The sequence below is a fragment of the Hordeum vulgare genome, chromosome 5H (genome assembly GCF_904849725.1).
Source record: "Hordeum vulgare subsp. vulgare chromosome 5H, MorexV3_pseudomolecules_assembly, whole genome shotgun sequence".
In the NCBI taxonomy this organism is placed as follows: Eukaryota; Viridiplantae; Streptophyta; class Magnoliopsida; order Poales; family Poaceae; genus Hordeum; species Hordeum vulgare.
In genome coordinates this window covers 159696364-160273079 of record NC_058522.1, presented here as the reverse complement: position 1 = coordinate 160273079, position 576716 = coordinate 159696364, and the positions used below count along the sequence as shown (strand labels likewise).

Sequence of the window (576716 nt, the reverse complement as noted above, 5' to 3'; positions counted from 1 at the left end):
AATTATATTATTTGGAAATCGTCCCTGACAACCTTGATATCAGAGCCAGGCTGACTGTAGGAAGCCACTAGGTGCGATCGCTAACCGGTTAACTAGTTTTGTTTAAATTGAGTGTTCTACATACTATAGATTTTTTTGCTAGTCAACATATATTTATGTTATGACTATGTGGAAATTTTCGTCTACTGCGTAGATGGGTGGCAACGGTTGTCCATCACAGCTATTCGCCAATGAGCTGGCGGGATTTTCGCGACCCCTCTCAATCATTGTGAGGATCGCGACTGGACCAACGACTCGTACTGAGCACACACTCTACCACCACTGGATCAGCGACTCATTGACTATGCATCACGCCCAAGAATAGTTCAAAGGTGGATGCACCGAGACCCGCTGTGCCGTGGTTTTATCACAACATATGTCCTCGTGCAAGGGACTAGGTGTGGATCCATCGAATCTATGTGGAGGCTTGGGAGGGGTTGATCAGAATTGAGAGACGCAAATTTACCCAGGTTCATCCCCTCCGATGGAGGTAAAAGCCTATGTCCCGCTTGTGTGTATTAATGATGAGGAATGATCTCGATTAGAAGGGTGCTGTTTTGCTACCTCTAGCCTCGAGAGCCTCTACTTTTTATATCTCTAATGACTTGAACTTGTCGCTCTTGGGGTGCCTTACCCCTCCTTATATAGGTGGAAGGGGTAGGTTTACATGTAGAGTCCTACTAGGAGTAGGACTAGGACTAATATCTCTTGAATCCTAATTCGGGTCTTGTTTCCTTTTGAGGGAGTTCTTCCTTTCCTTGGGCCTTATCTATCAGCCGGCCCTCCCGTGATCTGCCTTCTGGGCTGTTGGGTCTTTGTCATTTGTCTGAGTTGCCTGCGAGGGCATGTATGAGCCGCCCGCCAGGTCACTGATGAGTCGCGAGTGAATCTCCAAGTCCCATACGGGTCATACTTCAAGCTGGTTTACACCACGGGGTATATCCCCGACATTAGCTCCCAGGTTAGCTGGAATTTATTCATAGTAGGCTCCTAAAATAAGAATAACAAATATGTTAAGGGACCAGCTTGCTCCATTGGCCGTCTTGATTTAATGAAGTGTCTCCTTGAAAATCCGGGTTTCTTCGAGCCGTCTTCACAATCATCTTGCATGTACGTGTCCTTTGCAATAAAATACATATGCCATTGAGTCGGCCTCCAATGCTTTGGCTTGATGAAAATATTAGATTTAAAATACCCTTCTCGTGCTGAACCAACTTTGAATACTTCTGGCTTGAGGATGTTTAGAGCTTGTCAAGTTGCGATCATCGAAGTTGTCGGGTTATGATTGATAATGCCGGGTCATGATTGTTGGTAATGCTTGGTCAAAAAACTGAATTCCAATTAACTTGATCAAGTTATTGGGATTAAAGATATCCATATGATGTTGAGCCGGTCTTTCATTTCTTCAACTAGATAAAAATATGTTGAGCCGGTCTCGCAATTGACATCTTGAAAGTGCTGTTAAATTTTTCGATATATCCATATTACATGTAGCCCCCAAGCTCCAACTTTATCAGTTCGTGATGACTTGGTGGTTTGCAGTAATATCTTTGACCATGTAGCCCCCAAGTGTCGGGTTGTCTTGCTTGCAACAACCTGTGACTTGTAAATGTCTTGTTCTTTATAAAGCTTCAGCTGGTGTAGCCACCAAAGGTCGGCTAATCAGTGTGTGATGGACCGTGTCTTCAATTTGGACCTTATAATCTGTTTAAACATCTGAATACTATAGCCTCAAGGACCGGGTTGTCTTGCATGCATGAACTTGGGACTTCTGAAATTTTGATGTGAGTAGTGTAGCCCCCAAGTGCCGGGTTGATTGCTTGCGGCGACTCGAGACTTGCACGTTCTTCTCCTTTGAAAATAAAACATCATACGATATAGTCCCCAAGGGCCGGGTCATTATGTTATAATGAGCACGGACTTTGTAGATTGATTATGTAAACTTGAGTAGCAATGTGTAGCCCCCAAGGACCGGGTCATTATAAAAATGATGAGCCGGTTGTTCCTTGAATCCATACTTGAATGAAGAGCGACTTGTAACCCCCAAGGGCCGGCTTATCTCTTTGAGATAGACGGGTCTACTCATAATGTGATAAGTTGAAAAGCAATTTGCATTAGCCCTCAAGTGTCATGGTGCATGCTTGCAGCGACATGAGACTTTCATACTTTGATGTAATCTTGATTTGAATAATGTAGCCCCCAAGTGGCGGGTCGTGTGCCTGCAACGACTCGGGACTATTCCTTTCATTGTAGAAAAAATATATCCACTTTGTGAACTGATGATGCCTTTGCGATGAAAGAAATCCATTGACCATGGTTGTAATGTAATCCGACCTATATATATTTGAGAGATCCATAAGGGTTGTAGTTTACTATAGAGCACAAGTTAAAAAATCCAAGAGACGGTTAATTAGATGACCCAACATTATATGTAATAGGGTGGCTCTTCGAAAATAATCAATTCTTTCGAGCTGACTTAAAAACCCCAATCATTTAACACTGGTTATGATAAACCATGATGAAGATCCAACCATATTGGCTATCAAATATCTATTTTCTCCTGCAGAAGTTTATGCTTTAACTCGGTTTCAAGACCAGCATGATATGTATGTATGATGCATGATGCAATGCAGGATGATGAATGTATATGATACAATAGTTCTGGTATTCTAAGAAAAGGCAACACCATAATATGGCATCAAGTTATTTCAAATAAGCCGACTCAGTGAGTCACCGCAGGTAGACGGGCTTGCAAGGCTCTAGTCATACCCTAAGATAGGTTTTTGCAATAACCTTTATAATTTAGACTGGCGGATCAGGCTCAAGTCAAGCTTCAATGAAGCAGGTTTCATGAACCCATGGCTTATCTATTTTCCATATGCCGACTCTCACACGACACCTCAATGCTTTAACTTTGACAAGGTTAGGGTCTGCAATGGATTGACTCGTCAAGAGTACACGAGGCGAATAAGGGGAGTCACAAAGGCATATAGTCCAGTATAACCGTTGTAAAGCGGCAATTTTTCGCAAGCCAAGAGGGTAAGAAAGCTGAAATCAATGAGTTGGAAGCCCCCAAGCCACCTATGATCAGGGAAAAGCCAAGCATAGGATTGCAGAAGACAATGCTATTACTGCTAAACAACCTGGGGATTAATAGCCCCAAGTAAGCCAGCTTGATTCTTCAGAACATAAATTGGTGCCTATGTTTGAACCATGCATCATGGCAACTGGTCCTCTTTGGCTTATCAGCACCCATGTTTGAACGCTCGCAACATGGCGGCTCATCCTCTTTGATACTAATAGCGTCCAGGTTTGAATGACCTCCTTACGACGGCTCATCCTCTTGGGCGGCTTTTAAATCACCCGCCAATGAGGAAGGGCACCCATGTTTGAACGGTCGCATCAGGGCAGCTCGTCCTCTTGGGCAACTTTAAATCTTTTCACCAATGAGGCAGCAGCCCCTGGGACCGGCTTAACTTGCCTGTAATGATCCGGGGTTCTTGAATTATTCAGCCCAGTTGAATTTTCCAAGCCATGTCTGTGTAACCCTTGAGTTTTAAGTCGACTCAAGGAGGCGGCTTGAGAGTCTCCATACTTGATGGTGACATAAGTCGGCATAAGGTTGGCGGCTGAATGATGGACTTTATACAAATTGGAGATGACGGAGTGAGCTGATGATAATTGTGGCGCTCATCATATGTCTTTGGAAAATATCGTGGCCAAACGAAGTGTATATGCCTCTTGTCCCATGCTTCATTCTTTGATAGTCCGGCTCTTCTGGCTCGTCCAGGGCCATTTTTCTTTTTTCCTTGTCGTTTGTTTTGAATTACCGGCTCAACGATGGCCGACTCAATTTGTAACTTCACCATGGATGTTTCCTTCATGACAAACCCTCTTGTTTTTTGGACATGTTGAAGTAGATACTATTGCCAGGATAATGGGCCAATGCGTCTATCCATTGAGCAACCAGGCACGAGTAGGAGATGGTGCGTGTGTTGATGATTTTGTGTAAGACATGAATGTCATTTTTTCCTTTAGTCTAGTGTTGTTGCAGAAGACTAGCCGTGGGGGCGGTTTGCGCTCGTCAGTTGGGCGACTCATATAGGCGAGTGCGGCACCGGTGTGTTGATATAAAACCGAACTGCGGGGGCGGTGTCTTGCACGCGTCTGTTGGGTGTCTCGTACATGCGAGCACAGCATCGACGGGTTGATGTCATCCGGAAAGCAGGGGTGGCGTCTTGCGCGCGTCTGTCAGGTGGCTCGTATAGGCGAGCACTGCACTGATATGTTGACGGAGAATATGTTGGAAAACATCGCATGGGAAATAAAATATTCCTACGTACATGCAATATTTATCCATGGTGATGATCATCTACGAGAGGGGAGAGTGAATCTACATACCCTTGTAGACCTCTAAGAGGAAGCGTATGTAACGCGGTTGCTGTAGTGGAACATCTTCGTGACCCAAATCACAGCCCGTCCCGCGATCTCATCACGATCCATCCCGTGATCCCATCACGATCCATCCCGATCTAGTGCCGAACGGACGGCACCTCCACGTTCAGCACACATACAACTCGATGACGATCCTCGCCTTCTTGATCCAGCAAGAGGGGCGGAGAGGTAGATGAGTTCTCCAGCATGGCGGCATGGTGGTGGTGGTGGTGGTGAACTAGTCTAGTAGGGCTTCGCCTAAGCCCTACCGAACTAGACTAGTGGAGAAGTAGATCTAGAGAGAAGTAGAGGGAGCACATGGAAATTAGGGTTAGCCCTCACCTCTAAAACCTCTAGTATATATAGGAGGGAGGGAGGGGAGGAGGCAGCCTCAAACCCTCAAGGTTTGACCAAAATTGGAGGTGGAGGAGTCGTAATCCAATCCTACTAGGAGTAGGATTCCTCCTCTCCACTTGGAAACCCTTTCCACCTTTTCCACCTTTGGGTTTCTTTCCTTCCCACCTACAATCCGCCTTGGGCTTTAGTGGAGGCTTCGGCCAGCCCACTAAGGGCTGGTCCACGTCCTCCCACATCCCTTGAGACCCTTTGTGGTGGGTAAGTCACACCCTGTTTACTACCACTTTCTTTGTAATGCAAAAATTTGAGCTTGTTAAAACTTTTTCAAAACTAATGATGTGAGTGCCATGATTGTCATTGTATGCTTGTGTGTGTGATCATGTGATGATAAAAACCCCATTTCACAATATTGATTTATTTCTAAAAATCTTTACTTGTTTTTGATCAAGGTAAAACCCTACTTTGAGTTGCACTAGATGCCCTTGATGGCAAGAAGTGTTTCTACCCAAAGTTGGTGATCTAATTTTAATTTATTTTTATATCCCAAAACCACAAAAATTATTATTTTGAGAATTGTTTTCCTAATTTATTTGCATGTCCATTTCTGAGGCCAGAATTGGTATTCCTACATGGAAAAATACTTTTCAGCCTTAGAAAAATCTGATTAAATTTGGAGATGATGAGAAGGACATATATATTCCATACATAGGATTTTAAACCCCTATTTATATTATTATTATTTGAGTATAACCCTAAAAACCATTTCTGTCTATTTTGACCTGTTGAAATATTTCCAAAGGAAATATTCTCAATAAAATCCTAGAAAATTCCAGTGGTATTCCTAAGCCGTATTTGGTGTCGACATAAAGTATCACCTCGATCCAAGGTGATGAAGGACCCTAAATAACCCTAAAACCCCTTCTGTCCAGATTGGAGTTAGAGCAAGTCTACATAGCAAAGTTTGTCCTATGATGCTGAAACTTTGGAGGAGTGCCTAATACCTCAAATGAGGGTTCCACACCAAAAATGGGATTTGTGGGACTTAGTTTGCCCACACTCTCTTTGGAAGGGACAGATCTGGTAAAATAGTGGTGTTTTCAAGTTTACAAAGCTAAACTTGTCCAATGGAGCCCAAACTTGTTGAAACCCCATGTTTTAGCACCGAACCTAAACCTGTTAAGTTGCAGCACCAGTGGTGGGGTGCAACCCCCTCAAACCACTGTCGAGCACCTTCTGACAGATGGGAAAAAGCCCTGTTAGCCAAAGCTAAACCCAACCCCTTCGCTCCAAACTCATAGATCAGGTGCTAGTATCTATGCTTAACCCCAGTCAACTAGCCCCTCTCTGGTTCAAAGTGGAATGTCAAAAACCCCAATCTAAGCTTCACTTCAAGGCTGTCAGCACCAGTATTTCTTGTCTCCCTTGACCAACCCAAGCTCCCACAAGACCCAAACGGCTAGCCTCACTCCCAGCCAGTGCCAGGACATGCTAGACACGTCCAAAGTGCCTTAGAGCGCACCAGCATGACGTGGCATGCCAAAACTGCGCTTTCGGCGCGCTACACGAAGCCACCGAGGTGGGGGCGACGCTCTCGGCCAGTTCTAGCCTCCCCCGAGGTGTCCAACCTCTTCCCCAAAAACCCCTCTGCATCGAGCAACCCTCAGGGACCCTCCTCTCCCGGGCTAGAGCTCGTGCGGCGCGTGCCCGCGCGCACCAAAACTGGCCAAGGTTGCGCGGCCACGGAGGCACGACTCCACTCTCTCTCCCTCTATTGCAGATGGTTCTCGCAGTCCAAAACCACGTCCTGTGACCGTGGTTTCAACACCAGCTCCTCCCTACACCCCCATGCGTGCCATAGTGAGTCACCAGCGCTCCCGAATTGGCTCATCGTCGCGGGCCTATTTATAGCCCTCCCCCTCGCTCCTGCACCCCTCAGATAGGTTCGCCACGACCACTAGCACCTCCCTAGCCACCCTAGCAAACCGGCAGAGCCCCGGTGCTCGAGATCGACCGAGGCCCCTCCGCCTTGGAGCTCCTGTCGATCTCCGGCTACACGACGGCTCCTGCATCCCTCGACCCACCAGACTCATCCCCTCAACCCCAGGAAGCTTTCCCCCAACTCACCCAAGCATTTCCGTGCCCCTAGCTACCTCCTCGACCACCTCCAGAAACTCCTCCGCCGCGGCCCTCTCGTCTCCGGCGAACCCTTGCCTCTCCGACGTTGTTCCGACCACCAGCAGGCGGAGTCATGGTGAGCGCATTTATGTCCTCGTTGGGGCTTGAGAACGTCGACAGCATCGCCGGCGTGCTCCTCCTCCTCTCTAGCCAGAGGTAGGAGATGACCCCGACAGGTGTGCCCCACCTGTCGGTGGCCCAACCTCCTCCCCCGCGTTGCCCGCAGCCGCTGACCGCAGGGCCCCGCACGTCACGTTCAAACCTGACCGCGCGCGCGCCTGGGCAGGCTGTCGGTTGGCCTTGGGCCGACCCAGTTCTAGGCCGAGCCAGGCCACGAACTTAGCCCATTTTTCTTTTATTTTTAAAATCTGATTTCCAAGATTTTTATAAAAACATTTAACCAGTGTAAAAATATAATTTTTCCAATATTAGTCTTCTAAAAATATGTAGTAATTAATAATACCTAGAGATGAATTTTTCAAACAACTATTATGTTTTGCAATAATAAAAAGGACTAATTGGAATAGTTTTGCTTCTGTTTGGTTGATTTTAAAAATATTCCTTCATTGGAAACAGAGGCAAGTATTTGTCAAAATAATAACTTAGATTTATCAATAATAACAAACATTTTAAAAACAACTTTGTGATCCATTTTTGAATGAGCTATTTCTTGTTTATTCTTTTGATGGTGATAGAAAATCCGTGTGACGAGGGAATCGGAGCGAAAGACCTCGAAGACCCCGTATACCTAGCTAACCAAGGCAAGCAGCCCTTTGACCGTTACCGAGCATATGTTATATTGCATGTTAAAATAGCAAGTATTTCTGTTGCATGTAATCATAGTGCCGGTAAATCATTTGATGTGATGTTACCGATGGCTCCTCCGGAGCACATGCATTGAGCTTGATCCTACCCCTTTGAGGATCACACTATTATCGTGTTGGCAAGTAATACTAGAATAATAGCATGAGCATGTTGTTCGTATAAATCAAATATTTATGAAAACCCCGTCGGGTGCCACTAATGCCCGACGGCGACGATGAGATAGGTGGCCACTTTTGGGGAAGTGGTGCACCGGGTATTTTGAGTGAGTATGGTTTCAGAAATGGGATTAGATTTATGACGTGTTGACCGTCCCAACCTTACCAGTACAACCACGTTACCCCTTATGGGACGGGGCTATGTTAATTACTCTGGTCGGTGCTAGAAAAGAGCCACATTACTAGTGGCGGGAGTGATGTGTGGTCACTCTCGTGATGGGGTCGTGCCAGGTAGGATGACTATGCCATTTTTACGAGTTCCAGGCACACCGTTGGTCCCCGCATGGTTGTTACTGTCCAGAGTTGGTTCTTGTAAGACGTACAAAATGTGGGCTGGGTACCAATCGGGTGGACCTCTTTGTCCAGTATCGTCAGGGGAAAGGCATTGATCGGGTATTTACCTCGGGTATGTTATATACCGCGAGTCGTGGATGACATGGAAGTTTCCCGGATCTCGTGGATCCAGCGTACTACCTCTGCAGAGTGTAAAACTATTCGAATAGTCGTGTCCATGGTCAAGGACAGTTGGGTGGTGCTGCTTAAACTACGTCCAGTTATTTCCGCATCAACCAAGTGTGTGTGAGTGGTGCTAAAAGGGAGTTATTATGAAAGCAACGATATGACCAAGTTTGGTGACTTGGCATATAGGGTGAGCCCGGATGGTTCAACCCTCGACAGATATATTGATATCTATAACCTGTTCTTCAAAAGTAATTCTTTAACTTGATGCATATTCATGATTATTCCACCAAGATGAGTTACACCAAATATGCATGTTATTTTTATCCTTCACTTTCATTGTTCATATCATAGGCTATTTGCGAGTACATTCAAAGTACTCATTGGCTTGCCACTGGTTATGTTATTGACCAGACATGGAGGGACTAGAGTTTGGAGACGAGTACATCTTTGGAGACGCCCCTACAAAGTAGGACGCTTCCGAGTCAGAATGCCTGTCGGTGTAGGCTTGATGGCATGGGCACCCGCTTAGCCCCTATGTTTTCCGCTATTAGCTTTATCAGTATGATTTGGCCTTAGGCCCAACCTTGTGAACTTGACCATTCGGTCATGTGATATAATAATTCGGTACTGGGATGTAAGACTCTTATTATTTCAGTATCTGTGTGTTCGGTGAGCATTGATCTATGGGATCACTGAGCACGATCATTCGGCGATCTCGACTTGTAAGTCGGGGTCCCTACAGAGCTGGTATCAGAGCCAGGTTGACTATAGGAAGCCTTAGGTAGCATGGACGATAGCAAAGACGACTAGTGCAAGCAGACCTTAACCTGAGATTCTGCACCCACTAAAAACTTTCTAACCCCTCTCCTCTACATCTTGGAGATGGCCGTCGTACCTGAGATGCTTTTGGAGACGGGCTTTCTTCTACTTTTGAGTGATAGCCTCGAGAAGTGCCAAGTATGTTGCATGCCCATATTCCTCTACCACGAGCACTGGGTCAACGCCGACACTAAGGAATATCACATGGATGTGATAGTGATGGCAAATGACTCCCCGACTAGTTGGTTCTTTGAAGGACCACAGATGGAGGATCTGATGTTGGCAGTGGAGACCGCAACACCAGAGGCGCTCGTGCGACTCCGCGACATCCTTCCCGAGATGGCTGACGAGCCAGCTACTCGTCACCTACCCTTCGTAAAGGACGGGGTAGACGGGAGTTGGACACTCAACCCATCTTCCGAGGATGGGACGCCACTGAGGTTTTAGACCTACTTCAGTCTCTCCTCCGACACTTTAACGCACCTTTTTTATCAAGGAGAAAACTAAGATTCGTCGAGAGCTGCATCAAGTCAAGGATCTGCTTCGCATGGAGAAGATGAAGAACCGCAAGGTGAAAAAGGAAGGAGCACCCGAAGGACCAACTGGTTTTGCTTTTCGAGGAGGAATACCACCGCTTCAGGCCACTCCTCTTCAGAGCCGTCGCTTTTGACTTTGGAAGAGTACACCGAATTCTTCGCTACCTCGCCAACCAAGAGACGTCGTGATGGTCTGCTTCGTTCTACTACACCTGCAAAGAAGGGAAGCATTGATGAAGATGAATATGAAGATGAAGACGAAGATCCCGTAGAACCCGCTTATGAGACCGCACAGTCTGCCGCTTCGCATTAGTAGCGTAGGCAATTAGGAGTTACTCCCCGAGCGTAGGAGTTAATGTATCGGTTCAGTGAACCACGAGTGTTGTGTATGCATGTTGGATGCAAGTCGCATTTTTCCTTAGGCAGCTTCTGAGCGACTACATCGCTTGTTTTAAACTAATGCATTAGCTTTCCAAAAACCTTGGCTTACATTTTTTTCACACTAGCACAACACGAGACCCCCTCTTTACTAGAGAATCATCCCTTATGATTCAGCCAGTGTGGCAAATTGACCTGTCTACTCCCCTGACAGGATGGTGAATGCTACTCGCAACAGCACCTTCGGCAACCCCTGCTCTGCCTCTTCAGGTCAGCAGCATGGAACCGGAGGGGAAGCTCAAGATGGAGATCACCACGAGCAGCAAGGCAAAGTTCCACCACCAGCGCCTCCTCCCGAAAGCTTGACTATGGCTCAGTTCCTTCAAGCTCTTCAAGAGGAACGTCAAGCCAACAATGCCGCTATTCAACAGCTAGCTCAAACCTTGGTAAACAACCCACCGCAGAACAGGAATGGCAATGGTCGCCCTACTCTCTGTGAGTTCATGCGGACTACGCCACCCATATTCACGGAGACGACTAAACCATTGGATGCCGATGACTGGATCCGTAATATCGAAGACCTCCTCGCGCTGGTCAAATGCACTAATGATCATGAGAAGTCCTCTATGCTTCTCACTCTCTCGGTGGCACAACCAGAGCTTGGTGGGATGGATTTCAGATCATGCGAGCAGGGCAAGTCATCACTTGGGCTGTGTTCAAAGATGGATTCCGCGCTGCTCACATTCCTCCTGGAATGATGACCATTAAGAAGCGGGAATTCCGAGCCTTAAGGCAAGGCAGTGTATCCGTTAAGGAGTATTTGTAGAAATTCAACCTCCTGTCAAGATACACACCTGAAGACGTCAACACTGAGGCTGCCAAAGTGGAACGCTTTATGGAAGGATTGCAACAGTCACTCTAGTATCAGCTGGTTGTTTGTGAATGCCGGACCTTCAGCGATCTCGTTAATAAGGCCCTTATGTTGGAAGACAAGCGTCGTGCTATGGACGACACCCGTAAGCGCAAGCTAATGGGTAGTAGAGGATCGAGTAACCTGAAGCCACGCCCATGACAGTCAGCTCCAGCAAGACCCAATTATCAGCAGTAGCAGTAGAAGTATCCAACATTTTGCCAGAACTACCAGCTTCAGCAGCAAGTCAAAACCAAGCCATCAATCAATCCGCCGAACAACAGTGGAGTCAAGGCCAATCTTCCAGCACAAGTTACCTATTTTGGATGTGGACAAACATGGCACTATTCGAGGGAGTGTCCCAATAAGAAGCCCGACGCGTCGCACCCCAATGCACCAAATCCAGGCCAAGGAGCACCAGGCTGGAATCAGGCTCCCCGCAATCAGCAGTATCACAGCAAGGGGCAGATTAATCATATTTCCACACAAGAGGCGCAAGAAGACCCAGACTGCATTCTAGGTACGTTCCTCGTCAACTGTACCCCAGCAATAGTATTGTTTGATTGTGGTGCTTCGCATTCTTTTGTTACAGAAGGATTTGCGGAAAATGTGGTTTAAAACCTACCCTACTTCGCAGGCAAATGGAGATTCAAACCCCGGGAGCAGTATTGAGGACCAACCTAGGATGTAGGAAGGTCGGGATAGTTATCAATGGGACGAGCTTCTCACCAGATCTCATTGTGCTTAAGTCGCGAGGCCTAGAAGTAATTCTCGGCATGGATTGGTTGGCCAAGCATCAAAGCATCTTGGACTGTGCCAACATGGCCATTACCATGACAAGCGACCAAGGGGTCAAGGTCAAGTATGTCTTTGAGCCAGTACCCTCTCAAGTACCACGGGTTAACAACCTGTCAGAGGTAGAACTCGATCGAGTGCCAATAGTCTATGAGTATCAGGACGTCTTCCCTGATGAGCTACCAGGAATGCCTCTTGACCGAGACATCGAGTTCATTATAGAGCTCATGCCCGGATCAAGGCCTATCTATAATAAGCCTTACAGGATGGGATCCGAAGATCTAGCGGAGTTGAAGAAGCAGCTGGATGAGCAACTCAGGAAAGGGTTTATTCATCCAAGTGCGTCACCTTGGGGATCACCTGTTCTTTTCGTGTCCAAGAAGGATGGTGCGTCGATTACCGTTCTCTTAATGAGGTCACGATCAAGAACAAGTATCCACACCCCAAGATTGAAGACTTGTTTGATCAGTTAAACGGAGCTAAGGTATTCTCCAAGATCGACCACCGATCTGGATATTACCAATTGAAGATTCGACCCGAAGACATACCCAAGACTAGGTTCATAACCCGGTACGGTCTGTACGAATGCACTGTCATGTCTTTTGGATTGACTAATGCCCCAGCTTACTTCATGTACCTCATGAACAAGGTCTTCATGGAATACATGGATAAGTTTGTTGTCGTATTCATTGATGACATATTAATATTTTCCAAGTCCGAAGAAGAGCATGAACAACACTTGAGGTTAGTGTTGGAAAAGCTTCGAGAGCACCAACTTTATGCCAAGTTCAGCAAGTGCCAAAATTGGCTGAACGAAGTTGGATTCTTGGGTCATACCATGACAACAAGTGGTTTGGCAGTTGATCCCTCCAAGATTACTACGGTAACCAACTAGGAATCGCCAATTGATGTGAAGGAAGTCAGGAGTTTTCTCGAACTCGCGGGATATTACCGCAAGTTTGTAGAAGGATTCTCCCGCATCGCTCGACCTATGACTCAACTCTTGAAGAAGGGCAAGAAGTTCGAATGGACGCCGGAGTGTGAAGCAAGATTGCAAGAATTGAAGAAGAGATTAACTACCGCCCCGGTATTGGCCACTCCAGATATCAACAGGGAGTTTGTGATATATTGTGATGCCTCCAGAACCAGGCTCGGTGGTGTTCTAATGCAGGATGGCAGAGTTGTGGCGTATCTGTCATGACAACTGCACCCACATGACGAGAACTATGCCACCAATGATCTCGAATTGGCAGCAGTAGTGTATGCTCTGAAGACATGGCGACATTACCTTCTAGGGAAGCGATGTGAAATATACACTAACCACAAAAGTGTGAAGTATATCTTCACCCAAAGGGAATTGAATATGAGGAAACAAAGATGGTTGGAGTTAATCAAAGACTACGACCTAAGTATTCAATATCACTCCGATAAGGCCAATGTAGTGGCTGATGCCTTAAGCCAGAACACCAGCACCTTGAACGTCATGTTCAAGGAAAGGCAACCTGCCTTGTATGAGGAATTGGAGAACTTTGGATTGGAGCTAGTAGAATCAGGATTCCTAGCTAACCTCGAAGTCAAACCAACGCTGGAGGATGACATCAAGGAGGCCCAGAAGGGTCATAAGAGCATCGAAGGCATCAAGAAGAAGATTCAAGAAGGCAAGGCCCCAGGATTCTCGGTGGATGAACAAGGAGTAGTGTGGTTTGGGAAACATATATGCGTACCCAACAAGGCTGAACTCAAGGACTTGATCCTACAGGAAGCACATGATACACCCTACTCTATTCACCCTGGAGGTACCAAGATGTATCAAGATATCCGAGAAAGATTATGGTGGTATGGCATGAAGTGGGAGATAGCATCTTACGTTGCCAAGTGCGACGTATGCCAGCGAGTCAAAGCTGAGCATCGGCGACCTGCTGGATTGTTACAACCACTCCAAGTGCCAGAATGGAAGTGGGACAAAGTCGGCATGGATTTCATCACTGGATTGCCCAGGTCCAGCAAAGGGCACAACTCCATATGGTCATTGTCGACCACCTGACTAAGGTGGCCCATTTCATTCCGGTCAACACTACGTACGATGGAAACCAATTGGCCAGTCTATATATCCATCATATCGTGAGCCTTCACGGAGTTCCCAAGGAGATTGTATCTGACCGAGGCACGCAGTTCACCTCAAGATTTTAGAAGAAGTTCCAAGAAGCCCTCGAACAAGCTCTCTTTCAGCACCGCTTTCCACCCACAAACGGGCGGACAAATGGAAAGAGTGAATCAAATACTCAAAGATATGCTCCACGCTTGTGTCTTGGCACATGGTGCCAAATGGGAAGACTTTCTACCGTTCGCTGAGTTTTCATACAACAACAGCTACCAGTCCAGTCTCCAAATGGCCCCATTTGAAGTGCCGTACGGACGAAAGTGCCGCACCCCGCTCAACTGGTCCCAAACCGGTGTAGGGATGATTTTCGGGCCGGAAGTTTTGCACAAGGCAGAAGAGAAGGTGCAACTTGTCCAAGAAAATCTAAAGGCAGCCAAATCGCGACAAAAGAGCTATGCGGATTCTCGTCGCAGGGATGTGGAGTTCATTCCCGGAGACCAGGTTTACCTCCGTGTCACACCTCTCAAGGGAACCAAGTGTTTCCATGTTAAAGGGAAACTCGCTCCAAGGTTCATTGGACCTTTTAAGATCACGGCAAGGCGTGGAGAAGTTGCTTATCAGTTAGAGCTACCTCCGGAACTTTCGGGGTGTGCACAACGTCTATCACGTGTCGCAACTCCGGAAGTGTCTTAAAGCGCCAAACCGTTCCGATCCTTACAAGGACATTGACCATCTGGCCATCGACCTTCAGCCGGATCTCACCTACCGTGAGAAGCCGATCCGCATTCTGGATGAAGCTGAGCGTTGCACCAGAAGCCGCACCATCAAGTATTTCAAGGTTCCGTGGAGAAAACACACCGAAGCTGAAGCAACATGGGAGCATGAAGACTATCTCCGATCTGAGTTTCCGGACCTTTTTAGCACCTAGCTTAGGAATCTCGGGGACGAGATTGTTGTAAGGGGGATATGTCTGTCACACCCTGTTTTACTACCACTTTCTTTGTAATGCAAAAATCTGAGCTTGTTAAAACTTTTTCAAAACTAATGATGTGAGTGCCATGATTGTCATTGTATGCTTGTGTGTGTGATCATGTGATGATAAAAACCCCATTTCACAATATTGATTTATTTCTAAAAATCTTTACTTGTTTCTGATCAAGGTAAAACCCTACTTTGAGTTGCACTACATGCCCTTGATGACAAGAAGTGTTTTTACCCAAAGTTGGTGATCTAATTTTAATTTATTTTTATATCCCAAAACCACAAAAATAATTATTTTTAGAATTGTTTTCCTAATTTATTTGCATGTCCATTTCTGAGGCCAGAATTGGTATTCCTACATGGAAAAATACTTTTCTGCCTTAGAAAAATCTAATTAAATTTAGAGATGATTAGAAGGACATATATTTTCCATACATAGGATTTTAAATCCCTATTTATATTATTATTGTTTGAGTAAAACCCTGAAAACCATTTCTGTCTGTTTTGACCTTTTGAAATATTTCCGAAGGAAATATTCTCAATAAAATCCTAGAAAATTCCACTGGTATCCCTAAGACATATTTGGTGTCCACTTAAAGTATCACCTTGATCCAAGGTGATTAAGGACCCCAAATAACCCTAAAACCCCTTTTGTCCAGATTGGAGTTAGAGCAAGTCTACATAGCAAAGTTTGTCTTATGATGCTGATACTTTGCACGAGTGCCTAATACCTTAAATGAGGGTTCCACACCAAAAATGGGATTTGTGGGACTTAGTTAGCCCACACTCTCTTTGGAAGGGACAGATCTTGTCAAATAGTGGTGTTTTCAAGTTTACAAAGCTAAGCTTGTCCAATGGAGCTCAAACTTGGTGAAACCCCATGTTTTAGCACCAAACCCAAACCTGTTAAGTTGCAGCACCAGTGGTGGAATGCAACCCCCTCAAACCACGGTCGAGCACCTTCTAACAGATGGGAAAAAGCCCTCTTAGACATAGCTAAACCCAACCCCTTTGCTCCAAACTCATAGATTAGGTGGCCAGTATCGATGCCTAACCCCAGTCAACTGGCCCCTCTTTGGTTCAAAGTGGAAATGCCAAAAAACCCCAATCTAAGCTTCAGTTCAAGGCTGACAGCACCAACATTTCTTGTCTCCCTTGACCAGTCGAAGCTCGCACAAGACCCAAACGGCTAGCCTCACTCCCAGCCAGTGCCAGGACATGCTAGACACGTCCAAAGTGCCTTAGAGCGCACCTGCATGCTGTGGCATGCCAAAACTATGGTCTGGGCGCGCTACAGGAAGCCACCGAGGTGGGGGCGACGTTCTCGGCCAGTTCCAGCCTCTCCAAGGTGTCCAACCTCTTCCCCGACAACCCCTCTGCGTCGAGCAACCCTTAGGGCCCCTCCTCTCCCACGCTAGAGCTCGTGCAACGTGTGCCCGCGCGCACCAGAACCGACCAAGGTTGCGCGGCCACGGAGGCTCGACTCCTCTCTCTCTCTCCCTCTGCTGCAGATGGTTCTTACAGTCCAAAACCACATCCTGAGACCGTGGTTTCAACCCACATGCGCGCCACGCTGAGTCACCGGCGGGACCAAATCGGCTCACCGTTGCGGGCCTATTTATAGCCCCCCCTCGCTCCTGCACCCCTCAGATAGCTTTGCCACGACCACTAGCACCTCCCTAGCCACCCTAGCAAACCAGCAGAGCCCCGGTGCACGAGATCGATCGAGGCCCCTCCGCCTCGGAGCTCCGGTCGATCTCCGGCTACACGACGACTCCTGCATCCCTCTACCCAGCAGACTGATCCCCTCAACCCCAGGAAGCTTTCCCCAACTCACCCGAGAATTTCCGAGCCCCTAGCTACCTCCTCGACCACCTCCCAAAACTCCTCCGCCGCGGCCCTCTCGTCTTCAGCGAACCCTTGCCTCTCCGACGTTGTTCCGAGCACCAGCAGGTAGGTGGCGTCATGATGAGCCCATTTTTGTCCTCGTTGGGGATTGAGAACGCGTGCTCCTCCTCCTCTCTAACCAGAGTTAGGAGACGACCCCGATAGGTGTGCCCCACCTGTCGGTGCCCCAACCTCCTCCCCCGCGCTGCCCGCATAAGCTGATCGCAGGGCCCCGCACGTCAGGTTCAAACCTAACGATGCGCGCGCCTGGGCAGGTTGTTGCCTGGCCTTGGGTTGGCCCAGTTCCAGGTCGAGCCAGGCCACGAACTTAGCCCATTTTTCTTTTATTTTTAAAATCTGATTTCCAAGATTTTTATAAAAACATTGAATGAGTGTAAAAATATAATTTTTCAAGTGTTAGTCTTCTAAAAATATGTAGTATTTAATAATAACTAGAGATGAATTTTTCAAACAACTATTCTGTTTTGCAATAATAAAAAGGAATAATTGGAATAGTTTTGCTTCTGTTTGGTTGATTTTAAAATGTTCCTTCATTGGAAACATAGGCAAGTATTTTTTTAAATAACAACTTAGATTAATCAGTAATAAATAACATTTTTAAAACAACTTTTTGATATGTTTTTGAGTGAGCTATTTCTTATTTATTCATTTGACGACAATAGAAAATCCGTGTGACGAGGGAATCGGAGCGGAAGACCTCGAAGACCCCAGATACCTAGCTGTCCAAGGCAAGCAACCCTTTGACCATGACTGAGCATATGTTATATTGCATGTTAAAATAGCAAGTATTTCCGTTGCATGTAATCATAAGTGCCGGTAAATCATTTGATGTGATGTTACCGATGGCTCCTCCGGAGCACATGCATTGAGCTTGATCCTACCCCCTTTGAGGATCACTCTATTATCATGTTGACAAGTAATACTAGAATAATAGCATGAGCATGTTATTTGTATAAATCAAAGTTTTATGAAAACCCCGTCGGGTGCCACTAATGCCGGAGGGTGACGATGAGATAGGTGGCCACTTTTGGTGAAGTGGTGCATCGGGTATTTTGAGTGAGTATGGTTTGGGAAATGGGATTAGATTTTTGATGTGTCGACCGCCCCAACCTTACCATTACGACCATGTTACCCCTTGTGGGACGGGGCTATATTAATTACTCTGGTCGGTGCTAGCAAAGAGCCACATTACTAGTGGTGGGAGTGATGTGTGGTCATTCTCGTGATGGGGTCGTGCCAGGTAGGACGACTATGCCATTTTTATGAGTTCTAGGCACACCGTTGGTCCCCGCATGGTTGTTGCTGTCCAGAGTCGGTGCTCGTAAGACGTACAACATGCGGGTTGGGTACCAATCGAGTGGACCTCTTTGTTTAGTATCGTCAGGGGAAAGGCATTGATCGTGTACTTACCTCGGGTATGTTATATACCATGAGTCGTGGATGTCACGGAAGTGTCCCGAATCTCGTGGATCCATCGTACTACCTCTGCAGAGTGTAAAACTATTCGAATAGCCGTGTCCACGGTCAAGGACAGTTGGGTGGTGCTGCTTAAACTACGTCTAGTTATTTCCGCATAAACCAAGTGTGTGCGAGTGGTGCTAAAAGGGAGTTATTATGAAAGCAACGATATGACCAAGTTTGGTGACTTGGCGTATAGGGTGAGCCCGGATGGTTCAGCCCCCGACAGATATATTGATATCTGTAACCTGTTCTTCAAAAGTAATTCTTTAACTTGATGCATATTCATGATCATTCCACCAAGACGAGTTACACCAAAGATGCATGTTATTGTTATCCTTCACTTTCATTGTTCATGTCATGGGCTGTTTGCGAGTACATTCAAAGTACTCATTCGCTTGCCACTGCTTATGTTATTGACCATACATGGAGGGACTAGAGTTTGGAGACAAGTACGTCTTCGGGGACGCCCCTGCGAACTAGGACGCTTCCAAGTCAGAATGCCTGTCGGTGTAGGCTTGATGGTATGGGCACCAGCTTAGCCCCTATGTTTTCTGCTATTAACTTTATCAGTATGATTTGGCCTTAGGTCCAACCTTGTGAACTTGATCATTCGGTCATGTGATGTAATAATTCGGTACTCGGATGTAAGACACTTATTATTTCAATATCTGTGTTTTCGGTGAGCATTGATCTGTGGGATCACTCAGCACGATCATTTGGCGATCTCGACTTGTAAGTCGGGGTCCCCACAGGGTGGGCCCACCTGGTGGACCCCCGGAACCCATTCGTCACTCCTGGTACACTGTCGGAAATGCACGAAACATTCCCGAAGTTCAAAACCCACTTTCCTATATATCAATATTTACCTCCGGACCATACCGGAGCTCCTCGTGATGTCTGGGATCTCATCCGAGACTCCGAACAACTTTCGGTTACCAAGCACACATAACTCAATAATACCGAAACGTCACCGAACCTTAAGTGTGCAGACACTGCAGGTTCGAGAACTATGCAGACATGACCTGAGACACTCCCCGGTTAATAACCAATAGGGGGACCTGGATGTCCATATTGGCTCCTACATATTGTACGAATATCTCTATTGGTTGAACCTCTATGTACAGGATTCAGTTAATCCCGTATGTTGTTCCCTTTGTCCTTCAGTATGTTACATGCCCGAGATTCGATCGTCGGTATCTCCATACCTAGTTCAATCTCGTTACCGGCAAGTCTCTTTACTCGTTCCGTAATACAAGATCCCGTAACTAACTCCTTAGTCACATTTCTGGCAAGGCTTTTTATGATGTTGTATTACCGAGTGGACCCCGAGATACCTCTCCGTCACATGGAGTGACAAATCCCAGTCTTGATCCATGCCAACCCAACAGACACCTTTGGAGATACCTGTAGAGCACCTTTATAGTCACCCAGTAACGTTGCGACATTTAATACAGATAAGGTATTCCTCCGGTGTCCGGGAGTTGCATGATGTCATGGTCATAGGAACAAATACATTGACATGCAGAAAACAGTAACAATAAACTGACACGATCATATGCTACGTTTATAGTTTGGGTCTTGTCCGCACGTCATTCTCCTAATGATGTGATCCCGTTATCAAGTGACAACACTTGCCTATGGCCAGGAAACCTTGACCCTCTTTGATCAACGAGCTAGTCAACTAGAGGCTCACTGTGGACAGTGTGTTGTCTATGTATCCACACATGTATTGGAGTTTCCAATCAATACAATTCTAGCATGGATAATAAACAATTATCATGAACAAAGAAATATAATAATAACCAATTTACTATTGCCTCTAGGGCATATTTCCAACAGAATGGACCGTGGAACGGCGGCTTGTGCGCATCCGTTCGGTGGCTCGAATGGGCGAGCACTGCACCGATATGTTGAGTTGAATGCGAGAGTTGTCCGGCGATTTGGCACGGACGCAAAAAGTGGATCGTGGCGTTGTAAGCCATCTTGGTCGCGCGGACATGAGAGTTGGCCGCGTCACTGTAAGCCGTCTCGGTCGCGCGGACATGAGAGTTGGTCGTATCATTGTAAGCCGGCGTGGACGTGAGAGTTGGCCCCATCATTGTAAGCCATCTTGATAGTGCGAACGGTGAGTCGCCCGTGTCGTTGTAGACCGGCGCGGACAGTGAATCGCCCATGACGTTTGTAGGCCGATGTGGATAGTGAGTCCCCGTGGCGTTGATTAACACGAGCCTCGTACTCGCCTTTTGATGCCGCTTTTGTAATGAGTAATTGTCCTGCATAGTAAAAAATTAAAAGCCAGAGTAATTGTTCTTGAATGAATTAATATATATTAAAAAAAGATAGGATAGATATTAGCTGATTTTTGAAGTCTGACCAAAAACAGATAGCCGGTTTATATACGTGTAAACTGATCTTGTCCACACGTGTTTGATCGGTCGACTCGGTCAAGTTTAGCTTGCTATGTGTAGCAACTTTTGGCAGCTTGTAGTATGTATTGGGTAGATGAACAAAATATTTGGACTAGTAGATGAGATTTCACGTGGGAAATAAAATAGTAGTAATACTTGGCCTTGGTTCATTATGCTTGAACCGATCCTTCCAACCTTACGTGAGCTCACCGACGAGGCGGATATGGATTCCAAAAGTGAATTGCCTCTCCGTGTGAGGACCCAAGCTCTACAGGTGATGATCAAGCTGTTTCGAACGTTGAAGTTGGCGGGAAGCAACAGAGACCGTCCATCAAGGATCCAACGCGGGACAAGCCATCGTACTGTTTCGCTTTAAGTGGAGACTCGACAGTCGTGGATCCTTGATCGTGCGGTGATAGTACCCCCGAGCATCCCTGTCGCTCTTCCGGCACGATCACCTTTTCTTTTTATTCTTTCTCTAGCTTTCCCGTCCCTCTCCTCTTTGTAAGGCTATAAAAGCCATTATCCTAGCTCGAGAAGACGGTCTTATCTTTTCTAGGGTTTCCCCTTACTGCGTCGCCAGTGTTCCTGGCCGGACTTGGTAACATAACCTCGGCCTCAGGCCATAATTTAGTGAGTAAAGTAGCTAGCTCAAGCATAAATCCCCTGTTTCTATTCTTCAGTTAAGCAGAGCATGACAATGGAAATCAGAGCCAGTTCTTCCTCGACATAGTGCTAGATCTGGTAGCTGTGGTGCCGGGGCGTGAGCAGTGAAAACCCTCCCTCCCTCCCGATCTAGGCGGCGGTGACACCATGGTGGCGGCGATCATTCAGTACAGGTTTTGGTCAGGTAATGGTTGCTAAAGCTCATTGCTTGGACAGTAAAATACCACCACCCTCCCAGATCCGGTGTACTCAGGTGGCGCGGCGACGGCGACGGTGTCGGCGGTGGTAAGACTAAGAACACCAAGTTCGGGTTGCAGCTGCGGTTCTCGTAAAATTCCTCTCTTTGGTCTGTTGGTCATCAGTGAGGTAACTGAACTTCACTGTCAAAACCCTCTCTGATTGTTCTCATGGCAAAGATGGTGGGTCCTTCAGACTCCACTTCCACACATAAGCTCGAATTTACCTCTCTCCAACTAGATGTCCAACTGCTTCAGAAACACAAAGAGCAAGATAAATAGGAATTTGATGAATTCAGAGATCTGGTGCATGATAACTTTCAGTCTCTGCAGAAAACTTTGGGTGATTTGCAGGGTTCCTTGGCCACTTTCATCTCTGGTTTTCCAAAACCTAGAGAAGTGCAGCACCACCCTCAAGAGGTTCCCCAAGCCAGCACAATTGCTCACTCACCCCAGGGCACTGTGAACAAATTCTTGGAAGCACAACCATCCCCTGCAACTATTGGATCTGCAACCTTAGTGGACAAAACCTCTGGAAAGGAGCTGAATTTGGATGGTACAATCAAGATGCCATACAGACATCCTCACTTTGTTGATAACAAGCAAACTCATGTAGAGGTCAAAAACCTAGTTGTTGCTCAACAAGCTGGACTGGGCCAACAAGTGATACATGTGGACCAGGACCAAGGTGATGCACAAAATGCACACTTGGAGAGGAGATTTAGCCTTGCCAACAGAGAGTGGGCTCCGGAAAATAGAAGAATGCACACTCTAGTGAAACCTGCTAAGTATAATATCCCAGAGTTTGATGGTTCTAATACTGATTCTTGGATCCAAACTATTGAAATGTACTTTGAAGCTGCTAGGACTCCCTTGGAACAGAAAACTAAACTTGCTGTCACCTATCTAACATGGCCTGCTATCTAATGGTGGAGAGGAACATGAATCATAGCAAACACCCTGCCCTGGTATAGGTTCTGTAGACTGCTTGGTGATAGATTTTCTGAAACTTCAGTGTGTGACAATGTCAGAACATTCCATGCCTTAAATCAAAATGGAACTATCAATGATTATGTGTTGAAGTTTGAACAGTCCATGAATCTCATCAGAAGAGATAACCCTGCATTACCACTAGATTATTACAAGGCAAGTTTCATTGCTGGCCTTTTTGACAGCATCCAACATCATGTGCAATGTCATGAACCACCTGACCTACAGAAAGCTATTTAGTTAGCTAGAAGAATGGAGCAGGCACAACCTGTTAAAAAGCCTACTCCACCTTTTCTGAACCAAGCAGTGAAAAGACAGATTCAGTTTGACCCTGGTAAATTACCTACAAGTTCCAATGCTAGTGTGATTCAACAAGCAAAACTGAAAGGCATCTGCTACAAGTGCAAAGACCCATGGTTTCCTGGACACAAGAAAGTTTGTAAGCTAGCAAACCAAGTACAAATTCAGGCACTGCAAGAGTGTTACCCTGAAGATGCAGAGTTGGTCTATTACACTGTAGAGAGTGATGAAGCAGAAACTCCTCCCCCTATTGATCAGGATGATCCTCCTCTTCACATTTCCATGCATGCTCTGATGGGAATTAGAACTGCTAGGAAGCTAAGTTTTACAGTCACAGTCATGATAGGCACTACACCTGCCACAACACTAATTGACAGTGGTAGTACTGCAACTTTCATCACACCAACCTTAGCTAAGAAAGCTAAGTGTGCTCTAACCCCCACCAAGAAAAGACAAGTAATTGTGGCAAATGGGGATACACTTTGGTCAGAGTTTATTGCATTAAACTGCCCTTTTTCCTTGCAAGGCACTGCATTTTCCACAGACTTCAGAGTGTTACAGATAAAAGGCTATGATGTTATCCTTGGAGCTAACTGGATGGCCTCCTACAGCCCTATAGAGCTTGACTTTGATGAAATGCATGTAAAGGTCACATTACCTGATGGAGAATGAAAGCTTACCTACTGTTCAAGTTCAAGAACTGGCTATCACAGAAGCAGTACCAAATGAGCATGTCTGTGGTGTTGTCCTAATACTCAACAGGATCATTGTGCAAGAACCTGTGGACCAAATTGTGCCTGAGCCAGTGCAGAAAATTCTGGATGATTACTCTCCTGTCTTTAGCACTCCTACTTCCTTACCTCCAAAGAGAGCTATAGATCATGTGATTACTTTCACACCTCAAGCTAAAGTGATTAATAAGAGGCCTTATAGACTCCCACATCACTAGAAAGATGCAATGGAAAGTATAGTGCAGGACATGATCAAGTCTAAAGTGATAAGAGACAGCAATAGCCCTTATTCCTCACCAGCTCTCTTAGTGAAAAAGAAGGACATGACATGGAGATTGGTAAATGATTTCAGAAAAGTTAATGAGAAAACAGTAAAGAACAAATATCACATCTCTGTTATTGAGGATCTATTGGATGAGCTAAAGGGAGCCACAATGTTCTCTAAGTTAGATCTAAGAAGTGGTTATCACCAGATCAGAATGAAGGAGGAAGACATTGAAAAGACTGCTTTTAGCACACACTGTGGGCATTATGAGTACATAGTGACGCCCTTTGGCTTAACTAATGCTCCTGCAACATTCCAACTACTCATGAACACCATCCTAGCTCCTTATTTAAGAAAATTTGTCCTGGTCTTCTTTGATGATATCCTCATTTATAGCAAAAATATGAAGGAACATCTGCAACACTTACAACTGGTCCTTGAAGCTTTAAAGTCTAATCAACTGTTTGCCAAGTTGAGCAAGTGCTCTTTTTCTCAACCACAAGTGGAGTATCTGGGACATGTCATCAGAGGAGATGGAGTTGTTACTGATCCTACAAAAATTGAGGCAATCACACAATGGCCAGCACCTGAAAATGTCACCCAATTGAGAAGCTTTTTGGGACTAACTTGTTACTACAGAAGGTTTATTCAGCACTATGGGTTTATCTGCAAACCTCTGTTTAACTCCCTAAAGAAGGACAGTTTCACTTGGGGGCCTCAGCAAATGGATGCTTTTAATACACTAAAACACTAGATGACCCAAGCTCCAGTGTTGGCCCTACCAGATTTTTCTCAGCCCTTCATATTGGAAACAGATGCATGTGCTTATGGGATTGGTGCTGTCCTAATGCAGGAAGGCAGGCCCCTTTCCTACTTCAGCAAAACCATTGGACCAAAGGCTGCTGCTATGTCAACTTATGATAACGAGGCACTAGCAATAATTGAAGCTCTTAAACACTGGAAACATTATTTTGCTGCTGCTGCCCTGGTGATAAGAACCAATCGACAGAGCTTGCGATACATCCAAGATCAAAAGCTCATAGAAGGAATCCAGCACAAACTACTGATCAAGTTGTTGGGATACACTTTCAGGATTGAATACAAGAAAGGGAAGAACAACAAGGTTGCTGATGCCCTATCTAGAGTTAAATACAGATTGCAAGCACTAATTGCAAGTCAGGCTCAACCAGTATGGTTAACTGAAGTGGTTAATAGTTATGTTAATGACCAGAGATGCAAGGATCTTCTGTCCCAACTTGCAGTTTCAGAAAATGTTGTCCCTAACTATGCTCTCAAACAGGGGTTGTTAAGGTACAAAAACAGAATTGTCATTGGACTAAACGCTGACGTGAGAACTAAACTAGTGTCTGCTTTACACAACTCTAAACTGGATGGCCACTCTCGGCACAGAGCAACCTATCAGAGAATGAAGCTCCTTTTCCACTGGCCTGTCATGAAAAAGTTTATTGTGGACTTTATCAAACAGTGCCCTACCTGCCAAATCGACAAGCCAGAACACTGCAAATATCCTAGTCTTTTGCAACCTCTCCCAGGCCCTGACTTTGCTTGGTGCCACATCAGCATGGACTTCATTGAGGGCCTCCCCACTTCACAAGCAAAGGACATGATCCTGGTAGTAGTGGACAGGTTCACCAAATACAGTCATTTCATTGCAATGAAACACCCTATAATTGTCACTACTGTTGCTAAAGCCTTCACTGAAAATATCTTCAAACTACATGGCCTCCCATCAGTTATTGTTACTGACAGAGACAGGATATTCACAAGTCACCTTTGGCAGGAATTATTCAAGAAACTGGGCATTAAAATCCACATGAGCACATCCTATCATCCCCAGTCTGATGGACAGACAGAAAGAGTTAACAAATGCTTGGAGAATTACTTGAGATGCATGGCTTTCTTACAACCACAAAAGTGGCTCCATTGGCTTCCCCTAGCTGAGTGGTGGTACAACACTAGTTATCACTCCTCACTACAGCTCACTCCTTTCCAAGCTCTGTATAACAGACCACCAAATATGTTGTCAGAAGCTGCCTTATATCCTGTTGATCTGGCCCAAGAATTTTCCTCCATTCTCAATGCAGAGTAGATTGCAGCCCAGATCAAAGGAAACCTGCTCAAGGCTCAAGAAAGGATGAAGATGTATGCTGACAGAAAAAGATCAGAAAGGACATTGGAAGTAGGAGATATGGTATACTTAAAGTTGCAACCCTACATGCATACAACACTTAGCTTGCACAGATGCCTCAAGTTGCATTCGAAGTACTATGGGCCCATCAGAATCATCCAAAAAGTGGGACCTGTAGCTTACAAGCTGTTATTACCTGAGCACTGCAAGTTACACCCTACATTCCATGTCAGTCAACTCAAAAAGCACCTTGGACCTCAAGCTATCCCAGACCCCAACATGCCACTACCGCACATTGATGGAACAATACTCTTAGAACCTCAGAAACTATTGGAGAGAAAACTGATCCCAAGAGTGCAAGGTGATATTCAGGTCCCAATTGTTTGGTGGCTGATTAAATGGACTAACTTGGAGGAGAAAGATGGTACTTGGGAGGATGCCTCCTTCATCCAGAAAATCTTCCCAGCATTTCAGCCCTGAGGACAAGTCTGGTGTTACTCGGGGGGAACTGTCAGGACCCAAGCTCTACAGGTGATGATCAAGCTGTTTCGAACGTTGAAGTTGGCGGGAAGCAACAGAGATTGTCCATCAAGGATCCAACGCGGAACAAGCCATCGTACCGTTTTGCTTTAAGTGGAAACTCGATAGCCGTGGATCCTTGATCGTGCGGTGATAGTACCCCCGAGCGTCCCTGTAGCTCTTCCGGCACGATCACCTTTCCTTTTTCTTCTTTCTCTAGCTTTCCCGTCCCTCTCCTCTTTGTAAGGCTATAAAAACCATGATCCTAGCTCGAGAAGACGGTCTTATCTTTTCTAGGGTTGCCCCCTACTACGCCGCCAGTGTTCCTGGCCGGACTTTCTAACATAACCTCGGCCTCAGGCCATAATTCAGTGAGTAAAGTAGCTAGCTCAAGCATAAATCCCCTGTTTCTATTCTTGAGCTAAGCAGAGCATGACACTCCGGGTTAGCCTCTAAATCGGTTTCTATCTCTGCACAATGTCGCCTGGCCATCAAATCATGTTCGCATTGGAATAGCCTTTTCCTTCCTTCTTTCCTTTAGTAAGCCACAACTGCTGCAGCGCGTGCATGCACAACTCATTCGCTGAGCAGGTTCTTTTTCCTCGCGACTTCAAAGTGTTAAATTATGATCCAAATTATACCGTATTGGACTAGACGTAGTACAAACGGTGTGGGCCTTTGCGTTGGTACCGACGCGTACGAGTACAACTCGTTTACTTGTCCTCCAAGGACTCTCATGTATTGCCCCTCATAAATACTCCATGTAGTCGCACCTAAAGACGGCCTGTCGTCTCGTGCTTGTAATACTCCACCCCCATAGTGATTGTGCTTTCGTGCGTCCGTGGTTTTCTCCCGCAAGGGTTTCCACGTAAAAATCCGTGTCTCTCGTGTTTTGTTGATTTCATTTTATCTAACAAGTGGTATACAGAGTTGAGGTTCTAATAAGGATACGAGATTCGTCCGAGACGAGAGAGCTAGGGTTCGGCGACCTGCCGCAACCGACGCGACCTGGCCATCCGAAGCCGGATCGATTTCTGGGGTGTCGGTGTACGGAGCCGAGTTCGACAAGGATTCGGTGCCGCCGCTGTTAAATCAGTTGTCCGCGAGTTGCTGCTGGTCCATCGAGCCGTCAAATCGCAAGTATGCAAGTTGCTGCTACTCCCGACGACATCATCCATCGCTGAGTTACGCTGCAGTCCTGGGGGAACACGCCCGCAAGCTGCTTCGCGGTGTCTCCTGTGTCGATCGATCGCGAAGCTGCGCTGAGCACTGTTCCCGTCCGCTGCGCTGTACACGTACATCCAGAGGAGAACACCGATCCGCTGTGCTTCAAGTCCAGATCCGTTTGTTCTTTTTCCATCCATCACCACATGAAGGAGCAGACTAGTACTAGTTACTAGTAGATCGGATTATTTTTTCCTTCAATTGCTACATCTACCCGAGAGCTACCAGGTGCTATTTATCCTATTCCGTTTCATCCGCATATTAATTCTATCAAGAATTTTTTGCCGGCTTGTACTACTTCGTGTACACAGATTTATCTACTCATGGCTTCCATGAAGTACGATCTTCCGCTGCTGGACTATGACACAAGGTTTACTCTATGGCAAGTCAAGATGCGGGTGTTGTTGGCGCAGGCCGACTATGATGATGCACTGGATAGTTTTGGGAAGAATAGAATTGAGGACTGGACTGCTGATGAGAAAAGAAGGGATCGTAAGGCTTTGTCACAAATTCAACTCCATCTGCATAATACTATTTTGCAGGAAGTTTTGAGCGAGAAAACTGCCGCCGCTCTATGGTTAAAGCTGGAAGGGATTTGTATGACAAAAGATCTCACGAGCAAGATGCATCTGAAGTAAAAATTATTCATGCACAGGTTACCTGATACTGCTTTAATGTTACTTTGTTCGCTGCCAAGTTCTTATACCAATTTTCGAGACACCATATTATACAGTCGTGATACTCTCACGCTTAATGAAGTTTAAGAAGCTTTGAACTCTAAGGAGAAGATGAAATTAATGGTGCCTCATGATGGTTCAAGTTCATCCCAAGCCGAGGGATTATCTGTTCGTGGCAGGACAAAGGAGAAGAACTCACATAATGGAAACCTTGGCAAAAGTAAGAACGGCCAGAGGGGCCGGTCGCAATCCAGAGACAAGAAGCAGTCTTGCAGGTATTGCAAGAGAGACGGGCATGACATCTCAGAATGTTTCAAGTTACAGAACAAGGAAAAGAGGAACGTCACATATAAACCGAAAGGTAACAAACAAGGTGAAAATTCTGCTAATGTTGCTCGTGATGAAAGTTCCGATGATGCTCTTGTTGTTATTGCTGGATGTGCTGAGACCAATGATGAGTGGGTACTTGACACTGCGTGTAGTTTTCATATGTGCCCGCATAGATATTGGTTTGCTACTTTTGATTCTACTACTGCTGTTGGTTCCGTTTTGGGTTTTGATAATTCACCATGCAAGATTGAAGGCATTGGTTCCATTCGAATCAAGATGTTTGATGGCACAATCAGAACTTTGAGAGATGTTCGGTATATTCCGAAGATGAAGAGAAATCTTATCTCTGTGAGCGCCCTTGATGCAAAGGGGTACAAGTATTCAGGTGGAGATAGCGTTTTGAAGGTCACCAAAGGTTCTCTCATTGTGATGAAAGGTGACTTAAGTTCGACCAATGGTCTTTATTACCTTCGAGGTTCTACCGTTTCAGGTAACGCTACTCCGGTTATTTCAAAGAATTCTGATTGTGATGCTTCTAACCTTTGGCATATGCGTCTTGGACATATGAGTGAACTTGGTCTGGCAGAGTTAAATAAGAGAGGTCTTCTTTAAAGGATATCAAAGTGGTAAATTGAAATTTTGTGAGCATTGTATCTTCGGCAAGCACAAGAGGGTGAAGTTCAACACTTCAACTCATAGAACTGAAGGTATTCTTGATTATGTGCATTCTGATTTATGGGGACCATCTCGCAAAAAGTCATTAGGTGGTGCTAGTTACATGTTGACTATTATTGATGATTATTCGAGAAAGGTTTGGCCTTATTTCTTGAAGCATAAATGGCAAGCTTTCTCAGCTTTTAAGGAGTGATAGATTATGATTGAGAGACAAACTGAAAACAAGGTAAAAATACTTCACACTGATAATGGTATGGAATTCTGTTCTAAGCAATTTGGGAATTATTGCAAGTCTGAAGGCATTGTCAGACACCACACCGTTCCTTATACTCCTCAACAAAACGGTGTTGCTGAGCGAATGAACAGGACCATTATTTCCAGAGCCCGTTGCATGTTGTGCAATGCAAGTTTGCATAGGCATTTTTGGGCTGAGGCCGCTTCCACTGCTTGTTATCTCATCAACCGTCCACCATCTATTCCTCTTAATAAGAAAACTCCAATTGAGGTATGGTCTGGTTCACCTGCTGATTATTCAAAGTTGAGAGTTTTTGGTTGCACTGCTTATGCTCATGTTGCATAGGCATTTTTGGGCTGAGGCCGCTTCCACTGCTTGTTATCTCATCAACCGTTCACCATCTATTCCTCTTAATAAGAAAACTCCAATTGAGGTATGGTCTGGTTCACCTGCTGATTATTCACACTTGAGAGTTTTGGGTTGCACTGCTTATGCTCATGTTGATAATGGAAAATTGGAGCCAAGGGCTGTTAAGTGCATCTTTCTTGGTTATAAATCTGGTGTTAAAGGTTTTAAATTATGGAATCCTTAAACACAAAAGATTGTTATTAGCAGGAACGTTATCTTTAATGAATCTGCTATGTTACATGATGTTGCATCTACTAATGTTCCAATTGAGAGTGAACAACAGCCTACTGTTCAGCAGCCTACTGTTCAGGTGGAGCATGTTATCGATTTAGGTGATACTTCTGATAAGGAAAATATTGATGCACATGATGAACCCGGCTTTGATGATGAACATGTCACTCCAAATCAGCCTATTGTTCCACCCAGTTGGAATCTCGCACGTGACAGAGTTAGGAGGGGTATTAATGCACCTGAAAGGTTAATTGAGGAGTGCAATATTGTTTCTTTTGCTTTATCTGTTGTAGAAGAAATTGAAGGTAATGCTGAGCCTTCTTCATATTCCGAGGCTATTATTTCTGTTGATAGTAATAAGTGGATGACTGCTATGCATGATGAGATGGAATCACTTGAAAAGAATGACACTTGGGATTTAGTAAGATTACCTAGAGAGAAGAAACCTATTCGTTGCAAGTGGGTTTTCAAAATAAAGGAAGGTGTTTCTCCTAATGATGAGGCAAGATATAAAGCAAGGTTGGTTGCTAAAGGTTATAGCCAAATTCCACGTATTGACTATAACGAAGTCTTTTCTCCTGTTGTGAAGCATAGCTCTATTCGCACTTTACTTAGTATTGTTGCCATGAATGATTTTGAGCTTGAACAATTGGATGTTAAAACTGCATTCTTACATGGAGAATTAGAAGAGGATATTTATATGGAACAACCTGAAGGTTTTGTTATTCCTGGAAAAGAAAAGCTTGTCTGTAAGTTAAAGAAATCTCTTTATGGATTGAGGCAATCCCCTCGACAGTGGTACAAGAGATTTGACACCTTTATGCTCTCTCAAGGTTTCAATCGGTCTAATTATGATAGTTGTGTTTACTTGAAAACTATCAATGGTTCAACTATTTATTTGCTCCTTTATGTTGATGATATGTTAATTGCTGCAAAGAGCATGTCAGAGATTGATGAACTAAAGAAGCAATTGAGTAATGAATTTGAGATGAAGGATTTGGGTGCAGCAAAGAAAATACTTGGCATGGAAATATCCAGAGATAGACCGTCTAGAAAATTATATCTCAGTCAGAAGGGATATATTGATAAAGTTCTTCGTCGTTTTAATATGCATAATGCCAAGCCAGTAAGTACTCCGTTAGCTGCACACTTCAAATTATCATCAGCCTTATGTCCTGAGTCAGATGCAGATATTGAGTACATGTCTAGAGTTCCCTATTCGAGTGCAGTTGGTTCACTTATGTATGCCATGGTTTGTTCTCGTCTGGATTTATCTTATGCACTGAGTGTTGTTAGTAGATACATGGCTAATCTTGGAAAAGAGCATTGGAATGCAGTTCAGTAGATTTTCAGATACCTACGAGGTACTTCTAATGCTTATTTACAATTTGGGAAAACTAGAGATGGACTTGTTGGTTTTGTTGATTCTGATTTTGCTGGTGATTTGGATAAGAGAAGATTGCTCACAGGTTATGTTTTCACCATTGGTGGTTGTGCTGTGAGTTGGAGAGTAACTTTGCAGTCTATTGTGGCTTGTTCCACTACTGATGCCGAGTATATGGCTATTTCTGAGGCATGCAAAGAAGGTATCTGGTTGAGAGGTTTGTACACTGAGCTTTGTGGAGATTCATCTTGCCCTACATATTTTCTGACACTCAAAGTGCTATATATCTTACAAAGAATCCAATGTATCACGAGAGAACAAAACACATTGATGTCAGATTTCACTATGTTCGAGATGTTGTTGCTAAAGGTGATTTAAAGGTATGCAAGATAAGTACTCATGATAATCCAGCTGATATGATGACAAAGCCAGTTCCTACCAATAAGTTTGAGCTTTGCTCAGGCTTAGTTGATATTTCTCACTAGTCCTACGGACTTTGACGCACAATGTGTTTATGCTGGTTTGGATGGAGTTATTTACTTTCTTCGACTACTGAAGGGAATTTGGCTCAAGATGGAGATTGTTAAATTATGATCCAAATTCTACCGTATTGAACTAGACGTAGTACAAACGGTGTGGGCCTTTGCGTTGGTATCGACGCGTACGAGTACAACTCGTTTACTTGTCCTCCAATGACTCTCATGTATTGCCCCTCATAAATACTTCATGTAGTCGCACCTAAAGACGGTCTGTCGTCTCGTGCTTGTAATACTCCACGCTCATAGTGATTGCGCCTTCGTGCGTTCGTGGTTTTCTCCCGCAAGGGTTTCCACGTAAAAATCCGTGTCTCTCGTGTCTCGTTGATCTCATTTTATCTAACACAAATCCAACATTGGTTGATGGATCACGGAAGTCGCTCTGGCTACATCTATGATGGGGCAAGGTGACGGCGGCTCAGCAGTAGGCGAACGGATCATGTGGCCGGCGCGGCGCGGCGCGGCCAGTGGTAGCGGAGGCAGAGCGATGTACAGCAGGGAGCGGCTCAGTGTTGGGCGAACCGGCAAGGTGGAGCTGCGGCGGGAAAAGGCCGACTCGTTGTAGGCGTGGAGGCAAGGCCACGGCGGCGGCCGAATCGGTGAGCAAGGACGGTGGCAGAGCAAAACCTTGGACAGCAAGCGCGGAGCAAGGAGAGGAAAAGGCGTGGTCGAGTCAGCCGTCCAGGCGCGGTGCAGCAGGAACCTGGCGGGACGAGGTGCGGATGTGCCAGGCGCAAGAGCGGAACGACTTGCTGTTAGGGGTGGCGGCTCGACAGGAGACGGATCGGCCAAGGTTGTATTCCGTGTATCAATGGTCAGACGAATTCCTGGCGTGTGAGAGTTGTTGCGATCAAGGTTGTATTCCGTGTATCAATGGTCAGATGAATTCCTGGCGTGTGAGAGTTGTTGCGATCAAGGTTGTATTCCGTGTATCAATGATCAGCCGAATTCCTGGCGTGTGAGAGTTGTTGCGGTCAAAGTTAACTCGGCCATTTGTTCCTATTAGAGAAAATCGGGTATTTGCCATTTTCAACATGTTGCTTGGTAAAACTGCCACGGTCAAGATGGGTTTCATAAAATTGTCATCCAGTTCATGGTCACTTTGATTACAATGCCATTTCCACTTTTTTATTGATTTTTCTTTTGTTTTCTCATTTACATGCATCTGAAAGGATCAGACTGCCCTTGAATAACTACATGTGTTTGATCGCATCGTGTATGGAGTACTTTGCTTAACGTGCACGTAATCAGCCGAAAACACCGCAAGATGCAGAGCCTACAAGTTTAATCTCTTGGACGTCGCTGTGATGCCGATCGACTTCGACGTCGATCTCCTGGACGTCACCGCCGTCAATCACCCTGCACAGCACGCACCCCGATATGGCAGTACCGCGAACCTAGTCCGTCTGAATAATATTGTATTATCTCTTTCTCTTGGCTTTGTTTGCTAGATCCTTAAGCCAATCTGTGAACAAATAGTACAGGTTCTACCCAAGTACACCTCACAAGGGTGTACATTTGTGCTTGCTGTTCGTTGCCGCCTTCGCCATTCTGTCACGCCACCAGCATGCTGCGGGGCGAGTTGCAGCGGCGAGTGCTGCGCAGATGTGGGCGAGCAGGGGAGGTGAGCTGCATCCGACGGCAAGTTTCACAGGTGCGCATGCATGGGAGAGCTGCGACATCACGCGCAGGCTGGGCGAGCTGCAACGCGGAGCAGACGAGAGCACGCTTTGATGGTGCACAAGTGTGTGGGCGAGCTACATGATGAGGAGGTGAGGTCAGGAATGGATGAGCAGCCAGCAGCGAGCTTCGCTGGCGCGCGAAGGAGTGAATGAGCCACATCGGCGAGCAACGCTAGGAAGCCAGCATTTCAGCATTTTGACCACACCAAGCAATGCACGGAACCAGGGGCAGTCTAGTCCTTAACAAAAGGGAAATTGATAAAAGGTGGGAAATGGAATGGAAGTCAACATGGACACGAGCTGACTGGCAATTTTACGAAGCCCATCTTGGCAATGACAGTTTTACGAAACCACATGTTAAAAGTGGCAAATACCCAATTTTCTCCTTCCTATTGACCTCACATGATGTTTCATTGCAGCCATCTGAACTGGTGGTTATACTTTGCCCCTTTTCTTATCGGGACTAGATACCATGATGCTAATTTTTCTCTCCTACTGCACATGAAGTTTGTACAGATCATGAGTGGTACTCTATTTCTCGTCCTGATCGTGACGTGTTGGTCTATTTCCTTTTCTTCTTTGGGACTTTGCCCTCTTTGTTTATTCCTGATTCCGTCTCAAAATTAGTACTGCTTCAAATTGCCGCACATGTTGAAGGCTATTAGAGCAAGGACAATAGTAGAGTCGGCTGCCAGCTGTAAGCTCATGCCATGTCATCTATAGTCTATCTTATAGCTAACATGTATAAAAGCATCTTCAACAGTCTGTATGTTCAATCGTTGGTATAAGTGTCCATGTCAACAGCCAACAGTACATCATACAAGCTCTTCAATAGAGTGTATGTTAATCATATGTAAAATAACTAAGCGGGTCCACTAAATGTTAAAGAAATGACCATGTTTGCCTCGGAGCTTGTGCCTGAACCGCTGCTTCAAGTTCATACGATTTCATTCTCTCTCTTCTTTTATTATGTGCCATGTCATCAAAATTGTCTATGTGGCAATTTTACCGATGATGATCATACGATTATTGAAGATGCCCTAATAGTTGTTTAGAAGAGTGTACTACTTATTTATTATATGGCCCATCTTTTATTTTCACAAACTGTCCAGGAGCACGTGCTAGAGCTGGCTCTTAACTAAGAGCCCGTTTACCTTCTCTCTCCTCTTCTCTCTCCTCCAATTAAGCAAAAATATACTACTTTATTCCTTATAGCCAGCTGACTCATCTCTATTGTACTTGCTCTTAGCTTCTGAGTCCCATCCGAATGAAGAATCTCTGCATCAGGACTCGGATTTTCTCCAGTACTACCGCCACATCAGGACAACTTTTCGATGAGCCGCATGATTGTCGTCACTGAATCTCCCCTTGTATTTTTATTTGTTGAGCTAGCAACCGGCTCATCTCGAAGTTGTTCCATGTTGGGTTATCCTTCATAATTGTTTAGTGCTATCTATTGCCATCTGACTCATCGCGAGCTCCTTGATCCCTGAAGAATTCTCTCCAAGAACACAATACCACCATGCAATCTGCCCCATGGTGGGCGCCAAATGTCGTGGTTTTATCACGGCATATGCCCTCGTGCAAGAACTTAGGTGTGGGGCCATCACAGCTATGTGGCGGCTTGAGAGGGGTTGATCAGAATCGAGAGACGCGAGTTTACCCAGGTTCGACCCCTCCGATGAAGGTAAAAGCCTACGTCATGCTTGTGTGTATTATTGATGAGGATGATCTCGATTACAAGGGTGCTGTTTTCCTACCTCTAGTCTCGAGAGCCTCTAATTTTACTATCTCTATTGACTTGAACTTGTCCCTCTTGGGGCGCCTTACCCCTCCTTATATAGGTATAAGGGTAGGTTTACATATAGAGTCCTACTAGGAGTAGAACAAGGACTAACATCTCTTGAATCCTAATCCGGGTCTTGTTTCCTTTGTAAGGGAGTCCTTCCTTTCCTTGGGCCTTCTCTGTGAGTCGACCCTCCCATGAGCCACCTTCTGGGCCATTGAGTCTTTGTTGTTTGTCTAAGTCATCCGTGGGATCACGTATGAGCCGCCCGCCAGGTCACTGATGAGTTGTCAGTGAGTCTCCAAGTCCTAGCCGGGTCATACTTCAAGCCAGGTTACATCACGGGGTATATCCCCGACATGACGTCTTTGCTTCGTCAGGAGAGCGGTCCCTACGAAGAGGTAGGCTATGCAGTTGGCAGCTAGGGAGGCAATTGCACACCTCCAGGACATCCTTCTAGTGATGAAGACTCATCCTTATCACTACCTCCCTTGTCATGTTCCGTACACTAGCCACTATGCTTTTGCTAGCACTAGAAGACAAAATGATGAGGCTGTTGAGCTGCTCGTGCAGTACCTCATGGCCTTGGAATCAACTTTTGATGGCTTAGTGGATGACTTGGTGGCCGCTCGCATGGATGTTCCTCACGCACGTCCTCCTAACAGGACTGAACTTCTTTGTCCCGCGCCGCCTCGGTCATGTTCTTCATCTTCTACATCATGCATGCCGCAAGTCCAGCCAGTTAGCCGCCAGCTATCATCCCTTGAGGAGTTCAATCAAGTTATTGCTCCTACCCCTATTAGGACCGCCTTTCCTACTAGCCCCGTGCCTGCTTCGCAGCCCCGCACCGCTCGCTTAGAACCTGTCCAGGAGGAGGTTGAGTCACCATCACCTCGTCTGGGACTTACCCTTGGACAACCAATCAATGTCCCATCCACCTCGAGCTAGAAGTGGTGTAGCAGTACGTCAGGACGCTTTGTATGATATGTTTGATATGGTTGTAGGCCGAAGATGAGTAGTCGTGTTGCATCATGTAGGATCAGGAGGAGTGCACTAGCTAAATAACAGTCAGGAAGAGTGAGCACATCCTGAGTGATGTACTATATAATTATGCTTGTTGTAAGATATGTATCTGCAGTCCTCCTCCGACCATGATAAATGTTTTGTGAAAAATATTTGGTATTTTTCTTGGCTCGGAAACATATTTAATTCAACATTTACTCAGATTTTCTCATTTGATTTTTGCAACAACACTCCAGAGTTAAAATGCATCGTCCTTGGACTCGCACCATGCCCAGTCCACCGGAAGCGAATTATTGCACTCAAACAGGTAACAACTTTACTCAAGGGCAGTCGGCAAGATAGTGACTCAGCATTCTCGCAAGTTTGTTGCCTGTATGAGCAAAGCCAGCAGCAACACCAAGAGATGATGAACCAACTTTTGAACATGGAGAATCACCGTGGACCTCACCAATAGCGTTCCCGGTTGGCTCAATTGCAAAGAACTCGTCTACCAGTTTTCTCGCACATCGATAAACCAATGGAATCACATGACTCGTTGTGTGATATCGAAAGGAAATTGATTATTTCTTAGTGCTTAGACTACGAGAAGGTGTTGTATGCACCTCATTATTTGACTCGAGCAGCAACATCATGGTGGGAAAATTTCCTAAGCATATACCCAAACAAGAACAACATCACCTGGGTCGAATTCAAGGAAACTTTCATGGTGCGCATATCCCCAACAACGTCATGAAAATCAAGAAGAGGGAATTTGAAGACCTCAAACAATGGAGCTCAACTGTGATGGAATATTTGGACTAGTTCAACCAATTGTTTCGCTATGCTGGTGATGAACATAAGACAAAAGAGAAAAGGATGGAGAAATTCCTAAATGGACTTGCTGCAACATTGAAGTGTCAACTAGTTGTTCACACATTTTTCCAGATTTCAAGGCACCCGTGGACAAGGCCATTATGCTCGAGACCGAATGTCGCAACATGGACGACATTCGTAAGCATCGTCATAATAATTCTGTGCATTCTCGCAACCACACGCAGAAGACTGAGAACCCTAGGAATTCAACACCCCGAGTTCCAACACCAATTCACAACCCAAGCAACAATTACTATACATGAACAAGGATTTCACTCATCGCTCATGCAATAACTGTTTTGCTTGTGGAGAAGCACTCCACTATGCCAGACAGTGCCTAAAATTAGGAAATGCTGCACCAAAGCCAAACAATCCCAATAACAACTCAACACAAGGCGCAACCATTTCAACCCCAACAACAACCACAAGAAGGGTCACGTGAATCATGTGGCCAATGAAGAGGCTATGAACACACCAGATATCGTACTTGGTAAGTTTCCTGTCAACACAATTCCTGCCATGGTTTTGTTTGATCCTTGAGCTTCCCATTCGTTCATTATGGAGAGATTTTCCTTGAAACATAATTTTTTTCAATTCTTCCATTGGAAAATTCATTGACCATCAAATCCCCTGGAGTACAACAAGTTACTCAAAGTTACTGCATGGGTGTTACCATTGAAATCAAAGGTTTGACATTCTGGGAAAATCTGGTTGTGATAGAAAGCAACAACCTTGATGTTTTTTTGGGAATGAATTGGTTGAATACCAACAAATGATTTATTGACTGCTTCAACCGGTCTGTGACACTCACCCATCATCATGGAAAGAGGGTCAGAGTTGGAGCCATGGAGAGACCCACACCACCTCAGGCCAGGCTGAATAAAATGGCCATTTTGGAGTTAAAGAAGGTTCCGGTGGTGTGTGAATTCCGAGACATACTTCTAGAGGAATTGTGAGGTATGCCACGAGACCGAGAAATAGAGTTCCTCATCGAACTTGCACCCGATACAACTCCAATTTACAAGAAGTCTTACCGAATGGCACCAACCGAATTGGTTGAGTTGAAGAAGCAAATAAAAGAATTACTCGACAGAGGGTATATGAGTCCGAGCTCCTCACCATGGGGATCACTAATACTGTTTGCCAAAAAGAGAGATGGCACACAGAGTCTATGTGTTGATTATCGATCTCTCAACATGACCACTATCGAGAACAAGTACCCACTGACTCGAACAAATGATTTATTCGACCAACTCGCACATGCAAAAGTTATCTCAAAGATTGATTTAAGGTTGGAGTATAATGAGCGAAATATACGCCAGAAGATATCCCTAAGACAACCTTTACTTCCCGATACTGATTGTACGAGTTTACACTGATGCCGTTCGGAGTAACGAACGCCGCAACATATTTTGTGCACCTGATGAAGAAGCTCTTTATGAAGTACATGGACAAGTTCGTCATGGTTTTGATAGACAATATATTGGTCTACTCCAAGACAGCTGAAGGGCACACACAACACCTAAGAATTGTATTAGGTGAGCTCTGTAAACATTAGTTGGATGCCAAATTTAGCAAGTGTGAATTTTGGCTAAAAGAAGTCGGATTCTTCGGTTACGTACTCACTCAAGAAGGCATTGTCGTGGACACCGAGAAGGTCAAGGTCGTAAATGGCTGGCAACAAATAGAAAACGTGACAGACATATGGAGTTTGTTGGGGAACGTCGCATGGGAAACAAAAATTTTCCTACGCGCACGAAGACCTATCATGGTGATGTCCATCTACGAGAGGGGATTTCTGATCTACGTACCCTTGTAGATCGCACAGCATAAGCGTTAGTGAACGCGGTTGATGTAGTGGAACGTCCTCACGTCCCTCGATCCACCCCGCGAACCGTCCCACGAACCGTCCCGCGATCCGTCCCACGATCTAGTGCCGAACGGACGGCACCTCCGCGTTCAGCACACGTACAGCTCGACGATGATCTTGGCCTTCTTGATCCAGCAAGAGAGACAGAGGGGTAGAAGAGTTATCCGGCAGCGTGACGGCGCTCCAGAGGTTGGTGGTGATCTAATCTCGGCAGGGCTCCGCCCGAGCTCCGCAGAAACGCGATTTAGAGGTAAAACCGTGGAGTTATGTGGTCGGGCTGCCTTGGAAAAGTTGTCTCAAATCAGTCCTAATTGCTCCATATTTATAGGAGGGCGGAGGGGAGGCTTGCCTTGAGGCTCAAGGAGCCCCAAGGGCTGCACCACCAAGGTAGGAGGAGTCCTCCTCCAATCCTAGTCCAACTAGGATTGGAAAGTGGAGTCCTTCTCTCCTTTCCCACCTTTTTTTTTCTTTTCTCTTTGATTTTCTATCCTTGGCGCATAGGGCCCTCTTGGGCTGTCCCACCAGCCCACCAAGGGCTGGTGCGCCACCCCCAAGGCCTATGGGCTTCCCCGGGGTGGGTTGCCCCCCCCCCTCGGTGAACATTCGGAACCCATTCGTCATTCCCGGTACATTCCCGGTAACTCCGAAAACCTTCCGGTAATCAAATGAGGTCATCCTATATATCAATCTTCGTTTTCGGACCATTCCAGAAACCCTCATGACGTCCGTGATCTCATCCAGGACTCCAAACAACATTCGGTAACCAACCATATAACTCAAATACGCATAAAACAACGTCGAACCTTAAGTGTGCAGACCCTGCGGTTTCGAGAACTATGTAGACATGACCCGAGTGACTCCTCGGTCAATATCCAATAGAGGGACCTGGATGCCCATATTGGATCCCACATATTCTACGAAGATCTTATCGTTTGAACCTCAGTGCCAAGGATTCATATAATCCCGTATGTCATTCCCTTTGTCCTTCGGTATGTTACTTGCCCGAGATTCGATCGTCAGTATCCGTATACCTATTTCAATCTCGTTTACCGGCAAGTCTCTTTACTCGTTTCGTAATAAAAGATCCCGCAACTTACACTAAGTCACATTGCTTGCAAGGCTTGTGTGTGATGTTGTATTACCGAGTGGGCCCCGAGATACCTCTCCGTCACACGGAGTGACAAATCCCAGTCTCGATCCATACTAACTCAACGAACACCTTCGAAGATACCTGTAGAGCATCTTTATAGTCACCCAGTTACGTTGCGACGTTCGATACACACAAAGCATTCCTCCGGTGTCAGTGAGTTATATGATCTCATGGTCATAGGAACAAATACTTGACAGGCAGAAAACAGTAGCAACAAAATGACACGATCAACATGCTACGTCTATTAGTTTGGGTCTAGTCCATCACATGATTCTTCTAATGATGTGATCCCCTTATCAAGTGACAACACTTGCCTATGGTCAGGAAACCTTGACCATCTTTGATCAACGAGCTAGTCAACTAGAGGCTTACTAGGGACAGTGTTTTGTCTATGTATGCACACATGCACTGTGTTTCCAATCAATACAATTATAGCATGGATAATAAACGATTATCATGAACAAAGACATATAATAATAACTAATTTATTATTGCCTCTAGGGCATATTTACAACAGTCTCCCACTTGCACTAGAGTCAATAATCTAGTTCACATCACCATGTGATTCCAACGAATCCAACACCCATATAGTTATGGGGTCTGATCACGTCTTGCTCGTGAGAGAGGTTTTAGTCAACGGTTCTGAAACTTTCAGATCCGTGTGTTCTTTACAAATCTTTATGTCATCTTATAGATGCTGCTACTATGTGCTATTCGGAAATACTCCAAATATCTACTCTACTATACGAATCCGTTTCACTACTCATAGTTATTCAGATTAGTGTCAAAGCTTGCATCGACGTAACCCTTTACGACGAACTTTTTAACCACCTCCATAATCGAGAAAAATTCCTTAGTCCATCAGTTACTAAGGATAAATTTTGACCGCTGCTAGTGATTCAATCATGGATCACTCTCTGTACCTCTCAACAGACTTTGAGTCAAGGCACACATCAGGTGCGGTACCCAGCATGGCATACTTCAGATTCTACGGCCAAGGCATAGAAGACGACCTTCGTCTATTCTCTTTATTCTGCCGGGGTCGGGTGTTGAGTCTTACTCAAATTCACACCTTACAACGCAACCAAGAACTCCTTCTTTGCTTATCTATTTTGAAATCCTTCAAAAACTTGTCAAGGCATGCATCTTGTTGAAACTTCTATTAAGCGCTTTCGATCTATCTCCATAGATCTTTGATGCTCAACGTTCAAGTAGCCAATCCAGGTGTTCCTTTGAAAACTCCTTTCAAGCAACCTTGTATGCTTTATAGAAATTCTACATTACTTCTGATCCACAATATGTCAACCACATATACTTATCAGAAATTCTATAGTGCTCCCACTCACTTCTTTGGAAATACAAGTTTCTCATAAACCTTGTACAAACCCAAAATCTTTGACCATCTCATCAAAGTGTATATTCCAACTCCGAGATGCTTGCACCAGTCCATTGAAGGATCGCTGGAGCATGCATACTTGCTAGTATCTTTAGGATCGACAAAACCTCCTGGTTGTATCACATACAATGTTTGCTCAAGGAAATCGAGGAAACAATGTTTTGACATCCTATGTGCAATATTTCATAAATAATGCAGCAACTACTAACATAATTCTAACAGACTTTTAGCATCGCTACGAGTGAGAAAGTCTCATCATAGTCAACTTTTTGATCTTGTCGAAAACATCTTTGCGACAAGTCGAGCTTTTCTTAATAGTGACTTATCACCATCATCGTCTGTCTTCCTTTTAAAGATCCATATTTACTCAACAGTCCTATGACCATCAAGTAGTTCTTCCAAAGTCTACACTTTGTTTTCATACATGGATCCTCTCTCGGATTTCATGGCTTTCAGCCATTTGTCGGAATCCGGGCCCACCATTGCTTTCTCCATAACTCGTAGGTTCACTGTTGCTCAACAACATGACCTCCAAGACAGGGTTACCGTACCACTCTGCAGTAGTACGTGACCTTGTCAACCTACGAGGCTTGTAGTAACTTGATCCGATGCTCGATGATCACCATCATCAGCTTTCACTTCAATTGGTGTAGGCGCCATAGGAACAACTTCCTGCGCCCTGCTACACACTGGTTGAAGTGATGGTTCAATAACCTCATCAAGTTCTACCACCCTTCCACTCAATTCTTTCGAGAGAAACCTTTCCTCGAGAAAGGATCCGTTTCTAGAAACAAACACTTTGCTCTCGGATCTGAGATAGGAGATGTACCCAACTGTTTTGGATATCCTATGAAGATGCATTTACCCGCTTTGGGTTCGAGCTTATCAGACTGAAACTTTTTCACATAAGTGTCGAAGCCCCAAACTTTCAAGAATCGATAGTTTAGATTTCTCTAAACCTCAGTCTATACTGTGTCATCTCAACGGGAATACGCGGTGCCCTATTTAAAGTGAATGCGGTTGTCTCTAATGCATAACCCATCAACGATAGTTCTAATTCGATCGGAGACATCATAGCATGCACCATACCAAATAGTGCGTGGCTATGACGTTCAGACACATCATCACACTATGATGTTCCAGGTGGCATGAACTGCGAAACAATTTCCACATTGTCTTAACTGCGTACCAAAGCTCGTAACTTAGATATTCATTTCTATGATCATATCGTAGACAGTTTATCCTCTTGTTAGGACGAACTTCACTCCGAAACGGAATTGAACCTTTCAATATTTCAGACTTGTGATTCATTAAGTAAATACTCTTGTATCTACTCAAATCGTCATTGAAGTAAGAACATAATGATATCCAATGCGTGCCTCAGCACCCATTGGACTGCATACATCAAAATGTATCACTTCCAACAAGTTACTATCTTGTTTCATCTCAATGAAAACAAGGACTTGCTCATGTGGTATGATTTGCATGTCACTAGTGATTCAAAATCAAGTGAGTATAAAGATCCATCAGCATGGAGCCTCTTCATGCAATTTATACCAACATGACTCAAGCGGCAGTGCCACAAGTAAGTGGTACTATCATCATTACCTCGTATCTTTTTGCACCAATATCATGAACATGTGTAACACTATGATCGAGATTCAATAAACCATTAAAGGTGATCATTCAAGAAAATAGAGTAACCATTATTCTATTTAAATGAATAATCGTATTGCAGAAAACACGATCCAATCATGTTCATGCTTAACGCAAGCACCAAATAACAATTATTTCGGTTTAACAGCAATCCCGATGGTAGAGAGAGCGTGCGATGTTTTGATCATATCAATCTTGGAAACACTTCCAACACGTATCGTCACCTCTCCTTTAGCTAGTCTTTATGTCGTAGCTATCATTTTGTGTTAATAATCACTTAGCAACCGAACCGGTATCCAATACCCTCATGCTACTAGGAGTACTAGTAAAGTACACATCAACATCATGTATATCAAATATACTTCTTTTGACTTTTGCCAGCCTTCTTATCTACCAAGTATCTAGAGTTGCTCTGCCTCAGTGATTGTTCCCCTCATTACAGAAGCACTTAGTCTCGGGTTTGAGTTTAATCTTGGGTCTCTTCATTAGTGCAGCAACTGTTTTTTGCCGTTTCACGAAGTATCCCTTCTAGCCCTTGCCTTTCTTGAAACTTAGTGGTTTTACAAACCATCAACTATTGATGCTCCTTCTTGATTTCTACTTTCGCAGTGTCAAACATCGCGAATCGCTCAAGGATCATCGTATCTATCCTTGATATGTTATAGTTCATCACGAAGCTCTGACAGCTTGGTGGCAGTGACTTTGGAGAACTATCACTATCTCATCTGGAAGATTAACTCCCACTTGATTCAAGCGATTGTCGTACTCATACAATCTGAGCACACGCTCAACGATTGAGCTTTTCTCCTTTACTTTGTGGACAAAGAATCTTGTTGGAGGTCTCGTACCTCTTAACAAGGGCACAAGCATGAAATCACAATTTCATCTCTTTAGAACACCACTTATGTTCCGCGACGTTCCAAAACGTTTTCGGCGCCTTGCTTCTAAGCCATTAAGTATTTTGCACTGAACTATCGTGTAGTCATCAGAAACGTGTATGTCGGATGTTCACAACATCTACAGACGACGCTCGAGGTGCAGCACACCGAGTGGTGCATTAAGGACATAAGCCTTCTGCGCAGCAACGAGGACAATCCTCGGTTTTACACACTCAGTCTGCAAAGTTTTCTACTATCAACTTTCAACTAAATTTTCTCTAGGAACATATAAAAACAGTAGAGCTATAGCGCAGGCTACATCGTAATTCGCAAAGACCATTAGACTATGTTCATGACAATTAGTTCAATTAATCATATTACGTAAGAACTCCCACTCAAAAAGTACATCTCTCTAGTCATTTGAGTGGTACATGATCCAAATCCACTATCTCAAGTCCGATCATCACGTGAGTCGAGAATAGTTTCAGTGGTAAGCATCTCTATACTAATCATATCAACTATACGGTTCATGCTCGACCTTTCGGTCTCATGTGTTCCGAGGCCATGTCTGCACATGCTAGGCTCGTCAAGCTTAACCCGAGTGTTCCGCGTGTGCAACTGTTTTGCACCCGTTGTATGTGAACGTTGAGTCTATCACACCCGATCATCACGTGGTGTCTCGAAACGAAGAACTGTCGCAACGGTGCACAGTCGGGGAGAACACAATTTCGTCTTGAAATTTTAGTGAGAGATCACCTCATAATGCTACCGTCGTTCTAAGCAAGATAAGGTGCATAAAGGATTAACATCACATGCAATTCATAAGTGACATGATATGGCCATCATCACGTGCTTCTTGATCTCCATCACCAAAGCACCGGCACGATCTTCTTGTCACCGGCGTCACACCATGATCTCCATCATCATGATCTCCATCAACGTGTCGCCATCAGGGTTGTCGTGCTACTTATGCTATTACTACTAAAGCTACGTCCTAGCAATATAGTAAACGCATGTGCAAGCACAAACGTTAGTTTAAAGACAACCCTATGGCTCCTGCCGGTTGCCATACCATCGACGTGCAAGTCGATATTAACTATTACAACATGATCATCTCATACATCCAATATATCACATCACATCGTTGGCCATATCACATCATAAGCATACCCTGCAAAAACAAGTTAGACGTCCTCTAATTGTTGTTGCATGTTTTACGTGGTGACCATGGGTATCTAGTGGGATTGCATCTTACTTACGCAAACACCACAGCGGAGATGTATTAATTGCTATTTAACCTCATCCAAGGACCTCCTCGGTCAAATCCGATTCAACTAAAGTTGGAGAAACCGACACTTGCGAGTCATCTTTGAGCAACGGAGTTACTCGTAGCGATGAAACCAGTCTCTCGTAAGCGTATGAGTAATGTCGGTCCAAGCCGCTTCAATCCAACAATACCGCGGAATCAAGAAAATACTAAGGAGGGCAGCAAGACGCACATCGCCGCCCACAAAAACTTTTGTGTTCTACTCAAGATTACATCTACGCATGAACCTAGCTCATGATGCCACTGTTGGGGAACGTCGCATGGGAAACAAAAAAAATTCTACGCGCACGAAGACCTATCATGGTGATGTCCATCTACGAGAGGGGATTTCCGATGTACGTACCCTTGTAGATCACACAGCAGAAGCATTAGTGAACGCGGTTGATGTAGTGGAACGTCCTCACGTCCCTCGATCCGCCCCGCGAACCGTCCCACGAACCGTCCCGCGATCCGTCCCACGATCTAGTGCCGAACGGACGGCACCTCCGCGGTCAGCACACGTATAGCTCGACGATGATCTCGGCCTTCTTGATACAGCAAGAGAGACGGAGAGGTAGAAGAGTTCTCCGGCAGCATGACGGCGCTTCGGAGGTTGGTGGTGATCTAATCTCGGCAGGGCTCCGCCCGAGCTCCGCAGAAACGCGATCTAGAGGTAAAACCGTGGAGTTATGTGGAAGGGCTGCCTTGGAAAAGTTGTCTCAAATCAGCCCTAATTTCTCCATATATATAGGAGGAGGGAGGGGAGGCTTGCCTTGAGGCTCAAGGAGCCCCAAGAGCTGCGCCACCAAGGGAGGAGGAGTCCTCCTCCAATCCTAGTCCAACTAGGATTGGAAAGTGGAGTCCTTCTCTCCTTTCCCACCTCTTTTTTTTTCTTTTCTCTTTGATTTTCTATCCTTGGCGCATAGGGCCCTCTTGGGCTGTCCCACCAGCCCACCAAGGGCTGGTGCGCCACCCCCAAGGCCTATGGGCTTCTCGGGGGTGGGTTGCCCCCCCCCCCCCCCCGGTGAACATCCGAAACCCATTCGTCATTCCCTGTACATTCCCGGTAACTCCGAAAACCTTCCGGTAATCAAATGAGGTCATCCTATATATCAATCTTCATTTCCGGAGCATTCCCGAAACCCTTGTGACGTCCGGGATCTCATCCGGGACTCCGAACAACATTCGTTAACCAACCATATAACTCAAATACTCATAAAACAACGTCGAACCTTAAGTGTGCAGACCCTGCGGGTTCGAGAACTATGTAGACATGACCCGAGTGACTCCTCGGTCAATATCCAATAGCGGGACCTGGATGCCCCCATTGGATCCCACATATTCTATGAAGATCTTATCGTTTGAACCTCAGTGCCAAGGATTCATATAATCCCGTATGTCATTCCCTTTGTCCTTCGGTATGTTACTTGCCCGAGATTCGATCGTCAGTATCCGTATACCTATTTCAATCTCGTTTACCGGCAAGTCTCTTTACTCGTTTCGTAATACAAGATCCCACAACTTACACTAAGTCACATTGCTTGCAAGGCTTGTGTGTGATGTTGTATTACCGAGTGGGCCCCGAGATACCTCTCCGTCACACGGAGTGACAAATCCCAGTCTCGATCCATACTAACTCAACGAACACCTTCGGAGATACCTGTAGAGCATCTTTATAGTCACCCAGTTACGTTGCGACGTTTGATACACACAAAGCATTCCTCCGGTGTCAGTGAGTTATATGATCTCATGGTCATAGGAACAAATACTTGACACGCAGAAAACAGTAGCAACAAAATGACACGATCAACATGCTATGTCTATTAGTTTGGGTCTACTCCATCACATGATTCTGCTAATGATGTGATCCCGTTATCAAGTGACAACACTTGCCTATGGTCAGGAAACCTTGACCATCTTTGATCAATGAGCTAGTCAACTAGAGGCTTACTAGGAACAGTGTTTTGTCTATGTATCCACACATGCACTGTGTTTCCAATCAATACAATTATAGCATGGATAATAAACGATTATCATGAACAAAGAAATATGATAATAACTAATTTATTATTGCCTCTAGGGCATATTTCCAATAGAGTTTCCTTGGAATGGCAGGATATTACAGAAGATTCATTGAGGGTTTCTCCACAATAGCCAAACCAATGACTCTGTTACTTAAGAAGAATAAGAAGTTGGAGTAGACTGAAGCATGCGAGAATAGTTTCCAAGAAGTGCAGAAGAGATTAACCACTGCACCGGTACTGATAGTTCCCTATTTGCACAAAGATTTTGAAGTATATTGTGACTCTTGGAGGAAAGGCCTCGGATGTGTACTCATGCGAGAAGGAAAAGTCGTGGAATAGCCTCAGGGCAACTAAGATGACATGAAGAAAACTATACTACTCATGACTTGGAGCTAGCCGCAGTAATACACGCTCTCAAGGAATGGAGGCATTTCCTACATGGAAATCGATGTGAGATATACACGGACCACGAAAGTCTTAAGTATATTTTCACGCAGCCAGAGATCAACCTGCGACAATGCCGTTGGTTAGAGTTAATCCAAGACTATGATGTGGGAATTCATTACCACCCCGGCAAAGGCAAATGTAGTAGAGGATGCTCTCAGCAGGAACCCAACCCCAGACAACAGCCCTACACAGAATTTGAGACCCGAGTTTATCCAAGAGTTCACCAAACTAAACATGCTCCTCATCCTGAAGGCACCGTTGCATGCCTGGAGATACAGACCACATTGGACGAACAAATCAAGGAAGCTCAGGACGGACATCCAAGTATTGAGGGAATAAAAAAGAAGATAATTCTCGACAAAGCCCTAGAGTTTAATGTGGATCTGCAAGGGATATTATGGTACGGTGACAGACTGTGTGTACATGACCAAGAAGACCTCAAGGTGAAAATTTTAGAAGAATCCCACACCATGCCATAATTGATACATCTAGGAGGCACAAAAATGTACAAGGGCATTCAGACAAAATATTGGTGGCACGAAATGAAGAGGGATATCGCCTCTTTTATTGCACAATGCGATTGATGTTAGTGAATCAAGGTCCAGCACCAGAAACCAACAGGCTTACTACAACCTATGAAGGTACCTGAGTGGAAATGGGATGAGATCAGCATGGACTTAATTGTCAGACTGCCCCGGTCCCGACATGGACACAACACCATATGGGTCATCACTGATTTACTCACCAAAGTGGTCCATTTCATTCCAGTGAAGTCCACCTACTCTACACAGAAGCTGGCCAGGCCTTACCTCGCTCGTATTGTCTGTTTGTACAGAATTACGAAGACTGTAATATCCAACCGAGGCACTCAGTTTACCTCAAGGTTTTGGGATCACTTACAGCAAGCCTTGGGAACACAGTTAGTGTTCAGTACATCATATCACCCCCATAGAGGAGGACATACCGAGCGTGCGCACCATATTTTGGAAGACGTGCTAAGGGCATGTGTGCTAACTTACGGAAATAGTTGGGAAGACAGTTTGCGTATGCCGAGTTTTCCTACAAGAACAACTACGGCAAGTCTGCAAATGTTGCCTTTTGAAGCATTGTACGGACGAAGATGTCGTACACCATTGAATTTGTCACGAACTGGGGATATCCATACCTTCGGTCCACAAATCCTCCAGGAAGTCGAGGACAAAGTAAAACTCGTCAGAGATAAGCTCAAGACAACACAAATTATTTAGAAGAGCTATTACGATCGAAGACATCGTGACGTTAGTTCTGAGCTAAACTATTATGTATACCTCCAGGTATCCCCAGTGAGGGGTTTGCAAAGGTTCAAGGTCAAGGGAAAGTTGGCACCTCGCTTCATCGGACCATTTCGAATAATTGCATGGACATGCAAGGTTGCCTACCAACTAGAACAACCTGCTGAGTTGTGAGACATGCATGACGTCTTCCACATATCTCAGTTAAGAAAATGTGTGAGCAATCCAAACAAGCGAGTATCACACGACGACATAGAGGTTCAACCGAATCTTACTTATCGGAGCAGCTAGTAAGAATATTAGAGGAATTAGAAAGGAGGACATGTTAGAAGGTCACCCGGTTGTTCAGAGTACACTCGAGTAATCACTCCGAGGATGAAGCCACTTGGGAAAGAGAGGAGTTTCTACAGAAATAACACCCGCACTTGCTTGAAGGATGGCCGAAATCTGAGGGACGAGATTTTTCCTAAGGGGAATAGGTGTGCTAACACCCTCAATTTTTTTACTTTTGGATTTCTTGATTTGACTTATTTTTAAAGAGAGTTTTTTAATTTTTTATGAGAAGCTCTTTTGGAATCTTCTTGAAAATTCTATCTTGAGAAAATTCACTTGAGATTTCCTTGGCAGCATTTCTCGTTTGGCAAGAGCTTTGCATAACTCTTATTTGACAAAATTTTATTTGTTGGAATCCATCTCTCTTTCTTTTAAAAACCTATAAGTAGGTTATGCTCAAATTTTGCTAACCAAGATCTTCACTAAAATTCTTCCCCTCTCCCACTTTCAAAGATATCTTACCTATGACCCCCTCTATACTCAGGCCAACTTTTAAAATCAGTTGCTCAAAGATTAGGGGTGGTTTCATAATTTTATGTATTTTAAAATGACCCAAGTATTTTCTCTAATCAGTTTTGGACCTCAAAATTATGCAAAGGAACCTATGGTTCGCTTTGGCTTCTGAACCCAAGTTGACTATCCGTTGTAGCCCTAGGTACCCTCAACCGATAACATTAAAAACTTTCTGCTTTGCTGTTCAAAAATGTCAAAATATGTTTGACTGAAGTTTGACCCATATTTGATGATTTTGTTAAAAACCCATCTTATCTATCTTCAAAATTCTGAGAAAATTTAGGCAGTCTCTAGAGCGAGAGAGACAACACTCCAAAAAAATTTAGCCTCAAATTCCCTGCCCTCATGCCTCTAGCATATAGTCGAATAGGTGTCGTGCACCGTTCGAGTGAACACCAAGAAACAATGACAATCTCGCCAGTGCTCGCCCTGGTTGCTTGCGCACTTTGGCTCCGCCTTATCCAGGGTGCCGCACGGTCGTTTGGCCGGTTTGTGGTCGTAGGGGGTGAGCTGGCGTGATGACGCTGGCCGTGGCAGTGGCGCCATCGACGCCCGTTTCGTCCACCAGCGTGCCACATTGCAAAGCCACGCCGCCCGGCATCGCCGATACCACCAGAAGCCTCCGCGTGTCCTTGCCCTGCCCCTGTGCACGCTGCAGCTCATCGCTGTGCCTTAGATGTGTAGAGCATGCTCTGTGCAGTCGCCGTGTCGTGTTGTTCTGTTGAGCGGCGCCATCACCGTGAAATAGAGCAAGCTTAGGGATAAAACGGGACCCCCTTGAGCTGCTGTAGCTATCTGTGTCGCCTTAACCCCCTGCTGATCGCCCTGGCTCGCTGTGATCAGCGCCAGAGTTAAGACACGTTCGGCCTCCCCCCGCCAGCTTATAAATAGATAGTCCCGAGCATGCCCTCAGCCCCAGCTCCACTGCACACCACATGAGAGCCGTTCCCAACCCTCGGAGGAGCTTCGGAGAGTCATATTCTCCACCTCCGGCCGCCCCGATGAGCTTCGTGCTCTAGCAAAATTCGCTCACGTGATCTAGCCCCTGCAGCCCAAATTTTGAGGATCCGCCCATGTGAGCCCCGCCTCAGTTTGGTGTTTGCAGCCCTCTCCATCGACGTCAGCCAACGCCTGAAACCACCGTCCGTCGGAGTGAGAGTAGCCGTCGTCGTGGTGCTCGTCGATTACCTTTTCCACCTCCCTCGGTTGCGAAAGGCCTCGGTGAGTGCGCTCGCTCCCCCCCTGTGTTTCGCAGTAGCACATCGCCCGCGACACCGCGATGCCTCTACCGTCGGCGAGGAGGTTCAAACCTGATAATGCTGGTCCACTAACAGGATTCTTTCTTTTTCCGAACCATTTTCGAGTGGGGCCTTTCGCAGAAGGCATTTTCTATGTTGGCTTGTGCATTTTTGCTGAGCCGTTTTCTTCTTTTCCAATGCGCCCCGTGGGAAACTTTCTGTTTATCACAAATTGGTCCCTAATCTCATTTCCTTCGTGAGTTTTAAAATAAAAGGGCTTTTGAATTGATTATTTTTCCAAAACTTTTAGTCTGTGATCTATTTTTTATCATATTTATTCCAAAATATTTGTGAGACAACTTTATACGCGCTCGGTATTTACAATTGAACTGGTATTTGTGTGGCATAGATACCGAAGGGGGAGACGCTGCCCGTCAACTCCACCGAGCTAGACTCCGAATTCGTCGAATCAAGCAAGTATGTTTGCATGTTTGATGTGATGTTTGCTGATATGATTGTTTGATAACTTTGCTACATCATAACTTACAACATGGTATGTGGTATGATTTCATGCATGGGTGTACTAACAACTTGTGGAATGATGATAGGCCGTGGACACCCTAGCACGTGGGACGTGACAGGTTGTGACCTGGTCATGCCGAATGCACGACAGTATGTGAATACAAATTTAATCTCGAGTATCAACATAGATCGAGTCTTTTGAGTGTGTCACCTTACTTCTACGTACTGCCGTAGGTATTTTTGAAAGGGAATGCGGTTGAGTAGGTCGTAATTCTAACTCCATGTGCACACGAAGTAGAGGGGCTGGGTGAAGGTCCCATGGCCCTAGAATAATGCCAGTCATCAGGTCAAGGGGCATTGGTGTTTCCGGTTTGGACGGAGAGGGGGGGGGGGAGGGTGCACCCCCTTGTACTGCGCGGTATAAATTTGATCCCATGCTAGTCGAGGATGTTGGCCTGTCTGTCTTATAGTTTTTTCCCTTGAAGCGTAGTTCAGGTTATTCCGGACCCCGCTGGGTAAAAATGGGTCTGTGTGCTGGTTTTGTGTGTTTACTTCTAAAATACCGTACACGAGATTATTACTTGTGGCTATGGGAACCCGTTGGCTATGGGTAAAGAGTACACGCTCTGCAGAGTCAAATCTATTTAAGGACGACTGGTTGATAGGTCAAGTGTCGTTCTTCGTGTGTGTCTATGGAGAACAACTTTTTACTTATGAAAGTGCTTATTATTGACATGTGGCTGTGACGTTTGAAACTAACTTGATGAGACATGGTTGTGTTGAATATCCCGAAGGTTCGTTGTACCACCCGGATATTCATTTACTTTATTTTGCCCTTTCTGTGGTGTCGCTGAGAAGCTCGATTGAGGCCAGCTAATTTCTTTATTATGCCCTTTCCGTGGTGTCGCTGAGATGCCGACTGTGGCTAGTTATTTACTTTACTATGATCTTTCCTTGGTGTCGCATAGAGGCCCGAGTGTGGCTTGTTAAGTTATTATTAAGCCTTGTATGCGGTGTCGCTTAGACAACCGACGATGGCACTTTATTTTTGTTGGTTAACCTTTCGAGGCGTTGCTTCACACACCCGATCGGTGCACTTTACTTTCTTGGATATTTCAGGAGGACTACCGCCCGACTTATCTACCCTGACTTAACACACTGCTAAATTATTTACCGTGATAACTATGATAATTAACCACTATTCAAAAAATCATCCGATTCAGCGGTTTATCGTCTGATTTGTCGCTACTCGTGGAGTGACCGATAAGTGATTTATCGGGAATCTTCCGATAAATCAGGCCTATTCCTAGCACCATGTTTGCAAAAATTATGTTTATTTGTGTTTTGTGTACATTGTTATGCAATATGTACTATTTCCCTATTTTATTTGTCAATATACGAGTATTCGCAGGCTAGGAATAAAGTTAACACTTTTTTCCAATATATTTTTGTGTTAAATATAGCATATTTTAGTGTTGGGAACCTCGGATTTGCCAAAAATGTGTGATTAATAGTCGACCGGTAAAATCGATTAATTGGCCGATTTCTTATTAATCTCTAATGCTGAGCTGACCTAGACGATAACGATAAGCAATATCCTCAACTGTGTAATTAACCATGCATATGAAATTTCTTGCATTCATTTTATCTTATGTGCATATTGTCTTGCGAGTACTTTCAAAGTACTCACTCGCTTGTTGATGTGGCCAGATATTTATGAAGGTGATCTCATGGATGAAGAGCACGATAGCGAATTTGATGCCTAGAGGAGTCCGAGTCAGTCTTGTGATCTTGGAGTCTGTCATTGTATTATTTCACCACTTCGGCCACCATGAATAATTGTCAAGACTCACTCTGACGCTTGGCATGTAGTAGTATTTTATCCATGTCGCTTCACTTCGAGGTGACATGTCCACCTGTCTATGCGAGTAGTAGTGTTCCCATGACCATTGTGAGATAACCGCCTTTATGTCAAGTATTGGCGCGTCTATAATAAACTATTGAGCGGCCTCCGCTCTACCCTGTCTAATATCAAGTACTACTGGTTTTTTTATATCAAGTTGGTCTACCAGTTTGAATAATTTTCTACGTTGGATGACATTCATGGCTGATTTACGATAATTATATTATTTGGAAATCTGCCCTGACACGGGAGTCGGCCTATTTTCTTATGGACATGATGCCTATATACACATGATCATTGCCGTGAAAATCGCATAACTATCCGTTGTTCTATTAGTTGCCCAAGAGTAATTTGTTTACCCACCATATGTTGCTTTCATGAGAGATGCCACTAGAGAACACTATGTCCCCTGGGTCTATTCACTTATATATATTCAGAAAACTTATAATTTCCTTGCTGTTATTATTTATATTTTATTTTAATTTGCAAGTTACAATTATCAACAATTATCTACACACCACATTTGCTTGCAAATAACGAGATCAAGGGGATTGACAACCTTCTTGTCCGTGTTGGGTGCAAGTTGTTTGGTCTTTTGTGTGGAGCCGCTGTAGATAGTAGAGGATTGATATTCCTATTGTTTCTATAAACCTTGGTTTATTTATCGAGGGAAATAATTACCCGTATTGTGCTACGATTACCTGTTCCTCTTCACTGAAAATCCATCGCAGATCACAAGTATCATTTACCCACCATATGTCATCTTCGAGAGAGAAGCCACTAGAGAACACTATGACCCTTGGGTCTATTCACATATATATTTGCAAACGCTACTGTTTCCTTGCTGCCATTATTTACTTTTTACATATTTTCCACTTTATATTTATCCAACTATCATCTACACTACTTATTTGCTTGCAAGTAATGGGTTCAAGGGGATTGACAACCCTCTTGCCTTAGTTGAGTGCAAGTGTTTGCTCTTTTGGGCGTAGGCGCTGAAGATGGGAGTTGTGCGATCCTCCTTTTGGTTTGATAACGTTGGTTCTCACTGAGAGAAATACTTATCTATAATGTACTGCATCATCTCCTCCTATTCCGACAAAATCCCAACGCAAATCACAAGTATCAGCAGGCGCTGAATGTCTGGCTAGGTCCGGATGTCTGCCCTCTCGTGAGGTGTCGGATGTCCGGGTTGGGGCCGGATGTCTAGCCATTGTTGCTTCAGCACCCGTGTCTTTTTCCGAGTTGCTTTCAAGCTTTCCTCACGGATGGTGTAGTTTTTCCTTGGCACTGGCACTCTTGCTCGTTATCCGTGAAGCTCCGACAATACCTATCTATGCACATGAGAGGAGTGTCAAGTAGTATACCATCCTCAAAGGGATTAAGTTAACATGTGTAAACGAGACAATTCACCTTGATGCATGTGAAGTGGATGTCAGACGTGTCACTTGCCAAACAGACTCTTCTCATGGTGACGTCCGTAGGATGCTCCACATCATCCCCTCCCCCTTGGGAAATATCTATCCTCAAATGGAAATCCGAATCTAGAAAGAGATGGCGTCACCGTGTAGAAGTGAATGATGACCAAGCTCTTATTATCGTCAAGATCGAAATGGGCACTCTCCAATGTCACACCATCTTGTAATTATTGAAAAAAGGAGCAAATAGGAAAAACTTTGATAAACAAATGTGGTTAGCGTTAGTGCAAAACCAAGTATTAAAGCGGTTATTCACCGAACAAGTGTCGTCGTCATGCATAGCATATGGTGTGACAAGGGATTGTGTCATGGCATATAAGCATATAAATTGAGCACAAGAAAAGTCATCATGGGAACAAGTATGCAATGGTGAGTTAGGGATTCAAATAAGTGTGATAATATAACAAGCATCTACCTCATGGTCATTGTCAGTGTCAAAATCTACAGATCTTGGGTAGGGGGTCTCGAACTATGGATCTTGGATCGATGGGTAACAGGAGACAGGGGGGACGACATTTACCCAGGATTGGGTCCTCTTAGGTAATACCCTACATCCTGCTTTGTTTGTATTGATGATGAAGTATCAAGTACATAGTTGATCAACATCGAGATCGTATGATGTGGTTTAAAGCCTAGGAGTGTTCATCTTAATCTGCCTTACGGACTAAAAACCATTGATTCATATAGATACCAGGGGTACCTAGGGTTACACAATGTCAGTTACGTCAGGGAGTAAACATGACGATATGATCATCTTGACTTGGACCATACACCAAGGCTTCAGAAGATTTTGTTCCGGACACGGGGTCGTCTTGTAGTTTGGCCTTCAGTTATAATCATAGGGTGGCCAATGAGTCTGGCCCGTGAAGATAGGTCAACAGCCCGAGGACCCCTTAGTCCCGAATTCCCTCAGTAGCTCCCGAACTCGCCTCTAATGTCGTAGTCATGATTCCTAGCTTCTTCTTGTGTCCAAGGTCTTCAGCTCGCGGCACGAGTTCCTCTCCCCATTTATATTCAACCGGTAATAGTTTGGAACCAATGATTTCCATGTTTCCGAACAATATGTGTTATTTATCCTCCAAGGCCAACCGTTCAAGTGTGCACAACGCTTCTATCAGACAAACTTTTAGCAAAAGGTCATGACCGGTCATGACCACTGACCAGTTACAAGAATTCGGTCCGCGGTCCGAGGTAGTTTTTCATTGGCACGTTCCATCAATATGGAGATCGTGCCAGGATTTTCAGGGGATATGGTTTACGATTTGGGCTATCCCATGCGCGCATAACTGTACGATTTATTGGGAAGTGGCGAGGTCTATGGCACAACAAAGGGGCTCTTGGCATTACAACGACTTATAAAAAGGGAACTGCCACCATAGCCTCCACGTGCTTCTCAGATCTCACATCGCCATCGCCTTCCTTAATCATATGAGCTCCAAGATCCCAAGCTCCCAAGCTCCATCCTTCCCCAATCTCTTCAAACCTTTTCCCCAATTAGGACATGGCCGGTTCGGGTTCTAAAGGCAAGTGGGAGGCCTCATCGCATTACCAAAAACAACATCTTGGAGCTCAAACATGCCGGCTATGTGTCAACCCACTGAGGGAAATGGCCGCACGAGTCCACAGAGGGCTCAACCCACGGAGGGTCCATGGAGAAGCAACCTTGTCTATCCCATCATGTCTTATGTCCATGAAGGACTAGCCTCACTTGGGGTAGATCTTCATGAACTAGGCGATCTCCTTCCCTAACAAACTTCTTGGTTCAAGTCCACAACACAAAGTAGGAGGTTAACAAGCAACATCTAACCAATCTAGGAGGCACAACCCTCCAAAAGGTAATAAATGCGGTAGTACGGTGAACTTCTTGCTCCTGCCTTTTAAAAGATAGTCTCCTCAACACTCAGTCACCCTCTCATAGATTTGGCATGAGTAGAAGAGATTGATTGGGTGGAAAGCAACTTGGGGAGGCTAGAGATCAATTTTCAGATGTATGGATTGGAACATCTTGATCTCAACGTATGAATAGGTAGCTCTCTCTCAGAAAAATGGATATGGAAAGTGTATGTGTGTTCTGAGTGCTTCCTCTGCGAATGAGAGGTGGTGGATGGGTATATATAGGTATCTCCAAAATCCCAACTGTTACAACATTATTGCCCAACTCGGTATAACCGAAGTGAATTTGGGAGGCACCGATTTGCACAAAATGTGGCAACTTCTGTATTCTTGGTGAGACCGATATAGGAATCTTGGTGGTACCGATATGGATGACCTAGGACAATTTCCAAATCTCGGTGGGACCGATTCCAAGACTCGGAATTTCTGTTTCTTGAATACGACATACCAGAAACTTTGTCACTGGTTTCAGTGGTGGTACCGAGACTGTAGGGTTTGGCAAAGGTTCTGTTTGGTGGAAAATCGGTATGGCCGAATGGGAAAACTTGGTGGCATCGATTTTTCTATATAGGCTTTGGAGAGAGAACTTTTGTGGGAGAATGGATGGGTATTTTTGGTAGCTATCTCTAAGCACTTGAGCATGCAATTCATCATAGATACCTCACCCCCTTTTAATAGTATTGGCTTTCCTATGGACTCAAGTGTGATTTTTCACAAATATAAAATGTAGAGTCTTGTAGCTTGAAGCTTGGCCAATCCTATTCCTTTTTTTGTATCAAGGGGTTCTCCTCACAATCCTTAGCCAATGCATCTTTGAATTTTTCTAAAATATACTTAGATACGATCATTAGTTCAATAAGACATATGTTGTTATTAAATACCAAAACCACCTTAGGGAGAAGTTGTGCTTTCATACTCGCTACTTCCCTTTTAGTAAGGACGTCATTGGAGAGAGTCACATGTTGGTTTCATCCATGGAGGATGGCAAACAACTCAGCTTTCACACCAACTTCAGCCTCTCCGTCGACAGTTTGGCTCACAACCCGATTAAAGAGTCCATAAACTCTGTGAGGAACTACATGTCACACGAGAGCTGCTTTGCCAAACCATACACATCTTAACCCAAGGATGTGTACAACCTCTGGATTCCCGTCACATGTTTCGGGTATGGAAAATCTGGGCATCATTTGAGAAGGAGTCTGTAAGTGCATCTAGTGCCCCTTAGTGATTTTGGTGGATTGAAGACTTATATGTTAAGAGACTGATATGTTTGTGAGTGTACACATGCTCTATAAGTCACTGAGGAGTTTGAGTTATTCAAAGAATATCGACCCCTAAAAATGTATGTCTTCGGGTGAAGACTTTGGTCATGCGTTGAAGACTTTGATGGCAAAGAAATTGCTATTCCTCATGAAGACATTGAAGATGAGGAATTTGGTGTGTCCCGAAGAAAATGCACTGAAGACATTGAAGTGTGAAGATTTACTCTTTGTGTTTCATTTTCTTCGTTCTCAAGTCATATGAACACCGTACTGTTAAAGGGGGTCGAGGTAAAACTAAGGAAAGAATTTCCTCATGATGCTCAACTCAAACCTACACCTATCAAATCCTCCACGTGAGGAACATGAGAGACATGAGGACTTTCACAGTTGAAAGTTCCGACCGTTGCCGCACCGTACACCACCTATCCCCAATCTTATCCACACAACGGTCATATCATTGGGGACAATATTGTCATATCATGTGAAGATGCTCCCTGGCTATAAATAGCCGCCCCCAGAACCACTAGCTCGTTGGCTGCTCCAAGAGAATCTGACACCTGTCATTTAGAGAAACCTAATTCCTCAAGGACTTTGAGCGAAAATCATCAAGTGAGGAAATTCCCCAAACACCCAAACCAAAACCCAAAAACCCAAAGTGATTGAGCATCACTAAAGAGATTGTTCGTGTGTCAAACTGACGCTTGTTACCTTTGAGGACTGTGCATCCTATAGACAGTTAGGTGTCATGGTCTAGAGCATCCAGCAGTAAATTGTGGATCGCCGGGTGATCGAGTTTGTGAGGGTTTGGAAGTCTGCCCTGATGACTTACCACGATTGTTGGGAGAGGACTGTGTGTCCTTAGCTCAAGGAAAATATGGTAGGGACGGTGTGTCCCGGGACTGTGTGTCCTTTGGTTTCATTACCAAGCCGCTCCAAACCAGACATACAACTGTCACATCAGTTGGAACTGGGTGATCAACCACTGTCTTTATCGAGCTACTGGTTCTATTTCGTCAACTCTTTTCATTTCCTCAATTTCACGTTGAAGACTTTCATCCTTACTATTTGAAGAACTTGACTAAAGACTTTCTTTGAATTCCTCACCTCAAATTCTTCGCCTGGGTTATTCATCACCTGCCTATCCTGTTTACGTGACGTATGCAAACAAAACCTATCAATTCACTCTCAGTACTTTGCTGCAGTCGCTTTTGCATATCTGTCTAAGTACTATTTCCGTTGCACTCAGTTCATGACTGAGGACTTTCCTTACTAGGAATTTCCTCAGTGATGAATTTGTAAAAATGGCCCATTCACCCCCTGTGTTCAATATAACACACTTTAAATTGGTATCAGAGCAAGGTACTCCCTTGTTCTGTGTGATTTTGGTTTAACCGCCTGGAGTTTTAGTTATGTTGACCATAGGTATGATCAAGGTTATTGCGGGTTGTCCGACCTTCGAAGGAAAGGACTTCCCCTACTGGAAGAACAAGATGCGCATGCACATTGAAGCAATTGACAACGATCTCTGCTACATTTTGGAAAACGGTGTTCCCTGTGTCACTTCAACAATCACCGCTGCTGATGTGAAGAAATTCAAGCACGTCGACCCGCAAGTGAACAATATCATATGTGGCCATCTGAGAAAAGGTAAGTATGGCACAGTGAGTGCTTTGGGCTCTGCGAAGCTTATCTGGGAAGGGCTGTCCAAAGTCAATGAGGGAGTCTCCACACAGCATGACTCTCGAGTTGATGTTCTTCGCAATCTCTTCAACCGCTTCAAGAGACTGGATAATGTAAGTTGCTAAGATACCTTTGATCGCCTCACTGACATCTCCAATGATCTTCACACTCTTTGCGCTAGAGACATCACTGATCATGAAGTCGTGAAGAAACTGCTACGATCTCTTGATCCACCATTTGATACAGTGGTATTGATGATCCAAGAACAAAGAGACTACAAGATTCTTGATCCTGCTGATATATTTGAGAGACTCAATACAAATGAATTCCAACAAGAAGAGAATAGATTCCTTTATGGACCGAGCTACTCAAGACCTCATGCGGTGAAGGAAAGGTTGTTTCCTCATTTGAAGAAGAAGAATCTGACTGCAGTCTTAGTGATCATGAAGAACTTGGTCAGGAACTTGCTATGCTCTTGAGAAAATTCCAGAAGTTCTCAAGGTGTGGCCAGTTCGGAAAGTCTTCAAGAAGAGGTATGACAAAATCAAAATCTTCACCTCAGGAGTACAAGAAAAGAACCTGCCATAAATGCAAGAAATCTGATCACTACATTGTTGATTGTCCTTGCTGGGTGAAGGAATCAAGGAAGAAGTACAAGGATGACAGTTCTGGTGACTCGAAGAAAAAAAAAAAGAAATCTTCAAAGTCCTCATCGCACAAGAAGACCAGTTTCACAAAGGCTCGGACACTCATTGGCAAGGAAATGGATTCCGAAGAAGAATCTGAGGAATGTGATGAAGAGGAAGGTTCTGAAGTGGACTTAGAGTCCGGTGTGGCAAGTCTGGCACTTCCTACCACATTCGTCAACAAGTCCATCTTCAACCTTGAAGAAAATGACAACGTCAACAACACGCATGACTATGATGATGACTTCGCTCCCACCTATTGCTTCATGGCAAAAGGTTCGAAGGATGATCAATCCAAGGGCACAGAGTGGGTTCTTGACAGTGGATGTACAAATCACATGACTGGTCATAAAAGCCTATTGATGAATATCCCACTGACTCCATCACCACTGAAGCACATCACCTACGCTGACAAAGGTAAAAGCAAGGTATTTGGACTTGGCAAAGTGGCTATCTCTAAGGACCGACACATGGACAAAGTCATGCTTGTCGAATGCCTTGGGTTTAACAAATATAGATGTGTAGTCTCAATGCTTTTTGATCTTGATACGATTTTCATCTTTGGAAAATATAGATGTGTAGTCATCATGGAATCGGACAAATCCAAAGTCTTTGAAGGCTTTAGGAGAGGAGACTTGTATATTGTCGATTTCTCTGCAGGTCCTCAGCCAGCCATGTGTCTACTAGCAACAACCTCAAAAGGGTGGCTATGGCATCGACGACATGGTCATGCAGGCATGAGGAACTTGCACACATGGCGAAGAAGAAGCATGTCATTGGCATTGAGACCTTCAAATTCCTCAAGGATCATCTCTGCGGGGCATGTGAGTCTAGAAAGATGAACATATCCAAACACCCCTCAAAGACTATCATGACTACTACTCGTCCGTTTGAATTGCTTCACATGGATCTTTTTGGACCTACTCATTATGCTACTCTAACCAATGCATCATCTCTATATGGTTTGTCATCGTTGATGATTATTCTCGTTATACTTGGGTGCATATCATTTTGTATAAAACTGAAGTGCAGGAAGTCTTCAAACGATTTTCCTCAAGGGTATCGATGAACTACGGCGTCGAGATCAAACACATCAAGAGTGACAATGGGACATAATTCAAGAATACTGGCCTTGATGATTATCTTAATGAACTTGGTATGACTCATGAATTGTCTGCTCCTTATACTCCTCAACAGAATGGCATTGCTGAGCGCGAGAACAAGACTCTGGTTAAAATGGCATGGACTATGCTTGAATAATATCATACGCCTCGTCGATTTTGGCTTGAGGCAATCAACACTGCTTGCCACATCATCAACAAGGTATATCTTCACAAATTCCTCAAGAAAACTTCATACGAACTCCTCACAGACAAGAAACCCAATGTAAGTTATTTCAAAGTCTTTGGTGCAAGATGCCGGATTAGAGATCTACACCATAGCTCAAAATTTGCACCAAAAGCACATGAGGGTTTTATGCTCGGTTATGGAAAGGACTCGTACACCTAGAGAATCTTCAACACCTATCACAACAAGGTTGTTGAAACTGTAGATGTATGGTTTGATGGAACAAACGGCTCGCAAATAGAGCAATTACCTCCTGTGCCACATAAATTGACTCCTCAGGAAGCTATTAAGCACAAGGCTACTGAAGATATCATTCCTACTAAGGAACAACCTCTTGTTGAATAAGTCGTCCCCAACAATGATGAAATTAAAGAAGGTGCACCTGAGGAAATTTCTCCACATCAAATTCCTCAGCCCAACCAAAGTCTTCAACCAACACATCCGTGGATTGCAAATGAAGTGGAAATTGACAAAATCCTCGATGACATCGATGCACTAGGTCCCGTCACTCGCTCAAAAGCTTCACATTTAGTTAACTTTTGTGGGCATTTCTCCTTTGTGTCTATCAGAGACCACTCAAAATTTGATGAAGCCTTCATGGAACCTGAGTGGATTGAAGCCATGCAAGATGAACTTCTTCAGTTCAAGCTAAATGAAGTATGGGAACTCGTCAAAAGACCTGATCGTCGCAAGCACAATATCATCAGCACCAAGTGTATCTACTGAAACAAGCAAGATGAGGATGGTCAAGTTGTGAGGAACAAGACACGACTTGTAGCCCAATGCTACACACGGGTTGAAGACATTGACTTTGATGAAACTTTTGCACCTGTTGCTAGACTTGAAGCTATTTGTATATTGCTTGCTTATGCTAACCATCACAATATTACACTATATCAAATGGATGTGAAAAGTGCATTCCTCAATGGTAAGCTTGAGTAAGAAGTATATGTTGCTCAACCCCCAGGGTTTGAAGACCCGAAGCATCCAAACAAAGTCTTCAAACTAAAAAAGGCACTCTATGGCCTCAAGCAAGCCCCTGAGGCATGGTATGATACATTGAAGGAATTCCTTGTGAAGAAAGTCTTCTAACCCGATTCACTCGATCCCACTCTTTTCACAAAATCCTGTGACTGAACTGTTTCTATGCCAAATATATGTGGATGATATTATTTTTGGTTGTACTCACAAATGTTACAGTGATGATTTGCCTATAGGTGAAGAGTATCAAATGTCTACGATGGGGGAGCTCAAATTCTTCCTAGGGCTTCAAATTAGTCCACATCGCAATGGTATCTTCATCTATCAAGAGAAATACCTCAAGGATGTCGTGAAGAAATTTTGCATGAAGGAATGCAAAGGCATCAAATTTCCTATGCCTACCAATGGTCACCTCTCCACTACCGAAAATGGTATAGATTTCGATCAGTAGGTATATCGCTCTATGATTGGTGCTTTATTGTACCTATGTGCATCTAGGAAAAAAATTATGCTTAGTGTTTGCATGTGTGCATGTTTCCAATAAAAACCGAAGAAATCACACCATAAGGCTATGCAACATATTCTTTGATATCTAGCTCACACACCAACACTTGGATTATGGTACCCCAAGGGATCAAATCTTCACCTCATTGGATATTCTCATTCTGATTATGCTCGTGACCATGTGGATCGCAAGTCAACCTCAGGTACATGTCATTTCCTCGGACAATTCTTAGTCTGCTAGTCCTCAATGAAGCAGAACTGCGTATCACTCTCCATTGCTGAAGTTGAATACATTGCTGCTGGATCTTGTTGTGCACAACTATTGTGGATGAAGCAAACCCTCGAGGACTACAACATCAACATGAAGAATGTGCCCCTCTACTGCGACAATGAGAGTGCAATCAAGATATCCTAAAACCCAATACAACACTCGAAGACCAAGCACAAACAGATTCATCATCATTTTCTTCGTGATCATGTACTCAAGGACAACATCGTCATCGACCATGTGAAGACTGAAGGCCAGCTAGCGGATATCTTCACTAAGCCCTTGGATGAGAAATGGTTTTGCATGTTGCAGTGTGAGGAAAATATCCTAGAATCCTTGAATGTTCTATAAAATGCACACATCTAACACCTTGCAAAATTGATGACTTAGATGCGCAAGACACGAAGTAATGTTTTTCTTCAATCAATGAAGAAAAACACTCTTAGTGTGAAGAAATTAATGAAGAATTTGATTCTGAAGGCCCTACGACAATTGTACGCGGCGCCTGAAATAATCATTCTTATATGATGGGACACTCCACCACCGAAATTTGGAATTATGCAAATTCGAAATTCTTGAAGGTCGAAATTCTTCAAACTGAGACTTTTTGCAAATCCTCAAATTTTCAAAGTCTTCAAAAATTTCAAAGTCTTTAAATTTTTCTCATGATCTTCATTGACTATATATATACATATATATTAGATTTCAATGTCCTCAACAACATTCACTTATTGCTAAGTTTTGAGGTTGGATTTTCATATAAGTGAATGTGATCGGACCCGTCTCCCCTCTATGCTAAGCTCAAGCCAAACTATTCTCAATTTTTCATATGCGTTCTAGTTGGCACTTGTTCAAAGTCTTCACCGAGTCCTTGTCAGCTGAAGACTTTGCTAGAAAATCCTAAAAAAATTCAAACTTAATTATTTTTGCTGTTACCACTCTAATTGCACCCACTACTCACGATAGGATAACCACGATCTCCATGATTTCCACCGCTTTGTACGTGGGTAACACGTGTCAAGCAGAGAGGAAAGGGCAGGGGCAGTTCGGTCTGAAAGATTCACTACAGACCGTTTTCACCTAAGCTATAAATAGACCCTACCCCCTTCAGTGAAAACTATTCCTCTCGCTTTCATCTTCCCCCGGTCGAGCTGTACCCTAGCGCCACTGCTGGATATCTTTGTCGCCGGTGAGAACAACTTTACTGCCTCGACATCACCGTCACCAGACTCACGCAAATGTGGTTCATGTACCTCCGTCGTCATCGTAGCTGTCTTCAGTCGTCGAGTTAGGGAACGGGAGATTTGAACTGACGAGCTTCAGTATTCACTTCCTCAGTTTGTCGTGTTCTTCACACAGGGTAACTAAAATCTAATTTTACTGCCCCTGTTGATCCATTTATTTTCATTAGATCTGTGAAGTCTGTTTTTCCTCAAAAAATCCTTCAGATGAGCACATCCATGTCTAGAACACCTGATGAATTTCTCTAAGTTACTAAATTCTTCACGAGATTCCTCAATTGTGTAAATTTTCGAATCTGCACAACTCTGGAACCCAAGATCAGAATGCTTAGTGTCGTGGTTTTGTCACGGGAGATGTCCCCGTGAAATGACTTAGTGATGAGGCCACCGCAGCTATGTGGCGACTCAAATGGGTTGATCGGGAAATGGGAGACGAGTTTACCCAGTGTCGGCCCCTCAGATTGAGGTAAAAGCCTACGTCCTGCTATGTGTATATTGCTATAGGAATCGATTACAAGGGTGCAGATTCACCTGACCTAGCTCTCCGTTGATGTTAACTTAACCCTATCAACCCTAGAGTCTCGCCTTTATATATAGGTCGAGGCTCTAGGTTTACAAGAGTCCAAATTTCAATACAATCCGTGAGTAGGTCTAACTCTAACTCGCCTTGTCTCTCATGCAAGGAAACTTCAGGTGACTCTTTCGTTATGCAGTCCACAAGTTGCCTTCTTTGAGTCTTGGGCCAACCATCTCTTCACAGCGTACGCGTGGCGCCTTCCCCTTCTCAGATAATGACCCGTCTTGATAATTGAGGTACAACCGCCATTCTCCTGACCCGGTGTCATAGGCCGGTCTTATAATGGGATAACATCGCCAACATTAGGCCCCAGATTGACTTGAATTTATCCATGTCAATAGACCTTATTTTAATCTTTGGCGACTTAATTGAAACGTCATCCTATCCCCAGCGGAAAGATTGCCGGCTTGCGGACTTTCTCTGACTTTCCGTCGCATGGATTAATGACATCACTTGCTCTGAAATTCCAGGAGTCTTTATGATGTCACCCAACGGCTCCTTTCGATCTTGTCTCTCCAGCACGAAATTCAAGGCGCCATCAATTCTGAATTTACATAACCTCCTAGTTTCCCGTGCGTGCAGTTTCCTTTCCCACCCTCCGATCTTTAAATACCGACAGGGAATCTTCTTTCACTTTTTACCCTAGCTCGTCTTCTTCCTCCTCGAGCCTTTCATCCCTCGATGCTATGCTACTGCATATCTTCCTGCAAACTTCTTCGAAGCACAGATTCCATCTCTGTTCATCTCTTGCGTCGAGCCACGGTCTTCTTCCTCCTCCGGTTTGCGCTATTAGGTACGCCCTCATCCCTTTGTAATAGATCTAGTCAGGTCGTGTTCTGTAGTTCGCTGGAGTTCTTCTAGGGTTCATTGTACCACCATTAGCAACACTATTTCGTGCACCCATTAGCACAACAAACCCCCTTAATAAGTAGCGGAAAGGATGCAATTTGAATCTCGTATAAGCTTTGCTCATATCTTCATACAAAAACCCGTCACCATTTAGCTGTTGCCATCTCCGTTCATCGCCATTTAGTTCACACTACTGGAATTTATTATTTTGCCGTATGCCAAATCTTTGCCGTCCGCTGGCTGATGGCAAAGAGTGTCTTCGCTATTTAGTTCACACTGTTGGAATTCAGAATTTTTGCCATCGGTGGAGTCCTCTTTGCCGTCGGTGATGGCTGACGGAAAAGAAGCTGATTCTGTAGTGTCAGCCATTAATTTTTCTTTTCTGCACTACTGGTAGATCCATTTTGCTCTGTAGTTTTGACAAAAAACTGTTCTTCCAACACTTAGCAGAATTCAATCTTTTTAGTCTCTTCATGACCTAGTAGCGACTTATTATGAAGCCAGCTTAGTCTTTTTCGTGACCTGCCATCATCATGTGTCCCCTCATTCTTAAGCGACCTAAAATATTATGATATCTCATGTGCTAGTCATTAAAATAACCCGCCATTTGTATCCATGCAGCTGGCATTTTCTGTCTCTAAACAATATGTCAAAGCCATCAAAATGTGATTGGTTACCTTCTGATATTGACGAAGCCACTTTGCAACGATTTATGTCAATGGGAACCTTGTCCCCCAAAGAAGTGATTGAATGGAGAGCTCGTGCCAAAGAAGTGCGACCTCCACCCGCCGAAGGGGAAGTAGTAGTCTTTGCAGTCCATTTAGATCAAGGTTTCTCCCCTCCTGGCTCAAAATTCTTCCGAGACGCCCTCAGCTTTTTCAATCTTTACCCACAAGATTTAGGTCCTAATTCAATCAGTAACCTGTGCCAGTTCCAGGTCTTTTGTGAAGCATACTTAGGAATGGAACCCATTGTTGCCTTGCTTAGGGAATTTTTCTATTTGAATCGCCAAACGAAATGGGCTGATGGCCCTAGCTTAGAACTTGGTGGAGTCACTATCCAGAGGCGGCGTGAAACCGGCTTCCCTACTGCTGCCTTACCCAGCCATCCCAAAGGTTGGGGAAAAACCTGGTTCTGCTTCAAAAACAGTGCTCCAGATCAAGAAAATCCCCTACCAGGTTACACGGAAGATCGTCTTCCAATGGATTTTCAACTCCCCGAGTCTCTGACTCAAGAGGAACAAGCCGCCCACAAATCTATTTGGCCTGTGCTGAGGGCTTTGAACGCCAAAGGTTTGACCGGAATCGACTTGATCTGATACTGGGTTGAATGGCGGATCATGCCTCTCAGCCGCTTTGAGGGTCTGATGTTTCATTATGACGGCAATTTGAACAATGCTCAGCATTTCATGAATGTCATGCTTGACTGTGAAGAAATCAATAGTCTCGGGAAGAAGCTATGTGGTGAACCCAAAGAGGCTTTTTCCAAAATTGGTGTGAATCCATTCTGCATTGCTAATCCTGCTCCTCAAGTAAATAAATTTACCTCTCATCTGTTTTATTTGATACCTTGTTTTTCTCTTTGGTAGAACTAACTTCCCGTTTTTGCAGAAAAATACACCCTTCTGGAAACGCAGGATTGTAAAACCGCTCGTGAAAAGGGTGAAGACCCTCGCCAAGAAGAAGAAAGGCAAATCAGGTGCCGGTGAGTCATGCGTCGTGGGCGAGTCACCACACATTGAAGACGCGTCTAAGGTAAATACTTGGACCATCCCCTTGTTGCATCATATATTTGTTCTAACCATTTACTTAATTCCTAGGAGATTACATGGAAAGTGATGCTGAAGAGGCTGAGGCAATTTCCATATCTTCTAACTCAAGTATTTCCTTGGAAAGACCTCAAATGCGGGTTTGTAGGAAAGTTCCTATGAATAACCCAAATGCTCACTTGGATCCTAACTTCCTTTCGAAGAAGGCTTTATATACTCCAACATGCCACACCCATAGCTCTTCAGGTGTTCTTATGGCGGGTTTGCCTGAAAAATCATCCGGCCGCAAACGTCGTACTGAGGTACCTTCTCGTTTATTATGAGGCTTTATTGACAACCTTGCTTGTATTCATCAAACTTTGTGACTATAATAGGTTTCTCCTCCTTCATTGGGCGACTCAGCACCCTCCAAATTACCACCCCTTGTTCCTGTAGCTGGGTATGATATTGTCTGTTGTATGAACTCTTAACATGATATTTGATTAAGTCTATCCCGACCTTTCATCTTTGTAGAGCTCAAGCCAAGAAACGCAAGACTAGCGGGTCAACTCTAAACGGTGACAAGCCTGGAGTGGACGAAACAGACGCTCTTGTCCCTGATATTCCAGATGAAAATATCGGGGCTTATCCTGATCCTTCAGAAGTTGCCACTATGGACAATATTACTAATGCCCAAGTCATCCCACCAAGAACTGATGATATCGCCGTGGAGCCAAGTCATAAAGAAAAACGCAACCCGCCAAGTCCCGTGAAGTCATCCAAAGGCGCCTCGCCCGAAGATGATGCTGTTGTTATTATTGGGACAGGTCATACGACCCTTGTCCGCAATGTGTTGGCAAAGCATACTGCCGGGGACATCTCTACCAAGATGACGAAAGGAAAATTTGGACTTGATCTCCCTAATATCGAGAAGTTAAACTTCGAAGAACTTCACGGAGCATATTTGAACCCCCTTGCTGCGAGCCGAGGTTTTGAAGCTGGCTTAGTGAACATGATGAAGAAAAGATACGAGGTATTTATGGAACAAATTGCCTTATATATTCGCCTATAGCCCCCAAGGGCTAGGTCAACTTCTTGGAGATGAGCCGGTTCTTGTGAAATAATCTTTGAAAAGCTTCAACCTGTAGCCCCCAAGGGCCGGGTCATATTCTTGAAGATGAGTCGGGTCTTGTTTAATAAACTAAAAAGCTTCAACCTGTAGCCCCCAAGGGCCGGGTCATCTTCTTCAAGATGAGTCGGGTCTTGTTTAATAATCTAAAAAGCTTCAACCTGTAGCCCCCAAGGGCTGGGTCATCTTCTTGAAGATGAGTCGGGTCTTGTTTAATAAACTGAAAAGCTTCAACCTGTAGCCCCAAGGGTCGGGTCATCTTCTTGAAGATGAGCCGGGTGTTGCTTAATAAACTGAAAAGCTTCAACCTGTAGCCCCCAAGGGCCGGGTCATCTTCTTGAAGATGAGCCGGGTCTTTCTTAATAAAGTGAAAACTTACCTTTCCTTTAGAAAAGCCAATACATTAGCCCCCAAGTGTCGAATGTATTGCTTGCAATATGCTTGAGACTTGACTGTCCGCCTGTCAACGCAACCAAATAATATTAAGGTCACTGATACTTCCACTTGATTTTGTAGGAGACTATTAGTCAAAATGACGCATCCCTAAGCGAGATGAGAAAAAGTCTGAGATGCCAGCAAGATGCCAGGGCCGAGCAGAGGAAAAACTTCGAGTTATAATGGCAGAACTTTACCTGGTCAAAGCTGAATATCTTAGCAACAAGGAATCAACCGCACCTGAAAAAACTGCCCTTGCAAAACGAGGAGAGAAGGCCGAGGGTCAACTGACACAAGCCACAACAGAATTGACTGGTCTCCGTCGACATATCTCCCATATGACCAACACTATCTTTGGTAAGTCCTTCATAAAATCTGTTATCACTTCTTGTAAAGGACACAAGGTGCTCGGTGACTTACGCTTTACTTGTTTCTTTATAGGCGCTCGATCCGCCAATCTTCAAGATGATTCGGTTTTGAAGCTAAAGGCAATATACACTCTGACAGAGCAACTTTATGCTGGCGGCTTGCTGACTGTCAAGGCTGTCTTGGGGGACAAAGACCCAGGGAAGTGTATCAAGGATATGCTACAATGGCTCTCAACCATTCCTCGGCACATAGCCGTAATGAGGAAATCATCTGCGCGAAAGGGCGTGATGGCAACCATGAGCCGGGAAATAGCGCATGCTCCTAAACTGAAGCCGGATGAAATAGCCGGCGGCTTCCCTGGATACTAGGATGACGGCTCAAAGTTCACGCATGAAGACTACGCGCAATGTGTAATGAATGTTTGTCCTGCGGCAAGCTCCCTTGCTGAAAACCTTGATCTGATGTAGTACCAGGCGGCCTATGATGCCGGTGGGAAGCGTGTGGCATTCCTAGTTTCACGTCTTTGGACTTAACGCCTCAGTGCCGTAAGCCTCTTTTTGCCCCTCACTCTGACACGTAAACCATCTTGACGGAAGAAGCTGAATTTCATGCCTTAATCAATTGCGCGTGGGATGTGGACAACTTCCAGATCCAAGACCCCGAAACCTCAGCACAGGGTGAGACGGAGGCGACCTAGGCATGGCGGCCCTTTGAAGCTTCATCCCACAGAGGAGATTGAACCCGGAGACATCTTACTGCCGGGTTAACATTGAAAATTTCTGGCCTTGACGAGCCATGTAATCTTGCTTTGGAATATGCTCAAAACTGCTTTTCTATTTGCACCTTTTAATCTCAAATCTCCCAAGCATTACCTTGCAATATAACTCACCTTGATTTGGCTATTGGCGGTTTGAAGCAATATTGTGCTGCTTCCTTGACCACCACTCATCTTAAATTAATTAATCGTGGCTGTTGAATGTGTGCTTGAAAACATAATCAGCATATAAGTTTGAAAATGAGCCGGCTCTGTGAGTCACAGCGGGTAGATGGGCTCGCAAGTCTCTAATCATAACCGAAGATGTTTTTGCGAAAACCTTTATGTATGTAGATTGGCTGATCAGGCTCAAGTCAAGCTTTAGTGAGGCAGGTACAATTAACCCATGGTTTGTCTATTTTCCATATGCTGGCTCTCGCAAGTACCTCAATGTTTTAACCTTGGAAGTTTAGGGTCCATATTTGGATTGACTCGCCAAGAGTACATAGGCCTTATGGGGGAGTCACGAAACACACATCCAGTATAACCATTTAGTAATGCGTTATTTTTTTGCTTGCGAAGAGGGTATTAAGGCGGGACTCAATGAGTCAGAAGCCCCCAAATGACCTATGATCAAGGAAAAATGGGCATAGGATAGCAGAAGACAATGCTATTACTGCAAAACGACTTGTGAACTAGTAGCCCCCAACTAAGCTGGTTTTTATCGTTCATGATCATACATAGGCACCTCTGTTTGAACCGTGCATCATGGCACTTGATCCTCTTTTGCTTTACTAGTACCTATGTTTGAGTGGTCACATCAAGGAGACTTACTCTCTTTGATGCCAGTAGCGTCCATGTTTGAATGGCCTCCCCGATGGTGACTCATCCTCTGGGGCGACTTAATTTAATCAATAAAGACTCACACTCAGATATGAAACGGTAGAGACCCCGAATTTCATGGGCGTCGGCTTATTGATGTAATGTGGAGAGTACACAATGATATAAGTATGTACATAGATAAGGAGCCAATGATTCAAAGTATAATAGGGCCGCAAGTGAGCAATATTCCAGGGGCGGGTTGTTTCTTCCTCCGTGGTTGGCTTGTCGGGCCGTAAGTCAATCAGGTAATACGAGCCGTTGCGGAGGTTCCTGCTGACGAGGAAAGGCCCTTCCCAAGGGGGTGAAAGCTTTTGCATACTCGTATGATCTTGAATCAATCGAAGCACAAAATCACCCTCCTGAAAGACCCGACTTTTGACACACCGAACATAGTAACGACGTAGGTCTTGTTGGTAAATCGCCAACCGTGCTGCGGCCAAATCACGATTCTCCTCGAGAGCATCCAAAGAATCTTGACATGTCCGCTCATTATCAGCTTCAACATATGCGGCGACTCTCGGAGAATCGTGCTTCATATTGCTTGGGAGAACCGCCTCTGCCCCATAGACAGGAAGGAAAGGAGTGTAACCAGTAGACTTGTTAGTTGTTGTTCTGATACTCCAAAGTACAGAGGGGAGTTCTTCAACCCAACAACCCGGAGTGTACTGCAGAGGGATGATGAGCCGGGGCTTGATCCCATGCAAGATCTCCTCGTTAGCCCGCTCAACTTGACCATTAGATTGTGGATGAGCTACTGCAGATACGTCAAGCTGGACGTGCTCTCGCTGACAAAAATCCTTCATTGCCCCCTTAGACAAATTAGTACCATTATCGGTGATGATGCTATGAGGGTAACCAAAGCGCAAAATCGGCTTCTTGAGGAACTTAACCGCCGTTTCTGCTTCACAATTACTGTCCGTCTCCGCCTCAACCCACTTGGTAAATTTATCAACTGCAACCAGCAGATGTGTCTTTTTGTCAGGAGACTTATTAAAGGGACCAACCATGTCAAGCCCCCAAAATGCAAAAGGCCATGTAATGGGGATCATGCGCAATTCCGGAGCCGACACATGCATCTGATGTTCGAACTTCTGACGTCCATCACATCGACAACACTATTTCTTGAACATCGGCATGAGCCGTCAACCAGTAGAAATCGTGACGGAAAGATTTTGTCAGCAAAGATCATGACCCGGCGTGATGTCCACAGTTGCCCGCATGTATCTCATTGAGAATTTTTCTCCCCTCTTTTGGCGAAACACAACGCTGTAAAATCCCACATGTGCTTTGTTTATGCAACTTGCCTTTATGTATAACCATGGACTTGCATCGTCGTACGATCTGCCTGGCGAAAACTTCATCAGATGGCAACTCGGCTTGAGCCAGATAAGCCTTGTAGGGTATCATCCAATCAGGAATTGCTCCGAGTACCGCCACCAATTGTGACTCCGGGTCAGGAATTGCTATGTATTCTTCAGAGAGCAATTTCACAGAAGGGTTATGTAAAGCATCCAAGAATATATTAGGAGGGAAAGGCTTATGCTGTGACCCAAGCCGGGAGAGAGCATCAACCGCCACGTTTTGTCGACAATTACTATGGTCAACCTGATAGCCATGGAAATAACCCACCACCTCGGTTACCCCATGCGTGTAAGCCCCGATCAAGGGATCCTTGGAATCCGAGGTTCCTCACACTTCCTGGGCCACTAAATCTGAGTTGTCGAGGCACCTGACTCGACTCAGATTCATCTCTTTAGCTATCCTGAGCCCATGGAGCAAAGCTTCATACTCAACTGCATTATTTGTGCAAGGAAACATGAGCTGCAGAACATAACAAAACTTGTCTCCTCCTGGATACGTCAACGCCACTCCGGCTCCTGAACCTTCCAATTGTCTAGAGCCATCAAAATAAATCGTCCAGTAGGTGTTGTCTGGCTTGTCTTCTGGAACTTGCAACTCGGTCCAATCATTGATAAAGTCCACGGGTGCCTGAGACTTGATGGCATTACGAGGTGCATACTTCACATGATAGGGACCAAGCTCTATCGCCCATTTAGCAATCTGCCGAGTAGCTTCTCGATTCTGTATGATATGTTCGATGGGTGCAGAACTGACCACGGTGATGGGGTGTTCCAAAGAGTAGTGCTTCAACTTCTGGCTAGCCATGAAGATCACGAAGAACAACTTCTGCCAATGTGGATACCGCTGCTTGGACAGGGTTAATACCTCACTAACGAAATACACCGGCCGCTGGACTGGGTATTCCTTGCCTTCTTCCTTGTGCTCAGAACCACCGCCACACTCACCGCTTTTGAATTAGCGGCAATGTACAAGAGCATCGACTCTTTGTCAGCTGGGGATGCCAGCACGGGCGGCTCAGCAGGTTGTTTTTTGTGGGCCTCAAACGCCCCATGGGCCGCATCGGTCCAGATGAAGTGATTTTTCTTTTTCAGCAATTGATAGAACGGGATAGCCTTCTCACCCAGGTGTTGGCGAAAGGATCGTCACCTATGGGGGCCTCAATGGTCCCCTTTTGCTGGTTTGGCAGGGAGAGGGGCCATGGCAAAAGCAGAACCAACAGTCAGGGCCCTTGCATGTGTTTAGTTATTTGTTTTAGTTTACTATAGATCTGTCCTTCTTATGGCCTTTCGATTGGTCAAAAAGCCAAAAGTCCTTTCTATTGAGCCTCGGGCCTCCTTTTCTAGGCGAAAGGGTCACCAGAGTGGCTCAGAGGGTGAACGGTGGGTTCACGAGTGGAACAGCAGTGACCGCCTGCCACAGTGTTACTGCTCATTAAATGCTTCGACATGCTTCCTGTCTTTGTCAGGGGTAGTTGGACACGTACCCACATGTGGCAACGTCAGGGTGTTGCGCTGGCGTGTGGGCGGACGCGTGGTCCATGCATCAGCGGTGGCGTGTTCGTTGGTGGAGGCATCCACACGACGCGAAGGCGCCCTGGGCCGGCGCCTCTCTTCGGGCCTTCTCTTCCTCCTCGGCAGGGGTTGCCTTGCCGGGGGCTCTTCTTCTACCTCTCGGCATGGAGGTGATGGCCTGTCAAGGCATTGTCAATCGTCCCGGCAAGCATGGCTTGCCGGGCTGAGTCCTTCTTCCTTGGCGGGAGGGTCCCGCCTTGGCAGTGCCTACCTTCCCGGCAGGGAGGTCCCTGCCGGGGCCTCTTCTGCATTCCCAGCAAGCGGGCGCTTGCCGGGGGCTTGTAGTCTGCGATTGGTGGCCTTCCGAGCCTTGCTTCCGCTCTATGCTCCAGCGATGCGCCTTGCCGACGTGGAGGGGGCTGCCGGATTCCGTGCACTAGTCCGGGGCACTAGAGACCCCACGCATTAGTGCACTGATGACCTACAAGCGTATGGGATCGCAACAGATTTCGAGGGTAGAGTATTCAACCCAAATGTATTGATTCGCCACAAGGGGAAGCGAAAGAATATTCTCAAGTATTAGCAGCTGAGTTGTCAGTTCAACCACACCTGAAAGATTAGTGTCTGCAAGCAAAGCATCAGTAGCAAAGTGGTATGATAGCAACGGTGCCAGAAAGGAATCTGTTGACGGCAGACTATTCCTGACTTGTTGTTTCAATGGTGCCAGTAAAGTGTTGCAGCAAGTAACAACAAAGTAGCAAGTAACAATAGTAGTGACAACAGTAGCAAGGAATAGAAGTAGTAGCAGAGCAACAACAGTAGCAACAGAGTAACAACAGCCGTAACAATAGTAGCGGCAAGTAACAGCAGTGACAATAGTAGCAGCAAAGTAACATAGCAAGGACCAGTAGTAAAAGACTCATAGGCAGTGGATCGGTGATGGATGAGTATGCCGGGTGGGATTCATCATTGAACAACTATAACACGGAAGGATAAGTAACTAGCTCCCATTCGTCAATCTAATGTAGGCATGTATTCCGTATGTAGTCATACGTGCTTAGGGAAAAGAACTTGCATGACATCTATTGTCCATCCCTCCCGTGGCAGCGGGGTCCGAATGGAAACTATGGGATATTAAGGTTCTGCTTTTAATAAAGAACCGGACCAACGCATTAACACTTGGTGAATACATGAACTCCTCATATTATGGTCATCTCCGGGAGTGGTTCCGGCTATTGTCACTCCGGGGTTGCCGGGTCATAACACATAGTAGGTGACTACAACTTGCAAGATAGGATAAAAAACACACATATATTGGCGACAACATAATAGGTTAAGATCTGAAATCATGGCACTCGGGCCCTAGTGACAAGCATTAAGCATGGCAAAGTAGTAGCAACATCAATCTCAGAACATAGTGGATACTAGGGATCAATCCCCGTCAAAACTAACTCGATTACATGATAGATCTCATCCAACTCATCACCGTCCAGCAAGCCTACGATGAGATTACTCACGAACGGTGAAGAGCATCATGGAATTGGCGATGGAGGAAGGTTGATGATGATGATGGTGACGATTTTCCCTCTCTGGAGCCCAGAACGGACTCCAGATCTGCCCTCCAGATGAAGAACACGAGGTGGCGGCGCCTCCGTATCGTAAAACACGATGAATCCTTCTCTCTGATTTTTTCTGGGCGAAATGGAATACATAGAGCTGAGTTTGGAGGCAGTGGAGCGTCGTGGGCTCCACAAGCCCTCACGGCGCGGGCAGGGGGGTGGCCGCGGCCCTAGGGCTTGTGGCCCACTGGCTCACCTCCTCCGGTGGATCTTTGCGTAGGTATTTTTAATTAATTCCAGAAAAATTCTCCGTAAATTTTCAGGTCATTCCGAGAATTTTTATTTCTGCACAAAAAACAAGACCATGGCAATTCTGCTGAAAACAACGTTAGTCCGGGTTAGTTCCATTCAAATCATGCAAATTAGAGTCCAAAACAAGGGCAACAGAGTTCGGAAAAGTAGATACGACCGGAGACGTATCAACTCCCCCAAGCTTAAAGCCTTGCTTGTCCGCAAGCAATTCAGTTGACAAACTGAAAGAGACAAAAGAAAAACTTTGATGAACTCTGTTTGATCTTGTTGTTGAAACTATGTCTAACTCATAACGAGAATTTCACCAAGATCACAAGCTAACCACATAAGCAAATGACATCTAGGTCTCACGGTAAACTCATATCAATGGCATAATCAACTAGCGAGCAAATAATAATAAGCCTCGAATGTCAACACTTCAATCAAAACAACATGAAGCAGTGCGAACAGATGGTATCTCGCTAGCTCTTTCTGAGACCGCAAAACATAAATGCAGAGCACCTTCAAAGACCAAGGGCTGACTAAACATTGTAACTCATGGCAATTAAGATCCAGTCACAGTCATACTCAATACAGTTAAAAACAAAGCATAAAAATGACAAAGGTGCTCTCTAATTGGTGCTTTTATAAGAGGAGGATGACTCTACATGAACATAAATAGACAGGCCCTTCGCAGAGGGAAGCACTGATTTGCAGAGGTGCCAGAGCTCAAGCTTTGAAAGCGGAGATAATAATTTTGGGTGGCATGCTCTCGTTGTCAACGCAATGACTAAGAGTTCTCAATATCTTCCACGCTACACATGCTATAGGCGGTTCCCAAATAGAAAAGTAAAGTTTTGACTCCCCCACCACCAATCAATCACACTCCACGGCTAGCCGAATCCTCGGGTACCGTCCATACCAACATCAATCCTGGGGGAGTTTTGTTTGCAATTATCTTTTCGATTTGAGCATGGAACTGGGAATTCCAATTTCCGACCCCTTTCTCGTGAATGATAGTGAATAAACACATATCGAGGACAACACGCCTAGCATGGAAGATACCTTTAGCCCCCTGTCACCACATGAGCGGTTCGGGCATGCAAAACAGATTATTTCTTGAAGATTTAGAGAGTGGCACATGCAAATTTACTTGGAACGGCAGGTAGATACCGCACATAGGTAGGTATGGTGGACTCATATGGAACAACTTTGGGTTTATGGAAGTGGATGCACAAGCAGTATTCCCGCTTAGTACAAGTGAAGGCTAGCAGAAGACTGGGAAGCGACCAACTAGAGAGCGACAACAGTCATCAAAATGCATTGAGATTAACTAACATTGAGTGCAAGCAAGAGTAGGACATAAATCACCATGAACATGAATATCATAGAGGCTATGTTGATTTTCTTTTAACTACATGCGTGAACATGCGCCAAGTCAAGCCACTTGAATCATTCAAAGGAGGATACCATCCTATCATACTACAACAGAGTCATCTCAACATTCATGTGGGCATCCAAGACAAAACATTATAAGCTCCTTGCTAAGTAATCATGGCATAAGAAACTATGATCTCTAAGTTGTCATTGCAAACATGTTTCTCTCACAATAAAGCTGAATCAGGCATGATGAGCTAGTCATATTTCCAAAAACAAAATAGATTGAGTTCATACCAGCTTTTCCAGGCTCAGTCACTTCATCATATATCGTCATTATTGCCTTTCACTTGCATGACCGGATGATGTGAACAATAGTAAGCGTGCTCGTGCATTCGACTATGCTGGAATCTCCACGCAAACACAAAGGAGAAGACAAAGTAATATGGCTCTTTGAAACCTAAATAGGTATGCATGCGAGAGCCACTAAACATTGTAACCAATATCTTCTACCTTGACCAAAGAAAAAGAAAACTATTTACACGGGAAAGCTCCCAACAAGCAAAAGAAGAAAAGAAAGTCTTTTTGGGTTTTCTCAAACTAGACAGACACACGAAAAGAAGAGAGAGAGAAAAAAGAATTACATAGCTATCCTTACATGCAAGAAAGTCCTTAGCTATCTCTCCCTCCATAACATAGTGCCCAGGCATAACAGGGAAAGTAGGTTCTACTTCAATAGTATTAGCAGTTTCAGAAGTATCATCACATCTAGCAGCAATTCTAGCAATTTGTGCATCAAGGAATGCACCTAGTGGCAAAGCAGTATCAAGCATAGCATCATCAGGCATAGTATCAAGCATATCATCATCAGACATAGTATCAAGCATAGCATCATCATAAGCATGATGGACAACAGAAGTAGCATCATCAAGCACAGGCGACATATCAAGATTTCTAGCAGGAGGCGATGTTACAAACTTACTCATAACTGAAGGTGAATCAAGTGCAGAGCTATATGGCAGTTTCTTACCTGTCCTCGTAGTGGAAGGCAAGATTTCAGTTCTTGGATCTTTCGGATTCCTCATAGTGACCAGCAGACGTCAATCCCAAGTGACTCAGAGAATATAGCTGTGCTTCCCCGGCAACGGCGCCAGAAAATAGCGTTGATGACCCACAAGCGTATGGGATCGCAACAGTTTTCGAGGGTAGAGTATTCAACCCAAATTTATTGATTCGCCACAAGGGGAAGCGAAAGAATATTCTCAAGTATTAGCAGCTGAGTTGTCAGTTCAACCACACCTGAAAGATTAGTGTCTGCAAGCAAAGTATCAGTAGCAAAGTGGTGTGATAGCAACGGTGCCAGAAAAGAATCTGTTGACGGCAGACCATTCCTGACTTGTTGTATCAATGGCGCCAGTAAAGTGTTGCAGCAAGTAACAACAAAGTAGCAAGTAACAGTAGTAGTGAAAGCAGTAGCAAGGAACAACAGTAGCAGCAGAGCAACATGAGTAGCAACAGAGTAAAAAAGCAGTAACAGTAGTAGCGGCAAAGTAACAGGAGGGACAGCAGTAGCAGCAAAGTAACGTAGCAAGGACTAATAGTAAAAGACTCGTAGGCAGTGGATCGGTGATGGATGAGTATGCCGGATGTGATTCATAATGTAACAGCTATAACACGGAGAGATAAGTAACTAGCTCCCGTTTCGTCAATCTAATGTAGGCATGTATTCCGTATGTAGTCATACGTGCTTAGGGAAAAGAACTTGCATGACATCTATTGTCCATCCCTCCCATGGCAGCGGGGTCCTAATGGAAACTACGGGATATTAAGGTTCTCATTTTAATAAAGAACGGGACCAACGCATTAACACATGGTGAATACATGAACTCCTCATACTATGGTCATCTTCGGGAGTGGTTCCGGCTATTGTCACTCCGGGGTTGCCAGGTCATAACACATAGTAGGTGACTACAACTTGCAAGATAGGATCTAAAACACACATATATTGGCGACAACATAATATGTTCAGATCTGAAATCATGGCACTCGGGCCCTAGTGACAAGCATTAAGCATGGCAAAGTAGTAGCAACATCAATCTCAGAACATAGTGGATACTAGGGATCAATCCCAGTCAAAACTAACTCGATTATATGATAGATCTCATCCAACTCATCACCGTCCAGCAAGCCTATGATGAGATTACTCATGAACGGTGAAGAGCATCATGGAATTGGCGATGGAGGAAGGTTGATGATGACGATGGCGATGATTTCCCCTCTCCGGAGCCCAGAACGGACTCCAGATCTGCCCTCCAGATGAAGCACAGGAGGTGGCGGCGCCTCCATATCATAAAACGCGATGAATCCTTCTCTCTGATTTTTTCTGGGTGAAACGGAATATATAGAGCTGAGTTTGGAGGCGGTGGAGCCTCGTGGCCCCCACAAGCCCTCACTACGCGGCTAAGGGGGGTGGCCGCGGCCCCTGGGCTTGTGGCCCACTAGCTCACCTCCTCCGGTGGATCTTTGCGCACGTATTTTTCATTAATTCCGGAAAAATTCTCCGTAAATTTTCAAGTCATTCCGAGACCTTTTATTTCTGCACAAAAACAACACCATGGAAATTCTACTGAAAACAACGTTAGTCCGGGTTAGTTCCATTCAAATGATGCAAATTAGAGTCCAAAACAAGGGCAAAAGTGTTCGGAAAAGAAGATACGACGGAGACGTATCATGCACCGACAGGAGCACCCGGGCCTGGGCCACACATGCATGCGACGCGTTGTTGGGTCAGGCCCAAAGCGGTGCGCGGACTCGTAGGCGCTGGGCTTATCGGAATCAAGCTGTTGCAGGTTTTCTTTCCCCACGTCGCGCATTGAACACGCGAAGTGGGAGGGTGTTTGACGTGCGCATGATGGCCCCTTTATTCCCTAGAAATGCCACTGCCAAGCGTAGGGCATGCGCAGCTGCGGTCGGGCAAGTGGCGATCGTGGCCTCAAAAGCGGCGGGCGTGGATGGGCCAGCCCCTGCATGCATTGGCGCATCAGGGCGGTTCCATGTTCCGCTCGTGACTTGAGGGCGATTGGGCAAGAGGGGCGGCGACTCCTGGAGCGAGTAGGGTGGCCTCCGAGATTTGCCCTACAAATTAGGGTGTTTGCGCGAAGGTTTTTCCCATCCATCTCACTCTCGAAGCCTTCAACGCCAGTCGCCTTGTCTCTCTTGCTTCTTTTCATCTTTCCCGATGGCACCCATCTCTAACTATGGTTAGGGGACGGGGCCAACCTCTGTTGGCCGCCAGGGCGGCAAGGGCATCCCTCTCGGATCATGCCACAACTTCTGGGGCCGCAGCCAGCGGCAACCCCGTCGACCGTAGCGGGAGAGGCTCGAGGGGCCGATGACGTGGTCAAGGGAGGCGGAGTGCTACTCCAGCGTCTCCGCCTTCTCATGGGCTTTTCGGGCACTCGGACGTAACGATGCTAGAGTTCGTCAGGGAGCTGCACGGCGCTCCGCGGGGTCATGTGCACCTCCCTCGCCCTTTCGCTAGGGCGATGGAGACCGCCAGGCCCCAGTCTTGTGGTTGTGGGTGTGCGGCTGCTCCCATGGCGCCATGCAGGCACGCGTGGAGTATCCGAAGAACCAATCCATGCTGCTTGAGCGGGGCTGGAAAGCCTTCGCCCGCGCCCATAGCCTCGAGGATGGGCATATCCTCCGCTTTAAGCTAGTGGAGGTTAATATGCTATCCGTCAAGTTTTACGCGCGCACATGTGTGCGTCTCGGCTGCTGCGAAGGGGCTCGAGTGACGCCGAGTGTCCCTCCTCAAGAGATAGCGACGAGGGGGCAGCGGCGGCAGTGGCGCTCTTGGCAGGTCGGGATCCCGGCGGGTCAAGTCGGAGTACGACTCCCCGAGCTCCGACTGACCGCTGACCCTGCCGCCGGGACGCGCTCATGCCCTGCCCCCGCCTAGCGGGGGCACCTTGCCATATCCCGCATCGACGCCTCGTCTTTGAGGCGGTGCGACCATTTGCTCCGGCCGCTTCATCTCCTCCGGCCGCGCTGACCTCCGGCGCTGCTCTCCACTGTGCAATGCTGGTCCAGGAGGGCCACCCTGGGTTGCACCGGGGGTTGGCCCGCACTTTGTGTTTTTGAACTTCACTCCTTCTCGTAGGTCGTCCCTCGTCAAAAGACAGAGTTTTTAGGTTAGGACAACAACGCATTGTAAGTGGAATCAAATGTATCCACACGAATGAATGAATAGATGTATCCTTTATTCGACTCTCATCTTGTATGACTATTCTCTTGTACTTTCCGGATGCTTGCTAGCTTGACTTATCCTGTCGCGAGTACTTAGAGGAGCGGATCCTCTGAAAACTCAACAGAGGAGGTCGTCACCGGCAAGACTCTTTGCCGCACTCAGTGCAACCATGTAAATCGTCGAGCGCGGCTCGAGGCAAAATATGGTGCTACGTAGCCGTCCAAAACGTTTAACGAGTTCCAAACGAGATGAGGGCGCTCTGTGGCCGCTCAAGCCGCTAAACAGGCTCGAAACGAAGTCAGAGTGCTCTGATCCTAGCAAGCTCCATCTTGCAGCCCCAGCGAGCTGACGTTGCCCCGTGCGGACTCCTTGTCGAAGAAGTTTTCATCGGTGGATTTTGGCCACACTGAAGGAAAGAGGCGCGTCGGGCGCAACACTTTCTCATCTCTTTTGCAAGAGGTTTGTTGGCGGAGCCCCCGAGCGCATCTTCCCGGCGTCACAACGCTCCAAGGAGAAATGCGAGACGGAGGGCGCGGGGCGGTTCAGGGCATCAGACGCATCCTCGATGACCATGCAGCACTCTGGAGATGTGCGATGGCCGGAGTAAGCATCGAAGGCCTGGCCGAAGCCCCCTGTCACGCCCTCGACAGCAGCGCGGGCGTTCCAAGGAGGTGTGTCGGCCAGGCGATGTAGAGCTCGGGGCTTCCGCTCCTTCCACCTGTGCTCGCATAGCACCCATGGAGGTGCTATGTGCTCTCACGCACGAGCAGAGCAGCCACTGCCTCCTCCCGCTCCGGGAGGATGATGTGTCGAACTGAGATCCATGGAGCCGTCGAATGGCTCGTCGGATCGGGAGGGCACTGACACCGGCCTACTTCCGTCGATCCCCCTACCTGGCGTGCCAAAGAGGTCGGTGAAAGGATTGACACCTATGGGGCCTTAACGGTCCCCTTTTGCTGGTTTGGTAGGGAGAGGGGTCGCGGCAAGAGCATAACCAATAGTCAGGGCCTGACAAGATCGTTTTTACCCAGGTTCAGGTCGCGTTATGTGTAAAACCCTACTCCTGCATGTGTTTAGTTATTTGTTTTAGTTTATTGTAGATTCGTCCTTCTTATGGCCTTTCGATTGGTCAAAAAGCCAAAAGTCCTTTCTACTAAGCCTCGGGCCTCCTTTTATAGGCGAAGGGGTCACGATAGTGGCCCAGAGGGTGAACAGTGGATTCACGAGTGGAGCAGCGGCGACTGTCTGCCACAGTGTTACTATGGCACATTAAATGCTTGGACATGATTCCTCTCTTTGTCAGGGGGACTTGGACACGTACCCACACGTGGCAACATCGGGGTGTTGCGCTGGCGTGTGGGCGGACGCGTGGTCCATGCATTGGCGGTGACATGTTCGTCGGTGGAGGCATCCACAGGATACGAAGGTGCCCTTGGCCCGCACCTCTCTTCAGGCCTTCTCTTCCTCCCCGGCAGGGGTTGCCTTGCCGGGGGCTCTTCTTGTACGTCTCGGTAGGGAGGTGATAACCCACAAGTATAGGGGATCGCAACAGTTTTCGAGGGTAGAGTATTCAACCCAAATTTGTTGATTCGACACAAGGGTAAGCCAAAGAATATTCCTGAGTATTAGCAGTTGAGTTGTCAATTTAACCACACCTGAAATACTTAGTATCTGCAGCAAAGTTTCAGTAGCAAAGTAGTGTGATAGTAACAGTAGCAATGGTAACAGTAGCAGTAGTGACAGCAGTAGCGGCAGTGACAGCAGTAGCGGTAAAGCAACATAGCAAGGACCAGTAGTAAAATCTCGTAGGCATTGGATCGGTGATGGATAATTATGCCGGATGACATTCATCATGTAACAGTTATAACATGGGGAGATATGTAACTAGCTCCAGTTCGTCAATGTAATGTAGGCATGTATTCCGTATATAGTCATACGTGCGTATGGTAAAGAACTTGCATGACATCTATTGTACACCCCTCCCGTGGCAACGGGGTCCTAATGGAAACTACGGGATATTAAGGGTCTCCTTTTAATAGAGAACCGGAACAATACATTAGCACTTAGTGAATACATGACCTCCTCATCCTATGGTCATCTCCGGGAGTGGTACCGGCTATTGTCACTTCGGGGTTGCCGGGTCATAACACATAGTAGGTGACTACTACTTGCAAGATAGGATCAAGAACACACATATATGGATGAAAACATAATAGGTTCAGATCTGAAATCATGGCACTCGGGCCCTAGTGCCAAGCATTAAGCATGGCAAAGTAGTAGCAATATCAATCTCAGAACATAGTGGATACTAGGGATCAATCCCCATCAAAACTAACCTGATTACATGATAGATCTCATCCAACCCATCACCGTCCAGCAAGCCTACAACGAGATTACTCACGAACGGTGAAGAGCATCATGGAATTGGCGATGAAGGATGGTTGATGACGACGAAGGCGTCGATTCTCCCTCTTCGAAGCCCAGAACGGACTCCAGATCTGCCCTTCAAAGGAAGAACAGGTGGTGGCGGCGGCTCCGTATCGTAAAACACAATAAACTCTTCTCCTTGATTTTTTCCGGTCAAAAAGGAATATATAGAGCTCGAATTGGAGGCTGCAGAGCCACGAGGGGCACACAAGCCTGCCAGGTCCGGCCAGGGGGGCCGGGCCTGGTGGGCTTGTGAGTTCCTAGCTCCGTCCCTCCACGTGATTCTTGCGCCAGTATTTTTTATATATTCCACAAAAAATCCTCGAAAATTTCCAGGTCATTCCGAGAACTTTTATTTCTGCGCAAAAACAACACCATGGCAATTCTGCTGAAAACATCGTCAGTCCGGGTTAGTTCCATTCAAATCATGCAAATTAGAGACCAAAACAAGGGCAAAAGAGTTTGGAAAAGTAGATACGATGGAGTCGTATCAACTCCCCCAAGCTTAAAGCCTTGCTTGTCCTCAAGCAATTCAGTTGACAAACTGAAAGAGACAAAAGAAAAACTTTTATGAACTCTGTTTGACCTTGCTGTTGTAATTATTTCTAACTCATATTCAGATTTTCAGCAAGATCATAAGCTAACCACATAAGCAATGACATTTAGGTCTCATGATGTACTCATATCAATTGTATAATCAACTAGCAAGCAATAAGAATAAGTTTCAAACGTCAACACTTCAATCGAAACAATTATGAAGCAATATGAACAGATGGTATCTCGCTAGCGCTTTCTGAGACCGCAAAACATAAATGCAGAGCACCTTCAAAGACCAAGGGTTGACTGAACATTGTAATTCATGGCAAAGAAGATCCAGTCACAGTCATACTCAATATCAATTAAAAGAAAACATAAAAATGACAGTGGTGCTCTCTAATTGGTGCCTTTTATAAGAAGAGGATGACTCAACAGAAACGTAAATAGATAGGCCCTTCGCAGAGGGAAGTATTGATTTGCAGAGGTGCCAGAGCTCAATCTTTTAAAACAGAGATAAATAATTTTGGGTGGCATGCTTTCATTGTCAACGCGATGACCAAGAGTTTTCACCATCTTCCATGCTACACATACTATAGGCGGTTCCCAAACAGAAAAGTAAAGTTTTGACTCCACCACCACTGATCAATCACACTCCACGACTAGCCGTATCCTCGGGTGCCATCCATACCAACAACAATCCAGGGGCAGTTTTGTTTGCAATTATCTTTTCGATTTGAGCATGGAACTGGGCATTCCAATTATCGGCCCCTTTCTCGTGAGTGATAGTGAATAAACACATATCGAGGATAACACGCCTAGCATGGAAGATGCTGACCGCCCCTTGTCAACACATGAGCAATTCGGGCATACAAAACAGATTATTACTTGAAGATTTAGAGAGCGACACATGCAAACTTACTTGGAACGGCAGGTAGATACCGCATATAGGTAGGTATGGTGGACTCGTATGGAACAACTTTGGGTTTATGGAAGTGGTTGCACTAGCAGTATTCTCGCTTAGCGCAGGTCAAGGCTAGCAAAAGACTGGGAAGCGACCAACTAGAGCGACAACATTCATCAAAATGCATTGAAGTTAATCAATATTGTGTGTAAGCATGAGTAGGACATAAATCACCATGAACATGAATATCATAGAGGCTATGTTGATTTTGTTTCAACTACATGCGTGAACATGTGCCAAGTCAAGCCACTTGAATCACTCGAAGGAGGATACCATCCTATCATACTACATCATAATCATCTTGAAATTCATGTTGGCATCCAAGACAAACCATTATAAGCTCCTAGCTAATTAAGCATGGCATTAGAAACTATGATCTCTAAGTTGTCATTGCAAACATGTTTCTCTCATAAAAATCTGAATTAGGAACGATGAGCTAGTCATATTTGCAAAAACAAAATAGGTTGAGTTCATACGAGCTTTTCCAGGCTTAGTCACTTCATCATATATCGTCATTATTGCCTTTTACTTGCACGACCGAATGATGTGAATCATAATGAGAGTGTTCGTGCATTGGACTAAGCTGGAATCTGGAAGCAAACACATAGGAGAAGACAAAGTAATATGGCTCTTTGACGGATAAATAAATATGCATGTGAGATCCACTAAACATTTTAACCATGGTCTTCTACCTTGACCCAAAGAAAAAATAAAACTATTTACACGGGAAAGCTCCCAACAATCAAAATAAGAAAGGGAAATGTTTTTGGGTTGTCTTTTAAAAAAACACTAAGCAAGCTAGAAAGCAAACTTACAACTATTTTTTTTGTTTTTCTCAAATTAAACAAACACACGAGAAGAAAGCTAGAAAAAGAAATAAACTAGCATGGATGATACAATGACAAGGTGTGAACAAAGAGAAAGTGTGAGCATGAATATAAAGTAGGTGAGAAACACGTACTCCCCCAAGCTTAGGCTTTTGGCCTAAGTTGGTTTACTCCCACGGAGGGAAATAACCGTCTCCGGGGTACTCTGGAGTGTACCGAGGGTGCCACTGCTGGGTGAGCTCCTCTGGCTCCCATTGATAAACTGGCGTCTGATACTCGACTCGTAACTCGGGCACGGGCGCGTGTGGTGGCGCTATGCCCCAATATGCGTTGATGTCCGGGGGCATAATAATGTACCTGCCTAGATGAAGATTGAACAAAGAAGGAGCAGGCAAGGTAATAGTCTCACGAGTACCTTGGCTAAATACCAAGTTATAAATCATGCTCTTATTTATATCTTTATCAAGAAAGTCATGGCGAACCATGCTATCATAATCTAGATATCTCTCAGGAAGAAGCATCTCTTCTTCCTCGTACAGTCTAATAGGTATCTTAAAATGTTTAGCAAGATGGGTAGCATAGATACCTCCATAAACAACGCCTTTAGTACGGTTCGTGTTCAACCGTGGAGCCACTATAGCACCCAAGCTATAAGTTTTCTCATTATAAAGAGCTTCGTGCAATACCGCAAGATCTGGGGAGCTAAGAGCCCCAGCTTTCCCACGGACAATCAAACATTTTCCCACGAATAATAAGAGATACCGAAGAACGGGAAAATGTACACTAGCAACTCTAGCGCAAGACACTCCTCTCTCCTCTCCTACAACAATAGTATCAATGAAGGCCTCCAAGTCCGTGGACGAGGTTCATGAATATCCCCAACATAAGGTAATTTGCAAACATTGCAAAAATCCTGAAGTGACATGTGCTGGGGGATATCATATAACTTAAACTCAACCATAGGAGGGTTCTTCCTTGGATAGAAATTAAAGCTTTGCACGAAACTATTAGTGAGGAGGAGGTATTGTGGACACTTATCTTCGACAAATGCGGTAAGGCCTGTGTTCTCCACCAAGTAATAAAAATCCTCATAAAGACCAGCGACACGTAAGAACACATCGCTTGGCCACTCGCATGCTCGAACTTCTGCAACTCGGGGGACCGGATACTTGGCTTTCTTCTTCTCATTGTCATCTTCCTTGGGGTCACGGCTTGAAGAGCCTCTGAGGAACCTCCTCATCTCTTCCTTTTTCTTTCTTTGAAAATTTCTGAAATTTTTAGTGACTCAAAAGAGAAGTGAACAAGGCTCAACAAAACTCATAGCCACTACCACTACTAGGAAAAGGCCTGCTAGTGGCGCACCTGTTTTGGCTACTAATGGCGCACTACAGGTGCGCCACTAGCATCACGCCAATAGAATTTTTTACTAATGGCGCACCACAGGTGCGCCATTAGTATCTGGTATACTAATGGCGCACCAGGCAGTGCACCATTAGTATAGCCCATGGTGCTCCATTAGTATGCCTCCCAGGGGCCATATTTACCCATGTGCCCTGGCTTACTAATGGCGCACTAGTTGACGATGCGCCACTAGTGTGCTTTTTGTAGTGCGCCACTAAAGTGCTGAGTGGTGCGCCACTAGTATGAAATCTTTGTTGAGAGCATAAAATCTTTGCTGAGAGCCCCATGACATCAAAGATTCTGGCATATATATGTTTTGTTTCAAAACCACAAATTCAACAGCACATAACATATATATCAAATATATAATACATAATGTGTGCCCAATAGTTTTACTGATCCACAACACATAAAATATATGCAAAGTTGCATAACAAATTTCATGATCCATATATCAAAATTCCATAGCATCCATACATCGAAAATTCCATAGCATCCATATATACATATAGTTCCATAGCATCCATACATACATAGCTCCATAGCAAATATAATACACAATGATACTTTGTGGGCATTAGTAAGGAAAAAGTCCATTTTAAACCCGGATCTCGTACAGGTTCGCCGAAAGGAACCCCAAACTCGAAATCCCTGTCGATTGCACCCTAAACTATGCAATCCCGGTCTAAATTGAACCCTCAAACTGTTTGTCAAACCGGGATTGCAAAGGATGAGCGATATTTTTTTTCAAAAAATTTGAAATAGTTCACGGAAATAATAAAATGTTCATGAATTTGGCAAACAAAAAGCACTTGAACAAATTAACGAATTTTGTAAAAACGTGAAGAAATTCTGGGAAAAATCACGAGTAGTTTAAAAAAATTGTTCAATGCATATTGAAAAATTGTTCAACACATTTTTTTATAAATTGAAGAGTTTTTTTCACTTTTTTAAATTTTGTTTAGAAATTCATAGAATGTTTGCACATTTCCAAAATGTACACTCTAAAAAAGCACACTTTTTCAAACAAAAAATATCGCTGCAGTAACTTATTCTATTTCGCGGCCAGGTTTAAAAATATATTTTATCAAATTTTACTGGGGAGTTTAAAAATATTTGCATTTACCCAGTTTTGTTTGGAATTTCATAAATGTTCGGTTTTAGAAAAAGTGTTTGTGATTTTGAAAAATGGCATGCTTTTCTAAAATATTTCATTTTTTTAGAAAACCATTCAGAGCTGCCCTGTGGGTTGGTTCTTAAAATTTGATGCTTACAATTAATCCGAAATGCTCGCTTGCTTTGCTGGTTTGGGGAGTGCAACCTGTAACAAGAGATCCATGGTTAGATTCCCTACAAGGTAAAAAAAATGGGAGCTACAACGCAGCAACAAAGATAGTGAAACGTATGCGATGTGGCCTGAAAACTCACTGGCCAGCTGTTCTCTGTCAAGTCGTACGGAAAATTTTATAGCGGGTCGGCCCATGAAATGAATCCTTGCCAGGTCACTATTTTTTTATCTAAAACGACGTCAGGGTTTGATTTAGACCGGGATTGCATAGTTTAGGGTGCAATCGACCGGGATTTTGACTAGAGGGTTCATTTCGTCTTACCTGTATAAATTCAAGGTTTAAAATGGACTTCTTCTCTAAAAAAAATCCTTGATGTCCATATCGTAGTCCATAGAGCATCCGCGTGGCAACCTACAAGATGAAATCATCAACATGTCAAATTTAACACTCTAAATCATGAAGATCTTAAAGAATGGACTCTAATTATAAATTTGATCTTCAAATGGGTCAAATGATCTCTACTTACATGTTTTGAAGAGCTCAAACCCATGCTTAGTCCCAATGATTAAAGGGAAATTACATATGTCAAAAGGAAATAAGGAACACAATCCTGAAATTCATCCACATTCAGCTGATGCCTCCCTCCCTCCCTCCCTCTCTCTCCCTCTCTCTCCCCCCTCTCTCTCCCTCTCTCTCCCCCCTCTCTCTCCCCCCTCATTCTTTATTATGACTAGATGACACGGTTGCGCCAATGGCGCAAGAAGCCAATTAGAAAGAATGTTAGTATTGAGTAACTAGAAATATAATGCAATGTCGATTGTATTATACCATGTATTAACCACAAACCATGAAATCAATATCAGAGAACCAAATAATGTCACCGCCTCTGTACTAACAACCGACATTTTAGCATAAGGAGTATCATAGGAGTGTTTACTTACACATCAGGAGTATCACAATTACAACTAAAGAGGCATTGTCCTCACTGCTGTCCCTGAGCCCATCGCAAGGAGAGTTCCAAGCCTCACAACTTCTTCCTCCATCTCTCCACATGTCTCTCAGTTACGAACCTCTCCCCCAGCTATATTATTTCAAGATGAAATCAACATGCCATTTCTCTCACATGGAACATGTTCAGAATTTAGTCAGTCTCACTAATCTTTCAGCTACAAACGCAGATAGAAAAATGGCATGATCAGTAACTAAAAAAATGGAACAATAATGCTTGTGGCAGTAAAAAACCGAGAAAGTGAATTGACGACAATAGAACAATTTTTTGTAACAACGACATGCTTGGATGTTGCAAAATGAACACTCTGAAACTATATCTTTAGAACCAAATTAAAAATAAATAAAATAATCTAATACTCCGTCCGTTCCAAAATAACTATATCTACTTTGTACAAAAACACCATGTATCTTTAGGAGCAATTTTTCGACCATGGTACCACATAAATCAAGAATTAGACATCAAACTGCAATGTATTCATGGTTAGTTACCAATCATGTCACACCAAGGATTTGCACATACAACTTGAAATACCTGCAGCTAGCTTGAAATCTGAAATCCACCGGGTGACGGACAAAAACAATACCACCAAACCTTATTCTTATTGGACGAGCACAAAATTTATAAGAAGATAACACACAAAAAATCCTATTTGGTTTCTGGATGCATGCACTTTCTGGATTGTGCACATCAAAGCATGCGAGAACATTCCTAGGAGAGCCATTGTAGCACAACGAAGTAAACAAAAAAAATCAAAAAAGAGAAGTGAGTTTGTATCATGTAATTTAGCAATGTATCAGGCTATCAGCCCACATCACCATTTATTTTTCAGAGACCAAAGAAAATGACAGAAGTTTCCCTATTCTTTCCTCTGCCTTTCTACCAAAATGCTCTCTATTTACGAGCACCACACAAACTATTTCCACTTGGCGGCTAGCCACTTGGCGGCAGTTTGGACACAACAATCCTCGCCACGAGCTGCAGAAGAACCACACACGCACATACGTCAGGCCAGGAGACACGAACACGGGCGCCGTGAGGGGGGAACGGAATAGACCGGAAGGGGAGAAACAAATCGAAAGAGGGAATGTAGGGAGGCATAGTCGGGCTGGGAGGCCCTGAGTGTGGCGGCGGTCTCGGCGGCGAGCTCATCGAGCTGGCTGGTGGTGACACCCATGTATATCCCGACCCAGACCTTCTGCGCGACGAGCATGGGGTCGCAGTTCTCCTGGCTGAGCCCACAGCTGAGATTCTTGAGCCGCGCCGTGATCTTGTCAAAGTGCACCATCTCCGTCCACCCGTCCCGCTTTACGACATACATCATCGAAAACTAACAAAAACACACTCATGTGCATCATCCAAACAAGCAATGGGTTTGCCTGTTTGTACATCAGAATCAATGATTGAATCATCAACATATTGGTATATGCAACATGCTTAAATATCATGCCAGGAGAAGAATTAACTGCCACATTTATGAATAACTCAACATTATGAATGCCATGCTGCATTTTGTAATGGTAATGATCCAAGATAGTTAAATAGATGGTCATTATTAGGAATTCTCCATAGGATCTAAAGACACGTGTGCATCTTTCTTAAGTATAACTGAACATTATGAATGCAATGCTGCATTTAGCTCTATTAGCTTGACTTGTAGAGATGGGGACACCGCAAAGTTTATCACCTCCTAATAGTCATAGACAACAACCTTGTAGAAGATCATGCCCACCCTTGGTCCTTGGAGGGATGTGTGTTGTAGTGGTAACCACATCAGTGAACTTGAAAGGATATACATGTTCCTACATTACAGAAATGAAACAATAAGCATTTTCGCAATAGGACTACATCACTGATACATGCTTTAATCATCAAATCAATCTGTAGTGGCATGCCTGAAGAAACAAAAAAAATAGTGCAAACTATAGGCACACAACATAGGAACAATCCCTAAAGTAGCCAACCCTTGCAGCATCTTAAAAGGAAATAGACCGCAACTTTCAAAGCCAAGTCGCAACTGGATAACAAGCGAATAAGCATCTCAACAAATCAAACAAGCAACACCAGCCCTACAACCAGGTAGCCTGAGCCTGAAACCAACGCTTCCCTCGAGATTTCTGCATAGAACAAACGATCACAATCCAAGCACCAAAATGCAGGCATGAGCTAACCAATAAAGAAGCACCTCAATTTCACTTCACAGTATGAAGCACCTCACCTAAACAATGGATGACTATTATACCTTAAACTACAGATCATGCAATGCAAAATAATAAGCACTAAAAAGGAAGTAGTTGAAACACTCGAAACATTGTTCTCTCCTGATCTTGGTTGCACCCCGGATAGATCAGACCATGCAAGTAGGTTAAACAATCAATAAGGCCTTGTATGATCAGACTATGGTCTTATTCGACGCCACATATATGATCTGTTTCATCCCAAAGAGGAATGATTTGGCTTTCAGTTTGTAAAAATATAGAATAGTTAATAAATCGAGGCCCTAGCAATCAATAATTTTATCTCTAGAAGTCCTTTCGTCAGTTCGGGGTAATAACTCTATAGAGTAATGCACATCAAAGGACACACAGTTAAGATGCAAAAAAGAAAATCCCTAGTTCAGTTCTACCCAAAGACAAAGATGATGATACCGATTCTAAGCTAGCTGGCACATCTACACAAAGAACCAGCATGACAAATGCAAGGAAACCAGAGATAAATCTTTGGATAAGATTGAAGAAATAAAATAGGATGAGCTCATCTTTGATCTGCATAGCACATCCAGGAATAAGCAATTTCTTCCTTAATCATGTGGGTGTCCAGGACAAAACAATCTTCTAGTTCGTTTGTGAGCAACCCTTCTGAAGCTCCTACAAAGAGAAAAATTAGAATTTTAACCCAGAGCACATAGGCGCAATGATTAAGCAAACTCGAACACTCTAAAATGCTTAGAAAGCTCTACTTTCAAGAACCATGTACAAAATCAATGAATAGAAGGCTGAGTGAAGTAAACAGACTTTGGTTAAAGCTGTCACTCTACAATTAGAAAGGCATATCCGTAGATGTCAAAAATATATACCATATTTCCTTGGAGAAGGATAATCTAATCAACCCTAAACAACAACCAATTAAGGGATTAACCTCAGACAGCAGCGAACACCTAACTTGCCATATATACCCTGAAGGGATTAACCATGTTTCAGATTCAAGTACAGACCTTCAGAATTTGAAACATAGCATGGTATAGCTCAAAGTACAGGAGAGGTAGGGGGTCGGGCCTGAGAAGAGTCACTTGATAAGGAGGGGGGTTCCATGGGGCCTCTGTGTGGTTTCAGATGATCTAACATTGATGAGCATACGCCAGTATCAAGCAGATAAACAAACGGTATATGACTTACCTAAAATGATTCCTACATCCAACATCGATGGGCCTAAGCACCACATTAGGTATATATAAATCTACTATTGTTTCCATACAATCAGCACATCCTTTTAACTCTTACAGAGACATGTAAAACGTATTTCCAAGAATGATCATGTACAAATTGGCGGTAATGAGCACAGATAGACGAATTTCACAGCACAACTAATCCAATCACCAATCCAGCATCCAACACTCCTCAATTCTTCACACGTTTTCCCCTAGATTATACTCCAACATTTCAAGCACATCTAGTGCACCATTTGCCACGGTGCTAAACAGTGTTTGGGTCTGGGACGGATCGGGGAGCGAAAGCAGAGGGCGGGCAGGGGCAGGCTCACCGAGATGACGAGGATGGCACGGAGGGCGCTGCCCTGCTTGGTCCAGGGGATCAGGTCGTGGTCCAAGTTCCTGGAGGCGTCCCAGAGCCGCGTGGCCGCTGCAGCAGCGGATCTCCGTCGTTGCCGGGCGGCGGCGAGACGCCGTCCACGAAGCTACAGAGCACCGTGGGGAGGGTGTCCTCGCCACCGACGACCTCGATGGCGCGGCCGTTGTCGTCGGAGGCCTCGCCGTTGGCCATCTTCCCGGCCGGCGCGTCGGATTCGGCCATCTCCACGCGCGGCGAGAGGTCGTCCATGGGAGAGGGGAACGGGAGGGCGGGTCGGGGGGTGGAGCGGTGCGGTGTTGTGCTAGTAGTGGTGGTAAGACTGGGTTACTAATGGCGCACCTTCGAGGAATGCGCCATTGGTAACCAGGCTTACTAATGGCGCACCTGGTATGTGGTACGCCATTAGTAGTTTTGCAACAAAAAAATATAGTAGTGGCGCACTCGGTGAGTGGTGCGCCATTACTAGTTTATTACTAGTTAAACTAGTAATGCCGCACTCTGCCCCGGTGCGCCATTAGTACTTTTGGAAAAAGAAGTTTGTTAGTAGTGGCGCACTGTGTGTGTGGTGCGCCATTAGTGTCCATCACACTAATGGCGCACCTGCACATGGTGCGCCACTGCTATATAGTAGTGGCGCACCACTTGTCTGGTGCGCCATTAGTGTCTATATTATCTGTAGCCCTTTTCCTAGTAGTGTACTCCTTCAAGTGCCTAGAGGCCATATCAGGCATCAAAACAACTTGGGACCAACTAAAATGAACATGCAAAGATCAAGAATAGGGTCACCAAGGTAGCGAAAATACGCAATGAATATGGCACTAGAGCAAAAACTAATTGGACCAATGGAGGAGTCACATACCAAGGAACAATTTTCCCAAAACAGTTCGGTGAATGGGGCTTTGCACAAGGAGATCAAAAATGTAGCAAGAGGAGCAAGAACACGGGTTTGAGGTAGGAGAAGGAGATGGGGGATGGAGTAAGTGGAGGGGGGCCACGTGGGGCCCACAAGACTGCCAGGCCCGGCCAGGGGGGTGGCTGGGCCTCCTGGGCTTGTGGCCCACTCGCACATACCCCTGACCAGCTCTCTATCTCAGAATTTTTCAAAAATTCCAGAAAAAATCACACTTGAATTTCAGGGCATTTGGAGAACTTCAATTTTCGGGACACTTTTCAAAGAGACGGAGAAAGGAGAAAACAGTAAAATAAAACTAAATTTATCATTTTTCTTCTAAGCAACAGATAGTACAAGTTGGGAACAGAGGGTTGTGACTCCTAGATTCATCCATCTCATGGTCATCAAAATAAATCCGTCAATGAGGTTGATCAAGTCTCCTTAACAAACTTTTTTCGAAACACATAAAACCGGAGAATTTTCGAATAATCACTAGGTTACCTCAACAGGATGTGCATATCCCCAACAAGTAAATCATACTTCATCTTAACAGTAGGTATAGGGCATTCAAATCTCCCAATAAGAATTGATGAAGTCTTTTCAATAGCATTGATGCAATGTACTCGATATTGTTTCTTCGGAAAGAGCACCGTATGCTCATTACCGTTAACATGGAAAGTGACATTTCCTTTGTTGCAATCAATATCAACCCCTGCAGTGTTTAAAAAGGGTCTTCCAAGGATGACCGCCATGGCATCATCCTCGGGAATATCCAAAATAACGAAGTCCATTAAGATAGTAACGTTAGCAACCACAACAGGCACATCCACTCAAATGCCGATAGGAAAAGCAGTTGATTTGTCGTCCATTTGCAAGGAGGTTTCAGTGGGTGTCAACTTATCCAATTCAAGTCTACGATTAAGAGAGAGAGGCATAACACTAACACGAGCTCCAAGATCACATAAAGCGGTTCTAACATAACTTCCTTTAATGGAGCAAGGTATAGTGGGCACTCCGGGATCACCTAGTTTCTTAGTATTACACCCTTGAAGGTGTAGTTGGCAAGCATGGTGGAAATCTCAACCTCAGGTATCTTCCTTTTATTGGTCACAATATCTTTCATGTACTTAGCATAAGGAGACATTTTGAGCATATCTATCAAACGCATTTGCAGAAAGACAGGTCTAATCATTTCAACAAAGCGCTCAAAATCCTCATCATCCTTTTCCTTGGATGGTTTGGGAGGAAAGGGCATGGGTTTCTGGACCCATGGTTCTCTTTCTTTACCATGCTTCCTAGCAATGAATTCGTTCTTATCATATCTCTTGTTCTTAGGTTGTGGGTTATCAAGATCAACACTGGGTGCAATCTCCACATCCTTATCATTACTAGGTTGAGCATCATCATGAACACCACTATCGATATTATCACTAGGCTCATGTTCATCACCAGATTGTGTATCGGCTTTAAACAGAGATATCGTTTGGATTCTCAGGTGTAACGGCAGCTGGTTTGCTAGCATGCAAGTTCCTAACATATTTATTTTTCTTCCTATCACTAGGATGACTAGATGCATCAGTTCTAACTCCTTGAGAATCTTGTTCAATTCTCTTAGGATGGCCGTGAGGATACAAAGGTTCCTAAGTCATTCTACCACCTCTAGTGACAACTCTAACAGAATTGTCATTCAACTCATTGAGCAAGTCATTTTGATCCTTAAGTACTTGTTCTACTTGAGTAATGACCATAGAGGCATGTTTACTCAAAAGCTTAAGATCATTGACATTTCTATCCACACAAGAACTTATATGACTAAGCATACGAGCATTCTGTTCCAATTGTCTGCTAACATAATCATTGAAACTTTGTTGCTTGCCAACGAAGTTATCAAATTAATCTAAGCATAAGCTAGCAGGTTTATCAAAAGGAATATCACTCTCATTGAATCTACAAAGAGAATTTACCTCTACTACCAGTGTCGGGTTATCAAGACCATGTATTTCTTTGATAGGTGGTAGATTCTTAACATCTTCAGATTTAATACCTTTCTCTTGCATAGATTTCTTGGCTTCTTGCATATCTTTAGGACTGACGAATAGAATACCTCTTTTCTTCGGAGTTGGCTTCGGATGTGGTTCGGGAATAGTCCAAACATTATAATTGCTCAAGATATTGTTCAATAGAACTTCAGCTTGTTCCATAGTTCGTTCCCTGAAAACACAACCAACACAACTATCTAGGTGATCCCTAGAAGCATCAATATGTATCCTGCAAGATAAATGGACAAGCATTTCATTCTTCTCAAGAGGGTGATCAGGCAAAGCATTCAGTAAATGGACAAGCCTCCCCCAAGCTTGTGGGAGACTCTCTTCTTCAACTTGCACAAAGTTATATATATCCTGCAAGGCAGCTTGTTTCTTATGGGCAGGAAAATATTTCTCAGAGAAGTAGTAGATCATATCCTAGGGACTACGCACACAACCAGGAGCAAGAGAAGTAAACCAAGCCTTAGCGTCATCCTTTAGCGAGAAAGGAATCAACTTAAGGATATAGTAATGGCGAATCTTTTCCGCACTCATGAATAGGATGGCTATATCATTCAGCTTTGTAAGATGTGCTACAACCGTTTCAGACTCATAACCATGAAAAGGATCAGATTCGACCAAAGTGATTAACTCAAGGTCGACAGAGAATTCATAATCCTTATCGGTTGCAAAGATGGGTGAAGTAGCAAACTTAGGATCGTATTTCATTCTAGCGTTCCGAGATTTTTCCTTCCACTTGCGCAGTAAATTCTCAAGATCATAGCTATCCTTAAAAGCAAGAAAGTCCTCAGCTACCTCTCCCTCCATAACATAACCCTCAGGTATATCATGCAATTCATATCTAGGAGATCTAGTTCTAACAGGTGAAACAACAGGTTCTACTTCCATAATTTCAGCAGTTTCAGAAGTATCATCACATTCAGCAGCAACTCTAGCAATTTGTGCATCAAGGAATGCACCAAGTGGCAAAGCAGTATCAACCAAAGCATCATCATAAGCATCATGGATAGCAGAAGTAGCATCATCAAGCACATGCGACATATCAGAATTTCTAGCAGGAGGTGGTGTCGCAAACTTACTCATAACTGAAGGTGAATCAAGTGCAGAGCTAGATGGCAATTCCTTAGCTGTCCTCGTAGTTGAGGGAAAAACTTTAGTTTTTGGATCTCTCGGATTCCTCATAGTGATCAACAAACGTAAATCCCAAGTGACTAAGAGAATAGAGCTAGGCCTCCCCGGCAACGCCGCGAGAAAATAGTCTTGATAACCCACAAGTATAGGGGATCGCAACAGTTTTCGAGGGTAGAGTATTCAACCCAAATTTGTTGATTCGACACAAGGGGAAGCCAAAGAATATTCTCGAGTATTAGCAGTTGAGTTGTCAATTCAACCACACCTGAAAGACTTAGTATCTGCAGCAAAGTTTCAGTAGCAAAGTAGTGTGATAGTAACGGTAGCAATGGTAACAGTAGCAGTAGTGAAAGCAGTAGCGGCGGTGACAGGAGTAGCGGTAAAATAACGTAGCAAGGACCAGTAGGAAAAGCTCGTAGGCATTGGATCGGTGATGGAAAATTATGCCGCATGACATTCATCATGTAACAGTTAGAACATGGAGAGATATGTAACTAGCTCCAGTTCGTCAATGTAATGTAGGCATGTATTCCGTATATAGTCATACATGCTTATGGAAAAGAACTTGCATGACATCTATTGTCCATCCCTCCCGTGGCAGCGGGGTCCTAATGGAAACTACGGGATATTAAGGGTCTCCTTTTAATAGAGAACCGGAACAAAGCATTAACACTTAGTGAATACATGAACTCCTCATACTATGGTCATCTCCGGGAGTGGTACCGGCTATTGTCACTCCGGGGTTGTCGGGTCATAACACATAGTAGGTGACTACAACTTGCAAGATAAGATCAAGAACACACATATATTGATGATAACATAATAGTTTCACATCTGAAATCATGGCACTCGGGCCCTAGTGACAAGCATTAAGCATGGCAAAGTAGTAGCAACATCAATCTCAGAACATAGTGGATACTAGGGTTCAATCCCCATCAAAAATAACTTGATTACATGATATATCTCATCCAACCCATCACCGTCCAGCAAGCCTACGATGAGATTACTCACGAACGGTGAAGAGCATCATGGAATTGGCGCTGAAGGATAGTTGATGATGACGAAGACGTCGATTCCCCCTCTCCGGAGCCCAGAACGGACTCCAGATCTACCCTCCATAGGAAGAACAGGTGGTGGCGGCGGCTCCGTATCATAAAACGCGATGAACTCTTCTCCTTGATTTTTTTCTGGTTGAAAGAGAATATATAGAGATGGAATTGGAGGCTAGAGAGCCACGAGGGGCGCACAAGCGTGCCAGGCCTCGCAAGGGGGGTGGGCCGGGCCTGGTGGGCTTGTGAGCTCCTAGCTCCGTCCCTCCACTCGATTCTTGCGCTAGTATTTTTTATATATTCCACAAAAAATGCTCGTAAATTTCCAGGTCATTCCGAGAACTTTTAGTTGTGCGCAAAAAAAACACCATGGCAATTCTGCTGAAAACAACGTCAGTCCGGGTTAGTTCCATTCAAATCATGCAAATTGGAGACCAAAACAAGGGCAAAAGAGTCTGGAAAAGTACATACGATGGAGACGTTTTCAGGAGGTGTTGTCCTGCCAAGGCCTTGTCAATCTTCCCAGCAAGCATGGCTTGCCGGGGCTCAATCCTTCTTCCTTGGCGGGAGGGTCCCTCCTTGGCAGTGTCTACCTTCCCGGCGGGGAGCTCCCTACCGGGGCCTCTTCTTCATTCCGAGCAAGAGGGCGCTTGCCGGGGGCTTGTAGTCTGCGCTTGGTGGACTTCCGAGCCTTGCTTCCGCTCTATGCTCTAGCGATGCGCCTTTTCTTTGTGAAGGGGGTTGCCAGAGTCCATGTATGTGACAGCCCGATGCCGACGTCCCAGAAGATTCCCTTTCCTTTCCGTTTTCGTCGTGTGTCTGTTTTATTTTGTCGCATCATCATCCCATCATTCGCACCATCTGCATTGCATCGACATCTCCGTTGCCGCTAGTTTTCAAAACTTGCATCCGTTAGTAGTTGCCGGTATCCGTCATTGTCCGTTCTGAGCCCGACCGCACTCGCACGCGCCCGCGGCATCGTTCGAAACCCTGTTTTTAAAGTGCGTTTAAAACTTTCTCTGATCGGGTTGAGATTTGACATGCGGTCGTAATTAGTTATCGCTAGACCGCGTGTCGAATTTCGTCGCGATCGGAGACCGTCTGGTACCCGAACGGTCGTCCGTAGCGGCACCGTATTCGGTCTACTGTCGGACGTCTCTCGGTGTTTTAAAATTCGTGCCGCGCCGCCCATTCTCCCTCTCATCTCCAGATATCCCCTCTACACGGCCGCATACCATACCCGCGTTCGGAATTGTCCGAATCCGACCCCGCGGTTGGATCCGGAACGCGATTCCGGTTAACCGAGCCCCCCCCGTTTGTCTATATATAGCCCCCATGCCATTAATTAGAGAGCCACTCTCCCTGTGCCTCGTTTTTCGTGCCCCTCCTAACCCTAAACGCGCAGCCATCCACCTCCAGCCTCCTCTCTCCTCCCGCAGGCCCGCCCAGGCCCATCTGGAGCCCGCCGGGCCGATCTGAGCACCGCCGCCCGGGCCCGAGCCGCCACCGCCCCCGCTCTCCCTGCGCCGCGCTCCTGCCTCCCGTGCCCAGCGCCGCCGGCTATTCCCCGCCGCCACACCTCCGCTGCCAGCACCTCGCCGAGGTGCCCTGTGCAGCTCCCTCCGCTGCCGGCCGCCGCCAAGACCCACCCCCGGCCGCCGCTCGCCGTAGAGCCGCCTTCCCGAGCTGCCCCGACCGGAAGCCCTGCGTGAGATCCACAGGCTTCCTCGCCATCGTGCCGTGCCGCCAAGACCTCGTCGCCGGCCGCCCTGAGCCCCGCGCCGGATGCGCCTCCCTCGCCGGATCCCATCCCCGCGGCTCCCCGCCGGCACCTTGCCCCGCTCCGCCAGCTGCCAGAGCAGTGCCGCCGCTGGTCCTGGTCCTCGATCCAACCGGATCGGGAGGCCACCCAACCGCAGCAGCCAGCCGCGTGGGCCCCGCTCACCAGCGCCAGGCCAGCTCCTCCTGGCCCATTGCCCAGGCGCCTCCGAGCAGGCCTGCCTCCTCCCCCAGATCTGGCCCAAGCTCATGGGCGAGCAGCTCCTCCCTCATGCTATCTAGCGCCTATGCACCATGTTGTTGTTTTGCGCCCCTGTTCGGCCCAATAGTTTATTAGGTATTTTCGGTATTGTAATTAAATTCCAGAAAATATTACGATATAAAAACGCAGGTATCTTTTAACCCGTAATTCGGATCACGACGTGTAGCTTATGTATCTTAGGTATTTTTCCGCGTAGATTCCGAATTTCTAACTTGCATAATTAGTTGAGGCAGTTTGAAGTGCCTAATGCATCGTTTGTGTGCTGTTTCAATAGGAACTGTTCCGTAGTTATTTCTCGTGCGTGTCCGGATTACCCGTATACCGTAGATTAAATGTCCATGTTTTAGGAACTATTTTTCCGTGTACTTCAGAGCGGTCATTCGTATTCTTACGTGTAGGGATTTGCCGGTAATTTATTTTCCCGCGTATAGGTGATTATCTCGCATTAATGTGTGGCATTATTTTGTGTTGCAAACCCCACATATTTTATATGTTTCCGGGGTAGAAAAATCCATGGGAATTTTCTGTGCAATTAGTTTTAGCTTTTGAGTAAGTTAGTTCGCAAGATATTTTGCTAAGTTGCCCTTTTGTTTAATTCGTAGGATTTATTCCGTGCGTCGTTTGACGGAGTTGTCAACTAGAGAGTTGATCTTGGATGTTTTGTTTAGCCCCTGGTATTTTTGGTTGCAATAGAAATGCATGTTTAGGTGTTGTTTGCTTGCTCTCAAGTTGCTAGAAATAGTGCTGTTTTAGAGGAGATGAAATATTTCTAAGTCTGGAATCTGTTATATTTTGTTGCTGTCTTGTCTTGCTTGCATCTTGTGATCTGTAGCTCTTTTGAGGTTGGTCCAATGGAGTTAGTTATACCCCTTGTGTTTCTCTAGAATGCTGTAAATTTTCATGCCATTTGGAGTCCTATAGCTATAGGTTTTTCTGCTGTCAATATTGCTTCAGATCGAAAGCTGCACTTTCATGAGGTGTAATTTTCACTAAGTCTGAAATAGTGTGTGGGATGCCATTTTGTGTCTTCTTTTCCTAGTGCTCCTTGCTGCCATGCTAGTTGTTGTTAGTTGTTTGTAGTAGTGCTTCTTGCCCTCTTCCGTGCCATGCCTTGCTTGAGCTTATCGAAGTTGTGTAGCCGAAGTTGTGGGGCATAGAATATGCTATGTGGCTGATTTTGGCAGATTGTAGTCATTTCTTGTTTTGCTCGTAGGTGTTGAACCGTAGCTCCGATTTGATCGTGTCCTACATGAAACTTGCTTAGAATCTCGTGTAGGTTCATGTTCTCTTGCTGTTTCCATGTTTTGAAGTGCTTGTGACCGTCGTTGCACACATATTGCATTCATGCCATCATATCTTGCGATGCTTGTAACTTTTGATCCGTAGCTCCGTTGGAGATGTTCTTTATGTGTAGATTGCTTGCCTTGATGCATAGAATCACGTGAACCTATTTGTTTTGCTGTATAACAACTAATTAAAGGTGTTAATTCAGATTTGGACAGAATTGTAAATTAACATGTGGGGTTGTTTCGGAGGTGCTATATGACATTTCCGACCTCATTTAAAATGCCTAGATATGTAGTTTATTTGCGCTTCACCTCTTTCCATGTTTAACCACATTTAATATTGCCGTGTATCTAATCGGGACAGAACTAAATACATAAACGTGGAGTTTCGTCAATATGCAACTCTTTGCATATTGAACTTCACTTAATGTGTAGTGTTTGATTGTGTGAATTGCCATGCCGTGACTTGCATGTATTCAGTAGCTCACGCATCATATGTGTAGTGCATCGTGTGGTGAATTTTGTGTGTTGATTTGTGTTTCCGGTTTGCTTCGTCTCGATAGAGTGCCACAGCGTGCCGGATTGTGAGGACCCGTTAGACTACGTCAGTTCGTCTGCTTCATGGAGGCATTCTTCTTCCAAGCGGGATCTCAGGCAAGATGATCATTTCCCCAGATACCATTACTATCATTTCCATGCTAGTTATTTCGATGCTATCGATTATGTCTCGTTGCCTACCACTTGTTAAATATCAGCCTCTCAACAATTCCATGTTAACCTTCAACCTGTTCGACCTAGCAAACCACTGATTGGCTATGTTACTGCTTGCTTAATCCTGTTGATAGCGTTGCTAGTTGCAGGTGCAGTTGCTTCCATGTGATAACATGGGTTCCCTGTTATATCACCATATTAATGCTAGTTAATTTAATGCACCTATATACTTGGTAAAAGGTGGAAGGCTCGGCCTTTCTAGCCTGGTGTTTTGTTCCACCTTTGCCCCCTTAGTTCTCGGTTACCGGTGTTAGGTTCCATAAATGAGCACTCCTAACACGATCGGGGTTGTTATAGGGACCCCCTTGATAATTCGTTTTAGATTAAAGCTGGTCTGGCAGGGCCCAACTTTGGTACTACATTTGCCTAATCACTAATGAACTGCATAGGGAGTAATTAACCCGAGGATATTTAATCAACCCCCGGGCCTGTGCTCCTCATGAGTGTTGGTCCACCCACCTAGTAGTCGGCGGTGCCACCACGGGGCAAGTCGAGGTTTGGTTCCCGTCCACTTTGCATAGACGGTGTGTCCTGAGAACGAGATACGCGGCTCCTATCGGGTTCGTCGACACACCGGGTGGCCTTGCTGGATTAGTTTTACCTTTGACGAGATATCTTGTGCATCGGGATTCCGGTGATGCTTTGGGTAATCTCAGAGTTGAGGTTTTCCACTAGGGAATCTGACGAGATCGCGAGTGTCGTGATTGAGGATTTCTATGCGGCTTGTGGTAATTTGTGACGGACTAGTTGGAGCACCCCTGCAGGGTTAAATCTTTTTGGAAAGCCGTGCCCACGGTTATGTGGCAATGTGGAAGCTTTGTTAAACACTGGTTCTAGATAACTTGAAGTTAACTTAATTAAAATATGCCAACTGTGTGCGTAACCATGACTGTCTCTTTCGTGAGTTCCTTCTCCGATCGAGGACACGGTGGGGTTATGCCTGACGTAGGTAGGTGTTCGGGATCATTCATTTGATCATCAGTAGACACGTCCGTTATGCGTAGATCTTCCCCCTCTTATTTCTTGTACTCGTAAGTTTAGCCACCAAATATATGCTTAGCCGCTGCTGCAACCTCACCACTTAACCATGCCTCACACATTAAGCTTTGCTAGTCTTGATACCTTTGGAAATGAGATTGCTGAGTCCCCTGTGGCTCACAGATTACTACAACACCAGTTGCAGGTACAGGTAAAGGTTACTTGACGCGAGCGCGTTGATTGTTCATTTGGAGTTGCTTCTTCTTCTTCTTCATCGATCTAGGATGGGTTCCAGGCCGGCAGCCTGGGATAGCAAGGATGTACGTCATTCTTTCTTTTCTCGTTTGTTTTCGTCCGTTTTCGGACCCTGCTCTTACTCTTGATGATTATGTAATGTACTGATGTGACTCTGATGTAGCTTGTGGCGAGTGTAAGCCAACTCTTTATATATCTCTTCTTTTTAGTACATGTACATGTAACGATATCCATTCTTGCGACACGACGAGATGCGCTTCTATCCCTGATGAGGCCCTCGTACCAAATTGAGGATAGGGTCGCATCTTGGGCGTGACAGTGTACTAGTTCGGGGCACTGGAGACCCCAGTCTTTAGTGCACCGACACCAGGCAACTTATGAAACGACTAAGCGCTGCGATACCACCCGCCATACGTTGGACATGATTAGTGTTAGCTAGCTTCCCAGTGAGGTAATCGCCTTGATCTTGTCTGGGTTAGCTTCTATGCCATGCTCAGATATTAAAACCCAAACAACTTTCCTGCAGGAACCCCAAACACACACTTCATTGGGTTAAGCTTCATCTGATAAACCCGGAGTTTCTCAAACGTCTCCTTGATATCACCTAGAAGCGTTTCCTTCTTCTGCGATTTTACCAAGATGTCATGAACATAAGCATGGACGTTGCTTCCAATATGACTGTGCAGTCAGTTCTCGATATAACACTGATAAGTCGCCCCTGCACTCTTGAGCCCAAAAGGCATTGAGACATAGCAAAAAGCACCAAAGGGGGTGATGAAGGTCGTCTTCTCCTGATCCTCCTTGGCCATTTTAATCTGATGGCATCCTGAGTACGCATCCAGAAAGCATAGCCGCTCGCAACCCGCCATAGAGCCAATGATTTGATCAATATGAGGTAGGGCAATATGATCCTTGGGACAAGCTCTATTAAGGTCTGCATAGCCAATGTACATGCGGAAAATACCATTCTTCTTGAGAACCAAGACTGGGTTAGCCAACCATTCAGGGTGAAAAATTACGATGATGAAACCAGCAGCTAAATGCCGAGCGACTACTTCTCCAATCACCTTGCGCGTCTCCTTATTAAAACGAAGGAGCTATTGATGAACCGACTTCATCTTCGGATCTACTTTGAGATGATGCTCAGCGAATTCTCTTGGCACACCTGGCATGTCAGAAGGTTTCCATGCGAAGATGTCCCGACTCTCATGGATGAATTCGATGAGCGCGCTATCCTATTTGGGATACAAGCCGGTCCCAATAGTGAACTGCTTTGAAGAGTCGCCAGGGACAAAATCCATCTGGTTGGTATCGTATGCCGGTTTGAACTTAAGGGGCGGTTCAGAATCAACCGTAGGTCTCTTCAATGGAATCATGTCAGCTGGATCCACATTGGCTTTATGGAACTTCAGTTGTTCGACCGCGCACGCCGACTCAACATATGCGGCGTCCCCTTCTTCGCACTCTTGGGCTATCTTTCAGTATGCATCAACGGTAATGGTGCCTTTGAGACCCGACATTTTAAGCTTGAGGTATACATAGCAAGGCCGGGCCATGAAACGGGCGTAGGCCGGCCGCCCAAACAAAGCATGATAGGGGCTCTTGATCTTGACGACCTCAAACGTCAATGACTCCCTTCTTTAGTTGGACTCATCACTGAAAGCCAGATTCAACTTAATCCGCCAAATAGGGTACGCCGTCTTACCCGGGATAATGTCGTGAAAGACCATGGTCGAGGGCATCAAGTTCTTTTCCTTAAAATTCATCCGCCGGAAGGTGTCATAGTATAAAATATTGATACTACTACCTTTGTCCATAAGGACCTTAGAAAGTGTATACCCTCCAACCTGAGGCGCCACCACCATTGCCAACTCGCTAGGGTTATAGATTTGAGGCGGGTGATCGGCCCTGCTCCACGTCACAGGCTGTTCTGACCAATTTAAGTATTTGGGAACCGCCGGCTCAGCCATACTAACAGTCCTCTGCCTTACCTTCTTGTCTCTCTTGCAAGTGCTCGTTGTAAAAACAGGGTACTGTCCACCATTCAACTGCATAGGGTTGCTCTGAAACTCGCCCTGGTTGTTTGGCTACTGGAACTCGCCCCGGTCGATATACTCCTGTCCACCAGTGCCTGATGATTGTCCACCATCGCGATGCAAGTCGCCTCCCCCTTGAGCCCCGGGTTAGAAAAATCACCAAACGAGGAGCCACGTGACCCGCCCGGGCCAAACTGAACCTGCTGGGCGCCTTCACCTCCTCCTTGATGACCCCGAGACGTGTGAAGGGTAAACTCCTGCATCACAAAACAATTTCCTCAAGAATGAGTAGACGGGGCACCTGGGGTACTATGCTTCGGGCAAGATCCCTTGAGCATCTCCTCATAATTGCGTGGCTTCCTCCGAGTGAAGCCTCGGTCTTGGAAACCGCCTTGATTTGTGTTCCGTCGTTGATTACATGGCCCGGCGTTGGTGTTAGCAACGAAATCGGAACGCCATCCTGCTGCCTCCTTTTTCCGTGACCTCCTTGGTTATTATTACGTCTAGAATGTTGGAGGTGGCCCTTGCCTCCCTCTCCACGTTTAGCTTCACCGACCTTCTCATCATCAGAGTCGGCGTCCTTCATCCCGTCCGACTCAGCATACCTAGTGAGGGTGTCCATCAACTCACCCATATCCTACACCTTTCGCTTGAGGTGGCCAAGCTTCAACACCAGGGATTCATAATGACAATTCTTCTCCAAAATCAACACGGCCTTAGCCACCGTAATATCGTCCAAAGAGTGGATGATTTCCGCGACCCAGCAGGTCCAATGGTGAGCGGATTCGTCAGCCCGCTGAACATAGTGTTGGAGATCTACAACGGTCATCGGACGTTTGCAAGTTGTGCGAAAGTTCTGGAAGAAATGCTGCCCAGGTGTTGATGGAGTTGGGCGGTAGGTTCTTCAACCACGTATGAGCTGGCCCTTCCAACATCATGGTGAAGTACTTGGCGTAGACCGCATCACTGGCATCGAGCATATCCATGGCCAATTCATAACTTTCCACCCACGTCACCGGCTCAAGATGAGGAGTGTAGTTGGGCACCTTACGAGGACCTTTGAAATATTTGTGCATGCGTTCATTGCGCACAGCGAAAGACAGGCAAGGGACCCCGACGTTCCTGCCTTGTCCACCATATCCCGAGGCTGGTTGAGCATAACCCGGAACTCCTTGACCCGCCAGGGCCGTCGCTGCTTCCGCCTCGGCCTGCCGGGCGGCTCGGGCAGCGTTGACAAGCGCTTGAGCATTGGAAGCTAGCGGCTCTGGTATATTGATCTGAGGTTGGTGTCGACGAGTGTCACTGGAAACAGCTGGAGGGTTGTCTGGGCGACTCTTCGTGTGGCTCGCCTGTGGCATGGAGTGCAGACGATCGCGACTGTACGAGAACTGATCCTGTTGGACTACCGCAGTCTTTAACATCCTTATGGCGTTTCGTGCGTCCACCTCTAGGGCAGTATTCCCACGAATGGGGAGGGACTCCAAGTGGCGGGTTGCAGCCAACACGTTATCCACCGGATTGGAGAAGTGACCCTGAGGCATTTGGAAGTGCCGAGTCACCTGCGGATTCATCGGGTGTTGCCTCGGCTGTTGAACAATCTCCCCATGTGGATTGCTTTGGCCTAGCGGGTTGCGATCCGCTCCGAGCGTTTGATGGTTGTTGAACAATCGGGTTGGATTAAGTTTGGGCAGGATGCGACTCTGGCGCCTCCTCTCATAAACAGCTTCCGTCACAACTCGTCGGTGCTCAAGTCGCCATGCCTCCAACTTCAGACGCTCTTCCTCTTTGTCGTTCTGGTCTTGTTGATCCATCATCCGGGTTTTCTCTGCATCGATCTGGCGCTGTATCTAGGCCATCTTTTAACGAAGTTTAGCCAATTCAGCGTTAACCTCCGACTGGTTGTTAGCCGTCACAACTATCGTCATGAGTTTTGACATATCTGCCTTCAGATCTGACATGGCCTGAGGTGGGATTTTGCTTGACCCGCTCGGCCCATTGGCGTTTGCCGCGTTTGGCTGGTCCTGAGCCGCCATAGCTCCTGCCATATAGATGGCGACTTGGCAGGGGTGTTCCAGTGGTTCTTCGGAGATCACCGCCTCACGAAAACCACCCAGCCTTCCCTCATGGAGAGGGCGGATTGAATCAGTGTCTCCAATCGACGACTTGCCATCGGAGTTGACAGGGGTGTCACCGCCAGCTTCTGGCTCCTCTGGGAGGGCGACTCCTTGCGTGAAGCCAACAACAACGCTACGCTGTCTGAGCTGACGCGTGGCGGGTTGGGCGAGCCGAGCCGGCTCGACAATGTCGGTGCAGATGTCTGGCTTGGGAACCAGCGTTCCGATCTTGCCGATGAAGACGTGGATCTTGCTGAAGGGGACCCGGTACCCGAATTCGATTGAACCGGCATGGGTACCCCAGCTTGAATTGTCAATGTAGTACTTTCCGCGGCAACTCTTAGTCATAAGGCCGACCTCATAACTCCCGAACCCTCTAAGGGCTCCCTTCGAGAACTCAACTCCACCGTGGGCAGGCCCCATGGTGGGCGCCAACTGTCATGGTTTTGTTACGACAGATGTCCTCGTGTAAGGACTTAGTGATGAGGCCATCGCAGCTATGTGGCAACTCAAAGGGGTTGATCGGGAAAGAAGAGACGAGTTTTCCCAGGTTCGGCCCCTCAGATTGTGGTAAAAGCAGACGTCCTGCTATGTGTATATTGCTGTGGGAATCGATTACAAGGATGCAGATTCGCCTGACCTAGCTCTCGATTGATGTTAACTTAACCCTATCAACCCTAGAGAGTCGCCTTTATATACAGGTCGAGGCTCTAGGTTTACAAGAGTCCAACTTTCATTACAATCTGTGAGCCAGTCTATCTCTAACTCGCCTTGTCTCTCACGCAAGGAATCTTCACGTGACTCCTTCCTTATGCGGGCCGCATATCGCCCTCTTTGAGTCTTGGGCCAACCATCTCTTCACAGCGTACGCCTCGCGCCTTCCGCCTATGAAATAACGGTCCATTTTGATAATGGAGGTAGAGCCTCCATTCTCCTGACCTGGCCTCATAGGCGGGTCTTATAACGGGATAACATCCCCAACACTTAGCGAAATTCGTCAACTCTAAATTGGTCAAATTCCTGACCTTGAGTCACTCTTCAAGTTCCTCAAATCTGAGAACGCATATGACCTCTCCAAATTCTTCGCACCTATACTCTGTTCACAGGTACAAAATCTCAGCTGATAAATCACTACTCACTAGGTTCTCATCAACTTAACTCGTTTGCAGTGTTTGTTGAGGAAAATATACCTGTGTCATTAGATTCCTCCAGAATACAAATTCCTCAGCAAAGTTCTCAACTAAAGAAAATGGAGGATGACAAGCAACAGAAGGATGGCAAGAAGCCAGAAAAGAACACTGCCTTTCAGATTCCTGAGGACATCTATGCTGATTATTGCACACCCGATGAAGAGAGTAATGGGAAAGAATCCTCTGCGAAGCGCAAGATTAGGCTTTAAGGGATTGAAAGAAGATGGGCTCAGGAGGGGAAGAGATACAAGTATGTCACTCCTAATTATGCCAAGAAGTTTGCTGTCAAATCCTCCAGTCCCAACCTTCTTTGGGACAACAACAAACTGCCCATCCCTCAAGCATGGTCATTATTGAAGACTATCCTCATGAAAAAGCCAAGTAATTAGCAAAAGTGAGAAAAAAATGCCAAAGAAGTTGTGAATAAGTTCAATGAGGATTCTACTGCTGCAGCTGCTGCTGCCTCCTCTTCTGCTGTTGAGGCTTCTGCCACTGAACAACCTCCCAAGAAGGCAGTGATGAAGAAATTAGGTGTCAAGCCAAAATTCTCAACAACAGTGTCCAAACAGCAAATTCCTCGGGCAGAATCAATTGTGGCTGCAAAGTCCTCAACGACTGCAAAGTGCTCAATTATAGCAAAGTCTTCACTTCCTCTACAACCCTAGTCGAGTCAGCAACCAACATGTACCTCAATTCCCTCAAAACCATCAGCCTCCGGTATTGTCCTCGAATCCTCAAATGGCATACTGAAGACAAAGACAGCTGCTGGGCGAGGAACAAGGCCCAGTCCAAACATAGTGATCCCCAATGTTCCCTCTACATCAGAGGAGAGTGATGAATATGATGGTGAAACTCTTCAAGCCATCATCAGAAACAAACAAGAAAGGGTTGCACAAGCTAAGGGTACCACCATTCCCCTTGCACAGGATCTGAAGGTGATTCTGGATTTCATCGATCTTTGGTACTAAGAACCCAACACACCCATTGATGGCTTGGAGCTTCCACCTGGACCTAGTCACATGGTGGCCTCATTCATCAGCGAAGAAAAGTGGAAGGCACAACAAGCCAAACAATCTCAGAAAGCAAAGGTTCAAAAGGAGAAGTATTTGCAACAAAATTTTCTGACCTTGACGTGAGAGCAACTTGTCTCCACTCAAGCTGAGGTGAAATCCCTCACTGGGAAATACACAAGTCTTCCAGTTGATAGTAAGGGAGTAATAGTGAGGTTTGTCAAGGATGCTACTGAAGACATTACTGAGTACAACAATAGGGATGCAGTCCCAGCGCAACCATCAATTCCTCAAGCCAGCTACACTGTAGACCTGGCTGATGAAGATGATGAACTTGCTGCTGATGAAACCGCTAAAAAATCTGCCAGGCCTGCAACTGCATATGCAATACCTAAAGAAAATGCACCTTCACCAAAGTCTTCAAAGGTGAAGAAAGTCACAGTTCCTTCTGCATCAGAAGTGAAGAAAATAAAAGCAGCTGAGAAAGAAGCCAAGAAGAGAAAGACGTCAACACCTTGAGAGTCTTTTGAGGCAAAATGTGGGAATACTTTGACTACTTCATCATTTACTCCAATTGATGCAACTCCTCTCAGTGTTGCATCTTCATACATGATTGTACCCTTTGGTGAATAATTTGTCATTCAAGAAAGGGATGAGGAAACGGATGAAAATCAGTCTGGTGCTTCCACATCCATAGATGAGGAAATTCAAGCTGATCAAATTCCTCAAGCCTCAATTCGTCTTCCTCACAACCCTGAGATGACTGCTGAAGCAAAGGAGGACGATCTAGACATTGGCTGCATCACACATGTGATTCATGATGACTTTTGGGAACAAACTCATCCAAATTCACAAATGGTTCCTCCAATTCCTCAAATCCCTGAGTCCCCTGCAGCCACTGAAATTCTGACTGGCTGTGAAGAAAAGAGCACTCTAGTGAATTCTGCTCCTGCTACAGAATCAGCTGCATCAGCTAAACAAAATGCAAATGTTGACGGAAGTTCTGTGCCCGCAACTAATACACTCACTCAACATATTCCTCATACTGAAGAACATGTGCCGGAAGACTCTGCTCCAGCACAAAATGAAGAATCTTCTGGTGAACCACATGTTGCAAATCCTGAGACATCATTTGTGGTGACTCAAATTCCTCAAGAAGGACATACCCAAAAACTTGGAAGCGGGTTCAAGCCAAATCGTGAGCTGAAGGGTATCAAACCCTACGAAGGAAAAAGGCCAAAGTTTGACGAGGCCCAATTCTTTGATAAACATCATTACTTCACTGTCCCCAGTTCATATGAATCTCCTTAGTACATGCACATCAGATTTTCATCTCAAAGTCAAATTAACTACTACAACGTTGTGCTCTTCGACAAAGAAAGGGTATTTCCTCACATGCATATTCCTCATCCAGATATGGAGGAATTTCCCTCACACAAACCTGTAGTGAGAATTCTTCATTGTTCTGGCCTGCTAAATTTCTGCTCCAACATCTTTGACTAGAATGAAGAAATCATTGTTCAGTTCTATGCTACACTGCACCTGTCAAGATATCCCATGGATGTCAATACATGGGTTCTGGACTAGATTACACATGACACACACTTCAAAGCCCCTGCAACTAAATTGCTTCACGCTCTTCCTGTGCCAATACCATAGATGGAGCCAGAGGCGTATATGATGAACTTGAACTAGGAGAGCACTATATGCATGTCCTTATGAAGCCATTGGCACCTGGTCAGCCACCAAGAACCAAATTCCTCACAAAGGAATTAATCTATGTGCCAATGACAGTCTATCGCATCTAAGCCAATACTTTTTGTCCTATCAAGGGGCATGACTGAAATGATGAAGAAATAGTGGGCATCATGAAGAATTTGCTCTTTCACATCATGCACAGAATCCCCATAAACCTTCATGATTTCTTCGTGAGGACTTTGTCCCACTCTGCTCTCTCACCACTTTATTTGAAGTCTTATGCTCCATGCATCATGAAATTCATCAAAAAAAGGTCAGGGATTCCATACAAGGCCGACATTCTGAATCACCAAACATATATGCCTCCAATTGAAGTCGTCAGGAGCTCCTTTGGTGAAATTGAAGGCACAGGAAAATCAGTGATTGATGAAGGCTCAATGCCCCTTGATGGATAATTTCGCAACCAGCATCATATTCCACAAATGATGACACTGTATCCCAAGAACCACCAAGTCCAACTGCACCGTGTATTATGACTGGCCGTGAGCTACTGCTAAGTCTTCATCATAAGGTTGATCACAACCACAAATGGGTCAAGCGTCATGTTGGACAAATTGTGAAGGATCTCAATGCAACCAGTAATGCACTGAAGAAAAATCACTATTATCTTCATGAGATATTTGATCGCACATGTGCTATTCTGTCTCACCACAAAACTCCTGAGGAACTTTCTTAGATGGAGTTCCAACAAGACTTTGACTGGTCCTGGCCTCCGAAGAAGAAGTTCAAGAAGATCCCTGTTCCTCAACTGGTGGCCAACTCATTTTCTTCAACCTGCACAACCAACGAAGATGAAGACGTTGATAACACTACTACAACGACCGACCCCAACGCTCCTCCTCCGATTCATAAGTGAATTTCTTCAAGGGTGTTAGTCCTCAGATTTTGTCCCTTTTCATCACTTGATGACAAAGGGGGAGAAATCTGAGTTAGTCTTCAAGCGGATCTACTTTATGGCTATTATAAACTTTATTAAGTTACAAACTCTCGTTCTTCTGAAGTTTTTGGTGTAGTGAGTTGTACCTTAAGACATGTGGTGGTTTCGCACTTTTGAACTTTTTCCTCCCATGCTTATTCCTCAAGTTAATTTAATGCATTCATGCTGAAATTCGTCACACACCATTTTTCATTATGCATTTCAAATTCCTCATACTGTATGTTAAATGCATGCATGAATTACAAGATATAGGGGGAGATCTCCATGATATAAATCATCAATGTGCATTTGCAGTCCAAAGCAAATTCCTCAAATATGCACATCTTCACGAGGAGTTTCTCTATATCATGCAATCAAATTCCTCAAACTCTATACTTACACTTCATATTTTTATTCCCGTTGAAAACATAACCTATTTGTCATCAAACACCAAGAAGGGGGAGATTGTAAGTGCATCTAGTGCCCCTTACTGATTTTGGTGGATTGAAGACTTATAGGTTAAGAGACTGATATGTTTGTGAGTGTACACATGCTCTATAAGTCGCTGAGGAGTTTGAGTTATTCGAAGAATATCGACCCCTAAAAATATATGTCTTCAGGTGAAGACTTTGGTCATTGCTCCAAGACTTTGATCGCGAAGAAATTGCTATTCCTCATGAAGACATTGAAGATGAGGAATTCGGTGTGTCCCTAAGAAAATGCTCTGAAGACTTTGAAGCGTGAAGATTTACTCTTTCTATTTCATTTTCTTTGTTCTTGAGTCATAGGAACACCGTACTATTAAAGGGGGTCGAGGTAAAACTAAGGAAAGAATTTCCTCATGATGCTCAACTCAAACCTACACCTACCGAATCCTCCACATGAGGAACATGAGAGACATGAGGACATTCACGGTTGAAAGTTCCAACCTTTTCTGCACTGTGCGCCACCTGTCCCTAATCTTATCCACACAATGGCCATATCATTAGGGGCAATAATGTCATATCATGTCCGGATGCTCCTACGCTATAAATAACCGCCCCTATAACCACTAGCTGGTTGTCTGCTCAGAGAGAAACCGACTCTTGTCATTTAGAACAACCCAATTCCTCGAGGTCTTTGAGAGAAAATCATCCAGTGAGGAAAAACCCCAAACACCCAAACCAAAACCCAAAACCCAAAGTGATTGAGCATCACTGAAGAGATTGTTCCTGTGTGGAACCGACGCTGTTACCTTTGAGGATTGTGCATCCTCCATTTGGTTAGGCATCATGGTCTAGAGCCTCCAGCAGTAAATTGTGGATCGTCGGGTGACCGAGTGTGTGAGGATTTGGAATTCTGCCCTGAAGACTTACAAAAAGTGTTGGGCGAGGACTGCATCTCCTTAGCTCAAGGAGACTACGGTAGGGATTGTGTGTCCCGGGACTGTGTCCTTTGGTTTCAAAACAAACCGTTCCAAACCAGACGTACAACTGTCACAATAGTTCGAATTGGGTCATCAACCATTGTCTTCATCGAGCTACGGGTTCTATTTCTTCAACTCTTTTCGTTTCCTCAATTGCATGTTGAAGACTTTCATCTATACTATTTGAAGAATTTGACTAAAGACTTTCTCTGAATTCCTCACCTCAAATTCTTCACCTGAGCTATTCATCACATGCGTATCCTATTTACGTGACATGTGCAAACCGAACCTATCAACTCACTCTGAGTACTTAGCTGTAGTCGCTTTTGCATATCTGTTTATGTACTATTTTCGCTGCAGTCAGTTCATGACTCAGGACTTCCCTCACTAGGAATTTCCTCAGTGATGAATTTGTAATAATCGCCTATTCAGCCCCCTCTAGTCGATATAACGCACTTTCAATTGGTATTAGACCAAGGTACTCCCTTGTTCTTTGTTATTTTGGTTTAACCTCTTTGTTATTGGGAGGAAGTTTCATAAATTCTCAAGGAGTGTCCAGTTCGGAAAGTCTTCAAGAAGAGACATGAGGAAATCATATTCTTCAGCTGAGGACTACAAGAAAAAAACCTGCCATAAATGCAAGAAATCTGGTCGCTACATTGCTTATTGTGCTCGGTGGGTGAAGGAATTAAGGAAGAAGAAGTACATATACGAAAAATTTGACGAATCAAATAAAAAGAAGAAATCTTCAAGGTACTCATGTTCAAAGTACTCATCGCACAAGAAGATCAGCTTTAGAATGGCTCGGACACTCATTGGCAAGGAAATGGATTCTGAAGAAGAATCTGAGGAATGTGATGAAGAGGAAGGTTCTAAAGTGGAATCAGACTTTTAAGTGCATCTAGTGCCCCTTAGTGATTTTGGTGGTTTCAAGACTTATAGGTTAAGAGACTGATATGTTTGTGAGTATATACATGCTCTATAAGTCGCTGAGGAGTTTGAGTTATTCGATGAATATCGACCCCTAAAAATGTATGTGTTCGGGTGAAGACTTTGGTCCTTCCTTGAAGACTTCAATCGTGAAAAAATTGCGAATAAATTGATATTCCTCATGAAGATATTGAAGATGAGGAATTTGGTGTGTCCTGAAGAAAACACTCTGAATATTTTGAAGCGTGAAGATTTACTCTTTCTGTTTCATCTTCTTTGCACTTGAGTCATAGGAACACCGTATTGTTAACGGGGGTCGAGGTAAAATTACAGAATGATTTTCCTCATGATGCTCAACCCAAGCCTAAATCTACCAAAGCCTCAAAGTGAGGAATATGAGAGACATGAGGACTTTCATAGTTGAAAGTTCTGACCGTTGCCGCGCCACGCGCCACCTCACTGATCTTATTGACCCAACGGTCATATTATTAAAGGGCATTTATGTCAAATCATGTCAGGATGCTCCCTGGCTATAAATAGACGCCCCCACAACCACTTGTTGGTTGGCTGCTCCGAGAGAAAATGACACTTGTCATTTAGAGCAACCCAAATTCCTGAGAGTCTCCGAGAGAAAATCATCAAGTGAGGAAATAACCCAAACCAAAAAACCAAGTGATTGAGCATCACTAAAGAAGTTGTTCCTATGTGGAACCGACGCTTGTTACCTTTGAGGACCCTGTATCCTCCAGACGGTTAGGCATCATGGTCTAGAGCATCCAGGAGTCAACTATGGATCACCGGTTGACCGAGTTTGATAGGTTTTGGAAGTATGCCCTGAAGATTTACCACGAGTGTTGGGCGAGGACTGTGTGTCCTTACCTCAAGGAGAATACCGTAGGGACTCTGTGTCCCGGGACTGTGTGTCCTTTGGTTTCAATACCAAGCCGCTCTGAACCAGACATACAACTATAACAACAGCTGGAACTGGTTCATTAACAATTGTCTTCATCGAGCTACGGGTTTTGTTTCTTTAACTCTTTCATTTCCTCAATTGTATGTTGAAGACTTTCATTTGTCCTGTTTGGATAATTTTTCTGAAGATTTCTCTGAATTTCCTCAACCCCAAATTCTTCACTTGAGTTAATCTTCAGCTGCTTAATCTGTACTTGCGAACTGTGCAAACTGAATCTCTAAAATCTCATCGAGTACTTCGCTGTAGACGTCTTTGCAAACTAGATCCTATACTACTTCCGTTGCACTCAGTTGATAACTGAGTACTTTCCTCACAACGAATTTCCTCACTGATGAAATTATAAAAATCTCCTATTCACCCCCCCTCTAGTCGATATAACACACTTTCAATTGGTATTAGAGCAAGGTACTCCCTTGTTCTGTGTGATTTTTTTGACGTCTGGAGTTTTAGTTATGTCGACCGCTCGTATGATCAAGGTTACTACAGGATGTCCTACCTTCGAAGGAAAGAACTTTCCCTACTAGAAGACCAAGATGCAAATGCATCTTCAAGCTATTGTCAATGATCTCTAGTATATTGTGGAAAATGGTGTTCCCTCCATCACTGCTACTATCTCTGCCGCTGATGTGAAGAAGTTCAAGCAACTTGACTCGCAAGCGAAGAATATCATCTGTGGGCATCTGAGCAAAGCTCTGTATGGCAGAGTGAGTGCTTTGGGCACACCTAAGCTTATCTGGGATAGGATATCCAAAGTCAATGAGGGAGTCTCCACACAGCGTGACTCTCGTGTCGATATTCTTCGCAATCTCTTTAATCGCTTCAAGAGGCTTGACAATGAAAGTTGCCAAGATAGCTTTGATCGCATCACTGACATCTCAAATGAACTGCAACCACTGAGAGCTAGAGACGTCACTGACCATGAAGTTGTGAAGGAACTGCTACAATCTCTTGATCCATCATTTGATACACTGGTTGTGATGATTCAAGAACGAAGAGACTACAAGATGCTTGATCCTGCTGATATACTTGAAAGACTCAATACTCATGAATTCCAACAAGAAGAAAAGAGTTATTTGTATGGACCAAGCTACTCAAGACCTCGTGCGCTGAAGGCTAAGGCTATTTCCTCATATGAAGAAGAAGACTCTGATTGCAGCACTGGTGACCCTGAAGAACTTGGATAGGAACTTGCAATGCTCGTGAGGAAATTCCAAAAGTTTACAAAGCGTGGTTAGTTTTATAAATCTTCAAGAAGAGGTATGAGGAAATTAGAATCCTCATCCGAGGACTACAAGAAAAGAACCTACCACAAATGCAAGAAATCTGGTCACTACATTGATGATTGTCCTTGCTGGGTGAAAGAATCTAGGAACGAGAAATACAAGCATGAAAGTTCTGATGACTCGAAGAAAAAGAAGAAATCTTCAAAATCCTCATCTGCAAAGTCCTCATCGCACAAGAAGATCAGCTTCAGAAAGGCTCAGTCACTCATTGGTAAGGAAATGGATTACGAAGAAGAATCTAAGGAAGGTGATGAACAGGAACGTTCTTAAGTGGAGTCAGAGTCGGGTGTGGAAAGTCTTGCACTCGCTACCCTATTCTTTAGCAAGTCAATCTTCAACCTTGAAGAAAATTACAACACTATCTACACTGATGAATATGTTGATGACTTCGCTCCAACCTATTGCTTCATGGCAAAAGGTTCAAATGTACCAAACCATACTTCATCCTCTGATTCTAGTGACTGTGAACCTGATGATTATCAAAAACCCAATTAGTATAAACTTGGCAACATTCCCACTGAGCAACAAATTGCCATTGAAAAACATCAGAAACTGCTACACAGAAGTGATGATCTATTGAACGATGAAATGAATCGTACTCAAGTCCTCACTGAAGATGTAAAAAGTCTTCAGTCTAGATTTGATAGTTTTCAATATTGTTATGGCATACTCTTGGCTGATCATGAGAATCTTTCCTATGAATTTCTTCAAAGGATACTTGATCTTGAGAAGTTAAGAATGTCTAATGATGATCTTCGAATGGAAAATGATTCATTACTTGCTCAACAGATCAGTACCGCTCAGTTTCAATTCATTCCACCATGTATGAAATGCATCGAGCGTGAAACTGCTAATTCCTCACCAGAATTATCAAATGCTTCTATTGCTACAAATTCTTCAACTGTTCCTGTGGTATCAAATTCTTCACTTGAAGAAACCACAAATGCTAGTGACGAAAATGCAGGGTTGAAGGAATTGTATGTGACATGCATATACAAAAGTCTCAAAGGGCATCAAACCCTTTGTGTTGTGCTCAAAAAGAAGATTCTGAACAGGAACCCAAGGAAAGAAGGCATTGCCTTCAAGAGGAAATTAAATGCCGATGGATCATACTCGAAACCTGAGCAGTACCCCAAAACCTCATGGGTTGCTGCTAAAGGCCCTCTCGTTGATCCATACACTCTAACAGGCTTTGCATGTTAAATGTCCTATTCCTCTGATAAGTCATTTGACTCCAACTATGAAATGTTCAAAAATCAATCTCGTGAAGTATTTGCTTGATATGTTGGAACTAACTGCATGAATGGACTACCCCTAAGGAAAATCTGGGTCCCCAAAAGTTGCTTGGAAAATCTTCAGGTGAATGTCCTCATGACACCACCAGTGAAGAATCAGAACCCGAGATCAAATTCCTCACGTGAACCAAAGTCTTCACGAGGATCAAATTCCTCAAATGGTCAATATTATGCTAATACTCGCTCCAATGCTTCTGATATGCAGGGAAACTACAAGGGGCATGAATATGAGCGCTATTCCTCAAATCATGATGTTCATAAGTCCTCAAAGAATTTCTCTGCCTATTCATTTGAGTACTCTAACCGCCCTACTATGAAAAGAAGTGCATTAGCTTCAATGCCTCCATTCTCATATGGCGCTCACAGGATGATGAACTCTTTGCCACCCCTTCGGATGTGGGTAGTGAAGAAATTGAACTAATCACTTTTGCAGGTCAAGTCCCCAAATGAAAGTCATCATCTGAAGAATTTGCTGGAGACCTGAGGAAATTGCTTGATTGGATGCAAGCTAAAATTGTTGAAATGATAACATTTCACATGTCCTAAAATTTACTATTTATAATGAAATTCTTATGTGATGAAATTGATATCATATTCTTCAAGTCTGAAGCATATGAGATGGTAAGATGTACTAATTCATTTGCAGGATGACAAACCCAAGAATATAGAATGCGTTCTTGAGAGTGGTTGCACAAATCACATGACTGTTGATAAAAGCTTGTTGATGAATATTCCACTAACTCCATCACCACTGAAGCAAATCACTTACGCTGATAAAGGTGAAAGCAAGGTGTTGGGACTTGGCAAAGTGGCTATCTCAAAGGACATGCACATGGACAAAGTCATGCTTGTCGAATCCCTTGGGTTTAACCTCTTGTCAGTCTCAATGCTTTGTGATCTTGATATGATTGTCATCTTTGAAAAATATAGATGTGTAGTCGTCATGGAATCTGACAAATCCAAAGTCTTCGAAGTCTTTAGGAGAGGAGATTTGTATATTGTTGATTTTTCCAAACGTCCTCAACCAGCCACATGCTTACTAGTAAAAACCTCAGAAGGCTAGCTATGGCATCGACGACTTGGTCATGCAGGCATGAGGAATTTGCATACACTAGCGAAGAAGAAGGATGTCATTGGCATCGAATCCGTCAAATTCCTCAAGGACCATCTGTGTGGTGCTTGTGAATCTGGAAAAATAACCAGATCCAAACACCCCTCGAAGACTATCATGACAACTAATAGCCCGTTTGAATTGCTTCACATGGATCTGTTTAGAACTACTCATTATGCTACTCTAACCAATGCAGCATCTTTATATGGCTTTGTCATCGTTGATGACTATTCTTGCTATACTTGGGTACACATCATTCTGTATAAAACTGAAATGCAGGAACTCTTCAAACGATTTTCCTCAAGGGCCTCAACGAACTTCGGCATCAAGATCAACCACATCAGGAGTGATATTTGGATATAATTCAAAAATACTGGCTTTGATAATTATCTTGATGAACTTGGTATTACTCACGAATTGTCTGCTCCTTATACTCTTCAAAAGAATGGAGTCGTTGAATGCAAGAGCAGGACTCTGGTTGAATTGGCATGGACTATGCTTGAAGAATATCAGAATCCTCGTTGCTTCTGGCCTGAAGGAATCAACACTGTTTGCCACATCAACAACCGGGTATATCTTCACAAATTCCTCAAGAAAACCCCATATGAACTCCTCACCGACAAGAAACCCAATGTAAGTTATTTCAAAGTCTTCGGTGCGAGATGCTGGATTAGAGATCCTCGCCATAGCTTAAAGTTTGCACCTAAAGAACATGAGGGTTTTATGCTTGGTTACGGAAAGGACTCGCACACCTACAGAGTCTTCAACACCTATCACAACAAGGTTGTTCAAACTGTAGATGTGCGGTTTGATGAAACTAATGGCTCGCAAAGAGAGCAACTGCCTCTTGTGCGAGATAAACTACCTCCTGAGGAAGCCATCAAGCTCAAGGCAACTGGAGATATTATTCCTACTGAGGAACAACCCCTTGTTGAAGAAGTCTTCCCCAACACTAAGGAAATTCAAGCAAGTGCACTTGAGGGAAATGCTTCAGATCAAATTCGTCAGCCCAACCAAAGTCTTCAACCAGCTCATCGAAGGATTGCAAATGAAGTTGAAGTTTCCAAAATCCTCGATGACATCAATACGCCAGGTCCTCTCACTCGCTCAAAAGCTTCATATTTAGTTAACTTTTGTGGGAATTCCTCGTTTGTGTCTATCACAGATCCCTCAAAAGTTGTTGAAGCCTTCATGGAACCTGAGTGGATTCAAGCCATGCAATATGAACTTCTTCATTTCAAGCTAAATGATGTGTGGGAACTCGTCAAAATACCAGATCCTTGCAAGCACAATATCATAGGCACTGAAACAAGCAAGATGAGGATGGTGAGGTTGTGAGGAACAAGGCACGGCTTGTAGCCCAAGGCTGCACACAGGTTGAAGGAATTGACTTCGATGAAACTTTTGCACCTGTTGCTAGGCTTGAAGCTATTCAAAAATTACTTGCTTATGCTAACCATCATAATATTACTCTATATCAAAAATGCATTCGTCAATGGTAAGCTTGAGGAAGAAGTATATGTTGCTCAGCCATGAGGTTTTGAAGACCCCAATCATCCGGACAAAGTATTCAGACTAAAAAGGCACTCTATGGTATCAAGCAAGCCCCTCGGCCATGGTATGTTACATTGAAGGAATTCTTCATAAAGAAAGGCTTCAAACCCAGTTCACTTGATCCTACTCTTTTCACAAAATCCTATGACAATGAACTATTTGTGTGCCAAATATATGTCGACGACATTATTTTTGGTTGTACTGACAATCGTTACAGTGATGAATTTGCCTACATGATGGGTGAAGAATATCAAATGTCCATGATGGGGGAGCTGAAATTCTTCTTAGGTCTTCAAATTCATCAACAACGCAATGTCATCTTCATATCATAGGATAAACACCTCAATTATGTTCTGAGGAAATTTGACATGCATGAATGCAAAGGCGTCAAGACTCCTATGCCTACCAACGGCCACCTCTGCACTGATGAAAATGGTAAATATTTCGATCAACAGGTATATCGTTCTATGATTGGCTCTTTATTGTACCTATGTGCATCTAGGCTAGATATTATGCTTAGTGTTTGCATGTGTGCTCATTTTCAAGCAAAACTGAAGGAATCACACCATAAGGCTGTGAAACACATTCTTCGATATCTAGCACACGCACCAACACTAGGATTATGGTACCCCAATGGCTCAAATCTTCACCTCGTTCGATATTCTGATTCTGATTATGCTGGTGACCGGTGGATCGCAAGTCAACATCAGGCACATGACATTTCCTTGTTAGATCATTAGTCTGCTGGTCCTGAAAGAAGCAGAACTATGTATCACTCTCCACTTGGGAAGATGAGTACATTGCTACTGAATCTTGCTGCGCTCAAATGCTATGAATGAAGGAACCCTCAGAGACTGCGACAGCAACATGAAAAATGTGCCCCTCTACTGCAACAATGAGAGTGAAATCAAGATCGCCTACAACCTAGTACAACACTCGAAGACCAAGCACATCCAGATTTGTCATCATTTTCTTCGTGACCATGTCCTCAAGGGAAATATCATCATTGACCATGTGAAGACTGATGATCAACTAGCAGATATTTTCACAAAGCCCTTGGATGAGAGAAGGTTTTGCAAGTTGCTTCTCAGCTAAATATCCTAGAATCTTCGAATGTCTTGTAAATATGCACACATCGTAACACTTATGCAAAATTGATGACTTAGATGTGCAACACACAATGTAACCGTTTTCTTCAATCAATGAAGAATATCACTCTAAGTGTGAAGAAATCAATGAAGAATTTGGTTCTCAGGGCCCTACGACAATTGTATGCGGCGCGTGAAATCATCATTCTTATATGGTGGGTCACTCCACCACCCAACTTTGAAATTCTTCATGTTGGAAATTCTTCAATGTGAGACTTTGTCACAAAACCTCAAATTTTCAAAGTCTTCAAAATCTTCAAATTTGTCAAAACTTTTTGTGATGATCTTCATTTCAATATATATATATATATATGTATGTATGTATTTATATATATATTAATGAGCTTTCAATGTCCTCAACATCATTCACGTATTGCTCAGTCTTTAATTTGATATTTCCTCTAAGTGAATGTGATCGGACCCGACTCCCCTCTATGCTAAGCTCAACCCAGTCTATTCTCAATTCTTCATATGCGTTCTGTTTGATACTTGTTCAAAATCCTCACTCAGTCCTTGTCAACTGAGGACTTTTGCAACGAAATCCTCAAAATTCAAAATTTACTTTTAACGTTACCACACTAACCGCACCCACTATTCACGTTTGGATAACCACGATCTCCACCGCTTCAATCGTGGGTAACACGTGTCATGCGGAGACGAGAGGGCAAGGGCAGTTCGGTCCGAAAGTTTTGGCCCGGACCATTTTTCACCTGAGCTATAAATAGCCCCTTACCCCTGAAAGTGCGTTATATCGACTAGAGGGGGGTTGAATAGGCGATTTTTAGAATTTAATTGCTGAGGAAATTTCTTGTGAGGAAATTCCTTGTGAGGAAATTCCTCACTGATGAATTACGTGTAGCGGAAATAGCTCAGGATTAGAAGTGCAAACACTACTACAACAGATTACTTGGTGAAGATTATGAGAATCGGCTTGCACAGTATGCACGTACACACAATGCAGGTGAAGATTAACTCGAATGAAGAATTTGAGGTTGAGAAAATTCAGAGAAAGTCTTTAGACAGATTCTTCAAACAACACAGATGAAAGTCTTCAACATACAATTCTGAGGAAATGAAAGAGTTGAAGAAATAGAACCCGTAGCTTGATGAAGACAGTTCTTGATGACCCATTTCCAACTGCTGTGACAGTTGTACATCTGGTTTGGAGCGGCTTGGTATTGTAACCAAAGGACACACAGTCCTCGCCCAACACTCGTGGTAAGTCTTCAGGGCACACTTCCAAACCCTTGCAAACTCGGTCACCCGACGATCCACAATTGACTGCTGGATGCTCTAGACCATGACGCCTAACCGTCTGGAGGATGCACAGTCCTCCAAGGTAAAATGCTTCAGTTCCACGCAGAAACAAATTCTTCAGTGATGCTCAATCACTTGGTTTTGGTTTGGGGTATTTCCTCACTTTATGATTCTCTCTCAAAGACTCTGAGGAATTTGGGTTGCTTTAAATGACAAGTGCCAGTTTCTCTCGGAGCAGCCAACCAGCTAGTGGTTGTGGAGGGCAGCTATTTATAGCCTCGGAGCATCCCGACATGATTTGACATAAATGCCCTTAAATAATGTGACCGTTGGGTGCATAAGATCAGTAGGGTGGCGCGTGTCGTGGCAACGGTCGGAACTTTCAACTGTGAAAGTCCTCATGTCTCTCATATTCCTCACTTGAGGCTTTTGTAGGTTTAGGCTTGGGTTGAGCATCATGAGGAAATTTATTCCATAGTATTACTTCGACCCCCTTTAACAGTACGGTGTTCCTATGACTCAAGAGTGAAGAAAATGAACCATAAAGAGTAAATCTTCAAGCTTCGAAGTGTTCAGACTATTTTTCTTCAGGACACACCGAATTCCTCATCTTCAATATCTTCATGAGGAATATCAATTTCATCGCAATTTCTACGCGGTCAAAGTCTTCAAGTTAAGACCAATTTCTTTAGCCTAAGACATTCATTTTTTAGGTGTCGATATTCATCGTATAACTCAAACACCTCAGCGACTTATAGAGCATGTGCACACTTACAAACACATTAGTCACTTAACCTATAAGTCTTCAAACCAGCAAAATCACTAAGGGCGCTAGATGCACTTACAACCCCCCTCAGTTAAAACTCTTCTCTTCCTCTCATCTTCTCCGCTCGAGCTCAAACCCTAGCGCCGGTGCTAGCATCTCCGTCGCTGGTGACGAAAAGCTTCACTGCCTCGCCGTCACCGTCGCCTTCGCCGGACTCACGCCAACTGCGGAACATCTTCCTCCACCGCCGCCATAGCTGTCTTCAGTCGCCAAGTTAGGGCACTAAAGATCTGGACCGAAGAACTTCCTCTTTTTACTGCTTTAGTTCATCGTGTTCTTCGCAAAGGGTAAATAAAATCATATTTTGCTACCCATGTGTATCTTTTAATTCTCTCTTAGATTCGCAAAATCAGTTTTTCCTCACAAATTCTCTCAGCTGTCCACACCCATGTCTAGAACACTTCATGAATTTCACTTAGTCAGTAAATTCTTCACGAGATTCCTCAATTGTGTAAATTTTTGAATCTGGACAACTCTCGAACCCAAGATCAGAATGCTCAGTCAAATTCCTCAACTCACTGGTCAAATTGCTCAACTTAGGTAATTTTTCAATTTCCTGAAATCTGAGAACGCATATGACCTCTCCAAATTCTACGCACATATACTCTGTTCACCTGTGCAAAATGTGAGTTGATGAATCAGTAGGTTCTCATCAACTTAACTCATTTGCAGCATTTCTAGAAGAAACATTACCTATGTCCTCAGAATCATCAAGAATGAAAATTCCTCAGCAAAAGCCTCAACTGAACAAAATGGAGGAAGACAGAAAACTGAAAGGTGGCAAGAAGCTAGAACAAAACACTGCCTTTGAGATCCCTGAGGAGATCTATGCTCAGTATTGTACATTTGATGAGGAAATTCATGGTAAAGAGACCATGACAAAGCGCAAGATATGGCTTCCAAAGATATGTCACTCCGAAGTATGCCAAGAAGTTTGCCCTCAAGCCTCCCTGCAAAAGGTTGCCACGGTGAGATCAACAACCATCACATCCCTCAAGCGTAGCCACAATTGAGGATTACCCTGATGAAAAAGACAATAATTGTCTAAGCTACAGAAAAAAGGCTAAAGCCGCTATCACGAAATTCAATGAGGACTCTGCTGTTGCAGCTACTGCTACCACTTCTTCAGCTGTTGAGGCCTCTACTACAGAAAATACTCAAAAGAAGGCTCTGTTGAAGAAACCAAGTCTCAAGCCAAAAGCCTCAACAACAGTATCAAAAGAGCAACTTCCACAGAAAGTAGCAACAACTACAAAATCCTCAACTATAGCAAAGTCTTCACCTCCTCTGCAAAAGCAGCTCGGTAAGCTTCAATCTGAAAACCCAAGTTCCTCGGTGCCATCTGCCATGGGCTCAGCTTCAAAATCTTCACCATGTCTGTTGAAGACTAAGATGACTGCTGGTAGAGGTACCAGGCCAAGACCGGGCAAAGTCATCAACATTCCTTCTGCATCAGAAGGAAATGAAGAATATGATGATGAAACTCTTCAAGCCATCATCTGAAACAAGCAAGGAACTGCTAAACTTCATTAATCTTTAGCATGAGGATCCAAACACTCCAATTGATGATTTGAAGCTTCCTCGTGGCGTCAGCCATATGGTTGCCACTTTCATCAATGAAGCAAAATGGAAGGATCAACAAGCCAAACAAGCTAGGCTTGCAAAGATCAAAAAGGATAAATTATTGAAACAGAACCTCCTCAACTTATTCCCTGAGAAACTTGTTTCTACTCAGGCTGAGTTGTAGAATCTCATGGACAGATATACAAGTCTTCATGCGGATCTAAAGGGTGCCAAATTGCAATTCGTCAAAGCCGCAACTGCAGTAGTTGATGAATACAACAGCAGGGTTGCCGCTTCAAAGCAGCCAACAAATGAAGAACCAGCAGCTCAAGAAATTCCTCAGAATATTCCAGCTAAAGAATTTGCCAGGCCTGACACTGATGAAGCAGTGCGTGATGAAAATGCTCCTTCACCTAAGTCTTCAAGGGTGAAGAAAATGACACCTCGGTCTGTAGCAGACGTGAAGAGAACTGAAGCTGCTGAAAAAGAAGCAAAGAAGAGAAAAGCATCAATTGCTTCAGAATCTTCAAAAGCAAAATGTCTGAAGAATATGCCTTCGGAGTCTTCATCAGCCCAAGTGGATGCTAATCCCCTAACTGTAGCCCCATCATATATTATTGTTCCATTCGGTGAGGAATACATCATTCTAGAAGAGGATGAAGAAATGGCAGACAATCGCTCTCGTGCATCCGCACCGATGGATGAGGAAATTCAAGCTGATGATATTCGTCAAGCCACAACACCTTCGATGACTACTGAAGAAAAGGAGGGTGATGAAGAAATTGGATGCAGCACACCCATGATCCATGACAAGATCTGGGAACAGGCTCACCCAAACTCACCAAGAACAGCTCAAATTCCTCAAACTCTGACTTCCATTGAGATTCTTACTGGCTCTCATGAAAAAGAACACATGAGAAATCAGCACAAGACCAAGAATCAGCTGCATCAGCTGAAGAAAACACAGCACCAAAAACTGCAACTACTTCCTCAGATCAGAAAATTCCTCAAGCTGAAGAAAATGCTCCTGCTCAAAATGCTGAAATTGCAATTGTAGTGATGAATCCTGAAACTGCAATTGTGGTGGCCACAACTCCTCAAGATGAACAACAGCATAATCTTCAACCAAAGCCTCATCAACCCTTCTTAAAGAGGCCGAGCTTTCAGAAGGAAGCATTCTTTGATGAGTACCATTACTTCATAGCAGAAAATCCCTATGATAGGCTTCGCATCAGGCACAGAAAGTTCTAGACCAGAAATCAACTCAACTACTATGCTTCTGTGCTCTGTGGAAGAAAGAATATATTTCATCACACTCACATTCCTCAGTGTGACATGGAGGAAATAGCTTGCTTCGCCCCAGTCCTCAATGTTCTTCACGAAGCAGGGCTACTGCCATTATGTATAGATATCAATGATTGGAATACGAACATAACTCTTCAATTCTATGCCACACTGCATATCTCACACGACCCCAAAGACGTCAAAACATGGGTCATGGACTGGATGATTCAGTACACGCATTACAAAGCTCCAGCCACAGAATTGCTTCGAGCTCTTCCAATATCAATTCCTTCACAAGATGCAGTCAGGATATATGATGAAAGAGAACTGCCAAACAAGCTCATGGAAGTCCTCATGAAGCCTTTGGATCAAGGCCAACCTCCAAGGACCAGATTCCTAGTGAAGGATCTAAAGTACGAGCCCAAAACTGTCTATAGAATCTTGTCATATTCCTTCTCTTCTATCAAAGGGCATGGCAATGAAGAAGAGGTTGTAGGCATCATGAAGAATATCCTATTCAATGTCATTCATGGCATCCCTATGAATCTTCATGATTTCTTCTTGAGGACTGTGGCTGACAACGGTTTGACACCTTATGAGCTGAAGATTTATGCACCTTGTATCATGAGATTCATCAGGAATAGATCTCGCATCAACTATCAAGCTGACTTTGAGAATCACCTCGGCTATCTGCCGCCTATCAAAGTCATCAAGCAATATTTTGAACCAGTTGAAGGCAAAGGCATGTCCGTGATTGATGAAGGAAATAAGCCCCTAGATGGCCAATTTCGCAAGGTTGACTCATATTCCTCATATGATGACACTGCTACGCAATACCCCTCAAGCCCAACTGCCCCGAGGGTGATGAATAACAGAGAGCTTCTCCTCAGTCTTCACCAGAAAGTCGATCGCAATCACAAGTGGGTGAAATGCTAGTTTGGCGCCATTGTGAAAACCCTCAATGAGACTCAAAATGCAGTGAAGAAAAACCACTATTATCTTTGTGAGGTATTTGATCACACTTGGGCCACCCTGGCTCACCTTAAGACTCCCGAGGAACATGAAGAAATGGAATTTACTCAAGACTTTGACTAGTCGTGGCCTCCAAAGAAGAAATTAAATCCTATTCCAGTTCCTGACTTGGAGGACACCTCATTTTCTTCATTTCGCACTGCAGAATTAGATGCAGAACCAGAGGACACTACAACTGGTCCAAGAAAGAAGTCTGTCTCCAAGGATACTCACGCCTCCGCATCAACAAAGAAGTGAATTTCTTCAACGACGTTAGTCCTCAGTTTTGTTCCTTTTCGTCACTTGATGACAAAGGGGGAGAAATCAGAGAGTTAGTTTTGAAGCGGGATTAATTATGAGCTTATAAACTTTATTAAGTTACAAACTCTTGGTTCTTCTGAAGTTTTTTTTATGTAATGAGTTGTAACTTAAGCCCCATGGTGTTTTGATTGCATGCTTATTCCTTAAAATTCATTAATGCACGCATGCTGAAACTCGGTAGACACCATTTTTCATCTTGCATGTCTAATGCATAATACTATATGTGAAATGCATCCATGAATTGCAAGATATATGGGGAGATCTCCATGATATGAATCATCACTGTGCATCTGTTGCTCAAAGCAAATTCCTCAAAATATGCACATCTTGAGGGGGATTTTCTCTCTATCTTGACTTCAAATTCCTCAAACTCTGTACTTACATTGCATATTATTATCCCCATTGAAAAGTTAATCTAATTGTCATCAACCACCAAAAAGGGAGAGATTGTAAGTGCATCTAGTGCCCCTTAGAGCTTTTGGTGATTTGAAGACTTATAGGTTAAGTGATTGATATGTTTGTGAGTATACACATGCTCTATAAGTCGCTGAGGAGTTTCAGTTATTCAGTGAATTTCGACACCTAAAAATGTATGTCTTCGAGTGTAGACTTTGGCCCTTCCTTGAAGATTTGATAACAAAGAAATTGCGAAGAAATTGATATTCCTCATGAACATATTGAAGATGAGGAATTTGGTGTGTCCTGAAGAAAACACTCTGAAGACTTTAAAGCGTGAAGATTTACTCTTTCTATTTCATTTCCTTTACACTTGAGTCATAGTAACACCATATTTTTAAAGGGGGTCGAGGTAAAACTACAGAATGATTTTTCTCATGATGCTCAACCCAAGCCTAAATCTACCAAAGCCTCAAAGTGAGGAATATGAGAGACATAAGGACTTTCACAGTTGAAAGTTCCCACCGTTGTTGCGCCATGTGCCACCTCACTGATCTTATCCACCCAACAGTCATATTATTAAAGGGCATTTATATCAAATCATGTTGGGATGCTCCCACGCTATAAATAGCCGCCCCCACAACCACTTGTTGGTTGGCTTCTCCGAGAGAAACTCACAGTTTTCATTTAGAGCAAGCCAAATTCCTTAGAGTCTTCGAGAGAAAATCATCAAGTGAGGAAATACCCTAAACACCAAACCCAAACCAAAAAACCAAGTGATTAAGCATCACTAAAGAAGTTGTTCCTATGTGGAACCAACGCTTGTTACCTTTGAGGACTGTGTATCCTCCAGACGGTTAGGCTTCATGGTCTAGAGTATCCAGCACTCAATTGTGGATTGCCGGGTGACCGAGTTTGTGAGGGTTTGGAAGTTTGGCCTGAAGAGTTACCACGAGTGTTGGGTGAGGACTGTGTGTCCTTAGCTCAAGGACAATACGGTAGGGACAATGTGTAAGTACACTAAAGACTGGGATCTCCAGTGCCCCGGACTAGTGTGCGGACACCGTCAGCCCCTCCGCAGTGGCAAGGCGCGTCGCTGGAGATTAGGGCGGAAGCAAGACTCAGAAGCCACCAAATGCTGATTGCAAGCCCCAGCAAGCACTCGCTTGCTGGGAAGGAAGAAGAAATTCCGACAGGAGCTCCCTACCGGGGAGATAGACTGTGCCACGGCAAGACCCTCCCGCCGAGGAAGAAGGACTAAGCCCCGGCAAGCCACCCTTGTCGGCAAGATTGACAAGGCCTCTGCAGGCCATCACCTCCCTGCCGAGGGGAAGAGGAAGACCCCGGCAAGGTAACACTGCCGAGAAGGAAGAGAAAGCCCGAGGAGAGTCGCGGGGCCAGGGCGCCCTCGTGACCTGCGAACGCCCCCACCGACGAGCACGCCACCGATGATGCATGAGCCACGCATCCGCCCACACGCCAGCACAACACCACGGGGTTGCCACGTGTGGGTACGTGTCCAATCCCCCGTGACGAGGTCAGGTAAGTCTGTCGAAGCATTTAATGCACCTCTGACAAGGCAGTAACAATGTAACTATCGGTCGGCGTTGTTTCACTCGTGAACCCACCGTTCACCCACTGAGCCACTGTGGTGGCCCCTTCGCCTATAAAAGGAGGCCCGAGGCTCAGTAGTAGAGGCTTTTTTGGCTTTTTGTTAAACCGAAGGGCTGTAAAAAGGGACAGACTATAGTAACCCCCAAAACGAATAACTAAACGCATCCAGGAGTAGGGTTTTACGCACCACGCGGTCCGAACCTTGGTAAAAAGATCTTTTCGGGCCCTGACTGTTAGTTCTGCTCCTGTCTCGACCCCTCTCCCCACCAAACTAGCAAAAAGGGGACCGTTGAGGCCCCCATAGGTGTCGATCCTTCACCGACATCTTTGGCACGCCAGGTAGGGGGATCGCGGGAAGAGGCCGGCGTCAGCGCCGCCCAGATCCGACGAGTCGCTCGTCGGCTCCACGGATCCAAGTTCGCGCTGCATCTTCCTTGAGTGGGAGGAGTCAGTGGCTGCTCTGCCCACGCACGAGCCCGTAGAGCCTCCATAGGTGCTACGCGAGCGCGGGTGGAAGGAGTGGAAACCTCGAGCTCCGCATCTCTCGGCCGACACACCTCCTTGGAACGTCGCGCTGCTGTTGAGGGCGTGATAGGGGGCTTAGGCCAGGCCTCCTACGCTTACTCCGACCGATGCACATCTCCGGAGTGCTGCATGGTCGTCGAGGATGCGTCTGAGGCCCCAAACCCCCTTCACGCACCCTCCGGCTCGCATTTCTCCTTGCAGCGTTGTGACGCCGGAAAGATGCGCTCAGGGGCTCCGCCAGCAAAACTCTTGCAAAAGAGATCAGAAAGCGTTACACCCCAGCGTGCCTCTTTCCTCCAAAGTGTCCAAAGGCCACCGGCGAAAACCTCGTCGACAAGGAGGCTGCTGGAGGCGACATCAGCTTGCCGGGTGTACGGATACTCCTCCGAGGCAGCACCTTGAGACGCTGCGGCTAGGAATACCGCGACGCGCCAGATAAGTACACATGCAATCTTCTTGATAGACTCTTGGTAGATTAGTTGTATCCTTTTGAAGCTTCGACTTTTGTATGAGAATCCCAGGCACAGATGGACCATGTTAGGATCAGTGCACTCCGACTCCGTTTTGAGCCTTTTCAACAACTTGAGCGGCCATAGAGCACGCTTATCTCGTTTCGAACTCGCTCAATGTTTCGAACGGCTACGTAACACCTTATTTCGCCTCGAGCCATGCTCGATGATTTACATGGTTGCACGGAGTGCGGCAAGGAGTCTTGCCGGTGACGACCTCCTCTGTTGAGTTTTCTGAGGATCCACTCCTCTAAGTGCTCGCGGCAGGTTTAGTCAAGCTCGCAAGCATTCGGAAAGTGAAAAGGAATAATCATACAAAATGAGAGTCGAATAAAGGATGCAACTATTCATTCATTTTTCTGGATACATTCGATTCCACTTACAAGGCATCGTTTTCCTAATCTAAAGACTCTGTCTTTTAACGAGGGACAACCTACACGGATGAATTGGAGTTCATGAAGACAAGACGCGGCGAGACCCACGCTACATCCATGTTGGCTCCTCCTGGACCAGCACTGTACCGACGAGAGCAGGTTCGGCCTCGTCAAGCCACTGGAAGGGGTGATGGATCCAGTTCAGATCCCCCTCCAAGGAGGGGGAGGGGCGTTACCAGGTTGTGCCAGTGCAGGAAGCACTTAGTCTGAGCCGGGGGAATCGTCCTCCAATTTGATTCCCCCAGGCTTGAGACTAGGCTCAGCACCATCACCACTGCCGCCCTCCCCGTCGTTGTCGCTCGAAGCAGAGCATTCAACGTCGCTCGAGCCTTCTTCGCAGCAGCCGAGACGCACACTGAAGCGCCCTAGAACTTGACGACGAGCGTACAAGCCTCCATCAGCTTGGAGCGGAGGACGTAGCCGTCCTTGTGTCCATGAGCCCGTGTGAAAATCTTCCAGCCGCGCCCAAGTAGCATGGAATGGGACTTCGGATACTCCGCGTGCACCTTCATGGCTCCATGGGAGCAGCCTAGCACCCGTATCCACAAGACAGGGGGCCTGGCAGCCTCCATCGCCCTAGCGAAGGGCGGGGGAGATGCAAATGGCCCCGCACAACGCTGTGTAGCTCCACGACGAACTCCAGCGTCGTCCCGTCCGAGTGCCCGCCAAGCCCAGGAGAAGGAGGAAACGCTGGAGTAGCGTTCCGCCTCCCTCGGCCACGTCCCCGGCGTCCTCGGCCCCTCGAGCCTCTCCCGCCATGGTGGACGGGGCTGCCGCTGGCTACGGCCCCTGAAGCTGTGGCATGATCTGAGCGGGATCCCCTTGCTGCCCCCGCGGCCAACGGAGGCCGGCGCCGTCCCCTAACCATGGTTAGGGGCGGGTGCCACCGGCAAAGATGAAAGAAACAAGAGAAGACAAGGCGATAGGCGCAGAAGGCTTAGAGAGTGAGATGGTAAGGGAAAAACCTCCGTGCGAAGACCCTAATTTATAGGGCAAAGCTCGGAGGCCACACTCCTCGCTCGAGAAGCCACCGCCCCTCTCGCCCAATCGCCCTAAAGTCACGAGATGAACATGGAACCGCCCTGATGCACCAATGCATGCAGGGGCAGGCCCATCCACGCCCGTGGCTTTTCAGGCCACGATCGCCACTTGCCCGACCGTCGCTGCCCATGTCCTAGACGTGGCAGAGGCGTTTTCAGGTAATAAACATGCCATCACGTGCACACTGCACACCCTCCCACTTCGCTTGTTCAATGTGCGACGTGGGGAAAGAAAGCTTGTAACGTCTCGATTCCGATAAGCCCGGGGCCCGCGAGTCCGCGCACCGCTTTGGGACTGGCCCAACAACGCCTTGCATGTGTGTGTGGCCTAGGCCCGGGGGCTACTGTCGGTGCACTAAAGACTGGGGTGTCCAGTGCCCCGGACTAGTCTGCGGACACCGGCAGCCCCTCCGCACCGGCAAGGCGCGTCGCTGGAGCTTAGGGCGAAAGCAAGACTCAAAAGCCACCAAGTGCCGATTGCAAGCCCCGCCAAGCACTCGCTTGCAGGGAAGGAAGAAGAGACCCCGGCAAGAGCTCCCTGCCGGGGAGATAGACAATGCCACGGTGAGACCCTCCCGCCGAGGAAGAAGGACTGAGCCCCGGCAAGCCACCCTTGCCGGGATGATTGACAAGGCCTCGGCAGGCCATCACCTCCTTGTCGAGAGGAACAGGAAGACCCCCGGCAAGGTAACCCTGTCGGAAAGGAAGACAAAGCCCGAGGAGAGGTGCGGGCCCAGGCTTCCTCGCGACCTGCGAACGCCTCCACCGATGAGCATGCCACCGACGATGCATGAGCCACGCGTCCGCCCGCACGCCAGCACAACACCCTGGAGTTGCCACGTGTGGGTACGTGTCCAACCCCCCCTGACGAGGTCAGGTAAGTGTGTCAAAGCATTTAATGCACCTCTGACAATGCAGTAACAATGTAACTATCGGTCGGCGCTATTTCACTTGTGAACCCACCGTTCACCCACTCAGCCACTTTGGTGACCCCTTCGCCTATAAAAGAAGGCCCGAGGCTCAGTAGTAGAGGCTTTTTTGGCTTTTCGGTAAACCGAAGGTCTTTAAAAAGGGACAGATCTATAGTAACCCCCAAAACGAATAACTAAACGCATGTAGGAGTAGGGTTTTACGCACCGCGCAGCCCGAACCTGGGTAAAAAGATCTTGCTGGGCCCTGACTGTTGGTTCCGCTCTTGCCGCGAGCCGCCTCCCCGCCAAACTAGCAAAAAGGGGACCGTTGAGGCCCCCATAGGTGTCAATCCTTCACCGAAAGTGTGTCCCGGGACTGTGTGTCCTTTGGCTTCAATACCAAGCCTCTCCGAACCAGACGTACAACTATCACAACAGTTGGAACTGGGTCATCAACAACTATCTTCATCAAGCTATGGGTTCTATTTCTTCAACTCTTTCATTTCCCGAATTGTATGTTGAAGACTTTCATCTGTATTGTTTGAAGAATTTGTCTGAAGACTTTCTCTGAATTGCCTCAACCTCATATTCTTCACTTGAGTTTATCTTCACCTACTTACTCTGTACTTGTGAAATGTGCGAACCGAATCTCTGAAATCTCATCGAGTACTTTGATGTAGACATCTTTGCACACCCGATCGTGTGCTACTTTCGCTGCACTCAGTTGATAACCGAGGACTTTCCTCACAAGGAATTTCCTCAGTGATGAAATTATAAAAATCTCCTATTCACCCCCTCTAGTCGATATAACGCACTTCCAGAGACTTGTGTGGCAAGTCTGGAACTTGCTACCACTTTTGTCAATAAGTCCATCTTCAACCTTGAAGAAAATGACAATGTCAACAACACTGATGACTATGACATTGACTTTGCTCCCACCTATCGTTTCATCGCAAAAGGTTCAAAGGTACCAAGCCACACATCCTCTTCTGACTCTAGTGACCATGAACCTAATAATTATCAAAAACCAAGTTACTATAAACTTGCCAACATTGCTACTAAGCAACAAATTGATATTAAAATGCTTCACAAACTGCTAGACAAAAGCGATGACCTGTTGAATGATGAAATGAATCATACTCAAATCCTCACTGAAGATATTCAAAGTCTTCAGTCTAGATTTGATAGTCTTCAAGAATGTTGTGGTACACTCTTGGCTGATCATGAGAAGCTTTCCTATGAATTTCTTCAAAGGAAGCTAGATCTTGAGAAGCTGAAAATATCCCATGATGACCTTCGAGTGGAAAATGATTCATTGCTTTCTCAAAAATCAGTACCGCTCAGGAATATTTAATTCCACCATGTCTAAAATGCATTGAACATGAAACTGATAATTCTTCACTTGAAACCTCAAATGCTTCTATCACTACAAATTCTTCAACTGTTCGTGTGGTAACCAATTCCCCACCTAAGGAAACCACAAATGTTACTGACAAAAATGCAGGGTTGAAGGAATTATACGTGACTAGCATATACAAAAGTCTCAAAAGTCATCAAACCCTTTGCGATGTGCTCAAAAAGCAGATTCTAAACAGGAACCCAAGGAAAGTGGGCATTACCTTTGGGAGGAAACTTAATGTTTATGGGTCATACTGGAAATTTGAGCAGTACCCCAAAACTTCATGGGTTGCTGCAAAAGGACCTCCTCTTGATCCATCCACAATAACAGGTTTTGCATGTGAAATGTCTTATTCCTCTAATGAGTCTTTTGACTCTACCTCTAAACTGTTAAAAATCAAGATGGTGAAGTATTTTCTAGATATGTTGGAACTAACTGCAGGAATGGACCACCCCTGAGGAAATCATCGGTTCCCAAAAGCAACTTGAAAGTCTTCAGGCGAATGTCCTCATGACACCAGTAGTTCAGAACAGGAACCCCAGATCAAATTCCTCAGGTGGACCAAAGTCCTCACGATGATCAAATTCCTCAAATGGTCAAAATTATGCTTGTACTCACACTAATGCTTCTGATATGCAGGGAAACTACAAAGGATATGAATATGTGCACTATTCCTCAAATAACTATGTTCATAAGTCCTCAAAGAATTTCTCTGCCTATTCATTTGAGTACTCTAACCCCCTCCCGTGAAAATAAGCGCATTAGCTTCAATGCGTGAATTGTCATATGGTGCTAGCAGGATGATGAACTCTTTACCACCCCTTCAGATGTGGGTGGTGAAGAAATTGAACTAATCACTTCTGCAGGCCAGGTCTGTAGTTGAAAGTCATCACGTGAAGAATTATCTGGAGACCGAAGGAAATTGCTTGATAGGAGGCAAGCTAGAGCATGATGAAATGATCTATCATTTCACACGTCCTCATTATGTCCTCAAATTTATTTCATGTGATGAAATTCAAGTCTGATGAAATTGATATCATATTCTTCAATCTGAAGCACATTAGATGGTAAGAAGTACTAATCCATCTACAGAATGACCAACCCAAGACCACAGAGTGGGTTCTTGACAGTGGGTGTACAAATCACATAACTGGTAATAAATGCTTATTGATGAATATCCCACTGAGTGCACCACCACTGAAGCATATCAGCTACGCTGACAAAGGTAAAAGCAAGGTATTGGGACTTGCTAAAGTGGCTATCACTAAGGACCGACACATGGACAATGTCATGCTTGTCGAATCCCTTGGGTTTAAACTCATGTCAATGTCAATGCTTTGTGATCTTGATATGATTTTCATCTTTGGAAAATATAGACGTGTAGTCGTCATGGAATCTGACAAATCCAAAGTCTTCGAAGGCTTTATGAGAGGAGACTTGTATATTGTCGATTTATCTACATGTCCTCAGCCAACCACGTGTCTACTAGCAAAAATCTCAGAAGGCTGGCTATGGCATTGACGACTTGGTCATGCAGGCATCAGGAATTTGCACACACTGGCGAAGAAGAAGCATGTCATTGGCATGGAAACCATCAAATTCTTCAAGGACCATCTCTGTGGGGCTTGTGAGTCTAGAAAGATGACCAGATCCACACACCCCTCAAAGACTATCATGACTACTACTCGTCCATTTGAATTACTTAACATGGATCTATTTCGACCTACTCATTATGCTACTCTAAGCAATGCAACATCTCTATATGGCTTTGTCATCGTTGACGATTATTTTCGTTATACTTGGGTGCATATCATTATGTATAAAGCTGAAGAGCAGGAAGTCTTCAAATGATTATCCTCAAGGGCCTCGATGAACTTCGGCATCAAGATCAAAGACATCAGGAGTGACAATGGGACAAAATTCAAGAATACAGGCCTTGATGATTATCTTGATGAACTTGGTATTAATCACGGATTGTCTGCTCCTTATACTACTCAATAGAATGGCGTCGTTGAACAGAAGAACATGACTCTGGTTGAAATGGCATGAACTATGCTTGAAGAATATCACACTCCTCGTCGCATTTGGCCTGAGGCAATAAACACTGTTTGCCACATCATCAACAGGGTATATCTTCACAAATTCCTCAAGAAGACTTCATACGAACTCCTCATTGACAACGAACCCAATGTAAGTTATTTCATAGTCTTCGATGCAAGATGCTGGATTACAGATCCTCACCATAGCTCAAAATTTGCACCAAAAGAACATGAAGGTTTTATGCTCGGTTACGGAAAGGACTCACACACCTACAGAGTCTTCAACACCTATCACAACAAGGTTGTTGAAACTGTAGATGTGCGGTTCGATGAAAGTAATGGCCCGCAAAGAGAGCAAGTACCTCATGTGCGAGATAAATTGACTCCTGAAGAACCTATTAAGCACAAGGCTACTGAAGATATCGTTCCTACTGAGGAACAACCTCTTGTTGATGAAGTCATCCCCAACAATGATGAAATTCAAGCGGTTGGACCTGAGGAAATTGCTCCAGATCAAAGTCCTCAGCCCAACCAAAGTCCTCAACCTACGCATCCCAGGATTGCAAATGAAGTGGAAATTGACAAAATCCTCGAGGACATCAATGCACCAGGTCCCCTTACTTGCTCATAAGCCTCACATTTATATAACTTTTGTGGGTATTCTCCTTTCATGTTTTGTCACAGAACGTTCAAAAGTTGATGAAGCCTTCATGGAACCCGAGTGGATTCAAGCCATGGAAGATGAGCTTCTTCAGTTCAAGCTAGATGACATCTGGGAACTCGTCAAAAGACCTGATCCTCGCAAGCACAATATCATCAGCACCAAGTGGATCGACCGAAACAAGCAATATGAGGATGGTCAGGTTGTGAGGAACAAGGCACGATTTGTAGCTCAAGGCTACACACATGTTGAAGGAATAGACTTTGACGAATCTTTTGCACTTTTTCTTAGACTTGAAGCTATTTGTATATTGCTTGCCTATGCTAATCATCAAAATACTACACTGCATCAAATTGATGTGAAAAGTGCATTCCGCAATGGTAAGCTTGAGGAAGAAGTATATGTTGCTCAGCCCCTAGGTTTTGAAGACCCGGAGCATCCAGACCAAGTCTTCGGACTAAAAAAGGCACTCTATAGCCTCAAGCAAACCCCTCGGGCATGGTATGTTACATTGAAGTAATTCCTAGTGAAGAAAGGCTTCAAACCCAGTTCACTTGATCCCACTCTTTTCAAAAAATCCTATGATAATGAACTGTTTGTATGCCAAATATATGTGGATGATATCATCTTTCGTCGTATTGACAAACGTTACAGTGATGGATTTGACTATATGATGGGTGAAAAATATCAAATGTCCATGATGGGGGAGCTGAAATTCTTCCTAGGGCTTCAAATTCGTCCACAACGCAATGTCATCTTCATCTCTCAAGAGAAATACCTGAAGGATGTCCTCAAGAAATTTGGCAAGAATGAATGCACAGGCCTCAAAATTCCCATGCCTACCAATGGTCACCTCTCCACTAACGAAAATGGTACATTTTTTGATCAGCAGGTATATCTCTCTATTATTGGCTCTTTATTTTTCTTAGTGTTTGCATGTGTCGCATTTCCAAGCAAAACTGAAGGAATCACACCATAAGGCTATGAAACAAATTCTTCAATATCTAGCTCACACACCAACACTTGTATTATGGTACCCCAAGGGCTCAAATCTTCACCTCGTTGGATATTCTGTTTCTGTTTATGCTGGTGACCGTGTGGATTGCAAGTCAACGTCAGGCACATGTCATTTCCTCGGACGATCCTTTGTGTGTTGGTCCTCAAAGAAGAAGAACTGCGTATCACTCTCCACTATTGAAGTTGAATACATTGTTGCTTGAACTTGTTGCGCTCAACTTCTTTGGATCAAGCAAACCCTAAAGGACCGTGACATCAACATGAATAATGTGCCCCTCTACTGCGACAATGAGAGTGCAATCAAGATTGCTTACAACCCAGTACTAGACTTGAAGACCAAGCACATCTAGATTCGTCATCATTTTCTTCATGATCATGTACTCAAGGGGAACATCAAAATTGACCATGTGAATACTTAAGGCCAGTTAGCGGATATCTTCACTAAGCCCTTGGATGAGAAAATGTTTTGCAAGCTGCAGTGCAAACTAAATATCCTAGAATCATTGAATGTTCTGTGAAAAGGAACACATCCTAACACTTACGCAAAATTGATGACTTAGATGCGCAACACACAAATTAACATTTTTCTTCAATCAATGAAGAATAACACACTACGTGTGAAGAAAGTAATGAAGGATTTGATTCTCACGACCGTACAACAATTGTACGCGGCACCTGAAATCGTCATTCTTATACGATGGGTCACACCACCACCAAAATTTGAAATTCTTCAAATTCAAAATTCTTCAAAGTTGAAATTCTTCAAATCTGAGAATTTTTACAAATTCGTCAAATTTTCAAAGTCTTCAAAATTTTCAAATTCTTCAAAATTTTCTGATGATCTTCGTTGGCTATATAGATACTCATATATATGAGCTTTCAATGTCCTCAACAACATTCACTATTTGCTAAGTCTTCAAGTTGGTTTTTCATCTAAGTGAATGTGATCGGACCCATTGGTATCATTGCTGGCAGCGGCGCTAGGGTAGAGCTCGAGTGGGGGAAGATGAAAGTGAGAGGAAGTGTTTTCATTCAAGGGGGTAGGGGCTATTTATATCTCAGGTGAAAACGGTCCGAAGCGAAACTTTCAGACCCAACTTCCCTTGCCCTTTCCTCTCCAAGTTACACGCTTTACCCACATACGAAGCGGTGGAGATAGTGCAGTTCGTGGTTAACCTGTCATGAGTAGTGGGTGTAGTTAGAGCGGTAACAGCAGAAAAATTTAAGTTTGAAAAGTTTGAGGATTTTTTTGCAAAGTTTTCAACTGACAAGGACTGACTGAGGACTTTGAACGCATAGGAAGAATTGAGAATAGTTTGGGTTGAGCTTAGCATAGAGGGGAGATGGGCTCAGGAGTGGTAGAAATACAAGTATGTCACTCCTAAGAATGCCAACAAGTATGTCGTCAAGCCTCCTTGCATCAGGGCTCCTCTGGGAGAACAACAATGTGCCCATCCCTCAAGCATAGTCACTATTGTAGACTATCCTGATGAAAAAGCCAAGTATTTGGCAAAACTGAGGAAAAATGCCAAAGAAGTTGTGACGAAGTTCAATGAGGATTCTGTTGCTGCAGCTGTTGCTGCCTCCTCCTCTTCTAGAGAGGCTTCTGCCACTGAACAACCACCCAAGAATACACTGATGAAGAAATCAGGTGTCAAGCCAAAGTCCTCAACCACACTATCCAAACAGAAAATTCCTGAGACATCTCCAATTGTGGCTGCAATGTCCTCAACGGCTGCAAGTCATCAACTGCACGAAAGTATTCACTTACTTTGTAGCCCAGTCTAGTTAGCAACCAACAGGGACCTCAGTTCCCTCAAAACCATCTGCCTCTCGCACGGCACACAAATCCTCAAGTGCATACTGAAGACAAAGATGACTGCTGGGCAAGGAACTAGGCCCAGTACAAACAGAGTTGTCCTCAATGTTCCCTCTGCATCAGAGGAAAGTGATGAATATGATGATGAAACTTTTCAAGCCATCATCGGAAACAAACAAGAAAGGTTTGCACAAGCTAAAGGTACCACAATTCCCCTTGCACTGGATCCGAAGGTGATACTGGATTTCATCGATCTTTGGTACAAAGATCCCAACATACCCATTGACGATTTGAAGCTTCCACATGGACCCAGTCACATGGTGGCCTCATTCATAAATGATGAAAAGTGGAAGTCCCAGCAAGCCAAACAAGCTCAGAAAGCAAAGGTTCAAAAGTAGAAGTACGTGCAACAAAATCTTCTGACCTTAACGCCAGAGCAACTTGTCTCCACTCAAGCTGAGCAGAAAACACTCACTGAGAAATACACAAGCCTTCATGCTGACAGTAACAGAGTCAAAGTAAGGTTTGTCAAGGCCGCTACTGAAGCCATTACAGAGTACAACAACAGGGTTGCAGTCCCAACTCAACCATCAATTCCTCAAGCGAACTACACTGTAGACTTGGGTGATGAAGATGAAGAATCTACTGATGATGCACATGTTGTTGACACACCTGCTGTTGATGCACCCGCTGCTGATGAACCTGTTGCTGATGAACCTGCAGCTGATGAAACTGCTGAAAAATCTGCCAGGCCTAAAAATGAATATGCAATGCATGAAGAAAATGCTCCCTCATCAAAGTCCTCAAAGGTGAAGAAAATCACACTTCCTTCTGCATCAAAAGTGAAGAAAACAAAAGCAGCTCAGAAAGAAGCCAAAAAGAGAAAGGCATCAACAACTTTAGACTCTTTATAGGGAAAGCGCCTGAAGACTTGGACTACTTCTTCATCTGCTCCAATTTCTACAACTCCTCTCAGTGTTGCACCTTCCTACATGATTATACCCTGTGGAGAGGAAAATGTCATTCAAGAAAGGGATGAGGAAATGGAAGAAAATCGGTCTGTGGCTTCCACATCCATGGATGAGGAAATTGAAGCTGGTCAAATTCCTCAATCCTCCACTCCTCCTCCTCGGAACCGTGAGATGACTGCTGAAGAAAAAGAGGACGATGTGGACATTGGCTGTAGCACACCTGCGATTCATGATGACTTTTGGGAATAGACTCATCCAAACTCACCAATGGTTCCTCCAATTCCTCAAATCCATGAGTCTCCTGTAGCACTGAAGTTGTGACTCGCTCTAAAGAAAAGAGCTCTCCTGTCAAGTCCGCTACAGAACAAGAATCAGCTGCACCAGCTGATGAAAATGCAAATATTGAAGAACCTGTTGTGGCAGAAACTAATACACTGGCTCAACATATCCCTTAGACTAAAGAGAATACTCCTGAGACTGAAGAACATGTGCCTGAAGACACTACTCCAACACAAAATGAAGAATCTGCTGGTGAATCACGTGTTGCAAATCCTCAGACTACGGTTGTGGTGGCTCAAATTCCTCAAGCAGGAAATACCCGAAGACTTGGAAGCCGCTTCAATCCAAATGTTCAGCCGAGGATATCAAACCGTACAAAGGAAATATTCCAAGGTTTGACATGACCCAATTCTTTGATGAACATCATTACTTCATTGGCCTAGTCCTCATGAATCTCCTCAGTTCAATCACAACAGATTTTGGACTCAAAGCCAGATGAACTATTACAACATTGTGCTCTTCGACAAAGAAAAGGTATTTCCTCACATGCACATTCCTCATGCAGATATGGAGGAAATTCCTTCATACGAACCAGTACTGAGAGTTCTTCACGATTCTGGACCGCTGCCTTTCTGCTATGACATCTGTCAATCGAATGAAGAAATCATTCTTCAGTTCTATGCTACAATGCACCTGTCAGGAGATCCCAAAGATGTCAACCCGATGGTCCTGGACTGGATGACACATGATACACACTTCAAAGCCCCTGCAAATGAATTGCTTCACGCTCTTCTTGTGCCAATAGCTTGAGATGGAGCTAGATGCGTCTATGAGGAACCTGAACTGGGAGATCATTATATGCAAGTCCTCATGAAGCCATTGGCACCTGGTGAGCCACCAAGAACCAAATTCCTTGCAAAGGAATTGATCTATGTGCGAAGGACAGTCTTTCGCATCTTGGCCAAAACCATGTGTCGTATCAAGGGTCATGACTCCAATGATGAAGAAATAGTGGGCATCATGAAGAATTTGCTCTTTCACATCATACATAGAATCCCGAAAAACCTTCATGATTTCGTACTGAGAAATTTGTCCCACTTTGGTCTCTCATCACTTGATCTGAAGCCTTGTGCTCCATGGATCATGAGATTCATCAGAAAGAGGTCTAGAATTCCTTACAAGGCCGACATTCTGAATCACCAGACTTATCTGCCTCCAATTCAAGTCGTCAAGAGCTCCTTTAATGAAATTGAAGGCAAAGGAAAATCAGCAATTGATGAAGGCACTCGGTCCCTTGATGGCCAATTTCACAAACCAACGTCATATTCCACCAACGATGACACTGTATCACAAGAACCACCAAGCCCAACTGCACCGCAAGTGATGACTGACCGTGAGCTACTACTAAGTCTTCATCAGAAGGTTTGATTGCAACCACAAACGGTTCAAGCATCAGGTTGGAGAAACTGTGAAAGACCTCAATGCAACCTGGAATGCAGTGAAGAAAAATCACTACTATCTTCATGAGATCATTGATCGCACATGGGCCATTCTGTCTCAGCAGAAGACACGTGAGGAACTGACTAAGATGGAGTTCCAGCAAGACTTTGACCGGTCCTAGCCTCCAAAGAAGCAGTTCAAGAAGATCCCTGTTCCTCAACTGGTGGCCAACTCATTTTCTTCAGCCCGCACCTCCAATAAAGCTGAAGACGTTAATGGCACTGCTGCAACGACCGATCCCAACGCTCGTCCTCCAACTCAGAAGTAAATTTCTTCAATGGCGTCAGTCCTCAGTTTCTGTCCCTTTTTGCCACTTGATGACAAAGGGGGAGAAATCTGAGTTAGTCTTCAAGCGGGTCTACTTTATGGGCTACTATAAACTTTATTAAGTTACAAACTATCAGTCTTGTGAAGTTTTTGCTATAATGAGTTGTAACTTATGTCCGGTGGTGGTCTCACACTTCTGAACGTTTTTCCTCGCATGCTTATTCCTCAAGTTGATCAAATGCATGCATTCTTATTCGTCAGACACCATTTTCATCATGCATTTCAAATTCCTCATACTATATGTTAAATGCATGCATGAATTACAAGATATAGGGGGAGATCTCCATGATATAAATCATCAATGTGCATTTATAGTCCAAAGCAAATTCCTCAAACATGCACATCTTCAAAGGGTGTTTCTCTATATCTTGCAATCAAATTCTTCAAAATCTGTACTTACACTTCATATTTTTATTCCCGTTGAAAACTTAACCCATTTGTCATCAACCACCAGAAAGGGGGAGATTGTAAGTGCATCTAGTGCCCCTTAGTGAATCAGGTTGATTGAAGACTTATAGGTTAAGAGACTGATAGGGTTTATAAGTCGTTGAGGAGTTTGAGTTATTCGAAGAATATCGACCCTTAAAAATGTAAGTTTTCGGGTGAATACTTTGGTCATTCCTTGAAGACTTTGAGAGCAAAGAAATTGCTATTCCTCATGAAGACGATGAAGATGTGGAATTCGGTGTGTCCCAAACAAAATGCTTTGAAGACTTTGAAGCTTGAATATTTACTCTTTCTGTTTCATTTTCTTCGTTCTTGAGTCATAGGAACACCGTACTGTTAAAGGGGGTGACGTAAAACTAAGGAAAGAATTTCCTCATGATGCTCAACTCAAACCTACACATACCAAAATCCTCCACGTGAGGAACATGAGTGACACGAGGACTTTCACAGTTGAAAGTTCCGACCGTTGTCGCGCCGCGTGCCACCTGTCCCCAATCTTATCTACACAATGGTCATATCATTGGGGGCAATAATGTCATATCATCTCGAGATGCTACGAGGCTACAAATAGCCGTCCCCCTACAACCACTAGCTGGTTGACTGCTCCGAGAGAAACTCACACTTGTCATTTAGAGCAACCCAATTCCTCGAGGTCTTTGAGCGAAAATCATCAAGTGAGGAAAAACCCCAAACACCCAAACCAAAACCCAAAACCCAAAGTGACTGAGCATCACTAAAGTGATTGTTCCTTTGTAGAACCGACGCTTGTTACCTTTGAGGACTGTGCATCCTCGAGACGGTTAGGCGTCATAGTCTAGATCATCTAGCAGTCAATTGTAGATCGCCGGGTGACCGAGTTTGTGAGGGTTTGGAAGTCTGCCCAGAAGACTTACCATGAGTGTTGGGCAAGGAATGTGTGTACTTAGCTCAAGGAGACTACGGTAAGGACTGTGTGTCCTTTGGTTTGAATAGCAAGCTGCTCCAAACCAGATGTACAACTGTCACAACAGTTGGAACTGGTTCATCAACCATTGTCTTCATCGAGCTACGGTTTCTATTTCTTCAACTCTTTTCATTTCCTCAATAGCATGTTGAATGCTTTCATGTGTACTATTTGAAGAATTCGACTGAAGACTTCCTCTGAATTACTCACCTCAAATTCTTCACCTGAGTTACTCATCACCTGTGTATCCTGTTTATGTGACCTATGCAAACCGAACCAATCAACTCTATCTGAGTACTTAGCTGTAGTCGCTTTTAAATATCTGTTTAAGTACTATTTCCGCTGCACTGAGTTCATGAGTGAGGACTTTCGTCACTAGGAATTTTCTCAGTGATGAATTTGTAAAAATCGCCTATTCACCCCCTCTAGTCGATATAACACACTTTCAGTAACCGTGTATGTATATGATTACTTAGACCGAAGCATGATTCAGATAAATAGCTTGCATATTATGTCCTTCGTGTGGGGGGCATCATGATATTATTATTTATTTGTTGTGCTGAAACTTCTAGATTCTTTCAGCAGTAAGTGTCGAGAAAAAAAGAGTAGTGAAATATTAAGAACTCCAGCTTTAGGCCCTCTTTGGAATCACCCAGATTATATAATCCAGTTTTTATAATCTGTTATGTTTCCAAACAAGATAGTTTATATTGTAGATTCTAAAAACTAGATGACCAGAGTATTAAAAACTCATAATCAACTCTACCCCAGCTAAAATCAGATTATGGATTACTAATGACCTATTACCCTTGTAAACTTGGAGATATTTACCTGCTGCCACCGCCACCATCCAGTTTTTCCTGGTCAGCGCACACACATGGGCAGACATGTCATTAGACAATTTAAAACCTGTATTATAGTTTATATAATCTGCCTCCAAACATGCCCATCTAGATGATTTTTATAAAGGGACAATTGCATTTGTGCCCCTAGTTGGGTCACGCTCGACTGATTTGCCCCTATTTTTTCAATAATTGCGGTTTTGCCCAGCTCACTTCACCCGCCTTGTGTTTTTTCCCTTCCGGCATGGTTCCGTCCAGTTATCAGTCACCACGTGGCGAACTGTGACTTGACGGAACCGTGCCGGAAGGGCAAAAACACAAGGCGAGTGAAGTGAGCTGGGCAAAACGGCAATTGTTAGAAAAATAGCAGCAAATCAGTCTAGTGTGACCAACTAGGGGCATAGATATAATTATCCCTTTTACAAACCAGATTACATAATCTATATTAATAATCCAGATTATTATAATCTATTGTAGTTTCAAACAGGGCCTTAGTAGTTTAGGGTAGCAGAATATCAATTTATATGCTATTTTTTTCAAATATACGTGCAAGGAAATCATGCATGTGAGGAATACTTTAGGTAACGACATAAAAAAGGAACACATGAAGCCTATGCACTGCCATATCTTCATCCATCCTTCCATAACGGTGTTGCATCATGTTCAACGCCATCATAATTGCGTCATGCGACGTGACCGATGTTGTCTTCTTCCAGCCGTTGGTTCTCTTCGGCAAATATGATTTTGCAGAAGCCAAAGTCTATGCTGATGCAGTAAAAATTGATGTATCTCGATAAGAGACGTCAAACGAGTAGACGTGTGCACATCTAGTTGATTTGTACTTACCATGAAAATAAATCGTTTGAGTGCATGCGTGGGGGTGGCATCGTGCCGGCCAGCCGGGCGGCGGAGTGGTAGATTTTTTAACTTACCTATTTAGATTGTGATTTGTGAGCTATCAAGATAATCTCTGGAAAACGGCAGAACACATCCAGCTCATTTGTAATCACCATCAAAATCAATATGTTGTGTGCATGGGTCGTGGGTCATGGTGTCAGCTGGCGGTAGTTTGGTAGATTTCTTCTTTCCTTTACTTGTTTGGATGGCGTTAATGTGGAGACTCTAATGGTGCACCCAATTAGTAAATATAAGATATAACTAGGTTATTTTCCTATTTTATTCCAATACCTTTTTCTGTGGTCAAAAATGGTCTTTTATAGGGAAAACTTATTTTAATGCTTCCAAAATATTTAAGAAAATTTATGGAAACTCACTGGACAAATATTTTCCATATATGATAGTTTCAACACAAGATCATGTTCAAAATATTGGACAAAACCCTCCAAAACCCTTTTTGCCTATTTCGAGCATTTGAAATATTTCTATAAGAAATATTCTCAAATAATTCCAGTAAAATTCTAGCATGTCACACATGATATATGTGATGATCTTGCCAAGTTGCATCTCAATCCAAGTTGGTTTGATTCACCAAAATATTCTGAACCCCCATGTGTCCAGAACTAGATTTGAGCAACTCTACATTGGCAAGTTTCTCCAAGTGTTCTCAAATTTTGTGGACATGATCTAATACCCTAATAAGACGACCACGCCAAGTAGTGCATCAAGGAGAATAGATCCCCTTGTCAAAATCCCCCCAAAACCATTCCTGCTGATTTCTAGAGTTGGGTAATATTGCATTGTCATGTTCCCCAATTGGTTCCCAAAATTTTGGGTATGATATAATAGTCAAATAATGCTACCACACCAAGTGGTGCATTAGTAGGAACAAATATGCATGATCAGATATAACACAAAACCATTTCTGCCTATTTCTAGGGTTTACCATGCCTACAATGGAAAATTTCTCCAAATAATCACAAAATTTGTGATGAGGCATATTTATCACAACTATTTGATCCTATTAAGTTTCATACTGAAAGTGCGTTATGTCGACTAGAGGGGGGTGAATAGGCAATTTTTAGAATTTCATCACTGAGGAAATTCCTTGTGAGGATAGTCCTGAATCATGAAAGAAGTGCAACGAAAATAGTACACGATCAGGTGTGCAAAAATAATTACAACAAAGTACTCGATGAGATCTATAAGATTCGGTTCACACACTTTGCAAGTACAGAGTAAGCAGGTGAAGATTAACTCAAGTGAAGAATTTTAGGTTGAGGAAATTCAGAGAAACTCTTCAGACAAATTCTTCAAGCACTACCTATGAAAGTCTTCAGCATACAATTGAGGAAATGAAAGAGTTGAAGAAATAGAACCCGTGGCTTGATGAAGACAGTTGTCGATGACCCAGTTCCGACTGCTGTGGCAGTTGTACGTCTAGTTCAGAGCGGCTTGATATTGAAACCAAAGGACACACAGTCCCGGGACACACAGTCCCAACCATATTCTCCTTGAGCTAAGGACACACAGTCCTCGCCCAACACTCGTGGTAAGTCTTCAGGGTAGACTTCCAAACCCTCACAAAACTGGTCACCCGGTGATCCACAAATAACTGTTGGACGCTCTAGACCATGACGCCTAACCATCTGGAGGATGCACAGTCCTCAAAGGTAACAAGCGTCGGTTCCACACAGGAACAACTTCTTCAGTGATGCTCAATCACTTGGGTTTTAGTTTGGGTTTGGTGTTTGGGGTATTTCCCCACTAGATGATTTTCTCTCGAAGACTTTGAGGAATTTGGGTTGCTCTAAATGACAAGTGTCAGTTTCTCTCGGAGCAGCCAACCATATAGTGGTTGTGGGGGCGGATATTTATAGCCTAGGAGCATCCCGACATGATTTGACATAAATGACCTTAAATAATATGACCGTTGGGTGGATAAGATCAATGAGGTGGCATCAGGCGCGACAATGGTTTGAACTTTTAATTCTGAAAGCGCTCATGTCTCGCATATTCCTCACTTTGAGGCTTTGGTAGATTTAGGCTTGGATTGAGCATCATGAGGAAAATCATTCTGTAGTTTTATCTCGACCTCCTTTAACAGTACTATCTTCCTATGACTCAAGAGTAAAGAAAATGAAACACAAAGAGTAAATCTTCATGCTTCAAAGTCTTCAGAGTGTTTTATTGAGGACACATGGAATTCCTCAACTTCAATATCTTCGAGAGGAATATCAATTTCATTGCAATTTCTTCATGATCAAAGTCTTCAAGGAAGGACCAAAGTCTTCACCCGAAGACATACATTTTCAGGGGTCGATATTCATCGGATAACTCAAACTCCTCACCGACTTATAGAGCCTGTTACACTCACAAACATATTAGTTTCTTAACTTGTAAGTCTTGAAGCCACCAAAATCACTAAGGGGCACTAGATGCACTTACAATCTCCCCCCTTTTGGTGGTTGATGACAATTAGGTTAAGTTTTCAACGGGAAAATAATATGGAATGTAAGTACAAAGTTTGAGGAATTTCAAATCAAGATACACAGAAACTCCCCCTGAAGATGTGCATATTTTGAGGAATTTGCTTTGCACAACAGATGCACATTGATGCTTTACATCATGGAAATCTCCCCTTGTATCTTGCAATTCATGCATGGATTTGACATATAGTATGAGGAATTAAAAATGCATGATGAAGAATGGTGTCTGACGAATTTCAGCATGTCTGCATTAATAGACTTTGAGGAATAAGCATGCGAAGAAAAACGTCCAAAAGTGTCAGAACACCATCGGGCTTAAGTTACCACTCATTACATCAAAAACTTCAGAAGAACCAAAAGTTTGTAACTTACTAGAGTTTATAAGCCCATAGTGAATCCCGCTTTTAGACTAACTCTCAGATTTTCTCCCCCTTTGTCATCAAGTGACGAAAAGGGATAAAACTGAGTACTAATTCCCTTGAAGAAATTCAATTCTTTGTTGATGTAGAGGCGTGAGCATCCTTGGAGACAGGCTTCTTCATTAGACCATTTGCAGTGTCCTCTCATTCTTCATCTGATTCTGAAGTGCGAAATGAAGAAAATGAACTGTCCTCCTGATGTCCCACAAGCGTATGGGATCGCAACAGTTTTCGAGGGTAGAGTATTCAACCCAAATTTATTGATTCGACTCAAGGGGAAGTGAAAGAATATTCTCAAGTATTAGAAGCTGAGTTGTCAATTCAACCACACCTAAAAGATTAGTGTCTGCAAGCAAAGTATCAGTAGCAAGGTAGTACGATAGCAACGGTTCCAGAAAAAGCCTTGTTGAAGGGATGTTAGTGTGTCTTACCTATCCCCGGCAACAGCGCCAACAAAGTCTTGCAACAAGTAACCGCAGAGTAGTAAGGAACAGTAGTAGCAGGAGCAGCAAAGCAACAAGTAACAGCAGTAGCGACAGCAGCTGCAAAGTGGCCCAATCCCTTTTGTAGCAAGGGACAAGCCTAGGCAAAGTAACGTAGCGAGAACCAGTAGTAAAAGACTCGTGGGTTTTAATGAGATTGAAGAGTGTTCTCTTAATTTACATCTTGCTGATTCTACTGTCAAGAAACCCATGGGAAGGATCAATGATGTTCTTATTACTTCAAATAGGAACTATGTACCCGTGGGTTTCATTGTGCTTGACATTGATTGCAATCCTACATGCCCTATTATTCTTGGTAGACCTTTCCTAAGTACTATCGGTGCTATCATCGATATGAAGGAAGGGAATATTAGATTTCAATTTCCTTTAAGGAAGGGCATGGAACACTTTCCTAGAAAGAAAATAAGATTGCCTTATGAATCCATGACGAGGGCCACTTATGGTTTGAGCACCAAAGACGACGATACGTGATTCTATCGCTTTTATGCCTAGCTAAGGGCGTTAAACAATAGCGCTTGTTGGGAGGCAACCCAATGAATTTATCTTTTTATTTATGTTCTGTTGCGTCCACACCATCACAATTGTGTTGTGATTGTGTTTTTTGTGTTTCCTTTTGTGTTTGAGCCAAGCAAAACCTTTATGACTAGTCTTGGTAATGGTTGTTTGATCCTGCTCGAAACAGACAGAAACTTTTAGCTCACGAGATGATTTTTCATTTTTATTCAGAAAGAGCTTTTGAGTTGATTCTTTTTGCTGCTGGTTGATATGTTGTTTGCGTAGGCTGTCGTAAGTTTTCATATTTTTTGAGGTATCATAAGTATACAAAGTATACAAATTGCTATAGACTGGTCTGTTTTTGACAGATTCTTTGTTGAGTTGGTTGCTTGATTTGATGAAACTATGGTTAGTATCGTGGGGTACTAGCCAAGGAAAAGTGAAAATAAATTATCCCAACACCGATATATAGAGAATTCAAGTTTTCTATAGTACCAAAAGAAGTGGTAGTTTGTTTTCTTGTGCTAATGTTATCACGAGTTTCTGTTTAAGTTTTGTGTTGTGAAGTTTTCATGTTTTGGGTGACGTTCTCATGGACAAAGAGATAAGGAGTGGAAAGAGGTCAAGGTTGGGGAAGCCCAAGTCATCCCAACCCAAATTCAAGGACACCAAAAATCCTAAGCTTGGGGATGCCCCACGAAGGCATCCCCTCTTTCGTCCTCAGTCCATCGTAACATTACTTGGAGCTATATTTTCATTCACCACATGATATGTGTTTTGCTTGGAGCGTCTTGTATCTTAGGAGTCTTTTCTTTTTGTTGTGTCACAATCATCCTTGCTGCACACCTTTTTGAGAGAGAGATACATGCACTCATCGTGATTCTGCTAGAATGCTCATAGTGCTTCACTTATATCTTTTGAGCTAGACACTTTTGCTCATAGTGCTTCACTTATATCTTTTGAGGTAGATACTTTTTCTCTGTGTGCTTCACTTATATATTTTAGAGCACGACGGTGCGTGATTTGGTAGTTGTCTTATGCTATGGAAGTAGTCCCAAAGGTGATAGATACCCAAAGAGGATGCAAAAACCTCCATGTGCATTGAATAGAAAGAGAAGTTTTGATTCCTCACAAATAGTTTTGAGACGTGGATTTGGTAATATTAAGAGCTATGTTAGGAGGGTGTTGTGATTCTAGAAATACTTGTGTTGAAGTTAGTGATTCCCGTAGCATGCACGTATGGTGAACCGCTATGTTAGGAAGTCGGACCATAATTGATCTATTGATTGTCTTCCTTTGGGTTGAGGACGGGATCGCGCGATAGTTAACACCTACCAACCCTTACCCTAGGAGTATGCGTTTAGCACTTTGTTTTGATTACTAGTAAAAACTTTCGCAACAAGTATGTGAGTTCTTCATGACTAATGTGAGTCCATGGTATAGATGCACTTTCACCTTCCACCATTGCTAGCTTCTCTAGTGCCGCGCAATTCTCGCCGGTGCACAAACCCACCAAATTCCTTCCTCAAAACAGCCACCATACCTACCTACTATGGCATTTTCATAGCCATTCCGAGATATATTGCCATGCAACTCCCACTGTTCCATCTCATGACTTGTGCCATCACTCTCATATTGCCATTGCATGATCGTAAGATAGCTAGCGAGATGTTTCAACGTTATATGCCATGCTAGATCGTTGCACATCCCGGTACACTGTCGGAGGCATTTCCTATGGAGTCATCATCATTGTGATCTTTGAGGTGTGAGTAAATAAAAGTGTGATGATCATCATTATTAGAGCATTGTCCCATGTGAGGAAATAAAAAATAAAAAAAATAGAGGCCAAAGAGCCCAAAAACCAAAAAAAAAAGAAAAGAAAAGAAAAGGAGAAAAGAGGCCTAAGAGCCCAAATGAAAAAAAGAAAAGAGAGGAAAAGAGAGAAGGGACAATGTTACTATCTTTTTCCACACTTGTGCTTCATAATAGCACCATGTTCTTCATGATTGAGAGATTCATGCCTTGTCACTACCATATGCTAGTGGGAATCTTCATTATATAACTTGGCTTGTATATTCCAATGATGGGCTTCCTCAAAATTGCCCTAGGTCTTCGTGAGCAAGCGAGTTGCATGCACACCCACTAGTTCTACTTTTGAGCTTTCACATACTTATAGGTCTAGTGCATCTCTTGTATGACAATCCCTACTCATTCACATTGATATCTATTAATGGGCATCTCCATAGCCTTTTGATACGCCGAGTCAATGTGACCATCTCCTCCTTTTTGTCTCACAACCACCACCACACTCTATTCCACCAATAGTGCTATATCCATGGCTCGCGCTCATGTATTGCATGATAGATATAAAAAGTTTGAGAAAGTAAGAGTGCGAAAACAATTACTTGGCCAATACCGGGGTTGTGCATGATTTACATTAGTTGTGTGAGGATGATGCAGCATAGCCATACTATATGGTTTTGTAGGGATAATGTCGTGGGTATAAGCCTGACAGTAGATGTGTAGGGTACGAATGAGATGTGCAGAGTCCTAGCTACGGCAAGGTTGTATGAGTTCAGGCCCCTTTGCGGTGGAGGTAACAGCCCTACGTCTCAGTGCTCTCGGAGCTTGTTGTCGAGTGTAATATGGAATAAAATGATTTGCTAACCCCTCTACCAGTGGGGGAGGGCGGCTTATATATAGTGCGCTGCCCTCCACAACGGTTCCGGTACAGGGGTGGAGTAGTGGGGATTGAATGCGTACGTTATAGGTAACGTATGCTCTAAATACTAATAAATGCACCCAGAAACGTATGACTGTTTCCCTCCACAGAGGTTACGATGTACCGAGTGTATCCAGTCGGTTAGCTTGGTATCCTCCGAATGCTAGTCTCCGACTGGATGATTGAGGACCTGTTACCGACTGGATGATGGGGACTCCTTAATTCAGTCAGGACTGACTAAGGGTCCTGTCCTTTGTGAGGGGTAGTCCTTGGGTAGGACCTGCATGGCAGGCCTATGACCCTACCCTAGGACTATGACCCCATCATTAGTCCCCGAATGGATTGGGGTTGGAACGACGAAGCTATGCTTGAAGTTTGGATCCAACTGGATTAGATTTGGCTTGGGCGTTGCTTGCCTCGATCCATTTTATCTTTTTTGACCAACGATGTGATTGGAAGCGCCCGCGAAACAGACTGTCGGAAGCCGAGTGCTTCCGCGGCATCTTTTGACGCGATTGGTCAACTGACAGCGGCCGATTTTCCAGGATCTCAAATTTCGGGTTCCGCGCGCTCAGCGGGGATGATGCCAGCGCACTCGACTAGCGCCTGACGCCTCGATTCTCGCGCCTTCAACTCCTCCACTGATATCGCCGCGGCCGGTCGGGGGGATAAGGTTTCGGGGCCACCCGCCAGTGACCCAGTCGAAACCCTATTTAAATCTGGGCGGCGAGGCTTCTTCGTTACGCTCGCCGAATCTTTCGTCTCGCCTGCTCCGTCTTCCTCGCCACCTCCAGCGCTCCTACATTCCTTCCTTCTCCTTCCTCCCGAGGGTAGCCATCGCCTCCATGACCAAGGGTCAGACCAGCAAGATGGAGGTGAGGAAGAAGAAGGGCAAGGCGGCGGCGCCTGCTCAGCGGCGGCAGCGCCTGCTGCCGGCGGGGTGTATTCAAGGTGATTTCCTCCCCTCCACGGTGACGGAGGGGGATCTGTTGCAGCTGGTGGAGCATGGAATGAACGTGCATAAGTCCTGGAGGCTGCCGGCGGCGAATGAGGTCGAGCCGGCGCCCCGGGAAGGGGAGCGCGTCTTGCATCTCAGCCACGTCCATTGAGGTTTTTCTTTACCCCCGCATCCTTTCTTCAAGGGTATCATGAATCACTTCGGTGCCCAACTTCACCATTTCCCTCCGAAAGCCATCGCCCACCTTTCTGCCTTTATAGTCTTGTGCGAGTGTTTCATTGGCTGTCCCCCCCATTGGGGGCTGTTCAAGCACGTATTTTCTGCTAGATCCCAGACCATCAAACGACTTAGCCAGTCGGATGATAAAACACATCTTCTCCAGCTCTGCGGGGGTCTAGGTTTCCAGAAAAAGAGTCGGAGCAGTTATCCTGCTCTCCAGTTATGTGAGTCGTTCTGGAACTAGCAATCGACGTGGTTCTACTGCCAGCATATCGCCTGTCCGAATGCTTCGACAGGGCTGCCTCCCTTCAGTCTGGATCGGCCTGCCCCACCTAAGCAACTCGCGCTCACGAGGGCGGAGAAGAACGACGTCCAGCCCTTGGTTGAGGCACTCGTGGTCGTCGTCAGGAGGGGGGGTCACCGGCATAGACTTGCTGGAGGTCTTTCTTGGTCGACGGATCCAGCCTCTGCAGGCTCGCGACCATGCCATTTGGCATTACACAGGCCCCGAGGACTCCACTCGGACCAACGTGGTGGCCGTGACTGAGGAGAGGGTGACCTCGTGGGTGCTCCAAATCACGGGCCCCTGCGAGAATCCCAAAGGATCTCGGCGAGTGAGGCCTTACAGCACCGATCATCCTCCACCGAATCAGGTGAGTGACATTGCCGAGTGGACTGAACTGTCCCAATTCTTGTTGTTTGTCTATATCTCTGTGTGATGTCTGATATTGCCGACTGAAATTTATGCAGGAGTGCACCAACTGGTTCTCCCCCGTCTCAAACGGGAATCCGGCGGAGGAGGAGGAGGAAGGCAGCCAAGAGGGTAGCATGGAGAGCGTTGAATACGTCTCCGACAGCGGGGAATCGGAGGAGGAGACCAGCGAGGAGGAGGAAGAAGACGAAGAGCAAGACTCGCCACCCAGAGCATCGGACCAAGCGCCGACACGAGCCCGCCGTCCCCTCGGCTCCTCCCGCGTCTTCGAGTGCTCCGCCTGCTGCTCCGGCGGTCCCGAGTGTTCGAAGCACTAAGAGGACCAGGGATGCCGCCACTGAGCCTGCGGGTCAGTCTTCTAAGGTGGCCAAGCCGAGTGGGCCTAAGCCTCGGAAGGCTCTGCCGCGAATGAGGGTTGCTGTCCCCGTCACCTCTACGTAAGTGTACACAGTTTTCAATTCTTTCTGATATCTGAGTGAACTTCTGTTTACTGGCCGAATGGGTCTCACTCGACAGGGTCGCTACTTCTGCCACCTCTCCGGCGCGTCAGGAAGACGACCCCATGGACATGGACAACGTCGTCTCATCCCAGCCAGGTGCGTTGTACGGACGTCGAATGTTTTATAGTATCGTGTCCCAGTCAGGTGCTTCTTTCTTTTTCTGAGACCTCGTGTCATTCGGTCTGTCAGGGGTGATTTGTCTGGGTGAGGGCGACCAGGGGAGAGCCGACCCAGCTGTGGAGCCTGTTCTCGAGGCTACTCCTCCTGCTGTCGCTCTCGCCGCCGACGTGCTGCCGACTGAGGCGCTGCCATAGACTGAACCAGTGCTGGTGGGTGAGGAGCCGACTGGGGCGGACCTTGAGATGCCTCAGGAACCTCCGACGATTCCAGGTTCGTCGAATGCTGAATTCAGCCCAGCGTCTTCCGGAGGAGCAGGTGGGAGTGGCCAAGTGGGCTATGGTGCAGGCGGAGTTGATGCTTGGAGAAGCCAAGAGGCCCTACGACTCCGTTGCGGCCTTGTACCAGCGGAGCTTGGAGCTGCGCGATGATATCCGAGTAAGTGGTCTAGTAAGTATTTACTTTTCTCGTGTAACCCACTGGGTGTTCTTGAATAGCAGTTGTTGTTTGCAATGGGTTCACTCTTAGTGAACCCAGTGGGTGTAGTCCCCGATACTTCTGTCGAGTGCTTGCACCGACAGTTGTCTTTATACATATTGTCTTTGCTTTGGTCGTGTCTGTAAATAATATGGCCGACTGCTAGCAGTTGTGGCACTCGGAGTGCACTTACTGTAAGAGTCTCCGAGAGTAAGTTGTACTCAGGTGGGTAACATTTGCCTCATAGGCGTAGGTGATAACATGCATCTCAATAGGGCGGGCCTGCTTGAGCTGCATGCCAGTGGGGTCACTCTCAGTGAACCCACTTGGTGTAGTCCCCGAGACCGCTGTCGACTGCTTGCGTCGGCAGGGGTCTGAAGAACTTAGACTTTTAACTGTTGAACTTTCTGATTGTCTCTTGGTGTTTGGTGGCAGAAAACCTGTGAAATGGGATCAGCCTATGAGACTCTCAAGGCGGAGAGGAATCAGATCGTTGGTGAACTTGATTTGGCTATGCTTGCAATGGCCGGCATGAAGGATGCTATGGCGGAATGGGATAAGTCATTGGAGCAGGCGCGTGAAGTGAACAAGGTGTTGACTGAGGAAGTGGAAAAGATGGGGAAACAGAGGACTGCGCTGATGAGTCAGATGGATGTGCTGAACAAACGATGCAGGGCGCAAGAGAAATATGTCAGTGACTGGGCTCGGCAGATGATGACGCGTCTGGCTGGTAAGTCCTACTTTTTCCGAGTGGTTGTGCTATGCGCGTAACACTCGGTGCTTATTGTCTGTTTGTCCTATTGTCGCAGATTTTTGCTTTGACGCGGAAGCTGAAGCAGCTGACGTGGAGCGTTCGATTCTTGAGAACGTTCCACTCGGCGACGACGCCAATCGGGATCTGCTCCGTGCGCACATCCGCGTGGGCAAAGTTGGTCCTTTCATCGGTGGACTGAGAGAAGTCGTCGGCCAAATCGACAAGGAGCTTTGGCCAGAAGATGAGTCGCGGCAGGAGATGGAGAACCTGATGACCCGACTGGAGGAGATTCCTAACAGAGTGCAGTCGTGGAAGAAATCTGCAGCTCGTTGTGGTGCAGATGTTGCTCTGTCCTTGGTCCGAGTCCATTGCAAGGAGGTGCGTGAGGAAAAGCTGAAGACACTGAAGGTCGCCAATAGGAAGAAGCTTCGATTCGAAGACTTCATGGAGACGTTCCTTGAGAGTGCTACCCACATCGCCGATGGAATCGACTTGCACACCTTCGTTGAGCCCTCTAGTCCTGGCGCTGACCCTACTGACGCGTAAGAAAACTTTATCCTCGGTATGCCGAGTGTTTTATCTGTAAGGTACTTTGGCCACTTCTGTTGGTTGTCACACTTTTAAATTGGTGCGGGTAAGCTTGATCCGCACCGAGTTAGCTATCTTTGCGAGCATTTTGGAATCCGTTTTTTTGCTCTTCTGTTGCAATGTTGATTCGAGTTCTTGTTTGGCGTTTCTTGGTGAAGCCAAAGGCAAATAGTCGATGCTGGATCACGACTAAGCCCCCGAGTGTGACGTGAAGTGCACACTCGGAGAAGGTTAATACTTAGGCGATGCTGGATCGCAGCTAAGCCCCCGAGTGTGACGTGTAGTGCACACTCGGAGAAGGTTAGTACGTGGGTGATTCTGGATCGCAGCTAAGCCCCCGAGTGTGACGTGTAGTGCACACTCGGAGAAGGTTAGTACGTGGGCGATTCTGGATCGCAGCTAAGCCCCCGAGTGTGACGTGTAGTGCAAACTCGGAGAAGCTTAGTACGTGGGCGATTCTGGATCGCTGCTAAGCCTCCGAGTGTGACGTTAAGTGCACACTAGGAGAAGTTTAATACTTAGGCGATGCTGGATAGCAGCTAAGCCCCCGAGTGTGACATGAAGTGCACACTCGAAGAAAGTTAACTCTTAGGCGATGCTGGATCGCAGCTAAGCCCCCGAGTGTGACGTTAAGTGCACACTCGAAGAAAGTTAATACTTAGGCGATGCTGGATCGCAGCTAAGCCCCCGAGTGTGACGTGAAGTGCACACTCGAAGAAAGTTAACACTTAGGCGATGCTGGATCGCAGCTAAGCCCCCGAGTGTGACGTTAAGTGCACACTTGAAGAAAGTTAATACTTAGGCGATGCTGGATCGCAGCTAAGCCCCCGAGTGTGACGTTAAGTGAACACTCGGAGAAAGTTAATACTTAGGCAATGTTGGATCGCAGCTAAGCCCCCGAGTGTGACGTTAAGTGCACACTCGGAGAAAGTTAATACTTAGGCGATGCTGGATCGCAGCTAAGCCCCCGAGTGTGACGTTAAGTGCACACTCGGAGAAAGTTAATACTTAGGCGATGCTGGATCGCAGTTAAGCCCCCGAGTGTGACGTTAAGTGCATACTCGAAGAAAGTTAATACTTAGGCGATGCTGGATCGCAGCTAAGCCCCCGAGTGTGACGTTAAGTGCGCACTCGGAGAAAGTTAATACTTAGGCGATGCTGGATCGCAGCTAAGCCCCCGAGTGTGACGTTAAGTGCGCACTCGGAGAAAGTTAATACTTAGGCGATTCTGGATCGTAGCTAAGTTTTTTTTTGAGACCGGAGTCTGCGACCGCAGAAGAACTTTGAACCTGCAAAAAACTAAATCTGCTTTATATTATTTCGCCAATACTTGTTCTTTACATCGCTTCAGTCGACGGTCACGTGTAGAAGCGCTTCAGGAGATCTCCGTTCCATGCGCGCGGCTCGTCTGTCTCCCTCTCGATGTTGTAGAGTCTGTATGCCCCGTTGTTCAGCACCTTGGAGATGATGAAGGGTCCTTCCCAGGCCGGAGCCAACTTGTGAGGTCTTTGTTGATCCACTCGGAGCACCAGGTCGCCTGCTTGGAAAGTCCGACTTCTGACGTGGCGTGCATGAAAACGCCGCAGATTTTGTTGATAAATGGTCGAGCGAGTTAATGCCATCTCGTGCTCCTCTTCTAGAAGATCCACTCCGTCTTGCCTTGCTTGTTCTACTTCGGCTTCGGAGAAGAGTTCGACTCGTGGCGCATTGTGAAGCAAGTCACTCGGAAGGACCGCTTCTGCTCCATAAATGAGGAAGAACGGTGATCGCCCTGTAGATCTGTTCGGGGTTGTGCGAAGTCCCCAAAGCACTGAAGGTAGCTCGGTAACCCAATCGCCAGCGGCATGTCCTATCTCTCGGAGGAGTCGGGGCTTCAATCCTTGCAAAATAAGCCCGTTTGCCCGCTCTGCTTGTCCATTGGACTGAGGATGTGCTACAGAAGAAAAATTCACTCGGATGCCTTGGCTTGTACAGAAACCTTTGAATCTGTCCGAGTCAAAGTTTGTCCCGTTGTCCGTAATTATGCTGTGAGGTACACCGAATCTGAAGATGATGTCCCTGACAAACTTGACGGATGTCGAAGCGTCGAGCTTCTCGATGGGCTTCGCTTCGATCCATTTCGTGAACTTGTCGACTGCCACCAACATATGTGTGTATCCACCTTGGCCTATCTTGAATGGGCCGACTGTATCTAATCCCCACACTGCAAACGACCACACCAGAGGGATCGTCTTTAACGCAGACGTTGGCTTGTGGGACTTGTTGGAGTAAAACTAGCAGCCCTCACATTGATCAACCATATCCTTAGCCATCTCGTTAGCCTGCAGCCAAAAGAAGCCAGCCCTGAATGCCTTGGCGACGATTTCTCTCGAAGAAGCGTGATGACCGCAGGTCCCCGAGTGAACATCCTCCAGAATCAGGTGCCCCTCCTCTGGGGAGATGCATCGTTGAAGAACTCCTGAGATACTTTCCTTGTACAATTGGCCATCAATGACAGTGAATGACTTCGACCTGCGGACTATCTGCCTAGCTTGTACTTCGTCTTCTGGAAGTTCTTGCCTCAAGATATATGCCATGATCGGCACAGTCCAATCGGGAATGACAGCCAGAATCTCCATGACCAGATCAACCACAGCAGGTACATCGACTTCAGTCGGATCTGTTGTGCTCTTGGGTTGTACTGGTTCCTCTGTGAAAGGATCTTCTTTGACTGAGGGGAGGTGGAGGTGCTCGAGGCATACGTCACTCGGGACAGGTCTCCGAGTGGATCCGAGTTTCGCTAACTCGTCAGCCGCTTGGTTCTTCAGTCTTGGAACATGGTGAAGTTCTAGACCTTCAAACTTCTTCTCAAGCTTCCTCACTGCATTGCAGTGTGTAGTCATGGTGGGGTTTCTGACGTCCCACTCTTTCATCACTTGATTGACCACCAGATCTGAATCGCCGTAGACCATCAGGCGACGGACGCCGAGTGAGATGGCCATACGCAACCCGTAGAGGAGAGCTTCATACTCCGCCTCGTTGTTGGAGGAATCGAAGTGTATCTGTAGCATGTACTTGAGCTTGTCGCCCTTTGGTGATATGATCACAACGCCAGCACCGGAGCCATTCAACATCTTGGACCCATCGAAGAACATTGTCCAATGGGCCGAGCAGATGTGGGTCGGTTGCTGTTGTTCTACCCATTCTGCTATGAAGTCAGCCAGAGCTTGAGACTTAATAGCTCTCTTGGCCTCGAACTTGATGTCACAGTACAGCATCTCCATCGCCCACTTCGCCACTCGGCCTGACGCATCTCGATTGTGGAGAATTTCCGACAATGGAGCATCAGAAACGACAAACACCGAGTGGTCTTGGAAATAGTGAGCCACCTTCTTCGTAGTCATGTAAATCCCGTAGATAAGTTTTTGATAGTGGGGATACCTCTGCTTGGAAGGAGTCAGGACTTCAGAGACGTAGTACACTGGCCGCTGAACTTTGTATGCTTTGCCTTCTTCTTCTCGTTCGACAGTAAGAACAGTACTGACAACTTGATTTGTAGCCGCGATATACAGAAGAAGGGGCTCTTTACTGAGTGGAGCAGTAAGAACCGGCTTGGTGGAAAGTAGGACTTTGAGGTCGTCGAATGCGACTTGGGCTTCATCTGTCCACTCGAAAGTATCTGATTTCTTCATGAGTCGGTACAGGGGAAGTGCTTTTTCGCCTAGTCGACTAATGAACCTGCTCAAAGCCGCTAGGCAACCTGTGAGCTATTGAACATCGTGTATTCTGACCAGCCTCTCCATTCAGACGATGGTCCCGATCATTTCGGGGTTGACATCAATCCCTTGTTCGGAAACGAAGAAACCGAGTAACTTTCCGCTGGGAACGCCGAACGAACATTTGGCGGGGTTGAGCTTGATATCATACCTACGAAGGTTGGCGAATGTTTCTGCCAAGTCAGTCAGCAGGTCGGAACCTTTGCGTGACTTGACTATGATATCATCCATATATGGCTCCACATTCCGACCGATCTGATCGAGGAGACATTTTTGGATCATGCGCATAAAGGTAGCTCCTGCATTCTTCAGACCGAATGGCATAGTGATGTAGCAGAAGCACCCGAATGGGGTGATGAAGGCTGTTTTTAATTCATCGGGACCATACAGACGGATCTGATGATAGCCCGAGTAGGCATCGAGAAATGACAAACGCTCGCAGCCCGGAGATGAATCGACAATTTGATCTATGCGGGGGAGCGGAAAATGGTCTTTCGGGCAGACCTTATTGAGATGCTTGAAGTCGATGCACATTCGGAGCGACTTGTCCTTCTTGGGAACCATGACAACATTGGCGAGCCACTCGGAGTGGTGAACCTCGCGAATGAAGTTGGCTGCCAGCAGCTTGGCCACCTCTTCCCCGATTGCCTTCCTCTTGTGTGTGACAGACCGGCGCAGGCGCTCTCGGACAGGCCGAGCCGTGGAATCCACGTGTAGTCGGTGCTCAGCCAACTCCCTGGGTAAACCTGGCATGTCAGAGGGTTTCCATGCGAAGATGTCCCAGTTCTCACGGAGGAATTGGGTGAGCTCGGCTTCCTATTTAGGATCGAGGGTGGTGGAGATGTTCGTCGGGGCAGCAGTGGCATCTGTCGGGTGGATGCTGACCTTCTTCGTCTCTCCCGCCGACTGAAATGCAGACTCTGTAGCTGGCTTCTTCGAGCGCATCAGGTCGGCGGGGTCGACTGTTTTCTTGTACTCGTCCAGCTTGAGGACGGCCATCTGCTGGTCGGCGATCCTTGATCCCTGCTGCAGACACTCTTCAGCCCGCTGCCGATTGCCTGTGATGGTGATCACACCTTTCGGGCCCGGCATCTTCAACTTCAGGTACACGTAACATGGACGGGCCAAGAAGTGCGCATACGCTGCGCGACCCAGAATTGCGTCATAAGCGCTCTGGAAGTCAACCACTTCGAACGTCAGCTTTTCCTTGCGGAAGTTCTTGTCGGAGCCGAAAACGACGTCCCACGTGATCTGGCCGAGTGACTTGGCCTTCCGTCCAGGGACGACTCCGTGGAACTGCATGCTGCTCTCCTGAGTTTGGACATCGGGATGCCCATCCCCTTGAGGGTTTCGGCGTACATGATGTTCAAGCCGCTGCCGCCATCCATGAGGACTTTGCGCAGTCGGACTCCTTCTACCACCGGGTCGACGACCAGGGCCTGTCTCCCCGGGGTGGGTACATGTGCCGGATGATCCGACTGGTCGAAGGTGATCGCAGTTTGAGACCATTTGAGGAACTTGGGGTTGGAAGGGGTGGCCATGTTCACCTCTCTGTTAACCAGCTTCAGTCGGCTCTTGCTCTCGACGTCAGCAAAGATCATCAGGGTTGCATGGACTTGGGGGAACGGATCCTCCTTATCCTCCTCATCCTGTTCATGGTCCTTCTCACTCGGTTGCCCTTCGCTGAACCCCTGGATCAGGAGGCGACACTGTCGAGTGGTATGCTTCGCATATATGGGGTTGCATTCTTCGTCCATCTCCGTATGAACCGGACATGGCTGGTCCAGGATGGGGTTATTGAATTGCTTCTTATTGGGGGTGAACTGAGCCTTCCCTTTAACCTTGAACTTGGCATTGGTTACGGCTCCAGCCTCCGCTTGCGGAGCGGTCGGAACTTTCTGCTTCTGCTTCCGAGTGTTGCCCCCATCACCATCAACGACTGTTTTGTGCTTGCCGCTCCGGATGCGGTCCTCTTCTTCGCCATTTGCGTAGCGTGTTGCTATCTCCATCATCTTGCTCATGGAAATGTCGCCTGTTCGGCCGAACTTCAGGTACAGATCCCTATACCGCACGCCTGCCTTGAAAGCGGAGACTGCTTTATGTTCGGTGACGTTCTCCACCATGTGATAGAGAGTTGTCCAGCGCTGGATGAAGTCACGCAGAGGCTCATTCTGCTTATGGACGCAGTGCTGGAGCTCCACAAGGCCAGCAGGGCGCTTGCACGTCCCTTCGAAGGTCCTGATGAACACTCGGGCCAGATCTGCCCAACTATAGATGCTTGAGGGGGCCAACTGGTTTAGCCACGCTCGTGCCGAGCCGTCGAGCACCAGAGGGAGGTGCTTCATGGCGACATGGTCGTCCCCTCCTCCGATCTGGACCGCCACTCGGTAGTCATCTAGCCACGTTTCTGGCTTGGACTCTCCTGTGAACTTGCTGATTCCCGTCGCCAATCAGAAGTTGGGAGGGATGTCAGCCGAACGGATGGCTCGACTGAAACACTCGGGCCCAGACATGGTGGCCCTGCTTCCACTCAGACGGTCGGTATCGCGACCATCACGGTGGGCTCGACCTCTGTCGACTCTTCGCTGGGCGATATGTCCTCTTGCGTCGGGTCTTGGGTCGTAAGTGTCGCTGACTGAACGTCGATCATCATGATGTCGGGACCCATATGGCCCACCCCGCGGAGGGGTGCGTGAGCGGCGGCGATCTTCATGAATCATGGAACGACCCCCTCCCCTGTGGCGCTGATGGGAACCAGGGCTGTGAACCGACCGATGCGTATTCGCGTGGACGGAACTGTTATAGATCCGGTTGTGCGACTGGGAGACTGCCGAATTCTGCTGCTGCGCCGTGTGCAACAGGGCTCGGATCTGCTCGATCCCTCTACCAGCCTTTGAATCAGTCGGCTGGAGGGAATCGGCTATCTTGGCAACTGCAGCCAAGTTGAGGAGGGGTGTGCGAAACAGCTCCACGTTGCTCCGCGAGTGTGCAGACTAGCAGAACGGCGAGGTGGACGACATGCGCCGGATGCTTCGCCGATCTCGTGCTCGTTCCGGCCAGCCTGACGGGGATCTTCATGGGAGTTGGCCATGTGTACTTCTGCTACGGGCCCGTGACCCGCATACTCGGAAGGAAACTCAGTCGGAACCGAGTCCGAGTGCTGGGCCAACGGGGCAACCACAATGGACTCAAGAACCGCCACTTGCGAAGATGCGTTCTCGCGCGCCTGGGCTTGTTACACCCAACGATGGAGCCGCGGACGGCGGGACCGCTTGCTGCGGCGCGTGGCAGTGGTGCCGGTCGACACCAGAGTCGACTGTTGAAGAAGAAGGACGCCGCGAGCGCCGGCACGGAAGTGCGTAGCCCCGCGACGGGGAAGCGCCTCGACGTCAAGGGGCGCATCCCGAAGCCACGCCGAATCGTCGACGAAGAAGGAGAGAGCGCCGAAGAGGATCTGGTGACCCATGCTCGAATCTCCACCGGACGACATGACGAAAGGAAGGAGTCGCAAACTCGCCGGAAGTCGCTTAGACGCCTGCCCCACGGTGGGCGCCAACTGTCGTGGGTATAAGCCTGACAGTAGATGTGTAGGGTACGAATGAGATGGGCAGAGTCCTAGCTACGGCAAGGTTGTATGAGTTCAGGCCCCTCTGCGGTGGAGGTAACAGCCCTACGTCTCAGTGCTCTCGGAGCTTGTTGTCGAGTGTAATATGGAATACAATGATTTGCTAACCCCTCTACCAGTGGGGGAGGGCGGCTTATATAGAGTGCGCTGCCCTCCACAACGGTTCCGGTACAGGGGTGGAGTAGTGGGGATTAAATGCGTACGTTACATGTAACGTATGCTCTAAATACTAATAAATGCACCCGGAAACGTACAGCCGTTTCCCTCCACAGAGGTTACGATGTACCGAGTGTATCCAGTTGGTTAGCTTGGTATCCTCCGAATGCTAGTCTCCGACTGGATGATTGAGGACCTGTTACCGACTGGATGATGGGGACTCCTTAATTCAGTCAGGACTGACTAAGGGCCCTGTCCTTTGTGAGGGGTAGTCCTTGGGTAGGACCTGCATGGCAGGCCTATGACCCTACCCTAGGACTTTGACCCCATCATATAACTTTCATTGGCCTTGTTATTTTGAAAGTTCATGATTACCTTGCTAGTTTTCTTGAAGTATTATTGTTTTCATGTCAATAGCAAACTATTGTTTCGAATCTTACGGATCTGAACTTTCATGTCACGTGAAAGAAGTTGCAAAGGACAACTATGCAGGTAGCATTCCACATCAAAAATTCATTCTTTATCACTTCCCTACTCGAGGACGAGCAGGAGTTAAGCGTGGGGATGCTTGATACGTCTCCAACGTATCTATAATTTTTGATGGTTTCATGCTATTATCTTGTCAAACTTTGGATGTTTTGCATGCCTATTATATATTTTTTTTGGACTAACTTATTAACTCAATGCCAAGTGCCAGTTCCTGTTTTTTCCATGTTTTTTACCCCTTTTAGAGGAGATTTTGAAACAGATTCCAAATGGAAGAAAATCCCCGAAAAGATTTTTTCCGTAACGGAAGAAGACCGGGAAGCTTGAGAGCCAAGGCAGGGGGGCCTCAGGGGCCCCACAAGCCCCCAACCCGCGGCGAGGGGGAGGCCGCGACCCACAGGCTTGTGGCCCCCCTGGGCGCCCTCTGCCCTAGGGGTTGCACCTATATATTCCCTAAAAATCCCAAAAAGATTAGGAGAACATCAAAAGTACTTTTCCTTCGCAGCAAGCTTCTGTCTCCGCAAGATCCCATCTGGGGCACGTTCTGGTGCCATGCCGGGGGATTCGGACACAGAGGGCTTCTTCATCAACACCATGACCTCTCCGATGATGCGTGAGTAGTTCACCATAGACCTACGGGTCCATAGCTAGTAACTAGATGGCTTCTTCTCTCTCTTGGATCTTCAATACAAAGTTCTCCATGATCTTCATGGAGATCTATCCAATGTAATCTTCTTTTGCGGTGTGTTTGTCGAGATCCGATGAATTGTGGATTTATGATCAGATTATCTATGAATCTTATTTGAGTTTCTTCTGATCTCTCTTATGCGTGATTTCATATCCTTGTAATTATCTTTGAGTTGTCGGTTTTGTCCTGCCAACTAGATCTATGATTCTTGCAGTGGGAGAAGTGCTTGGTTTTGGGTTCGTACCGTGCGGTGACCTCACCCAGTGACAGAAGGGGTAGCGAGGCACACATCATGTTGTTGCCATCAAGGGTAAAAAGATGGGGTTTTCATCATTGGTTTGAGAATATCCCTCTACATCATGTCATCTTGCTTAAGGCGTTACTCTGTTCGTCATGAACTCAATACACAAGATGCATGCTGGATAGCGGTCGATGTGTGGAGTAATAGTAGTAGATGCACAAAGTATCGGTCTACTTGTCTCGGACGTGATGCCTATATGTATGATCATTGCCTTAGATATCGTCATGACTTTGCGTGGTTCTATCAATTGCTCAGCAGTAATTTGTTCACCCACCGTATTACTTGCTATTTTGAGAGAAGCCTCTAGTGAACACTATGGCCCCCAGGGTCTACTCCACACCATATTTTCAGCCTTACACTTTTTACTTCGTTGCACTTTCCGCCTTCAGATCTCACTTTTGCAAACAATCTTGAAGGGATTGACAACCCCTTTGAAGTGTTGGGTGCAAGCTTGTTTGTGTTTGCGTAGGTACTGTGGACTTGACGAGACCATCCTTCTGGATCGATACCTTGGTTCTCAAATTGAGGGAAATACTTACTGCTCCTGTGCTGCATCACCCTTTCCTCTTCAAGGGAAAAAACCAACGCAAGCCCAGTCTCCGTCAACGTGTCAATTTCTAGCGCTGTTGTTTGAGAAGTAGCATGCTCTACAGGTATCGTTAAAGGTGTCTGTTGGGTTGGCATGGATCAAGACTGGGATTTGTCACTCCATTTGACGGAGAGGTATCTCGGGGCTCACTTATTAATACAACATCACAACAAGCCTTGCAAGCAATGTGACTAAGGAGTTAGTTACGGGATCTTGTATTATGGAACGAGTAAGGAGACTTGCCGGTAACGAGATTGAACTAGGTATGGTGATACCGACGATCGAATCTCGGGCAAGTAACATACGGAAGGACAAAGGGAATAGTATACGGAATTATATGAATCCTTGACATAGCGGTTCAACCGATAGAGATGTTTCTAGAATATGTGGGAGCCAATATGGACATCCTGGTCCCGCTATTGGTTATTGACCAGAGAGTGTCTCAAGTCATGTGTGCATAGTTCTCGAACCCGCAGGGTCTGCACACTTAAGGTTCGGTGACGTTTCGGTATAGTTGAGTTATATGTGTTGGTGACCGAAGTATTGTTTGGAGTCCCGGATGAGATCACGGATGTCATGAGGAGTTCTGAGTGGTCCGAAAACGAAGATTGATATATAGGAAGTTGATATTTGGATTCCGGAAGGTTTTCGGGCATGGCAAGCATTGTACCGGGAGTGACGAATGGGTTCCGGGGGCCCACTGGGTGGGCCCACCATGCCCCAAGGAGTCCACATGGGTTTATTGGATGCGCCATAAGGCATAATGGGCTGATAAAGTCATCCAAGGTAATCCCATGAGGAAAAAGTGGAAAATCCAAAAGAGGTGGGAAATTAAGGAAGGAGTCCTAATCCAAGTTGAGTTTGAGGAGGACTCCTCCCTCCTTCATTTAGGCCGACTCAAGGGATCCTCCCTTGTGGCGCCAATGTTGCGCCCTCCCTCCTCCTATATACACTAGAGGTTTGGGGCTTTTTGAGACACAACTTTGCCACATGCTGCCCTCTCCTCTAGATCGTAGTTCTTCCTATAGATCGGTTTTCTCCGGAGCTCTGGCGGAGCCCCGCAGGAATAGATCACCACCACCACTTGGGCGCCGTCGCGCTGTCGGAGAACTCATCTACATCCCCGTATCTCTTGATGGATCAAGAAGGCGGAGATCATCATCGAGCTGTACGTGTGCGGAATGTGGAGGAGCGGTCCGTTCGGCACTTGATAGGAACGGATCACGAGACGGTTCGTCGGACGGATCCTGAAGACGTACCACTACATCTACCATGTTTATCAACGGTTCCGCTTAGCGATCTACAAGGGTATGTGGATCCAATCTCCCTCTCGTAGATGATGATCACCATGATAGGTCTTCATGTGCGTAGGAAATTTTTTGTTTCCCATGCAACGTTCCCCAACAAGAGGTGTCTTCAAGAGTCTTGCCGAAAGTAAGAAATTCGAGGAGATTATACACAAGCAAGGAGGACACCGGAAGAAGCAAGGTGTTGGTTACTTCAATGTCGACGGACTTGAATGGGAAGAAGGTCAATACCCCAAACGGAAGTTTGGTCCTGAGAAGGAGAACTATGATCCTACTCTCCCCAAAGGAACAAGCTCTCAAGATGACCTTCCACCACAAGACCACAAGGGCAAGGACAAGCTTCAAGAGGACATTGACTCATTTGAGCAAGAACCCCAAACCATGGCCAGCTGGATTCCCAAGGCCACTACTAGCTCTACATCATCTAGTGCTACCGCAACTTCAAGGATCCCCATCAAGCTGATGTGGGTCCCCAAGAAGAAGAACTAGAGAAGTTCTTTGAGGGGTAACTCCGCCAATGAATTTCACTCTTATTCAATTTTGGCAAGAACTATCTGCAATCAACTTCAACCATATGCATTAGTTCAAGGAGTCACACATTCCATCAAACGTAATCAAGGGACAAGGTAATTAATGCATCAACGGGCATCACCACATATGCAATTCACTCCATGTCCATAAATATCCTTGTATTTGTTCCTTGTGTTTGCGACTAACCCATGTAGGTGAGAAGAGTAAGAAACAACAAGGATTTCAACCAACTCAAGATAATATTCATCAATAATAAGCATCCACCACTTCTACACATCCATGAAGCCTTATGCGACAAAAACCCAAGGTTAGATTATCCCTCATAGGGGGGATGTCACATCGAGGGGGGGTCTTTAGTCTAAGACTTGAGTTAGAGCATCTCTTAAGGTGTGAACACACTAAAAGATTGATGTAAAGGTAGCGACCCCACTTGTGCTTAAACGATGAGTATGACCTAAGATCAAGTATTCTTGCTTGGCTCCTAAGTCAATACACTCACATATAGATGAGTTTTTCATCGCCAAAGTGATTGGTAGATACTAGAGTGGTTGTGCATGTTTTCCATGTTTTATTTCGCATCGTATTGTGTGAGCATGTTGATATGCATATCTTTGCTCATTCGATGATATCCAATTGTCGTTATTTGGATTTCCATTCTATTTGGCCAATTGAATATACAAGAATGACTAAGAACTCCTGTCTAGCTATCTATTCTTTATCGTCTCAAATTCTATTCATGGTACAACACAAAATTTGAGCAAGCACTTCAGGGACAGTGTATGCGAAGAGCACACGGATATCCATCTCGACAAGAGCTGACTTCCAAAACCTCCCATGTGCCACTCGATGCGACCAACTCCAAAATCTCGGTCCCATCGGATCACTAGGGTTTAACTGGTTTTATGATCTCGGTACCACCAATTTGTAAATATCAGCCTAACCAAGTGTCACTATGACGTGGCAATTATGGAACTCGGTGGCATTGAAATATCCAACTCAGTATCACCGACATCTAGGGGATATATATCAGCGGACTTGACTTTCGAAATTCAATCTCAAACATCGTCTCTTGCAAGCCCCTGCTATCGTTCTCTCGTCTCCATGACATCGCCCTTTGTCTCCCATGCGCCCTTGCCGTAGGAGGGGGACATTGAAAGCACAATTGCTCCCTAATGTGGTTTTTGTAATTAGTAACAACATATGTGTCATTGAACTAATGATCTTATCCAAGTACATTTCAGAAAAGTTCAAAGATACATTGGCTAAAGGATTGTCAGGAGAAACCCCTTGATCCAAGGAAAGGAATAGGATTGGCCTAGATTCAAGCTACATGACTCTACATTTTACATTTGTAAGAAATCACATTTGAGTTCATAGCAAAGACAATACTATTAAAAGGGGGTGAGGTATCTATGATGAATTGTTTTCTCAAGTGCTTAAAGATAGCCACCAAAAATACTCAGTCATTCACCCACAAAATTCTTGGTCCAAAGCCTAAACATCAAATCAGTGCCACCAAAATTTTCCACTCGGCCCTACCAATTTTCCATAGATAGAACCTTTTCCAAACCCTAGAATTGTGGTACCACCAACTAGCCCTTTGGTGCCACCGAAAATCAGTGTCCAACTTTCTAGTTTCAAATTTTCATGAATCGGAATTTCCAAGTTTTCGAATCGGTCTCACTGAGATTTGGAAACTGCCCTAGGTCACCATATCGATACCACCGAGATTCCTATATCGTTCTCACTGAGAATTTGAAAGTTGCCACATTTTGTGCAATATGCCACCGAGATTCACTTTGATTTCACCGAGTTGGACAATAATGTTGTAACGGTTGGATTTTGGAGGTGCCTATATATGCCCATCCACCATGCGTCATTCGCAAAGGAAGCACCGAGAACACTCACACACACACACAAACTTGACATATCCATTTTTCTGAGAGAAAGCCACCTACTCATGTGTTGAGATCAAGATATTCCAATTCATCCATCTGAAACTTGATCTCTAGCCTCCCCAAGTTGCTTTCCAACCAATCAATCTCCTCTACCTATTCCAAATCTGTGAAAGAGTGATTGAGTGTTGAGGAGACTATCTTCTGAAGCACAAGAGCAAGGAGTTCATCGTTATACCACATCTATTACCTTTTGGAGGGTGGTGCCTCCAAGATTGGTTAGGTGTCGCTTGGGAGCCTCCTACCTTGTGTTGTGGAGCTGAACCAAGAAATTTGTAAGGCCAAGGAGACCGCCTACTTCGTGAAGATCTACCGCGAGTGAGCCTAGTCCTTTGTGGACATAAGCCATGGTAGAATGGACAACGTTGCTTCTTGGTGGACCCTCCTTGGGTGATCCCTCAGTGTACTCACGTGACCGTTACCCTTTGTGGGTTGAAGTCTCCACTAACATGGGCGTACGATAGCACCATTGTAACAACTAAGATGCGACACTTTCCTTATTTGGGGGCGAGGCCTCCAAAAGGGAAAGAGTCACATCTATGTGTTTCGCAAGCAGGATAATCATTGCATTACATAATAGATGGAAGAGTAATAAGATTCGCCTTACACTCGCCACAAGCTAAATTACGGAGTCACAGAGTCATAGATTATTCAAATGGAAAGCAGGGTCCGACTACGGACAAGCTAAATGACAAAAGCTAATGCTATCCCGCCTTGCTAGGCCCACGATCACGACCAAGGGCCTCTAGTCCTTGGGATACGTCACATACAGCCTACCACTTGCCTAGTCGAACTCCCACTTCAGCTGGGTATCCTCAGAAGCATTGGTATCTGGGGTACCTGTACCTATGGGTTGTTGTAGTAATCTGTGAGCCACGGGGACTCAGCAATCTCATGACCTTGGTATCAAGTCTAACTAAGTACATAGGTGAGGTTGGGGTATGTGTTTGAGTTTCTCACAAACTAAGCATTTATGGTGGCTAACTTACGTTAAACAAGAAGTACAGATATGGTGGTCTATGTAAGACGTTCGTGGACTAAGAATAATCATTAAGTGATCCCGAAAACCTACTTACATCATTCATAACCCCATCGTGTTCTCGATCAGAGAAGGAACTCTGAAGGAAACAATCATGGTTACGCACACAGTTGGCAGGTTTTAATTAAGTTACTTCAAGTAACCTACAACTGGATGTTAACAAAATATCCATGATTGCCACATAACGACGGGCATGGTTTTCCGAAAGATTTAACCCTACAGGGGTTCTCTAACTAATCCAGCAAAAATTTCCATAGGTCCCATAATAATCCTCAACCACGAAACTCGCGATCTCGTCGGATTCCTTAATGGAAAACCTCAACTCTGGGAAGACCCAAAGTCTCACCGGAATCCCAGTGAACAAGATATATTGCTAAGGTAAGACAAGTCCAGCAAGATCTCCCACTTGTCTACGAACCCGATAGGAGCCACGTATCTTGTTGTCAGGACACGACCGGATGAGCGTAGCGTACGGTGGCCTGATAGAGATCTCCCGGGTTGCCCCGCGTTGGCCCCGCACACGACTCTTGTTTGGACCAACACTCATGAGGAGCACTGGCCTAGGGGTTTATTAGTTTTCTTGGGGTAGCTATTCCCTATGCTATATTATTAAGTTGTTAGCAAACTAACACCAAAGTTGGGTCTTGCTAGAGAAGCCTTAACACTAAACGATTTACCAAGGGGTTCCCCATAGCAACCCCAAACGTGTTAGGAGCGCTCAGTTATGGAATAAAACATGAGTAGCCGAAACTAAGGCGACAACAGCGGAACAAATCACTCGGCAAAAGGCTAAGCCTTCTGCTCTTTACCAAGTATATAGGTGCATTAATTAAAAAGCATTTACATAACACGATATCAATTGCCCATGTTATCACATGGACCAGCTTGCACCTGCAACTAGCAACGTTAAAAAATGGTTGAGCAAGCCTAACTTGGCCAAACAATATTTGCTAGGAGGCGAGGTGTTTGAGGTTTCATGGCAATGTTTGATGGCATATATATGATGTGGTAGGGAGCGGAGAAAAAACAATGGAAACGAATCAACTATGCATAACAAATCTAGAGACGGTGTCAAGGTCACGATCGTCTTGGATGCGAAATCTTCAGAGTAGAACTACCGCTGATCTTCCTAAATGAACTCACCGGACTCCTGGAATTCGATTCCCGTACCCAATGCTACCCAAAGAAATAGGAGCAAATAAACACCATCAAAATATAATGCAACAATCAATACGATGCATGTATGCAAAACCTTCAAAATATGCACAGAAACAATCCTACTCAAATGACAAAGTCCGCCTCATCACAAAATGGTACTTCTGTAGAATTACTCAAATCTTGAATCCAGTGCCACCATTGGATTCCTGGGGTCTTTCTAGCCCAAATACATATATCATATTGCTATACTTGCATGCAGAAAAACACCACAAAACAGTAAGGAAAATCTAACCATAATCAAAACTACTTATGCCAAGAATAGGGGCTATTCTTGCACCTATCAGATTTGGCATATACCAGATTAGGCAAATTTGATCTAGGGAACTATCGGGGAAAAACCAACACCTATGGGAAACTCGAGGAGTCCCTTGATTGTTTGCGGGGAGAGGGAGGTATGGTATCGAGAGCGGAAGTAATGATCAACACTGGCAAGGATCTTTTTACACAGGTTCGGGCCGCTTGGCGCGTAAAACCCTACTCCTGCTTAGTTTGTATTGTGGGCTTACTATAGGTTGTTTTTCTACAGTAACATAGATGGTGATTAGGGAGTCTCTGATCCCCCAAAAGGTCCAACCTCTAAGAAAGAGCTTTGGGCTTCCTTTTATAGGCAAAGGGGTCACCAACAGTCTGCTCACAGGACGTACAGTGAATAATTTTCACCGCTTTACTTCCTCGGTGGTGTCAGGGGAAGTAAATGCCTTGTCTGCCCCTGGCCTGCCGCAAGTGGGTAGCGACACGTACCCAGGTGAATCGACACATGGGCTTTGCGCTGGAACACGAGGGGTGTGGGGACACCTGACGAGCGAACAGGGACTTGCTGGCATGGAGCCTCCTTTGGGTGACTTGGTCACCTTCCCGGCAAGGAAGGATTTCCGGGGGCTTGGATACCTTCCCAGCAAGGAGGGCTTGTCGGGGGCCTCGAGTCTTCCCTGCAAGGGAAGCTTGCTGGGGTCTTGCTGGTCTTCGGGTACTCTTCCCGGCAAAGTGGTCTTGGCGGGGGTGTGTGAATCTTCCCGGCAAGGAGGGCTTGTCAGGGCCGTGCGTCTGGATCCCCTCCTTCCCATGCCCCACCTGAAGAGGGGACGGGTGTGGCCTTGGATTGTATCTCTGCTGTCTTCTCGACACACTCTTGCCGGGGGCATTGTCGATGCCCGTGCACAAGTCTGGGGCACGAGGGACCCCAGTCTCTAGTGCACCAACACGAACTATTCCAAAAATGTAATTTAACACACAAATAGAATAAAATAAAAACACAATTTAATTTGACAGGGGGGAGCACTGGTCATATGCACCAGGGCCACCTAGTGCATGATATGTGGACCGTGTGGCCCACTTGTCAGTGGCACATATACTACACACGAACACAAAGAGCTACCACTCGTCTAAAAGCATGTATCTGCACTACTAGGGGTAGCAATGCAAATATGACTCCTCTACAACTTAGCAACACCAGGAAAACAACATCCCAAAAAGGGGCGCGCCACGGGGACTCGAACCAAAGATCAACAGGGGCAGGCGTGGCTCCGTTGCCACTGCGGTAGCGAGGTGTTGCTGCACTAAGAGAGCAGCAGGCAGGATGACCCTAACCTCCTCTCTAAACTACCACACAAAAATATTGAAACAAAAAGGGGGCACTGGGTCTCGAACCTCGCACCTGCCGGTCTACACACGGGGACAAAGCTAGCTGAGCTGGTGCAATGGTTCTGTCTAGAGAGGACGAACCACGCTAGATAAACACAAAAAAGGGGGTGCTTGCTCTACTTTGGTAGAGAGGCGCCGGCGACGGCCTCGCCGGAGCAACGCACACTAGGGACGGCGGCAGCGCGTCTACACGGGGAAACTACCCTATGCTACGCTATGGTACGGTGCAGGGGATCACGACTATGATGTAGTGCGGCTATGCCCATGGACACGTGCATGCATGTGTAGCAACACACCATGTGCAACCTGCCGGTGCAACTCCGGCAGGGCGTCATCAGACGCATGACGGCGACTGGAGGCAGGGGATGCGGAGGAGAGCGGGGAGTTGCGACTCACCGAGGGTGCAGGAGAAGAGCATCCCACGCGATGGAGAGGAAGCAACGCGACGAGTTGGTGTAGGAGGTGCTTGCTGGAGGTGAGGAAGTAGCCGACCATCATGGACATCGGCGAAGGACATCTTGACGTCCGGTTGCTGTGGGAATGGAACCCCATGGCCCTTGACGAGCTGCTGGTCCATACGGGGAAGAATACGGGCGTCGATATGCTGCCAGCGTCGAGCTCACCAGGAGTTGGTCATGGTGACAGGAGCGTCGGGTGGCTTACCCGGACAGCGCTAGGAGCAAGGGGAGGAGGAAAAATGGGCGAGGAGGAACCCTAGGGGCACGGAATGGCTAAAATAGCCAGAGGTGAGGCTCTGATGGCCGTCTGATTGAGGCTAAGGGTGAATCGATGGTGGTTGAGGAGTTCGTACAAAGGGACACGTTGGTGGGCTCTCGGCCGGAACTAACTACACTAGGTCTGGCTCTTTGTGATAAAAGGTAATAAAGAGTTTGCAAATAAAACATAACAGGTTGCTTAAATAAATCACACGGCTTCGTAGGAAAGATTTAAAAATAAAATATAAATAGATGGGGTCTTCTAAAATCATGCCACAATTTATTAAAATAAATTGGTAATTTAGCAAGAGTAGAAATAAAAACCTTTTATTTAAATTGAGGCACTCTTTTTAAATAAAACCAAAAGGAAAATAAAAATAAAACCAGAGGGGTTTCCTCCACAATTAAGAAGAAGAATTTTTAAAAGAGGAGGAACATTTTATTGGGATCAAAACAGGAACTTTTAAATCTGCCACAAAATAATTGGAAAGGGGAGAGAAGTTTTGAAACTATGGTGCACAAGGGGTTTTTGAGGTTGATCTTGATGCACCCAATCATATTGCAAACACTAAGGCACATTAACACCATGCAATTCACACTTCATACCAAGGTGCCACAAACAACAAAAAACAAGAACAAGAACAAGAATTGATGTTATGCAAGATGCCATGATGCACATGAAATGAAGACACCATTAACTCATACCACTTGATCATCATAACAAAGTTGCCATACAAGGAAAGATTTATAGGAGGGCGAAGGGAATGCATTAAGCCTGTCACAACCACCTATCAGAACCACGCCAAAAATTACCGTTTCAACCTTTGCGTTTGATCTTCCTATCCTTACCCTCTACTTTCATTTGCATGTCATTACTTTCAGCTGCAATACTCTTAGACTTGCATGTGTAGGGTGCGCTTGACTAGTTAAAATTGCTAAAACTAGCCCACAACTAAAATTTTGAAAATGCTAAATTTTTATTTGATCAAGTTGTCTAATCACCCCCTCTAGACATACTTTGGATCCTACACAACCCAGTGGCGCAGCCGAGGGGGGGAATGATCACGCCAAAGGCACACCCAGGGATTACGCCTTCCCTGAGTGAAGGCCCCCACCAGGTATTCCTGCCTCCACTTCAAAAAAGACCCGACCCACTCGTCAGCCTCGCTAGCCAGCTGATAGGCGGGGCTCGATGGCTGACGAGGCCGCCTTCTTCCTCTCCGCCATGGGAGAGACAACAGGGTCCAATGGTGGTAGTTGGCACTACCGGCCATCAGCGGGCTCAGGATACAGGGTCGCACCCACTGGGTGGTCCTTGGAGTCGGGGGAGGTCGAGGCTGAATGCAGCTTTGGTTATAGTAGAGGTGGCCGACGCAGGCGATGGGTACGGCACCATAACCATGGAGGATAGGAAATTGAGAGCGTAGATGGCTTTGCGATTGAGCTAGGATGTGCAGGTGGAGCTCGTAGGGGAGGAGAGAGGAGGGGCATTGGTTTGACAAAGGCCGAGGCGGCGCCATGCCAACCATGTGGGAAGAAGTAGAGCTCACTAGCTCCAATGGTCCGGGGTCTTCTTGGAGTAAGAGAAGTAGTATACGGCGTGAGGTGGAGCTCAGCGGGAGATAAGGCAAGAGGGGGTGACTAGGTGAGCTCCGGGCCGCCTGAGATGCTCTAGGAACGATGAGCACACGCATCATGGAGGCTTTAGAGGCTTTCAAGCGTCAGGGAGGGGCGTGGAAAGACGAGAGTGAAACCCTGGCGCGTTGACGTCCAACTGGAGATGGCTGCAAGCTACAGGACAAGCCTACTTTAGAGAGTGCCATTTCTGCATGTCACTGGTGTGGTCACCATGCCAATGCTTGTCTAGGGCGACATTTTGGTGAACCAAGATTGTCTCGGGTGCAAGGCATGCATGGGAAAGGGTGCTGGTAAATTTCGATAGGTTGGGGACTTGAGAAGGAGGGGCGTTGATAGGGAGCAAGTTTGGAACAGGAAACTTGCGGCTTTCCTATTGGATTTTTACTGAAGTGCATACGAGACAAAGCCTTGTCTAGGGGTCTTGGGGATGAAAGGAGACCATGCCCACTAAATTTCAGCTCCAAGAAATAAGTAGAACTTGTACTTGTAGTTCAACGCTCCCTTAGCTACCAAATCTAGGTTTAGATGGTTTGCTCATATTTTCCACATGAGCATGCCATTTATGGATCAATGGAATGCAAAAGATGTTGGGTTAGAGTTTGGGCAATTGATTTGCACATAATAGAAGGATAGGCGGAAGAAGGGCATGCCAAAGCTGTCTAAACAACGCTATGGGAGAGTTTCACCCACCAATGATTTTCCATGACCAAGAGAGAGTTACTAGAGATAGAATACAATAATGTGGAGTTGTGGTAAAAAGTTGGAGGCAAGGAGAATGTTTTAGGGTCAACTTTGCTTGTCCACAAGCTTATGGATGAAGGTCTTTGTGGTGTGCTTGAGCAAGGCAGAGGAATCCTATGGCCTTGATTTTTATCAGGAATAAATGGAAAGACCCAATGGTCCTGTTCACCAAATTTGAGATTATTTGATGAAAGTGGCCAATGAAAATTTGATAAACCCTATAAATGATAGAAATGGGTTTCATTAAATCTAATCATGCAATTATATTATCCCTAATGCACCACTTGATGTGGTGGCAAAATCTAGGGATTAGAGCATGCCCAAAACGTTTGGGACTAATTGAAGAAACTTGACAATGCAAAATTTCCCAATTCTAGAAATCGGCAGAAATAGTTTGGGGGATTTGGACAAGTGGATCTATTCTCCTTGATGCACCTCTTGGTGTGGATGAATTATTATAGGATTGTAACATGTCCAGAAAGTTTGATAATAATTGGAGACACTTGGCAATGTAAAGTTGCTCATGTTTGGATCTGGACACAGAGGGGGTTGGAATATTTTGGTGAATCAAATCAATTTTGATTGAGATGGAACTTGGCAAGATCATCACATATATGATGTGTAACATTCTAGAATTTTCATGGAATTATTTGAGAATATTTCTTATAAAAATGTTTCAAATACTTGAGATACACACAAAATGTTTTCAAGGGTTTTGTCCAATATTTTGAACATGACCATGTCTTGAAACTCTTATATATGGATATATATATGAGTGATTTTCCCTAAAAAATTCCAATATTTTGGAAGCATAAAAATATTTTCCCCTCATAATAGGCCATTTTTGGCCTCATCAAAAGGTATTTAAATAAAATAGGAAAATAACCTTTAAAAAATAATTTTGTGGTTTTGGGAAGTCTTTTTGATAATAGGATCCAAATAAAATATTTGGGGAAAAACGTCTTCCCAAATTTGAAGACTTGTAGCACAAACCTCAATTCATGGGTTTTTGAAAAGCTAAATTCAATAAAAAAATTTGTCAAAATTAAAATATTGTGTTAGGACCTATACACATGGTAAGGTCATTAGGAAAATATTTGGATCAAAGAGATGAGTCTAGAGAGAATGAGAATTTTTGAGATTTAAAAGTTCGAGCATCACATCACATAGAAAAAGTTTTGTTGGCCATAATTTTTGAGCTATGGTAACTTTGTAATATAAGGCAAAACACAGGGTGTGACATGCGATGTTAGAAGAGTGAGAAAGCCTATCCGTGGAAGTTCTGCACTCGTAAGTGCAAACTTGACTACCGATGGAAGATCGTAAGCTTTGTAGGATCGCACCACTATGGATGTGACCGTATAGAAGGTCAGCACTGCCAACTTACGTCCAACTTTATCGGTCAACGCCGGATACTTGCCATTGACAAGAAGCGAATGTGGTCTGCATTGCAACTGCAGGATTACATAAGCATGATATTTGACTATGATGTGAATTATGGAAAGGCCTGGAGGGTTAAGAAGCTGGCTCTGAAGATGGTGTAGAGTGACTCAAAAGAGTCATACGGTTTTCTCCCGAAGCTACTTCAGGCGATTAAGGCCCGCAATCCAGGAATGGTGTACGAGGTGGAGGGATACCCATGGGGCTTCCCATAGAAGAGCCCAGAGGGGTGGGACCGGAGATTAACCATTTTTAGGAGCGTGTTCTAGAAATTCGAAGCGTGCATAGAGGCCTATTATCACTTCAAGCCAGTTCATTCAATTGATGGGACGTTTCTTTCCGGCAAGGTTGAGGCGTGCTTCTAGTTACCATAACCTGTGATGTTGATAATCAGCTTGTGCCCCTTGATTTTTCCCTCGTCGAATAGGAAGACAATTCCAACTAGGAATAGTTCATCAATATTCTACGAGTCCATTTCCTGACGTGCGGGGCCCTATGGTCAGCGACTGCGAGAGGGAGGGAGAGAGTGAGGCACATGTCAAAAGGTGGGGTCCCCCTATCAGGGTGGTCTTCTACCTCGGGACAAAAGGGGCAGGAGCTCACCGGCATCAGCGCTGTCGATGGCGAGGGAAGGTGAGAGCAGGAATGGAGTCCTTGCACTCCCTCCATTCGGATGGACATCGAGGGAGTGGCTGAGGTGGCCGGAGTTGGCGGTGGCGTGGAGGCCGCGACAAAGTGCATCGAGAGGTGGTTGGTGTCGATGTTTGGCAAAGGTAAAGCAGCGGGGAAGAGGTGTAGGTGAGGCTAGGGCTCATTGCAGTGACCATGGAGGAGAAATAGAGGCTAGAGCGAGCCTTTGTCTCGAGATCAACAGAGGGCCGACGCAGCGGCGCCTCGATTGATCTTCTGCACTGGTGCTCGGGGGGCTCAAGCGGGGTGATTGGCGGTCAATTGGAGGTTAGAGAAGGGTTCCACGGGGAAGGAGAGAGGCCGAGGTGGACACTTTAGAGGCGGGACACGAAAGGTGGTGCGCCTGCGACTTAGTGGCAACGGCTAGACGAGTAGATAAGGCTCGGGAATGAGCCCATGGTATTCATGGGCATCGTTTACGTCCGAAAGAGGTATTGAGGAGAGCGGGGCTGGCTATTAGTCTGTCATTGTGGCAAGCGCCACCTCACCGGTTCAGGTGGGCTCGGGCATGCATCGCCAGGGTTAGGAGAAAGGGAGAGAGGAGGATCGCAATGCAGCCCTGGCACCAGTCATCGAGGTAGTCAAAGCGAGACAACATGTGGGGGCGAGGCCTGGCCGGGGCTGGCTTGCCTCGGTGCGGGCATACACTATGGCGCGTGTAGAGTGCAGTTTTGGCATGCCATGACATGTTGCCGCGCTCTGCCCCCCCCCCCCCCCCCCCCCGCCCATGTCTACTAGTGTCTGGGTGCTTTCGAGATGCCCCTTGGATACTTTGGATCTGAAGGGAGAAGTGGAGGTCATAGGAAAAGGGAGAGGCAGTATCTGCCAGGGGTGAACCAGAAAAGGAATTGAGGATTTTGTCGTCCTCCATTGAATTAGAGGTGGGGCTCTCGACTACAGATGGGGGCTCAACAGCAGACTTGTGATAAATGTTTGTAGTGAAGGAAGAAAGTAGAAGGGGTGAAAGTAGTTGTATTACCAAATCACCAGAAGGTGTTTGATTGTGGTTTGAGCAAGATAAACGTCACCAAATGGAGTGAGAATTAACAAGATTAAATGATGGGCAAAAAAATTAGGATTCACCAAGTTTGAGCTCATTTGAGCAAGGTTGACAATGTAGAGATGGAAAACCCTAGAAATTGGTAGAATCATTTTTTTGTGAAGCAAGGTGAGTAAACCAAGTCCCACAAATGCACAACTTGGTGTGGCACCCTTATTTGGGGGCTGGATCACTCCTGCAAAGTTTCAGAGCCATAGGGCAAACTTGGCAATGTAGAGTTGTTCAAACTTGGTTCTAGACCGCAAGGGTTTTGGGTTTCTTAGGTGAATCAAATCAACTTGGATGGGGATGAAACTTTGTAGGGTCACCTCATATAACATGAGGGACATTATAGATTTTTTCTCAGATTTATTGAGAATTTTTCCGTTGGAAAAATTTCAAAAGCTTAGAATAGGCAAAAATGGGTTTGAGGGATTTTTGCCCAATATTTTGAACATGACCCTATGTTGAAACTCACATATATCAAAAATATATGTCCTTTGAGTTTCTCTAAATTTTCTCAAATATTTTTAAGGTAGAAAAATAATTTCTGGCCTCACAAAAGGTTATTTAAATAAAATAGGAAAATAACTTATAAAATAATTATTTTGTGGTTGTGGGAAGTTATTTTAATAATAGATTCAAAGAAAAATCTTTGGGGTAAAACATCCCTCCTAAATTAAGGACTTGTAGTGCAAATCCCAATTCACGGTTTTGAAGCTTTAAAAACAAATAAATGCCTTTTGTTCAAATAATATTTTATTGAGAATAGTTTCTGGTCCTATACAAATGGCATTATCATTGGGCAAGAGCTTGGGGCCAACGAGAGGAGTTTTAGAGAGAAGCTAGTTTGGGTGAATTAAAACACTATCCAGCACACAAGAAAGTTGCAATCAAATCAGTCATGACAAGCACTCAAAGAAGTTTCAATTGGTTCCAAATTTTTGAAAAACGTAATGTGACACGGGTACAAACACAGGGTATGACAGACCTACCCCCCTTAGAAGAATCTCGTCCAAAAGATTCCTAGGCTAAGCGCTGAAAAGATAAGGGAACTCAGATCATATATAGTCCTCACGCTCCCATGTTCCTTCTGCTTCAGTGTGGTTGGTCCACTCAACCTTGAAGTACTTGATGGTGCAGCTTCGAGTGAGACGCTCGACTTCATCCAGGATGTGGACCGGTCTCTCACGGTAAGTGGGATCTAGCTGAAGGTTGATGGCGTGATGATCGATGTCCTTGTAAAGGTCCTTACGGTTGGGAATTTGGAGGCACTTCCGGAGTTGTGACATGTCGAGAACATTGTGAACACCCGAGAGCTTGAAATGTAGCTCCAGCTGGTAAGAAACTTCTCCTCGCCTTGTGGTGCTCTTGAAGGGGCCAATGTATCTTGGTGCAAGTTTTCCCCTGACGTGGAAATGCTTCGTTCCTTTGAGGTGCGTGATGCAGAGGTATACGCGGTCTCCGGTGTTGAGTTCCACTTTACAATGGTATGAGTTGGCGTAGCTCTTCTCTCGTGACTTGGCGGTTTCCAAACGTTCCTTGACAAGTTGGACTTGCTCTTCAGCTCCATGGAGGATGTCTGTCCAAAAGATTAGTCCTTCTCCGGTGTCTGACCAGTTGAGGGGAATGCGGCACTTGCATCCATACAATACCTCAAATGGTGCCAACTGAAGGCTGGACAGATAACTATTGTTGTTGGATAACTTGGCAAAGGGCAAACAATCCTCCCATTTGGCTTCATATGCCAAAATACAACCACAGAGCATATCCTCGAGTATCTGATTTACTCGTTCTGTTTGCCTGCCTGTGTGAGGGTGAAAGGTAGTGCTAAAGGAGAGCTTGGTTCCCGTGGATTCTTGAAACTTCTTCCAGAATCTTGAGGTGAACTGCGTGCCTCAGTCTAACACAATATCCTTTGGAACTCCATATAGACTCATGATACGCTCGATATATAGACTGTCTAACTTGTGTCCATCATAGGAGGTGTTGACGAGAATGAAGTGGGCCACCTTGGTCAGGTGATCGACAATCACCCCAATTGGAGTCATGTCTTTTGCTAGATCTGGGAAGACCTATAATGAAGTCCATGCCGGCCCTGTCCCACTTCCATTCTGGCACTTTGAGAGGTTGAAGCAGCCCAGCGGGACGGTGGTGCGCAGCCTTGACCCTCTTGCATATATCACACTTAGCAACATACAAGACTATTTCCCTCTTCTTGCCAAGCCACCAGAACCTTGCCTTGAGTCCTTCGTACATCTTGGTTCCTCGAGGGTGAATAGAACATGGAGTGTCGGGTGCTTCTTGCAAGGTAAGGTTCTTGAGGTCGACTTTGTTGGGTACGCAAATGCGGTTCCCAAACCACATGACTCCCTGCTCGTCCATGGAGAATCCTGGGGCCTTGCCATCCTTGATCTTCTTCCTCATACCATCGATGCTCTCATGTCCCTTATGGGCCTCCTTAATATCGTCAATCAGTGTAGGCTTCGCTTTGAGGTTGCCCAGGAATCATGGTGCAACTAGCTCCAATCTGAAGCTCTCAAGTTCTTCATATAGGGTGGGTAGCCTTTCCTTGATCATAGCATTCAAGGTGCAAGCCTTTCTTCTCAAGGCATCCGCTGCTACATTCGCCTTTCCGGGGTGGTATTGAATAATGAGGTCATAATATTTCATCAAGTCCAACCATCTCCGATGCCTCATGTTCAATTCCTTTTTAGTGAAAAGATACTTCAAACTCTTACGATCGGTGTATATCTCACATCACTTGCCCACAAGGTAATGTCGCCATGTTTTCAAAGCATGCACCACTTATGCCAACTCAAGGTCGTGAGTGACGTAGTTCTCCTCATGGGGACGCTCCTGTTGGGACAGATATGCCACGACCCTGCCTTCTTGCATGAGGACTTCACCGAGCCCGGTCCTCGATGCATCGTAGTACATCACGAACTCCTTATGAATAACAGGGGTGGCCAGAATTGGGGATGTCGTCAATCATTTCTTGAGCTCTTGGAAGCTTTCTTTGCACTTCGGTGTCCACTCGAACTTTTTTTCCTTCTTCAAGAGTTGAGTCATAGGTAAGACGATGCTAGACATTCCTTGAACGAACTTGCAGTATTATCCCGCGCGCCAGTGGAAGCCTCTAACTTCCTTCACATTGGTTGCTCATCTCCACTTCGTCACCGATGTAATCTTGGTGGGATCGACTGCCAACCCATCCGCCGTCATTACATGACCCAACAACCCAACTTCATACAGCCAAAATTTGCATTTGCTGATCTTGGCATAAAGTTCGTGCCCTCGAAGTTTTTCTAACACCATCCTCAAGTGTTGCTCATGCCCTTCTTCAGACTTGGAGAAGATGAGTATGTTGTCGATGAAGATGATGACAAACTTGTCCAGATACAACATGAAGTAGGTTGGGGCATTGGTTAAACCAAATGACATGACCGTGCACTTGTACAGGTCGTATCTGGTTACAAATGCCATCTTCCAAATATCTTCGGGTCGGATCTTCAGTTGGTAGTACCCAGACCTGAGGTCGATATTGGAGAACACTTCGGCACCATTCAACTAATGGAACATGTCTTCAATATTTGGGAGTGGATACTTGTTCTTTATCATGGCTTCATTGAGGGAACGGTAGTCAACACAGAGTATGATAGTTCCGTCCTTCTTGGGCACGAATAGAACACGTGATCCCCAAGGAGAGGCACTAGGGCGAATAACTCCTTTCCTGAGATGCTCGGCCAGTTGTTTCTTCAACTCAACCACTTCCTGAGACCCCATTCTATAGGGCTTCTTATAGATGGGTCTTGATTCGGGCATTAGTTCAATAATGAACTCGATGTCTCGATCGGGACGCATCACGCGTAGTTCGTCAGGAAAGACAAGTGGGTACTCACATACCACTGGTACTTGGTCCAACTCAATTCCCCAAAAGAAGTTAACATGAGGGGCTTGAGCGGAGGCGGGTTTGGGAACATACTTGACCTCGAATCCTTGGTCACTTGTCATAGTAATAGTCCTCATGGCACAGTCCAACATGTTTTCGTCCTTGGCTAACCAATCCACACCAAGGATCACGTCCAAGCCTTGCTACTTAAGGATCATGAGATATGCTATGAAGTCTACCCCGTTGATGTTGATCCCACCTACTCCACACCCTAGATTGGTCCTCAATACTGCACCAGGGGTTTGTACCAACATATGGCCATTCAGGAATGTAGGCTTCAAGCCAGTCTCTACTATGGGAACAAAAGTACTTGCGCAAACACAAACAAGCTTGAACCCAACGCTTCAAACGGGTTTTCAATCCCTTCAAGATTGTTTGCAAAGTGAGATGTGAAGGCGAAAAGAGCAACGTAGTAAAAAGTGTAAGGCTGAAAATATGGTGTGGAGTAGACCCTGGGGGCCATAGTGTTCACTAGAGGCTTCTCTCATAATAGCAAATATCACGGTGGGTGAACAAATTACTCTCGATCAATTGATAGAACCGCGCAAAGTCATGACAATATCTAAGGCAATGATCTAGCATATAGGCATCACGTCCGAGACAAGTAGACCGATACTTTCTGCATCTACTACTATTACTCCACACATCGACCGCTATCCAGCATCCATCTAGTGTATTGAGTTCTTGACGAATACAGTAACGCTTTAAGCAAGATGACATGATGTAGAGGGATAATCTCAAACCATTGATGAAAACCCCATCTTTTTACCCTTGATGGCAACAACACGATGCGTGCCTCGCTACCCCTTCTGTCACTGGGTGAGGTCACCGCACGGTATGAACCCAAAACCAAGCACTTCTCCCGTTGCAAGAATCATAGATCTAGTTGGCCAGACAGAACCCACAACTCGAGGAGAACTACAAGGATATGAAATCATGCATAAGAGAGATCAGAAGAAACTCAAATAAGATTCATAGATAATCTGATCATAAATCCAAAATTCATCGAATCTCGACAAACACACCGCAAAAGAAGATTACATTGGATAGATCTCCATGAAGATCATGGAGAACTTTGTATTGAAGATCCATGAGAGAGATGAAGCCATCTAGTTACTAGCTATGGACCCTTATGTCTATGGGGAACTACTCACGCGGGGTGGGGGCTTGTGGGGCCCCTGGCGCTCTTCTGGCTTGGCTCCCAAGTTCTCCGATATTCTTCCGTTCTAAAAAAATGTTTTCGGGGATTTTCTTCCGTTTGGACTCCGTTTCAAAATCTCCTCTGAAAGGGGTCAAAAACATGGAAAAACAGGAACTGGCACTTGGCCCTGAGTTAGTAAGTTAGTCCCAAAAAATAAATAAAAGGCATGGAAAACATCCAAAGTTTGACAAGATAATAGCATGAAACCATCAAAAATTATAGATACGATGGAGACGTATCAAGCATCCCCAAGCTTAACTCCTGCTCGTCCTCGAGTAGGAAAGTGATAAAGAATGAATTTTTGATGTGGAATGCTACCTAGCATAGTTGTCCTTTGCAACTTCTTTCACATGGCATGAATGTTCAGATCCGTAAGATTCAATACAATAGTTTGCGATTGACATGAAAACAGTAATACTTCAAGCAAACTAGCAAAGTAATCATGAACTTTCAAAATAACAAGGCCAAAGAAAGTTATCCCTACAAAATCATATAGTCTGGCTATGCTCCATCATCCTCACACAACTAATGTAAATCATGCACAACCCCAAAATTGGCCAAGTAATTGTTTTCGCACTCTTACTTTCTCAAACCTTTTATAACTATCACGCAATACATGAGTGCGAGCCATGGATAGAGCATTATAGGTGCAATAGAGTTGGTGGTGGTTGTGAGACAAAAAGGAGGAGATGGTCACAATGACTCTGCGTATCAATAGGCTATGAAGATGCCCATTAATAGATATCAATGTGAATGAGTAGGGATTGCCATACAAGAGATGCACTAGAGCTATAAGTATGTGAAACCTCAAGAGGAAAACTAGTGGGTGTGCATCCAACTTGCTTGCTCACGAAGAACTAGTGCAATTTTGAGGAAGCCCATTATTGGAATATACAAGCGAAGTTATAAAAGAAACATTCCCACTAGCATATGGTAGTGACAAAGCAAGAAGCTCTCAATCATGAAGAACATGGTGCTAACATGAAGCACAAGTGTGGAAAAAGATAGTAGCATTGTCCCTTCTCTCTTTTTCTCTCATTTTTCTTTTTTTTATTTGGGCTCTTAGGCCTCCTTTTTTCTTTTCTTTTTTTTGTTTTTGGGCTCTTTGGCCTCTTTTTTTTCTCACATGGGACAATGCTCTAATAATGATGATCATCACACTTTTATTTACTCACAGCTCAAAGATCACAATGATGATGACTCCATAGGAAATGCCTCCGGTAGTGTACCGGGATGTGCAACGATCTAGTGCGATCATGCAATGGCAATATGAGAGTGACGGCACAGGTCATGAGACAGAACGGTGGGATTTGCATGGCAATATATCCCGGAATGGCTATGAAAATGCCATAGTAGGTAGGTATGGTGGCTGTTTTGAGGAAGGAATTTGGTGGGTTTGAGTATTGGTGAGAATTGCGCGGCACTAGAGAGGCTAGCAAAGGTGGACGGTGAAAGTGCATCTATACCATGGACTCACATTAGTCATGAAGAACTCACATACTTGTTCCGAAAGTTTTTATTAGTAATCAAAATAAAGTGCTAAACGCATACTCCGAGGGGAAGGGTTGGTAGGTGTAAACCATCGTGCGATCCCGACCTCAACACAAAGGATGACAATCAATAGATCAATTATGCCCTGACTTCCTCACATAGCGGTTCACCATACGTGCAAGCTACGAGAATCACTAACTCCAACACATGTATTTCTAGATTCACAACACCCTACTAACATAACTCTCAATATTACCGAATCCACGTCTCAAAACTAATTTGAGAGGAATCAAAACTTCTCTTTCTATTCAATGCACATGAAGATGGAGGTTTTTGCATCCTCTTTGGGTATCTAGCACATTTGGGACTACTTTCATAGCATAAGCCAACTACCAAATCAGGCACCGCCGTGCTCTAAAGATATAAGTGAAGCACAAGATTAAAAGTATCTAGCCCAAAATATATAAGTGAAGCACTAGAGCAAAAGTATCTAGCTCAAAAGATATAAGTGAAGCACTATGACCATTCTAGCAAAATCACGATGAGTGCATGTCTCTCTCTATCACAAAGGTGTGCAGCAAGGATGATTGTGACAAAACAAAAAGAAAAGACTCCTAAGATACAAGACGCTCCAAGCAAAACACATATCATGTGGTGAATAAAAATATAGCTCCAAGTAATGTTACCGATGGATTGAAGACGAAAGAGGGGATGCCTTCCCAGGGCATCCCCAAGCTTAGGATTTTTGGTGTCCTTGATTTTGGCTTGGGATGCCTTGGGCATCCCCAAGCTTGAGCTATTTCCACTCCTTATCTCTTTGTCCATGAGAACGTTACCCAAAACTTGAAAATTTCACAACACAAAACTTAAACAGAAACTTGAGATAACATTAATACAAGAAAACAAACTACCACTTCTTTTGGTAGTGTAGCAAACTTGAATCCAAATCTATATTGATGATGGGCTACTGTATTCTCACTTTTCCATGGCTAGTACCTCCCGATACTAACCATAGTTTCATCAAAACAAGCAACCAACTCAACAAAAACAGAATCTGTCAAAAACAGACCAGTTTGTAGTAATCTGTATACTTCGTATACTTCTCCGACCTCAAATAATCTGAACAATTACGACGGCCTGGGTAAAACGCATATCAATCAGCAACAAAAAGAATCAACTCAAAATCTCTTTCTGAATAAAAATGAAAATCATCTCGTGAGCGAAAAGTTTCTATCTTTTTCCAACAGGATCAAACAACCATTACCAAGACTAATCATAAAGGTTTTGCTTGGCTCAAACAGGAAAAGAAACACAAAAAACACAATCACAGCAGAATTATAAAAGTGTGGACGCAACAAAACAGAAAGGAAAATAAAAATTCATTGGGTTGCCTCCCAACAAGCGCTATTGTTTAACGCCCTTAGCTAGGCAATAATTCAATGATGCTCACACAAAAGACAAGAATTGAAGCACAACGAGAGCATCATAAAGCATGTGAAAATCACATCTAAGTCTAACATACTTCCTATGCATAGGCATTTTATAGGAAAACAGATTGTCAAGACAACAAATAATCACCATATGCAAGGAAGAAGAAAGAGACAATAGCAATCTCCACATAACGAGAAGTAATTTGGTAACATGAAAGTTTCTACCACCATATTTTCCTCTCTCATAGCAATTACATGTGGGATCATAATCAAATTTAACAATATAGCTATCACAAAGGATATTCTTTTCATGATCCACATCCATGCAAAGTTAACGCTCTTCAAAAATAGTGGGATTATCATCAACTAAAGTCATAACTTGTCCAAACCCACTTTCAATAATATTGCAAATATCAAATTCATCATGAGGCTTAAACAAATTTTCAAGATCATAAGAAAAATCATCACCCCAATCATGATCTTTGCAACAAGTAGTGGACATAGCAAAACTAGCATCCCCAAGCTTAGGGTTTTGCATATTTTTAGCATGATTGTCACTAACAGAATTTATAGTGAAACCATTGCAATCATGCTTTTCATTCAAGGAGACCTCGTGAATCACTTCATAAATTTCTTCATCACGATTTTCAGATTCACGTATCTCAAGCAAAACTTCATAGAGAAAGTCAAGTGCACTCAACTCACTAGCAATTGGATCAACATAATTGGATCTCTTAAAGAGATTAGCAAGTGGATGAGGATCCATATCACTAGATTTTCAGCAAGCGTAGATGCAAGCATATTGAAGGCACATAGCACACAAGCTAACATAAAGCAAGCAAGAGAAAAGGGCAAAAAAGGCAAGCGAAGAAAGGCAAATTGGTGAAGTGGGGCAGAGGAAAACAAGAGGCAACTGGCAAACAAAGTAAATGCAAGAGATGAGTTTGCGACACCTACTTGGATGAGTTCTTGACTTGATCCTCCCCGACAACGGCGCCAGAAATTCTTCTACTACGGCAACAAAAGTCCTTCCCTGGCGCGTAGGAATTCTTCTTGTTGCTTCTCCGGTTTGCGTTGGTTTTTCCGCTGAAGAGGAAAGCGTGATGAAGCACAGGAGCAGTAAGTATTTCCCTCAGTTTGGGAACCAAGGTATCGATCCAGAAGGAGGGCCTCGTCAAGTCCAAAGTACCTGCGCAAACACAAACAAGCTTGCACCCAACGTTCAAAGGGGTTGTCAATCCCTTCAAGATTGTTTGCTAAGTGAGATCTGAAGGCGGAAAGAGCAACGAAGTAAAAAGTGTAAGGCTGAAAATATGGTGTGGAGTAGACCCTGGGGGCCATAGTGTTCACTAGAGGCTTCTCTCATAATAGCAAATATCACGGTGGGTGAACAAATTACTGTCGAGCAATTGATAGAACCGCGCAAAGTCATGACGATATCTAAGGGAATGATCTATCATATAGGCATCACATCCGAGACAAGTAGACCGATACTTTCTGCATCTACTACTATTACTCCACACATCGACCGCTATCCAGCATGCATCTAGTGTATTGAGTTCATGAGGAACTTAGTAACGCTTTAAGCAAGATGACATGATGTAGAGGGATAATCTCAAACCAATGATAAAAACACCATCTTTTTACCCTTGATGGCAACAACGCGATGCGTGCCTCGCTACCCCTTCTATCACTCGGTGAGGTCACCGCACGGTATGAAGCCAAAACCAAGCACTTCTCCCATTGCAAGAATCATAGATCTAGTTGGCCAGACAAAACCCACAACTCGAAGAGAATTACAAGTATATGAAATCATGCATAAGAGAGATCAAAAGAAACTCAAATAAGATTCAAAGATAATCTGATCATAAATCCACAATTCATCGGATCTCGACAAACACACCGCAAAAGAAGATTACATCGGATAGATCTCCATGAAGATCATGGAGAACTTTGTATTGAAGATCCAAGAGAGAGAAGAAGCCATCTAGTTACTAGCTATGTACTCGTAGGTCTATGGTGAACTACTCACGCATCATCGGAGAGGTCATGGTGTTGATGAAGAAGCCCTCCGTATCCGAATCCCCCTCTGACAGCGCACCAGGACGTGCCCCAGATGGGATCTTGCGGAGACATAAGCTTGCGGCGGCGGAAAAGTAATTGCGATCATCTCTTGATTTTTTTGGGAATATTTGGGAATATATAGGCGCAAGATGTAGGTCAGGGGACCTCCAGGGGGGCCACAAGCTTGGATGGCGCAGCCCCCCTAGCCGCGGGGTGGGGCTTGTGGGGCCCTTAGGGCTCTTCTGGCTTGGTTCCCATGTTCTCCGATCTTCTTCCGTTCCAAAAAAAATATTTTCGGGGATTTTCTTCTGTTTGGACTCCGTTTCAAAATCTCCTCTGAAAGGGGTCAAAAACATGGAAAAAATAGGAACTGACACTTGGCACTGAGTTAATAAGTTAGTCCCAAAAAATAAATAAAAGGCATGCAAAACATACAAAGTTTGACAAGATAATAGCATGAAACCATCAAAAATTATATATACGTTGGAGACGTATTAGTCTCCATTGCAAACTTTTGGGTTACAAAAGAATGTGAAGTGCCACAATCAAACAATACTATTGCTGGAGTTGAATTGACTAGGAACGTACCCCATATGCAATCTGGGTCCTCCTGACTTCCTCTATGGAGACGTGATTCACACGACCCTTGTCGTTGCAGGTCCTCACAACAGGAAATCTTAGGGCTAAGTGCGTGTCTATGCCATCACCCTACACCAACAGGCATTCTGACTGGGTAGCGTCGTAGTTCGCAGGGCCGTCTCCAAAGACGTACTCTTCTCTGAACTCCGGTCCTTCCATGTCTGGTTAATAATATAACCAGTGGCAAGCCAATGAGTACTTTTGAATGTACTTGCAAACAGACCATGATATGAACAATGCAATTGAAAGTATAACAAGTAATATGCATCTTTGGTGGATAGCATCTTATCTATGAATAACCTTGATCATGGATGCAACATAAGATAAATGTTGGTTTGAAGAATAGGTTACAGATATCAATATATCTGTCAAGGGCTGAACACTCCGGGTTCACCCTATATGCCAAGTCACCAAACTTGGTCATATCAATTGTTTCATAAACATCATTTATCACACAATCACACACACTTGGTTTATATGGAAACAACTGGACGTAGTTTAAGCAGCACCACCGAACTGTCCTTGACCGTGGACACGACTATTCAAATAGTTTTACACTCTTGAGAGGTAGTACGCTGGACCCACGAGATCCAGGAAACTTCCGTCTCAGCCACGAATCGCGGTACATAACATACCCGAGGTAAGTACCCGATCAATGCCTTTCACCTGATGATACTAGACATAGAGGTCCACTCAATTGGTACCCAGCCCACATGTTGTACATCTTACGAGAACCGACTCTGCACAGTATCAACCATGCGGGGACCAACGGTGTGCCTGGAACACGTAAAAACGGCACAGTCGCCCTACCTAGCACGACCCCATCACGAGAGTGACCACACATCACTCCCGCCACTAGTAATGTTGCTCTTTGCTAGCACCGTCCAGAGTAATCAACAAAGCCCCGTCCCATAAACAGGTAACATGGTCGTACATGTAAGGCTGGGACGGTCGACACATAAAAAGTCTATTCCCATTTCCGAAACCATACTCACAAAAATATCCAGTGCACCACTTCAAGTAAAGTGGCCACCTAACTCATCATCACCCTCGGGCATTAGTGGCACCCGACGGGATTTTCATAAACCTTTGATATATACCATCATCATGCTCATGCTTTTTCTATTCTTATCTCTACTTGTCAACATGATATCAGCGTGACCCTCATAGGTGGTAGGATCATGCTCAAAATGCAATTGCTTCGGAGGAGCCATCGGTAACATCACTCCAATGATTTACCTATACTTATGATCACATGCAATGGAAATATTTGCTTAACTAGCATGCAATATAACATATTCTCAAGCATGGTCAAAGGGTTGCATGCCTTCGTTAGTTAGGTATCCGGGGTCTTCGGGGTCTTCAAGTCCAACTCCTTCATCACACGGGTTTTCTATCGTCGTAATAAATAGAAGGCAATAAGTGGCTCACTCCAAAACAGATCACAAAGTCACTTTAAAATGTTGTTTAATTCTGATAAATCCATATTGTTATTTTAAAATTTGTCTCTGGTTTTAGTGAAATAATATTTTTAAAATCAATATAACAGAAGCAAAACAATTTCAATTTAACCCTTTTATTATTATAAAACAAAATAGTTGTTGCAAAAATTCATCCAATTGTTTTGTTAAATACTACATATTTTTAGAAAAATAACAGTGGAAGAATCATATTATTTCACTGGTTAAATCTTTTTACAAAAAATATTTAAAATCAAGTTTTAAACCGAAAAGAAAAAGGCCTACAGCCCCTGGCCTGGCTTGGCCGGGGTCTGGGCCGGCCCATTGGCCAGCCAACCAGCCTGCCCAGGCACGCGCGCCGTCAGGTTTGAACCTTATGCGCGGGCCCCTGTGGTGAGTGGTGCGGGCGGCGAGCGAGAGAGAGATGGGCCACCGACAGGTGGGGCACACCTGTCGGGGTCGTCTCCTACCTTTGGCGAGAGAGGACGAGGCGTGGCACGTCCTCGGGACCTATTGACGACAGGAATGGGTCCCGGTCGTCGTCACCTACCTGCTGGTGGTCGAGTCAATGGAATAGGGGCTCTGGTTCACCGGCGATGAGGTAGCCGCGGTGGAGGGGTTTCGGGTGAAGGTGGAGGTGGCAGCTACGGGCACGGATTCGCTCGGGGAAGAGGGGGGAAAGCTTCCTAGTGTCATGGGGAGTGTTTTGGTGGGCAGAGGGATGTGAGAGCCAACATGTAGCCGGTGATCTACCGGAGCTTCGAGGCGGAGGGGCCTCAATCAATCTCGAGTACCGGGGCTCTGCTTTCTCAAAGGGGTGGCTAGGGAGGTGATTGAGGTCTCAGTGAGGTGGAGTGAGGGGTTATGGAGCGAGGGGAGGGGCTATTTATAGGCCCATGATGGTGAGCCGACTCGGGAGCGCCGGTGATTCACCGTGGCGTGCATGGGGGTGTAGAGATAGGCTGGGGCTAAACCATGGTCTCAAGACATGGTTTTGGACCTCCAGGATTCACTTCGAGAGAGAGGAGGGAGGAGAGGCGAGCTATCGTGGCTGCACTTTCTCTGGCGCTTCAGGTGCGCAGGGGCACGCGTCGCACCGTCTCTTAGCGCCGGATAGGAGGGTCCTTGAGGGGTGCCTGATGCAGAGGGGCTCTCGGGGAGAGAAGAGACACCGCGGGGCGGCTGGAACTGGCCGAAGGAGTCGCCCCCACCTCAGTTGCTCTCTGTAGCGTGTCCAGAGCGCAGCTTTGGCATGCTACGGCATGCTGGCGCGCTCTAGCGTGCCTTGGACGTGTCTAGCATGTCTTGGGCACTGGCTTGGAGATGCCTAGCCGTTGGGGTCCCGTGGGAGCTTCGGCTGGTCAAAGAAAGACAAGGAAACAGGTGCTGTCAAGCTTGGGCCGAAGCTTAAATTGGAGATTTTGGTTTATCTACTTTGAACCAGAGAGGTGGCACTTGACTAGAGTTAGGCATTGATGTCAGCGACCTAATCTATAAGTTTGTGAGAAAGGGATTGGCTTTAGCTAAGGTTAGGAGGGGTTTTACCCAACTGTTAGAAGGTGCTAAACACTGGTTTGGGGTGGTTGCACCCCACCACTGGCTATGCAACTTAACAGGATTGGGTTTGGTGCTAAAACAAAAGGCTTCACCAAGTTTGAGCTCCATTGGACAAGTTTAGCTTTGTAAACTTGAAAACATCCATAAATGACAAGATATGTTCCTTCCAAAGAGAGTGTGGGCAATTCAAGTCCCACGAATCCCATTTTTGGCATGGAGTCCTCATTTGAGGTATTAGGCACTCTTGCAAAATTTCAGCTCCATTGGATAAACTTTGCTATGTAGAGTTTCTCTAACTTCATACTCGACACAAGGGTTTTTGCAATTATTCGGTGACCTGGACCACCTTGGATCAAGGTTAATTTTATATGGGCACCAAATGTGGCTTAGGGATACCACTTGAATATTCTAGGAATTTATTGAGAATATTTTCGTTGGAAATATTTCAAAAGGTCAAAACAGACACAAAAGGTTTTCAGGGTTATACTCAAATAATAATAATGTAAATAGGGGTTGAAAACCTGATGTATGGAAAATATATGTCCTTCTGAGTATCTCCAAATTTTCTCAGATTTTTCTAAGGCAGAAAAGTATTTTTCCATATAAGAATATCATTTCTGGCCTCACAAATGGACATGCAAATAAAGTAGGAAAATAATTCATAAAACAATTATTTTATGGTTTTGAAGAACTAACATGGTGCTAGAACCATATCACCAACTTTGGGTAAGAGCACTCCTTGCCATCAAGGACTTGTAGTGCAACCCAAAGTAGGGTTTTGAATTATCCAAAAATAAGAAAAAGGGTATAGAAAATAATTAGGTCATGAGAAATGTGGTTTTTGATTTCACATAATCAAGCATACAATGACAACCATGGCACTCAGAACATTAGTTTTGAAAAAGTTTTAATAAACTCAGATTTTTGAATTACACAAAAAGGTGATAGTGAAAACAGGGTGTGACAAAAACAAGGTATTGTAAATCTGAAATAAAAATGGCAGGAAGCAAACATGAAACAGAATTGAAAGGAAACGGTGTTCAACGGTGGAAAACAAGGCCTAGGCTTCATACTTTCACTAGTGGAAACTCCCAATAACATTAATATAATCTAATCACATGATATTTCAACTAAAACATGCAATGGAGACGTACTTGGAGGTCATTCCTTTGTTATCAAGAGAGGACGAGAATTATGTAGGGCAACAAAAGCACACCTCAGAGTTCGTAGTTCTCATCTATGGATTTCCCAATGTCACCGCGGCCATCCAAAGAGAGCATCACAATCACCACAACATATCTCAAGGATAGTCAAAGACAAGCACCAAGAGACTCTCAATCCTCAATCAATTCACGAAAGAGGAAATCACTCATGAAAATATTCTTCTAATCCATGTCCAATAGACCGCTATCACCATGGTCTCAGGGATTATACTAGATAAGATCAAGTAAGTACATCAATCAAATACATAGAAGAAGGGGAAACATCATGGGATCACCCTAGATTCACGTAGCCTATGATCACAATCATGATCACATCATGGGAGACAGAGATGACCATATATTTACACGTAGAGGACCTCAGCCCTGACGGAGACTACTCACACATGGCCATGGTGAGCAAGAGGTTGATGGAGAGGTGCAGTCCGGAGAGGAGACGGCGGCCGACGGCGGCCATGGCGGCGGCCACGGACCTTGGCCCCCCTTCTTCCTTGGAGATGGTGCTGGTATGGAGGCGGTTTTCCACCGCAAGGCGGCTGCCTGGGAGGAGGAAATCTCGTAGCTCATGGTGGTCCTCCACAAATAAGGTTTTTTCTCTTGTTATATCAGTCGAGACGATCATCCTTGGACCTCCGATGGATTACCCTTTGATCCAAGGGCTCTTGGGCACCTCCATAACCTTCCTAGGAACCCATCTCAGCCATAATGAGGTATCCAAGTCGTGGCTTGGCCGAATCCATCTAATATGGTAACAGTTGGACTCAATCACGTCAGCGATTCCCGCAATCCTGTAATTAGATATTTGTCCTCTAGTACAACAACAAATGCGACGAATTGTATGTCTAGATTTATCATCATAAAATTCCCCATAACTTTCGCATCTATTATTTTTCCATTTGACGTCATCTTCGGGGCGGAAACAGACGATCTCTAAAATCTATAGGGGGGGAAATATTTCAGGAAAGTCAGAGTCCCACTCCAACAAGGTTTCCTCTTCTATTTTTGATAGTTCCTACACATCAAAGTGTAAAACAAGAACATTGTGAACTTCTGCAACTATTAGTAAGTTAGTCCAAATAAATCATAAACTTAATATGAAAACAATTATCAAAAGCATAAAAGTAGCATGAAACCATGAAAAATTATAGATACGTTTTGGACATATCAACATCCCCAAGCTTAGTTCCTACTCGTCCTAGAGTAGGTGAAACAAAAAAACAAAATAATTTTTTAGGTGACATGGTACCAACATAAGCTTGATCATCATATTTGTAAAAGCATCTGTAAGCTGAGAACATAGCACTCTAAAGATAGGCATGATACATATAATTCTTAACAATGAATCTTAGCAACCATGTTGGAACATGAAAGGTAACACAAACAAAAGATCATGAATAATAATGCACTTGAAAGTTATTCATTTGTTTCGAGCATAAAGGAAACATAACAAAGTGGTATTTCACTTGTCCTTAAGAGTGGGGAAAAACATAAATGCCAGTACACCTTCGAAGTTCAAGTGGTGACTAGATACAAATAATTTGAGAACAAGTAATAACATAATCATGAATCAGTTAGTAATAACTTTTGAGACTATGCGCATTATACTCAGAATGACAACTATGCTCTCTTAATTGGTGTATAAATTCAGAAGATGAAGACTCAACATTAAAATTAAAGAAAGGCCCTTCGTAGAGGGAAGCAGGGATTACTCATGTGCGAGAGCTTTTAGAGATTTTTGAAATTGATAAGATTGTAAAACACGCTTTTTGGAGGTGCATAATTCGTCAACGAATGCTAGCAGATAGCCCAATACTTATCATGCTGGACAAGTTTTGAGGAACGGCTCCCAAAGTGGGGACAATCACATCCCCTTAGTCTCCTTTGTTTATCATTATTCTGATTTCTCATGAAGAAAGCGTGAAGGACGTTTTGTTTGTTGCTAGTATCTTTATGAGGTGGGCGCACTCATGCCAGTCCCTCCTTGCATTAGGGGTTCGCAGATTACACATGCAAACACAAGATAAAGCATGTCAAGTACGAGAAGATCATGAATTATCTACTACTTCCTCATGAGCTAAAACAGAGGCACAAAACGGGAATAATTTTGAAAGTTTTAAAGGTAGCACATGAGAAATTTACTTGGAGTGGCGGTTAAATACCACATGTAGGTAGGTATGGTGGACACATTTGGCAAACTTTGTTTTTTGGGAGTTGGATGCACGAGTAGAGCTCATACTCACTACAGGTGGAGGCTAGCAAGAGACTGGAAGCGACCAACTAAGAGAGCAATAACGGCCATAATCATGCATAGCGACAAAACATTATTAATAAAATCATAAATAATATTACAAGTCAGAAACTAAATGATCATAGAGGCTAGATGTGAGTGGTTTGTAGTCATAACATGGTTTGAGGATGCGCCAAGTCAACCCAAATGAAGCAATAAAGGATAATACCACAATATTATCCCTCGATATGATAAAAACAACACATGATTCTTTCAGTGGCACATTAAGCACTCTCAGCTATTTGAGACAAGTCATGCTACATCAATAACTACTAAGAATATAATTCAGATAATATCTAACATGACATGTTAAAGTCTAAGACACAATTTAAACAAGCTTCCTATTGCACCACCATAAGAATGAAATATTTTACTCTTCTCGAACACCAATCAACTTTCTTGAAACAACTCTCATAGATAATATTAATGGAAGACCAGAGAGATAATCATATATAATTGAAGCAAACTAAGAAGCTCTAAACAAAATATGAGTGGAAAACAAGAGCTAAACGCACTACTAGCAAAAAGTGAACACTCATAGAACAATAAGAGTGAAAACCAGAGTGTTCTAAGCAATTAAAACGGAGCGTGTCTCTCTCCCAAATAAGAATGATAGGATGTAACTTAATTATGACCATCAAGCAAAACTAAAACAAACTAAAAAGTAAAGAGCGGGACGCTCCAAGCATAGCACATAACATATGAAGTGATAAAAATATAGTATGGAGAAGGACAAACTGATTATTGTTGATGGAGAAGGGGATGCACGGGGGCATCCCCAAGCTTAGACGCTTGAGTATCCTTGAATATTTCTAGGTGGTGCATGGGCGCATCCCCAAGCTTGAGAGCTTGACACTCCTGGATCTTGTTTCATCATCTTCCATCGCATACTTGAAAACGCCCTTCATACGAAACTCATCATAAGCTGATTAGAGTGGTTAGTACCGATAATAAAATAAATTTTCTCCACCGGAAATAAAGATTTTCATAATGATCTACTGTTTCTCAAGATTGCCAAAAAGTTTTTCCAAAGAAAAAGCAAGCTTAAGATTTGCAAAATGATGAAAATACAAAACGTGGCAGAATCTGTGAAAACCAGACCACCAGGTAGTAAATAATTTCTTCCGGGCACTTATGCAACTCAAATCACAAAACTCAGAACAGAAGCCAGAATGCCAATTGTATAGATCATACTTTCAAAACAATTCAGATCAAAAAGATGGTCTGGTGATTTTTGGTGAATTTTTCCGTCAAGCAGACAGAATCTGTTTTTGGACAGCATGTCACAACTTCTGAACTTTCTTGCAATCGGAGGCTAAAACTTGGCACAAAGCTTGAAAATAAAGATATAATGATGTTGGTACATTAGTAACACACATTAAGACCACTAAAAACTGAAAGTAAAAACTCAATGTAAAGACAACAAGGGTTGTCTTCCTAGAGGTCTTTCTTTATAGCCATAAAGATAGGCTTAAGATTTTAATGATGCTCTCCTAGGAATATGAGTTGTAGAAAAAAAAGAGAGCATCAAGAAGCAAATACCAAACACATTTAAGTCTAACATGATTCCTATGCATAGGAATATTGCAATAGAATAATTCATTGAAGCACAAAGCAATAAGAATAGGATTGCAAAACAAGTGAAGCTTCAAAACCTTCAACATAAAGAGAGGGAACTTGATATTATTGGAATATCTATAAGACTATGTTCCCTTCTCATAATAATTTTTAGTGGCATCATGCATAAACTCAACAATATAAGTATCACATAAGGCATTATTTCCATGATGCAAAAAGCATAAAAGTATCATTACTCTTCTTATAAGAAAAATCTTTCTTATTAGGAATAGTGAGAGTAAAGCAATCATTATCATCATGGTAATCATCATTTTTTAGGAGGCATATCATAATGATAATAAAATTTATCCTCTATAGTAGGTGGACTAAAAAGCTCACATTCATCATCATCATATACAGGAAGCATAGTATCATCACAGAAAATTTTCTCCTCAAAAGTTGGGGGACTAAAAATATCATGTTCATCAAACCCGTCATCCCCAAGCTTAGAGCTTTCCATGTCATTAGCAATATTGATATTCAAAGGAAGCATACTAATAATGTTGCCACCATCATAATTGTTATGCAAATAACAAAGTTCCATATGTTTTCTAATTTTCTCCTCAAACACTTCATGTCCTAGTTCAAGATAAATATTATAAAGCTCTCTCATATTTTTATTGTTTTCCATTAAGCCTAACTAGTGAAAATAAAAACAAGAAACGAAAAGATTTAATTGCAAGATCTAAAGATATACCTTCAAGCGCTCACCTCCCCGGCAACGGCGTCAGAAATAGCTTGATGTCTACGCTCGCTTCTATTCTTGTAGACTATGTTGGGCCTAAAAGCGCAGAGGTTTGTAGGACAGCAACAATTTCCCTCAAGTGGATGGCCTAAGGTTTATCGAACTCAGGGAAGTAGAGGTTGAAGATGGTCTCTCTCAAGCAAGCCTCCAATTAAGATACAAGAAGTCTCTTGTGTCCCCAACACACCTAATACAATTATCAGTTGTATAGGTTTACTAGTTCGGCGAAGAGATGTTAAAAGGCAAGTGATATGGATGGTAAAACAAGGTATTGTAAATCTGAAATGAAAATGGCAGCAAGAAAATATGAAACAAAACTGAAAGTAAACGGTGTTCAATGGTGGAAAACAAGGCCTAGGGTTCATACTTTCACTAGTGGCAAGTCCCAAAAACATTAACATAATCTAATCACATGATATTTCCACTAAAACATGCAATGGAGACGTACTTGGAGGTCATTCCTTTGTGATCAAGAGAGGACGAGAATTATGTAGGGCTACAAAAGCACACCTCAGAGTTCATAGTTCTCATCTATGGATTTCCCAGTGTCACTGTGGCCATCCAAACAGAGTACCACAATCACCACAACATATGTCAAGGATAGTCAAAGACAAGCACCAAGAGACTCTAAATCTTAAATCAATTCACAAAAGAGGAAATAGCTCATGAAAATATTCTTCCAATCCATGTCCAATAGACCGTTGTCACCATGGTCTCCGGGATTATACTAGATAAGATCAGGTAAGTACATCAATCCAATACATAGAAGAAGGGGAAACATCATGGGATCACCCTAGATTAAATAGACTATGATCAGAATCAAGATCACATCATGGGATATAGAGATGACCAAATAGATACACGTAGAAGACCTTAGCCTTGAGGGAGACTACTCACACATGGCCATGGTGAGCAAGAGGTTGATGGAGAGGTGCAGCCCGGAGAGGAGACCGGCGGCGGCCACGGTGGTGGCCACGGTCCTTGGCCTCCCCTTCTTCCTTGGATATGGTGATAGTATGGAGGTGGTTTTCCATCCCAAGGCGGCTGCCTGGGAGGAGGAAATCTCGTAGCTCTTGGTGGCCTTCCAGAAATCAGGTTTTTCCTCCTTATATGAGTCGGGACGATCATCCTTGGCCCTCCGATGGATGCCCCTTTGATCCAGGGGCTCTTGGGCACCTCTATAACCTTCCTAGGAACCCCTCTCAAACCTAATGAGGTCCCCAAGTCGTGGCTTGGCCAAATCCATCTAATATGGTAAGAGTTGGACTCAATCACGTCACCGATTCCCGTAATCCTATAATCAGATATTTGTCCTCCAGTAAAACGGGCTTTGCTCAAGCGTACCAACTTGAAAAGGGCCGAATTGTATGTCTAGAATTATATGCATAAAATTTCCCACAACTTTTGCATCTATTATTTTTCCATTTGACGTCATCTTCGAGGTGGAAACAGACGATCTCTATAATATGTAGGGGGGACAGATTTCAGGAAAGTCAGAGTCCCACTCCAACAAGGTTTCCTCTTCTATTTTTGATAGTTCCTACACATCAAAGTGTAAAACAAGAACATTATGCACTTTTGAAACTATTAGTAAGTTAGTCCAAATAAATCATAAAATTAATGTAAAAACAATTATCAAAAGCATAAAATTAGCATGAAACCATCAAAAAATTTAGATACGTTTGGACGTATCAGTTGCCCACACCCAAAGGAGGTGACCTGCCCGAAGTTGTTAGTCTTGCCACCACCGTTGTTGCTGGGAGGGTTGTATTCCGTCTTGGAGTTGGCATATGGCTGAGACTGGTAGCTTGATCAAGATGCAGGAGCCCTGGGGTGCTCAGGTTGAAAGCTTGTCCTACCGGGGATGATTGCACTATCAATGTTGATTATCTTGCACTTGTGTGTGTCTTCCATAGCATGATGCTTATCTTCAGGAATGAGGGCCTTGTTCACCAGATCGTAGAAGGTTCGGCAGTCACAGACAACAAGTTGGTATTGCAGCGATTGCTAAAGCTCTTCAATGAAGTGTTCTATCTTGGCGGCCTTAGTGTTGACATCATCAGATGCATACCTCGATAGTAGGTTGAACTGTTACACGTACTCCTTAACTGAGCCCCTTCCTTGCTTCAGCGCACGAAACTCCTGCTTCTTGATAGCCATCACCCGAGAGGGAATATGGGCGGTAGGGAATCCTTCCTTAAACTCATCCCATGTGATAACATGCTCGCCTTGTATGACCTTGAATCCGTCCCACCAAGCTTTGGCCGTACCTCCGAGATAGTGAGAGGCATAAAAACCTTCTCCCGGTCCTCATTGCAGTTGACTAGTGCAAGGAGGTCCACGATGGTGCGGATCCAGTCATCGGCGTCCAAAGGCCTGGTTGTTTCTATAAAAGTCGGGGCGAAGTCCTCATGAATTCGGACATAGTGGACCGACCATTGTCGTTCCAACCCTGTTGCGGGTTGTTCACAAGGACCTGAGCCATTTGCTGGATAGCGGCATTGCTGGCTTGGCATTCCTCCCAGAGATCTTGCAGAAACCAAGCCATGGTCAGGTTCTCCGGAGGAGGCTGTGGCGGGGTAATGTCGCCTTGTGGTTGCCATTGGTGAGCTCCAGCTTGAGCAGACCCACCGGCTCCTTGCTGCTTGCTAGAGTTGCCAGTGCTAGGGTTGTCAAAGGTACTTGCACGAGTAGCAGTCACCATCCTATTTGGAGCAGCCAAGTCAACAACTAGAATAGACGAAACGAACAACACATGAGGGGAAAGTGCCTAAATAGGGGAGGTGGTTGGTATGGTGCAAGTTTGTCAAACAACAGGGCCAAAAGATCGAGCCCATAACCATAAAGTAAGATAAGTGATGTAGTTGTTTACATGCTTCCTAAGGAAAAAGCGCGGCTTGCATCGAGTCACAAACAGAAAAGAAAACAACAAGCACACACGATTTCTTCTGAACCATTACACGGACTCGAAATCGCATGAGGGGTTCCTAGCTTGTCCTACCCTAGGGGTTCTTGGACTCAAGTAGTGGAGTGCTCGATCTTGGACTCACACTCCTCTTGGTCTTCCTCCTGGTCATCATCCGCGCTGCCATCGTCTCCTGTCGAGGGTGTTGGGGAACGAGGAGGTCCATCCCGACGGAGCTTCGCCGATGGAGCGGTGAAGAGATCGCAATAATCCTTTGCACTCATGCGATGATTCTGAATGGGGGTGAGCTTAGGCGGTGGTATTCCTCCTCTGTATGCGACAGCAGGTTGCCCCTAGGGGCTCCATCCTTCTTGATTGTGCTTGTCTTTGTCTTCACTTGGCGGAGTAGCTCACGGACGTGGTGAAGTTCCTGGCGGAGCTTCACTCACTCCTCGGTCATGTTGTGAGCCAAACTGTTGCCTGAGAGGCTAAAGTAGGCCTGGAACCTGAGCGGTGCGCCTTCTTCCGAGGATGGGGTCAACATCCAACTCCCACCAACCTCATCCTTAACGAAAGGCAAGTGACGGGTAGCCGGTTCATTGAGCATCTCATGAAGGATGTCGCGAAGGTGGACAAGCGCCTTCCGTGCCACAGTCTCGACTGCTAACACCAGAGTCTCCATCTGCGGTCCTTCAAAGAGCCAACTAGTCGGGGTGTCATTTTCCTTCACAACAACATCCACACAGTACTCCTTCATGGTGGCATTAACCCAGTGCTCGTGGTAGAGAAAAAATGGTGATCGACGGACCCGACACTTCTCCACGCTGTCCTCCGGGAGTAGGGAAAATCAGGACTCTAGGAGGCTCTCGAGTACGAAGGCCATCTACATGGTTTAGGGAGAGGTGTCACTAAAAGGGGTTTGAATGGTCTATTGGAAGAGGTGAGGGATGCATAAAACCCTAAGTGTAAAGGCTAGGTCTATCTTTTGAGTGGGGTTTCGTCTCATCTCATGTCCATGCTATCTAAGGCTTCCTACACTGAGGATGGCTCTGGTACCAGCTCTATAGAGACCCCGACCTATAAGTCGAGATCGTCAAATGCATGTGTAGAGTGATCCCAGAGATCAATGCTCACTGAACACAAATATATTGAATACGAGAGTCTTAAATCCATACATAACGTTTGATACAAATAGAGCCATTAGGGCCAAGTCATTACATAGCTATGGCCTCTAAGGCCAATACACCAACACACAACTGAATGCGGATAACTTGGTTGATAGCGTGAACCCATGCCATCTGCCTTAAACTAGATGGCATGTTCGTCCCCGACAAACTCTTCTCCAAACTACGGTTCTTCCATGCCTGGATAATTAAATAACTAGTGGCAACCCAATGAGTACTTTGAATGTACTCGCAAGCAACCCATGATGTGTAATAAGGCAACAACGAAGTATGACACAACACTAGTATGCTGATTTTGCGGAAAGCAGATTTCTCTAGTGAAACAACATGTTCAAATCCTTGGGAAACATGCACCACAAGGCATAGCAGTAACCTAAATAGCAGGTTACAGATATAAATATCAATTGAGGGTCGAACATCTCATGTCCACCCATCATGCCAAGTCACCTCACTTAGCTCAAGCATCATCTTCCCCATGTCACCTTCTTGTTTTCATACTCCCCCCCACACACTTGGTTTATGTGGAAACAAATGGACGTAGTTTAAGCACGATTACCCAATTATCTTTGACCGTGGAGACAACTATTGAAATAGTTTTACACTGTGTAGAGGTTGCGCGCTGTAATGTAAGTCCATCTAGTTCCCCTTAGTGATTTTGGTGGTTTGAATACTTATAGGTTAAGAGACTGATATGTTTGTGAGTGTACACAGGCTCTATAAGTGCTGAGGAGTTTGAGTTATGCGATGAATATCGACCACTAAAAATGAATGTCTTTGGGTGAAGACTTTGGTCATTCCTTGAAGACTTTGATCGCGAAGAAATTGCGAAGAAATTGATATTCCTCATGAATATATTGAAGATGAGGAATTCGGTGTGTCCGGAAGAAAATACACCGAAGACTTTGAAGCTTGAAGATTTACTCTTTATGTTTCATTCTCTTTATACTTGAGTCATAGGAGTCAAGGTAAAACTATGGAATGAATTTCCTCATGATGCTCAACCCAAACCTACATCTACCAAATCTTCAAAGTGAGGAATATGATTGCATGATGACTTTCACAGTTGAAAGTTTCGACCGTTGTCGCGCCATGCGCCACGTGCCCCAAATCGTATCCACCCAACGGTCACATTATTAAAGGTCATTTATGTCAAATAATATCGGGATGCTCCCAGGCTATAAATAGCCTACCCCACAACCACTAGCTGGTTGGCTGCTCCGAGAGAAACTGACACTTGTCATTTAGAGCAACCTAATTCCTCAGATTCTTTGAGCGAAAATCATCAAGTGAGGAAACCCATGTGATTGAGCATCACTGAAGAAGTTATTCCCGTGTGGAACCGGCACTTCTTACCTTTGAGGACTGTGCATCCTCCAGACGGCTAGGCGTCATGGTCTAGAGCCTCCAGCAGTCAATTGTGGATCGCCGAGTGACCAAGTTTGTGGGGGTCTGGAAGTGTGCCCTGAAGACTTACCACGAGTGTTGGGCGAGGACTAGGTGTCCTTATCTCAAGGATAATACGGTAGGGACATTGTGTTCCGAGATTGTGTGTCCTTTGGTCAAAATACCAAGTCGCGCCAAACCAGACGTACAACTGTGAGAGTAGTTGGAACTGGGTCATCAACAACTGTTTTCATCGAGCTACTAGTTCTATTTCCACAACACTCCCATTTCATCAATTGCATGTTGAAGACTTTCATCTGTACTCTTTGGAGAATTTGACTCAAGACATTCTCTGAATTCCTCACCTCAAATTCTTCACCCCAGTTATTCTTCACATGGTTATCCTGTACTTGTGACCTCTGCAAACTGATTTTGTGAAATCACGATGAGTACTTTACTGCAGATGTTTTTGCACTTCTGACTTAGAACTATTTCCGCTACATTCAGTTCATGAGTGAGGACTTTCCTCACTAGGAATTTCCTCAGCGATGAAATTGTAAAAATTGCCTATTCACCCCCTCTAGTCAATATAACGCAATTTCAATTGGTATCAGAGCAAGGTACTCCCTTGTTTTCTGTGATTTTGGTTTAACCGCCTGGAGTCTTAGTTATGTATTCCGCAGGTATGATCAAGGTTACTGCAGGATGTCCTACCTTCGAAGGAAAGGACTTCCCCAACTGGAAGACCCAGATGCAAATGCATCTTCAAGCAATTGACAACGATCTCTGGTATATTGTAGAAAATGGTATTCCCTCCATCACTGTTACTATCTCTGCCGCTGATGTGAAGAAGTTCAAGCAACTTGACTCACAAGCAAAGAATATCATCTGTGGCCACCTAAGCAAAGGTCAGTATGGCAGAGTTAGTTCTTTGGGCACGGCAAAGCTTATCTTGGATAGGTTGTCCAAAGTCAATGAGGGAGTCTCAACACAACGTCACTCTCGTGTCGATGTTCTTCCCAATCTCTTCAATTGTTTCAAGAGGCTTGACAATGAAAGCTGCCAAGATACCTTTGATCGCGTTACTGACATCACAAATGAATTGCAAGATCAGGGAGCTAGAGACATCCATGACCATGAAGTTGTGAAGAAACTGCTACAATCTCTTGATCCATCATTTGACACACTCGTTCTGTTGATCCAAGAACGAAGAGACTACAAGATGCTTGATCCTGCTAATATACTTGAGAGACTCAATACTCATGAATTCCAACAAGAAGAAAGGAGAGAACTATATGGACCAAGCAATTCAAGACCTCGTGCACTGAAGGCTAAGGCTATTTCCTCATCCGAAGAAGAAGATTCGGATTGCAGTCTTGGTGACCCTGAAGAACTCCGAAGAAGAAAATTTTCAAATAAAGATACGAGGAAATCAAAATCTTCATCTGGAGACTACAAGAAAAGAACCTACCGCAAATGCAAGAAATCTGGTCACTACAATGCTGACTGTCCTTGCTGGGTGAAAGAATCAAAGAAGAAGAATTACAGGTATGAAAGTTCTGATGACTCAAAGAAAAACAAGAAATCTTCAAAATCCTCATATTCAAAGTCCTCATAGCACAAGAAGAGCAGTTTCAGAAAGGCTCGGACACTAATTGGCAAGGAAATGGATTCTGAAGAAGAATCTGAGGAATGTGATGGAGAGGAAGGTTCTGAAGTGGAGTTAGAATCTGGTGTGGAAAGCCTTACACTTGCTACCACATTTGTAGGCAAATCGATCTTCAACCTTGAAGAAAATAACAACGTCAACTACACAAATGAATATGGTGATGACTTCGCCCCAACCTACAGCTTCATGGCAAAAGGTACAAATGTACCAAACCACACTTCCTCCTCTGATTCTAGTGACTGTGAACCTGATGATTATCAAAAAACCAGTTACTATAAACTTTCCAAAATTTCCACTAAGCAACACAGTGCTATTGAAAAGCTTCAGAAACTGCTAGACCAAAGTGATGATTTGTTGAATGATGAAATGAATCGTACTCAAGTCCTCACTAAAGATGTTCAAAGTCTCTAGTCTCGATTTGAGAGTGTTCAAGATCGCTATGGCACACTCTTGGCTGATCATGAGAAACTTTACTATGAATTTCTTCAAAGGAAGCTTGATCTTGAGAAGTTAAGAATGTCTCATGATGATCTTCGAATGGAAAATCATTCATTGCTTGCTTAATAGATCTGTACTGCTCAGGTAGAATTCATTCCACCATATCTGAAATGTATCGAGCGTGAAACTGCTAGTTCTTCACCTGAATCATCAAATGCTTCTATCACTACAAATTCTTAAGCTGTTACTTTGGTATCAAATTATTCACTTGAGGAAACCGCAATTGCTACTGACGAAAATGCAGGATTGAAGGAATTGTATGTGACATGCATATATAAAATTCTCAAAGGGCATTGAACCCTTTACGATGTGCTCAAAAAGAAGATTCCGAACAGGAACCCGAGAAAAGAGGGCATTACCTTCAAGAGAAAATTGAATGTTGATGGATCATACTAGAAACCTGAGAAGTACCCCAAAACCTCATGGGTCGCTGCTAAAGGCCCCCCATTGATCCATCCACTCTAATAGGATTTGCATGTGGAATATCCTATTCCTCTGATGAATCATTCAACTCCAACTATAAACTGTTCAAAAATCAATCTGGTGAAGTATTTGCTTGATATGCTGGAACTAACTACAGGAATGGACCTCCACTGAGGAAAATTTGGGTCTCCAAAAGTTGCTTGGAAAATGGTCAGGTGAATGTCGTCATGACACCACCAGTGAAGAACCAGAACCCAGATCAAATTCCTTAGGTGGACCGAAGTCTTCACGAGGATCAAATTCCTCAAATGGTCAAAATTATGCTAGAACTCGCACTAATTCTTCTGATATGCAGGGAAACTACAAGAGACATGAATATGAGCATTATTCCTCAAATCATTATGTTCATAAGTCCTCAAAGAATTTCACTTCCTATTCATTTGAGTACTCTAACCCGCCTATTGTGAAAAGAAGTGAGTTAGCTTCAAGGCCTCCATTCTCATATGGTGCTCGTACGATGATGAACTCTTTGCCAAGCCTTCATATGTTGGTGGTGAAAAAATCGAACTAATCACTTCTATAGGGCAGGTCTCCAGATGAAAGTCATCATGTGAAGAATTTGCTGGAGACCTGAGGAAATTTCTTGATTGGACGCAAGCTAAAATATGATGAAATGATGTAACATTTCACACGTCCTCTAATTTACTATTTGTGATGAAATTAAGTCTAATGGAATTGATATCATATTCTTCAAATCTGAAGCATATGAGATGGTAAGTTGTACTAATTCATCTGCAGGATGATAAACCCAAGAACACAAAGTGGGTTCTTGATAGTGGATGTACAAATCACATGACTGGTGATAAAAGCATATGGATGAATATACCACTGATTCCATCACCACTGAAGCAAATCAATTATGCTTATAAAGGTAAAAGCAAGGTATTGAGACTTCGTAAAGTCACCATCTCTAATTATCTGCACATGTACAAGGTCGTGCTTATCGAATCCCTTGGGTTTAACCTCATGTCAGTCTCAATGATTGGTGATCTTGATATGATTGTCATCTTTGGAAAATATAGATGCGTAGTCATCATGGAATCGAAAAAAATCCAAAGTCTTCGAAGGCTTTAGGAGAGAAGACTGGTACATTGTTAAATTTTCCACACGTCCTCAACCAGCCACATGTTTACTACCAAAAAGCTGAAAAGGTTGGCTATGGCATCGACGACTTGGTCATGCAGGCACGAGGAATTTGCACACACTAGGGAAGAACAGGCATGTCATTAGCATCGAATCTGTAAAATTCCTCAAGGAACATCTCTGCGGTGCTTGTGAGTCTGGAAAAATGACCAGATCCAAACACCCCTCGAAGACTATCAGGACTACCACTCGTCCATTTGAACTGCTTCACATGGATTTGTTTTGACCTACTCATTATGCTACTTTAACCAATGCAACATCTTTATATGGATTTTTCATCATTGATAACTATTCTCATAATACTTGGGTACACATCGTTGCTTACAAAAATGAAGTGTAGGACGTCTTCAAACATTTTTCCACAAGTGCCTCAACAAACTTCGACGTCAAGATCAAACACATCAGGAGTGATAATGGGACAGAATTCAAGAATACTGGTCTTGATGATTATCATGGTGAACTTGGTATTACTTATGAATTGTCTGCTCCCTATACGCCTCAACAAAATGGCATCGTTGAATGCAAGAACATGACTCTGGTTGAAATGGCATGGACTGTGCTTGAAGAATATCAGACTCCTCGTCGCTTTTGGCCTAAAGCAACCAACACTTCTTGCCACATCATCAATAGGGTATATCTTCAAAAATTCCTCAAGAAAATCTCATATGAACTCCTCACTGACAAGAAACCGAATGTAAGTTATTTCAAAGTTTGCACCTAAAGCACATGAGGGTTTTATGCTTGGTTACGGAAAGGACTTGCACACCTACAGAGTCTTCAACCCCTATCACAACAAGGTTGATGAAACTGTAGATGTGCGGTTCGATGAAATTAATGGCTCGCAAAGAGATCAATTGCCTCCTGTGCCAGATAAATTGACTCGCGAGGAAGCTATTAACCACAACGCTACTAAAGATATCATTCCTACTAAGGAACAACCCCTTGTTAAAGAAGTCGTCCCCAACACTGATGAAACTCAAGTAGGTGCACCTGAGAAAAAATGCTACAGATCACATTCCTCAGCCAACCAAAGTCTTCACCAAGCTCATCCAAGGATTGCAAATGAAGTGGAACTTGACAAAATCCTCAATGACATTAATGCGCCAGGTCCTATCACTTGCTCGAAAGCTTCACATTTAGTTAACTTTTGTGGGCATTCCTCTTTTGTGACTATCATAGAACCCTCAAAAGTTGTTGAAGCCTTCATGGAACCTGAGTGGATTAAAGTCATGCAGGATGAACTTCTTTAGTTCAAGCTAAATGACGTGTGGGAACTCATCAAAAGACCAGATCCTCGCAAATACAATATCATCGGCACCAAGTGGATCTACCAAAACAAGCAAGATGAGGATGGTCAAGTTGTCAGGAACAAGGCACGGCTTGTAGCCCAAGGCTACAAACAGGTTGAAGGAATTGACTTTGATGAAATTTTTGCACCTGTTCCTAGACTTGAAGCTATTCAAATATTACTTGGTTATGCTAACCATCACAATATTACTCTATATAAAATGGATGTGAAAAGTGCATTCCTCAATGATAAACTTGAGGAAGTAGTATATGTTGCTCAGCCCCCAGGTTTTGAAGACCCTAAGCATCCTGACAAAGTCTTCAGACTCAAAAAGGCACTCTATGGCCTCAAGGAAGCACCTCGGGCGTGGTATGATACATTGAAGGAAATCCTCATGAAGAAAGGCTTCAAACCCGGTTGACTTGTTCCTACTCTTTTCACAAAATCCTATGACAATGAACTAATCATGTGCCAAATATATGTCGACGACATTATTCTTTATTTTACTGACAAATGTTACAGTTATGATTTTGCCTACATGATGGGTGTGGAATATCAAATGTCCAAGATGGGGGGAGCTAAAATTCTTCTTAGGTCTGCAAATTCATCAACGACGCAATGACATCTTTATTTCTCAGGAGAAATACCTCAAGGATGTTCTGAGGAAATTCAGCATGCATGAATGCAAATGCGTGAAGATACCTATGCCTACGAACGGCCACCTCTGCACTGACGAAAATGGTATAGATTTCGATCAGCAGGTATATCGTTCTATGGTTGGCTCTTTCTTGTACATATGTGCATCTAGGCCAGACATTATGCTTAGTGTTTGCATGTGTGCACGTTTCCAAGCAAAACCGAAGGAATCACACCACGAGGGTGTGAAACATATTCTTCGATATCTAGCTCACACACCAACACTAGGATTATGGTACCCCAAGGGCTCAAATCTTCACCTCATTGGATATTCTGATTATGATTATGCTGGTGACCGAGTGGATCGCAAGTCAACATCAGGCACATGGCATTTCCTCGGACGATCCTTAGTTTGTTGGTCCTTAAAGAAGCAGAATTGTGTATAACTCTCTGGTTCTGAAGCTGAATACATTGCTGCTGGATCTTGTTGTGCTCAACTGCTATGGATGAAGCAAACCCTCAGAGATTACGACATCAATATGAAGAATGTGCCCTGTACTGCGACAATGAGAGTGCAATCAAGATCTCCTACAACCCAGACAACACTCGAAGACCAAGCACATCCAGATTCGTCATCATTTTCTTCGTGATCATGTACTCAAGGGCAGTATCATCATCGACCATGTGATAACTGATGCCCAGCTAGCACACATCTTCACAAAGCCCTTGGATGATAGAATGTTTCGCAAGTTGCGGTGTGAGCTAAATATCCTAGAGTCTTCAAATGTTTTGTAAACATGTGCACATCCTAACACTTATGGAAAATAGATGACTTAGATGTGAAACACACGAAGTAATGATTTTCTTCAATCAATGAATAATATCACACTAAGTGTGAAGAAATTAATGAAGAATTTCATTCTCAGGGCCCTACGACAATTGTACGCGGTGCCTGAAATCATGGTTCTTATATGGTGGGTCATGCCACCACCGAAGTTTGAAATTCTTCAAACTGTAAATTCTTCAAAGTTGAAATTCTTCAAATCTGGGACTTTTCAAAAAATCCTCAACAAATTTCAAAGTGTTTAAAATTTTCAAATTCTTCAAAAAAAAATTATGATCTTCATTGACTATATATTATATATTGAGCTTTCAATGTCCTCAACATGATTCACTTATTGCTAAGTCTTCAATTTGGTATTTCATCTAAGTCAATGTGATCGGACCCGACTCCCCTCTATGCTAAGCTCAACTCAGTCTATTCTCAATTCTTCATATGCGTTCTATTTGACACTTGTTCAAAATCCTCACTGAGTCCTTGTCACCTGGGGACTTTGCAAACAAAATCCTAAAAATTCAACAAAAAACATTACAATGTAACTACACCCACTACTCACGATAGGATAACCACGATCTCCACCACTTCGACCGTTGGTAGCACATGTCATGCGGGGACGAAAGGGCAAGGGCAGTTTCGTATGAATTTTTTGCTTCAGACCGTTTTCACCTAAGCTACAAATAGCCCTTACCCCCTTTGATCAAAAACTCTTTTATCCCTCTCGACTCCTCCGCTGGAGCTCAAAACCTAGCACGGCCGCTAGCATCCTCGTCGCTGGTGAGGAACAACTTCACTGCCTCGACCTCGCTGATGTCGGACTCACGCCGACTGGGGATCATCTTCCTCCGCCGCTGTCGTAGCTGTCTTCAGCCGACAAGTTGGGGTACTAAAGATCTGAACTGAAGAACTTTTGTTTTTTACTTCCCCAGTTCATAGATTTCATCATACAGGGTAATTAAATCCTATTTTACTGTCCCTATTTTACTGTCTAGAACACTTGATGAATTTTACTAAGCCCTTAAATTCTTCACGAGACTCCTCAATTGTGCAAATTTTCGAATCTGCACAACTCTGAAACCCAAGATCGGAATGCTTAGTCAAATTCCTCAACACACTGGTCAAATTCCTCAACTTTAGTAATTTTTCAATTTCCTCAAAACTGAGAACGGATATGACCTCTCCAAATTCTTCACACCTATACTGTGTTCACAAGTACAAAATGTCAGCTGATGAATCACTAGGTTCTCATCAACTTAACTCGTTTGCAAAATTTCTTGAAAAAACATTACCTGTGTCCTCAGATTCCACAAGAATACAAATTCCTCAGCAAAAACCTTAGTTGAAGAAACTGAAGGAAGACAGAAAATAGAAGGGTGGCAAGAAACTAGAACAGAACACTATTTTTGAAATTCCAGAGCAGATATATGCTGAGTACTGCACGCCTGATGAACAAATTCATGGAAAAGAAACCATGGCAAAACGCAAGATCAGGCTTCAAAAGATTGAACGCAGATGGGCAATGGAGTGGAAAGAATAAAGGTATATGACTCCAATGTATACCAGGAAGTTTGCCCTCAAACCTCCATGCAAAATATTGACACAGGGAGACCAACAAACTGCACATCCCTCCATCGTAGCCACAATTGAAGACTATCCTGATGAAAAAGACAAGTATTTGTGTAAACTGCACATGAAGGAAAAAGTTGTTGCAACATAGTTTCATGAGGATTATGCTCCTGCAGCTGCTGCCACTTCTTCTGCTGCTGAGGCTTCTGCTAACGAACAACCTCAGAAGGACGTCCTGTTGAAGAAACCAGTTCTCAAGACAAAACCCTCAACAACACTGTCAAAAGAGAAGATTCCTCATAAAGAAGCAACAACGGCTGCCAAGTCCTCAATTGCAACAAAGTGTTCACCTCCTGTGCACTCACAGCTCGGGCAACATAAAAAAGGAAATCCAAATTTCTTAGTACCATATGCCCCAGGTTTAGTACTCAAATCTTCAACTCGCATACTGAAGACAAAGATCACTGCTGGAAGAGGAACAAGGCCAAGCCCAAGCAAAGTTGTCAACATCCCTTATGCATTAGAAGGAAGTGAGGAATATGATGATGAAACTCTTCAAGCCATCATCAGAAACAAGAAAGAAAGGGTTGCACAAGCTACTAGCAATACCATTCCCCTCGCACTGGATTCGAAAGTTGTGTTGAACTTCATCGACCTTTGGTATGAGGATCCAAACACACCAATTGATGATTTGAAACTTCCACCTAGACTCAGTCACATGGTTACTCCATTCCTCAATGAAGACAAATGCAAGGATTAGCAACCCAAAAAAGTTGGGTTGCAAAGGTTAGAAAGGAGAAGTACTAGAAGCAAAACATCCTTAACCTGATGCCTGAGAAACTTGTTTCTACTCAGGCAAAACTGAAAACCCTCACTGACGCATGCACAAGTCTTCATGCAGACTGAAAGGGTGTCAAAGTGAGGTTTCTCAAAGCCGCAACTAAAGCAATTGATGAATACAACAGCACAGTTGCAACCCCAAAGCAACCAACAAATCCTCAGCCCAGCTATACTACGCAAGTGGCTGATTCTGATCAAAATGAAGAACGAGTTGCTGATGATATTACACGGAATATTCCTGCTGAAGAATCTGCCAGGCCTTACATTGCTCATGTAATGCCTGATAAAAATGCTCCTTCACCAATGTCTTCAAAGGTGAAGAAAGTGACTCTTCCGTCTACATCAGACGCGAAGAAAAGAAAAGCTACCAAGAAGAAAGCACAGAAGAGAAAAGCATCAACACCTTCAAAGTCTTCAGAGGCAAAACACGTGAAGACTCTACCTACTACATCATCAGCTCTAGTGGATGCGAATCCCCTCAGTGTTGCACCATCATACATGATTGTACCATTTGGCGAAGAGCACATCATTCCAGAACAAGATGTCGAAATGGATGACAATCGTTCTGCTGCATCCACACCAATAGATGAGGAAATTCAAGCTCATCAAATTCATCAAGTCTCAACACCTCCTCCTCCAAACCCAGAAATGGATACTGAAGAAAAGGAGACTGATGAAGACATTGGTAGGAGCACACCTATTATCCATGATGAGTTTTGGGAAAAGCCTCAGCCAAACTCACCAATAACCACTCAAATTCCTCAAACTCTTGAAGCTACTGAAATTCTGACTGGCTCTGATGAAAAGAGCTCACATGTCAATACGCACCAGACCTAGAATCAGCTGCGTCACCTAAAGAAACTGAAAAGGAAACTGTTGTACCATAAACTGCATGTGCTCCATCGGCACAACAAATTCCTCAAACTGAAGAACAAGCCCCTGATGAAAATGCATTATCACAGGATAAAAATGCTACTGATGAAACTGAAATTGTGTTTGCAAATCCAGAAACAGCAATTTTGGTGGCCAAAAATCCTCAAGATGATCAACATCATAATCTTCAACCAAACTCTCATCAACCCTTCTCAAAGAGGCCATAGTTTGTGAAGGAATACTTCTATGACGAACATCATTTCTTCAGAGGAGAAAATCCTTATGATAGGCTTCATATCAGGCATAGGAAGTTCTCGACTAGAACTCAACTTAATTACTATGCTTCTGTGCTATGTGGGAAAAGGAAGATATTTCATCACACGCACATTCGTCATTGTTATATGGAGGAAATTACTTGCTTCACCCCAGTACTGAGTGTAATTAACGAAGCAGGGCTACTGCCATTCTGTAAAGATATCGGTGACTGAAATACAAATATTATTCTTCAGTTCTATGCCACACTGCATATCTTAGGTGACCCCAAAAAAATCAACTCTTGGGTCTTGGACTGGATGACACAGCACACTCACTACAAAGCTCCAGCCACAGAATTGCTTCGAGCGCTACCTATCTGAATTCCTTCAGATGAAGCAATCAACTTGTATGATGAACGAGAATTGCCAAAAAATCTCATGGAGGTCCTCATTAAACCTTTGTCTCTGGGCCAACCTCCAACGACTAGATTCTTCGTGAAGGAATTGAAATATGTGCCCAGAACTGTCTATAGAATTTTGGCATATTCCATAACACCTATCAAAGGGCATGATAAGGAACAAGATGTTGTTCGAATCATGAAGAACATCATGTTCAACGTAATTCACGGCATCAAAATGAACCTTCATGATTTCTTCTTGAGGACTTTGGCTAAATGCTTTGTCACCATTTGAGTTGAAGATTTATGCCCCTTGGATCATGAGATTCATGAGAAACAGATCCGCCATCAACTACCAAGCTGACTATTAGAATCACCCCGGTTATCTGCAGCCCCTCAAAGTAATCAAGAAATCTTTTGAACTAGTTGAGAGCAAGGGCAAGTTAGTCATTGATGAACGAAATCGGCCATTGGATGGTCAATTTTGCAAGGCTGCCTCCTACTCCTCTTATGATGACACTTCTAGTCAAGAATCTGATGGCAGAGAAGAACCTCCAAGCCCAACTGCCCCAAGGGTGATGACTAACAGAGAGCTTCTCCTGAGTCTTCATCAGAAAGTCGATCACAATCATAAGTGGGTGAAACGCCAGTTTGGCTCTATTGTGAAAACCCTTAATGACACTCAAAATGGTGTGAAGAAAAATCACTATTATCTCCATGAGGTATTTGATCGCACGTGGGCCAAATTGTCCCACTTGAAGACTCCAAAGGAATTTGAATAATTGGAATTCAATCGCGACTTTGATGGGTCATCGCCACCAAAGAAGAAATTCAAGAATATTCCAGTTCCTGACTTGGTGGGTAGCCCATTTTCTTCATTCTGCACTACTGATTGAGATGACGAACCTCTGGATACTGCAACTAGCCCAACAAGGAAGTCTAACTTGAAGAATGCTCATGCCTCTTCCGCAACACAGAAGTGAAGTTCTTCATGGGCGTTAGTCCTCAGTTTCGTCCCTTTTCTTCATTTGATGACAAAGGGGGAGAAATCTAAGAGTTAGTCTTCAAGGGGGTTAAATTTATGGGCTTATAAACTTTATTAAGTTACAAGCTCTTGGTTCTTCTGAAGTGTTTGATGTAATGAGTTGTAACTTAAGCCCGATGGTGTTCTGACACTTCTGAACGATTTTCCTCGCATGCTTATTCCTCGTGTTAATTAATGCATGCATGGTGAAATTCGTCAAACACCATTTTTCATCATGCATTTCAAATTCCTCATACTATATGTCAAATGCATGCATTAATTACAAGATACAGGGGAGATCTCTATGATATATATCATCAATGTGTATTTTCTGTTCAAAGCAAATTCCTCAAAACATGCACATCTTCAGGGGGTGTTTCTGTGTATCTTGTCTTCAAATTCCTCAAACTCAATACTTACATTTCATATTATTATCACCGTTGAAAACTTAACCTATTTGTCATCAAAGACCGAAAAGGGGGAGATTGTAAGTGCATCTAGTGATCCTTATTGATTTTGGTGGTTTGAAGACTTATAGGTTAAGAGACTGATATGTTTGTGAGTGTACACAGGCTCTATAAGTCGTTGAGGAGTTTGAGTTATTCGATGAATACGGACCCCTAAAAATGAATGTCTGCATGTGAAGACTTTGGTAATTCCTTGATGACTTTGATTGCAAAGAAGTTGCAAAGAAATTGATATTCCTCATGAAGATATTGAAGATGAGGAATTCGGCGTGTCCCAAAGAAAATACACTGAAGACTTTGAAGCTTGAAGATTTACTATTTCTGTTTCATTTTCAATATACTTGAGTCATAGGAACACTGTACTATTAAAAGGGGTCGAGGTAAAACTATGGAACGAATTCCTTCATGATGCTCAACCCAAACCTACATCTACCAAATCCTCAAAGTGAGGAATATGAGAGACATGAGGACTTTCACAATTGAAAGTTCCGACCGTTGCCGCGCCACGCGCCACCTGTCCTTGATCTTATCGACCCAACGGTCACATTATTAAAGGGCATTGATTTCAAATCATGTCGGGATGGTCCCAGGCTATAAATAGCCACCCTTCACAACTACTAGCTGGTTGGCTGGTCCAAGAGAAACTGACACTTGTCATTTAGAGCAACCCAAATTCTTCAGAGTCTTTGAGCGAAAATCATCAAGTCAGGAAATACCCTAAACACCTAAACCCAAACCAAAACCCAAGTAATTGAGGATCACTAAAGAATATATTCCTGTGTGGAACCAATGCTTGTTACCTTTGAGGACTATGCATCCTCCAGATGGATAGGCGTCATGGTCTAGAGCATCCAACAGTCTATTGTGGATCGTCGGGTAACCAAGTTTGTGAGGGTCTGAAAGTCTGCCTTGAAGACTTACCACGAGTGTTGGGCGAGGACTGTGTGTCCTTAGCTCAAGTGGAATACGGCAGGGACTGTGTGTTCTGGGACTGTGTGTTCTCTTTTTTCAATACCAAGCCGCTCCAAACCAGTCGTACATCTGTCACAGCAGTTGGAACTGGGTCATCAACAACTGTCTTCATCGAGCTACTAGTTCTATTTCCTCAACACTCTCATTTCATCAATTGCGTGTTAAAGACTTTCTTTTGTACTATTTGAAGAATTTGACTGACGACATTCTCTAAATTCCTCACCTTAAATTATTCACCTGAGTTATTATTCACCTTCTTATCCTGTACTTGTGCCCTATGCAAACCGATTCTCTCAAATCACACTGAGTACTTTGTTGTAGACGTTTTTGCACTTCTGACTTAGTACTATTTCCGCTGCACTCAGTTCATGACTCAGGACTTCTCTCACTAGGAATTTCCCCAGTGATGAAATTGTAAAAAATGCCAATTAACCCCCCCCCCTCTAGTCTATATAACACACTTTCATGTACCCACAAGACCCGGGGAACTTTCGTGTCATCAACGACTCATCGTATATAACATACCCAAGGTAAGAACCCGAACAATCATTTTCCTCTGGCAACACTAAACAAAGAGTCCACTAGTTAGTGCCATCCTCCATGATGTACATCATATGAGCCTTTCTCTAGATCGTACCATCCATTGGGGCACGCAGCTGTGTGCCCGGAACCTGTAAAAACAGCATGGTCGCCCTACCTGGAACGACCCCGTCTCAAGAGTGATCACGTCACTCCCGTCACTAGTGATGCGGGCTCTCTGCTAGCATCGGCCAAAGTAAACAACGAAGCCTCGTCCCATAAGGGGTATCGTGGTCACACATGTAAGGTTGGGATGGTCGACAAATCTTAAATCTAATCCTGTTTCCGAAACCACTCACACAAAACCTTTCTTGGTACACCACTTCTTTCTCAAGTGGTCATCTGTCTCAACACCATCACCCTCGGGCATTAGTGGCACCCGATGTTTTTTTTTGAAAAGCTTTTGTAAACATTCCTATCATCGTCACCATGCATAGTCCCATCCCTTCTTGCATAGGAAATACTAGCAACTAACTACATCGCACATGAACAACCCTCATAGGAGGTAGGGTCATGCCGAAATGCAGGTTTCAACCATGTGTTCTTCGGGGACAACCTAACAAGGGGGTCTCCAATCCAACATGAATATATGCATAAGTAAGGTATTATATGACATGCAAATAAAAGTTTCTAAAGCATGGTGAAAGGCCTACTTGCCTTGGTCACCAAAGTCTCCGGGGTCTTCAAAGTCTTCACGTCCAACTCCTTCATCAACCACGTGATCTATCTCGCGATAGTAATAACAACAATAAGAATAACAACAAAAACAGGACACAAAACTCACTCCTAAAATGGTACTCTATTATGTAAATACTAAGTTCACATCTAAAAATATTTGTCTCAGGTTTTACAGTGAAAAAGGTTTCGAAATCTATTTTAGCAGAGGCTAAAAATAAAACTGTGTAGAAAAGATTTTGGAAAAAATACACAATGGTGTTATTAAATACTACATATTTTTACAGGAATTATGGTGGAAAAATAATTAGATTTGGAGGATTATTTTCCATGTGGAATACTTGGCAAATGCCAGAAAATTAAAAAAGAAAAAGGGTCACAACATCCTCGGCCAGACTCGGCCAACAACTAGGCCGGCCCAACCAACAAGCGAGCCAGCCAACCAGCCGAGGCGCGCGCGGCGTTAGGTTTGAACCTGATGCGCGGGGCCGTGTGTTGAGCGACTGGGATAGGGAAGGAGAGAGCGAGGCAAAGGCCGACATGTGGGGTCCCCCTGTTGGGATCGTCTTCTACCTCTGGATTGAAGGGGTAGGAGCTCACCTGTATCGCCCAAGCTGCGATCCTATCCTTATTTTGGTGCGAGGGCCTCGACTGGGATAGAAGTGCATTGCGTTGTTTTGCAAGAATGGATATCGTTAAAAGTACATGTACATAAGAGATGACTATATGGTATTGGCTTACACTCGCCACAAGCTACAACAAATTGACATCAGTACAATAACATATTCAATCACCATGTAGAAGAGAAGGGTCCAACTATGGACGAAAACAAAATATAAAAGAACGACGTCCATCCTTGCTATCCTAGGTTGTCGGCCTAGAACCCATCCTAGATCGATGATGATGAAGAAGAAGAAACTCCAAATAGAACAATCATCGCGCTCACATCAAAGTAACTCTTTACATGTACCTGCAACTATTGTTGTAGTAACCAGTGAGCCATAGGGACTCAGCAATCTCATTTCCATAGGTATCAAGACTAGGAAAGCTTATTGGGTGAGGTATAGTTTAGTGGTGAGGCTACAGCAAGAAACTATGCATTTATTTGAGTGGCTAACTTACGAGTACAGGAAATAGGAGGGAATGATCTACGCACAATGGACATGAACTAGAATGATCAAATGAATGATCCTGAATACCTACTTACGTCAAACATAACCCCACCGTGTCCTATTTCGGATACAGAACTCACGAGAAGAGACAGTCACGGTTGCTCACATAGTTGGCATATTTTAATTAAGTTTACTTCAACTTATCTAGAATCAGGTGTTAAAAAAGTTTCCATGTTTGTCACATAACCGCACGCACGGATTTTCGAAAGATTTAACCCTATAGGGGTGCTCCAACTAGTCCATCACAAATGACCGCAAGCTGCATAGAAAGCCTCGATCGCAAAACTCATGTGCTCCTCCGATTCCTTAGTGGAAAACCTCAACTCTGAGACAGCGCAAAGCATCACCAGAATCCCGACGCATAAGATATTTCATAAAAGGTAAAACTAGTCCAGCAAGGCCGCTCGACGTGTCGACGAACCCGATAGGAGCCGCATATCTCATTCTCAGGACACGACATATGAGATAAGCCTACGGTCGCCTGATAGACATCTCCTGAGTTGCCCACGTTGGCCCTACACGGTGCTCTAGTTTGGAACAATACTCATGAGGAGCACTGGCCCGGGGGTTGATTAATTACTCCGTGGGTTCCGGCGGGTTCCTATCATTTTTATTAGTTATTAGGCAAATGTAGTACCAAAGTTGGGCCTTGCCAGGCCAGCTTTAATCTAAGACGAATTATGAAGGGGGTCCCCATAACAACCCCGAGCGTGTTAGGAGCGCTCAATTATGGAATATAACACCGGTAGCCGAAACTAAGACGGCAAAAGCGGAACAAAACACACAGCCAGAAGGCCAACCCTTCCGCCTTTTACTAGGTATATATGTGCATTAAACTAAATAGAAATTATATGGTAATATAACAAGGAACCCATGTTTTCACATGGGAGCAACTCCACCTGCAACTAGCAATGCTAACAAAAGGCCGATAAAGCGGTAACATAACCAAATTGTGGTTTGCTAGGTTGTGGAAATGTTCGAGGTTTTCGTGGCAATGTGGAGAGGATAACATTTAAGTGGTAGGCAGCGAAACATAGAGAAAGAAACGAGACAACTAACATGGAAATGATAGTAACGGTATATAGGTAAATGATTATCTTGCGTGTGATCCCACATGGAAGAAGAACAAATCCGTGCAGCAGACGAACCAACGTACTCGAATGGATGCTCACACTCCAAAGCGGTTCGGAACTCTATCAAGAAGAAACAATCTGGAACAATGATCAACACACGATAACACCACAACTTATGCATGATATGATGCACAACACATATGATGCATGTCTGGTTCAATTATGCATGGCACGGCAAGCACAACAATTTATTACTACACATTAATTAAGCTCAATATGCAACAAGTTTCATATTGGCGAAACTCCACATTTAAGTTCACTATCATTTAGGTACACGGCAATATTAAAAGTTGTTAAACATGGCAAGAGGTGAAGCATGTTTTTCTACGCGCCATTCTAGTCGATTTGCACATATATCTCATCTCCAACAGAGTTATGGTTAACGGATATGTGCAACACAAGGTATTATGCCGTGAATGCAAAATGCATGCAATTGAAAGCCACAACAACGTTCTGGTTTCGATATCTCGATGAGATACCGGTGACAACGAATTGTGAGCGTGACATGCCAAACAATGATGGGGTGATCCCAGTTACCGGGCTCCCATGTGTTAGAGGCATGAATATGAGGTACCTGCAACTAACATGGCATGTATGAAACACACAACATCGCAACTCAAACAACAATGCATTTAGTCCACGGGTGAACATCTCGGTGGTTATAGCTTTGAAGCATATGATTCATGGAGGATCGACTCCTTGCGGTGTAGATTTACATGGGTCGCCGTGGACGTCGTGGAAGTAGTGGTTCCCACGACGGTAGGTGAAGTAGTGGTACATGGGTCTTCAGCGATGGTAGTGGAACACGTGGTCTAGGTCATCCCCAAGGAACTCAGTATGGCGGTGACCAAAATAAAACAACACCAACAAGCTCTAATTTCAATAGCATATTCTCGGGTGATGACTCACAAGTGTAGGGGATCTATCGTAGTAATTTTGATAAGTAAGAGTGTCGAAACCAACGAGGAGTAGAAGGAAATGACAAGCGGTTTTCAGTAAGCTATTCTCCGCAAGGAGTGAAATTATCGGTGACACATAGTTTTGTGATAAGGTAATTTGTAACGGGTAACAAGTAACAATTGTAACTAAGGTGCAACAAGGTGGCCCAATCCTTTTTCTATCAAAGGACAAGCCTAGACAAATTCTCATATAAGGGAAAGCGTTCCCGAGGACACATGTGAATTTATGTCAAGCTAGTTTTCATCATCCTCATATGATTCGTGTTCGTTACTTTGATAATTTGATATGTGGGTGGACTGGTGCTTGGGTGCTGCCGTTACTTGGACAAACCTCCCACATATGATTATCCTCTCTTGCAAGCATCTGCAACTACGAAATAGGAATTAAGATAAATCCAACCATAGCATTAAACATATGGATCCAAATCAGCCCCTTACGAAGCAACGCGTAAACTAGGGTTTAAGCTTCTATCACTCTAGCAACCCGTCATCTACTTATTACTTCCCAATGCCTTCCTCTAGGCCCAAATAATGGTCATGTGTCATGTAGTCGACGTTCACATGACACCACTAGAGGAGAGACAACATATATCTTCTCAAAATATCAAGCGAATACCAAATTCACATGATTACTTATCACAAGACTTATCCCATGTCCTCAAGAACAAACGTAACTACTTACAAAGCATATTCATATTCATGATCAGAGGAGTATTGATACTCATTAAGGATTTGAACATATTATATTACACCAAGTAAACCAACTAGCATCAACTACAAGGAGCAATAAACACTACAATCAACCCACAGGTACCAATCTAAGGTTTTGAGACAAATATCGGATACAAGAGATGAACTAGGGTTTGGAGAGGAGATGGTGCTGATGAATATGTTGATGGAGATTTACCCCCTCTCAATGAGAGAATCGTTGGCGATGACGATGTCTTTGATTTCCCCCTCCGAGAGGGAAGTTTCCCCAGCGAAATAGCTCCGGCGGATCTCTAGTTTGGTTTTGTCGAAGTTCCGCCTCGAGACGGAGCCATGGCATCTCGAAAGGTCTGATATGATTTTTCCAGGTCAGAACCCTTCTTAAAGAATAATATGGGCACCGGAGGCATTCCAGGGGGCACAAGCCTGTAGGGCGCGGCCAGGGGGGTGGGTCGCGCCCCTGGCTTCTGTCAACCTGCTGGGTCCCCTCCGGTACTTCTTTCGCCCATTGTTTGTGTATATTCCAAAACAATTCTCCATAAATTTTCAGGACTTTTGGAGCTATGCAGAATAGGTCTCTACGGTTTGCTCCTTTTGTAGTCCAGAATTCCAACTGCCGGCATTCTCCCCCTTTATGTAAACCTTGTAAAATAAGAGAAAAGGCATAAGCATTGTACCATAATGTGTATTAACGGCCCATAATGCAATAAATATTGATATAAAAGCATGATGCAAAATGGACATACCAACTCCCCTAGGCTTAGACCTTGCTTGTCCTCAAGCGAAAGCCGAGATCAATAAATATGCCCACATGTTTAAAGATAGAGATGTCGATAAAATAAAATACGGACATGAGGGCATCATGATTATCTTTAGAAGAGCAATACATATTGACATACAGTATCTTATACTAGAGTAACAATTCATTCACAAGACAAAATATGCATGAAGAAATCTATTGAGAACTAACAAACTATGATTTCAGTCACTGAAGCAATTCCAATTTATGTCAACGTAGGAAAGAGTCAATATAAGAGCTTGTAAAGGAAATCCACATACTCAATCATCTTATAGTATTTCATAATTTCTAACACTCACGCTGTACCTATTTGGTCAAAGCTTCAATCGTACACGGAGACAGATAGAGGCTTATATTTTTGCCTCCCAACTGTTTACCTCAAGGGTAATGTCAACAATAATAACTCATGACCACCCACATCCAAGTGGATATATTTGTCTAGATCATGCCCCAACACATGACGCTTGCCAAAAGACAAAGGCGAAATAAAGGAAATGGTGAAGATCACCATGACTCTTACATAAAATAAAAAACTAGAAAGTGAAGTTAACAGATAGGCCTTTCGCAGAGGGAAGCAGAGGTTGTCATGCTATTATATAGTTGGATGCACAATTTCTTACTGCAAAAGAACGTCACTTTATATTGCCCCTTATGATAAAGAACTTTGTTATGCAGTCCTTCGCTTTTATTTCTTCTATATCACAAGTTTTTGTAAAGTTTATTTTCCTCGCACTTACAAACCACACATATTTAAGGAGCAATTTTTATTGCTTGCACCGATGACAACTTACTTGAAGGATCTTACTCAATCCATAGGTAGGTATGGTGGACTCTCAAGGCAAAACTGGGTTAATGGTTTTTGGATGCACAAGTAGTATCTCTACTTGGTGGAGGAGTTTCTTTTGGCTAATATGAGGTGGAAGAAAGCGACACATGTTGAAGGATGTACAACCATATAACTTCTATTCTGAAATAAGCAAACACAACTCATTATGTTGTCTTCCTTGTCCGACATCAACCTTTTAGCATATGATATTTTAATGAGTGCTCACAATCAAAAAAGATGTCTAAGATGATATATTTATATGTTAACCTCTCTTTCTTTATTACTTCCTTTTAATTGAAACAATAACCAGTAGCTTTGTTTGTCAACTCACAACAAATTTCAATCGACATAGTTTTTATATGTGAAGTCATCACTCCCCATAAGACCATTATGTATGCTCTATTGCTTTTATTCTATACTTCCTTCTACTTCTTTTTCTCATGATCATAGCGAGCAAGCAAGCAAAGCCCTCAACTCAGAACTACTCTTTATTATATATCTCTCGGACTTGCTTACATAGGGGGAACAAAAAAATTTAAAACTAGATCACACTAAAACTTTATTCTACTAGATCAAGATATAACCAAAAGGATCGAACAAAGAAAAAAGAAAAAGTAAAAAGTAAAAAAGGTGTGATGGTGATATGATACCGGGGCACCTCCCCCAAGCTAGGTACAAGGCAAGGGGAGTGCCCATAGCCATGTGTTCAGTTGTCTTCCTTCGAATATGGTGATGTTTGAGTTGTTGGTGTTGGAAATATACCATAGAGGATTTGATAAAATAGTTATTATTATATTTCCTGTTTCAAGATAATCGTTTATTATCCATGCTATAATTGTATTGAATGAAAACATAGTTACATGTGTGGATACATAGACAAAACAATGTCCCTAGCAAACCTCTAGTTGGCTAACCAGTTGATCAAGGATCGTCAAGGTTTTCTGACCATATGCAAGTGTTGTCACTTGATAATTGGATCATATCATTAGGAGAATCATGTGATGGACTAGACCCAAACTATGGACATAGCATGTGATCGTGTCATTTTGTTTTTATTGTTTTCTGCGTGTCAAGTATTTATTCCTATGACCATGAGATCATATAAATCACTGGCACCGGAGGAATACCTTGTGTGTATCAAACGTCACAACAAAACTAGGTCACTATAAAGGTGCTCTACAGGTATCTCCGAAGGTATCTCCGAAGGTGTCCGTTGAGTTAGTATAGATCAAGACTGGGATTTGTCACTCCGTGTGATGGAGAGGTATCTCGGGGCCCTCTCGGTAATACAACATCATAAATAAGCCTTGCAAGCAATGTGACTAAGTGTAAGTCACGTGATCTTGTATTACGGAACGAGTAAAGAGACTTGCCGATAACGAGATTGAAATAGGTATGCGAATACCGACGATCGAATCTCGGGCAAGTAACATACTGAAGGACGAAGGGAATGACATACGGGATTATATGAATCCTTGGCATTGAGGTTCAACCGATAAGATCTTCGGAGAATATGTAGGATCCAATATGTTCATCCAGGTCCCGCTATTGGATATTGATCGAGGAGTGTCTCGGGTCATGTCTACATAGTTCTCGAACCCACAGGGTCTACACAGTTAAGGTTCGATGATGTTTTAGTATAGTTGAGTTCTATGTGTGGTTATTGAATGTTGTTCGGAGTCCCGGATGAAATCACGGACGTCATGAGGGTTTCCAGAATGGTCCAGAAATGAAGATTGATATATAGGATGGTTTCATTTGGTCACCGAAAAGTTTCGGGCATTTTCGACAGTCTACCGGGAGTGACGAATGGGTTCCGGGTGTTCACCGGGAGGGGCCCACCCACCCGGGAGTGAGCCCAGTAGCCTTAGGGTGGCACACCAGCCCTTAGTGGGATGGTGGAGCCAGCCCAAGAGGGCTATGGCGCCACAAGGGAAAAACACCAAAGGAAAGGAAAATAAAGGGAAAGAAGGAGGTGGGAAGGAAGAGGAGGACTCCTCCTTCCCCAAACCGAATTGGAGGAGGAATCCTCCACTCCCTTTGGCCGGCGCACCCTTCAGGCCCTTGTGCCCCAAGCTAGACCCTCCCCTCCTCCTATATATACTAGTGGTTTTAGGGTTTTTGAGACACAACTTTGCCACGTGCAACTCAAACATATTCCACATAGTTTTGCCTCTAGATCGGATTTCTACGGAGCTCGGGAGGAGCCCTGCAGGAGTAGATCATCACCACCACCGAAGCGCCGCCACACTGCCGTAGGAATCATCTACTTCTCCATCTCTCTTGCTGGATCAAGAAGGCCGAGATCGTCATCGAGCTGTACGTGTGCTGAACGCGGAGGTACCATCTGTTCGGCGCTAGATTGGAACGGATCATGGGACGAATCGTGGGTTGATGGTGATTTGAATCACGAAGCTGTACCACTACATCAACCCCGTTTCTTAACGCTTCCAGCTTAGGGATCTACAAGGGTACATAGATCTAATCTCCTCTCATAGATGGACATCACCATGATAGGTCTTCGTGTGTGTAGGAAATTTTTTGTTTCCCATGCAACGTTCCCCAACAGTTGGCGAGGTTGATGGTTTGTCCTCCGTCTTCCAAGGCCTGGGCGCACCATCATGAAAAGATGAACTAGTCTCTGGGATCCTCAAGCCTGCAGCCAAACTCATTTTCTTAAATCCGTATTCATACTCACAGTTACGGTTTTGCAGGTCATAGATCTGGGCTTGGCGGTGCTCAATTTTCACGTAAATCTTGAAGATGTGATCCCAGAGGTCCTTTGCGTCTAGCTTGTGCTTATGGGTAAACTCATTGATCATCAGGTAAGTGGCATTAAGTCCTGGTTCCACCATCCCTTGGCACTTGAAGACTTGTTGCTCCATCGCTTTGAGCCTTGTGTCCATGCTTCCGATCTTCTTTGCCCCTTAACATCATGGATGTGCAGGAGCCCCTCATGCATCTCAATGGTTTGGGGTTGTTGCAACACCTCGGAAAGGTAGGGGTTGATGACCCTCTCAAAGAACTTGTCCTTTAGGGAACATGAAGATGTCATGTTGGTCTAAATCTATTACAGAAACAGCTCGAAACGAAAATAGGAGATATTGTCGAGATACATAGGTCAAAACCTTCGGGAGATTATATAATGAATTTTTAGCGACCCGAAGGAGTGTTCCATAAGAAAACAGAGTCCAGAGGGTGCACGTGGTGGCCACAAGCCTACAGGGCGCGGCCAGGGGGGTAGGCCGCGCCCCTAGGTTGTCGCCTCCTCGTGCATGCTTCAGAATGCATTAAATTTTCCCAATTTTTTAAATGTTTCAGAACTGCTGAAAATTGTCATTGAAAATGTTTTGGAGTCGGTTTGCGTGCCATAGCACATACATATTCCTTTTTAGGGTCCGAGGCGTTCTGATAGGTCTCCTTAATGTACTCTTCCGGAGTTATGGTATTGATAATTTTACTTTCAACATTTATGGGAGTACGTGAGATATAATGTTCGATTCTTTGCCCATTTACCACCTTCGGATTCCTTCCTTCGGCATTGTTGATCTTGATGGCATCGAAACGATATACTTCCTCGATAATGTAAGGCCCTTCCCATTTAGAGATAACTTTTCCTGCAAAAAATCTTAAAGAAGAGTTGTATAGCAGGACATAATCACCTACATTGAATTCACGCTTTTGTATCCTTCTATCATGCCATCTCTTAACCTTTTCCTTAAACAACTTGGCATTCTCATAGGCCTGGGTTCTCAATTCAGCAAGTGAGCTAATGTCAAATAACCTATTTTCTTCAACAAGTTTGAAATCATAATTAAGCTCTTTAATTACCTAATAATATTTATGTTCTAGCTCTAGAGGTAAGTGAGATGCTTTACCATAGACCATTTTATAAGGAGACATACCCAATGGATTTTTGTAAGCGGTTATATAAGCCCATAATGCATCATCAAGCTTCTTAGACCAATTCTTTCTAGATCTATTAATTGTCTTTTGCAAGATAAATTTTATTTATCTCTTGCTCAATTCTACTTGCCCAGTACACTGAGGATGATAAGGAGATGCAATTCCATGATCATACCTAGCAAGCAATTTACGGAAAGCACCATGCATAAAGTGTGAACCACCATCAGTCATTAAATATCTAGGGACTCCAAATCGAGGGAAAATAACTTCTTTGAGCATTTTAATAGAAGTGTTATGATCATCACTACTAGTTTGAATAGCTTCTACCCACTAAGTAACATAATCAACAACAACTAGAATATGAGTATACCCGTTGAATTTTGGAAAATGTCCCATATAATCAAAACCACAAACATCAAATGGTTTTATAACAAGAGATTAATTCATAGGCATTTCCTGACATCTACTAATATTACCAATTATTTGACATTCATCACAAGACAAGACAAACTTACAAGCATCCATGAAGAGAGTAGGTCAATAAAACTAGAGTGCAATACCTTGTGTACAGTTTTATCTCCAACGTGATTTCCTCCGTAGGACTCGAAGTGACATGGTTAGGATGAATGTCAAAGGTGTGGATTTGTCCCTGTTCGTGCTTAGGTACACAATGTCTAATAATACCATCTACTCCTTCTTTATAAAGGTGTGGATCGTCCCAAAAGTAATGTCTTAAATCATAGAAGAACTTTTTCTTTTGTTGGTATGTGAAACTAGGAGGTATAAATTTAGCATCAATGTAATTAACAAAATCAGCATACCAAGGAGCATCGCGTGAAGCATTTATAACAGCTAGTTGTTCATCAGGAAAGCTATCATCAATAGGTAGTGGGTCATCAAGAACATTCTCTAATCTAGAGAAGTTATCTGCTACGGGGTTATCAGCGCCCTTTCTATCAACAATGTGAAAATCAAATTCTTGTAGTAGAAGGACCCATCAAATAAGTCTAGGTTTAGCATCTTTATTTTCTATAAGGTACTTAATAGGAGCGTGATCAGTGTGAACAATTACTTTGGAATCAACAATGTAAGGTCTAAACTTATTGCAAGCAAACACAACTGCTAAAAAATCCTTGTCAGTGGTAGCGTAGTTTCGTTGAGCACTGTCTAGAGTTTTACTAGCATAATGAATAACATATCATTTATTATCAACTCTTTGTCCTAGAATAGAACCAACAGCATAATCACTAGCATCACACTTAATTTTAAATGGTAGGTTCCAATCAGGTGGTTGAACAACAGGTGCAGTTATCAAGGTTTTCCTAGGAATTTCAAATGATCATCGAAAACGAATGGAATATCCTTTTGCAAAAGATTAGTGAGAGGCTTAGACCTTTTAGAGAAGTCTTTAATAAATCTCCTATCGAAGCCAGCATGACCAAGGAAACTTCTTATACCTTTAATATCTGTTGGACACGGCATTTTTTCAATAGCATCAGCTTTAGCTTTATCAACTTCAATACCTCTTTCGGAGATTTTGTGTCCTAAGACAATGCCTTCATTAACCATAAAGTGTCACTTCTCCCAATTCAAGACAAGATTAGTTTCTTCACATCTCTACAAAAGTCGATCAAGGTTACTCAAACAATCATCAAAAGAAGTTCCGTAAACGGAAAAATGATCCCTGAAAGCTCAACAATATTTTCACATAAGTGAGAGAATATAGCCATCATACATCTTTGAAAGGTAGCAGCTACATTGCATAAACCGAAAGGCATACGTCTATAAGCAAAGGTAACAAAATGGCAAGTAAAAGTGGTCTTCTCTTGATCCTCTTTTGATACAGGTATTTGAGAGAAACCAGAATAACCATCTAGAAAGCAAAAAATGTGTATGTTTGGATAGTCTTTCTAGCATTTGATCAATAAAAGGTAGCGGGTAATGATCTTTCCTAATAGCTTTATTTAATTTCCTGAAATCAATAACCCTTCTATATGTTGTAACAATTTTTTGCGGGATCAATTCATCTTTATCATTAGAAACAACAGTATTAAATCCCTTTTTAGGGACACAATGGACGAGACTAACCCATCTACAATCAACAATAGGATAAATTATACCTGCCTCCAGAATCTTTAGTATTTCATTTCTTACAACTTCTTTCATTTTAGGATTTAATCGTTTTTGGTGATCAAAAACTGGTCTAGCATCAGGCTCCATATTGACTTTGTGCTGACATAGAGTGGGACTAATGCCCTTAAGATCATCAAGAGTATATCCAATAGCGGCACGGTGCTTCCTCAGAGTTTTCAATAATCTCTTTTCTTCATGCTCTGAAAGGTTAGCACTAATAATAACAATATATATCGCTTTTTCATCAAGAAAATCATACTTCAGAGTATCAGGTAATTGCTTAAGCTCAAACACGGGATCACCCTTGGGTGGAGGAGGATCCCCAAGTATTTCAACAGGTAGGTTGTGTTTCAGGATTGGATGCTGATCGAAGAAAATCTTCTCTAGTTCATTCCTTTCATTCATATACATATCATTTTCATGGTCTAGCAAATATTGTTGTAATGGATCGGTATGAGGAACATCGATAGAAGTGAGACCAATAATTTCATTTTTACTAGGCAATTCTTTATCATGGGGTTGTCTAGGAAATTTAGAGAAATTGAACTCATGAGATGCATCCCCAAAACTTACAGTAACTGTTATTTTTTCACAATCAATATTAGCATTAACAGTATTCAAGAAGGGTCTACCGAATATAATGGGACAAAAATCATCTTGTGGGGAACCAAGAACAAGAAAATCACTAGGATACTTTATTTTCTCACACAGGACTTCAACATCTCTAACAATCCCAATTGGTGAAATAGTATCTCTATTAGCAAGCTTGATGGTGACATCATATTCCTCTAATTCGGGTAGTGCAATATATTTCATAATTTGTTGGTATAAGGTAAAGGGAATTGCACTCACACTAGCCCCCACATCACATAAGCCATGATAAAAATGATCACCTATTTTAACACAAACAACAAGCACGCCAACAACAAGTCTATGTTTACCCTTAGTATCAGGTCTAGAAATTCTAGCGGCTTCATCACAAAAGTGAATGACATGCCCATCAATGTTATCAACCAAGAGATCTTTAACCATAACAATATTAGGCTCTACTTTAATATGCTCAGGAGGTACAGTTGTTCTAGCCCAACTCTTACGAACCACAGTTGAAGCTTTAGCAAGTTCCTTTATCCTATAAGGAAAGGGTGGACTCTCAATACAAGCAGCAGGAATAACAGGATCAACATTATAAATAGTAGTTTCTTCTTCAACATTAATAGGTTCTACCACTTTAACTTCAATGGGAGGATGACATTTAAACCACTTCTCCTTGGCGAGATCAACATGAGTAGAAAAAGATTCACAAAATGAAGCCACTACCTCAGAGTCAAGTCCATATTTAGTGCTAAAATCACGAAAAGCATCGGTGTCTATAAAGGATTTAAGACAATCAAACTTAAGGCTTATACCTGACTCATTACCTTCTCAAGTTCCCAATCTTCAGAGTTGCATTTAATTCTTTCCAATAAGTCCCATTTGAATTCAATATATTTCTTCATACAGAAACCAGCACAAGAAATGTAGAGCATGGATTGATCATTACGAGAGAGCCGAGCATAAAAATTCTGATTAATAATTTCTCTCGGGAGATCATGATTAGGGCATGAATATAACACTAACCTAAGCCTCCCCCAAGCTTGAGCGATTCTTTCTCCTTCACGAGGCCAAGAATTATAGATATAATTCCGATCACGATGAACCAGATGCATAGGATAAAACTTCTGATGAAATTCCCATTTCAATCAGTTGTAGTTCCACGATCCAATATCATCACATAGCCTATACCATGTCAACGCCTTTTCCTTCAAATATAAAGGAAAGACCTTCTTCTCGACATCATCCTCGGGCAGACCTGCAAGCTTAAATAATCCACAAACTTCATCCACATAGATTACGTGCAAATCAGGATGTAGTGTTCCATCTCCTGCATAATGATTAGCAAGCAGTTTAGGAGCGATGAGAGAGTAAAAGTGTGAATCTGATTTGGTAAAGGTAGCGATGAGAGGCCATGTAGGAGTACATGGTGGGTTGCCTCATTGGGACCGTCCTTAAGAACTGAGTTATGTGTATGTTATCCAAGACAAGATACCACCACACATTGGGATACTTAATTGACCCTCTTGGCTTATTAATCGCCTAGATCTCTGTCCAGGAGTTGCAACTAGTTTCTGGTGTTTGTAGGAAAAGTGTTGGCGGTCGTGTTTAGCTCTCCCCGACGGGGTAGGCTTCTCTGTGGTAGATACACAGTGGCACAGTGTACCAAGTGGCACCCGGATGGTGGGCTTGGGAACCCTGCGCACATCGTTTGGGGCCGTAGAGGAAACCTCGGCTGGACTTCCTTGCGGGTTCAGTCTCATATAGGCGATAAACCTGGACTAGGGTCTTGTGTGGCTAACGGTCGTGGCCGACACCCACGCCAGTGCTTCCGCTTGAAGGTTGTCGAGATGCATGACGTGCGCATGGTGATAAGTGGTGGGAGCGTGTGTGAAGAAGTATACCCCTGCAGGGTGATTTAATCTGTTCGAATAGCCGCGTCCTCAGATATGGACTACTTCGAAGCATTACATGGTACATAGACAATTTAAATGGATACTCTAAAACATGCAAGATAAGTGTGAGTGATATGGAAGGCCTTCTCGTAGGGAGACGAGAGTGGATGCATAGTGGTGTATTGAATTGGTGAATATGTGGACTCGTGTGCGCTATCCCACCTCAAAGAAAGAACTTGTAGTCGTAGTACAGGTTAGCCAAGAGTCAAAGCTGGCTTGCTGCAATCAAACCCCACAATCCTTTCATTGAAACATGATGCATATGTAGATAGTTCTGATGTAAGTCTTGCTGAGTACCTTTGTACTCACGGTTGCTTTATTTATGTTTTTGCAGAGAAGACATAGACTCATTACCGGTCTGGCTCCTTTGGTAGGGTCGTAGTAGCTTTTCAGGCTCTTCCAGCCACTTTTAGTAGATGTCTGTACCCAGACATGATTTGCTTCCGCTTGTTGTTTGTATGACTTGAGTGTCGGGTCACGAGACCCCTGTTTGTAATATCACACTATGTTGATTCTTATGAGTCCTTAATAAAAGCTTGAGTCATAGAGTTATGTTGTGATGCCATGTTGTATCTACACATATCGTGCATATTGTGTGTATGTTATGAAATGCATTATATTTGTGGGATTCGACACCTAGTTGTGTGCCTTTAGTAGTACTCTTTACAGGGAAACGCCTCTTTGTGCTTCTATCGAGCCTTGGTAGCTTGCTATTGCTCTAGACACACTGATTGACCGGCATGTATCCTTCTTTGATGTTGTGTCTGTCCCCTCGGGGAAATGTCATGCGGTGTAATGGAGTCCTTGTAGCTTGCTACGACTCATCTACACATGCTGTTGATCGACACCTGCCTTGCTGGGTTACGTATGCCTACCCCTTTATGGATGTACTGCTTGGGTTTATAACTAGTCATGTTGAGCCAGGTTCTTTGTCATTTGAACGCTAGCAACATATTCATATACGTGAGCTAAAAGACGGAAACGGTCCCGGCCAAGGTAAGATGGCAGCCGTGGAGTTTACCGTGCGTGAGGCCGCAAAGTGATGTGATGTGTTACAAGCTGGGTTCTTATGACTTGGGATCATGGTCCCGACAATAACTTTGACCGATGTTCAGTGATTCAATCTTGGATCACTCTCTGTACCTCTTAACAGACATGTGGCAAGGCACACATCACGTGCGGTACACAGCATGGCATATTGTAGAGTCATAGCTAAGGCACAGGGGGCGACCTTCGTCCTTTCTCTTTCTTCTGCCGTGGTCGGGATTTTGAGTCTTACTCATATTCACACCTTACAATACAACCAAGAACTCTGTCTTTGCTGATCTATTTTGAACTCCTTCAAAAACTTGTTAAGGCATGCATTTCATTCGAAAGTTCAGTTTTAGCATTTTGATCTATCTCCATAGGTCTTGATGCTCAATGTTCAAGTAGCTCTATCCAGGTCTTCCTTTGAAAAACCCCTTTCAAACAACCTTTATGCTTTACAGAAATTCTACATTACTTCCGATCAGCAATATGTCAACCACATATACTTATTAGAAATGCTATAGTGCTCCCACTCACTTCTTTGGAAATACAAGTTTCTCATAAACCTTGTACAAACCCAAAAGCTTTGATCATCTCATGAAAGCGTATATTCCAAGTCCAAGATGCTTGCACCAGTCCATAAAAGGATCGCTGGATCTTGCATACTTGTTAGTATCCTTAGGATCGACAAAACCTTCTGATTGTATCACACACAATCTTTCCTCAAGGAAACCGTCGAGGAAACAATGTTTTGACTTCCTATGTGCAATATTTCACAAATAATGCAGCAACTACTAACATAATTCCAACAGACTTTTAGCATCGCTACGAGTGAGAAAGTCACATCATAGTCAACTCTTTGATCTTGTCGAAAACATCTTTGCGACAAGTCGAGCTTTTCTTCATAGTGACTTATCACCATCATCGTCTGACTTCCTTTTAAAGATCCATCTTTACTTAATAGTCTTACTACCATCAAGTAGTTCTTCCAAAGTCTACACTTTGTTTTATACATGGATCCTCTCTCAGATTTCATGGCCTCCAACCATTTGTCGGAAACCGGGCCCACCATTGCATCTCCATAACTCGTAGGTTCATTGTTGTTCAACAACATGACCTCCAAGACAGGGTTACCGTACCGATCTGTAGTAGTACGCGACCTTTGTCAACCTACGAGGTTCGTAGTAACTTGATCCGAAGCTCTAATGATCACTATCATCAACTTCCACTTCAATTGGTGTAGGCGCCACATGAGCATCTTCCCGCGCCCGGCTACACACTGGTTGAAGTGACAGTTCACTAACCTCATCAAGTTCCACCACCCTCCCACTCAATTCTATCGAGAGAAACCTTTCCTCGAGAAAGGACCCGTTTCTAGAAACAAACACTTTGCTTCCGGATCTGAGATACGAGATGTATCCAATTGTTTTGGATATCCTATGAAGATGCATTTATCCGCTTTGGGATCGAGCTTATTAGACTGAAACTTTTTCACATAAGCGTCGCAGCCCCAAACTTTCAAGAAACAACAGCTCAGATTTCTCCAAACCATAATCTATACTGTGTCATCTCAACGGAAATACGCGGTGCCCTATTTAAAGTGAATGCAGTTGTCTCTAATGCATAACCCATAAACGATAGTGGCAATTTGATAAGAGACATCATAGTATGCAACATATCAAAATAGGGCATGGCTATGATGTTCAGACACACCATCACACTATGGTGTTCTAGGTGGCATGTATTGCGAAACAATTAAGACATTTCTTAACTGTGTACCAAAACTCGGAACTCAGATATTCACCTCTATGATCATATCATAGACATTTTATCCTCTTGTCACGACGATCTTCACTCTGAAATAGCTTTGAACTTTTCAATATTTCAGACTTTTGATTCATCAAGTAAATACTCCTGCATCTACTCAAATCATCAGTGAAGTAAGAACATAACGATATCCACTGTGTGCCTCAGCACTCATTAGACTGGACACATCAAAAATGTATTACTCCCAACAAGTTACTCTCTTGTTTCATGTGGCATGATTTGCATGTCTCAGTGATTCAAAATCAAGTGAGTACAAACGATCCATCTCTATGGAGCTTCTTCATGCATTTATACCAACATGACTCAAGTGGCAGTGCCACAAGTAAGTGGTACTATCATTATTACTTTGTATCTTTTGGCACCAATATTATGAACATGTGTTTCACTATGATCGAGATTCAATAAATCATTGAAGGTTAATTATTCAAGCAAATAGAACAACTATTATTCTCTTTGAATGAATAATCGTATTGCAATAAACACGATCCAATCATGTTCATGCTCAACACAAGCACCAAATAACAATTATTTAGGTTTTACCACCAATGCCGATGATAGAGGGAGCGTGCGATGTTTGATCACGTCAACCTTGGAAACACTTCCAACACTTATCGTCACCTCGCCTTTAGCTAGTCTTCGTTTATACCATAGCTTCCATTTCGAGTTACTAATCACTTAGCAACCGAACCGGTATCCAATAATCTCGTGCTAATAGGAGTACTAGTAAAGTACACATCAATATCATGTATATCAAATATACTTCTGTCGACTTTGCGAGCCTTCTTATCTACCAAGCATCTAGGGTAGCTCCGCCTCAGTGACCGTTCCCCTCATAACAGAAGCACTTAGTCTCGGGTTTGGGTTCAATCCTGGGTTTCTTCATTAGAGCAGCAACTGGTTTGTCGTTTCATGAAGTATCCCTTCTAGCTCTTGCCTTTCTTGAAACTAGTGGTTTTACTAACCATCAACAATTGATGCTCCTTCTTGATTTGTACTCTTGCAGTGTCAAACATTGCGAATCGCTCAAGGATCATCATATCTATCCTTTATACTCCCTCTGGTCCTTTTTACTCCGCATATTTGATTTGGGTCAAGTCAAACTTTACAAAGTTTGACCAAATATATATTGAAAAATATCAACATCTACAATACCAAATATACATATCATGAAACCACCTTTCATAATGAATCTAACAATATTAATTTGACATTGTGAATGTTGATACATGTTTATATAAATTTGCTCAAAGTAGAGATACTTTGACTTCGGACAAAGCTAATATGCAGACTAAAAAGGACCGGAGGGAGTATGTTTATAGTTCATCACGAAGCTCTAGCAGCTTGGTGGCAGTGACTTTGGAGAACCATCACTATCTCATCTGGAAGATTAACTCTCACTTGATTCAAGCAATTCTTGTACTCAGACAATCTGAGAATATGCTCAATAATTTGAGTTTTTCTCCTCTACTTTTTAGACAAAGAATCTTGTCGGAGGTCTCACGCCTCTCAACAAGGGCACGAGCATGAAATCTCAATTTCATCTCCTAGAACATCTCTTATGTTCCTCGACGTTTCAAAACGTCTTCGGCGCCTTGCTTCTAATCCATTAAGTATCATGCACTGAACTATCACGTAGTCATCAAAACGTGTATGTCAGATGTTCGCAACATCCAGAAACTACGCTCGAGGTGCAGCACACCGAGTGGAGCATTAAGGACATAAGCCTTCTGCGCAACAATGAGGATAATCCTCAGTTTTACGGACTTAGTCCGTAAAGTTGCTAGTATCAACTTTGAACTAAATTTTCTCAAGGATCATATAAAAAGAGTAGAGCTATAGCGCAAGCTACATCATAATTCGCAAAGACCTTTTGACCATGTTCATGATAATTAGAGTTTAACTAATCAAATTAATTAATAAACTCCCACTCAAAAAGTACATCTCTCTAGTCATTTGTGTGGTACATGATCCAAATCCACTATCTCAAGTCTGATCATCACGTGAGTTGAGAATAGTTTCAGTTATAAGCATCTCTATGCTAATCATATCAACTATACGATTCATGCTTGACCTTTCGGTCTCTTGTGTTCCGAGGCCAAGTCTGCACATGCTAGGCTCGTCAAGTTTAACCCGAGTGTTCTGTGTGTGCAATTGTTTTGCACCCGTTGTATGCGAACGTTGAGTCTATCACACTCGATCATCACGTGGTGTCTCGAAACGAAGAACTGTCGCAACGGTGCACAGTCGGGGAGAACACAATTTCGTCTTGAAATTTTAGTGAGAGATCACCTCATAATGCTACCGTCATTCTATGCAAAATAAGGTGCATAAAAGTGTTAACATCACATGCAATTCATAAGTGACATGATATGGTCATCATCTTGTGCTTCTTGATCTCCATCACCAAAGCACCGGCACGATCTTCTTGTAACCAGCGCCACACCATGATCTCCATCATTATGATCACCATCAACGTGTCTCCATCGAGGTTGTCGTGCTACTTATGCTATTACTACTAAAGCTATGTCCTAGCAATATAGTAAACGCATCTGCAAACACAAACGTTAGTTTAAAGACAACCCTATGGCTCCTGTCGGTTGCTGTACCATCGACGAGCAAGTCGATATTAACTATTACAACATGATCATCTCATACATCCAATATACCACATCACGTCATTGGCCATATCATATCACAAGCATACCCTGCAAAAACAAGTTAGACGTCCTCTAATTTGTTGTTGCATGTCTTACGTGGCTGCTATGGGTATTTAGTATGATCGCATCTTACTTACGCAAAAACCACAACGGAGATGTGCAAATTTCTATTTAACCCGCCCAAGGACCGCCTCGGTCAAAACCAATTCAATTAAAGTTGAAGAAACTGACACCCGCCAGTCATCTTTATGCAACGAGGTTGCATGTCAATCGGTGAAACCAGTCTTTCGTAAGCGTATGAATAATGTCGGTCCGGGCCGCTTCAATCCAAAAATACCGCCGAATCAAGAAAAGACTAAGCAGGGCAGCAAATTGAACATCACCGTCCACAAAACCCTTTGTGTTCTACTAGAGATAACATCTACGAATGAACCTAGCTCATGATGCCACTGTTGGGGAACGTTGCATGGGAAACAAAAAATTTCCTATGCACACGAAGACCTATCATGGTGATGTCCATCTACGAGAAGAGATTTGGATCTACGTACCCTTGTAGATCGCACAGCAGGAAGCGTTAAGAAACACGGTTGATGTAGTGGAACGTCTTCACATCCCTCGAAGCGCCCCACGAACCGTCCCACGAATCAACCCACGATCTGTCCCACGATTCATCCCGCGATCCGTCCAACGAACCATCCCGCAATCCCTCTCACGAACCGTCTTGCGATCCGTCTTCATGATCCGTTCTGATCTAGTGCCGAACGGACGGCACCTCCGCGTTCAGCACACGTACAGCTCGATGACGATCTCCACCCTCTTGATCCAGCAATAGGAGGCGGAGAGGTAGAAGAGTTCTCTAGCAGCATGACGGTGCTCCGGTGGTGGTGACGATCTAATCTTGCAGGGCTCCGCCCGAGCTCCGCAGAAATGCGATCTAGAGGAAGAACTATGGTGTCTAGATCTGAGTTGCACGTGGCAAAAAGTTGTCTCAAATCAGGCCTAAATCACCACTATATATAGGAGGGAGGGAGGGGAGCAGGCAGCCTGAAAACCTCAAGGTTTGGCCGAAATTGGAGGTGGATTCCTACTCCAATCCTACTTGGAGTAGGATTCCACCTTCCCACTTGGAAACTATTTCCACCTTATGTTTTCCCTTGTCAAACCTTATGGGCCTTAGTGGGAACTTATTCCATCCCACTAAGGACTGGTTTATCTCTTCCCATAGCCCATGAGACCGCTTGGGGCATGACACCCCTCCCGGTGGTCCCCGGCACCCCTCCTAGCACTACCGGTACACTATCGATGAGCCCAAAACATTTCCGGTGCCCAAATCAGGACTTCCTATATATTAATCTTTACCTCTGGACCATTCCGGAGCTCCTCGTGACGTCCTGGATCTCATTCGGGACTCCAAACAACTTTCGGTTACCAACACCTATAACTCAACTATACCAAAACGTCATCGAACCTTAAGTGTGCAGACCATGCGAGTTCGAGAACTATGTAGACATGACCCGAGGCACTCCTTGGTCAATATAGAATAGCAGGACCTGGATGCCCATATTGGATCCTACATATTTTCCGAAGATCTTATCGGTTGAACCTCAGTGTCAAGGATTCATATAATCCCGTATGTCATTCCCTTTGTCCTTCGGTATGTTACTTGCCCGAGATTTGATCGTTGGTATCCGCATACCTATTTCAATCTCGTTACCGGCAAGTCTCTTTACTCGTTCTGTAATACAAGATCCCCGTGACTTACAATTGAGTCACGTTGCTTGCAAGGATTATATGTGATGTTGTATTACCAAGTGGGCCCCGAGATACCTCTCCATCACACTGAATGACAAATCCCAGTCTTGATCCATACTAACTCAACGGACACCTTTGGAGATACCTATACAGCACCTTTATAGTCACCCAGTTACGTTGTGACTTTTGATACACACAAGGTATTCCTCCGGTGCCAGTGAGTTATATGATCTCATGGTCATAGGAACAAATACTTGACGCGCAGAAAACAATAGCAATAAGATGACACGATCAATATGCTACGTATATAATTTGGGTCTTGTCCATCACATGATTCTCCTAATGATGTGATCCCGTTATCAAGTGACAACACTTGCCTGTGGCCAGGAAACCTTGACCATCTTTTATCAACAAACTAGTCAACTAGAGGCTCACTAGGGACAGTGTGTTGTCTATGTATCCATACATATATTTGAGTTTCCAATCAATACTATTCTAGGATGGATAATAAACGATTATTATGAACAAGGAATATAATAATAACTAATTTATTATTGCCTCTAGGGCATATTTCCAACAGCGAGCACATGCGTTAGAGCAGCCTTGGAGGTATCCTCGCATTTGGTATGGGTGTAGGACCTTGAGATGTGATTCCTGGCGCGTGTGGATGTTGTGTCGAGGCCAGACATGAGCTACTGGACAAGGTTGATTGATAGAGCACCGTTGTTGCAGGTCAACGCATGGTCACCATGCCATAGCGTGTCCAGAGCATCTTTTTGGTCAGCAACAGACATCCATTGTTCATGGCATGTGTGCTACAGGGCATTGGTAATGTTTGGAAGTAGTGGGAGCCATGCAGACGGGGTTTTGACAAAGGGTAAGTTTGCAGCAAGAAACTTTAGGCTCATCTAAGGGGTTTTCAATGGAGGGAATTTGGGACAAAATATTGTGAGGGATCTATAGAAGATGTGTCTAGAGGGGGTGAATAGACTACTCGTCAAGATAAAATTCCTAGCCTAACGCAATTTCAAGGAAGGCAGAAATTTAGCAGTTATAACAAGTCTAGTACACCCTACACATGCAGTTCTAAGAGTATAGTAGCAGAATATAAAACATGCAAGTGTAATGTAGAGGAGTAAGGCAGGGATATCAAACGCATGACACGATTAGTTTTGTCATTTTCTGATAGGTGGCGCTATCGTACGTCCATGCTAATGGAGACTTCAACCCACGGAGGGTAACGACTGCGAGAGTCCACAGAGGGCTCCACCCACGGAGGGTCCACAAATAAGCGGCCTTGTCTATTCCACCATTGCTTCCGTCCACGGAGAACTAGCCTTACTCACGCTAGATCTTATGAAGTAGGCGATCTCCTTGCCCTTACAAACAGCTTGGTTCAACTCCACAACACAGAGTAGGAGGCTCCCAAGCGACACCTAACCAATCTAGGAGGCACCACCCTCCAAAAGGTAATAGATGTGGTAGATAAATGAGGTCCTTGCTCTTGTGCTTCTAAAGATAGTCTCCTCAACAAAAAATCACTCTCTCACAATATATGCATGGGTAGGAGAGGTTGATTTGCTCGAAAGCAGTTTGGGGAGGCTAGAGATCAAGTTTCAAATGATTGGATTGGAATAGCTTGGTCTCAACACATGAGTAGGTGGTTCTCTCTCAGAAAATGGATCGGGCAATGAAGTGTGTGTTCTCGGTGCTTCCCCCATGAATGAGAGGTGGGTGAAGGGGCATATATAGGCAGCAACCAAAATCCAACAGTTACAAACAAACTGGCAAACTCGGTGACACCAAGGCTGAAAATCCGGTGGTACGAATTAGCACAAAGGTGTGAAATTTTGAATCTCGGTGAGACCGATATATTTGACTCGGTGGCACTGAAAAGGTGCCTAACGGTCAGATGGCCAAACTCAGTGGGACCGATACTTAAACTTGGAAATTCTGATTTTGTGTACCGAGGCAACCGAAAGTTGGTCACCCAAACTTGGTAGCACCGATATGGATTCGGTTGCACCGATTTGGTGGCAGTTGCTAGGGTCTATGTCTGAGGTCAAACACGGCGGGTCCAAAATATGAAAGTTGGTGACACCAAATTTTGGTATGTGGATTTTGACAGAATGGTTATGTGTGAAAAATGACTAACAATTTTGGTGGCTAACTTCGAGCACTTTGAGCAATCAGTTCATTTAACTACCTCACCCCTTTTAATAGTATTGGCATTCCTATGGACTCAATAGTGATTTATCACAAATATAAAATGAAGAGTCTTCTAGCTTGAAGCTTGAGCCAATATTTTTCCTTTCTTGCATCAAGGGGCATCTCCACATAAAACTTTAGCCAAACCTCTCTATGGACTATTCCTGAAATATCTTGGTAAAAGAGTTTGTCCAAGAGACAATGTATGTTGTCATGAATTATCAAAATCACCAAGGGAGCATATGTGATTTAAATCTCCCCCTTTTTGGTAATTGATGACAACATACAATCAAAGCTTCAAATAAAGATAAACATAAGAATATGACATATTTGAAAGAAATATGACTAGTGCAAGCTCCCCCTAAATGTGTGCAATTCCTTTAAAGGATAGTTGCTTTGGAATGCATGGGCACACGCATGGTAGAAGGACAAGTCAAGTGATATAGATCTTGGCTACATGCGTCAAACATGGGTGCATGAAGGGCTTCCATACTCAAGTCTCTCTCTTGAAAACAATATGTGCAAGAAACAAAATATCATCATGAATAGCGATATGATGCATATACTTACCTTAAGGATCTTGAGAATCTTAGTAGTAGGAGTACAAATGGGAAAACAAATGTTATGAAACACAAGAGTACTCCATTATAAAGATTTAAAGAGCTTCAAAAATACCAAGATATTGAAGACATATTTCAAAAATACCAAGACATAGTTCTAGCAATCTTTTATATCTATCTCCATAAAATCTCATCCTTGCAAATAACTGTGAAGGGATTGACAACCCTTTTTTAGAATCGTGTGCAAGTGTTTGATTGTTTGTGTAGGTGCTAAGATTGGGGCCTTGCTTGTTCCTCCTACTGGATTGATACCTTGGTTCTCAACAAACTGAGGGAAAATCTTATCCACCTTGCTGCATCAACCTTTCGTCTTGAAGGGAAAACCAACACAAGCTCAAGAAGTAGCAAGAAGGATTTCTGGCGGTGTTGCTCGGGAGGATACATAGAAGGATCAAGCCTACCAAGTACCATCACAAACTCATCTCTTGCATTTACTTCATTTGCCATTTGCCTCCCATTTTCCTCTCCCCCACTTCTAAAATAATGATTTTCAAAAAATACCAAAAAGATTTGCCTTTTTATTCCCCCTTCTTCCGCTTGTCTTTTTTGTTTGTTTTTCGTTTGTTCATTTCCCTAGATCAACCCAAATGTTTTGATCTTTCCCTGTAGAAGTTGGAAGATATTAAGAATAATGCTAAGGGATTCATGTCGCTCCAATTTGACCATCATAGTTTCTTTAGGAATGAGCTTAAAGAAGAAAGGTTCATGCTGGAATACATGAATGAAGAACTTGATGATATGACCAAGGAATTTTTTGGTTTGAAATCTCACTTTTCTCACCTTGAAAATTTAGTAGGCCAAATTTCTGATAAACAATCCACCTTAGTTAATAAAATGTCCATGAATCCAGAATCTTTAAGAAATGATGAAGATCTTACAGTGATTAATGTAACTCCTATTGAATCTTTGTTTTCTAGTATAAATCTTGAAAAAGATGGGACCGGAGACGAGTCAACTTTAGTTAAAAGGCGTCCCAATGATTCAGAGTTTATAGATCTTAATGCTAAGATTGATAAAAGTGGAATTGAAGAGGTCAAAACTTCAAATAGGAATGAACCCACCCTTATGGATTTCAAGGACTTTAATTGTGATAGTTGTGATTTGATCGATTGTGTTTCCTTGTTGCAATCCATGTTGAATTATCCGCATGCTTATAATCAAAATAAAGCTTTTAGTAAACATGTTGTGGATGCTAAGATGAAATCTTTTGAAGAAAAACTTCAGTTGGAAGTTTCTATACCTAGAAAGCTTTATGATGAGTGGGAACCTACTATTAAGATTAAAATTAAAGATTATGAGTGCCATGCTTTGTGTGATTTGGGTGCTAGCGTTTCCAGGATACCAAAAACTTTACGTGATGTGCTAGGATTCCGTGAATTTGATGATTGCTCTTTAAATTTGCATCTAGCGAATTCTACAATTAAGAAACCTACAGGAAGGATTAATGATGTTCTTATTGTTGCAAATAGGAATTATGTGCCCGTAGATTTCATTGTTCTTGATACAGATTGCAAATCTACATGTCCTATTATTGGTGCAATTATTGATATGAAAGAAGGAAATATTAGATTCCAATTACCATTAAGGAAAGGCATGGATCACTTTCCTAGAAAGGTAATAAAATTACCTTGTGAATCTATTATGAGAGCTACTTATAGATTGCATACCAAAGATGACATTACCTAGATCTATTGCATTATGGCTAGCTAGGGGCGTTAAACAATAGCGCTTGTTGGGAGGCACCCCAATTTTATTTTTATGCTTTTGTTTTTGCTTATGTTTTTGAGTTCTGCAAACATTATTACCTCTCTAATAATTTCGTTTTCTTCTTTTAATTAGTGTTGGATCCAAGTAAGACCTTTGGGATGGTCTACGGTATTTGCAAGTTGATTTTGCTGAAAAACAGAAACTTTCGCTCTTAGTCCAGGAATTTTGTAAATTCAGTGGACATTCTTTTAATATGAAATTCTTACACAAGATTGATATAAAAGTTGCCCTGATTCTCCTAATTTTCCAGAATTTTTGGAGTTATAGATATATTCGAAGTTTATAGATTCTTACATACTGTTCTATTTTTGACAGATTCTGTTTTCTTTGTGATGTTTGCTTATTTTGATGAACCTATGGGTTAAATCGGGGGGGGGGGTATGAACCATGGAGAAGTTGGAATACAGTAAATATTACACCAATATAAATAAATAATTATTTCACAACATTACATAAAGTGGTGATTTATTTTTCTTACACTAACGGATCTCATGAGTTTTCTCTTGAGTTTTGTGTTGTGAAGTTTTCAAGTTTTGGGTAAAGATTTGATGGACTATGGAATAAGGAGTGGCAAGAGCCTAAGCTTGGGGATTCCCAAGGCACCCCAAGCTATATTCAAGGATACCAAAGAGCCTAAGCTCGGGGATGCCCAAGGCACCCCAAGCCATATTCAAGGATACCAAAGAGCCTAAGCTTGGGGATGCCCCGGAAGGCATCCCCTCTTTCGTCTTCATTTCATAGGTAAATTTATTTGAGGCTATATTTTTATTCACCACGTGATATGTGTTTTGCTTGGAGAGTCTTGTATTATATGAGTCTTTACTTTTTAGTTTGACACAATCATCCTTGCTGAACAAATTTTTTGAGAGAGGCACGCTGAATCGTGAATTTATTAGAATACCCTATGTGCTACACTTATATCTTTTGAGAAAGGCAATGTTGCTCTAGTGCTTCACTTTTATCTTTTAGAGCACGGTGATGTTTTATTTTATAGAAATTATTAAACTCTCGTACCTCACTCATATTATTTTAAGAGTCTTTTAAACAACATGATAGTTGGTTTAGTTTATGAATTTAGTCCTAATATAATGGGCATCCAAGAGGGATATAATAAAAACTTTCATATTAAGTGCATTGAATACGATGAGAAGTTTTATTCCTTGTATATAGTTTGGAGATATGAAGATGGTAATATGAGAGTCATCCTAATAAATAATTGTGAATTGGAAGAAATACTTGTGTTAACGTTTGTGATTCCTGTAGGATGCCCGTATGGTGAACCGTTATGTGATGAAGTCAGAGCATGATTTGTTTAATGATTGTCAACCTTTGTGTGGAGGTTGGGATCATGCGATGGTTAACTCCTACCAACCCTTCCCCTAGGAGCATGCGTCTAATACTTTTCTTTGATAACTAATAGGCTTTTGCAATAAGTATGTGAGTTATTTATGACTAATGTTGAGTTCATGGATTATACGCACTCTCACCCTTCCACCATTGCTAGTCTCTCTAGTACTGCGCAACTTTCGCCGGCACATTAAACCCATCTTCCTCAAAACAGCCACCATATACTTTTCTAAAAACAACCACCATATCTATCTATTATGGCATTTTCATAGCCATTCTGAGATATATTGCCATGCAACACCACCGTTCGGTTTTTTATGACACGCACCATCACTTCCATTTTGCTTATAGTCATATTTTGTTCTAGATATCGAGTTGCAATCTTTGAGTTGTATGGAAATAAAAGTGTGATGATTTGCATTATTAGAGCATTGTACCATGTGAGAAAAGGATGATGGAAGTTATGATTCCCTCACAAGTAGGGATGAGTCTCCGGACTTTACAAAAAATAAAAGAGGTCAGCGAAGCCCATTTAAAAAAATAAAAGAGGCCAAAGCTACTATATTTTTCCACACTTGTGCTTCAGAATAGCACCATGTTCTTCATAGAGAGTCTCCTATTTTGTCACTTTCATATAACTAGTGGAATTTCATCTTTTGCACAACCACTTAGTTTTATTTTTGATTTTTCATACACTTATAGCTCTACTGCATTTGTTGCATGGCAATCCCTACTCACTCACATTGATATCTATAGATGGGCATCTCCATAGTCTGTTGATACGCCTAGTTGATGTGAGACTATCTTCTCCCTTTTTTGCAACCTCCACCATATTCTATTTCACCTATAGTGCTATATCCATGGCTCACGCTCATGTATTGTGTGAGAGTTGAAAAGGTTTGAGAACATAAAAAGTGTGAAACAATTGTTTGACTTTCATCGGGGTTGTGCATGATTTAGATACTTTGTGTGGGGAAGATGGAGCATAGCCAGACCATATGATTTTGTAGGGATAACTTTCTAAGACCATGTTATTTCGAAAGGACGCAATTGCCTTGTTAGTATGCTTCAAATATTATTGTTTTTATGTCAATATTAGACTTTTGTTTTGAATCTTATGAATCTGAATATTCACGCCACAATAAAGTATATTACATGGATAATATGTTAGGTAGCATTCCACATAAAAAAATTTGTTTTTATCATTTACCTACTCGAGGACGAGCAGGAATTATGCTTGGGGATGCTTGATACGTCTCCAATGTATCTATAATTTTTGATTGTTCCATGATTTATATTATATGTTTTGGATGTTTTATATGCATTAATATGCTATTTTATATTATTTTTGGGACTAACCTATTAACCTAGAGCCTAGTGCAAGTTTCTTTTTTTTCATATTTTTGAGTATTGCCGATAAGGAATATTAAATGGAGTCAAACAAAATAAAATCTCCGGAATGATTTTTCTTGGACCACAAAAACCTGCCATACTTGGAGAAGGGGACAGGAGACCTGCCGGGAGACGAGAAGCCTGCAGGGTGCGCCCTAGGGGGGTGGCTGGCTTGTGCCCCCCTGCAGGCCTCCTAACTCTGATCTTCGTCCTATAAATTCCTAATTATTCCCCCAATACCAGAACGACACCAAAAAATACTTTTCCGCCGCCGGGATCCTTTGTTCCCGTGAGATCCAATCTGGGAGCCTTTTTGGGTAATCTGCCAGAGGGGGAATCGATCACGGAGAGCATCTACATCAACTCCATTGCCTCTCTAATGATGCATGAGTAGTTCACCACAGACCTACGGGTCCATAGCTAGTAGCTTGAAGGCTTCTTCTCTCTCTTTGTTCTTCAATACCATGTTCTTTATGATCTTCATGGAGATCTATCCGATGTAATACTCTTTTGCGGTGTGTTTGTCGAGATCCGATGAATTGTGGGTTTATGTTCAGATTATCTATGAATATTATTTAAATCTTCTCTGAAATCTTATAAGCATAATTTCATATCTGAGCAAGTCTCTTCGAGTTATTAGTTTGGTTTGGCCAACTAGATTGGTAATTCTTGCAATGGGAGAAGTGCTTAGTTTTGGGTTCAATCTTGGGGTGTCCTCACCCAGTGACAAAGTAGGGGTAGCGAGGCACGTATTGCATTGTTGCCATCGAGGATAAAAAGATGGGGTTTTACTCATATTGCTTGAGTTTATCCCTCTACATCATGTCATCTTACCTAATGCCTTACTCTTTTCTTCATGAACTTAATACTCTAGATGCAGGCAGGACTCGGTTGATGTGTGGAGTAATAGTAGTAGATGCAGAATCGTTTCAGTCTACTTGACACGAGCGTGATGCCCATATGCCTAATCATTGCCTTGGATATCTTCATGATTATTCACTTTTCTATCTACTGCTCGACAGTAATTTGTTCACCCACCGTATTATTTTCCTTCATGAGAGAAGCCTCTAGTGAAACCTATGGCACCCAGGTCTATTTTCCATATTATACTTTCAATTCTATAAACCAAAAATACCAAAAATATATTCCTGCCATTTATTTACTTTTACTTTACTTATAGTTCTAGCAATCTTTTATATCGATATCTATCAGATCTCATCCTTGCAAGTAACCGTGAAGGGATTGACAACCCCTTTTTAGCGTTGGATGCAAGTGTTTGATTGTTTGTGTAGGTGCTAAGATTGGGGCCTTGCTTGTTCCTCCTACTACATTGATACCTTGGTTCTCAACAAACTTAGGTAAACACTTACCTACTTTGCTGCATCACCCTTTCCTCTTCAAGGGAAAACCAACGCAAGCTCAAGAAGTAGCAAATATGCATGGGTAGGAGAGGTTGATTGGATTAGATCAAGTTTCAAACGATTGGATTGGAGTAGCTTGGTGTCAACACATGAGTAGGTGTTCTGTCCCAGAAAATGGATCTAGCAATGAAGTGTGTGTTCTGAGTGCTTCTCCCATGAATGAGAGGAGGTTGAAGGGGTATATATAGGCAGTAGCCAAAATCCAACCGTTACACATAAAGTTGCAAACTGGGTGACACCGAAGTTGAAAACTCGATGGTACCGATTAGCACAAAGGTGTGAACTTTTGAATCTCGGTGAGACTGATATATGAGACTTGGTGGCACCGAAAAGGTGGATAACGGTTAGATGGCCAAACTCGGTGGTACCCATACTCAAACTTGGAAATTCTGATTTTGTGTACCGAGGCAACCAAAAGTTGGTCACCCAAACTCAGTAGCACTGATTTGGATTCGGTTGCACCGATTTGGTGGTAGTGGCTAGGGTTTCTATCTCAGGTCAAACTCGGTGGGTCCAAAATATGAAAGTTGGTGACGTCGAATTTGTGTATGTGGATTTTGACATAATGGTTATGTGGGAAAAATGACTGAGTATTTTTGTTGCTAACTTGGAGCACTTTGAGCATATGTTCATTTAACTACCTCACCCCCTTTTAATAGTATCGGCTTTCCTATGGACCCAAAAATGATTTCTTACATATATAAAATGAAGAGTCTTCTAGCTTGAAACTTGAGCCAATATTATTCCTTTAGTGCATCAAGGGGCATCTCCACATAAACCTTTAGCCCAAGCTTTCCATGGACTATTCCTAAATTATATAGGTAAAAGAGTTAGTCTAAGAGACAATGTATGTTGTCATGAATTATCAAAATCACCAAGGGAGCATATGTGCTTTCATATTTTCTAGTAGTCCTACGTATGCAAGGAGTGCACGACCACCAATTTTCATCTATGTGAGACAAGTGGACATGACACTTGTAGTTTAGAGCCACATTTATTGCAAAATTCTTAGTTTAGATGAACCACTCATATTTTCCATATGAGCATGCCATCTTTGAGTTTGGATTGATGCATTAGCATGCAAATGAGGTTGTGGTAGAGTTTGGGGGTATTTGTATGTACAAAAGAAGGGAGAGGGGGAGGAGAGTCATGCCAATGTTGTCCACAGAGAAAAATTGAAGAGTTTAACCCACCAATGATTGTTTCGTGGCCAAGAGAGAGTTACTGGAGGTAGAAGGGGGCTAGCACATGCCGTGGTAAAAGGGTGAGGGCAACTAGAATCTTTTTGGGTCAACTTTGCTTTTCCATAAGTTTATGGAAGAAGTTCTTTGTTGTTGTCCCACGGCATCGAGGGGTATCCAATGGCCTTGGTATTTACCATGAGTATGGTAAGACCAGTTGTTCGTGCTCACAAATTTCCAACTCATTTGAGAAATTTGCCAATGTTATAATTCCTAACTCTAGAAATCAACACAAATAGGTTTGGGGGGATTTGAGCAACTCGATCTATTCTCCTTGATGCACCACTTGGTGTGGTTGCATTATTAGAGGATTAGAAGGTGTCCACAGAAATTGAGAGCAATTGGAGACACTTGGCAGTGTAAAGTTGTTCAATATAGAGTGTAGGCACAGAGGGTTTTGGGGTACTAATGTGAACCAAAATAATATATATTGGGATGAAACTTAGCAAGATCATCATATGTTGCATATGTAACTTTCTGGAATTTTCTTGGATTTATTGCACAATATTTCTTATGGAAATATTTCATATACTTAAAATGAACATTAAGGGTTTTGAAAGTTTTTTCCAATATTTTGAACATGACCATGTGTTTAAACTCATATATATGGAAAAATATATGTCCACTGAGTTTCCCTAAATTTTCTCAAAGATTTTTAGAACATAAAAATAATTTTTCCCTAAGAAAAATCATTTCTGCCCTTAGAAAAAGGCATTTGAGTAAAATACAAAATTAACCTTTGAATTTTTTTTCGTTTTGGGAAGTCTTATATATAATAGGTTCCAAAACATTCACCCTAATTTGATGACTTGTAGTTCAAATCTCAATTCAGGGGTTTTGGAAACCTTAAGTGAATAAATGCTTCTTAGCCATTTTTTTATAAAAATAGTTTTATGTCCTATACACATGGCATGATCATTGGGCAAGGTTTTGGATCAAGGAGATGTGTCTATAAAGTAGGGGGGATTTTATGAATTAAGAGCACACTCAAGAAAGAAACCAAATATCAATTAGTTCAAGCATCACATTCATTCACAAAATTTTTTGGGATTTATTAACAGAGTGTTGTGACTCAAAACACAAGGTGTGACAGGAGATGGGTTAAGTTTAGCTAGAAGGCGCCCCATTTGTCCGGCGGGTGATGATCTTAATGATAAAAATGGAAAAAGTGGGTTTGGAGAGGTCAAAACTTTAACTAGTGATGTCCCCACTATCTTGGATTAAAAGGACTTTAATTATGAGAGCTGTTATTTGGTAGAATGTAGTTCCTTGTTGCAATCCATCATTACCTCACCCAATGCCTATGAACAAAATAAAGCTTTTACTAAACATATCTTAGAAGCGATGATAAAAGCTTATGATGAGAAACTTGAACGAGAAGTTTATATACATAGAAAATTTCATGATGAGTGAGAACCTACTATTAAAAGCAAGCTTAAATAATATCAATGTAATGCTTCGTGTGACCTTGGTGCATGTGTTTCAACTATACATAAATCTCTTTATGACGTGCGTGGTCTCATCGATATACCAGATTATTCCCTTAACTTACATCTTGTGGATTATACAATTAAGAAACCTTTGGGTAGAATAACTGATGTTCTTATTCTTGATAAAATAAATTATGTGCTTGTAGATTTCATTGTGCTTCATATCAAATGCAATCCGTTTGGTCCAATTATACTTGGTAGACCCTTCTTACAAACTATAGGTGCTACTATTGATATGAAGGAGGGAAACGTAAGATTCTAATTGCCATTTAAGAAAGGGATGAACACTTCCCTAGAAATATCATCAAGCCACCTTATGAATCTATCATGAGGGCCACTTGTGGACTGAATGTCAAGGATGAAAACACTTGAAACTATGCATTATGCCTAGCTAGGGTCGATACCGCTTGTTGGGAGGCAACCCAATAGTTATCTTATTTTTTGTGTTCTACTTTCTTTTATTTTGAGTTGAAATTATTATTGCTACTGTAATGATTGTTTTTCTATGTTTTAGTTAGTGTTCGTGCCAAGTAAAACCTTTCGAATGATTTGGATGATAAGTAGAATTGATACGATGCAAAAATAGAAACTTCTATGTCTAGTGCACAACTTCTGCGATTTTACTCGCACGTATTTTTGATCTGAATTTTTTATAAAATATTGATAAACAAATTCCCTAGGTTGTCCCATTTTTTATAATTTGTGGAGTTACAAAAGTTTAGTTTTAGTGCTCATCATTACAGATTGTTATGTTTTAGATAGATTCCTCGAAACAACCACCATACCTACCTATCATGGCATTTTCATAGCCATTCCGAGATATATTGCCATGCAACTTCCACTGTTATATCACATGACTTGTGTGTTCATCATCATATTGCTTTGCATGTTCATGCAGGTGACATAGTATTCGTGGCAAAGTCACCATTCATCATTATTTACATCATATGATAGATCATTGCACATCGTGGTACACTTCCAAAGGCATTCATATAGATTCATTTGTTTCGTCATCATTGAGTTGTTATATTGAGTTATAAGTAGATAGAAGTGTGATATTCATCATTATTAGAGCACTATCTCAGCGAGGAAACGACAATGGGCACTATGATTCCCCCACTAGTCGGCACGAGACTCCGAATGAAAAAAGATAAATAAAAATAGAAAAAGAAAAGAAAGGGAAGAAGAAAAAATGAGAGAAAATAGAGAAGGGACAATGCTACTACCTCCTTTTCCACACTTGTGCTTAGAGAAAGCAGCATCTTTTTCATATAGAGAGTCTCATGAGTTGTGATTTTCATATGCTAGTGGGATTGTTTCATTATAGAATTTGGCTTGCATATTCTGATGATGAGCTTCCTCAAATTCTCGGGGTCTTCATGAGCAAGCATGTTGGATGCACGCCCACTTAGCTAGCTTTCATTGAGCTTTCATAAACTTATTGCTCTTGTAAATTCGTTCCATGGCAATACCTGCTCCTCACATTAATATCGATTGATGGGCATCTCCATAGCCCGTTGGTCTGCCTAGTTGATACGAGACTTCCTTCTCCACTTCTATGCCTTCGATACCTACAACCATATTCTATTCCACCTATATGATATGTCCATGGTTAAGGATCATGTATTGAGTGAGGTTAAAAATGTTGAAGCGTGTTAAGAAGTACGATCATGTATTTATGTGGTGAAGACGGAGCCATGCATGCTAATATGATAAAATGAATGGGGAGTAACATTCTTCAGGGATCATATATTTTGGAAGTTGATGATTGTGTTACTTATGTTTACGGATATTACTATGTTGATATTTATTAGTTCATCGTTTCTCAATGATCATATGTGAATAAGATTACATGTTAGGTAGCATGTCACATTAAAATTTCTGTTTTTATCATTTACCTACTCGAGGACGAGCATGAATTAAGCTTGGGGATGCTGATATGTTTCCAACGTATCTATAATTTTTTATTGTTCTATGATGTTATATTATAAATCTTCTTTATATGCATTTATGTTGTTTTATATCACTTTTGGGAACTAACCTATTAACTTAGTGCCTAGTGTGAGTTGCTGTTTTCTGCGTGTTTTTGGATCTTCCAAGAAATCAATATCAAACGAAGTCTAAATGCAACGAAACCTGTTGATGATTTTTTCTGGAAAAAACAAGACCTCAAAGCTTCAGAGCGAGACCGGAGGCCACACGGTGTTGCGCCAAGCCAACAGGGCAAGCCCGGGGGGGTGGTTGCGCCCTCATGGCTTGTGACCACTACCTATAGCCTCCTTACCTAACTCTACCTCTATAAATCGTAACATGTTTGTAAAATACCAGACAGCTACCTGAAACACTTTTTCGCTGCTGCAAGTTCATGTTCCGCCGTGATCCCATATGGAGCCATGTTTCAGTGCCCCGCTAGAGGGGGGGTCAATCACGGAGGGCCTCTACATCAATCTTGTTGCTCCCATGGTGATGTGTGAGTAGTTTATCAGAGATCTACGGGTCCCTAGTTGGTACCTAGATCTCTCTCTCTCTCTGTGCTCTTAAATGCGAAGATCCCCGCGATCCCCGAGATGATCTATCCTATGTAATCAACTTTGCGGTATGTTTGTTGGGATCCGTTGGATTATGGGTTCATGTTTAGATTATTCATGAAAATATATTAAATCTTTGCTAGTTATAGATATGCATGATTGTGATAGCTTCATATTTCGGCCTGGTTTGGCCAACTAGCATGATTTATCTTCAGCGGGAGTGGTGCGTTGTAATGGGTTCAATCTTGTGGTGCTCAATCTCAGTTACACAAGAGGAAATGCCATTTATTGGTATTGCTCCCGCTAATGATAAAAATATGTTGTTTATTCATATTAGTTGAGTTTACTTTGTCTACATCATGTTATCTTTTATTTTGTAAACCGAAAGCATAGATCAATCGTACTATGGTATATATAATAAAATAAATAAGTTACAAAGTATAAAAATACAAATTCAATACAAAAGTTTATCCTACTTATGTTTCTATGAAACCCTAAGATAACATGATGATCAAGGGAGGTTTTTATCAATCCAACTTGAAAGTTGTTCCTCGAATTTTTCTTTCATTGCGTGTCTAATTGGTGATAAATAAGACTTCAGGGAGTTTTGCTAAGACTAAAGTGAAGCAGCCTTCGCTTTGAAAATGATACCATTTCTATGCTCCAAATATTCTAACAGCCCATGATAATAATTTGCATGGCAATATTGGGTGGGGGAGCTTGGAAAGTAGGCCCGATTTCATCATAGACCGGAATTCCTATATTTCTATGTCCCAGAATTGAGCTCCAACATGCAACTACAAAATCACAATACCAGAATAAATGTAATGTCGTTTCTATGGTATGAGAGATAGAGAGAGGTAGAGAACACAGTTGTAGGAAGGTAAATGGAAGGTTTTCCTATGGGCAGATTTCTTGTGTTAACTCTGTCATGCAGCAACAACCAAAAGAAGATTTTATATTGAGCATAGTAGCACTTTTCCAAATTTTATTGAAAATGGGGGGAGCGAGCTATCCGGCAGTTAATTCCTTGTACATTTTGATTGGGGAAAAGCAATAGTCCCAAGGGTATACCCATTTCTTAGGAATGTGGGAGAGTTGTGTTTGCTGAGCAATGATCTGTAATTCTTGATTGATGATGAGCCTCGACCGACACATGGTGTATGGAAATGTTGCACCATATCTGAATTCTGTAAGAAATCTTATAAGAAATCCAAGACTCACATGTTGTCATTAATTACAAAGGACAACAGTTTTAGGAATTTATTCATTAAATTTCCACGTCCCCTCTTATCCCACCAAAAGATGGCACTGTTCCCGTGTCTAATCACACTAGAAGCAATCCTTTCTAAACTGTGGCAGAAGCTTGAGGATGCTTTTCCACCAGAAAGATCCCACCAATTTGTTAGAGAATACTCCTTAAGGATAGTTAGCCTCCCAAAGAAGTGTCACCCATGTCAGATTCTCATGATTTAAAAACTTATACAAATGTTTCATGAGAAAACACTTATTATGAATGGCTATGTTGAGGACCCCCAAACCTCCCTGCTATTTTGGAAGACAAACTTTGTCCCAGGAAATGAGAGCAGTACCTCTATCCTCCATGCCATATTTTCTCCAAAAGTAGTGTCTAGGTATTTGTTGATTTTGTCAATGATTCGAGATGGTAATTTGAGAGAGCACCTGAAGAAAGTTGGCAGGCTGGTAAAGAATGATTTGATTAAGGTAATCTTACCACCATAAGAGAGAAGTGTGGAGCATCTATAAACTCTCCGATCAATTCTTTTGATCATAGGAGCAAAGTCTTCCAATTTTGGTTTAGATAGAGTTAAAGGAAGGCCAATGTAGGTGAAGGGGAAACTTGCAATACTTCATCCTAGTCTATCAGCCAGCCTCTGCATCTTCTCAGGACTACTATTGATTGGCACCTTTGCATATTTTTGAAAGTTCACTCTTAATCCAGTAAATATAGTGAAGTGAAGCAGCAGATTTTTCGGTTGCTCTACCTATGCCTTAGAGGTAGGTAAAATAAGGACATGATCATCAACATATTTTATCGCTGGAAACTCAGGGCAAGGGTGATCTAGCAAAGGTTTAGTGATTAAACTGTTAGTCATGGCTTCATTCAATATAGATTAAAGGATATCTTCTGCTAAAACAAATAACAGAGGGGAAATAGGGCCCCCTGTCTGACACCTCTCTTGCACATGAATTGCTTCCCTATCACTCCATTAAGTAAGACTAAGGGGTAACCAGATAAGAAGATCTTAGCTATCCACATAAGCCATCTATTGTCAAATCCTGTGGAGTTAAATTCTGTATGATTGATTGATGTTTAATGAGATCAAATGCCGTCTCAAAGTCCAATTTGAGAACAATTATTTCTTGACTAGAAGCCTTGCATTGACGTATATATTCATATGTCCAACCTAAACAATCATGTATTGATCTTCATTTGGGAAAGCCATATTGATTTGAGTGGACCAACTTTAGAATAACTATTTGAAGCCTATTAGCCAATAGTTTGGTGATGACTTTAATTGAGCGATTGAGCAAGGACATAGGTCTCAAATCATTTGGAGTAGTGGGACCATCCTTCTTGGGGTTTATAGTGATAAAAGAGGGGTTAATACTTTGCAAGCTGGTTATGCCATGATAGAAATCATTAATGAGATCATAAAAGTCCTTAGTAATAATAGCCCACCAATATTAGAAAATTTGTATTGAAACCATGTGGTCTTGTAGCCTTTTCCTAGGGTAGTTCTTGAGAAACTTCTTCAATTTCTTCCTTTGAGAAAGGTACCTCTAGCATATACAAATAAATATTGTTGTGAAGAAAATCTTACAAGTTTAGGGTATGTCAAAAATTGGAATAGAAGTGCATAACCTTTTCTTGAATGCATTGTGAAGGACGTCTGCTTTGGAAATGTGATATCTAAAAGAATTTCCCAACTTATCCTGGAGGGAATCAATAGTATTAACTCTATATTTGATTGTGGCCTTGGCCTGGAAATATTTAGAGTTAGCCTCCCCAAACTTAACCACTTATATTGTTGCTCTGTGCTACCAGTAGATCTTCTGCCATTGTAACAAATTTAGAACATGTTGGTTAAGAAAATCTCGGCCAATCCACTCAACATAGAAAAGAGGCCGGAAGTCTTTTGTGGTGTCGAGGACCAGAATCACTTCATTTGTGCCCTTGATTAGGTTGTTTAACTAAGATATGCTTTTAGACCATACTGATACTTGTGATTTGCGTTGGATTTTTCCCCGAAGAGGAGGGGATGACACTACATAATAAAGGTAAGTATTTCCTTGTATGAGAACCAAGGTTATCGAACCAATAGGAGGACCATGCAATTTCCCATCTTCAACACCTACACACAAAACACCACACACTTGCACCCAATGCGGGCAAGAAGGTTGTCAATCCCCTTAAACTCATTACTCGCAAGCAATAACTAGTGGTAGATAGATATTTGATAAATATAAATTGACAATAAAAAGAAAGTAAATAATGGCAGCAAGGTATTTAGTGTTTTTTTAAAATATATTCGAATAGACGCCGCGGTCATAGTGTTCGCTAGAGGCTTCTCTCTGAAACAAAGAATTCCGTGGGTAGACAAATTTGTCGTCGTTTTCTCACGACACATGCCATGGGGTGGCTTAAAGAGAGTGGTTGGGGCATTAAGTACGTCGACGAGCTCCAAAAACAAGATCGGGGACAAGCGGTGCGAGACACACGATGTACCCAGGTTTGGGGCCCTCCGTGGGAGGTAACACCCCTAGTACTGCTGGTTTGGTTGATGAAACGAATGTGATTATAATGGTGCTCCTTGAGCTGTGTGACGGTGGAGGAAGAAGAAGTTGGTTGCCTTCTCTACCTCTCCTATATGGGTGTATGTGCGTGTGATCAGCCGACCCTTTGCATGGGGCGGTACCAGGGTGCTTTATAGGCCAACCCCTGGCTTACAATAAGCATAAAGGGTACCGGGGGGACTCGTCTGGCAGCTTCTCTAGCCAGCCAGGGGGCCCACCAGTTGAGGAGTCTTGTCGTGTGTAGGAGCCCACCGGCTGTAGTGTCCCGCCAGGAGCTGGGACCCCACCGGCCAGTCACCGCTATTGGTGCGTGCTTGTTACGCGGCGGCGTGCGTCGCACTGTGGAGCATCGTTTTGCAGCAGCCAGCTATAGTCAACGGTTGGGTCGGCTGCACTACAGCCATGCCAGGGCAGGTAATGGAGTGGATGGGGCCCCATTGTGCCGCCTCGATTGGTTGCACTCGGTGATGGTCAGTGGTACGAGCGCCTCCACTGTAGCCACACGCGGTCAGGTCAGCATTACGTGGGCCACTGTTTCCATGCCTTGTGAGGGCGAAGTTACTAGGGCTAACCCGCTGGCTGGCGAGGCGTAGTCGAGCCGGACAGAGAGTGGCTCTACCCCTAGCCGGCTCGGCTGCGCAACCGGCCAGGGGCAACCAGCCTTCCTGGGTGAACAGGCCACCCTGAATCGATCTTTGGAGGAGGGCGGGGGAAGGGCTCGAATTTGTCTACCCCAGGGTTATCCCCCCGTCAGTAGTCCCCAAAGCGGGGGAGGCCCTCCGGCTCGGAGCGGCGAATCTTAACGGCTTAGATCCTTCGCCGCGGGCTCACGGAGCCGTAGCCGGACAAGTTGCTAGCCGTAAGTGGCCTGGATCGTAGCAGGTTGTCGTGTGGACCACCTCGGGCTCATCGACATGCAGAGGAAGGACACCACATGTAGCTTGCCACCGGAAAGGTGTGACAAACCACACACGTCACATGCCACCCGCGTGACAAGACCAGACAGTGGGGCAGGGCTTGCTTGACCACGGCCTCGGCCGACGTGCACGTATCTTCTATGGATCGGGGCGATAGTTGGCACTCCCGACGTGCAATAATGCTGCCCGTGCAGCCTGGAGGTAGTGGGGATCGTGCACGTCAGATCCCCTCCCCCACTACCCCGCGTGGTTTTTAAATGGGCAAGAGGAGGGCCCGAGGGTGCCATTCTCTCCCTCGTCCCCGTCCCTTGCCTTCCCCGTCGCTCCCGCACAAAGAGAAAGAGAGAAGCGCCGGTCCCGCGCCCGTCATGCCGCCGTACGCCGCCGACACCCGCTACGACCTGCCGGCCTCTCCAGTCTTAAGCCCCGTACATCGAGTAGCCACTGAGCCCGATGACGATCAGAGGCGCCTGGGACGACAACGACATCGATGAGGAGTACATCGAATGCCTCCGCCATCGCTGCAAGCTGCCGCCGGAGAGCTTGTGGCCGCGAGCACCATGGGGGCAGAATACGCCCCGGCCCCGCAAGACGGCGAGGTGGTGGCGTTCATGGAGCATTTTGCCTGAGGACTCGGGCTGCCAGCGAGCGTCTTCTTCCGTCGGTTCCTCACGCACTTCGGCTTGCAACCCCATCACCTCAGCGCCAATGCCGTCTTATAGCTGGCCACCTTTGTTTCCCTATGCGAGGGCTATGTCGGGATCGAGTCGTGCCTGGACCTCTCACGCCAGCTCTTCTACTTCAAGAAGTTGATGGTGGTGAACAAGCTCACCAACGTGAAGGTGATGACCGTCTATGGGGCGACACTCATCTACCACTGCACGTGAGCTGGCTTCCCGAAGCTTCCCGTGCAAGACTTGGTGAAGAGCTGGCAGAAGGGGTTCTTCTATGTCAAGAATGTCGATCTGTCCTGCGACCTCATCTACTTGCCCGACTTCAACAACACACCTCTAGTTGCTATGCAGAACTGGAAATCTACACTGCCACATCCGATTGATGAGGAGGACCAGATCTGCACCCAGCTGGGTCATAGCCGGCAGGAACTCCGAAGGAGGGGTTCCAAACTTACCAAGAATCGGGCTTCCCGCGCTTATTGCAGATTTTCCGAGTGATGCGACCTGGCGCAGCGAGAAGCCCACGCGACACAGGAGCGGCTGCTCCATCTCAAGCAGTGTGTTGCGGTAACCGTTCTGCCCGTTTACTCTTTTTCTTCCAAATTTTTTTAGTGAGGGCACGCCAGCGCATCCACTAGGTGTAGCCCCCAAGAGTCGGTTGGCTGGGAATCAGTCGGTTCGAGTCTTACCTGCAACAATCTTTTTTCCTTTGTCCCTTGCACGCCCACCATGATCGTCGGCTGGTCGCCTACAACATGGTGCTGGATCAGTACCGGGAGGATGAAAACTAGTCGGCACATCTCCAGAGCTAGCTGGCCCAAGCCGGCCAGCAGCAGGATCTTTTGCAAGAGGAGTGCGCCTGGCTGCGCGAGGAGGTGGACCTCCGCCAGGCAGATAAGAAGGACCGCAAGGAAGCTCACCGCACGGAACTGGAGCAGCGGGATGCGGCTCACCGTGCGGAGCTGGAGCAGCGGGAGGTGGCCCATCGCGAGGCCCTGAAGGCCAAGGATGACCAGCTGGAGAAGGTGGCCGAGGCGGCATGGGTTGCACATGATGAGCACACCCGCTAAGCCAAAGCATGGACGGCTAGGGAGCGAGAGTTGCAGGAGGACGCACATGAGGTGGACGCGCTTATCTCCTCTAAGTTTTCTTTGTCTTGACATTTTCTTCTTGCTCCGCCTTGGGCTTGGCCCTTTTTTCTTTTCTTATGCCATGCGCTAGTACCCCTCCTACAGATCTCTTCCTCGAGACGCAAGATGAGGCGGAGGCGGTCGTAGTGGCCAATCATGAGGAGCAGCGGGTGTTGGGCGACCATATTGTGGCGTTTGCCGCGTGAAACGTGGACGAGGTGGGGATTGCTGCCAAGGCCTGTCTGAATGAGATGGTGCGTGCCATGGATCGGCGCTAGAAGGCCGGGCTGGCAATGGTGTGCACCCTCTGGCCGGATGCGGTGGATCCGTAATGAATGAGCCTGCTATTGCGGTGGTTGGAGGATGGGAGCGTGCGGGTGTGCACCTGGCGAGCCTCGAGAGCCCAAGCCGGTGCATTCATGGCACTTCATGTCACCAAGTTGTGGTACTCGGAGCTGGACCTGGGACTGCTTGCGTCCCAGAGTGCCGGCACGGACGCGGAGCTGGAGGCGATCGCCGACGAGCTGGTCGTGCGGGCTAGCGATCTCGCGTTGTTTGCCGTGTGGGACGAGTACGTCCCGGGGCGGGCAGCCAATGGCAAGGTGACCCTGGAGTCCTGGTAACGGCTCACCCTGGAAAACCCCGAAGGCATCACCGACAAGATGGACCTCAAGGGCATTGACTCGAGCGAGGACGCCTATGCCGACCTCTTGTCGGAGGGGCACACGGATGCGAAGGCCGACGCGGGGGGTGCTGGTGCCGGGATAGAGCTTCTACTTCAGCAGCCGCATGACATGGTGAGGACGGGGCCAATACCGGCTAGGGCCTTTCTTTTTCTCCAGCATTAGTTAGTCCAGGGTTCCACCCATTGGGGGTCTTGTAAAATGAACTTATGGTTGTGGGCCTTTATGCTTTTGTGTATAAACCGCATGCTTTGAAGTTTGTCCAAATTTTTTTGTTCATGCTGACTCGTTCCTAGCCTCTTGTCCTTTTGATTTCTGTATATCCAAAGCCTTGACCGCATGCTTTTCGGCTTTCGCCCCGCCAGTCGGACGGCCGAGAGCCGGTCTGTGACTAGGACGGGGATCTGTCTTTGGGGGGGGGTGCTGGCCACGGATTTTTGGAGCCACGGCGATACTTAGACTAGGACGAGTATGAGAAACGCTGGCTAGAAATAACAGTTGGTTTGGCCATCTCGAGCCGGCTACTCCTTCATAGTCGGCGTTCGTTTGCGGCAAGCCTTCCGTCCCAGAGTCCCGCTAACCGGACAACCATGAGCCGGTCTGTAGCCAGAAGGGGTGGTAAGGGTTTTCGCTCCGCCCACATTAATTTACCGGCTTCGATGAGAGAGAGGGCTTGGGCCAGCCAGCGAGCCCCTGAGCGTGAGGAGCCGGACCGGGTTGCTCCATCGAGAAACAACATACTTTTTGACGGAATCGAAAAGGTATGCCACAAGCGTCGGCTTGGGACACCCACTACATTCATGAAGCCAAAAAGGGTAGGGGATACATACGTACACTGGTTTTTCTCTCTTAACACTGAAATGGGCGAAGGAGAGCCGCGTTCCACGGGCGCTCCGACTCCTCGCCGACGGCGTCTCTCTTGCGCTTCTAGGCCTTTTGGGCGTGTGTCAGGTAGTACGCGTTGTCGTGGAGCGTCTTGCTGATGATAAACTGCCCCTCCCATGGGGAGGATAGCTTGTGCTGGCCGAAGGTTCGCTGGATTCACCTGAGCACCAGATCCCATTCGCGGAAGGAAAGGGTCCTGGTCCTTTTGTTGTGGTAGTGCCAAAGCTTTTGTTTCTAGATGGCTGTTCGGCTCAAAGCGAGCTCACGCGCTTCCTCGAGCAGGTCGATGTCGTCTTCTCTTGCTTCTTTTGCGTCCGCCTCTGTATACAAGGTGATGTGGGGCGATTCGAACTCAATGTCCGTGGGGATGACCGCCTCAGAGCCATAAACGAGGAAGAAATGAGTGAAGCAGGTTGACCAGTTGGCATGGTGCGGAGGCTCCATAGGAAAGCCGACAATTCTTTGATCCAGCAGCCAACTGACCAGACGAGTGGTGACACAAACCGCAGCTTGATGCCGGCTAGGATCAAGCCGTTTTCTCTCTCCGCCTGGCCGTTTGACTACGTGTGAGCCACCTATGCGAGGTCGAGCTGGATGCCTTCCTTGGAGAAGAAAAGTGCCATCGCGCCTTTGGCAAAGTTAGTGTCATTATCAATGATGATGCCATGGGGGATGCTGTAGCGGACGGTGATGTCTCTGATGAATCGGACAGCCATGGGGCGGTCCAAGTTCTTGATGGGTCTGGCCTCGATCCACTTTGTGAACTTGTAGACGACTACGAGCAGGTGCATCATGCCGCCTCGAGCGGTCTTGAACGGTCCAACCATGTGAAGCCCCTAGATGGTGAAAGGCCATGAGAGAGGGATGGTCTTGAGGGCCATAGTCGGCAGGTGGCTCTACGTGCTGGAATGCTGGCACACCTCTCAGTCGTCAACTAGCTGCTTTGCTTCTTCTAGGCCATTGGCCAGTAAAACCCATGGTGAAAAGCCTTGGCTACAAGGGTCGGCGAGGCGGCATGATGCCCGCACTCGCCTTGGTGGATATCTCGGAAGATTACCGGCCCTTTCTCCGACTTGATGCAGCGTTGAAAAACACTGGTTGCGATGCATTGAACTAGCTCGTGGTTGTTGATGGCGTAGGCGGGGGACCGGCGCTAGATCTGCCGAGCCTCAGCCTCATTGGGAGGTAGCTCGGCGCGCATGTGGTAGGCGAGGATGAGTTGGGCCCAGGTTGCGGACAAGACGGGAGCCGACACTGGCTCAAGCTGAGGAATCGTGGTAGCCGGAGCCCTCGGGCTCCCTGTCAGAGTCCCCGAGGAAGAGCCGTCATCCCCCGGGACTATGGCGGAGGTGAACGCGCCTTCCACCATCATGAAGGCTGTGGGTGCGGAGCTGGCTGCCTCTGGGCCAGCGGAAACTGGGAATGTGGGCGGAGCCCCCAAGCCCGAGGAGGAGCCCGGGGGGGGGGGTCCGCGGGCAGAAAGATAGATGCCGACTCTAGAGACGGCTTGATCGATGGTTTGTGCAGCTGCTCGAGGGAGACGTCGGCTCGGAGCGTGTGATGGGTAGAGCTGATTTTTGCCAACGCATCCGCAGCATAGTTGTCCGCTCGGGGGACATGGTGGAACTCACAACCCTCGAAGGAGCCGATGAGCTGTTGGAGCACGAAGCGGTAGCTCGCCATGTGGGCATCCCCGGCGTTCTATTCGCTAGAGACCTGATGTACCACAAGGTCCGAGGCGCCGAAGGAAAGGATTCCCGGATGCCGATTTTCTTGATGATCCAGAGTCCGTGGATGAGCGCCTCATAACCTACCATGTTGTTGGACGCGGCGAAGTGGATTTGGAGGGCGTACTTGAGTTGATCCCCTTTTTGGGGACAACATGACGATGTTGGTTCACATCTTGGAACTATCGAAGTGCATGCGCTAGTGCGTGGAGTCAGGAGGCGGCGACACAAACTAGCTCTCGACACAGTCAATGAGGACGTCAGCATCGTCTGGGACTTGATGGCTATGCGCGACTCGTATTGGATGTCGTGGTCGGCCATGGCAATGGTCCACTTGTCAATCTGGCCAGTGGCGTCCCGATTGCTCAAGATTTTCGAAAGCGGAGCCGTTCTCACCATGGTGATGGTCTGCTCCTGGAAGTATTTCTTTAGCTTGCTGGTGGTGAAGTATATACCATAGCACATCTTCTTGTAGTGGGGGTAGTTCTGCTTGGAGGCAAAAAGGACCTCGCTCAGATAGTAGACAGGGCGCTGAACCGGCAATGCCTTGCCCTCCGCACGCCGTTCCACCACCAGAACAACGCTGACCACACGTTTGGTTGCCGCGATGTACGCGAGCATGGGCTCCTTTTTGGCTGGTGCGGCCAAGATGGGCAAAGTGGAGAGGGCGTGTTTGAGGTTGTGGAATGCTTCGTCCACCAGGTTGGTCCATTCAAACTTTCCCATCTTCTTCATGAGGTGCTAAAGAGGCAGCACCTTCTCGCCGAGCCGACTGGCGAACCGGCTGAGCGAGTCCAGGCAACCGGCGAACTTCTGTACATCGTGGAGCTTCATTGGCTTGTGCATGCGCTCGATGGCCTTGATCTTCTCTGGGTTGGCTTCGAATCCGCGCATGGACACGAAGAAGCCCATGAGCTGGCTAACCGGCACGCCGAAGATGCACTTCTCCGGATTGGGCCAAACCTTGTACTCGCGCAGGTTGACGAAGGTCTCCCGGAGATTGTCGAGGAGGCTGAAGTGCTTCTTGGATTTTACGACCGATTTGGGGCAGGATGCACTTCTTCATGCAACGCTGGAAGGTGGCCCCTGCGTTCTTCAAGCCGAATGACATAGTGACATAATAGTAGGCTCCGATCGGGGGGGATTAAGGAGGTCTTCACCTATTCGGTCGGGTCCAGCCTGATCTTGTGGTATCCGAAATGGAGTCGATCACTTGATTCACTCGGGGGAGGGCGAAAGGGTCCTTTAGACAGGACTTGTTCATGCTGGTATAGTCGATACACGTGCGCGAGATTTTGTTCTTCTTTAGCACCAGGACTAGGTTGGAAAGCCAATCCGGGTGGAAAACTTCTATGATGAAGCCTGCTGCGAGCAGTCGAGCAATCTCTTCTCCTATAATACGCCGCTTATCCTCGGAGAAACGATATAGAGCCTGCTTGCCGGCTTTGCATCCGGCCGTACCTGAAGCTTGTGCTCGGCGTTCTGCCTCGAAACACCTGACTTGTCCTTGGGATACATGCAAAGATGTCCTGATTCTCACGAAGGAAGTCGAAAAAATCACCTTCCTATTTGCTGCTAAGGGTGGCGCTGATGGTGATACACTGTTTGGGGTTAGCCGGTTCGAGTGGCACCTGCTTGGTGTCTTTGCACAGTTGGAATGTCGCCTAGCTGGCCGGTTGGGATGGGGGAGTCGCCATGGCCAACTGCTCGGTGGCCTGAGCCACGAGCCGGTCGAGCTAGCGTTTCTCCTCCATGATCACGAGCGCCTCGGCCAGATGGCCACTGTCGCGTGTGCATTCGATCGACTTCTTGTAGTCGTCGGCAACACTGATAATGCCCTTGGGACCCGACATCTTCATCTTGAGGTAGGTGTAGTGGGGGTTCGCCATGAATTTAGCGAGCGTCGTCCTTCCAAGCAGCGCATGGTAGGGGCTGTCAGGTCCACCATCTCGAACCATACTAGCTCACGGCGGAAGTGGGCCTTGTTGCCGAATAGGACGTCAAGCTGGATTTTGCCGATGAGGGAGCTTGCCCCAGCATGATGCCGTGGAAAATTGTCCGGGTCGGCTGCAGGTCCTTTTCCCTGAGCCCCAGCTTGAGCAGCCTGTCACGGTAGAGGATGTTGATGGTCCTGCCACCGTCAGCCAGTACCAGCGAGAACCGGCAGGTGAGCCTCTTGGACGCAATGGTGGGATCGAGGATGAGAGCGTAGCTGCCAGGTTTGGCATCACGCCCGGGTGGTCAGCCCGGCTCCAGGTGACTGGTTCTTGGACCAATGCATGTACTGTGAGACCAAGGGCACTATGGCGGTCACGTCGTGTTGGGCATGACGTTGGCTGTGCTTGTCGCCGCCTTCGCTGGTGAAGACAACATAGGCCATGTCCTGATCGCGGAGGCGACCGTCCTGGGTGGAGCCGGAGGCGGAACTGGTGTAGGAACTGAAACTTGAGGAGCCAGAGGTGGAGAAGACCGAAGTCCCTCACCCCGGGCCAGTCGCTGGGAGAAGTTGCACTGTCGGAGCATGTGCATAGTCGTCTTTGCCCTGAAGTGCATCTTGCAGGGTGCGTCGAGCATCTGCTCGAAGGTGAGCTTAGCCTGCTAGGTGCCCTTGTGAGCTCGCTGGCACTGGTTAGCAGCGAGGGCAGCTGGCTACCCTTCCAAAGTGGTGGCCACCTTCTTGCTTCTGTACCGGGGATCCGACTGGTCAATCTTCAGCTTGTTGTTCTGCTATCCCTGGCTTTCGACAGCCGGTCGTGGGATAGCCAGTGGCGAGGCGGCCTTGCTGGTTGCGGTGACCTTGAACCGCATCGCGGAGTTGGTCGTGGCGTACTTGTCCACCTTAGCGATGAGTATCCCAGGGTGGCCTGCTCCGAGCACATAAGCTTGTGCTTAAGGAGGGTGCCATCCCGGCAACCCTCGATGAAGTATTGGATGGCCCGCACCTCGTGCACCCCGTCGAAGGAGTTGTGCAGCTTGGTCTAGCCCGTGAGGTAGGCGCGGACGGGCTCGTCCATCGCCTAGATGCACATGGCCAGCTCGCGGGGACGACCGGGGCGCTTGTAGGAGTCGGTGAAGTTGCGAACGAATGCTTCCTCAAAGCCCACCCATGCATTGATGTTGCTGCCCGGATGGGTTATAAGCCAAGTCCGGGCCGAGCCGATCAACATGAGGGGGACGTAGCACACCGTGACACGCTTGTTTCCCCTAGCAATGCCGACTGCGGTGGTGTAGTCGATCAGCCAGTCTTCTGGCTAGGCTGTGCTATTGTACTTCGGTGTGTCTCGGGGAAGTGTGAAGCCGGTGGGAAACGGCTCCTCACGAATCCGGGGTATGAAGAACGCCGGACCGATTGGGCCCTCCTCCTCTAGGAGGGCGGATTGCACCAACCGGTCGACATGAAGGAGGGTGTCGTTATCGCTTCGGGGGACGCACCGTCCAAGCCAGTCCATGAGGTCGACCTGAACAGATGGAGCCGGCGAGCGTGCCCTCTCTTGCTACGAAGGTGGGGTACAGGCGCAAGTCGACCGACAGCGTCCTTTCGGGGCATCGTTGCACCGCCTGGAGACTGCGGGCTGCTCGATCCCACGTTGGGAGCGCCTGTCGTGACACATATCGGCGCACCGACCAGAGCCGCGGGGGGAGGAGGAGTGCTGGGCATGCTAGCGGCTGCTAGAAGCCTGTCGGTCCTCGTCCTCTAGGTGAGGGGACTCAGAGCCGGCATGGACCGGATCGAGGCGAGCGTGCTGCATGTTGGCAGCGACGATGAGGTCTTGGGTGTGCTTTTGCTGCCGCGCACGCTCCTCGCCCTATATGGTGGCCAAATCCTCGTAGGCCACCTGCGCGGCCCTCATGTTGGTCGTAAGGGTGTTGTAGGTGGGTAGCGTGCCGCCTAAAATCTTGGCAACTATGCAGCCGCGACTACGAACATCACTGCACCGGCTGGGCTCGTTGTCATGCGGCGTGAGACCGTAGCCGGAGTTGTACTCGCCATGCGCAGACTCCATCCGGCGTTGGGCGGTCACGAGGGAGGTGGCCTTCATGAGCTGCTGCCTGTGGGCCATATCCAGCTCATCTATTGGCGCGATGGGGTGGTAGCTTATGGAGAGTGGAGCAGAGAGGATCGAAGGGATGAGGACAAGTCGCGTCGCCCCTGGCGCGAGACACAATAGCAACAGTGTCCGCGTGCACCTTAGCGCGACTGGAGTTCATGGAGGAGCCGGTAGCCATTACCTCCGTGAGGACGCGGAGGTCGCTGGTGTTAGGGCATATTTCTCCCTAAGTGGTTTTCGTGATTGATGATAATGCCTGTGCGGACTAATCGTGTGTATTGAGCATTTCAGATAATTCATGCCTAGGCACAAGACGATTCGGTGCCCCTTGGAGTCTTTCAAATACGGTTGCTTTCTACGTTTCTCTTTGGTGGATTTGAGTCGTAGGAAAGCCGTACTATTAAGAGGGGGTCCGCTTCGAAAAGGTTTCGGTGGGATCAACACGTACACATTTCCATTGCACTACCTTTCCCTTGCTTCAATGGAGATCCAACATGTTTTAACCTATATGTGCCGGTGCCAGCGGTAGTACCGCTCTCTGGGCCGCCTCGAAAAGGGCCAGCGGTAGTATCGCTGGTGCCAACGGTAGTACCGCACGCACAGCGGTAGAACCGCTCTCTGGGCGGTAATAGTTTTTTACTACCGCTCTCTGGGCGGTAGTACCACTCTCTAAGCGGTAGTAGTTTTTTAATACCGCTCCGTCGGACGTTTTGCGCATCCTTTTGCCTCAGCACTGGTAGGCACGATAGTAATTTTTACTACCGTGGTTGGTGAACTATCGTGCGGTAGTACCTCTCCTAGTAGTGGTAGTACCGCTCTACTTATTATCCCCCCACTATATAAAGGGGTCTTCTTCCCTGAGAAGGTCAACTCTTACCTCCGCAAGATCCATTGTTGCTCCAAAGCTCATTTCCGCCTGATCTGTGTCCCTAGCCAATCAAACTTATTGATTTCCTAGGGATTGGTTGAGAAGGCCCTGATCTACACTTTCACCAAGATATATTTGATGCCCCCACTAATCCCTTCCGAATCTTGTTACTCTTGGGTGATTGAGCACCCTAGACGGTTGAGGTCACCTCGGAGCCACATTCTATTGTGGTGAAGCTTCGTGGTCTTGTTGGGAGCCTCCAAGATTTGTGTGGAGATTGCCCCAACCTTGTTTGTAAAGGTCCGGTTGTCGCGTTCAAGGGCACCAATAGTGGAATCATGACACCTCGCATTGTGTGAGGGCATGAGGAGAATACGGTGGCTCTAGTGGCTTCTTTGGGAGCATTTTGCCTCCACTGCTCTAATGGAGACGTACTTCTTGTCAAAAGGAAGGAACTTCGGTAACACATCCTAGTCTCCACCTGTTCCACTTGTGGTTATCTCTTACCTTTACTTTGTACTTATTATTGTTGTGGTGTATTCCTTGTTTGCACTTGTTGTCTTTGTTGTTAGCATCATAAAGGTTGCTCACCTAGTTTTTCATCTAGCAAACCTTTTATTGCTAACCCTAATTTGTTCAGAAGAGCTAAAAATTGGTGGTTGCCTATTCACCCCCCTCTAGGAAACCATATCGATCATTTTAATTGGTATTAGAGCCACGTATCTTTATTAAGGGTTTCACCACCCGAAGAGTATGGTTGCCGATGGTTTGGTTGGGCATGAAGTGCCCGAGGCTGTGGAGTTGAGTTTGATCACACGGGATGACTTGAATGAGGCTATGGCTCACTGAAGACGTCCATGACGATCGAAGTCAAGCCCATGCTTCAAGAATTACTTGAGGGAATGAAGAATTCTCCCGACCCATTGCTTGTGGTTAAACCCACCATATCGGAGTTGGAGGCCAATTCCAATATGGAAACGACTAAAGCTAATCAAACTTCTTCCCCTCTTGAAAAGAATGGGACAGGAACCTTTGCCTCGGTTCCTCCTCCCCCGGTCTATGGAGGACCGGTCCCTACATCGCATATTAATAACCTCGGTCCTCCTGCTAAACTTGTTAAAGATGATTTATCTAATTGGATCTTTTGCATCAAGTCTCATTTGAATCACAGCTCAACAAATCTTTGGAAAATCATCAAACAAGGCTTCTACCCACATGATCCAAACAACTCACTCCAAAAGAAGAGGCGAACAATCAATACAATCATTTCGCTTTGTTCATCCTTCAATCAACAGTTCCACCCAAAGATCTATCTCACTTGCTCCTCGTCACCCGTGCAAAGGATTGTTGGTAGCACATCATGGTGTTGTACCAGGGGAGCTCAAGCATTCAACGATCCAACTTTGAAGTGGTTCTAGATGAGGCCGATGAGTTGTGATGCTAGAAGATGAGGAACCCCTTGATCCATACTGGAGAGTGACTGCTCTTGCCGTTGCTCTTCAGGATCATGGGAGTAAGGATACAGATGACACTTGGATCATGCACAAGTTTCTCAAGGCCATCATGCCATTCAACAAATCCATGTCCGCCATCATTCGTCAAAGGCCAGATTTCCACACCTTGACCTCAAGCGAAGTGTTGGATGAGTTCATTGGCATGAATATCATGAACAAGACCACTGACAATGCTCTTGGTCATGTCTGGTCGAAGATAGCATCACCCAACCTTGCCTTGAGAGCCAAGGTCATTGCTATTGAAGAAGAAGAGGAGGAAGAAGATGGCTGACCTGAAGACACAAAGTATGCTTATCACGATCACATGGCTCTTGCATCAAGGAAATTTTGGGGCAACAAGAGAAACTCAAGGCCCAACATCTCCAAGAACAACTCAAGTGGGTACAAGAACAAGCAACGAGTACGAACATTCTACAATTGCGGCAATGTGAGTCACTTTGTGGCAGATTGTCCTTATGATAAGAGGGAAGACAATGGGGCAAGCTCATTCGCAAGGACAAAGCCAAGTCTTTCCCAAGTAAGAACATCTTCACCAAGAAGACTCCTCCAAGGGGTTTGCTGGCCCATGAAGAATACACCTCTGATGATGACGAAGATGATACATGCCGTGAGGGGATGTCAAAGGCTACCGTTGCCATTGCCACTTCCTCCCCAAGGTGTCTCTCTTCGGCGCCACCAATAAGAACCGCATCGCCAAGTGCCTCATGGCCAAAGGTATCAATAAGGTAACCCCCAACATCAAGACCACTATCACTACCTCTACTTTGTTGTTAGACTGTGTTGATTATAGTGAGGTAGTGGAGCTTGATGAGAATGAGTTTGACAAATTCCTATGAAAGATCAAAGGTGAAACCAAGAAGCACTTTGTTGCTCTTCTAGAACAACTTGGTGAGGCCAATGATCTCATTCAATCTCATGAGGAGACTATCTCCAAGTTGGTAGGACATAGTCGTGATTACACTGATGATATTGTGGAACTATCCATTGCTCTAAAATAAGAGTGTGGTCTTTGTTTGGCTCTTGAGGAGTCACACAACATTGATCATGCTAAATTGCAAAAAGATCTTGATCATGCTATTGTTCTTACCCATGTTCTTAAATCCGAGAAAGTTGCACTTGGGATTGACAATGATAGATTCAAGGAAGAATTTGACACACTTGACAAGGCCCATAAGGTCTTGAAAGGTGTTCATTTCTCTTTTAAGGAGTCTCATGATCAACTCCAAGTAAAACTAACCAAGGATATTTCTACTTGTCCTCCTTTTGTTCTAATTGATAATGCTTGTGCTACTAACCCTTGTTGTGAGCATGTGCATCTTGTGGAGGAGAATGCTAAGTTGAAGGAACAACTCGAAAATGCCTTGTGTCATGCATCCAAGGTGAGAAGAACCTAAATTACCTTTTGAATAATCACAAAGAAGTTGTAGGAAAGACGGGACATGGGTTTGACCCCAAGTCTAAGAATAAAAAGAAGAATAAGAACAAGCTATGTTCCCCTCTCAAGGACATTTTTGTCAAAGAGGGTGAGAGTAATCATAAGAAGATGAAGAACAAGGGGTGATGGGCAAAACCACCTCTACCAACAAAGCCGACAACTTTAACCCCTCCTATGGTTTATGTCATGCTAGTGATGGGCATGTTTATGCTAAATTTGTTGGTTCTTATTGTGAGTACATTGAATGGGCTATTTGGGTTCCTAAGACCCTTGTTTCTAAGATCAAAGGACCCATTCAAGAATGGGTACCTAAATCCAACCATTGATCTCTTGTAGGAGCTTGCTTCCGGTGGAGTGTCACGCTTGCTCGATAGTGGAGCCACAAATCATATGACCGGGAGCAAGGACTTGGTGGTGGATGTGCATCCAATTCCATGTATGCCTACCCATGTCAAATTTGTTGATGCCTTAATATCCAAGGTAATGGGATTTGACAAGGTGGTCATCTCTCAAGATTTATCTATAGAGAAAGTCATGCTTGTTGAGTCCCTTGCATACCATTATCTTTCCATTCGTCATCTTGCAATTATGGGCTTTGCCACATTATTTATTCTTGATACCAAGGCCCTTTTGCGGAGCAAGACTCTTAAAGTATCCTTTATTGGACGTGTCGAGAATGTTCTCTATGTGGTGAATTTTTCGGAGCGACCTACTAAGACCGCGACTTGTCTAATAGCTAAAGTTGACGTGGGTTGGCTTTGGCATCACCGTCTAGCTCATGTCAATATGAGATCTTTGCAAATGATCCTCGAAGGGGACCATGTTCATGGACTAACAAATGTGAGTTTTGCCAGAGACCGTGCTTACAGTGCTTGTATTAAAGGAAAGCTTCATGAAACGGCTCACCGTCCCACAACTATCATTTACTCGAAAAGGCCTTTGGAGCTCCTTCAAATGGATCTCTTTGTCCTCCATATTTTGATAGTCTTGGGGTAAGAAAGTATTGCTTGGTGATTGTGGATGACTACTCAAGATACACTTGGGTATACTTCTTCAAGAGGAAGAGTGAGACTAAACAAACTGTCATCGACTTTGCTAATGAAGCTCAACATCAACATGAAGCAAAGATATTGATGATTAAAGTGACAATGACACCGAGTTCAAGAACTACACCTTGAATGAGTTCCTTAGTGACAAGGGGATCAAGCACCAATATTCAACACCATATACCCCTCGACAAAACGGTGTGGTGGAAAGGAAGAACCAGGCCTTGACGGACGCGGCAAGAACCATGATGGCGGAATTCAAATCTCCGTACACGTTTTGGGCCGAAGCCATTAACACCACATGTCATGCATCCAATTGGCTCTACCTTCACAAAGGCTTGAACAAGACTCTATATGAGAATCTTACCGGGAACAAGATGAACATCAAATACTTCCGGGTGTTTTGTTGTAAGTGTTTCATACTCAAGAAAGCTGCTAGTTTGCCTAAATTTGAAGCTGGAGCTCATGAGGGCATATTTGTTGGTTATGCTACAAACTCTCATCCTTACCGTGTTCTCAACAAGTCCACCAGACTCATTGAGGAGACGTGTAACATAGAGTTTGATGAAAATAATGGCTCCCATGTGGAGCAAAGGTGTCCTTGTGATGTAGGTGATAAAATTCCTCCTCAAGCCATAAGAAGAATGGGGATTGGTAAAATACTCCCCATTGAGGAACCCCTTGTGGCCGAAGGAGAAGGACAATGCTCTAGTAAAGTGGAGCCATCACTCTCGCTAGACCCAGACGCTTCCGAAGAACAAAGTGAAGGCTCTCAACCCGATGAACAAGGTCAAGGACAAGATCAACCTCATGAAGATGGTGTTGCACTAAATGATGTCCAAGATCATGCTCAAGACTCCAAGTTTGCTCAAGATCAAGTGTAACAACAAGATCAATGGCAAACTAGTGAGCAAGCTCAAGACGGTCCTCAAGATGTTCAAGAAGACACTCATCAATTACCCAGTAAGGAACTCTTGGAGCACCATGCCGCCAAGATAGCTAACAAGCTCCGGGTTCGACAACATATCATCAAGAATGTGCTTGGAAGCTTCAATAAGGGAGTAACTGCTCATCAAGAATTATCAAACTTTTCTTTACATCACGTGTTTGTTTCGTATGTTGAACCCCAAAAGGTACATGAAGCGCTCGATGATGAGGATTGGCTAGAAGCCATGCATGATGAACTTAACAACTTCGAGCGCAATCAAGTTTGGGAATTAGTGCCAAGGCCAATGGAGGAACATAATGTCATTGGAACCAAATGGATCTTTAAGAACAAGCAGGACACAAATGGTGTTGTTATTCGAAACAAGGCAAGATTGAGGGCTCAACGATACTCCTAAGTCGAGGGTATCGACTACGGTTTAACCTTAGCCTGTGTTGCTTATCTTGAATCTATTCGCATGTTTCTTGCATTTGCTTCTCATCATGATTTTAAATTGGAACAATTGGATGTGAAGAGTGCATTTTTTAATGATCCCTTAAATGAGCTGGTATATGTCAAACAACCCCCGAGATTTGAGGATCCTAAGTTCCCCACTCATGTATACAAACTCAATAAGGCGCTCTACGGCCTTAAACAAGCCACACGTGCGTGGTATGAGTACCTTACCGAGTTGTTGCAAGATTGTGGGTTTGAAATTGGGAAAATTGATCCCACCCTTTTTTCCAAAAAGGTCAAAGGGGATTTATTCATATGCCAACTATATGTTGATGATATTATTTTTGGTTCTCCGAACGAATCTTTCAATGAAGAGTTTGCAGCATTAATGACCGAGAAGTTTGAGATGTTTATGATAGGAGAGTTGAAGTTCTTTCTCAGGTTTGAAATCAAACAAGGAAGAGATGGAACATTCATAAAAAAAGCGAAGTACACTCAAGACATGCTCAAAAGGTTCGAGCTCAAAGACGTCAAGTCGGTCAAATTTCCAATGCCAACCAAATGCAAGCTTGGCAATGATCCCAATGGTAAAGAAGTGGTTCAAGATATCTCTCCATGATTGGATCCTTGCTTTATCTTTGTGCATCTAGACCAGATACCACGTCGAGTGTGGGAATTTGTGCATGGTTTCAGTCCGCACCGAAGGAAAGCCACTATGCGGCAGTCAAGCGAATCTTTCGATATTTGGCTCATACCCCAAACTTTGGCTTATGGTACCCCAAAGGAGCAAGCTTTAGTCTAGTAGGTTACCCAGACTCGGATTGGGCTGGAGACTGTGTCGGAAGGAAGTCAACTTCTGGAGGATGCCAATTCCTTGGTCGCTCTGTGGTAAGTTGATCTTCAAAGAAGCAAAAGTGTGTGTCACTTTCTTCCACTGAGGCCGAGTATGTAGCTGCCGCAAGCTGTTGTGCTCAATTATTATGGATGATGCAAACTTTAAAGGATGAGGGTGTCACTTGTAACAAAGTGCCTCTTCTGTGTGACAATGAAAGTGCCATCAAGATATCTCTCAATCCGGTGCAACATAGCAAGACCAAGCATATTGATATTCGTCATCATTTCATTCAAGATCATATCAAGAAAGGAGATATTGAGGTCCTCTTCATCAACACTCAAGTGAAACTTGCGGATATTTTCACCAAACCTCTAGATGAAGCAAGGTTTCGCGAGTTAAGGCATGAGCTAAATTCATTGATTCAAGCAATGTGGATTGGAACTAGGCACAACACACCTCACTCGTCATTATGTTTTGCTCTAGGTGTAGGCATGGACTTAGGGGAGTGTTGTTCTCTCAATGAACTTTCCCTCCCCCCATTATGCATAAATTGATCACGTCTTTCACATTAGCCATTGTTGATGACACTTGTGCTTCAAAGACGAGCTTTGGTCATGAAACCACGGATAATTCTTCGCGGTGTCATACCATTTGTCTCAAACATTGGTGGCTCCGGTCATCGCCCTCTCTTCATCAGAAGATTCGGTTATGTGTTCGTGTTGCATGCTTGTTTCATTTTTTTATCTTCACTTGGGTTTTCCTATGCTTTTTCTCTTGTTCTGGCAAAGTTCAAAGTGTTTTTTATGAGGGCACGGTACTACAGCTCCAGGCACGACAGGAAAAATTTACTACCGTTGGATGAGTGGTAATACCGCTTAGCAAGTGGTAGTAAAATTTTATTACCACTGGCCAAGCGGTACTACCGGGATGAACACGGTACTACCACGCCGCCAGGGCCACGGGGAGTTATATTAGGGCAGGGGCAGTTCCTTCTCCCCCCATACCCATTCATCTCGTCGCTCTCTCTCTTTTTGTCTCTCTTCTCGAAACAGTGCCAAAGGGAGTCGCTGGATCTCCTTCTCCGACCACTCTCCTCCAATTCTGTTTGGTGGGATTGTCTCCCTCCTCTCCCTCATGCCACGGACCTCGCTATTGCCCCTCGCTCCCTTCTCTTTGCTTTGTTCTTGTTGAATCTAGGGTTGGGGGCTTATGCGTTAGTTCATCATTTCATGGCACAATCTTTTCATGCAAGGATGGTTGGAGAGTGCTTGTGTGGTGGAAATTTTACTTAGTAAGACACAGCATGTGAGTTTGGGTCTCCAGTAGTACCGGATCTGAAGTTTTCCATGTCAGATCTGGCACTTTTCGCCCATGAGATACTACCGTTCCTCCTAGAGCGGTACTACCGCTGTCACGGCGGTAGTAAATTTTTACTACCGCCTGGAGTTTTTACTTCCGCTTGACCAGCGGTCAAACTTGTCAGAATCATGACTCAAGTCTTAGAATCTTAAGACCTTACGATGCAAACTACCCCCTCCGATTCTACGATTTTGCTCATAGAATCTAAGTTTCTATGATACTGTTAGTTATGATTCTATGACTCATGATTCCACCAACGGAGCTCCGATCCGATTCAGCATCGCGATTCTAACAACTTTGCGAGCGGTACTACCGTTGTTCCCTAAATACACATGTTCTATCCTCCTAGTTCTCCATTCTCTGGGATTTTCTGGTTTGCTTTGGTATTTGCCTTGACTTCTTTTGTCGTTTTCTTGTGTTTGCATTGCGTGACATAGGTGGTGGCTCCAGGCTCTCGAACCCTCCTCGAGATGCCAGTTCCAAGCGTCCTCGCACTTTAGATTCACCCGAGGGATCCAAGGCTCCGTAGCGCAACTTCAAGCACCCCGCTCACAATAAGAAGGAGAACACTGTCGATTGGGATGCTATGCCACAGGTTGAGTTTTAGGTTTGTCGGAAGATCAACCCCTATGTCAATGATAGGGTTCATCTCCCGGGATGTGAACTGTTCTGGTCTAAGAAGCAGGCTCTCATTTATGAAGATGTGATCAAGACAAAGAAGATTATGTATGTAGCGGTTCAGTGGATTGACATGGACCATCTCAAGAAGAATCTGACGTACAGTGGTGAACCTCTGACCATGGTGGAACAACTTGGGATTACGGAGCTCATCATGTTTAACCTTGACTTTGATCCTGAGATAGTGGCTCAGTTTTTTGTTACAATCCACTTCCACTCTGTTGTAGAGCACACTATGACTTGGATAACCAATGGGGAGAGGATGTCTGCTACTTGGATGGAGTTTATGGATTTTCTGAACGTCTGTGATGAGGGGCTTGAGCACCGAGTTGGTTTGGGCCCACACGCTAAGTCAACTGCTACAACTAAGGAGAAGTTCTTGCCCCACTTTATTGAGAAGGTGTCCCCATCTGGTGAGGTCTCTCGCGTGCTAAATCCATTCCTTGATGTCATGCACCGTATCTATCACAACACACTTTGTCCGCGCGTTGGCAACAAGGACCAGGTGCATTCATACATGGTGGATATGCTTTTGATGTGTCAGAAAGGCCAAAACCATGACTACACCTGCTGCTACCACTATGGATACTGATGAGAATGAGGTTGCGGTTGAGGATGAGGGCATTCCAGAGTCACATGTGCATTCCTCTGCCGAGCCATCTTGGGCCAAGAAGCTCAAGGACCGGATGAAGACTTTATTTTGCATGCAGGCGAAGGGGCAGTACATGACTCATGTTGCGTAGATGGAGAGCCGTCAGCGCGACAAGTTAATCATGAGGAAGCTCGATGTGCACATCTCCATTGGGTCTGAGCAAGACATTACTCTTGAAGCTGCTTGGATGAAAAAGAAGAATCTTCCATGGGCTGAGTGTAACAAGGAGTCTGATGAGGAGACAAAAGATGAGATTGATGAGGAGTATGTTCAGGAGTTCGATGGCTGAGTCCTCTACATTTCGAGCTACCACCTGTGTCGTAGGTGTCCTCTCTACCTTTTTGGTGTCCCGATGCCAAAGGGTGAGAGAGTGTAGGTTTTGCGAGTTTCCTCGTTTTCTATGTTGCTTTATTCGTTGAACTTTCGTTGCTACTTTGGTTGTTTTTGCTTTGTGTGTGAGACCAGGAGACGTCGTACTTTAGCATATGGTGTGAGACATATGCTATCTGTCCTCTATCTTTATTGTCTCATTATTAGCCAGTATGTTAGTAGCTTGTGAGTCTAATTATTATATGCCCTTACCTTCATGCTCACATGCTATGCCTTGCTTCCATGCTTAGTGTTTATTCAGTTTGTTGCAAGGAATGCCTCGTCTATAAAATCTAGGGGGGTGCTTTTCCTTGGTTGTGTGCTGGACAAGCCATGTCCTTTCTCTAAAGTATGCACACATCTAGGGGAGCCTGTCTCTAGTTTGAAGAGTTTGGGTTTGAATCTGTTATTTTTATATCCTTTAGTGCCAATTATATATTGTCATCAATCCAGCAAAAAGGGGGAGATTGTTAGGGCATATTTCTCCCTAAATGGTTTTGGTTCTTGATGACAATGCCTGTGCGGACTAATCGTGTGCATTGAGCATTTTAGATAATTCAGGACTAGGCAGAAGACGGTTCGGTGCCCCTCGGAGTCTTTCAAAGACTGTTGCTTTCTATGTTTCTTTTTGGTGGATTTGAGTCGTTAGAAAGCCGTACTATTAACAGGGGGTCCGCTTCGGAATGACTTGAGTTGCAGAAGGGCCAGCGGTAGTACCACAGGCACAACGGTAGTACCGCTCTATGGGCGGTAGTAGTATTTTACTACCGCTCTATGGGCGGTAGTACCGCTCTCGGGGCAGTAGTAGTTTAAAACTACCGCTCCATTGGACTTTTTGTGCATCCTTTTGCCTCAACAGTGGTAGGTACGGTAGTAATTTTTTACTATCGTGGTTGTGGAACTCCTATGCGGTAGTACCGCTGTGCTCATGCTGTGAGTGGGGGGTAACGGTTGGAATATTCCCTCACTGTATAAAGGGGTCTTCTTTGCTGAGAAGGTCACCTCTTATCTCCCCAAGCCGCATTGTTGCTCCAACACTCATTTCCGCCCGATATCTCTCCCTAGCCAATCAAACTTGTTGATTTCCTAGGGATTGGTTGAGAAGGCCCTGATCTACACTTCCATCAAGAGATATTTGATTCCCCCCACTAATTCCTTGCGGATCTTTTTACTCTTGGGAGTTTGAGCACCCTAGACAGTTGAGGTCACCTCGAAGCCACATTCCATTGTGGTGAAGCTTCGTGGTCTTGTCGGGAGCCTCCAAGATTTGTGTGGAGATTTCCGCAACTATTTTTGTAAAGGTCATGTCGCCGCCTTCAAGGGCACCAATGGTGGAATCATGGCACCTCACATTGTGTGAGGGCGCGAGGAGAATACGGTGGCCCTAGTGGCTTCTTGGGGAGCATTGTGCCTCCACAACACTCCAACGGAGACGTAATTCCTGTCAAAAGGAAGGACCTTCGGTAACACGTCCTCGTCTCCACCGGTTCCACTTGCGGTTATCTCTTACCTTTACTTTGTACTTACTATCGTTGTGGTGTATTCCTTGTTTGCACTTGTTGTCTTTGCTGTCAACATCGTATAGGTTGCTCACCTTGTTGTTCATCTATAGAACCTTTTGTTACTAACCCTAATTTGTTAAGAAGAGCTAAAAATTGGTAGTTACCTATGTACCCCCCTCTAGTCAACCATATCAATCCTTTCACCTGGCACCGCTCGAGCTGGTCGCCCCTGCAAATGATGGCGGATCAGTGCATTTAAGCACCTCGCTGGGGTACTCTGGAACGCTGATGCATCATCGAGCCATAGCTTGCTAAAGAGCACGTAGAGGTCATCAACATCGAACGAGGCATGGCTATGGCACGACTCAATAGAAGAACCGACGGCGAGGCCTGGAGAGTAGGTGGAGCAGGGGTTCAACACCGCAGAATCTTCCGCGAGGGCGGGCTCCACGGTTGTGCTAATCAGTCCAGACTTGATGCGTTTGGCGGGGTTGGCGAGGAGTCCCACTCGGAGCGTGACTCCGACCGGTGCTTAGGATGGCCCCACGGTGGGCGTCAACTGTCGTTGTTTTCTCATGATAGATGCCATGGGGTGGCTTATCGAGAGTGGTTGGGACTGTAAGGACACTGGCGGGCTCCGAAAATGGGATCGAGGACAAGCGGTGCGAGACACACGATGTACCCAGGTTCGAGGCCCTCCATGGGAGGTAACACCCCTAGTCATGATGGTTTTGTTGATGAACCAAATGAGATTATAATAGTGCTGCTTGAGCTGCGCGATGGAGGAGGAAGAAGATGGTTGCCATCTCTACCTCTCGTGTATGGGTGTGCATGCATGTGATCGGCCGACCCCTTGCTTGTGGCGGTATGAGGGGGTTTTATAGGACAGCCCCTTGGCTTACAATAAACATAAAGGCTACCGGGGGGACCCGGCTGTCGGTGAATGATGGACACCTATGGGGGCCTCAACGGCCCCTTTTTGTTGGTTTGGCGGGGAGAGGGGTCGTGGCAAGAGGGGAACCAACAGTGAGGGCCCAACAAGATCTTTTTACCCATGTTCGGGCCGCGTGGTGCATAAAACCCTACTCCTGCATGTGTTTAGTTATTCGTTTTGGGTTACGGTAGATCTGCCAATTTTATAGCCTTTCGATTGGTCAAAAAGACAAAAGTCCCCACTACTGAGCCTCGGGCCTCCTTTTATTGGTGGGTTCACGAGTGAAATAGCGCCGACCGACAGTTACAGTGTTACATCCTTGTCAGAGGTGCATTAAATGCTTCGACAGACTTCCCTGACCTCATCACTAGGGGGTTGGACACGTACCCACACGTGGCTACTCTAGGGTGTTGTGCTGGTGTGCGGGCGGACACGTGGCTCATGCATCATCGGTGACGTGCTCGTCGATGGAGGCGTTCGCAGGTCGCGAGGGCGCCATGGGCCCGCGCCTGCCCTCGGGCCTTCTCTTTCTTCCCGGCAGGGTTACCTTGCCGGGGGTCTTCCTGTTCCTCTCGACACGAAGGTGATGTCCTGCCAAGGCCTTGTCAATCTTCCCGGCATGGGTGGCTTGCCGGGGCTCAGTCCTTCCTCCTCAGTGGGAGGGTCTCGTCGTGGCATTGTCTATCTCCCCGGCAGGGAGCTCTTGTCGGGGTCTCTTCTTCCTTCCCAGCAAGCGAGTGCTTGGCGTGGCTTGCAATATGCATGTGGTGGCTTCTGAGTCTTGCTTCTGCCCTAAGCCCTAGCGACGCGCCTTGCCGCTCTAGAGGGGCTTCCGGTGTCCGCGCACTAGTCCAGGGCACTAGAGACCCCAGTCTTTAGTGCACCGACAGTAGCCCCCGGGCCTGGGCCACACACGCATGTGAGGAGTTGTTGGGCCAGGCCCAAAGCGGTGCGCGGACTCGCGGGCGTCGGGCTTATCGGAATCGAGTCGTTACCGACTTTCTTTCCCCCCGTCGCGCATTGAACGCACGAAGTGGGAGGGTGCGCGGAGTGCGCGTGATTGCCTCTTTATTCCCTGAAAATGCCTCTGCCACGTGTAAGACATGCGCATCGGTGATCGGGCAAGTGGAAATCGTGGCCTCGAAAGCCGTAGGTGTGGATGGGCCCGCCCCTGCATGCATTGGTGCATCAGGGCGGTTCCATGTTCCGTTCGTGACATGAGGACGATTTGGGGAGAGGGGCGGTGGCTTCTGGAGCGAGGAGGGTGGCCTGTGAGCTTTTCCCTATAAATTAGGGTGTTTGCACGGAGGTTTTGCCCATCCATCTCACTCTCGAAGCTTTCCGCGCCTATGGCCTTGTCTTCTCTTGTTTGTTTCAGCTTTGCCGGTGGCACCCTCCCCTAACCATGGTTAGGGGACTGGGCCGGCCTTCGTCGGCTGCTAGGGCGGCAAGGGTATCTCGCTTAGATCATGCCACAGCTTTAGGAGCCGCAACCGGCGGCACCCCGTCAACCGTGGCGGGAGAGGCTCGAGGTGCCAAGGACGCCAGGGTCGTAGCCGAGGGAGACGGAAGGCTACTCCAGCGTCTCCGCCTTCTCCGAGGCTCGTTCCGGTGGGAACTCACGTCGAAAGGACCCCATTGCAGTTCCTTGTCAAATTGCGAGAACGCATCAGGACCCGGCTACAGCTCCCTAGCGCCTTTTCCAAGGCGATGGAGGAAGAGAAGCCCCCGATGCGATGGCCACGGTACACGGCTGTGGCAATGGTGCCGTACCGGTGGCCGTAGAGCATCCGGGGCCCCGACTCCTATTACTTGGCCGTGGGTGGAAGAGCTTCGCTCGTGCCCACAATCTCTAGGATGGGCACGTTCTCCGCTTCAATATGATGGCGGACAACCTTCTCTCCGTCAAGCTATATGGGAGCTCAGGTGCTTGTCTCGACTGCTCTGAAAAGAGCTCGAGTGGGACTGACAACCCTTCCTTGTTTGGGGTGACGAGGAAGGGTCGAACGGCAGCGACAGCGGGGACGGGTCAGATCCTCGGCGGGTTAAGCCTATGTATGAGTATCTGACCTCAAATTAGTCGCCGGTCGCACCATCACCGTCAGCCCGCGGCCCACCTTGTCCTGAGCTGAGACCTGCGCGTCGGAAGAACCGACCCTGCCTCGTCTTCTCGGCAGCTTCCAGAGTTCGGCTTCGTCTTCCCTCCTGACCCCGTTCTCCTCTGCGTAATGCTGGTCCAAGAGGAACCAACCTGGGTTGCGCAGCGGGCCCTGCCCCTTTTTGTCTTCTTGAACTTCACTCCCTTCGCATAGGTTGTTCCACGTCAAAAGACAGAGTCTTTAGGTTAGGACAACAATGCTTTGTAAGTGGAATCAGATGTATCCAGACAAATGAATGAATATATGCATCCTTTATTCGACTCTCATTTTGTATGGTTATTCCTTTGCACTTTCCGGATGCTTGCTGGCTTGACATATCCTGCCGCGAGTACTTAGAGGAGCGAATCCTCAGAAAACTTGGCAGAGGAGGTCGTCATCGGCAATACTCCTTGCCACACTCACTGCAACCATCTAAATCGTCGAGCGTGGCTCGAGGCGAAATAAGGTGCTACGAAGCCGTCCGAAACGTTGAACGAGTTCGAAACGAGATAAGGGCGCTCTATGGTCGCTCAAGTCGTTGAACAGGATCGAAACGGAGTCGGAGTGCACTGATCCTGGCAAGGTCCATCAGCGCGCGGGATTCTCATACAAAAGTCGATGCTTCAAAAGGATACAACTAATATACCAAGAGTCTGGCAAGAAGTTTGCCTCTGTACTTATCTGGCGCGTCGCGACATTCTTAGCCGCAGCATCTGAAGGTGCTGCCGGGGAGGAGCATCCATACCCCGGCAAGCTGATGTCGCCTCCAGCGGTGTCCTTGCCAACGAGGTTTTTGCCGGTGGCCTTTGGCCAACCTGAAGGAAATAGGCACGCTGGGGCATATCACTTTCTCATCTCTTTTCCAACAGTTTTGCTGGGGGAGCCCCCGGGCGCATCTTTCCGGCGTCATAGCGCTCCAAGGAGAAATGCGAGCCAGAGGGCGCGTGAAGGGGCAGTTCGGGGCCTCGGACGTGTCCTCGACGACCATGTAGCACTCCGGATATGTGCGTCGGTCAGAGTAAGCGTCGGAGGCCTTGCCGAAGCCCCATGTCACACCCTCGACAGCAGCGCGGTGTTCCAAGGAGGTGTGGCGGCCGGGCGACGCGGAGCTCGGGGTTTCCACTCCTTCCACCCGCGCTCGCGTAGCACCTATGGAGACACTACGGGCTCTTGCATGGGCAGAGCAGCCACTGCCTCCTCCCACTCAGGGAAGATGCAGCGGCGAACTGGGATCGGAGGAGCCGACGAGCGGCTCGTCCGATTGGGGTGGCGCTGACGCCGATCTGCTTCCGGCGATCCCCCTACGTGGCGCGCCAAAGATGTCGGTGAAGGATCGACACCTATGGGGGCCTCAACAGTCCCCTTTTTGCTGGTTTGGCGGGGAGAGGGGTCGCGGCAAGAGCAGAACCAACAATAGTGAGGGCCCGTCAAGATCTTTTTACCCAGGTTCGGGCCACCTGATGCGTAAAACCCTACTCCTGCATGTGTTTAGTTATTCGTTTTCGGTTACTGTAGATCTGTCCCTTTTTACAGCCTTTCGATTGGTCAAAAACCCAAAAGTCCCAACTACTGAGCCTCGGGGCACCTTTCATAGGTGAAGGGGTCACCACAGTGGCTTAGTGGGTGAATGGTGGGTTCACGAGTGAAAAAGCGCCGACCGAGAGTTATAGTGTTACAACCTTGTCAAAGGTGCATTAAATTCTTCGACAGACTTCCCTAACCTCGTCGGGGGGGTTGGACACGTACCCACACGTGGCAACTCCGGAGTGTTGCACTGGTGTGCGGGTGGACGCGTGGCTCATGCATCATCGGTGGAGGCGTTCGCAGGTTGCGAGGGCGCCGTGGGCCCGCGCCTCCCCTCGGGCCTTCTCTTTCTTCCCGGCAGGGTTACCTTGCCGGGGGTCTTCCTATTCCTCTCGGCAGGAAGGTGATGGCCTACCGAGGCCTTGTCAATTTTCCCAACAAGGGTGGCTTGCCAGGGCTCAGTCCTTCTTCCTCAGCGGGAGGGTCTCGCCGTGGCATTATCTATGCTCCCTGTCGGGGTCTATTCTTCCTTCCCACCAAGCGAGTGCTTGCCGGGGCTTGCAATCTGCACCTGGTGGCTTATGAGTCTTGCTTCCACCCTAAGCCCCAGTGACGCGCCTTGCCGTTGTGGAGGGGCTCCCGATGTCCACGCACTAGTCCAAGGCACTGGAGACCCCAGTCTTTAGTGCACCGACACCGGCTGGCAGGCTCTCTAGCCGGCTAGGGGTCCATCTGTTAAGGAGTCTTGTCACGTGTAGGGGCCCACCGGCTATACGGTCCTGCCAGGAGCGGGACCCGCCGGTTAGTCGGTGTTATTGGTACTTGCTTGTTACGAAGCAGCGTGCGCCGCGCTGTGCAGCGTCGTTTTACGACAGCCGGCTGGAGTGTGCGATACGGCCGACTGCTCTGTAGAAACACATGGACAGGTAATGCAGTGGATGGGGCGTGCAACCACTGTGCCGCCTCGACTGGTCGCAGCCAGCGATGGTTAGTGGTATGACCGCCTGCACTGTAGCCACGCACGGTCGGGTCAGCGATACCTGGGCCACTGTTTCCATGCTTTTGATGATGCAACCGTGACGCGTTTGTGAGGGTGATTTGACTAGGGCTGACCCACTCGCTGGTAGGGCGTAGTCGAGCCAGATGGAGAGTGGATCTTCCCCGAACCGGCTCAGTTGCGCAGCAGGCCAGGGGCAACTAGCCTTCCGAGGAGAACAAGCCACCCTGAGTAGCTTTTGGAAGGAGGGTGGGGGAAGCGCTCGAATTCGCCTACCCTGGGGTTATCCCCCTGTCAAAATTACTGTTGGGAAATTGATAGAAAACCGCATAGTTATACGATATTTACTCATGGCAATGATCACACATATAGGCATCATGTCCGTAAGCAAGTAGAACGACTCCTTCCTGCATCTGCTACTATTACTCCACCCATCAACCGCTATCCAGCATGCATCTAGATTATTAAGTAAAAAAGTGTAATGCTTGGAGGATGATGACATGATGTAGCCAAAGTAAATCTAAGTAATAAAAATAAACCCCATCGCTTTACCCTTAGTGGTGGCAATACAATACATGTCATGTCCATTTCTGTCACTAGGATTGAGCACCGTAGGATTTAACCCACTACATCGCACTTCTCGTGATGAAGATAAATGAAGGATGCCAAACCAAACTATTAAATCAAAGAGAATTACGAAGCTATCAGAAATATGCATATATATATATATACATATATATATACATATATATATATATATATTTGTGTGTGTGTGTGTGTGTGTGTGTGTATGTGTGTGTATGAAATACTGCTACTTCTTGAGCTTGCGTTGGTTTTTCCCTTAAAGAGGAAAGGGTGATGCAACAAAGTAGAGATAAGTATTTCCCTTAGTTTGAGAACCAAGGTATCAATCCAGTAGGAGTATCAAGATGAGTCACCAAGGCACCTGCGCAAAGACAAACAAACTTGCACCCAATGCGACAAAGGGGTTGTCAATCCCTTTACGATTACTCGCAAAGTGAGATCTGATAGTGATAATAGGTAAAATATAAATAAATAAATAAAAGTGCAGCACGGTATTTTTGGTATTTTTGTATGTAGATCTGAATATATAATGTGTAAAATAGACCCCGGGGCCATAGTGTTCACTAGAGGCTTCTCTCATGTAGCAAGTATTACGGTGGGTGAACGAATTACTGTCGAGCAATTGATAGAATTGCTCAAAGTCTTGACGATATCTAAGGCAATGATCATACATATAGGAATCACGTCCGAGACAAGTAGACCGATACTTTCTGCATCTACTACTATTACTCCACACATCAACCGCTATCCAGCATGCATCTAGTGTATTAAGTTCATAACAAACAGAATAACACCTTAAGCAAGATGACATGATGTAGAGGGATAAATTCATGCAATATGATATAAACCCCATATTTTTACCCTTGATGGCAACAACATGATGCGTGCCTCGCTACCCCTTCTATCACTAGGTGAGGACACCGCACGGTATGAACCCAAAACCAAGCACTTCTCCCATTGCAAGAATTATAGATCAAGTTGGCCAAACGAAACCCATAACTCAAAGAGAATTATAAGGATACGAAATCATGCATATAAGAAATTTAAGGAGAATCAAATAATATTCATAGGTAATCTGATCATAAATCCACAATTCATCGGATCTCGACAAACACACCGCAAAATAAAGTTACATGAGATAAATCTCCATGAAGATCATGGAGAACTTTGTATTGAAGATCCAAGAGATTGAAGAAGCCATCTAGCTACTAGCTATGGACCCGAAGGTCCATGGTGAACTACTCACGCATCATAGGAGAGGCAATGGTGTTGATTAAGAAGCCCTCCGTGTCCGAATCCCCCACCGGCAGGGCACCAGAACGGTCCCAGGTGGGTTCTCGCGGAAACAGAAGCTTGCGGCAGCGGAAAAGTATTTTCGTGGCTCTATCTGTTGGTTTGGGGATTTTAGGGAATTCATAGGGGAAAGAGGTAGGGCAAAGGAGGCACGGGGGGCCCATGAGCCTGCTAGGCGCGCCCCCTGGGCGCGCCTAGGGGGCTCGTGGCCTCCTCCGTGGCCCTTTGCCTTGGTTCTCAAGTCTTCTGGATCCCTTCTGTTATGGAAAAAATCATCCCGAAGGTTTTATTCCGTTTGGACTCTGTTTAATATTCGTATCCAAAGAAGGTCAAAAACACGGAAAAAACATAAACTGGCACTGGGCACTGAGTTAATAGGTTAGTCCCAAAAATGATATAAAATAGCATATAAATGTATATAAAACAACCCAAGTTGATAATATAATAGCATGGAACAATCAAAAATTATAGATACGTTGGAGATGTATCAAGCATCCCCAAGCTTAACTCCTGGTCGTCCTCTAGTAGGGAAGTGATAAAGACCGGATTTTTGATGTGGAATGCTACCTTACATATTTTTTCTTTGTAACTTCTTTACTTTGGCATGAATGTTCAGATCCATACGATTCAAAACAATAGTTTAATATTGACATGAAAACAATAATACTTCAGGCATACTAGGAAAGTAATCATGAACTTTTGAAATAACAAGGCCAAAGAAAGTTATCATTACAAAATCATATAGTATGGCTATGCTCCATCATCCCCACACAACGAATTAAAATCATGCACAACTCCGGTATTGGCAAAGTAATTGTTTTCGCACTCTTACTTTCTCAAACTTTTTAAACTCTCACGCAATACATGAGCATGAGTCATGGATATAGCATTATAGGTGGAATAGAGTGTGGTGGAGGTTGTGAGGCAAAAAGGAGGAGATGGTCACATCGACTCGGCGTATCAATGGGTTATGGAGATGCCCATCAATAGATATCAATGTGAATGAGTAGGGATTGTCATGCAACGGATGCACTAGAGCTATAAGTGTATGAAAGCTCAAAAATAAAACTAGTGGGTGTGCACCCAACTTGCTTGCTCAGGAATACCTAGGGCGATTTTGAGGAACCCATCGTTGGAATATACAAGCCAAGTTATATAATGAAAATTCCCACTAGTATATGAAAGTGACAAAACAAGAGACTCTCTATCATGAAGAACATGGTGCTATTTTGAAGCGCAAGTGTGGAAAAAGATAATAGTATTGTCCCTTCTCTCTTTTTCTCTCATTTTTTGTTTGGGCTCTTTGGCCTCTTTTTTTCATTTTTTTTGGTGGGCATCTTTGGCCACTTTTTTTTTATTTGGGCTTCGCTGGCCTCTTCTATTATTTCCTCACATGGGACAATGCTCTAATAATGATGATCATCACACTTTTATTTACTTACAACTTGATACTTAGAACAATAATGACTCTATATGAAATGCCTCCGGCAGTGTACCGGGAGTTGCAACGATCTAACTTAGCGTATGACGTTGAAACATCTCGCTAGCTATCTTACGATCATGCAATGGAAATATTAAAGTGATGGCACATGTCATGAGACGGAACGGTGGAAGTTGCATGGCAATATATCTCGGAATGGCTATGCAAATGCCATAATAGGTAGGTATGGTGGCTGTTTTGAGGAAGGTATATGGTGGTTTTGTGCACCGGCGAAAGTTGCCCGACACTAGAGAGGCTAGCAATGGTGGAAGGGTGAGAGTGCTCTATACCATGGACTCACATTAGTCATGAAGAACTCATATACTTATTGCGAAAGTTCTATTAGTAATCGAAACAGAGTGCTAAACGCATACTCCTAGGGGAAGGGTTGGTAGGAGTTAACCATCGCGCGACCCCGACCGCCACACAAAGGATGAGAATCAATAAATCAATTATGCTCCGACTTCATAACATAGCAATTCACCATACGTGCATGCTACGGGAATCACTAACCTCAACACAAGTATTTCTAGATTCAAAACACCCTAATAACATGACTCTCATATTACCATATCCATATCTCAAAACTAATTGTGAGGAATCAAACTTCTCTTACTAATCAATGCACTTGAATATGAAAGTTTTTATTATATCCTCTTTCGGTGCCTATCATATTTAGGACTAATTTTATAACACACGCCAATTACCAAGTTACTTAGAGAGGGTGCTCTCAAAATGATACAAGTGAAGATCGAGAGTTTTTATTTCTACAAAATATGACACCCCCGTGCTCTACAAAGATTTAAGTGAAGCACTAGAGAGAAATTATCTAGCTCAAAAGATATAAGTGAAGCTCATGGGAGCAAAATCATCTAGCTCAAAAGATATAAGTGAAGCACATGGGAGCAATATTGCCTAACTCAAAAGATATAAGTGAAGCTCATTGAGTATTCTTACAAATTCACGATGAGTGCATGTCCCTCTCAAAAGGTGTGAATCAAGGATGATTGTGATAAAACGAAAAGCAAAGACTCCTATAATAGATGACGCTCCAAGCAAAACACATATCATGTGGTAAATAAAAATAGAGCTCCAAGTAATGTTACCAATGGATTGAAGACGAAAGAGGGGATGCCTTCCCGGGGCATCCCCAAGCTTAGGCTTTTTGGTGTCCTTGAATTTGGCTTGGGATTACTTGTGCATCCCCAAGCTTAGGCTCTTTCCACTCTTTATTCCATTGTCCATAAGAACATCACCCAAAACTTGAAAACTTCACAACACAAAACTTAAACAGAAACTCGTGATATCATTAGCATAAGAAAACAAACGACCAACTTTTTAGGTACTATAGTAAACTTAATTTCCATTTAGATTGATGTTATATTACTGTGTTGTCACTTCTCCATGGCTCGTAACCCCCGATACTTCTCATATTTCATCAAAATAACCAATCAACACAACAGAAAACTGAATCTGTCAAAAACAGAACAATCTATAGCCATCTGTATATTTCGTATACCTCTCCTATCCCAAAAATTCTGAAACAGTTATGAAAATTAGGGCAATTTGCATATAAATCAGAAGCAAAAAGAATCAACTCAAAATATCTTTCTGGATAGGAATTAAAAATAATTTCGTGAGCACAAAGTTTTTGGCTTTTTTCAGCATGATTAAACAACTATCACCAAAACTAATCATAAAGGTTCTACTTGGCACAAACACTAATTAAAACATAAAAAACACAATCATAACAGAATCATGATGGTGTGGACTCAACAAAACAGAAAGTAAAAAGAAAAAATAAATTTATTCATTGGGGTCCCTCCCAACAAGCGCTATTTTTTAACGCCCTTAGCTAGGCGTAAGGCAATAGATTGAAGTGATGTCATCTTTAGTGCTCAAACCATAAGTAGCTTTCATAATGGATTCATAAGGCAATTTTATTTTCTTTATAGGAAAGTGTTCCATGCCCTTCTTTAATGGAAATTGAAATTTAATATTCCCTTCCTTCATATCAATAACAACACCATAAGAAGCAACGGTATGGCTACCCAAGAAATTTCCGCCTACGATGGTGTCAAAAACATACCTATTCCAAGGGGAAATACCCACATAAAGATTACAAAGTAGAACGGTAGTAGATTGCTTACGAGTAGATCAATTCTGAGAATTGCAAATTCTCTACCAAGCATCTTTAAATTTTCTCCCTCATTTTGTTTAAAGTTAAGAACCTCGCTCTCGGGAGTAATGATCATAGCGATAGGGATAGCCATAAGGATAAGTAGACTAACCCACACAAGGAAACCGAAAGTAAGCGAAAGAAAGGCGCGAACGAAAAAGGCAAAATAAAGAAAGGCAAATATTTTTGTAATTTTTTTAGAAGTGGGGGAGAGGAAAACGAGAGGCAAATGGCAAATAATGTAAATGCAAGAGATGAGTTTGCGATATGCTTCACTTGAATACTTCCCAGTAACGGCACTAGAAATTCTTCCTGCTATTTCTTGAGCTTGCATTGGTTTTTCCCTTGAAGAAGAAAGGGTGATGCAGCAAAGTAGAGATAAGTATTTCCCTCAGTTTGAGAACCAAGGTATCAATCCAATAGGAGTATCAAGATGAGGCACCAAGGCACCTGCGCAAAGACAAACAAACTTGCAGCCAACGCGATAAAGGGGTTGTCAATCCCTTTACGATTACTTGGAAAGTGAGATCTCATAGTGATAATAGGTAAATATAAATAAATAAATAAAAGTGAAGCAAGGTATTTTTGGTATTTTTGTATGTAGATCTGAATATATAATGTGTAAAATAGACCCAGGGGCCATAGTGTTCACTAGAGGCTTCTCTCATAATAGCAAGTATTACGGTGGGTGAACGAATTACTGTCGAGCAATTGATAGAATCATGCAAAGTCATGACGATATCTAAGGCAATGATCATACATATAGGCATCACGTCCGAGACAAGTAGACCGATACTTTCTGCATCTACTACTATTACTCCACACATCGACCGCTATCCAGCATGCATGTAGTGTATTAAGTTCATAACAAACAGAGTAACACCTTAAGCAAGATGACATGATGTAGAGGGATAAATTCATGCAATATGATATAAACCCCATCTTTTTACCCTTGATGGAAACAACACGATGAGTGCCTCGCTACCCCTTCTATCACTAGGTGAGGACACCGCACGGTATGAACCCAAAACCAAGCACTTCTCCCATTGCAAGAATTATAGATCAAGTTGGCCAAACGAAACCCATAACTCAAAGAGAATTACAAGGATACGAAATCATGCATATAAGAAATCAGATTAGACTCAAATAATATTCATAGATAATCTGATCAAAAATCCACAATTCATCGAATCTCGACAAACACACCGCAAAAGAAAGTTACATCGGATAAATCTCCCTGAAGATCATGGAGAACTTTGTATTGAAGATCCAGGAGAGAGAAGAAGCCATCTAGCTACTAGCTATGGACCCAAAGGTCTATGGTGAACTACTCATGCATTATCGGAGAGGCAATGGTGTTGATGAAGAAGCCCTCCGTGTCCGAATCACCTCCGGCAGAGCACCAGAACGGTCCCCAGATGGGATCTCGCGGAAAAGAAGCTTGCGGCGGGGGAAAAGTATTTTCGTGGCTCTCTCTGTTGGTTTGGGGATTTTACGGTATTTATAGGCGAAAGAGGTAGGGCAAAGGAGGCATGGGGGGCCACGAGCCTGCTAGGCGCGCCTAGGGGCTCGTGGTCTCCTCCGTGGCCCTCTGCCTTGGTTCTCAAGTCTTCTGGATCCCTTTTGTTATAGAAAAAATGACCCCGAAGGTTTTATTCCGTTTGGACTCCTTTTAATATTCTTATCTAAAAAAGGTCAAAAACACGGGAAAAACAGAAACTGGCACTGAGCACTGAGTTAATAGGTTAGTCCCAAAATGATATAAAATAGCATATAAATGCATATAAAACATCCCATGTTGATAATATAATAGCATGGAACAATCAAAAAATACAGATACGTTGGCGACGTATCAAATAGAAGCAAGGAACTCAATATAATCTCATGAATAATCTAAACATAAACCCACAACTCATCGGATCACAACAAACGCACCACTCAAGAGTGATTACATAAGATAGATCACCATGGGAATCAAGGTGATCTTGGCAATGAAGAACATATAGAGAGATGCCCATCTAGGTACTAGCTATAGACCCATAGATGTGTGGTGAACTACTCACACATCACCATGGGAGCAATAAGGTTGAGGTAGAGGCCCTCGATGATTGATCCCCCCTCCGACAGGGCACCGAAACTTGCGGTGGCAAAAATAGTGTTTCGGGGGCCTCCATAGGGTTTTCGAAATATATGTGAATTCATAGGCAGATCATAGGGCCAAGAGCGCTAGGAGGTGGCCCCAACCCATCAGGGTGCGACAACTCCCCTGGGTGCGCTCTGTTGGCTTGGCATATAATGCCCCGGACACACCTGCTGGCGGTCGTTACTCCTAGCCTCACATATCAATACTAGTCTTTTCTTCGCACTTTGTCATCACTCATGCGCACCAGGGATCAATTTCCCGATCGGTCACCCATCCTAGAACTAAACTAGGCCGAGCATAATCCAGACTATCACATACACCACCACTTAGAGGAACCGACGTCCTCGTCGGGCCATAGGAGCGTTCCCTCTTAGCACAAACATCTGTGCATCTAGTCCAGTACATGTGTCATGCCGTGTGCCATGACGGGTCACAAACGTCATGAACAGCATGACCGCACGCCTTTCCGCAAGCATCCGTGTAACTGCGAGGGTTGGCTCTGATACCAACTTGTAACGCCCCGGACACACCCGCCGACGGTCGTTACTCCTCGCAGGATCTAGACTGGCCCGACAAATCAATAGCAGTCTTTTCTGCGCGCTTTGCCCTCACTCATGCGCACCCGGGAACAACTTCCCGATCGATCACCCATCCTAGAACTACTCCAAGCCGAGCACGCTTAACCTAGGAGTTTTGTTCGAATGGGCTCCCTGAAAAGAAGCAATTCCTTATTTATATGAGTAGTCTATCATCCCTAATAAGCCAGGCTATCACATCCCCACCCCGTGTCTCCCGTGGTCTTCCTCCGAAGCTTCCAGGTCTTATTTTTGTGAAGAAAAAAACATCAATAAGTTTTGGGGTATTAGGACTTCGTTTGGCACAGTAATCATGAAATGCAAAGACATAAAAAACAACAACTAATACTTGGTACTGTGTTAATAGGTTAGTGCTAAAAAATAATATAAAACAACAAGTAAATGCTTAAAAAGTATCCTAGAATGATAATATAATAGCATGGAATAATAAAAAATATATATATGTTGGAGACATATCAGCATCTCCAAGCTTAATTCATACTCGTACTCGAGTAGGTAAACGATAAAAATAGAATTTTCGATGTGACATGCTACCCAACATGTAGTATTTTGCAGGTATGATCATTGAGAACGTTGAATAAAAGAACATCAACATGGTAATATCCATAAATATAAGTAACACAATCATGAACTTCCAAAATATATGATCCTTAAATAATGTTTACCACCATTCATTTTATCATATTAGCATGGCATGGCTCCGTCTTCACCTCATAAATACAAATGTCAAGCACAATGGTGTTAAGTCAAGTAATTGGATCATACTTATTAACACACTTTAGAATTTTATACCCCACTCAATACATGAGCATGAACCATGGACATAACATATAAGTGGAATAGAATATGGTGATAGGTTTCAAAGGGGTAAAAGTGGAGAAGAATGTCCCGCATCAACTAGCCGGATCAACTGCTACGGAGATGACCATAATAAATATCAGTGTGAGGAGTAGGTATTTCCATGCAACAAATGCACTAGAGAAATAAGTGTATGAAAGCCTAAATGAAGCTAAGTGGGTGTGCATACAACTTGCTCATGATGACCTTGGGCATTTGAGGAACCCCTTCATCGGAATATACAAGCCAAGTTCTGTAATGAAAAATTCCCACTAGCATATCAAAATGACAAAACATGAGACTCTATATATGAAAAACATGGTGCTACTTTGAAGCACAAGTGTGGAAAATAAGGTAGTAGCACTCTCCCTTCTCTCTTTTCTCTCATTTATTTATTTTTGTTCTTTTTCTTTTCTCTTCCTTTTCTTTTTGTTCTTTTTTCTTTCACTTTTCTTTCTCATTTTTCTTTATTTTTCGTCTAGAGTCTCATCAACATTTCCTCATTGAGATAGTGCTCTAAAAATGAAAAACATCACACTTCTATTTACTTAGAACTCGATATGAAAAACTACTAAACAATATGACTCTGTATGAATGCCCGTGGAAGTGTACCAGGATGTGCAATGATCAAGAGTAACATATAAACTATGATTTCCCACAAATACTATGTTATCTAGATGATCGTGCAAAGCAATATGATACTGAGTCTACAAGTCATATGATGTAACGGTTGAAGTTGCATGGCAATATATCTCAGAATGGCTATGGAAATGCCATGATAGGTAGGTATGGTGGCTGTTCTGAGGAAGATATAATGTGGCTTATGTGCAACATAGCGTATCATGTCGTGGGGTTTGGATGCACCGACGAAGTTTGCACTGATCCTCGAGGTGAGAATGGGAAATGCACGGTATCGAAGAGGCTAGCAAATATGAGGACGTGAGAGTGCGTAAATCCATGGTTTCACATTTTTCATAAAGAACTCGTATACTTATTGCAAATCTTTATTGGCTCTTTGGAAGCAAAGTACTAGTCACATGCCACTATGGAGGAGGATGGTAGGAGTTAACCATCGCGTGCCCCCGACCAAAAGATCATTAGGATTTCAACGAGGAATAAGAATGCTCATTGCTCACACATCGTCACCATGCCATAACCAATATTTAGATGAACAACAGGTTAACACCCTTCAACTATCGATATTTCTACTAACCAACAACCATGCACTTACGCCCTTTGATATTACCACATCAATATCAATAATGCACAATTTCTCTTTTATGTTCTACATGAAGGTTTTGATTATGCACCCCTTCAATACATACTATTTTTGGACTAGTCTATACACCAACGTGCTCTGAAAGATATAAGTGAATCACCAAAGCAAGTGCTTATCTTAAACGATATAAGTTAAGCACATAGAGTATTCTAACAAATCATGGTGAACATGTGTCTCTCTAAAGTAGGTGTGTCTAGAAAAAAATTGTTGTGGAAAACCAAAACAAAAGCAACTAATACACGAGCCTCCAAGCAAAACACATATCATGCGATGAATAAAAATGTAGCTCCAAGTGACATACCGATGGATTGAGATGAAAGAGGGGATTCCTTCACGGGCATCCCCAAGCTTAGATGCTCGAGTATTCATATAATTTACCTTGGGACATGGGAATACTCAATCATAGGCTCTTTGCTACTCCTTGTTCCTTCGTCCATCGTGATAACACCCAAAACTTGAGAATTTCAGCATACAAAACTCAACAGAAAATTCGTGAGATACGTTAGTATGATAGGCTATATGCTCCCTTGGTGGTTTTGATAATTCATGACAACATACATTGGCTATTGGACTAACACTTTTACCTAGTATATTTCAGGTATAGTCTACACTGAGCATTGGCTATAGGATTGTGAGGAGAAGCCCAGTGATGCAAGGAAAGGAATAGGATTGGCTCAAGCTTCAAGCAAGAAGACTCTACATTTTACATTTGTGAGAAATCACTTTGAGTCCATAGGAAAGCACATACTATTAAAAGGGGGTGATGTATTGTGATGAATTCGTTGCTCAAGTGCTTAGAGGTAGCCACCAAAAATACTGAGCCATTCTCTCACAAAATATCTCTGTCCAAACCCAAACCTGCAAAATCGGTACCACCAACTATTTCCGTTCGACCCTACCAATTTTACACTTGACAGATCCTATACCAAACCCTACCATCTCGGTACCACAAACTTTCACGTTGGTGCCACCGATATTCAATGACTAACTTTTTGTTGAGAAGATTTCAAGAATCAGAATTTCCGAGTTTTAAATCGGTCTCACCGAGTTTTGGAAACTCGTCTAGGTCATCGTATGAGTACCACCGAGATTTATATATTGGTGTCAGCGAGAATTAAAAAGATGCCACATTTAGTGCAACTCGGTATCACCGAGATTCATTTCGGTGTCACCGAGTTGGGAAATAATGTTGTAACAGTTGAATCTTTGGGGGTGCCTATATATACCCCTCCACCTACTTCTCATTCTAATAGAAAGAAATTCGAACACACTTACACTTACCAGATCCATTTTTCTGAGAGAGAGCCACCTACTCATGTGTTGAGATCAAGAGATTCTAATCCTACCATTTGAAACTTGATCTCTAGCCTCCCCAAGTTGCTTTCCACAAGATCAATCTCTCCTACCCATGCCAAATCTGTGAGAGAGTGACTGAGTGCTCATGAGACTATCTTTGGAAGCACAAGAGTAATAAGTTCATCATTGTACCACATATATTACCTTTTGGAGGGTAGTGCCTCCTAGATTGGTTAGGTGTCACTTGGGAGCCTCCTACTTCGTGTTGTGGAGTTGAACCAATAACTTTGTACGTGCAAGGAGATCGCCTACTTCGTGAAGATCTACCGTGAGTGAGGCTAGTCCTGTGTGGATGGAAGTCGTGGTGGAATAGACAAGACCGCTTCTTCGTGGACCCCTTGTGGATGGAGCCCTCCGTAGACTCTCACAACCGTTACCCTCCATGGGTGGAAGTCTCCACTAACATGGACGCACGATAGCCCCACCTATCGGAACCATGCCAAAAATCACCGTGTCAACCTCTTTGCGTTTGATCTTCCTAAACTCTACTCCTTATTACATGTGCAAAGTCTTTACTTTCCGCTGCCATATTTGTTGACTAGCATGTGTAGGGTGCACTAGACTTGTTAGAATTGCTAAAATCTGGCAACCACTAAAATTGGGAAAAGGCTAGGATTTTAATTTATGCAAGTAGTGTATTCACCCCCACTCTAGACACCTCTTCTATTGATCCAACAAGCACAATGACGAAAAGTATTTCCCTCAATTATGAAACCAAGGTATCAATCTAGTAGTAAGATCCATAAGACTATGTAAGCGACACCTGCACATAAATAGCAAATCCTCGGAACCCAACATGTGGAGGGGTTGTCAATCCCTCGTGGGTAAAGTTAGGATAGATTGATAGATGCAAACAAGAGTGATAGCAAATAGAAAGCAACAATGTATTTTTGTTTTTTTGATAATATGTATCTGAAAATACAAGAACAAATAAAATATAAATGCAAATAGCAATGTAGAGATTGCAAATAGATGATATGAAATAGACTCGGGGGGCGTAGGTTTTACTAGTGGCTTCTCGAGAAAACAACAAACGATTGGTAGACAAATTATTGTTGGGGAATTCATAGAAGAGCAAATAATTATGATGATATTCAAGACAATGGTCATGTATATAGGCATCACGTCCAAAACAAGTAGACCGACTTCTGCGTGCATCTACTTCTATTACTCCACACACGAACCACTATCCAGCATGCATCTAGTGTATTGAGTTCATGGAGAAACGGACTAATGTCTTAAGAATGATGACATGATGTGTCACACCCTGTTTTTACCTTACTTCAATTGTAGCCTCTTCAAAAACCTGAGCTTATTAAAAAAATTTAAGCAAGTGCTATGAGTGCAATGATTGCCATCGTTTGTATGTATGCTTGGATGAGTGGATCCAAAAACAATATTTTTATAACTTGATATTTCCACAAAAACTTATTTCTCATTTTTAACTATTTCAAAACCTTGCTTTGGGTTTGCACTACAAGTCCGTGATTTCAAGTGAGTGCCTTCACCCAAAGATTGGATTATGGTTTTAGCACTATTTTTATTCTCCAAAATCATAAAATAATTATTTTATAAAATATATTTCTATTTTATTTGCATGTCCTTTTATGAGGCCATAAATGATATTTCTGGATGGAAAATTACTTTTCTGCATTAGAAAAATCTGAGAAAATTTTGAGATACTTAGAGGACATATATTTTCCATACATAAGATTTTCAACCCCTATTTATGTTCAAAATATTTGAACAAATCCTTGAAAACCTATTCTATCTGTTTTGACCTTTTTAATAAATTCCCAGAAAATTCTAGCATTCCTCCCAAGCTATACTTGGTGTGCATGCCAAGTTTCACCTCATTTAAAGGTGATTTGGTTCACCAAATAATCCTAAAACCCTCTCTGTCCAGAATCAAGTTGTAGCAACTCTACATAGCAAAGTTTGTCCAAATGGCCTGAAACTTTGCAGGAGTGCTCAACACCCCAAATGGTAGTCCGTGCCAACAATTGGATTTGTGGGGATTAATATACCCACATTCCCTTTTGAAAGGACATTACTGCCCATTCGGGGGTGATTTCAAGTTTGCACTGCCAAAAGTTGTCCAATGGAGCTCAAATTTGGTGGCGCATCCAATCTTTGCATCAAACCCAATCCTGCTAACTCTTAGCACCAGTGGTGAAGGTTAACTACCTCAAACACCTGGCAAACACCTTTTGCCAACTTGGTCAAACAACACATAACCCCCTCCATACCCACACCCTTTCCACTAAAATCCTAGTGCAAGCTGGCAACACCACTCCTCAACTGCAGACGAGTGGCCCGTCTCTGGTTCCAAGCAGAAGATCCCCAAATCTCCATTCTAGTTTCTGGCTCAAGACTGGCATCTCCTCTCCAAGCTCTCCCTTTGACCAGAAGTGAGACCCTTGGCTCTCAAATGGCTAAGGAGCATCTAAGCCAACCCCCGGATACGCCAGACATAGTCAAAGCACCCCAGAGCGCGCCAACATGCCGTGTCATGCCAAAATCACGCTCTGGGCAAGCTACAGGGCGCACCCGAGGCAAGGCTGGCTAGCCCTGGCTGGTTCTCACCTCCCCTCGGTGTCTCTTCGCGTCTCCGACAACCCACCTGAATCAGGGCAGCCTCAGGGTCCCTCCTGCTCCTCTCTGCTGGCCAGGGCGATGCATGCCCGCACGCGCGAGATTCAACCACAAGAACGCAACCACGCAGCGCGCGCACACTCACTCCCCTATCTCTCTCGTTGAGTCTCTAGGGTCTCAAAACACGTCCGCAAAACCGTGGTAATGACCCCGAGCTCTCTCTCCCTCTCCAGCAGCCGCGGCGAAACCACCAGTGCACTCTCGCACAGTGCACCATTGTTGGCCTATAAATAGGCCTCCTCCTCGCTCCAGCACCCCCGCGCCTCTCCTCCAGAACCTCAATCGAGGCCCCAACCACCCCATTGGAGCACAGAGAGCTCTAGTGCTCGAGATCGACCGAGGCCCCGCTGCTTCGGAGCTCCATCGATCTCGGGCTACAGGCTAGCTCTCGCGCTCCTCTCACCTCCTCCGTGACCGCAGTGAGCTGAGGGAGCTTCTCCACCCCTTCCCCGAGCTTTTCCCTGCCTGTAGCACCCAAATCCACCACCTCAGGTAGCACCTCCGCCACGCTCACCTCATCGCCGGTGACCCAGGGCCTCCCCGTCGTTCCTTCGACAACTGGCAGGTAGGCGGCGATGCGCCGGTTCCATTCCTATCGTCGTTGGGACACGAGGGCATCGGTATCGCCGCCAGCGTGCCTCCCCTCCCTCTGTCCAGAGGAGAAAGACGACCCCAATAGGCATGCGCCACCTGTCGGTGGCCCATCTCTCCTCTCTCTGCCGCTGACCACACGAGCCCACGCGTAAGGTTTGAACCTGACTGTAAGCGAGCCTAGGCTGCTGGCTGGCTAACTGGCCGGTTGGCCAGTTGGGCCGGCCCAGCCACTGGCCGAGCCAGGCGAGGGATTAGCCCCTTTTCTTTTTCTTTTTTTGTTTTTAATAGATTTTTGAGCAGTTTATTATTTACTCAAATTTAATCATTTTTCCACCACAAATCTTCTAAAAATCTGTAGAATTTTATAGAGCTGTTATACTAATTGTTATGAAAACTATTCTGCATAGTTATAATTAAAAGGCTTATTTTGACTATTTTAGCCACTATTATTTAGGTTTTAAAAATACATTTTTGCATAAAAACCAGAGACAAATATTTTTAAAATTATATTATAGATTTATCATAATAGGACAACATTTTTAAAGTGAGTTTGTGCTCTGTTATTGAGTGAGCTACTTATTTAATTACTATTATTACGATGATAGATTCTGTGTTCGACGAATACCTAGATGATCAAGGAAAGCAACCCTTTGACCATGTTTGAGCAAAATATTCTATGCATGCCAAGTAGACTAATATTCCCGTTGCATATGATCATGAGTATTCGGTAAATTATCGATATGGTGTTACCGATGGCTCCTCTGCAGCACGGGCATTTGAGCATTATCCTACCACCTATGAGGGTTATGTTGTTGATATGTTGACAAGTAGACAGTAGTGCTATGCATAGAAAGAGCATGTCAATAATGATGGTAACAGATAGTTGATAACAAAGGTTTTACGAAGACCCCGTCGGGTGCCACTAATGCCCGAGGGTGATGATGAGTTAGGTGGCCACTTGTGAAGAAGTGGTGCACCGGGTATACTTTGTGTGAGTGGTTTCTGAAATGGGATTAGATTTATGATGTGTCGATCGACCCAACCTTACATGTGCGACCAAGATACCCCTTTATGGGACGGGGCTTTGTTGACTACTTTGGTCGGTGCTAGCAAAGATGCCACATTACTAGTGGCGGGACTGATATGTGATCACTCTCGTGACGGGGTCGTACCAGGTAGGTCGACTATGCCGTGGGTCCCCGCATGGATGATACGGTCTAGAGTTGGTGCTCGTAAGACGTACATCATGTGGGTTGGGTACCAATCGAGTGGACTCTTTGTCTAGTGTCGTCAGGGGAAAGGCAATGATCGGGTACTTACCTCGGGTATGTTATATACCGCAAGTTGTGGATGACACGGAAGTTTCCCGAATCTCGTGGGTACAGCGTACAACCTCTGCAGAGTGTAAAACTATTCGAATAGCCGTGTCCATGGTCAAGGACAGTTGGGTGGTGCGGATCAAACTACGTCCAATCGTTTCCGCATAAACAAAGTGTGTGTGTGTGTGTGTGTGTGTGTGTGTGTGTTTAAAGGTGTTATCTGAAAGAGTTGATATGGTCAAGTTTGGTGACTTGGCATATTGGGTGAACCCGAAGTGTTCAGCCCTCAGGAAATATGTTGATATTTGTAAACTGTTCTTCTGAATACCATCTAGCTTATGATGCATGTCCATACCCATGTATGATCATGTTCAATTACTATCAAAGCTTGCTTTCGGAAAATGTTGCATATTGCTTATTATCATACCAATTGCATTATCCATATCATGGGTTGTTTGCGAGTACATTAAAAGTACTCACTGGCTTGCCACTGGTTATGTTTTTGACCAGACATGGAAGAACATGAGTTTGGAGAAGAACTCGTCATCGGAGACGGACACGCGAACTCGGACGCTTCCCATTCAGAATGCCTGTTGGTGAAGGCTGATGGCATGGCTCCTGTTTATTATCAAGATTCCGCTAGTAGTAGTATCGGTGCGATTGGCCTTATAGGATCGACCTATGTGAGACTTGACCATGATGGTCATTTATTGTATCAAATGGTATGTTGGATGTAAGACTCTTAATATTCAGTATATGTGTGTTCGGTGAGCATTGATCTCTGGTATCACTAAGCACGTTCATTCGGCAATCTCGACTCGTAAGTCGGGGTCCCCACAAGGCTGGTATCAAAGCCACCCTGACTGTAGGAAACCTTAGGTCGCATGGATGATAGCCGAGACGATTAACACACTCATCCCTTACACTTGAGATTTTCTACGCCCTACTACTATTTCATACCACCCAAATTTCTGACCCTCTCCTAAAAACCTTGTAGATGGCCGTCGTACCTAAGATGCTTCTGGAAACTGGCTTTCCCCTACTTTTCGGAGACAGCCTCGAGAAGTGTCAAGTATGCCGCACGCCCATCTTCCTCTACCACGAGCACTGGGTCAATGCGGACACGAAGGAATATCACGTGGACGTGACAGTGAAGGCAAACGGCTCCCCAACTAGTTGGTTCTCTGAAGGACCACAAATGGAGAATTTGATGTTGGCAGTGGAGACAGCAGCAGAATAAGCGCTCATGCATCTCCACGACATCCTTCCGAGATGGCCAACGGGTCGGCTACTCGTCACCTGCCTTTTGTTAAGGACGAGATTGACGGGAGCTGGACACTCAACCCATACCCGGAAGATGGGACACCACTCAGGTTTCATACCTACTTCAGCCTTCCGCCAACACCTTGACTCACCTTCTAATCAAGGAGTCGGTGACGCTTCGCCAAGAACTACACCAAGTCAAGGACCTACTTCGCCTGGAAAATATGAAGACCCGCAAGGTCAATAAGGAAGGAGCACCTGGAGGGCAGCCTGCTATTGCCTTTCGAGGAGGGATACCACTGCTCCAGGCCACTCTTATACAGAGTCGCCGTCTGACCGCGGAAGAATACACTGAGCTGCTCACCGCTTCACCAACAAAGCGACGCCGTGATGGACCTATTCCATCTCCCATGCCTCGGAATGAAGAAGACACTAATGATGATGAAGACGAAGACCCTGTAGAGCCTGCATACGAGACCGAGCAGTCTGCCGCTTAGAAGGAACTTCTTAGGAAAGTTAGGAGTCTCCCCTGTGAAGTCGAGTCCGTGTATCGGTTCGTGAGAACCGTGAGTGTTGTGTGCTTCCTGTTTTGATGCAAGCTGCATTACTGCCTTAGGCAGCTTGTAAGCGACTGCATTACTTGTTTTAATTAAGTAATTGCATTAGTTTCCTCGAACCTTTTTGTTGTCTCCCACATTTGCTCAGTACCAAACCCCCTTATCTAGGAGCGTCATCCCTTATGACTCCCCGGCCACTTCGGAATATTGATCTGTCTGTCCCAAGGAGGATGGTGATTTCTACCCACACCGGCACCTTTGGCAACCCCAGCAATAGCACTTCTAGCCAACAGCCAGGAACCGGTGGGTCTGCCCAAGCTAGAGAACACCCTGAGCAGCAGCAAAGCGACATTCCCCCGCCACCGCTTCCTCCGGAGAGCATGACCGTGGCTCAATTCCTCCAGGCTCTCCGAGAGGAACGTAAAGCCAACAATGCCGCCATCCAACAACTGGCTCAAGTCACTCCACTATGTCCGAGTTTATGTGGACTACGCCTCCCATATTTACGGAGACAACTGAACTGTTGAATGCCGATGACTACATCCGCACCATCGAAGACCTCCTTGCGCTGGTCAAATGCACCGATGACCGCGAGAAAGTCCTTTATGTTTCTCACTGTCTCGGAGGCACGACCAGGGCTTGGTGGGACGGGTTCCAGATCATGCAGGAAGGACATGCTATCTCCGCGACTTACTTCAAGGAAGGATTCTGCACTCCTCACATTCCTCTCGAATGATGACCATGAAGAAGAGGGAATTCCGAGCTTTGAGGCAAGGCACTGGAACAGTCAAGAGTACCTGCAGAACTTTGACCTTTTGTCAAGGTATGCTTCGCCGATTTAACCTATGGAATGACAAGTGAATAAACACTCATCTTGAGAATAACCTATTTAACACCGAAGATACCGGCCACCCTTCGCCGATTCATGAGCGATACGGTCACACAAAACAAATTGTTTTTTGAACATTAGAGTTGGCACTTACAAATTTACTTGGAACAACATTGAAATACTGCATATAGGTAGGTAAAGTGGACCCATTTGGCACAACTTTGGGTTTAGGATTTGGATGCACAAGCAGTATCCCCTCTTAGTACAAGTGAAGGCTAGCAAATAGATTGAGGAGCGCCCAACCAAGGAATCAGAATCATCATAAGTGAACATTAAATATAATTAACACCGAATAGTGCAACACAAGTAGGATGTAGTTTCATAGCATAATTATTGACTTCATGTTCATGCATAGGGAATAACAAACATAAATATCAATATTCTTACTAAAGCATAATAATTACTCGTCAATATAACTCACATATTACTATCTTCATATCGCAAAACTATTGCAAATAATCAAGTTTAACATCCAATGATCTTCATGAAAGTTTTTATTGTATCTTTCCTAGACATCCATCACTTTGGGATTAATTTCATTTAAAGCAAACTGCCATTGCAAATAACAAGCTCTCAAACAAATATAAGTGAAGAACGATAGCACAAGTTCATTTAAAATTTTCAACTCTTAAAATAAAATAAGTGAAGCAAGAGAGGATTTCTTCAAAATTTTGACTACTGTCCAAATAATCTAAGTGAAGCATGAGGGAAAATTTCTTCAAAATAGAAGCACCACTGTGCGCAAAAAGATATAAGTGAAGAACTTGAGAAATTCCATGGCTCAAAAAATTTAAGTGAAGCAGAAAGAGCGATTCTAACAAATCATAGCATAATTTGGTTCTCTCAAATGGGTGGGTCCAACAAGGTTTATTATGACAAACTAAACAACAAAGAAATGAAAGACACAAATGATACAAGACGCTCGAAGCAAAACTCATGATATGTGACAAATAAAAATATAACTTCAAGTAAAATTACCGATGTTTGTTAGAAGAAAGAGGGGATGCCTTCTGGGGCACCCCCAAGCTTAGTTACTTGTTATTCCTTGGATATTACCTTGGGGTGCCATGGCGCATCCCCAAGCTTAGGTTATTATCACTCCTTATTCCTTCATCCATCGTGATCTCACTCAAAACTTGAAAAATTCAATCATACAAAACTCAACAAAAATTTCATGATATCTGTTTGTATAAGAAAACAAATTTTACTTTAGGTACTATTGAAAACCTATTCCAATTTTGTTTTTGCATTATACCTACTGTATTCTAGCTTTACCATGGCTTATATCCCTGATATAAACTATAGAATCACCAAAACAAGCACATAGCGCAAAGAAAACAGAATCTATTAAAAACAAAGCAATCTGCAAAAGCTTGAATTTTACTCATACTTCTCTAACTCCAAAAAATCTGAAAATTTGGAAAATGTGAGGAATTTGTATATAAATCTTGTGTAAAACATTAAGACACTTTTGACTTTCTGTGTTTTGTATGATCTTTTCTGCTTGATGCAAAAAGTTTTTGTTTTTCAACAAGATTAAATCAACTAACAGCCCACATGATCACAAAGGCTTTACTTGTCACAAACACTAAGAAACAAAAAAAACATAATTATAAGAGTAGCGTAATTGTGCAAACACTCAAGAATAGAAAGCAAAAGTGAAAAATAATTTTGATTCATTGGGTTGCCTCCCAACAAGTGTTATCATTTTACGCCCCTAGCTAGGCATATACTCCCTCGTTCCTAAATATAAGAATTTTTAGAGATTGCAATATAGACTACATACAAAGCAAAATGGGTGAATCTACATTCTAAAATATGTCTCTATACATGCGTATGTAGTCGATAATGTAATCTCTAAAAGGTCTTATATTTAGGAACGGAGGGAGTAGCATAGATTCAAGTATTATCATCTATAGTTTCCACAGATGCATTCTCATCAGGAGATTTCTCAAAAATAAATTGAAACACATTATCCATAGAAATTTTAGCATCATCAAGTTTCCCATCTACGTACCCCCTTTGATACCGGTTACAATCCAAGAATATTGTTGATTTACACTATTGAAAGCTTGTTGGATTACATCTAAAACAGGAATTTCGTTTTTAAGATTGTCATCAAAGATTTGATTATTACTGAGAAAATCTCTCAAAACATAATCACTATTGTAGATAAACTCATTTACTATCAGATTTTCACATTTCATACCAAAAAAATCAATGATTTCCCAAGCTTCCCGAATTATATGATCAATTTCATTCATAAGAACAAGGGTGTCTATGTTCTTAGCTTTAGGATCTTTTATAACACGTAGTTCATAAAACAATATTTGCAAGGTAGGATGATTACGGATAAATCTATTCTCAAGATTCAAAATTAGTGGTGACATCCAATTTTTGGAGTCCTGCAATAGTGCACAATTTTAGGAGTTCAGTACTAGTGCATACTTTTAGGAGTCCTACACTCATCTTGTCTGCCATACCAAAGTCACTCATGATTACGACAACCAAGAACACAAGCAAACAAGAGATCCGACAAGAAGATGACAAACAGAAAGAAGGCAAATAAACAGGCATTTTTTGTGAATGGGGGAGAGTAAAATGAGAGGCAAATGACAAAATAATGTAATTGCAAGGACATGAGAGTTGTGTGTAGGAATCGTCCTCGGCAACGGTGCCAGAAATCTTGACTCGGTGCTGATTACGTTGGCTTCCCTCCAAGCTTAAAGGGTGATGTAGGACAATGACGACAAGTATTTACCTCACTTATGAAACCAATGTATCAATCTAGTAGGAAGATCTACAATACTATTCAAGTGGCACCTGTACACAAATAGAGAATCCTCGCAACCCAACGTGTGGAGGGGTTGTCAATCCCTCGTGGGTAAAGTAAGGATAGATTGATAGATGAAAATAAGTGTGATAGCAAATAAAACACAAGAATGTATTTTTGTTTTTTAAATAATATAGATCTGAAAATAAAATAGAAAATAAAATAGAAACACAAATAGAAAAGAAGAGATTGCAAATAGATGATGTGAAATATACCCGGGGGCCGTAGGTTTCACGAATGGCTTCTCTCGAGAAAATAGAAAACGGTGGGAAGAAAAATTACTGCTGGGCAATTGATAGAATATCAAATAATTATGATGATATTCAAGACAATGATCATGTATATAGGCATCACGTCCAAGACAAGTGGATCGACTTCTTCCAGCATCCATTTCTATTGCTCCACACATCGACCGCTATCCAGCACGCGTCTAGTGTATTGAGTTCATGGAGAAACGGAGTAATGCCTTAAGAAAGATAACATGATGTAGACAAGATCTATTCATATAGGACTAGACCCCATCGTTTTATCCTTGATAGCAACGATGCATGCATTTCATGTCTCTTTCTGTCACTTAGATTGAGCACCACAAGATCGAAACCATCATGAAGCACCTATTCCCATTGCAAGACAAAAGATCAAGTTAGACAAACAAAAACGAAATATCCGAGAAGAAATACGAGGCTATAATAATCAAGAATGAATATGATTTCAGAGATCTGATCATAAACACACAATTCATCGGATCCCAACACGCACATCGCAAAAGAAAGTGTTACATCATATGGATCTCCAAGAGACCATTGTATTGAGAAACAAAACGAGAGAAAAGCCATCTAGATACTACCTACAGACCCGTAGATCTAATATGAACTACTCACACATCATCGAAGGAGAAGCAATGAGGATGATGATCCCCTCCATGATCGTGCTCCTCTCCGTAGCAGGCTCTAGATTGGGTTTCGTGGCTTCTGGAACTTGTGGCGGCTGAAACAATTTTTTGTCGACTCCCCTAGGTTTTTTCTGAATATTGGGGTATTTACAGAGCTCACAGGCGGTGGAGGAAACACCCGAGGGGCCCACTAGGCACCAGGCCATGCTAGGGGCCCTGAGCACGCCCTGGTGTCTAGTGGGCCACCTCGGCCTCCTTTGGTGCTCCTTCTTGGCTACCAAGTTTCCTTCTGGTCCAAAATAATCTCTGTAAAGATTCATGGCATTTGGACTTCTTCTGGTACTGATTTTACACAAAGGGAAAGAACAACAAAACACAACAACTAACACTAGGCACTATGTCAATAGGTTAGTCCCAAAAAGTGATATAAAGTTTCTATAAAATGATCATAAAACATCCAATAATGATAATATAAAAGCATGTAACAATCAAAAGTTATAGATATGTTGGAGACGTATGAGGTTGCCTCCCAACAATCTCTATTGTTTTATGCCCCTAGCTAGGCGTAATGCATAATTTCAAGTGTGGTCATCCTTCTTATCAAGATCCTCAATCACACAACCATGCTTATTAGGAAAAATACTAGGCTTGATGATAGGGTCTCTTATCATGTTTATGAAACTAGGATGCACACTAATCATTTTAATATCCTCGTTTCTTTTGATAGGGTCTCTTATCATGTTTATAAAACTGGGATGCACATAACTTCAGAATTTTCATCCATGAGAGGTACTAGTATTAGTTTTGGATGGAGTGAAAGTCAAACCCAATTTATCAATGGCTTCCTCTATTTTATCAATTCTACTAAAACCTTGCTCCACCCACTCATTATTAATTGTATTTTTCTCCCTTAATGCATTCAAAGTAATTCCTACCTTTGGTCCAAATTGAGTGATATGGTTATGAATTTTGTTATCCAACTCCTCTTGTTCTTTAGTGGCCATTTTATTTTCAATAATTTCAAGCCTTGGCATAACATGATCCAATGTCAAAGTAATTTCATTAATGATAATAGTGGTGATCCAACTAAATTTTCCATGGCTTTGAAAGCATCTGAAGTGTGACTCATTAAGAAATTACTATCGACCATTAGGTTAAGCACGAATCTATACCAAGTAGTAATACCCACAGAAAAATTATGAAACAAGATATTGGTGGATCTCTTATGAGTTGATCTATTTTGAGCACTGCAAATCCTATGTGTAAAATCTTTTTAACTTTCGCATCCCCTTTGTTTAAAGTTAAGCACCTCGTTCTCGGGAGTACACGCAACAAAGGAAGAACTTGCCATTGCAGGACGCAAACACGTAAACGAGAAAATATAAATATTTTTGTATATTTAACTATTACAACAAGAAAAATATAACAACAAACAAAAGGTGGACCAACTGAGCGATAATTTTTGAGAAGGTACTTCACAGATTTGGTGATACTCCTCGGCAACGGTGCCAGAAATCCTTCCTCATACTTGTGATGTGCGTTGGGTTTTCCCTGAACAGGAAGGGATCATGCAGCACAGTAAAGGTAAGTATCTACCTCAGTGAGAACAAGGTTATCGAACCAATAGGAGTTCCATGCAATCTCCCGTATTCACCGCCTACACACAAAAGAGCACACATTTGCACCCAACGTGGGCAAGAGGGTTGTCAATCCCCCTGAACTCGTTACTTGCAAGTGATAAGTAGAGGTAGATAGATAATTTGGTAAATATAAATTGAAAATAAAAAGCAAGTAAATAATGTCATCAAGGTAATTACAGTTTTTGTAAGTAAATTCGAATAGAACCAGGGGCCATACTTTCCACTAGAGGCTTCTCTCTCGAAGAAAGCATAAAGTGAGTAGACAAATTACTATTGCGCAACTGATAGAAAATCACATAGTGATGGAATATTTATTCATTGCAATGATCACACAAATAGGAATCACATCCGTAAGCAAGTAGAACGACTCTTGCCTGCATCTACTACTATTATTCCTCCCATTGACTGCTATCCAGCATGCATCTGGAGTATTAATTAAAAATAGAGTAATGCTTACAGGATGATGACATGATGTGCGCAAAGTAAATCCAATTAATATAAATAAATCCCATCGCTTTACCCTTAGTGGCAGCAATACAACACATGTCATGTCCCTTTCTCTTACTGGGATTGAGCACCGCAAGATTGAACCTTTACATCGCACCTCTCTCGCTAAAGATAAATCAAGTTGGCCAAACAAAACCGATCATCGGAGAGAATTACAAAGATATCATAATTATGCACACACACACACACACACACATATATAATACCAGTAAGGAAGTCAATATAATCTCATGAATAATCTAAACATAAATCCACATTTCATGAGATCCCAAGAAACACACTGTACAGGAATGATTACATAAGATTGATCACTGTGGGAATCACAGTGATCTTCGCAATGGAGAACATATAGAGAGAGATAGCCATCTAGGTACTAACCATGGACCCGTAGGTCAATGGTAAACTACACACACATCACCATGGGAGCAACAAGGTTGATGTAGAAGACCTCCATGATCGATCCTCCCTCTGACAGGGCACCAGAACAGTGCTCGAGATGGGCACCCAGCGAAACAAAGACTTGCGGCAGCAAACAAAGTGTTTTGGGGTGCTCCCTAGTGTTTTTGGAATATATGTGAATTAATAGGCCAAATAATAGGGCCAGGAGCGCTCGGAGGTGGACCCAAGCCATCAGGGCGTGACCACCCCCTCGGCACGCCCTATTTTCTTGGTGATACCCCGTGTCCTTCAGTCTTCCTACAAAGCTTTCACTTCTTATTTTTGTCCAAAACGAATGATAAAAAAGTTTAGGCGTATTTGGACTTCGTTTTGTACAGTATTTGTGAAAGGCCAAAAACATGGAGAAAACAAAAACTGGCAGTTGGCACTAGGTTAATAGCTTAGTGCTCAAAAATAATATAAAACAACCACTAAATTCTTAAAATATATGGTAGAATGATAATATAATAGCATGGAACAATAAAAAATTATAGATACATTGGATACATATCACATACTTTCAGACATTTCCTTAATTTCTTAAATTTTGCATTTAATGTCTTAGAACTATCGTGGATGTTCATCTCCTGCTCCCAACTATGTCTAACAACCTCCTTGAAACCATTAGTTTTCAACCAACAATTTTCGAACCTGAAGATCTTTGATTTAGGAACACGAGTTCCAATTTGTAACAGGCAAGGGATATGATGTGACATAGCCTTAGCTAAGGGGAGCACCATTGCCTCTGGGTATTGAGAGGTCCAAGCTTCCGAAGTAAAAAACCCAGTCTATTTTTTTAATTGAGGTGTCTTTACATATTGCTTCAACTATAAGACCTTACTTTTAGGAGAATTTCCATTAGAGTTAGCGAATGAATGTCATCATTGAATTTTAACATGTGAGAGAAATTGCCACCAACTTTGTTTCTGTTATTAGGATATCGGACAAAATTAAAATCTCCCATAATTATCCACTGTGTGTCATCCGGCATTTGAATGTGCTTAAACCAATCAATAAAAGTATCTCTAGTACTCCCGTGACAAGGCTCATAGATGTTGGAAAGAATCCAAGATTCTCTTGACAATTTGGAAGTAATTCTGATGGAAAGGGAGAAATCATTGGAGAAAAGGGTTTCCCCATCAAACAAAGCACCGTTCCAGACAATCAAAAGACCTCCAGAAGCCCCAATAGAAGGAAGAAAATCAAAACAATTAATTCTCCTAGGGAATACGTTATACATCATGTCATCTAGCTTCAATCATTACTCTATTTTTACTTAGTACTCTAGATGCATGCTAGATAGTGGTCGATGGCTGGAGTAATAGTAGTAGATGCACGCAGGAGTCGGTCTACTTTCCGATGGATGTGATGCATATATATATGATTATTTCCATGATTAAATATTTAACAACTATGCGATTTTCTAACAATTGCCCAACAATAATTTGTTCACCCACCTCATGCTTACTTCCGAGAGAAGCCTCTAGCGAAAATTACGGCCTTCGGGTCTTCACAAATATTACTCAAACCCTAAAAATATTGCTGCATTTTATTTACTATTATTTTATTTTATACTTATGTTAACTATCTATCACTACTTATGGCTTGCAAGTAACGAGTTCAAGGGGATTGACCACTCTCTTGCTCGCGTTGTGTTAAAGTGTGTGCTCTTTTGTGTGTAGGCATTAAAGACGAGAATTTGCATGCTTCTCCTACTTTATCGATAACCTTGGTTCTTACCGAGGGAAATATGTTGGGGAACGTCGCATGGGAAACAAAAAATTTCCTACGCGCACGAAGACCTGTCATGGTGATGTCCATCTACGAGAGGGGATGAGTGATCTACGTACCCTTGTAGATCGTACAGCAGAATCGTTAGTGAACGCGGTTGATGTAGTGGAACGTCCTCACGTCCCTCGATCCGCCCCGCGAACAATCCCGCCATCAGTCCCACGATCTAGTACCGAACGGACGGCACCTCCGCGTTCAGCACACGTACAGCTCGACGATGATCTCGGCCTTCTTGATCCAGCAAGAGAGACGGAGAGGTAGAAGAGTTCTCCGGCAGCGTGACGGCGCTCCAGAGGTTGGTGATGACCTTGTCTCAGCAGGGCTCCGCCCGAGCTCAGCAGAAATGCGATCTAGAGGAAAAACAGTGGAGGTATGTGGTTGGGCTGCCGTGGGAAAGTCGTCTCAAATCAGCCCTAAAACCTCCGTGTATATAGGTCGGAGGGAGGGGACCTTGCGTTGGGGCTCAAGGTGCCCCAAGGGGGTCGGCCGAGCCAAGGGGGGAAGGCTCCCCCCAAACCGAGTTGGACTTGGTTTGGTGGGTGGGAGTCCTTCCCTTCCTTCCCACCTCCCTTTTTTTCTTTCTCTTTGATTTTTATCTCTATGGCGCATAGGGCCCTTTTGGGCTGTCCCACCAGCCCACTAAGGGCTGGTGCGCCACCCTTATGGCCTGTGGGCTTCCCCGGGGTGGGTTGCCCTCCCCCGGTGAACTCCCGGAACCCATTCGTCATTCCCGGTACATTCCCGGTAACTCCGAAAACCTTCCGGTAATCAAATGAGGTCATCCTATATATCAATCTTTGTTTCCGGACTATTCCGGAAACCCTCGTGACGTCCGTGATCTCATCCGGGACTCCGAACAACATTCGGTAACCAACCATATAACTCAAATACGCATAAAACAACGTCGAACCTTAAGTGTGCAGACCCAGCGGGTTCGAGAACTATGTAGACATGACCCAAGAGACTCCTCGGTCAATATCCAACAGCGGGACCTGGATGCCCATATTGGATCCTACATATTCTACGAAGATCTTATCGTTTGAACCTCAGTGCCAAGGATTCATATAATCCCGTATGTCATTCCCTTTGTCCTTCGGTATGTTACTTGCCCGAGATTCGATCGTCAGTATCCGTATACCTATTTCAATCTCGTTTACCGGCAAGTCTCTTTACTCGTTCCGTAATACAAGATCCCGCAACTTACACTAAGTTACATTGCTTGCAAGGCTTGTGTGTGATGTTGTATTACCGAGTGGGCCCCGAGAAACCTCTCCGTCACACGGAGTGACAAATCCCAGTCTTGATCCATACTAACTCAACTAACACCTTCGGAGATACCTGTAGAGCATCTTTATAGTCACCCAGTTACGTTGCGTCGTTTGATACACACAAAGCATTCCTCTAGTGTCAGTGAGTTATATGATCTCATGGTCATAGGAATAAATACTTGACACGAAGAAAACAGTAACAACAAAATGACACGATCAACATGCTACGTCTATTAGTTTGGGTCTAGTCCATCACGTGATTCTCCTAATGACGTCATCCAGTTATCAAGCAATAACACCTTGTTCATAATCAGAAGACACTGACTATCTTTGATCAACTGGCTAGCCAACTAGAGGCTTGCTAGGGACGGTGTTTTGTCTATGTATCCACACATGTAAATGAGTCTTCATTCAATACAATTATAGCATGGATAATAAACGATTATCTTGATACAGGAATTATAATAATAACTATATTTATTATTGCCTCTAGGGCATAATTCCAACAGTCTCCCACTTGCACTAGAGTCAATAATCTAGCCCTTACATCATCATGTGAATTACATTGTAATAAATCTAACACCCATACAGTTCTGGTGTTGATCATGCTTTGGCCGTGGAAGAGGTTTAGTCAGAGGGTCTGCTACATTCAGATCCGTGTGCACTTTGCATATATTTACGTCCTCTCCCTCGACGTAGTCGCGGATGAGGTTGAAGCGTCGTTTGATGTGTCTGGTCTTCTTGTGAAACCGTGGTTCCTTTGCTAAGGCAATGGCACCCGTGTTATCACAGAACAAGGTTATTGGATTCAGTGCGCTTGGCACCACTCCAAGATCCGTCATGAACTGCTTCATCCAGACACCCTCCTTAGCCGCCTCCGAGGCAGCCATGTACTCCGCTTCACATGTAGAATCTGCTACGACGCTTTGCTTGGAACTGCACCAGCTTACCGCACCCCCATTAAGAATAAATACGTATCCGATTTGCGACTTAGAGTTGTCCGGATCTGTGTCAAAGCTTGCATCGACGTAACCTTTTACGGCGAGCTCTTCGTCACCTCCATACACGAGAAACATCTCCTTAGTCCTTTTCAGGTACTTCAGGATATTCTTGACCGCTGTCCAGTGATCCACTCCTGGATTACTCTGGAACCTACCTGCCATACTTATGGCCAGGCTAACATCCGGTCTAGTGCACACCATCGCATACATGATAGAACCTATGGCTGAAGCATAGGGGACGGAGCGCATATGCTCTCTATCTTCATCAGTTGCTGGGCACTGAGTCTTACTCAATCTCGTACCTTGTAGAACTGGCAAGAACCCTTTCTTGGACTGTTCCATTTTGAACCTCTTCAAAACTTTATCAAGGTATGTGCTTTGTGAAAGTCCTATCAGGCGTTTTGATCTATCCCTATAGATCTTAATGCCTAGAATGTAAGCAGCTTCTCCTAGGTCCTTCATAGAGAAACTTTTATTCAAGTAACCTTTTATGCTCTCCAAAAACTCTATATTGTTTCCAATCAGTAATATGTCATCCACATATAATATTAGAAACGCCACAGAGCTCCCACTCACTTTCTTGTAAATACAAGATTCTCCAACCACTTGTACAAACCCAAATGCTTTGATCACCTCATCAAAGCGTTTGTTCCAACTCCGAGATGCTTGCACCAGTCCATAAGTGGATCGCTGGAGCTTGCACACCTTGTTAGCATTCTTAGGATCGACAAAACCTTCGGGTTGTATCATATACAATTCTTCCTTAAGGAAACCGTTAAGGAACGCCGTTTTGACATCCATCTGCCAGATTTCATAATCGAAAAATGCAGCTATTGCTAACATGATTCTGACGGACTTAAGCATCGCTACAGGTGAGAAAGTCTCATCGTAGTCAACTCCTTGAACTTGTGAAAAACCCTTTGCCACAAGTCGAGCTTTATAAACGGTCACATTACCGTCAGCGTCCGTCTTCCTCTTAAAGATCCATTTGTTCTGAATGGCCTTGCGGCCCTCAGGTAGTACCTCCAAAGTCCACACTTTGTTCTCATACATGGATCCTATCTCGGACTTCATGGCTTCCAGCCATTTGTTGGAATCTGGGCCCACCATTGCTTCTTCATAATTAGAAGGTTCATTGTTGTCTAACAACATGATTGATAAGACGGGATTACCGTACCACTCTCGAGCAGCACGTGGTCTCGTCAACCTGCGTGGTTCGTCAGAAATTTGAACTGGAGTTTCATGATCATCATCATTAACTTCCTCCTCAACCGGCGTCGCAACGACAGAGGTTTCCCCTTGCCCTGCGCCACCATCCAGAGGGATGAGAGGTTCGACAACCTCGTCAAGTTCTATCTTCCTCCCACTCAATTCTCTCGAGAGAATCTCCTTCTCGAGAAAAGCTCCGTTTTTAGCAACAAACACTTTGCCCTCGGATTTGAGATAGAAGGTGTACCCAACTGTCTCTTTTGGGTAACCTATGAAGACGCACTTTTCCGCTTTGGGTTCCAGCTTTTCAGGCTGAAGCTTTTTGACATAAGCATCACATCCCCAAACTTTAAGAAACGACAACTTTGGCCTTTTGTCATACCACAGTTCGTATGGTGTCGTCTCAACGGATTTTGATGGTGCCCTATTTAAAGTGAATGCAGCTGTTTCTAATGCATAACCCCAAAATGATAATGGCAAATCAGTAAGAGACATCATAGATCGCACCATCTCTAATAGAGTACGATTACGATGTTCGGACACACCATTACGCTGTGGTGTTCCAGGCGGTGTTAACTGTGAAAAAATTCCACATTGTCTTAAGTGAGTACCAAACTCGAAACTCATATATTCACCCCCACGATCAGACCGTAGGAACTTGATCTTCTTGTTACGATGACTTTCCACTTCACTCTGAAATTGCTTGAACTTTTCAAATGTTTCAGACTTGTTCTTCATCAAGTAGACATAACCATATCTACTCAAATAGTCAGTGAAGGTGAGAAAATAACGATATCCGCCGCGTGCCTCCACGCTCATCGGACCACACACATCGGTATGTATGATTTCCAACAAGTCACTTGCACGCTCCATTGTTCCGGAGAACGGAATCTTAGTCATCTTGCCCATGAGGCATGGTTCGCACGTGTCAAGTGAATCAAAGTCAAGTGACTCCAAAAGTCCATCAGCATGGAGTTTCTTCATGCGCTTTACACCAATATGACCTAAGCGGCAGTGCTACAAAAATATGGCGCTATCATTGTTAACTCTAACTCTTTTGGTCTCAATGTTATGTATATGCGTATCGCTATCAAGATTCAATATGAACAATCCTCTCACATTCGGTGCATGACCATAAAATATGTTACTCATAGAAATAGAATAACCATTATTCTCAGACTTAAAAGAGTAACCGTCTCGCAATAAACAAGATCCAGATATAATGTTCATGCTCAACGCAGGCACTAAATAACAATGATTTAAGTTCATCACTAATCCTGACGGTAACTGAAGTGACACTGTGCCGACGGTGATTGCATCAACCTTGGAACCATTTCCTACGCGCATCGTCACTTCATCTTTCGCCAGCCTTCGTCTATTCCGCAGTTCCTGTTTCGAGTTACAAATATGAGCAACAGAACCGGTATCGAATACCCAGGCACTACTACGAGAGCCGGTTAAGTACACATCAATAACATTTATATCAAATATACCTGATTTTTCTTTGGCCGCCTTCTTATCTGCCAGATACTTGGGGCAATTGCGCTTCCACTGACCCATACCCTTGCAATAGTAACACTCCGTTTCAGGCTTAGGTCCAGCTTTGGGTTTCTTCGTCGGATTGGAAACAGGCTTGCCGCTCTTCTTAGAATTGCCCTTCTTGCCTTTGCCGTTTCTCTTGAAACTAGTGGTCTTATTCACCATCAACACTTGATGCTCTTTACGGAGTTCAGACTCTGCGACTTTCAGCATCGCAAACAACTCGCCGGGAGACTTGTTCATCCCTTGCATGTTGTAGTTCAACACAAAGCCTTTATAGCTTGGCGGCAGTGATTGAAGGATTCTGTCAGTGATAGCTTCTTGCGGGAGTTCAATCCCCAGCTCAGCTAGACGGTTTGAGTACCTAGACATTTGGAGCACATGGTCACTGACAGATGAGTTGTCCTCCATCTTGCAAGCATAGAATTTATCGGAGGTCTCATACCTCTCGATCCGGGCGATCTTCTGAAAGATAAACTTCAAGTCCTGGAACATCTCAAATGCTCCATGACGCTCAAAGTGACGTTGAAGTCCCGGTTCTAAGCCATATAAGACTGCACATTGAACTATTGAGTAGTCCTCCTTATGTGCTAACCAAGCGTTCTTAACATCCTGATCAGCCGTAGCGGGTGGTTCATCTCCTAACGCGGCATTAAGGACATAATCCTTCTTCCCAGCTTGTAAGATTAGCTTAAGATTACGAGCCCAGTCTACAAAGTTGCTTCCATCATCTTTCAACTTAGCTTTCTCTAGGAACGTATTAAAATTCAGGATGACTGTCGCGTGAGCCATGATCTACAACACAAATATATTCAAAGTGGACTTAGACTATGTTCAAGATAATTAGAGTTTAACTTAATCAAATTATTCGCTAAACTCCCACTCAAAAAGTACATCTCTCTAGTCATTAAAGTGGTTCATGATCCACTTACACTAGCTCAAGTCCGATCATCACGTGAGTTGAGTATAGTTTCAGTGGTAAGTATCCCTATGCTAATCATATCATCTATATGATTCATGATCGACCTTTCGGTCTCATGTGTTCCGAGGCCATGTCTGCACATGCTAGGCTCGTCAAGCTTAACCCGAGTGTTCCGCGTGCGCAACTGTTTTGCACCCGTTGTATGTGAACGTTGAGTCTATCACACCCGATCATCACGTGGTGTCTCAAAACGACGAACTGTAGCAACGGTGCACAGTCGGGGAGAACACAATTTCGTCTTGAAATTTTAGTGACAGATCACCTCATAATGCTACCGCCGTTCTAAGCAAAATAAGGTGCATAAAAGGATTAACATCACATGCAATTCATAAGTGACATGATATGGCCATCATCACGTGCTTCCTGATCTTCATCACCAAAGCACCGGCACGACCTTCTTGTCACCGACGCCACGCCATGATCTCCATCAACGTGTTGCCATCGGGGTTGTCGTGCTACTTATGCTATTACTACTAAAGCTACATCCTAGCAAAATAGTAAACGCATCTGCAAGCACAAACGTTAGTATAAAGACAACCCTATGGCTCCTGCCGGTTGCCGTACCGTCGACGTGCAAGTCGATATTTCTATTACAACATGATCATCTCATACATCCAATATATCACATCACATCGTTGGCCATATCACATCACAAGCATACCCTGCAAAAACAAGTTAGACGTCCTCTAATTTGTTGTTGCATGTTATACGTGGTGACCAAGGGTATCTAGTAGGATCGCATCTTACTTACGCAAACACCACAACGGAGATATATGAGTTGCTATTTAACCTCATCCAAGGACCTCCTCGGTCAAATCTGATTCAACTAAAGTTGGAGAAACCGACACTTGCGAGTCATCTTTGAGCAACGGGGTTACTCATAACGATGAAACCAGTCTCTCGTAAGCGTACGAGTAATGTCAGTCCAAGCCGCTTCAATCCAACAATACCACGGAATCAAGAAAAGACTAAGGAGGGCAGCAAAACGCACATCACCGCCGACAAAAACTTTTGTGTTCTACTCGCGAAAACATCTACGCATGAACCTAGCTCATGATGCCACTGTTGGGGAACGTCGCATGGGAAACAAAAATTTTCCAACGCGCACGAAGACCTATCATGGTGATGTCCATCTACGAGAGGGGATGAGTGATCTACGTACCCTTGTAGATCGTACAGCACAAGCGTTAGTGAACGCGGTTGATGTAGTGGAACGTCCTGACGTCCCTCGATCCGCCCCGCGAACAATCCCGCGATCAGTCCCACGATCTAGTACCGGACGGACGGCACCTCCGCGTTCAGCACACGTACAGCTCGACGATGATCTCGACCTTCTTGATCCAGCAAGAGAGACGGAGAGGTAGAAGAGTTCTCCGGCAGCGTGATGGCGCTCCGGAGGTTGGTGATGACCTTGTCTCAGCAGGGCTCCGCCCGAGCTCCACAGAAATGCGATCTAGAGGAAAAACTGTGGAGGTATGTGGTCGGGCTGCCGTGGGAAAGTCGTCTCAAATCAGCCCTAAAACCTCCGTATATATAGGTGGGAAAGGCTCAAGGAGCCCCTAGGGGGTCGGCCGAGCCAAGGGGGAAAGGCTCCCCCCCCAAACCGAGTTGGACTTGGTTTGGTGGGTGGGAGTCCTTCCCTTCCTTCCCACCTCCCTTTTTTTTTCTTTCTCTTTGATTTTTATCTCTATGGCGCATAGGGCCCTTTTAGGCTATCCCACCAGCCCACTAAGGGCTGGTGCACCACCCTTATGGCCTATGGGCTTCCCCGGGGTGGGTTGCCCTCCCCCGGTGAACTCCCGGAACCCATTCGTCATTCCCGGTACATTCCCGGTAACTCCGAAAACCTTCCGGTAATCAAATGAGGTCATCCTATATATCAATCTTCGTTTCCGGACTATTCCAGAATCCCTCGTGACATCCGTGATCTCATCCGGGACTCCGAACAACATTCGATAACCAACCATATAACTCAAATACTCATAAAACAACGTCGAACCTTAAGTGTGCACACCCTGCGGGTTCGAGAACTATGTAGACATGACCCGAGAGACTCCTCGGTCAATATCGTAGCGGGACCTGGATGCCCATATTGGATCCTACATATTCTACGAAGATCTTATCGTTTGAACCTCAGTGCCAAGGATTCATATAATCCTGTATGTCATTCCCTTTGTCCTTCGGTATGTTACTTGCCCGAGATTCGATCATCAGTATCCGTATACCTATTTCAATCTCGTTTACCGGCAAGTCTCTTTACTCGTTCCGTAATACAAGATCCCGCAACTTACACTAAGTTACATTGCTTGCAAGGCTTGTGTGTGATGTTGTATTTCCGAGTGGGCCCTGAGATACCTCTCCGTCACACGGAGTGACAAATCCCAGTCTTGATCCATACTAACTCAACTAACACCTTCGGAGATACCTGTAGAGCATCTTTATAGTCACCCAGTTACGTTGCGACGTTTGATACACACAAAGCATTCCTCTGGTGTCAGTGAGTTATATGATCTCATGGTCATATGAATAAATACTTGACACGCAGAAAACTGTAGCAACAAAATGACACGATCAACATGCTACGTCTATTAGTTTGGGTCTAGTCCATCACGTGATTCTCCTAATGACGTGATCCAGTTATCAAGCAACAACACCTTGTTCATAATCAGAAGACACTGACTATCTTTGATCAACTGGCTAGCAAACTAGAGGCTTGCTAGGGACAGTGTTTTGTCTATGTATCCACACATGTAAATGAGTCTTCATTCAATACAATTATAACATGGATAATAAACGATTATCTTGATACAGGAATTATAATAATAACTATATTTATTATTGCCTCTAGGGCATAATTCCAACAAAATACTTATCTAGAGATTGTGCTACATCTCCTCTTCTCTTCTGGGAAAATCCCAATGCAAAACGAGGCCTAGATTTGGGCCTTAAAAGGATCGCTCGACAGATAAAAAGCTGACGGGCATCCATTTGGGTCGGCGCATTGTGCCGAATTTTGTTTGTCTTTCAACCCAAAAGGACAATCACAAGCAAAATAGGTCGATGCATTGGAGTTGCTGTCACTTTTTGGCATCCCTTTACACCAAAGGAATTTTCCCTTTGTAAAAAATATCCTATAGAATTCCGACAAAATACTACGAACCAAAGTAGCCCATATCCTATAGAATTCCGAGAAAATCCTACGAATCAAAGTAGGCCTTGGATTTTTGACAAAGCATGGGAATTTCTTTGGTGACGAATTGCTCCGCTAATAATTTGACATCTTGGCAGGAATGCTCTCAGCGAGATACAAACAACTGGAAGGTTTAGAGGTTGTCTAGATCGTGCCCACTTCTACCCTATTAATTTGAGGTTGCGCCAATTATTGGGGAAGGTTCTGGGGACATTGCAATTGCCTACTTATTAGTGAAACTCCAACGTGTCGATCTAAACAGACAAACGCCCATTTTATTTTCTTTTTGTTGGTTTGGGCCGATGTGCCCGCCCGCCCATATTTAGGTTGGCAGTGCATCCAGCCTGCGGATGCATTTTCGTTCGTGCGGCCGGTGTCACATCATTTCCGCATGAATATCAAAAGTTTTCCCAAAATTAACATAATTCTTTTTTTGTGGCAAACATAATTCAACCAAATGCAAATATCTCATGCTTCCATAACTAAATCAAATCTCATAGTCTACATACAAAATAAAATTTAAATTATCATTAATAGATTTGGACGAAAATAGAGTTGACACATTGATATGTCTCAAACGTATCTATAATTTTTGATGGTTGCATGCTGTTATCTTGTCAACTTTGGATGTTTTATATACCTTCTATATCTTTTTTAGGACTAACTTATTGATTCAGTGACAAGTGTCAGCTCCTGTTTTTTCTGTGTTTTTGACTCTTTTCAGATCTGATTTTGGAACGCAGTCCAAACGGAATAAAATCCCCAAAATAATTTTTTCGAGAACCGAAGAAGATCAGGGGACTTGAGGGCCAAGGCAGGGGGCCCACAGGGAGCCCACAAGCCCTATTGCCGCTACCAGGGGGGCCGAGGCAACCAGGCTTGTGGCCTCCCTGGCGCTTCCCTCCCCTAGCTCCTTTGCCTATAAATTCCCTAAAATCCCAGAAAAAATCAGGGCGTCCAAGAAACCACTTTTCCGCCGCCGCAAGCTTCCGTTTTCGTGAGATCTCATCTAGAGACCCTTCCCGGTGCCCTGCCGGAGGGGACTTTGGAGTTGGAGGGCTTCTACATCAACATCAGCGCCCCTCCAATGACTTGTGAGTAGTCCACTTCAGACCTACGGGTCCATAGTTAGTAGCTAGATGGCTTCTTCTCTCTCTTGGATCTTCAATACAAAGTTCTCCATGATCTTCATGGAGTTCCATCCGATGTAATCCTCTTTGGCAGTCTATTTGTCGAGATCTGATGAATTGTGGATTTGTGATCAGATTATCTATGAATTATATTTGAGTCTTTGCTGATTTCTTATATGCATGATTTGATATCCTTGTAAGTCTCTCCGAGTCTAGGGTTTTGTTTGGCCAACTAGATCTATGATTCTTGCAATGGGAGAAGTGCTTGGTTTTGGGTTCATACCATGTGGTGACCTTTCCCAGTGACAAAAGGGGCAGCAAGGCACGCATCGTGTTGTGGCTATCAACGGTAACAAGATGGGCTTTCATCATAGATTTGAGATTGTCCATCTACATCATGTCATCTTGCTTAAGGCGTTACTCTGTTCTTATGAACTCAATACACTAGATGCATGTTGGATAGCGGTCGACGTGTGGAGTAATAGTAGTAGATGTAGAAAGTATCGGCCTACTTGTTTTGGACGTGATGCCTATAGATATGATCATTGCCATAGATAATGTCATGTCTTTGCGTGGTTCTATCAATACCTCGACAGTAATTCGTTCGCCCACCGTCTACTTGCTTTCGTGAGAGAAGCCACTAGTGAACACTACGGCCCCCGGGTCTATTCACAACTATCGTCTCCACTTTCACTTTTACTTTACTTTTTGCTTTCAGTTCTCACTTTGCAAACAATCTATAAGGGATTGACAACCCCTTCGTAGCGTTGGGTGCAAGCTCTTTGTGTTTGTGCAGGTACTTGTGACTTGACGCGATCCTCCTACTGGATCGATACCTTGGTTCTCAAACTGAGGGAAATACTTATTGCTTCTGAGCTGCATCACCCATTCCTCTTCAAGGGAACACCAACGCATGGCTCCAAGGCCGCGGGGGAATCCTTTGCATATTTTCCAAGGAAGTCCTTGTAGGCGTAGCTAGAACTAGAAGGACCTTTGACGCCATTGTCGGGGAAGGTCTTTTGTTGCCATAGCAGAAGGATTTGTGGCGCCGTTACCGGGGAGGAGAGATTTCTGGCGCCGTTGCCGGGGAGGAGAGATCAAGTCAAGATCTATCCAAGTAGGTGTCACAAATTCATCTCTTTCATTTACCTTTTTTGGCAGTTGCCTCTCGTTTTCCTCTCCCCCACTTCACATTTGCCGTTTTCATTTGCCTTTCTCCTTTGTCGTTTTCTTTTGCCTTTTGTTGTTTTCCTTTGCCAGTTTTCTTGCTTGCCTCTGTTCTTGTTGGTTTGTTGAAGTCATCATGGCTGAAAACACCAAACTTTGCGACTTCTCGAGTACTAATAATAATGATTTTATTAGTACTCCGATTGCTCCTGCCACTAGTGCGGAATCTTATGAAATCAACGTTGCCTTGCTGAATCTTGTTATGAAAGAGCAATTCTCTGGCCTTCCTAGTGAAGATGTCGCATCCCATCTCAATACTTTCATTGAACTTTGCGATATGCAAAAGAAAAAAGATGTGGATAACGATGTTGTTAAGTTGAAGCTTTTTCCTTTCTCGTTGCGAGATCGCGCAAAAACTTGGTTTTCTTCTTTGCCTAAAAATAGTATCGATTCTTGGGATTATTTTCCGCCGGCTAAGATTATCTCCCTCCGTAACGATATCATGAATTTCAAGCAACTTGATCATGAACACGTTGCACAATCTTGGGAGAGGATGAAGTTAATGATTAGAAATTGTCCCGCTCATGGCTTGAGTTTGTAGATGATTATACAAATCTTTTACGTTGGTTTTAATTTTTCTTCTGGCAATATCTTGGACTCCGCCTCAGGTGGAACGTTCATGGAAATCACGTTAGGAGAAGCTACAAAACTCCTAGACAATATCATGACCAACTACTCTCAGTGGCACACTGAAAGGTCACCTGCTAGCAAAAAGGTACACTCTATAGAAGAAATTAACTCGCTTAGTGCTAAGATGGACGAGTTGATGAATTTGGTTGCTAGTAGAAATTCTCCTTTAGATCTTAATGACATGATGTAGAGGAAACGCTAGTTTGGACGTTAATTTTGTTGGTAGGAACAATTTTGGCAACAACAATGCTTTTAGAGGAAACTATGTTCCTAGGCCTTTTCCTAGTAACTCCTCTAACAATTATGGCAATTCCTACAACAACACTTATGGAAATCACAACAAATTACCCTCTGATTTAGAGAGTAATATCAAAGAGTTCATCAACTCTCAAAAGATTTTCTATGCGTCCATAGAGGAAAAACTACTCAAAATAGATGATTTGTTAAGAGCGTTGATAGGATGTCTTGTGATATTGATGCTTTGAAAGTTAGATGTGCTCCTCCCAAGGTCAACTTGTATGAAACTTTAAAAGCTATGTGTGTCTCCAGGAATGAGAGCAAAGAAAGAACCGCCCAAATTCGTGCTAGGCATGAATGGTTTAAAAGGGTGCGTTCTAGTGATGCAAATCACGAAGATCTTAAAGTTCTTGGTGTGACTCCTCTTGAATCTTTGTTTTCGCATGTCAAACCTATTGATGAAGGTGCTGGATATGAATCCACTTTGGTTGAAAAACGCTCCAATGATTCGGAGTCCACCTATCTTGATGATAAAGGTGTGGAGAGTGGAGTAGAAGAAATCAAAATATTGGGTAGTAATGAAACTCCCACTTTGGATTTCAAGGAATTCAATTATGATAGTTGCTCCTTGTTTGAATGCATTTCCTTGATGCAATCCATTGCAAACTCTCCACATTCTTATAGCCAAAGCAAAGCCTTTACCGCTCATATCGTAGATGCTATGATGAAATCTCTTGAAGAGAAACTCGAATTAGAAGTCTCTATACCTAGAAAACTTCATGATGAGTGGGAACCTACCATCAAATTCAAGATCAAAAACTATGAATGCAATACTTTGTGTGATTTGGGTGCTAGTGTTTCCGCGATTCCAAAGTCTTTATGTGATATTCTTGGTTTTCATGAGATTGAAGAGTGTTCTCTTAATTTGCATCTTGCGGATTCTACTGTCAAGAAACCCATGGGAAGTATTAATGATGTTCTTATTGTTTCAAATAAGAACTATGTACCCGTGGATTTCATTGTACTTGACATAGATTGCAATCCTTCATGTCCGATTATTCTTGGTAGACCTTTCCTAAGGACTATTGGTGCTATCATCGATATGAACGAAGGGAATATTAGATTTCAATTTCCTCTAAAGAAGGGCATGGAGCATTTTCCTAGAAAGAAAATAAGATTGCCTTATGAATCCATGATGAGGGCTACTTATGGTTTGAGCACCAAAGATGACTATACGTGATTCCATCACCTTATGCCTAGCTAAGGGCGTTAAACAATAGCGCTTGTTGGGAGGCAACCCAACGAATCTATCCTTTTTCTTTCTGTTTTGTGTTTTCCACACTTTCATAATTCTTTTATGACTGTGTTTTTTGTGTTTCTTTTGCGTTGGTTCCAAGAAAAACCGTTATGATTAGTCTTGGGGATGATCGTTTGGTCATGCTACGAAAGATAGAAACTTTCTGCTCACGAAAAGAATTTTCATTTTTTTCCGTAAGAGCTTTTGAGTTGATTCTTTTTTATGCTGATTTCTACGCAAAGTCTTCGGACTGTCGTAAGTTTTCAGAATTTGTTAAGTACCAGAAGTGTACGAAGTATATAGATTTGTCTGCTGTTAACAGATTCTGTTTTTGTTGAGATGGTTGCTTATTTTGATGAAACTATGGATAGTATCGGGGGGTATTAGCCATGGAAGATTGAAAATACAATAACCCAACATCAACATAAGTAGAATTTAAGTTTGCTAGAGTACCTAAGGAAGTGGTGGTTTGCTTTCTTATACTAATGTTATCACGAGTTTTCTGTTTAAGTTTCGTGTTGTGAAGTTTTCAAGTTTTGGGTGAAATTCTTATGGACAAAGAGATAAAGAGTGGCAAGATCTCAAGCTTGGGGATTCCCAAGGCACCCCAAGATGATTCAAGGAGGCTGAAAAATCCTAAGCTTGGGGATGCCCCGGGAAGGCATGCCCTCTTTCGTCGTCAATCCATTGGTAACGTTACTTGGGGCTATATTTTTATTCACCACGTGTTATGGGTTTGCCTTGGAGCGTCTTGTATCGTAGGAGTCTTTTATTTTTGTTGTGTCACAATCTTCCTTGCTGCACACCTAGAGAGAGACATGCACTCACCATGATTTTGTTGAGCTTCACTTATATCCTTTGCTTAGACAATTCAGCTCACATGTGTTTCACTTATATCTTTTGAGCTAGTTGATTTTGCTCTATGAGTTTCACTTCTATCTTTTAGAGGACGGAAGCACGTTTCTTGGTAGTTGATCTATGCTATGAAAGTAGTCTCGAAAGGGGTAGTTATCCAAAGGGATATGAAAACTTCCACCTTCATGTGCATTGAATAGTTAGAGAAGTTTGATTCATCTCAATTAGTTTTGAGTTGTGGTTGTGGTAATATTGAAGTTATACTAGTAAGGTGTTGTGGATCTAGAAATACTTCTGTTGAAGTTAGTTATTCCTGTAGCATGCACGTATGGTGAACCTCTATGTGATGAAGTCTGAGCATGACTAGTCTATCGATTGTCATCCTTTGTGTGGCGGTCGGGATCGCGCGATGGTGTATACCTACCAACCCTTCCCCTAGGAGTATGCGTTGAATGCTTTGTTTCGATTACTACTAAAACTTTTGCAACAAGTATATGAGTTCTTCATGACTAATGTTGAGTCCATGGTTTAGATGCACTTTCACCTTCCACCATCACTATCTTCTTTAGGGCCGTGCAACTTTCGGCGGTGCATAAAACCCACCATTAGCCTCCCTCAAAACAGCCACCATACCTACCTACTATGGCTTTTTCAAAGCCGTTCTGAGATATATTGCCATGCAACTACCACCATGACATGTGCCACCACTTCTACATCTCCATTGCATGATCATAAGATAGCTAGAATGATGTTTCCATTGATGTCTATGCCATGCTAGATCATTGTCACGATACACTACCGAAGGCATTCCTTATAGAGTCATCATTGCTCTATGTTTTGAGTTGTAAGTGTGATGATCATAATTGATGGAGCATTGTCCCATGTGAGGAAATTAAAGAGGCCAGCAAAGCCCATTTACAAAAAGAGGGCAAAGATGCCCACCAAAAAAAAAGAGGCCAAAGAGCCCACCAAAAAAATGAGAGAAAAAGAGAGAAGGGAGAATGCTACTATCTTTCCACAGTTGTTCTTATTAAGCACCATGATCTTCATGATAGAGAGTCTCTCGTTCTGTCAACACCATATAGCTAGTGGGAAATTTTCATTATATAACTTGGCTTGTATATTCCAATGATATGCTTCCTCAAAATTGCCTTAGGTCTTCGTGAGCAAGCAAGTTGGATGCACACCCACTAGTTTTCTTTAAGAGCTTTCACATATTCTTAGCTCTAGTGCATCATTTCTATGGCAAGCCCTACTCTTTCACGTTGATATCTATTGATGAGCATCTCCACATCTCATTGATATGCCTAGTCAATGTGACCATCTTCTCCTTGTTTGCCTTGCAACCTCCACCACACTCCATTCCACTTTTAGTGCTAAAAACCATGGCTCACGCTCATGTATTGCGTGAGAGTTGAATAAGTTTGAGAAAGTAAACGTGTGAAAACAATTACTTCGCCAATACCGAGGTTGTGCATGATTTAAATTCGTTGTGCAAGGATGATAGAGCATAGCTAGACTATATGATTTTGTAAGAATAACTTTCTTTTGGCCTTGTTATTTTGAAAGTTCATGATTACCTTGCTAGTTTGCTTGAAGTATTATTGTTTTGAATCTAATGGATCTGAACATTCACGTCACATAAGAGGAGTTAAAAAGGACATCGATGCTAGGAAGCATGAAAGCATCAAAAATTCATTCTTTATCACTTCCCTACTCGAGGACGAGCAGGAGTTAAGCTTGGGGATGCTTGATACGTCTCAAACGTATCTATAATTTTTTATGGTTTCATGCTGTTATCTTGTCAACTTTGGATGTTTTATATACCTTTTATATCTTTTTTGGGACTAACTTATTGTTTCAGTGCCAAGTGCCAGTTCCTGTTTTTTCTGTGTTTTTGACTATTTTCAGATCTGATTTTGGAACGGAGTCTAAACGGAATAAAATCCCCGAAATATTTTTTTCCAGAATAGAAGAAGATCGGGGGGACTTGAGGGCCAAGGCAGGGGGCCCACAAGGAACCCACAAGCCCTGTTGCCGCGGCCAGGGGGGCCGCGGCAACCAGGCATGTAGCCTCCCTGGCGCTCCCCTGCCCCAGCTCTTTGGCCAATATATTCCCTAAAATCCTAAAAAAATCAAGGCGTGCACGAAACCCCTTTTCCACCGCCGCAAGCTTCCATTTCCGCGAGATCTCATCTGGAGACCCTTCCCGGTGCCCTGTCGGAGGGGACTTTGGAGTTGGAGGGCTTCTACATCAACATCATCGCCCCTCCAATGACTCGTGAGTAGTCCACTTCAGACCTACGGGTCCGTAGTTAGTAGCTAGATGGCTTCTTCTCTCTCTTGGATCTTCAATACAAAGTTCTCCATGATCTTCATGGAGATCTATCCGATGTAATCCTCTTTGGCGGTGTGTTTGTCGAGATCCGATGAATTGTGGATTTGTGATCAGATTATCTGTGAATTATATTTGAGTCTTTACTGATTTCTTATATGCATGATTTGATTTCCTTGTAAGTCTCTGCGAGTCTTTGGTTTTGTTTGGCCAACTAGATCTATGATTCTTGCAATGGGAGAAGTGCTTGGTTTTGGGTTCATACTGTGTGGTGACCTTTCCTAGTGACAGAAGGGGTAGCAAGGCACACATCGTGTTGTGGCCATCAAGGGTAACAAGATGGGCTTTCATCATAGATTTGAGATTGTCCATCTACATCATGTCATCTTGCTTAAAGCGTTACTCTGTTCTTATGAACTCAATACAGTAGATGCATGATGGATAGCGGTCGACGTGTGGAGTAATAGTAGTAGATGCCGAAAGTATCGGTCTACTTGTTTTGGACATGATGCCTATAGATATGATCATTGCCATAGATAACGTCAAGACTTTCCGTGGTTCTATCAATTGCTCGACAGTAATTCGTTCACCCACCGTCTACTTGCTTTCATGAGAGAAGCCACTAGTGAACACTACGGCCCCCGGGTCTATTCACAACTATCGTCTCCACTTTCACTTTTACTTTGCTTTGTTTACTTTTTGCTTTCAGTTCTCACTTTGAAAACAATCTATAAGGGATTGACAACCCCTTCATAGCGTTGGTTGCAAGCTCTTTGTGTTTGTGCAGGTACTTTTGACTTGACGCAATCCTCCTACTGGATCGATACCTTGGTTCTCAAACTGAGGGAAATACTTACTGCTTCTGTGCTGCATCACCCTTTCCTCTTCAAGGCAACACCAACACAAGGCTCCAAGGCCGCGGGGGAATCCTTTACATATTTGCCAAGGAAGTCCTTTTAGGCGTAGCTAGCAGCAGAAGGACCTCTGAAGCCGTTGCCGGGGAAGGTCTTTTGTTGCCATAGCACACATCTATTGATTGCCAAGGTCAGTCCGCGTATGCTAAGTTAGCTTCTGATAAGAGCAGAAGCCAACCTTTCCTGGGACATCGTCGTTGCACTCGAAACACTTATCATATGCCACCACCCCCTCTAGGATATGATTGAAGACATGTCTAACTATCGAGAAGCGGCAATGGAATAGCTTGTGTTGGAAGAGTGGGTTAGCAGACTCGAAGTAGTCCTTGCAAAGTAGGCAATGGTCACTATCTCTGTTGAGAATTAATGTTGGAGCATGCCCGATGATCGAGCCCTTAACAAGCAATGCTTCCTACTCATATGGTCATGAACAACCAAAGTAGCAGCTCCAATATCCTCATCGTTGAACAATGAATCATCCGTATTGCAAATGAAATTGTTGAAAAAGTACTCATCGCCACTATCCATTTGTACCTTGTGTGAGAAATCTCGGACAACTTGCACTCATGGCCAGAGATGTTGGCCGGTGAAGAGTCTCGCGCCTCACCACACCACGCGGCAAGCCTGCGGGCATGGAGGCGACTAGCAAGCGAGGTGGCCGCACTTTGGAGCATTCTTGCCGGCGGAGGAGGCGAGGTGGTGTTATCCGATGACGGTGAAAACCATTCACCAACAACTACGCCAGCGAGGGAGGGTGGTTGGGTGGTAGAGAGGGGGAAATGGTAGAGAGTGGGAAACGGCCAATGTGCCACAGACTTGCGAGCCACGTTCCAAGAGCAGGCGTCACGATGTCCGCTCCATGTCTGTGCTGACATAAACGCATCCGAAATTTGGGCTAAAATGGCTCAATCATGGACAAAAAGCATATCGTTTGGGTCGACGCATTGGACCATGATTTGTGTCCGCTTGGAGGCAGACGAAAACACGCAAATAGTTTGGGTCGGCGTGTTGCAGTTGCTCTTAGGTTCCCAACCTTATGACACTCGAGGAGCAAGAAACCATATAACCCCGATGCACATACAAAACACAGTCCCCAACCTTTCGACCTTGCGACGCTGAAAAGTTGGGCAAGTTTCATAAAAAAAGACACCCGGTCAGACATACAAAACAAAAGTTTATTTGAAGGTTTAGGGGTGGTGATACGTCTCCAACATATCTATAATTTTTAATTGTTCCATGCTGTTATATTGCCATTCTTGGATGTTTTACAATCATTTTATAGTCATTTTATATCATTTTTTGGTACTAACCTATTGACATAGTGCCCGGTGCCAGTTGCTATTTTGTGCATGTTTTTTACATCGCAGAAAATCAATACCAAACACAGTCCAAACACAGCGAAACTTTTTGTGGATTGTTTGGGCCAGAAGATATCCAGTGGGCCAGGAACGCACCTGAGGGGAGCTCCGATGGGAGCACAATCCACCAGGGCGCGCCTAGGGGCCCAGGCACGCCCCTATGGGTTGTGCGCTCCTCGTTGGCCTCCCGCACCGCCTCTTTTCTCTATAAATACCCCAATATTCCGGAAACCCTTAGGGGGGACAAAAAATCAATTACAGCCGTCGTAGAGTCCAGAAACACCAGATCCAATCTAGACACCATCACAGAGGGGTTCATCATGTCCATTGGTGCCTCTTTGATGATGCGTGAGTAGTTCTTGGTAGACCTACGGGTCCGTAGTTAGTATCTAGATGGCTTCCTCTCTCTCTCTTGATTATCAATACAATGGTCTCTTCGAGATCCATATGATGTATGTCTTTTTGTGATGTTTTTGTTGGGAATCGATGAACTTTGAGTTTATGATCAGATTTATGTTTTTATCCATGAAAGTTATTGGATTCTTCTTTGATATCTTATATGCATGATTGATTATAGCCTTGTATTTCTTCTCTGATATTTGGGTTTTGTTTAGCCAACTTGATCTATTTATCTTGCAATGGGAAGAGGTGCTTTGTGATGTTTTCGATCTTATGGTGCTTGATACTAGTGAGAGGAAGGGAAGCGAGACGTATGTATCGTCGCTATTAAGGATAACAATATGTGGTCTATTTCTAAATAAATAGATCTTGTCTACATCATGTCATCATTCTTATTTCATTACCCCGTTTTTCCACGAAGTTAATACACTAGATGCATGCTGGATAGCGGTTGATGCGTGGAGTAATAGTAGTAGATGCAGGCAGGAGTCGGTCTACTAATCTTGGACGTGATGCCTATATAATGATCATTGCTTGGATATCTTCATGATTATTTGAGGTTCTATCAATTGCCCAACAGTAATTGTTTTCCCACCGTTTGCTATTTTTCTCGAGAGAAGCCACTAGTGAAACCTATGCCCCGTGGGTCTCTTTTCATCATATTTGCCTTTGCGATATATTTTTCTTTGCTTTTATTTTCATATCTGTTAAACCAAAAATATAAAAAATACCTTGCTGCAATTTATTTGTTCCGTCATATATTTATCCTATCTACCACTTTTACCTCGCGTTATTTGCCTATTTTGAGGCGTCGTACCCGAAGGGAATATCTAGCGCCATTGCCAGGGAAGATCAAGTCAAGATAGTCTCCCGCCAACGTGCCAATTTCAGGTGTCGTACCCGAAAGGGATTGATAACCCCTTTAGCATGTCGGGTTGCGAGTATTTGTTATTTGTGTGGAGGTGTTGTTTACGTGTTGTGAGGAAGTTCTCCTACTGGTTTGATAACCTTGGTCTCATCACTGGGGGAAATACCTACCGTCGCTATACTGCATCATCACTTCCTCTTTGGGGAAATACCGACGTAGTTCTAGCAGACATCAGGTGGCACATGCAAATGTACCTAGAAAGGCAGTGAAATACCATGTATAGGTAGATATGACATACACTTTATGAAATAAACTTGTTTTAAGGAATGAATGCACAAGTGATAATTTTTCTTATTTCAGAAAAAAAGAATAGGAAAAAACGGGAGGAAACCACTTACCAAGCATAAAAACCACAATCATGTGTTCTCTAATAGTAACATTATTGAGAAAGTAGAACCATTAAGATAATCTACAAACCAGAATATCACCAAGGGTGAACTATAATTTATCAAACATGTGTAACCATGTGCCAAGCCAATCATTTGTCCTTCACTCATAGATACATACCACCACATAATAATAGGTTCAATTTAATGAAGCTAACGATACTTGTCTTTATAATATAACCCTAATTTATTAGAGATATGCATTATTATAGTCTCGCTTCTATTTTAACAGATTAAACGAAAAATGCATGTTTACTTCTCAATATACATATAGACCAAGAAGAAAAGCAACTAACACAACAAAAAATTGATGTGAATTGTTTGATGGATATTCACATTTGCATCGCCCATGCTCATCTCTATAAACATTGACGTATCAACCTATGTCTCTCATGAACACATATGCTCTCTCTCTCTGACTCATTGCGCCCATGGGTGAGGAGATCAACTGCAACATGGAAGCTATGCGAACTCTTTGAAACATAAAATAGAAGTGAAGCAAACTATTTGAAGCGTTGCAAATGATTACATTCATACTTTATCTCTATTTTTGTTCGGAGTGATCATTTCCCGTAGGTTTCTTTTGTGATTTCCCTTTGATGACACGAGACAACAGCCTGAAAGTTAAGCGAAGTAACTGAAATTTTAACCAACAAGACAATCAACCATGAGCAACATATCTAATAGAAAGATTGAAGTTAAGTGAATTGATGCCGAGAGACCAACTGAAAGCCAACAGTTAAGCAAATTGTTTCATAAAATGGAAGCTAAGGGAACTATCTGAAGATACCAATTAACCAACAACAACTGGGGAACCTATGGGCAATGATCATTGTCAAGGCAAAAACAGGAAACTATGTTGCTCTTGCGGGAATTATTAAGGGATTTTGGGTCGAGCACAACCCCGTGTCACCCAACTCTAGATGGATGGTGTGTGTTATGCTTGTCTAGACTTTCAACATGAATGAACCAGAAGTTACGTGCATGTTACTCGACTGAAGCCAAATTGTGTGTGCTGTGATGTTTGTGTGGCCTTTCAACACGCTGGGTATACATGTGAGTCATTGTCACGTGTGAGATCGATGCTCAGCCACATGAATTTGTCATTCAGATTGATATTTAGGGCCCGTTTTGAGCCTCTCAAGCATCTAACTACACAAAATCCTAGTGCGAAGCTGGTCCGAACGCTTGAGATGTGAGAGGCTAGATTCCAGAAGCTAAGTTGGAATCCAATGTAAAAATGCCAAGCACCAAAAGCCTAGGTCCAAGAAAATAAGAATGAGGAGTTGCACGTATTTATGACCAAATGATACTGCCTAGAACACGATTCAGCCACACCTACCTGAATCGGTACCCACCTCACCTATCTCTCCCGAACTGCTAAACATCTCCCTCAATATTCTCCCTCTCGTAACCCTACCCAAGTTCAACGCCGCCGGTCCACCGCCATGCCTGACTCCCCCTGTCATAGGCCACGATCTCTAGGCCGAGAGATCAGTCCATCCTAGCATTTTCCCACTGGACCACATTCCTTCGGTGTCGTTCCCTTGCCGCAAGCCAGGAGCAGCGAGCTCACAGGAAGGAGAACCCAGTTGGACACAACGACACCATTAACGCCAGAGCTACCTCGCACGAGCCACGTGTTATATCCCAAACTGGGCTGGTTCTGGTGGGCCAAAAGTGGCGCTGAACATGCATGTTGTATGCACAGCTGGGTTTCCAACTGAATCTGGCGATAGAAGAAGCTCCACTTGATGCCGAACGGATGAGATTCATGAGGTGTAGCGATAAGCTACTTTGAGAAGCTAGATATGTGAAGTTTTCTTAAGCTGGAGGGATTCAGAACAGGGCCTTGGGCTTAGCATTTCTAGCATATCTCCGAACATCTGTCCTCCTTTTTGATGATACATAGCTTGTCCGATGTGTGCGTTTCACGGTAGCTAACACATATTTTCTACGTGGTGGGATCTGGCCTATTCGGCTTTCAGTCATTCCATGACTCTCCACTGGTTGGTCGGGAGTGAATTACCAAAAACCACCACATTTGCAGGTGTCGAGCAGAATTGCCACCACATTCCTTGCTCGTTGCAAAAACCCACCAACTTCGCTGTTATTTTTTTCAATAAACAAAAATGAACGATTTGAAGCCCTTAACTACGATTTCTGACAAAACGGGCCCACATGTTGAGTGCCATGTAGGATGATTGTAACGGCCAGCGAGTTCTCATCGTTAGCGCTGGCTAGGTCATAAATGAATTGCCACACGCACATCATCTCACTCCACTCCACTCGCTCTCTCTCTCCCTGCTCTCCCCTCCTACCCCCTCCCCTCGCTCTTGCTGCTACGCCCCTCGCCGCCGAGCCAGTGTGTCTTCGCCGCCGTTCATGTTGGAAATATGCCCTAGAGGCAATAATAATCGTTATTATTATATTATTATATTTTCTTGTTCATAATAATTGTTTATTATCCATGCTATAATTGTATTGATTGGAAACTCAAATACATGTGTGGATACATAGACAACACACTGTCCCTAATGAGCCTCTAGTTGACTAGCTCGTTGATCAAATATGGCCAAGTTTTCCTGGCCATAGACAAGTTTTGTCACTTGATAATGAGATCATATCATTAGGAGAAATATGTGATGGACAATACCCAAACTATGAGCGTAGCGTATGGTCGTGTCAGTTTATTGCTACTGTTTTCTACAAGTCAATGTATCTGTTCCTATGACCATGAGATCATGCAACTCCTGGACACCGAAGGATTACCTTGTGTGCATCAAACTTTGCAACGTAACTGCATGACTATAAAGGTGCCCTACAGGTATCTCCGAAGGTGTCTGTTGAGTTGGCATGCATGAATACTGAGATTTGTCACTCCATGTGACGGAGAGGTATCTAGGGACCCACTCGGTAATACAACATCACAACAAGCCTTGCAAGCAATGTGACTAAGGAGTTAGTAACAGGATCTTGTATTATGGAATGAGTAAAGAGACTTGCTGGTAATGAGATTGAACAAGGTATGGAGATCATTAGTGTACCGGGAGTGCTGGGAGGGTACCGGGAACCATCGGGAGGGGTGTCATGCCCCAAGGGGGCTCATGGGCTGTGGGAGGAGACAAACCAGCCCCTAGTGGGATGGCCCAAGCCCCCTCTAATGCCCATGAGGTTTGAGAAGGAAAAACCCAAAGGTGGAAGCGGAGGAAAGGGTTTCCAAGTGGAGAGGAGGAATCCTATTCCTAGTAGGATTGCAGTAGGATTCCTCCACCTCCAATTTTGGCCAAACCTTGTGGGTTTGAGGCTGCCTCCTCCCCTCCTTCCCTCCTATATATACTAGAGGAGTTAGAGGCAGCCCTAACCCTAATTGCCACGTGCTCCCTCTATTTCATCTAGATCGGCTTCTCCTCTAGTCTAGTTCGGCGGTGCTTAGGCGAAGCCCTGCTGGATTAGTTCACCACCACCACCACGCCGCCGTGCTAGAGAACTCATCTACCTCTCCGTCCCACTTGCTGGATCAAGAATGCGGAGATTGTCATCGAGCTGTACATGTGATGAGCGCAGAGGTGTCGTCCGTTCGGCACTAGATCAGGATGGATCGTGATGGGATCGAGGGACGGGCTGCGACCTGAATCGCTAAGATGTTCCACTACATCAACCGCGTTATATAAGCTTCTGCTTAGTGATCTACAAGGGTATGTAGATTCACTCTCCCCTCTCGTAGATGATCACCACCATGGATAGGTATTGCGTGTGCATAGGAAATTTTTTGTTTCCCATGCTACGTTCCCCACAGCGGCATCATGAGCTAGGTTCATGCGTAGATGATATCTCGAGTAGAACACAAAAGAGTTTGTGGGTGTTGATGTTCAATTTGCTACCCTCGTTAGTCTTTTCTTGATTCGGCGGTGTTGTTGGATTGAAGCGGTGTGGCACCCCGATAGAGGGCCGACGCACATACGTCCCCAGGATAAGACCGGACACACGCCAAAGACATGATACACAAATTCCACGCAAAAGTGGCTTTATTAATATAAGGGAGTATTACAATACTGTTGCTTACAAAGATATTACACAACTCCAAGGCTAACTAAGTGGCAGAAGAAGTCTTGATACATCGGCAATGACGTCCCTGGCTGGGCCCCATAACTCGCAGGACTGGCCTGGTTACGATCTAGCACGACGAGTCTTCTCCTACAACTGGCCACGTGATAGGCCAGGTGAGTACTTTGAATGTACTTGCAAGACAACCAAATACATGGCATCCAAACAAGCAGATAACAAAGCAAGCATAATAGTTATATATTAGCTATTCTAAGCATGGCATGGAATCAACAGGAAAAATATAAATCCAGCATATCATGTCACGGACTAAACCTATAATCTAGCTCACCAGCATGACAAAGATCACCACAAGTGCTTAACCAACTTGTTGTCACCGAATATCAACTTACTCTCTTCAGGGTTGTACCACAACCCTCAACATACTCGTAATACAGTCTAAACGGATTCAAAACCACATCACACAGTCATCTAACCAGTCATCATATAGCCTTCTCTTGGCTAACACATCATGTTGGAAACATCCTCTGATGTTCACACGAAACGAGTTCTTCCATCATTACTAACATCAATATGGTTGACCATCTATTGAGGTCTGGTTGGGCTGTCCATTATGATGGACTCGGCTATTCGAATAGGTTTTACACTCTGCACAGGTTTCGCACTTTACCCACACTATGGAGCACTGACCTCGTCATCCCATTCGGGTGGACCAGCGTTACTCCAACGAAACTTGCCTGACCCGTGACTCTTTCATCGTACCACCGGCATTCATCCTTCCTCGGAGTCTTGCCTTCGGTGGCCCTGTGTCCTCATGACACCTGTCCCCGTCATGGCCAAACTAAACTATTACATTCGGGGACGCCGGCACAAACAACTTAACTGGCTCACAGGGTTATCACCGCCTACCTGATCAGGGTAGCACACGTGCGTAACCCTCCCTTTTTGGAGGTATCGGTGAAAGGTCACGCAATCAGACCAAGTCAAGGCCGTCCCATGTCGGCAAATGTGGTTGCACTGATGATCCCGGAGAGGTGACTCTCATCAACCAACTAGGTATCTTATCCCGAATAATATGTGTGTGATAGCTGACGCTACGACGTCACAGCAATCCGATAATCAGATCGAGCCACTACAGTTGAACTATATTCATAAACTGTCGGATGAAACACAAAGTATTCATAGACAGTAATCTCAACCATACAATATAAATGGCAAACTATTACTTTACCGATAATAATTGTAAGTTGGATCTTCGGAACCCACGCATAAAATCAGCAAATAAATCGATAGCCACCAGAACGGTCTTTACAACACAGACCTGGGACGTTACCGGAATAACTCAACTTCGACTCAAGACTGGTGGAAAGCAGCTCAGAGCATGAGGCGGTGTTGATAAGAAGAAAGTAGCAATTCCCGACGGCCGAAGAACAGCTCAAAGCATAGGATCACCGCCACGAAAAGAAATTCAACAGTTTCCCGCGACGGCCGAAAAGTTGGGCAGCACATGGGAAAACTGCTAACAAAGGAAATATAAAATTGACATCCACCCCGGACGGCCGGAAACAGCTCAGACTTAGGCATGGTGCCATTATGAGAGCAAGGGTTCGTCAGAGTCACCCACAACACATCACCATACTCTCGGACATAAGCATTCTAAATTTAATATGTAAGAGCGTCAAGGTTTGAGGGCATATCTTAGATGAAAAGGAATACTAGGAAATATTACTAGTGTTGTCACAGTTATATACAAATTCAAGTTATCACACAAGTCCGGAGCTCATGGTAAGGGGTTGGCTTGCGTGGGGGTCGATGAATACTCCGGGAAGAAGCGCGATAAAACACCGGAAGGATTTCCCGGAGAGGTTTCCCTCTTGGGAGGCTCAAATAAAGGGCAAGGGCAAAATAGTCATTCCTATTGGGCAAATATAATATGAAAATGGTACTATCTAAACTGGCTCGACGAGACGAAGACGCGGGCGCTGGTTTTACCTCAATCGGAGCTATGGTTGCGGAGATACGGTCGTTAGAGCACCAGGGACCAATCTGTAAAAAGAATTACTGGAAACATATCCTTGGAGCTAAAACAGAAAATGTATTCCAGCCGAGTACGCTTCCAGATCAGGAAAACGTGTTTAAAAAAATTCCACTTAAAACACGCGGGCCCGGGGACTCCCTCACTTAGGGCCCGGTCCCACCTTATCCACTCCCCCTCACTCTGTGACAGGCGGGGCCCGCCCTATCTCTCTCTCCTCCCTCTCTCTCTTTCATGCCTGTCTCCTTCCTTTCTCTCAGCTGCGACGGGGACCAGGGGAGGGCGTCGGCCGCCACGGTTGTTGCGCCACCGCCGTGCGGGCGGGCTGGCCGGAGTGCGCAGAGGGGGCGCCGCCCCTCGCCGCGCCTATGGTGGCCGTGGGGCCGCCGAGGCACCCTGCAGCGCCGCCGCGGTGACGAGGCCTGAGACGGCACCGGCCGGGCTGGCTGTCACTGTACACAGCCCTGGTTGCGCCTGGGGAAGGGGCGAGGGGGTCTTGCTAGGGCTCAAGAGCTCGGGGAGGGGCTCGGGCACTACTTAAATGGCTCCGAGGAGGGGCTCTTGCGACGCCGGGAGAAGCTCCGAGATCCATGGCGAGACTCCAATGGCAGACACCTCCAGGATCAAGGAGACGAGGCGGAGAGAGTTCTAGAGGGCATACGAGGGCTAGGGGATCCTCCTAGACACTCTTGGAGAGGCTGGTGCTCGCTGGAGACAAGCTCCCCTCACTTCAAACGCACAGAGCTCGGTCATGGCACTCTCTGCCTATGGTCACCACGTGGCCATGGCCTTGCCTTGCCCCCACAAGCTCTCAAATCATGTCTAGGGTTATCTACACACTACTCTAAGTTGACCTATGCATCAGGATAGCACTGTGGAGCAATTATGTGACCACACAAAAGTCAAATAGGTTTCAACATCAAGCTGTTTGTGATGTGGTGTGACCACCACAATGCACCTATTGCCATGCTTTTTGGCTGAGGTTGACCAGACACTAAGGTCACTATGCTGGCCAAAATTTAGCACCATCCAGTAAGTCTAAGGGGTACTTCCTTTGTAAGTTGGCATATTGACCAGAAATGAAGAAGATGATGCTGGGGTCAAATGACTAAATTGAAATGGCTGAAATTTGGAGGAGACACATGATTTAGGCATATGAAGGCATTGTCCAAGTTTCATACCATTTGCACAAATATAAATGGTACTTCCTTCACAATGCTCCAATCTATACAGAATCTTAAATAATTCACCGAGGAAGAATGGAGTGATGGCAGGGGCTAATTTCTGGTGGATAAGGATGATTTATCATAATGAAGTACTCTGCAAAATTTCAGCTCAAGGGAGACAAGGAATCAAGCACTTCCTTTGCAAACAGAAAATCTGGACAGAATCTGCCAAGGGATAGTGTGCTCAATTTTTGAACTGGGGAACTTGATCTCTTGATGGAAATGGTGAATATATGGATATGAGAAGCTCACAAATTATTTGGGATTTTTCCTCGCTACCAAAATTGTAGTTCCTTTGGAAAGGCCCCAAATTGGAATATTGGCTTTAAATAGGAAAAAGGCATTTTTCCCTACTCAGTGATAGCCAATATTTTATGAGAGCTTCATATGATCACAATGAATATCTCTGCAAGTTTTCATGACCTTGGGAGATGGATAGATATTTTCTTGGATTTAATTCCTCAGAAAGGAAGAAACAGGAATTAATTCTAGAAAAGAAATATTTCATAAGACTTGGCAGTATTTTTGCACATCTAGGGTCTATGAGGGAATAATGAGCTCTGGGAGAAATTAGAGGATCAACAGAGGAAGGGAAATGATGTCTCCTTTGAAAACACAACGACAAGATTCCCAATTCCAATATTTCGGAGCTAGGGTTTCCAAGAGCTTCGGGGTTTTCTCAGCGAGAACAAACTGGCACAAGGACATGGGAAATGCACGAAGAGGTTGAGGATAGACTGGGTTCACCTGGTCATTTGCCAAATTCCAGAGGAAAAATCCGGGAGAGAGAAGCTAGGAAGGAATAACAGCACAAACATCGATAACCCGATTTTTGGGGTGTTACAAACCTTCTCCCCTTAGAAGAATCTCGTCCTCGAGATTCCAAGGGTTAGCTTAGCACAACAACTACTACGCCTCTAAAAAAACTTCGGGGATCGGTTTTAACCCTGTGGTTGAAAACAACCGAGTTAAGAGCACCAAAACTGGTACACCCAGATCGAGACATAAATATCGCGGGATCTAGTCTGCACACGGGGGTCGCTGGGTAGCCCTATCATTTTTAGGATAAGCAAAATTTCCCTTTTCCGAAAATACTTGGGGTACCCTGATGAACAGTGGCCTCCTCTCGCTGGCGAGTGGGACCAGGGTCCACCGACAGCCTTCTTCTTCTTCTTCTCCAGCCAATGGCTCTCACTCTCTCTCGCTCCCGTGCCGCTTGGAGTGCGGCTAGGCACTGTGCACGCCTAGCTCCTAGGGCGCAAAGGACTCTACGATGGTAGTGCGTGGCGTGCACGAGGCCGACGCACAGAGCCCTCCCATCACGGGCCAACGCCGGTCGACACTGCTCTCGGATTCCCTCCTCTACGCCGGTGATCGAGCAGCGCACGGCCTCTTGGACCTCGCTGACCGTAGGCCGGACCGGGGCTATAAAAGCGACCTCAGTTCCTCTCTCGTCTACCTCGCATCCGGCTCACTCCTTCCTCCTCTTCTCCTTCTCTTTCCGGTTGCAGGAGCACGAAGCAAGGCGCTAATGGCGGGCGTGAGGTCGGAGCTGCTCACAATCCTCCTCGCTGGTCTACTGGCAGCACTGGTCGGCGGCTCGGTGCTACTATGCGCGATGATCCTTGATGATCGTCGCGATGCCGCGGCTAAAGGGATAGCTGAGGGACAACTACGCCGTCTCAAGTCGGCTAAATAAGCGCTGACGGGGCAGCAAAGGCGTCCTGTCAACATCAGACCATACGGTGACAGAGGCGCTGCTGGGTCTGGGGTTAGTGTGGTGCAGTCAGCAGAGTTCTAGCAGTTTAGAGACCACGCGGCTGGTTGCTCCTTGCTGAACAACGTTCACAACTAGTGGGTACTAGGGTAACATCTAGGTTTTAGGTCTTGGTCTGGAAGGGTTGTAACGGTCTATGCTGCAATATAATCTCCTAGAATTTCTCCGAGATTGCAACTAGTATGCCACCTTGTTTACATGATACACAAACAACCTATTTAGACTAATATACAAGCAGATGGAGAATGCACAATGGAAAAGTGCAGTCAAAGAAGGAATCATAAAAAGCCGATTACACTAAGGTGTTTTAATGCTAGTGGCTGTATGTACTCCTGGCATACATACACCTATACCAGCTCACTTTTTATTAGGGACTCTAGGCGAGTCCGGTGCTTTTAGGTGTAAGTGCTCTACCGATTAAAATCTTGTTAAGGAATCCAATGCCAGCTCCGTTAAATATTTCTTCTTAACTGTGGGGGCAGACGAACCAATAACACAGGGCGAATAAGCATACATAATATTACAACAGCACACAGACACACACAATGCAAGCAGTACAACAACATGCAGCCCTACTGGGTGGCTAGCAACTCACTCCAACTAAAGCGTCCTAATCCTAGTCGCGGGAGAAGAAACAGTCTTCGGAGCACACCTCCTGCCAGCATCTCCTGGCTTCGCTCACTGTTGAATCTAGAAATGGGCTTACTCTTGTTGGGGCTCTCCTGGGGGACGAAGACTGAGCCAACTCTTGTCTTGGTCTTTGGGTACTTCTATGGGTTGGGGATCAACTGCTGGAGATGCAAAGGGAGCTTGACGGAACACATCCTCACGACGAAGTCGCCTGATAGCTCCCAGAATGGAGTTACGGTGGATGTCTGTGGGATGATATGGGTCCACGGGTTGCGAGGGCAGCACCAGTTGTGAAGGTGGCATTGTGCGTGGCAATAGGTACTGGGTTGGCTGGGGCTCAACTTGACGGGCCGCACGGTATGCTTCCGCAACAACCCGCATGGTGTCATGGTCCACGGCCTTGAGCTCTTTAAGCATGCCAAAGAGCAATAATCCCTGGACAGCAACAAACTGGATCAGCCAAGCTATTGTTGGGTCTGCGTCTTTGACTGTGCCAGAGGAATTGCAGCATGTGTTCGATGCAGGGGACAAGAGCGAAGTTCCTGCATCTCCGCCACTTGCGGAAACTGAAGCCGAAGATGGGCGATAGCTTCCGCAGCGGCTATCTGGACAACCAACTCAAGAGTGGGCATGGGATGGCCACGAATATTCGTGGGTTTCCCATGCGTCGCTGGCCCTGGGGTAATATGCACCTTTTCATAGAACCGGCAAAGATAGGGGACGGGTTCCGACTGGAACACCAAATACACTGGGGGCTTACTAAGGCCAAAGGCTCGGGATAGCATACTAGAAAGGATGGGCGGGAAGACAGCATTACCTTTGGCTAGGGCTCGGCGATGGAAAGTGGGTGTCTTGGAGGAACTGGCCATGACTGCTGGTTTGGGAATACTGGTCTGGGTTCTCTTGCAAGGCTCTAACTGACTGGGTGGGGAGAGCTATGGCTCATAAGTGGGAAGGGTTTAAATAGGCAGTCGGGCGGGAACACACCAAGATGGCGTAGATCCTCCTCGTGCCGGGTGGAAGATACACTGGCACGGCCGAGAACTGGGTAGGGTCACGGTCCAATCTGGAGTTTCTAGGTGGGTGGACAACTGGGTAGGGATATGTCCATTCAGACTGCGCCATCTATTTGTCAATAGTGGCCATGTCGGATGCCAGAGACGTGTCAAATCTATCGGGCTCACTACTGGTCGATCCTAAGGTGGTATGGGTGCTAAGGTAACCTATAGCCGGCCTAGCTCTGATACCATGTATACCGAATTCCTCATCCTCAATATCTTCATGAGGAATATCAATTTCATCGCAATTTCTTCGCGATTCAATTCTTCAGCTTCAGACCAATTTCTTCAGCCGAAGATATACATTTTTAGGGGTCGATTTTCATCGAATATTTCAAACTCCTCAGCGACTTATAGATCATTTGTACACTCATGAACACATTAGATACTTAACCTATAAGTCTTCAAACCAACAAAATCACTAAGGGGCACTAGATGCACTTACAATCTCCCCCTTTTGCGTGGTTGATGACAATTAGGTTAAGTCTTCAACGGGGATAGAAATATGAAGTGTAAATACTCATTTGAGGAATTTGAAATCAAGATACACAGAGACACCCCGTGAAGATGTGCATATCTTGAGGATTTTGCTTTTCACAACAAATGCACATTGATGATTTATATCATGGAGATCTCCCCCTGAGTCTTGTAAATCATGCATATGTATGACATATAGTATGAAGAAATTGAGAATGCATGATGAGAAATGGTATCTGACGAATTTCAGCATGCATGCATTAATATTTTGAGGAATAAGCATGCGAAGAAAAATGTTCAAAAGCGTCAGAGTACCATCGGGCTTAAGTTACAACTCATTACATAAAACAGTTCACAAGAGCCAAGAGTTTGTAACTTAGTAAACTTCATAAGCCCCCAAAATATATCCCGCGTGAAGACTAACTCTTAGATTTCTCCCCTTTGTCATCAAGTGACGAAAAGGGACAAAACTGAGGACTAACGCCCCGTGAAGACTTTCACTTCTTGGCAGTTGAGGAAGAAGCGTGAGGATTCTTGGGAGCAGGCTTCCTCCTTGGACCAGTGGCAGTGTCTTGTTGTTCTTCATCAGATTCTGCAGTGCGGAATGAAGAAAAAGAACTGTCCTCAAGGTCTGGAACTGGAATGGGCCGGAATTTCTTCTTTGGTGGCCATGACCAGTTGAAGTCCTGTGTAAACTCCTATTCGTCAAGTTCAGCTGCAGTCTTCAAATGAGCCAGTGTGGCCCAGGTGCGATCAAAAACCTCATGAAGATAGTGATGATTAATCTTCACTACATTCTGAGTCTCATTGAGGGTTTTCACAATGGCGCCGAACTGGCGTTTGACCAACTTGTGATTGTGATCGACCTTCTGATGAGGTCTAAGGAGTAGCTCTCTGTTATTCATCACCCTTGGAGCAACGGGACTTGGCGGCTGTGTTTCAGTATCATCCCATGAAGAATATGCATCTGGTTCACGAAACTAACCATCAAGGGGCCGACTTCTTCATCGATCACAGACTTGCCCTTTCCTTCAACTGGCTTGAATGTCTTCTTGTTGACTCTGATCAGAGGCATATATCCAAGGTGATTATTGAAATCGGCATGATAGTTGATGCCTGACCTGCGTCTGATGAATCTCATAATCCATGGAGCGTAAATCTTCAGGACAAAAGGTGACATAGCATTGTCCGCCAGAGTCCTCAAGAAGAAATCGTGAATGTTTATGGGAATGCCATGGATGATGTTGAAGAGGATATTCTTCATGATGCCTACGACATCTTCTTCATCAGCATGGCCCTTGATTGGCACAAGAACACTGCAGAGGATTCTGTAAACAGTCCTGGGTTCATACTTCAGTTCATGGACCAGAAAAGTTGTTCTTGGTGGTTGGTCCTTCGCCAAAGGCTTCATGAGGACTTCCATCAGCTTATTTGGCAGCTCTCATTCATCATACATCTTCACAGCCAGTTCTGAAGGAATTGACACAGGAAGTTCTCGCAACAGCTCATTTGCAGGGGCCATTAAGTGTGTTTGCTGCATCATCCAATCCAGCACCCAACTGTTGATATCTGTTGGATCTCTAGAGATATGCAGAGTTGCATAGAATTGAAGAAGGATGTCACTCTTCCAATCGCAGATATCAGAGCAAAGTGGGAGCAGTCCTGCTTCATGAAGGACGTTGAGGACTGGGGCGAAGCAAGGAATTTCTTCAAGCTCAACACGAGGAATATGCCTGTGCTGAAATTTTTTGTTTCTTCCACAAAGCACAGATGCATAATAGTTGAGCAGATTCCTTGTCCAAAACTTCATGTGCCTGATGTGAGGCTTGTCATAAGGACTTTCTCCGATGAAATACATGCGTTCTTCATAGAACGCTTCCTTCTAAAACTTTGGCCGCTTGGAGAAGGGCTGACGCTGTGTGGGCTGAAGGTTTTGCTGCATCCCTTGAGGAGAGACAATCATGGCTGTCTCAGGATTGACAACCACAATACTAGTTTCTGTATTTGGCGCGGGGGCATTTTCTTCAGCATGTTCCTCAGGATGAGGAATTTCATCTGCCTGTGCTTCAGGTTGAGGATTCTGCTCCGGGTGAGGATTTTCTACTTCCTGAGCATCTGGTTCAGGATGTTGCTCAGGAGGAGGAATCTCTTCATTCTAAGCCTCAGGTTGAGGGTTTTGCTCAGGATTTGTATTTTCTTCAGGCTGAGTATCTTCTCCTTGGGTTTCCTCAGCTTGAGGAGTTTGCTTGGTAGAGCAACCAAATTCTTCAGCTCGTGAAGCTGATCCTTGAGCAGGTTCTTTAGGAGGAATGAAGGTTTGAGGACTTTCATCAAGTTGAATTTCCTCATCTGTGTGTTCCTTAAGCTCAGCAGTCTTCATTTCCTCATCAGTCATATGCTCCTTGTCTTTCCTCTTGAAGGGAAACATTTCATAGGATGGAGCAATCTTGAGAGGCACAGGATCCAATGGAGCATTTTCATCAAGAGATTTGAGGCGCTTGGCCTCAGTTGATTCTTCTGTTGAGGAAACTTTTCTTTTCTTAGCTTCCTTTTCTGCAGCCCTGGTTTTCTTCACGTCTTATGCAGACGAAGTCATTTGCTTCACCTTTGAAGATTTAGGCGAAGGCATTTTCTCTTCAGGAGGCGGAGTCGTATCTGTCATGGCAGTTTCCTGAGCTGAAGCATTTTCGTCAGCTGGAGCAAATTCATCAGCTGGCTTAGACGCATCAGCTGGAGTAGGTTTATCAGCTGGCTTAGATGCATCAGCTGGAATTTCCTTGGCTATTTCCTCAATAACCGGTGCATCATCACGACTTTCTTGAGGCATTTCCCCGACAGGGGTGGGTTGTTCTTCCTCTATCTCAGGCTGTTGTGGTGTTGCTGGAGTGGCAGCCTTCTTGTTGTAATCATCAACTGCACTGGTTGCAAAATTGATGAAATTGTTCTTGAGACTTTTACGATCAGATAGCTTGGTATACTTGTTTGTCAAAGTCTTCAATTCTGCCTGGGTTGAAACAAGAGCATCAGGCGTCAAGCTTGTTTGGCTTGCGTCTCCTTCCACTTGGCCTCGTTGATGAATGTGGCCACCATGTGGTTGATGCCTGGGGGAAGCTTCAAGTCATCAATAGGTGTGTTGGGGTCATCATACCAAACATTGATGTAGTCCAAAAGGACTTTTGGGTCCATGGCCAGAGGAATGGCGCTGCCTAAAGCTTGAGCAACCCTCTCGTGCTTGTTTCTGATGATTGCCTGCAGATTCTCATCATCATATTCATCACCGCCTTCTGATGCAGAAGGGACTTTGATGATTTTGCCTGGGCTTGGTCTGGTTCCTCTTACAGCAGTCACCTTAGTCTTCATTAGTGTTGGTGAAGACTTTGTCTCTGAGCTCGTTGCAGAAGGAACAGAGGAGCTAGAGATAGTAGGCAGTTGCTTCACAATCTGCTTGTGTTCACGGTTTGAAGCCTTTGGTGTTGTCGAGGGTTTTGGTGCAGATGCAGGTGTAGCCTTCTGAAGCAATTTCTCCTGAGGCTTTGAAGCCTTTGGTTTCTGTGGCACATGCTTCACTTGAGCAATGGTCGTGCCAGAAGTTTCAGCGGCAAAGGAGGTGGCTGCGGTAGCAGCAGCAGTAGATTCTTCATTAAATTTCCTCACAGCGGCTTCTGCTTGCTTCTGAAGCTTTGACAAGTGTTTCGTCTTTTCCTCAGGATAGTGATCAATCGTCTTGAGGCTTGAAGGATGGGCATCCTGATAATCCTCGAGAGGAGGCCGTTTTCCTAGTGGCTTAAGAGCGAATTTCTTCGCGTACTTTGGAGTGATGAATCTGTATTATTCCACTCCTTAGCCCACCGGCGTTCTATTTTTTGAAGCCTTATTTTCCTCTTGGGCATTGTTTCTTGCTCATCTGGTGTGCAGTATTCCAAGTATATATCATCAGGGATATCGATGGTAGTGTTCTGTTCGAGCTTCTTGCCACCCTTTTGCTTCCTTTCATATTCCATTTTCTTCAGCTGAGGCCGTTGCTGAGGAAATCGAACTCTTGAGGATTCTGATGACACTTGCAGATTTTCTTCAAGAAACGCTGCAAATGAGTTAAGTTGATGAACCTAGAGATTCATCAGCTGACATTTTTGTACCTGTGAACAGAGTATAGTTGCGAGGAATTTGGAGAGGTCATATGCGTTCTCAGATTTGAAGAAATTGAAAATTTAAAGTTGACGAATTTGACCAGTGGGTCGAGGAATTTGTCTAAGCACTCTGATCTTGGGTTCCCAAGTTGTACAGATTCGAAAATTTGCACAATTGAGGAATCTTGTGAAGACTTTTAGATGCTTAGTGAAATTCATCAAGAGTTGAGGAATAAGGAGTGTTTGAGGAATAGAGACTGATAGACACTTGAGGAAAAACAGATTTCACGAATCTAAGGTAAAATAGTAGATTGAAAGGGACTGTAAAAATAGGATTTTATTTACCCTATATAGCGCTCACGAAGAACAGAGGAAGAAGCAGCAGTAGATGCTCTTCGGTGCGAATCCACTGCGCCCTAACTTGGTAACAGAGGAGAGCTACGGCGGTGGCGGACGAAGACGTTCCGGTTCCGGCGTGATTTCGAGGCAGTAAAGCTTTTCCTCGCCGGCGACGAGACTTCTAGTGGTGGCGTTAGGGCTTTGCTATAGTGGAGAGGGGGTAGAGAGAGAACGAAGAGTTTTTCCCGGATGGGGTAAGGACATATTTATAGCTCTGGTGAAAACTGTCCGGCCAATTTTTTCGGACCGAACTACCCCTGCCCTTTCGTCTCCGCACGATACGTGTAGCAACCGTTTAAAGTGGTGGAGATCATGCTTATCTGATCGTGGGAAGTGGGGTTCAGTTACTGTGTAACGAAAAAAATCATTTTTGAGGATTTGAGGATTTTGTTACAAAATCATCAGCTGACAAGGACGCAGTGAGGATGTTGAACAAACTTTCAAGTAGAACGCATATGAAGAATTGAATAGACTGGGTGAGTATAGCATAGAGGGGAAGTAGGGTCCGATCACATTCACTTAGATGAAATATCAAGTTGAAGAAATAGCTATAAGTGAATGCTGTTGAGGACTTTGAAATCACAGTCTATATATATATAGGCAAATGAAAATCATCAAGTGTTTTTGACGATTTTGATAAACTTGAGGATTTTGTGACAAAGCATCATCTTGATGAATTTCATCTTTGAAGAAAAACAATTTTGAAGAACAGCTTTGAAGAAAATCAACTTGAGGAATTTCAAGTTGGGTGGTGGCGTGACCCACCGTATAAGAATGTTGATTTCAGACGCCGCGTACAATTGTCGTAGGGCCCTGAGAGTCAATTTCTTCGTTGATTTCTTCACACTGAGAGTGATATTCTTCATTGGTTGAAGAAAATCGATTATTCGTGTGTTGCACATCTAAGTAATTAATTTTGCATAAGTGTTAGGACGTGTGCATGTTTTTACAAAACATTTGAAGATTCTAAGATATTTAGCTCACACCGCAACTTGCAAAACCTTTTCTCATCCAAGGGCTTAGTGAAGATATCTGCTAGTTGATCATCAGTCTTCACATGGTCGATGAAGATATTGGCCTTGAGGACATGGTCCCGAAGAAAATGATGATGAATCTGGACGTGCTTAGTCTTCGAGTGCTGTAGTGGGTTGTATGCAATCTTGATTGCACTCTCATTGATGCCATAGTCCTTGAGGGTTTGCTTCATCCATAGCAACTCAGCATAGCATGAACCAACAACAATGTACTCAGCTTCAGAAGTGGAGAGAGAAACGCAGTTCTGCTTCTTTGAGGACCAGCAGACTAGTGATCTTCCGAGGAAATGACATGTGCTAGGAGTTGACTTGCGATCCACACGGTCACCAGCATAGTCAGAATCAGAATATCCGACAAGATGAAGATTTGAGCCCTTGGGGTACCATAGTCCTAGTGTTGGTGTGCGAGCTAAGTATCGAAGAATATGCTTCACAGCCTTATGGTGTGATTCCTTCGGTTTCGCTTGAAAACGTGCACACATTCAAACACTAAGCATTATATCTGGCCTAGATGCATAGAAATATAGTAAAGAGCCAATCATGGAGCGATATACCTACTGATCGAATTCTTTACTATTTTGGTCAGTGCAGAGGTGGCCGTTGGTAGGCATGGGAGTCTTTGCACCTTTGCATTCATGCATGTCGAATTTCCACAGAACATCCTTGAGGTATTTCTCTTGTGATATGAAGATCCCATTGCGTTGTTGACGAATTTGAAGACCTAAGAAGAATTTCAGCTCCCCCATCATAGACATCTGATATCCTTCACTCATCATGTAAGCAAATTCATCACTGTATCGTTTGTCAGTACAACCAAATATGATGTCGTCGACATAGATCTGGCACACAAATAGTTCATTATCATAGGATTTAGTGAAAAGAGTTCGATCGAGTGAACCAGGTTTGAAGCCTTTCTTCATGAGGAATTCCTTCAATGTATCGTACCACGCCCGAGGGGCTTGCTATAGACCATAGAGCGCCTTTTTGAGTCTGAAGACTTTGTCTGGATTCTTTGGATCCTCAAAACGTGGGGGCTGATCAACATATACTTCTTCCTCAAGCTTACCATTGAGGAATGCACTTTTCACATCCATTTGATATAAGATAATGTTATGATGATTAGCATAAGCAAGTAGTATTCGAATAGCTTCAAGTCTTGGAACAGGTGCAAAAGTTCCATCGAAATCAATTCCTTCAACCTGTGTGTAGCCTTGGGCTACAAGTCATGCCTTATTCGTCCCCACTTGACCATCCTCATCTCGCTTGTTTCGGAAAATCCACTTGGCACCGATGATATTGTGCTTGCGAGGATCTGGTCGTTTGACGAGATCCCATACGTCACTCAGCTTGAATTGAAGAAGTTCGTCTTGCATGGCTTGGATCCACTCCGGTTCGATGAAAGCCTCAGCAACTTTTGAAGGTTCTGTGATAGACACAAAGGAAAAAATGCCCACAAAAGTCAACTAAGTGTGAAGCTTTTGAGCGAGTGAGAGGACGTGGCGCGTTGATGTCATCGAGGATTTTGTAAGTTCTACTTCATTTGCAATCCTTGGGTGAGCTGGTTGAGGATTTCATCTCGGCTGAGGAATTGGTTCTGGAGCAATTTCCTGAGGAGCATCTTCTTGATTTCCATCAGTGCTGGGAATGGTTTCTTCATCAATTTCCTTAGTGGCCACAATGTCTTCAGTAGCTTTGAGATTTATTGCTTCCTCAGGAGACAACTTATCTGGATTAGGAGGCAATTGCTCTCTTTGCGAGCCATTAGTTTCATCGAACCGCACATCTACAGTTTCAACAACCTTGTTGTGATAGGTGTTGAAGACTCTGTAGGTGTGCGAGTCCTTTCCATAACCAAGCATAAAACTCTCATGTGCCTTAGGTGCAAACTTTGAGCTATGGTGAGGATCTCTAATCCAGCATTTTGCACCGAAGACTTTGAAATAACTTACATTGGGTTTCTTGTCAGTGAGGAGTTCATATGAGGTTTTCTTGAGGAATTTGTGAAGATATACCTTGTTGACGATATGGCATGCAGTATTAATTGATTCAGGCCAGAAACGACGAGGAGTCTGATATTCTTCAAGCATGGTTCTTGCCATCTCAACCAGAGTCCTGTTCTTTCTTTCGACGACACCATTCTGTTGATGAGTATAAGGAGCAGACAATTCGTGAGTAATACCAAGTTCATCAAGATAATTATCAAGACCAATGTTTTTGAATTCTGTTCCATTATCACTCCTGATGTGTTTGATCTTGACGCCGAAGTTCGTCGAGGCCCTTGAGGAAAATCGTTTGAAGACTTCCTGCACTTCAGTTTTATACAAAATGATATCCACCCAAGTGTATCTGGAATAATCATCAACTAAGACAAAGCCATGTAAAGATGTTGCATTTGTTATAGTGGCATAATGAGTAGGTCCAAATAGATCCATGTGAAGCAATTCAAATGGACGAGTAGTGGTCATGATGTCTTTGAGGGGTGCTTGGATCTGGTCATTTTCCCAGACTCACAAGCACCGCAGAGGTGGTCCTTGAGGAATTTGACTGATTCGATGCCGATGACATGCTTCTTCTTTGCTACCGTGTGCAAATTACTCATGCCTGCATGACCAAGTCTTCGATGCCACAACCATCCTTCTGAGGTTTTTGCTAGTAAGAAAGTGGTTGGTTGAGGACCTGTAGAGAAATCAACAATGTACAAATCCGCTCTTGTAACACCTTCGAAGACTTTGGATCTATCAGATTCCATGATGACAACACATCTATATCTTCCAAAGGTAACAATCATATCAAGATCACAAAGCATTGAGACTGACATGAGGTTAAACCCAAGGGACTCAACAAGCATCACTTTGTCCATGTGCCTGTCCCTGGAAATAGCCACTTTGCCAAGTCCCAATACCTTGCTTTTACCTTTGTCAGCATAAGTGATTTGATTCAGGGGTGATGTAGTTAGTGGCATATTCATCAGCAAGCTTTTGTCACCAGTCATGTGATGTGTGCAGCCACAATCTAGAACCCACTCAGTACTCTTGGGTTTGTCATCCTACAAATGAATTAGTACAACTTACCATCTCATATACTTCAGACTTGAAGAATATGATATCAATTTCATCAGATAGGAATTTCATCATAAAAAGTAATTATAAGGACGTGTGAAATATTTTTATTTCATCAATACTAGCTTGCGTCCCATCAAGCATTTTCTTCAGGTCTCCAGCAAATTCTTGAGATGATGATTTTCATCTTGAGACCTGACATGCAGAAGTGATTAGTTCAATTTCTTCACCACCCACATCTGAAGGGGTGGTAAAGCATTCATCATCCTGCGAGCACCATATGAGAAAGGGGGCATTGAATCTAATGCACCTCTCTTAACATTAGGGGGTTTAAAGTATTCAAATGAATATGCAGAGAATTTCTTTGAGGATTTATGAACATAATGATTTGAAGAATAATGCTCATATTCATGTTTCTTGTAATTTCTGTGCATTTTAGAAGCATTAGCACGAGTACGAGCATAGTTTTGACCAGTTGAGGATTTTAATCCTCTTGATGACTTTGGTCCTCATGAGGAAGTTGATCTGGGGTTGAAGTTCTTCAAAAGTGGTGTCATGAGGACATGCACCTGAAGATTTTCAAGGCAACTTTTGGGAACCCAGATTTTCCTCAAGGGAGGCCCATTCCTGCAGTTAGTTCCAACATATGGAGCAAATACTTCACCAGATTGATTTTTGAACATTATAGTTGGAGTCAAATAACTCATCTGAGGAACAGGATAATTCACATGCAAAGCTTGTTAGATTATGGATCAAAAGGAGGCCCTTTAGCAGCAACCCATGAGGTTTTGGGATAGTGGTCAGGTTTCAAGTATGATCCATCAGCATTCAATTTCCTCTCAAAGGTAATTCCTTCTTTCGTCGAGTTCCTGTTCAAGATCTGCTTTTTGAGCACATCACAAAGGGTTTGGTGTCCTTTGAGACTTTTGTATATGCGTGTCACATACAATTCCTTCAACCCTGCATTTTCATGAGTGACATTTGTGGTTTCCTTACGTGAGGAATTTGACACTACAGGAGCAGTTGAAGAATTTGTAGCAATAGAAGCATTTGATGATTGTGGTGAAGAATTAGCAGTATCACGTTCGATGCATTTAAGACATGGAGGAATGGATTCAGTGTGAGCAGCACTGATCTGTTGAGCTTGTAACGAAACATTTTCCATACGAAAATCATCATGAGAAATCCTCAACTTCTCAAGATCAAGTTTCCTTTGAAGAAATTCATCGGAAAGTTTCTCATGATCAGCGAGGAGTGTAACATGACAATCTTGAAGATTATTAAATTTGGACTGAAGACTTTTCATATCTTTAGTGAGGATTTGGGTAAGATTCATTTCATCATTCAACAGATCATCGCTTCTGTATAGCAGTTTCTGAAGCTTTCTAGGGCAGTTTGTTGTTTAGTAGCAATGATAGCAAGTTTACCGTAACTGGGTTTTTTATAATCATCAGGTTCAGAGTCACTTGAATCAGAGGAGGAAGCATCATTCGGTACCTTTGAACCTTTTGCCATGAAGCAATAGGTTGGAGCGAAGTCATCATCATAGTCATCAGTGTGGATGGTGTTATCATTTTCTTCAAGGTTGAAGATTAACTTGCTGACGAATGTGGTTGCAAGTGCAAGGCTAGCCTGTCCAGATTCTGAGTCTTCATCAAAACCCTCCTCTTCATCACATTCCTCGGATTCTGCCTCAGAATCCATTTCCTTGCCAATAAGTACCCGAGCCTTTCTGAAACTAGTCTTCTTGTGCGATGAGGACTTTGAGTATGAGGATTTTGAAGATTTCTTCTTTTTCTTCGAGTCATCAGAACTTTCGTCCTTGTATTTCTTCTTCTTAGATTCCTTTCCCCAACGAGGACAATCTGCAATGTAGTGACCTGATATCTTGCATTTGTGGCAGGTTCTTTTCTTGTAGTCCTCAGATGAAGATTCTGATTTCCTCATATCTCTTCTTGAAGATTTACCAAACTGGCCACGTCTCGTAAACTTCTGGAATTTCCTCACGAGAATTGCAAGCTCCTGTCCAAATTCTACAGGATCACCAATGCTACCATCCGAGTCTTCTTCTTCAGATGAGGAAATTTCTTTGGCTTTCAGTGCACGAGGTCGAGAATAGCTTGTTCCTCATAGATCTCTCTTTTCTTCTTGTTGGAATTCATGAGTATTGAGTCTTTCGAGTATATCAGCAGGATCAAGCATCTTATAGTCTGGTCTTTCTTGAATCATCAGAACTAAAGTATCAAATGAAGAATCCAAAGATCTTAGCAGTTTCTTCACAACTTCATGATCAGTAATGTCTCGAGCTCCCAGTGCTTGTAGTTCATTTGATATGTCAATGCGGCGATCAAAGGTATCTTGGCAGCTATCCTTGTCAAGCCTCTTGAGGCGATTGAAGAGATTGCGAAGAACATCAACACGAGAATCACGCTGGGTTGATACTCCTTCATTAACTTTGGACAGCCTTTCCTAGATAAGTTTTCCTCGGCCCGGAGCACTCACTGTGCCATACTGACCTTTGCTCAGATGGCCACAGATGATATTCTTTGCTTGAGAATCAAGTTGCTTGAATTTCTTCACATCAGCGGCAGAGACAGTAGCAGTGACGATAGGGACACCATGTTCCACAATATATCAGAGATCATTGTCAATAGCTTGTAGATGCTTCTGCATCTTGGTCTTCCAGAAGGGAAAGTCCTTTCCTTCGAAAGTAGGACATCCTGCAGTAACCTTGATCATGCCTGCAGTCGACATAACAAAAACTATAAGTGCATCTAGTGCCCCTTAGTGATTTTGGTGATTTGAATACTTATAGGTTAGGTATCTAATGTGTTCATGAGTGTACACATGATCTATAAGTCACTGAGGAGTTTCAAATATTTGATGAATATCGACCCCTAAAAATGTATATCTTCGGTTGAAGAAATTGGTCTGAAGCCGAAGAATTGAATCGAGAAGAATCTGTGATGAAATTGATATTCCTCATGAAGATATTGAAATTGAGGAATTCGGTGTGTCCTGAAGAAAATCATTCTGAAGACTTTGAAGCATGAAGATTTACTCTTTCTGTTTTGTTTTCTTCACACTTGAGTAATAGGAACACCGTACTGTTAAAGGGGGTCGAAGTTACACTTTGGAATGAATTTCCTCATGATGCTCAACCCATGCCTAATCCTACCAAAAGCCTCAAGTGAGGAATATGAGTGACATGAGGACTCTCACAGTTGAGGGTTCCGACCGTTTCGATTGCCACGCCAAATCATTTGGCTTATCCACACCAACGGTCATATTATTTAAGGGCATTAGTGTCAAATCATGTTGGGATGCTCCCAGGTTATAAATAGCCACCCCCACAACCATTAGCTGGTTCGCTGCTACGTTAGAAACTGACACTTGTCATAAGAGCAACCCAATTCCTCAGAGTGTTCGAGAGTAATTCATCAGTGAGGAAATACTCCAAACACCAAACCACAAACCTAGAACCAAGTGATTGAGCATCACTCAAGAGGTTGTTCCTGTGTGGGACTAAAGCCTTTTACCTTTGAGGACTGTGCATCCTCCAGACGGTTAGGCGTCATGGTCTAGAGAAATCCAGCAGTCAATTGTGGATCGTCGGGTGACCAAGTTTGTGAGGGTTTGGAAGTCTGCCCTGAAGACTTACCACGAGTGTTGGGCGAGGACTGTGTGTTCTTAGCCCAAGGAGAATATGGTAGGGACTGTGTGTCCTGGGACTGTGTGTCTTTTGGTTTCAATACCAAGCCGCTCCAAACCAGATGTACAACAGTCACTGCAGTTGGAACTGGGTCATCAACCACTGTCTTCGTTGTGAAACGGGTTCTGATTCCTCAACTCTTTATATTCCTCAGATTATGTGTTGATGACTGTCACTGTCACTGTTTGAAGAATTTGCTGAAGACTTTCTTTGAAATTCCTCAACCCCAAATTCTTCACGCAAGTTAATCCTCATCTGTTTTCTGCGTGCCTGCTTACTGTGCAATCTGTTTTCACATTCTTCATACTAAAAAACTGTTGTAGTGTAACTTTGCACTCCTGATCCCTTACTGTTTCTGCTGTGAGTTAGTCATCAGTGAGGAATTTCCTCAAAAGTAATTTCCTCAGTGATGAAATTCTAAAAATCTCCTATTCACCCCCCTCTAGTCGATATAACACACTTTCAATTGGTATCAGAGCAAGGTACTCCCTTGTTCTGTGTGATTTTGGTTTAACCACCTGGAGTTTTAGTTATGTCGACTCCATGCATGATTAAGGTTACTGCAGCATGTCCTACTTTCGAAGGAAAGAACTTTCCCTTCTAGAAGACCAAGATGCAGATGCATCTACAAGCTATTGACAATCATCTCTAGTCTATTGTGGAACATGGTGTACCCATTATCTCTGCTAGTGTCTCTGCTGCTGATGTGAAGAAATTCAAGCAACTTGATTCTCAATCGAAGAATATCATCTGTGGCCATCTGAGCCCAGGCCAGTTTGGAAGAGTGAGTGATTTGGGCCAAACAACACGTATCTGGAGAGACTGTGCAAACTAAATGAAGGAGTATCAACCCAGCGTGATTCTCGTGTTGATGTTATTCACAATCTCTTCAATCGCTTCAAGAGGCTTGACAATGAAAGCTGCCAAGATACGTTTAATCGCCTCACTGACATATCAAATGAACTGCAAGCACTGGGAGCTCGAGACATTACCAATCACGAAGTTGTGAAGAAACTGCTAAGATCTTTGGATTCTTCATTTGATACTTTAGTCCTGATGATTCAAGAAAGACCAGACTACAAGATGCTTGATCCAGCTGATATACTCGAAAGACTCAATACTCATGAATTCCAGCAAGAAGAAAAGAAAGATCTATATGGACCAAGCTATTCTAGACCATGTGCACTGAAGGCTAGAGCAATTTCCTCATATGAAGAAGAAGACTCGGATGATAGCATTGGTGACCCTGAAGAGTTTGGACAGGAGCTTGCAATGCTCGTGAGGAAATTCCAGAGGTTTACACGATGTGGCCAGTTCGCTAAATCTTCGAGAAGAGATATGAGGAAATCATAATCTTCATCTGAGGACTACAAGAAAGGAACCTACCACAAATGCAAGAAATCAGGTCACTACATTGCTGATTGTCCCCGTTCGGGAAAGGAATCAAAGAAGAAGAAATACAAGGATGACAGTTCTGATGACTCGAAGAAGAATAAGAAATCTTCAAAATCCTCATCTTCAAAGCCCTCATCGCACAAGAAGACTAGTTTCAGAAAGGCTCGGACACTTACTAGGAAGGAAATGGATTCCGAAGCAGAATCAGAGGAATGTGATGAAGAGGAGGGTTCTGATGAAGACTCAGAATCCGGATAGGCCAGTCTTGCACTTGCGACCACTTTCGTCAGGAAGGCAATCTTCAGCCTTGAAGAAGATGATAACCCCATCCACACTGATGACTATGCTGATGACTTCGCTCCAACCTATTCCTTCATGGCAAAAGGTTCAGAGGTACCGAATGATGCTTCCTCCTCTAATTCAAGTGACTGTGAACCTGATGATTATAAAAAACCCAGTTACGGTAAAGTTGCTATAATTGCCACTAAACAACAAACTGCCCTGGAAAAGCTTCAGAAACTGCTAGATAGAAGTGATGATTTGTTAAATGATGAAATGAATCTTACCCAAATCCTCACTAAAGATGTGAAAAGTCTTCAATCTAGATTTGATAATCTTCAAGATCGTTATGATACACTCCTCGCTGATCATGAGAAACTTTCCTATGAATTTCTTCAAAGGAAGCTTGATCTAGAGAAGCTGAGGATTTCTCATGATGATCTTCGTATGGAAAATGATTCATTACTAGCTCAACAGATCAACGCTGCTCAAGCTGAATTCATTCCTCCATGTCTTAAATGCATTGAACGCGAAACTGCTAATTCTTCACCCGAATCATCAAATGCTTCTATTGCTACAAATTCTTCAACTTCTCCTGTAGTGTCAAATTCCTGACTTGAGGAAAACACAAATGTCACTGATGAAAATGCAGGGCTGAAGGAATTGTATGTGACAGGCATATACAAAAGTCTCAAAGGACATCAAACCCTTTGTGATGTGCTCAAAAAGCAGATCTTGAACACGAACCCGAGGAAAGAAGGAATTGCCTTTGAGAGGAAATTGAATGCTGGTGGATCTTATTGGAAACCTGAGCAGTATCCCAAAACCTCATGGGTTACTGCTACTGGGCTTCCTTTTGATCCATCCAATCTAACTGGTTTTTCATGTGAATTATCCTATTCCTCAGATGAGTCATTTGACTCCAACTATAAACTGTTCAAAAATCAAGCTGGTGAAGTATTTGCTCGATATGTTGGAACTAACTGCAGGAATGGCCCTCCCTTGAGGAAAATCTGGGTTCCCAAAAGTTGTCTTGAAAATCTTCAAGTGAATGTCTTCATGACACCACCGTTGAAGAATTTGAACCCCATATCATATTCCTCAGGAGGACCAAAGTCTTCAAGAGGATCAAAATCCCCAACTGGTCAAAACTATGCTCTTACATGTGCTAATGCTTCTAACATGCGGGGAAACTACAAGGAATATGAATATGAGCGTTACTCTTAAATCATTATGTTCATAAATCCTCAAACTAGTTCTCTGCATATTCATATGAGTACTTTACCCACCCTACTGCTAAAAAAAGTGCATTAGCTTCAATGCCTCCTTTCTCATATGGTGCTCGCAGGATGATGAATGCTTTACCACCCCTTCACATGTGGGTGGTGAAGAAATTGAACTAATCACTTCTACAGGACAGGTCTCCAGATGAAAATCATCATCTGAAGAATTTGCTGGAGACCTGAGGAAATGCTTGATTGGACGCAAGCTAATATTGATGAAATAGAAATATTTCACACGTCCTTATAATTTTGTTATGATAAAATTCCTATCCGATGAAATTGATATCATATTCTTCAAGTTTGAAGCATATGAGATGGTAAGTTGTACTAATTCATCTGCAGGATGACAAACCCAAGAGTACTGAGTGGGTTCTTGATAGTGGCTACACACATCACATGACTGGTGATAAAAGCCTGTTGATGAATATGCGACTAATTCCATCACCTCTGAAGCAAATCACATATGCTGACAAAGGTAAAAGCAAGGTATTGGGACTTGGCAATCCAAGGATAGGCATATGGACAAAGTGATGCTTGTTGAATCCGTTGGATTTAACCTCATGTCAGTCTCAATGCTTTGTGATCTTGATATGATTGTTATCTTTGGTAGATATAGATGTGTTGTGATCATGGAATCTGATAAATCCAAAGTCTTCGAAGGTGTAAGAAGAGGGGATTTGTACATTGTTGATTTCACTACAGGTCCTCAACCAGCCACTTGCTTACTAGCAAAAACCTGAGAAGGATGGCTGTGGCACCGAAGACAAGGTCATGGAGGCATGAGGAATTTGCACATGCTCGCGAAGAAGAAGCATGTCATCGGCATCGAATCAGTCAAATTCCTCAAGGATCATCTCTGCGGTGCATGTGAATCTGGGAAAATGACCAGATCCAAGCATCCCTCGAAGACTATCATGACCACTACTTATCCCTTCGAATTGCTTCATATGGATCTATTTGGACCTACTCACTATGCCACACTAACAAATGCAGCATCTTTATATGGCCTCGTCATAGTTGATGATTATTCCAGATATACATGGGTGCATATAATCTTATATAAAACTGAAGTGCAGGAAATCTTCAAACGATTTTCTTCAATGGCCTCGACGAACTTCGGCATCAAGATCAAACTTATCAGGAGTGATAATGGAACAGAGTTCAAAAACACTGGTCTTGATGATTATATTAATGAACTTGGTATTACTCACGAATTATCTGCTCCTTATACTCCTCAACAGAACGGTGTCGTCGAAAGGAAGAACAGGACTCTGGTTGAGATGGCAAGAACCATGCTTGAAGAATATCAGACTCCTCGTCGCTTTTGGCCTGAAGCTATCAACACTGCATGACATATCATCAACAGGGTATATCTTCACAAATTCCTCAAGAAAACCTCATATGAATTCCTCGCTGATAAGAAACCCAATGTAAGTTATTTCAAAGTCTTCGGTGCAAAATGTTGGATTAGAGATCCTCACCATAGCTCAAAATTTGCACCTAAAGCACATGAGGGTTTTATGCTCGGTTATGGAAAGGACTCGCACACCAACAGAGTCTTCAACAACTATCACAACAAAAGTTGTTGAAACTATAGATGTGCGGTTCGATGAAACTAATGGCTCGCAAAGAGAGCAATTTCCTCTGATCCAGATAAGTTGTCTCCTGAGGAAGCAATAAAGCTCAAACCTACTGAAGACATTGTTCCCACTAAGGAAATTGATGAAGAAACCATCCCCATCACAGATGAAAATCAAGAAGGTGCTCCTGAGGAAATTGCTTCCGAACCAATTCCTCAGCCCAGACGAAATCCTCAACCAGCTCATCCGAGGATTGCAAATGAAGTAGAAATTGACAAAATCCTCAATGTCATCAACGCGCCAGGTCCTATCACTCGCTCAAAAGCTTCACACTTAGTTAACTTTGTGGGCATTTCTCCTTTGTATCTATCACAGAACCCTCAAAACTTGTTGAGGCTTTCCTGGAACCGGACTGGATCCAAGCTATGCAAGACGAACTTCTTCAATTCAAGCTGAATGACATATGGGAGCTCATCAAACGACCAGATCCTCGCAAGCACAACATCATCGGAACCAAGTGGATTTTCCGAAACAAGCAAGATGAGGATGGTCAAGTGGTGAGGAATAAGGCACGACTTGTAGCCCAAGGCTACACCCAGGTTGAAGGAATAGATTTCGATGAAACTTTTGCACCTGTTGCTAGACTTGAAGCTATTCGAATACTACTTGCTTATGCTAATCATCATAACATCATATTATATCAAATGAATGTGAAAAGTGCATTCCTCAATGGTAAGCTTGTGGAAGAAGTATATGTTGCTCAACCCCCAGGTTTTGAGGATCCAAAGAATCCAGACAAAGTCTTCAGACTCAAAAAGGCGGTCTATGGTCTCAAGTAAGCCCCTCGGGCATGGTATGATACATTGAAGGAATTCCTCATGAAGAAAGGCTTCAAACCTGGTTCACTCGATCCAACTCTTTTCACTAAATCCTATGATAATGAGCTATTTGTGTGCTAGATATATGTTGATGATATTATATTTGGCTGTACTGACAAACGATACAGTGATGAATTTGCTTACATGATGAGTGAAGAATATCAGATGTCTATGATGGGGGAGATGAAATTCTTCTTAGGTCTTCAAATTCGTCAACAACGCAATGGAATCTTCATATCACAGGAGAAATACCTCAAGGATGTTCTGAGAAAATTTGACATGCATGAATGCAAAGGTGCCAAGACTCCAATCCCACCAACGGCCACCTCGGCACTGACGAAAATGGTAAAGAATTCGATCAGCAGGTATATCGCTCTATGATTGACTCTTTATTGTATCTATGTGCATCTAGGCCAGATATAATGCTTAGTGTTTGCATGTGTGCACGTTTTCAAGCAAAACCGAAGGAATCACACCATAAGGCTGTGAAGCATATTGTTCGATACTTAGCTCACACACCAACACTAGGATTATGGTAACCCAAGGGCTCAAATCTTCATCTCGTAGGGTATTCGGATTCTGACTATGCTGGTGACCGTGTGGATCGCAAGTCAACATCTGGCACATGCCATTTCCTCGGAAGATCACTAGTTTGCTCGTCCTCAAAGAAGCAGAACTGCGTATCACTCTCCACTGCCGAAGCTGAGTACATTGCTACTGGTTCATGCTATGCTCAATTGCTGTGGATGAAGGAAACCCTCAAGGACTACGGCATCAACATGAAGAATGTGCCTCTCCACTGCGACAATGAGAGTGCAATCAAGATTGCATACAACCCAGTACAACACTCGAAGACCAAGCACATCCAGATTCGTCATCATTTTCTTCGGGACCATGTCCTCAAGGGCAATATCCTCATCGACCATGTGAAGACTGATGATCAACTCGCAGATATCTTCACTAAGCCCTTGGATGAGAAAAGCATTTCTTGAAGAAAATCTTCAAGTCTCATCAGAGTCCTCAAGAGTTCAATCTCATCAGCAAAATCCTCAGCTAAAGAAAATGGAGGATGACAGGAAGCAAAAGGGAGGCAAGAAACTTGAGAAGAATACAACCTTAGACATCCTTGAGGATATATACCTGGATTACTGCACCCCTGATGAACATGAAACTATGGCCAAGAGAAAGATTCGGCTTCAGAAGATAGAACGCCGATCGGCTAAGGAGTGGAAGGAGTACAGATTCGTCACTCCCAAATATGCGAAGAAATTCGCTCTGAAGCCTCCTGGCAAACGGGCTCCACTTGAGGATTTTCAAGAAGCACATCCCCCAAGCCTCAAGACCCTTGATGACTATCCTGATGAAAAGGAAAAGCAACTCGCAAAGCTCAACAAGCAGGCAGATGCTGCTATGAGGAAATTCAACGAATCATCTGCTGCTGCTTCAACTGCCGCTACTTCCTCTGTTGCTGAGACTTCTGGCTCGGTGATTCCTCAACAAAAGTCGGTGCCATCAAAACCAAAGGCTTAAAAGCCTCAAGAGAAACCAGCTCCAACATCAGCTCCAAAACCATCAGCGCCAAAACCCTCAGCTCCAAAATCCTAAGCACCACGAGAGGCATCAAAAACTGTACATAAGCCAATAGTGAAGCCACTGCCAGCTACCTCCAGCTCCTCACTCCCAGCTGCAACCATCTCGGAAACAAAGTCTTCACCAACTCCTCTGAAGACTAAGGTGACTGCTGGGAGAGGAACAAGACCCAGCCCAAGCAAAATCATCACGGTCCCTTCTACATCAGAGGGTAGTGATGAATATGATGATGAAACTTTGCAAGCAATAATCAGAAACAAGTAGGAGAGGGTAGATCAAGCTTCTGGCAGCTCCATTCCTCTGGCCATGGACCCAAAAGTCCTCCTAGACTACATCAATATCTGGTATGAGGACCCCAACACTCCGCTTCATGATTTGAAACTTCCCCCTGGCATCAGCAACATGGTGGTCACATTCATCAACGAGGCCAAGTGGAAGGAGCAGCAAGCTAAACAGGCCAAGGTGGCTAAGCTCAAGAAGGAGAAATTCCCCAAGCAGAATCTCCTCAATCTGACGCCTTATGATCTTGTGTCAACACAGGCATAGTTGAAGACTTTGACAGATAAGTACTCCAAGGTTTCTGACCGTCAACGTCTCAAAAGGAATTTCATCAAACTTGCTACTGAAGCTGTTAATGACTACAACAAGAAAGTTGCCCCTCCAGTACTAACTCCTCAGCCTCCGATTGAAGAACCAGCTGATGACACTCCTCAAGCTGAGGAAATCCCTCAAGAAAGCCATGTGGATGAACCGACAATTGAGGAAATCACGACTGACAATCCAGCTGATGAATCTGCTACAGCTGGTGAGACAGACCCTGCTGTAGCTGATGCTTCCAAGCTAGCTGATGAATCTGTTCTAGCTGCTGCTTCAAAGCGAGCTGATGACTCTGCTCCAGCTGGTTCCTCAAAGCCAACTGATGAATCTGCTGAGAAAACACCTTACCAAAAGCTTCAAAGGTGAAGAAGATGACTTCGTCTGCATCAGAAGTGAAGAAGACAAGGGCAGCTGAAAAGGAAGCCAAGAAGAGAAAGGCTTCTTCAGCAGAAGAACACACTGAGGCCAAGCGCCTCAAAGCACTTGAAGAAAATGCTCCACTGGACCCTGTGCCTCTTAACATCGCTCCATCTTATGAAATGGTCACCTTTGAAGACTAGGAGAAAGGCCCACATGAGGAGATGAAGGATGCTGCATCTCAGGAACATTCTAACGAAGAAATTCGCATTGACGACAGTCCTCAGCCCTCCATTCCTCATGTAGAAACTGCACAAGGATCAGCTGCACCAGCTGATGAATCTGGCTGTGTCACCAAGCTAGCTGAGGAAGAACAAAGTGACAATCCTCAAGCTGATGAAATTCAGAGTCCTGAGCAAAATCCTCAACCTGAGGATCAGGATGACCCCACTCCTCCTCGTGAGCAAGATCCTCAAACTGAGGCTCAGGGTGAACCCTTTCCTCCTCCGGAGCAAAACCCTCAACAGGATGCTCCAGTTGATCACATTCCTCAGCTTGAAGATCAGCCAGATCCCATTCCTCAGCCTGAAGCTCAAGCTGATGAAATTCCTCACCCTGAGGACCATGCTGAGGAAAATGCACCAGACCAGGTCCAACAGCCAAACCTTCAGCCAATGCAGCGTCAGCCGTTCTCCAAGCGGCCAAAGTTTCAAAAGGAGTCCTTTTTTGAAGAACACATGTACTTCATCGGACAAAATCCCTATGACAAGCCTCAAATCAGGCATCTGAAGTTTTGGACAAGGACATAGCTCAATTACTATGCCTCTATGTTGTGTGGACGAAACAAGATTTTCCAGCACACGCATATTCCTCATGTTGAGCTTGAAGCAATACCATGCCTGGCTCCAGTCCTCAACGTGCTTCATGAAGCTGGACTTCTCCCAATGTGCTCAGATATCTGTGATTGGAACAGTGAGCTCATTCTTCAATTTTATGCCACTATTCACATATCTGGGGATCCAGCAGATATCAACACTTGGATGTTTGACTGGATGACGCAAACAACACACCACAAGGCTCCTGCCATTGAGCTCCTGCGTGAACTGCTAGTATCAATTCCTTCAGAACAAGCCGGGATGATGGAAGTCCTCATGAAGCCTTTGGCTAAAGGGAAACCACCGAGAAAAACCTTCCTCATCCACGAGCTCAAATATGAACCAAGGACTGTTTACAAAATCCTCTGCAACGTTCTTGCGCCGATCAAGGGCCACGATGATGAAGAAGATGTTGTAGGCCTCATGAAGAATATCCTCCTCAACATCATTCATGGTATTCCTATCAACATCCATGATTTATTCTTGAGGACTTTGGCCGACAATGCAATGTGTCCTTTTGACCACAAGATATATGCTCCATGGATCATGAGATTCATCAGGAAAAGGACATGCATCAACTTTCACGCTAATTGCAACAACCATGTTGGTTACATGCCTCCTATCAGGGTTAACAAGAAGACTTTCGAGCCTGTTGAAGGAAAAGGCAAGTCTGTCATTGATGAAGGCAGTAGGCCACTTGATGGCCAGTTCAGAGAACCTGAGCCATATTCTTCATGGGATGATATTGAGACTCATCCTCCAAGCCCTGTTGCTCCTCGCGTGCTGAATACCAGAGAGCTTCTCCTCAGTCTTCACGAGAAGGTGGATCGAAATCACAAGTGGGTCAAACGCCAGTTCGGCGCCATTGTGGAAGCCCTCCCTGAAACGCAAAATTATGTGAAGCTTAACCATCGCTATCTTCATGAGGTTTTTGATCGCACCTAGGCCACACTTGCTCATCTGAAGACTCCGACAGAACTTGAAGAATTGGAGTTTCAGTGAGACTTTGATTTATCGTGGCCACCAAAGAAGAAGTTCAGGCCAATTCCAGTTCCAGACCTTGCGGACAGTTCTTTTTCTTCATTCCGCACCGCAGAATCTGATGAAGAACAACAAGACACTGCCACCGGTCCAAGGAAGAAGACTGCTCCAAAGAATCCTCACGTATCTTCATCAACCGCCAAGGAGTGAAGTCTTCACGGGTGTTAGTCCTCAATTTGTCCCTTTTTTGTCACTTGATGACAAAGGGGGGAGAAACTTGAGAGTTAGTCCTCACGCGGGATATTTTGGGGCTTATGAACTATATTTAAGTTACAAACTCTTGGCTCTTCTGAAGTGTTTATGTAATGAGTTGTAACTTAAGGCCGATGGTACTCTGACGCTTTTGAACGTTTTTCTTCACATGCTTATTCTTCACAATTTTAATGCACGCATGTGGAATTTGTCAGATACCATTTGTCATCATGCATCCTCAATTTCTTCATACTATATGTCATATGTATGCATGATTTACAAGACTCAGGGGGAGATCTCGATGATATAAATCTTCAATGTGCATTTGCTGTGAAAAGCAAAATCCTCAAGATATGCACATCTTCAAGGGGAGTCTCTCTGAATCTTGATTTCAAATTCCTCAAATGAGTATTTACACTTCATATTTTTATCCCTGTTGCGGACTTAACCTAATTGTCATCAACCACCAAAAAGTGGGAGATTGTAAGTGCATCTGGTGCCCCTTAGTGAGTTTGGTGGTTTGAAGACTTATAGGTTAGGTATCTAATGTGTTCATGAGTGTACACAGGATCTATAAGTCACTAAGGAGTTTGAAATATTTTATGAATATCGACCCCTAAAAATGTATATCTTCGGTTGAAGAAATTAGTCTGAAGATGAAGAATTGAATCGCGAAGAATCTGCGAAGAAATTGATATTCCTCATGAAGATATTGAAATTGAGGAATTCGGTGTGTCCTGAAGAAAATCATTCTGAAGACTTTGAAGCATGAAGATTTTCTCTTTCTGTTTTGTTTTCTTCACACTTTAGTAATAGGAACACCATACTATTAAAGGGGGTCGAAGTTACACTTTGGAATGAATTTCCTCATGATGCTTAACCCAAGCCTAATCCTACCAAAAGCCTCAAGTGAGGAATATGAGTGAGATGAGGACTCTCACAGTTGAGGGTTCCGACCGTTTCGATAGCCACGCCACATCATTGGTCTTATCCACACCAACGGTCATATTATTTAAGGGCATTAGTGTCAAATCATGTCGGTATGCTCCCAGGCTATAAATAGTCGCCCCCACAACCATTAGCTGGTTGGCTGCTCCGTTAGAAACTAACACTTGTCATAAGAGCAACCCAATTCCTCAGAGTCTTCGAGAATAATTCATCAGTGGGGAAATACCCCAAACACCAAACCACAAACCCGGAACCAAGTGATTGAGCATCACTGAAGAAGTTGTTCCTGTGTGGGACTGAAGCATTTTACCTTTGAGGACTGTGCATCCTCCAGACGGTTAGGCGTCATGGTCTAGAGCAATCTAGCAGTCAATTGTGGATCACCGGGTGACCAAGTTTGTGAGGGTTTGGAAGTCTACCCTGAAGACTTACCACGAGTGTTGGGCGAGGACTGTGTGTTCTTAGCCCAAGGAGAATACGGTAGGGACTGTGTGTCCCGGGACTGTGTATCTTTTGGTTTCAATACCAAGCCGCTCCAAACTAGATGTACAATTGTCACAGTAGTTGGAACTGGGTCATCAACCACTGTTTTCGCTGTGAAACGGGTTCAAATTCCTCAACTCTTTATATTCCTCAGATTATGTGTTGATGACTTTCACTGTCGCTGTTTGAAGGATTTGCTGAAGACTTTCTCTGAAATTCCTCAACCCCAAATTCTTCACGCAAGTTAATCCTCACATGTTTTCTGCGTGCCTGCTTACTGTGCAATCTGTTTTCACATTCCTCATACTGAAAAACTGTTGTAGTGAAACATTGCACTCCTGATCCCTTACCGTTTCCGCTGTGAGTTAGTCATCAATGAGGAACTTCCTCAAAAGGAATTTCCTCAGTGATGGAATTCTAAAAATCTCCTATTCACCCCCCCCCTCTAGTCGATATAACGCACTTTCAAAAACTCTAGGTGGTTAAACCAAAATCACACAGAACAAGGGAGTACCCTGCTCTGATACCAATTGAAAGTGCGTTATATCGACTAGATGGGGGTGAATAGGAGATTTTTAGAATTTCATCACTGAGGAAATTCCTTTTGAGGAAATTCCTCACTGATGACTAACTTGAAGTGGAAACAACAAAGGATCAGGAGTGCAAAGTTTCACTACAGGAGTTTTCAAGGTGATGAATATGAAAAGCAGTTTGCACAGTATGCCGGCACAGAGAAAACAGGTGAAGAATAACTCGAGTGAAGAATTTGGGGTTGAGGAATTTCAGAGAAAGTCTTCAGAAAATTCTTCAAACAGTGACAATGAAAATCTTCAACATACAATATGAGGAATTAAAAGAGTTGAAGAAATAGAACCCGTTTCACATTGAAAACAGTGGTTGATGACCCAGTTCCAACTGCTTTTACAGTTGTACATTTGGTTTGGAGCGGCTTGGTATTGAAACCAAAAGACACATAGTCCCGGGACACACAGTCCCTGTTGTATTCTACTTGGGCTAAGAACACACAGTCCTCGCCCAACACTCGTGGTAAGTCTTCAGGGCAGACTTCCAAATCCTCACAAACTTGGTCACCTAGCTATCCACAATAGACTGCTGGATTGCTCTAGACCATGACGCCTAACCGTCTGGAGGATGCATAGTCCTCAAAGGTGAAAGGCTCTAGTCCCACACAGGAACAACTTCTTCAGTGATGCTCAATCACTTGGTTTTGGTTTGTGGTTTGGTGTTTTGGGGTATTTCCTCACTGATGAATTACTCTCGAAGACTCTGAGGAATTTGGGTTGCTCTTATGAAAAGTGTCAGTTTCTAATGGAGCAGCCAACCAGCAAATGGTTGTAGGGGCGGCTATTTATAGCCTGGGAGCATCCCGACATGATTTGACATTAATGCCCTTAAATAATAAGACCGTTGGTGTGGATAAGATCAGTGATGTTGCACGAATTGCAGTAACGGTCGGGACCCTCAAGCGTGAGGGTCCTCATGTCTCTCATATTCCCCACTTGAGGCTTTTGGTAGGATTTGGCTTGGGTTGAGCATCATGAGGAAATTCATTCCAAAGTGTTACCTGGACCCCCTTTAAAAGTACGGTGTTCCTATGACTCAAGAGTGAAGAAAATAAAACAGAAAGAATAAATCTTCATGTTTCAAAGTCTTTAGATTGATTTTCTTCAGGACACACCAAATTCTTCATCTTCAATATGTTGATGAGGAATATCAATTTCATCGCAATTACTTCGCGATTCAATTCTGCAGCTTCAGACCAATTTCTTCAGCCGAAGATATACATTTTTAGGGGTCGATATTCATCAAATATTTCAAACTCCTCAGCGACTTATAGATCATGTGTACACTCATGAACACATTATATACTTAACCTATAAGGCTTCAAACCACCAAAATCACTAAGGGGCACTAGATGCACTTACCCATCCAATAAGTCTAAGGGGTACTTCCTTTGTAACTTGGCATACTAACCAGAAATGAAGAAGATGATGCTGGGGTCAAATGGCTAAATGGAAATTGCTAAAATTTGGAGGAGACTCGTGATTTAGGCATATGAAGGCATTGTCAAAGTTTCATACCATTTGCACAAATATAAATGGTACTTCCTTCACAATGCTCCAATCTAGATAGAATCTTAAATAATTCACTGAGGAAGAATGGGTGATGGCAGGGGCTCATTTCTGGTGGACAAGTATGATTTATCATAATGAACTACTTTGCAAAATTTCAGATCAAGGGAGACAATGAATCAAGCACTTCCTTTGCAAACAGAAAATCTAGACAGAATCTGCAAAGGGATATAGTGTTCATTTTTTGAACTGGGGAACTTGATTTCTTGATGGAAATGATGAATATATGGATATGAGAAGCTCACAAAATATTTGGGATTTTTCCTCGCTACCAAAATGGAAGTTCCTTTGGAAAGGCCCCAAATTGGAATATTAGCTTTAAATAGGAAAAAGGCATTTTCCCTACTCAGTGATAGCCAATATTTTATGAGAGCTTCATATGATCACAAAGAATATCTCTGGAAGTTTTCATGACCTTGGGAGATGGATAGATATTTTCTTGGATTTAATTCCTCATATAGGCAGAAACAAGAATTAATTCTAGAAAAGAAATATTGCATAAGACTTGGCAATATTTTTGCACATCTGGGGTCTATGAGGGAATAATGAGCTCTGGGAGAAATTGGAGGATCAACAAAGCAAAGGAAATGATGGATCCTTTGAGAACACAACGACAAGATTCCCAGTTCCAATATTTCGGAGCTAGGGTTTCCAAGAGGTTCGGGGTTTTCTCAGCGAGAACAAACTGGCAGAAGGACATGGGAAATGCGTGGAGAGGAAAAATTCGGGAGAGAGAAGCTAGGAAGGAATAACAGCACAAAAAACGATAACCTGATTTTTGGGGTGTTACAAGCCGCCTGGACCAACTTTACACGTATGCTTACGAGAGACCGGTTTCGTCGACTGACATGCAACTTTATGCATAAAGATGACTGGAGGGTGTCTGTTTCTTCAACTTTAGTTGAATTGGATTTGACTGAGGCGGTCCTTGGGGAAGGTTAAATAGCAATTTGGATATCATCGTTGTGGCTATGCGTAATTAAGATGCGACCATACTAGATACCCATGGCATCCACCTAAAACATGCAACAACAAATTAGAGGACGTCTAACTTGGTTTTACAGGGTATGCTTGTGATGTGATATGGCGAATGACATGATATGATATATTGGATGTATGAGATGATCATGTTGTAATGGTTAAATATTGACTTGCACGTCAATGCTACGGCAACCGGCAGGAGCCATAGGGTTTTCTTTAAAATTATTTTGTGCTTGGTGATGCTTTGCCTTATTGCTAGGTAGTAGCTTTAGTAGTAACAACATAGATAGCGTGACAACCTCGATAGCAACACAATGATGGAGATCATGCCAGTTTTTTGATGATGGATATCAAGAAGCACAAGTTCATGGCCATATCATGTCACTTACGATTTGCATGTGATGTTAATCCTTTTATGCACCTTGTTTTGCTTAGGACGACGGTAGCATTATAAGGTCATCCCTCACTAAAATTTCAAGATAAAATTGTGTTCTCCCCGACTATGCACCGTTATGACAGTTCATCGTTTCGAGACACCACATGATGATCGGGTGTGATAGACTCAACGTTCACATACAACGGGTGCAAAACAGTTGCACATGCGGAACGCTCGGGTTAAACTTGACGAGCCTAACATGTACAGACATGGCTTCGGAACACAAGAGACCGAAAGGTCGAGCATGAATCATATAGTTGATATGATCAACATGGACATGTTCACCATTGAAGCTAAACTGAACTCACGTGATGATCGGACTTGAGTTAGTCAATTTGGATCATGCTACACTCGAATGACTAGAGGGATGTCAATTTGAGTAGGAGTTCTTAAGTAATATGATTAATTGAATACATTATCATGAACATAGTCAATTGGTCTTTGCAAATTATGTTGTAGCTTGTGTTGTAGCTCTACTATTTTTAATATGTTCCTAGAGAAAATTTAGTTGAAAGATGATAGAAGCAATTTTACGGATTGGGTCCGTAAACTGAGGATTGTACTCATTGCTGCATAGAGGGCTTATGTCCTTAATGCACCGCTCGATGCATTGAACCCCAAACGTCATCTGTGGATGTTGCGAACATCTGACATACACATTTTTTACGAATACGTGATAGTTCAGTGTGTAATGCTTAACAACTTAGAATTGAGGCACCGAAGACATTTTGAATGTCAGGAAACATATGAGATGGTCCAAGGGCTGAAAATGGAATTTCAGGCTCGTGCCCATGTCAAGAGGTATGAGACATCCTACAAGATTATTTGTGTACAAAGTAAGGGAGAAAAGCTCAATCGTTGAGCATGTGCTCAGATTGTCTTAGTGCTACAATCACTTGAATTGAGTGGGAGTTAATCTTCCAGATGAGATAGTGATGGTTGTCCAAAGTCATTGCCACCAAGCTACTAAAGCTACATCATGAACTATAACATATCATTGATAGATATGATGATCCTTGAGCTATTCACGATGTTTGACACGATGAAAGTAGAGATCAAAAGAGAGTATCAATTGTTGATGGTTAGTAAAACCACTAGTTTCAAGAAGGGCAAGGGCAAGAAGGGTACTTCATGAAACGGCAAACCAGTTGCTGCTTTAGTGAAAAGACCCAAGGTTGAACCCAAACCCGAGACTAAGTGCTTCTATAATGAGGGGAACGGACACTGTAGAGGAAGTACCCTAGATACTTGGTAGATGAGAAGGCTGGCAAACTCGACAAAACTATATTGGATATAGATGATATGTGTACTTTACTAGTAATCCTAGTAGCACTAGGGTATTAGATACTGGTTCGGTTGCTAAATGTTAGTAACTCGAAATAAAAGCTAAGAAATAAACGGAGAGTAGCTAAAGACGAGGTGACGATGGTTGTTGGAAGTGTTTCCAATATTGATGTGATCACCATCGCACGCTCCATCTACCATCAGGATTAGTGTTGACCTTAAATAAATGTTATTTGGTGTTTGAATTGAGCATGAACATGATTATATCATGTTTATTGCAATATGATTATTCATTTAAAGAGAATAATGGTTATTATATTTGCTTGAATAAATACCTTCAATGGTTTATTGAATCTCGATCGCAGTGATACACACGTTCATGATATTGTTGCTAAAAGATACAAAGTAGTAGTGATAGTACCACTTGCTTGTGGCACTCCCACTTGAGTCATATTCGTGTAAAAACGCATAAAGAAGCTCCATACTGATGGATCTTTGGACTCACTCGTTTTTGAATCGTTTGAGACATGCGAACCATGCCTATTGGTGTAAACGTATGAAGAAACTCCACGCAGATGGATTGTTTAGACTCACTTGATTTTGAATCACTTGAAACATGCAAATCATACCACATGGACAAGATGACTGAAGGCCTCGTTTTCTAGTGAGATGGAACAAGAAAGTAACTTATTGGAAGTAATACATTTTGATGTGTGCAGTCCAATGAGTGTTGAGGCACGCTGTGGATATCATTATGTTTTTACTTCACACATGATTTGAGTAGATACTGGTATATTTACTTGATGAAACACAAGTCTGGATTATTGAAAGGTTCAAATAATTTTAGAGTGAAGTTGAAGATCTTCGTGACAAGAGGATAGAATATCTACGAGGTGATCGTAGAGATGAATATCTGGGTTAAGAGTTTGGTACACATTTAAGTGGAAATTGTTTCACAACTAATGCCGCGTGGAACACCATGGTGTGATGGTGTGTCCAAACGTCATAGCCACGCCATATTGGATATGGTGCATACTATGATGTCTCTTATCAAATTACAACTATCGTTTTTGGGTTATGCATTAGAGACAACCGCATTCACTTTAAATAGGGCACCACGTAATTTCGTTGAGATGACTGTCAGCGTTCTGGGAATGGTGGTACCCAGACCGGCCTGCCTGCGGCCCAGGGTTGGCCCACTTCATCAAGCAAACTAACAAGCCCAGCACTACCCAAGAGAAGGCTCTCGCGAGGAGCCAAGCCTCGTGAGGAGGAACAACATCAAGACCCATAGGGGGCCTCCTCAGGACCCCTCCGGAGCCGCAGATATTTCGAGGCGAGGCCCGGGCTCAGGAGGCAAGGATGACGCAGAGGAAGGACAAGCGAGCAGTGGACAACAGGGCAACGGAGTTTCCCCTTTAGTGCAAAGGGGGGCATGGACGTACCGGGGTTCCGAAGGCATCTCCCAAAGGTTTCCATTCTGGTGCAACAAGACCGTCGTCGCCCGCTAGTAGGGCAGTTATCATCCGTGAACCCGTCCCTGCAGTGCTGGCAGCCACTTTGCACGCGAAGACCACCTTTGGGAAGAAGAGCATGTTCCCCTGTTCCCCTTCGAAATTGGCTATTGTGGGATCCCTTCCCACCGAAACGATAAGGGAAGGGGACCGGGGCCGCCGCTATATATATAGAAGGTAGGTTACATCGTTGGGGGGAATCGAACCCGATTCATTCATCCTCGCCCACCGGAATCACGCAAGGCGGAACCAGCCTCTGAAGGCCCTTAAACACTGTACTAGTTCATCCACCAACCTCCACGAGAGCCAATCCACCAAAGCATGAGTAGGGTATTACGCTTCCTAGCAGCCCGAACCTGGGTAAACTGTCGTGTTTTGTGTCTTTCTCACCGTCAAGTGAGTTCTTTGCCATCTCCGATGAGTAGCGAGGTAGGTGACGTGAGCCCACGAAAGATCTACGTACACGCCCCTGAGTTCCAATCTTTAGGGTTCTGCGGAGCCCGAAATCCGACATTTGGCATGCTAGGTAGGGGGTGTGTCAAGGTCTCTCCCAAGGCTCGGCCCGCTGAAGTTGGTCGCACTCATGGTAGGGATAAGGCGAATCCATGCGGAGATGCGGGCCGCTCGCGTTCCGCGGACGGCGCAGGCGGGCCAAGATGCCTTGCGACGCTTCACCACCCCGTCGACTGGCGTTCACGTCAGACAGGCGTCCAACGAGCGTCGGGGGCTGCCGCCTTCACCAACCACGCAACATCCCCTCGTCTCCCTGACCCTTCCACGCGTCCAGGCTGTTCCACCCCCTCTCGAGTCTGTCAGCACCCGACGCACAGACACGTAGCGCTCTTGGTGCATGAGATCAGGCACCGACACGCCGCCCGACGCTGCAGCGTCGGCGGGCGCAGGCGAGCTCCTGGGCGCGACGTCGGACGCGAGACCCAAGCGTGCCCCTGTGGGAGACTCGCTCGTCAGCCCACACCGCCACGGGCTACAATTTGGGACACGCACGGGCGCGGCCTGGGGCACCCACCCAGGCATGACCCCGTTGGGGGTCCGGTGGGAGCGCCTGCAGGCACGGGGCTTGGCCGCGCTGGGGATGCGTCGTCCAACGTTCCCCGGCGTGCTTCACGAAACGAGGAGGGAGTACCGGAGGCCCGACTACATCAACCCCTGGAGGCGCGCACAGTTTGACGATGACCGCACTAGCATACGTCCGGGCTATGGGGGAAGCAGCGCGGACCATCACCGCAAAAAGAGGCACGCGTGCGACCCCGCAGGCAGCCCCCGCGCAAACATGTATGAATAGCACCGCGGGGGTGGCCCGCTGGGGTGGCTTCGCGGGGATGCCCAACGCTGGAGTCCTTGTAGGGCACACCTACTGGACGGGAGCTGCTTCGGGCAGACGTGTGGGTCTGGGGACCGGGGAGCCCTCGCCTGGAACACGGTGGACGCACCCTTATGTCCCAGCCCGGGGGCCCCAGGCTAAGAACGGAGGGTGGAACACACGCCCATGTTCCCAGGCCAGACGATCCTAACTTGGAGGCCGGGGGTGGTGTATCCACCCCTGCCTTCGGGGTGGGCGACGACCGGCTGGGGACTGAGGGTGGAACACACGCCCATGTCGGCAGTGCGAGCTCCGTTCGATCAGCAGTGGGTGTTTGGGTACGTACCGCTGACCTCAGGATGGGTTAGCGCGCCCTGGGGTCATGGCCCAGGGTACCAGCGAAGGAACATGGGGGGCCCCAATGAGGCACGTTGGGGCAACACCCCCAAAACTCATGACCTACCGCCTGGGCGAGCTCTCCGACCAACGGGCGCTGGAGGGCCCTCTCGCGCTCGAGGTCTCGCTCAGGACGGACCATGCCATGCCGCGATGAGCCCGGGGACCACGAGCGGGGCACGCGACTATGAGGCATGGGGCTCACGAAGCACCCCGGGGACTTGCATCAACCCGTTGCACCTCTGCATCGTCCTTCAATCCTTCCGGAACCTACTTCGTCCCGTGACACTCTCATGTAATAACAAGCCGATGATGTATACGCCCAGGGCCCCCCGAGGACGCGGAAGGGGTCCACCCCACGCCTGGTGGAAGCCCTACGCTCCGTGCTGGGGAGAAAACGGAGGCGATCAACACAGTCCACCAATGACTTCTGGAATCAGGCGCCTACATCTCGGGGGTAGCGACACTCGCGAGGCCAAAGCGTCCTTGCGACCTCCCAGATACACCCCCACCGTTACATTGTCATGTAATAACGAGCCAAGACTATATATGCCCATGCCCCCCCGAGGACGCGGAGGGGCCCATCCCACGCCTATTGGAAGCCCTACGCTCCACGCTGGGGGGAGACGGAGGCGGTGCATAGCTAGGAGCCGGACGCGGTGTTTCTCGTTATTTTATTGCGCTTCAAGTTGTGACCCTTAGGGGCCACCCCTTTGTATTTTGAGCTGTCAAAGGTGCGAAGATCTCTTTGATTAATGTTTTGAAATGAATGGAAGGGCGGGGATTTCTTGTCTATGTTCTCTCGTTTTTCTGAAACTCGCGTTCGCTTTCTCCCTTTGTTTTGACTGGTGTTTCGCATGAACCTCGGGAGACCGCCGGGCCTCCCGAGGCAACCACAAGAGGGGCGGGATGGGGAATCGCTCGAGCGCCAAAGGGAACTCTTGGGGCGCGCTTGAGGAGCCTTACAGTCATAAGGCCACTTTCCTTCCTTGATGCCGTCATGGAATTTCGGTCGGTATTACGGGAGGCGGGGCCTCGCCCCTTAGGTGTGTCCTTCATGGCCAAACCTAATGGTCGTGGGGAAATGTGCAGGACTGGGACCTGTCGACGTAGAGTGGTTTGACTGTCAAGGGGGACTCCTGAGCAACATGCCTGAGGAGCATTATCGGTCACAAGGCCACTCGACCACCCAGGTGCCGCCCATGCCACCACCCAGGGCATCGGGATTTTTCCCCGCGAGGAATGACCTTGGTAACGGGTTGCGCCTCATGGCTGCAGGGAAATGTGCTGGACCGGGACCAGCAGACTTAGAGTGCCGAAAGGGTCCCCAAACCACCCCACAAGCAGGGAGGAATCGCCACGAACGGAGCCATGCTCGAGGGTTAGACCGTTAGCATTGCAACAACACTGGGCTGGCAACGGCCGAGGCCAGGAGGAAAAAATCGCACACACCTTATCCTCAAAGGACACGAAGAGAGGTACCCTCCAGTTACATCAAATGTGATGTTAAACCTAATACATAACCATATGAGGAGGACAAGGCGGCGGATCAGGAGGACACATCGTCGCGAGAGATCGTGCCGCAGCCTTCGGGGACGAGCCTTGTGACCAGGTCTTCCTCATGGACCTCGACCCACTCGGCCAGGGCGGCGCGGGCCATCTCTGGCACCGGATCCAGCACGACGGTGAAGTGGTTAAAGACGTCCGAGGCCCCTTGGCCCAAGAGGTTGCGACTCTTCTCCTCTGCAAGCGCGTGGGACTTCTTGGCATCCGCCTCAAGATGCTCCACGACATGAAGGAAAAAGCCAAGTACCCACCGTCATCGGGGACCAGGGGGCTCGAGATACCCTCGCCACAGATGTCGCTCAAAGCCCGGGAGGCTCTCACCTCGAGGGATTGGAACATCCGTGAGTGTTCAAGTTGGAGGCCGCGAGCATGGATCGCCTCTCCGGAAGTCTCTCCTGTTGGGGAACGTCGCATGGGAAACAAAAAATTTCCTACGCACACAAAAACCTATCATGGTGATGTCCATCTACGAGAGGGGATGTTCGATCTACGTACCCTTGTAGACCGCACAGCAGAAGCGTTAGTGAACGCGGTTGATGTAGTGGAACGTCCTCACATCCCTCGATCCGCCCCGTGAACCGTCCCGCGATCAGTCCCACGATCTAGTGCCGAACGGACGACACCTCCGCGTTCATTACACGTACAACTCGACGATGATCTCGGCCTTCTTGATCCAGCAAGACAGACGGATAGGTAGATGAGTTCTCCGGCAGCATGACGGTGCTCCGGAGGTTGGTGATGATCTTGTCTCGGCAGGGCTCCGCCCGAGCTCCGCAGAAACGCGATCTAGAGGTAAAACCGTGGAGATATGTGGTCGGGCTGCCGAGGCAAAGTTGTCTCAAATCAGCCCTAAAACCCCCGTATATATATGGGAGGAGGGGGAGCCTTGCCTTGGGGTCCAAGGAATCCCAAGGGGGTCGGCCGAGCCAAGGGGGGCAACCCTCCCCATCCAAACCGAGTCCAACTAGGTTTGGAAGGAGGAGTCCTTCCCCTTTTTCCCACCTCCTCTTGTTTTTCTCTTTGATTTTCTTCCTATGGAATATAGGGCCTTCTTTGGCTGTCCCACCAGCCCACTAAGGGCTGGTGCACCACCCCCAAGGCCTATGGGCTTCCCCGGGGTGGGTTGCCCCCCCCCCCGGTGAACACCCGGAACCCATTCGTCATTCCCGGTACATTCTCGGTAACTCCGAAAACCTTCCGGTAATCAAATGAGGTCATCCTATATATCAATCTTCGTTTCCGAACCATTCCGGAAACCCTCGTGACGTCGTGATCTCATCTGGGACTCCGAACAACATTCGGTAACCAACCATATAACTCAAATACGCATAAAACAACGTCGAACCTGAAGTGTGCAGATCCTGCGGGTTCGAGAACAATGTAGACATGACCCGAGAGACTCCTCGGTCAATATCCAATAGCAGGACCTGGATGCCCATATTGGATCCTACATATTCTACGAAGATCTTATTGTTTGAAACTCAGTGCCAAGGATTCATATAATCCCGTATGTCATTCCCTTTGTCCTTCGGTATGTTACTTGCCCGAGATTCGATCGTCAGTATCCGCATACCTATTTCAATCTCGTTTACCGGCAAGTCTCTTTACTCGTTCCGTAATACAAGATCCCGCAACTTACACTAAGTCACATTGCTTGCAAGGCTTGTGTGTGATGTTGTATTACTGAGTGGGCCCCGAGATACCTCTCCGTCACACGGAGTGACAAATCCAAGTCTCGATCCATACTAACTCAACGAACACCTTCGGAGATACCTGTAGAGCATCTTTATAGCCACCCAGTTACGTTGCGACGTTTGATACACACAAAGTATTCCTCCGGTGTCAGTGAGTTATATGATCTCATGGTCATAGGAACAAATACTTGACACGCAGAAAACAGTAGCAACAAAATGACACGATCAACATGCTACGTCTATTAGTTTGGGTCTAGTCCGTCACATGATTCTCCTAATGATGTGATCCCGTTATCAAGTAACAACTCTTGCCTATGGCCAGGAAACCTTAGCCATCTTTGATCAACGAGCTAGTCAACTAGAGGCTTACTAGGGACAGTGTTTTGTCTATGTATCCACACAAGTATTGTGTTTCCAATCAATACAATTATAGCATGGATAACAAATGATTATCATGAACAAAGAAATATAATAATAACTAATTTATTATTTCCTCTAGGGCATATTTCCAACAGTCTCCCACTTGCACTAGAGTCAATAATCTAGTTCACATCACCATGTGATTCCAACGAATCCAACACCCATATAGTTATGGGGTCTGATCACGTCTTGCTCATGAGAGAGGTTTTATTCAATGGTTCTGAAATTTTCAGATCCGTGTGTTCTTTACAAATCTTTATGTCATCTTATAGATGCTGCTACTATGTTCTATTCGGAAATACTCCAAATATCTACTCTACTATACGAATCTGTTTCACTACTCATAGTTATTCGGATTAGTGTCAAAGCTTACATCGACGTAACCCTTTACGACGAACTCTTTAACCACCTCCATAATCGAGAAAAATTCTTTAGTCCATCAGTTACTAAGGATAAATTTTGACCGCTGCTAGTGATTTAATCATGGATCACTCTCTGTACCTCTCAACAGACTTGCTGCAAGGCACACATCAGGTGCGGTACTCAGCATGGCATACTTTAGAGTCTATGGCTAAGGCATAGAAGACGACCTTCGTCTATTCTCTTTATTCTGCCATGGTCGGGTTTTGAGTCTTACTCAAATTCACACCTTACAACGCAACCAAGAACTCCTTCTTTGCTGATCTATTTTGAACTCCTTCAAAACTTGTCAAGGCATGCATCTTGTTGAAACTTCCATTAAGCGCTTTCGATCTATCTCCATAGATCTTTGATGCTCAACGTTCAAGTATCTCAATGCAGGTATTCCTTTGAAAAACTCCTTTCAAACAACCTTTTATGCTTCACAGAAATTCTACATTACTTCTGATCAACAATATGTCAACCACATATACTTATCAGAAATTCTATAGTGCTCCCACTCACTTCTTTGGAAATACAAGTTTCTCATAAACCTTGTACACACCCAAAATCTTTGATCATCTCATCAAAGTGTATATTCCAACTCCGAGATGCTTGCACCAGTCCATTGAAGGATCGCTGGAGCTTGCATACTTGTTAGTATCTTTAGGATCGACAAAACCTTCTGGTTGTACCACATACAATGTTTGCTCAAGGCAACCGTTGAGGAAACAATGTTTTGACATCCTACGTGCAATATTTCATAAATAATGCATGAACTACTAACATAATTCTAACAGACTTTTAGCATCGCTACGAGTGAGAAAGTCTCATCATAGTCGACTGTTTGATCTTGTCGGAAACATCTTTGCGACAAGTCAAGCTTTTCTTAATAGTGACTTATCACCATCATCGTCTGTCTTCCTTTTAAAGATCCATCTTTACTCAATAGTCCTATGACCATCAAGTAGTTCTTCCAAAGTCTACACTTTGTTTTCGTACATGGATCCTCTCTCGGATTTCATGGCCTCCAGCCATTTGTCGGAATCCGGGCCTACCATTGCCTTCTCCATAACTCGTAGGTTCACTATTGCTCAACAACATGACCTCCAAGACAGGGTTACCGTACCACTCTGCAGTAGTACGCGACCTTGTCAACCTACGAGGTTTGTAGTAACTTGCTCCGATGCTCGATGATCACCATCATCAGCTTTAACTTCAATTGGTGTAGGCGCCACAGGAACAACTTCCTGCGCCCTGCTACACACTGGTTGAAGTGATGGTTCAATAACCTCATCAAGTTCTACCACCCTCCCACTCAATTCTTTCGAGAGAAACCTTTCCTCGAGAAAGGATCCGTTTCTAGAAACAAACACTTTGCTTTCGGATCTGAGATAGGAGATGTACCCAACTGTTTTGGATATCCTATGAAGATGCATTTATCCGCTTTGGGTTCGAGCTTATCAGACTGAAACTTTTTCACATAAGTGTCGAAGCCCCAAACTTTCAAGAAACGACAGTTTAGATTTGTCTAAACCTCAGTCTATACTGTGTCATCTCAATGGAAATACGCGGTGCCCTATTTAAAGTGAATGCGGTTGTCTTTAATGCATAACCCACAAACGATAGTGGTAATTCGATAAGAGACATCATAGCATGCACCATACCAAATAGTGCATGGCTATGACGTTCAGACACATCATCACACTATGATGTTCCAGGTGGCATGAACTGCGAAACAATTTCCACATTGTCTTAACTGCGTGCCAAAACTCGTAACTCAGATATTCATTTCTATGATCATATCGCGGACAGTTTATCCTCTTGTTACGACGAACTTCACTCTGAAACAGAATTGAACTTTTCAATATTTCAGACTTGTGATTCATTAAGTAAATACTCTTGTATCTACTTAAATCTTCATTGAAGTAAGAACATAATGATATCCACTGCGTGCCTCAGTACCCATTGGACTGCATACATCAAAATGTATCACTTCCAACAAGTTACTATCTTGTTTCATCTCAATGAAAACAAGGCCTTGCTCATGTGCTATGATTTGCATGTCACTAGTGATTCAAAATCAAGTGAGTATAAAGATCCATCAGCATGGAGCCTCTTCATGCAATTTATACCAACATGACTCAAGTGGTAGTGCCACAAGTAAGTGGTACTATCATCATTACCTCGTATCTTTTGGCACCAATATCATGAACATGTGTAACACTACGATCGAGATTCAATAAACCATTGAAGGTGATTATTCAAGAAAATAGAGTAACCATTATTCTCTTTAAATGAATAATTGTATTGCAATAAACACGATCCAATCATGTTCCTGCTTAACGCAAGCACCAAATAACAATTATTTAGGTTTAACACCAATCCCGATGGTAGAGGGAGCGTGCGACGTTTGATCATATCAACCTTGGAAACACTTCCAACACGTATCGTCACCTCGCCTTTAGCTAGTCTCCGTTTATGCCGTAGCTTTCATTTCGTGTTACTAATCACTTAGCAACTGAACCGGTATCCAATACCCTCATGCTACTAGGAGTACTAGTAAAGTACACATCAACATCGTGTATATCAAATATACTTCTTTCGACTTTTGCCAGCCTTCTTATCTACCAAGTATCTAGAGTTGCTCCGCCTCAGTGACTGTTCCCCTCATTACAGAAGCACTTAGTCTCGGGTTTGGGTTTAATCTTGGGTCTCTTCATTAGTGCAGCAACTGTTTTGCCGTTTCACGAAGTATCCCTTCTAGCCCTTGCCTTTCTTGAAACTTAGTGGTTTTACAAACCATCAACTATTATGCTCCTTCTTGATTTCTACTTTCGCAGTGTCAAACATCGCGAATCGCTCAAGGATCATTGTATCTATCCATGATATGTTATAGTTCATCACGAAGCTCTCACAGCTTGGTGGCAGTGACTTTGGAGAACCATCACTATCTCATCTGGAAGAGTAACTCCCACTTGATTCAAGTGATTGTCGTACTCAGACAATCTGAGAACACGCTCAACGATTGAGCTTTTCTCCTTTACCTTGTGGACAAAGAATCTTGTCGGAGGTCTCGTACCTCTCAACAAGGGCACGAGCATGAAATCACAATTTCATCTCTTTAGAACATCACTTATGTTCCGTGACGTTTCAAAACGTCTTCGGTGCCTTTCTTCTAAGCCATTAAGTATTTTGCACTGAACTATCGTGTAGTCATCAGAAACGTGTATGTCGGATGTTCACAGCATCCACAGACGACGCTCGAGGTGCAGCACACTGAGTGGTGCATTAAGGACATAAGCCTTCTGCGCAGCAACGAGGACAATCCTCTTCAAAGTTTGCTACTATCAACTTTCAACTAAATTTTCTCTAGGAACATATAAAAACAGTAGAGCTATAGTGCAAGCTACATCGTAATTCGCAAAGACCATTAGACTATGTTCATGACAATTAATCATATTACTTAAGAACTCCCACTCAAAAAGTACATCTCTCTAGTCATTTGAGTGGTACATGATCCAAATCCACTATCTCAAGTCCGATCATCACGTGAGTCGAGAATAGTTTCAGTGGTAAGGATCTCTATGCTAATCATATCAACTATACGATTCATGCTCGACCTTTTGGTCTCATGTGTTCTGAGGCCATGTCTGCACATGCTAGGCTCGTCAAGCTTAACCCGAGTGTTCCGCGTGTGCAACTGTTTTGCACCCGTTGTATGTGAACGTTGAGTCTATCACACCCGATCATCACGTGGTGTCTCGAAACGAAGAACTGTAGCAACGGTGCACAGTCGGGGAGAACACAATTTCGTCTTGAAATTTTAGTGAGAGATCACCTCATAATGCTACCGTCGTTCTAACCAAGATAAGGTGCATAAAGGATTAACATCACATGCAATTCATAAGTGACATGATATGGCCATCATCACGTGCTTCTTGATCTCCATCACCAAAGCACCGGCATGATCTTCTTGTTACCGGCGTCACATCATTATCTCCATCATCATGATGTCCATCAACGTGTCGCCATCGGGGTTGTCGTGCTACTCATGCTATTACTACTAAAGCTACATCCGAGCAATATAGTAAACGCATCTGCAAGCACAAACGTTAGTTTAAGGACAACCCTATGGCTCCTGCCAGTTGCCGTACCATCGACGTGCAAGTCGATATTAACTATTACAACATGATCATCTCATACATCCAATATATCACATCACATCGTTGGTCATATCAAATCACAAGCATACCCTGCAAAAACAAGTTAGACCTCCTCTAATTGTTGTTGCATGTTTTACGTGGATGCCATGGGTATCTAGTATGGTCGCATCTTAATTACGCATAGCCACAACGATGATATCCAAATTGCTATTTAACCTTCTCCAAGGACCTCCTCGGTCAAATCCGATTCAACTTAAGTTGGAGAAACTGACACTTGCCAGTCATCTTTGAGCAATGGGGTTACTCGTAGCGATGAAACCAGTCTCTCGTAAGCGTACGAGTAATGTCGGTCCAAGCCGCTTCAATCCAACAATACCGCGGAATCAAGAAAAGACTAAGGAGGGCAGCATAACGCACATCACCGCCCACAAAAACTTTTGTGTTCTACTCGAGAAGACATCTACCATGAACCTAGCTCATGATGCCACTGTTGGGGAACGTCGCATGGGAAACAAAAAATTTCCTACGCGCACGAAAACCTATCATGGTGATGTCCATCTACGAGAGGGGATGTTCGATCTACGTACCCTTGTAGACCGCACAGCAAAAGCGTTAGTGAACACAGTTGATGTTGTGGAACGTCCTCACGTCCCTCGATCTGCCCCGCGAACCGTCCCGCGATCAGTCCCACGATCTAGTGCCGAACGGACGGCACCTCCGCGTTCAGCACACGTACAGCTCAATGATGTTCTCGGCCTTCTTGATCCAGCAAGAGAGACACAGAGATAGATGATTTCTCCGGCAGCGTGACGCCGCTCTGGAGGTTGGTGATGATCTTGTCTCGGCAAGGCTCAGCCCGAGCTCCGCAGAAACGCGATCTAGAGGTAAAACCATGGAGATATGTGGTCGGGCTGCCGAGGCAAAGTTGTCTCAAATCAGCCATAAAACCTCCGTATATATAGGGGAGGAGGGGGAGCCTTGCCCTTGGGGTCCAAGGACTCCCAAGGGGGTCGGCCGAGCCAAGGGGGGCAACCCTCCCCTTCCAAACCGAGTCCAACTAGGTTTGGAAGGAGGAGTCCTTCCCCTTTTTCCCACCTCCTCTTTTTTTTCTCTTTGATTTTCTTCCTATGGCGCATAGGGCCTTCTTGGGCTGTCCCACCAGCCCACTAAGGTCTAGTGCGCCACCCCCAAGGCCTATGGGCTTTCCCGGGGTGGGTTGCCCCCACCCCCCCGGTGAACACCCGGAACCCATTCGTCATTCCCGGTACATTCCCGGTAACTCCATAAACCTTCCGATAATCAAATGAGGTCATCCTATATATCAATCTTCGTTTCCGAACCATTCCGGAAACCCTCATGATGTCCGTGATCTCATACGGGACTCCGAACAACATTCGGTAACCAACCATATAACTCAAATACGCATAAAACAACGTCGAACCTTAAGTGTGCGGACCCTGCGGGTTCGAGAACTATGTAGACATGACCCGAGAGACTCCTCGGTCAATATCCAATAGCGGGAGCTGGATGCCCATATTGGATCCTACATATTCTACGAAGATCTTATCGTTTGAACCTCAGTGCCAAGGATTCATATAATCCCGTATGTCATTCCCTTTGTCCTTCGGTATGTTACTTGCCCGAGATTCGATCGTCAGTATCCGCATACCTATTTCAATGTCGTTTACCGGCAAGTCTCTTTACTCGCTCCGTAATACAAGATCCCGCAACTTACACTAAGTCACGTTGCTTGCAAGGCTTGTGTGTGATGTTGTATTACCGAGTGGGCCCCAAGATACCTCTCCGTCACACGGAGTGACAAATCCCAGTCTCGATCCATACTAACTCAACGAACACCTTCGGAGATACCTGTAGAGCATCTTTATAGTCACCCAGTTACGTTGCGACGTTTGATACACACAAAGTATTCCTCCGGTGTCAGTGAGTTATATGATCTCATGGTCATAGGAACAAAATGACACGATCAACATGCTACGTCTATTAGTTTGGGTCTAGTCTGTCACATGATTCTCCTAATGATGTGATCCCGTTATCAAGTAACAACTCTTGCCTATGGCCAGGAAACCTTGGCCATCTTTGATCAACGAGCTAGTCAACTAGAGGCTTACTAGGGACAGTGTTTTGTCTATGTATCCACACAAGTATTGTGTTTCCAATCAATACAATTATAGCATGGATAATAAACGATTATCATGAACAAAGAAATATAATAATAACTAACTTATTATTGCCTCTAGGGCATATTTCCAACATCTCCAACCAGGGAAGCCGCGAATTTCACCTATTTGTGTAGAAGAGACAGTTTACCTTCGGAAGTAGCGTGGCCTTCGAGCGCGGTGTGTCGACGTTTCACTTCTTGATCCAACCTTTTCCAGAGGGCATTGACCTCGTTTTTCAGGTGGTCGCAGTGCTCATAGAAGCGGGACACCTAGAGCCTCAACTTCGCATGATAGTCAAGAAGAAGGGAACGCCAAGCCTCAGCTACCCCCCTGACGATCTCCTCCTGATGCTTCGCCTCATGAGAGGCAAGGTATTCCTCGGCAAGCGACACCTGGCACTCCTTCATCTCGAGACGCTCCCGCTCCAGGCTCTGCTCCACCTCTACCAGCTCCAGCGAGTCGGCGGACGCTCGAAAGCCCATGCCTCTAGGGAAGAACTCAGCACGCGGACCACCTCGGGCGGCCCTCAGCATATCATGTTCTTCAAAATTGTCTTTTAGGGCGCAAAGCTCCCTGTAGCGATCCTCGGAGGCCCTGCGCCGACAATCAGCCTATTGAGCTTCGGAGAGAGCATGTTCGCGGTCTTCCGCCTCCACGGCAAGAGACCTCTCCGCCTCCGCACGGGCGCGCTCATGCTGCAGACGGCTGATGACGAGTTGATGGATATACTTCTTGCCCCTCGTTAGTTACCCCAAGTGGAAGGTAGAGATGTAGTCAGCAACAGATTTCCCTTACACACGGACTGTAAGGTTTATCGAACTAGGCGGACTCTGAGGATCAAGAAGTAGGTGTCCGCTGCTCTGGCGCTAGCAGAAGACATGGACGTGCACACACAACAAATAACTTTGCTCCCAACGAGTACAGATAGGTTGTCAATCTCTTCGTCCTTGTAGTTTTCAAAGGATCAAAACACTATGGACCTGATTCACATGATGTTCACGAGTGATGTCTCTGTCCCAAAAGATGATAAACAACTATGCATGGGTAAACAAATTACAACTCGGGAATTGACAGAATTATAAATAGACCGCAATGCTAATTAAGATACTTGAAAGTTAGAGGATCAATAGTAATGGGTAGCACGTCAAGACAAGTAGACCGTTTATTCATCAGCATCTACTTACTGATCATCCACCTTGAGATATCTATCCAGAACATCTCGCTGGTATTAAGTTGCGAGCCCCACCCAAAGTGTAAACTCAAAGCAACTTTGTCTAAGGTAAACAATACTTGCAACCGCGGTCACGAGCACCGTTGTTTTCTCCCTCGTGGCAACATCACATCCCCTAGTGTCATGTTTGTGTCACTCAAACTAGACATCAGGGGGCTTGAACCCACAATCATGCATAACACTCCCTCTTGGAGTTACAATCTACTACTCGGCCAAAGCAATAATGAGCAACGGAGAACATGCTTGAATCACTAAAAACATAATATAAGAGGATAATCAAATATATAACTCATGACAATCTGAACATAATCTCATAATCCATCGGATCCCACCAAACCGAGCATAGCAATAGCAGGAAAATTACATAGATGACTTGATCATGTAGGGCAGCTCACAAGGGCTAATCATTGAAGCACAATATTGGAGAGAAGACATCACATAGCTACTGGTCATGGACCCTTGGTCCAAGGAGGACTACTCATGGAAGGTCCGGGAAGAGTCCATGGCAGTGGAAAAGCTCCCGGAGGTCAATCCTCCCTCCGGCAGGGTGCTCGGAAGAGGTCTCCTAACGCTCCCAATCGCGAAACCGCTACGGCGGCGGAACGATGGGTAAATTCGTGGTTGTGGATATTCTGGAATGGTTTCCGATCGGAGGGGTAAATATAGGCCAAAGGAGGGAGTCAGAGGAGGCGGGGCGCACCCAGGTGACCTGTGGGCGCAGCCAGGGGCCTGGCCGCGCAGGGAGACCGCCTGGGCAGCCCCTTGTCCCCTTTGGCGCATCTTCGGTGCTCCGGAAGCTTCCGTCACACAGATTTTTATATATTTTTCTCAAGATTTTTGGGACTCTGTAAATTTGGGTAAAAGTCCCTGCAAAAAAGACATCATGAGACAGAAACTGGCACCGGGTGCACTGAGTTTGTAGGTTAGTCCAAATATGTGTAAAAAGGTATGAAAGTGTAGCAAAACATATAACAATGTCACCCAAAAGATAACGGAACAAGCAGAAATTATAGATATGTTTGGGCCGTATCAACATCCCCGAGCTTAATTCCTGATCGTCGTCGAGTAGATAAATGATAACACAAATAATTTATGTGGTGACATGCTAACACACATATAAGAACGTCAAAGTAAAGCAAGTAAGATATGCAATTCAAGTCAAGACAATAACAAGAACGAGTCTATATTTAGTATTGAAATTAGCAAAGTAAGAACATAAAGGTGCAATAGCTCTCGCTGTCCGTGACTCGAATGTCTCCAAATGATGTTTGCATGCAAAAAGTGGGAGATAGGTTTAGAGAATAAAAATATTGTTTTAATTGAGAACTCAATCTACTAAAATTTCACACATGGACTCCTTCGGAATCTGATTTTGACACATCCCGAGACCACTAGTCAGGCACAAGTGAAAATGATCCTTTCCCTTTCGACTTTGAGCACGCATGCAATGGATGAGCGCAAGCAAGATATGTTAGCACTTAGGATGGCAAAGAGAACAATGATGGGGAAGGAAGACAAAAAAGGTGTGAAAGGCTCACATCAATGAGGACAACCATAGGCGAGAGAAAGCCAAAATGATAGATATGATGTGACGAGTAGGGATTGCCATGCAACGGCTGCATATATGAGCTACGGTAAGCTCTCCAATGGAACTAGTGGGGGTGCATCCAACTTGCTTGCTCATGGAGACGTAGAGCTCATTTGAGGAGGCTCATCATTGGAATATACAAGCCAAGTTCTATGGTGTAAGGGTCCCCACATAGTTATGCATGAATGATAATATCTATGGAGTACAAATATAACAATGGAGTAGGAGTGTGGATCTTTCAAAAGGAATATTAGTGTTGCCCCCTTCTCTATTTTTATTTCTTTTTCTTTTTTTCTCTTTCTTAATTTTTTCTGGCCTCTTTGGCTCTTTCTATTTATCTCTCATTTGTCCTCTTTGGGATCTTTTCATTTGCCCTCTTTGGAATCTTTTACTTTGTCCTGTTTGGAATCTTTTCCTCACTTAAGGGCAACACTATATGTTTTACAAGAATAAAAAGAAGATCATCAAACTTTATAAGAAGTACTCACATAAAGACAAATGAAAACTATCATAATGTATGCAAATGTATGCCTCTGCCAATGTAGCAGGATATGCACTGAAACTAGCGCGTCATGTAGCAATAATAAGGGCAAGGCCGAACTAACATGCGGCTCCTCGATCAAGCAAAAGCATGTATGGCATGAAGATCAAGTCATGAGATGGTGGATGTTGCATGGCAATGTATCTCAGAAAGGCTATTAAAATGCCTTAATAGGTAGGTATGGTGCCTATTTTGAGGAAAGATATAATGAGGCTTATGATGACAGAGCGTATGATGCCAAGGGTTTGGATGCACCGGCGAAGTTTGCACCGAATCTCAAGATGGGAAAGGGCAATGCACGGTACCGAAGAGGCTAGCAAAATATAGATGGTGGAAGTGCCAACAATCGAATACTCACATTAGTCCAAATAACTCATGCACTTATTATCGGTAACTTTCTATCTAGTCAGGAAATTCACAAATAGACAAGTACACCAAGGAGGAGTGTTTGGGGCTTCCGTTATCCTTGCGCATCCTCGACCCATGATAACGTCAGGGTACTCTATATATTCCAACCCCTCCAGAGGTTAGCGATCCATCTAGTAGGTAGAGTTCTCAACTAATTTTTCAGTTTTTAAAAAACACACGGATTTCCCAAAATACGACACCTATCACTAATAGGCTCAATCTCTTGGCACCAATAGTGCAAACATTACTCAAATCAGTACCTCAAAACTATTACAAGTTACTACTATACTTAAATAGAAACCTCAATTACCTACTCATGCAAGACACACAACTCAGTGCAACAAGCCAACTCTCTAAACAAGATAAGCATGATAACTCAAGAGAGTTCCAAAAGAAACCTAAATAAAAGCTCTTAAAAATATAAAGCATGAAAACTAAGAGCTAAGCATGACATCAGCTATGAGAAGATAAAGAACACACAAAAACATAAGCATGAAAACCTATGTTGTCTTCTAGGATGAAGTGGAGCGTGTTTATCTCCCAAACAAGGAAGGCTAGGTTCCAACTTGTTATGAATATCAAGCAAAACTTAAACAAACTGAAAAGTAAAGAGCGGGACGCTCCAAGCATAGCACATAACATATGAAGTGATAAAAATGTAGCACTAAGAAGGACGATTTGATGATTGTTGATAGATAACGGGATGCACGGGGGCATCCCCAAGCTTAGATGCTTGAGTCTCCTTGAATATTTCTTGGGGGTGCATGGGGGTATCCCCAAGATTGAGCGCTTGACACTTCTGGATGTTCTTCCATCGTCTTCCATCGCATACTTGAAAACTCCATTCATACGAAACTCATCATAAGCTAATTAGAGTGGTTAGTACCCATAATAAAGTAATTTATTCCCTACTGGAAATAAAGATTTTCATGAAAAGCTACTGTTTCTCATGATTTCCAAAAGATTTTTGCAAAGTAAAAGCAAGCTTAAGATTTGCAAAATGATGAAAACGTAAAGCGTGGCAGAACTTGTGAAAAACATAACAACAGGTAGTAAGTAATTTTTTCCGAGCACTTTTGCAATTCAAATAAAAAACACTCAGAATAGACGCGAGAAAGACAATTATATAGAGCATGCTGTCAAAAAAATTCAGATAAAAAAGATGATCTGGTAATTTTTGGCAAGTTTTTCCGTCAGGCAGACATAATCTGTTTCTGGACAACATGTCACAACTTTTGAACTTTCTCGCAGTCGAAGGCTAAAACTTGGCACCAAGCTTGAAAATAAAGATACAGTGATGTTGCTATAGTACTAACAAGCATCTAGACTACCAAAACTGAAAGTAAAAACAAATTGGGTTGCCTCCCAACAAGCGCTTTCTTTTATGCCATTGAGCTAGGCATGATGCAAAAAGGATCAAGTATTATCAACTCCCTAAGAATAACTTGCCCGAATAACGGACTCATAAGGTAACTTAATCTTCTTTAGAGGGAAGTGTTCCATTCCATTTTTAAGAGTAAATTGGAATCTAATGGTCCCTTCTATCATGCCAATGATAGCACCAACAGTGCGGAGAAAAGGACATCCCAAAATAATTGGACATGAGGGATCACACGCAATGTCAATAATAAGAAAATCAACGGGCACATAATAATCATTGACAACAATAAGAACATCATCAATTCTCCCTAAAGGTTTCTTTATTGAAGAATAAACAAGACAAACATCAAAAGAACATTGATCAAAAGGTTTCAAATCAAGCATATCATACATTCTTTTGGGCATAACGGAGGCACTAGCTCCAACATCACATAAAGCAAAGCAAGAGATATTATTCAATTTAATATTGACCATAGGATCCCAACCATCTTATAGTTTTCTAGCGATAGAAGTCTCTAGCTTGAGCTTCTCCTCCCTAGCTTTGATAAGATCATTGGTAATATGCTCGAGGAAGGCAATATTGAGTGTACTAGTGTGGGGGACTTTAGCCATTCTTTGCAAAAAAAGTGATCACTTCGGAAAGACTACAATTGTCAAAATAAAGATTATTACCATTAATTAAAGTGGTAGTGATGTCACCTGAGCTCATTCTTTTGGTAGTCTCTAAGTTCAAAGGACCTTCTTGTCCTATAGTTGAGGTATTAGCATCACCATTAATAGGTCCATTGGGACTAGGAGTGTGACGGGTGCTAAAAGTTTTGAGATCCTCAACAACTTGTATAGTATCAAGGGTAGTGTGTGTAGGAAGGCTCTTAATCCTATATTCCTCTTCTTTTTCTCTAGCCCATCTATCCTTAAGTTTGGCTAGCATTCTGATGTTCTCATTAATTTGGACTTGGATAGCATTCATGGGTGTGGTGTTCCTTTCCTCAAGGGGTGAACTTCTACTTTTAAGCATCTCTACATCATGAGCTATGTTGTCTACCTTCAAAGAGAGACTATTTATTTTTTCTAATTTTTCTTCTACACTCTTGTTGAAGGCTTTTTGAGAAGTGATGAAGTCTTGAAGCATGCTCTCTAATTGAGAAGTGGAGTTTTTGGTGCTAGGATAAGTGTTGTTGTTCCCATAGTTGTTGGATGGAAACGGTCTAGGGTTGCTACCAAAATTACTCCTATAAGAATATTACTAAAGTTCTTCCTAGAGATAAAATTAACATCAACTTGCTCTCTTTCTTGAGCAACCAAAGAATTTAAAGGAATATCATGATGATCAGTAGGATCTTGCTTAGGAAGTAAAGTCATGATCATGTCAACCTTATCATTAAGGGAGGAGATCTCCTCAACAGAGTTAACCTTCCTACCTGCTGAGCTCTCTCGATGTGCCATTGAGAATAATTTGTCATCATCTCATCCAATAGTTTCGTCGCAGAACCAAGTGTAGTTGACATAAAGGTTCCTCCTGCAGCCGAGTCTAACAAATTCCGCGAGGCAAAGTTCAATCCTGCCTAGAAAGTTTGGATAGCCATCCAAGTAGTCAAACCATGTGTAGGGAAATTCTTAACAAGAGATTTCATACGTTCCCAAGCTTGGGCAATGTATTCATTATCCATTTGCCTAAAATTCATAATGTTACTTCTTAACTGGATAATCTTAGCAGGCGGGTAATACTTCCCAATAAAAGCATCTTTGGCAAAGATTGAATCCACACTTTAGCTCCTCCTATCAAGGAGAAATGAAAAAATCTTAAGTTTAACAATATCACCATCTACTTTTTATATTTTTGCATATCACAAAGCTCAACAAAATTATTGAAGTGAAAAAATCTTAAGTTTAACAATATCACCATCTACTTTTAACAAAATTTTTGCATATCACAAGGAGAAATGGCAATTATCACAGTTTATAAAGTCATTGTTGTTGTGATTAGTGAAGTCACAAAACTTAGTGTTCCCAGTGGAACCCATAGTAGTAGCAACAAGCAAGAACAAAGCAACTAATTTTTTTGTGGTTTTTGGTATAAGACTCTAAAGAAAAAACTAGAAAGGAAACTAAGAAGACTAAAAAGCAGAGGTAAAAGATAGTGTGCAACTCCCCTATCTTGAAGTCTGGAGTCCTCGGCAACGGCGCAAGAAATTTTCTTGATGACGAGTTGATGGATATACTTCTCGCCCCTCGTTGGTTACCCCATGTGGAAGGTGGAGATGTAGTCAGCAGCATATTTCCCTTACACGGGGACTGTAAGGTTTAGCGAACCAGGAGGACTATGAGGATCAACAATTAGCTGTTCGCTGCTCTGGCGCTAGAAGAAGACGTGGACGTGCATAAACAACAAATAACTTTGCTCCCGACGAGTACAAAGAGGTTGTGAATCTCTCCGACCTTGTAGTTTGCAAAGGATCAAAACACAAGCGGGAATAGTGATATTGATTGCAATGGAAAAGTAAATAAAAGCGGTAAATGGTGGAGGTGTAAACAATGGTGTTGATATGGACCTGAGTCACATGATGTTCACTAGTGATATATCTCTCCCAAAAGATGATAAAAAACTATGCATGGGTAAACAAATTACAGCTGGGCAATTGACAGAATTATAAATGTACCTCAATGCTAATTATGCTACTTGAAAGTTAGAGGCTCAATAGTAATGGGCAGTCCGCCAAGACAAGTAGACCGTTTATTCATCAACATCTACTTACTAATCATCCACCTCGAGATATCTATCGAGAACATCATGCTGGTATTAAGTTGCGAGCCCCACCCAAAGTGTAAACTCAAAGCAATGGAAAAGTGCATTACGAACTTTGCGTAAGGTAAACAATACTTGCAACCGCGGTCACAAGCACCTTTGTTTTCTCCCTGGTGGCATCAAGACATCCCCTAGTCTCATGTTTATGTCACTCAAGCTAGACATCAGGGGCATGAACCCACAATCATGCATAACACTCCCTCTTGGAGTTACAATCTACAACTCGACCAAAGCAATATAGAGCAACGGAGAACATGCATGAATCACTAGAGAACATAATATATAAGGATAATCAAATATATAACTCATGACAATTTGAACATAATCTCAAAATCCATCGGATCCCAACAAACCGAGCATAGCGATAGCAGGAAAATTACATAAATGCCTTGATCATGTAGGGCAGCTCACAAGGGCTAATTATTGAAGCACAAGATTGGAGATAAAAAATCACATAGCTACTAGTCATGGACCCATGGTCCAAGGAGTACTACTCACAGCATGTCCGGGAAGCTCCTGGAGGTCAACCCTCCCTCTGGCAGGGTGCTGGGAAGAGGTCTCCTCATGCTCCCGATCTCGAAAGCGCTGCGGCTATGGAACGATCGAGAAATTCGCGATTCTGGATATTCTGGAAGGGTTTCCGATCGGAGGGGTAAATATAAGCCAAAGAAGGGCGTCAGAGGAGGTGGGTCCCACCCAGGCGACCTGTGGGAGCGGCTAGTGGCCATGCCGTGCAGGGAGGCCACCTGGGCAGCCCTTGGCTCCCCTCTGGCCCATCTTCGGTGCTCCGGAAGCTTCTGCCATGCATATTTTTATATATTTTTCTCGGGATTTTTGGGACTCTCTAAATTTGGGTAAAAGTCCCTGCAAAAAAGACAACAATAGACAAAAACTGGCACTCGGTGCACTGACTTAGTAGGTTAGTACAAATATGTATAAAAAGGTATGAAAGTGTAGCAAAACATATAACAATGTCACCCAAAAGATCATAGAACAAGCAGAAATTATAGATACGTTTGGGACGTATCATCGGCCGAGGTTCACGACAACTTCAAGCTAGCGCCACCCCGATGCAAGGTGCCGGCACTCGTCCTCTAGGCGGACTACATTGCTGGAAAGCCCCGTTCCTAGACGCTGAAGTGCATCCGCCGCAGTGTGGGGGTAGGTCCCACGGCGTGGCACGTAAACCCTCAACAGACCCCGGTGGCCAGCGAGAGCTCTCGCTATCTACATGACGAGCGGGAGAGGCACGCGAGGAGTCTCTCAGCCCAAATCCATGCTCGGGTGCTGGGGGCTCGCCCGCACGCGCTTTGTCAGAAAGAAGCGCCCCCTGAGGCCCCACGTCCCCAAGCAGGAGGGGACCAGAAGGGAGGCGCATCATGACCCTGGGAGGATCCGCAGGCGAGGGGAATGGCACTCTCGTGGGGAACTGGAGGCCGCGGGCGAGGAAGACCACGGTAGGTGGATGGACCCCACTTGGCGCGGGGGAAGAAACCACTAGATGATCGGCGATCCCACGGGCGGGCAGCACCGACAGGTCTCCCCTGCCGCCGGTACGGAGCCTGCAGAACAAAAGTTCAGAAGGGAGGCGTAAAAAGAAAGAACAAAGGAGGGTGTGGGCGCTTACTCGTCTACAACGACCCACTTCTTCTTCACCAGAGGCCACCGCATTGAGGGGCGGCCGCGCTCAGGAAAACACCTCTTCTGGCCGATGCGGGTGGCCCGGCGTAGAGACCCAGCGGCCCCCGGGCGAAGCTTGAAGACGGGGTCAATAGCTTCCACCATCGACCAGTCGTCACCACCAACCCCGGCTCGACCCAGGGCAAGACCCGAGGGAACGGGCGGCAATACACCTCCCACCCCGGCGGCAGGAGGGGCAGCACGACCAGAATTTTTGTGAGCCTGGACCTTGAGGGTCGAGGCCCCCCGGGGGCGCGCGTCCCCCCAGGGAGGAACCCCCACTCGTTGAAGAGCCACATCTTCGCGACAAGAGCTTCCAGGGCCTTGAATTTGTACAATGGGAGGCCAGTCTGGGGAAACTCGTCAGGATCGTCACCAGGTAGCGAATGGAGCAACTCACACAAGAAGTCAGGGGAGAGAGGCGGGACCTAGATCCTCATTGGGTCACGAGGTCCCTCGTAGGCCCACATCGGACGGGAGTGGCGCTGGAGGGGAGCAATCCATCGACAGATAAACTCCCACACCACCATCGCCATCGTCATCCCCGCCCGCTTCAGCTTTTCGTGTCGGGTTAGGACCGCCATGTGCCGGGGTCATTAAGCTCCCCGTGCCTTCACTCCCGATTCGGCGTTGCGGGGGTCAGTGGGGGATGGAATAGGACTCCGGCTTTTGCAGAATCGACCAGCACCCACTACCGCCGGAACGCCTCTGCTTTGGGAGGAGCTCGGCGTCAAGGGCCCCGGGGACCGATGCGCCGACCGTTTTCAAGGACGCGCACTTGGAACACTGCTCCTCGAAGACCAACTCAAGGGAGAAGAAGTGGCGAAGCAATTCCATGGAAGGGGTAACGCCAACAAAGGCCTCACACAAGAACACGAAGGCCGAGTGGAGAACCATAGAAATGGGGTCAAGATGGAGCGCGTGGATGTGGTAATGCAAAAGCACTATAGTGAGGAAGCTAGAGAACGGTGGCAACACACCGAAAAGAAGAGCATGGATATGAAGGGGAACCACGGGGGTCGCCATCTCGCCCCGAGGACACAAACCGGGCTAGATCTGGGTGGCCCCCACTCATTGGAGCCGGCCGTGACTACTAGTCGGATCTTCTCCAACCCTCGAAGTTCACCACCGTCGACCGGCCCAACACGGGCGGAGGCGCCATCGAGACGGTTGGGCCGAGCGAGCATCCACTTTTTCCCCTCTTTCGGAGGAATGACGGGGAGAATGAGGGGAAGAAACGACGCGACGTGTGGGGTCTCGGCGGGTGAGCCCGAATCGCACATGAGGCAGAACTGACGACGAAATCGGCGGGAGACGAAGGCGGCTCGCACATGCGGGTGAAGTAGTTCGGTGAGCCCTGCTGAGGATGGTATGGCGTGGATAAGGCGGGAAGGCGAGCTCTCAGTTCGTTGTTTATATGGCCTGTCCCATAGGCAATTAGGGCCCGCGGCTCTTCAGGCCGCCCCCAAGGATTCGCCCAGAAACAAACCCGAGCATGCCAGGGCCCGGGGGCAAGTGTCGGCATTCTAGGAATGGGAGTAACCAGACCTGCCTGCCTACGACCCAGGGTTGGCCCACTTCATCAAGCAAACCGACGACCTCAGCACCACCCAAGAAAAGGCCCTCGCGTGGAGCCAAGCCTCGCGAGGAGGAACAACATCAAGACCCGCAGGGGGCCTCCTCACGACCCCTCCGGAGGGGTGGATATTCCGAGGCGAGGCCCGACCTGAGGAGTCAAAAATGACGCAGAGCAAGGACAGGCGAGCAGCGGACAACAGGGCAGCGTAGTTTCCCCTTTAGTGCAAAGGGGGAATGGACGTACCGGGGTTCCGAAGGCATCTCCCAAAGGTTTCCATTCCGGTGCAACAAGGCCGTCGCCGCCCACCAGTAGGGCAAACGTCATCCCTGAATCCGTCCCTGCAGTGGTGGCACCCACTTTGCATGCGAAGACCACCTTTGGGCAGAAGAGCACATTCCCGTGTTCCCCTTCGAAATTGGCCATTGTGGGATCCCTTACCGCCCAAACGATAAGGGAAGGGGACCGGGGCAACTGCTATATATATAGAAGGTAGGTTACTTCGTAGGGGGGGTTCGAACTCGATTCATTCATCCTCGCCCACCGGAATCACGCATGGCCGAACCAGCCTCTAGAGGCCCTCGAACACTATACTAGTTCATCCACCAACCTCCACAAGAGGCAATCCACCAAAGGAGGAGTAGGGTATTACGTTTCCCGTGGCCCGAACCTGGGTAAACTGCCGTGCTCTGTGTCATCCTCACCGTCGAGTGAGTTCTTTCCTATCTCGGACGAGTAGGTAGCTAGGTGAGGCGAGCCCACGAGAGATCTTCGTAGACGCCCCTGAGTTCGAATCTTTAGGGTTCTGCAGAGCCCGAAATCTAACAATGACACCGTACGAACTATGATTTGGAGAAACCTAAGCTGTCATTTCTTAAAAGTTTGGGGCTGCGACACTTACGTGAAAAAGTTTCTGCGTGATAAGCTAGAACCCAAAGCGGATAAATGCATCATCATAGGACAACCAAAACAGTTGGGTATACATGCTATCTCAGATCCGGAATCAAAGTGTTTGTTTCTAGAAATGGGTCCTTTCTCGAGAAAAAGTTTCTCTCGAAAGAATTGAGTGGGAGGATGGTGGAAACTTGATGAGGTTATTGAACAGTCACTTCAACCAGTGTGTAGGAGGGAGCAGGGAGTTTTTCGTGTGGCGCCTACAACAATTGAAGTGCAAGGTTATGATAGTGATCATGAAGCTTTAGGATCAAGTTACTACAAACCTCGTAGATCAACAAGGTCACATACTGCTCTAGAGTGGTACAATAACCCTCTCTTGGAGGTCATGTTGTTGGACAAGAATAAACCTACGAGCTATGGAGAAGCAATGGTGGGCCTCGATTCCAACAAATGGCTGGAGGCCAGAAAATCGAAGAGAGAATCCATGTATGAAAACAAAGTGTGGACTTGGGAAGAACTACTTGATGGTCGTAAGGCTGTTAAGTATAGATGGATCTTTAAAAGGAAGACGAACAATGATGGTGAATGTCACCGTTAAGAAAGCTTGACTTATCGCAAAGATGTTTCCAAAAAGTTCAAAGAGTTGACTATCATGAGACTTTCTCACTCGTAGCGATGCTAAATGTGTGTTGGAGTTATGTTAGCAGTTGCTGCATTATTTATGAAATTTTCTAGATAGGAAGTCAAAACATTGTTTCCTCGATGGTTTCCTTGAGGAAAGTTTGTATGTGATACAACCAGAAGGTTTTGTTGATCCTAAGGATGCTAACAAGTATGCAAGCTCCAGCGAACCTTCTATGCACTTGAGAAAGCATCTCGGAGTTGGAATAAGTACTTTGATAAGTGATCAAAGCTTTTGGTTTTATACAAAGTTTATGAGAAACTTGTATTTCCAAGAAAGTGAGTCGGAGCACTATAGAATTTCTGATGAGTATATGTGCTTGACAAATTGTTGATGAGAAATGATGTAGAATTTCTGGAAAGCATATATGGTTGTTTGAAAAGTGTTTTTCAAAGGAAACTTGGATTAAGCTACTTGAACATGAGCATCAAGATCTATAGAGATAGATCAAGACGCTTGATAAACCTTTCAATGAAATGCATGCCTTGACAAGTTTTTGAAGGAGTTCAAAATAGATCGGCAAAGAAGGGGTTCTTGGCTGTGTTGTAAGATGTGAATATTGAGTAAGACTCAAAACCCGACCACGACAGAAGAAAGAGAAAGGACAAAGGTAGTCCCCTATGCCTTAGCCGTAGGCTCTAAAGTATGGCAAGTTGTGTACCGCACCTGATGTGTGCCTTGCCATGAGTCTCTCAAGGGGTACAAAGAGTGACCCAGGATTGAATCACTTAACCGTGGTCAAGGTTATCCTTATTAACTAGTAGACTAAAGCATTTTTCTCGATTATGGAGGTGATAAAAGAGTTCATCGTAAAGGATTACGTCGATGCAAGCTGTGACACTAATCCGGATAACTATGAGTAGTAAACTGGATTCGTATAGTGGAGTAGTCATTTGGAATAGTTCTGAATGACACATGGTAGCAGCATCTATAGGATGACATAGAGATTTTTAAAGGACACTCAGATCTGAAAGGTTCAGACCTATTGACTAAAAACCTCTCTCATAAGCAAGACATGATCGAACCCCAAAACTATATGGGTGTTAGATTCATTACAATCACATAGTGATGTGAACTAGATTATTGACTCTAGTGCAAGTGACAGACTGTTGGAAATATGCCCTAGAGGCAATAATATATTGGTTATTGTTATATTTCCATGTTCATAATAATCGTTTATTGTCCATGCTAGAATTGTATTGATTGGAAACTCAAATACATGTGCGGATACATAGACAACACACTTTCCCTAGTGAGCCTCTAGTTGACTAGCTCGTTGATCAAAGATGTTAACATTTCCTGGCCATAGACAAATGTTGTCACTTGATAACGAGATCATATCATTAGGAGAATGATGTGATGTACAAGACCCAAACTATGAACGTAGCGTATGATCGTGTCAGTTTATTGCTACTGTTTTCTACATGTCAATGTATCTGTTCCTATGACCATGACATCATGCAACTCCCGAACACTGGAGGAATACCTTGTGTGTATCAAACATCGCTACGTAATTGGGTGACTATGAAGGTGCTCTACAGGTATCTCCGAAGGTGTCTATTGGGTTGGATGGGTGAAGACTCGGATTTTTCACTCCATGTGACGGAGAGGTATCTCGGGGCCCACTCGGTAATACAACGTCACAACAAGCCTTGCAAGCAATGTGAGTAAGGAGTTAGTCACGGGATCTTGTATTAGAGAACGAGTAAAGAGACTTTCCAGTAATGAGATTGAATTGGTATGGAGATACGACGATCGAATCTCGGGAATGTCACATACCAAAGGACAAAGGGGAGAACATACGGGATTACCTAAATCCTTGACATAGAGGTTCAACCGATAGAGATATTCATAGAATGTGTAGGAGCCAATATGTACATCCAGGTCCAGCTATTGGTTATTGACTGGAGAATGTCTCAGGTCATGTCAACATAGTTCTCGAACCCGTGGGTCTGCACGCTTATGGGACGTCACAAGGAGCTCCGGAATGGTCCGTAGGTAAAGAATGATATTTAGGAAGTCCTGTGTTGGTCATCGGAAAAGTTTCGGGTACTTCGGTAGTGTACCGGGAGTGCCGGGAGGGTACCGAAGACCATCAGGAGGGGTGTCACTCCCCGAAGGGCCTCATGGGCTGTGGGAGGATACAAACCAGCCCCTAGTGGGCTAGCCTAAGCCCCCACTAAGGCCCATGAAGTTTGAGAAGGAAAAACCCAAAGGTGGAAGAGGAGGAAAGGGTTTCCAAGTGAAGAGGAGGAATCCTACTCCTAGTAGGATTGGAGTAGGACTCATTCACCTCCAATTTCGCCCAAACCTTGAGGGTATGAGGCTACCTCCTCCCCTCCGTCCCTCCCTCTTATATATACTAGAGGAATTAGAGGCAGCCCTAACCCTAATTGCCACATGCTCCCTCCACTTCATCTAGATCGGTTTCTCCTCTAGTCTAGTTCGACGATGCGTAGGTGAAGCCCTGCTGGATTAATTCACCACCACCAGCACCACGCCGTCATGCTGGAGAACTCATCTACCTCTCCGCCCCTCTTTCTAGAGCAAGAAGGTGGAGATCGTCATCGAGCTATACATGTGCTGAACGCGGAGGTCTCGTCCGTTTGACACTAGATCGGGATGGATCGTGATGGGATCGCGGGAAGGATCGTGAGGAGGTCATGGATTGGGCTGCAATTTGAGTTGCGAAGATGTTCCACTACATAAACCGCATTATATACGCTTCCGCTTAGCAATCTAGAAGGGTATGTAGATTCACTCTCCCCTCTCGTAGATGATCATCACCAAGGATATGGTATTGCGTGTGCGTAGGAATTTTTTTGTTTACCATGCTACGTTACCGAACAGTTCATTGATGCCATCATGGAATGACGGTGAGGAGAGCAGTGAGGATGACTTTGTAGGCATGGATATGGAGATGTGGGTAAGTGATCTACTCTTTACCTAGGGTTAGGGTTAGAGAGGGTTAGGCTTCTTGTTTTGTTTCCTTTTCGGATCCTGTTCAAGCACTTGTAGTCTAATAGTGGATAACGTGTGCACAACAAATGGAGGAGAACCCCAAAACAATGGTATATGCATCATTCTGTGGAAATTAAAGCTTCAGGTCCAAGCTTCAAATAGAGGCTTCACCTTGCCCCCTGTTCCAAATATGTTGCATTCAAGGGGATTCACAGTGGTAGGAGGTTCTATGGGTGTGCGGTGCAGGTCAATTTGGTAATTAAGCTAGTTAATTCAGTTAATTAAGCCCATATATTTGAATCATTCTGTTAATTTTGTCAATCATGTGTTTGTTAATGTATTTAACTTTAGCTAGATTCAGTTGATTCAATGAGTCAGTTAGACAATCAATTTAGTATAGTACATTTGCAGTTAACTTGTGACACATTGAGTTAATTCAGCCCTTTTAGTAGAAATATTTAATTATTTGTATTAGATTGCTTCTCTTCATTTATAATGTGTATTTTTTATTTGTATTACATGTAGTGCAAAGATTTAGTTATTAGTACTTGATTCAGTGTCTGCATTTAGTCTCTTCATTTTGATTGGGTGTTATTTTGGCAGTTTAACGTGAAGTTGAATAAATTATTGGAGAATGGCATTGATTGTGGACTTTGTGAGTGGGTTGATGCCACATGGCCTGGTGTACTTCAAAGATGCCTTGTGAAGTTTTGGGAGATGTTTCTCGAGGAAAATCATGGCATGATGCTGGATCATCAGGCCCATCAGGAAGAGACAGCCAAACTGAAGCTAAAGTTGGACAGTCTTGGCACTTAGTACAACCAGCTGGTGGAAGATATGACAAATTTGTTTGATTTGAGTGATGTAGAGCAGCAGAACAAGGTCTGGCGGAATGATGAAGATCTGCAGAAGAAGGAGATGGATGTAGACAAGGAGATACAGAAGCTGGCTATTAACAAGGAGAAGGAGAAGCTTGAGAATGACAAGATGAAGGAGGAGTTTGAAAAGCTTGTTATTGAACACAAGGAGCTCAAGTGCATTGCTATATCTTAGGGAGAAATCATCGGGAATACCAAGAAAAAGAGGGATGAGATAAAGCATGACATGTCTTCTGAAAGAGGAGAATAAGAAGTTAGAGTATGTTGTTGGAGATCTCCTCAAATCTGGTCAAGGCAACAAGGACAAACTTGCCAAGATGAAGGCTATACTTGATGGGTGAAGTGCTATCAATGTTCACTACCCGTGTTAAGTAATTAAGAGCCTTGGAACAATATAGTTGGCCTTGGAAATGTATATTTTGGGAATCCACTCTAGCTGATGTTATGTAATGACTACCTCATTAACTATCCTAGTTATGTACTGAGTACCAACTAAACTATCCCTGGTTATGTTGTGAGTACTTAGTAAACTTTCCATGGGTATGTAACGACTACCATGAATTTTTTGTCCTTGCTTATGTTATGTTCATCATTAGGAGTTTAGTTAAAATTACTATCCTAGTTTAACTTTCCACAAGAAGCACATCACAGCATATCAGTTCAACATCACAACATATATTTAAACAAGAAGCACATGACAATATTAAAGGAATTCCCCAACATTAAGTACATCACAACAGATAAGTGAAAATTCTCAGCATTTCAACATGACAAAAGTTGAACATCTCAGCATTTCAACAGCACATCAGTTCAGCATAAAAAGAATGTGACATAGTTTTGACAAGATCCCAACCCAAATTCATAGTTCAGACATAAACTAGACCCAAATTCATAGTTCAGACATAAACTAGACCCAAATTCATAGTTGAGACATAAAATAGACACAAATTGTCCATGTTCACTAGTTGCCACTTGCATAAAAGTATTTGGGTCTACATATTGGATATTTGAAGTTGAAGAACTGCCTCCAGCATCATGATAGACATTTCTGGTTGTCTTTTAAAGCACACAAGTTAGGAACAAAATCCATCAAAATATTTAAAAATAGTTCTAGTAGTTGTAGCAATAGTAGGTACCTTATGCGTGTTCTTTCTTGCCTGTAGATGGGGCTTAAGAGGCATAGGGCAATAGGTGTATCTATGTTTCTGCTTGTTGCAACTGTTGTAGGTGATAGTGGCCATCCTTGATGTATCCTTAGGTGCTGATACCTCAAATTGCCCCTTTCTTTTAGTAGTTTGTTTCCTACCCTTCTCCTTGAACGTGGGTGGATCTATATCTTGAGAGTAGGTGTCTTTTGCCAAAACTCATCTCCAGGTACATTGTAGATGATGTGTTTGTAGGTTTGTTTGTACAATGGCTTCCTAAACAAATCATGTACAAAGTCTTCTGACAATATCTTCAACCTAGTAATGGCAGGAACTACATGGTTGCAAGGCACAATAGTTAAGTCACATTTCTTGCAGTTACAAGTCCATTTTTCTAGGTTCACATAGTAAGTTGCCTCCCTACTCGTGACTTGCCAAATGCGAGGACCTTCCATGTATGCATTGCAATGCCTGGAGTACTTCTTTGATTCCTCTAACTTTTCCATGTAGGTGGGTGTGATTTCCCACCTACCACTCTCTATCTTCTCTCTGATTGAGTGATATTTGATCATCAGTTTGTTCTGAAACCATCCACACAGTTTCTGATTGGCTTGCACCTTATATCTAATGTTAAACACTTCTGACAAGTTGTTAACTACAAGATCCCTCTTGCATGTGTAATCCATGGCATGCCTAGACCAAGTCTCCTTAGGGATTTTTGATAGCCACTTCCAAGAATCTTCATACTGCTTCCTTAGTTCAACCATTTCAATCTCAAAACAATGCTTGGTATATGAGTATGGAACGTTGTCCATGTGTTTTTTCAATTACTCACCCCTAAAGTCAGCTGATTGAAATTTGGCATAGATATGTCTCAAACAATATCTCTGAGGTGAGTGTGGGAACACAACTTCTATAGCATTGAGGAGTCCTTGTTTCATATAATTATTTGAATGAATGATTTGAATGAATGCATAATTGATTTGTTTTTAAAACTATGAGGTGAAGTAGATACCTTTTGTTTGTCAGAGATGATGGTGTAGTTGTCCCATTTGTTCCTCTCTCCAATGCATGCCCTGCGCTGACTAAGAAACCAAGTCCAACTATGTGTGTCCTCCTTGTCAACAATTCCACTAGCAATTGGAAATATGTTGTTGTTCCCATCCCTCCCATTGGAAGCCAATATCTGTTGCCAAGTGGTTATTTTTATGAAACAACCATCTAAGCCTGAAACAATAAGGAAACAACAGTCACAATAAGGAAACAAAGAATAAACTACAATAACAATAAGAAAGCACAAAAAATCATCCCTATGAAGGGTCTACACCCATTCGAAAAACCCTCCTTTGAAGCATTCAAGCAGTAAAACATGTAGAGGAACCTTGGATTAGGGCTAGGCTTGATCTCAATCATTGTGGTTGTAACAATGCATCTGCTCCCAGGGTTAGTATCAAGCACTACTTGAAGACAATACCTAAGCCTTGTGTATTGTCCTTTCATGTCATCTTGCACAACTTTAATTACCATTGACCTTGGCCTGTAGGCTATGCTCTTTGGCATATCCACTCCCAATTTGTTCTTTCTCCTCTTGAATATTGCATCCAATCCAGTCCTTGTCTCTTCCATCAGTTGTTGCTCACAAGTTTTGGCTATCCAAAGTGCTTTCACTATCGTTTCTCTCCATGTAAACCACATGTATGCAGTACATTCAACTTCTTGATGGAGAATGTGCTCTCATGAGCAATTTTTTATGCAGTCATGTTGAATGGTCATCCACTTTCCCTTTATGTGCACCACACTATGATCCTATCTTTACAGTTCTCGTGGTAATGAAAATTTCTAATACCCTGATATGATAGTTCCTAAGGGCTCTTCTAAACTGATGCACATGAGTAAAGCAGGATTTCAAGTAGAGTTGCTCATGATCATCTGGACTTGTCTCATCATACCACTTTCTAGGCTTATCCCTCCTAGCTTGGCTCTTTCTTCCACAAGGAAGTGGTATAACTTCTATATCAGCCTCATCATCTGAATCACTTATGTCATACCATGTAGAGGAATCATTAGATGGAATGAAATCAGGATTGACCTCTGTCTCAGCCTGTTGGTGAGAGCTTGTAGTTGGTCTGCTTTTCCAACTATCTTAAAAGTTTGAGGAAGTGTTGTCTCAGGTTCTGTGTCTGAGTCCTCTATCTCTGGGCACATCTCTTCCAACTCTGTGTCTCCTTCAAAGTTAATCACAAGATCTTCTCTCTGTTTCCTCATGTGCTTCAGCTGATCAATAATTTCATTTTCCTCCTCTACAACTCTGTTTTGCTCTTCTGGTTTGTACTCACACCTGTTGAAATCAACAAATCCATCATCATGTGAGGGGCCATAGTATTCCTGAGCTTTCTTTGTACCCTTGTCCTTCTCCAAATTCATGCTCTCGTGTGTGTTCAAGAAACAATATGTTCACCTAGTTGTGCAGTACATATAGGCACAACGTACAACTCCTCACTTCTAGCTTTTTCAAAAGGAAACAATACCCTAGCCTCATCTATACTGATTATGTTGGATTGCTGATACGTCTCCATCGTATCTACTTTTCCAAACTATTTTGCCCTTGTTTTGGACTCTAATTTGCATGATTTGAATGGAACTAACCCGGACTAACGTTGTTTTCAGGAGAATTGCCATGGTGTTGTTTTTGTGCAGAAATGAAAGTTCTTGGAACGCCCTGAAAATTACAGAGAATATTTTTGGACAATATGAAAAATACTTGTGCAAAGCTCCACCGGAGGGGATGGGTCAATGGGCCACAAGCCCCGTTGCCACGGCCCCCCTGGCCGTGGCAACCAAGCTTGTGGGGCCCACGTGGCTCTGTCGCCCCTAACTCCAGCGCTATTTATTACCTTTCGTCCCAGAAAAAATCAAGAGAGAAGATTTCATCGCGTTTTTATCCAGAGGCGCTGCCACATCCCGTTCTTCATCTGGAGGGCAGATCTGGAGTCCGTTTTGGGCTCCGGATAAAGGGGATCGTCGCCAGCGTCAACATCAACCTTCTTCCCTCTCCAATTCCATGGACCTCTTCATCCTTCGCGAGTAATCTATTCGTAGGCTCGCTGGGCGGTGATGAGTAGGATGAGATCTATCATGTAATCGAGTTAGTTTTGACGGGGATTGATCCCTAGTATCCACTATGTTTTGAGATTGATGTTGCTACTACTTTGCCATGCTTAATGCTTGTCACTAGGGCCCGAGTGCCATGATTTCAGATCTGAAATTATTATGTTGTCACCAATATATGTGTGTTTTAGATCCAATCTTGTAAGTTGTAGTTACCTACTATGTGTTATGATCCGGCAACCCCTGAGTGACAATAACCAGAACCACTCCCGGTGATGACCATAGTTTGAGGAGTTCATGTGTTCACCAAGTGCTAATGCGTTGGTCCGGTTCTTTATTAAAAGGAGAACCTTAATATCCCGTAGTATCCATTTGGACCCCGCTGCCACGGGAGGGATGGACAATAGATGTCATGCAAGTTCTTTTCCCTAAGCACGTATGACTACACACGGAATGCATGCCTACATCATATTGACGAACGGGAGCTAGCCACATATCTCTCCGTGTTATAACTGTTGCACGATGAATGTCATCCAAACGAATCACCGATCCAATACCTACGAGTTTCTCCCACTGCTGCAGTTAATTGCTTTGTCCTGCTGCTGCTGTCACTACTGTTGCTACTGCTGTTACTCGCTACTGCTGCTACTTGCTAATACTGTAACTACTGCTGTTCCTTGCCACTGATGTTACTCGTTACACTTCTACTACCTGCTACAATACTTTTTCTCGCCCCGTTGCCGGGAAATAATATTTCCCGTCCATGGGCAACTTACTGGCACCATTGATACAACCGTTAGGAATAGTCTGCCGTCAACAGATCGTTTCTCGCACCGTTGTTATTATACTACTTTGCTGTTGACACTTTGCTTGGAGAAATTAATCTTTCAGGTGTGGTTGAATCTGACACATTCAGTTGCTAATACTTGAGAATATTATTTCACTTCCCGTCGCGTGAACCAACAAATTTGGGTTGAATACTCTACCCTCGAAAATTGCCGCGATCCCACGCGATGGTGGGCTGTTGCAAGACAATTGCTAATTGTTGAGCAACTGGACGCAGCTCTTTTCTGGCTCCGTTGCCGTGGAGGCATCAAGTTAGGAATAGTTGCACGTCAGCAGCATTTTTCTGGCGCCGTTGCTGGGGAAGGATAGATATATTCTCCGAGTCACTTGGGATTTATATCTGCTGATCACTATGAAGAATCTGAAAGATCCAAAAACCAAAATCTTTCCCTCAACTACGATGGGTGGTAAAGAACTGCCATCTAGCTCTGCACTTGATTCACATTCAGTTATGAGTAAGTTTGCGACACCACTGCCTGCTAGAAATCTTGATATGTCGCCTATGCCTGATACTACTAGAGATGCTATGCCTGATACTGCTAGAGATGCTATGCCCGATACTGCTAGAGATGGTATGCTTGATACTGATTTGCTTGATGATGCTAGAGATGCTATTTTGCATGATGATGCTATGCTTGATACTGCTAGATACACTACTTTCCCTGAGATGCCACTACGTGTATTCCTTGATGCACATATTGCTAGAGTTACTGCCAATGCTCGTGATGCTTCTGAAACTGCCGATACTATTGAGATAGAACCTGCTTTTGCTCCTGCTAGATCTAGCTCTCCTAGATATGAATTGCCTGATATACCTGAGGGTTATGTTATGGAGGGAGAGATAGCTGAGGATTTTCTTGCGTGTAAGCATGCCTATGACGTTGAGAAATTACTTCTCAAGTGGAAGGAAAAATCTCTGAAAGCTAGGATGAAATACGACCCGATGTTTGCCACTTCACCTATCTTTATCACTGATAAGGATTATGAATTCTCTGTCGACCCAGAGATAATCTCTCTGGTCGAATCTGATCCTTTCCACGATTATGAGTCTGAGACGGTCGTAGCCCATCTTACCAAACTACACGATATAGACACCCTTTTCACTAGTGAGGAGAAGATCCGCTACTACTATATCCTTAAGCTGTTTCCTTTCTCTCTAAAGGATGACGCTAAACCCTGGTTCACTTCTCTTGCTCCTAGATGTGCGAGTAGTCCCCAGGATATGGTCTATTACTTCTGTGAGAAATATTTCCCTGTCCATAAGAAGCAAGCTGCCTTGCAGGAAATATACAACTTTGCTCAACTCAAAGAAGAGAGTCTCCCACAAGCTTGGGGGACGCTCATCCAGCTACAGAATGCTTTGCCTGATCACCCTCTTAAGAAGAACGAGATACTTGATGTCTTCTATAACGGACTTACCGATGCTTCTAGAGACCACATAGATAGTTGTGTCGGTTGTGTTTTTAGGGAACGAACTATAGAACAAGCTGAGATTCTACTGAATAACATCTTGATCAATGATAATGCTTGGACTATTCCTGAACCACCTCCTAAGCCAACTCCTAAGAAAAGATGTATTCTATTCCTCAGTCCCGAAGATATGCAAGAAGCCAAGAAATCTATGCAAGAGAAAGGAATTAGATCTGAAGATGTCAAAAATCTACCACCTATCGAAGAGACCCATGGTCTCGATAACCCGATACAAGTAGTAGAAGTGAATTCTCTGCGTAGATTCAATGAGAGTGATATTCCTTCTGACAAACTTGCTAGCCTATGCTTTGATGAATTTGACAACTTTGTTGCTGAACAACTGAGTTTCAATGATTATGTTAGCGGACATTTGGAACAAAGTACTCATATGCTTAGTCATTTAAGTGCTTGTGTAGACATAAATGTCAATGATCTGAAGCTTCTAAGTAAACATGCCTCTATGATTACAACTCAGGTAGAACAAGTACTTAAAGCTCAGAATGACTTGCTCAATGAATTAAATGATAACTCTGTCAAAGTCATTACTAGAGGAGGCAAAATGACTCAGGAACCTTTGTATCCTGAAGGCCATCCTAAGAGAATTGATCAAGATTCTCAAGGAATTAATGCTGATACACCTGGTCATCCTAAGAAGAATGATGATAGAAACCTACATGTCAGTTCACCAAATACCATCACACCTGAAGAACCATATAATATTTATGCGTCTGATGCAGAAACACAATCTAGTGATGAACATGAACCTGGTGACAATACGGACAGCGATGTTCATAAAATGCTCAACCTAGCAATGATGAGGATGTGGAGATTGAACCTACGGTTAATCCTGATAACCCACAACCTAAGAGATACGATAGGAATCACTTCATTGATAGGAAGCATGGTAAAGAAAGGGAGCCATGGGTTCAGAAACCTATGCCCTTTCCTCCTAAGCCATCCAAGAAAAAGGATGATGAGGATTTGAGCGCATTATTGAAATGATAAGACCCGTCTTTCTACGGATGCCGTTAATTGATATGCTCAAAACATCTCCATATGCCAAATACATGAAAGATATCGTGACTAATAAACGGAAGATACCCGATCTTGAGATCTCCACCATGCTTGCCAATTACACTTTCAAAGGTGGAACTCCTAGGAAACTTGGTGATCCCGGAGTGCCCACTATACCTTGATACATTAAAGGAAACTACATAAGAACTGCCTTATGTGACCTTGGAGCCGGTGTTAGTGTTATCCCTCTCTCTCTTTATCGTATACTTGAACTGGATAAGTTGACACCCACTGAAATTTCTCGGCAAATGGCCGACAAATCAATTGCTTTCTCTGTCGGCATTTGCGAGGATGTGCCTGTTGTGGTTGCTAACACCACTATCTTGACATACTTTGTTATCTTGGATATCCCCGAGGACGATGCCATGGCTGTCATCCTCAGAAGACCCTTTTTAAACACAACAGGGGCTGTTATAGATTGCAACAAAGGCAATGTCACTTTCCATGTCAACGGTAATGAGCATACAGTGCACTTTCCGAAGAAACGATATCAAGTACATTGCATGAATGGTATCGAAAAGACTTAATCGATTCTTATTGGGAGATTTGAATGCCCTATTCCTCATGTTAAGATGAAGTATGATTTGCTTGTTGGGGAGATTCATATCCCCATTGAGGTGACTTAGTGGCTATTCAACAATTCTCCACTTACTTTTGCGATTCGAAAAACTTTTGTCATGAGGATTTGATCAACCCCATTGACGGATTTCTTTCAATGACCTTGAAATGGATGAATCAAAGAGTCATAAACCTCTGTTTTAAGTTTTCGCTTTCTGTTGCTTAGAAGAAAAATGATAGATTTAGTTTAGTTTTTCATGTTTCTTGTTTTAGCGTCCCGGAGAAAAGTACCCCGAAAATAAAAGTTCTCCGATGGTCCTAAAAATCTAGTATGATTTTTTCTGGAATATTTGAAAAATACTGAGAGCTGGCCTGGGGGCCACACGAGTGGGCCACAAGCCCTGTCACCGCGGGCTCCCCCTGGCCGCGGGGACCAAGCTTGTGGGGCCCACAGGGACCCCATCCACTCATTCCAGCTCCCATCCTGTTCTTCTACCTCCAGAAAAAATCGTTTCGCAGCTCAAACCCGTGTTCTTGCTCATTTGGCTGTGATTTTCGATCTCCTTGCTCAAAGCACCATTCTCCGAACCGTTTTGGGGAAATTACTCCTTGGTAAGTGACTCCTCCATTGGTCCAATTAATTTTTGCTCTAGTGCTTTATCCTTCGCGTATTCTTGCTACCTTGGTGACCCTGTTCTTGAGCTTGAAATGTTGATTTTAGTTGGTCCCAAGTAGTTTTAGCGCGTGATACGGTCTCTAGGCACTAGTAGGAGTAGTTGCTATGAGTTGGGTTAATCCTTACTCACCTTTCTTTCGAAGTCCCTAGAAATTTCAGAATTTTTCAGAGCTAGAAAAGGAAAAGGATGAGGAGGTTCTTGAGAGGCTCTTCAAGCTGTAACCCCAAGGAGGATGAGAAGAACCACCCCAAGTACGTGGTTCCTCGAGTCACACAAGTTCGAGCGTGCGAGTGGCCAAGTGATGAATTTTTGCGCACCACCGGGCTTTATGAAGACTTTTATTACTTGGTGGAGAATGTAGGTCTTACCGCGTTCATTGAAGATAAGTGCTCACAATACCTCCTCCTCACCAATATTTTCGTTCAAAGCCACAACTTTTATCCGAGGAAGAATCCTCCTATGGTTGAGTTCATGTTATACGATATCCCCCAGTGCATGACACTACAGGATTTTTGCAATGTGTGCAAATTACCTTATCTTGGGGATATTCATGATCCTCGTCCACGGGACTTGGAGGATTTCATAGGTACTATTGCTGTTGGAGAGGAGAGAGGAGTGTCACGCGCTAGAATTGCTAGCATACATTTTCCTCTGCTTCTGTACTTCTCATTATTTGTGGGAAAATGTTTGATTGGCCATGGGGAGGCTGGATCGCTTAGCTCTCGAGACCTTGCGGTTTTGCACGAAGGCCTTTATAACGATAAGACTTATAGCCTAGGTGCTATAGTAGCTCAGCGGTCGAACACAAACCGTTCCAAAGGTGTCGCCTATGGAGGTATCTATGCTACTCGTCTTGCTAGACACTTTGAGATACCTATTAGACTTCGCGAGGAAGAAGAAATGCTTCTTCCTGAGAAATATCTACATTATGACAGCATGGTTCGCCATGATTTTCTGGATAGAGATGCTAGTAGACGGATGATTTATAACCTCGTATTTAGTCAGGGTACTCGAGAGACTATTACTTTGCCTTTTCCTTCTTTTTTCAACCTTTCTGCAGGCAGGTACATTATTATTCCCTCGGACATCTACGCGTATTGGGGCTTGGCCCAACCACAGGTGCCCGTGCCCGAGCCGCCAGTCGAGTACCAGACGCGAGTTTATCAGTGGGAGCCAGAGGAGCTCACACAGCAATGGCATCCACAGTCCGCTCTGGAGTATCCTGGAGCGGGTTATTTCCCTCCTTGGGAGTAGACCAAGCTAGGCCAAAAGCCTAAGCTTGGGGGAGTACGTGTTTGCACCAACTTTACATTCATGCTTATGCTTTCACTTTGTTAGTCGGTTTTTACACTTTGCCATTGTATTATCCATGCTAGTTTATTTTCGTTTTCTCTTTTTCTTGTTTTGTGTCCTTTTGAGAAAACCCAAAAAGATTTTCCTTTCTTATTTTGCTTGTTGGGAGCTTTCCCGTGTAAATAGTTTTCTTTTTCTTTGGGTCAAGGTAGAAGATATTGGTTACAATGTTTAGTGGCTCTCGCATGCATACCTGTTTAGCTTTCAAAGAGCCATATTACTTAGTCTTCTCCTTTTTGTTTGCCTACAGATTTAGCTTATTCCAATGCACGAGCACTCATATTATTTTTCACATCGTTCGATCGTGCAAGTGAAAGGCAATAATGATGATATATGATGAAGTGACTGAGACTGGGAAAGCTGGTATGAACTCTATCTATTTTGTTTTTGTAAATATGACTAGCTTGTCGTCCCAGGTTCAGCTTTGTTGAGAGAGAACCATGTTTGCAATGACAACTTAGAGATCATAGTTTCTGATGCCATGCTTATTTAGCTAGGAGCTTATAATGGTTTGTCTTGAATGCCAACATAGATTTTGAGATGACTATGATGTAGTATGATAGGATGGTATTCTCCTTTGAATGATTCAAGTGGCTTGACTTGGCGCATGTTCATGCATGTAGTTGAAACAAAATCAACATAGCCTCTATGATGTTCGTGTTCATGGTGATTTATATAATGTTCATGCTTGCACTCAATGTTAGTCAAACTCATTGCATTTTGATGAGTGTTGTCGCTCTCTAGTTGGTCGCTTCCCAGTCTTTTGCTAGCCTTCACTTGTACTAAGCGGAATGCTGCTTGTGCATCCACTCCCATAAACCCAAAAGTTTTTCCATGAGAGTCCACCATACCTACCTATTTGCGGTACCTACCTGCCGTTCCAAGTAAATTTCCATGTGTCGTTCTCTAAACCTTCAAGAAATAATCTATTTTGCATGCCCGAACCGCTCATGTGGTGACAGGGGGGCTATTGGTATCTTCCATGTTAGGCGTGTTATCCTCGACATGTGTTTATTGACTGTCATTCACGAGAAAGGGGACGGTAATTGGAATGCCCAGTTCCACGCTTAAATCGAAAACATAACTGTAAAACAAGACTCCCCCCAGATTGATGTTAGTATGGACGGTACCCGAGGATTCGGCTAGCCGTGGAGTGTGATTGATTGGTGGTGGGGGAGTTAAAAATTTACTTTTCTGTTTGGGAACCACCTATAGCATGAATAACATGGAAGATATTGAGAACTCTTGGTCATTGCGTTGACAATTTAAGCATGCCACCAAAAATTATTATCTCTGTTTTCAAAGCTTGAGCTCTGGCACCTCTGCAAATCAATGCTTCCCTCCACGAAGGGCATGTCTATTTATTTTCCTGTTGAGTCCTCCTCTTCTTATATAAGCACCAATTAGAGAGCACCTCTGTCATTTTTATGCTTTGCTTTTGATTGATATTGAGGATGACTATGACTGGATCTTCGTTGTTCTGAATTACAATGTTTAGTCAGCCCTTCATCTTTGAAAGTGCTCTGCATTTATGTTTTGCGGTCTGAGCAAGAGCTAGCGAGATACCACCTATTCATATTGCTTCATGCTTGTTTTGATTGAATTGTTGGTATCTGAAACTCATTATTCTTTGCTCGCTAGCTGATTATGCCATTGATATTAGCTTACCATGAGACCTTTGTGTCACTTGCTTATGTGGTTAACTTGTGATCTTGCTGAAATTCTGGTTATGAGTTAGACGTAGTTGCAACAACAGGATCAAACAGAGTTTGTCAAAGTTTTTCTTTCTCTTTCAGTTTGTCAACTGAGTTGCTTGAGGACAAGCAAGGTTTTAAGCTTGGGGGAGCTGATACGTCTCCATCGTATCTACTTTTCCAAACTCTTTTGCCCTTGTTTTGGACTCTAATTTGCATGATTTGAATGGAACTAACCCGTACTGACGCTGTTTTCAGCAGAATTGCCATGGTGTTCTTTTTGTGCAGAAATGAAAGTTCTCGGAACATCCTAAAAATTTACGTAGAATATTTCTGGAAAATATGAAAAATACCTGCACAAAGATCCACAGGAGGGGATGGGCCAGTGGGCCACAAGCCCTGTTGCCGCGGCCCCCTGGCCGCGGCAACCAAGCTTGTGGGGCCCACATGGCTCTGCCGCCCCCAACTCCAGCGCTATTTATTCGCTTTCGTCCCGAAAAAATCAAGAGAGAAGATTCCATCGCGTTTTCGATCGAGAGGCGCCGCCACATCCCGTTCTTCATCTGGAGGGCAGATCTGGAGTCCGTTTTGGGATCTGGATCAAGGAGATCGTCGCCATCGTCATCATCAACCTTCTTTCCTCTCCAATTCCATGAAGCTCTCCATTTTTCGTGAGTAATCTATTTGTAGGCTCGCTGGGCGGTGATGAGTAGGATGAGATCTATCATGTAATCGAGGTAATTTTGACGGGGATTGATCCCTAGTATCCACTATGTTCTTAGATTGATGTTGCTACTACTTTGCCATGCTTAATGCTTGTCAATAGGGCCCGAGTGCCATGATTTCATATCTGAAATTATTATGTTGTCACCAATATATGTGTGTTTTAGATCCGATCTTGCAAGTCGTAGTTACCTACTATGTGTTATGATCCGGCAACCCCGAAGTGACAATAACCAGAACCACTCCCAGTGATGGCCATAGTTTGAGGAGTTCATGTGTTCACCAAGTGATAATGCGTCGGTCCGGTTCTTTATTAAAAGGAGAACCTTAATATCCCGTAGTATCCATTTGGACCTCGCTGCCACGGGAGGGATGGACAATAGATGTCATGCAAGTTTTTTCCCTAAGCATGTATGACTACACACGGAATGCATGCCTACATCACATTGACGAACGGGAGCTAGCCACATATCTCTCCGTGTTATAACTGTTGCACGATGAATGGCATCCAAACGAATCACCGATCCATTGCCTACGAGTTTGTCCCACTGTTGCTGTTACTTGCTTTGTCCTGCTGCTGCTGTCACTACTGTTGCTACTGCTGTTACTCGCTACTGCTGCTACTTGCTACTGCTGTCACTACTGTTGTTCCTTGCAACTGCTGTTACTCGTTACACTTCTGCTACCTGCTACAATACTTTTTCTCGCGCCGTTGCCGGGAAAGAATATTTCCCGTCCACGGGCAACTTACTGGCGCCATTGATACAACCGTTCGGAATAGTCTGCCGTCAACAGATCGTTTGTGGCACCGTTGTTATCATACTACTTTGTTGTTGACACTTTGCTTGCAGAAACAAATCTTTCAGGTTGGTTTGAATCTGACACATTTAGCTGCTAATACTTGAGAATATTCTTTCACTTGCTGTCGCGTGAACCAACAAATTTGGGTTGAATACTATACCCTCGAAAACTACCGCGATCCCACACGCTGGTGGGCTGTTGCAAGACAATTGCTAATTGTTGAGCAACTAGACGCAGCTCTTTTCTCACTCCGTTCCCGTGGAGGCATCAAGTCAGTAATAGTTGCACGTCAGCAATTGCCCAACCTGGTCTATTTGTATCTAGGCCTCATATGAGTTTCCTATGTTCAAATCTCCACGATTAGGCTCAGTAGCCTTCCTTATAGTGATGTTCAGCAAAATCTCAATAGCATACTGGTTAAGTCTCATGTGCAACTTCTTCACTATCTATGACCCGCAATCCTGCTGACCCCTGTCGCTAATCATTCACATAGAACATCTAGTCAGCTTCAGTATATCCCTCCCGAGTCACCATGAGTGCTAACAGGTTTATGAAAGTTATTTTTGAAATAGAAATGGTCCTCTCCAAGTTTTATTTGCCTTGAAAATGAAACGTAATTTCCCATATCTCACCCTTCAAACAACAAAAAATGTAAATAGCATCTCAATTAACAATAACTATATATTAATCATAACAAAAGAATCTTATATTGGACCAATCTACTACACATGCTACTATAAAAATGAGCTACTGTCACACACACTAATACCTAACACTAAATCACTATCAACCAAATAATCACTATACCTAAATAAGAAAAACCTAAAATGCAAAAATTAGAGAGAGGAGTATAAAAACTTACCATACGCCGCTGAAACCTGAAGCCGACTGATGACCGTGGTTGATGCCTGAGGCCCTTACCTCACGGGCTTAGGTCACCGCCGCCGGCCGCTCGATATCAAACTCTGGCGGCAAAGGGGGAATGGGTCTGCTCCAACGAAGCATCTCGCAACATCAGAAAGCTACTGTTGTCGAGCCAGATGTCCACCTCCGAGAAGCCTGCACCATCATCCCTTGTCCCTCCGCTGCCGCCTACTGTATCGCCCTCACCGCTTGCTTTAGCAGCCGCCGCCAATCGGGGGATAATGGGGGGAGAAGGATAGAATCAGGAGGGTGATAGAGGGAAAGGGGCATTTATGACCTAGCCCGATCTATTGGCCGTCACTCGCTGGTCGTTACACTCGTCCTACGTGGCACCCGACATGTGGGCCATTTCTGTCGGAAATCGTAGTTAAGGGCTCGAAATTGGTCATTTGTGTTTATTGAAAAGATTACAACGAAGTTGGTGGTTTTTATGACGAGCAAGGAATGTGGTGGTAATTCTGTTCGACACCTGCAAACGTGGTGGTTTTTTGTAATTCACTCGATTGGCCTGCGTTTGTGGGACACTTTGGGGTTTGTGTCATCGCTAACCAGCCGTTTCTCTATTGTTTTGGCACAAGCAAGCCATGTTCCCCCGATCCATGTGTATTAGTGTATATACCATACCAACAGTATGCATGAAACAAGCTACATGCTCTTCCAATACTCGCAAGGTAGGCTAGTAGAAACTTATTATGTTCATCTCGTTAAACAAATTGTAACACACACAGGATTATAACGTGTGCGTCTAGGCTATTATTGGGATATGTCCCGACTGTTTTACATCTCCTCTATCTAGTTAGCCTAGGCTTGTATCTTCTTTCCTTTATCTAAAACTCTCCTTGTAATCTCAAGAAACTTTGTATGTGATGTTATCCAGGGAGGTGCGCCCGTGTCAATATAAACATCCAATGCATCCCTCCAACGAGGTAAGACACTTAGATAGATCTTGACATGGTAATTAGAGACTCCCTCTTCCTTTCATCTAGTTTACAATAAACCTGCTTTCATCCGCCGGCTCGCCGTCCTCCTCCTTCGCCATTGTCCCTCTGGTCGGTCTAAACGATCAGGTTACAAAAAAGCTGACCCGTACGAACTACACACTCTAGTGGGCGCAAGTGATGCCACAACTCGTTGGAGTTGGCGTCTTCGGCAATGCCGAAGGAGCAATCCTAGAACCAGAGAAGTTCCTCATCACCAAGGTAAAATACAACAAATAGGAAGCCATGCCCAACCCTCTCCATCAAGTCTAGGTTTGGGAAGATGAGCAGGTATTGGCATATTTACTGAATAATCTCTCTTGAGAAGTGCTTGTCCAGGTGAACAATATCTGTCTCGCGTATGAGCTGTGGAATGTCCTGGTGGGCATGGTCTCCTCGTAGTTCAGGTCGCGGGTGAACAACATCCGTGTTGCTCTCTCCAATGCGTAGAAGGGCACGCAATCGGTGGGGGCGTACTTCTTTCAGATGGGCTCCCTCGCAAATGAACTAGCTGCTGCCGGCAAGCCGACGGATGATGATGCAATCATATCCTACATCGTCGCCGGGCTGGACATGGAATACCAGCCTCTGGTGTCGTCCCTTGACGCCTGCATTGAACCAATCATGCTCGATGATCTCCTCACTCAGATGAGTAAGTTTGATCCACGGCAGCAACAACAACGAGAGATTCAATACCACCATTTGTGGTGGTTCTCGTCATCGAGGCTCGTCGCGTGGCAAGGGAAAGGGTAACAACGGTGGCTTCAACAACTCTAGCAACGCTTCTCCCCGCAGACGGCCCTGATCCAGCAACTATGGGGGCCATCACAACTCCTCCAAGAGCCGCTCCAATGCCATTCGATGCCAGACCTGTGGCAAGCCGAGCCACTTTGCCAAGGACTGTTTCCTTATTCTATTTCCACTAGTATATCTACCAAACCCTTGCAACTTATATTTTCTGATGTGTCGAGTCTTGCTCCAAGCTCTTTTGGTAGGCATACCTGCTATGTTATCTTCATTGATGAATTTAGAAAATACTCTTGGATCTATTTTCTCAAGAAAAGATTCGAAGTTTTTCAAGTGTTTCAAAACGTCCAACTTTTATTGAATGAAAATTGGACAACAAGATCATTGTTGTTCAATCTGATTGGGGAGAATAATATGAGAAGTTAAACTCCTTCTTCCAAACCTTTGGCGTCTCTCACCAAGTGTCATGTCCACATGCCCATCAACAAAATGGGCCTGCTGAATGCAAGCATAGAAACATTGTTGAACTTGGTGTGGCCCTCCTAGCGGGTGCTTCTGTGCCCTTAGTTTGGAATGAAACCTTCCTAGCTGCATTTCACATTATGAACATGCTATCTAGTCGTGTCATCAATAACGAAACTCTTGTAGAAAAATTCCTCCACACCAAACCAGATTATTCAACCCTTCGTGTGTTTGGTTGTGCATGTTGGCCAAATCTTTGCCCATACAACAATCACGAGCTCATGTTTCGTTCCAAGCAATGCATGTTCATAGGCTATAGTGCTCAACACAAGGGTGTCAAATGCCTTGACATCCCAACTGGCCATGTCTATATTTCATGTGATGTGGTGTTTGATGAAAGAAAGGTTCCCTTTGGCGATCTCCACCCTAATGCAGGATCTCTCCTTCGCAAAGAAATTCTTCTCCTATCTCCACATTTTATTGGTTTTAATCACGGGGAAAATGACTGCAATGATCAAATGTTTACTAATCCTCATAATAGTTTGCTTGAGTTACGCGATGCTGCAAAAAATGGAGAAGAAAACAATACAGAATCGGTGAAAAATGGCCACGATTTCATGTGCCACAACCCAAGGAGCATATCCTCTGTGGGACTGATCTCATGCTAGGCCCACACACAATCTACTCCAGGATCCCCGCCGCGAGAAAGCGCGACTCCGCCCGCGCCCAACAGCGACATCTTGTCGCCAGCCCATGACGACTCTCCAATTGTCCACCACCCAAGGGTGCCACTCGGGGTTTTCCATGCCTCCACCGGGCGAGGCCGCGCCGCGCCAATCACCACGAGCCACGTGGCGAACCACGACTCACTTTCCACACTCGACTCTCTCCTACGTGATACATCTCCAACATATCTATAATTTTGATTGTTCCAAGGTATTATATTACCATCTTAAGATACATTTTGGATCATAAAGCACCAATTTATATTACTTTTTAGCACTAACCTATTAATCTAGAGCCTAGTGCTACTTGTTGTTTTCTACGTATTTTTTGTTTTTCAGGTTTTTGAAACCAAACGAAGTCCAATTAGCACAGAACTTTTTTATGATTTTTCTTGACCAAAAGAAGACGTGGAAGCTTCGGGAGGAGACGTGAATCCACACGAGGAGCCCACAAGGCAACAATGCGCGACTAGGGGGTGGCTGCACCATGATGCCTTGTTGCCTGCCTGTGGCCCATCTTGCCTCATTCTCTCGCCTACAAATTCCAAAATATTGTAGAAACCCTAAATATATCATCAAACACTTTTTATGCCACCACAAGTCTCTCTTCCACAGTGCCCCATCTAGATCTCTCTTCCAACACTCTGTTGGAGGGGTCAATCACGGTGGACCTCCTCATCAAGCTTGGTGCCCTCGTGATGATGTGTGAGTAGTTCACCATAGACCTATGGCTCCGTAGTTAGTTTCTAGATGGCTATCTCTCTCTCTTGATCTTCAATACAATGATCATCGCATCTTCGCTTTCATCTATCTGATGTAATTCTTTTGTATGGTATGTTTGCTGGGATCAGGTGAATTGCAGGTTTATGTTTAGATTTCATGAAAATTATTTGAATATTCTCTGAGTTTTATGATTCATATTTGCATGATAATGATAGCTTCGTAATCTACCCGATCTATTGAATTGCTTTGGCCAAGTAGTTTGATCTTTATTAAGTGGTAGATGTGCATTGTAGTGGGTTCAACATGGAAAATTTCTATATCGCTGTGACAAAAGGGGATAAGATGAGTCTTTGTGTTTCTGCCACTAAGGATAAAACGATGGGGATTATTCATCTTGGTTGAATTTACTTTGTCGACATCATGTCATTGTTCTCCAAGCATTACTTTGTTTTACTTAGTACTCTAGATGCATGCTGGATAGGGGTCGATGGGTGGAATAATAGTAGTAGGTGCAGGCAGGAGTCATCCTATTTGCTTATGTACGTGATGCCTATTTACACCTGATCATTGCCGTGAAAATTGCATAACTACCCGTTCTTCTATCAATTTCCCAACAGTAATTTGTTTAGCCACCATGTGTTGCTTTCATGAGAGGTGCCACTAGAGAACACTATGGCCCCTAGGTATATTCACTTATATTATCAAAAAAAATATAATTTCCTCACTGTTATTATTTGTCTTTTATTTTATTTTACAAGTAAAAACTATCAACAATTATCTACACACCTCATTCGCTTCCATATAACGAGACCAAGGGGATTGATAACCCTCTTGCCCGCGTTAGGTGCAAGTTGTTAGCTCTTTTGTGTGCAGCCGCTGAAGATGGTTGAGAATTGATATTCCTATTGGTTCGATAAAACTTGGTTTCTTAATAAATGGAAATACTTACTTGCATTGTGCTACGGTAACCCGTTCCTCTTCACGGAAAACTCAACGGAGATCACAAGCATCACGAAGGATTTCTGACGCCGTTGCCGGAGAATATCATCACCAACTATCAAGTAACTTCATAGAAATTATCATTCGCTTTATCTTTGTTTTATTTTCTGTTATATCTTTAGTGCTTCAAAAAAATAAAAAATAAAAAAGTATTTACATTTGCTTGCTTAGCTTGTCATAAGTTTGCATCTTCGTTCTCTAGCTTGCGTGTCCTGCTTGTTACTTTGCTTTCTTGGTCACCATGTCTCAAGATACTACTAAGTTGCATGACTTCTCAAATACTAATAATAATTATTTTATTAGTACTCCAATACTGCCTTCCACTAGTGCGGATGCCTTTGATATTAATGTTGCATTGCTGAAACTTGTCATGAAAGAACAATTTTCGGGAAGTGCTACTGAGGATCCCGTTGCGTGATGAAAAATGAAAAGTACATGGGTAATTATATTTTTAAATTAAATTATTTCCTTTTTCGCTAAGTTCTAATGCTAAGGCTTGGTTTTCATCGTTACCATGTAGTAGTATTTGAACATGGGATAAGTATAAAGATGCTTTTATTACCAAGTAAATTCCTCCTTCTAAGATCATCTCCCTTAGAAATAAAATAATGGATTTTAAATAACAATATCTTGAAAATGTTTCACAAGCTTGGGAGAGGACGAAATTAGTGATTAGAAATTGCCCTACACATGGTTTAAACTTGTGGATGATTATCCAAAATTTCTACGCGTGACTAAACTTTGTATCAAAAAATCTTCTAGAGTCTGAAGTAGGTGGTACCTTCATGGAGGTAACATTATGAGAGGTCACAAAACTTCTAGACCACTTCAGGGCAAACTATTCTCAACGGCACACCGAAAGAGCTCTAAATGGTAAGAAGGTAAATTCTGTTGAGGAAATCGCTACCTTGAGTGAAAGAGTGGATGCTCTTATGAATTTGGTTGCTAATATAATCCTCATATCGATCCTAATGACATTCCCTTGTCTACTTTGACTGAGAAAATGAATAATGCCATGGATGTGAATTTTATCTCATGAAATAATTTCAATAAGAATATCTATAGGGGTAATTTCAATGCAAGGCCTTATCCTGGTAATTCTTCTAGTGGTTATGGCAATTCTTTTCGAAATCCTTCTACCAATAATACTAAATTATCCTCTCATCTTGAGAACACTACTAAAGAATTTATTAATTCTCAAAAAGTTTTCAACTCTATGGTAAAGTAAAAGATGCGTATGCTCGATACTTTGGCTAAGAATATGGATAGAATTGCTCTTGATGTAGGAACTCTTGAAAGTAAATCTCTGCTACACAAGCATGATTTTAATGAGACTATTAAATTTATAAAAATATCTATGAATGAAAGTAGGGAGAGGACCGCTAAGTTGAAATCTAAGTGGGAATTCTCAAATACTAAAATTATTTGCACATCTCCTATTGAATCCTTATTTAGTTATCTGAATGTTAATGATAAAGGTACTAGAGATGAGTCAACTTTAGCAGGTGAGCATCCCGTTTGTTTGGAGACTGATGATTCTAATGCTCAAACTGAAAAAACTGGGCCTGGAGAGGTCAAAACTTTAACTAGTGATGTGCCCACTATCTTGGGTTAGAAGGACTTTAATATGAAATTTTCTCTTTAATAGAATGTATTTCCTTGTTGCAATCCATTATTATCTCACTCAATCCTTATGAACAAAACAAGGCTTTCACTAATCATATAATGGAAGCGATGATAAAAGCATATGATGAGAAACTTGAACTTAAAGTTTCTATTCCAGGAAAATTGCATGCTGAGTGGGAACCTACTATCAAAATAAATTTAAATAAATATGAATGCAATAATTTGTGTGAACTTGGTGCTAGTGTTCCAACAGTACCTAAATCTCTATGTGATGTGCTTCGTCTCACTAATATTCAACACTATTCCCTTAACTTGCATCTTGCAGATTCTATCATTAATAAACCCTTACGTACAATTAATGATGTTCTAATTATTTAAAATAAAAATTATGGGCTTGTCGATTTCATTGTGCTTGATATTTATTGCAATCCTACTTGTCCAATAATACTTGGAAGACCTTTCCTACAAACTATAGGTGCAATTATTGATATGAAAGAGGATTGCATAAGGTTCCAATCTCAATTAAAGAAATGGATGAAACACTTAACTAGAAATAAAATCAAACCACCTTGAGTCTATCCTGAGGGTTTCTTATCGATCGAGTGTCAAGGATGACAACACTTGATCATATCCATTATGCCTAGCTAGAGGCAGAAAACAATAGCGCTTGTTGGGAGGCAACCCAATAGTTATGTTAATTTTTTGATTTTTACTCTCTTCTTTGGTGTGATTAAATTATCATTGACTCTGTAATGATTGTGTTTTTGTGTTTAAAGTAGTGTTTTTGCCAAGTTAAATCTTTGGGCTGACTTGTATAATAAGTATAGTTGGTATGGTGAGAAAACATGAACTTTGACGTCGAGTGCAAAATTTCTCTGATTTTACTTAAACGTCTGTTTAAGCTGAATTTTTACACAATATTTCTGCACAAATTCCTCAGGTGGTCCTAGTGTTTAAGAATTTCTGGATTTTTATAAGTATAGGTTCATTTCAAATTACTACACACTGTTTAATTTTATATAAACTCTGTTTTTGCTTGCATAGTTTGCTTGTTTTGATGATGCTATGTATTGTAGCGAGGGGAGTAGAAGCCATGTAGAAGTTAGAATACAGTAACTATTATGTAATAATGAAATAAGAATCAATTTAAAATAGTACCTAAGTATTTATTATATTGCTTATACTAACGGATCTCACAAAGTTTTGTTGAGTTTTGTGTGATTGAAGTTTTCAAGTTTTGGTTGTCATCGCGGTGGAAAATGGAATAAGGAGCAGCAAGAGCCTAATCTTGGGGATTCCCAAGGCACACCAAGGTAATATTCTAGGAAGACACAAGTTTCTAAGTTTTGGTATGCCCTAGAAGGCATCCCCTCTTTCGTCTCAATCCATCGGTATGTCACTTGAAGCTACATTTTTATTCATCACATGATATGAGTTTTGCTTGGAGCGTGGTTTGCTTTAGATTGTTTTTTATTTTTAGTTTGACACAATAACATTTTTTTGGACACACCAAATTGAGAGAGATACATATTTATCATGATCTTTTAGAATACTCTTTGTGCTTCACTTATATCTTTTGAGCTAAACAATTGATCTAGTTCTTCACTTATATCTTTTTGAGCACGGTGGCGTGTAGATTTTATAGAAATACTTGAATTATAGTTATTCACATATATTTTTTGAGAGTTAGTAAATAGTATCAGTAATTTGCATGGGTCATAAAGCTAGTCCTAAAACAGTAAGTATCCAATTGATGATAATCAAAATCATCGTGTAGCACATAAAGAGCAGTTGTGGGTTAATGATATTGATATGGTAATATGAAAAAGGTGTAAGTTCATCATTGTTGATTTATAGAAGTCGTAGTATTAATAGGTGTTAATTCCTTGGTTCTCTGAATATTAAATAGGCATGCTGGGGACTCGTGAGCATTTCTACTCCTTATTGAAATCCTAGTGTTTTTTCGAGTCGGAGTAACGCGATGGTTAACTCTTCCCAACCCTCTCTCCCGGGGCATGAGGGTAGTGCTTTGTTTTTTGATGGAACTAATAAAAATTTCCAGTAAGTATATGTGTTCTTCATGATTAATGTGAAACCATAGACATACGCAATCTCACCTCCTCATATTTTGCTAGCCTCTTCGGTACCGTGCATTGCCCATTGTCACCTCGAGGATCGATGCGAACTTTACCGGTGCATCCAAACCCCGTGGCATGATATGCTCTGTCACATATAAACCTTTCTTTATCTTCCCCAAAACTACCACCATACCAATTTATCAAGACATTTCCATTGCCATTCCGAGATATATTTCCATGCAAATTCCACTGTTACAGCATATGACTAGTTCATTGATCATCATATTTCTTTGCGTGATCATATAGAGATGACATAGCATTTGTGGTAGAGCCACAATTCGTTACATTTCTGATACATGTCATGCTACATCATTGCACATCTTGGTACACTGCTAGAGGCATTCATATTGAGTCATATCGAGCTTTCATGAGGTGTAAGTAAATAAAACTGTGATGATCATCATTACTAGAGCATTGTCCTAGTGATGAAAGGATGATGGAGACTATGATTACCCCAAAAGTCGGAAGAGACTCCAGCAAAAAAATGAAAAATGGAGGAGGCCAAATGGGCCCACCATAAAAAAATGAAAAAAATGAATGATAGAAAAGAGAGAAGGGACTTTAATACTATCCATTACTACACTTGTGCCTCAAAGTGGCAGCATGTTCGTCATGTAGAAAGTCTCATGATATGTCATTTTCATATGCTAGTGGGAATCATATTATCATCTCTATAAACTTCGCTTGCATATTTCAATGACGGGATTCCTCAAATGCCCGAGGTCTTCATGAGCAAGCAAGTTGGATGCACACCCCACTCACTTCATTTGAGCTTTCGTACATTTATAGCTCTAGTGCATCATTTGCATGGCAATCCCTACTCTTTGCATTGACATCTACTAATGGGCATCTCCATAGCCCGTTGCTACGCCTAGTTGATGTGAGACTATCTTCTGCACTTTTACCCCTTTTATATTTGCCACCATATGCTATGCCCATGGCTCACGCTCATGTATTGTGTGAAGAATAAAAAGTTGATTCACCTTGAAAAAGTATGGTCCAATTACATGAATTGGACACGTGGTGCTTAACATGTGTATCAATGTGGCGAAGACAAAGCCATGCTTTGCTAATATCAAATATTATTGGGGGTAAAATATTCATTTAGGAGCGTATACTTTGAAAGATTGATGATTTTATTGCTTGTGCTTATAATGATTACTATGTTGATATTTTGTTAATTCATCATTTCTCAGTGAGCATATACACAAAAGATTACATATAGGATAACATATCACATCAAAAATTTAGTTTTTATTATTTACCTACTCGAGGACGAGCAGGAATTAAGCTTGCGGGCGCTCGATACGTGTCCAACGTATCTATAATTTTTTATTGTTCCATGCTATTATATTATCATCTTAAAATAATTTTTGGGTCATAATGCACCAATTTTATTATTTTTTGAGAACTAACCTATTAACCCAGTGCCTAGTGCGAGTTGCTATTTTCTGCGTGTTTTTTGTTTTTCAGGTTTTCAGTACCAAACGAAGTCTAATAGACACGATACTTTTTTATGATCTTTTCTGGACCAAAAGAAGACCTAGAAGCTTCGGGAGGAGACTTAAAACCACACAAGGAGCCCACAAGGCAACAAGGCACGACAAGGGGGGTGGTCGCGCCTTGATGCCTTGTCACCTTCCTGTGGCCCCTCTTGCCTCGAATTTTGTCCTATAAATTCCTAAATATTCTAGAAACCCTAAATATATCATCGAAACACTTTTTAAGAAGCCGCAAGTCTCTGTTCCACGGCAGCTCCATCTGGAGCCCCATTCGGGCACTCCCAGAAGGGGATCGATCATATAGGGCCACTTCATCAACCTTGGTGCCCTTGTGATGATGTGTGAGTAGTTGAGCACATACCTATGGGTCCATAGTTAGTATCAAGATAGTGATCTCTCTCTCGCTCTCTCCTGATCTTCAATACAATGATCATCACATCTTCTCCTTGATCTATATGATGTAATTATTTTGTATGGTGTGTTTTTTGGGATCCAATGAATTGATGATTTATGTTCAGATTATTCATGAAAAGTATTTGAATTTTCTCTGACATTATTGATTCTTATTTGCATGATCATCATAACTTCATAAATCTATTCGATCTATTGAATTTACTTCACCAAGTAGTTAGATCTTTCAGTGGTAGATGTGCATTGTAGTTGGTTCAACTTGGTGAATTTCTATATCCCAGTGATAGAAGGGGAAAAGATGCATCTTTATGTTTCTTCCACTCAGGATAAAACAATGGGTTTTATTCATATCGGTTGAGCTTACTTTGTCGACATCATGTCATTGTTTTCCAAGCATTATTCTATTTTACTTAATACTCTAGATGCATGCTGGATAGAGGTCGATGTGTGGGGTAATAGTAGTAGGTGCACCAGGAGTCATCCTATTTGCTTATGGACTTGATGCCTATATACACATGATCATTAGCTGAAAATCGCATAACTATCCGTTGTTCTATCAATTGCCCGACAGTAATTTGTTTACCCACCATGTGTTGCTTTCATGGGAGATGCCACTAAAGAACACTATGCCCCCCGGGTCTATTGACTTATTAGAAAACTTATAATTTTATCATTGTTATTATTTGTCTTTTATTTTATTTTGCAAGTCACAACTATCTACAATTATCTACACACCTCATTCACTTGCTAATAACAAGATCAAGGGGATTGACGATCCTCCTGCCCGCGTTGGGTGCAAGTTGTTTGCTCTTTTCTCTGGAGCCGCTGAAGATGGTTGAGGATTGATATTCCTATTGGTTCGACAAGCATTGGTTTCTTAATAGAGGGAAATACTTACCCGCATTGTGCTGCGATAACTCGTTCCTCTCCACGGGAAATCCAACGCACATGACAAGAATCACTATGCACGGCGCCCACGACAGCCAACTGCCTCGTGCTCTCATGTGGGGCCACGCGCGGAATCTGAGACGAATCCGCAATCATCACCTAATGATGGTTCAGGAGAACCTGGATCTTCTGTGCAGCAGAACCGCTTGGCGGATCATGATGCTGCCTTAGAAGACCCGAGTCAGGTGGAGGCAGGCGCAAGATCTTCCTAGGGACGATTCTTTGTGGCACCCGATGCTGCTGCTTCTCTACTGCCTACACCATCTCGTACACGCCTACGCAAGGGGGTAACTAAACCTGTAAACTAAAAACATGTTCTTATGTTTGGACTAGCATGTTCTACAAGTGAACCACAGTCTCTTGAAGAGGCACTTGGTGATACACAATGGAAGATAGCCATGGAAGAAGAGTACAAGGCACTTCAGAAAATCAAGTCGTTGCACCTAGTTCCTCCGGGACAAGGTATACATTCGACTGATTGCAAGTGGGTTTAAAAAGTCTAAAAAATACCTAATGGAATTATTGACCGCTATCAACCTAGGCTTGTGGAAAAAGGCTTTAAACAATGATATGTCATTGACTATGTGGACACTTCGTGTCGTGTTAAAATCTGCCACCATTCCTCTTGTTTTGTCCATTGTTGTTTCAAGGAGATGGAGTCTTAGACAACAAGATATTCATAATGTGTTTCTTCATGGTGTTGTCCAAGAGGAAGTATACATGAAACAACAACCTGGTTTTGAAAACAAAAATGCAACGCTTCATGTATGCAAACTTGATAAATGTCTTTATAGAGTAAAGGATGCTCCAAGAGCATGGTACCCACACATGAGTCAAAAACTGCAATCTCTTGGCTTTGTTCCTTCAAGTCTGATACATCACTGATTATTTACAATAAGTGGAGAACATCCATGTTTGTTCTTATTTATGTTGATGATTGTAACAACCCGGAAGCGATGCTCCTGAAGATTCCCCTTTTATTTCGTTGCCGACGTGTGATTTGTTTGGTTGTCGCATTGATGATCGCATCATGCGCATCATCCCATTGCATTGGGTCTCTGTTGCTGTCATTTTTCAAAACTTGCATAGATTGTTAGTTCCCGGTTCTCTCCATTGTGGTCGTCGACTGTTTCAGGACCAACCACACATGCATGCGCCCGTGTCATCATTATTATTTTTAAAGTGTGTATAAGACTTTATTGGATTGGATTGAAAGTGGGCGTGTTGTCTTGTTTTAGTGTAGATAGGCCACCTACCAAATTTCATCACAATCGGAGTCCGTTTGATACCTGAATCGTTAACCTATAGCGGCACTATAGCCAGTCAAATTATGAGACGTTTTTGGTTTTAAAACTCTGATGTCGGGCTGCTTTTTTTACCTCTCATCTCCACCTAGCCCCTATGTACAGTGCATCGACCTATGCGCAGCCTAGTCTGAACCCTCTGGAACCCAAAACATAAGATCGTGACCCCGTAATACCCCAAACCGTCATCGGTATATCTAATCGTCTCCCTAACCAATTTTTCCCAACCGCCCGATCGAGATCGGAGGGTCCAATCCTAGCTGAAACCTTCTATTTATATACGAAATGTATACCACCTAGAACCTAACCTTTTCTAGGGATCCTCCCATCACCGCAAACCACACCTAGTCGCCTCCCACCTTGGGATCTCCTCCCAATCTAGCTTACCCAACCAGCAAGATCGCTCCCGATCCAAACCCACCTGCCCAACCAGAGCCCCCAGGCGATCCTCCTAGCCTCCTGGATGCGTCCAGGTGACCAAAGCCCCGAAATGCTCCAACATACGTGTTCCACAGAGGAGCAGCAGCAGTGCCTCCAGATGCGGGAGCGGTCCCTTCCCCGCTCGAGCTTGCTCGCGAGCGCCTCGGCCTCCTCGAGGGCCACGAGCCACCGGAGCAGCCCCCAGGAGCCCGTGATCCTATAGCCACCAGTGACCCAACCCCCCGAGCATCTCCCTGTGGAGAGACCGTCGCCGCCAGCCAGTGCACACCGGAGCCGCCTCGTGTCCCACCTCCGTGTAACTCACGCAAGCAACCGGACCTCCTCCTTGTCGCCCCTAGCTCTCTCTCTCTCCCTATCTCTTTCAGTCTTCTCTTCCTCTCCTCAAGATCTCACACTCTCTCTGTTGGGGAATGTAGCATGGGAAACAAAAAATTTCCTACGCACACACAAAACCAATCATGGTGATTGTCATCTACGAGAGGGGAGATCGGATCCACATACCCTTGTAGACCGCTAAGCAGGAAGTGTTAAGAAACACGATTGATGTAGTCGAACGTCTTCGCGATCCAAATCGCAAGCGTCCCACGAAATCCATCCCGATCTAGTACCGAACGGACGACACCTCCGTGTTCCGCACACGTATAGCTCAATGACGATCTCCACCTTCTTGATCCAGCAAGATAGACGAATAGGTAGCTGAATTCTCCGGAAGCATGACGGCGTGGTGGTGATGGTGGTGGAGTTCCTCCGACAGGGCTTCTTTGTGCCGTACTGAACTAGCTACGGGGTGTCACGAAGTGGTGGAGGGAGAGAGGGTTGCACTATGGCTTGGGTGCGAAAAGCCTCTCTCACCTCCACTATATATAGGTGGGAGGGAGGGGTGGCGCCCTAGGGAAAAAAACCCAGGCTCGGCCGGCGCAAGAGGAGAGGGAGGAGTCCTTTTCCAACACAACTTGGATGGAGGAATCCTCCTTCCCCAATTCGGTTTGGCCTCCTCTCATTTCCTTTCTCCTTCTTTTGGCCGAAGTGGCCTTCTTGGGATAGACACTAGCCCACTACGAGATGGTGCACCACCCTTGGGCATCATTGGTTCTCTCCCGGGTGTGTGGCCCCTCCCGGTGGAACTCCAGAACCCATTCGTCACTCCTGATATTGTACGAGTAATGCCCAAAATCCTTCCAGAAGCCAAATGGATACTTCCTATATATCAATCTTCGTCTCCAGACCATTCGATAAACCCTCGTAATGTCCGGGATCTCATCCGGGACTCCGAACAATATTCGGTTACCAACATCAATAATTCAACTATACTGAAACGTCACAGAACCTTAAGTGTCCAGACCCTATGGGTTCGAGAACTACGTAGAAATGACCGAGACAGTCTCCGGTCAATATCCAATAGAGGGACCTGGATGCCCATATTGGATCCTACCTATTCTACGAAGATCTTATTGGTTGAACCTCTATATCAAGGATTCAGTTAATCCCATATATCATTCCCTTTGTCCTTCGGTATGTTACTTGCCCGAGATTTGATTATCGGTATCTCCATACCTATTTCAATCTCGTTACCGGCAAGTCTCTTTACTTGTTTCGTAATACAATATCCCATGGCTAACTCTTTAGTCACATCGCTTGCAATGCTTGTTTATGATGTTGTACTACCGAGTGGGCCCCGAGATACCTCTTGGTCATATGGAGTGACAAATTCCAATCTCGATCCATGCTAACTCAACGGACACCTTCGGAGATACCTATAGAGCACCTTTATAGTCACGTTGTTATGTTGCAACATTTGATACACACAAGGCATTCCTTTGGTGTCAGTGAGTTACATGATCTCATGGTCATAGGAACGTATACTTGACATGCAGAAAACAATAGCAACAAAATGACATGATCACATGCTACGTTTATAGTTTGGGTCTTTTCAATCACATCATTCTCCTAATGGTGTGATCCTGTTATCAATTGACAACACTTGTCTATGGCCAGGAAACCTTAACCATCTTTGATCAACGATCTAGTCAACTAGAGGCTCACTAGGGACATTGTTTTGTCTATATATCCACACATGTATTTGCGTTTCCATTCAATACAATTATAGCATGGATAATAAAGGATTATCTTGAAACAGGAAATATAATAATTATTATTTTATTATTGCCTCTAGGGCATATTTCCGGAAATCTCCCACTTGCACTAGAGTCAATCATCTAGCTTCACATCTCTATGTGATTTACAATGTAACGCATCTAACACCCATATAGTTCTGGTGTTGATCATGTTTTGCTCGGGGAAGAGGCTTAGTCAGCACATCTACAACATTCATATCCGTGTGCACTTTGCAAATATTCATGTCCTCTACCTTGATGTAATTGTTGGAAATATACCCTAGAGGCAATAATATATTGGTTATTATTATATTTCCTTGTTCATCATAATCGTTTATTAGCCATGCTAGAATTGTATTGATTGGAAACTCAAATACCTGTGTGGATACATAGACAACACACTGTCCCTAGTGAGCCTCTAGTTGACTAGCTCGTTGATCAAAGATGGTAGATGTTTCTTGGCCATAGACAAGTGTTGTTACTTGATAACAGGATCACATCATTAGGAGAATGGTTTGATGGACAAGACCCAAACAATGAACGTAGCAGATCGTGTCAGTTTATGGCTTCTGTTTTTACATGTCAATGTATCTGTTCCTATGAACACGAGATCATGCAACTCTCGGACACCGGAGGAATAGCTTGTGTGTACCAAACATCGCAACGTAACTGGGTGACTATAAAGGTGCTCCACATGTGACTGAGAGGTATCTCGGTGCCCACTCGGTAATACAACATCATAACAAGCCTTGTAAGCAATGCACTAAGGACTTAGTCAGGGGATCTTGTATTACGGAATGAGTAAAGAGACTTGCCGGTAACGAGATTGAACTAGGTATGGAGATACCGACGATCGAATCTCGGGCAAGTAACATACCAAAGGACAAAGGGAACAACATACATGATTAACTGTATCCTTGACATAGAGGTTCAACCAATATAGATCTTCATAGAATATGTAGGAGCCAATATGGACATCGAGGTCCCGCTATTGGTTATTGACCGGAGAATGTCTCAGGTCATGTCTACATAGTTCTCGATCCCGCGGGTCTACACACTTAAGGTTCGATGACGTTTCGGTATAGTTGAGTTATAGGTGTTGGTAACAGAAGGTTGTTCGGAGTCATGGATGAGATCCCGGAAGTGACGAGGAGTTCCAGAATGGTCTAGAGGTAAAGATTGATATATAGGAAGTCATGTTTTGGTCACCAGAAAAGTTTTGGGTACTTCGGTAGTGCACCGGGAGAGCCGGGAGGGTACCGGGGACCATCGGGAGGGGTCTCACGCCACGAGGGGCCTCATGGGCTGAGGGAGGAGAGAAACCAGCCCCTAGTGGGCTGTCCTAAGCCCCAACTAGGGCCCATGAGGTTTGAGAAGGAAAAAACCCAAAGGTGGAAGACGAGGAAAGGGTTTCCAAGTGGAGAGGAGGAATCCTACTCCTAGTAGGATTGGAGTAGGACTCCTCCACCTCCAATTTTTGCCAAACCTTGAGGGTTTGAGGCTGCCTCGTCCCCTCTCTCCCTCCTATATATATTAGAGTTATTAGAGGTAGCCCTAACCCTAATTGCGACGTGCTCCCTCTACTTCATCTAGATCGGTTTCTCCTCTAGTCTAGTTCAACGGTGTTTAGGCAAATCCCTGCTCGATTAGTTCACCACAACCACCACCACGCCACCGTGCTAGATAACTCATCTAACTCTCTGTCACTCTTGCTGGATCAAGAAAGAGGGGATTGTCATCGAGATATACGTGTGCTGAATGCGGAGGTGTCGTCCGTTCGACACTAGATCGGGATGGATCGTGATGGGATCAAGGGACGGATAGTCATGAGATCGCGGGACGGGCTGCGATTTGAATTGTGATGATGTTCCACTACATCAACCATGTTATATACGCTTCCGCTTAGCGATCTACAAGGGTATGTAGATTCACTCTCCCCTCTCGTAGATGATCATCACCATGGATAGGTATTCCGTGTGCGTAGGAATTTTTTTGTTTCCCATGCTACATTCTCCAACAGTGGCATCATGAGCTAGGTTCATGCGAAGATGATATCTCGAGTAGAACACAAAAGAGTTTGTGGGTGTTGATGTTCAATTTTCTGCCTTCCTTAGTCTTTTCTTGATTCGGCGATATTGCTGGATTGAAGCGGCCCGAACCAACTTTACTCGTACGCTTACAAGAGACCGGTTTCATCGACTCAGATGCAACTTGTTGCATAAAGATGACTGGCGGGTGTATGTTTCTTCAACTTTAGTTGAATTGGATTTGACCAAGGAGGTCCTTGGAGAAGGTTAAATAGCAATTTGCATATCACCGTTGTGGTTTTGCGTAAGTAAGAGGCGATCATACTAGATACCCATAGCAGCCATATAAAATTTACAACAACAAATTAGAGGACGTCTAACTTGTTTTTGCAAGGTATACTTGTGATATGATATGGCCAATGACATGATATGATATATTGGATGTATGAGATGATCATGTTCTAATAGTTAAATATCGACTTGCACGTCGATGCTACGACAACCGACATGAGCCATAGTGTTGTCTTTAATTACTTTGCGCTTGGAGATGCTTTGCTTTATCGCTAGTGAGTAGCTTTAGTAGTGAAAACATAGTTAGCACGTCAACCTCGATGGCAGCACAATGATGGAGATAATGGTGTGGCGCCGATGGCGATGGAGATCTTGTCGGTGCTTTGGTGATAGAGATCAAGAAGCACAAGTTCTTGGCGATATCATGACACTTATGATTTGCATGCGATGTTAATCCTTTTATGCACCTTATTTTTCTTAGGATGAGGGTAGCATTATAAGGTGATACATGACTAAAATTTCAAGATAAAATTGTGTTCTCCCCAACTGTGCACCGTTGCGACCGTTCGTTGTTTCGATACGCCACGTGATGATCGGGTGTGATAGACTCAACGTTCACATACAACAGGTGCAAAACAGTTGCACATGCGAAATACTCGGGTTAAACTTGACGAGCCTAGCATGTACAGACATGGCCTCAGAACACAAGAGACCGAAAGGTCTATCATGAATCATATAGTTGATATGATCAACATGGAGATAGGACTTGAGTTAATGAATTTGGATCATGCGACAGTTGAATGACTAGAGGGATGTCAATTTGAGCGGGAGTTCATAAGTAATATGATTCATTGAACTCATTATCATGAACATAGTCAAAAGGTCATCGCAAATTTTGTTGTAGCTTGAGCTGTAGCTCTACTGTCTTTAATATGTTCCTAGAGAAAATTTAGTTGAAAGATGATAGTAGCAATTATGCGGACTATGTCCATAAACTGAGGATTATTCTCATTGCTGCACAGAAGGCTTATGTCCTTAATGCATCGTTCGGTGTGCTAAACCGCGAGCGTCGTTTGTAGATGTTGCAAACATCTGACGTACACGTTTGTTATGACTACATGATAGTTCAGTGCATAATGCTTAAACGGCTTATAATTGAGGCGCTGAAGACATTACAAACGTCGCGGGACATACAAGATGTCCCAAGGGATGAAATTGGGATTTCAGGCTCGTGCCCTTGTTGAGAGGTATGAGACCTCCAACAAGATTCTTTGTCTACAACGTAAGGGAGAAAAGCTCAATCGTTGAGCATGTGCTCAGATTGTCTTAGTGCTACAATCGCTTGAATCGAGTGGGAGTTAATCTTCGAGATGAGATAGTGATGGTTCTCCAAAGTCACCACCTCGAAGCTACTATAGCTTCGTGATGAACTATAACATATCAGGGGTACATATGATGATCCTTGAGCTGTTCGTGATGTTTGACCTCGTGAAAGTAGAAATCAAAAGGAAGCATCAATTGTTGATGGTTAGTAAAACCACTAGTTTCAAGAAGGGTAAGGGAAAGAAGGGATACTTCGTGAAATGGCAAACTAGTTGCTGCTCTAGTGAAGAGACCCAAGGTTGAACCAAAACCCGAGACTAAGTGCTTCTGTAATGAGGGGAACAGTCATTAAAGAGGAACTACCCTATATACTTTGTAGACGAGAAGGCTGGCAAAGTCGACAAAAATATATTGGATATACATGATATTGATGTGTACTTTACTAGTACTCCTAGTAGCACCAAGGTATTAGATACCAGTTCGGTTGCTAAGTGTTAGTAACTCGAAATAAAAGCTACGGAATAAACGGAGACTAGCTAAAGGCGAGGTGACGATATGTGTTGGAAGTGTTTCCAAGGTTGATGTGATCGAACATCGCACGCTCCCTCTACCATCGAGATTAGTGTTAAACCTAAATAACTTTATTTGGTGTTTGCGTTGAGCATAGACATGATTAGATTGTGTTTATCGCAATACGGTTATTCATTTAAAAAGAATGATGGTTACTCTGTTTATTTGAATAATACCTTCCATGGTCTTGCACCTAAAATGAATGGTTTACTGCATCTCGATCGTAGTGATACACATGTTCATAATATTTCTGCCAAAAGGTATAAAGTAGTAATGATAGTACCGCTTACTTGTGGCACTTCCACTTGAGTCATATTGGTATAAAACGCATGAAGAAGCTCCATGTTAATGGATCTTTGGACTCACTCGTTTTTGAAAAGTTTGAGACATGTGAACCATGTCTATTGGTATAAACGCATGAAGAAACTCCATGCAGATGGATTGTTTGGACTCACTTGGTTTTGAATCACTTGACACATGCAAATCATACCACATGGGGATGATGATTGAAGGCCTCGTTTTCCAGTGAGATGGAACAAGAAAGTAACTTATTGGAAGTAATACATTATGATGTATGCAGTCCAATGAGTGCTAAGGCAGGCAGTGGGTATCATTATGTTTTTACTTCACAGATGATTTTAGTAGATACTAGTATATTTACTTGATGGAACACAAGTCTGAATTATTGAAAGGTTCAAGTAATTTCAGAGTGAAGTTGAAGATCGTCGTGACAAGAAGATGAAATGTCTACCATATGATCATAGAGATGAATATCTGAGTTGCGAGTTTGGTACACATTTAAGACAATGTGCAAATTGTTTCACAACTCATGCCACCTGGAACACCATGGTGTGATGGTGTGTCCGAATGTCATAGCCGCGACCTATTGGAAACTTTATGAGACAATCACATTCACTTTAAATAGGGCACCACGGTGCATACTATGATGTCTCTTATCAAATTAGTACTATTGGTTTGGGTTAGGCATTAGAGACAATCACATTCACTTTAAATAGGGCACCACGTAACTCCGTTGAGATGCCACCGTGTGAAATATGGTTCGGAGAAACCTAATTTTTCATTTCTTAAAAGTTTGGGGCTGCAACGCTTATGTGAAAAAGTTTGAGCGTGATAAGCTCGAACCCAAAGCGGATAAATGCATCTCCATAGGGCACCCAAAACAGTTGGGTATATCCCCTATCTCAGATCCGGAAGCAAAGTGTTTGTTTCTAGAAACGAGTCCTTTCTCGAGGAAAAGTTTCTATCGAAAGAATTTAGTGGGAAGATGGTGGAAACTTGATGAGGGTATTGAACCGTCACTTCAACTAGTGTGTAGCAGGGCGCAGGAAGTTGTTCATGTGGTGCCTACACCAATTAAAGTGGAATCTGATGATAGTGATCATGAAGCTTCGGATCAAGCTACTACCAAACCTCGTAGGTCGACAAGGAAACGTACTGCTCCACAGTAGTACGGTAATCATGTCTTGAAGGTGATGTTGTTGGGCAGCAATGAACCTATGAGCTATGGAGAAGCGATGGTGGGCCCGGATTCTGACAAATGGCTGGAGGCCATGAAATCCAAGAGAGGATCCATGTATGAAAACAAAGTGTGGACTTTGGAAGAACTACTTGATGGTCGTAAGACTGTTAAGTACAGATGGATCTTTAAAAGGAAGACAGACAATGATGGTGAATGTCACCGTTAATAAAGCTCGACTTGTCGCAAAGATGTTTTTGACAAATTCAAAGAGTTAACTATGATGACACTTTCTCACTCGTAGCGATGCTAAAAGTCTGTTGGAATTATGTTAGTAGTTGCTGCATTATTTATGAATTCTTGCACATAGGATGTCAAAACATTGTTTCCTCGACAGTTTTCCTGAGGAAAGGTTGTATGCGATACAACCAGAAGGTTTTGTCGATCCTAAGGGTGCTAACAAGTATGCAAGCTCCAGCGATCCTTCTATGTACTGGAGAAAGCATCTCAGAGTTGGAATAGACACTTTGATGAGATGATCAAAGCTTTTCGATTTATACAAAGTTTATGAGAAACTTGTATTTCCAAGTAAGTGAGTGGGAGCACTATAGAATTTCTGATGATTATATGTGGTTCACATATTGTTGATCGGAAGTAATGTAGAATTTATGGAAAGAATAAAGGGTTGTTTGAAAGGAGTTTGGCAAAGGAAAACCTGGATTAAGCTACTTGATCATTGAGCATCAAGATCTATAGAGATAGACTAAGACGCTTAATAAATCTTCCAAAGAAATGCATTCCTTGACAAGGTTTTGAAGGAGTTCAAAATAGATTGGCAAAGAAGGGGTTCTTGGCTATGTTGTAAGGTGTGAATTTGAGTAAGACTCAAAAGTTCGACCACGACAGAAGAAAGAGAAAGGACGAAGGTCGTCCCCTATGTATTAGTCGTAGGCTCTAAAGTATGCCATGTTGTGTACCGCACCTGATGTGTGCCTTGCCATGAATCTGTCAAGGGGTACTAGAGTGATCCAAGAATGGATCAACGGACAGCGGTCAAAGTTATCCTCAGTAACTAGTGGACTAAGGATTTTTTTTCTCTATTATGGAGGTGTTAAAGAGTTTGTCGTAAAGGGCTACGTCGACGCAAGCTTTCAAACTAATCCGGATAACTCTAAGTAGTTAACCGGATTCGTATAGTAGAGCAGTCATTTGGAATAGTTCCAAATGGTACATTGGTAGAAGCACCAACACGATGACATAGAGATTTGTAAATCACAATCAGATCTGAAAGGTTCAGACCCGTTGACTAAAAACCTCTCTCACAAGCAAGACATGATGGAACCCCAGAACTATATGGGTGTTAGATTCATTACACTCACATAGTGATGTGAACTAGATTATTGACTCTACTGCACGTGGGAGACTGTTGGAAATATGCCCTAGAGGCAATAATAAATTGCTTATTATTATATTTCCGTGTTCATAATAATCGTTTATTATTCATGCTAGCATTGTATTGATTGGAAACTCAAATACACGTGTGGATACATAGACAACACACTGTCCCTAGTGAGCCTCTAGTGGACTAGCTCGTTGATCAAAGATGGCCAAGGTTTCCTCGACATAGACAAGTGTTGTCACTTGATAACAGGATCACATCATTAGGAGAATGATGTGATGGACAATACCCAAACTATGAACGTAGCATATAATCAAGTTAGTTTATTGCATCTGTTTTCTGCATGTCAATGTATCTGTTCCTATGACCATGAGATCATGCAACTCCCGGACACCGAAGGAATACCTTGTGTGTATCAAACGTCGCAACGTAACTGGGTGACTATAAAGGTGCTCTACAGGAATCTATGAAGGTGTCTGTTGGGTTGGCATGGATCAAGATTGGGATTTGTGACTCCATGTGACGGAGAGGTATCTCGGGGCCCACTAGGTAATACAACATCACAATAAGCCTTGCAAGAAATGTGACTAAGGACTTAGTCAGGGGATCTTGTATTACGGAATGAGTAAAGAGACTTGCCGGTAACGAGATTGAACTAGGTATGGAGATACCAATGATCGAATCTCGGGCCAGGAACATACCGAAGGACAAAGGGAACAACATATGGGATTAACTAAATCCTTGACATAGAGGTTCAACCGATAGAGATCTTCGTAGAATATGCAGGAGCCAATATGGACATCGAGGTCCCGCTATTGGTTATTGACCGGAGAATGTCTCAGGTCATGTCTACATAGTTCTCGAACCCGCAAGGTCTGCACACTTAAGGTTCAGTGACATTTCAGTATAGTTGAGATATAGGTGTTGGTAACCAAAAGTTGTTCGGAGTCCCTGTTGAGATCATGTACGTCACGAGGATCTCCAGAATGGTCGGAGGTAAATATTGATATACAGGTAGTCCTGTTTTGGTCACCGAAAAAGTTTCGGGTACTTTAGTAGTGTACCAGTAGTGTCGGGAGGGTAACGGGGACCATCGGGAAGGGTGTCATGCCCCGAGGGGCCTAATGGGCTGTGGGAGGAGACAAACCAGCCCCTAGTGGGCTGTCCTAAGCCCCCACGAACGCCCATGAGGTTTGAGAAGGAAAAACCCCAAAGGTGGTAGAGGAGGAAAGAGTTTCCAAGTGGAGAGGAGGAATCCTACTCCTAGTAGGATTGGAGTAGGACTCCTCCACGTCCAATTTCGGCCAAACGTTGAGGGTTTGAGGCTGCCTCCTCCCCTCCCTCCCTCCCTCCTATATATACTAGAGGAATTAGAGGCAGCCCTTAGACTAATTTCCACGTACTCCCTCTACTACATCTTGATCGGTTTCTCCTCTAGTCTAGTTCGGCGGTGCTTAGGCGAAGCCCTGCTGGATTAGTTCACCACCACCACCACCATGCTGCCGTGCTGGAGAACTCATCTACCTCTCCTCCCCTCTTGCTGGATCAAGAAGGTGGGTATCGTCATCGAGTTGTACATGTGCTGAACGCGAAGGTGTCGTCCGTTCGACACTAGATCGGGATGGATCGTGATGGGATCAAGGGACGGATCGTGATGAGATCACGGGACGGGCTGCGATTTGAATCGCGAAGATGTTCCACTACATCAACCATGTTATATACGCTTCCGCTTAGCGATCTACAAGGGTATGTAGATTCACTCTCCCTCTCGTAGATGATCATCGCCATGGATAGGTGTTGCGTGTGCGTAGGAATTTGTTTATTTCCCATTCTACTTTCTTCAACAGTAATCGCGGATGCCATTGAAGCATCGCTTTATGTGTTTGGTCCTCTTGTAAAACCTTAGAGCCTTGGCTAGAGCAATTGCACGAGTGTTGCACATAACAGATTTATTAGATCCGGTGCACTTGGCACAACTCCAAGATCTGTCATGAACTGCTTCATCCAGACACTTTCTTTAGCCGGCTTCAAGGCAGCTATGTACTCTTCACATGTAGAATTAGCTATGACACTTTGCTTGGAACTGCACCATCTTATCGAACCCCCATTAAGAATGAATACATATCCGGTTTGTGACTTAGAGTCATCCAGATCAGTGTCGAAGCTTGCATCAACGTAACCCTGTATGATGAGCTCTTCATGACCTCCATAAACGAGAAACATTTCCTTAGTCCTTTTCAGGTACTTCAGAATATTCTTGACCGCTATCCAGTGCTCTATTACTGGATTACTTTGAAACCTGTCAGCCATACTTATGGCAAGGCTGACATCCAGTCTTGTGCTCAACATTGCATACATGATAGACCCTATGTCTGAAGCATAGGGGACGACACTCATCGTTTCACTATCTTATGTAATCACTGGGCATTGAATCTTACTCGACTTTATACCTTGTAACATAGGAAAGAACCCCTTCTTGGATTGTTCCATTTTGAACTTTTTCAAAATCTTATCAAGGTATATGATTTGTGAAAGTCCTGTTAGGCGTTTGTATCTATCTCCATAGATATTAACGCCTAATAGGTAAGCTGCTTCTCCTAGGTCCTTCATTGAAAAACTTTTATTCAAGTAATCCTTTACGCTTGCCAAAAGTTCTACATTGTTTACAATCAACAATATGACCTCCACATATAATATGAGAAACGCTATAGAGGTCCCACTCACTTTCTTGTAAATACAAGCTTCTCCAAAAACTTGTATAAACACAATCGCCTTGATCACCTCATCAAAGCGCTGATTCCAGTCCATAAATGGATCGTAGGAGCTTCCACACTTTGTCAGCATTCTCTGGATCGACAAAACCTTCCGGTTGCATCATATAGAACTCTTCCTTAAGAAACCCGTTAAAGAACGTTGTTTTGACATCCATCTGCCAAATTGCATAATCAAAAAATGCAGCTATTGCTAACATGATTCTGTCAGACTTAAGTATCTCTACTGCTGAGAAGGTCTCATCGTAGTCAACTCCTTGAACTTGTGAAAAAGCCTTTGCCAGAAGTCGAGCTTTATAGACGATCACATTACCGTCCGCGTCTGTCTTCTTCTTAAAGATCCATTTGTTCTGAATGGCCTTTCGGCCTTCAGGTAATACTTCCATAGTCCATACTTTGTTTTCATACATAAATCCTATCTCGGATTTCATGGCCTCTCACCAGTTGGTGGAATCCGGGCCCACCATTGCTTCTCCATAGCTCGCAAGTTCATTATTGTCTAACAACATGATTTATAAGACATGATTCTCGTACCACTCAGGAACGGTACCTGCCCTTGTCGACCTACGAGGTCCGTTAGCAACTTGATCTGAAGTTTCATGATCATCATCATTAGCTTCCTCTTCAACTAGTGTAGCCTTAACAGAAACTTCTTCCTAACATGCCCCACCATGTGGTTGAAGCAAAGTTTCTACAACCTCATCAAGTTCTATCTTCCTCCCACTCAATTCGTTCGAGAGAAAGTCCTTCGCAAAAAAAGCTCTGTTCTTAGCGATAAACACTTTTCCCTTGGATCTGAGATAGAAGGTATGCCCAACTGTCTCTTTTAGGTAACCTATGAAGACCCACTTTTCTGCTTCGGGTTCCATCTTTTCAGACTGAAGCTTTTTGACATAGACATCACATCCCCAAACTTTAAGAAACAACAACTTTGGCTTCTTGCCATACCACAGTTCATATGGTGTCGTCTCAATGTATTTTTATGGTGCCCTATTTAAAGTGAATGCAGCTGTCTCCAATGCATAGCCCCAAAATGATAACAACAAATCGGTAAGAGACATCATAGAACACACCATATCTAATAAAGGATGATTATGATGTTTACACACACCATAATGTTGTGGTGTTCCAGGCGGTGTCAACTGTGAAACAATTGTATATTGTCTTAAGTGAGAACCAAACTCATAACTCAGATACTCACCTCCTCGATCAGATCGTTGATCTTATTGTTATGATGATTTTCAACTTCACTCTGAAATTTCTTGAAATTTTCAAACATTTCAGACTTGTGCTTCATTAAGTAAATATAACCATATCTACTCAAATCACCAGTGAAGGTGAGAAAATAAAGATATCCACCGCTCGCCTCTATGCTCATCGGTCCACAGACATCAGTATGTATGATCTCCAACAAGTCACTTGCACGCTGCATTGACTTGTTGGATTTCTTCATACGTTTTACACCAATATGACCTAAGCGGCAGTGCCACAAGAAAGTGGAGCTATCATTATCAACTCTACATCTTTTGGTCTCAATGTTATATATATGTGTATCATCACTATCGAGATTGAACATGAATAAACCCCTCACATTGGGTGCATCGCTATAAAGATATTACTCATATAAATAGAACAACCATTATTCTATGATTTAAATGAGTAACCGTCTCGCAGTAAACAAGATCCAGATATAATGTTCATGCTTAACTCAGGTACTAAATAACATTTATTCAGGTTCACCACTACTTCTGATGGTAACTAAAGTGAGATCGTGCCGACGGCGATTGCATCAACCTTGGAACCATTTCCCATGTGCATTGTCACTTCATCCTTCGCCGGCCTTTGTTTATTTCACAGTTCATGTTTTGAGTTGCAAATGTGAGCAACAGAACTGGTATCAAATACCCAGGCACAACTACGAGAGCATGAGAGGTACACATCAATAACATGTATATCAAACATACCTTGTTTGGCGTTCGCCGCCTTCTTATTGGCCAGATATATACTTGGGGTAGTTTCGCTTCCAGTGACCAGTCCCCTTTCAATAATAGCACTCAGTTTCGAGCTTGGGTCCAGACATGGGTTTCTTTGTCGGAGAGGCAACAACCTTGCCATTCTTCTTAGAGTTACCATTCTTGCCCTTGCCGTTTTTCTTGAAACTGGTTGTTTTATTGACCATCAATACTTGATGTTCTTTCTGGATTTCTGACTCAGCGACTTTTTGCATCGCAAACAGCTTTGCGAGTGACTTATTCATCCCTTGAATGTTATAGTTCAACACAAATCTCTTATAGCTAGGTGGCAGTGACTGAACAACTCTATCAGTGATAGCCTCTTGTGGGAGAGAAATCCCCAGCTCAGCTAAATAGTTAGAGTACCCAGACATTCTGAGTATGTGTTCATTGGCAAACCCGTTCTCCACCATTTTGCAAGCATGGAACTTACCAGAGGTTTCATACCTCTCGATTCGGGCATTCTTCTCAAATATAAACTTCCATTCGTGGACCATCTTAGATGCTCCATGACGTTCAAAATGTCATTGAAGTCCCGGTTCTAAGCCATACAAAACAACACATTGAACTACTGAGTAGTCATCCATATGCGACCGCGAGACGTTCATAACGTCTTCGGTCACCGTTTCGGGTGGTGCATCACCTAGCGCTGCATCAAGGACATATTGCATTTGGGCATCCGTGAGGATAAGCCTCAGATTACGGGCCCAGTTAATAAAGTTGCTTCCATCATCTTTCATCTTAGCTTTCTCTAGGAACGCATTAAAATTCAGAGTTGCTACTCTGCGAGCCATTGATCTACAATATAAATTTTGTAAAGATTACTTACACTATGTTCAAGATAATTGAGTTTAAGTAATCGTATTACTAATAAACCCCCACTCAAATTGACAACCCTCTAGTCATTCGAGTGTCGCGTCATACAAATTCACTAAGTCATGTCCGATCATCACGTGAGTTGAGTTTAGTTTCAATGGTAAACATCTCCATGTTGATCATATCAACTATATGATTCATGCTCGACCTTTCGGTCTCTTGTGTTCCAAGGCCATGTAAGTACATGCTAGGCTCGTCAACTTTCATTAGAGTGTCCCGCATGTGCAACTGTTTTGCACCCGTTGTATGTGAACGTAGAGTCTATCGCAGCCGATCATCACGTGGTGTCTCGAAACGACGAACTATTGAAACGGTGCATAGTCGAGGGAAATACAATTTTATCTTGAAATTTTAGTGAGAGATCACCTTATAATGCTACCGTCGTCCTAAGAAAAATAAGGTGCATAAAAGTATTAACATCACATGCAAATCATAAGTGACATGATATGGCCTTGAACTTGTGCTTCTTGATCTCCATCACCAAAGTACCGGCATGATCTCCATCGTCACCGGCGCCACACCATGATCCCCATCATCATGATCTCCATCATCATGCTGCCATCGAGGTTGTCGTGCTAACAATGTTGTTACTACTAAATCTACTACTAGTGATAAAGCAAAGCGTCACGAAGTGCAAAATAATTAAAGAAAACCCTATGGCTCATGCCGGTTGCCGTACCATCAACTTGCAAGTCGATATTTTAACTATTACAACATGATAATATCATACATGCAATATATCATATCATGTCTTTGGCCATATCTCATCACATGCATACCCTGCAAAAACAAGTTAGATGTGCCTCTAATTTTTTTTTACAGATTTTACGTGGCTACTATCGGTATCTAGTATTATCGCATCTTACTTACGCAAAGCCACAACGGCGATATGAAAATTGCTATTTAACATTCTTCAAGGGTCGCCTCGGTCAAATCCGATTCAACTAAAGTTGAAGAAACAGACGCCCTCTAGTCATCTATATGCAACAAGTTGCATGTTAGTCGATGAAACCGGTCTGTCGTAAGCGTACGAGTAATCTTGGTCCGAGCCGCTTCAATCCAACAATACCGATGAATCAAGAAAAGACTAAGGATGCCACTGTTGGGGAACGTAGCATGGGAAACAAAAAAATTCCTACGCACACGCAAAACCTATCTTGGTGATGATCATCTACGAGAGGGGAGACTGGATGCACATACCTTTGTAGATCACTAAGCGGGAAGGGTTAAGAAACGCGGTTGATGTAGTCTAATGTCTTCGCGATCCGAATCGCAAGCGTCCCACAAACTTCGTCCCGATCTAGTATCTAACGGACGACACCTCTGCGTTTAGCACACGTACAAGTCGATGACGATCTCCGAATTCTTGATACAACAACAGAGACGAAGAGGTAGCTGAATTCTTCGGCAGCAAGACGGCATGGTGATGATGATGGTGGAGCTACTCCGGCAGGGCTTCGCCATGCCGTACTGAACTAGCTACACGATGTCACGAAGTGGTGGAGGGAAAGAGGGCTGCACTATGTCTTGCGTGCGAAAAGCCTCTACCACCTCCACTATATATACGTGGGAAGGAGGGGTAGCACCCTAGGGAAAAGAACCTAGGGTTGGCCAGCGCAAGAGGAGAGGGAGGAGTCCTCCTACAACACAACTTGGAAGGAGGAGTCCTCCTTCCCCAATTCGTTTTGGCCTCCTATCCTTTCCTTTCTCCTTCTTTAGAACGAAGTGGCCTTCTACGGTTGTCCATCAGCCCACTACGGATGGTGCGCCACCCTTGGGCCTCTTTGGCTCTCTCCCAGGTGGGTGCCCCCTGGTGGAACTCCGGAACCGAGTCGTCATTCCCGGTACTTTACGAGTAATGCCCGAAAACCTTAATGTGAAAGATTCAGTTAATCCGGTATATCATTCCCTTTGTCCTTTGGCATGTTACTTGTCTGAGATTTGATCATCGGTATCTACATACCTATTTCAATCTTCTTACTAGCAAGTCTCTTTACTCGTTCCGTAATACAAGATCCAGTGGCTAACTCATTAGTCATATTGCTTGCAAGGCTTGTTTATGATGTTGTATTATCGAGTGGGCCCCGAGATACCTCTCCGTCACACGGAGTGACAAATCCCAGTCTCAATCCATGCTAACTCAATGGACACCTTCGGAGATACGTGTAGAGCACCTTTATAGTCATCCATTTACGTTGCGACGTTTGATGCACATAAGGCATTCCTTCGGCGTCAGTGAGTTACATGATCTCATGGTCATAGGAACATATACTTGACATGCAGAAAACAATAGCAACAAAATGACACGATCACATGCTATGTTTATAGTTTGGATCTTGTTCATCACATCATTCTCCTAATGATGTGATCTCGTTATCAACTAACAACACTTGTCTATGGCCAGGAAACATTAACCATCTTTCATCAACCAGCTAGTCAACTAGAAGCTCACTAGGGACATTGTTTTGTCTATAGATCCACACATGTATTTGTGTTTCCATTCAATACAATTATAGCATGGATAATAAACGATTATCTTCAAACAGGAAATATAATAATAACTATTTTATTATTACCTCTAGTGCATATTCCAACACTCTCTGTGTATCGCGCAACAACAGGTGTCGTTGTTTTTACTTGATCGATACGAGGGAGATCAAAAGGGTCTTTCGAGCAGGCCTTGTTAAGGTTAGTGTAGTCAATGCACGTATGAAAGGTGTCATTCTTCTTGAGGACAAAAACTGGATTGGCCAACCACTGTGGCAGGCATTGTTAAGGTTAGTGTAGTCAATCCACAATGAACCCAGCAGCCAAGAGTCGGGCTACCTCTTCTCCAATTGCTTTACGCCTTTCCTCATTGAAACGACAAAGGTACTGCCGATCCGACTTCATCTTGGGATCTATATGAAGGTGGTGCTCAGCGAACTCTCACGGTACACCCGGCATGTCAGAAGGTTTCCATGCAAAGCTGTCTCGATTCTCATGGATGAATTCGATGAGCGCGCTTTCCTATTTGGGATCCAGACCCGTCCCAATAGTGAATTGCTTGGAAGAGTTGCCAAACGTGAAATCAACCAGCTTAGTGTCATCTGTAGGCTTAAACTTAAGGGCGGCTCTAAATCGATTGTGGGCTTCTTGAGTGGGGTCATGTCCGCCGGGTCAATATTGGCTTTATGAAACTTGAGTTCCTCAGCTACACAAGCCGACTCAGCATAAGCGGCATTTCCTTATTCGCACTCTTGAGCTATCTTCCCATCTCCACTTATCGTGATGGTTCCTTTAGGGCCTGGAATTTTGATGTTAAGGTAGACACAACATGGGCGGGCCATGAAACGGGCGTAAGCCGGCCAACCAAAAAGCGCATGATAAGGGCTCTTGATCTTGACCACCTCAAACATGAGAGACTCGCTCCTGTAGTTAGACTTGATGCCAAAAGCCACATTGGGTTTAATCCGCCCAACAAGATATGCCGACTTACCCGGGACGATGCCGTGGAAAACCGTAGAGGAAGGCATCAAGTCGCTTTCAGAGAAATTCATTCTTCGGAAAGTGTCATAGTATAAGATGTTGCTACTGCTGCCACCATCCATGAGGACTTTGGAGAGGGTATAGCCCCCCACCTGTGGTGCCACAACCAATGCTAAGTTGTCTGGGTTGTCAACCCGGGGACGGGTGATCCTCTCTACTCCAGATAATAGGCTGCTCAGAATAGTTGAGGTACCTGGGGAGCACCGGCTCAGTAACTCTGAGGGTTCTATGTTTAACCTTCTTGTCCCTTTTGCAAGTATTGGTGGTAAACACGTGATACTGCCCGTTGTTCAAATGCTTGGGGTTGTTCTGGAAACCGCTGTTGTCATTCTGCTGTTGAGAACCGCCCTAGTGAAGCTGCTACTGTAAACCGCCCGACGCATTATATTGCTGGCAATTCTGGACCGGGTACTGCCCAGCGTTGGAATGTGACCCGCCGTGAGCGCCAGGGTTGGGGAAACCGCCAAACGGACTCCCGTGTGAGCCGCCCGATCCAAATTAGTGTGGGTGTCCACCACTACCTCCTCCTTGGTTGTTCTTGAGAGCCTCGGCACGGAACTCCTGCATCACATAGCAGTCTTCCCAAGAATGAGTGGCCGGACCTTCTGTCGTGGAATGTTGTGGGCAGTGTTGGAAATATGCCCTAGAGGCAATGATAAATAGTTATTATTATATGTCCTATTACAAGACAATCGTTTATTATCCATGCTATAATTGTATTGAATGAAAACACAGATACATGTGTGGATACATAGACAAAATAATGTCCCTAGCAAGCCTCTAGTTGGCTAGCCTGTTGATCAAGGATAGTCGAAGTTTTCTGACTATGTGCAAGTGTTGTCGCTTGATAACTGGATCACATCATTATGAGAATCATGTGATGGACTAGACCCAAACTATGAATGTAGCATATTGATCGTGTCATTTTATTGCTATTGTTTTCTGCGTGTCAAGTATTTATTCCTATGACCATGAGATCATATAACTCACTGGCACCGGAGGAATACCTTGTGTGCATCAAACATCACAACGTAACTGGGTGACTATAAAGGTGCTCTACAGGTATCTCTGAAGGTGTCCGTTGAGTTAGTATGGATCAAGACTGGGATTTGTCACTCCGTGTGACGGAGAGGTATGCGGATACCGACGATCGGATCTCGGGCAAGTAACATACCGAAGGACAAAGGGACTTACATACGGGATTATATGAATCCTTGGCACTGAGATTCAACCGATAAGATCGTCGGAGAATATGTAGGATCCAATATGGGCATCCATGTCCCGCTATTGGATGTTGACCGAGGAGTGCCTCGGGTCATGTCTACATAGTTCTCGAACCCTCACGGTCTGCACACTTAAGCTTCGATGATGTTTTTATATAGTTGAGTTATATGTGTGGTTACCGAATGTTGTTCGGAGTCCCGGATGATATCATGGACGTCACGAGGGTTTCCGGAATGGTACGGAAATGAAGATTGATATAAAGGATGGTTTCATTTGGTCACCGTATAGTTTCGGGCAATTCCGGCAGTGTACCGGGAGTGACGAATTGGTTTCGGGTGTTTACCGGGAGGGGCCCACCCACCCGGGAGTGAGCCCAAGGCCCTAGGGTGGCGCACCAAGTCCTTATTGGGCTGGTGGAGTCAGCCCAAGAGGGTTATGGCGGCACATAAATAAATACCAAAAGAAAATAAAAAAGGAAAGAGGGAGGTGGGAAGGAAGAGGAGGACTCCTTCCCAAACTGAATTGGAGGAGGAGTCCTCCTCCTCCTGGCGGCCGGCGCACCTTGAGGCCCTTGTACCTCAAGGCTTGCCCCTCCCCTCCTCCTATATATAGTGGTGGTTTAGGGCCTTTTGAGACACAACTTTGCCACGTGCAACTCAAGGCTATTCCACATAGTTTTACCTCTAGATCGGATTTCTACGAAGCTCGGGCTGAGCCCCGCAGGAGTTTATCGTCACCACCAACGGAGTGCCTTCACGCAGCCGGAGAACTCATCTACTTCTCTGTCTTGCTTGCTGGATCAAGAAGGCCGAGATCAACGTCGAGCTGTACGTGTGCTGAACGCCGAGGTGCCGAACTTTCGGCACTAGATCGGATTGGATCGTGGGACGGATTGCGAGATGGTTCGTGGGATGGGTCGTGGGACGGTTCAAGGGACGGATCGTGAAGACGTTCCACTACATCAACCGCATTTATTAACGCTTCCTGCTGGGCGATCTACAAGGGTACGTAGATCTAATCTCCTCTCATAGATGGACATCTCCATGATGGGTCTTCGTGTGCGTAAGAAATTTTTTGTTTCCCATGCAACGTTCCCCAACAGTGGCATCATGAGCTAGGTTCATGAGTAGATGTTATCTCGAGTAGAACACAAAAGGTTTTGTGGACGATGATGTTCGATTTGCTGCCCTCCTTAGTCTTTTCTCAATTCGGCGGTATTGTTGGATTGAAGCGGCCCGGACCGACATAACTCGTACGCTTACGAGAGACTAGTTTCATCGATTGACATGCAACCTCGTTGCATAAAGATGACTGGTGGGTGCCTGTTTCTTCAACTTTAGTTGAATTGGTTTTGACCGAGGTGGTCCTTGGAGAGGTTAAATAGCAATTTGCACATCTCCGTTGTGGTTTCTGCGTAAGTAAGATGCGATCATACTAGATACCGATAGCAGCCACGTAAAAAATGCAACAACAAATTAGAGGATGTCTAACTTGTTTTTGCAGGGTATGCTTGTGATATGATATGGCCAATGACGTGATGTGTTATATTATATGTATGAGATGATCATGTTGTAATAGTTAATATCGCCTTGCACGTCGATGCTACGGCAAACGGCAGGAGCCATAGGGTTGTCTTTAAACTAACGTTTGTGTATGCAGATGCGTTTACTATATTGCTAGGTCGTAGCTTTAGTAGTAATAGCATAGATAGCACGACAACCTCGATGGCGACACGTTGATGGAGATCATGATGATGGAGATCATGGTGTGGCACCGGTGACAAGAAGATCATGCCGGTGCTTTGGTGATGGAGATCAAGAAGCACAAGACGATGGCCATATCATGTCACTTATGAATTGCATGTGATGTTAATCCTTTTATGCATCTTATTTTTCTTAGAACAATGGTAGCATTATAAGGTGATCTCTCACTAAAATTTCAATACGAAATTGTGTTCTCCCCGACTGTGCACCGTTGCAACAGTTCATCGTTTTGAGACACCACGTGATGATCGGGTGTGATAGACTCAACGTTGACATACAACGGGTGCAAAACAGTTGCACGCGCGGAACACTCGGGTTAAACTTGACGAGCCTAGCATGTGCAGACATGGCCTCGGAACACAAGAGACCGAAAAGTCGAGCATGAATCGTATAGTTGATATGATTAGCATAGAGATGCTTACCAGTGAAGCTATTCTCAACTCACGTGATGATCGGACTTGAGTTAGTGAATTTGGATCATGTACCACTCAAATGACTAGAGAGATGTACTTTTTGAGTGCGAGTTTATTAGTAATTTTATTAATTAAACTCTAATTATCTTAAACATAGTCTAAGTACACTTTGCAATATTTGTGTTGAAGATCAATGGCTCACGCAAAAGTCACCCTGAATTTTAGTACGTTCCTAGAGAAAGCTAAGTTGAAACATGATGGAAGCAACTTTGTAGACTGGGCTCGTAATCTTAAGTTGCTCCTACAAGCTGTGAAGAAGGATTATGTCCTTAATGCTGCTCTAGGAGATGAACCACCCACTACGGCTGACCAAGATGTTAAGAACGCCTGGTTAACAAGTAAGGAGGACTACTCAATAGTTCAATGTGCAGTCTTGTATGGCTTAGAGCCAGGACTTCAACGTCGCTTTGAGCGTCATGTAGCATATGAGATGTTCTAGGAGTTGAAGTTTATCTTTCAAAAGAACGCCCGTATCGAGAGGTATGAGAGTATGAGACCTCCGATAAATTCTATGCTTGCAAGATGGAGGAGAATTCGTTTGTCAGTGAACATGTGCTCAAAATGTCTGGGTACTCAAACCGTCTAGCTGAGCTGGGTATTGAACTCCCGCAAGAAGCTATCACTGACCGAATTCTTCAATCACTGCCACCAATCAACAAGAGCTTTGTGTTGAACTATAACATGCAAGGGATGAACAAGTCACCTGACGAGTTATTCGCGATGCTGAAAGTCGCAGAGTCAGAACTCTAGAAAGATCATCAAGTGTTGATGGTCAATAAGACGACTAGTTTCAAGAGAAACAACAAAGGCAAGAAGGGTAACTCCAAGAAGAGCGGCAAGCCTGTTTCCAATCCGACGAAGAAACCCAATGCTGGGCCTAAGCCTGAAACAGAGTGTTATTATTGCAAGGGACTGGGTCACTGGCAGCGCAACTGCCCCTAGTATTTGGCTGATAAGAAGGCGGCCAAGGAAAAATCAGGTATATTCGATATACATGTTATTAATGTGTACTTAACCAGCTCTCCTAGTAGTGCCTGGGTATTCGATACCGGTTTTGTTGCTCATATTAGTAACTCGAAACAGGAACTGCGGAATAAACGAAGGCTGGCGAAGGATGAAGTGATGATGCGCGTGGGAAATGGTTCCAAGGTTGATGCAATCGCCGTCGTCATAGTTTCACTTCAGTTACCATCAGGATTAGTTATGAACTTAAATAATTGTTATTTAGTGCATGCGTTAAGCATGAACATTATATCTGGATCTTGTTTATTGCGAGACAGTTACTCGTTTAAGTCAGAGAATAATGGTTGTTCTATTTCTATGAGTAATATCTTTTATGGTCCTGCACCCAATGTGAGAGGATTGTTCATATTGAATCTTGATAGAGATGATACACACATACATAACATTGAGACCAAAAGATGCAGAGTTACCAATGATAGTGCCATGTTTTTGTGGCACTGCCGCTTAGGTCATATTGGTGTAAAATGCATGAAGAAAATCCACTCCTATGGACTTTTGGAGTCACCTTCCCTGACGATCTGGGTAGTTATGGATATATCTACTTGATGAAACACGAGTATGAAACGTTTGAGAAGTTCAAGAAATTTCAGAGTGAAGTTGGAAATCATCGTAACAAGAAGATTGAGTTCCTACGGTCTGATCGTGGGGGTGAATATCTGAGTTTCGAGTTTGGTGCTCCCTTAAGACAATGTGAAATTGTTTCAGAGTTGACACCGCCTGGAACACCACAACGTAATGGTGTGTCCAAATGTCATAATCGCACTTTGTTAGAAATGGTGCGATCTATGATGTCTCTTACCGATTTGCCGTTATCATTTTGGGGTTATGCATTAGAGACAGCGGCATTCACTTTAAATAGGGCGCCATCAAAATCCATTGAGACAACACCATACGAACTGTGGTATGGCAAAAGACCGAAGTTGTCGTTTCTTAAAGTTTGGGGATGTGATGCTTATGTCAAAAAGCTTAAGCCTAAAAAGCTGGAACCCAAAGCAAAAAAGTGCGTCTTCATAGGTTACCCAAAGGAGATAGTTGGGTACACCTTCTATCTCAAATCCGAGGGCAAAGTGTTTGTTGCTAAAAACGGAGCTTTTCTTGAGAAGGAGTTTCTCTCGAAAGAATTGAGTGGGAGGAAGATAGAACTTGATGAGGTTGTCAAACCTCTAACCCCTCCAGATGGTGGCGCAGGGCAAGGGGAAACCCCTGTCGCTGCGACACCGATTGAGGAGGAAGTTAATGATGATGATCATGAAACTTCGAATGAAGTTCCTATCGGACCTCGTAGGTCGACAAGATCACGTACTACTCCTGAGTGGTACGGTAATCCTGTCTTATCAATCATGTTGTTGTACAACAATGAACCTGTGAGTTATGAAGAAGCAATGGTGGGCCCAGATTCCAACAAATGGCTGCAGGCCATGAAGTCCGAGATAGGATCTATGTACGCAACCAAAGTGTGGACTTTGGAAGTATTACCTGAAGGCCGAAAGGCTATTCAGAACAAATGGATCTTTAAGAAGAAGACAGACGCAGACGGTAATGTGACCATTTATAAAGCTCGACTTGTGGCAAAGGGTTTTTCACAAGTTCAAGGAGTTGACTATGATGAGACATTCTCACCGGTAGCGATGCTTAAGTCCGTCCGAATCATGTTAGCAATATCTGCATTTTTCGATTATGAAATCTGGCAGAGGGATGTCAAAACAGCGTTCCTGAACGGTTTTCTTAAGGAAGAGTTGTATATGATGCAACCCAAAGGTTAGTTCGATCCAAAGAATGCTAACAAAGTATGCAAGCTCCAGTGATCCATTTATGGACTCGTGCAAGCATCTCGGAGTTGGAATAAGCGCTTTTATGAGGTGATCAAAGCATTTGGGTTTATACAAGTGGTTGGAGAATCTTGTATTTACAAGAAAGTGAGTGGGAGCTCTATGACGTTTCTAATATTATATGGGTATGACATATTGCTGATTGGAAACAATGTGGAGTTTTTGGAAAGCATAAAGGATTACTTGAATAAAAGTTTCTCTATGAAGGACCTAGGAGAAGCTGCATACATTCTAGGCATTAAGATCTATAGGGATAGATCGAGACGCCTGATAGGACTTTCACAAAGCACATACCTTGATAAAGTTTTGAAGAAGTTCAAAATGGAACAGTCCAAGAAAGGGTTCTTGCCAGTGTTACAAGGTATAAAATTGAGTAAGACTCAGTGCCCAGCAACTGCGGAAGATAGAGAACAAATGATTTTCGTCCCCTATGCTTCAGCCATAGGTTCTATCATGTATGCAATGCTTTGCACTAGACTAGACGTCAGCTTGGCCATAAGTATGGCAGGCAGGTCTCAAAGTAATCCAGGAGTGGATCACTGGACAGCGGTCAAGAATATTCTAAAGTACCTGAAAAGGACTGAGGAAATGTTTCTCGTTTATGGAGGTGACGTAGAGCTCGTCGTAAAGGTTTACGTCGACGCAAGCTTTGACACCGATCCGCATGACTCTAAGTCGCAAACCGGATACGTATTTGTTCTTAATGGGGGTGTGGTAAGCTAGTGCAGTTCCAAGCAAAGCGTCGTAGCAGATTCTACATGTGAAGCGGAGTATATGGCTGCCTCGGAGGCAGCAAAGGAGGGTGTCTGGATGAAGCAGTTCATGACGGATCTTGGAGTTGTGTTGAGTGCACTAAATCCAATAACTCTGTTCTATGACAATACTGGTGCCATTGCCTTAGCAAAGGAATCAAGGTTTCACAAGAAGACCAGGCACATCAAACGATGCTTCAACCTCATCCGCCACTACGTCAAAGGAGAGGACATGAATATGTGCGAAGTGTACACGAATCTGAATGTAGCAGACCCACTGACTAAAGCTCTTCCATGGGCAAACCATGATCAACACCAGAATTGTATGGGTGTTAGATTTATTACAATGTAAATCGCATGGCGATGTGAGGACAAAATTATTGACTCTAGTGCAAGTGGGAGACAGTTGGAAATATGCCCTAGAGGCAATGATAAATAGTTTTTATTATATTTCCTGTTACAAGATAATCGTTTATTATCCCTGCTATAATTGTATTTAAGGAAAACATAGATACATGTGTGGATACATAGACAAAACAATGTCCCGGATGTGCAACTGTTTTGCACCCGTTGTATGTGAACGTAGAGTCTATCACAGTAGATCATCACCTGGTGCCTCGAAACGACAAACTATCGAAACTGTGCACAGTCGGGGGAAATACAATTCTATCTTGAAATTTTAGTGAGATCACCTTATAATGCTACCGTCGTCCTAAGAAAAATAAGGTGCATAAAAGTATTAACATCACATGCAAATCATAAGTGACATGATATGTCCATGAACTTGTGCTTCTTGATCTCCATCACCAAAGCACCGGCATGATCTCCATCGTCACCGGCGCCACACCATGATCCCCATCATCATGATCTCCATCATCATGCTGCCATCGAGGTTGTCGTGCTAACAATGTTGTTACTACTAAATCTACTACTAGTGAAAAAGCAAAGCGTCACGAAGTGCAAAATAATTAGAGAAAACCCTATGGCTCATGCCGGTTGCCGTACCATCAACTTGCAAGTCGATATTTTAACTATTACAACATGATAATATCATACATGCAATATATCATATCATGTCTTTGGCCATATCTCATCACATGCATACCCTGCAAAAACAAGTTAGATGTGCCTCTAATTTGTTGTTACAGATTTGACGTGGCTACTATCGGTATCTAGTATTATCGCATCTTACTTACGCAAAGCCACAACGGCGATATGAAAATTGCTATTTAACATTCTTCAAGGGTCGCCTCGGTCAAATCCGATCCAACTAAAGTTGAAGAAACAGACGCCCGCCAATCATCTTTATACTACAAGTTGCATGTGAGTCGATGAAACCGGTCTGTCGTAAGCGTACGAGTAATCTTGGTCTGAGACGCTTCAAGAAAAGGCTATGGATGCCACTATTGGGGAACGTAGCATGGGAAACAAAAAAGTTCCTATGCACACGCAAAACCTATCATGGTGATGATCATCTACGAGAGAGGAGACTCGGTCCACATACCCTTGTAGATCGCTAAGCGGGAAGGGTTAAGAAACATGGTTGATGTAGTCTAACTCTTCGCGATCCGAATCGCAAGCATCCCACGAACTTCGTCCCGATCTAGTATCGAACGGACGACACCTCCACGTTCAGCACATGTACAGCTCGATGACGATCTCTGACTTCTTGATACAACAACAGAGATGAAGAGGTAGCTGAATTCTTCAGCAGCAAGACGGTGTGGTGGTGATGGTGGTGGAGCTACTCCGGCACGGCTTCGCCATGCCGTACCGAACTAGCTACAGGATATCATGAAGTGGTGGAGGGAGAGAGGGCTGCACTATGGCTTGCATGCGAAAATCCTCTCTCACCTCCACTATATATAGGTGGGAGGGAGGGGTGGCACCCTAGGGGAAAAAACCTATGGTTGGCCAGCGCAAGAGGAGAGGGAGGAGTCCTCCTACACCACAACTTGGAAGGAGGAGTCCTCCTTCCCCAATTCGGTTTGGCCTCCTATCCTTTCCTTTCTCCTTCTTTCAAACGAAGTGGCCTTCTTCGGCTGTCCACCAACCCACTACGGATGAGCGCCACCCTTGGGCCTCTTTGGCTCTCTCCCGGCTGGGTGCACCCGGTGGAACTCCGGAACCCAGTCGTCATTGGTGCGCCACCCTTGGGCTCATTTGGCTCTCTCACGGGTGGGTGCCCCCGGTGGAACTCCGGAACCCAGTCGTCATTCCCGGTACTTTACTAGTAATGCCCGAAAACCTTTATGTGAAAGATTCAGCTAATCTAGTATATCATTCCATTTGTCCTTCGGTATGTTACTTGTCTGACATTCGATCGTCGGTATCTACATACCTATTTCAATCTCGTTACCGGAAAGTCTCTTTACTCGTTTCGTAATACAAGATCAAGTGGCTAACTCATTAGTCACATTGCTTGCAAGGCTTGTTTATGATGTTGTATTATAGAGTGGGCCCCGAGATACCTCTCCGTCACACGGAGTGATAAATCCCAGTCTCGATCCATGCTAACTCAATGGACACCTTCGGAGATACGTGTAGAGCACCTTTATAGTCATCCATTTACGTTGCGACGATTGATACACACAAGCCATTCCTCCGGTGTCAGTGAGGTACATGATCTCATGGTCATAGGAACGTATACTTGACATGCAGAAAACAGTAGCAACAAAATGACACGATCACATGCTACGTTTATAGTTTGGGTCTTGTTCAACACATCATTCTCCAAATGATGTGATCTCGTTATCAACTCACAACACTTGTCTATGGCCAGGAAACATTAACCATCTTTCATCAACCTGCTAGTCAACTAGAGGCTCACTAGGGACATTGTTTTGTCTATAGATCAACACATGTATTTGTGTTTCTATTCAATACAATTATCGCATGGATAATAAACGATTATCTTGAAACAGGAAATATAATAATAACTATTTTATTATTACCTCTAGTGCATATTTCAACACTCTCTGTGTATCGCGCAACAACAGGTGTCGTGGTTTTTCTTTGATCGATACGAGGGAGATCAATAGGGTCTTTCGGGCAGGCCTTGTTAAGGTCAGTGTAGTCAATGCACATACGAAAGGTGCCATTCTTCTTGAGGACAAAAACTGGATTGGCCAACCACTCTGGGTGAAAAACCTCCACAATGAACCCAGCAGCCAAGAGCCGGGCTACCTCTTCTCCGATTGCTTTACGCCTTTCCTTGTTGAAACGACAAAGGTACTACCGATCTGGCTTCATCTTGGGATCTATATTAAGGTGGTGCTCAGCAAACTCTCACGGTACACCCGGCATGTCAGAAGGTTTCCATGCAAAGATGTCCCGATTCTCATGGATGAATTTAGTTAGCGTGCTTTCCTATTTGGGATCCAGACCCGTCCAAATAGTGAATTGCTTGGAAGAGTCGCCAAGCGTGAAATCAACCAGCTTAGTGTCATCTGTAGGCTTAAACTTAAGGGGCGGCTCTGAATCGATTGTTGGCTTCTTGAGTGGGGACATGTCCACCGGGTCAACATTGGCTTGATGAAACTTGAGTTCCTCAGCTGCGCAAGGCGATTCAGCATAAGCGGCATTTCCTTCTTCGCACTATTGAGCTATCTTCCGATCTCCACTTATCGTGATGGTTCCTTTAGGGCCTGGCATTTTGTGCTTAAGGTAGACACAACTTGGGCGGGCCATGAAACGGGCGTAAGCCGGCCGACCAAAAAGAGCATGATAAGGGCTCTTGATCTTGACCAGCTCAAACATGAGAGGCTCGCTCATGTAGTTAGTTTCAATGCGAAAAGCCACATTGGGTTTAATCAACCCAACACGATATGCCGACTTACCCGGGACGATGTCGTGGAGGACTGTAGAGGAAGGCATCAAGTCGCTTTGAGAGAAATTCATTCTTCGGAAAGTGTCATAGTATAAGATGTTGCTACTGTTGCCACCATCCATGAGGACTTTGGAGAAGCTATAGCCCCCCACCTGTGGTGCCACAACCAATGCTAAGTCGCCAGGGTTATCAACCCGGGGGCGGGTGATCCTCTCTACTCCAGATAATAGGCTGCTCACACCAGTTGAGATACCTGGGGAGCGCCGGCTCAGTGACGCTGAGAGTTCTATGTTTAAACTTCTAGTCCCTTTTGCAAGTATTGGTGGTAAACAAGTGATACTTCCCGTTGTTCAACTGCTTGGGGTTGTTCTGGAAACCGATGTTTTCATTCTGCTGTTGAGAGCCGCCCTAGTGAAGCTGCTGTTGTAAACTGCCCGACCCATTATATTGCTGGCAATTCTGGACCGGATATTGCCCAGCGTTGGAATGTGACCCGTCCTGCGGACCAGGGTTGGGGAAACCGCCAAACGGACTCCCGTGTGAGCCGCCCGATCCAAATTAGTGTGGGTGTCCACTACTACCTCCTCCTTGGTTCTTCTTGAGCGCCTCGGCACGGAACTCCTGCATCACATAGCAGTCTTCCCAAGAATGAGTGGCTGGACATTCTGTCATGGTATGTTGTGGGCAGTGTTGGAAATATGCCCTAAAGGCAATAATAAATAGTTATTTTTATATTTCCTGTTACAAGATAATCGTTTATTACCCATGCTATAATTGTAATGAATGAAAAAATAGATACATGTGTGGATACATAGACAAAACAATGTCCCTAGCAAGCCTCTAGTTGGCTAGCCACTTGATCAAGGATAGTCGAGGTTTTCTGACTATGTGCAAGTGTTGTCTCTTGATAACTGGATCACATCATTATGAGAATCATGTCATGGACTAGACCCAAACTATGAACGTAGCATATTGATCGTGTCATTTTATTGCTATTGTTTTCTACGTGTCAAGTATTTATTTCTATGACCATGAGATCATATAACTCACTGGCACCGAAGGAATACCTTGTGTGTATCAAACGTCGCAACGTAACTGGGTGACTATAAAGGTGCTCTACAGGTATCTCCGAAGGTGTCCATTGAGTTAGTATGGATCAAGACTGGGATTTGTCACTCCGTGTGACGCAGAGGTATCTCGGGGCCCACTCGGTAATACAACATCACACACAAGCCTTGCAAGCAATGTGACTAAGTATAAGTCACGGGATCTTGTATTACGAAACGAGTAAAGAGACTTGCCGGTCACAAGATTAAAATAGGTATGCGGATACCGACGATCGAATCTCGGGCAAGTAACATACCGAAGGACGAAGGGAATGACATACGGGATTATATGAATCCTTGGCACTGAGGTTCAACCGATAAGATCTTCGAAGAATATGTAGGATCCAATATGGGCATCCAGGTCCCGCTATTGGATATTGACCGAGGAGTGCCTCGGGTCATGTCTACATAGTTCTCGAACTCGCTCGGTATGCGCACTTAAGGTTCGATGATGTTTAAATATAGTTGAGTTATATGTGTGGTTACGGAATGTTGTTCGGAGTCCCGGATGAGATCATGGACGTCATGAGGGTTTTCAGAATGGTCCGGAAACGAAGATTGATACATAGGATGGTTTCATTTGGTCACCGGATAGTTTCGGGCAATTCCGGCAGTGTACCGGGAGTGACGAATGGGTTTCGGGTGTTTACCGGGAGGGGGCCCCACACCCGGAAGTGAGCCCAAGGCCCTAGGGTGGCGCACCAAGTCCTTATTTGGCTGGTAGATTCAGCCCAAGAGGTGTATGGCGCCACATAAAGAAATACCAAAAGAAAAGAAGAAAAAAAAGGAAAGAGGGTGGTGGGAAGGAAGAGGAGGACTCCTCCTTCCCAAACCGAATTGGTGGAGGAGTCCACCTCCTCCAGGCGACCGGGGCACCTTGAGGCCCTTGTGCCACAATGCCTGCCCCTCCCATCCTCCTATATATAGTGGTGGTTTAGGGCCTTTTGAGACACAACTTTGCCACGTGCAACTCAAGGCTATTCCACATAGTTTGACCTCTAGATCGGATTTCTACGGAGCTCGAGCTGAGCCCCACAGGAGTAGATCGTCACCACCACCGGAGCACCGTCACGCTGCCGGAGAACTCATCTACTACTCCGTCTTGCTTGCTGGATCAAGAAGGCCGAGATCATAGTGGAGCTGTACGTGTGCTGAACGCGGAGGTGCCGTCCGTTCGACACTAGATCGAAACGGAACGTGGCACGGATCGCGATACGGTTCGTGGGACGGTTCGAGGGACGGATCGTGAAGACGTTCCACTACATCAACCGCGTTTCTTAACGCTTTCGGCTGAGCGATCTACAAGGGTACGTAGATCTAATATCCCCTCATAGATGGACATTTCCATGATAGGTTTTCGTGTGCGTAGGAAATTTTTTGTTTCCCATGCAACGTTCCCCAACAGGCAGGGGCCCTTGAGCATCTCGTGATAGTTGTGTGGCTTTTTCCCACTGAAATCCCTTTTCTTCGGACGCTGGTTCCCGGTCCCAGTGTTAGTATTGGCGAAGAATTCAGTGGCACCTTCCTGCTGCCTTTTCTTCCCTTGTCCCCCGGGGTTGTAGTTACTTCGCCGGTGGGTCTGAGAGTGGCCTTTGGATGATTATGCTCTCCTGGCACTGCTGATTTTATCGTCATCCTCCCCGGATCTTTGGTATCGTCTGACTCGGCGTACATAGTGAGGGACTACATCAACTCACTCATATCCTGCACTTTCCGCTTGAGTCGCCCAAGCTTCAACACCAAGGGCTGGTATTGACAGTTTTTCTCGAAGATCAGCATGACCTGAGCCGTCGAGATACCGTCTGATGAATGGATACAGTGCTGTAATTTGACAATAGTCATCGGGTGCTTACAGGTTCATCTGATGTTCTTGACAAAACGCTCCTTCAACTCGGCCCAGGTGTTGATGGAGTTGGGCGGCAGGTTCTTCAGCCAAGTGTGTGTCGTCCCTTCGAGCATCATTGTAAAGTACTTGGCACACACCGCGTCGTTAACATCGAGGATATCCATTGCAAGCTCGTAGCATTCAATCCTGCTCCTAGCTCAAGGTCCGGTGTGTAATTGGGAACCTTGCGTGGACCCTTAAAATCCTTGGGTATACACTCATTGCGGAGGGCGGTGACAGATAGGGGATCCCTATGTTCCAGCCTCCTGACTCGCTGTGCGCGGGGGAAGGCGGCACATAAGCCGGATAGTCTTGGCCCGCCGCGGCCGCCACCTCCGTCAGACGGGCGGCTCATGCTGCATCCACATGGTCCTAGGCACGAGTGTTTGGCAGCCCGGGCGGGTTGATTTGCGGGGGTCAACGCCGTTCACTGCTGGACACTATGGGTGGTATGTCATGGAGACTCCTGGTATGACTTGCATGAGGCGTGGAGTGCGGCCAATCACGACTATACAAGTACTGCCCCTGTTGGACCACAACCATTGTCAACATCTCGATGGCTTTCCTTGCATCCACCTCAGCTAGAGAGTTTCTGTGGATGGGAAGATACTCTAGGTTGCAGGTCGCAACCCATACATTGTCAACGGGGTTAGAGAAGTGACCCAACGACGTCTGGAAGCATGGCCGCTGGGCCGGCGCCAGCTGAGGAAACTGTGGGTTGGGCAGCTGCTGAGCTGGGTCGACATGCTGAGTAACGCGCCATGGATGGTTAGGTTCCATCACAGGGGTATGTGGGTTGTCAAAGAGTCGAGTAGGATTTAGATCGGCTGGTAGGCGATCACGATGCCTCCTGTGGTGAACCACATCGGAAGTGCGATGCTGTCGTTCCAGCCGCCATCCCTGAACCCTTAGCCGCTCCGTCTCTACGGCGATCTGGGCCCGTTGGGTCGCCATCCTGGTGGCTTCACCTTTGATTTTGCGTTGGATCTTGGCCATCTCCTCCCTCATCTTCGCTAACTCGGCGTTGACCTCTTCCAGGTTCTCCACCGTCACGGCAACTGCCGTGAGCTTAGCCATCTCTGCCACTAGATAAGCCATTGGTTGAGCCGGAGTCTTCCCTCATCCGTTGGCTTCGTTGTTGCCGGCCGCGGTCGGCTGAGCCGCCACTGCTCCTGCCATGTAGATGGTGGCCTGACGATGGGGTCCTTTCAAATCCTCGGAAATTGCCGCCTCAGGCAATCCCCCAAGCCGTCCTTCGTGGAGAGGGTAGATTGAATCTGTGTTGCCGATGGACGACTCATCGTCTGAGTTGACACGGGTGTTCTCCTGGATCACCGGCTCATCCGGCAGGTCGATCCCCTGCATAAAACCAACAAAGGCATGGCGTGTCCTGACTTGACGTTTGGCGGGTTGGGCAAACCGGGCTGGCTCGACGATGTCGGTGAAGGTGTACAACTCAGGTACGGGAGCCACAAACTGGCCATTGAAGACCTGAATCGTGCCGAAGGGGACCTTGTACCCAGATTCGATCGAATCGGAGTCAGGCCCCCACTGAGAGTTGTTGATGTAGTACTTTCCACGGTGGCTCTTAGTCATGAGGCCGACCGCGTAGCTCCAAAACCCTGGAAGGGCTCCCTTTGAGAACTCAACTCCACCGTGCGTTAGCCCCACGGTGGGCGCCAACTGTTGTGGTTTTGTCACGGCAAATGTCTGCATGAAACGACTTAGAGATGGAGCCATCACATCTTGGTGGCGACTCAAAGGGGTTGAGCGAAAGAGAGACTCGAGTTTACCCAGGTTCGGCCCCTCCGATGGAGGTAAAACCCTATGTACTACTTTTTGTATATTTGATGGTGGAATCGATTACAAGGCTGCATAACTCGCTTGACCTAGCTCTCGATGGATTGTAACTTAATCTTTCTACCCTAGAGACTCGCCTTTATATATTGGTCGAGGCCCTAGATTTACACGAGTCCTAGTCACATCATGAAACGTGACCCGATATATCTCTAACCTCCCATGTCTCTCAAGTAAGGAAATTTCCCAGCGAGTCTTCCTCTTCTTGAGCCTTGAGTCGACATCAGGGCTCATGAGCTGAACCGGCTCTCTCTATGAAGATCACCTCATGCCTCCTGTGTTCTGGTCTAAGTCCATCTTGAAGCACGAACGCTGAGTCGCCATGAACCTGAGCCGACCCAATAGGGTGGATCAAACAACGGGTAATATCCCCAACAATAGGAGACAGCCATGGCGCTTGCCAAGCTCCGCGTCGCCGCTTCCATGAGCAACCTCGATGAACCCCACCATAGCTAGGAATGGATGCCCCTATGCCGGATCAGGAGCCCGAAGGCATGACCTACCCGTCCCCGTCGCCCACGCCGGCACACAACCGCGTCGTCACACCTGCACCTGCATCCCCAGCCCGACAATGGAGCCTTTGTTTTCAGTTTCGTTCAATCAGCGGCAAGGTAAGGATCATCTATGCTAAAACTTGGGTTTCATCAACTGTGTCTTCGTAGCCCAGCTGGTCAGCACCTTAGTTTGTAACCGCGAGGTCTTGGGTTTAAATCCAGTGCACCCCACATTTTAATCCACTCGTCATCGCACATCCACCTTTAGTGCAGTGGGTCATCAGAGCACACCAACATCATGGAGATCTAGTGTTTGAATCCCATATTGTCCCATTTCTGTTCTTCTATTTATTTACTTTTAAGTGCAGACGCACATACACTTGGGCCTAATCCTCCTAGGCCTCTCTAGGATGCTGCAATCCGGCCCAAATCATTTTCTTAGGCTATGTGGATTTGTGCATTATCCATTGTTTTTTCCATATTTTTAGAAAATTGCCTCATTTTGCATTTCTCATAATTAAATAATTGTGCATCGGATGAAAATATTGTAAACATGTGAAATGTCTAGAATTTTGTGTAGTTTCACAATACCAACTTTCGTCCACGTTAAAATGTTTAAGCCTGTCATTTGTATTATTTTGCCCAAATGCCACGTTAAAATGATTTATTTCACAAGTATTTAATCGTAGCTCTGATTGAAATGATCTACATATGTAACTTGACTAGAATCTAGAACAACATGGTGACCTTTATTTCTCTGTGTAACAACTCTAAAATTGTGTTATAGGCAGAAAAGTACGGAAATCTTACTATGCATATGGGGACTTTCCGGATTTGTTATTCGTCATTTCGGCCTCATTTAAACTCGCCTATAATTTCTTGTAGTTCCATAATATCTTGTTAATCCATGTTTTAACATTCTTGTGGCTGTCATTTGCATACATTTTGCATTCATGGCATATCATGTAGTGTTGCTGATCTCTTGTAAACCATAGCTCCGTTTTAAATAACCAATATATGTAAATCGACTAGAATGACGTGTAGAATCAGAAGGTCCACTTTATTTTGTTGTTTAACAAATATAGAATATGTTTATTTTATATCTAGAATAATATCGAAATTAACATATGGGGTCATTCCGAAAATGCTATATGTTGTTTCCGACCTCATTTAAAATGCCTACATAGTGTAGTTTATTTATGCTTCCCCTCTTGTCATGTTTAACAACATTTAACATTGTCGAGTACCTAAGAAGGAGTGGCCTAAATAATTCAATATGGAGTTTCGTCAATATGCAACGAGTTGCATATTGAGCTTTATTTAATGTGTAGTAATAAATTTTTGTGCTTTGTCGTGTCGTGCATAAATAAATGGACATGGTTCATAATTGCTTGCACATCATGTCATGAATATGTTGTGGTGTTTATCGTGTGTTGACTGTTTCTTCTCGATAGATTTCTGAACTGCTTTGAAGTGTGAGGATTTATTTGACTACATTAGTTCATGTGCTTCACGGACTCGTTCTTCTTCCAAGTGGGATCAAAGGCAAGATAATCATTTCCCTTGATACCACTACTATCAATGTTATGCTAGCACAACTAGGAAAAGGGTTGTAGATAATATAGACACTAACGGCGCACTAGACAAGTGGTGCACCACTACTATATAGCAGTGCCGCACCATGTGCAGGTGCGCCATTAGTGTGATGGACACTAATGGCGCACCACACACACGGTGCGCCACTACTAACAAACTTTTTTTTCCAAAAGTACTAATGGCGCACCGGGGGAGAGTGCGCCATTACTAGTTTAACTAGTAATGGCGCACCACTCACCCAGTGCGCCGCTACTATCATTTTTTTTTTGCAAAACTACTAATGGCGCACCACCAGCTGGTGTGCCATTAGTAACCAGGGTTACTAATGGCGCATTTGTAGGTGGTGCGCCATTGGTAGTTTTGCAAAAAAAAAGGTATCTCCCTCCTCTCTGAATCGAATCGATTCGAAACCCTAGCTGACCCATCCCCTCCTCTCCGAGAAATCTCTCTCGTTTCCTTCGGGGTGGATTCGATTTGTCGCCGCCACCACCCGATGCCTCCTGCTCTCGGCATCGCCTCCGTCGGAGGCCGCGAAGGCCACTGCAACCGTCCCCGCCTCCTCCAGCACCACCTCACTCCCTGTCCGCGCGGCCGCCTCCCCGAGCTCTGCCCGCCGTCTCCGGCCGATGCGGCTCCGGTGCTCCTCCCCGACGTCGGAAGGCCCCGCCGAGCTGGGGCTCGCCGTGCTCTTCGAAGTCGAAGGGTCAGGACTCGAAAAATCCCGCCTTTTGCCGATTGGCTCTTGGATTCCAACACTCCTTGTATCCCCAAAAAGCGTGGTCTGCTCTGCTTCTATATCACACATGGCTAGTGATCAGCAATTTGCTACATCTGGCTTCAGTTTCTCTGGCTGCACATATTTCTGTTGGTCATCTGGGTACAGGGATAGAGCAAGAGTTATGGGATAGAACTGCTCTATGAATGTAGGAAAATGCAGGAATTATCCCGATTCAGAGACTAGTTTTTGGACACATGGCTAGTTTCTTGTATTTCTGTAGCTGAAGAGATTGTTGTTACCCATCTAGTCATCTGGCTACAGGGATAGAATAGGAATCATGGGATAGGATTGCTCTATAAATGTAGAGAAATGCAGGAGTTCCCAGTTCTACTGAGGGTTGAAGTCGACGATGTCTCTTGTTACTGTGATTGTGGCATTACATGGATTTAAAATGCCCCGTGTTTCATTCTTTGTGCAAATACTACTAGCAGTTTCTCATTAGCTTTATTCTGCTGAAGAAATGTGTTGCCTATAGGGTTCATCTATTCAAGAAAGCTAAACAGTTTGTGATTACCCTGTTTGTGATTACCAGATGAGAACTGATGACTCTGTTTCTTCCCTTGTGCTATTCGACTGAGTACTGCTTTTCTATCTTCCTCCAGAGTTCTTGCAGATGTCTACCGCTTCGGCTACCACCCAGCTTTCAATCTAGGTGCGAACAATGTAAATATAAATCTTTTCTTAATTCCCTTACAAAATAGTACTATTCAATTCGTTTGATACTTCATTTTCTCTAGCCTATGGCAGCATTAGCGTGCAGTATTTGCCTATTCAACAAGTGTTCTCTATGAAATGAAACCTATATGACTGGGGGTTTAACACAATATATATCTTGCAAATGCAAGTTTGTAACGTTCTTATTCGCCATCTTGTTTTAATGCTATCCAACATTTTCTTTCATCAGCATTTCAAAGTCTTGGCTTGGATTGTGCGAATTGGACGGAGCCAATATATGCTGATTTAGTGAGGTGCGTATTGAATTCGTCTGCCTCATTGAACCTGAGTATCACAGGTCGTGGCTTCCACTGATTATTATCCTCTCCTTTATAAACATGTTTGGACTAGGCTGGATGTGAATTTTTTCATAGTTTATCCAAATTTTTTTATTTTCCTAAACCTTTATAGTTTTCTAGGAAATCTAGTGGCGACGAGGAAAGGATGATGGTTCTGTTCTTTGACAGGGTACCCTCTGTTTCTTCATCCAACTGTCCTACTTGGTTAAATAACATTAATTTTTTTATTTCTCCTGTACAACATAAATGTTCATAATGTAACATTGTTTTGTGCACCTGACTAATTAAATTTTCTGATGAATGGAAACATTGGAAATAAAGGCATACTCATCTCCACTCTTTCTCCCTCGCGTCCTCCTCCTCCTTCCTCCGCAGCGACCGCGCCGCGCTCCCCGGTGGCGCTGCCGGAGGCGTGGGCGTGGCGACGCTTCTGACGCGTGGGCTGACCAACCAGATGGCGCACAAGAAGGGGGCCGGGAGCACCAAGAACGACAGGGACTCCAAGGGACAGTGCCTCGGGGTCACTAGTCAGCTAATCATTTTGTAGGTAGCAGCTTAGAAGCTGCTATATTCATGTTATCTTGGTTGAATGCTTACTTCCTACATGTGAATGGCATGACTAAGTTGTGATAAATTGGCAATGACCATGTTGTGAATGTCATGACTATTCATTCATTTAAATAAAATCATGGCGATGACCATGTTGTAAAGAGGATCTTAGAGGAAGTGTGACTTGAATTGCTACATCAATCTTTACATGGCCACATGTAGTACAAGCTTGCAAGTATGGTGGCCTCTAGTTGCGCTCTTTCAGAAGCCGTTGGTATTGATATCCACCAAGTCTAAATTCTGAAAGGCAGACAATAGTACTTTCGGAGCGCTTAGTACTTCTGTAATAATCTGGCTTTATGCATCATCGTTGCCAAGCGAGGGTAATAAAGCTTCCACTTCCTAGAAAAAAAGAGTTACACTGTTCAGAAGAGATAGGTATGCACGGTCTTTCCTTTCCTTTCCTTTATTAACTCACCATGACTGACTTTTCAAAACCATGAATACCCCATAATATGGAGAGGGAGCCTTACCGCCAATGTTACTACTGCATACACTCTTAAGTTGTATTGTCCACATCCCCTGCTGCTGCATGGAACCAACTTGTTTAGTTATTCTCTGTCTCAATCCTGGCATGTGTGTTCTCAAGGTGCTCTGGAGCTAGCATCAGCTGGTATTTGCGTCGCTATTTTTAACATCCTATCCAAGATTTTCAACATCCCCTTGCTGAGCATAGCAACCTCATTTCTGGCCGAGGATATTTCCAAGAATGAAACCAAGCATTCTACTTGAGGTAACGGGACCATCATCTCATCTGATGAATAAAAAGTTTAAGTTTGTGAGCAACTTTGCTTTGCTTTGCTTTGCTCGTTCACACAATGCAACCTGACTCTCCTCTCCGCGTTGCGGGCAAACTGGAGCTGACATCTGTGTCATTGGCTTTGGTTCTAGCTGCTGCTATTGGTACAATCGAAGCATTGGCATTGTTCCTAGGATCAGGATTGTTTCTTAAACTAATGGGCGTCTCACCTGTATGTATGTTTATATCATCATGATTGCCTTGCCTGTTATCATCTTTGATTCCTTCTTCTTATGGAGTACTATATTTTCCTTCCTCTCTTTTTTGCAAATGAAGCGGATTCAAAATAGTGCATTTCCTCCACTTGTGCTTGTTAGCAGAAAGTCTAAGTTTACTTCTTACACTGCAGCTCTCTCCGATGTATACATCTGCACGACTATTTATTTCGCTGAGAGCCTTAGGAGCACGTGCAAATGTGATTATGTTAGCAGTGCAGGGTATCTTCCGTGGATTTAAGGATACCAAGACTCCCGTGCTTTTTATAGGTAACTACCTCATTGTTTGCTTATTGGCATTGTGTTCTCACCAGTGCTGAGTGCAAAAGGTACCTTTTGATGCAGATAATGGTGGTGTCCCCCTAAGTTAATGATATTTTCCTGTTATATTCCTTGGAACTATTTTGCAGAAACATGCCAGTACTGCATATTTTTGTTTTTATGTTCTATTTTTTAAATAGTTTATCATTCACGCATTTTCACATTGATGTTGTTTGTAAGCAAGTCGGGTTTGAATTGGAGGCGTTCGATACAGTTATATGATGTAAAAATAGTCTCCTTTCCTGCAGACTTGCTGATTATTTAAAACACCTGTAAGTTTGCGGAATCTTTCTATTGTGGTCCTTCTTCCACTACTTATATGTGGTTTTAAGCTTGGTATAACAGGAGCCGCAATTTCTACAGTCGCATCCGAGTAAGTTTTCTATTACCCCGGTGTAATCTGAGTTCAAGAGAATTATGGAAGTCGATTCGACATATACCAGCAAAAGTGTCTCCCAGTTTGGTTCCTATATGTTGCTGAAATAATCAAAGGAAATAACACTTGCTGTCAAACTTGCAACTTACCTTTTTTTCATTATCTGGATACATTTAAATTGCGACAAACATATGCAGTATTGTGAGATTACTGGCTATTAGCAGACCTACTGATATTGTGGCATTCATTTTATTAGTTATATGATTACACAAGTCAGATTTACTATCAAAATTTGAAGCGTTTTTTCATATCACTTTTAAGATTGTTTAATATAAAGTGACAAAACTTCTGCTATAACAAGTGGGTAACATATATAGAAACTATATTGTTAACTATGATATCATGATAATCTTTTGATCGAATATTTTTAATACGCATATGAGATTTTAACAACTTGATCTGGTTCCACTTTGTTGACAAATTTGTGCAAAATGTTTTCAGGTACTCAACCTATTGATGCACATGGACATGATGACTCTCTAGCGTTTATGGACCAACCAACCTGTAATCATGGACCTTATTGTCTTGTAGACCATTTGGTGTTTCGAGTGTTTTGGAGCTTGCACTTTGTGCATGTAGATACAAACTTGTGTGTTCTGGACCATCTGAAGTCTCTCATAGTAACCAATAGTCCTTATCATTTTGTGACTTGTGTGTTCTAGATGATTGTTAAGATGGTCAAAACTATGCTTCCTCTAGGTTAATTTGTTTGTCAACTTGCGTTCAATGTATGTGCATGTTTATAAACATATTTTCATTGTGGTGTAATATGTGTTTATATTGAACCTTCTTGTGGGTGTGAGGATAATAATTGAATAATTTTAGAGCTGGTAGTATAACCTGTGGCGCACCATGAGCTATACTAATGGCGCACCATGAGCTATACTAATGGCGCACCTGGGAGGCATACTAATGGCGCACCTGGGAGGCATACTAATGGAGTACCATGAGCTATACTAATGGTGCACTTCCTGGTGTGCCATTAGTATACCAGATACTAATGGCACACCTGTGGTGCGGCATTAGTAAAAAAATCTAATGGCGTCATGCTAGTGGCGCACCTGTAGTGCGCCATTAGTAGCCAAAACAGGTGTGCCACTAGCAGGCCTTTTCCTAGTAGTGTAGTTGTCTTGTTTCTAAAACTATGTCTCACTGCCTCCCACCTGTTATGCCAAGCCTCCCAACATTGCGTGTAAAGCCTCTAACCTTTCCACAACCTAGAAAACCCTTGTTTGGGTATGTTACCGATTGCTCAGCCCTCCTTATAGTATTACTAGTTGCAGGTGTACTTGATTCCATGTGACAACATGGACATTCTTTTGAATACCACCATATTATTGCTATTTAAAGTAATGCCCCTATATACTGTTGTGGAACATCGCAAGGGAAACAAAAAAAATCCTACGCTCACCAAGATAAATCTATGGAGACGAACATCTACGAGAAGAGGAGTGCATCTACATACCCTTGTAGATCGCTAAGCGTAAGTGTATATAACGAGTTGATGTAGTCGTATGTCTTCATGATCCAATCGCAATCCGTCCCGATCTAGCACCGAACGGACGTGACCTCCACGTTCAGCAGACGTATAGATTGATGACGTCTCCTCCTTCTTGATCCAGCAAGAGAGGAAGGATAAGTAGATGGGATCTCAATAAGCATGCCAACATGGTGGAGATGATGGTGGAGAAGTGCCAGCAGGGCATCGCCAAGCGTTGTAGGAACCGATCTAAGGAGAAAACGGAGTTACGAGAGAGGTAGGGCTGCCACCGGGGCATGGAAATTGGTGTGTTCAGCCCCGCCCTATCCACCACAATGTATAGGAGGCAAGGGGGAGGGTTGCTTCTCAGCCCTAGCCCCTCCTCCAAGGATGGGGCATGGGCCTAGGGAGGTTTCCTCCCTCCCCAAGGCACCTACAATGTGCCTTCCCCTTTGGGGACTCTTCCCTCCCAACAACATGGGCCCTTCGGGGTTGGCCCCGCCACGAGGCGGAACATGAGCAGAACCAATCTAGAGCTTTGGCAGGGCCGTCCTACCGGGGAAACTTCCCTCCCGGAGGGGGAAATCATCACCATCGTCATCACCAACACTCCTCTCATTGGAGGGGACTCGTCACCATCAACATCTTCATCAGCACCATCTCATCTCCAAACCCTACTTCATCTCTTGTAACCAATATCCGTCTCGCGACTCTGATTGGTACATGTAAGGTTGCTAGTAGTGTTAATTACTCTTTGTAGTTGATGCTAGTTGGATTACTCGGTGGAAGATTATATGTTCAGATTCTTGATACTATTCAATACCTCTCTGGTCATGAACATAATTATGCTTTGTGAGTAGTTACTTTTGTTCCTGAGGACATGGGATAAGTCTTGCTATAAGTAGTCATGCGAATTTGGTATTCATTCTATATTTTGATGTGTTGTATGTTGTTTTTCCTCTAGTGGTGTTATGTGAACGTCGACTACATAACACTTCACCATTATTTGGGCCTAGAGGAAGGCATTGGGAAGTAGTAAGTAGATGATGGGTTGCTAGAGTGATAGAAGCTTAAACCCTAGTTTATGCGTTGCTTCGTAAGGGGCTGATTTGGATCCACTAGTTTAATGTTATGGTTAGACTTTGTCTTAATTCTTCTTTCGTAGTTGCGGATTCTTGAGAGAGGGGTTAATCATAAGTGGCAGGTTTGTCCAAGTAAGGGCAGCACCCAAGCACCAGTCCACCCACATATCAAACTATCAAATTAGCGAACGCGAATCATATGAACATGATGAAAACTAGCTTGATAGAAATTCTCATGTGTCCTCGGGAGCGCTTTGCCTCCTATAAGAGTTTGCCAAGGCTTGTAGAAATTTTTCTTGCTACCTCTTGAGCTTGCGTTGGTTTTTCCCTTGAAGAGGAAAGGGTGATGCAGCACAGTAGCAGTAAGTATTTCCCTCAGTTTGAGAACCAAGGTATCAATCCTGTAGGAGTATCAAGCCAAGTCTCCAAAGTACCTGCCCAAAAATAGCAAACTTGCACCCAACGCTACAAAGGGGTTGTCAATCCTTTCACGATTGATTGCAAGGTGAGATCTAAAGGTGGAAAGTGCAACAAAGTAAATGTGTAGGGCTGACAATATGATGTGAAGTAGACCCGGGGGCCATAGTGCTCACTAGAGGCTTCTCTCATGATAGAAAATATTACAGTGGGTGAACGAATTACTGTTGAGCAATTGATAGAACGTTGCAAAGTCATGACGATATCTAAGGCAATGATCATACATATAGGCATCACGTCCGAGACAAGTAGACCGATACTTTCTGCATCTACTACTATTACTCCACACATCGACCGCTATCGAGCATGCATCTAGTGTATTGAGTTCATAACAAACAGAGTAACGCCTTAACCAAGATGACATGATGTAGAGGTATAAATTCATGCAATAGATATAAACCCCATCTTTTTACCCTTGATGGCAACAACATGATGCGTGCCTCGCTACCCCTTCTATCACTGGGTGAGGTCACCGCACGGTATGAACCCAAAACCAAGCACTTCTCCCATTCCAAGAACTGTAGATCAAGTTGGCCAAACGAAACCCACAACTCGAAGAGAATTCCTAGGATATGAAATCATGCATATAAGAGATCAGAAGAAACTCAAATAAGATTCATAGATAATCTGATCATAAAACCACAATTCATCGGATCTCGACAAACAGACCGCAAAAGAGGATTACATCGGATAGATCTCCACGAAGATCATAGAGAACTTTGTATTGAAGATCCAAGAGAGAGAATAAGTCATCTAGCTACTAGCTATGGACCCGAAGGTCTGTGGTGAACTACTCATGCATCATCGGAGAGGCAATGGTGTTGATGAAGAAGCCCTCCGTGTCCGAATCCACCCTCCGACAGGGCACCAGAACGTGCCCTAGATTGGATCTTGTGGAGACAGAAGCTTGCGGCAAAAAAGTATTTTCGTGGCTCTCTACCGTGGTTTCATATTTTTCCGGGATTTATAGGCGGAAGAAGTAGGGCAAAGGAGCCACAGAGGGCCCACAAGCCTGCTAGGCGTCCCCCCAGGCCGTAGCTAGGGGGCTTGTGGCCTCCCCTGGTGCCCTTTGCCTTGGTTCTCAAGCTCCCTGCATATCTTATGTTCCGGAAAAAATCTTTTCGAAGGTTTTATTCCGTTTGGACTCCGTTTAATATTCTCCTCTGAAAAAGGTCAAAAACACAGAAAAAACAGGAACTACCACTTGGCACTGAGTTAATAAGTTAGTCCCAAAAAAGATATAAAATGCATACAAAACATCCAAACTTCGACAAGATAATAGCATGGAACCATCAAAATTTATAGATATGTTGGAGACGTATCAAGCATCACCAAGCTTAACTCCTTCTCGTCCTCGAGTAGGGAAGTGATAAAGACTGAATTTTTGATGTGGAATGCTACCTAGCATATTTGTCCTTTGTAACTTCTTTCATGTGACATGAATGTTCGGATCCGTAAGATTCAAAACAATAGTTTGCTATTGACATGAAAACAATAAAACTTCAAGCAAACTAGCAAGGTAATCATGAACTTTCAAAATAACAAGGTCAAAGAAAGTTATCCGTACAAAATCATATAGTTTGGCTATGCTCCATCATCCCCACACAACGAATTTAAATCATGCACAACCCCGGTATTGGCCAAGTAATGGTTTTCGCACTCTTACTTTCTCAAACCTTTTTCAACTCTCACGCAATACGTGAGCGTGAGCCATGGATATAGCACTATAGGTGAATAGAGTGTGGTGGAGGTTGTGAGGCACATTGACTCGGTGTATAATAGGGTTATGGATATGCCCATCAATATATATCAATGTGAAAGAGTAGGGATTACCATGCGATGGATGCACTTAGAGCTATAATTGTGTGAAAGCTCAAAAGGAGAACTAGTGGGTGTGCATCCAACTTGCTTGCTCACGAAGACCTAGGGCAATTTTTGAGGAAGCCCATCATGGGAATATACAAGCCAAGTTATATAATGAAGATTCCCACTAGTATATGGTGGTGACAAAACAAGAGACTCTCAATCATGAAGAACATGGTGCTATTGTGAAGCACAAGTGTGGAAAAAGATAGTAGCATTGTCCCTTCTCTCTTTTTCCCTCTTTTTTTGTTTGGGCTCTTTGGCCTCTTTCCATATATATTTTTGTGTGTGGGCAACTTTGGCCTCTTTTTTTTTATTTCCTACATGGGACAATGCTCTAATAATGATGATCATCACACTTTTATTTACTCAGAGCTCAACTCTTAGAACAATGATGACTCTATAGGAAATGCCTCCGGCAGTGTACCGGGATGTGCAACGATCTAGCTTAGCGTATGACTCGCTAGCTATATTACGATCATGCAATGGCAATATGAAAGTGACGGCACATGTCATGAGACAGAACGGTGGGAGTTGCATGGCAATATATCTCGGAATGGCTATGAAAAGGCCATGATAGGTAGGTATGGTGGCTGTTTTGAGGAAGGTCTATGGTGGTTTTGTGTACCTGTGAAAGTTGCGCGGCACTAGAGAGGCTAGCAATGGTGGAAGGTGAAAGTGCATCTATCCCATGGACTCACATTAGTCATGAAGAACTCACATACTTATTGCGACAGTTTTTAATAGTAATCAAAACAAAGTGCTAAACACATACTCCTAGGGAAAGGGTTGGTAGGTGTTCACCATCGCGCGATCCCGACCGCAACACAAAGGATGACAATCAATAAATCAATTATGCTCCGACTTCCTAGCATAGCGGTTCACCATACGTGCATGTTACGGGAATCACTAACTTCAACACAAGTATTTCTAGATTCACAACACCCTACTAACATGACACTTAATATTACCAAATCCATGTCTCAAAACTAATTGAGAGGAATCAAACTTCTCTTTCTAATCAATGCACATGAATTTGGAAGTTTTATTGTATCCTCTTTGGATGCCTATCATCTTTAGGACTACTTTCATAGCACAAGCCAACTACCAAGTTACTCAGAGAGATCACTCTCAAAAATATATAACTAAAGATCGAGAGTTTTTATTTCTCCAAAATATGACACCGTCGTGCTCTAAAATATCTAAGTGAAGCACTTAGAGCAAAGTTATCTAGCTCAAAAGATATAAGTGAAGCACATGTGAGCTAAATTGCCTAACTCGAAAGATATAAGTGAAGCTCAATGAGTATTCTATAAAATTCACGATGAGTATTCTAGAAAATACTCCTACGATACAAGACGCTCCAAGCAAAACACATATCATGCGGTGAATAAAAATATATCTCCAAGTAATGTTACCGATGGATTGAAAACGAAAGAGGGGATGCCTTCCCAGGGCATCCCCAAGATTATGCTTTTTGGTGTCCTTGAATTTGTCTTGGGATGCCTTGGGCATCCCCAAGCTTCAGCTCTTTCCTCTCTTCATCCCATTGTCCATGAGAACATCACCCAAAACTTGAAACCTTCACAACACAAAACTTCAACAGAAACTCGTGATATCATTAGCACAAGAAAACAAACTACCACCTCTTTAGGTACTATAGCAAACTTGATTTATATTTATATTGGTGTTTTAGTACTATATTCTCACTTTTCCATGGCTAGTAACCCCCCCCCCCCCCCCCGATACTATCCATAGTTTCATCAAAATAAGCAATCAACACAATAAAAACAGAATCTGTCAAAAACAGACGAGTTTGTAGCAATCTGTATACTTCGTATACTTATGGTATCTCAAAAATTCTGAAACATTATGACAATTTGAGCAATTGGCATATCAACCAGAAGCAAAAAGAATCAACTCAAAATCAATTTGTGGATAAAAATGAAAAATAATTTCGTGAGCGAAAAGTTTCTGCCTTTTTCAGCAAGATCAAACAACCATCACCAAACTAGTCATAAAGCTTTTCCTTGGCACAAACACAAATAGAAACACAAAAAACACAATCATAACAGAATTATGATGGTGTGGACGCAACAAAACAGAAAGCAAAAGCAAAGATAAATTCATTGGGTTGCCTCCCAACAAACGATGTCGTTTAACGCCCTTAGCTAGGCATAAGGATTTCAATGATGCTCACATAAAAGATAGCAACCAGACACTAAGAGAGCATCATGAAACATGTGACAAACATATCTAAGTCTAACATACTTCCTATGCATAGGCATTTTATAGGAAAACAAATTGTCAAGACAAGCAATAGTTACCATATGCAAGGGGGAAGAAAGAGACAATAGCAATCTCAACATAACGAGAGGTGATTTAATGATATGAAAGTTTCTACCGCAATATTTTACTCTCACATAATAATTACATGTGGGATAATATTCAAATTCAACAATATAGCTATCACATAGGATATTCTTTTCATGATCCACATGCATGCAAAGTTGACGCTCTTCAAAAATAGTGGGATTATCATCAACTGAAGTCATGACTTCTCCAGACCCACTTTCAATATTATTGCAAATATCATATTCATCATGAGTCTTAAACAAATTTTCAAGATCATAAGAAAAATCATTACCCCAATCATGATCATTGCAACAAGTAGTGGACATAGCAAAACTAGCATCCCCAAGCTTAGGGTTTTGCATATTTTTAGCATGATTGACACTAATAGGATTTATAGTGAAACCATTGCAATCAAGCTTTTCATTCAAGGAGCCCTCGTGAATCACTTCATAAATTTCTTCATCACGATTTTCAAATTCACGCATCTCAAGCAAAACTCCATAAAGATAGTCAAGTGCACTCAACTCACTAGCAATTGGTTCAACATAATTGGATCTCTTAAAGAGATTAGCAAGTGGATGAGGATCCATATCAATAGATTTTGAGCAAGCGAAGATGCAAGCATATTGAAGGAACATAACACACAAGCAAATGAAAAGCAAACAAAAAAGGCAAATATTTTTGTCATTTTTTGTTTTCCAGAAGTGGGGGAGAGGAAAACGAGAGGAAAAAAAGTAAATGCAAGAGATGAGTTTGCGACAGTTACTTGGATAAGCTTCACTCAGAATAATCCCCGGTGCCAGAGATTGACACGTTAGAGGATGACTATTCTTGACTTGATGCTCCCCGGCAACGGCGCCAGAAATAGGCACGTCGACGGGAGACTATTCTTGACTTGATCCTCCCCGGCAACGGCACGAGAAATTCTTCTTGCTACCTCTTGAGCTTGCATTGGTTCTTCCCTTGAAGAGGAAAGGGTGATGAAGCACAGTACCAGTAAGTATTTCCCTCAGTTTGAGAACCAAGGTATTAATCTAGTAGGAGTATCAAGCCAAGTCTCCAAAGTACCTGCGCAAAAACAGCAAACTTGCACCCAACGCTACAAAGGGGTTGTCAATCCCTTCACGATTGATTGCAAGGTGAGATCTCAATGTGGAAAGTGCAAAAAAGTAAAAGTGTAGGGCTGAAAATATGATGTGAAGTAGACCCGGGGCCATAGTGTTTACTAGAGGCTTCTCTCAAGGTAGCAAATATTACGGTGGGTGAACGAATTACCATCGAGCAATTGATAGAACCGCACAAAGTCATGACGATATCTAAGGCAATGATCATACCTATAGGCATCACGTCTGAGACAAGTAGACCGATACTTTCTGCATCTACTACTATTACTCCACACATCGACCGCTATCCAGCATGCATCTAGTGTATTGAGTTCATAACAAACAGAGTAACGCCTTAAGCAAGATGACATGATGTAGAGGGATAAATTCATGCAATAGATATAAACCCCATCTTTTTACCCTTGATGGCAACAACATGATGCGTGCCTCGCTACCCCTTCTATCACTGGGTGAGGTCACCGCACAGTATGAACCCAAAACCAAGCACTTCTCCCATTGCAAGAACTATAGATCAGGTTGGCCAAACAAAACCCACAACTCAAAGATAATTACAACGATATGAAATCATGCATATAAGATATCAGAAGAAACTTAAATAAGATTCATAGATAATCTGATCATAAATCCACAATTCATCGGATCTCGACAAACACACCGCAAAAGAGGATTACATCGAATAGATCTCCATGAAGATCATCGAGAACTTTGTATTGAAGAGCCAAGAGAGAGAAGAAGCCATCCAGCTACTAGCTATGGACCCGAAGGTCTGTGGTGAACTACTCATGCATCATCGAAGAGGCAATGGTGTTGATGAAGAAGCCCTCCGTGTCCGAATCCCTCCTCCGACAGGGCACCAGAACGTGCCCCATATGGGATCTTGAGGAGACAGAAGCTTGCGGTGGCGGAAAAGTATTTTCGTGGCTCTCTCTTGTGGTTTTAGATTTTTGGGGATTTATAGGCGGAAGAAGTGGGGCAAAGGAGCCACAGGGGGCCCACAAGCCTGCTAGGAGCCCCCCAGGCCACGGCTAGGGGGCTTGTGGCCTCCCCTGGTGCCATTTGCATTGGTTCTCAAGCTCCATGCGTATCTTTTGTTCTGGAAAAAATCTTTTAGGAGGTTTTATTCCGTTTGGACTCCGTTTAATATTCTCCTCTGAAAAAGGTGAAAAACACGGAAAAAACGGGAACTAGCACTTGGCACTGAGTTAATAAGTTAGTCCCAAAAAATATATAAAATGCATACAAAACATCCAAAGTTTTACAAGATAATAGCATGGAACCATGAAAAATTATACATACGTTGGAGACGTATCACCCAACAAGGCCTGGATGCCCCCTTCATACCATGAACATCCTAGGGGATGGAGGGACCCTTTCGGATTCCTTTGGAACCCTCTGAAACCTTCCAGAATCTTCCTAGTACAATACAGGTAAAACCCGAAACTTTTTTGGTAGTCAAAATAGGACTTCCCATATATAAATCTTTACGTGTGGACCATTCTGTAGCTCCTCGTGACTTTTGGGATCTCATATGGGACTCCGAACAAAATTCGGTTACCAAGGTACATATCCCAATACTACTCTAGCATCATCGAACGTTAAGTGTGCTGAACCTACGGGTTCGAGAACTATGCACACATGACCGAGACACCTATATGGTCAATAACCAATAGCAGGAACTGGATGCCCGTATTAGTTCTTACATATTCTATGCATATCTTTATCATTCAAACCACGATTTCAAGGAGTCTATCAATCATGTATGGAGTTCCCTTTGTCCATCGGTATGTTAGTTGCCCGAGATTCGATCGTCGGTATCTACGTACCTAGTTCAATATCATTACCGAAAAGTCTCTTTACTCGTTCCTTAATACAAGATCCCGTGACTAACTTCTTAGTCACATTGCTTGCAAGCTTCTTGTGATGTTGTACTACCGAGTGGGCCCTGAGATACCTCTCCGTCATAAGGAGTGACAAATCTCAGTCTTGATCCATGCCAACTCAACAGACACCCTCGGAGATACCTGTAGAGCATCTTTATATTCACCCAATTACGTTGTGACGTTTGACACACAACTCGTACTCCTGCGGTGTCAGGGAGTTGCACGATCTCATGGTCATAGGAAAAGATACTTGATATGCAGAATACAATAGCAATAAAATCACACGATGATATGCTACGTTCATAGTTTGGGTCTTGTCCATCACAACATTCTCCTAATGATGTGATCCCGTTATTAAATAACAACGCATGTCTATTGCTAGGAAACCTTAGCCATCTTTGTTCAATGAGATAGTCTACTAGAGGCTCACTAGGGACACGGTGTTGTCTATGTATCCACACATGTATTTGAGTTTCCAATCAGTACAACTATAGCATGGATAATAAACAATTACGATGAACAAGGAAATATGATAATAACTAATTTGTTATTGCCTCTATGGAATATTTTAAACAGTCTCCCACTTGCACTAGAGTCAATAATCTAGTTCACACCACCATGTGATTAACACCCAATAAGTTCCAGGGTTTGATCATGTTTTGCTTGTGGGAGAGGTTTTAGTCAACGGGTCTCCAACATTCAGACCCGTGTGTACTTTACAAATCTGTATGTCCTAATGCAGAGGCTACTACCACGTTCCACTTGGAAATATTCCAAATGACTACTCCACTATACGAATCCGGTTTGCTATTCACAATCATCTAGATTGATTTCAAAGCTTGCATCAACGTAACCCTTTACGATGAATTCTTTTATCACCTCCATAATCGAGAAACATTTCCTTAGTTCTCTACTTACTAAGGATAACTTCGACAGTTGTCCATTGATCCACTCCTAGATCACTCTTGTACCTCTTGGCATACTCATGTCAAGGCACACACACCAGGTGCGATACACAACATGTCATACTATAGAGCCTACAACTAAGTCATAGGGGATGACCTTCAACCTTTCTCTTTGTTCAGTCGTGGTCGGGCTTTGAGTCTCACTCGAAGTTACACCTTACAATACAGGCAAGAACTCCTTTGACTAATCCGTTTTGAACTCCTTCAAAATCTAGTCAAGGTATGTATTCATTGAAAGTTTTATCAAGCGTCTTGATCTATCTCTATAGATCTTGATGCCCAATGTTCAAGTAGCTTAATCCAGGTTTTCCTTTGAAAAACTCCATTCAAACAACCCTATATGCTTTCTAGAAATTCTACATCATTTCCAATCAACAATATGTCAACCACATATACTTATCAGAAATTCTATAGTGCTCCCAGTCACCCTTTTGTAAATACAAGTCTTTTTATAAACTCTATATAAACCAAAGCACTTCTTCCAACTCTGAGATGCTTGCACCAGTCATAAATGGATCGCTAGAGCTCGCATGCATTTTAGCACCCTTAGGATCAACAAAACCGTTTGGTTGTATCACATACAACCTTTACTCAAGGAAACCGTGAAGGAAACAATGTTTTGACATCCATATGCTACATTTCATAATTGAAAAATGTAGCAAGTTCTAACATAATTGCAACAGACTTTAGCATTACTAAAGGTGAGAAAGTCTCATCGTAGTCAACTCCTGGAACTTGTCGAAAACCTCTTTGTGACAAGTCGAGCTTTCTAAATGGTGATATTTACCATAATCGTCTATCTTCCTTTCAAAGATTCATTTGCACTTAATAGCCTTATGACCATCAAGTAGTTCTTCCAAAGTCCACACTTTGTTTTCATACATGGATCCTATCTCGGATTTCATAGCCTCCAACCATTTGTCGGAATCCGAGCCCACCATCGCTTCTGCATTGCTCATAGGTTCATTGTTGTCCAACAACATGGCCTCCAAGACAGGATTACCATACCACTCAGGAGCAGTACGTGTCCTTGTCGACCTACGAGGTTACGTAATAACTTGACCCGAAGCTTCACGATCACCATCATCAGCTTCCTCTTCAACTGGTGTAGGTTCCACAGGAACATCTTCCTGCGCCCTCCTACTCTTTGGTTGTAGTGACGGTTCAGTAACCTCATCAATTTCCACCATCCTCCCACTCAATTCTTTCGAGAGAAACTCTTTCTCGAGAAACGAACCATTGTTAGGAACAAACAGTTTGCCCACGGATCTGAGATAGAAGGTATACCCAATTGTTTCCCTTCGGTATCCTATGAAGATGCACTTGTCCGCTTGGATCTGAGACATCATAGTACGCACCATATCCAATAGAACATGGATATGACGTTCGGACACACCATCACACTATGGTGTTCCAGGTGGCACGAGTTGTGAAACAATTTCCTCATTGTCATAAATGTATACAAAACTCGTAACTCAGATATTGACCTCTACGATCACATGTCTTCAACTTCACTCTAAAATTGCTTGAACTTTTCAACATTTCAGACTTGTGATCCATCAAGTAAATATACCCGTATTTACTAAAATTATCTGTGAAGTAAGAACATACTGATATCCACTCCATGCTTCTGCACTCATTGGACTACATACATCAAAATGTATTATTTCCAATAAGTCACTTGCTCGTTCCATCTCACTGGAAAATGAGGCCTTCAATCATCTTGCCCATGTGGCATGGTTTGCATGTCTCAAGTGATTCAAAATCAAGTGAGTCCAAAAGATCCATCAGCATGGAGATTCTTCATATATTTTACACCAATAGGCATGGTTCACATGTCTCAAACGATTCAAAATCGAATGAGTCCAAAGATCCGTCAACATGGAGTTTCCTCGTGCGTTTTACACAAATATGACGTAAGCGGTAGTGCCACAAGTAAGTGGTACTCTCATTACTAACTTTGTATCTTTTGGCATAAATACAATGAACGTGTTTATCACTACGATCGAGATTCAATAAACCATTCATATTGGGCGCATGATCGTGAAAGATACTATTCATGTAAATAGAATAACCCACTATTCTCTAATTTACGTGAATAATCGTCTCGCAGTAAACAAAATCAATATAATGTTCATGCTCAACGCACACACCAAATAACATATATTTAGGTTTACCACTAATCCCTAAGGTAGATGGAGCGTGCGATGGTGATTACTTCAACCTTGAAAACACTTCCAACACACATCGACACCTCTCCCTTAGCTAGCCCTATTTATTCCGCAACTCCTGTTTTGAGTTACTAATATTAACAACTTAACTTTATCAAATACCCACGAGCTACAACGAGCACTAGTAAGGCACACGTTAATAACATGTATGTCAAATATACTTTTGTTGACATGGACAACCTTCTTATCTACCGAGCATTTGGGGTAGTTCCTCTCTCAGTGACCACTCCCCTCATAACAGAAGCACTCAGTCTCGGGTTTGGGTTCAACCTTGGGTTTCTTCAGTGGAGCGACAACTCGCTTGTCATCCTCAATGTTTCCCTTGTTTCCCTTACCCTTCTTGAAACTAGTGGTGTTACTAACCATCAACACTTGATGCTCCTTATTTATTTCTACCTTCATAGTGTCAAACATCACGAATATCTCAGGGATCATAATCTCCATCCCTTATATGCTATAGTTCATCACGAAGATCTAGTAGCTTGGTGGTAGTGACTTTGGAGAACTATCACTATCTTATCTGGAAGATCAACTCCCACTAGATTCAAGCGATTGTAGTACCCAGACAATGTGAGCACATGCTCACCGATTGAGCTATTCTCCTCCATCTTTTAGGCAAATAATATTTGTCGAAGGTCTCTTACCTCTCAACATGGTCTGAAGCCTGGAATCCTAATTTCAACTCTTGGAGCATATCATATGTTCCGTGACGTTCAAAACATTTTCGAGCTTCAATTCTAAGCCGTAAAGTACGACACACTAAACTATCATGTAGTTATCAAAAGGTGCATGTCCGATGTTAGCAACATCCACAAATGATGCTTGAGGGCGTGGGCGGGGGGGGGGGTAGCACACCGAGCACTGCATTAAGAACATAAGCCTTCTGTACATGAATGAGGACAATCCTCAGTTTACAGACCCAGTCTGCATAATTGCTACTATCATCTTTCAATTTAGTTTTCTCTAGGAACGCATAAAAATACAGGGAAGCTACAACACAAGCTATTGTTCTACAACATACTTTGTAAAGATAACTTAGAGTATGTTCATGATAGCGAGTTGAATTAATCATATTACTTAAGAAATCCCACTCAACTCAACATCCCTCACGTTGTTCGACTGTGACATGATCCAAATCCACCAACCCAAGTTTGATCATCACGCGACATGAGGTTGTTTCAATGGTGAACATATCCATGTTGATCATATCTACTATATGACTCATGTTCAACCTTTCGGTCTCCTATGTTCGGAGGCCATGTATGTACATGCTAAGCTCATCAAGCTTAACCTAAGTGTTTCACATGTGCAAAACTGGCTTGCACCCATTGCATGCGAACGTAGAGTCTATCACACCCGATCATCATGTTGTGCTTCAAAACGATGAACTTCCACAACGGTGCACACTCGGGGAAACACAATTTTATCTTCAAATTTTAGTGAGGGGTCACCTTATAAGGCTACCATGGTCCTAAGCAAAATAAGATGCATAAAAGGATTTACATCACATGCAAATAATAAGTGACATGATATGGCGATGAACTTGTGCTTTTGATCTCCATCTCCAAAGCACCGGCATGATCTCCATCGTCACCGGCATGACACCATGATCTCCATCATCGTGTTGCCGTCAGGGTTGTCGCGCCAACCATGATTCCACTACTGTTGCTACCATTTGGCGATAAAGCAATGCATTACATAGTGCTTAATGATTGACTTGCAGGTCATACAATAATTAAACACAACCCTATGGCTCCTACCGGTTCCCGTATGCATTGACATTCAAGTCGTGATAATCTATACAAAACATGATCATCTCATACATCACATCATGGCCATATCATATCACATCATACCCTAACACGGGTGCTACCATTTGTTGTTGCATGTTTACGTGGTTGTTATGGGTGACTAGCAAGAATCGTTCTTACCTAAGAAAAGCCACAATGATGATATTCAAGTTTTATTTAACCTTCTATCAGGACCACCTCTGTCGAACCCGATTCAACTAAAGTGGGAGAGACAGCCACCCGTCAGCCTTGTTTATGCAACAAGTTGCATGTCAGTCGATGGAACCTATCTCTCGTACGTGGACGATTAAGGTTGGTCCGGGTTGCTTCATCCCACAATACTGCCAAATAAAAATAAGACTAAGTAAGTAAGCAATCTGAACATCAACGCCCACAAACTCTTTTGTGTTCTACTTGTGCATGTTATCTACGCATAGACCTTGCTCTAATACCACTGTTGGGGAACGTCGCATGGGACACAAAAAATTTCCTACGCTCACCAAGATCAATCTATGGAGACCAACATCTACGAGAGGGGGAGTGCATCTACATACCCTTGTAGATCACTAAGCGGAAGCGTATATAATGCAATTTATGTAGTCATACGTCGTCACAATCCAATCACAATCCGTCCCGATCTAGCGCCGAAAGGAAGACACCTCCGTGTTCAGTACACGTACAACTCGATGACGTCTCCTCCTTCTTGATCCAGCAAGAGAGGAACGAGAAGTATATGGGATCCCAACCAGCACAACGGCATAGTGGAGATGATGGTGGAGCAGTGCTAGGAGGGCTTCGCCAAGCGCTGCCGGAACCGTTCTGAGGAGAATACAGAGTTATGGGAGAGGTTGGGCTGCCACGGGGGCGTGGGAATTGGTGTGTTCAGCCCGTCCCTCTCCCCCACTATATAGGAGCCAATGGAGAGGGTTGAGTTGCAGCCCTAGCCCCTCCTCCAAGGAAAGGGCGTGGACCTAGGGAGGTTTCCTCCCTCCCCAAGGCACCTAGGAGGTGCCTTCCCCTTTAGGGGTTGTTCCCTCCCAACCGCATGGGCCCTTGGGGGCTGGCCCAAGAAGGCTTGGACACCCCTTACAGCCCATGCAAGTCCTAGGGGCTGGAGGGACCATTCCGCATTCCTCCAGAACCTTTTGGAACCTTCCATAAGCTTCCCGGTACAATACCGATAAAACCCGAAACTTTTCCGGTAACCAAAATAGGACTTCCCATATATAAATATTTACTCCCGGACCATTCCGGAGCTCCTCATGTCGTCCGGGATCTCATCTGGGACTTCGAACAACATTCGATCACCAACGTACATATCCCAATACTACTCTAGCGTCATCGAATGTTAAGTGTGCGCACCCCGCGGGTTCGAGAGCTATGCAGACATGACTAAGATACCTCTACGGTCAATAACCAATAGCGGGACCTGGAGACGCATATTGGTTCCTACATATTCTACAAAGATCTTTATCGGTCGAACTACGATGTCAAGGATTCAATCGATCACGTATGGAGTTCCCTTTGTCCATAGGTATGTTACTTGCCCGAGTTTGATCGTCGCTATCTACATACCTAGTTCAATCTCATTACCGGCAAATATCTATAATCGTTATGTAATACAAGATCCCTTGACTAACTCCTTAGTCACATTGCTTGGAAGCTTCTTGTGTTGTTGTGTTACCAAGTGGGCCCTGAGATACCTCTCCATCATACAAAGTGACAAATCCCAGTATTGATCCATGCCAACTCAACAGACACCCTCGGAGATACCTATAGAGCAATTTTACAGTCATCGAGTTACGTTGCGACGTTTGATACACAATAGGTACTCCTACAACGTTAGTGAATTGCATGATCTCATGGTCATAGGAACAGATACTTGACATGCTGAAAACAATAGTAATAAACTTACATGATCATATGCTACGTTCATGGTTTGGGTCTTGTCCATCACATCATTCTCCTAATGATATGATCCCATTATAAATGACAACTCATGGCTATAGCTAGGAAACCTTAGCCATCTTTGATCAATGAGCTAGTCTAGTAAAGGCTCACTAGGGACACGGTGTTGTCTATGTATCCACACATGTGTTTGAGTTCCCAATCAATATAATTATAGCATGGATAACAAAAAATTATCTTGAAGAAGTAAATATGATAATAACTAATTTATTATTGCCTCTAGGGCATATTTCCAGCATATCTTGGCAAACTGTGGAAGCCTTGGCCTTCTAGCTCGGTGTTTTGTTCCATCTTTGCCACCCTAGTTATTTGTGTACCTGTGTTATGTTCCATATTAGAGTGCTCCTAACATGCTTGGGGGTCCTTATTGGGACCCCCTTCACTTTAATTTTGGGATAAAACTCTTCTGGCAAGGCCCAACATTTGTACTATATTTGCCCAACATACTAATACTGAACATCGTTATCAAAACATAGGCCATCATGAACCCGATGAGTAATTCAACATAATATAGGGGCCCAGTGCTGATGGTGTTGGTCCCAAACAAAGCCACTTGCGGGCCACGTGGGGCAACTCAAAGGATTTCTATCCGGCCATCCTACATAGTGCTTATTCGATTGTGCCCTGAGAACGAGGTACGTGAATCCTATCGGGATAGTCGGCACGTTGGACGGCCTTGCTGGATTTGTTTTACTCTTATCGAAGGTCTTGTGCACGGGATTCTGAGGATACTTTGGGCTATCTCGAGGTTGAGGTTTTCCATCTGAATTTTCAAGGAGACTACGGGTTTTCAGTGGTTGAGTTTACTCCATGCAGCTTGTGGTAGTTTGTGATGGACTAGTTGGAGCACCCCTGCAGGGTTAAATCTTTCTCAGAGCCATGCCCGCGGTTATGTGGCAACTTCCAAACCTTGTTTAACACCCGGTCATAGGAAACTTGAAGTGAACATAAATAAAATATGACAATTGTGTGCGTAACCATGACTGTCTCTACTCATGAGTTCTGTATCCGAGAGAGGACACGGTGGGGTTATGTTTGACTCGTAAGTAGGTGTTTAGGATCACTTAGAGATCATTATTAGTCACATCCTTTATGTGTAGACCACCCCCTCTTATTCCTTTACTCATAAGTTAGACACTCAAATAAATTCTTAGTGTTTGTTGCAGCCTCACCACTTAATCATACCTCACTCATTAAGCTTTGCTAGTCTTGATACCTTTGGAAACGGGATTGTTGAGTCCCTTTGGCTCACACATTACTACAACAACAATGTCAGGTACATGTAAAGGGATATTTTGGCATGAATGCAATGATTGTTCTATTTAGAGTTTGTTTTTCTTCTTCATGGATCATAGGATGGGTTCCAGGTCGGCAGCGTGCGATAGCAAGGATGGACGTCATTCTTTTATCGTTTTTTCGTCCGTGGTCGGACCCTACTCTTCTAAATGATTTTTAAATGTATTGTTGTATTGAGATGTTCATGTTGTAGATTGTAGCGAGCGTAAGCCAATTCCATATACTCATCTCTTCTATACATGTACTTTTATTGATATACACTCTTGCAAAATGACGAGATGCGCTTCTGTCACACCCTGTTTTTACCTCACTTCAACTGTAGCCTTTTCAAAATCTGAGTTTATTAAAACTTTTTAAGCAAGTGCTATGAGTGACATGAATGCTATTGTTTGTGGGTATGATTCAATGAGTGGATCCAAAAAACCATATTTTTATAGCATGTTATTTTCAAAAGATTCTTTTTCTCATTTTTGACTATTTCAAAACCTTGCTTTGGGTTTGCACTACAAGTCCATGATTTCAAGGGAGTACCTTCACCCAAAGATTGTATTCTCGTTTTGACACTATTATAACTCTCCAATATCATAAAATAAATATTTGATAAAATATCTTCCTATTTTATTTGCAAGTCCTTTTTTGAGGCCAGAAATGATATTTCTGTATGAAAAATTACTTTTGTGCCTTTGAAATATCTGAGAAAATTTGGAGATACTCAGAGAACATATATTTTCTATACATTAGATTTTCAACCCCTATTTATGTTCAAAATATTTGAGCAAATCCTTGAAAACCTATTGTGTCTGTTTTGACGTAAATATTTCCAATAAATTCCTAGAAAATTCTAGCATGCTTCCCAAGCTATATTTGGTGGCCATACCAAGTTTAACCTCATTCCAAGGTGGATTGGTTCACCAAATATGCCTAAAAGCCTGTGTGTCCAGAATCAAGTTGATGCAACTCCACATAGCAAACTTTGTCCAAATGGCTTGAAACTTTGCAGCAGTGCTCAACACCCCAAATGAGGAGTCCCTACCAAAAATTTGATTTGTTGGGATTAGTTTACCCACATTCCCTTTGGAATGGACAGAACTACCCATTTGGGGGTGATTTCAAGTTTGCACTGCCAAACTTGTCCAATGAAGCTCAAATTTGGTGGAGCATCCTATTTTTGCATCAAATCCAATCCTGATAACTTTCATCACCAGTGGTGAAGTGTAGATACCCCAAACACCTATCGAACACCTTCTGCCAACTTGGTAAATCAGCTCTTAACTAACTCTACACCGACACCCTTTCCACCAAACTCTTAGTCCAAGCAGCCAGCACCACTCCTCAACTCTAGACGAGTGGCTCCTCTCTAGTTCCAAGGAGAAGAGACAAAATATCCATTTTAGTTTCTGGCTCAAGTCTGGCATCACCTCTTCAACCACTCCCTTTGACCAACTGTGAGTCCCACGGCTCTCAAACGTCTAGGGATTATCTAACCCAACCCTAGGACACGTCAGACATAGCCAAAGCACCCCAGAGCACGCCAGCATGTCGTGGCATGCCAAAACTGCGCTCTGGGCGCGCTATAGGGTGCACCCGGGGCACAGCTGGCCATCCTCGGCCGGTTCAAGCCTCCCCTCAATGCCTCTCCACGTCCCCGACAACCCTCCTCCATCAGGGCAGTCTCAGGTCCCCTCCTCCCCCTCTCTGTTGACCGGAGCGACGCATGCCCGCGCATGCCAGATTCGGCAAGAAGAACACGGGCATGTAGCACGTGCGCTCCTCACTCTCACTCCCTCTCAATGAGTCACTGGGTTCCTAAACCACATCCGCAATACCGTGGTTTCGACCCTGAGCTCTCTCTGCTTCTCTGGCGAGCGACGGTGAAACCACTAGAGATTCTCGCTCGATGCTCCGTCGCTGGACTATAAATAGGCCTCCCCCTCGCTCCAGCGCCCTTACCCCACTCCTCGAGAGACTAAATCGAGCCCCTAGCCACCCCATTCGAGCACAGCGAGCTCCGGTGCTCGATATCGACCGAGGCCTCGCAGCTTCGGAGCTTCGATGATCTCGGGCTAGAGGCCAGCTCTCGCGCTCCTCTCGCATCCTCAGTGACCGTAGCCAGCTCATGGAGCATCTCCACCTCTCCTCCGAGCGAATCCATGTCCGTAGCACCCACTTCCTCCACCTCCCGAATCAGCTCCGCCACTACCACCTCGTCGCCGGTGACCAAGGGCCTCGTTGTCGTCCCTTCGACCACAAGGAGGTAGACGGTGTCGTGCTGGTTCCATCCCTGTTGTCGTTAAGGCATGAGGGCGTCGGTGTCGTCGCCGGCATGCCCCCCTCGCCTCTGTCGAGAGGAGGAAGACGACCCCAACAGGCGTGCCCCACCTGTCGGTGGCTCATCTCTCCCCCTCTCGCCTCTCTCTATCGCTGACCACAAGCGCCCGCGCGTCAGGCTTGAACCTAACGGCGCGCGCGTGGGTTGATGACTGGCTGGTTGTCCAGTTGGCCAGTTGGGCCGGCCGAGCCAGGCCATGGCTGAGCCCCTTTTTCTTTTTTTGATTTCAACCTGTTTTAAAATATTTTGTAGAGTTTGTTATTTAATTTAATTAAATTATTTTTCCACCACAATTCTTCTAAAAATGAGTAGAATTTAATAGAGCTATTGTACACTTTTTTATGACAACTTTTCTGTATAGTTATAATTAAAAGGCTTATTTTGAATACTTTAGCTCTTGTCAAATTGATTTTATAAAGAATCTTTCCACCCAAACTAGAGACAAATATTTTTAAAACTATAATCTAGATTTATCACAATAGGATAACATTTTTAAACTTATTTTGTGTTATGTTTCCGAGTGAGCTACTTATTTTCTTACTATTATCACGACGATAGATTCCACGTTTGACGAAGGAGTTGGACTCGAAGATCCCGAAGACCCCGGATACCTAGCTGACCAAGGCAAGCAGCCCTTTGACCATGTGTGAGAAAAATAATATTTACATGCCAAGTAGAGTATTGTTCCCGTTGCAATGATCATGAGTATTTGGTAGATCATTGATATGATGTTACCGATGGCTCCTCCAGAGCACTTACATTTGAGCATGATCCTACCACCTATGAGGGTCACGCTAATATTATGTTGACAAGCAGACAATAGAGCTAAGTATAGTAGAAGCATATGCATGATGATGCTAAATATCAAAGGTTTTATCAAAAAAACCCGTCAGGTGCCTCTAATGCCCGAGGGTGATGAGTGGTGCACTAGGTATATTTTGGTGTGAGTGGTTTCGGAAACAGGAATAGATTTATGATGTGTCGACCGTCCCAACATTAAATGTGCGACCACGTTACCCCTTTTATGGGACGGGGCTTTGTTGATTACGTTGGTCGGTGCTAGCAAAGAGCCACATTACTAGTTGCGGGAGTGATATGTGGTCACTCTCGTGACGGGGTCGTGCCAGGTAGGACGACTATGCCGTTTTTACGTGTTCCAGGCACACTGTTGGTCCCCGCATGGATGATACTGTCTAGAGTTGGTGCTCGTAATTAAGACGTACATCATGTGGGCTAGGTCCCAAACGAGTGTAACTCTTTGTCTAGTATCGTCAGGGGAAAGGCAATGATCGGGTACTTAGCTCGGGTATGATATATACCACGAGTCGTGGATGACACGGAAGTTTCCCGGATCTCGTGGGTACAACATGCAACCTCTCAAGAGTGTAAAATGATTCGAATAGTCGTGTCCACGGTCAAGGACAGTTGGGTAATCCTGCTTAAACTACGTCTAGTCGTTTCCGCATAAACCAAGTGTGAATATGTGTTTAGAAGTGTTACCTGAAAGAGTTGATATGACCAAGTTTGGTGACTTGGCATATTGGGTGAACCTGAGTGTTCAGCCCACGGCAGATATGTTGATATCTGTAACTTGTTCTTCTAAATACCATCTAGCTTATGATGCACATCCACCTATGAACATGTCTATTTGCAATCAAGCTTGCTTTCTACCAATAATGCATATTACTTGTTATCATACCAACTGCATATCATGGGTTGTTTGCGAGTACATTCAAAGTACTCACTGGCTTGCCACTCGTTATGTTATTGACCAGACATGGCAGGACCGGAGTTTGGAGAAGAATTCGTCTTCGGAGACGGACACGAGAACTAGGACGCTTCCCAGTCAGAATGCCTATTGGTGAAGGGTGATGGCATGGGCTCCCGTTTATCCCCAAGATTTCTGCTAGTAGATGTATCAGTGTGATTGGCCTCAGAGGCCCTACCTATGTGAAACTTGACCTTGATGGTCATTTGTTGTATTAAACGATATGTTGGATGTAAGACTCTTAATATTCAATATCTGTGCGTTCGGTGAGCATTGATCTCTCGGATCATTGAGCACGTTCATTCAGCGATCTCGACTCGTAAGTCGGGGTCCCCATAGCTTCTATCCCCGTCAAGGCCCTCTTTCCAAAATGAGGATAGGATCGCATCTTGGGTGTTACAAGTTGGTATCAGAGCAGTACCGACCTAGGAGCCGCCTTGATTGATCGAACTTGGTCGATCGAGTCTAGAGAAAAATTATTTTGATTCTAGTTATATATTAGAGTGTAGGATTCCTTTTAATCCTCTTTTATGCTATCGTGAGGAATCGTGATGAAAGAATTTTGATTTTACTCCTCTTATCACTCAAAAAAAATTAGGAGCACGCGAGTATTTTGGAATCTACATGATCTCGATGTGATATAATTCTCACTAGGTGACTCCTGTATGACTTGATTTCTTCCATGGAGTTGAGCTCCACGGGATTCTTGACACACCTTTATCGTTGAGTTTCCTTAGTATCTCAAGATGGAGGGTGTTAAAAATTGCTTCAATAGTCCTTGTGGTGAGAGGAGTTTGGCGTCACCCAGTACTAGGGATGTTAGGAATATGCAAAATGTATTCCCAGGAGGCCATAGGCCAGTATATATACATGTACAGGTGTGTAATATGCAGAAAACCCCTTATACAGTAGGGTAAATACTAAAGGTTACATGGCTACATATATAGTGCTCTAACACCCCCCCCCTCAAACTCATGGTGGATTAACAACACTGAGTTTGGAGAGATAGAAACCATGTTGTGCTCTAGTCTGGACCTTCGTCAGAAAATCCGCCAATTGTAACTCGGAAGGCACATACTGAAGAGAAATAACCTGCTCCTGCACACAAGCAAGCACATAGAAAGCATCAACACCGATATGCTTGGTGAGCTCATTCTTCACAGGATCGCGCGCAATGCTAACACCACCTTACTGACAGATAGGAGCAGAGTAGGTGTAGTGACAGAAACACCAAAATCCTGAAGTAACCACCGTAACAAAGTCACCTCTGCCGTCAACAAAGCCATAGCTCGCAACTCAGTCTCTGCACTCGAACAGGAAACTATGGTCTGTTTCTTCGTCTTCTCGGCAATGACAGAACCACCAAGAAAAACATAGTAAGCACAAAGTGAACGACGACCTGAAGGATCACTAGCCCACATAGCATTTGAATAGGCCTAAAGCTGTAAAGAGCTAGAGCAAGGAAAGAATAGAAAGTGAGAGATCGTGCCTCGAAGATATCGGAGAACACGAAGGAGGTGACTACATTGAACCGAGGTGGGAGCAGAGACAAACTGACTCAGAATATGAACCACATAAGAGATATCCGTACGAGTGAGATCTAGATAGACAAGACTGACAACAAGATGACGATAACACGTTTGATCAGGCAGGGGGTCCCCATCAGTATCATGGAGGTGAACATTGATCTTCATGAGAGTCTCAACAATGCGCTCGTCAGTAAGAGCAGCACGAGCAAGAAGATCGTGAATATTCTTTTCCGAGGATACAAAAAAGCCATCAGAGGTAGAAGAGACTTCAATTCCAATAAAGTACCGAAGAGGTCCAAGATCAGACATAAGAAATTGCTCACTAAGACAGGCCTTTACAAAGGCAATATAATCGGGGTCATCACTAGTGATGATTATGTCATCAACATAGAGAAGAAGAAGAGTCCGACCACGAGGAGAAAGGTGGACAAACTAGGCTGGATCATGAGCACTTGCTGAAAAAACAGCGGTAGCCACCACAGAGGCAAAACTCTCAAACCAGGCGCTAGGGACTTGCTTAAGGCCATGGAGAGAGCGACAGAGACGACATACCAGGCCATCACGAACAAAATACCAAGGTGGTGGCTGAATGTACACCTCCTCACGCAGCTCATCATTAAGAAAGGCATTCTTAACATCAAGCTGGGAGACAGACGAGTGGTGTAAAGAGGCCACGACAGGATGTGTACGAATAGTGGTCATATGGGCCACATGAGCAAAAGTATCGTCGTTATCATGATCATGCTCCTGCTGAAAACCACGAGCCACAACAGGAGCTTTGTAACGCTCAAGAGAACCATCCGATCGAGTCTTAACCTTGTAGACCCACTAACAAGTGATGGGACGGACAACCGGAGGAAGAGAAACGAGATCCCATGTACTAGTGCACTCAAGAGCAGCAATCTCCTCTACCATCGCAAACTGCCATTCAGGATGAACAACAACCTCACGATAAGAAGTCGGGTCAAGAACAGTAGCACCTGCAACGGGAAAGCCAAGGTGATCAATAGGAAGACGAGGACGAGGAAGCAAGCCATAGGTAGGCTGAGACGAGGAGGACGACACATCCGTAGCGGCATCCACATCACATGAATGTCAAGTGAAATACTTAGGAAAAGATGGAAGAATACACGGAGGAATCGCCAAGGTAGAATTCAGGGGTGGAGACGAAGAAGTCATCGGACATGAAGGTGCAGAATACGGTGACATGCTAGGTGAGGAAACCGTGGGAGATGGTGGCGGCAAATCAGGAAGAGGTGGATAAGTAGAGGTAGCGGAACAAATAGACAAAGGCTCGATGGGAGTGATAGGTGTGTTAGGAAAAGTGAGCAAAGAGATATCCTCCACTAAGAACGTTGAGGAAGATGAGTGTGGGTAGAAGGGACGAGACTCATCAAAAGTCACATCCCGAGAAATACGCATCCGACGACCGATTCGATCCCAACAACGACATCCCTTATGCTCATCACTATAGCCTAAGAAGACACACTCAACAAACTGATCGGTTAGTTTGGTGCGTTCTCGAGGGGCAAGAAGAACATAGCAAACATAACCAAACGAATAAAGCATCGAATAATCGCGAGAACGATCAAAAAGACACTCGAAAGGAACACCACCATGTAGAGCAACGGACGGTTGTAGATTGATGAGATAGGTGGAGGTGGAGATAGCCTCGGCCCAAAAATGAGGCGGGACAGAGGCGGCAATCATCAATGCATGAGTAGTCTCAAGAAGATGACGATGCTTGCACTTAGACACGCCATTCTGAGTGTGAGCACCACGACAAGTGGACTGAGAAAGAGTCCCTTGCTCAGCAAGAATACCAAGCAACATCTTAGAAATATACTCACCAACGGAGTCAGTACGAAACACACGAATGGGCAAAGAGAACTGAGTGTGAACCATGATAGCAAAGTGCTTATATATAGATAAAAGTTCACTGCGAGAAGTCATAAAGTATAGCCAAGTGTAACAAGATAAATCATCTATGAAAATAATGTAGTATCGATGACCCCCTTTCGAAGCACAGTGAGCCAATCCCCATACATCGGAGTGGACTGAATCAAAAGGACGATGGGACATTGACTCACTGCTACGATAAAGTAACTGAATCTGTTTACCAAGACAACAAACCTGGCTCTCTAAAGAAACATCTCCTGAGACAGACCCTAGAAGGCCTCGATGAACTAAAGACGACAATCGAGAACCACAAAGATGACCAAGGTCGCACATGTAAGGTTGGGACGGTCAACACATCATAAATCTAATCCCATTTCCGAAACCACTCACACAAAACCTTTCTGGTACACCACTTCTTTATGAAGTGGTCATCCATCTCAACACCATCACCCTCAGGCATTAGTGGCACCCGACGGGGTTTTTGTAAAACCTTTGATATATCCTTTGCTTTACCATCATCATGCATATGCTCATCCTATGCGTAGCACTACTGTCTACTAGTCCACATTTATCACCATGACCCTCATAGATGGTAAGGTCAAGCTCAATGCAAGTGCTCCGGAGGAGCCATCGGTAACACCATGCTGGGGTGTACCGACTAATCTTGACTATATGCATCGGAATAAAATAATCAACATGACATGCATAAAACATTTTCCCAGACATGGTCAAAGGGTTGCTTACCTTGATCAGCTAGGTATCCGGGGTCTTCGAGGTCTTCGGGTCCAAGTCCTTCGTCAAACGCATGATCTATCATCATAATAATAATAAGAAGAAGAAGCACAGTCAAAAACAGAGCACAAAATCATATTAAAAATGTTACCCTATTCGGGAAATTTATATCTTTAGTTTTAAAAATGTTGGTCACTATTTCGAGGTAAAAATGTATGTTTAAAGCTTCTTTAACAGAAGCTAAAAGTATCTAACTAAGATTTTTAATTAATGTTGTGCATAATAGTCTTTGCAAAAATTCATACAACAGAACTAATAAATTCTACATAGTTTTAGAGAAATAATGGTGGAAAAATGTTTGAATTTAACTAAATATTTAATCCTGTAAAAATTATTTAAAAACCGAGTCTAAAAGAATAAAGAAAAGGGGTCAGCCCTTGGCCTGGCTCGGCCAGCAGCTGGGCCGGCCCAACTGGCCAACCGACCAACTAGCCAACCCGTCAGCCAACGCGCGCGCACGCCGTCATGTTTAAACCCTATCGCGCGGGCCCCTGCGATCAGCGACAGAGAGGGGAGAGAGGGGGTGAGATAGGCCGCTGACGGGAGGGGCCTGCCTGTCGAGGTCATTTTCCACCCTTGGACAGAGGGGAGGGGAGGCACGCCGGAGGCGGCTCCGATGCCCTCGTGGCCAAGTGAATGCAGAAATGGCACCATTGCATCATCGCCCACCTGGTGTGGGTCGAAGGACCGACAAGGATGATCGGAGTCACCGGCGACGACGTGACCGAGGCGCAGATGTTTCGGGTGGTGGTGGAGATGGGTGCTACGGGAAGGTAAAATCTTGAGAGAGAGGTGGAGAAGCTTCCTGAGCTCACTACTGTCAGGGAGGAGGTGAGAGGAGCGCGAGAGCTGGCCTATAGCCGGAGATTGACGAAGCTCTGAAGCGGTAGCGCCTCGGTGGATCTCGAGCACCGGGGCTCTCCTTGCCTAAGTGGAGTGGCTAGGGGCTCGTTTGAGGGTTTGGAGGAGAGGGGTGAGGTGTTGGAGTGAAGGGGAAGGGCCTATTTATAGGCCAACAACGATGCATCGAGCGGGGCAGTGCCAGTGGTTTCACCACGGCTGTAGGAGAGGGAGAGAGAGATCGGGGCCGAAACCACGGTTTTGCGCATGTTGTTTGAGACACGAGAGACTCAACCAATGCGTGCGTGCTACGGGGCCGCACCCTACTGACCGAATCGGGCACGCGCGGCCACGCGTCGCCTGAGTGAGTGGAGAAGGGGAGAATGGAGCGCTGAGGCTTCCCTTAGTCGGGTGGTTGTCGGGGACGTGGTGAGACATCGGGGGGAGGTGAGAACCGACCGGCGTTAGCCTCCCTTGCCTCGGGTGCACCTTGTAGCGCATCTAGAGTGCAGTTTTGGCATGCCATGGCATGCTGGCACGCTCGGGTGTGCTTTGGCCCTGTCTGGTGTGTGTCAGGGGTGGTTTAGATGCCCCTTGGTTACTAGGAACCAAAAAGAGCAAGGCTAGTCTAAGGCTGGTCTAAGGCTGGCCTTGTCAGCTTTGAACCAGAAACTAAATTGGTGATTTTTCCTTACTCGCATCAAACTAAGGAGGGGCCACTCGTCTACAATTGGGGAGTGGTGCTGGCAACCTGTGCTGGGAGTTTGGAGTGAAGGGAGTGGGTGTAGTGAGTGCTAGTTAACGTTTGACCAATCTGGTTGAAGGTGTTTGATGTGCGTTTGGGGTAGCTAAACCTTTCCAATTTGGTTGAAAGTTAACAGGATTGGGTTTTAGGCAATATTAGGAGGCTCTACCAAATTTGAGCTCCATTGGACAATTTTGACAATGAGAACTTGACAACACCCCCAAATGGACAGTCTTGCCTTGTTAGAAGGAAATGGCAGCAAATTAATCCCCACAAATCCAATTCTTTGCATGAACTCCTTATTTGGGATATTGATCACTCCTGCAAAGGTTTTGGCCATTTGGACAAACTTTGCAATGTAGAGTTTCTCCAACTTGAATCTAACCACGGAGGGTTTTATGATTATTTGGTGAACCAAAGAACCTTGTGTCGGGTTTCGGGCTCCGCAAAACCGTAAAGATTCGATCTCAGGGGCGTGTACGAATATCTCTCACGGCCTAACCTCGCCTAGCTCACTACTCGATGGACAAGGCAAGGAACTCACTCGATGGTGAAGAAGACACGGAACAAAACAGTTTGCACAGGTTTGGGCCGCTCAGAAGCATAATAACATACTCCTGCTTTGGTGAATTGCCTCTCTTGGAGGTGGGTGGATGAATTAGTATACTGTTTTCGAGGGCCTCTGGAGGGTTGGTGTTCTTCCCGTGGGATAATGAATGAGTCGGGTCCCCCTCTAAGGAGCAACCTATCCTCTATATATAGAGGCATCCCTCATCTTCTTCCCTTATCGTTTCGGCGGGAAGGGATCCCACAACAGCTAATTTCGAAGGGGGACAGGGGAACATGCTCCCCTGTCCAAAAGTGGTCTTTGCCTGCAAAGTGGCTGCCAGCGCTGCAGGGGCGGGTTCAAGGATGGCGTCCGTCCTGCCGGTGGGCGGCCATGGTCTTGTTACACCAGAATGGAAACCTTTGGAGATGCTTTGGGAACCCCTGGTACGTCCTTGCATCCTTTGCACTGAAGGGGAAACTACGCCGCCACGCTGTCTGCTGCTCGTCTGTCCTTCCCTTGCGTCATCCTGGACACGTGAGGCTGGGTCTCGCCTCGGAATATCCGCCACTCTAGAGGGGTCCTGAGGAGGCCCCCTGCGGGTCTTGATGTCGTTCCTCCTCGTGAGGCTTGGGCCCTCACGAGGGCCTTGCCTTGAGTGATGCCGGGCCCGTTAGCTTGCTTGATGAAGTGGGCCAGCCCTGGGCCGCAGGCAGGCAGGTCTGGGTATCCCCATTCACAGAACACCGACAATAGCCCCGGGCCCAAGGCGCGCCTGGGTTGGCTTCTCGATGAATCCTTGAGGGCGGCCCGGAGCGTCGCGGACCCTAGTTGCATGTAGCCAGGCAGCACACGTGTCCAGCGACTATGTGGTGATGCTCTTGCTCCTCGAGGAGTCCGGGGTGCAGCAGGCCACGGTGGCACGATCTACAAGAACCATGTAGGCCATTATCGTTCTCTTTGAATGGCATCAGTGCGGCCTGACCACACCCAACCGCCCTCACGGACGTGACCGCTCGGCGTACAGGTGAAGCGACGTGGGTGGTAGCGCTCCAGTCGGTCCACCTCGCGACCCACATGGGGCGCGCGACGCTCGCACTCCCACGACGGTTGGTGGCCGTGGTGCGCCTATAAATCTTCCCCACCCCCGTCAAGGGGGATACGAACCTGGCAGGGGGAGCACTCGGCTCCGTCCGCCCTCGGGGCCTCCACGCATCCGTCGCTGCTGGGCTCTGACGACGAGTAAGTCCCTCGCCTGTGCCTCTTTTCCTGATTATCCCATGAGTTGCTTGGTGGTTGATCTCTACTCTTCACCAGCGCGCCCTCCGCCAAGAAACCCAAGCTTGGCAAGCTTCACGAGGAGGTGTTGGGGCTACGGGCCCGACTCGAGAGCGCCGAGGCCGCCCTCCAGGCTGCCCGCTAGGGCGAGGCGAAGGCCATGGCAGAGATGGCGTTGCTGCAGCAGCAGGTCCAGGAGGCGACTGACGCCGTCCTATTCGCTAAGGACGAGGCGTTGCATGCCCGGACAATGGCATTCCTGCGCGACAAGCAGTTCGCGGGCATCGCCGGCTAAGCGGCCGAGGCAACGCGCTGATTCGTGGGGGAGGCCCCGGTGTGATACGTCCATTTTGCATCATGTTTTCATATTGATATTTATCGCTTCTTTGGCTGTTATTTCACTTCATAGTACAATTCTTATGCCTTTTCCCTCTTATTTTGCAAGGTTTACATGAAGAAGGAGAATGCCAGCAACTGGAATTCTGGCCTGAGAGTGGAGCAAAGTTGAGATACCTATTCTACGCAACTGCAAACGCCATAAAAATCAACGAGGAATTTTTTTCCCGATTTATCAAAAATACTGGGCCGAAGAAGTGCCAGAGGGGCACCAGGGGGTGCCCACAAGCCTACATGGCGCGGCAACCCCCCAGGCCGCGCCATGAGGGCTTGTGGGCAGCCCACTGGCCTACTGGCCCCCCTCTTTTCTTATATGGAGGGTTTCATCCAGGAAAAAAAATCAAGGAGGAGCTTTTTCGTGGTTTCGCCGCCGCCACGAGGCGGAACTTGAGAAGAACCAATCTAGAGCTCCGGCAGGACGATCCTGCGGGAGAAACTTCCCTCCCGGAGGGGGAAATCGTCGCCATCATCATCACCAACACTCCTCTCATCGGAGGGGACTCGTCACCATCAACGTCTTCATCAACACCATTTCATCTCCAAACCCTAGTTCATCACTTGTAACCAATCTCCGTCTCGCGACTCCGATTGGTACTTGTAAGGTTCCTAGTAGTGTTGATTACTTTTTGTAGTTGATGCCAGTTGGATTACTTGGTAGAAGAGTTTATGTTCAGATCCTTGATGATACTCATTACCTCTCTGGTCATGATTATGATTATGCTTTTTGAGTAGTAACTTTTGTTCCTAAGGACATGGGATAAGTCATGCTAATAGTAGTCATGTGAATTTGGTATTCGTTCGGTAATTTGATATGTTGTATGTTGTTTTTCCTCTAGTGGTGTTATGTGAATGTCGACTACATAACACTTCACCATTATTTGGGCCTAGAGGAACGCATTGGGAAGTAGTAAGTAGATGATGGGTTGCTAGAGTGACAGAAGCTTAAACCCTAGTTTATGTGTTGCTTCGTAAGGGGCTGATTTTGATCCACCAGTTTAATGTTGTGGTTAGACTTTGTCTTAATTCTTCTTTCGTAGTTGCGGATGCTTGCGAGAGGGGTTAATCATAAGTGGGATGCTTGTCCAAGTAAGGGCAGTACCCAAGCGCCGGTCCACCCACATATCAGACTATCAAAGTAACGAACGCGAATCATATGAACATGATGAAACTAGCATAACAGAAATTCCCGTGTGTCCTCGGGAGCGTTTTTCCTCCTACAAGACTTTGTCCAGGCTTGTCCCTTGGTACAAAAGGGATGGGGCCACTTTGCTGCACCGTTGCTACTTTTGTTACTTGTTGCTTGCTACGAATCATCTCATCACACAATCACTTGTTACCGACAATTTGAGTGCCTGTAGATTTTACCTTGCTGAAAACCACTTGTCAGATCCTTCTACTCCTCGTTGGGTTCGACACTCTTACTTATCGAAAGGACTATGATTGATCCCCTATACTTTTGGGTCATCAAGACTCTTTTCTGGCGCCATTGCCGGGGAGTGAAGCGCCTTTGGTAAGTGGAACTTGCTAAGGAAACATTCATATAGTGTGCTGAAATTTATTGTCACTTGTCACTATGGATACTAATCCTTTGAGGGGCTTGTTCGGGGTATCTTCACCTCGAACGGAAGCACAAATAGTTTCTCCTCAACCTTCTGCACCTACTGAAAATATTTTTCTTTGAATTTTCTTCGGGTATGCTTGAGAAATTGCTGGCTAATCCTTTTACACGAGACGGAACATCACATCCAGACTTGCATCTAATCTATGTAGCTGAAGTTTGTGGTCTATTTAAGCTTGCAGGTTTGCCCGAGGATGAGGCAAAGAAGAAGGTATTTCCTTTGTCTTTGAAGGATAAGGCGTTGACATGATATAGGCTATGTGATGATACTGGATCATGGGACTACAATCGGTTGAAATTGGAATTTCATCAAAAGTTTTATCCTATGCATTTAGTACATCGCGATCGGAATTATATTTATAATTTTTGGCCTCGTGACAGAGAAAGCATCGCTCAAGCTTGGGGTGGCTTAAATCAATGCTATATTCATGCCCCAATCATGAGCTCTCGAGAGAAATTATCATTTAGAACTTCTATGCTCGGCTTTCTCATGATGATCGCACCATGCTTGACACTTCTTGTACCGTTTCTTTTATGAAGAGATATATTGACTTCAAATGGAATTTATTGGAGAGAATTGAATGCAACTCTGAAGATTGGGAGCTTGAAGAAGGTAAGGAGTCAGGTATGAATTTCACGTTTGATTGCATTAAATCCTTTGTTAAGACAAATACCTTTAGTGATTTTAGCGCTAAGTATGGACTTGACTCTGAGATAGTAGCTTCATTGTGTGAATCTTTTGCTGCTCACATTGATCTCCCCAAAGAGAAGTGGTTTAAATATCATCCTCCTTTAGAAGTCAATGTAGTTAAACCCACTCCAGTTGAAGAGAAAGTCATTGCCTATAATGATCCTGTTGTTCCCAGTGCTTACATTGAGAAACCACCTTTCCCTGTTAGGATAAAGGATCATTCTAAAGCTTCAACTGTGATATGTAGAGGCTATATTAGAATACCTACACCCCCTGAGAAAATTAGAGTTAAACCTAGCATTGCTATTATCAAAGATCTTCTGTCCGACGATGTTGAGGGAAATAATTTTCAGTTATGTGAAGACGCTGCTAGAATTGCAAAACCTCACGTTAGAGACAAACATAGGCTTGTTGTCGGGATGCATGTTGTTTCTGTTAAGATAGGAGATCATTGTTATCATGGTTTATGTGACGTGGGTGCTAGTGTTAGTGCAATACCTCAATCCTTATACGATGAAATCAAAGATGAGATTGCACCTGTAGAGATAGAACCTATAGATGTCACTATTTAGCTTGCCAATAGAGATACTATCTGCCCTCTGGAAATTGTTAGGGATATTGAAGTCTTGTGTGGTAAAACGAAGTATCCTGCTGATTTCCCCGTTCTTGCTACTGCACAAGATAGCTTTTGTGCCATCATATTTTGCAGACCTTTTCTCAATACTGTCAATGCTCATATTGATTGTGAGAAGCAAACTGTCACTGTCGGCTTTGAAGGTGTGTCACATGAGTTCAATTTCTCTAAGTTTGGTAGACAACCTCATGAAAAGGAGTTGCCTAGTAGGGATGAAACTATTGCCTTAGCTTCTATTGTCGTGCCTCCTACTGATCCCTTAGAGCAATACTTGCTTGAGCATGAAAATGATATGCATATGGATGAAAGGGATGGGATAGATAGAGTTGTCTTAGAACAATACCCTATCCTTAAGAATAACTTGCTTGTTGAACTGCTTGGGGATCCACCCCCACCAAAGGGTGATCCTGTTTTCGAGCTTAAATAGTTGCCTGATACTCTTAAGTATGCTTATCTTGATGAAAAGGAGATATCTCGTGTTATAATTAGTGCTAGCCTCTCAGAGCATGAAGAAAAGAAGTTACTAAAAACTCTGAGGAAGCACCGTCCTGCTATTGGATATACTCTTGATGATCTTAAGGTCATTAGTCCTACCCTATGCCAGCACAAGATTTAAACTGATCCTGATTTCAAACCAGTTGCTGATCATCAAAGCAGATTGAATCCTAAGATGAAAGAAGTAGTGAGAAAAGAAATACTAAAGCTCCTGGAAGCAGGTATCATCTATCCTGTTGCTCATAGCGATTGGTGAGTCCGGTGCATTGCGTTCCTAAGAAGGGAGGCATTACCGTTGTCCCTAATGATAAGGATGAATTAATCCCACAGAGGATTATTACTGGCTATAGGATGGTGATCGATTTTAGGAAATTGAATAAAGCCACTAGGAAAGATCATTACCCTTTGCCTTTTATCGACCAAATGCTAGAAAGGTTGTCTAAACACACACACACTTCTGCTTTCTAGACGGTTATTCTAGTTTCTCCCAAATACGAGTTGCACAATCTGATCAGGAGAAAACCACTTTCACCTGCCCTTTCGGTACCTTTGCTTATAGACGTATGCCTTTTGGCTTATGTAATGCACCTAACACCTTTCAAAGATGTATGATGGCCATATTCTCAGACTTTTGTGAAAAGATTGTCGAGGTTTTCATGGATGACTTCTCCGTTTACGGGTCTTCCTTTGATGATTTCCTAAGAAACCTTGATCGAGTCTTACAGAGATGTAAAGACACCAATCTTGTCTTGAATTGGGAGAAGTGCCACTTTATGGTTAATGAAGGCATCGTCTTAGGACATAAAATTTCTGAAAGAGGTATTGAAGTCGATAAGGCTAAGGTTGATGCAATCCAGAAAATGCCATACCCCACAGGTATCAAAGGTATAAGAAGTTTCCTTGGTCATGCTGGTTTCTATAGAAGGTTCATCGAAGACTTCTCTAAGATTTCTAGGCCTCTTACCAATCTCTTGCAAAACGATATTCCTTTTGTCTTTGACGATGATTGTGAGGAAGCCTTCGAAATACTTAAGAGGGCTTTGATAACTACACCTATTGTTCAACCACCTGATTGGAACTTACCTTTTGAGATCATGTGTGATGCTAGTGATTATGCTATTGGTGTTGTTCTAGGGCAACGAGTCCATAAGAACTTGAATGTTATTTACTATGCTAGTAAAACTCTAGACAGTGCCCAAAGAAACTATGCCACTACGGAAAAAGAGTTCTTAGCAGTCGAGTTTGCATGTGAAAAGTTCAGGTCTTACATAGTTGATTCTAAAGTCACTATTCACACTGATCATGCTGCTATTAAGTACCTCATGGAGAAGAAGGATGGTAAACCTAGACTAATTATATGGGTTCTCTTACTACAAGAATTTGATTTTCACGTTGTCGACAGAAAGGGTGCTGATAACCAAGTAGCAGATAACTTGTCTAGGTTGGAGAACGTTCTTGATGACCCACGACCTATCGATGATTGCTTTCCCGGTGAGCAATTGAATGTCATCAATGCTTCACGTAGTGCACCGTGGTATGCTGATTATGCAAACTATATCGTTGCCAAATACATACCACCTAGTTTCACGTACCAGCAAAAGAAGAAATTCTTCTTTGACTTGAGACATTACTTTTGGGATGATCCTCACCTTTATAAGGAAGGAGTAGATGGTGTTATTAGACGTTGTGTACCTGAACATGAACATGTACAGATCCTACAGAAGTGTCACTCCGAGGCCTACTGAGGACACCATGCGGGAGATAGAACTGCACACAAGGTATTGCAACCAGGTTTCTATTGGCCCACTCTCTTCAAGGATGCCCGTAAGTTTGTCTTGTCTTGTGACGAATGTCAAAGAATAGGTAATATTAGCAAACGTCAGGAAATGCCTATGAACTATTCACTTGTCATTGAACCATTTGATGTCTGGGGCTTTGATTATATGGGACCTTTTCCAAAATCCAACGGGTATACTCAGATCCTAGTTGTTGTTGATTACGTCACTAAGTGGGTAGAAGCTATCCCCACTAGTAGTGCTGATCACAAAACCTCTATCAGGATGCTGAAAGAAGTTATCTTCCCTAGATTTTGAGTCCCTAGATATCTAATGACCGACAGTGGTTCACACTTCATTCATGGTGATTTCCGTAAAACGCTTGCTAAGTACGATGTCAACCATAGAATTGCGTCTCCCTATCACCCTCAGTCCAGTGGTCAAGTAGAGCTAAGTAATAGAGAGATTAAACTGATTCTGCAAAAGACTGTCAATAGGTCTAGAAAAAATTGGTCTTAGAAGCTCCATGATGCACTGTGGGCTTATAGAACTGCGTATAAGAATCCCATGGGCATGTCTCCGTACAAAATGGTGTATGGGAAAGCATGTCACTTACCTCTTGAGCTAGAGCATAAAGCTTATTGGGCAATCAAAGAGATCAACTTTGATTTCGAACTTGCCGGTGAGAAGAGGTTGTTTGATATTAGCTCACTTGATGAATGGAGAACTCAGGCATATGAGAATGCCAAGTTGTTCAAAGAGAAGGTTAAGAGGTGGCATGATAAGAGGATACAAAAGCGTGAGTTCATTGTAGGTAATTATGTCTTGCTATATAACTCTCGTTTAAGATTCTTTGCAGGCAAGCTTCTCTCTAAATGGGAAGGTCCCTATGTTGTTGAGGAAGTATATCGTTCCGGTGCTATCAAGATCAACAACACGGAAGGTAATTGACCGAGAGTGGTAAATGGGCAGAGAATCAAGCATTATATCTCAGGTACTCCCATAAATGTTGAAAGCAATATCATCAATACCATAACTCCTGAAGAATACCTAAGGGATATTTATCAGCCTGTTTCAGACTCCGAAAACAAAGAGGTATGTGATTGGGTAAGAAAACAGAGTCCAAAACTTTTCCGGTAGGAAATTTTCTCTGTTTTGGAATATTTGAAAAAATACAAAAATTGGAAGTAGTCCGGAAATTGCGCGAGGAGGCGACAAGCCTGCACAGCGCGGGCCCACCCCCTGGCCGTGCCATGAGGGCTTGTGGCCACCTCGTGCGCTTCCCGGACTCCATTTTCGTGGAGGGTACTCCTTCTGGTCTCAAAAAATCATTATATATACTTCCGTTTGGTCTGACCCCTGCATCATGCAGATTTCCTCTGTTTTTCGTTTCGAGCCTGTTTCTGTTGCAGATCTAGATCGCCATGACTTCCCCAAAATCCCCGAAGGACAAGATCTTCGAGAAGGTCATCAATCCCTACCTCACGAGAGTGTTGCAACACCCTCAATCTATCGAGATGCCTGAGGGGATGTTGCACATCCGTGATGTTGAGGGGCCTAAGAAGACCGGAAGCGTGGAGACGAGGCTCGAAGCAATGGAGCAACAAGTCTTCAAGTGCCAAGGGATGGTGGAGCGTGGACTCAACGCCAACCACATGATGATCACGGAGTTCACCAACAAGCACAGGATTGATGCCAATGACATTGGGAAGCACCTCTCTAGGCTCTATGATAGGATTGATCAACTCCAGGCCCAGATCTATGACCTGCAGAACCAAAACTGCGAGTATGAGTATAGATTTAAATCAATACGGTTGGCTGCAGATTTGAGGATTCCGGAGACTCGTTCATCTTTCCATGATGGAGCACCTATGCCTTGGAAGACGGAGGATCAAACTCATGTTTCAACAGCTCCACCACCATCACCACCAAAGGAAGAAAACTGACCCTTGGTATGGGCAATCCCCTTGGCTTTTGCCAAGCTTGTGGGAGTTGCCCCGGTATCGTATCACCATCACATCTTTTGCCTTTACCTTTGTTTTAGTTTTACTTTTCAGTTTTGTTTTTCTCTAGTAGTTTAAAATTCTTAGTGTTTTAGTATTGAGTTTTGCTTTGTGTCACCCCCGATGTATTTGAGCTCGTGAGCCATATAATAAAGAGTGTCTTAGTTGAAGGGCTTTGCCTCTTGCCATGATCAAAAGAGTGAGAATAGAACAAAAGCATGAAACATCATGTAATGATCTTATGGGAAGTTATGGCTTCACATATAAAAAGAATTATGATTGAAACTTGTTGAGGGTAGGCAAACGTAGACCTTGGTCATTGTTGCAATTAATAGGAAGTGATAAAGAAGGAGAGGTTCACATATAAATATATCATCTCTTACACCATCTATGATTATGAACACTCACTACACTATTGCATGCCTAGAAGTAGATGTTGGACAAGGAAGACAAAAAAATGAATTGTGTTTGCTTGGTTCCAAACAATGTTATATGATTAGAGATCCCTTAGCATGTGACGATTGCTTTCACCTCATATTAGCCAAACCTCCCGCACTAAGTAGAGATACTACTTGTGCATCCATGAACCATCAACCCAGTTTTGCCATGAGTGTCCACCATACCTACCTATGGATTGAATAAGATCCCTCAAGTAAGTTATCATCGGTGCAAGCAATAAAAATTGCTCTCTAATATGTATGATCTATTAGTGTGTGGAAAATAAGCTTTATACGAACCTGTGATGAGGAAGACATAAAAGCGACAGACTGCATAATAAATTTCTTTATCACAGGGGGCAATATAAAGTGACGTTCCTCCGCACTAAGAGGACACGCATCCAAACCTCAAAAGCGCATGACAACCTCTGCTTCCCTCTACGAAGGGCCTATCTTGTACCTTTACTTTTTTCCCTTGAAAGAGTCATGGTGATCTTCACCAATTCCCTATTTCGCCTTTATCTTGGCTAACGTCATATGCTTGGGAAAGATCTATATTCAGATGTCAACTTGGAGGTAAGTATTCATGAATTATTATTGTTTACATTACCCTTGAGGTAAGGAGTTGGGAGGCAAAACTGTAAGCCCCTATCTTTCTTTGTGTCCAGCTGAAACTTTGATCTCATGAGTACCACGTGAGTTGTAGCAATTGTAGAGAACGAAAGAATGATTGAGTATGTGGATTTGCTTTACTAGCTCTTATTTGACTCTTTCTGATGTTGTGGTAAATTGCAATTGCTTCAATGACTAAAGGCTATCGGTTGTTACTTCTCCGTAAGGTTCTTGATCCATGCTTTACTTTGTGAAGGAATTATCACTTTAGCATGAGAGATTATATGTTGGTATTGCTGTTCTGATCTGGATCATGATGCATGCATGTTCGTATATTGTTTTGTCGACACCTCTCTCCATAAACATGTGGACATATTTATTCAGCTAGGCTTTCGCTTGAGGACAAGCGAGGTCTAAGCTTGGGGGAGTTGATACGTCCATTTTGCATCATGTTTTCATGTTGATATTTATCGCTTCTTTGGCTGTTATTTCACTTCACGGTACTATTCTTATGCCTTTTCCCTCTTATTTTGCAAGGTTTACATGAAGAGGGAGAATGCCGGCAACTGGAATTCTGGCCTGAAAGTGGAGCAAAGTTGAGATACCTATTTTGCGCAACTCCAAACGTCGTAAAAATCAACGAGGAATTTTTTTCCCGATTTATCAAAAATACTGGGCCGAAGAAGTGCCAGAGGGGCACCAGGGGGCGCCCACAAACCTGCACGGCGCGGCCACCCCCCCAGGCCGCGCCATGAGGGCTTGTGGGCAGCCCACTGGCCCACTGGCCCCCCTCTTTTGCTATATGGAGGGTTTCGTCCAGGAAAAAATCAAGGAGGAGATTTTTCGTGGTTTCGCCGCCGCCACGAGGCGGAACTTGAGCAGAACCAATCTAGAGCTCCGGCAGGACGATCCTGCCGGGGAAACTTCCCTCCCAAAGGGGGAAATCGTCGCCATCATCATCACCAACACTCCTCTCATCGAAGGGGACTCGTCACCATCAACATCTTCATCAGCACCATCTCATCTCCAAACCCTAGTTCATCACTTGTAACCAATCTCCGTCTCGGGACTCCGATTGGTACTTGTAAGTTTGCTACACTACAGGAATTAGCTTCTTTGCCGTCTGCCATCACAGACGGCAAAGAGTAATCCACCGACGACAAAGAGTAATACACAGACGGCAGAGAAAACTCCTATCGGCAAAAATTCTGCGTCAGCCTACGACGGCATTGTAGCTTCTTTGCCATCTGCCTCACCGAAGCGGACGGCAAAGAGCTTTGCCGTCAGCTTTTCATAAGAGCAGTCGGCAAAGATGTCGAGACGGCAGCCGACAGGCGTTGCCTCCGTTAGGGGCTAACGGAGGCTTTGCCGTCTGCCTCACCCTCTTCTTTGCCGTCTACCTCCACCTCCACTCTTTGTCGTCTGCCTCCACCTCCTCCCCCCCCCCTCCGCTCTTTGTCGTCTACCTACCCCTCCTCCCCCCTCCTCTGTGCCCTCTTCTTTGCCGTCTGCCCCCCCCCCCAGGAAGCATATGGCAAATACACTATATAGCCAGCTACTGTTGCCCAGGTTGCATAGCTGGGCGCCACGTGGCAGCTTTGCCGTCAGCTGCCTGATGGCAAAGGCATTTGTCATCAGCTGGCAGATGGCAAAGAGCCTATATTGTCACGTTTTTGTTTATTTTCTCTATTTCACAGCACATATATATATAATTCATAGCACATATATGATAAATAGGTCACAACACATATATGATATACATATAAAGCTCATCAATGCCATTTATTCATCAACGTACATCCCATATATCAAAAGAACCAACACATACGAAGTTTCATCCATATATACATACATATAGTTGCACATATATTGTTCATCCATATATACATATACATATAGTTCCACATTGTTCATCAACTCAAATAAAAACGGGAACTAAAGCACTGCAATGCCAGCTTCCATGCATGTAGTACATCCAATCTGTAAAATGGGAATAAGAAAGTCAGAAGAAGAAGAACAACAACATATATATGACAAATAAGCTAAATTGAAGAAAAAAGAGAAGAAGCAAGAAGAGAAGAAGGAGAAGAAAAAACAAGAATAAGGAGGAGCAGGAGGAGGATGAGGAGAAGGAGAAGGAGAAGGAGGAGGAGAATAGGAGAAGAAGAAGGAGAAGAAGAGGAGAAGAAGGAGGGAAGAAGAAGGAGAATAAGGAGGGCTCCTTCTGCTCCTTCTCCTTCTTCTCTTCTTCTTCTCCTCCTCCTTCTTCTCCTTCTCCGTCTCTTCTCTTTCTCTTCTTCTTTTTGTTCTTCCTTTTCATTTCCCCTCTTCTCCTCTTCTTCGAGCTAAATTAGGTAACTATGTCTTTTTGGAGCTAAATGGGCTAATTATCCCATTTTAGAGGAAAACAAGCTAAGTATATAATATTAATGAGCTAACCAAGGTTCTTATGCCATTTTGAGCTTATAATGTCTTTTTGGAGCTAAATGGGCTAATTATGTCATTGTTGGGGAAATTAAGGCAAGGAGAATATGAAAGAGGAGAAGAAAGAGGAGGAAGAGAAGAAGAATAAGAAATAAAGGAGGATAAGGAGAAGGAGGAGGAGAAGGACTAGAAGGTCCATGGCCTTCTCCTCCTTCTCCTCCTTCTCCTCCTCCTCCTCCTCCTTCTTCTCTTCTTCGTCTTCTTCTTCTTTCTTCTCATTTTTCCTATTTCTTCTCCTCTTCTCCTCTTCTTGGAGCTAAATTAGCTAACTATGTCTTTTTGGAGCTATATGGTCTAATTATCCCATTTTAGAGGAAACAAGCTAAGTATAAAATATTAATGAGCTAACCAAGGTTCTTATGCCATTTTGAGCTTATAATGTCTTTTTGGAGCTAAATGCGCTAATTATGTCACTGTTGGGGAAATTACGGCAAGGAGAATATGGAAGAGGAGAAGAAAAAGGAGGAGGGGAAGAAGAAGAAGAAATAAAGAAGAAGGAGGAGAAGGACGAGGAGGAGGAGAAGCACTAGAAGGTCCTTGGCCTTCTCCTCCTTCTCCTCCTCCTCGTCCTCCTTCTCCTTCTTCTCTTCTTCTTCTTCTTCTTCTTTCTTTTCATTTTTCCTATTTCTTCTCCTCTTCTCCTCTTCTTGGAGCTAAATTAGCTAACTATGTCTTTTTGGAGCTATATGGGCTAATTATCCCATTTTAGAGGAAAACAAGCTAAGTATATAATATTAATGAGCTAACCAAGGTTCTTATGCCATTTTGAGGTTATTATGGCATTTTGGAGCTAAATGGGCTAATTATGTCATTGTTGGGGAAATTAAGGCAAGGAGAATATGAAAGAGGAGAAGAGAAACTTACCGTAGTGGTCATCAAGGAGGAGAAACACCTGGAGAAGGGTCGTGCGATGACGCTCGTGAGTTATTCTGCAGAAAAGATATTTTGCAATGTCTCAGTTAGCATGATGACACTGAATTATTAATACTAGTTTATAATGAAACTCATCATGCCAATAAAAGAGAAGACGGGCATCGGTGGAGGGACTTGACCGCTCTTCTCGCACAGACCCTGAAGAGTGGGTTGTATTAGTTAGTAATGAAACAAACATTATACACATGATTTGGCTAATGTGAAAAAAAACTTACCACAAAAAGATCGTACACGGCCCGTTGACCCGCCTCATTCCGGGCCCTCTCCTCCTCAATCAATCGTTCCGTGGTCTGGTCCCTCTCATCAAGAGCAGCCTGAAGAGCAGCCTGGCTTGCCAATCTCGCTTTCTCAAGAGCACCCTGGTTTGCCGCTCTCTCTTTCTGAAGAGCAGCCTGAAACACCATTCCTCGTTACCACAGTAATGATCTATGGTGACACACATAATGAACTGGATGAAAGTTTCTTAGTCCATACAACTAACCTCGATCGCAGGATCGACTGGCCGTGGACGAGAGTTATCTCAGGACTGGCGCGCCTTGATCTCCGGGAGAGTGAGTGGACAACGTATTATCCCATCTCCAATGGCTATCGAGCCATGGCGCCTCCCGCCACCAGATATCATCACGAGCTATGGATCCAAAGGTTCCTGGCTCGGGTTAAATTCATCCCCTTTCATAGCCTTCCCCGTGTTCCTGTATGTCACGAGCTTTTGGTGGGATGATATGTTGGTGAAGTTATTTGGATCATCCAGGTCAGACTCAGAGAATGCCTTCGCCTTCTTGTACGAGGCAGTATGGGCCATGCCATAAAAGTCGTACAAGTGTGGCATCTCCTTCTTATTGTGATGCGCCTAAAAGAGAGGAACAAAATATTAGCATGAAGAATGAATTGCATGAATCATGAAGCAAATCACATACCCAGTTTCGTGCGAACTAAAGTAAGTTGGCGCTATATGAACCAGGCCTTTGGCTTCGACCACTTCTACTTTCCTTTGCCTTCTCACATGTTTTGTAACGGTCTATGACATAGTGTCTCTTGATCGACTCTAGCCTTAGTATTATCCTTTGTCTTCCCATCTATGTCGAACAAAGTACCAAAAATAGCCTCTCTGATATTCTTTTCAGTGTGCATCATGTCGATATTGTGTGGAAGAAGGAGGTCTTTCAAGTAAGGCAGATCCCAGAAGCATGGCTTGTGAGTCGAGGCGTGTTTTGAATTATACCCCTTGAAATACCCTGGACGCTCTGGATCAGGTTCGAGGGAGTTTAACTGATCCAGGATCTGTTGGCATGTCAACGCAGGTGGTGCCAGGTTTTTGACAACTTTACCTTTGGTAAAGTTCTTCTTGTCTTTTCTGAACTGATGGTCAGGATCTAGGAACTGTCTATGCAAGTCAAAGCAAGAATACTTCTGACCCTCCTGCAACCAATGAAACTGAAGAGTTGCCTTGCATTGGGGGCACGGGAACCTTCGATGCACACACCATCCAGAGAATAGTACATACGCCGGCAAGTCATGCATAGAGTACATGTACCACACATGCATTTTGAAGTTTTGTTTTCTAGCGGCAGCATATGTCTTGACCCCATTATCCCAAGCTTCTTCCAATTCATCCTTAAGCAGCTACAGGTACACATTCATATTCTTCCCCGGATAATAGGGCCCTGGAATTATCAACATCAGAAATATGTTCTTTCTTTGCATAATCTGTCCGGGGGGGGAGATTGAGTGGAATGACAAATACAGGCCAACAACTATATTTGGTTTCCGTCATGCCGAAGGGATTAAAACCATCTGTGGCGATGCAGACTCAAGGATTCCTTGGATCTGCCGCTTTATCCTGATGTTATCCATCGAAATGTTTCCACGCTTCCCCATTCGATGTGTGTACCACCATCTTATTCCCATCCGCATCTAGTTAGGTTCTTTTTCCCAATTTGTGCCATGTCATCTGTCTGGCTGTCTCTTCGACCATGAAAAGACGTTGAAGTCTTGGTACGATTGGCATATACCGAAGTAAACTAACTGCGATTTTGGTCTGCCTCTTCTAACCCATACCGTTGTCTACCACAAGATACCTGCAAGACTCGTAATTGGGACAATAGTCCAAGTGTGCATACTCCTTCCTAAATAAGACACATCCTTTCTCACATGCATCTATCTTCTCATAGGGCATCTTAAGTACACGAAGTATTTTGTCCGACTGGTACAGGTTTGCAGGCATGACATGGCCTTTGGGTAGGAAGCGTCCAAATAGTGTCATCACCGCGTCGTAGCATTCTCTTCCCAAGTTGAACTGAGCCTTCAGAGCCATTACTTGTGCAATTGCATCCAGCTGACAGAGCTCAGTGTGCTCATGGAGAGGACGTTTTGAAGACTCCAACAATTCAGAAAAGGACTTTGCAGATTCCTCCATCTCATCTTCCGAATCCCGAGCATCATCAAAGTCTTGCACCATGTCTTCGATCCTGGTACCATGCTCGCCAGTGCGACGACAGACCACCTCAGCTCTTGTGCGTTGTATAGACTCACCATGAAATGTCCACACCGTATAATTAGGCTTAAAACCCCTCCTCTGCAGGTGTTTAATCATTACAACCTCTGTCGTCTTTTTATAGTTGTCGCATCCAAGACAGGGGCAATAGTTTCTTTCCTGGCCATTTGCGAATGCAGCTTTCACAAATTCCTTTATTTTTACAAACCATTCTTTCGTCATCTCTTTCTGACTAGGGTGCCCGGTATACATCCACGCACGATCACTCATCTTGCCTACCTACTAAAGACAGAAGAAATATATTTATATATAATTTAGCATTTATATTCATCGGTTAATCAGGTTCGCCATTTTTATTACGCCCAGGCAACATATACGCTAATAGGTAAAGATAGGTCCAAATCCCACCCGAGTATGTGTAGATTGGGTTCGTTTTCCCATGCTCTGCTCCAGATCCAACGCAAAATTTCAGTAGCACCTCCCCGCTGTTCTCCTAATACACGTCTCCGCAATAAACAGAGAGGATGTGCATCCGGACAACAACAGGGAGGCACTGACGAAATTCCGCATCGGATCCAGAGCACAGCATACGGGAAAACGAACCCAATCTACACATACTCGGGCTGTCCATGGATAATGTTGTTCAATTCAAAAGGATGGCGGTTATAAATATGCAAAGACATGCATATTTATATATGTCGCCCTTTCGAACGGGAGACGCATACTGGTCACGCATACTGATAAATTAATTTAATTACCTAAATCTAGAAAGTTTCATCCAGAAACCCGAGTCACAGTAAATGAAGGGGCGAGGAGGAGATGAAATTTGTACTGACCCACGAATGCAGGGGCGGAGCTCGTACAACGCACAAGGAGGTCTTCGCACAGCAGACCTCACAGCGACGAGACAACTATCACATGTAAATCCACCCGATCAACACAAATATTCTAATTATGTCTAATTATGTCATTTTTAGGAAAAACAAGCTAAGAATATAATATTCATGAGCTAACCAAGGTTTTTAGTTTATTATGTCATTTTGGAGGACAATTAGCTAAACAAGCTAAAAAATAAGGAGGGGAGAAGAAGGAGAAGAAGGAGAAGAAGGAGGGCTCCTTCTCCTCCTCCTCCTTCTCCTTCTTCTTCTCTTCTTCTTCTTTTCATTTTGTCCTCTTTCTTCTCCTCTTCTCCTCTTCTTCTTCTTCTTCTTCCTCTTATTTCTATTTCTATTTTTCTTTATCCTCTTCTTCTACTTATTCTTTTTTTCTCTTCTTCTCCTTCTTATTTTTTTTTCTTCTTCCCTTCTTCTCTTCTTATCTTCTTACCTTCTTCTTCCTCTTCTTTCTATTAAGCTAACTAACTAGTGGCAGATGGTCTTTATATGAAAAGCTAAGAATATAGGGCTCATCAACCAGTACACCGACTACTACAACAACTACAATAATTCAACAACAACTACTACAAGAACTACAATAACAAAAACAACAACTACAACAACTACAATAACAAGAACAACTACTACAACTACTACAACTACAATAACAAGAACTACAATAACAAGAACAACAACTACAACTACTACAACAACAATAAAAAATCAACTTTGTACTTATAATCTAATTCCAAAAAACTAAATACCAAACAATAAAAAATCAACTTTCCCGTGCGGGGGGGGGGGGGTGTGGGGGCTCACCGGGAGGGGCGGCTGTGGCGTCGTGGGTGGCGGGGCCGGGGGTGTTGGGGGTGACGGGGCCGCACCGGGGGCACCAGGGGCAGAGACGCGACGGTGGTGGCTCAGGTGGGTGTCGGGGAGAGGTGGGGCAGCTGCACCAGGGGGTGCTGGGGCACCGGGGCGGCGACGAGGGCGGCGGGGCGGCGGGGGCGGGGCTGTGATGCACCAGGGCGGCGTCGGGGGCGACAGGGGCGGCGGCGTGATGGTGGTGGCGGTGGTGGGTGTCGGGGAGAGGAGTGGGAGAGAGAGAGGGGCGGGGTGTGGAGCCGTTACACAGTGGGTGAGAGAGAGAGGGGCGGGGTGGAGCCGTTACAGACGGAGTTAGCTCTTTGCCGTCTGTCTGCGGACGGCAAAGAGTCTAGACTCTTTGCCGTGTGCCTCCGGACTCTTTGCCATCCGCTAACAGACGGCAAAGAAGGGACTCCATTTTGACCTAACGTCCCCGCGGTCAGGTGGGCCCCACCTATGTATTTGTCGTCTGCTGTGCGACTCTTTGCCGTCCGCGGCTGACGACAAAGATGTGACTGATGGCAAAGACATTCTATGCCATCAGCCAGTTCTGTGTCGTCTGCTTTGTGGCAGCTGACGGCAAAGACACTCTTTGCCATCACCTAGCAGACGGCAAAGATATGGGAGACGGCAAAAAACTGATTTCCAGTAGTGTTGATTACTCTTTGTAGTTGATGCTAGTTGGATTACTTGGTGGAAGAGTTTATGTTCAGATCCTTGATGCTACTCATTACCTCTCTGGTCATGAATATGATTATGCTTTGTGAGTAGTTACTTTTGTTCCTGAGGACATGGGATAGGTCATGCTAATAGTAGTCATGTGAATTTGGTATTCGTTCGGTAATTTGATATGTTGTATGTTGGTTTTCCTCTAGTGGTGTTATGTGAACGTCGACTACATAACACTTCACCATTATTTGGGCCTAGAGGAAGGCATTGGGAAGTAGTAAGTAGATGATGGGTTGCTGGAGTGACAGAAGCTTAAACCCTAGTTTATGCGTTGCTTCGTAAGGGGCTGATTTGGATCCACCAGTATAATGTTATGGTTAGACTTTGTCTTAGTTCTTCTTTCGTAGTTGCAGATGCTTGCGAGAGGGGTTAATCATAAGTGGGATGCTTGTCCAAGTAAGGGCAGTACCCAAGCGCCGGTCCACCCACATATCAAATTATCAAAGTAACGAACGCGAATCATATGAACATGATGAAACTAGCATGACAGAAATTTCCGTGTGTCCTCGGGAGCGTTTTTCCTCCTATAAGACTTTGTCCAGGCTTGTCCCTTGCTACAAAAGGGATTGGGCCACTTTGCTGCACCGTTGCTACTTTTGTTACTTGTTGCTTGCTACGAATCATCTCATCACACAATCACTTGTTACCGACAATTTCAGTGCCTGCAGATTTTACCTTGCTGAAAACCACTTGTCAGATCCTTCTGCTCCTCTTGGGTTCGAGACTCTTACTTATCGAAAGGTCTACGATTGATCCCCTATACTTGTGGGTCATCACGACGCTTCCGAATGTGAGAAGTGATGGGGGCTACCTCGCCTTCTTCCAGAAGGTGGTGGAGACACTGGAGGCTGGCATCTCCCGGGTGGAGGAGGATAGCGCGGCCGACACGCGCGAGCTTTTTGGCCTTGCCTTGACGCTCGTCTTCTCCAACCTATGCCACCTTGCTCCGCAGCTCTACCTCTGGCGTGTCGTCGAGCCAGCTCCCGATAAGTCCCGTCGTATTCTCCGAGACGAAGTCCGCCCGCACGTGGACGTCCTAGGGGAGCAGTACGTCCAGGATCCGTCTCCAGCGAGGAGGATGCCTCCGACGCCAAGCCTACAGACGCCAACGGCGACATCGGCGGCCTCTCCCCCTAGGTGCCCCCAGCTTCTTCTTACCTGCTCCTGCGATGTTGGATCAAGAACTCTGCCCTCTTGGGCATTAAGCTTTTGTGTTATTACCTTTGTCGTCCGTCGTTTTTCCTTTCACTCTTGAATTAATGGTAGGCTCGCTGGTGGTCGTTGTGGTTCGGCTTCGAAGCTCAGGGCCTGTTGCTGCCCCAGCCTCAGCTCGAGGGTAACGTCGGTCAGGGCCCACATGAGGTCCCGTCGTCCCGAGGCACCGCTCGAGTCGCTGCACGCTTAGTCATCGTCCTTTCTCCTCGCCACATCTGAATCCTTAGGCCCTGCATCCCTCCGTTAGTACGTGTGTTTTTTATTTATTTTTAGTTTCGCATGAAACCAAATGACCCCCGTCTGGGCCTGCAGGGCACTTAGCTCGTGGGGTTTGCGCCGGTCCCTCCCGTAGATCCTCATGAGTAGATCCTGCTCTGTAGATGGGATGGCGTGGAGACCCTTCTGGCCCTCTATGTCTGCGGGCCCTGGTCCCGCTCCTTATGAACGGTTAGGCTCTGGAGGCTCGATGCCCAGGAGCCCCCTTTGGCGCTTGAGCTATTCCTCTTCTCGTTCCTTTAGTCATCGCCTCAGGATGCCCTGAGGCCTCCTGAGACTCTTTGTGGTGATATCATGCTTCGATCCGGAGCCCCGAGCGGGGGTTGATCGTCGAAAATGTTTGCCCCTGGGATGGCAAGTCCTTGCTTTCGCTTCTTGGCCCCTAGGGGTGGTGCGGGGCATGCAACTCCATCGAAAATCCAGAAAGAGAGGCTTCAAAGCCGAGAAAGCGCAAGAGGAAATTCCACCACCCCTTTTGTTTTTAGAAAAACTTTTAAAACTGACAGGAAAAAGCAAGTAAATGCCACGTCCGACACCTAGGCTGGCATAATCATTGGGGGACTATGTGGGTTTCCTTGCTAGCTACCGGCATAGTCATTGGTGGACTGAGTTGATTGCCTCCGTTTCCTCCCCAGCACGGAGCATAGGGCTTCCACTAGGCGTGGGATGGACCCCTTTCGCGTCCTCGGGGGGCCCTGGGCATATATAGCCTCGGCTCGTTATTACGTGAGAGTGTCACGGTGGGGGTGTATATGGGAGGTCGTCAGGATGCTTTGGTCTTGCGAGTGTGCCTACCCCCGAGGCATAGGCGCCTGATTCTGGAACTCATTGGTGGACTGTGTTAATTTCCTCCATCTGCACCCAGTGCGGAGCATAGGTATTCCACTAGGCGTGGGGTGGGCCCTTTCCACGTCCTCGGGGTGGGGGGGGCTGGGGGTATACAGCCTCGGCTTGTTATTACGTGAGAGTGTCACGGGATGTAGTAGGTTCCGGAAGGATTGAAGGTCGATGCAGAGGTCTAACGGGTTGATGTAGATCCTGCGTGCTCCTTCTCCTGAGGCCGGTTGAGGGCTTTTCTATTTCTCTACATCGGCAGGTCACAGTCCTGCGCATTTCCCTAACGTCGTGAGGAGCCCCACGGGTCAAGGCCCTACTGATGACCCACAAGTATAGGGGATCAATCGTAGTCCTTTTGATAAGTAAGAGTGTCGAACCCAACAAGGAGCAGGAGGCTCTGATAAACGGATTTCAGTAAGGTAATAATTGCAAACACTGAAAGTAGCGGTAACAAGTGATTGTGTAGCGAGGTGATTGTTGGGGAACGTCGCATGGGAAACAAAAAATTTCCTACGCGCACGAAGACCTATCATGGTGATGTCCATCTACGAGAGGGGATGTTCGATCTACGTACCCTTGTAGACCGCACAGCAGAAGCGTTAGTGAACGCGGTTGATGTAGTGGAACGTCCTCACGTCCCTCGATCCGCCCCGCGAACCGTCCCGCGATCAGTCCCACGATCTAGTGCCGAACGGACGGCACCTCCGCGTTCAGCACACGTACAGCTCGATGATGATCTCGGCCTTCTTGATCCAGCAAGAGAGACGGAGAGGTAGATGAGTTCTCCGGCAGCGTGACGGCGCTCCGGAGGTTGGTGGTGATCTTATCTCAGCAGGGTTCCGCCCGAGCTCCGCAGAAACGCGATCTAGAGGTGAAACCGTGGAGATATGTGGTCGGGCTGCCGTGGCAAAAGTTGTCTCAAATCAGCCCTAATACCTCAGTATATATAGGAGGGAGGGGGAGGGAAGAGGCAGCCTCAAACCCTCAAGGTTTGGCCGAAATTGGAGGTGGAGGAGTCCTACTCCAATCCTAGTTGGAGTAGGATTCAACCTTCCCACTTGGAAACTCTTTCCACCTTGTGTTTTTTCCTTCTCAAACCTTATGGGCCTTAGTGGGAACTTATTCCAGCCCACTAGGGGCTGGTTTATCTCTTCCCATAGCCCATGAGACCCCTTGGGGCGTGACACCCCTCCCGATGGTCCCCGGCACCCCTCCCGGCACTCCCAGTACACTACCGATGAGCCGGAAACTTTTCCGGTGACCAAAACAGGACTTCCTATATATCAATCTTTACCTCCGGACCATTCCGGAGCTCCTCGTGACGTCCTGGATCTCATCCGGGACAACATTCGGTAACCAACCATATAACTCAAATACGCATAAAACAACGTCGAACCTTAATTGTGCAGACCCTGCGGGTTCGAGAACTATGTAGACATGACCCGAGTGACTCCTCGGTCAATATCCAATAGCGGGACCTGGATGCCCATATTGGATCCTACATATTCTACGAAGATCTTATCGTTTGAACCTCAGTGCCAAGGATTCATATAATCCCGTATGTCATTCCCTTTGTCCTTCGGTATGTTACTTGCCCGAGATTCGATCGTCAGTATCTGCATACCTATTTCAATCTCGTTTACCGGCAAGTCTCTTTACTCGTTTCGTAATACAAGATCCCGCAACTTACACTAAGTCACATTGCTTGCAAGGCTTGTGTGTGATGTTGTATTACCGAGTGGGCCCCGAGATACCTCTCCGTCACACGGAGTGACAAATCCCAGTCTCGATCCATACTAACTCAACTAACACCTTCGGAGATACCTGTAGAGCATCTTTATAGTCACCCAGTTACGTTGCGACGTTTGATACACACAAAGCATTCCTCCGGTGTCAGTGAGTTATATGATCTCATGGTCATAGGAACAAATACTTGACACGCAGAAAACAGTAGCAACAAAATGACACGATCAACATGCTACGTCTATTAGTTTGGGTCTAGTCCATCACATGATTCTCCTAATGATGTGATCCCGTTATCAAGTAACAACACTTGCCTATGGCCAGGAAACCTTGGCCATCTTTGATCAACGAGCTAGTCAACTAGAGGCTTACTAGGGACAGTGTTTTGTCTATGTATCCACACAAGTATTGTGTTTCCAATCAATGCAATTATAGCATGGATAATAAACGATTATCATGAACAAAGAAATATAATAATAACTAATTTATTATTGCCTCTAGGGCATATTTCCAACAGTGATAAGTAGCAAGCAAAAAGTAACAAGTAACAAGTAGTAGCAACGGTGCAGCAAGTGGCCCAATCCATTTTGTAGCAAGGGACAAGCCTGAACAAAGTCTTATAGGAGGAAAAATGCTCCCGAGGACACACGGGAATTTCTGTCATGCTAGTTTCATCATGTTCACATGATTCGCGTTCGTTACTTTGATATTTTGATATGTGGGTGGACCGGCACTTGGGTACTGCCCTTACTTGGACAAGCATCCCACTTATGATTAACCTCTCTCGCAAGCATCCGTAACTACAAAAGAAGAATTAAGACAAAGTCTAACCATAGCATTAAACTAGTGGATCCAATTCAGCCCCTCACGAAACAACGCATAGGCTAGGGTTTAACCTTCTGTCACTCCAGCAACCCATCATCTACTTACTACTTCCCAATGCCTTCCTCTAGTCCCAAATATGGTGAAGTGTTATGTAGTCGACGTTCACATAACACCACTAGAGGAAAAGACAACATACATCATATCAAAATACCGAACAAATATCAAATTCACGTGACTATTATCAGCATGACTTATCCCATGTCCTCAGGAACAAAAGTAACTACTCACAAAGCATAATCATAATCATGATCAGAGGTGTAATGAATAGCATCAAGGATCTGAACATAAACTCGTCAACCAAATAATCCAACTAGCATCAACTACAAAGAGTAATCAACACTACTAGTAACCTTACAAGTACCAATCGGAGTGGCAGACGAAGATTGGTTACAAGAGATGAACTAGGGATTGGAGAGAATATGGTGCTGATGAAGATGTTGATGAAGATGCCTCCCCTCTGACGAGAGGAGTGTTGCTGATGACGATAGCGATGATTTCCCCCTCCGGGAGGGAAGTTTCCCCGGCAGGATCGTCCTGCCGGAGCTCTAGATTGGATCTGCTCAAGTTGCACCTCGTGGCGGCAGCGAAACCACGATAAAGCTCCCGAATGATTTTTTCTGGACCAAAACCCTTCATATAGCAAAAGAGGGGGGCTAGTGGGCCTTCAGGGAGCCCACAAGCCCCCACTCCGCCACCAGGGGGTGGCAGTGGCAGGGCTTGTGGCGCCCTGGCAGCCCCTCTCCGGTACTTCTTTCGCCCAGTATTTTTTATGTACTCCCAAAAAAATCCATGTAACTTTTTAGGGCATTTGGAGATGTGTAGAATAGTGGACTAAGATTTGCTCTTTTTCGAGTCCAGAATTCCAGCTGCCTGAATTCTCCCTCTTAAAATAAACCTTGCAAAATAAGAGAGAAACGGCACAAATATGGTACCACAAAGTAATATAACAGCCCATAAAGAAATAAATATCAACATGAAAGCATGATGCAAAATGGACGTATCAACTCCCCCAAGCTTAGACCTCGCTTGTCCTCAAGCGAAAACCAAGTTCCATAAACATGTCCACATGTTGAGGGACGAAGGTGTCGATAACCATAATACGGACAAGAGGGCATCATGATCACACATAGAACATCAATACATCATAAAGATTCTTATGGGAAAGTAACAATTCCTTCACAAAGCAAAGCATGAAGCAAAAAACCTTACCGAGAAGTAACCAACAATAGTCCATAGTCATTGAAGGAATTGCAATTTATCACAACATCTGAAAGAGTCAAATAAGAGCTTGTAAGGCAAACCCACATACTCAATCATCTCTTTGTTTTCCACAATTGTTACAACTCACGTGGTACTCATGGTGTCAAAGTTTCAGCTGGACACAGAGGAAGATAGGGGCTTATAGTTTTGCCTCCCAACGATTTACCTCAAGGGTAAAGTCAACAATAATAAAGCATAAGTACTCAACTCCAAGTTGATATATGAATATAGATCTTTCCCAAACATGTGACGGTAGCCAAGACAAAGGCAAAAATAGGGAATTGGTGAAGATCACCATGACTCTTACAAGGGCAAAAAGTAAAGGTACAAGATAGGCCCTTCGCAGAGGGAAGCACAGGTTGTCATGCGCTTTTGAGGTTTGAATGCGTGTCCTCTTAGTGCGGAGGAACGTCACTTTATATTGCCTCCTATGATAAAGAATTTATTATGCAGTCTGTCGCTTTTATGTCTTCCTCATCACAGGTTCCTACAAAGCTTATTTTCCACACACTAATAGATCATACATATTAGAGAGCAATTTTTATTGCTTGCACCGATGACAACTTACTTGAAGGATCTTATTCAATCCATAGGTAGGTATGGTGGACTCGCAAGGCAAAACTGGGTTGGAGGTTTATGGATGCACAAGTAGTATCTCTACTTGGTGCGGGAGTTTTGGCTAATATGAGGTGGAAGCAATCGTCACATGCTAAGGGATCTCTAATCATATAACATTGTTTGGAACCAAGCAAACATAATTCATTATGTTGTCTTCCTTGTCCAACATCTACTCCTAAGCATGTAATAGTTTGGTGAGTGCTCACAATTGTAAAAAGTGTCTAAGATGATATATTTATATGTGAACCTCTCTTTCCTTATTACTTCTTATTAATTGCAACAATGACTGACGTCTATGTTGTTTTATTCTCAACAAGTTTCAATCATCATACGTGTCATAAGTAAAGTTATCACTTTCCATAAGATCGTCACATGATCTTTCATGCTATCGTTCTTTTCATACTTTTGATCATGGCACAAAGCAAAGCCCTTGACTAAGATACTCTTTATTATGTAGCTCGTAAGCTCGAATACATCGGGGGAGAGACAAAAGCAATAGACTCAAACTAAACACTAATGACTTATTCCTCTAAGAGAAGAAATAGAAACTGAAAAGGAAAGAACTAAAACAAAGGTAAAAGCAAAATATATAAAGGTGATACGATACCAGGGCAACTCCCCCAAGCTTGGCAGAAGCCAAGGGGATTAAACACACCAATGCTTAGTTGTCTTCCTTTGGTGGTGAAGTTGGCGAAGTTGTTGCCTTTGATTCCAAGAGAGCTATCAATCTTTGATTTATACCTTTGAGATCTGTGACATGGTTTTCCAACAAAACAACTTCATGAGAAAGGGAAATATTGCGAGCACGAGTTGTTTCGCAAAAACTCAAGACTTCAATCAAGAATGGAGACAGCACATGGAGGAAGAGTTGGCAAAAATCTACTCCTTCAACGTCTTCAATGTTGAACATAGGTTGAACTTCCTCCCTAGCTTGGGTTTTCTCCTTAGCTTGGTCCCTCGCTTCCGTGACTTCTACTCTTTTCATATCAGCATCTACTTCTTCATGAACTTGGTGAAGATCATTCTCCCCAACAGATTCCTGAGACATCTTTGCTCTAAATTTGTGGTAGACAACAAGCTTGAAACGAAAACAGAGAAGAACTGCGCGATACGGAGATCAAAACCTTCAGGCAAATATATATTGATTTTTTCTGGACCAGAAGGACTGCTCCGCAAGAAAACAGAGTCCGGGAGGCACACGAGGTGCCCAGAAGCTTGCCCTCCGCCACCAGGGGGGTAGGGGCGGTGGCAGGGCTTGTGGCCGCCTCGTGCGCTCTCCAGACTACTTTTTATTTTTCTAATTTCCCAAAAATTCCAAAACGGAGGAAATTTCCTATTGGAAAAGCATCGGAGTCCAATTTCTTATCGAAACAGATATCTCTTTGTTTTCAGGGTCTGAAATAGGCTGATAAACATCCCTTATGTAGTCCTCTGGAGTTATGACATTGATGATATTGGTCTCAACATTTATGGGAGTACCACAGATATAATGCTTGATTCTTTGCCCATTTACCACTCTAGGAAAATTTCCTTCCGTGTTATTGATTTTGATGGCACCGGAACGATATACTTCCTCGATAACATAAGGACCTTCCCATTTAGAGAGAAGCTTGCCTGCAAAGAATCTCAAACGAGAATTGTATAGCAGGACATAATCACCTACATTGAACTCTCGTTTCTATATTCGTTTGTCGAGACATCTCTTAACCTTTTCCTTGAACAACTTGGCATTCTCATATTCCTGGGCCCTCCATTCATCTAACGAGCTGATATCAAACAACCGCTTCTCACCGGCAAGTTTGAAATCAAAGTTGAGCTCTTTGATTGCCCAATAAGCTTTGTGTTCCAGCTCAAGAGGTAAATGACAGGCTTTACCGTAAACCATTTTATACGGTGACATGCCCATGGGATTCTTATAAGCAGTCCTATAAGCCCATAGTGCATTGTCAAGTTTGCTAGACCAATTCTTTTGAGATCTATTGACGGTCTTTTGTAGGATCAATTTGATCTCCCTATTACTCAACTCCACTTGACCACTAGACTGAGGATGATAAGGAGATGCAAATCTATGGTTGACATCATACTTAGCGAGCATCTTGCGGAAAAAACCATGAATGAAGTGTGAACCGCCATCAGTCATCAGATATCTAGGGACTCCAAATCTTGGGAATATGACTTCTTTAAGCATCTTAATAGAGGTGTGGTGATCAGCATTTTTAGTGGGGATAGCTTCTACCCACTTAGTGACGTAATCCACAGCAACTAAGATGTGGGTGTACCCATTCGAACTCAGGAATGGTCCCATATAATCAAAGCCCCAGACATCAAATGGTTCAATGACAAGTGAGTAGTTCATAGGAATTTCTTGATGCTTACTGATATTGCCTATTCTTTGGCATTCGTCACAAGACAATACAAACTTACGGGCATCCATGAAGAGAGTGGGCCAATAGAAACCTGATTGCTATACCTTATGGGCAGTTCTATCTCCAGCGTGGTGTCCTCCGTAGGCTTCGGAATGACACTTCTGCAGGATCTGTCCCTATTCATGTTCAGGCACACAACGTCTAATAACACCATCTACACCTTCCTTATAAAGGTGAGGATCATCCCAAAAGTAGTGCCTCAAATCAAAGAAGAATTTCTTCTTTTGCTGATAGGTGAAACTGGGTGGTATGTATTTGGCTACAATATAGTTTGCATAATCGGCATACCATAGTGCACTATGTGAAGTGCGGATGACATTTAATTGCTCATCAGGAAAGCTGTCATCAATAGGTAGTGGGTCATCAAGGACATTCTCTAGCCTAGACAAGTTATCTGCTACAGGGTTATCAGCACCCTTTCGGTCAACGACGTGCAAATCAAATTCCTGTAGCAAGAGAACCCATATGATCAGTCTAGGCTTAGCGTCCTTCTCCATAAGGTACTTAATAGTAGCATGATCAGAGTGAATAGTGACTTTGGAGTCAAGTATATAAGATCTGAACTTTTCACATGCAAACACGACTACTAAAAATTCCTTCTCCGTAGTGGCATAGTTTCTTTGGGCACTATCTAGAGTTTTACTAGCGTAGTGAATAACATTCAACTTCTTGTCAACTCTTTGTCCTAGAACAGCACCAATAGCATAATCACTAGCGTCGCACATGATTTCAAAGGGCAAGTTCCAGTCAGGTGGTTGAACAATAGGTGCGGTTATCAAAGCCTTCTTAAGTATTTTGAAAGCTTCCTCACAATCCTCATCAAAAACAAAAGGAACATCCTTATGCAAGAGGTTGGTAAGAGTCCTAGAAATCTTAGAGAAGTCTTTAATGAACCTTCTATAGAAACCAGCATGACCTAGGAAACTTCGTATACCTCTGATATCTGTGGGGCAAGGCATTTTCTCAATTGCATCAACCTTAGCCTTATCAACTTCAATGCCTCTTTCAGAGATTTTGTGTCCTAAGACGATACCTTCATTAACCATAAAGTTCCACTTCTCCCAATTCAAGACGAGGTTGGTATCTTCGCATCTCTGTAATACTCGATAAAGGTTGCTGAGGCAATCATCAAAGGAGGACCCGTGAATGAAGAAGTCATCCATGAAAACCTCGACAATTTTTTCACAAAAGTCAGAGAATATAGCCATCATACATCTTTGAAAGGTGGCAGGTTCATTGCATAAGCCAAAAGGCATACGTCTATAGGCAAAGGTACCAAAGGGGCATGTGAAAGTGGTTTTCTCTTGATCAGATTGTGCAACAGGTATTTGCGAGAAACCTAAATAACCGTCTAGAAAGCAGAAGTGTGTGTGTTTTGATAGCCTTTCTAGCATTTGGTCGATAAACGGCAAAGGATAATGATCTTTCATGGTTGCCTTGTTCAGTTTCCAGAAGTCTATCACCATCCTATAGCCGGTAATAATCCTTTGTGGGATTAGTTCATCCTTATCATTAGGAACGACGGTGATACCTCCCTTCTTAGGTACGCAATGTACTGGACTTACCCAATCACTATGAGCAACAAGATAAATGATTCCTGTTTCCACAAGCTTTAATATTTCTTTTCTACCAACCTCTTTCATCTTAGGATTCAATCTCCTTTGATGATCAGCAACTGGTTTGAAGTCATGATCAGTTTAATCTTGGGCTGGCATAGAGTGGGACTAATACCCTTAAGATCATCAAGAGTATATCCAATAGCAGCACGGTGCTTCCTCGGAGTTTTTAGTAACTTCTTCTCTTCGTGCTCTGAGAGGAGAGCACTAATAATGACAGGATATATCTCCTTCTCATCAAGATAGGCATACTTAAGAGTATCAGGCAACTGTTTCAGCTCGAACACATGATCGCCCTTTGGTGGGGGAGGATCCCCAAGCAGTTCAACAGGCAGATTATTCTTGAGAATAGGATATTGTTCTAAGACAATATTATCTATCTCATCTCTCTCCTCCATATGCATATCATTATCATGCTCAAGCAGATATTGCTCTAAAGGATCTGTAAGAGGTACGGCAATAGAGGCAAGAGCAATGATTTCATCCCTACCAGACGACTCTCTTTCATGGGGTTGTCTTCCAAACTTGGAGAAGTTAAATTCGTGAGACACACCATCGAAACTAACAGTGACGGTCTTCTTAGTGCAATCAATGTGAGCATTGACAGTGTCGAGAAAGGGTATACCAAATATGATGGGACAAAAGCTATCTTGTGCAGTACCAAGGACGAGGAAATTGGTAGGATACTTCGTCTTACCACACGGGACTTCTGCGTCTCTCACAATTCCCAGAGGGCAGATAGTGTCTCTATTAGCTAGTGTAATAGTGACATCAATGGGTTCTAACTCACCAGGTGCAATCTCATCTTTGATTTCATCATATAGAGAACAGGGTATTGCACTAACACTAGCTCCCATATCACATAAACCATGGTAAGAGTGATGTCCTATCTTGACAGAAACAACGGGCAGGCCAACTACAGGTCCGTATTTCTCTTTCGCGTGAGGTTTAGCAATTCTAGCGGAGTCCTCACAGAATTTGATAACATGCCCATCTATGTCTTCGGCTAAGAGATCTTTGATAATAGTAACACTAGGTTGAACTCTAATCTCCTCAGGGGGTGCAAGTGGTCTAATGTAACCCCTACGTATCACAGTTGGAGCTTTAGAATAATCCTTTATCCTAGTAGGGTATGGTGGTTTCTCAGTGTAAGCACAAGGAACAACAGGATCACTAAAAGCAATGACTTTCTCCTCAACTAGATTGGTTTTGGCTATGTTTCTTTCTACAGGAGGATGATATTTTAACCATTTCTCTTTGGGAAGATCAACATGAGCAGCAAAAGATTCACATAGAGAAGCTACTATCTCAGAGTCAATTCCATACTTAGCGCTAAAATCTCTAGAAGTGTTTGTCTCAACAAAAGATTTAACGCAATCAAACTGGAAATTCATACCTGACTCCTTACCTTCCTCCAGCTCCCAATCTTCAGAGTTGCGTTTGATTCTTTCCAATAAATTCCACTTGTGATCAATATCCTTCTTCATACAAGAACCGGTACAAGAAGTGTCAAGCATGGTACGATCTTCATGAGAAAGCCAAGCATAAAAGTTTTGAGTGATGATTTCTCTCGAGAGCTCATGATTGGGGCATGAATATAGCATTGATTTAAGCCTCTCCCAAGCTTGAGCTATGCTTTCCCTATCACGAGGCCAAAAGTTATAAATAAAGTTCCGATCACGATGTACTAAATGCATAGGATAGAACTTTTGATGAAATTCCAATTTCAACCGATTGTAGCCCCATGATCCAGTATCATCACATAGCCTATACCATGTCAACGCCTTATCCTTCAAAGATAAAGGAAAGACTGTCTTATTTACCTCATCCTCGGGCCAACATGCAAGCTTAAATAAACCACAAACTTCATCTACATAGATCAGATGTAAGTCTGGATGTGAAGATCCATCTCTTGTAAAAGGATTAGCCAGCCGTTTCTCAAGCATACCCGAAGGGATTTCATAAAAGATATTTTCAGTAGGTACCTCAGGTCGAGGAACAACTCCTCGTGCTTCCGTTTGTGGTGAAGATACCCCGAACAAACTCCTCAAAGGAACAGTTTCCATAGTGAGAAGTGACAATAAATTTCAGGACAGTATATAAATGTTTCCTTACCAATTTCAACTTACCAAAGGCACTTCACTCCCCGGCAACGGCGCCAGAAAAGAGTCTTGATGACCCAAGTGTATAGGGGATCAATCGTAGTCCTTTCGATAAGTAAGAGTGTCGACCCCAACGAGGAGCAGAAGGCTTTGATAAATGGATTTCAGCAAGGTAATAACTGCAAGCACTGAAAGTAGCGGTAACAAGTGATTGTGTAGCGAGGTGAAACATAGCAAGCAGAAAGTACCAAGTAACAAGTAGTAGAAACGGTGCAGCAAGTGGACCAATCCCTTTTGTAGCAAGGGACAAGCCTGAACAAAGTCTTATAGGAGGAAAAACGCTCCCGAGGACACACGGGAATTTCTGTCATGCTTGTTTCATCATGTTCATATGATTCGCGTTCGTTACTTTGATAGTTTGATATGTGGGTGGACTGGCGCTTGGGTACTGCCCTTACTTGGACAAGCATCCCACTTCTGATTAACCTCTCTCGCAAGCATCCGCAACTACAAAAGAATAATTAAGACAAAGTCTAACCATAGCATTAAACTAGTGGATCCAAATCAGCCCCTCACGAAGCAACGCATAGACGGGGGTTTAAGCTTCTGTCACTCCAGCAACCCATCATCTACTTACTACTTCCCAATGCCTTCCTCTAGGCCCAAATATGGTGAAGTGTTATGTAGTCGACGTTCACATAACACCACTAGAGGAAAAGACAACATACAGCATATCAAAATACCGAACGAATATCAAATTCACATGACTATTCTCAGCATGACTTATCCCATCTCCTCAGGAACAAAAGTAACTACTCACAAAGCATAACCATAATCATGATCAGAGGTGTAATGAATAGCATCAAGGATCTGAACATAAACTCTTCCACCAAATAATCCAACTAGCATCAACTACAAAGAGTAATCAACACTACTAGTAACCTTACAAGTACCAATCGGAGTCGCGAGACGAAGATTGGTTACAAGAGATGAACTAGGGATTGGAGAGGAGATGGTGCTGATGAAGATGTTGATGAAGATGCCTCCCCTCCGACGAGAGGAGTGTTGGTGATGACGATGGCGATGATTTCCCCCTTCGGGAGGGAAGTTTCCTCGGCAGGATCGTCCTGCCGGAGCTCTAGATTGGATCTGCTCAAGTTCCGCCTCGTGGCGGCGGCAAAACCACGAAAAAGCTCCCGAATGATTTTTCTGGACCAAAACCTTCATATTTCAAAAGAGGGGGGCTAGTGGGCCGTCAGGGAGCTGACAAGCCCCCACTCCGCCACCAGGGGGTGGCGGTGGCAGGGCTTGTGGCGCCCTGGCAGCCCCCCTCCGGTACTTCTTTCGCCCAGTATTTTGTATATAATCCCAAAAAAATCCTCGTAACTTTTCAGGGCATTTGGAGATGTGCAGAATAGTGGACTAAGATTTGCTCCTTTTCCAGTCCAGAATTCCAACTGCCTGAATTCTCCCTCTTCAAATAAACCTTGCAAAATAAGAGAGAAAAGGCATAAATATGGTACCACAAAGTAATATAACAGCCCATAAAGCAATAAATATCAGCATGAAAGCATGATGCAAAATGGACGTATCAACTGGCTCCCCTGATACCGACCGAATGTGCCTGGACGACACCAGGGTGGCCAAGTGGCTTTGTGATCGGTAATACTCCCGAGACGCGATTCTCAGGAGCCCCTTTAACATTTGAGCGGCTCTGCGTCTCTAAGATCCAGTCCCGCACATTTCCCAACCACCGTTGCATGTGACCGAGTGAACGGATGTAGCTACATGGTCAAGCCCTGTCACGCCTGATAATGACCGAATGTCCGTGGACGATATCAAGGGCGGCAGTTCGCCTTATGACCGGTAAGGCCCCTGAGGGTCGATCCTCAGGAGCCCCCTTTTGATGCTCAAGCGACTCTGCGTCGTGAGGACCCAGTCCCTCACATTTCCCAAACGTCGTTGCTTGTGACCGAATGGACGATCTCAGCTATGGGGTCAAGCCCTGCCACCCCTCGTAATGACGGAATGTCCGTGGATGATATGAAGGGCGGCAGGTGGGCTTGTGACCGGTAAGGTCCCTGAAGCACGATGCTCAGGAGGCCCCCTTTGACGCTCAAGTGGCCCCAATTTCATCCTGTTGAGTGTGGCCCTGGGAGCCGTGGGGCCTCCCCAGTCACCGCGTCGGGGCGATGCGCATCGGTCGGAGCCCCCGAGCGGGGGGATAGATCGCCCAAAGATGCAAGCAAGGCAAGATGTCAGATCGCCGAATGGATGCAACAGGAGTTATAGAAACATAAGTAAACGATATAATATGCAGGGGCATGCCACGAACACCTGAAGTTCCTGTGGTCAGTAGGCACTCCATAGAGCAGTGAACCCAAAATTTACCTCGCATAGCTTCTTTGCGTATGAAGTGCGCCTCGTGAGGCCCGACCCTCGGTGCCTGCTCCAGCTCCGTGGTTGCCACGGGTGACCCGCGCCACCTGCGTCTCGTTGCTTCATATGACTTGTCCTCATGAGGCCTGGGGTCCGGTCCTTTGCAGTTCGTCCGCTGGGGTGGCGGCTGGCATCATGCCCCGCAGCCTGGGGGCGCTGGGAGCCCGGGGTCGACGCTTGAGGCTCTTCTTCGTCGCGAGGGTCAGGTGGTGTCGCATACTCTGGTACATAAGGCTCCATGTAGGTGCTCGATCGACCTCGAAAGCCGTTCAACAGCGCGACGGTGGCTGTCCCTCTCGACGGCGGAGGGGGATCCCCCCGGCCATGTTGCTCAAAGATCTTGCTGCGATGGGCCTCCGCGCGAAGTCGCTTGTTACTGTTGCCGCCGTTGGGTGGCCCCGAAATTGCTCACTGCAGACTACTTCTTGGGTGTCCTGGCGTGTCTCCTTCACTGTGGTTCGCCCGCCCCCGCGCCATCGCCGCCCGCTGCTGGCTACGCCTGAGGGAGCGCTCCTGCCTAGCCGCTCCGGGTTGTCAGGAGCCGATCTGGTCTTGGTGATGCGCACAGGTGTGTGCATCGAACATCTCGCCGTTCTCGTCGCGCCTCTGGTGCTTGCTGGATGCTGCGCCTCGAGGCCGGCCGCCAAAATCTAGAGGAGGAGAAGGACAGCATGCGACGCGTCTCTCTCGGCCCCGCCACGCGCAGGAGGGGCTCCATCGCTTGCTGACTCGGGGACCGGCATGAGGTGCGAGCTCACGGAGACCGGCACCTGCGGCCTTGAAGAAGAGTGGGGTTGGATGGCCTTCTAGGCGATGGCGATCAGCTCCATGATGTGGTTTGCCCAAGCATCAAAGGCCCCTTGCATCGGTCGTTGGAGGAGCATATCGCTCGGCATTTGCAACGCGTCATGCACGCCGAGGTACGCCAAGTTGATGCGGTGCGTCGGGGATGCCGGGGTCGCCTCTCATCCGCCGTGCGCCTAGGTGGCACGGGTGGTCGCAATGGTGTAGATGATGTTGATGATCGGGTACGAGCCACCTGGTACCACAACGCCGGTACACGTTGTGGCCGCTGTGGTATGATGGTTGGAGGCTAGCTCGACGAGGCTTGAAGAAGCTTGCTGGGCGCCGGTCATTGTGGCAGCGGGCTTAGGGAAGATGAATCTCGGAGAAGACCTCGACACGCCCCCTACCTGGCGAGCCAAATGTCGGATTTCGGGCTCCGCAAAACCCTAAAGATTCGAGCTCAGGGGCGTGTATGAAGATCTCTCACGGCCTAACCTCGCCTAGCTCGCTACTCGATGGACAAGGCAAGGAACTCACTCGATGGTGAAGAAGACACAGAACACAATAGTTTACACAGGTTCAGGCCGCTGAGAAGTGTAATACCCTACCCCTGCTTTGGTGGATTGCTTCTCTTGGAGGTGGGTGGATGAACTAGTACATTGTTTTCGAGGGCCTCCGTAGGCTTGGTGTTGTGCCCGTGGGATAATGAATGAGTCGGGTCCCTCTCTACGGAGCAACCTATCCTCTATATATAGTGGCGGCACTGGTCCTCTTCCCTTATCATTTCGGCGGGAAGGGATCCCACAACGACCAATTTCGAAGGAGTATAGGGGAACATGCTCCCCTGTCCAAAAGTGTTCTTCGCGTGCAAAGTGGTTGCCAGCGCTGCAGGGGCGGGTTCAAGGATGACGTCCGTCCTGCCGGCGAGCGGCCATGGTCTTGTTGCACCCGAATGGAAACCTTTGGAGATGCCTTGGGAAGCCCGGGTACATCCTTGCCTCCTTTGCACTGAAGGGGAAACTACGCCGCCCCTCTGTCTGCTGCTCGCCTGTCCTTTCCTTGTGTCATCCTTGACTCCTGAGGCCGGGCCTCGCCTCGGAATATCCGCCGCTCCGGAGGGGTCCTGAGGAGGCCCCTTGCGGGTCTTGATGTTGTTCCTCCTCGTGAGGCTTGGCCCCTCACGAGGGCCTTGCCTGGAGTGTTGTCGGGGCCGTTAGCTTCCTTGATGAAGTGAGCCAGCCCTAGGTCGCAGGCAGGCACGTCTGGGTATCCCCATTCCCAGAATGCCGACACCTTGGAATGATGTGAAACTTGGTATGCTCACCAAATATAGCTTGGGAACATGCTAGAATTTTCTAGGAATTTATTGAGAATATTTCCTTTGAAAATATCTCAAAAGGTCAAAACAGACATAATAGGTTTTCTCAAATATTATGAATATAAATAGGGATTGAAAATCTTATATATGGAAAATATATCTCCTCTTAGTATTCGCAAATTTTCTCAGATTTTTCTAAGGTAGAAAAATATTTTTCCACCCAGAAATATTATTTCTGGCCTCACAAAAGGACATATAAATAAAATAGAAAAATAATTTGTAAAATGATTATTTATGATTTTGGTGAGTTATAATGGTGCTAGAATAAGAATGCAATCTTTGGGTGGAGGCTCTCCCTTGAAATCAGGGACTTGCAGTACTACCCCAAAGCAAGGTTTTAAATTAACAAAAATGAGAAAAAGGGTTTTCGGGAAATATTATGTGTGAAACAGATTTTTAAATTCCACACACTCAAGCATACATACAATCAATAGCAACCACGGCACTCACGACATTTTCTTAAAAAGTTTTAATTAGCTCCAAATTTTGAAAAGGTTACAAAATAAGGCAAAGTGAAAATAGGGTGTGACACTACAACGCACCTATCTCATCGAAGAAAGATCAATCTACTTGGCCAATGCAAATCAATAGATCCAAGAGATTTACGAAGCTATGATGATCATACACATAAGAATCATATTTAGAATTTAGAGAAGACTCAGATATTTATCATGAATAATTTAAACATAAATCCGCAATTCATCGGATCCCAACAAACGCACCACACAAAAGAGTTACATTGGATAGATCAAAGTGAAGATGCGATGATCATTGTATTGAAGATCAAGAGAGAGAGATAGATGGAGAAAGAGCTCCATATAGGTACTAACTACGGACCCGTGGGTGTGTAGTGAACTACTCACACATCACTATGGGAGCAGCGAGGTTGATGTAGAGGTCCTCCATGATCCTCTCTCCCTTGGCACGACACTGAAAGGGGTTCCAGATAGCCTCATGGTGGAAGAGAGATTTGTGGTGGTGAAAAAAGTGTTTCGGGTTACTCCCTAGGGCTTTTGGGTTTAATAAGAATTTATAGGACGAAGAGGTACGCCAGGAGACTGCCGACGAGCGCACGAGGCAACAGAGCGCGCTTCCACACCTGGATGCGCCCCTGTTGTGTGGTGCTCCTCTCGTGAGGCCTCTCACCTCCTCCCGAAGTTTTCAGGTCTTCTTTTGGTCCAAAAAAATCACCAAAATTTTTCATGTCAATTGGACTTCATTTGGTCTTGTAAACTTGAAAAGCTAAAAACACGCAGAAAACAACAACTCGCACTGGACAATGGGTCAATAGATCAGTGCTCAAAATACTATAAATTTGTAAATAGATACCCGAAAAGTATCCTAGAATGATAATATAATAACATAGAACGATCAAAAATTATAGATAAAATGAAGACGTATAAATCCTCTAGGACGGCGGGCATGTCGAGCACCTTCGCAACCGCCTCAAAAATCTTGGGAGGGACTCCACAAACCTTGTGTCAGAGCCAACCACTCGAATGCACTATAGTATGTTAAGGCGCGATAGAGTGTCACATAGGGTGTCCTCCTGCATCGCATTCAACCCCGTGGATGCTTCATCTCGTGGAGGAGGAGGTTGGGCTTCCATGGATAACTGTGCAAAATGTTAGAGGTTCCCGTTGTGAAGGGGTACTAGACTAATGCTTTCGATGCTTACGATGTTGGGTGAAAAGGTTTGATATTCCGCTAACTGTCCAAAATGTTAGAGGTTCCTATTACTAGGAACCGCCTAAGCATTCGGCATTTTATTTCCTGGGGCTACGCAAATACTTGTGATTCTAGTACAACGGTACATCAGCTAGGTCACTAATTCAGTATGCGGGACAAGTTGCACCATCAGCTAGGCAAGGATGCAGGACGAGTTAAATACAAAGTTACAGAAGCAAAACAAGAGCTAATCAAATTTAAGTATGAAGAGTCTGCTTCAAGGGGAAAGGTTGTGAATATTACAGAAATTTGCACCTTAGAGTAGGGTAGTTTTCCACTAATGGAATTACAAATTTAATAAGAAGCAGATACATGCCCAAACGATGAAGCATGACTACAAATTAGTCTTCACACACCCATCTGATCCTCTTGAGCTTCTCTTCGTTTTCTACCCCTGTTTTCATAAGGTCCGCGATGAAGTACTCAAACTTTTCTTTTCATCCCTTAGTTCTTCAAATTCGTTCTTCACGGCATGCGTACCTTCACGTGGTTACGCATGTCATCTAGCTCAACTATTTCTCTATTACCTTGTGTTTCACTTATCTTATCCACATCTGCTTGAAGCTCAAATAGTACAGTTTGCATTTGTGTGTTCTCCTTTGCTAACAATGAATTCCATCGTTCTTGCAGCTTCTTGTCCTTTCTATTAGCATCCATGACGTACGTGTAACAACCCCTTAAATCATTAGTTGTTTTTTTAGACAGGAAGGCCATGATGGATCACCCGAATCATGACCCCGGCGACTATCATTCTACAATAATTATGTTTGCATTGACATAAAAACAACACAACCAGTACCTGTATTAGCTACTCCCTTCGTCCGGAAATACTTGTCCTAATAAGTCTAGATACATCTATTTCTAGGACAAGTATTCCCGGACGGAGGGAGTACTAAGGAAGGGTAATGAGGTTAACTCACAAGAAGTGACCAAGAACTCCCGTATATCTACCTCATGTATCCAATTGCATCTGAAGCAGGTTCTCCGAGGCCCATATTAGTGTACAACTCATGTTGGCTCTATGACGGATGGGTCAAAAACATCAAAATGTAAATTAGGAGGCTCTATGCCACGAATATGCAACATTGGTAGCAAAATATCTGAGCTGCTTACCTCGCTGCCTCGTATTACCTCGCTAGAGCCACTCTCTCTGTTAAATGACTTAACAGTGGCCGACCTGGTAGCCGCAGGAGTAGGGTATTAAAGGGGTGGGGTGGGGGAGGGGGGTTGCGTAGGGCTGGCACAAGGGTTGTTTTGTGTGAGCCATTTGTTTGACGGGAAGTCAGGGGAAAGGGGACTCGGAAACGGAAGCGCATCCCATATCTATTTCCTATGTAATGCCTTACATTTTGGTGGCATTACTACTTAACAGAGCCCGCAGAGTCGGATGTTTTAAACCTTGGCGTCATCCTTAATTTTGAAACCTCAGAAATGCAAGACGGGGAAAACCAAGACATACGGCGTGACTCAATGAGAATCGCACAAAATAGGTAGTAACACTGATATTTGATAATTAAGATGAAGTTACAGTGGGACACTACAAGATCTGGAACACCGAAATACATTATCCATGGAGTAACAAATTCCAGGACTATATAGGAAGAACCAAAAGACTGAAATTATCCACGGCGTGACTGTCTCACAAATTGCAAGTAATCGTGGACACCGACTATCAGCTGTGGTTGCCGCTGGGAGTGAAATAATCAAGCATCGTGCCACCCTCTGATATCCTCAAATGTAGCATGAAGTTGCCTACGTCGCCCACTATTATTTCTAGTACGGACTCGACTACAAGCACGGCCAGTACTGCAACATCGGGCCCTTCACACCGGCGATCCACGATTCTCGACAGCACGGCGAAACGAGGGCTTGTTTGCACATCACAACGGGGTTGGTGCGGGAAGTAACAATGTAGTCCTCGTGAAGAGGAGCTCGCCCTGGCTGGGAACCTATTGGCTGGATGCATTCTAACTTCAAAATTTAGCACTGTACAGGTGACGAACCTAGTCATCATCTGGCAAAGCCTGAGATTGCAGTCAACGGTTACAATAGACTCCACCCCTTCTTCTTGGTCGACGTAGAATAATGCATCTGTACACTTGTGCCATGCGCTCTCCATGATGTCCTGAATGGTCTTGTAGGTCATAGATGCTTTGTTGAGCTGAACGTCCAGTATGACCGGTTCGGTATTACGGCGAGGGATCCGAACATTCCATAGTTCAGAATCGTACCTGCATACAAAGGTGGGGAAAGCACAAGAGCACGGACCTATCATTAGGCAGTTAAATAAGTATTTTGAGATGGGGTTGAAGGAGGAAAGATTAGATGGCTCACTTGTGGGGTTCCTTGGTGGTGATCATTTGCGCTCTTAATCCTGGTGCACGTAGCGGGTGGTCGAAGGTGAAGAACGGCTTGGCCGCCTCGCTCCTTCGTCCCTCCCCCATACGTGTGTGACAAGCTGGTTTGTGCAGCGTGCCCGTTTAAGTTGGGAGCGATAGACATATGATTTACATGTCACGCCATCATGAAAGATGTTTCTCAAAAGGTTTTCGTTTGGTATTTCAATTTTGTTTTTTGCAGTATGAAGGCGCCACCTGCTTAGACGTTGTTCCAAAGAAAAAGGCGTGCATGCGTCTGATCATCCCACGTAGAGAAGTTTTGGGAATCGACTACACTACGCGACCCGGACGACAAGGGGATACTGGACGGCGCCGGAGATGTGATCCAAGATTCGCCCACACCGCCGGCCGTTTGGGAGAGATCTCGCGTTTGTTCGGCGGCGGCGAGCCTGGCTTCACCAGCGGATCGTTTGGACTGTACTTTTTTCAGATGTTAGTTCATTTCAGCAGGAAGGTAAGATTGTTTTCAATCCTCTTTCTTGTTGGTTAACACTTCGTGATGGAGAAGACGACATACTCGCCGGCCAATACTATGAGGGCGAGCAGTTCGTGGAAGGGATTTGCTTTCAGGTTGATATTTTCACTGTTCGTTGCGTATCTAAGGTCGTGCAGCAGCAGGCGTCTGCGGAGAACATTCAGGTCTGCGACATTTCTTCGGATGGCGAAGGCAATGATGGGGTGGAGCTGATTCCAGGTCCGAACAGAGGGAGGTTTTGGGACATTCACTCAGCTACGGAAGAGGACGACGAGCTATCATCGTTGCAGGATGGTGTCAAGACTGTACATGGCTGCACATCCGTGATTGTGGAGAGGATGTCGCCGGCATATCCTTCTCCGCCTAGCCCGTCCCCATCGCTGGCAGCTCTGCACGACGGCAAGATCGAGCGCGATCTAATTTTACAGAGGAAGAAGGCTCAGGGGGCATCAAGGAAACCGTGGGTAGGTCCAATACCTAAGGTAAATCTCCCTCCTCTTGCTTTGTCCGATTTCTTCAAGCCTGATTGCTGGGTGACCGAGAGGCAGAGATCGAAGAAGATGCTCAAAACTGTACGTCCGGCTACTCCGGCGTTGATAGTGTCGTCGGCCCGGGTTACTCGGGATCGTTTTTTGAAATCAGTGATTGCGGCAGAGGGGCGTGTAGAACAAGCACAACCAGCGACTCAACCGGGGTATATGGCCCAGGCTGAGGTCGCGGTTCACTGCCCGGTTTTGAGTTTGACTCGGGCTGCGACTGCTAGCCGCGAGGAGTTAAGCGGTGGTCCCGTGAGCGCGACACAGAGTCCTAGGCTGACTCGTGCTGGGACTCCAGACCAGGGGGTTTTAATCGCTGAGAAGACCCTTGGATCGATCGCAAGGGCGCGAGGACGTCCAGGTTTTCCCAGACTAGGTTTGGGGCGCGCGGCGATAGTCCAATCTGCGGATAGAGCTGCGTCGACCATGTCCGGGAAGGGTGCGCCGCCGGCCAAGGTGTCGTCGCCCAAGATCCATCCTGCCAAGCCACCGCAGCAAGCTACCAAGCAACCAGCGATGACGCGGCTGTTCAGTCTGGGGGATCGGGAGGCCGAGCCAGCCGTCCTCCTCCCCAGGGCGCAAGGCCGGTGACGCAGCAGATCACCGACGGGGCAGGGGCTGATGGTTTCAACCGGATGCAGCAGAGGGGATGGTGGGGCGATGACGGTTTCAATGCATACGGACAGGGTCAGCGCCGTGGATCTTCTTCTTCGGGGGCGGCCACCACTAGTGGAAAAGGGGCCTTTGGCCGGGACCATTTAGTCCCGGCCTACCTCTGGGCCGGGACTAAAGGCCCGACCACGTCGCCCCAATTCTCAATGCCTCCCTCGAGGCTTTAGTCCCAGCCCGTAAGGAGCCTTTAGTCCCGGTTCGTGTCCCAAACCGGGACTAAAGGGCTACGCGGCGGGCAGTGGTGGTGGCAACCGTTCATATCCCCCTTTAGTCCCGGTTGGTGGCTCAACCCGGGACTAAAGGACTAACACGTGGCTTGCCGTAGTGGTGGCAACCGTTGGTATACCTCTTTAGTCCCGGTTGGTGGCTCAACCCGGGACTAAAGACCCAAACGGTTTGCATCCCGCGTCGTTTCGGACGATGAAAAGCACGAACCGAAGCGTACAGTCGCCATTTCTCTGTTTCTTCTTCTCTCTCGCTCTCCCTCTCTGTTCTTCTCCTCTCTTCTTCCCTTCTCTTCTTTCACCAAGCCAACTAGCTTTCATGAGGTGCTCGCACATGGCACGACCATGCTCGATGTCGTGTACACGAACCTGAGCAGGGAGGTGCCGTTTTTTCTTCAACAGTTGAAGGAAAAATGGTTTGACAACGCAGTGGATCATGAGAAGTTCTTGGGGCTTGATCTGGAGTACACGGCCGATCAACGCGGTGTTGCCGTCATCCAACTATGCTTCGCACGCCATGTCTTGATCTTCCAATGGGCGAGGTAAGTTTTGAGGCTTTCTTTGATCCAAGATAATGACATTGTAAGTTTATTTGTTTCAATCATAGTTGGTTCCCTTCAAATAGTTGTAGTGAAACAATTTTGATTAGTTGAAGGGGAACACAATCTAATTGGAATAGTGTTCCATAATCTGAAAAATCGTATTAGAATCAACTAGTGTTTAATATGTTCCATTGGAATCATAGTTGGTTCCCTTCAAATAGTTGTAGTGAAACAATTTTGATTAGTTGAAGGGGAACACAATTTGATTGGAATAGTGTTCCATAATCTGAAAAATCGTATTAGAATCAACTAGTGTTTAATATGTTCCATTGGAATCATAGTTGGTTCGCTTCAAATAGTTGTAGTGAAACAATTTTGATTAGTTGAAGGGAACACAATCTGATTGGAATAGTGTTCCACAATCTGAAAAATCTGATTGGTTCAATATGTTCCATTGAAATCATAGTTGTAGTGATACAATTTTATGCGGTGTTCTTTGATCCAAGGTTATGAAAATTGAATATAGCTAGTGATCTCTCTAGGTTCCATTGGATAGCAATATGATATGTTATAGTCATGAAAATTGCATATAGCTAGTGATCTCTCTAGGTTCCATTGGATAGCTATAGTGATCTCTCTAGGTTCCATTGCATATGTTCTATTTGAATCCTACAGATAATTTTCTCTTTAGTTGTAGTGAAACATGTTTCCTTATTGCAGCAGTATGTAACAGTTGTTCCATTTTAATTTGTTTCTGTTGCAAGAGTGACAAGGATTGTCCAGAACTCATGGACTTCCTTCGCAGTGGCATCACTTTTGCTTTCGTTGACATAAGGAACGACAAGCTGAAGATGAGGCACAGCTTCGGTATTGAGATACCAGCTGGTTGCCTCGTTGATCTCCAAACGGTATTCATGCTTCGACATGACAGGACTTCGATGGCTCATATGGCAGTTGCCTTGATCGACGAGTGATATGGTGATATGAAGACCAGTTTCCCAAAGTTTTAGCACAAACTTTGGGAGAAGGGCCCACTTGATCCTATCAACATTGAGTATGCAGCAAAAGATGCATACGTTTCATACGAGTTGTACCGCAAGATTCGAGTCATGAACTATGGCCAGCGTCACCTCGAGGAAGGTGGACATTCTGATTCAGACGATTCAGACGAGTAGTGTTCTCAACGTCGAACACTTGTATATATATCTATGGTAGCTATTATTATGTATTGTTTGGACTAGTATCATGTACTGCTTGGACCAATTTATATATGTCTAGTTTCTGCTTGTGCCATTATAGTTTCCAAATTTGAATGGTTTAGCCCTTTCTAACTTCATTTGCTACTTTTGAATGATTTAGCCCTTTCTAACTTCATGGTATCATGCATTTCGACCACATATATATACAAAAAGTCTTCAGTTCAAATAAGTTCAAAAAATGAAATCCCTTTTGTAACAGATTTGTTTTTGATTAAAACAGTCATTTAAAAATGAAAGGCCATTAGTCCCACGTGGCGTGCAGCAGAACCACGTGGCGTGCCGCGGAACCACTTTTGTTCTGGGGGTCGCTTATCCTTCTTCTCCTTGTGCTAGATATTGGTTATGCACTAGGGGAAGTAGGAGTAGCGACCATCATGGACGGTTGAAAAATCAGGTGAGCTAGTGTCCACCATATATGAGAGAAGAAGAATGTCGTCTCTTATTGTGGGGGTCGCTTCTACTTCGAGAGAGATTGTCCATTTTGTGATGTGCCTTAGAATGGTGCATTTTGAACACACAAAAAGTATGGAGTTCAAATAAGTTCAAAAAAATGAAATCCCTTTGTAAGAGATGAGTTCTCGTTCGAAACGCTGCTACTTCGAGAGAGATTGTCCATTTTGTACACGAACTGCATCCAGTTTTTGTCGTAGCCCTCTCAACTTTTTAACACATGCTATGTGGGTGAAATTATGATAGCATGCCAACTTTCAACATTTTCAGAGTTCATTTGTAGTGCTTTTCAATTTCAGGGTCAACTAGCTCAAAAGAAATAAGTAAATGCATGAAGAATACCAAATGAAGTTAGAAATTGTTGAAATTTTGTGATGTGCCTTAGAATGGTGCATTTTGAAGACACAAAAAGTATGGAGTTCAAATAAGTTCAAAAAAATGAAATCCCTTTTGTAAGAGATGAGTTCTCGTTCAAAACATGCTACTTCGAGAGAGATTGTCTGTATTGTACACGAACTGCATCCAGTTTTTGTCGTAGCCCTCTCAACTTTTTAACACATTCTATGTGGGTGAAATGATGATAGCATGCCAACTTTCAACATTTTCAGAGTTCATCTGTAGTGCTTTTCAATTTCAGGGTCAACTAGCTCAAAAAAATAAGTAAATGCACGAAGAATACCAAATGAAGTCAGAAATTGTTGAAATTTTGTGATGTGCCTTTCAATGGTGCATTTTGAACAGACAAAAAGTATGGAGTTCAAATAAGTTCAAAAAAATGAAATCCCTTTGTAAGAGATGAGTTCTCGTTCGAAACGTTGCTACTTCGAGGGAGATTGTCCGTTTTGTACACGAACTGCATCCAGTTTTTGTCGTAGCCCTCTCAACTTTTTAACACATGCTATGTGGGTGAAATGATGATAGCATGCCAACTTTCAACATTTTCAGAGTTCATTTGTAGTGCTTTTCAATTTCAGGGTCAACTAGCTCAACAAAAATAAGTAAATGCATGAAGAATACCAAATGAAGTCAGAAATTGTTGAAATTTTGTGATGTGCCTTAGAATGGTGCATTTTGAACACACAAAATGTATGGAGTTCAAATAAGTTCAAAAAATGAAATCCCTTTGTAAGAGATGAGTTCTCGTTCGAAACGCTACTACTTCGAGAGAGATTGTCCGTTTTGTACACGAACTGCATCCAGTTTTTGTCGTATCCCTCTCAACTTTTTAACACATTCTATGTGGGTGAAATGATGATAGCATGCCAACTTTCAGCATTTTCAGAGTTCATTTGTAGTGCTTTTCAATTTCAGGGTCAACTAGCTCAAAAACAATAAGGAAATGCACGAAGAATACCAAATGAAGTCAGAAATTGTTGAAATTTTGTGATGTGCCCTAGAAAGGTGCATTTTTAACACACAAAAAGTATGGAGTTCAAATAAGTTAAAAAAAACGAAATCCCTTTGTAAGAGATGAGTACTCGTTCGAAACGCTGCTACTCCGAGAGAGATTGTCCGTTTTGTACACGAACTGCATCCAGTTTTTGTCGTATCCCTCTCAACTTTTTAACACATGCTATGTGGGTGAAATGATGATAGCATGCCAACTTTCAACATTTTCAGAGTTCATTTGTAGTGCTTTTCAAATTAAGGGTCAACTAGCTCAAAAAAAGTAAATGCACGAAGAATACCAAATGAAGTCAGAAATTGTTGAAATTTTGTGATGTGCCTTAGAATGGTGCATTTTCAACACACAAAAAGTATGGAGTTAAAATAAGTTCAAAAAAATAACATCCCTTTGTAAGAGATGAGTTCTCGTTCGAAACGGTGCTACTTCGAGAGAGATTGTCCGTTTTGTACACGAACTGCATCCATTTTTGTCGTAGCCCTCTCAACTTTTTTACACATGCTATGTGGGTGAAATGATGATAGCATGCCAACTTTCAACATTTTCAGAGTTCATCTGTAGTGCTTTTCAATTTCAGGGTCAACTAGCTCAAAAAAATAAGTAAATGCACGAAGAATACCAAATGAAGTCAGAAATTGTTGAAATTTTGGGATGTGCCTTTCAATGGTGCATTTTGAACACACAAAAAGTATGGAGTTCAAATAAGTTCAAAAAAATGAAATCCCTTTGTAAGAGATGAGTTCTCGTTCGAAACGCTGCTACTTCGAGGGAGATTGTCCGTTTTGTACACGAACTGCATCCAGTTTTTGTCGTAGCCCTCTCAACTTTTTAACACATGCTATGTGGGTGAAATGATGATAGCATGCCAACTTTCAACATTTTCAGAGTTCATTTGTAGTGCTTTTCAATTTCAGGGTCAACTAGCTCAACAAAAATAAGTAAATGCACGAAGAATACCAAATGAAGTCAGAAATTGTTGAAATTTTGTGATGTGCCTTAGAATGGTGCATTTTGAACACACAAAATGTATGGAGTTCAAATAAGTTCAAAAAATGAAATCCCTTTGTAAGAGATGAGTTCTCGTTCGAAACGCTGCTACTTCGAGAGAGATTGTCCGTTTTGTACACGAACTGCATCCAGTTTTTGTCGTATCCCTCTCAACTTTTTAACACATTCTATGTGGGTGAAATGATGATAGCATGCCAACTTTCAGCATTTTCAGAGTTCATTTGTAGTGCTTTTCAATTTCAGGGTCAACTAGCTCAAAAACAATAAGTAAATGCACGAAGAATACCAAATGAAGTCAGAAATTGTTGAAATTTTGTGATGTGCCCTAGAATGGTGCATTTTTAACACACAAAAAGTATGGAGTTCAAATAAGTTAAAAAAAACGAAATCCCTTTGTAAGAGATGAGTACTCGTTCGAAACGCTGCTACTCCGAGAGAGATTGTCCGTTTTGTACACGAACTGCATCCAGTTTTTGTCGTATCCCTCTAAACTTTTTAACACATGCTATGTGGGTGAAATAATGATAGCGTGCCAACTTTCAACATTTTCAGAGTTCATTTGTAGTGCTTTTCAATTTAAGGGTCAACTAGCTCAAAAAAAGTAAATGCACGAAGAATACCAAATGAAGTCAGAAATTGTTGAAATTTTGTGATGTGCCTTAGAATGGTGCATTTTCAACACACAAAAAGTATGGAGTTAAAATAAGTTCAAAAAAATAAAATCCCTTTGTAAGAGATGAGTTCTCGTTCGAAACGGTGCTACTTCGAGAGAGATTGTCCGTTTTGTACACGAACTGCATCCATTTTTGTCGTAGCCCTCTCAACTTTTTTACACATGCTATGTGGGTGAAATGATGATAGCATGCCAACTTTCAACATTTTCAGGGTTCATTTGTAGAGCCTTTCAATTTCAGGGTCAACTAGCTCAAAAAAAATAAGTAAATGCACGAAGAATACCAAATGAAGTCAGAAATTGTTGAAATTTTGTGATGTGCCTTAGAATGGTGCATTTTGAACACACAAAAAGTATGGAGTTCAAATAAGTTCAAGAAAATGAAATCCCTTTGTAAGAGATGAGTTCTCGTTCGAAACGTGCTACTTCGAGAGAGATTGTCCGTTTTGTACACGAACTGCATCCAGTTTTTGTCGTATCCCTCTCAACTTTTTAACACATGCTATGTGGGTGAAATGATGATAGCATGCCAACTTTCAACATTTTCAGAGTTCATTTGTAGTGCTTTTCAATTTCAGGGTCAACTAGCTCAAAAAAAAAAAAGTAAATGCACGAAGAATACCAAATGAAGTCAGAAATTGTTGAAATTTTGTGATGTGCCTAAGAATGGTGCATTTTGAACACACAAAAAGTATGGAGTTCAAATAAGTTCAAAAAAATGAAATCCCTTTGTAAGAGATGAGGTCTCATTCGAAACATGCTACTTCGAGAGAGATAATCCGTTTTGTACACGAACTGCATCCAGTTTTTGTCATAGCCCTCTCAACTTTTTAACACATGCTATGTGGGTGAAATGATGATAGAATGCCAACTTTCAACATTTTCAGAGTTCATTTCTAGTGCTTTTCTATTTCAGGGTCAACTAGCTCAAAAAAATAAGTAAATGCACGAAGAATACCAAATGAAGTCAGAAATTGTTGAAATTTTGTGATGTGCCTTAGAATGGTTCATTTTGAACACACAAAAAGTATGGAGTTCAAATAAGTTCAAAAAAATGAAATCCCTTTGTAAGAGATGAGTTCTCGTTCGAAACGCTCCTACTTCGAGAGAGATTGTCCGTTTTCTACACGAACTGCATCCAGTTTTGGTCGTAGCCCTCTTAACTTTTTAACACATGCTATGTGGGTGAAATGATGATATCATGCCAACTTTCAACATTTTCAGAGTTCATTTGTAGTGCTTTTCAATTTCACGGTCAACTAGCTCAAAAAAATAAGTAAATGCACGAAGAATACCAAATGAAGTCAGAAATTGTTGAAATTTTGTGATGTGCCTTAGAATGGTGCATTTTGAACACACAAAAAGTATGGAGTTCAAATAAGTTAAAAAAAATGAAATCCCTTTGTAAGAGATGAGTTCTCGTTCGGAACGTGCTACTTCGAGAGAGATTGTCCATTTTGTACACGAACAGCATCCAGTTTTTGTCATAGCCCTCTGAACTTTTTAACACATGCTATGTGGGTGAAATGACGATAGCATGCCAACTTTCAACATTTTCAGAGTTCATTTGTAGTGCTTTTCAATTTCAGGGTCAACTAGCTCAAAAAAAATAAGTAAATGCACGAAGAATACCAAATGAAGTCAGAAATTGTTGAAATTTTGTGATGTACCTTAGAATGGTGCATTTTGAACACACAAAAAGTATGGAGTTCAAATAAGTTCAAAAAAATGAAATCCCTTTGTAAGAGATGAGTTCTCGTTCGAAACGCTGCTACTTCGAGAGAGATTGTCCGTTTTGTACACGAACTGCATCCAGTTTTTGTCGTAGCCCTCTCAACTTTTTAACACATGCTATGTGGGTGAAATGATGATAGCATGCCAACTTTCAACATTTTCAGAGTTCATTTGTAGAGCTTTTCAATTTCAGGGTCAACTAGCTCAAAAAAAATAAGTAAATGCACGAAGAATACCAAATGAAGTCAGAAATTGTTGAAATTTTGTGATGTGCCTTAGAATGGTGCATTTTGAACACACAAAAAGTATGGAGTTCAAATAAGTTCAAGAAAATGAAATCCCTTTGTAAGAGATGAGTTGTCGTTCGAAACGTGCTACTTCGAGAGAGATTGTCCGTTTTGTACACGAACTGCATCCAGTTTTTTTCGTATCCCTCGCAACTTTTTAACACATGCTATGTGGGTGAAATGATGATAGCATGCCAACTTTCAACATTTTCAGAGTTCATTTGTAGTGCTTTTCAATTTCAGGGTCAACTAGCTCAAAAAAAAATAAGTAAATGCACGAAGAATACCAAATGAAGTCAGAAATTATTAAAATTTTGTGATGTGCCTTAGAATGGTTCATTTTGAACACACAAAAAGTATTGAGTTCAAATAAGTTCAAAAAAATGAAATCCCTTTGTAAGAGATGAGTTCTCGTTCGAAACGCTCCTACTTCGAAAGAGATTGTCCGTTTTGTACACGAACTGCATCCAGTTTTTGTCGTAGCCCTCTTAACTTTTTAACAAATGCTATGTGGGTGAAATGATGATATCATGCCAACTTTCAACATTTTCAGAGTTCATTTGTAGTGCTTTTCAATTTCAGGGTCAACTAGCTCAAAAAAATAAGTAAATGCACGAAGAATACCAAATGAAGTCAGAAATTGTTGAAATTTTCTGATGTGCCTTAGAATGGTGCATTTTGAACACACAAAAAGTATGGAGTTCAAATAAGTTCAAAAAAATGAAATCCCTTTGTAAGAGATGAGTTCTCGTTCGAAACGCTCCTACTTCGAGAGAGATTGTCCGTTTTGTACACGAACTGCATCCAGTTTTTGTCGTATCCCTCTCAGATTTTTAACGCATGCTATGTGCGTGAAATGATGATAGCATGCCAACTTTCAACATTTTCAGAGTTCATTTGTAGTGCTTTTCAATTTCAGGGACAACTAGCTCAAAAACAAATAAGTAAATGCACGAAGAATACCAAATGAAGTCAGAAATTGTTGAAATTTTGTGATGTGCCTCAGAATGGTGCATTTTGAACACACAAAAAGTATGGAGTTCAAATAAGTTCAAAAAAATGAAATCCCTTTGTAAGAGATGAGGTCTCATTCGAAACGTGCTACTTCGAGAGAGATAATCCGTTTTGTACACGAACTGCATCCAGTTTTTGTCATAGCCCTCTCAACTTTTTAACACATGCTATGTGGGTGAAATGATGATAGAATGCCAACTTTCAACATTTTCAGAGTTCATTTCTAGTGCTTTTCAATTTCAGGGTCAACTAGCTCAAAAAAATAAGTAAATGCACGAAGAATACCAAATGAAGTCAGAAATTGTTGAAATTTTGTGATGTGCCTTAGAATGGTTCATTTTGAACACACAAAAAGTATGGAGTTCAAATAAGTTCAAAAAAATGAAATCCCTTTGTAAGAGATGAGTTCTCGTTCGAAACGCTCCTACTTCGAGAGAGATTGTCCGTTTTGTACACGAACTGCATCCAGTTTTTGTCGTAGCCCTCTTAACTTTTTAACACATGCTATGTGGGTGAAATGATGATATCATGCCAACTTTCAACATTTTCAGAGTTCATTTGTAGTGCTTTTCAATTTCAGGGTCAACTAGCTCAAAAAAATAAGTAAATGCACGAAGAATACCAAATGAAGTCAGAAATTGTTGAAATTTTGTGATGTGCCTTAGAATGGTGCATTTTGAACACACAAAAAGTATGGAGTTCAAATAAGTTCAAAACAATGAAATCCCTTTGTAAGAGATGAGTTCTCGTTCGAAACGCTGCTACTTCGAGAGAGATTGTCCGTTTTGTACACGAACTGCATCCAGTTTTTGTCGTAGCCCTCTCAACTTTTTAACACATGCTATGTGGGTGAAATGATGATAGCATGCCAACTTTCAACATTTTCAGAGTTCATTTGTGGAGCTTTTCAATTTCAGGGTCAACTAGCTCAAAAAAAATAAGTAAATGCACGAAGAATACCAAATGAAGTCAGAAATTGTTGAAATTTTATGATGTGCCTTATAATGGTGCATTTTGAACACACAAAAAGTATGGAGTTCAAATAAGTTCAAGAAAATGAAATCCCTTTGTAAGAGATGAGTTCTCGTTCGAAACGTGCTACTTCGAGAGAGATTGTCCGTTTTGTACACGAACTGCATCCAGTTTTTTCGTATCCCTCTCAACTTTTTAACACATGCTATGTGGGTGAAATGATGATAGCATGCCAACTTTCAACATTTTCAGAGTTCATTTGTAGTGCTTTTCAATTTCAGGGTCAACTAGCTCAAAAAAAATAAGTAAATGCACGAAGAATACCAAATGAAGTCAGAAATTATTGAAATTTTGTGATGTGCCTTAGAATGGTTAATTTTGAACACACAAAAAGTATTGAGTTCAAATAAGTTCAAAAAAATGAAATCCCTTTGTAAGAGATGAGTTCTCGTTCGAAACGCTCCTACTTCGAGAGAGATTGTCCGTTTTGTACACGAACTGCATCCAGTTTTTGTCGTAGCCCTCTTAACTTTTTAACAAATGCTATGTGGGTGAAATGATGATATCATGCCAACTTTCAACATTTTCAGAGTTCATTTGTAGTGCTTTTCAATTTCAGGGTCAACTAGCTCAAAAAAATAAGTAAATGCACGAAGAATACCAAATGAAGTCAGAAATTGTTGAAATTTTGTGATGTGCCTTAGAATGGTGCATTTTGAACACACAAAAAGTATGGAGTTCAAATAAGTTCAAAAAAATGAAATCCCTTTGTAAGAGATGAGTTCTCGTTCGAAACGCTCCTACTTCGAGAGAGATTGTCCGTTTTGTACACGAACTGCATCCAGTTTTTGTCGTATCCCTCTCAACTTTTTAACGCATGCTATGTGGGTGAAATGATGATAGCATGCCAACTTTCAACATTTTCAGAGTTCATTTGTAGTGCTTTTCAATTTCAGGGTCAACTAGCTCAAAAAAAAAAGTAAATGCACGAAGAATACCAAATGAAGTCAGAAATTGTTGAAATTTTCTGATGTGCCTAAGAATGGTGCATTTTGAACACACAAAAAGTATGGAGTTCAAATAAGTTCAAAAAAATGAAATCCCTTTGTAGGAGATGAAGTCTCATTCGAAACGTGCTACTTCGAGAGAGATAATCCGTTTTGTACACGAACTGCATCCAGTTTTTGTCATAGCCCTCTCAACTTTTTAACACATGCTATGTGGGTGAAATGATGATAGAATGCCAACTTTCAACATTTTCAGAGTTCATTTCTAGTGCTTTTCAATTTCAGGGTCAACTAGCTCAAAAAAAATAAGTAAATGCACGAAGAATACCAAATGAAGTCAGAAATTGTTGAAATTTTGTGATGTGCCTTAGAATGGTTCATTTTGAACACACAAAAAGTATGGAGTTCAAATAAGTTCAAAAAAATGAAATCCCTTTGTAAGAGATGAGTTCTCGTTCGAAACGCTCCTACTTCGAGAGAGATTGTCCGTTTTGTACACGAACAGCATCCAGTTTTTGTCGTAGCCCTCTTAACTTTTTAACACATGCTATGTGGGTGAAATGATGATATCATGCCAACTTTCAACATTTTCAGAGTTCATTTGTAGTGCTTTTCAATTTCAGGGTCAACTAGCTCAAAAAAATAAGTAAATGCATGAAGAATACCAAATGAAGTCAGAAATTGTTGAAATTTTGTGATGTGCCTTAGAATGGTGCATTTTGAACACACAAAAAGTATGGAGTTCAAATAAGTTCAAAAAAATGAAATCCCTCTGTAAGAGATGAGTTCTCCTTCGAAACGCTTCTACTTCGAGAGAGATTGTCCGTTTTGTACACGAACTGCATCCAGTTTTGGTCGTAGCCCTCTCAACTTTTTAACACATGCTATGTGCGTGAAATGATGATAGCATGCCAAATTTCAACATTTTCAGAGTTCATTTGTAGAGCTTTTCAATTTCAGGGTCAACTAGCTCAAAAAAAATAAGTAAATGCACGAAGAATACCAAATGAAGTCAGAAATTGTTGAAATTTTGTGATGTGCCTTAGAATGGTGCATTTTGAACACACAAAAAGTATGGAGTTCAAATAAGTTCAAGAAAATGAAATCCCTTTGTAAGAGATGAGTTCTCGTTCGAAACGCTCCTACTTCGAGAGAGATTGTCCGTTTTGTACACGAACTGCATCCAGTTTTTGTCGTATCCCTCTCAACTTTTTAACACATGCTATGTGGGTGAAATGATGATAGCATGCCAACTTTCAACATTTTCAGAGTTCATTTCTAGTGCTTTTCAATTTCAGGGTCAACTAGCTCAAAAAAAAAAGTAAATGCACGAAGAATACCAAATGAAGTCAGAAATTATTGAAATTTTGTGATGTGCCTTAGAATGGTGCATTTTGAACACACAAAAAGTATGGAGTTCAAATAAGTTCAAAAAAAAATGAAATCCCTTTGTAAGAGATGAGTTCTCGTTCGAAACGCTCCTACTTCGAGAGAGATTGTCCGTTTTGTACACGAACTGCATCCAGTTTTTGTCGTATCCCTCTCAACTTTTTAACGCATGCTATGTGGGTGAAATGATGATAGCATGCCAACTTTCAACATTTTCAGAGTTCATTTGTAGTGCTTTTCAATTTCAGGGTCAACTAGCTCAAAAAAAAAATAAGTAAATGCACGAAGAATACCAAATGAAGTCAGAAATTGTTGAAATTTTGTGATGTGCCTTAGAATGGTGCATTTTGAACACACAAAAAGTATGGAGTTCAAATAAGTTCAAAAAAATGAAATCCCCTTGTAAGAGATGAGTTCTCGTTCGAAACGTGCTACTTCGAGAGAGATAATCCGTTTTGTACACGAACTGCATCCAGTTTTTGTCATAGCCCTCTCAACTTTTTAACACATGCTATGTGGGTGAAATGATGATAGCATGCCAACTTTCAACATTTTCAGAGTTCATTTCTAGTGCTTTTTAATTTCAGGGTCAACTAGCTCAAAAAAAATAAGTAAATGCACGAAGAATACCAAATGAAGTCAGAAATTGTTGAAATGTTGTGATTTGCCTTAGAATGGTTCATTTTGAACACACAAAAAGTATGTAGTTCAAATAAGTTCAAAAAAATGAAATCCCTTTGTAAGAGATGAGTTCTCGTTCGAAACGCTCCTACTTCGAGAGAGATTGTCCGTTTTGTACACGAACTGCATCCAGTTGTTGTCGTAGCCCTCTCAACTTTGAACACATGCTATGTGGGTGAAATGATGATAGCATGCCAACTTTCAACATTTTCATAGTTCATTTGTAGTGCTTTTCAATTTCAGGGTCAACTAGCTCAAAAAAAATAAGTAAATGCACGAAGAATACCAAATGAAGTCAGAAATTGTTGAAATTTTGTGATGTGCCTAAGAATGGTGCATTTTGAACACACAAAAAGTATGGAGTTCAAATAAGTTCAAAAAAATGAAATCCCTTTGTAAGAGATGAGGTCTCGTTCGAAACGTGCTACTTCGAGAGAGATAATCCGTTTTGTACACGAACTGCATCCAGTTTTTGTCATAGCCCTCTCAACTTTTTAACACATGCTATGTGGGTGAAATGATGATAGAATGCCAACTTTCAACATTTTCAGAGTTCATTTCTAGTGCTTTTCAATTTCAGGGTCAACTAGCTCAAAAAAAATAAGTAAATGCAGGAAGAATACCAAATGAAGTCAGAAATTGTTGAAATTTTGTGATGTGCCTTAGAATGGTGCATTTTGAACACACAAAAAGTATGGAGTTCAAATAAGTTCAAAAAAATGAAATCCCTTTGTAAGAGATGAGTTCTCGTTCGAAACGCTCCTACTTCGAGAGAGATTGTCCGTTTTGTACACGAACAGCATCCAGTTTTTGTCGTAGCCCTCTTAACTTTTTAACACATGCTATGTGGGTGAAATGATGATATCATGCCAACTTTCAACATTTTCAGAGTTCATTTGTAGTGCTTTTCAATTTCAGGGTCAACTAGCTCAAAAAAAAAAGTAAATGCACGAAGAATACCAAATGAAGTCAGAAATTGTTGAAATTTTCTGATGTGCCTAAGAATGGTGCATTTTGAACACACAAAAAGTATGGAGTTCAAATAAGTTCAAAAAAATGAAATCCCTTTGTAGGAGATGAAGTCTCATTCGAAACGTGCTACTTCGAGAGAGATAATCCGTTTTGTACACGAACTGCATCCAGTTTTTGTCATAGCCCTCTCAACTTTTTAACACATGCTATGTGGGTGAAATGATGATAGAATGCCAACTTTCAACATTTTCAGAGTTCATTTCTAGTGCTTTTCAATTTCAGGGTCAACTAGCTCAAAAAAAATAAGTAAATGCACGAAGAATACCAAATGAAGTCAGAAATTGTTGAAATTTTGTGATGTGCCTTAGAATGGTTCATTTTGAACACACAAAAAGTATGGAGTTCAAATAAGTTCAAAAAAATGAAATCCCTTTGTAAGAGATGAGTTCTCGTTCGAAACGCTCCTACTTCGAGAGAGATTGTCCGTTTTGTACACGAACAGCATCCAGTTTTTGTCGTAGCCCTCTTAACTTTTTAACACATGCTATGTGGGTGAAATGATGATATCATGCCAACTTTCAACATTTTCAGAGTTCATTTGTAGTGCTTTTCAATTTCAGGGTCAACTAGCTCAAAAAAATAAGTAAATGCATGAAGAATACCAAATGAAGTCAGAAATTGTTGAAATTTTGTGATGTGCCTTAGAATGGTGCATTTTGAACACACAAAAAGTATGGAGTTCAAATAAGTTCAAAAAAATGAAATCCCTCTGTAAGAGATGAGTTCTCCTTCGAAACGCTTCTACTTCGAGAGAGATTGTCCGTTTTGTACACGAACTGCATCCAGTTTTGGTCGTAGCCCTCTCAACTTTTTAACACATGCTATGTGCGTGAAATGATGATAGCATGCCAAATTTCAACATTTTCAGAGTTCATTTGTAGAGCTTTTCAATTTCAGGGTCAACTAGCTCAAAAAAAATAAGTAAATGCACGAAGAATACCAAATGAAGTCAGAAATTGTTGAAATTTTGTGATGTGCCTTAGAATGGTGCATTTTGAACACACAAAAAGTATGGAGTTCAAATAAGTTCAAGAAAATGAAATCCCTTTGTAAGAGATGAGTTCTCGTTCGAAACGCTCCTACTTCGAGAGAGATTGTCCGTTTTGTACACGAACTGCATCCAGTTTTTGTCGTATCCCTCTCAACTTTTTAACACATGCTATGTGGGTGAAATGATGATAGCATGCCAACTTTCAACATTTTCAGAGTTCATTTCTAGTGCTTTTCAATTTCAGGGTCAACTAGCTCAAAAAAAAAAGTAAATGCACGAAGAATACCAAATGAAGTCAGAAATTATTGAAATTTTGTGATGTGCCTTAGAATGGTGCATTTTGAACACACAAAAAGTATGGAGTTCAAATAAGTTCAAAAAAAAATGAAATCCCTTTGTAAGAGATGAGTTCTCGTTCGAAACGCTCCTACTTCGAGAGAGATTGTCCGTTTTGTACACGAACTGCATCCAGTTTTTGTCGTATCCCTCTCAACTTTTTAACGCATGCTATGTGGGTGAAATGATGATAGCATGCCAACTTTCAACATTTTCAGAGTTCATTTGTAGTGCTTTTCAATTTCAGGGTCAACTAGCTCAAAAAAAAAATAAGTAAATGCACGAAGAATACCAAATGAAGTCAGAAATTGTTGAAATTTTGTGATGTGCCTTAGAATGGTGCATTTTGAACACACAAAAAGTATGGAGTTCAAATAAGTTCAAAAAAATGAAATCCCCTTGTAAGAGATGAGTTCTCGTTCGAAACGTGCTACTTCGAGAGAGATAATCCGTTTTGTACACGAACTGCATCCAGTTTTTGTCATAGCCCTCTCAACTTTTTAACACATGCTATGTGGGTGAAATGATGATAGCATGCCAACTTTCAACATTTTCAGAGTTCATTTCTAGTGCTTTTTAATTTCAGGGTCAACTAGCTCAAAAAAAATAAGTAAATGCACGAAGAATACCAAATGAAGTCAGAAATTGTTGAAATGTTGTGATTTGCCTTAGAATGGTTCATTTTGAACACACAAAAAGTATGTAGTTCAAATAAGTTCAAAAAAATGAAATCCCTTTGTAAGAGATGAGTTCTCGTTCGAAACGCTCCTACTTCGAGAGAGATTGTCCGTTTTGTACACGAACTGCATCCAGTTGTTGTCGTAGCCCTCTCAACTTTGAACACATGCTATGTGGGTGAAATGATGATAGCATGCCAACTTTCAACATTTTCATAGTTCATTTGTAGTGCTTTTCAATTTCAGGGTCAACTAGCTCAAAAAAAATAAGTAAATGCACGAAGAATACCAAATGAAGTCAGAAATTGTTGAAATTTTGTGATGTGCCTAAGAATGGTGCATTTTGAACACACAAAAAGTATGGAGTTCAAATAAGTTCAAAAAAATGAAATCCCTTTGTAAGAGATGAGGTCTCGTTCGAAACGTGCTACTTCGAGAGAGATAATCCGTTTTGTACACGAACTGCATCCAGTTTTTGTCATAGCCCTCTCAACTTTTTAACACATGCTATGTGGGTGAAATGATGATAGAATGCCAACTTTCAACATTTTCAGAGTTCATTTCTAGTGCTTTTCAATTTCAGGGTCAACTAGCTCAAAAAAAATAAGTAAATGCAGGAAGAATACCAAATGAAGTCAGAAATTGTTGAAATTTTGTGATGTGCCTTAGAATGGTGCATTTTGAACACACAAAAAGTATGGAGTTCAAATAAGTTCAAAAAAATGAAATCCCTTTGTAAGAGATGAGTTCTCGTTCGAAACGCTCCTACTTCGAGAGAGATTGTCCGTTTTGTACACGAACTGCATCCAGTTTTTGTCGTAGCCCTCTTAACTTTTTAACACATGCTATGTGGGTGAAATGATGATATCATGCCAACTTTCAACATTTTCAGAGTTCATTTGTAGTGCTTTTCAATTTCAGGGTCAACTAGCTCAAAAAAATAAGTAAATGCATGAAGAATACCAAATGAAGTCAGAAATTGTTGAAATTTTGTGATGTGCCTTAGAATGGTGCATTTTGAACACACAAAAAGTATGGAGTTCAAATAAGTTCAAAAAAATGAAATCCCTTTGTAAGAGATGAGTTCTCGTTCGAAACGCTGCTACTTCGAGAGAGATTGTCCGTTTTGTACACGAACTGCATCCAGTTTTTGTCGTAGCCCTCTCAACTTTTTAACACATGCTATGTGGGTGAAATGATGATAGCATGCCAACTTTCAACATTTTCAGAGTTCATTTGTAGAGCTTTTCAATTTCAGGGTCAACTAGCTCAAAAAAAATAAGTAAATGCACGAAGAATACCAAATGAAGTCAGAAATTGTTGAAATTTTGTGATGTGCCTTAGAATGGTGCATTTTGAACACACAAAAAGTATGGAGTTCAAATAAGTTCAAAAAAATGAAATCCCTTTGTAAGAGATGAGTTCTCGTTCGAAACGTGCTACTTCGAGAGAGATTGTCCGTTTTGTACACGAACTGCATCCAGTTTTTGTCGTATCCCTCTCAACTTTCTAACGCATGCTATGTGGGTGAAATGATGATAGCATGCCAACTTTCAACATTTTCAGAGTTCATTTGTAGTGCTTTTCAATTTCAGGGACAACTAGCTCAAAAAAAAATAAGTAAATGCACGAAGAATACCAAATGAAGTCAGAAATTGTTGAAATTTTGTGATGTGCCTAAGAATGGTGCATTTTGAACACACAAAAAGTATGGAGTTCAAATAAGTTCAAAAAAATGAAATCCCTTTGTAAGAGATGAGGTCTCATTCGAAACGTGCTACTTCGAGAGAGATAATCCGTTTTGTACACGAACTGCATCCAGTTTTTGTCATAGCCCTCTCAACTTTTTAACACATGCTATGTGGGTGAAATGATGATAGAATGCCAACTTTCAACATTTTCAGAGTTCATTTCTAGTGCTTTTCAATTTCAGGGTCAACTAGCTCAAAAAAATAAGTAAATGCACGAAGAATACCAAATGAAGTCAGAAATTGTTGAAATTTTGTGATGTGCCTTAGAATGGTTCATTTTGAACACACAAAAAGTATGGAGTTCAAATAAGTTCAAAAAAATGAAATCCCTTTGTAAGAGATGAGTTCTCGTTCGAAACGCTCCTACTTCGAGAGAGATTGTCCGTTTTGTACACGAACTGCATCCAGTTTTTGTCGTAGCCCTCTCAACTTTTTAACACATGCTATGTGGGTGAAATGATGATAGCATGCCAACTTTCAACATTTTCAGAGTTCATTTGTGGAGCTTTTCAATTTCAGGGTCAACTAGCTCAAAAAAAATAAGTAAATGCACGAAGAATACCAAATGAAGTCAGAAATTGTTGAAATTTTATGATGTGCCTTATAATGGTGCATTTTGAACACACAAAAAGTATGGAGTTCAAATAAGTTCAAGAAAATGAAATCCCTTTGTAAGAGATGAGTTCTCGTTCGAAACGTGCTACTTCGAGAGAGATTGTCCGTTTTGTACACGAACTGCATCCAGTTTTTTCGTATCCCTCTCAACTTTTTAACACATGCTATGTGGGTGAAATGATGATAGCATGCCAACTTTCAACATTTTCAGAGTTCATTTGTAGTGCTTTTCAATTTGAGGGTCAACTAGCTCAAAAAAAATAAGTAAATGCACGAAGAATACCAAATGAAGTCAGAAATTATTGAAATTTTGTGATGTGCCTTAGAATGGTTCATTTTGAACACACAAAAAGTATTGAGTTCAAATAAGTTCAAAAAAATGAAATCCCTTTGTAAGAGATGAGTTCTCGTTCGAAACGCTCCTACTTCGAGAGAGATTGTCCGTTTTGTACACGAACTGCATCCAGTTTTTGTCGTAGCCCTCTTAAATTTTTAACAAATGCTATGTGGGTGAAATGATGATATCATGCCAACTTTCAACATTTTCAGAGTTCATTTGTAGTGCTTTTCAATTTCAGGGTCAACTAGCTCAAAAAAATAAGTAAATGCACGAAGAATACCAAATGAAGTCAGAAATTGTTGAAATTTTGTGATGTGCCTTAGAATGGTGCATTTTGAACACACAAAAAGTATGGAGTTCAAATAAGTTCAAAAAAATGAAATCCCTTTGTAAGAGATGAGTTCTCGTTCGAAACGCTCCTACTTCGAGAGAGATTGTCCGTTTTGTACACGAACTGCATCCAGTTTTTGTCGTATCCCTCTCAGATTTTTAACGCATGCTATGTGGGTGAAATGATGATAGCATGCCAACTTTCAACATTTTCAGAGTTCATTTGTAGTACTTTTCAATTTCAGGGTCAACTAGCTCAAAAAAAAGAGTAAATGCACGAAGAATACCAAATGAAGTCAGAAATTGTTGAAATTTTCTGATGTGCCTAAGAATGGTGCATTTTGAACACACAAAAAGTATGGAGTTCAAATAAGTTCAAAAAAATGAAATCCCTTTGTAGGAGATGAGGTCTCATTCGAAACGTGCTACTTCGAGAGAGATAATCCGTTTTGTACACGAACTGCATCCAGTTTTTGTCATAGCCCTCTCAACTTTTTAACACATGCTATGTGGGTGAAATGATGATAGAATGCCAACTTTCAACATTTTCAGAGTTCATTTCTAGTGCTTTTCAATTTCAGGGTCAACTAGCTCAAAAAAAATAAGTAAATGCACGAAGAATACCAAATGAAGTCAGAAATTGTTGAAATTTTGTGATGTGCCTTAGAATGGTGCATTTTGAACACACAAAAAGTATGGAGTTCAAATAAGTTCAAAAAAATGAAATCCCTTTGTAAGAGATGAGTTCTCGTTCGAAACGCTCCTACTTCGAGAGAGATTGTCCGTTTTGTACACGAACTGCATCCAGTTTTTGTCGTAGCCCTCTTAAATTTTTAACACATGCTATGTGGGTGAAATGATGATATCATGCCAACTTTCAACATTTTCAGAGTTCATTTGTAGTACTTTTCAATTTCAGGGTCAACTAGCTCAAAAAAATAAGTAAATGCATGAAGAATACCAAATGAAGTCAGAAATTGTTGAAATTTTGTGATGTGCCTTAGAATGGTGCATTTTGAACACACAAAAAGTATGGAGTTCAAATAAGTTCAAAAAAATGAAATCCCTCTGTAAGAGATGAGTTCTCCTTCGAAACACTTCTACTTCGAGAGAGATTGTCCGTTTTGTACACGAACTGCATCCAGTTTTTGTCGTAGCCCTCTCAACTTTTTAACACATGCTATGTGGGTGAAATGATGATAGCATGCCAAATTTCAACATTTTCAGAGTTCATTTGTAGAGCTTTTCAATTTCAGGGTCAACTAGCTCAAAAAAAATAAGTAAATGCACGAAGAATACCAAATGAAGTCAGAAATTGTTGAAATTTTGTGATGTGCCTTAGAATGGTGCATTTTGAACACACAAAAAGTATGGAGTTCAAATAAGTTCAAGAAAATGAAATCCCTTTGTAAGAGATGAGTTCTCGTTCGAAACGTGCTACTTCGAGAGAGATTGTCCGTTTTGTACACGAACTGCATCCAGTTTTTGTCGTATCCCTCTCAACTTTTTAACACATGCTATGTGGGTGAAATGATGATAGCATGCCAACTTTCAACATTTTCAGAGTTCATTTCTAGTGCTTTTCAATTTCAGGGTCAACTAGCTCAAAAAAAAAAGTAAATGCACGAAGAATACCAAATGAAGTCAGAAATTATTGAAATTTTGTGATGTGCCTTAGAATGGTGCATTTTGAACACACAAAAAGTATGGAGTTCAAATAAGTTCAAAAAAAAAAAATGAAATCCCTTTGTAAGAGATGAGTTCTCGTTCGAAACGCTCCTACTTCGAGAGAGATTGTCCGTTTTGTACACGAACTGCATCCAGTTTTTGTCGTATCCCTCTCAACTTTTTAACGCATGCTATGTGGGTGAAATGATGATAGCATGCCAACTTTCAACATTTTCAGAGTTCATTTGTAGTGCTTTTCAATTTCAGGGTCAACTAGCTCAAAAAAAAAATAAGTAAATGCACGAAGAATACCAAATGAAGTCAGAAATTGTTCAAATTTTGTGATGTGCCTTAGAATGGTGCATTTTGAACACACAAAAAGTATGGAGTTCAAATAAGTTCAAAAAAATGAAATCCCTTTGTAAGAGATGAGTTCTCGTTCGAAACGTGCTACTTCGAGAGAGATAATCCGTTTTGTACACGAACTGCATCCAGTTTTTGTCATAGCCCTCTCAACTTTTTAACACATGCTATGTGGGTGAAATGATGATAGCATGCCAACTTTCAACATTTTCAGAGTTCATTTCTAGTGCTTTTTAATTTCAGGGTCAACTAGCTCAAAAAAAAATAAGTAAATGCACGAAGAATACCAAATGAAGTCAGAAATTGTTGAAATGTTGTGATGTGCCTTAGAATGGTTCATTTTGAACACACAAAAAGTATGTAGTTCAAATAAGTTCAAAAAAATGAAATCCCTTTGTAAGAGATGAGTTCTCGTTCGAAACGCTCCTACTTCGAGAGAGATTGTCCGTTTTGTACACGAACTGCATCCAGTTGTTGTCGTAGCCCTCTCAACTTTGAACACATGCTATGTGGGTGAAATGATGATAGCATGCCAACTTTCAACATTTTCATAGTTCATTTGTAGTGCTTTTCAAGTTCAGGGTCAACTAGCTCAAAAAAAATAAGTAAATGCATGAAGAATACCAAATGAAGTCAGAAATTGTTGAAATTTTGTGATGTGCCTAAGAATGGTGCATTTTGAACACACAAAAAGTATGGAGTTCAAATAAGTTCAAAAAAATGAAATCCCTTTGTAAGAGATGAGGTCTCGTTCGAAACGTGCTACTTCGAGAGAGATAATCCGTTTTGTACACGAACTGCATCCAGTTTTTGTCATAGCCCTCTCAACTTTTTAACACATGCTATGTGGGTGAAATGATGATAGAATGCCAACTTTCAACATTTTCAGAGTTCATTTCTAGTGCTTTTCAATTTCAGGGTCAACTAGCTCAAAAAAAATAAGTAAATGCAGGAAGAATACCAAATGAAGTCAGAAATTGTTGAAATTTTGTGATGTGCCTTAGAATGGTGCATTTTGAACACACAAAAAGTATGGAGTTCAAATAAGTTCAAGAAAATGAAATCCCTTTGTAAGAGATGAGTTCTCGTTCGAAACGTGCTACTTCGAGAGAGATTGTCCGTTTTGTACACGAACTGCATCCAGTTTTTTCGTATCCCTCTCAACTTTTTAACGCATGCTATGTGGGTGAAATGATGATAGCATGCCAACTTTCAACATTTTCAGAGTTCATTTGTAGTGCTTTTCAATTTCAGGGTCAACTAGCTCAAAAAAAATAAGTAAATGCACGAAGAATACCAAATGAAGTCAGAAATTATTGAAATTTTGTGATGTGCCTTAGAATGGTTCATTTTGAACACACAAAAAGTATTGAGTTCAAATAAGTTCAAAAAAATGAAATCCCTTTGTAAGAGATGAGTTCTCGTTCGAAACGCTCCTACTTCGAGAGAGATTGTCCGTTTTGTACACGAACTGCATCCAGTTTTTGTCGTAGCCCTCTTAAATTTTTAACAAATGCTATGTGGGTGAAATGATGATATCATGCCAACTTTCAACATTTTCAGAGTTCATTTGTAGTGCTTTTCAATTTCAGGGTCAACTAGCTCAAAAAAATAAGTAAATGCACGAAGAATACCAAATGAAGTCAGAAATTGTTGAAATTTTGTGATGTGCCTTAGAATGGTGCATTTTGAACACACAAAAAGTATGGAGTTCAAATAAGTTCAAAAAAATGAAATCCCTTTGTAAGAGATGAGTTCTCGTTCGAAACGCTCCTACTTCGAGAGAGATTGTCCGTTTTGTACACGAACTGCATCCAGTTTTTGTCGTATCCCTCTCAGATTTTTAACGCATGCTATGTGGGTGAAATGATGATAGCATGCCAACTTTCAACATTTTCAGAGTTCATTTGTAGTACTTTTCAATTTCAGGGTCAACTAGCTCAAAAAAAAGAGTAAATGCACGAAGAATACCAAATGAAGTCAGAAATTGTTGAAATTTTCTGATGTGCCTAAGAATGGTGCATTTTGAACACACAAAAAGTATGGAGTTCAAATAAGTTCAAAAAAATGAAATCCCTTTGTAGGAGATGAGGTCTCATTCGAAACGTGCTACTTCGAGAGAGATAATCCGTTTTGTACACGAACTGCATCCAGTTTTTGTCATAGCCCTCTCAACTTTTTAACACATGCTATGTGGGTGAAATGATGATAGAATGCCAACTTTCAACATTTTCAGAGTTCATTTCTAGTGCTTTTCAATTTCAGGGTCAACTAGCTCAAAAAAAATAAGTAAATGCACGAAGAATACCAAATGAAGTCAGAAATTGTTGAAATTTTGTGATGTGCCTTAGAATGGTGCATTTTGAACACACAAAAAGTATGGAGTTCAAATAAGTTCAAAAAAATGAAATCCCTTTGTAAGAGATGAGTTCTCGTTCGAAACGCTCCTACTTCGAGAGAGATTGTCCGTTTTGTACACGAACTGCATCCAGTTTTTGTCGTAGCCCTCTTAACTTTTTAACACATGCTATGTGGGTGAAATGATGATATCATGCCAACTTTCAACATTTTCAGAGTTCATTTGTAGTGCTTTTCAATTTCAGGGTCAACTAGCTCAAAAAAATAAGTAAATGCATGAAGAATACCAAATGAAGTCAGAAATTGTTGAAATTTTGTGATGTGCCTTAGAATGGTGCATTTTGAACACACAAAAAGTATGGAGTTCAAATAAGTTCAAAAAAATGAAATCCCTCTGTAAGAGATGAGTTCTCCTTCGAAACACTTCTACTTCGAGAGAGATTGTCCGTTTTGTACACGAACTGCATCCAGTTTTTGTCGTAGCCCTCTCAACTTTTTAACACATGCTATGTGGGTGAAATGATGATAGCATGCCAAATTTCAACATTTTCAGAGTTCATTTGTAGAGCTTTTCAATTTCAGGGTCAACTAGCTCAAAAAAAATAAGTAAATGCACGAAGAATACCAAATGAAGTCAGAAATTGTTGAAATTTTGTGATGTGCCTTAGAATGGTGCATTTTGAACACACAAAAAGTATGGAGTTCAAATAAGTTCAAGAAAATGAAATCCCTTTGTAAGAGATGAGTTCTCGTTCGAAACGTGCTACTTCGAGAGAGATTGTCCGTTTTGTACACGAACTGCATCCAGTTTTTGTCGTATCCCTCTCAACTTTTTAACACATGCTATGTGGGTGAAATGATGATAGCATGCCAACTTTCAACATTTTCAGAGTTCATTTCTAGTGCTTTTCAATTTCAGGGTCAACTAGCTCAAAAAAAAAAGTAAATGCACGAAGAATACCAAATGAAGTCAGAAATTATTGAAATTTTGTGATGTGCCTTAGAATGGTGCATTTTGAACACACAAAAAGTATGGAGTTCAAATAAGTTCAAAAAAAAAATGAAATCCCTTTGTAAGAGATGAGTTCTCGTTCGAAACGCTCCTACTTCGAGAGAGATTGTCCGTTTTGTACACGAACTGCATCCAGTTTTTGTCGTATCCCTCTCAACTTTTTAACGCATGCTATGTGGGTGAAATGATGATAGCATGCCAACTTTCAACATTTTCAGAGTTCATTTGTAGTGCTTTTCAATTTCAGGGTCAACTAGCTCAAAAAAAAAATAAGTAAATGCACGAAGAATACCAAATGAAGTCAGAAATTGTTCAAATTTTGTGATGTGCCTTAGAATGGTGCATTTTGAACACACAAAAAGTATGGAGTTCAAATAAGTTCAAAAAAATGAAATCCCTTTGTAAGAGATGAGTTCTCGTTCGAAACGTGCTACTTCGAGAGAGATAATCCGTTTTGTACACGAACTGCATCCAGTTTTTGTCATAGCCCTCTCAACTTTTTAACACATGCTATGTGGGTGAAATTATGATAGCATGCCAACTTTCAACATTTTCAGAGTTCATTTCTAGTGCTTTTTAATTTCAGGGTCAACTAGCTCAAAAAAAAATAAGTAAATGCACGAAGAATACCAAATGAAGTCAGAAATTGTTGAAATGTTGTGATGTGCCTTAGAATGGTTCATTTTGAACACACAAAAAGTATGTAGTTCAAATAAGTTCAAAAAAATGAAATCCCTTTGTAAGAGATGAGTTCTCGTTCGAAACGCTCCTACTTCGAGAGAGATTGTCCGTTTTGTACACGAACTGCATCCAGTTGTTGTCGTAGCCCTCTCAACTTTGAACACATGCTATGTGGGTGAAATGATGATAGCATGCCAACTTTCAACATTTTCATAGTTCATCTGTAGTGCTTTTCAAGTTCAGGGTCAACTAGCTCAAAAAAAATAAGTAAATGCATGAAGAATACCAAATGAAGTCAGAAATTGTTGAAATTTTGTGATGTGCCTAAGAATGGTGCATTTTGAACACACAAAAAGTATGGAGTTCAAGTAAGTTCAAAAAAATGAAATCCCTTTGTAAGAGATGAGGTCTCGTTCGAAACGTGCTACTTCGAGAGAGATAATCCGTTTTGTACACGAACTGCATCCAGTTTTTGTCATAGCCCTCTCAACTTTTTAACACATGCTATGTGGGTGAAATGATGATAGAATGCCAACTTTCAACATTTTCAGAGTTCATTTCTAGTGCTTTTCAATTTCAGGGTCAACTAGCTCAAAAAAAATAAGTAAATGCAGGAAGAATACCAAATGAAGTCAGAAATTGTTGAAATTTTGTGATGTGCCTTAGAATGGTGCATTTTGAACACACAAAAAGTATGGAGTTCAAATAAGTTCAAAAAAATGAAATCCCTTTGTAAGAGATGAGTTCTCGTTCGAAACGCTCCTACTTCGAGAGAGATTGTCCGTTTTGTACACGAACTGCATCCAGTTTTTGTCGTAGCCCTCTAAACTTTTTAACACATGCTATGTGGGTGAAATGATGATATCATGCCAACTTTCAACATTTTCAGAGTTCATTTGTAGTGCTTTTCAATTTCAGGGTCAACTAGCTCAAAAAAATAAGTAAATGCATGAAGAATACCAAATGAAGTCAGAAATTGTTGAAATTTTGTGATGTGCCTTAGAATGGTGCATTTTGAACACACAAAAAGTATGGAGTTCAAATAAGTTCAAAAAAATGAAATCCCTTTGTAAGAGATGAGTTCTCGTTCGAAACGCTGCTACTTCGAGAGAGATTGTCCGTTTTGTACACGAACTGCATCCAGTTTTTGTCGTAGCCCTCTCAACTTTTTAACACATGCTATGTGGGTGAAATGATGATAGCATGCCAACTTTCAACATTTTCAGAGTTCATTTGTAGAGCTTTTCAATTTCAGGGTCAACTAGCTCAAAAAAAATAAGTAAATGCACGAAGAATACCAAATGAAGTCAGAAATTGTTGAAATTTTGTGATGTGCCTTAGAATGGTGCATTTTGAACACACAAAAAGTATGGAGTTCAAATAAGTTCAAAAAAATGAAATCCCTTTGTAAGAGATGAGTTCTCGTTCGAAACGTGCTACTTCGAGAGAGATTGTCCGTTTTGTACACGAACTGCATCCAGTTTTTGTCGTATCCCTCTCAGCTTTTTAACGCATGCTATGTGGGTGAAATGATGATAGCATGCCAACTTTCAACATTTTCAGAGTTCATTTGTAGTGCTTTTCAATTTCAGGGTCAACTAGCTCAAAAAAAAAAAGTAAATGCACGAAGAATACCAAATGAAGTCAGAAATTGTTGAAATTTTGTGATGTGCCTAAGAATGGTGCATTTTGAACACACAAAAAGTATGGAGTTCAAATAAGTTCAAAAAAATGAAATCCCTTTGTAAGAGATGAGGTCTCGTTCAAAACGTGCTACTTCGAGAGAGATAATCCGTTTTGTACACGAACTGCATCCAGTTTTTGTCATAGCCCTCTCAACTTTTTAACACATGCTATGTGGGTGAAATGATGATAGAATGCCAACTTTCAACATTTTCAGAGTTCATTTCTAGTGCTTTTCAATTTCAGGGTCAACTAGCTCAAAAAAAATAAGTAAATGCACGAAGAATACCAAATGAAGTCAGAAATTGTTGAAATTTTGTGATGTGCCTTAGAATGGTTCATTTTGAACACACCAAAAGTATGGAGTTCAAATAAGTTCAAAAAAATGAAATCCCTTTGTAAGAGATGAGTTCTCGTTCGAAACGCTCCTACTTCGAGAGAGATTGTCCGTTTTGTACACGAACTGCATCCAGTTTTTGTCGTAGCCCTCTTAACTTTTTAACACATGCTATGTGGGTGAAATGATGATATCATGCCAACTTTCAACATTTTCAGAGTTCATTTGTAGTGCTTTTCAATTTCAGGGTCAACTAGCTCAAAAAAATAAGTAAATGCATGAAGAATACCAAATGAAGTCAGAAATTGTTGAAATTTTGTGATGTGCCTTAGAATGGTGCATTTTGAACACACAAAAAGTATGGAGTTCAAATAAGTTCAAAAAAATGAAATCCCTCTGTAAGAGATGAGTTCTCGTTCGAAACGCTGCTACTTCGAGAGAGATTGTCCGTTTTGTACTCGAACTGCATCCAGTTTTTGTCGTAGCCCTCTCAACTTTTTAACACATGCTATGTGGGTGAAATGATGATAGCATGCCAAATTTCAACATTTTCAGAGTTCATTTGTAGAGGTTTTCAATTTCAGGGTCAACTAGCTCAAAAAAAATAAGTAAATGCACGAAGAATACCAAATGAAGTCAGAAATTGTTGAAATTTTGTGATGTGCCTTAGAATGGTGCATTTTGAACACACAAAAAGTATGGAGTTCAAATAAGTTCAAGAAAATGAAATCCCTTTGTAAGAGATGAGTTCTCGTTCGAAACGTGCTACTTCGAGAGAGATTGTCCGTTTTGTACACGAACTGCATCCAGTTTTTGTCGTATCCCTCTCAACTTTTTAACACATGCTATGTGGGTGAAATGATGATAGCATGCCAACTTTCAACATTTTCAGAGTTCATTTCTAGTGCTTTTCAATTTCAGGGTCAACTAGCTCAAAAAAAAATAAGTAAATGCACGAAGAATACCAAATGAAGTCAGAAATTATTGAAATTTTGTGATGTGCCTTAGAATGGTGCATTTTGAACACACAAAAAGTATGGAGTTCAAATAAGTTCAAAAAAAAATGAAATCCCTCTGTAAGAGATGAGTTCTCGTTCGAAACGCTCCTACTTCGAGAGAGATTGTCCGTTTTGTACACGAACTGCATCCAGTTTTTGTCGTATCCCTCTCAACTTTTTAACGCATGCTATGTGGGTGAAATGATGATAGCATGCCAACTTTCAACATTTTCAGAGTTCATTTGTAGTGCTTTTCAATTTCAGGGTCAACTAGCTCAAAAAAAAATAAGTAAATGCACGAAGAATACCAAATGAATTCAGAAATTGTTGAAATTTTGTGATGTGCCTTAGAATGGTGCATTTTGAACACACAAAAAGTATGGAGTTCAAATAAGTTCAAAAAAATGAAATCCCTTTGTAAGAGATGAGTTCTCGTTCAAAACGTGCTACTTCGAGAGAGATAATCCGTTTTGTACACGAACTGCATCCAGTTTTTGTCATAGCCCTCTCAACTTTTTAACACATGCTATGTGGGTGAAATGATGATAGAATGCCAACTTTCAACATTTTCAGAGTTCATTTCTAGTGCTTTTCAATTTCAGGGTCAACTAGCTCAAAAAAAATAAGTAAATGCACGAAGAATACCAAATGAAGTCAGAAATTGTTGAAATTTTGTGATGTGCCTTAGAATGGTTCATTTTGAACACACAAAAAGTATGGAGTTCAAATAAGTTCAAAAAAATGAAATCCCTTTGTAAGAGATGAGTTCTCGTTCGAAACGCTCCTACTTCGAGAGAGATTGTCCGTTTTGTACACGAACTGCATCCAGTTTTTGTCGTAGCCCTCTTAACTTTTTAACACATGCTATGTGGGTGAAATGATGATATCATGCCAACTTTCAACATTTTCAGAGTTCATTTGTAGTGCTTTTCAATTTCAGGGTCAACTAGCTCAAAAAAATAAGTAAATGCATGAAGAATACCAAATGAAGTCAGAAATTGTTGAAATTTTGTGATGTGCCTTAGAATGGTGCATTTTGAACACACAAAAAGTATGGAGTTCAAATAAGTTCAAAAAAATGAAATCCCTCTGTAAGAGATGAGTTCTCGTTCGAAACGCTGCTACTTCGAGAGAGATTGTCCGTTTTGTACACGAACTGCATCCAGTTTTTGTCGTAGCCCTCTCAACTTTTTAACACATGCTATGTGGGTGAAATGATGATAGCATGCCAAATTTCAACATTTTCAGAGTTCATTTGTAGAGCTTTTCAATTTCAGGGTCAACTAGCTCAAAAAAAATAAGTAAATGCACGAAGAATACCAAATGAAGTCAGAAATTGTTGAAATTTTGTGATGTGCCTTAGAATGGTGCATTTTGAACACACAAAAAGTATGGAGTTCAAATAAGTTCAAGAAAATGAAATCCCTTTGTAAGAGATGAGTTCTCGTTCGAAACGTGCTACTTCGAGAGAGATTGTCCGTTTTGTACACGAACTGCATCCAGTTTTTGTCGTATCCCTCTCAACTTTTTAACACATGCTATGTGGGTGAAATGATGATAGCATGCCAACTTTCAACATTTTCAGAGTTCATTTCTAGTGCTTTTCAATTTCAGGGTCAACTAGCTCAAAAAAAAATAAGTAAATGCACGAAGAATACCAAATGAAGTCAGAAATTATTGAAATTTTGTGATGTGCCTTAGAATGGTGCATTTTGAACACACAAAAAGTATGGAGTTCAAATAAGTTCAAAAAAAAATGAAATCCCTTTGTAAGAGATGAGTTCTCGTTCGAAACGCTCCTACTTCGAGAGAGATTGTCCGTTTTGTACACGAACTGCATCCAGTTTTTGTCGTATCCCTCTCAACTTTTTAACGCATGCTATGTGGGTGAAATGATGATAGCATGCCAACTTTCAACATTTTCAGAGTTCATTTGTAGTGCTTTTCAATTTCAGGGTCAACTAGCTCAAAAAAAAAATAAGTAAATGCACGAAGAATACCAAATGAAGTCAGAAATTGTTGAAATTTTGTGATGTGCCTTAGAATGGTGCATTTTGAACACACAAAAAGTATGGAGTTCAAATAAGTTCAAAAAAATGAAATCCCTTTGTAAGAGATGAGTTCTCGTTCGAAACGTGCTACTTCGAGAGAGATAATCCGTTTTGTACACGAACTGCATCCAGTTTTTGTCATAGCCCTCTCAACTTTTTAACACATGCTATGTGGGTGAAATGATGATAGCATGCCAACTTTCAACATTTTCAGAGTTCATTTCTAGTGCTTTTTAATTTCAGGGTCAACTAGCTCAAAAAAAATAAGTAAATGCACGAAGAATACCAAATGAAGTCAGAAATTGTTGAAATGTTGTGATGTGCCTTAGAATGGTTCATTTTGAACACACAAAAAGTATGTAGTTCTAATAAGTTCAAAAAAATGAAATCCCTTTGTAAGAGATGAGTTCTCGTTCGAAACGCTCCTACTTCGAGAGAGATTGTCCGTTTTGTACACGAACTGCATCCAGTTGTTGTCGTAGCCCTCTCAACTTTGAACACATGCTATGTGGGTGAAATGATGATAGCATGCCAACTTTCAACATTTTCATAGTTCATTTGTAGTGCTTTTCAATTTCAGGGTCAACTAGCTCCAAAAAAATAAGTAAATGCACGAAGAATACCAAATGAAGTCAGAAATTGTTGAAATTTTGTGATGTGCCTAAGAATGGTGCATTTTGAACACACAAAAAGTATGGAGTTCAAATAAGTTCAAAAAAATGAAATCCCTTTGTAAGAGATGAGGTCTCGTTCGAAACGTGCTACTACGAGAGAGATAATCCGTTTTGTACACGAACTGCATCCAGTTTTTGTCATAGCCCTCTCAACTTTTTAACACAT

General features: G+C 43.9%; 1 non-coding gene across 1 annotated transcript; it reads left to right on the top strand.

Annotated features, from left to right (window-relative positions):
- Positions 1–423445: 423445 nt before the first annotated feature.
- Positions 423446–423584, top strand: LOC123400571. The gene has a single exon (XR_006610801.1). It is a non-coding gene; the product is annotated as a small nucleolar RNA Z247 (small nucleolar RNA).
- The last annotated feature ends 153132 nt before the right edge of the window (positions 423585–576716 follow it).